The 576716-nt window shown below is 39.9% G+C and overlaps 4 protein-coding genes and 1 long non-coding RNA gene across 28 annotated transcripts; 3 read left to right on the top strand and 2 right to left on the bottom strand.

The window, feature by feature from the left end:
- Positions 1 to 26806: 26806 nt before the first annotated feature.
- On the top strand, positions 26807 to 40801 carry LOC308067316. Its single transcript, XR_013929526.1, has 4 exons — positions 26807 to 26945; positions 35601 to 35930; positions 39442 to 39608; positions 40433 to 40801. It is a non-coding gene; the product is annotated as an uncharacterized lncRNA (long non-coding RNA).
- On the bottom strand, positions 26904 to 35606 carry NKX2-8 (NK2 homeobox 8; the record flags this gene model as incomplete). The annotated part of the gene is made up of 2 exons (XM_080395966.1): positions 28540 to 35606; positions 26904 to 27451 (listed from the first exon to the last, which is right to left on the bottom strand). Exons 1-2 carry the CDS (start codon positions 28703 to 28705, stop codon positions 26904 to 26906), a joined length of 714 nt encoding a protein of 237 aa, XP_080252092.1. The 5' UTR covers positions 28706 to 35606.
- A 28063-nt stretch (positions 40802 to 68864) lies between the features above and the next one.
- On the top strand, positions 68865 to 103269 carry PAX9 (paired box 9). 3 transcript variants are annotated; one of them, XM_080394338.1, is made up of 4 exons: positions 68865 to 80981; positions 81879 to 82505; positions 84771 to 84910; positions 99629 to 103269. In XM_080394338.1, exons 1-4 carry the CDS (start codon positions 80978 to 80980, stop codon positions 99881 to 99883), a joined length of 1026 nt encoding a protein of 341 aa, XP_080250464.1. In that variant the 5' UTR covers positions 68865 to 80977; the 3' UTR covers positions 99884 to 103269. The 3 variants fall into 3 exon arrangements, with proteins under 3 accessions (XP_080250464.1, XP_080250463.1, XP_080250462.1); XM_080394337.1 differs by having other exon boundaries at positions 84768 to 84910; XM_080394336.1 differs by lacking the exon at positions 99629 to 103269 and having other exon boundaries at positions 80858 to 80981; positions 81879 to 84873.
- A 1814-nt stretch (positions 103270 to 105083) lies between these two features.
- On the bottom strand, positions 105084 to 360585 carry SLC25A21 (solute carrier family 25 member 21). 11 transcript variants are annotated; one of them, XM_080394350.1, is made up of 11 exons: positions 360398 to 360535; positions 342459 to 342508; positions 218143 to 218191; positions 173466 to 173549; positions 133541 to 133607; positions 126764 to 126823; positions 124232 to 124339; positions 119162 to 119326; positions 108635 to 108816; positions 107772 to 107824; positions 105084 to 105229 (listed from the first exon to the last, which is right to left on the bottom strand). In XM_080394350.1, the coding sequence occupies exons 3-11, from the start codon at positions 218169 to 218171 to the stop codon at positions 105159 to 105161; spliced, it is 819 nt and encodes a 272-aa protein (XP_080250476.1). In that variant the 5' UTR covers positions 218172 to 218191; positions 342459 to 342508; positions 360398 to 360535; the 3' UTR covers positions 105084 to 105158. The 11 variants fall into 11 exon arrangements, with proteins under 11 accessions (XP_080250476.1, XP_080250475.1, XP_080250469.1 ...); XM_080394349.1 differs by lacking the exon at positions 342459 to 342508 and adding an exon at positions 322876 to 322940 and having other exon boundaries at positions 360398 to 360527; XM_080394343.1 differs by lacking the exon at positions 342459 to 342508 and having other exon boundaries at positions 360398 to 360585.
- MIPOL1 (mirror-image polydactyly 1) lies at positions 360311 to 563758 on the top strand. Of its 12 annotated transcripts, none has more exons than XM_080394327.1 (16): positions 360311 to 360422; positions 361026 to 365454; positions 385751 to 385774; positions 386715 to 386751; positions 392953 to 395013; positions 396952 to 397031; positions 412542 to 412722; positions 415474 to 415609; positions 416586 to 416691; positions 429001 to 429130; positions 434575 to 434608; positions 434868 to 435038; positions 456983 to 457090; positions 503356 to 503450; positions 531774 to 532004; positions 551870 to 563758. In XM_080394327.1, exons 5-16 carry the CDS (start codon positions 394931 to 394933, stop codon positions 551934 to 551936), a joined length of 1422 nt encoding a protein of 473 aa, XP_080250453.1. In that variant the 5' UTR covers positions 360311 to 360422; positions 361026 to 365454; positions 385751 to 385774; positions 386715 to 386751; positions 392953 to 394930; the 3' UTR covers positions 551937 to 563758. The 12 variants fall into 12 exon arrangements, with proteins under 12 accessions (XP_080250453.1, XP_080250456.1, XP_080250457.1 ...); XM_080394331.1 differs by lacking the exon at positions 360311 to 360422 and adding an exon at positions 395558 to 395692 and having other exon boundaries at positions 360678 to 365454; XM_080394329.1 differs by lacking the exons at positions 360311 to 360422; positions 385751 to 385774 and having other exon boundaries at positions 360678 to 365454; positions 392953 to 393017; positions 394877 to 395013.
- The last annotated feature ends 12958 nt before the right edge of the window (positions 563759 to 576716 follow it).

Here is a 576716-nt window from a genome sequence, read left to right as displayed (position 1 = left end):
TTTTCTCCTAATCCTTTTCCTTCACCTGTACTTCCAATAAATACATTTGTTGAGAGTTCAAAGGCCAGCCAGCCTGCGCAGCACCTGGAGGGTGCAGGGGAGACATGGTGGGGCAAATCCTGCGGGAGGGTGCCAGGGGTCGGAGCAGCCTGCACAGTAGAGCGGGCACACAGGGCTAAGGGGCAGAAGGTGAATGTCAGGAGAGGAGGGAAAAAGAAAGAAAGGAAATCAGAAAGGAAGGAATGGACAGCACGTGTCCTGATACCAACCTGCTCTCCAGCACCCCAAAAGCAAAACACTGGCTGCTCCTGCCCCAGGGGGCTCTGCCTTCTGCTCCTGCTTCCCGCCCAGATCAAAGGTCTCTGCTCTCATCTTCAAATCACGTTTCAGGGACAGGTCCAAACACCACCAAGATGGTTTCTGCTTCTGTGCTACTGATTGCCCGGCTAGATTTCAATCAGATCTTGACTGCTTAGTGGGAACTGTCACTGGGAGAAGGAGCCATCGGGTCTGCAAGGAGCGCCCTGAGGCTGCAGAGCTTGGTCTTGCAAGCAGCAAAGAGCTGACTACAGACCTTAATACACTGGGAGCTTGATGCCAAGTGTCGTTCATCAAGTTGGTGCGTTTATTTCAGCTTGCTGTAGGCAGCCGCACACTTGTCTCAAGTCCAGCTACAGTCTGCCACAGGAGAGGAAAAGATAATGAGTTTCCTTCCCCACTTCCCCAACCCCAACCCCCATATTGCTTTTTCCATTATCTGGAATAAAGAATTCAGACTCTCAGCATCATCCTAACATGAGCCCTCTGATACCTGGAGTTTTGCAGAGACCCCAAGGTCTCTTTAAATGTATAATTGTCTCAGTTCAGTCTTCTTTTATCTTCTTAAGGCAAGGTTCTTACTCTCACACCTGCAAAGGACAGAAAGCTTAACAGAACATGTAAGGGTGAAAGAGTAACAGGCAGAAAAGGAGCTGAGGATTTCCTATTTTTAACAAGTTCATCTTCTGAAGGCAGCTTAGAGATTTTGGAGAGACTGATCCTAAATTTTTGGACTTTTGGTGTTGGCAGTGGCACAAATGTCCAGGGTTCTTTTCTGAAAGGTAGATTACCCATACAAGGGAAGTTAGCTTGTTAACCAAAATATGACTTATTTTGCTAGTCTCTGACAGGATCGCACCTCAAACTTCTGTTGTTCAGGAAGATTTCTCATAATATAAAACCTTCAAGCAGCAGGCAAAAGAAGATAATCAGGGTAAAATAGAAGATAATCAGGGTAAAATAAAAAACAACGAGAATCAAATCTGTGTCCAGTCAGAATGGACAGTATGGAAAGAAATAATTTCAAAGCAATGAGCCTAATCAAATTATGCCCTTGTTCAGTTCGTGTTTTATAACCTGAAAAATTCTAGGGAAATCCAGTTCATTCTACTGAGCATTGCAAACCCCACCAAATATTAAAGCAAATCCATGGAAACCCTTGCATATAGTCCAGTGAGATCTTAACCACAGGCTGCCTGATTTTTTATTGAGGTATGTTAGTGAAACAGGTACACAGATGGTAGGCAATTTCAGGGAAAATTGTTTTGGTTTTTTGTTTTTGTTTTTTTTTTCTCTGAGCTTTGCAGCAGTAGCAGAGCAGGTTCCATAAATCCTTTTTGCGTTTAGCTCCAGCTTTATTCATTTTGCTCTGATCCCTGATTCCACCACAGCAAGACTTACGTCAGGTGGTTTCAGATCCCAATGTCAATGGTTTGTCCCCTAGGGCAAACAGAGGGTATGAGTCCTCAAGGTCCTCAAGTCTCTCTCTCTACTCTGTGCAGGGAAAATCATTCCATCTTCTTGCTTATTTTTCCAAGCACCCAGGAAAAACCCAGCATGGCTTCAAATCTTTTGCTGCCAGTTTTCCAGGAAAGAAATTAGAGAAGGAAAATAAACCTTGTGAACCTTGGAGCCTGGGAAACTGGACCTTTTCAGATCTGGATATCTGGCTGGAAGAAGTTCTGAGCAGATGTCAGGCGGCCTAATTTAGTTGTCAAGCCAGACAGAGATGAAAAGGAACTCAGGGGTGTCACACAGGAAGCAGAGATAACCCTGCTCCTGCTCAGCCCCATAGGAAGGAATGGAAATTCTATCCCAGATCCAAGCAGTCCTTTCAAGATTTTCAGACCACAAAGGTGTGACTATTTATACTGGTTTTGGCTGGGATAGAGTTAAATTTCTTCTTAGTAGCTTGTATGGGGCTATGCTTTGGATCTGTGATGAAAACAGTGTCGATCACATAGGGATGCTTCAGTCACTGCCAAGCAGTGCTGGTGCAGCGCATAAGCCTTTTCTGCTGCTCACCCCACCCCAGCAGTGAGCAGGCTGGGGCTGCACAAGAAACTGGGAGGGGACACAGCTGGGACATCTGGCCCCAGCTGACCAAAGAGGTATCCCACACCATATGATGTCATGCTCAACAATAAAACTGGGGAGGTGGGGGTAGAGGTTGGCCAGGGCTGCCACCGCTCAGGGTCTGGCTGGGCACCAGTCATTTGATGGTGAGCAACTGGGATTTTTGCATCACTTGTTTTTCTGGGTGTTGCCTCTTTTTCTCCTTACTGTAGGGTTTGGGTTTTTTTAATTTTAACCTGTCTTTAACTCAACCACAAGTTTTCTCACTTTTAGCCTTGCAATTCTCTCCCTCATCCCACTGGTTGGAGCAATCAGTGAGTGACTGGATGGTGCTCAGCTGCCTTCTGGGCTTTAAACCACAACATTAGTGAGGTCACTTCAATGACTTAGAAAAAATGGTCTAAACAAAGATACTGACTAAAGACATTAAATGTAAGCATCTTACACAGCACAATGCTCAATTTAGCATCAAAGACTCAGCACTGACTCAGGGAGGGTGTCTTGGGTTTGGTCAGTCAGTGGTCTCGTATGATATCCATTGATCTTCAGTGGTGCATTGCTTTTCCTATTCCTATAAACACTTACAAAGCACAGGAATGTGAAAAACCATCTCCAGAGTCTTCCAAACGGGAACCAGAGCCAGAGCCCATGTTTCATTTTCCTCTCATCGAGAATGAACACCTGCTCCAATAGATCTATTCTCTTATTTCAACAAGCTGCCAATAAAGGGCAGGTCTGGCAGTGGGAGCATTAACATCTATTAATGCAGCAACTGACAAAGGATACTTGCTGCCTTTGGTACAGTGATGTGTGTCCTTGGCATTTACCAGTCTCTGGCAAATCTTTCCCTTTTGCCATTGGCATGCAGCACTGTTGATGTGGCCACACTCTTGCTTCCATCCACCAGCTGCCTGCAGGGCTAGGATTCTTGCATGGGAAGCAAGGAAGGGAATTTGAAAGGATAGGAGAAAATAAAATGTTGCTTGCAGAAATTTATTATGGACTCCTGGTCCCTGGCTCACGCAGGAACAAATCCCAAATCATAATTCTAATGAGTTTTAGTAGGGGAACAGAGTGGGTTCAAGGTTACTATCTCTGAAAAACTGAATTGTATTTTCTAGTAGCATATCCCTACTGCAATTCTTGCTAAACTTACATATTCAAAGAAAGAAAGAAAGAAAGAAAGAAAGGATTACTGCCAGTGCTCTCAGACAGAGAATAGCTATTCAAGCATAGAAGTGTCCCCTCTTGGGGGTGTTTCTGTTCCCAGGGTGAAAATCCAGGGTCTTTTTGAGAGATCAATACGAACCACCCATGAGCTGCAGGTTCCTTTCCTTCTCCTTAGGAAACATTCAAGAAAAGCTAGTCAGAAGTTCAGAAATAATTTATTTCTTTTTGAAAATGTTCATTCCTTAAACCCAGAAGTTTTCACAAAGACATTTTGTCTTCAGTCAGCTTTTGGCAGAAGCATTCTCAGCCCATTCTTCTCCCAGGAGCAGATTTTTATCCAGAGCCATGGTGCCTGAAACCAATTGCTTTGCTGTCTCTTTTTTACACAAAAGGAGACTCTGATTTGGAAGATGTAATCTTCCTTTTGCAGAGATTCCCTGCAATACTATGCTCCAGAACCATCCTCTCCTGTGTGGAGCGTTGAGAGGCTGAGCAGTTCTGCCGTGTGAGGAAGAGGATGTCCATGCTCTGAGGTACCAGGTAGCTTCTCACATTTGACATGTACTTCTTCGCTTTGCTCTCCCCATGTGGTACCTTGGCATCCCTGGGAGGCAGCTGCTCAGAGATATCTTCCTGAGTGTCACCTCTGCCACCCAACACCAGCATCAGCTTGTGCTGAAGCTAACTGGCACTGGAGGACTGACAGCCTCTGTGTTCCCTGTCCTTACCACCCCCAGCAAACTGCTCAGCCCCTGCTATTCAGATCAGTCCAAGGCATAGCTAACCTTACATCTGCTCCTCAACCTGGCTTGACATTTTGAAACCCGCCTGTGTTATTCATCAAAATGACAACGCAAGAAATATCTTTTCCCCACTGAAAACTCTAAGTTAAAAGCCATCACAGCTGCTGCAGAGGCTTCACCAAAAGCCGTATCAGCAGTTTCTGTTTTAAAAACATTTTTTTTTTACCCAGTCACACTGATGCAGCTGCAGTTTTCGGCAGAGCCCTCTCGGTGGCTGATTTGCCGTTTTCTCTCACTTTCCATTAAAAAACATCTCTCACATCCATTAAAAACCAGGGCTTTCAACACCTCAAGACTTAGTTTTTGAAACTCTGAAAGTGAAGGTTAAATATATCACAGCATCTGGCAAAGCTCTGTTAGAGCCAAGGTCAAGTATTTTGCATTTTTAGATGGAGGAAAGTCTTTGTTCTACTGCATTCCAAATGCCAGCTGAAATTGCCAAAAGTTACCTGAAACTTGCCTTATTAGTAACACACTGTGCGTACCTCAGTGCTAATGGGTACCACCTGATGAATCTGAATTGGTCCGCCAAAGGCGATGGCAGTGGGTCCAAACATCTCGTGGTCATGAAGGCAACCAGGAGCCGGTTGGTTTCATAAATAGACAGGAGCCGGTAGGTTTCACAAATGGCACCGCCAGAAAACACATGGGAGGCAAAGACTTGCTGGAGTTTGTGCTGCTTTGCCAAAGTGCTTTCCTCTCTCTAGACACTCGCCTCCACTCCCCCCAGGATCCACCTTACTCAGCTCCTCCCATCTGAAGTCCAGGTTCCTTCAGAAACAGGGACAACTGTGCAATAGCTCAGTTGCTAAAATTGCTCAAAATGTAGAAAAAGAAAAGAGTTTGCTCTCATAAACATAGTGGTAAGAGGGTGTCCCTTGCTGATTTGAGACCTTCTTTAACGGTCTGGGCTGGGCAGGAGCAGGTGGCCAGGCTGGTCCCCGCAGGGCACTGCAAAGGGAGCTGGCAGCAGACCAGGGAAGGCTGGTTCCATGCCCTGGGAAGTGTTGTAGTCCCTCGGCAAGGCTTTGAGAAAACCTTGTGGAAGAGGGAAGAAAATGACCTCTTAGGACTCCTAGTGATGCAGTAGGAGAAAGGAAGAGAACATATCATCAGGTTAAAGATTTTGTTCTTTTTTTCATGCACCCCTGTGCTGTTTCCTTGGTTGTTGTCTTCTGTGAGTGCTGTTCCCCCACATCTCAGAAACAAATGGTGGGTGAAAAGGATATTCTTCTCCAGCTGCCCTTGATATCAAAGCAGAGATGAGTACTTTCTAAGGTAAAAGATACAAACACTGATTATCTAACACATCTGCTTGACATCTGGCTTCTGCATCCATATCTACGAAAAGATACAACCTTTTCCCTATTCATTTCAGTCAGTGTCTGCACTAGTGGATGTGGTAGGATGAAAGTAGTTTTGTGGGGGTTTCTGCAACCCAGTGCATGTAATTTAACAATAAAAAATTGAAACAAAAATCTAATTTAAAAAATCACCAATAATGAGAAGACATCAATGACACTGTCCTATCGCTTCATTATTATAGCCCGTATCCAAACCAGTAATACGAAGTGGTCTGAACAAAGAAAGATGAAGATCAGTGATTGGAAAATGTACTGCATCTTCTTCTCTCCGGTGGCTCTACTGGATTTCTGTTAATCTGGACAGATCTAGTCATTTGTCTGAAGATATCTCTGACAAAACTCAAGGGCTTTCCCAGAGCAGAATCTCAGCTGATACAAGATTGTGAGAATATAAGAACTTCAGTGCTAAGTCAGATCAAAGGTCCACCTAGCCAATACCTTATAACAGCCAACAGTGGGTATCTGGAGGAGAGCAAGAGGGTAGAGAAAAACATAGAGTGATGCTTCTCCAAAATTACCTTCCAATCTCCAGCAACTCTGGCTCAGAGATTTCATGAGCCAGACAAGGTATTGAATCTTTGATGAGTTTCTGTTACTTGAACTTTTCTAGTCTTTCCCTGAATTCATGCACAGTTTTAATGCCCACAGTGATGCCCACAATGTCTTTTGATAAAGAATTATTTTGCTTAACAATGGTTTTTGGAGAACCATGTCCTTTTTGTTGGTTTATAATCTGCCACCTGCCACCATCGTGGGATGTGTCCTTGCTCTTGTACTGTGGGAAGGATAATCATCACTTTCTATTTGTCCTCTCCTTGGCACTCACGACTTTATACACCTCCAGTATATCTTCCCTCTGTTATTTCTTTTCAGGCTGAAGATGCCCCCCCTTGTAGGGAAGCAATTTCATACTTGTGCCAACCTTCTCTGAACTTTTTCAAGTTCTGCTATGTCCTTTTTGAGAAGGGTAACCAGAACTGTACATAGTGTTCAGGATACATATATACAATGATTTTATACAATGGTATTATATTTCTTGTTTGGTTTCTTTTCCTTTCCTTGGCATTTTTAACATTGTTTCCTTTACTAAACATTGAAATGGCATTTTCATAGGACTACCTGTTACAGTCTTCCATTCCTGAGTAGTCATCTCTGAACCCATAATATTATATGTGAAATTATCGTAGGGTGATTTGTTTTTAATGTGCATCACTTAATGTTCATCTATGCTAAATTTCATCTGGGGTGTGAGCTGGAGCAGTCTCATGTAAATAATCCATGCTCTTTTTTTTCTTCACTATAAATAAGCTACTTCCATTAACTATTGCTGCAGTGGGAACAATCTGCACATATGGGACATTGCATGTGCAGCTCAGAGGTGTCTCAGCAGATGTAGCTGACATTTGAAGTCGGAAAAAAATCGGGAATAAAATGCTCATTCTTGGGATTGAAATATTTTCAAATATATTTTAAATTACAGTATTTTTTTTTTTCTTGAAAAATACTGTTTGGAATGAATAACTAGTGATTAGGGAAAGGATGGAGAACAATGATCCTACCCTGTGGACTTTGGCTCAGTTTTTCTTCTCTGCCAGGCTCTGAGCATTACATGGGGCACAAGTGCGCCATGGAGGGCATTCGCAAGGAATTCCCAAGATTTTCCCTTGAGCTCTATGTTACCAGAGTAGCATGAGTCCAAGGGAGAAAATGCACCCATCGTTTTCCTTGTTTTGAGCCCTGAGAGCTGTAAACTCCCTCTTTCTCTGTGGAAGTGGTCTTTAATCAGCAACATTTCAGAAACAGAGTACAAGAAGAAGAAAACATGGAAGTTGATTAAAAATTATGAGGTGGCGACCTAGACTCCACCAAAGACACCTTGTAGAAGCATAAACTTTTCCGCTCTGGCTTCATAGGGATGATTTAACTGCCAGGATGCAAAGAAAACAGAAGCTAATTATCAAATGAACATTGTCTTAATATGTTAATGAAGCGGTTTTGCTAATAGCAAGAGACCTGAATTTTAATACATTTTAAGAGCTCCTTGATTACGTGTTTGTTAGTTGTTATGATCATTTTAAATTATCTGTGCATGGCTTTATAATGGGTTAAAAACTGTATTAAGCACTGTATTCTAAACAGGCCTTGATGAGGCAGGTGAATAGTGCAAACATTGTCGCTAGGAAATTCACTTCAAAAGAAATGTAAACTAGTTAGCCTAAAACGTGTCATCAGATCCAACAACCACACTTAGCAATGTAAGTAATTTTTTATGTACCTGCCAGCTACTTCTTCAGAAATGTTTTTCCTCATGCAAAGAGTATTCCAGGAACCTCATAGCTATTATATGAGAGCGTTCCTGTATGCAGTATAACTGGTCTCAAAATGTATTTTGCTGTTGGATTTAGGGGAATGAGTGATGTAGTTCCAAATATACCCAGTTAATCCATCCTATCCTTGGTAATTAACACCAAACCCTGTTTTTTCAAGTTCTGTTACTCACAGATAACTGTAGATATTTTGTTCTTCGCCATTCAAAGAATGTGTGAAATTGTCTTGAAGCAGGTCTGGGACCAGTACAAGTCAAAAATACTTTCTGCAATGCCACCAGCATAAAAATGTGCACACATACATGGCACTTTTCTGTTAGAAGGTTTCTTAATCCCTTTTTCCATCAGTTTTATTTCTTATCAAGTTATCCTGGACCATTATCCTTCCTTCTCCACCTTATTTTCAGCCAGCTGGAAAAGCCTTCGATCGAAGGGTTCCTGATGACTGGCTCTTGCTCCTATGGAGCCTGTTAACTGAATGGCATCTGTTGCTCAAGAAATTAGTGACTCTTACTAGTCCTCTGGCTTCAGTTTCTGCAATTTCTTGAAGCAGGCAGCGGTATCACCTCCAGGAGATAGCCTTCAGCCCTTGAAAACCCATTTCCAACCAAAACACCGTCAAAAAGCCAGCATGGTGCCCATGTGTATGTACAGAGAAGTTGTAGCTCCTGGAATAATGTCTGTGTTCACTGGGGGCTGCTCACACCCTCATGCCCATTTGGAGTTTTCCCCCTCATTATGAAATGAAAGGATAGTTGAGCTGTGTGTGCCAAACATGCGCTGTCTGTGTGTGCGTGAGTGTGTGTATTCCCCCTGCTCAGGCAATTATGGAAGTCAGACCTCAGTTTCCCAAAACCAAAAATTCCAGGGGAAGGGAATGGGACCTGGGCACAAATGGGAGCTGCATTTATATTAGACAAACAGCCACTAGGTCGTTTAAAACTGCCCCTCATTACTTTCACTGGCATCAAACAGAAGGCTCATGCTTGCAAAATAGATGTGTTTCGTGATCCTCATATACTAGATAATAAAAGTTACACATCTGGGACAGAGACTTCCTTGTTTTGGTGGAGACACACATCCTGCCCTCGTTCAGGCTCCAGAAGGGCCTGGAGGACTGAGCCATCGAAGCAGTTTGGTGAGCACTTGGGCTGCTTTAGAGCACCAAACCCTGGCAGTGCCTGGCTGATGAGCCAGTGCTCCCTACCTCTCTGCACTCAAGTACCTGACAATTTAATCCCTCTGGATCAAGCCCATGCGGTGGCAGGGACAGCCAGCACCTTCAGGCTGGCGCAGGTACTGAGACATCCCAACGTGAAGCCACAACCCCCTCTTGGAAACCACCTGAGAGGATGCTTAAGTACAACATACGTGGCTTTGACAGTTTGCAAAATTAAATGTATGTATTATGCGAGCTAAATAAATGAATATAGGGTGACACTGCTCATTTTATCATGTTAATGTTTTTTCGTATTATTTGGAAACTGTAAGTATCTCCCTATTTCTTGCACCTTTGTGCCAGTTCGTCAGGGGAAGGAGAAAACGCAACCTTATTTCACATAACCAGCCTTTGAAAAACCCCAGTTGCCTGGCTCAGTTTAATTTATTTTTAGGTCATACTGCCCTCTAGGGGATCAGGCAGCTAGCGAGGGATTTTTGCATAATAGAAACATTTTTTAATTCACAGGAAAAGACATCTCCTCCTTTGTACTGCAGCAGAACATAATAATCCATGTATAGAGCTCATAATTTAGCGTTTGAAGTGTAATTTGCATTCATTTTCTTGGGAAGTATCTCTCACAATTAGCATTGGGGCTCTGCTTTCTGGATGCGGGGCTGACTTCCATGCACAGCATATTCATCTTTTTCCATTAGGGAGTTTGCACAGGGTCCAGTTGATACTAGTTGAACCAGGGGAACTTTTCCACTGATTTCAAGTGGTACTGCATGAGAATTATAAGAAAAGTAACATACTTAAATAACCTATGTTGAGAACATACATATTTGTACAGCAAACATAATCTCTCATGCAATGTTTTTGAAAAAAAATCCAAAAAAATCAACACCCGGCCACCCCCGCCCCATTTAAAATGGAACAAACAGCAGTAGACTCACCATATCAACAGCTGTGAGGGCTTTTTGATGGAATATAGAAGTGAAAAGAAGGAAAATAAGGAGGAAAATGAAAGTTTGGAAAAGAGAAAGAAAATTATTAAGAAAATTAACCTTTAAATGGGCAGAGAAACACAGGCTTTTTCAGAGGTGTCCACACTTGCTAAGGAAGGAGAGTAGCCTTCTGAAAAGAGATAAATGGCCAGTCATCTAGTTGCCTAATTATTTTTTTTTTAAAAAAAAATCTTCGCCCCTTCATTGTCCCTTGCTGAAGTGATGATCCTGCCACTGACTTCTCTTCATCCCGTTTTAATTCTAAAATAGCAGCATAATCTTGGTTGGCCAGATTGAATTAAGAAACAAGGCTCAGAACTGGGGATGCCTCACCAGGTCATCACTGCATTTTGTGCTTTGACAGCTGGCCCAAATCTGCTTTACTGCTTGGCTTTTTTTCTTGAAGAAGATTTGGGTCAGCAGCAGCAGAGTTTCCTTTTTTTGGAAAGACAGTCTTGGTCCAGCAGCTCACAAATCCCTGATCTGGGATTCTTTGAGTTTGAGCCCTTCCTCTAGGTTTTCACTGCCTGTGAGAGTCTTGGCCAATGCTGCCCTCACCCTGCTCGTCAGTATTTCAAGGCAGATATTGTGGGAAGTTCTCATTTGGCCCTGATTAATTTTAATATTGCTGTGGAGTGCATGCCTCCAGTTTCTGGTTTGATATCCTCCCTGCAGTGGACTAGCCATCTCCTCTGACCACCTGCAATTACAAACAAATCCATCCGTCCTGGCCTCTTCCCAGCATCATACAGGGCTTTTATGAGATTTTAAAGCTATCAGCTTTACATGACCAGGCTTCTCATTTCAATCCTGGTATACTTATACGGTTCCATGCTAATGGTTCATGAGATGTTCACCTATCCATCCTCTAGCTTCACTCAGCCATGAGTCTCCTCCTTCAAAGTCTGTATATCCACTTTATAAAGTTTGTCCTTATACCTGGAAGGATAAACTGCTGAGCTGCCTTAGGCAAAATTGCTCTTATATGCTTTCTTGCCTGGCCGTAGCAGTGGGGGGTCATCTCTGCGGCATTTTTTTATTTGATTGGGACAGCCCTATTGTATGATTTGCTTTATTCAGGCTTGTACAACCTGTATTGTAGTCCTTGGCATGCTGATAATTTCTGCTTCCTCTTCTAGCGGCCCAGCTGTGCCAGGCTATGCTCAGAGGCTCCACAAGAACTGGCTTTTCTGAGTCTCTGCTGATTCTCACCTCAGCATATCAAAACTGCAGAAGTGTGCGTAGCCTTGGATTCAATTTGCTGTTTAGGAGTAATCATACCGTTAAACCATAGCTCACACTTCCTTTGTAGGTCCTTCTTTTACAAATATTAGTAAACACAGATACTAACATTGAATGGTACTTGTCCTGAGGCGGTGCCATGGCTCCATGGCTTGTCTACCTGCTGATGTGCCAGAGCCTTGTCTCAGGGTCACAAACTGGAGCAACGTTTGGCCTGGGCAGTTTTGAGTAATACCTGCTGTACTGGGCTGGAAATTCCCAGCAATGCTCTGTTTAATCTCTGGCTTTTTCTGGGTTTGTGTAGGTGCTTTGTTTACCTGGGACTGTGTTCCAACAAGGGTAGGATAGCTCTTTCTGTGCTAACCTGCCTCCGCCAAGCCAGACAGAAGTCCTCACAGGTTGCTCATGCCCACAGGAAGAGATTTCTAGCATTGCTCTGTAACTATACCATTGCTTTCACCACCTGCACTTATCTCAATGTACAGTTTCCATGCTCATGCAATATGAACTGTCTGGAAATCTTGTGTTCCCCACATTCACCTCTCTGCAGATGAACAGCAGTTTGCTGTTCTTGCTGGGATTATGGGCTGCCCAGTTCCATGATTCAGCGGGAACCACATTCTCTGACTGCACAGTTCAACCCCTGCAAAAATGACTGTGAGCTCTTTTCCCCAGGCTGTGGACTGGGACCCTCCAGATCTGGAAGCGCTGGCACAAGTCCTCGCACAGAAAGTCTCTGTGCCCCCCATCCTTGGCTGTGCCAGTCCCTGCAGAGTGTAAAGGGCAAGGGCTTGCTTCTGCAGAGCTGTCTGTGGAAGTCTGACATTCCCAGAGATGGCCTCAGGTTGTCTGGTTTATCTGTCAATAAATCACGCTTTTTGATCCCTGGGGGTCCCACTAGAATAGCTGTCCCCACTACGGTTTTCAGCCTGTGTGTAAGGCAAGAATGTGGCTGCACTGGCTCCTTAGTGAGATACTTGCTTTTGGAGATGGTACATTCTCAGCTAGCATCCAAGGCATGGGCAACCAGACCTGGACTGCACCTCTCTTCCCTCCTACCAGCAAGTTTCTCCCTCGGTTTCCACACAGGCATCCTCTTTGCAAGGAGTGGTTGCACTTGGGAATCCATATTCTGCAAGGAAATCCAAAACCCCCGCAAAAAGCCTGCTCTGCTTCAGAGAAGGAGTTAAACAATTAGAAATACACTGCAAAACAAAAGGTGGGAATCCCACTGCCACAGTTTGAAAAACCAAAGCAATGCTTTTAAACAGAATTCAGTGAGGCTGAGCCCGTGTCAGAGGAGCTTTCCATACTCCGTGCAGCTGAGTGAGCATGGTGTACTCCCCCCAGGCAGGCAGAGCAGAAGGCACGGAGGATAAACACTAAACTTCAGCCTTCACATAACCAGTTAAGAACCTGTGTGGCTAAGAAGACTTTTTTCAATGTAATTTAAGACACATTTTACATAATATATTTCCCTAGATCTTGCATGCCTGCATGAAGAACTTCTTGACTCCGTAAGTGATTCTCTGATGAAAACAAACAAGGGCTGATGGTAACTAAAGTGCTCCTCAACACAAGAGCAGTGCTGCAGCCAGATTCTGCCACAGCCATTCTTGCATTAAGTAGTGACTTAGTCTACAAGTAGGATGTTTAGTCTCAGCCCAAGCACTGCTGCTGAAAGGTGCTACTCAGCCTGAGAAAGAACCTGATTTACAACAAGAAATACAAGCCAAAACAACAGCTTCTCCAATCACAATGTTGAGTGGGAAGGTTAAGATTTAAGATGCGATGCTTGAGTTAGAATTTGCCTTGGAAAGCAGGGTTAGATCCACTTTTCTGCAGTTCTCCTCAAAGCTTTCCTGCTTGCCTACTCCAAGGATCAAGCCTGCCGAACAGGACTCAGCGCCACACTGCGCCCCGCAGACCTGATCACTAGCGCTGCTGCTGCACTGGCTTACACAGACAAGAATCAAATCACAAATCAGTGAATCATCTTGTCCAGCCTCCTATGTATGAACAGCCATTTCATGTCACTGTTAAGACCTGTCTTGAGCCTTGAGTGATTTGAACGTGATTTAAACACGCCTTGCAGAGGGGCCTCCAGTCTCCATTAAGAGTCCTTCCCTTGGCTAATTACCCTCGTGCTTCCAGTGGTGTGCTCTGCTCCAGGTTTGGATTTGTCTGGCTTTCAGCCTCCATTTTTGTGATGCCTTTCTGCCCTAGATTGAAGAGTTTTTTGCCTCTAGGAAGACTAGAGCACAGCTGATCCCGTGGAGGGTTCAGCAATAAAATGCCATATGTCACAAAATAATCGGCATAATAATCCCGTGTGTCTCTGGGAATAGATCTTTACACTATAATGAAATGATCTTTCAATCTTGTTTCTGCTAAGCCCAATATAAACAACTTTTAAAAGTCTTTTATCCTTTTATTTTCATCTTTGCTGCATTAGTTTGTGGCTTTTGTTTGCATGCTGTCCTGCAATATGTTTTGAAAACACGGGTACAGCTGGTAGACATAGTGACCTAGCACTGATCTTACCAGAGCTAGAGGTGGAGAGAAATCATTTTCTTTCTCTGGCTTTCCAACTCATTCTTCAAAATCCAAGGATTACACTGGCCTTTGTTCCATAATTGTACAGGCAGCTTCCACTGAACTCCTGGTTCACTAGATCTCTTGCAGTCTCAGGGCTTCCCAGCTATCTTTCCCCTATTCCCTCCTAGGACCAGTATTTTTCAGTCCTTGAGGTACCACTTCCCTGTGGCAATATTCAAACACATTTTTTCAAGGCTCATCTTTCAAAGGGTCATGGGCTGCTTTCTGTGGTTGCCTTTTACACTCACATTCTGTCCTACATTTGGAGGGCAGGGGATGGGAAGAGAGAAGGGAATAGGATGGCCCCTCCAGCAGCAACAAGCTCAGCCATCTTGCCATCGTGCTATTGACAGGACATAGAACAGGTTTTCTGTCAGCTGTGCATGTTTTCACTTGGGAAAAATAATGTGAAGGGCAGGAAAAATGCAAAACATTGAGCAATCGCCTTTTAAAGGAGCTCCAGCCATGCTGTGGGCTGGATGAGGCAGAGATCTCATAGGAGAAATTAAACGTGATCAGTTGATTGAAGACTATGTCAGAGTAAACAAGCCCAAGGGGCTACCTCATTTCTGGAACATCCTGGCTCTTGAAGGTTTGACTTTGCAAATAAAAAGGCATTTAACTATATTTGCATATGTCACACTTACCATTTATCTCCCCTAGGAAAGAGCCTCTGGATAAGCATGAGGTAGACCATGAACTTTAAATTTTAAGTTAAGCAGGTGCTTAAGCATTTCCCGAATGAGACAGGCCTTAACTATCCCTCTCAAACTACAGGTCAGTGTAGGAGTTTTCAGTCTGTATACTTAGGTAGGCTTCCAAGTACACCCTGAAGAGCGTCAAGGGCTAGTTTTCCGAAGTGTGAAGTGTCCAGCAACATTTCATCCTTGGCTAATATACTTAATAATAGATGGCTCACCCCTACGCCGGTATCTTCATACTCTTCCACTGCTCTGTCCCTGAAAACTGATGTTTATTATTCAAATGAATCCCATAGATTTAGGAATTTTTAAGCAGTCAAGGGTGGCTCAATGCATTTAACTTGCTTACTGTGCTATATTTAACCCTTTTCTGGCCTGTAAGGGAGGCTCTGACAGCATATTGCCATATATTTAGACAGCTCCTACCGCAATGTGGAGCCCTCCTCCTGCTGAGGGGCTTAAGATGCTATTATGCTATAGATAAATACTGATGGTATATATACATATTAAACAAAAAAAGGAAAAGATTCCCATGTGAATAATGCTTAAGAGAACGTGGGGGAAGATGAACTGATTTATTTCCATTATTCTTTCAATAATTTAGTTTCTGATAGCAAAAGGTATTTTCCTTGAAGTTGAGATCTGCTATTCTTTAATCCCCAGGAAAATGATTACTATCATTTAAGAAAATTATATTCTTTCTAATTAAGCTGTTTTCAGACAATTAAATTGCTTCCTGATTTTCATAATTGTCTCATTGCTAAGATCTACCTCCTTCCTGATTAGCAAGGTGGAAAAACCCCAACGCTTTTACTCTGTACAGTATTTAGCAGTTAAGAAAGAAGTCCCAGCACACATTCTGAGTCAGATCCTTCCTCCACATGCCCTGCCCTATATATTCTGCTCTGGCTTCACACAGTCAGATCAAATAGCTAAAGGCACCCAGAAAGATGATCAGAAGAGTAAGAAGAAACTGCTTTGGACAGCCCTGTGAGCCAGCAAGCGCAGGAGGTACCATATCCTGGGAGGCCAGGGTGAATCGCTCCATCACCTTCAGCTTTCAGGAGAAGACTGGCTTCCCAACCAGCCCGGGTGGGTGGGCTGTGGATGTGCTGGCCAGCCTGTCCTCTGCAGCACAGCTGAGGGTCGGGTCGAGGGGACACATGTGAAGGATGCCAATGCCATGGCGCTGCCTCACAGTTACAGAGCACACAGAGTCACACAGTCAGGGGTTGCATTTCTTGTGCTAATTCAGCCAGTTCACTGCACATCACGTGTCCCTGCAGTGGTCACGTGTAAGACTCCAGATCTCCCAAGAGCTGTATATAGCCACCCCATGACAACACACTCTTCCTTTGTCCCTTTCCATGTGCAGGTTCTCTTCTTCTTTCTTTCGTTTACCTTGTCTCTCCCCTTGATTTCCTTCTTCTTTACAATAGGGCATTAGCTGTTAATGTCAGAAGTCTAACACTTGTTACAAGTGTCCTCGGGTGCCAGGTATACCGGGTCTGAGGAACACCGTGTGGCTTTTGGCCTGTGAAAGATGCACAGTGGAAGTCCTGTGGATCTTTCCACAATGTATGGCAGGGTTGCCTGCAACTTCATGGAGGCTGTGTCCACATGACCCAGAGGGTCAACACCCTTGAATTGGATTTTGGAGGAAAATATGTGGATGGGTAGTCATTGTTTCAAAAGCTCTTTTCCTAATTTGGTGTGTATATGTTGTCAGGGGGTTGGTATGAGAAATAAAGATAGCAGGTAAGTCAAAGACTATGGACTAGGGCTGTGTAAACGTGAAGGTGAGAGAACATACAATATAAACACATAAACGCCAGGTGATTCAATTAATCAGGTCAGACCCGCAGATGGAGATAGAGTTGTTCCCAGAGCTATGGTGACAAACACAACATGATTTAGCGGTGGACTTGGCAGCGTTGGGTTAATGGTCGGACTCGATCTTCAAGGTCTTTTCCAACCTAAACCATTCTGATTCTATGATTCTATGAAGAGCTGGCTCGTGGTGTTTTTGAAGGTAGGGCTAAGACTGAAGGGACCTTTCCACCACAGCTAATAATTTGAGGGACAAATTATTTTACAGCAGGGTGGGCCTGCCTTTGGGAATGCAGAATTCATCAGCTTTCAGGATTTTCACAGGACTGCCACTGTAATTGTTTCAGTGGCCCAGTTCCTGAAGTCAAATGATGAAGTGACAGCATGTCACGTGCCATTTTAGTTCTCATTGGGCTTAAGAACCTCTTTTGAAAAGGGAAAATGGATCAAAAAACATTTAAAATGTAAAAAAAATTGTACTTAAAAAAGAAATTGTGAGGCAAAAAAAAGAGTTATCCCTTTCTTTTTAAATCTCATGATTCTTTACATCGGCCTCATGATTTCTGAGATGTGACTTGCTGATTTTTAATACCTGTGTGGCATGGTCTTGAAAATGTGGCATAGACTCATAAGCAGAAACACATTAACATAGCCAGAAATATTCCCTCATTAGAGATATTCATCGGAGTGTCAGATATCTTCTACAGTCTCCTTCCTTTGACATTCCCAACCAAAAGAAAGAAGTCCTGAAAGCAAATGGTTTTGCCTTCCTGATGCGAGGAGCTGTTTTGTTGCAATATCAAAGGTCATGATTGTTAACTGCCTCTTTTGCCTTTCAAATCTATCTTTCAGATTGTTCCATGAGAACTGATTTGATATGAACTTCATTTCTATATTGATAATTTTGGGAGAGGAAAGGTAATGGCTGTCAGTGGTGAGGAGGGCAGTTGTGGCACAGCCAGCATTGAAAGAAGCACAGATGGCAGCGCAATGGTTGAGGAGCAGCAGTCCCTAGGCACGCAGGGGTATGAAAATGAGGGAAAGATGCAACCAGTTAGTCCATAGTTTTCCTCTGAGAGTCATGCCTCTGATTTCAGTCTCATTTTGGTTGTTCTCAGGAATACTGACACTCATACTCTTCAGCTTTTTGCCTTTTTCACCTTGCACTTTAACAGCCTGCCTCAGAGGGTACTAATGAAGTACAAAAAAAAAGTTTTGTGTGTGGAAAAGAATCCTGCAGAAAATGCCGTGTGTGGGAAGTGATCCTTCCTAGCACCTGCATGCCCCCTCCGAACCGAGGGCTGAGCTAGCTGGAGTATGTTATGAGAGTGATACACAGATGATCAGTAAGCTCTTTGCTTGGCATCCCTTTTTCATTATGCTGCCATTTTAGAGAAATGTTTTTATAGCCTCTGCTTGATTTTCCATCAGATCCCTCCCTCCCTGTGAATCCTCCCTTCCTGCTTCCTACAGAATGTGGCCAGCTGGTTACTGCTAAATTTAAATAAAGATGTGCTACTTGTAACTCTCTTTGCTTCATCCACACAATATTACTAGCCTAACTCAGCTAGCAAGGAGTACTTCTATTTTGATGGGGACAGGGACTGTAAGCCCGAATGAAGGTCAATGAAGGCTGTTGCATAGATAGATAATGCTGACGGAGTGCTCTAACCGGTTTTCTGCAAGAAAGTGCTGATTCAGTGGAATTGGGTCATTTGTGGGGTACATGTGAATTTTGCTCAGTATGCGGAAGCACAGTGGGACATTAAAACTGGGTGCCCAGTGGAGGTCTGCTGCCCAGGGCAGCTCCGTGAGCAGCAGTGAAGCACAGCCCAGGTCCCCATCAGCGCCATAATGCTGCCATGCTGATACACAACAAAACACCCGGCATCTCCTGTGAAATGGAAATCCTCCTTTCTAGTCAGCTCTAATTACAAACAGCATACCATGTTTAAATAACCAATAAAATAGGGCATCAACAAAGAAGCTGCTCTTTGCATCTCTGAGATTCATACAGCATCCAAGAGCTCAAACATCAAGGAGAAAACAGCAGGTAGCTTAACTCCCAAGATCTCTCCCCTGCTGTTGTTATCATTGACAATGAAGGCAGTGTTGTAAGTGCAGAGTGCAATGGACAATTCATGCACTTACTGTATCTTGCACTCTAGCTACAGGCGCGTGATTTTCTGAAGAAATGATGACAGGATCAAACATATTCTGGCAGATGCTCACAAAATCAGAGCCCCTTTCACTCAGTAAACGACCATAAAAATGCTTTGAAGATGACAATAAAAAGTTATTTAATCATGTTCAAAACAGAAGCACCTGCCAAGTCAATATATCATTTTTTACATGATTGGCTGGTACAGTGACAATAGCAAAAAATGCAAAGTGAGGCTGTTAGGAGCAGCTACTGGCCTGATTCTATAGTAGGCATAGCCTGATGGTGAACAGAGAGAGCAAGAGAAGAGGAAAGAAAAAGCAACAGACAGAATCATACATACATTTCCTCAGCCTCCTGATTTTTCAACTCTTTTTCCCAGCTGTTAGAAGGTGCCCTTGGGAACCTAGTCTGAAGACGTCTTTAGCAGCCCCCATTTTCTGTAAAGTTACTGCTAGAGAGGGAAAGGGCAGTGACCAAAAGGAGACCTGAGACAGCCTGGGTGATCTTCACGCTGCCAAGAAAGAGGGGAAATGGTGCTGGAGGGAGAGATGGAGATGTGGTACTGCAAACTACTAGGTGGGTGCTGTTAGAAATGGAGACACAGCGTCATGTGGCTGGGTGCAGGTTTATTGAGCAGCCCAGGAGAGCCAGTACCTGCCATCAGCAGTGTGGGTTGCGGGGCTGCATCGTGCAACACAGAAGAGCCCGTGCTGTTGTTCAGCCCCACCGCTACCCTCAAAGCTGCCTCTACTCCAAATTCAGCAACTCCTCTAGACCAGCCACTGACCTGTGAGCTGGCATATGCAATCGTAGCACTGAAGAGCTTTCCAGCTATACCTGGTGTGGTTCAAAACCACCTGTGTGATACTGATCGGTGGAGGTCTTTCAGTGCTCTTGATCAGCTGGAATTAATGTAGCCCAAGGGTGATGTTAATTTACATGGGTTGATGACAGAGGCTGTTCTGGCATCTGAAGTCCAGCAGGGTGGCAAATTTAGATGTCCAGGTTTTAAGGTCAAAAGGGCTTGTTCTGACCAAGCACTGTCACCTCTAATACAATATGAGCCCTGTGGATCTCTGGGTTTAATTCTCAACACAAGGCCAACACGTATGATTAAACTAGAACATTTTTGTTCAAATATCCCATTAAAATTTTTCAGAGTCAGGGAATTTGACACCAAGCTCTGGTAAAAATGGCTAATTATTCTCGCTGATTAGGAGTCATGCCAGACTTCAGACTAGGTTTTTGGACCTCATTAAGCTTTGCTAGCTAAATCGAAGAGCCTTTTATGACCAAATTTATGTTTACTGTGTGAGTGCTTTAACTTCGGTTGTTTCTCCAGCCTCTTTGGTAAGCTAGAATAGGCAGGTCACTTAACCCAGCCCTCACTCCACAGGATGATTGCCAAGCCTTTACCTTCCCTGCAGTGTTTGCACCATGGCTCTTGAGTACTTCAACATCTTTCTTAAAATATAGGCACCAGCACAGTATTCCTGCAGCAGCTTGGAATTTCTGCGTGCCAAAAATTCAACTCTCTCTGGCCAAAGGAACATTTAAAACTCAAGTACTCAAATCTGAAAGCAATATAAACTCTAGAATACTTTGAAGTATATGTTCTATAAAGTGTGGAGTTAGTTTTCAGTAGCCAAATTTGAATAGATAAACGTTAAAGTAATCACAAACATACACTGTTTGTGCTGTGAAAACTTGTGGCTTAACTGGGTCTGAAGGTTACTCAGTGGTAAAATTAGTTGCTCAAGATTGTTATATAAGACATGAGTGAAGTAAATGGAGTGCTATATTACTGGTTTAAAAAGAAAAAATGAGAAAGGGAAGAATATTAACACAAGCTCAACCTTCAGTAGAAGGCAAGTAAACCAGGCACAGGGGAAATACTTGTGGTGATGAAGGCAGAACTTCAGTGCTGAAGACACAGGCAACAGCATTGGTGCGGCATCCTGAGGCCAATGTAGCAGAGGTAAAAGGAAAGAGTCAAGGGAAGACCTAAGTAGGAGCGGTTATGTCCTGTATGTGCAAACAGCGCAGAAGGACATTTGGTAATACGGTGCTCTCAGAAAGCAACTGGGAAATAGAAGAGATCGGGAGGAGCCCCCAGCCAGTACCCAGCCAGCAGCAGCAGATGCATTTTCTGAAGTGTGATGGCAAAGCAATCATCACAGATGATACTTTATTTCGCAGAGAGCAGATGTGTCCAATTAGGAGCTCTACGTGAATGCACACAAACAACAGAAAGACGCAAATCAACAGCTTCCAGAAAAGCACTGCACTAGCTACTGGGCACCTTTCCATACTGGGCTGCAGCCTTTTCAGGGAAGTTTACTTTGCCTGGCAATTTTGGAAAGTCATGAGCATATGGGGTAGGTGTAGAGGATATCCAAGGTGGGGTACAAACCTTGACGAATGGCTACAGAAAGACAACAGTAGTAGAAAAAAGAAGTAAAAGGCTTTATACAGGTTTTATGAAGAAAACAGTTAACACAAACAGTCACATGTCTAAGCAAAAATACAACAGATGGCAGTGATCTTCAGTCATTTTCCATAGTATTCATATATGGAGAAGTAGCAGTAGCACATTTTCTTCTCAATTGCCCTTTTATCAAAGCTAAAGAAAGACATGATTTACTGAAATACATGTAATGCATATGGGGTAAGACATGGAAACACCCCAACATAGCAACAGTATCCTAAAATTTGACTATATAATTCATTTTTAATTACAGAAATCAATCAATTTTATAAAAATAACAATTTTTTTCTTTCTCTCCAGATCAGTATTTTCTATATATTTTAAGTGGCTATATTTATGATTTAGTAAAATCATGATTAGTGTTGAACATCATAATGTCATTAACTTAGCACCAAATCTCCCACCCACCCACAACAGGAAAATAAGGAGGCAAGAGGAAAACTGCATTCCCAGCATACAAAGTCTGATATTTCCTGCCAACAAATATTGCAAAGCAAAATACTGTGGCTGTTGGGAATGTCAAGAAATCATTGTTGTCCTTAGGGACACTATGAAGTAGTGAGCAGGACTGTCCTGCATGTCAGATGCCACGGGGGAATCTGGCTGACTGCTTGAAGGCAGAATGGACAGCCCCATGGAAAGGCACCCTCCATGCTCCAGACCTGACGAGGAGATTTATGCTTTTCATTGTTGCTGCTGGTCTGTCTGCATCTTCTTGTTGTTTCTCTCTGTTCCTTTTCTCTTTTAAAGTATTCCTCATCCATAGCCAAATTCTGCCAGATTCTGAAGAGGATATCTAACTCCCAAGTTTAAGCATTAGATGGAACAAAGGCTTGTGAAGAAGTAACTGACATGACATTGTCTCTAAATGACTTGATCTCCTTTTGTTCAGGAAGATAGTCTGAGGCCCGTGGGTGTCTGAAATGGACTCATTCTCCATATTGGTCCTGAATATAAAGAAAAGTATAGCTCTGTTCTGGAGAAAGGTGTCCCAGTTTTTGCTTGGGAGACCTATCTTTGGAGGGTACATTTCCAATACACTTAATGACCTCTTTTAAATACAAGAGGACTGGAGAAAACAGGATGAAAACTGGTACGACTGCCAGCATCCTCAGTCTGTGGAGCTGGTTGCCTTCACTGTTTAGAATGCAATTGTAAGCCTGAATATGATGAAAAGTAATCCTGATCTCATAGCTCAGTAATCTGTGCTTAGTGGCAGGCAGGGATCTCTTATCCCTGTTAAATCCTTTAGATGTGTAAGTGATTTTTTTTATCATATTAATGATGTTAGTTACTGCTGATCTGAGCTACTCTGCTCCTGTGTGATACTTGAGCAGAGCTTTATGCTTGAGGAGCACAAAGCAACTTCTCTGACATGGGCAACTCTGCATCCACTGCCGGCTTTCCCACAGGAAGTTCTCTTTTAACTTAGAGGAGTTAGAAGCCTCCTAGAAGTTACGTGAGGTACCTGGGGTCCTTCTGTCATTGCGTGGCACTTGACTGTCTGATTTTTTTTTTTAATGTCAAGTAGATGGAGTGGAGTCTTTGCTTTGCAATTCCTTGGTCATGGCAGGAATTATGGAAAGAGTGCACTACCTGATGGCAAATATGCATGGGACTGGACCAGTGCTCAAGGGCTGGAAGCACCAGCTGAGGAAAAGGAAAATGTGCTATCTAGGCTTTTGATGAAAGAGCTGAGTGCCATTCGTAAGGCTCAGAAACTCCCATTCCTTGTATCCCTGCTGTTCCCATCTTTTCAAGAAGCGGCAGTTATCAAGTGTTTGAGTCCAGGAAGACACCACCTTCATCAGTGACCTTGGGCTTGCAAAGGGCACTGAGTGCAGGGAGAGCCAAGCCTGTGCTCCTCCACAGGTAGTGCTGGGCACCCCTGGTTTCTGAAAGTGAGCTTACTGCCCCCCTCCAGCATCAGCTGACCTCCACCAGGGCTGGAAGGCTTACTCCTACACAGTGCTACGAAGTAGGAGGGGCTGAAAAGCCCAAAAAGTTTCCACAGACCTAACTCACACTTAGTTAACAGCAGAGTCCAGATGGGTTATTAACCCAGACACACATACCGCAAGGCTGCCAGGAGCCTTTTCTAAGTCAGTGATAAGAGAATTTATTTTGATTTGTGGCTGAGTTCTGCTTGGGAGGTGATGTTTTTCATCTGCTTCAATTTTTAAAATGCATGCTGTGTACCCAAAGACTAATGATGGGCATGCATTGGCAGGGGCACACTCAACTCATTCATAAATTATTGCTAAGAAGCTCGATGATATGCCTTTTCAGAACTGTTGCCCATTTTTTTGGAGGCAGCCTAGTGATTTGTTGTAATGCCTTAGTTCTGAGTTAACAAACATGTGCCCAGGGGCTCCCACTGAAGCAGGGCTGGGCCTTTGCAAAGTCAATAGTTTATTTACTGACTAAGAATAAAGCACCGGGGAAGATGTTTGAAGATGTTAGCAATGCTTTTCATTAGCTGAAGATGGCATTTAGGTCTTGATCATGGCATGTTTATTCATTAGCTTCAGTGAAATCACAGGCCTGTTTGCAGGGTGAAAGTAACAGCGAGACCTGGTGGGGCAAAAGAAAGGGAGAAAAGGCAGAGATTGTGTGTGCATTCACCCCTTTGAGTAGGAGGGAAAAAAACCCAAACCAATGGGGGTGATTTCGTGCCTTATTAAAAACCAAGCCAAAGTAACAGAAAATTCACTGAAAAGCAGTAAGTTTTTGCCTCAAAGCCATTATCAACGACATTTGTTAAGATGTATCTCCTAGATGCAGCTTAACCACTGGTAAGGTTAACAAATCAATTTTCCTCGCTAAATACACTTAAAGTTTAGATGGATTGATTCGTTTCTGCCGGGAAAAATAATATTTTCGGTCCCACCCTATCTTCTTCACAAGACTTTGCTGGAAATCTCCATAGCTTATTGAATTGACTCGTTAGTTAATACATTTTTCTTTCTACTTGGATGTATCAAATGAAGGGGACTGCTTTGCTCAGTACTTGAACCTGACTCTGTCACCCATCCTGCACCACTGTTGTGGTGGCTTCCCCTCAGCCTGCAAGGGCACTGCTTCAGCCTTTGCTGGTGCCCAAGAATGGCACCTTTCCTATTCCCTGCGTTTGGTAAAAGGCAACGCTCATAAACCGCACATTTTGCATCAAGAAACCTGCACCGGGGGACATTGCAGTCGGTGAGGAGAGGAAATCCCTGCAGCCTGGGACTGGGAAGGGAAGGGACACCCTAGCATCCTCTGTCATGGCCCGTACAAACAATAGCAGATAAAAGCAATAATGTAATGAAGACCTCCTATTTTACAGATCCTTCCTATGGCCATGTGTGGGCTCCAGGACAGGAGAACAGTCCAGATAACCAAGGAACCAGGGAGGGAGCCTTCCGGGTGGGATGCTTCCAAACCCTCGGCAAGCTGCCGGAGGGTAGATTTGGGCTGAGGAGGGGTCTTCTCCTCTTGTCTTTGTTTCCATTTCTAATGACTATGTCACACAATTTCCACTGCTGAGCCTGCTGCATAGCTGGGTCGCAAAGAGTTAAAATGGAGAGCAGCATGTGCACTTTTAAAACTATATGCGACAAAGTCCATTGCTCGAAGCCCGGGTCCCTTCTCCCTCAGCCCCTCCCCAGCTTCCACCAATCATTTATTATAAAGGGGTTTTATGATACAAATTTGATAATCTCCTATACACATTGGCACTGTTCTAATTGGAGTTGTAAGCCCATAAAATTCAAGCCCTTTGTTTTCATGAAGGCCACAAGGTTTTAAAAGGTACTATTGTACCGCCTAAAACCCATAAAATTGTCACTAGGGACTGATTAAACAGTCCTGAATTGAAACAGTGCGGATTTTGTCTAGGTCCTTTTCATGCACAACAATGCTCTTTTCAGCCCCCAAGACAAAAGGAGGTTTAAGGAGCGATTCTCTGGGAGATTCTTCTAAGATAACCCCATCCATATGGGAGACAAGGTGGCCAGCAGCTGAGACGGAAAAAAAAAAAAAAAAGAGAGAGAGAGAAGAAAAAAAAGAAAAAAAAAGATTTCGGATGGCAGGAGGAAAAATAAAGGAGGGGGGGGAGGGGGATACAACAACAGGGAAAAAAAAAACAGGTGACACAGAGGCTGTATTTTTCCCTGGGTCCTTCCCGCACATCCCAGAAGCCTGGTCCACCCTGCATGGCCCCCTTGGCACATGGCCCCCTACCCAAGCAGGGAAGAGGATGCAGGTGGGAGGACCGGCGTCGCTCCATCCGACCCGCCCTGCCCTGCCCGGGCTCATCCTGCTCACGGAGGCCGCCCCACCCCGGTGGAGGGGCCGCAGGGCTGGGGGGCAGCGGGGCCGTGCTGCCATCGCGGTCCCGCTCCCCGGGGGTTCCCCGGGATGTGTAGACAGCACCACACATCCCAGGGGCACAGCTGGTCCGAAGTAGCCTCCTTCCAGAGAATAAAAAAAAAAAAGACCCCAAACATCTTCTGCGGGTCCCTTTCGCCCGACAGCCGTTCCTCGGCGGGCAGGCTAAAATGCATCTGTCCCCGGGGTGTCTCCGCCCCCAGATATTCCCTCCGCGTTCCTGATCCGCGGCTCCCGTCGGAAGGGAGGCAACCGGTGTAGTCTACATTTCATAGAGCTAGGGTTGGTTCGGTTTTGTTATTGTTGGTTTTGGGGGTTATTTTTCGCGGGGGAAGGGGGTGGGAGTGTCCCCATTGGCGGTTACCAGGACAATGATATGATATTTTTACTCGCAAATTAATAAAATCGACAGTTCATCACAGCGGTTCAGAACATCATTCCCTAGGCGTTCAAAGGCATCACTACGTCCTCTTGGCTACCCTTCTCTAGCCCGCCTTCGGAGCAGGCACAGACCAAGGGGAAGGCTGGCTTAACTCGGGGCGCTGCCTCAGCGGCTCCAGAAAAGACGGGACGGCCCGGCGGCCCTGCCCGGCGCTGCGGGACCGGGGGGACCCGGGGAAGCCGCCGGGGTCCCGGCCGGCGCGGGCATCGCCGCAAAGCCGGGCAGCCTCCGGGGGCGGGGGGGCTCGGGCTCCCGCCTCCCGTCAGAGGTACCACCAGGCTCACCGGGAGATGCTCGCAGCAAACTTTATTCGCCGTTTACCGGCGCACGTGGGTAAAATAAACGAACTCGGAAGTGAAATGCCGCCGGCGCAATCGAAGCAAGTGTTTAAGCTTTATGGCACGGGAGGTAATCCCAGGAAAAAGCCCCAGTAGTCAAAAATACACTCCGCCGCCGGGAAAATTTTATTTGCCAAAAATCATTTTATTAGTCACCGGAAGAATTAGCTACTTCAAAATAAATGGGGTGGCTAGGATTAATGGTTTTTGTGTTTTTTTTAACAAGGGATCTCTCGAGAAGGAGCAGGAGGAGCGGAGGTTTTACGACGTTGGAGCCGCGCCCGGCCTCGGCGCCCTCGGCCGAGCCCGGCGGAGAGGAGGGCGGCTCGGGTCAGCCCCCTCCTGCCCGCCGCCCCCCGCGCCTGCCCGCTGCCCGGCCCGCCCCGCCCGGCCGCCGCGGTGCCCCGGCGCGCCCCGGCGCCCTCCCCGCGGTACGGGCCGCGGCTGGGGCGGGCGTCCCCGCGCCCGTGGGGTGAGTCCGGCCCCGCAGGGCGAAGCGCCGCTGTCACCACCCCCAGGAGACGACGGCGGGGTGCGCTAAGTGCTGGTAAGCGGGGAAGACGCCGAGGGCGGCGGAGGCGGGCGGGCAGGCGCGGTAGCCCTGCAGGGCGAGGGCGGCCTGGGCGCTGCAGCCCGCCAGGGCGCAGCCCAGCTTGGGGGGGGCGGCGGGCGGCGGGGGGCTGGCGGGGCAGCCGCGGCAGGGCTCCCCGTCCCGCACCAGCACCGGCACCACCACCCGGCGCAGCAGGGCGGGCGGGCGCGGCGGGGGGCTGCCGGGGCCCTCGCTCCTCGCCCGCTTCATCTTGTAGCGGTGGTTTTGGAACCAGATCTTCACCTGGGTGGGGGTGAGGCTGAGCAGCCGCGCCAGCTGCTCCCGCTCCGGCGCCGAGAGGTACCGCTGCTGCCGGAACCGCCGCTCCAGCTCCAGCGTCTGCGCCTTGGAGAAGAGCACCCGCCGCTTCTTCTTCTTCTCCTCGGCCTCCGAGCCGCGGGCGGGGAGCGACCTTTGGGTGGAGTCGGGCAAGCTCAGCTCCGGACCGCTCTCGTCGGAAGCTGGGGACAGCGAGGGGGTTAGAGAGAGGGGGCGGCAGGGGCCGGGGCGCGGGGCAGGCACCGAGGCGGCGGCGGGCCGTCGAGAGCCGAAACGCCGTCCGCAGGGAGAGCCCCGGCTGTTTGCCGGGCGGGATTAATCCCAACAGTCAACAAGAGCCGTGAGCTCACCCCCCGAATGCACTGAACAGCACCCACGGGCCGGAGCGTGCGGTCCCCCGCGGGGCAGCGGGGCCCGCTGCCCGTCCCCTTACGGGCACGGTGGCTTCGCCACGCGCAGCCCGGGGGCTTGCGGGCGGGTAGCGCTTGTGCTCGCCCGGTGACAAAACGTCATATCGGGCTGCCCGGTCCTTTCATTACTGCTTTCCTCCGGCCGTTCGATCGCCTTAATATTAACTCAACCCCATGGGGTTTCCGCATCCTTCCAAAGGACGCTCTGCCCCTGCGCACACACAGGGACGCTACACGCCGTGTATCTGCGGCACAGTTTAGGTGTGTGAGGCAGGACAAGGTGCTGCACAGCTGGGTTTGGAGCCGGAGCCGCTCTCCGCGGTGGCAGACGCGTGGGTCCAGGCGCCGCGGTAGCGCCGGCAGGCGAGGCACGGGCTGCGCCTTGGCTCGCCGCTGCGGTGCCTGGGCTGACCTGAAACCGCGCCGGCACAAAAGGGCAGGGTTGCTTGCAACAGTGAAACGGGAGGGGGGAGGGGGGGAAAGAAAACATAGCCAAACAAATAATAATAATAATTAAAAAAAAAAAAAAAAAAAAGATTCCGGGAAGCGAGCTTAAACGATAAGCGCAGAGAGACGGGCGGACACAGCCTGAGGTTTTGCTTCCTGCCATAGCTGGGAACATGCACAGACCCACGGAAAAAAAATAACCTTTTCTCTCTTAAGCTCGTGGCCAGGATGTTCCTGCTGTTTCATTGTTGCAATGCAGTAATATTCTATAAGATTCCCAGCCTGGATTCCCCCGATCCTGTAGGCTACACACGCTGGCGATTCGCTTCTTCGCATCTTCCCCAAAGGAAGAGGGGGAAACAAATAAAAGATAGCTGTGTGGAGATGGCGAATTCCTTCCGCTTCATACTCACAGGGATAGTGGTTTCTGTCTGTTTCTATCCACCCTCGGTACGGCGAGCCGCTGTAGTTCTCCGCTGAGTGGTGATGGTCAGAGGCTTGCTTTACGCTAATAGCATCCTGCTCTGGTAAATCCAAAATGCTCCTCACTGTAAAACTGATCCTGCCAGATGTGGCCATGGTAGGTTGTGCGCACACACCCCCAAAAAAATACCGTCCCAAAGCCCCGAACCCTCTCCCTTAAAAGCTGCGAGGAAAGAATTGCGCCCGGTTACTGGGGAATCTCCCGGCTCAAGAGGACCTTCCCTTCCATCGCCACCTAACCCCAAATATTAGTGTCGTTTACAGAGGTGTCCTGTTTATATAAACAGTCCTCCCCGCTGCAAACACTGCCTGCTTTCAAACCGTCCCTGTCTATAGGATGCTAAGTACCTGAATTAGTCAAGTGCTAAAGCCCTAATGGGAGTAGGTGTAGCCCCCCCTCCCGCCACCCCCATGAGAGAATAACCCGTTACCTCCCAAAGACAGCAGGAAACAGGCTTCATCATTACATATTCTGTCTGATTAGCCAAAAGTGGGGACAGATAATGGTAATTGTTAGCAGTGAATAACATCTTGGGTGGCATGTGGATGACCAACAACCACCCCCCTCCATCCGCCACCAAAGCCACCAGCGTCCCTTCTATCCGCAGACAAAGTGAATCCTCCCAGGACATCCGCAGAGCCTGCCGAGAGCCCCCTCCCCGCTTCTCCCTCTTTATTTCCCCCCTTCTCCCTTCTCTCTTTAAACCTGGGAGGAATTTAAGTCGTTATTTGTTTTATTTCCCAGGGCTGTTTGTCGTGCTACCTCCCATTCTCCCGCCTGTCATTGGCAGGCTGCCTACCCGCAACCGGGGACTTTTCACACCTCGGCTGAGCTCTCGGCTGGCGGGTGGGTGCGTTGAGGGCATGGCGTCTCGGGGTTTGGGGTGGGTTGTTTTTTTGTCTCTCCTGGGCACGGTGGATGGAAGGTGCACCTTTCTCTCGGGCAGGCTCAGGGCGTGAGCCTGACTGAGGCAAGGCGGGAAGCCCGACACACTCGGTCCATAAGCAGAAGCCGGCAGGAGGAATGCGGGAGATTATTTTTAGGACCGTTTTGCGTTGTACTAACCCAAGGAATATCCCCCTCGGGCGCTACGTGTGAGTGACTGAAACGATTCCAGCTGGGAGAGGGAGAAAAGATCAAACGCGGCGCGTTTGTTTACCCTCGCGTCTCCCGGCCCCGCCGAGCGCCGCTTCATCCGCCGACAGCGGCAGCGAAGGGGCCCGGAACCCCGGTCCCCCGGGGGAGGGGTGCAGGCAGCGGCCGGGCACGGCCCGGGCAGGTTCCCTCCGCGGGACAAGCGCCTCCGCGCAGCCCTGCCCCTCGTCCGTCCGCCCCCGCGAGGCTTTGCCCAGCCTCGATGGCCTCCGAGGACTTACTAAAAAAAAAAAAAAATGTGATGTAGAAGCAAGCATGAGCCGTTCAAACGCAAACCCTCAGCGGCAGGGGTGGCCGGTGGGCGCGCTTCCCGCGGGTCGCGCAGTCTGGGGGCGGCCGTGGGGGCCGCGGAGGCGGACGCGCTCCCCAGCCGCACGGCGCAGCGCCCGGCCCCGGCGCTTCCCGCCCGGTTCGCGGGAGGGACACGGGCCCCGTCTAGGAAACCAGTGGGAGGCGAGTCTGGCTGGCTGGAGGAAAGCCTGGAGGGACGGAGACACCCAGCCTCTCCCCAGCAGATCCGCTTCCCTTTGAACGCCGGCCGGAGCGCTCACGGCACAGCCCCGTCGGGCAAACGGCGTGCAACGCTGGGATGATGCGCTGGGCGCCGGGAAACAGAAACCCGGATACACACGGGGATACTCTTCTAGCCGGCCGCTTTGTTGGTTCAAATTTCCCTGTCCAAACAGACATCTATAAGCTATTGTGTATAGATTATATTTCTCCAGCCCCCCTCCCCTCCACCCCCCACCCCCCCCGCCCCGCTCCGAGTGCCGCTTCTGGAAGCAGTTACACTTAACGGGGAAAATGTCAATAGAGCAATAACGACAAGGGAGAGGCGAGATTTATATCGGCGAGATTTGTGGGCGAGATGAACGGGACACAAGGCACCGTTTGGCCAACTTCCCGCATATTTCTTCGGGACTGGACAGGCTCCATATAAACGATTCCCAGGCCGTGATTACTGCAGCCACCTATCAAGCGTGCCTGGTGACAGTAGTTATCTTCCCCGCTCCAAGCACAGCCTCCCAGCCGTCCTGGGTGGTCGGAGCGAGGGGAGCACAAATACATGCCAACTGCTAGGCCGTGAACAAAAGGGAAATGTAGCCCTATGTCCCGGACCTGTTGGAAGCATTTGTTCCAGTCAAGATTTTGCATTTGTTCAGATCTGGAATAATAGGTGATTGACGCCTTCCCACAATGTGCTTTAACTCTCCGGGATAAATCGGAGCTTGTTCCTTGTTGTCATGGTTTTCAATAGGGTTCAATGGGATTGAACCACTATCGACTCTGCTTTACGTCTCCGGCAGCCCCGTCCATACAAATTTATTAGTTATGTCTTTTTAAATGAGATTAAATTGAAACGACGTGGCCGTCCACGGCGGAGCGGCTCCTCCCGCGGTCGCCCTGGGGTGTGTGCCCCCCCCCGCCCCCGGCTGCCCGTGTCACCGCCGGGGCAGCCGGGGGGAGGTGGGCGCCGGCCCGGCCCCCCCGCCCCGCCAGGTACGGCCGCGCTCACCGGCCCCAGCCCGGCCGGCCCCGCGCTCCCGGAGGCCCCGCGGATGAACGAGACCGAAAAGTGCTTATTAATATCTTGACCCCGCGGGCAAATATTTGCTGAATGCCTGGGCCGGAGCGGAGTTTCGGGGGGGCGGCCAGGGGAGGGGCGGGGGCCGGGGTTCAGAGAGCCAAACTTCTACAGTACCCGAGGTGGCTCTTCAGAGGAGTTTGCCAAGGACACTCCGAAGAAAGTGCAAAAACTTTGCAAGGAAAAAAAGTCAGGGTGAGAGAAAGAGGGTCTACTTCAGTGACCTCTCTTAGCCTTTTAATCTATTTAACATCCTAAGCCCACACTGATGTGTAGAAATAAGTAAATGGTACTCTTCAAGCCTTAAGAGCTCTTCAGCATCAAATATTTGCACTTACTCTTAGAGTTTTTCTCAAATAGCGCAAGACGCATTCTCCTTGGACGAGCCGAGCTGTCTAAATATACCTACGCATTGTTATCTGCGGGAAATAGTTCGCTTCAAAGGGAGAACGTAATAACCTGAAATGTTTCATCTTTTGTTTTGCTTGGGACCGACTTGGATACTTTTCAGCTCTGGCTGCCCGGCCTTATTTCGGGGTTTGCCGGCCAGATTTCACCCACGGCACCCCGCACCGGCCGTCCGGGGGACGGCATCCTTTGACCGAGGGGTGGGTTTGCAGTTCACCCCCCCGCACAGGCCGCCCCGCCGTGCCCCCGCACCTCTGGTAACCCCGGGGTGCCACCGAGAGCCGCCTCTTCCCCCGACGGCACCCGCGGGGACGGGGCAGGCGTTTCTTCGGGGATGCTGCACGTACGCTGCAGCGCCCACGCGTGTGCTTCCCCAAGCAGAGGCGGTGGGGACCGCAGGGCCATCCTGTGGCAGGTGACACCCCACCCACGGCCAGCCCGTCTCCGTGGGCTCACGGGGTGAGGCCGTGGCCCTCTCCGTGGGCCCGAAGGGAACGGCTGCGTGTGGCCTGCCGCGCTGTCCCTCCAGCTAAATCCACAGAGCCGCTTCGGGTCCCCCGCGCGTTTAAATGAGGTTTCTCGCTTCCAAGGGGGTAAAGAAAAAAATACTTAAATTTAAAAATTTGGTTTAATTCCACGTTGTTCGCAGCACACTTTTCAGCCCGCTCGCCGACGGCCGTGCTTGGTGGCGGCTGATGTGAAACGGCAGGAAAACGAGGAGCCGAGGAAACGGGCCACGTCCCCGCAGAGGCCAGGGCCAAGCCCAGTGGGGGCGCGGTGGCCGTGGCCCTCCGTGGGGATGCGCGGCCGAGGCCACTCCCCCACCCGCGGAAGTAACGCTGCGGCGCGGACCGGGCTGCTCGCCCCCCGGCAAACCGGGGTCTTTGAGGAAGACGGCGGGGCTTCCAGCCCGAAATGTGGCCCGGCCCTTTTGGGATAGCCCCGTCCCGTCGGGGCTCCCGGCGAGCTCTTGCTCGGCTCTCCTCCTCACCGGCCCCCGCTGTTAAAAACACCTCCGACCACCTGAGAAAATAGCGGGTTTTCCACTCTCTCTCTTCTCCCCCCCACTTTTTTTTTTTTTTTTTTTTTTTTTTTTTTTTTGAATGGGTTCATTTATTCTGCTCAGTGGAGGATTGCAAAGCAGATTGACCAAATCGGTGTATGTGGGATGCAGAAATCGAGCATATGCCTGAAACAGTTGATTGTGTCTACACCTCGAGACAGAAGGAGAGGTGGGAAAAAAATACTCCACAACCAAAAACAACCGAAAAGATTTACATGGACAGAAGCGGCCGGCTGGCTCCGGCTGATGCAGCCCTGGCTTTGCGGAGGAGATGGAGCAGCCTGAGCCCCCACCGCCCTCTTGCCGGGGGCTTCCCGGCGGGGCTGCAGGGGAGCGCGTTTGCGGTGTGAGGTTAAATCCCTGGGATAAAAGCCACCCAGCCAACACACCTCGCCAGGCTCGCACCCAGGGGTCCCTTACCGACTGGGAACTGAGGCACAGAAAATGAGTGACTTGGCAAACATCACAAAAAAGCCCGTCCCAGAGCTGGCAAATGAACCCCTGCTGACTCAAAGCTTCCTTTCTCTAGATTTTAACATTCTCTGCGTTTAACTTTCTCTGGATTTTAACAATTTAACCTGTAGAAGAACATATCTGCAAGATAATTAAACTCAGTATATTGACTTTACTGAAAAGAAAACCTGACCTTACAAGATTCGATGTGAATTTTAGAATTGATCTTAAAACAGGCAAGATCCCACCTCTCTATAAAAACAAATAACCCCTTACTTCATTTTTCCAATAATGCACATTTCCATAATGTTACACCTTTTTCCTTCATCAACTCTTGATACTACTTGAAAGATACTACTTTCCCTCTGAGCAACTAACCAGCTTTGGACTTCGAATTTTACTATATGCTCCTCTTTGTCTCTTTGCTTTGCAACTGATGTTCATTACAGTACATTTTCTAATTAAGACAATATTGTGGAAGGTGTGGAATATTCTCTATAGGAAGAATTGGTTTCAAGATATTTCTGTATGTTGTATTTGTCTCTCTTTCTCTGTAGAATAATGTAATTTGCTTTTCCCACCTCCTAATACTCCTTAATAATCTACATCTTTTTCTGCAGTTCCTTTCTTTCTTCTTTTTGTGACTAGTCGCTAATGTAAGTACATACATACATTGACTTTAACCTATTAGGAACTTCAACAAACTTAAACTAAACTTCTTTCTTTCATGGACAGTTTTGAAGATTCTTATTCTCTGGTGTGCTAACTTCCATCCCACCCAAATCATGACCCCCTCTGCTATCACCCTTCTTTTGGTTTTACAGAGCTCATTAATTAAAAATAAATAATAATTATTAAATCTGATACGTGCAAAGCATGATATCTAAAGCTTAAACTTTCTCTGAAACCCTCAATTTTCTATTCTGCATTTAAACAAGAGACTTTACTTCTTGAAACAGGGATTACCCACAACAGTGGAGGATTCAGGATTGAGCTTTTCATTTGCTCTGTGTGATCATCCTGGAGGAATTATTTTGCAAATTGACTGCAAGAAAAGCAGCAAGGGACAAGCCCTCCCTGCTCTCTAAGTTGGTTTGAGATGAGCTTGTGCAGAGCCAAAATGGTGTGGACATGAGCAGGGCTGCCCAGCTGCCTGGGCTTTCTTTCCTTCCCTTGGGCTCCTTGGAGCTCAGCCCTCTGGAAAGGCTGAGGGGATGGGGCTTTTGCCTCTCTGTCAGCACACACTCTTGGGCAAGTGGGGAAGGGCCACTGGGCTTACCTGGGTCATGAAACTGCAGCAGTCCTTGTGGAGTACATCTCTGTACCTACCACTTTCCTTGCCCCGTTTTCATCCCACGCTCTCAGCCTGCATGGGGTGTACAGAGGGGCAGGAGCAAGTTCTAGCCAAGGAGCAAAGCATGCCCAGGCCAGGACATGCTCTTGGGCCCAGATTCAGCTGCTGTAGCTGGAGTGTGGGGCCCCTTCCCCTGCCTGTTATAACACATCTGTGCAAGATGCGCCTGCTCTGAGGTGTAGGTGGCACATCTGGAGCCCAGTAGCACTGACAACCTTGAAAGGGGCTGCCCCAGATACACCTAGTGTTTAGGCATCCAACCATCCTTTACTTCAGCGGGAATTAGGTACCTAAAGCCCGCTGAGAGTCTGGCCCTGCAACTGAAGTGGACAGTGCCAGAAAAACGGGGCGAAGGGTAAGAAAAAAGTCAAGTTCTTAAGCAGTTGTTGAGAAACGACAATAGAGGACAGGAGTGCCCCTGAGGGAAGCTGTCCTGTTCACCAGCGCCAGTGCCTGCGACAGACCTTCATAAAGACAAAAGTCATTTTGTGCTCTGGACAGCTCACAAGGGTATATATTTGATTTCAATATATAATTCTTCATCCCACACTATAAGACATCAATTACATTTTTAAGCAGTCATTAAATACTGATAAATACCCTCTATTGGTTAAATTCTATTGAATTCTGATGCATAATCTCTACTAGAGTAAAACTGACAGCCAAAGTTGCAAGACTTTTACAAGGTCCTTTTATTATTTTCATAAGGCATTATTTTCTTCCTCTGTCACATGTCAAGTCACCAAGAGGCAGCAGTGCTTTGGCTTAGGTACACACCGACTGACTGGTCATTACATATGCTGACTGGTGAGCAGGCTGCTGCGAAGATGCTCACTGTTAGTAAGACAGTAAGTTTGGCTTTTTCTCAAGCATTGGGTTTCCCAGACCTCCTGTGATAGTAACTGGTTTTGAAACTTCTGACCATTTATCAAATTTAGCTGAAGATTTTTTTTTTTTTTTTTTTTTTTTCAGATGGCAGGCAGGAAAAAAGACTGCATGACCCTTGAAGCACTTTGAGAAACTGGGCTAAAAAGGCAGTTGTAGCTCCCAACTACAAATGTTAAGGAAAAGGTGTCTCATGGCTGTTTCCAGAACTGAAAGATTTGCCCCAATACTGCAGGTAGAAAGACATGAGCACAAAAAGTGAATTTTAAAACTGCAGTCCATAGTTTCTTGTGGCTCTTGGGCTGAATTCTCTCATTTACACACTGTTGACTACAACCACCTTTAAAATGCTGTAACTCTGCTGACTTCACGAGTATTCAGCTGGGTAAAGAGCTGGTGGCTGGGACATGCCACACGGTAAGTGACAGACAGGCTCGGGCTGTGCGAGGGGTTACAGCAAGGAGTTCACAGGGGAGAGTCACTTCCAGTCCAGAGCAATAGAACTGGCTTTTATGTTTGACTGTACATGCACCAAAGCACAGATATAAATGTTCCCATTTCCAAATGTAACTGAAAATCTGCATCTGAACTTTTCAGCTTTGCCCTGACTCGATAATGAGCTGCTTTTTTGCTCCTGCAAATGCGTGTTGTAAAGCGGGCTGGCCCAAGTTTGTGCAGCAAGGAGCTATTGTTTATTTTCACATACAACAAACTTCCGAACTGAGAAGCAGCAAACTACATACATCTAACTTCATATATTTTATACATGGAAGTGCATGCATGCACTTTTAGTGCTAATTATTAATAATAATAATGGTCTTAAAACTCACAGTAGGTGATTCATGTTTTTTTCTTCCTCAGTGTCTGTCTCCACATCTCTCTTCTGGTTTTCTTCCCTTCTCTCAACCGATGATTTATCTCTTTTTTGCCTCCATTTTTCCCTCTTCACAGTTTCCATTTTAAAGCTTATTTGCAGTCATTTTCTGACAGTAATATCAAGTGCTGAACACACTCTACTATGAGAGGTTGCATTAAGAAGCCTGGAGAATGTGTGGTAATTCCTCCATCCTGCTGCAGTTTCTTAAATGCCATTAATAATCAAAACCAAGCAGCAAAGCTTTGAAAGATGCCCAAACAACCACAAGCTGGAATATTTTATTGTGAGACAATAGCTGAAAGTGTCTTTTCAGATATGACTTATTTTAAGCTTGTGATCAGAGTCTGGTGAAGTCAGCGGGCCTCATTCTGCTGTCATATTGTACTTTTGAATCCCCAAAGGGCAACAAGGATTCCAATGAGGCAGGTCTAGTTTGGGTCAGATGTAGAAATTTAGTCATTTATTTGAAACAGATGAAAATCAGTCTATGCAGCTACTTCTACATATAGTGAGAGTGCAAGTGTCTCCCCAAGTTATTTTTTAAAGGCTCTTTTGAGCAGTAGTTATCACAGTCTAACTTTAATAAGAGGGCAAGGTGATCTGAAGGAGCATGTGTCAGATGAGAATGGAGGAAGATGTGAAACCTAATTTTGGTTCTGCCACTTTCACCCCACATGGCTTTGCTTCTTTGATCCATTTCCTTGCCTATAAAATAGGGTCAGATTCTATTAAATCAGCTCATCCCATACAACTGCTGTGGTTGTACATGGTGTGACTGGTGAGTATCCATATAGTGCCTTAACCATATAAAATGCTGTCAAAAATTCTAAATAAATATTTGTATGAGATTGTGGGGACAGGTATTGCACAAAAGCTTCTGTGCTGCATTCTGGACTTGTGTGTGTGCCGTGCTTTTGTTCACTGAAGCTGTTTAAATGGCCGCAGTTCTTAAGGCAGAGAAGTTATGAATCATGCGTGGAAACAGCTGCTGCAAGAACGTTTCAAACGAAAAGTTGTTTGAGGGTTTTGCTCACCTGCAGACCCAGTGACATCATATTAAGTAACAGCTTCCAACATCTGACTGCTGAAGCTCTCATAAAAAATCCAGGAGCGATTTCTCATAAAGTTTTCAGCCAGGCAGTAACACTGTTAAAAAAGGAAAGAGTAATTTTTACTGACGGGCAGCAATTAACAACGTAGGGAAATCCAATTTGCTTTCACACCATTTCAGTCCCACTTGTCGGCACGCTCCTCTCCCAGTACAGCTTCGTGCCCGCGCCCAGCGGCTCAGCGCATGACCTGCTGCCTTGTGAGAAATTAATGTTTATGAATACTCACAGACGTACTTTTGGAGGTTTTTGACTTTGAGTGGACTTGTGTGATGATTCAGAGTCATGTACTCGCCTCGAGGTTACTGTGGGCAGGGGCAGTGTGTGCTGCAGAGCAGTTTGAATCCCTGCGGATGCAGAAGCATCAGTCTGTGTCTGCCTCTCATCCCACAAAACCAGCCAGCACATCCCTGAGCAGGCTTGTCAGAGAAGGAGCTCACTGAGGCATCAGACAAATCCTGAACACACAGGCTCCATGAAAAAGGGAGGACAGAAAGCCAAGGGGCTGGGAGAACACCCAGTAACTACCAGTGAATAAATGACCGCTGGCCCTTCCCATCCCTGCCCTCCTTTCCAAGCTGATCCCAGAGTAAGGTTGTCCACCAGCTGTTTTCTTTAGGACTGTGTAGTCAGCTCCATACGTACAGTTTTAAACTCAGCTGAATCATCTTAGAAGTTCTCTGTTGATTGATTGGGTGCTGACACCCTTCCTAAATTAAAATACTTGGAATTAATAACTCCAGCCATCTTGTCTGTGCTAATCTCTCAGCTTTTTTCAGGGCAAATACTAACCACTTTAAATACCCAGTGGTCAGTTGTGTTAGTCAGAGCAGTTCACTCTTTGGGTACTGCAGCTAAGCGAGTGCTCTCACTGAAATTCCAAAAGTTATGATATTCCCCAGATCAAGTTTGGGAATATCCCTTCCTGCCTCCAGTCTTGGGCATTAGATTAATATAAAAAACAGTTCCAAGATTTTCTCCCTCATATTGCAGTGCTTAAGCCTACTGACAGGAAGGAAGAACAGTGGATGATTAATTTTAAAACAAAACATTCCTGCCAGCCCTCTGCAGCTAAATGGAAGTTGTGGTGACTGAGGCATTTATGGAGAATATTTCAAAGTGAGATATATTTATCCCATGACAACACTCTATTACCATGACATTTTGTGGTATACCTTTAATAATGAGTAACCTTTGTATAATAGTTTTCATATGATGGAATTTGTTGCATCAGTGAAACAAAGCTACTTTACTATTTCTGGAGCAGACACATTCCAACCTTTTTTTTTAAATAATATGATTTTTTCCCCTCTTCTTCATCCAGACAGTGAAAACATCCATTGATTAACAATACAGTTAAAATTCCAGCTCGTATAAATTATCTGCATTATGCCTGACATCAAACAGATTTATAGAACCTAGAGTAATGATTAATAATAATGGCTTTAGAAGGATGACTTCTTCTGTGAATTCTGATCTGTTGCATTGATTTACTAGGCATTTAAAGTTAAACACTCAACATAAGATTGCATGATCCATACTTAATTTGATAAACATTTTATGTTTCTTTACAGCAGCAGCAGCTGGTTTATTTTATGTATTTAATCAAAGAAGTGCTTTGTAAAGCTGTGCTGTGCTCTGGTCCATTAATAAGTGTTTTCTGTAGAGTAGGAAAAAGTTCAGCTGTGCTCACATAGCTACACTGTGCATGCTATCCTGCTGCACCACAGGGGGAATTACATTTGCAAACAGAAAATAAAAACAGAATGGCAAAGAGGGGAAAGAAAACACTCTTTTTAGTTCCTTGTCTTGCAGACACATCTCAAAACACAGCAGGGAAATAGCTGAAAAAATGGTGTTAGCAACAGCCCTTCAGAAATTGCAATGATTTGCATCCAGCTAACAGCCGATGCACACAACTGTATTTGGACTTTAACTGCAGGGAAGGTAGCAGTGCCAGTACTGTCAGGAGGCAGTGGGGCCACGTGCACAATGGCTGAAAGAGCGACCACCCAAAGTGACACATTTCAGAATTGAAGATGCACAGAGACCTGTATCAGTTGACCTCCGCCTGTGACCAGCGGCGTAAAGAGTCACTAACTCTGGAAGGTAACTTGGGCTCTGCCTTTCAATAGCTTTGTAAATCAGCATAAGCACCTTATAACGAAAGCAAAACTTTGGTAACCAAGTGCAACTGAGATGGGATTGCTGGGGGATTCCTCGGGGCAAACTTCTAGCAGCATGCAGAGTCCCAGCTGCTCTTTTTGTACAGTACCATCCCAAATGCCACACGGCAAACAAGCCAGACTGCTTGGAAGTATTACAGTGCTCAGTTTAAAAGCGTATATGTGCACCTTCTGATTGCTTAGGCCACCAAAATCAGGAGTCTCAGAATCTGCCATCAGGAGTTTTGAAACAGAGATGGAAAAACAGGGCAGAAGTCTCATTGGTACAGTGGCAGCAAGACAGTAAGAAGATGCAGTTTAACATGCACTAAATCAGATCTTAGGCTTCCCTGGACCCAGAATGATATTTTGTGCTTTGAGTGCTCCTAGGCTACCTTTTCACAAATAAATATTCGGCTTGGGATGCAGGGAAAAGATCCTGCTTCACTTAAACAGTGTTACAGTTTATTGGGTTTTTTTGGTCCTCAAAGGGTTTTCATTTGTTTGGATGTGACAGCTGTATTGCAGCTGCAGGCAGAATATTCTCTGTTTTTCTTTAGTGTCAACAGCAACATTTTTAGAAATTTCCTGGACTGCCTTGTTTGGCTCTTTTATTTCTTCCAGCTTTTATTTTATATAATTAATCTTTCTATGCAGAGTGTTTAAGTTTTTGTTCTTCCTGCCTCATTTTTGATCCTCATATCCTTTGTTTGGTCTTTCACTTGTGCAGTAACCACTACAGCAACATTTTCCCTTTTTGTCTTCCAGATCCAGAAACTCAGGCTCTGGAATTCGCCCATGACTAGCATGTGAATGTGTTACATTTTGGGTACCACATTCAGTGAAGGGGGGCCTGGCTCCATGCATCTTCAGATTATTCTTCTGCATCTCGAATAACTAATAATCTGAGTGACGCTAACTATAAAACATAGTAGCCAATACAGAATCAGAGCCTGGGGTTTTAGTCCATTGTGAAGAAGTAACACTTGCTGGCCAGCATGATCTCTAATATATTTTATTAGCATGACATAATTGCATTTATGCAAGGCGCCTATGCCAACTCAAACTCACCAAAATCAATATTGACTCATAAACTCTCAGTACTCTTCTAAATAAACTGAATGTCTTAAAAAAAAACCACTCCCACACCCCCAGCAGAAACAATAAGAAAGAAATAAAATGCAGGTAGGTGAAAGCCAGTGAGTGCTGAGATTTTTTTTTACACGAAGCCAGATCTAGAGCGTGCGTCTGTCTCCATAGCCCCACTGACTTTGCGGAGCTGCCCTGATTTAAACCAGTTAAGTAGCTGGCTCTAGCTGTTTCAGTCCTTCCTTTATTGCCTTACCATGCCAGGCTTATGGGACAGACAGGAGAAATGAAGGCTTACAACACTTGAAAATGAGCTGAAATTTTGCAGTGCTGGTTAAGTGTTTAACTGCTCGTCAAGGTTAACAATGTGTTTAGTGTGCACACATGAGGGAAATCTTAAACAAGTGGATTTACAGAAACAAGCCTCTGCTAGATTGAGAGTATAAAGGTCTATAGCTACAAGTTGGAAGATAATTGCTTGAAAACATTGCTATAAAAATAAACCATAAACCTCCATGACCAGCTTCAGATAATGTCATGGGAACAGGCTGCATGCCAAGAAACAGCAGGGAAGGTAAGAGCTAACGCTGGCTCCTCTGCGTCCAGCAGCACTCCAGCACGGACTGTCCACTCCCAGCCCAGCTGGATGCCCAAGTCAGGCTTGTCTGGCCAGAAAATGGCATCCTAAAATGGGAATAACAGAGAAGAGAATCAGGCACCACAGCATCTAGATTCTACAGCATCTTAGAGGAAGGATTGCTCTAAACAGAGTTTCCATCCTCAGATTTCAGAAAAAAACCTTGCTCCCTTTTCAATTTTTCTCTTCCCCTTCTTCTTCTTCTTCTTCTTCTTCTTCTTCTTCTTCTTTTCTTCTTCTTCTTCTTCTTCTTCTTCTTCTTCTTCTTCTTCTTCTTCTTCTTCTTCTTCTTCTTCTTCTTCTTCTTCCCTTCATGTCACATCTAACTATCCCATGTGACAGCTGACACATGGTGCCAGGTTACAGCTCCTTCAGTCTTCAATAATTCAGTTCCATAAACTTTGATGGAAAAATCTGCCTCATTGGCCCATCCCTACAGAGGTGTTTAGAGGTACATTTGTCATTAAGAAGGTATAATGACACTTGAGCTGGCAAAGGCAGTTTGTATTGGCATTTTGGGCATCAAATGGGGAATAACAACATAAAAACAGTTTGGCAACAGCCTGTAGGAGTTTGCCTCCAGAGCGTATTGGCAGTAGGTTATGTCCCTTCAGCTAGCGGACGGGATGCTGCCAGGACTTCCACTTTTTTCCTACCATCTTTTTGGCCTTTCAAAATTACTCACAATCCCTTTTCTCCCGGAAAGCAGTAAACGGCAAGTAAGCAGCATGGTTTCTGTGTCTGTAGGTTTGAACTTGTCTTCCTCTCCAGCTTCTTGCCTGGGACATAATCTGAGATATTTTTTAGCCTATTAAAAAAGAATCATTATAATTACTGTTCATCATCAGTATCTTTGAGGAGTTATACTGTTCAAATTTATATATTTACATCAGAAACAATGTATTACCCTCACTGTAACCTTTGTTTAAGGTCACTATGTAAGGAAATATTTTCAAGTATTTTCAACGTGGGTGTTTTTTTCAGGTATAATACAAAAAACCATGCTATAATGTTGCCCCTAAACATGAGGTAACTATAATCGTATTGCGATAGACAATGTGGCTTCTAAGATCCTTTTGGGAAATGATGTTCTGCAAACAAAAAATCTAGAAATTAACTTTATTTGAAAGCTGATTTTCTTTTATGTTCATATGATGTCAGGACTTGGGGCTTTAAAGGAAAAAGTCAAATTACTATAAACCTGTGAGACTCACCAACCCTGCAATGGCCTCATCCTTTGCTCTGACAATATAAAACGCCTTTCCAGGGCATCTGCATCGTGTTTGCATCTACTTTAACATACTTTGATGTTTATTGGCAAAGTGAGGCCCGTAGTTTAAATAAACAATCTGCACTTCTATCTTTTACAGTAATACAGTATCACATTTCAGCCTTGAAGAATAAACATTGTTCAGTGGGCTCCAATGAAAAGGTAGTGGAGAATCAGAAATATTGGCTGAGCCCTAAATGCCACGAGAGAGTGATTTTAAATGGGAATCTGTGGTTTGGGGAAGGAAAAACTTGGCTGAGGTTTTTCTGCAACTTGGCCGTTTGATCCTGTTTGGAAAGACAGAAAGACAAACTGAGCTGACAGGTGATTTTAAGGCCTCTAAAGCCATGTCTTGAGGAAAAATATCAACCCTTGCTAAGTCTGCTGGCTTGTACCTGCAGCAGCAACATTAAACCCTTCAGGGAATGAAGCTTGCTGGCAATCCTCTGATACTCGGTCCCACAGCAGGTGGGACGGGGGACCTCAGTGCAGTCTGACAGCCATTCAAAACTAAACAGCACAGTGTTGAGTTCTTCTGTAAAATGAGTTGATGGAAACTGTTCTTTTCCCAGTGAGTGGAGGATTAATGGCCCGGTGAACACTGGAGCCAGTAGCAGGTATTACACTGACTAACCCCCTGTACCAGGGTCATAAGGAGCTCAGAGAATGAAGGGCTTGTGCACCCACATCGCGGTTTTCATTGTACCTGTTCTGTACTTAGGTATCATGTTGCCTTCCTTAGGGTAGGCCAACCAGCACAAACGGTTAAAAATCACATAGCTGTCAGAGGTTCATACATGGGACAAGGAAGCCACTGGGACCTGGACATACGCAGAAAACAGTCTGTTTTCAGCCTTCCTGCATTTTTTTCTTTGTAACAACCCGAAATATTTCATGGCAGCATAAAGACAACAACAGAGAAAGGGAATCCTAACAATGTTTATTTTAAAATGTCTTTCCTTCCCACACGAGGTCCTTTAAGACTGGCAAGCAAAAAGTTCTTGTCGACCTTCCACTCCATTTATTTCTCTGGCTCCACAATGTGCTCTCCCTCCTTGCATCCTTCTGCAGCCCACTGCTGGCTCTTTGTTGTCTGGAGAATCACTAGGATTCTAACATTTTACCTAAATTGCTCAGTGGAAAAATATCAGAATATTTCATTTCATCAGCTTGAAGTGCTTTGCTTCTATATAGTTGAAGCACTTCAGCTGTGGTATTTTTACTTCAGCAAAACAACAAAACACACTAAACTGTTTCAATGCAAAAAGACTGAAGGTTGCTGTGGTTGTCTGTTTGAGGTATTTCATGTCATGAACAATTTTGACTTTTTATTCTGATTCTGAGCGAAGGGAAAATTCTTTTTCTTTTAGGGAAAAGAATTTCCCCCTAAAAGTTTGAAACAGAAATTTCAAATTTTGTTCTGCTCTAATGAAAATAGTTATTCTCCAGTCACTGATTGCTCATATCAAAATTACAGTTGCTTCACCCTCTTCTTGGGTTTGAAACATTGCTTAAAACTGCAGCCATTCAACAAAATGAACAACTCTAAGGTAGCTTGCCTGACCTTTCAGTCTACTCAGACGGATCGCTTAAGGCTTGCCCAGCCTCCCATCAGCCTGAAATCACAGCAGCCCGCCCTGTGGTGTGGGCCCTGCACACATGAGGGTGCCACCTGCTCCTCTCCCCTCTCAGCTGGTCACGGGATCCCCAAACCACAGGAAACCTCCCAGGGCAAAGAGAATGGTCTTTCTCTTTTTTTTTAACCTGTCCCCATCATGCTGTCCAACTCCCCATCACCGTTCTCCACGCCATGATGCCAGCGTGTGAGCCTGGAGCCCCCGTCCCCTCTCAAGCCCTATGTGGGGCCACATAGAGGCAGGCTGGGTGACTCCGAGTAAGCTTCCAAGTCCATGCCTGGCACCTGAGAGGTCTCTGTCATTCGCAGGATAAACAGAGAGCTCAAGAGCATGTACAGGGGTCAAAACCAGCCTCATTCAGTGATGGATGAAACTTCTGTCCCAAAGGGTCTAGAGGTGGCAATCAAGTAGTGTGAAATTATCTTCTAGCTGAATGGCAAGGCAGCTCATGTCATCCCAGTGTTCCATAAACTGCTTCAGAACCAGAGCAGGGATCTGACTTGGTTTTTGTCCTCGTATGAGCAAAGCTACGTAGATGAGTCATCCAGGCCACCAGCCTTGTCTCACAGCCCAGAAAAGGCTGAATTTACACACCCCTCAACCTTTTCTAGACTTTTCTCTCTGGGAAAAAAAATGAAATTGCTCCAGTAAATGACTAGTAATTGAAAAGTACCTACTGTTTGCTGAGTGGCTGCGTGCAGCTCATTAGGCTTCAGAGGGGTGAAAAGCCCTTTTGCAGGTGAGTGAAAAAAAGTGCATTTTTTCCTCAGCTGATTCACCCTCGCCTAATTTCATCATGACAATCCAACAAAAGCTATTAAAATAAAATAAATAAAACTAAACTAAAACAAAAATTCTTTAAAAACTCAACTGCAGTTACAGCTTCTATGGAATCAGCACTACTTTAAAATAAATTGGACTGCATTTATCTTGTTTGATTTCTGTTTACCTCAAGTTACTTTTCATGCCAAAAAAAAGCATGTATATGATCAAAACACAAACAACTTTCTGAAGCAAATCTGGGAATACTTAGAAATGTTGTAGCTATTTTGCTTCCAAGGAAGAACTTTAGCAAGCCTAGCAATTCTTGCTGTTGTTGACCAAAGTGTGTCTTGGCCTTTCAAGGTCACAAAAGTAAAGGCCGAAGGGATGATGAATTTCTACAACTCAACGGCCATCCCATTCTCTGTAACCAAGATTTTCATCGCAGCAGGTTGGCACCAGGGGAGTCAGCGTAGCCAGTCTGTCCTCATTTCTGTAATGTAATTCATGACCTTTGAAAGAGAAATCAGCTGAAGCATCAGGTACAGAGATAAGGAGGGAAATATTTGTGTTGTGGATATGGATCATTGGTTTGAAACCTTACTATGTCCAAAACCAGCCAGAGGTACTGCACAAATAAGCAAACTATGAAATATGAAAGCCTCAGTAGAAAAATAATGGAGGGTTCCTTGGTTCTCCTCATGCCCTAATGAAATCAGTTTAAAGCCATAAAACTCCCTCATTGATTCCAGTGGGGAAAACACCTGGACGGTGAAGAAGGTCAATAAAGGCACAAAGATATGCTGAAGAAGGACTTTTGGCATACCAGCTCCAACTGACATGTGCTTTCTCACGTGGGCAGAAAGGCCCACTGCCAGTGAGAGGACCTTGCTCTGAACGTGTGAAGGAAATGCGGCTGGGAAGAAGCAGGAGATATTGGACTCTGGGCATCAGGGAGGGAAAGCGATGTGGAATGCAACCTGCACGTGTGTGAGCTGACTCATTGTGATTCATAGGGAAAAAGAAGAAAACATTACAGAGGAAACCTTCATAGTTTCTTATTTTTCTCCCCATGAGCTGTTCAATGAACATGGGCAATGAAAAAAAAAAAAAAGAAAACAGACATTTAGTGATTTTTTTTGACACAGGCATTGATTTTTTAAACTTTAAAGTTAAATTGATGCTACCCTTGCTGCATTTTAGTTCTCCAAAATGGTATTAGAAGACTTAATAATATTACATATATTTTGTAATACAGTATTTGTAAGCTCACAAGGGTTAGAGGCGGAAGCTTAATTTTCTGTTTTCCAACGCAAGATTTTTATTAATGTAAAGGTGCATCAATAGAAAAGTAGAAAAAGAATGTGTTGATGTGCTTTCATATGCAGTATAACTCTTTCCATGGTCCAGGATGTTTTACATTGTATAGTTTTTATTTTTTTGAAAACTTGATCCTGCAGGAATTTCAAAATTCTTAGTTATACATAATCTACTTTCTGTGCTTGAAAAGGCAAAATAAAATAATTCTGATCTTAATTTTAAAAAATATTTTTCTCTCCATATTTCTAGGGTTTTTTTGCCATGACAGGAAAAGGTGAAAAAAATTTTCAATATCTTCAGCTTTTTACAATCTCTAGTTTTGGGTATTGGCTGGTACCACCAATCACCTGTGGTTCAGCTTGGGATCTCAAGCAAATACAAGCTGGAAGTGCTCCCCGTGGCCAAGACAGCCCCCCAAAACATCTGCTGCTTTCACTGCCTGCAGATGGTGGATCTCTCCTGCCGGGGGAATCCAGGTCCAACACGTGGATGCATGTGCTGTGCATCAGGTGCTCCTGGGTCTGACACTGCCAGGGCTGAGCAGCTGGTGCATATGTGACACAGTACGCTCAGCACATTGTGAATGTGCCAGACTTACTACATGAGCATAAGCCAACGGTGCAGCAGAGGTGCACTTCATCTCCAGATACCCTATGCATGGTCTGTGTTGTTGATGTGAGTCGTGCAGGGCTTCCAAACATCTGGAAACTCCCAGCAAGTGGCTAAATTCCTTTTCCGTCTGGAGATCATTTATATACTACATCTGTGCTAGCTGTCATGCTGTTCCCTTATCTCCTCAATGACAGGCAGGAATGAGGAAGACCAGAGGAATTATCTATATTCATTATTTTTGCTTCTATTCCACACAAACAGAATGTTTTATGTTACTGACACCTAGGATTTCTGCAGAGCCACAGGACAGACATTCCCACAGGAGCAACATCTCTGCTCTGCTGATGATAACCCCAATGTTTACCTCAACACCTCACTCAGAGCACCCATGTAGGCAAGCGGGCATGCAGTAAACGTGCCGTCATCCTCATGTTTGTTTGCCTTGTCCTTCAGGGCACAACAGGAGAGCGTGAGATGCCTTCAGACCTTCACAGTGTCACAGCGCAGGTGGGCTCTGAGGACAGCACAGGAGCAATTATAAGCGAACAGGTTATGAAGACAAGTCATTGCCCAGCACTTAGCTCTGCCCCGTTTCAAAGCAGAGAATGAAGCGATGCCGAAAAGCCCCCAGAGGGTATTAGGGCAAGGATGGCTACAAGGCTTCCCCAAAGGCCACCGCCTCCGGCTCTGGCAAACCCGTTGTGTCTGTTTGCCAGGTGATCCAGTAACATTTACAGGGAAACGCTCAGGAAACACTGGCAACCAGGATCTGGCCGAGCTGTCCCCGCCACGAGCTGAGAGCAGTACACAGGTATCTACCCCCCTCTAGAGGTACAAGCCTGAAGCATCTGTTGCATCAGCAAAAGCGCTTGGCTGTGGGAAGCGCCCGACGCGGCGCTGCCGGCGCTGCCTGAGCTGCCGGCGCTGCCTGAGCTACCTGCGCTGCCTGCGCTGCCTGAGCTGCTGGCGCTGCCTGCGCTGCCTGCGCTGCCGGCGCTGCCTGAGCTACCTGCGCTGCCTGCGCTGCCTGAGCTGCTGGCGCTGCCGGCGCTTCCTGCGCTGCCTGCGCGCCTCCCGCGCGGCTGGCGGGGCTGGGCGCGCGCCCCGGCGGCGGTCCCGGCGGCAGGAACGCCGTGTGCCTCTGCGAGCGGGTACAAACCCACCGCCCGCCCCGCGGGGCTGCAAATTGCAGGCCCTTGCTCAGGTGTGAGAAAAGGTAAAAGGCAGGAAACAGTGGAGAAACTAGGTTTCTGACTCAGTGTTCACTGCGCGCACACGAAATCTTCCACAGTTAGTGGGGTTTAAAAAAAATATTTCTTAATACTTTGCATTCTTTGCTTCGGTCTAAATCATACAGCCATTGCCTGTGTCTGAAAGGAATAGTTGTATTGGGGTTTCTTGCACATTAATCTCAAGATTGCGAGTTTTGACAAGCCCTTAAAAAATGCAGCACATACATAGATACATACATCAGTGTGTAGCCCCTGTATCTGACCTGCTTTGAGCTCTACCTTCCCAAACAGAACCAGCATCTCCTAGGGACCCTGGAGTGACACAGGAAACCTGCAGTTATCACAATTACTGTGCACAGGTAAGTCAGATTTACCAGTACAGATGTGGAAATACATTGCATGACTGTTGTTGCAAATATAACAAAATATAGCAAAAAAATACACATTGCAAAACCACCAGAACCACTTGAAGATGGTGGGTTGGAAAATGTTAAAGGTATAAGAAACTGTAAGATGTTTTACCCAGTAATGTACCTTCCCTAAAACATGTGGAATAATGCAATGTGAAAAATCACATTATTGTGTTAAAACTGATTTGTCAAAAAGATACCACTGTGTTGAATTTAAGCTTCTGAGTTTTGATTTTCTCAGCAGGTTCTGCTGCTGCAGCCATGAAGTCCCCTGAAGTCAGGGTGAGTTTTGCTGTTGATTTTTGTTCAGAATAGGATAGGAGGACATAAATAAGCACAGTTACAATGTTAAAGCGTGAAATTAATTTGGATGGCACAGCCAGGAATGTCCTGATTGGAAGGACAGAAAGGGCTTGAAAGGTGTTTCATCTGTAAATTTGATTCTCAAAGTGCAAGTATGCAATCAAAAACGTACAAGTATACATTTAACTCAAACGGCTTCTGGTGCAAATTTTCGGTTACATATTGCCCTCACAATGCAGGAATTTGTTATGGACATGTAACCAGAATGTGTAGGTCTGTGAGCATGGGTCAGAGGGCCTTACCCACCCTGTTCTCATGGGGTCAGGAAGTTTGGAATGAGTGGGGAGAAGGTACCAAACTTCTAGTATGTGTCCGATTTTTTAATTCCCTTTATTGCAAGGCCACAGAACCACAGGCTAGTTGAGGTGAGAAGGCACCTCTGGAGATACCTAGTCCAAAACTAGGCCAACTCCACTCCTCAAAGCAGGTCAAAACAGTAAGTTTCTCAGAGCCATGTCTATTTGGGTTTTGGATATCTCTGTTGTGGAGAATCCACAGCCTCTCCAGGCAACCTGTTCCCTTTTTTGAATATACTCACAGTCATTTTTTTTCTTATAGAATCATAGATTCATAGAATCATTTAGGTTTGAAAAGACCTTTAGGATCATCAAGTCCAACCATTAATCCAGGACTGCCAGGTCTATCATTAAACCATGTCCCTAATAAGCTCTGCATCTACACATTTTTTAAACACTTCCAGGGACAGAGATTCCACCACCTCCCTGGGCAGCCTGTCCCAGTGTTTGACCACCCTTTCAGTGAAGAAATTTTTCCTAATATCCAAACTAAACCTCCACTGGTGTAAGTTGAAGCCATTTCTTCTTGTTGCTAGTTATCTGGGAGAAGAAACCTACCTCCACCTGCCTACAACATCCTTTCAGGTAGTTGTAGAGAGCAATGAGATCCCCCAAGACTCCTTTTTCCCAGATGAAACAATCCCAGTTCCCTCAGCTGCTCCTCATAAGACTTGTGCTCCAGAACCTTCACCACCTTCATTGCTATTTTCCCACAAGTCATCTGTAAATGCTCACACCTAACTCTGTAAATCCTTCTTACATGGTAAATTATGGTCATTATTGAATACAAGACGTCACTTCTGGCCAGAGAGCTTCTAACCCAAAGATTGCTCAAGATCTGGAGAGTATTCTGGATACATGTTGTCACATGAGTTCTCTCTGCCTGTGTTCCTCCACATGCAGTGATTTTGGGCCACTGCTGAAAACATGATACTTTGGGATGGTTGGACCTTTGTTCTAATGCAGAATTGTTCTTCTTTATGCTTTTAAAAGCTCCAGTAAATGTAGCACCACTGACTCAGGGTACTCTGAGACCAGGAAACCATGAAGCCCATTAAAACACAACTGGAACCAAGAGGGGAAGCAAGAGACAGACCATCATGTGTCCCAACAAAGCCAGCTCTGAAGGAAAAAAAGAGCACATACAGGCATGGTGCTCCAGCCTGGGCAGTCTAAAATAAGAATGCTTCTACAATGGCTTTAGGGAAGCTGTGTTTGCAGAGTGACTAGCTCACTGAGGTCATGGTTACAGGCTGTAAATGCTGTTAAATCACCATTAAATCTCAGCTTTCGTGAGGGAGGTTCATTTTGCTGTTTTGCTTCCAACTGGAATTTAATTCCTTGTTAATCTCTGGGTTTTAAGTACAGTGAGCCTTCTTTTATCAACGCTCTGCAGAAGAACCTTACTAGACAATCACCTTTGGGTTAATCCGTCTGAATTCCTGGTCTAAGATTTTCTAACAGTCCAGAAAGAGGTGCTCCTAGGCTTTGAATCACACTGCTTGTAGGAGAACATGAACACTGACATGAATCCCAGAGAAAAGAAAAATCTCTCAGCTGACTTCAGCAAACTTGGTGAGCTCTCTGAGATTACTCATTCTGGCAAATACTGTGTGCCGTCCTGTCAGATTTTTGTACTTGAATTTCAGAAAACCTTAGAAACTTGGGTAACAAGAGTGACCGCTTTATCATCTGTTAATAAGGAATTCTCAGTTCGCTGCTCAGGGCTGAGGCACATTTGTAACACTTATCTCCTATTCACCATTAAAGAAATTTCAGCTAGACTTGGAGCCAAATTATTCAGTGGCTTTGTCAACATCTATTACTCAAATGATGGAAGATGAAACAAATTTATTTTGATTAGGTCAATCCAAAGGAGTATTTCTATGCCCCATTTAGTAGTGTGTTTCTTCTGTAATGGAGAATAAATTGAGTCTTTTCCTAGATCATTTTTCCAGAGACGAGATTAAACTAGGTACGAGTTATGGTCTGATTAGAGTTATGGAATTCCAGATCAGTCGCAAAATTTGATTTTTTATGCAGATGCTGGGGGTGGGTGGGGTGGTGGTCTCCAGGAAGTAGAAGAAAAGAAAAAAATATTTTCTGCAAGTGACTTCAGAAAATGTGTTCCAAATACACCTGCAGGCCTTCATTAATATGAATGACACAGGAAAACATTCACACTTACACATATACCCACCATTAAGACTTTCACATGAAAAATTGAGTGCTCGGTTCCAAAAGGAAAAACAAGAACTTTAATTGATTATGACTTGTGGTGCTAGTTTAGCCAAAGGCAAAGTTGTACTTGGGCAGGAAGCAGGTTGCACAAACCCACACTTTTTCCAAACTGATCACATGTTCCAATCAGGAAATTCACTTCGTGTTTGGCAAAAAAACCCCTACAGTTTCTATGGATCTTCAGAGGAAGGCTGAGTCAAAAAGCAGTAATGTCCTACTTATGCAGAGTCCTCTGCATTGACACCTTCTTCCTCAATGCCTCTTTTACAAATCACGTGCTACAAAATGCTAAATAAATTTATACATGTTTGTGTGTCCATATTAAAAAAAAAACAACTAGACTTTGTACAAAAGGAACAAGAAAACAGTTAGAAAACAAGTTATTTTGTCTTATTAGTGTAAAACCAAAAGTTACTTTTAAAAGGTCAGATTGCATAAAGTAAGAAAAGAAATGCTTCTTACAAAATAAATCTGACCTGAATTTTCATCCAGATGAAATGTGATTTGTAAAAACAAAATCCTGTGCTAGGGGCCTGCCTTGTATTGCAGGCAATCCTGCCTTCACTTACAGCAGGGCAACACACTGGCTTCTTCTCTTACACCAGTTCTGCATCACTCTGACCCAGCGGACTTGCAGGTATAAATAACATTTTACAGCTGTGTGAGTACAGCTGACATTCATTGAAGCCAGTGGAAGCAGAGTAAACCTGAATTTGCAGCATAGATTAGAATTTCAAAGCAAAGATCTTCTTTGTGTCCTTTTATAGTGGGCTAGATCCTTGCTGTAATTCACCCTTTTGCTCTTTAGGACCAAGTCCATCACCGATGATCCCTCATGTCTGCAACTTCAAACCCTGTGAGATCCAGCACAGACCTGGCTCCAGCCATGTCTAAATCAAACACCTGCCTGGCTGAACAGTAATAAAGTGTGAGCAGGAGCATGCCATCTTTATTTTACGTGGTGCATTTCTAGAGTACACGGTGACTAAAGAGTTATCTGTGGAGAGATACAAGAGTTTAATGAGTTTCAGAAGGCAGGTGAATTTATTTTAGGTGCATTAACACTGTTTTGTGAATAAAGTAGTTAGAAAAGCCAATGCAAACAGTGTGCGATGCTTTTATAAATCTAGCCTGTAATTGTTAACATATGAAGCACACTTATTTTACTGCAACTTGAATTGCACAGTAAAAGCTTGATTCATGAAGGCATTATGCAATAATTAAGTGGGTTTTCTGTGAACTTAACCAATAAAAATGTGCAGAAAGGACACGTCTGGAAGTTTCACTGATCACTAAAAGTGCAGAAGCTGGCAACACACAGGTGTTCTTATGGTATCAACTGGTGCCTGCTTGCAGCAGGGAAGCAGGGAAGAAGTGTTTTAGACGTAACCTTACACACTGCTATGTGTAGTTACGGTGCCTCAGGCAAATCAGGGCAAATGTTGTAAGTATCAGGCTCTGCCCTAAAATGTTAATGTGACAAAGGGAACCTGTGGCATCAGCCCTCTTTGGTCACTTTCTGTATATACAAATATACTGTCTTCATCAAAAAGAATCTCTTGGTATGTTGGCCACAATACCTTACACAGGTGTTGTAAGTACGAAAATATAACAGAATTAGAAGTATCTGCATTGTGCTAGGCTTGGATATTTTTTTCGTAAGAAATAACTAACCCAATATTGCTAGCCTGTAGTTCTATTAAGCTACTCAATCAAACACCCAATTCTGGCTCTATAGCTGAAACTTAAAATAATGGTACTTGTGGGTGGAAGACAGGGGAGATACGTCAAACCACCTTACTCATCTCTGGATCTGCAAGGTGAAGTATATCCCATTGTAATTCAATTAACCAATTAGTCTTAAATGAACTCTCCTTGCACCTGCCAATTTCCTCTCTCTAAAGCTGGGAAGAAGGATGGAAGAATTTCCAGCTCTTTGTTCGCTGCTGAAGTTCTGCCTCTATCCCCGAGGGTGCCTTAACACCTAACACATAGCCCCGTGGAGCTGGAGTGTGCTGAGAGCACTCGTACACTTAGCTACAGCAGCTCAGCTGATGGGATGTCACTTGCTACTCAGTACTTCAGACTGTGCAACTACCTGTCCCAACCTGGCCATAAATCTGACTTACTGTCTCTCTTGCTTTTGAAAGACTGAAAAAAAAGGAAGCAAAAGCCCATTTGTCCTGACAGTCGCAGATGCACAAGGTAAGGCTCATGCTCTGGATGTGATTCATTGGGCTCAACTCATACCAGTTCACCACAGCTCTGCTGTCTCATGCACTGGGCTCATTGTGCCGTGATGTCTCCCTGCCTCTGGACTGTGCTGGACAGGCAAAGTCAGGGGGTGGAAGGGGTTGCAGGGCAGTGCCACCATGCTGGGCCCAGTGGCCAGTGGGCTAGGACCAGCTGTTTAGAAAACCAGGAGTGTAAGCCTTCTGAATGGCTCCAGAGAGAGACAACAGAAATCCAGGGCACTGGTTTTCTTGGTCCTTTTGTGAGACTTTTTTTTCAATGCATTATTGTTGCCATTAACTCTTCCGCTAATCACGTGTGATTTTATCAGGACACTGCATCGCACGTACTGGGTCTGCTGCTAGATTGGTTACTCTGGGCATAATCTCCACTATTGTCTGATTGTTAGTGAAGAAATGGGTATCAAAGGTATAATTGCTGACCATAACATGCTGCTGCACTCCACACCCATTCCTCCTACAGGAAGCGATGCAGCCAGTTAAAAAAGAGTGTACCCCAAGATGCTGGAGGCATTAGCACCTATATATATAACCTATAGGGACAGGAGGAGCTTATGAAAAATTGTCCCAGAACAGATTCATATGGAGTATTTGCTCCATACCCTCACAGCTGGTACCCGACCCTGAAGGCACTTGCTGCCTAAATTCCCTGCGTGCCCACACTTCTCTTGCTGGGCACATGAGGAGCAGCTGAAATCCCTTCTGTAAGGAAGCAGCTCCCACGTAAGCCCCACGGGACTTGCAGACCAAGCGTCCTTTTGCCTGTCTTGCTTGGCACTCCTGACTTTCAGGCATGGGGAGGGCTTGAGGCGGCATTACCACTCCTAGTGCTGCCAGCCTCAAGGATCCCTCATTAACGCCAGACCTATTTTAAATATTTTTCAAAACTGAACCAGTTTGATGATTTTGAAGCTCTTCTCTGTGTCGCTCATTAGCCATAGATTTGAAAGCAAATGTGAAACATGTTAGCTAAAATTTATCAAACTCTTCTACCGTGACCTGTGATGCTTTCCCACAGGGTGTAGTTCAAAGTAATTTTTTCTGTTGATTGCTGCTGTCAGAGCTAGAGAGGGGCCTCCACAGAGCAAAACACAGGGTCCCCGCTCCCCTTTCCACTGCTGGTTATGGGAAATAGGGGACCGCAAGGGCTCTGCCCCTCCCTGTCAGCACTCCCCCCACCCCCACCCCCAGCAGCAAACCAGGTCAGCCATGGCTGTCTCTAGCTCCACCTTGAAAACTTCCTTGGATGGGGAATCTGCAGCCCCTCTGAGTAATGACTTCCAGTACTGCGCTACCCTCCTAGGAAAGAAATTTCTCTTAAGATATGATCTGAACAAAAGATTTTTTTTTTCTTCTACTGAATAATAGAAAATACCTTCAGAAAATATGATCTCAGTACTGCATGTCTGGAACATCTTTCAAGTTTTACTGTTGTTTTGTTTTCCCTGGGGTAGTCTAAGATGTTTCTTCCACACAGTTTCTAGTGAGTATGTGATAATGGGGGTTTATGAAGGCACCAAAGAATAACGTGTGGTATGTCACATTTAAAATAATCACTTGAACTCTCTAGCCTTGCCTGTCTGTCCGTATCACACTCTCCCATCTTCTTTCTCTTCTTCCTGCCAACATAGCTGAGGCATCCCCTTTGGTCCTTCCTACACTCTCACCTCAGCAGGTACTGTGTAAAAAACCCTGGAGCTCCTGTACCTGAAACCGCCTTCCAGTATTCCCCCAGCTTCAACCTGGTTCAACCTTGACTATGAGTAAACATCATCTCAATTTTCATCACCTTTTATTTCTCTTTTCTTCTGCATTTATTTATTGCTAAACAATCAGTGCCTGCAAAACCATTTTGGGATGCGGTAGGTACAAAAGCTGTGATCCCAGACAGAACAACACCTTCGGGTTGATATGTTCTTGAAAGTTCTCTCCTTCGTTCAGAAATATTGGGGAAGTCAGGTATAACTATTCTATTTCTAGTTGGAGGGCCACCTGCCATGTGAACCAGTCATAGGAAATTTATCAGAGGTGTTTTTTCATGGCTTTTTTAGTCAGAGGGAGGTAATGTGAACCCATTTGGAGATTCTCGTGTGAAATGCCCGGTGTAGCACATATTTTCCTTTCATTACATACAAGTAGCTCCTAGTGATGCTAATGGAAATTACAGGTGTGTGCACTTAGAGGAGAATATAGATCTGTACTGTGCAAATTACTTCAGAAAACAAACTTAGTTTATGGACATGGACTGTGCAGAGCTGAGTGGCAGAATATTTCAAGCAATGTTCCCTTCATACCACATAGTAAAGGAAAGGGGGGGCTGGGGAGTGAGGGAGGGCAGAGATCTGGATTTTATAACTACTTTTAGTAACAACCATGGAGGATAAAACCTGCAGAGTTTTGACTAGCTTCAAAATCACTTCTCACCTCTGGTTTTGAAATCTGCAGCCCAATTATTTGTTTACTTGATAGTGCTAAAGTCTTATTCTCCATCGTTATTTGCTTGCTAGTAAAGAACCAAAAAGAGCAGCAGTCCAAAGGTAACCACACAACTAAATCACTTCCAGATGATAAGTCACACTCTGATGGTGAAAGCAGACTTTACAGTTTCAGCGTGCCAGGTAATATATGGCAGTCACACAGTTCCTATTAGGTTTTTGTAACAGTATATACACATACTCCTTTTTTTTTTTTTTTTTTTTTTAGCTGTATTAGGGTTGGCTAATAGCACATACGTACATTGTTTAGCCTGATTTCAATCAGAAAATCTCTCCCCCAGAAGAACAGACAGTTCTAAAGCATCTATTATCCCTAACCCTCGCCACGCAGAAATCATCTTAGCAATTTTTATTGTGACATTAAGTGCGCAGCAGTTTGGATAGCCAGCCTTAGAGGCATACAGTCTAAATATGCTTCCTCTATATGCATGCTTGTGATGCCATCTTTAAATACGTGACCACTTCATGCCTTTCCCACAGGATGCCTGCCTCATTCACTGCTCAGGATGGGTGGCATTCATTCATTGAAAAGCCATTCAATGTTTTGCTTTCTCCATGTGTTTAACATGTGGCTTAAACCCCTATTTACCACAGACCAGTCAATCTTGATCTGAAGAAAGAGTTTTTAATTTAATTTGGGAAGTTTCCCATGATCTTAATGACTGCAGTCTTTAAGCAGTTCACAAATGTGTCTTTATTTTCAGATTGCCCCTGTGATTATCATCCCCATTTTGCAGCTGGAAAACAGGAGACCAGAGGGGTGCAGTGATTTTGGGTGCCCAATTTAAGACTGCAGGACCTAATTTGTTAGGGTACTTACCATTATGTAATTCTTCAGATATTCAGAGCAGAGCTCCCATTGAGTCCTGCTGCAGCTGCGAGTGCTCCGCACTTCTCCAAATCAGACCCTGGAGTCTCAAGTCAGGTATCCGTATAACTGGGAACATGCAATTAGTGACCACGTGTGCTAAACTTGGTGTAAAAACTTACTGATGTCATAGAAGAGATATGTGGCACAAGCAAGGAGGGCTGCATCCAGCTCTTCAGGCTGGCATTCAATAGCTTTAAGCAAGATAGTCGTCACTGTTTTCCCCAACTCAACTATATTCAAAACACACCATTAAACCTTTAAACAACTTGATGGGGAGCTGAGCGTCTCTTTACACAATCCTGACTCATCCTGAGCAGGGCTGGGACCGAGCACAGGCTGACACATCTTCTGTGAGCAAAGCGTATGGCTTCCTCTATTCCCAATGCATACCTGTAAAAGGGGAAAAAACTGCACAGATAACTGCAGCTCTGCAGCTTTCCAACTTCTGCGTGTTTGCTTTGGCAGCTCACAGAGTTCTTTTAAGAGAGTGTTTGTAGGTAATTTCCTAGGTTCTTAATGAAGCAAAGTGGAAAAACAAAAATTCTATTATGTGGCATCATATTAACACCTCTATGGCTCACGCTGTTGGGGTTAGCTCTTAGCTTCTCCATATGGATTTGTGCCCTCTGAGTTAATAGGGTAATGTGTAGCCATACGAAGTTGCCAACTTCTCTGCGGACCAGAGGACACTTTTGCTAGGGGCTGAGAGCAGAGTAGTGCCCTGACCCAGGATCCTCCTGCTCTGTTCCCTGCCCTGGAATGACCAGTGAAGGGGCTGTAGCCTTTAGCACATCTTTTCCTCCTCTAGCTCTTACTCCCCTCTCACCACCTCTGTCCCAGTCCTGTTCCTTCCTCAACTCTGGCTCCTTGTTTCCAGTCACTCCTTTCTCTCTCAGCCAGTTGCTGTTCCCATTTCCCAGTCAGTCCCAGTTGCTCCTGCTTTCTTCTGCCAGCCTCTTACCTGGAGGTGCTGGTCTCTCCCATCTGGGCTTCGAGTCCCTATCCCACTGGATTCCCAACCCCAGCTCTCCACCTCCTGAACGCAGCCTCTTGGCTCCAGGTTTTTGCCCACGTGCTTAGTTTCTAAAAGCTGTATCCCCATTTCCTCGCCCAGCTGGTCTCTGGTCACGTTTGATACCTGGTCTGTATTTCTCTCTCATGACCCTCTTCTACTTTTTTCCTTCTGCAGCCACAGAGCTTCCCAAGAACTGCTGGAGTTTAAAAACTTCCACTAGGATAGAACTGCCTGTCATCATCCAGCGTGTCTCCCCTCCTTACTCCAGTTACTTTTAACTACATCCCTTCAGGAATGTTGACTTTATTTTTACCGTAAATAAATGTGACATGCTTTACCCTTATGGCTATGCTGCTCTTTCTGGAAGCAGTCTGTCCAATTATATATACTTTTATATAATAAATTATATATTAAATGTATCTAATCATATAAGATTAATACGACTCAATCCTACAGAAGCTAGCAATCAGTTTTTTAGGGAACATAATTTTCTCTGGCTGGATAAATGCTTATGTGTGTAGTGTTAATGCCAGTGCTGGGTTGTGTAGCTTTTTACCGGGCTTTCAGTGGGGGTTGGCAGGAGAGGGCTGAGAGGTGGGGTCACCACCTGGGTTTCTTTTAGAGCTATCTCTGAAGAATGCAGAACAGACACTTCTGCAAGGGTCTGCCAAGCCAGACATTGCTGAGAAAAGAAATAGGAAGAAGGGGGTGAGGGGAAGGCACATGCGGCTGTTTATGGGGTTCAACTTCTAAAAGTAATGCTTTTAAGTTTAGGTGTAATAAAAAGCTTTTATCTTCAACACAAAAGGTAAGTAAATAAATATATAGAGAGACACTGATACAGATGCAGACACAGCAAGCCACTGACACACGCACATCCTTGTAATTAATTTATGTCTTAGATTTTTGCTTGGTTGGTTGTTATTGACAGCAATGGGAGTGTTGTGTCCAAAAGGAGTACAATGTCAGGTCCCTCAGCATAAACAGAATTTGGTTGTTATGTTTGGACGGGTTTTAAAGAACAACTTCTTACAGATTTATTGACTACAAATGTGATAAAGACTGAGGAGAAGAGGCGGGCATACCCCACACTGCCTGATACCCCATAATCTCTGTGCTGTCAACTTTAGTCCATCAACTCTTGAAGTCAGGGGAAGACCTTGGTCACATCTTCATGTCAGTCCTTCAGTTTGGTCTGCACTGAGCAATGGACAGGGTGAAGTACTGAACATCAATAACATTTTCTCTTGCCTTAGTTTTCCTACCACAAGCACAGAGAAAGCCCGGGCACAGGGTGGGGTAACGATCCTCTCTTCTAAAACGGTAACCTATGTGTGTGGCTCTTATCCTTATGGGCATGTACCTTCATAAATAAAGTCAAATATATATATATATAAAAAATGCTGACTAGCAACAAGGTAATTAGTCAACCAAATGTTCCAGAACTGTCATAAGGAGGAAGAAATAGTGATCTCAAGTTACTTCATCCCACCATCAATATCAGCTTGGAGTGTGAGTATGAAGCTAAACTATTTCATATGCTCCACACATGAAAATGGAGATGGAAAGTGATGAGCTCTTTATATGCCCCTTTCCAAATAAATTTGGAGAAGAGCTTAGGAGGTTAAGCAGGTCCCAAATGGTTTCTGCTGCTGAAATAGCCTATTGATGCTTTATTTTTCCCTTTAGATTTTCCACTACATTAAACATTTTAAACTACCAAATATTTCTTTTTAAAGGGGAATGGAATGAAAAGATGTCTTACATGATTTATTACAAATTCAGAGGGAAATACTCCCCTTGTAAATAGTTCTAAAAAAATTAGCATCATCAATTTAAATGTTGACATGCTTAATATTAAAGGGTCATATTGTACTGAAGGTCTTTAAGGAGAACTTCCCGTCCAAATGAGTTGATTTCAGTGGGAGCTGATTGAAGTAGAGCTTGTGCTTTCTGGTAGCTGATCCGTCTCTGGGCTTAATTCTATGATTTTCAGTGCAGCTTGCACCTAAATCTTATTTTTTTGTGGGTCAGATGAGTTCACTCCCTGTTTCACCCCACAGGTTCCTATGCTGCAGCCACCCTCGCACTGCGGGCACCCTGCTGAAACCTCACCAAATGTGTACCGATGCCTTGGGGACACGTGAGTGACATGGCACTCAGGAGGTGAAGCTGGAAGTCTGAGCCCTGCCAGGACCTTTCCTGGTCTTTACCTTGTCACACTTCTCCTGCTCGGACTTGGTGCCTGGGGTTTCACATCAGCGAGTGCAAGCAAGCGCAAAGCCAGGTCAAAGCACACCATCAGCTGTGTCCAGCACAGTCTCCAAAAATATTCTCCACCTTCACAGCCCGGTCTTCCTTTTGCAGCTTGCACAGACAGCGAGCACCTTCCAGAGGTGACCATGGCTTCTGGCTGCCTCCACCGCTGAGCCAGCCTGGCAGAGCTGTGTGCCTTCCCCAGGCCGCAGGGTGCCCTGGTCTTCCATGGTTAACACATCAAAACCTGTAAAGCACCTCTTATCATAAGCACAGGCTAGATTTCCACTGGGGGAAAAAAACCCACCAAAAACACCCCACACTATTTTGATTGTTTTATGTTTTATTTATACATTTATGATTCTAAAGTTCGTGTTTATTTAGGGGATTTTTTTTACCATTAAACTCAGTGTTCTGGAAAAAAAATACTTCATTTAGAGAAAATATTCAGCCTCTTCTCTGTCTTTCTGTTATTATTCAATATGAAAAGGATATTGTAAGTGCATATTCAGCTGAATATGCGGTTTGGCAGCGAGCGGCTATTCAGCTGCCCTGCTTCTACCTCAGAGTTTATTCAGGTCATAAAAGAGACATATAAGCATTTGAGTTAAGATTTATAGTTACATTAACTGTATCAGAAGCTTTTTGTACTTAATATAAAACACACTCTAATAGCTCAGCTTTGCTGTATTCCACAATACAGTCGATATTAGACATGTTACCTCCTGTAATTACTGACATTAATAGCCTCAGGAATAACGGAAAGTGAGTTACATGCCAATGCGGTAGATGTAAATGGGACTTTACAGTACACGCCATTTTGAAATATCATATGAGTCATTAAATTTGTACTTAATATTTCTTTATTTAGTAATTAGGCAATAACCCAACAAAACAAAGGATGTCCTCAGTTTAACACAGCATGGGTCAGATTTTGTTATAAAATCAATAAAGAGCTTGCCGTAAGAATTTAATTTAAATTTCATGAAAGATTCAACCCAGTACTGGGCAGAAGAGAAGCTCTTGCAGATAAATTTTAGGAGAAAGAAGGGACCAGGATTGGTACAGCTCCCTCCAACACCTCACAGTGACCCTTGCGACGCTTTAACCAGCACTGCATGAAACAGGGTTCTGGAAAGGAGCCTGAAGTCACGAGCAGCTCATGCAGGAAATCTTACATGTGTGCCTTCAAGCTGCCTTCAATTTGCTAATTTGGAAATTATATTTTTACCCCAGCTTCCTCAAATTATAATTTTGTAAGGCATCTATTTTAGAAGTTCCTCTTTCCTTCATCATTCATGCTACTGCAAATAGACATTCATTCCAAGCTTTTGCACAGAAGTAGCCACTGTTGCTTTCCAAAGGTCTTGCAAGACTGGAAAAGGATAGACTGGGGTTTCTTAAGCAAATAGTATCTCCAGAATGGCACACTATCTGAAATGTTTAAGATGAGGAATATGCCTGTAATGCATATTTCTCTCTACAGTCTTTCTTTTTCATCCATGTATTGATTAAGGTAACGTTATCCAAACACATACAGTCAACATATTAGCATTCAGCTGATCCTATTTTGGCTTGATGTTAATTGCCTGTTATAGTGAACAAAGAAGAAAAGAACCCACTTTTACCTATAACCCTGATCTATTTTGAGATCTCAAGGCTTTTCTGTTAATAATAAAAACACCAATAAATCCTCATCTCTTTGCTTTTTAAGCCTGACAGATAGTCTTTGAAGCATTAATGTATTTATTTCCTCCAACCAGATGTGCAATTTATATTGTATTTGATAGCAAACCTTAGCATTATAGAAGACACTTGTGCTAAAATAATAACACAAACGTGTTTTCCATCACTGGGCTAAAACCTTCCCAGGAATGTCTCCAGTCCCTCCTGTATTCCAGTGCCTTGCTAATATTCTCGCAACGGTTCCTTTGATGCTGGTAAGTCAGGTCACCTTCATTTCACAGAGATACAAATGAGGTCAGTTTGCAAACAGAATTAATACAGTAGGTTTAAGCAGGGCAACATTTAAGACCCCAGCCCGCATTTGCAAGGAGCACACTGTAAGGAGAGTGTTTAAATCCTACCTTTGATGACAGTTGCATTTTTCCCCCTTAAAAATGGACTCAAAGAGCCAAATATGTGACTTTTTCTACTTGTGCAAGAAACTTCATGACTTTATGCACATTGGAATTGTGCAAATGGGATATTCATTTTTTTGTTCTCTTACATCTTTATTAGCCTAGCTGGAGCCTCTAATGCAGTACAGAATTGAAAAGTAACCACTTCAGTGATTTTGAACAGTTCAGCTGTGGTTTCTATGACAGAGAAATGCAGAACGATGCTGCTAGAGAATCCACTGGACTTTCCAAATCCCTTACAGTGAGTGGAGGTGACCCAGCAAAGGCTCCTGATGCTGGTATCTGTTGGTTCTCTGTAGGGTCAGCCACCCACACAGGTTCAACTCCTAGCTCACACAAGTAAATGACCCTTTAACACCACTGTGAATACTCCAATAGTAGACTTTTCCCTCCACTTTCTGAAGAGTGCAACATATGCCTTGAGGATGATGTTGGTGTGTGACTTGCAAGATTAGAGATACTGGTAGCTGTAGTTCCAGCATATGATATTGCCACTCATCTGCCATGAGACTTCAGGATTTTACTGTCTGGGAAAAGTGATTACTCTTGCTGACAAAAAAAATCTAAACCAAAATGGAAGGGAGTTACGGACTTTTACTCCTGCACCTAGAAGCAGGTATGCAGCATGACTCAGCTCAGGAGCACACAGCAGTCCAACAGGTAAAACAGGAGGCTGAGCTGTAGCTGTCTTCTCCACTGACGAGCCCACAGGGATTTCTGGGCTTCCTGAAGGAACATGGAAGTGACAATAACCGCAGAGAGCTCCCTCTCAAAGACAGTCTGCCTCATTACTCACCCTTATTTTCCTATGTTTTTCAACCTGGAGTAGGGTAACTGCACCATTTTCAGTACCTTAAAGAGAAATTAGTCGTGCTTTCCCTAGGGATGAACAACTTCAGAACTCAAGTAATAAGTCAAGCTCCTGTTCCCAACTCCCTATAGTGTTATTATCGCTTATTGTTTCTCCTGCAGGTGAAGCATCAGGTAGAATCATGTCCAGTTGTGCTCACTGTTGTACAAAATGCACAGGAAGATGCAGAAACAGTTTACAAAATACTACAGTCCTACATAAAGTGTGTACGTCATGTGGTAGTTATAGTTACTATCCTCTTGGTGGCAGAATGAAGTCTGTAAAAACAACATGCTGAGAAATCAAAGGATCACAGTAACTTGAGTCAGTTTTACCTTCTGATCTATTTGAAAAGTATTTATTAAAAAGATAAATGGCAACAGCAAAAATTGTGCCCTGGGAGCCGTTCTGATGTACGCTAATTGCAAACAGCTCTGCACATTCATTACATATGGTATGGCTCCTCCTAGTGAAACCCTGCACAAACATAGTTGAGGACTAATTTTCCTCCCTTCCAGTATTTCCACCACGTCTTGAACTGCAGTTACTTAAGGGAAGGGAAAAAAAGAAAAAAAGGTTTATTTGCAGTTTTACTTCATAAACAAACTTCTGCCTTCGGATGTCTGTGTTTGGCTGCTGTTGGCTTTTGTGGCTCCTTTGCATGTGTGTGTTTGCCAGTTACCATTTGGGCCACCATAAATCAAAGAACTGTCTCAAGGAACTCAGATTGAAAGCATAAGCTGCTAGAGTTTGAGCTAACAAGACAATTGTCATCTGCTACAGAATACAAAGCCTCTTTCATACCTTCTGGTAGCTCCTACCCTCTCTGGAAAGCAGAGCAGGTGAATCGTAAGGCAGAACTTGGCTCTATGGCTTATAAAATACTGCATTTTGCAGTCATATGGAGAAAATAAATCTTTTATCTGAGTTACTTCATCTGTTTATCACCAGAGCTGGATATTTCATTCAGTTAGTAAATATAATTTTTGCAGTTATTTTAACCACTAATGATAACTTAATGCTTTAGTTATAAATAAATGCCAGCAGCAAAAGTAGAAAAGAAGGTCACGGGGAAACAAGAATCTTCATTGTCAGTAAGGTTAAAAATGGGATTGAACAACCAAAAGATTTGATAGAGTTATGAAGAATTCATACCTTAGAAATTTCTGCAACTTTCTGGTCCAGAAAACTTTGAAAGTTTAGGTTCATTACAGGAAATGAGAAGAGTTTAATCCTTGAAAGGTGATTAAAATAAGCTTTAAAATATTCCCCCCAAAGTCTGTAGGAGGCATTGACAAATGGGATCTATTTGTAGCAAAAAAAACCCCAAAAACAAAAAAACACCCCCCAAAAAACACGCCCCAAGCAAAACAAAAATACAACTAAACTATTTGTCTGTCCAGTTAAAGGACCTGTCCTGTCTGGGCTAGGCAGTATCTGAGTTAAAGGCAGACTACTCCGGAGTCAGTGCTCTGCAGAGCAAAGTAAACTGCATATCCTTGATAAGCTCCCTCATGGTTTGCTCAGTCCTCTTCCACGTGCTGTGCTTGCTACTGGGGGTGGCATGGGAAACAAGACCTTTGGGATGAAGAGGTGCTGCAGTTTAGAAAAAATGGGCAGAACTCTTTACACATGGGATATTGTTTATAGCAAAAACTTAGGTTTGTCCTGAAGCTGGGATAAGCCTTGGCGACCAGCTCTCTCCTGTATATTAAATATGACAGTGTATGTCTCCACAACTACTAAGTTGGAAGCTGCAAAAAATGGGCTGCAGGCACAATGCTCACCCTGTAAGAATCTAAAGCTAATGGCAGTCCCACTGAGTGGGATTACTTACCACTGGCTCAGAGATCAGGGTTACACAATTGGCGCCTCTATTAATGTTTCAAGAACAGATCCTGAAATAATAATTTAAAACCTGAGTAAGAACTGAGTAACATTTAGACCCCAAAGACTCCCCTGCATCCTTGTTTGACTCTGCGTCTTGTCACTGCCATTTCATTGTGTTACCTGTGATGGATGCAAAGCTTCAATGATGAACAGTTGTTCTTCCTTTACAATTAGGTACGAACCTGTTATGGAAATCCAGCTGGTTATTTCTAGACTTCCCTGAAATGACTCTCTAAACACAGCTGCCTTACAGTCATGGTAAACATTCTTCACAAAGGCCAGTTTGCTCTGCAGGCCCCAAGGAATGTGGCAGCTTGATACCTGGATAAGCCTGGGCTCAGATTCTGTTTTTGCAGAAAAGCTGGAGTCTCTAGTTGATGTTGGTAAACAAACCCTGGAGCCATTGCTTAATAGGGTTCATAAGCTTTACTCAGCACCTTGTAATATGGAGCTGGATGCGACCAGAGCAGAAGGCAACAAAAAATCAGAAAAGTATTTCAGAAATACCTGGGATGAGTAGTCTTGCACAGAGGAAGCTATGTGCAACATAACATAAACAGGGTGCTATGCCCAGATATTCAGCTGTTACACATGGCCTGACATGGCTCACCTTGCACCGAGCTGGGGTGCTCAAGTAATTGTAGCTACTAACAGGCACAAGACCTGCTCCCCGGTGTCCACATCCAGCTCTCACAGACTTCAGCACAGGAACGGAGGGAAGGGCAGGAAGGAGGGAGAGGGCAATACTGAGATAGAGCTGTAATCCACTCCTGTTATCCAGACTTTTTGTTGAGAGGATGAAGTTGTTTTAATTTTTGGTCTCTGAAAGCTGAAGCTAGGTAGATTTGTGTTAGAAGCAGCATACAGAAAAGTCACTACTGTTAACCACTAGATAATTTTATTTTAAAAAAGAGTTTAGCTCTCCATTGCATTAAAGAGTTCATGTCTTCCCAGGAGTTCAGTCCTAGAAAAGCTATGCTATAGCTCCTCTTGGAGCAAGCACCACCCGCCAAAATTCAAACTGGTGAGAAGCCAGATCTCTCTGAACTTGCTGCTGATTTCTGGGAGCTTCCGTTTGCTTTTGTGATGGGGAGGCTGTGTAGGGAGTGTTGGAAAGGATGCAGGTAAAAATCTATTACTTGTTGTTGTAGGACCAATTCCATCCTCATGACTAAGACTGAGTGAAACTTACTGCCAAATAAGATATTACTTGCTCTGGTGCATGGTGGTGGAATTAAGCCCAGAAAGAAAATACCTGGAAACCTGGGCTTGACTGTGCAAGTGTAGGGCACACATGTGAAATTCCAGGCATGCCAGCATCAGGCAGCTTCCACACCCACTGGCAGCCCAGAGAAGGCTGATCTCTGCCCACAGCTGGTCACAGCAGACCACCTTGGTGGCTTTAACACACCAGTTTGTCTCGAGAGGACTTGTTCTTGCCATGCACTATGATCAGCTGGAAGGGGCTGTTGCTCGTGGAAACGTTTTCACATTTGCATCTTTGCAGGCAGACAAACATAATGACGTGAAGGAAGAGGAGAAGAAATCAGTGAAGATTTCTTAAATGCTTCAAGAGGGGCCAGATGGCTGACTGAATCTCAGGAAGAACTACAGGACTTCTGTAGTATTGAAGGGCTGGTAAGGTAAAAAAGGACTTCAAGGAGAGGCTATTAGCAGAGAAGCCCTTGTCTGGTTGTGAGTAATCTCATTCAATATTGGTACCAGAAAGAGGGGAAAAGCATAAAGTTAAAACTGTAATCCAGGGACCGACTGAGGGAAGGGTGAAAAAAAGAGAAACCAGCTGTCAGTGAGAGCTACTCTGTTACTTTAAAGTGTATTGATCTTGCTTCCTGTGGTCTTGCATTACAGCAAATAAGGCAAATGTCACCACCACTATCAGCATGGGATTCACCTTCTTTCAAGCAGATGCTACCATCAGCTGGATGAATGATAATGTTTGAATCTGCCTTTCATAGCTCACTAGTTATTCTCAGAATTCTGAGGCTGACTCAAACGTACAGGGGAATGTTAGATATAAACACTGCTTAGCCCAGCATTACCTTCATGCTCAGAGAGGAGAAGGGGAAGGAGCAAGAGGCAGAGACAACCCTTTGGTATATGAACACCCTTCAAATTACAGTGCCTACAGCCTTGCCATGACCCAGCAGAAAGTCCCAGTCTCACTCTGTCACTGCGATGTCCCATCCCAAATGCTGCAGATGAATTTAATCACACAGAGGCCTGGAGCATTTTCCACGTTGGAAACAACCAGTTTCTGTGACTGAAATGAAAATGGAAAATTCCCAGCACAGTTAAGCTCAAAGACTTTCCTCCACCCCAACTGCTCTGCAAGCAAGGGTTATGCTAACCACAGATTGCATCTACTTGAGGGAGGCTGCCCAGTTGCTTCTCTGTCTTAAATGAGAAGCCACACTTTGAGAGGATGGCTGCCAGGCAGAAGGGAAAGCCTGACCGGCTGCTGCTACAGGAGCAGTAGAAACCAGGCTGCCTTGCAGTCACCACTGAGACGATGGGGTCACCCACCCCACGTCCAGAGCCTGGCTGGTGGGGCAAAGGCTGCAGCATGGCGGTTTGATGGGCAGGCACACTGATGGGAATGCAACGCCGGGAGAGGGACCTTTCATTGGCGTTCTGTTTCCTTCTCTCCTGGAGGTACTTTCTCAAGACCTGAGGAAAACAAAAGAAATCAAAACAAATCAAAATGCGGCAGCTGGTGGGCTCATCTCCCCTCCAGGACAGCCAGGGTCCTCCTGGCACCAAAGTCCATCCCTGAGCCCCCTCCAGGCTTCCCAGTGTCAGACCCACACACGAGGCATTTCAAAGGGGGAGCAGTTGCTCCCAGAGCAATCTCTGGTAAGCAGGACGAGGTGAGTATTGCTCCAAATCGCTAATCACTCATAATATCAACCTGGCAAGTGAATAAAGCTAGGTTTCCAACAGACACAAAGATGGGGTGCACTCACAGCTCCTGCTTCCCTCCCGGCAGATTCAGGCAGCCCTGAAGACCGCGGGTGGGGTCAGAGAGAACGCCAGGTATTTCATGGTGTTGATGCTACGAGGGCTCCTTTTTCCTACGTGTAATGGGCAGAAATAGCACTGTGGCCTCTGGGGCAAGCACCACCTTGGCAAACGGGCGGAACGAAGCTGGCCCCGGGGGGGAGGGCTCCCCAACCCCCGCCTGGCGCCCACCCCCAACCCTGCACCGGGTCCGGGCCACTCTCCAGGCTCAAAAAACCACGTTTCTCACTCTCTGTCCACATCAGTGTGGTGTGTGTCATCCACCCCCTTTCCCACCCGGCTCAAAGATTCAAGGAGAATGACAAAGAGCGGCAGAAGCGCCTGCGTTTGCTGCGTTTGCTTCTGACGCCAGAAAGGATTTAGCGACGTTACCGACAGCTCGTGTGGGAAGTCCCAAAGCGACCGAGAGAGAAACAAACGAGCAGGACAATCCTCGCTGGGTTGGAGCGCAGTCGGGGAGCCCCAGCGCGGGAGCCGGGGGCAGAGGTTGTGCGGGTTATCCCGGCAGAGCTCCTGGGGACGAACCGCCTCCCACTCCTAGAAAACGTCCCGGTTCGTGTAAGACACAACCACGCTGAAAACATATGTATATATTTATATATACGTTATATATTATTTATAGATGTATATACGACTATATATGGAGCGTGCGATGGGAAAGGACTGGCTCTTGCCGCTGTCCTTCCCGTCGGGAGAGAAAGCGGGGGCATTTTCGGCCCCGGGGGTCCCCCTGCTCCCCCCCCGCCCCGCCGCCGGGAGAGGCGCTGCGCGCAGTATCCGCGGGGGTCCGCGCCCCCTGCGCGCAGGTGCGCGCTGCAGGGCACAGCCGTCCCGCTGCGCATCCCTCCTGCTCCTCTCCTTCCCGGGGGTGCCCCAGCTGAAGGGGAAGGATGGGGTGGGCAGCCTGAGGCTACCCGGCGTGCAGCTTCCCGGGCCGAAAGCTGGCGCCTCGAAAGGGATAAAAAACCGGGCGACGGCGAATTTTACCCCGTGCACAGCCCGTGTCGCCTCGCAGTGTCCCCTGCCGCTGGGTGAGTGCCACAAAAAGCACAGGGCCGCTGCGGGGGCCGCGTAGCCCCCCGGGCCTGGGGGACGGGAAGGAGGGCAGAAGGGGCTGCCGGGGGCTGCAGGAGTGTGCCGCCGCCGGGACCCGCTCTCCCCGTTGCTTTCTGCGGTTTTCATGCGGTCACCTTGAACTGGCACCGGGCGGCTGTCGTCTGGGGGCTCGGAACGCGATCGCTTGGGCGGGAGAGCCCGCAGGGTCCTTCGCTGTCGGGGGACGGGGACGGGCGTCGACCTGCCGTCGGCTCTTCCACACCGATTCCCTAATACAGAGCTCCGATCCTGTCAAGTCCTTTCTCCACTGCTACTGAATCTGGACCTCCTGACAGCCTAATACCTTTCCCTTAGTCCCACCAGCTGCACCCGTATGTATATAGCCATATACATCTATCTGAAAGAGACCGATTTTAAAGCGCACATGTACAAGCAAAGAAAACACTAACCGCGCAATAGGAGCACTAAAGTTTTAGCTGACTTTTAATAAAAACATTTCTGAAAGCCAGCCTAAAGGTCATCTTTATTGTCTAAATCCGCACCACATTCCCAGCGTGATCCTACCTCTGTTGCATTGTTTCTCGGAACAGTATGCTCAGATTTGTTCATAAATAAGAAACTGTATTCTATGTGTGTAAACGCAGAAATACCGAAGGTAACAGGTTCAAAGGTTTTAAACCGGTTTTACTCCTGAAGAAACCACCCACGATTTTTTTTGAAGAAAGTTGCACATCATTAATATAGGAAGCTGGTCCTGAGGGTGTTTTGTATCTTCTATGGTGCTGCAGCTCTTCCATATACAAATTATTATTAATTTACAATACCAATACATGAATAATTCATCTATGACTATTTGATTCTTTAAAATGCATTTTCCATTCAGAATATCACAATTATTTGGTCTTGCAACTATATTTAACAGGAGTGGGGTCTATAATAGTCTTTCCATAGTCACAATTGATGAGTGGAAAGTATAGGTTAAATTAGAAGGTAAAAAGGGCACCTTATTCAAATCCCGTGGAAGCCCCCGCCTTCATCCTAAATTGTGTGCGTACAAAGAATAAACAAACCCTTCAAATGTGCAGAACAACGGGATGTTGTTTGCTTTTTCCCCCCCCAAGTGACATTTCATCTCTTATTCCTATTATAAGTGGAGGGTGTTTGTACACGAGTGAAGAAAGATACCGTGTGGCTTATGCCCTGGTATCCAGAGACTAAGAGGCTGTTCACAGCATGCATGATACAAGCGAGACCTCGGACAAAGACCTGCAAGTGCTGACAATGAACCAAAGCAGCTGGGCTGAGTTTCCTACCTTGGCTGAGCAGTTGCTGAGTTTGTAGATATGGGCACCCATCTATGAACCTGTGGCCAAGCCTCACCTCGGCCACTTCGCTCTGCTTCTGCCCAGCCACCCGTAGCTGGAGGGTCACTCTCCTGGGTTAGGTCTTGGTTCCAGGTCTCCATCCTGGAAGTCGCAGAGATGCAGTAAACCTGGCACTGCACGGCAGGCAGCTTTGCACCCGTGCTTTCCCTGGCTTGGAATACGCACCGACCTCTGTCATGCAGCGAAGCCCTGGTACAGGGGTGCAGGGAAGCTGCCATGCAGCATCTCCAGCAGGGCTGCGTGGAGACCTCCGCCACAGCTATGCTTGGACGTCTTGGCAGCAGACTTTCCCTGGAGGCCTTGGCCTCGCCTTTCTTCCCATCGTATAGGTACTCGTCTCCTACAAGCAGCAGGCAAAGCCCACACCTCCCCCAGCCCTTCTATTCCCCTGCCCCATCGCTGAGCACCTGCCTATTGGTCTCAGACCTCTGAGATGACCTAAAACACTCCAAGGAAAAATGTCCCAAACGGAGATATCTCAGATCTCATCCTTGAGAGGAGGAAAAGTGTCAAGGGAAACACTGCACAGGCCGGGTGGATGCAGCAGGCATCAGTCCGGGGGCAGTGGCGGGGGCAGGCGGTGAGCAGCAGCCCGCTGTGACACCGGGCCCTGCCGACGGGGACCAGTTCGGTGGCACTGGGATGTCCCGAGGGAAGCTGGGCCGGGGCCAGGCAACGAGCAGCCCCCGCTGCCTGTCGGCGTGGAGCCGCCCGTGGTCGCTGGGGCGACGCCTCGGTGCTCAGCACAGGGCTAACACAGCAACATCCCCTCACCTTCCTGCCTCCAACTCCGCCGTTGGAAGCAATCCCAGGGCAGTGCGTGGAGTGCAAAGGCAGAGTCCGGCTCTCCAGCCTGGAAGCTGCCCTCGTCGGGGATGCTCCGGCGCTCCCTTGCCAAGAGCAGGGCGGTTCTGCAGCCCAGGCACTGGTCCTGCTGCGCCCCCTCCCTGGGCGGGGGGGCCAGGATTTGGGGCTGGAGGTGAGCAGCTGCAGGAAGGGGCAAGGGATCGCTCCGACGTGCCGGCTGCAGGCCGCCCCTCTCCCGCATCCCCCGGGCTGCACAGGTCCCTTAGGTCTGGACGGGGGTCCCGGCGGGGTGTGTGTGTGGGGGTGTCCCTTTGGCGGACAGCTACAGGCTCTGGGGCTCGGCCATCAGCGCTCGCAGCCCTTGGAAAAGGGAAGGAGGGGGGTGTGCAAAATCACAGCACGACGGGGGAAGCCAAAATGCCCCTCAGTGCCGCGGCTGGCCCCGCATCGTCCCTGCGTTACTCCTTGTTGCTGCGTTTGGCAGAAAACCCACGGAGAACCCGCTCTTAAATGTCTTTTCCTGAGCCGTCAGAAGCCCAAGGGAAACATCTCCGCGCCGGGCGGCTTCTGCCTCTCCCTGGGAGAGGAGTCACGGTAGGTGGGCAGGGGCGAGAAGCAGCGGTCTTCTTCCCTCGAAATAGCCCGTTTTGTCCAAAGGGAAAAAAATATTTACAGCACAATTCTGCGTTAAATGTTGCGGCGTCTTAACGTCGTAAATGTGCTGGGTAGGTTTTACCCTTTGTTGTTAGACCGCGGTTGCAGGAGAGAAATATTTTGCAAACGAAATTGGGGCGGCCCGGTGCGAAACGCACCCCCCGAGCTTTGCACAGCCGGGACCAGCGGCTCCCCGGCGGGAGCGGCCGACCTGCCCCGGTCCCACCGGCTGCAGCCCCCGCCGGCGGCCGCCGCCCTCCCGCTCCCCGCGCTGGCCCGGCGCGGGGCTTTTGCTGGAGAAGCAGCAGCGCAGGCTGCTGGGGATAGTGGCAAGCTGGCACTTGGCTGGCACGCAGCGTGGGTGGAATGACACTTTGATTTCCACGTGTGGTGTGAGCGGGCAGGGCTCGACCCCGCACCCCTCGTGTAAAAAACACTGCGTCACCGCAGAAACTTCCGAGTCAGGGAGGCAGAAATTTTCGTTTCCTTCATCAAAAAATACACCAAGCGATAGCGAACTCCGCGCCCGATTACGTCTTTGCTATTTCACGTCGCAAATGGTTTGTTCTCACGTGCCTCAATAGCGCCAGGGGCCCTTCGGGGAGGGGGGTGAGGGTCGCGGTGCGGGGTCCCCCCCGGGGACCGGCCGTCGAGCGCAGCTGCGGCCCCGCGCGGGGCAGGAGGGGATGGGGCAGGGAGAGGGGGCAGCTCGGCTCTCGCTCCGCGTCTCTTTCTTTCCCCCGTTTTATTCTCTTAACGAAAGGAAACCCTCAGAGCGGGAACGGTCGAGTTTTCTCCAGGCTGCAAAACATTAAAATGGCGACAAATCTTTCCGGGCAGGCCAAAAAGCTTGCTTTCTTTCGTAAGCAAGATCGCATTTACTACCCTATCAGGAAAAAAAAAAAAAAAAACAACAAAACAAAACACAAAAAAACCAAACCAAACAAACCCCAATCCTCCATGTTTCGTGGCTATACAATGCAAGGGCAGACGAGGTTTTGGAAGAAAACATGAACAGCCCTTTCCCTTTGGAAATGCCCCCAGCCCAAGCCCTGTGCTGGCCCGGGCCCTGCGTGTCCCACCTTCCCCCCGTGCCCCCCTGGGCTGGCTGCCGCAGCCCCTCAGCCGCTCACACTGATGTCCCCACCTGCCGGCAAACTTCTGGTCACCTCGGAGATGTCTCTTTTCCAGAGCAACGGGGCATCAACGAGTAGAACGCGTAGGATGAAGGATGAAAGTATCCGTATACACATGTTTGGAGAGGGGGTTTATGCACGCTCTAGGAGCGGAAAAGCCTTACCGAGAAAGAATCGAGAGAAAAAAAGGCGGACATGCAAATCTAATCAGGTAGGATCGCCACCGCCTTTACGTCCCGAAGACAAATATTTAGGAGGTCGGTTTAACCGTGGGAAAGGATTAGCGGACACAAAGCCAGGTGAGGAAACTTCCCGGCGGAGCCACCTGCGGGAGCGCAGGCCGGGCCGCCCCCGGCCGCCCCCTCCCCAGCGAACCCCTTCGGGCTCGCCCCGCGGGGCTGCACGGCCGCGGAGAAGGAGAAACCCCGCTGGAAGCCAAGGCCTCCCCCACCAAAGAGGCGAGGGAGGGGGATAATTATTCTTCCCCTGGCATTCCGGAGACATCCGTTTTAAGTCGCCAGGCGAAGGTAAAGCCCCGAGGTGCGCAGGGGAGCAAGGTAGAGCCGCGCTTGGCTTGTAGCTGCCTCTCGTCAAAACACAGCCAGGAGGTCCAGGCGTCGGTGTGAGTCGCTGTACAGGCGGACCCCTAAATCCCCGGTGCCTCAGGTGTGCTGTGCTGTGCTCCGACGGCGCAAGCGGGAGCTGCCCCCCTGCCCGGCACCGAGCCGGGCATCGCCAGGGACACCCCGAAACGCTGCCAGGTGTCAGCCAACGGTTCTACCCCTCGCCTTGACTTGCGGCGGCTGCCCCCCCCCCCCCCTCCGCCGCGGGGGCTCCGTGCCTCCCGCCCTCCCGTGTGCGCGCTGGCGTGCGTGGGGGTGCGGGGGTGCGCGCTCTCGGAAGAAAGCCACGGAGAAAAAGAACGGCTTTCAAGTCTGACTTCGTGCTGTGTGTCCAGGAAGACGACAGAGCTGCCAGGAGTCTCTCAAAGGCTTCTGTTTACTTGGAAGCAGCTCGAAAATGCAATTGTTCCTGTAGGTGGCACTGGTACTAGGTGCTGCAGAAGCGAAGGCAGAAATGGAGAAAATTGCCTAGGAATTCCCAATTGGTTCCTATAATTTAATGCAGAACAATAGAGGTATTTTTTCATTTACTCTAAATTCATGTAACATGTGACAAATGAAAACCCGATTGCTTTATTAGAACAAAATATGCTTTTAAAATCAGGCCCTCTGTAGCTTTATGGCCTGGTCCATGAGAATTGTCTATTTCCCTATATGTCATTAAACAAATCCTAGTGCAAAGAGAAATTAACTCAGCACCACTCATTCAAGTCAAATGTTTGCACCAGGAAAGCCCTAATGAGACACTGTCTGGTTTCCAGAGGGGTTGCTAAGAACAAGTGGCGGCAAAGTTATTAAACCTGTCCAAGCGACTAACACATCATTAAGAGCCCCCCAGCTCCCCCCCCGCCAACCCTCCCAACCTCCATCTGAATATCCAGGCGAGGGTGGAAGGAGCGGCCGGTGGCGCGGCACCGTGGGCCGGTGGGATGCTCCCCGCCGGGGCGGCCTCGGGGCTGGGCAGCCGGGGCAGGCACGGCGGGGCTCGGCGGGGCAGCGCGGCCCGCGGGGGCATCCGTAATCCCCGGCTCTGCGCCCGTTTTCAGGCTACTGTACATTTATTTCACCTGTTCATCTGACTTCAGTGTGTTCCAGTAAAGTGCCGACGCCTGCTCTCGCCTTCACTGGAGAGGATCTGCTACGGACCTGAGATGGGAGGGGGTCAACCCGGACAAGGCAGTCTGTCTCCTCCCGTCTCCTGGGAAGGGGCCAAATGCCCGGAGGCACTCGGCACGGGTCGCCTGAGCTTTTACAGACCTTGCCAGCTTCTTTTCCCACCAGGCCGGGAGGCGGCTCCCCGCGGCATGCCCGGGGGCTGGGAGCCCTGGCCGGGCGCGGGGAGCCGCCGGCGCCGAGCCGCGGGGAGCCGCTGCCCCATCACCGGAGAGATGCTCACGGTCCAGCCAAGTCGCCAGGACAACCCGACACTGCACGGGCAGTTTCTGACCGCTGAAACAGGGCTCCCCTGCTTCTGAACGCCAGCAAAGAGATTTGCAGGAGGTTGCATCCTTACCCCAAAAGCATGACACTCAAAAGCCTTATGCCTTGATTTCATGCTATGATGAATTGCTTGATTTTTTTTTTTTTTCCCTTCAGATTCTGGGGTCTGTCACCGCCAAGGTGACTCCAAGACCTGACTGTATTTTGCCCGTCATCGTTTCCGAAGTGTGCAGGAAATGTTCAGATGTGGCTTGTTTGTATTCGACAGAACTTTGTTAAGCAAAATTCACCCTATTACATTTCCAATCTCCGTCTTGTCCCTGACGTCAAATCAATTTCTTAAAATTGATTTCACACATGGCACTGCCCCCCCTTCACCCCCCGGCTTGTTTGAGAACGGGACAAAATAAAAATTAAAAAATAAAGCTATGAATTTCGGAATGGTTGTGAGTATTCCCATACATGTTTGAACATTGTATTAATTCAATTAATATAAAAATGGATTCACAAGTACTTTCGTGCATGAACGCAGGCAGTTTATATGAACACAAGCGTACACGCGTGTGTTTTAATAGCGAGCTACAACAAGGCAGCGGGCAGCGGTAAGAGACACGACATCTGCCAACGGGGGATCGGTAACGCGTCCCGGGATCGCTTACAAAAACTTTTTCCCTCGAGGAGGGGAGAACAAGTGGAAAACCAGGCCTGCTCCTGCAGAAGTTCGCCAAGGGGCTCGGGGCTGTGGGAAGGCGGCGGTCCCTGCCTGCAGGCACGCCAGCTGAGGGGCATCTCCCCTGGAATATCCCCCCTCTCCTTCGCAGCAGTCTATTAGCAAGCGCCTGCCGCGGGCTTGTTTGGAGTGCGGTTGTCCCCGGCTACGAGGGAAGGTCAGCACACCTGAGACCCGGGGGTCAGGCCAGGGATTTTCGAGCCCGCAGGCTCGGAGCGGTGGACCTCCGTCCACCGGGGAGCGCGGGGTCAGCCGGGGCCGGCCCCGCACCCCCCACGCCCCGCTAAGGCACGGTGCCCTCGCTGCCCTGCTGGGCTCAGCTATTCTGTCGCATCAGGAAAGGCACACGGCAGCCAGGGACACGCGAAGGCCCCTTCGTCCTGCATTTGATTCCTTACGTGCCTCACAGAAGATGGGAGCGATCCTGGGATGTCCCGTGGGACGCCACACGCCCGCGTGTAGGAATAGCTCCGTGCAAAACGAAAGCCCCGTTTAAAGCTCCGGGGGTCTCATCTCTCTACATCACACAGCGCCTTCCCCCCGGGATGGGTCACCTCCTGCCACAGCCCAAGGTTGTCGCTGCCCTTCCACCTGCCTCTGCCGGCTTTTCCCTGCCTTTCAGAGGTGGCCAAAAGCTTCTCCGATGTCCCCACCGCGCTGCCCCTTCACCCCTACTCCGGCTCCAAGGTGCTCTTTGCCCTCCAAACTGTTGCTTTTTTAATTGAATTAATATAATGTTCAAACGTCGATTCCCGGGGAGGGGGGGTGCGGGATTTCGCGGCTCTGCGCTGCATGGCAGGAGCCGGGGTGGAAGACGGGGCAGCTGCGACAGTCCCATCACGTCTGCGTGGCTCTGAGCTCGGCCACCCCAGACCCCCACTTTCCCCACACCACATCGAGAAACCCGACCACCCGGCTACACTTATGGGGGGCTTTACACTTCGGGAAGTTCAGCTTACAAAATATGTTGTTATCTGAGCATCCTTCTGCCCTAACAGCTCCGCAGTAGCCTCTTCCCCTCGAAGAAGGAGAGGGGTTTAGCTTCCTTCCAAAAAAAAAGAAAAATAAAAAATTCTGCGGCATCGAAGAGGGGCTGGGGGTGTGTGCCGCGTTGTATTTGGCTGATTTCTTCCAAGGAGCGGAGGAGGCCTGGAACCCGCGAGGCGCTGTACCCCGCGGCGCCCCCCGAAAGCCCTCGTGGAGTGGAAGACGGGCCCGCGGCTGGGGGCGGCGGGGGCCGGGCACCCCGAGGTGAGCACGGCCGAGCCCCCACGGGCGGGATGCCGCCGCGCCGGGACCCCGCTCCCCGCTGCGGGAAGTGGCCAGAGAGCCCCGGGGCTGGGCACTATCTGGGGGACCGGCGCCGGGAAGCGCCCGAGAGAGCCCTCACGGGCGGGGGCAGCCGGGGACTGCCAGCCGCCCCCTCGCCGGTACCGGCCGCGCCCGGGGCTGCGGCAACCCATGCCAGGTCCGTTTGGTGGAGGAGAGAAGGCGAGAGAGCGGGGTTTGAGGGAAGAGAGAGGCGGCGAAGCAGCCTCCAGCCGCGCTGTGCCATGCCCCGGCGTCGGGGGGAGGCAGGCAGAGGCGGCGACCCCCGAGAGACACCGGGTGCCGGCACCCGGGGCTCCAGCAGCACGGTGCGGGACGGAGCAGCCCGGTCCCTCTCCTCGGCGCGGAGGGGAAGGGGCGGGAGGGGAAGCCCGGCCCTTGGCTGGCCCTTGCCCGGGTCCCTTTCGGGGACCCCGAGGTGGGGGCGCGGGTGCGTGGCGGGGCGGCCTGCACCTCGGGACGAGCCCCCGGCCCGGCCACGCGTGCCCTGCCCCGGGTGGCGAAATCCCGACCCCGCGCCCCCCGCCCTCCTCTCCCTGCCGCCTTTCCCTTCCGACTCCTCAATGATTTCCTACCTGAAAAAAATTAATCTTTTTGCCAGACAGGTCAGAAGCGATCAACAGGCTGTTGTATATTATAATGTTTTCATATTCCTCTCGGCTCCCCCTGCCCTCTACCGACTCACTGTAGATGTGACCTTTGGTATTTCAGCCCACACTCAGCAGTTGAATGGAAACAAGTTGAGCACGTTCACTTCTGATAAACATTATCCTTAAACCACTGGAGACCCGAGCAGAGTAAACGAGCTTTTCCGACAGGACCACATCAGGAACACACATTGAGAAAGGAAAAGAAACCGAATATCCAGGAGATCAGAGGCGGGCTCGGGGGTGGAGGGGTGGGAGAGGGAAGGAGGGGGAACAGACAGGTTGGAGGACACGGCGGAGGGGGGAGAAAAGGACACAACCGTGAACACAATAGGCACAGATGGGGAGAGAAGCTGCCCCGGCAGCGTGGGAGAGCAGCGCAGGGTCACGCCCGAGCATCCCAGTAACCCTGGGGGAGATGCAGGGGCGTCGAGCGGGGCCGGGAGCCGCGGGGCCGGGCTGACACCGGCAGTGCGCCCGGAGATGGCCCGCGGCCACACGCCGCTGCACCGGGCTGAAGCGACGGGAGGTGGGGGGAGGCGTGTGCGGGGCGGCGGGCAGGGCCCGGCGGGCGGGGAAGCAGCCGGCCGGGAGGGCAGCCTTGCCGGGGGTCCCTCCAGGACTCTGCTTCGGGAAGCAGGACGCTGTGAAGGCGGATAGGATGTTTCGCGGACGCGCACCCCCTTCCATTGTTTAACTACATAATTAAGCTAATTTAAGGCTGGATCCGGGTCCCACTAGCTCAATGCCTCCTGCCGTAGAAATATCGAAAGCAGGTCAGCTCACAACATCGACAAGGATTCTGGCTTCAGCAAATGCCCGCGAGTGTTGTCTGCGCAGCATGCCACCGCTTTGGGACATCTGACGGGGCGGGGGACGGGACGGGACAGACCCCTTTACCGGAGGTGATTTTCTCTAGGCTGAGGAAGCACCACAATTTACAAGTGTGATATTCTGGAAGGCAAATCACATTTTTCTGAAATAACCGCAGAGCTGCTATAAAAAAATTGGTGGTGGTGGGTTGTTTGGGTTTTGTTTGTTTGTTTTAAATCCCTGCGGAGGAAACAGAAGCATCCACGGATATTCCGATCAAATAAAAAAGATACCTGTGAAAGAGCTACGATCGCCTTCTTCCCACCACAAAACATTTGCAACGTGCCATTAATTTCTGTGGGATCTCCTGCAATATCCTAGTCATTCATAACTATGCACATTCATTGCGATATGTGCAGGCTCTGAAATCTAGCGCAATTAATTTTATTTTTTTTTCTAAAACTATCTTACAAACATTTCAATTACAATAATATTTATGCAGTGTTCATACACACCACTGACATCAATTTCGCATTTCGTGCACTCGGGTCACCGCGTTATTTCTTTTTACGTTTTATTTAATTTACAGATCCTGTATCTTCCAGACTATATTTAAAACAAACAAACTAGCTAACCAAAACAAACAAAAAAGAGTCTCAGAAAAAAAAATAAAGGAAAATGTGATAAATTCTTGGCTGGAATTGGGAAGCCCATGATCTCTGTGTGCAACATGATGTATGTGGCATGGATGTCAGAGGCACACACAAGCTCACAGATCAGGATCCACACACCTAATGCCAAACCAAACACTTCTTCCACATACACAAACACGCCGCGACCTTACATTAAGGTACACACATACCTTAATTCCTACCAGCTTTGTCTGTTTTTCTTTTAACTGTTAATATGTAGCAGTGTCTTTGATAAAGCTGAAATCAGCTGCGAGGAGTTGACATTTTACAGTCAAGCGCGGTGCAATATTTAGTGTGGGGATTAAAAGAAAAACCGGAGCCGGTCTTTGATGGCCGAGGACCATCAGCATCTCGATGCCCGGTCGCCGCCAGCCCCGTCCCGTGTCCTCCCGGGGCAAGGGAAGCTGCAGCTGACTTCCCGACCGGTTTGTGTTTTCCACCAAAAATGACTCAATTCCCATCGTTCACAGCCTTCTGGTACACCACCCGCGAAATATTCGTTAGAGAAAAGTGCTTTATTACAACAAGGCGACCGTAAACAAGGACGAACTTCTCTCCCGCATCCGCAAAGTCAACGCGGGGAACCCGCGCCTGTGTCAAGACATCGCGCTGCGCCTGCCAGGGGAGGGGGGCACCGCTCTGCGGGCCCCGACGGCCCCTGCCCGGCCGCTCCCCCGGGGAGAAGGGCCGGGAAAGGCGGCGCGGCAGCCCGGCCGGTGCCCGGCGGGTGGCGGGTGCTGCGCCCTGCTCTGCCCGGCCCTGCCCGCCGACGGCGCCCCGGCCCCGCGGGGGCTGCGTGCCCGCCCGCCCCGGCCCCCCCGCCGAGCGATGCCCTGCCAGCGCCAGCCGCGCTCAGCGCCGCCCCGGCGTTAACTGCGCTTCCCGCGCAACTTACCGCCAGGCAGGTAGGAAATGGCCATTTCCATTGTGGCGGGGACCCAGGTGCCGAGCACGCCGGCGAGGGAGAGCGGAAGGGCCGCCAGCACCGCGCTGTCCGTCATCTCCCCCGGCCATTAGGCGGGCGGCTGGGCGCTGGGGCCGCCCCCGGGGGCGGGCTCGGGGGAGCGGTGGGCTGCGGCGCCCTGCCCAGCCCAGCCCTGCCCACGGTGCCCTGAGGTTGAAATGCAGAAGTCAAGGCTCTCTCGCCGGGAAGCAGATTTCCTTGTAGCCCTTTTCCCCTCACGCCCCTGCTGCCTCCGCGGTGGAGATCAGAGAGCCGCGGGGGCTAGTGCGGCCGGGAGCGCGGGAGGCCGGGAGCCTGGCTCTGGGCATAGGTGTCCGCCTGGGATTTAGGGCAGCCCCAGCGGTGTCCTGCTCAGAGGAATGGGTAAGTGCTGGGCGCTGCAGGAGGGTTCAAGTGCTGTCAAGAGAGGGGGAGCACCCGTGCGCCGTCATGTGCCGCCGCCGCAGCTCCCTTATTGACTTTGCTCGTGTTCCTACAAGTTGTAAGAACACGTTAAGGGTCAGGAGCAGGGAAAAGAGAAAGCTAATGACGGCTCGGTTTGTTATTAATGTTATTAGGCGAGTGCGAGGCAGGATCGCAGCCGAGCGAATGGCCGGAGCCTGTGGCACGTTGTATATTATTCCTGACACCGATCTTCGCAGTTAACGTTTTAGCACGTCTGGTTTACAGCCCGGTGTAATTGTGCTGTTAAGCGAGAGGCGCTAACAGCACCAGAAACAGTCTTTAAAAAGTTAGTCCCCACTCAGAAGCACCGCGTTGCCCCTGCCTCTCCCAAGATGTAAAAGAATTTCCTCCACTACTTTTTTTCCCCTTCCTCCCCCTCCCCCACGTCTTCGAAAATGTTTTTCTTTTCTTTTTGTTTTCTCCGTGTTCCTTTTTCCTGTGGCAATAAAGCTGACTTGTCTGCTGGGGCGATCTCGTTTTGCATCTCTGGTATGTGCTTTTTTGGAATATGCTTGATGCACAGTCCAGAGAGCTCCGACATTTGTTGCCAGGGTTTTTATTTCTTTTTTTTTCTCTTTTTCCTCTCTTCCTCCCGCCCTCTCCCCTTGCTCTTTTTCTTTCTTTCTTCCTTTCTTTCTTTCTCTTTTTTTTTTTTTCCCCAATTTTGGGGGCACCGCGCTATTATAAAGAAACATGTGTGGAGTGGCCGCGGGGTCCCCGAGCTGTGACATCTGCCTTGTGATGGGGAGCAGCTCAGACGCCCTCTTCTGAGCCGTTCGCCGTGTCCGACGGGTGTGTTTGTGCCTTTGCTTGCAGAACCTGCCTTCGGGGAAGTGAACCAGCTCGGGGGGGTGTTTGTCAACGGGAGACCCCTGCCCAATGCCATCAGGCTGCGGATTGTGGAACTGGCGCAACTGGGTATCAGACCGTGTGACATCAGCCGGCAGCTCCGCGTTTCCCACGGCTGTGTCAGCAAAATCCTGGCCCGCTACAACGAGACAGGCTCCATCCTACCGGGGGCTATCGGGGGCAGCAAGCCTCGGGTCACCACCCCCACAGTGGTAAAACATATCCGGACCTACAAACAAAGGGATCCGGGCATCTTCGCCTGGGAGATCCGGGATCGCCTGCTGGCCGATGGCGTGTGTGACAAGTACAACGTGCCGTCGGTCAGCTCCATCAGCCGCATCCTCCGGAACAAAATCGGGAACCTGTCTCAGCAAAGTCACTACGAGTCCTACAAGCAGCACCAGCCGCCCCCACAGCCTGCTCTGCCCTACAACCACATCTACTCCTACCCCAGCCCCATCGCTGCTGCGGGAGCAAAGGTGCCCACCCCTCCCGGGGTGCCAGCGATCCCCAGCACCATGGCCATGCCCAGGACGTGGCCGTCCTCCCACTCGGTGACGGACATCCTGGGGATCCGGTCCATCACAGACCAAGGTGAGGAGGGGGGACCCGGGGCCGCAGCGGCAGCCAGGCAGGACCGGAGCCTTTTGGTCCCCTGCTCCTGGGCTCCTTCCTGGCCGAAGGTCGGGAGGAGGTTCGGTGGTTTGCCTCGGCAAGCCTCTCGCGTTGTCCCCAGCCCCAGTTTACCGGAGGATGCGCGTCGGGACGCGGGCAGACCGGAGATCCCGGGGTGGTGGGCTGCGGGGGGACCGGCCAACGGTACATACCGGCCGTCCCCGCTGCCGCTGCGACCCGAGCAGTTGCGCCCTCGGCCGGCAAGAGCGGCCCGGGGTGCGGCGGCCCCGGCCCCGCGATCAGCCCCGGCCCCAGCCCCGGCCCCGGCCAAGGCTCGCTGCCGCCCTCCAGTCACAGGCGCCGCCTTGGCGTTACCGAGAAGTCCATTTTCTCTAGTTTTCGCAATCAGACCAAATTTGCTCCGGCAGGAAGTTCAAATGTCACCTAATTGCTTGCATTCTGATGCTGTGTTTTCCTCCGAAGCGGTGGTCCAGGAAAACCCAGCCCCCGAGACTTGCTTCTCTTGCCCCTTCCACCTTCTTTCTGTTCCTCTGCCTGGAAACTGCGTAGCGTCTCCCAGCCGCTCGCTACGCTTTGCCGCAAAGAAAGGGACGTTTTTTCCATTTCGGTCTCTGCCGGTGAACTAACAGTGAAAGTGGTTAAAACAGCAGTCTAAAATAACCTTTGCCTACAGCGATGTCTGTGTCCCGCTCTTCCCTCCCCAATTAGCGGAGGGGGGCCCCGTGATTTCTGTTTTCATTGCGTTTTTAGCGGCAACAATCCGGTTCCAGCAACACTTCAACTGCAAATTGATCCTTTAGGCAATGCAGAATAATTTCCTTTTTCTGCTCTCAAAAAAGTGGTATGTTTTTTTTTCAAGCAAAACACACGCACACAAATATCTTTTATTTATATTCATACATACAAAAATATAAAAGTTTGGTCCTTCTTCGCCCTCTGCTTCACGGTATAAACTTTATCCTCAGCCCACACTGGCACAAACAAATGTGTTTCTGAGTGGACTTCAACAAATACACGCCTGGCAACCTCTGCTCTGTGCCGGGGAGAGGTAGTGTTGGCAACGAACATTAAAAAGAATGAGAACATTACAAACATTACAATCACATGAGAAATGGAGCTTTTTTTTTTTTTTTTTTTAGTGAGTTCCTCCTTTATTAACACCACATTGGCAGGCAGGCAGGCAGGCCTCCGACGGTCCTGCCTGGTGCCTCGGTATCTGCCCCGTCCCCCTCGGCACGGCACACATCTTTCTGCATGTAAAACCTCCCTCCTCCCCTTCCCAGCAGAGCGCCGGGGCTGCCGAGCGGCCGATGCCGCAGATGGGGGCTGCTCGCCCTTGATTTATAGGATAAACTGACCTTGCTGACACGGAAAGGAAGCCCCTATTCATGGGAAAGTGTGAGATCAGCAGAAAAGGGCGCTCACCGAGAGAGCTCAATTTCTTAAGACAACTTCAGATTTGTGCCTTCCCCCAGCCTCGGCGAGGGGCCGAGCGGGGTGTGCGGGGGAGCCCGCTCTCACGGCGGGCCCGCAGGCTCCGCTGGGCCGGTGGCGGGGCTCGAGGGAGCCCTGTGCCCCCGGGGGTCCCCAGCGGGGCCCGGCGAACGTGCCCGTCTGCAAACAGCCCGGTATTCCCGTGCCGCGGTTGATGCGCGTGTAAATAACAGGACTTCTCTCTCCCCTTCCCCCTTTTATCCCCCCTTTTATTTTCCTTTTCCTTTTTTTTTTTTAAATGTCTTTTTGTGTTTTGTTTGTTTTGCTTTCCTGTGTTTTTTTTCTTCCCAAATTTGTTTGGATCCCGGTTCATCTGCAGCCGCGTCAGGGTTATTTCTAACAGGGGGTATCGTTTGTCCTCGGACTCGCACACACACGCACAGAGGAGGCGATTCCCGTAAATCCCCTTCGGACACCCCGGGGGACAAGTGCCGTCCCGCTAGTGTAGGGACGCGGGGAGGAAAGACTCGGCCAGCTCCGGGCTCGGCTGGCGATCGCCGCCATCAGCTGCACGGAGGGACCCGACTCCCTTCTCCCCCTGGGATCACCTTTTCCAGGGGCTGTCGGGAGGCTCAGCGAAGGTGGAGCGGGCTCGGGACAAGCTTCCCCATAGCTCTGCCCCACGCACCGCGGCCCGTGGGGTCAGGGAGCCGTCCCCAGCCTGGAGCAAAGCGCTCCGCATCCCGGCCCCTGTCTCTAACCCCCCCTTCCCTCCGTCTTTCCCAGCAGTGAGCGACACCTCGCCTTACCCCAGCCCCAAGGTGGAGGAATGGAGCAGCCTGGGCCGAAACAGCTTCCCCCCCCCGGCCCAACACGCCGTCAACGGGCTGGAGAAGAGCTCTCTGGAGCAGGAGGCCAAGTACAGCCAGGTAAAGCGCGGGGGGCGGGAGGGCGGTGATGCGCAGGGTCCCTGAGCTCGGCCCCGGGCTTGCGGCCCCCGCCCCGGGCCGCCGCTCCCGGGCTGCAGCCGGTGCCGGCCTCTCCTCGGTTTTGGTTTGCCATCGGGTCCGCCAAGACGGGCCACGTCGGGACAGAGCCCGGCTCCCTGCTCTGCTCCCCTCTCCGCTCCCCCCCTCGGCACAGCCGCCGCAGCACCCCCGGTAGCCCCCCCCCCGCCTTTCTGCTGGCCTAGAGGCTGCCGGCGGGGCGACCCCGGCCGCCCCGGGCTCTCGGCGCTGCCCCCGCCGCCGCGGCACAGCCCGCCCAGCAGACACCCGAGAATCGCCGCCGCCGGCCGCCCGCCCGCCGAGCCGCCCGGCGCCCGGCCCCCGCCGCGCCGCCCCCCGGGGCGCTGCCCCCGGCCCGGCCCCGACCCCCGTGCCGTTCCGTGCCGTGCCGTGCCGTGCCGTGTCAGCGGGCACGTCCCGCCGCCGCCCCGAGAGCCGCCTTCTGCCCGCTCCGCAGCGTGCTCTGTAGGCAGGGGAATAATTTGAAAATGAGGTGTAATTGCTTTCTACATTAAGCATTTTTAAACGCTTAAGTAGACGGCGAATTTCCTACGTTTTAATTACAACACAATATAACTGTTACTTAATAAATCTCTGTCTAAATCTTTGTACTTGCTAATCAAATCCCATGCCAGGAGAAAAGCTATAAAAGGCTCAACTGTTACTCGTTGGGAAAGCACAGGTTTTGAAAACTTTTTTTTTTTTTCCCCGTGCGATGGAAACATTTCAGAAGGTATCAGAGGTTTCCCAGCTGCACTGACTTCCCGGACACTCGCTTGTTACACTTATAATGAAGTCGAGGAAAAACCGCGGGCTCGTGTTTAGCGTGTTCCCATTCAGAGACAGAGGGTTTGGACACAGCTTTCGAGTTCTGTGTCTGGTCTTGGATTCCATGTCGAGGAGACTGTTGTAGCTCGTATTCGGTGCTGAGAGTAGCAGGACCAGACCCTTTCGAATTCAAGATGCGGAGCACAAACGGCGGGGATGCTTGCAAAGAGGCGGATGAGGCAGAGTGGGAAGTACTGTAGGCCCCAAAAGCGAACCACCACTTTATTACATATATTGCCTTGCAAACAGTATGCCACCCTTAAAGCTATCCTGTTTGTTTTGTGTTACATTTTTCTATTAACCCATTATTATTCTGTTCATTGCATAATGCAAATAACGTGCACTGTAGGATAGGATTACGTGTATGGTTAAAGATAGAGTTAGATTTAGAGTTAATATTCATCCATCCACAATTTTCTTTAAAAACAAAACAAAACAAAGTGTTAGCGGTCTTACTAAAAATGATGGAAATAGCTTGTCATTATTCTGTTAAGAACAGCTGTGCTGCGGCTGACTTGTCTTATTTTCCAGCCTGGGCCTTCTTCACACGGTTCTGCTGAAATATTTGCAGGATCAGGCTCCCAAGCTATAAACCACTTGCCTCTGTTGGAATCTCATTTGCCTCAACAGATGTGTTGAGGAACAATGTTACGTAAATTGGGTTATTTTCAATGCTGGTGTTGGAAACTATTTTTTATCTTTTTTCACTCTTTCAGTATTTATGCTTTCATCTTCATTATATATCGCTGTTCTACTGTCATTACCAGTCGTCAAGTTTTGTTCAACCTGACAGATCACCTGAGAAATGTAATTTAAACATACTCGCTATTTAAAAATGGAGCAAATTGCTATTAATAAAATGGAATTAATTTATCAAAATACATTGTCCAGAGAGTTTAAAAGGGCAGAAAAGCTAAAAAGTATTTATCCAAAAGGTCATTTTCAGGACCCTGCTCATTAAAAGAAGACAGAGAGGAGATTCTCCCCACCCCCTCCCCCTTTTCCCTGTAATAATATAGATAAATAGAATTTGGCTTTGGAAAGTTCTAATGTATAGACCAGTCTATTCATGTAGTATTCAGACTTGCTTACCAGAGAATTCATCCACATGTACATTAATTGTTTCATCTGTCACAAATTTACTACCTTGCTATTTTAGAATGTATTCAGAAAAAAATTGTGTCAAATAAGGATGTGAAAATGTGTTTTTTTGCAGTTTTTGCAACATTCTTTTTGCAAAAAGATTTGTTCCAACCAGGTGCTAAAAGAATTTATGAACCAAATTCTTGCTGCACGTAGCACTGACTAGCTGCCCATTCGCTGAAGCCCACTGAGTCTGGGGTGACAGTCTGTGACAGTAAAGTCTCACCAGAATTCTCTGAACTCCTTGGATCTTGTTATAGTCTTCTACAGTGTGCACCGCTTTGGGTGTAAACAGATGAGCAGGAGACAAGAGAGAACATTGGTTCATTTGTGTGAATCTAGCAAAGGGGTATCTGGAACGGTGGAAAAACGGGGAAGCCACTGTCACAATTTATATGCCAGAAGGACTACGGTGAAATAGGCTCTGTCCTTGGGCTCCGGGGTAAATGCTATTTTCCTCATCTCCTTTGGTCAAAGCTCATTACAAAAGCTGGGTCTTAAGGAGGCAGCCAGCAGATTTCCCCCAGAGAAGAGAAGCGACTGTGCTGTAATATTCCAGCTTTATGTCTGTATTACCGAAGTCAGAGGCGCCTACAAGAGGAGTAGAGCAGCAGGGAATCAAGCGTGCGTGTTTTACTTAGGCTTTCCAATTACACAACAGGAGCAGAGGGAATGTGCTCTGAAGCACATTAACAAAGGATTTTGTGTGAGTGATAGGGAATTCTGCCGTTTCCAACATATAGCAGCTCTACATTTTAAGCATCAGCAACATTCAAGGTTCACCTATCCACAGCTTGCAAATAGTGGCATAGCTACTAGGGAGCGAAGGACTTGTTCCCCAGCCTTAATTATGGAAGATAATATTTTACTTCTCAAGAAATCCCCTGGAAACTCGCTTTGCATGGGGAAGACTAGAAAAACTGAGCCCAATGAACAAGGTTTTCTGTGCTTTTAAAAGATGTTATTTTGATCCCTCCTTTTAAATGACATCCGTTTAACACAGGGGATCCTGTAGGCTTTTTTTAGGCAAAACTAGTGACCTCACAGCCTTGTCAGCCGGCAGGCAAGGCTGATCACTTTGATGGGTTCGAACGGCTGCATTTCACCCCTTGCCTCACACATCAGGGAATTCACCTAGGAAAGGGCTCCAGAAAAAAGGCAGGAAGATTTCACGTTTTTGCCTCAGCAATATGCAGTCATGCTCATTTAACATGAAACTGAACCTCTGGATGTAGAACATTTTTCACTTGGAGTATTATGGATTTCCTGGTGTCTCTGGGGCCTTTGTTTGCGACGTCGTTTGGCATTTGGGTTTGGGGAGTTGAAAGCTCTGACTGGCAGACCGGGATTCTGTACCAAATGTTCCCGAGGAAATCACAAAGATGCCTTGTCAAGTTCCTATTCATTTTTGAATTACCTGATGTCCCATGTTGTCATTTATACATAAGCAATTGCGTTATATATTCCTGGTGCATCATATTCACAAATTTGTCATAGAGCTTTGCAAACAGAGTGACTGTGAATCAGAGAAACTGAAAAGGAAAATAGATTTTTCTGAGAGCTTTTAGGTCATACACATTTCATACAGAGCTCATTATATTGCAGTATTTAATAGGGAGAGACAAATTCAGCGTGGCAGTGGGGGCATGGCTTCTACAGATAATTATATTATTAATACAAAGGATGAATATTCTGAGTATTTTATGCATTGCACAGCTTCTACTGGCAGCTGTATTAAGGAAAAAAAAGCTGAAATCACTGAAATACAAAACTATTTGTACCTTGCATTTGAAATGAAAGCATGTAATAAATATGTATCATATTTAAAATGCAGTTTTCAGACATCTGATGCTTGTGACTTTCTGGGCTAAAGTCACTGACATGCAAACTGAAAAAATTGTGGTTTGGATTTACACATGTATGAAAAAGCAGAAGATCTGACGTATGTCTGTATGATTTGTTGAGAGGCAAATAGCTTTGGAAATATTTTTTTTTTCAGAATTATTTGCTGCATACATTGCAGGAAGCAGATGTGTGCATCGCCAAAGGGAGCTGATATTCATTAACAGGAAAAAGCTTGTAACTGGGGGGTCTGAGAGCAAGTGGTTAGTGCAGGTTTGCTCTTGGAAAGGGTACGCTGTCCAGAGGCCTGATCCCAATCCTACCAGTGTTGCTGAAAACACTCCTAATTCAGAAGGGCTTGTGACCATGGTTTGAGTGAAGTCTTCCTCTGACATACCGAGCAGACCCCAAAGCAGCCACCCCTTCACCTCTGTCTTAGCTGAACTTCATCAGCTGTTGGTGGCTTGAGTTCTGGGCTCTGCTGCGATAGCACTCTGCGTCCTTTGGTTGCGTTCTGATGGGTCATGAGCACCGTGTGCTGTCAGCACATAAAGGGAAGGCTCCATTTTAGGGCAAATGATTGCAAATACTTGTGGGTGCAATTCTGGACAATTATTTGTGCAGAAAATGTAGGCAATGTAAACATTTAGTTCCTGATCTTTGATTGTAGATGAACAATGAACTGTATATGCAATAGTCAAAGCATCTGTAATTGTTTTTATCTGCAGTGCTTAGAACCCACAACATATGGTAATTTCTTTTGAGAGAAGATGAAAATATAACCTTAAATGTTATGGCCAATTACATGACAGATTATTTATTGAAAATTAATTCGCAGATTTCTTATTTGGCATCTTGTATTCTAACTCAGGATTCAGGTGGTTGGATTCCTGCTATGGGTCTGTGCAAAATCCATCAATGATAAAGGTCTGGACCACCTGCTCACCACTCATACCCAGGGCGGGGGTGGGAAATGCGTTGAGGAGAGGTGCTTTTTTGTTTCCTTGCCATGGTGCCTAGCAGAATTGTTAGCAGAGCTCCTGTCTGGTGCAGAGGTTCAGACCTTGGCTTGGAGACTGTCTGGTTCTGTGTCGCTCTCGTTAGGATCTCCAGACCAGTGCCTGCTACTCAAATACTGTCACTAAGATCGCTTGCTCGAGGTCTAGGCATCCATGTCATTGCATGTTGTGGGTGAGGGGCATGAGCTGATCCCACTACATGCACCCGATTCCTTCCCAGGTGATCTGGATGGCACCCCATTCGAACCCCATTTGTGAGACCTGCCTCTTACTGGCCACCTGCTTCCACGGCCAAAACACAGTGCCCTGCCCACCAACCCACATGGCTTCAGGGCACTCCACCCGGATGAAACTAATAAAGAAAGTCAGAGAGGTGAGTGAATGGTATCATGACACGCAAACTGCACTCTGAGCACCCTCTGCTCAAAGGGCCCCAACCCACCAGGAGCTCTGCCATGACAAAGAGGACCAGGGACTGAAAAGTGAGAGTGGTGGGAAATAGGTATCACAGCCAAGGAGCAGAGTGCCAGGGGCAGGGGGATTAGATAGGACTTGATCTGTTCAGTCTTCTGGATGGTGTGTTTGAATTTGTCTGCTGTGGCAATTTATCAGCTCTTTGGAATTGCCTGCGTACCTAGCCATAACGACCACGGGCGTTCAATATTTGATGGGCTGTGATTTCACTCTTTACCAGCTTCCAAGTAGCCGCCTCTGCAGCATCAGAGGTTTATTAGGCAAAGGAGGCCGCTGTTTTGGCTCTCCCTGAAGAGGCCAAAGTGGGGACGTTACCAGTTTGCCCCCATATTTGCCTAGCTTCTAGCCATCAAGAATCCCTTTGACGTCTCTGCATCCCTAAGTCTCCTTCTTCCAACATCAGTTTCATTTAAATAACACCACACTGAAATTACGATATATTGTTAAATAGATTGAGAAAGCATTTTTCATAAAACCTTTTGCTACTACATCACAGTTTTAACCATCAGCGTGGAAAGAACAAATGTTTATTCCTTCCACTGTATCGGCTTGTTTAACATCTATGTGTGCCCTACCTGACTGCAGGTTTTGCCAAAATACTAAGGGTGAATTATTGTGCAAATCTGTTGTGAAACTATGTGAGTCTGTTGTTAGTTCCTGCTCAAGGGAGTCTGCTGATATGGCATGATTTTTTTCTGAGCTGTCATCTCATGAGGCCAGTGTATCTGTCTAAGGGAGACTCAGGTTGGATCCTTGTCATTAAAGTCAAGGTTTGTGCTCACAGCAAACAGAATTTGTTTTCACTCCACTTTGAGGCAGTCTCGTTTTGAGGTTTGTTAAATAACAGAATATATCCCAAGATCCAGCACCTTCACTGGGAAGGCAGTGACTTCCATTAATGTCGTGCTCCCTAAACTGGAGTATGAATGGAAAGCAATCATTCAGTGAAGTACAGACTTTGCATGATAATCTACGTTTGGGAGACATTTTAGGTGGACTTAGTGGTGTGTGCTTGGTGTGCTGTATGCGGTAGATCTCACTTCACTGTGAAAACCCTGTAAACCCATCCCTCTTCTGAAGCAGCACTGGAAACCCTTGCTCCCCCCTTTCCCCTCAGAGGGCGCTTAGGTTTTACAACAACCTCCGTCAGCCTTGTCTCCATTGTGCCTTTTCCTCCTACCTCTCCTTTCTCTGTTGTTTTTGTAGTGGATTCCTCAGCCTCTGAGAAAGAGGTTTTTTTTTTTCCTTTCTTTTGTTTCTGCTGTGGTTTGTTTTGGAAAAGACATAAAATGCCCCTGGCTCCTTTAGGAAGGGATTGGTGATGGTGTGTACATACGTATTTCCAAAACCAGGTTTTTATTTCCCTGAAGAGGCCAAGATTTAAAATTTGATAAGAAAATATAATTAAGAGTGATCTTGATGCATGTCGCAACTATAGTTAAAACACTCAATTGATATTATCTGATTTCTGTGTTATTCAGTGCAGCTGGGGACGTCTATAAGTAAAGGAAACAACTTTAAGTTAATAAAAAAGCACATTAAATGTGGGCAATGGGATCTGCTCATTATTAAGGGAATGAACACTATTTCAGAAGGAAGTAGCATTATTTTCTCATGCAGTACATTGTAATGCATTGAATTTAGTAACGGGAGAAATAACTATAAAGAAAATGACATCTTTGTAAGAGACACTGTGTAGGATTGGGTAGCTAATTATTTTGGAATCTTAAAGCACTCAAGCATGCAAATAACTCTCTTTTAATTGTGACTTCAACCAGAATACCAGCATTGCTTCATACGACTTACAGTGAAAGAGAAATACTGTAATTCCCCATTCCTGAAAGGTCTTTTTCCATTTTTCAAAGCTCAGTCTTCTGGGATTCAACCCAGCTCAGCTGAGCAACAGGCCAACTGTAAAGCCCTTGCCCATGTGTTATTTTAAAAGCTCCTCAATCCCAATGTATTACCGCTGTTCAGTCTTTCTTGAAAATAAAGGCATATGTTTCAAAGTAATAACCTACCTACAAAATATTTCCCCTTCTGTTCAAGAATTTTTGGATGTCAAAATTATTTAATGACAGTCCTAATTTTTTCAGTCTGTTTTATTTTCTTTTGCTTGCGGTGAAATTAATAGCAAATCAAAGGGGGGAATATGTTCAGTAAAATAAGTTCATTCATCTAATAACATGGATATATACTCTAACATGAAAAGATTTTTGCAAGATTTTTCCCCAGCATTATAAAAAGACAGCAAATCCTGATTTGCAGGGTCAACTCTAACTAGGTTATTCACATACAGCTTAGCAATTTTGTTATATTTTTCTTAAAAAGATTTTTAATAAAAAGCGTTATCATAAATTTACTCAGTACTCACTTTTGCAATCCTTCTTCTTTAGGTAACTCTGACTTACTTGCGTAGGCACATTAATTTTAGCAGGACACCGATCTGAATGAGTGTTTGTAGGATCATGCCATTTTTCCCAATGATGCTCTATAGCACTGAATAGCAGCTTCAGAATTCACCCCTAATTTAGTTAACTACAATTTTTACCAAAATATTATTTAAGGTTATTAATTTTAAAACTTTAAAAGAAACATAGATGCATTACATCTTTAGGTAATGCCATTTTCCTAAATGAGATTTCCATTACAGGCCTGCTGCTGATGTTTTACTTGGAAAATTTGTTTACTCTTCCCTTGGGATCCTGTACGTTGGTTTGATTTATAAATCGTATTTAACCTCCAATTAAAAAGGGAGATTTAGCATGTTTGCTTCCTTTATGTTTGCAGTTTGTGTTTGATTGCTCCTAGTGTTGTTACCATAACCTTTTTGACTGATTATGTGCACGTCACTAAGAACACGAGCTATCCTCTGGGTTTTTAAGGTAATTTGCTCTTCTGATTGAAGGACTAGATATTCAGCTCTGCTCCCTGCTATGCTTTTCCTTTGCTGTGGAAAAATTATTTCTCCAGTAGCTACTTTGTGACTGTGTTTTCAGGACATCAGAAAAGACCCAGTGTTTCCAGAAATTATTTTAAGTTTTTCATTGTGAAAAATGAGGGGTGGGAGGATGCCTGTCCGTGGGGCTACAGCAGCACCCCTGTGGCTAACGCTGCTGCCAGTCCTCCACTTGGCTGGGCAGCGGCTGATCTGAGGCGGCTGTGATACCTCGGCAGATTTGTTTCGTTTGCTCTCGGGGAAAAGCTCTGTGCTGGAGGATCAAGGCAGTGCGCTGAGCTAGGTGATCCAAGGGCAGGAAGGATTTGTTCCATCAAGTCAGTGTTGGATCTGAGAAATGCAAATGAAACAGCAACCTCATTCACTAGAGGTGTGTTGCCCAGGTCTCGACGCAGGCTGAACTGCTGATTCCAGCAGGGGAGTTGGGGCTGGATCACTGTCCAAGCTCATCAGGGCTCATGAATTAGCTAACTTGAGCTTGAAGCCTATGTTGTTTCTCCAGAAACACTTTTTTTTCATGGACCTTTAGAATACTTCTACAAAACATACTTTCTTAGTCTATGCAATAAATTATCTATTTAACAAAAAGATTGTAACAATTACAGGCAAGTGATTCAAATAATTGGAAATAATTACTTTTAAAACAAGAATCATTCACGTTCTTTCAGACACTTACTTTAGCATCTACCTGCAGCATCAAATCTGCTCTTGTTTGTATACACGTAAACCTGAAATGAGATAATTTGCATTATTGCTATTGATGATAACGAACATAAATGCAGGCCTGTGATTTTGAATGCTATGATTCTGGGTTATTTTTTGAAACATTTAGAAGCCACGTGGGAAGGGATCACAGGACAAGGTCTCATTTTGAGGCTGAGAGAACACATATCTAGCAAGCAAAAGGCAGAGAAGGAATAGTAGAGAAGGGGGTGAAATAAAACAAAATAATATCAATTAATTACAATATAGAATTTGGATTTATACCATGATGTCTGAAAGTGAAATCTAGCTTGTGTATTTCTCTGATATTAACATGTCCAAGGCAGGGGAAGAAAAAAACCCCCAAAAAGCCAGGTAGTTTGTCTGACGTGGATTGATTGGGAAGTTTGTTCAGGAACTTGTGCCCTGTCTCTCCTTTCCATGCAGGAGAGGGGAAGCTGAAGCTGTGTGACATATTGTACCAGCATAACCTTCAAAACAGAAATCAAGGTGTGTGTGGTGGTGACCTCTGGTTTAGAGAGGAACTGTTCTGACTTTCAGGAGTCCCAATGGCTAATGGAAATTACTTGTTCCACAGAAAATCCCATATAAGCTTGGTTCTAGACTTGCTTTTCATCCACCACCCTTTCTGTGTCCCAAATCTCAAACTGACTGAAAATGATGACAATAAAAGCCATCTCCAGTTAGTATTGTACCTAAAGTGTCTAAAACTAAAAATCTCTGTTAAAGCTACTGAACCAACTCCTTCACTGATGAAAATAACATGCAGTCCGCTTGTTTCAGCAGCACCATTTTATGTGACCTAAAGCAAGACTTTATGTCCACCTTGGCTTTGAATTCTGGCCTGGATATTCCTTTCAGTGGCACTGGTTATATCAGCGGTAACTTGGCAGAAAGGTACCAGACCCAGCTTGTGATCCTGACCCAGCCACTGTCGTTTTGCAGGTATCTTTGCGATAACATGTTTAACTGAATTTACGAATCGGTGGGAGGTCATGTGTTCTAGGTTTTGAACACAGCTCTGAAATTTGGAAGTACTTATTCTGTCAGTTGTCTTAAAACATTGATAGAAACAGCAATTCAGAGCATTCGTTTCTCTCTGGTCTTTGTAGAAGCTGGACAGTAAGGGCTTTCAAACAGGAACCCTTATTACTTGCACAGCAGAGGTTCTTGTTCAGATAGAACTACATGTTTGTTTGTTTGCTTTTAAAAATTAGATTTCCCTTGAAAAGCAATGGTTTAAATTAAGAAAAAAAATATTTATAAAACTTAAAAACCAGGTTCAAGCAGCTCTGCACTTAAAACAAGTTCTAAGGGTTTTTAAAATCCATAAACACCATGGGGTTCTTGCACTCCTAATTATGAATGTTTATATTTTGGTGTTCATTTCCTCTGATTGAAATACTGCAGGATGAATTATTCATCCAGTATATACAGGGTCATGGAACTTAATCCCTTCCATTTATTTTAAGTGAATGTCATGTTTGTAAAAAGTGCCAGACTGACAGACAAGATTCAACCCTTCTGATAACCTACACTTTGTATCTAAAGCTGTTTAGAAGTAAAATCTCTTGCGGTTAAACTTATTGGGTCAGGTCCTTCACTGATGAAAGTCAGCGATGAAAATCAGGTTTTGGATTTTTTTTTTTTTTTTTTTTTTTTGAGTAGCATAGTTGTAAATCACGTAAGGTGAGGTTTTCTTTATCCCCTCAGCTTTAAATTCAGTCCAGAGGAGGCCTCTGGCTGCTTTGGGGTATGGCACAAGCCTCCCCTGGAGCAGATCCGCACTCGGTGCTGAGCCAGTCCTTACCCATCCCAGTGCTGCCTGCTTGGCTGAAGGCACCCACTGGTGTCCACCTCACCATGGTTGTGAGCGGTAAAGCTTTGTAGCACTGGAACAGAAGGAAGAACGGCTCATTAATTCAGCGAGGCAGCGACAACAGCTCTCCAGCATTGGTGTTCTCCGACAGGTGGCAACTGGTGGTCCCTGCACAGCTGCCTCCATGTCCTGCTCTCAGTACGAGGGCAAGATCTTTCTCACATTCAGAATAGACACTATAAAAACAACAGTGATCACAGTTGTTAGTATTTAAGTAATTTACGTAAAGGGGAAGTGGGTAAAAGGGTTTTTCTGTCTGTTACAAATCAGGATAGGTATTCTTTTAAATTAAGCTTTTACAAAAACTAGTGAATCCTTAGTCAAGTCCCGTCTGCTTTATCAATAACAACTTAAGTAGCACCTCCAATGTAATTCAGTAACAAAAGAGGGCTTCCTCAGTCATTATAGTTCAGAGACTTTCATTTTACTTTGTGCCATAGGACCATACTGAGAAAGGCCACACAATGATAAATAGAACTGGGGGAACATATATATGATTAGATTAAATATATATCAGCAATGTCTGCATTAATGTGAGCTGCTCAGGAGCTCAGACTTGCCCCAAATTGTGCAAAGTGATCAGCTTTTGGTTGCTGAGAAGCCCCTGGCAGCCTCATCTGTAGGAGCTGCAGGAGACCAGGACATGGGCTTGAGCACTGATGGACCAACAAAAAGGTGGCTTGTTGGCACGTTGCCTGGCGCAGATCTAGCCTCGTCCCTCTCGCAGGTGGCCAGACACTGCCCCAGCATGGGATCAGGCAGGGCATAGCCTGGGGACCCTGCCCGACAGGCTGCATGGGTGAGGGCCCCCTGTTCCTGGCAGAAGCCAGGACAGAGCGGGTGAGCTGCGTGGCTGGGTATGGCATGGCAATGCTCAACCTCAGGGCCAAAGAACTGGCCATGTCCTCTTTTATTTACAGGTACACACAGAGTCATCAGCTCCAGGGATTTTTCTACTTTTTGCCTGGACACAGCATTGGATTTCTTGAGTACCAAAAGTTGCCTTTCTCCGCCCATGTACCCTTGGCCTGTGATGGTGGGGTGGGGAGAGCTGCTGGGCACAGCCGTTGTGGTATTTCCCCTTGGCATAATGCAGCACTATGCACAGCTTTGAAGGATACATTTATAGTCTTACTCTTCCTCAGATGAGAGGCTGCTCGAGCATCTGCCTTTTCCAAAGAGGTCTAAGAGGAAGTGCCAGTGGTTGGAGAGCATCCTACAGCATGGCAGTCTGTACAGCATATGGGAAACATTTCCTCTTCCCTGTGCCAGAGGGTGGCTCTGGCTTTTCCCAGAGCCACACGTGGTAGAGGGGAGCGGTGACGACACAGGAGACTGGAGGGACATGTACCTCCTCTGCAGCCTAGGAGGAATCCTTTCAAAAACACAGTCAAGGGTTCATGGGACATGACCACTCAGTGAGGAATCCTACTTAAAATGGGGCTTTCCAGGCACAGCCTTGAGCCCACTGTTTGGTAACAGCCTGCTTGGGAGTGGGCAAGCCTGGAGGAGCAGGGTGGCCTTACAGAGCCCAAAACCCTCTTCCAAGGTTCAGGCCTTGGAGGTTTGTGCTTTCCCAAGGGCTGTGAGACTCTTCAGGGACTTGCCACAGGTATTTCCTGCTTCCAGCACCCCTTTTGGGTGCTGTGCAGGATATCTTTGGGTTGTGGCTTTTGATGTCTCAGTGCTACAGCCTGGCTCTAACGGCTCTACTGTCTCTGTGCAAAGCCTTTTGTTGCTGTTTGTTATAAAACCCAGAAAGGTTCTTGTTCTTGTTTCACGTTCTTCTGAAAAGCACTTTATACATTGGAAGAGGCAGGCAGCTTGGACAACAGCAGCTTTTTAGGGCCTGTCACACTTTTACTTTCCAGTAAAGTCAGTGAAATAATTTTCCATGTGATTTAAGAAGTGTACTAATTTACAGTGCAATTATTTGAAGGTTTGTATTAATTAGTATTGTTGCAAACGCTGATATTTAGAGCTGAGGCTAAAGTGTAATTCTGAGACACAGTAGGGGACGTGTAATTGGAGTTGAAGGTCAGGTCACATATTTGGATTTTCAAAAGAATAAGGCAAGTTCAGCTTCAACAAAGTGTTTATGGATTTGGAATGACAATTATGTTGCTGCTGCAGCTGTATGTTTTGTACTAATTAATACACCTATTGGAGGCTTGTGCCCGGTATCCTGTCACTGTCTCCTGCTGTTTTAGATCATTGTACACATTTATATTGACTCCAGCGGGATTACGGCTTGGTTTCCCAAGTGGCAATGAGAGGATAGTCCAGCCAGGGGAACTGTGAGTTACACTGGTAGGAAACTCATGAGCCTGAAACCAGGCCAGTGCCATTTATGGAGGTAAATACTGGAAATAAAAGCAGGTGCAATGCAGACAGGAACTGAACAAGCAAAATGTTAACATCGCGTGAAGCTTTAGCAGAAACAAGAGCCTGTTTCATTTCTTAACTCTGCACTATCTAGGTTGGGTTTGGTGCTACCAAATGATTAAAAATGGGAGATACTATACGATTTGTTGAATTGATACCTGTTCTTTCATATTCAGATAAGAAATGCTTCTGTGAAAAAATACCGTCCCAATTCTTAAAACATAAACACTATACAAATCAAAAATTAAGCAAGATGAATGATCTTGGTTTGTACCTGTTCTGCTGAAGAAGCATTTACAGGGTGTGAAATAAACCACCAAAGACTTTTTATTTAAATAAGGAGTCATTCATTGTGAAATCCTACTGTGGCAGCCTGAAGGACTCTCCCTTCTCTATTTAAATAGAAACCCTTCTCCCCAGCCTACGGAAGGACCTAGGAAAATAGCTTGCAGGAAAGGACCCAGCCCTGCAATTGTTTTGTGCACAGAAGCCCTATTGAAACCAGGAGAAGCTGTGAGCAAAGAACATTTGCAAGGTTATATCCAAAGTACCTAGAAAACAGATTTTTAAAAGACATCATCAATAGTAATAATACTACTATAGTTCTGACTTATGCTCTGAGCAAACAGTTACCCAAGAGTTTCAGATGTTCCCACCTCCTCCAGCTGCTTGTTACCTCTCTGCTCCAGGGAATGTTGCTTCAGGATCTGTGCCCGCGCCTGCCCACTGCAGCTCAGGGCTGAGCCCACCCTGCTCCGGGGCTGGGGTAGGTGAGGCGCTGGTATGGCTCCCTCTCTCTTGTCACTGGAATGGCTGTGGTCGCTGCACACCCAGCTTAAACTGTGACAGCACCACCTGCCAGGGCCTGGCCGCCACAACCGACACCTCATGTGAGATTTGGGAAAGATGGGTAAATGTTACAGCCCATCTGCTCCCACCCATGGGACCCATTGCCAAGAGGATGAAGGTGCTCAGCAAAAGAGATGGGACAAACTCACCACAAATACCTCCAGTAGCTCTCAAATGTAATGATTAGGTGCAACGTGGGCTTAAGGAGTCTGTGAACAGCAGCTGGTGGGAAGGCGGAGGGGCATGCAGGGGCTCGGCGGTTCTTGCCCTGCTCCCACTGTGTGATCCCTAAACGCCTGTTGCTGGTCCCTGGCTGGGACAGGCTGCTGGGAGAGGTGTGCAGGGCTGACACGGGTCTTAAAAGCAAAGCACAAGGGGGCCACTGTGCCCCTGAAACCCAGCGTGGCTATGGAGCCTCTCTGGGTGTCCCCACCAGCCCCGGCTCTTGTATAAAGCCCCAGCAGCATCTGAGGGCAGTTTCTTTATGGCAGCTCCGCTGTGTCTTACTCTCTTAGAAACATTTTTCCCTTTCCTTTCAGGCACCCAACGGCCTCCCGGCCGTCAGCAGTTTTGTGTCAGCGCCAGCCATGCCTCCCTATGCCACACCAGCCCAAGTGTCACCTTACATGACATACAGCGCCGCCCCATCCAGCTACATGGCGAGCCATGGCTGGCAGCACGCTGGAGGCACCCCGCTGTCCCCTCACAGCTGCGACATCCCCACCTCGCTGGCATTCAAGGGCATGCAGACGGCCAGGGAGGGCAGCCACTCGGTCACAGCCTCGGCACTCTGATGCAGGAGCCAGCCCAGGACCACCACGAGCCCGCTGGCTGGTCACCCCCCCGAGCCCGGCTCCCGGACTGCTCTCTTTGTGCCGGCCATAACTGGCATTTCTCCTCATGACTTGTCTCCCATAAGGCTGTTGGGATTGAAAGCGCTGAAGACAACATCAGAAACTGAGAGAAGTGTGGTGTTGCACTCTTTAAGTAAAGACCTTGTGTCCCTCAAAGGGCTCATGGAGCCTTGTTCCACTCTCTCCTGGTCAAACCACACGTATTTATTCTTAATCATCACAGACTTTCTAAATGTGCAATTGTTACTAAGTTTTGTGTAAAGATCAATAAAGAAAAATCACCACAGAAAATTCTGCTATGCCTTGAATCAGCAAAGGTGGCTAAATGGGAGGCGTTTGCCGATTGCCTAGAGAACAACCTTTTCATCGATGAGGTTATACAATCCACTGCTATTCAGAGATCACTTTTTGGTTGTTTTGTTGGGTTTTGGTAATCAAATATAGAATCAAGGCAGTAGGTGGCTCTCAGATGCTTCTGGCATGTCACCATCCTCAGGCAGTAGTAGTACCTTTGTGTTTTTATCCATTTGTAAATATAGGCTTTTGACAGCATTTGTTTTCACCTTCCAGTACATTTATTTCTTTATTTCTACTTTTTTTTTTTTTTGGTTAAAAATGTGACTTTCTAGCTATTTTCTCTGTCTTTGCATGGTGGGGTGATAGCCTCAGGTGGTAAGGTTTAGGTAAGTTTTTTTTTCATCATGTTTTTGTGCCTACAGTGGAGGATTCAACACCTCATGAAATGCAGTTATCTCTGTAGCAGAAGATTTGAAGCCAGGAATCCAGCCAAGTAACTCTCCCCCAGCTACAGCCAGCCTCCCAGATTCATGAAACACCACATTCGTGTTAAATGTACAAGCAGAGATGGGTGGAAAGTATCTGAACAAAACTGAAAACTGTGGAGGAAGATGCCGTTAGTGTGCAGCTGTGCAGAGATGCTTACAAAGCTGTGTCAGCCAACAAACCCACTGAGAAACAGAATTGTACCATCCTTGTCAGCTCACTTGTGTCCGGCATTTTTGTCCCCAAGGTTATGTTGTAACTTTTTCAAGAGGAAGTTGGCTTTAATTTCTGCTTTAATGGATGTAAAATATGGCTCTTGGTAAAGTTTACATTGTTGTTCTAAAGCCTTTTATTCCCTAATAGGTATACTGGTGGTGGTGCTACAAACACAGATATTATTTAATATTAACAGATACCCTTTCTACATTTCTGTATCCAGTGGCAAGTACTCTGTGCCAGTTATTTTGCTTTAAACTTTAATCCCAAGAGAACTAACGTTCTGATCTTTGAAAATTTACCTGTTTTCCTTGGGCAATAATAAAGTTCTGACTATTATTCCAGAATGCTTTCCCCATGCTGTAGGTATGTTCAGAATATGAATGTGGAAAAAAAAAATTAAGCCTGGTGTGACATTTCATATTCTTCATAGAATATTAATATATTGTTGTTTTTTTTATAAATGTTGTGCAATAACTTAAATTACACTAGAGATAGTTAAAGCAGAGGAGAAAACGTCATTCTTCAAATTTTGCTCTATCTGCATACCATATTAAACATTCATTCAGTGGGAAGGTAAAATACAGTCCCCTCTTAAAATATAGACGTCTCTATGTATTTCCAGCTTTCATCGCCGAGACAGCTGTGGGTGAATTTTCATAATCTAAGTAATCAGTACATATGTTATGTACAGTATATCCGCTGAAATATAGATGGAGTCGACTGGCTGCTGCCACCTTTGCTTTTTTGCATTAAAAAGTAGTTAATGGAACCGTATTTCTGTAAAGAACGCAGGTATTGTATTATGGACCTAAGGAAAGAAAGAGCTCATCTCGGATGTGATCCCGGATTCTTCAGCCTCAAAGGCATTCAACAGCTGTTTAGCTTTAACGAGATGCTGAAACCCTTGTTACTCAGTAGAACGCTTTTTAAAGAACGTTTCTTTGAAACCACTAAAGGTAACGCACACACAAGTGCCCTTCCACTCTGCTGCACTGTTCATGATGTGACAGACATTATCCTACCTTTATGCAGTTGTAGCTGAAATAAGATGAGCCTTAACACCATGGAAAAGAAATTGGTTTAATTCTAGACTTAGCTCTTCGCTAAAAATAAAATGGAGGAAAAAAAAAGATAAGAAGAAGATCACGAGTAAATAAATGACTAAGTTGGCAATGGGATTTTAGCTTTAAACCTAGTTGTTTTACTGGATTATAGAATTATTAAGTCCACCTATTGTAACCATATAGCACAAACAAGGTACATAAAAGGAAAAAAAAAAAAGACCCAACTTGGAAAAGGAAGAAGAGTCTCCGTAGCACAGCTTTTTGTGCTCCAAGAATTATGAAGCCTGTGACAAAGTGTGCCTATATTAAAAGTTTTCAAAATTTTCCTGAGCAACAAGAGGCCATTTCTGGAATAAAAGTTGTTTTTCCTGACATTCCCACGAGGCATTAGTGTGTTTTGGACAATCCTTAAAGAGACACATCCTTAGCTTGTATCAGTTTGCATTATCTTGGCTTCAGCTAAATGAGGACAATTTCTAAAGCAAGGGACAAGACATGATGTTCATTACTCTGCGTATGGGAATACACCATCACAAACCACTTTTGTTTTGTGTTTAGGTACAGCTCTCTGCGTATCTGCCTGCTGTATATAATACCTTATCCCCAAGCAGAAGGTCAGTCGGGCTGTGTGCAGAAAGTGGTACTCAGTGTGAGCAAAGGTTCCTGACCTTGGCTCTTGGTGAACTGCTTGTGATGGATTTTTTTGGTGTGAATTTTTATAACTTTTTTTTTTTTAATGTAAGCCTATGATGCAGAATATTCCTTTGCCCAAGGATATTTTTCCCTGCTTATACCTAAAGTTAAACTGCAAAACATAACAAGTTAGCTTATTTGCCACACAACTTAGGCCACTTTACAATAAACAAAGGAGAAAAAGGGCTTTTTATTTTTAATTTTTTAAATAATAAACAGGGATCAACTGCTGCTGTCAGGGAAAGGGGTATAAATCTGGAGTGAACCCACTGAGGTGAATGGATTAATTTGGGAAATATGCAGTATATGTGAGTGCAGAATGTAAGTTTTTAATCTGAAATCCTGCACTCCATTCCCAGTGTCACATGTTTTTAAAGAAACCAATGAAGTCTAATACTCCCTTCTATGACATTCCCGCTGTGTTTGCATGGTCCTGCTACAGCTGACCTCCAGTGTAAAAGTGAATCAGAGCCCTAATTACACCAGGAGCTATGGGGGACTGGGCTGGCGTGTTCGTGCGTTTGTTTTCTAAAAAAAACCCCAAAAAACAAAAACCAAAAAAACCCCCAACAAAACTGTGTTTTCTGCTTTCTAATAGTTCTCTTTTTATCAAAGATCAGGCTGAGCTATTAACTGAAAAAAAAATCATGTTGGAAAGGATGTAAAACTGAAGGCTATATATGTATATACAGTATGTTCAAAGCCTTTTATTTTTATATTTTGAATGCTCTAAATTAATAAAAGACTAATTATAAAGCATTTTGCTTTTAATTTCCAGAACTATCTTAGTAGTGTCTTCTCTTTGGCTAAGTACTGATAATGAAATGCAACAAGGAACATTTGCCTTAAAATTACAGACTGTAACAGAGCTAATGTTACTGATTTTCGCTGTGAAGTAGCAAAGGCATGAGAAGTTGCTCTTCTCAAATTTAGACAAAGGAGAGGTTCATTGAGCATGTCAGCACAAGCATCCTTGAAAGCGCTGAGAATGCACTTCTATTTTTAGTTTTTGTTGCTTTTTTAATGCATTAAAAACACTCATGAGACGAGACTTCACATGTGAACTGTCATTTTCAAGTAATAATCTGGAAAGAGATTTCTTTAGGGTTGCTGGGAAAAAGGTTTGTACCTCCTTAAGAGGAAGAACATTTAAAGTTAACAGTGTGAATGTAGTATGGGGTGATACAGAAACTTTCAGCAATTCCAAGATAAGGATTCATCTGACAACAAACCAAGTTTAGATAAGGGGAACAGAATAATGTGTAATTTTAAGTTGTTTAAAGAGTTCTTGAAAAGAAACTAGAATGGCACAACTGCATGAACTGAAACTGTGTCTTCAATCAGCATAGCAGAAATTATCAGCTGGAATGGCTAGTAAAGACGAGTACATCACTGAAATATTTATATTTACAGTGGCTGGGAAAAGCAACAATATTAGCTTTAGATCAAGCTTTTTATCTATAGAAAGGTGAATTTCTTTGAGGTCTATGGCTAGCTAATTATGACTGCATGTGTGCTATCAGTCTGGAACATTGTTTCTCCATCCCACGGTGGTAATGAAAGGCTAAAGGGGCAGTCAAGGTGTGCTGAGCATTGTTATCACAGGACAGCTCTTTAAGCAATAATATATGAGGGTGGATGAAAAACTCACAGTAAAATCTTATATGCCTAAGAGTATTTATTTCTGTTCATTTTTTTGTATTTATTGCTTCTATGATTCCCACAGTTGTTTTGTAGTTTTATGTAACCTGACTCAGACTAATTATTTTCAGTATCTTCTGTGACCTGAGTAATATTTATGATATGCACGGCTAAGAACAAGTAGGACACTTAACAGTATGTGTGTATTTAAGGTTGTGGCTAGTCGTGCTGTCCTTTTTCTCTCATAACTCCCCAAAACTTAAGAAGCTGTTCAATCAATGTTGAAATCGTACTGGACTGAATTTAAATTGGACTGAAGACTGACACAAGAGTTTGCAGAGTATGGATCATGTTCTTAACCTGGAATCAATGGAGCTGTCAGTTTACACTACCTTAGTATCTGTCCTCTCAGGATTATTCCATTTTTTTTTTCAAAGTCCCTGAAAAGTTATTATTTTCCCAATTTAGCTGAAATTTTTTAAAAAGTGTTTTGACTACGTAGTATAATTCAGTGTCCAGAATTTTCAGTCTGTCCTAGAAAAACTAACTTTGTCCTGTGTTTCCTTTATATTTTCTCTTGATCCAGTAAAACAATTACAAACACCAACTCTGCTATTTACTTACGCACTTACAGAAAAGCATGTGCTCAAATGTTTCCTTGGATCAGGACCTGAAGACCAAAGTTGTTTTGAACTGTATTAACATCAGTGTAGTCTGAGGGCATTCAGCACCACAAAGGATGAGAATCACTTTTACTTTATTAAATTGTATTTTAGAATGCATATAATTTTAAGAAGTACATTTTTTCAGAAGTGCTACTTGTGATCAGCTGTGTCCTGAAGCCATGCATAAACGTATTCGTAAACCAAAAGCATCACTGCACCACCTGGAAGAAAAGATATTATTTTATTACATAAAAAATTCAGTATTTTCAAGATTTTGTAGTGCATTTGTAGTGTATAATCCAAACCAGGATATGGCAAAGCCTAATTTGCAAAATGGATAATTCTACTAATTCCCTAATTCATTAAAAAATGACCAATTCTTAAACTATACCAATTTTATTTAATATTAGACCATAAAGTTGATGTGACAAGTTTGCATATTAAATCAAAATCACCCTCAGTGTCATTTTTCCTAACCTTTTTTTCAAGATTAATATTTTGCTTTGTTCTTTTACAAGGGAAGCTTTTAATCTAAATACGTATGCATTTGTGTGTTTGTTTAGAATTAGATTTGGCCATGAAAGAGCAACTTGAGTGGTGGAATGACAAAAATTCATCACCAGGGTGACGAAAATGCTTCCAAGTAAGATTCAAGAAAAGATTCAGCAGTTCGTTTACCATGTCTAAAGCAGAAGATCACAGTGCTGAAATGAGAACACTCTTCCCGCGCCTGTACCCGGCTATGAATCCACAGGCAAAGTTCTGATCGGATGAAACGGCATTATCTGCTAGAACTGATAACAGTATAAAATCCCAGCTTGCATGCCATGACGTGTCTTTACTGTTAGTGAAGCCAGACTAAATCTCTTCTGTAAGCGGGCTGTAACTGCTGGATGAGCTAAGGAAGGGAATATTTCAGAAGGGGTGTGTGTGTGTACATATATATATATATATATGTATAAATATAACTAAGCATATAGAGGAGCTTCTACTTGGAGAAGATGGGGAAAGAGAATCAGATTCCAGGCTGCAGGACTAGAATACAAGTGTGTTACAGTGTGCTACTTGTGGGTGCCAGCACTGGGGCACAAATATTTTCTTTCCTTTGCCTGTTGGCTCAGTTAGCGGGTTAGAGTGGCACCTCGGACAAACAAGTCCTCTGCTGAACTGGGCTGACCTTTCCAGGTAGATGGACTAGCTTGGACAGCCAGGCACACAGAACTACCACATGAGTTCTCCCATGTTATTTATCCTAACGAACTGTTGTCAGACTTGAAATTCTCTACAAACAGCGACTCAGAGACAGCTAGACAGAGCAAAAGTTTGCAAAAGCCTTCAACCAACAAACCAATCACAGACACAACCTCTAAGATGTGATCTGAGCTCAAATCAAGGCTGAATCTAGTTCTCACACTGTGTGATCTGTGTAGCTCTTTTCCTGAAAGCATTCACATGTTGAAAGAAGGAATTATCTTTCCAGTCACAATCCAGATTGCATTATTGTTTCATCAAAAAGCCAAATCTACATATTAGTCAATGGGACTACAAAAGTGTTTAAAATGAAGTGCACACTTAACTGACTTGCTGGATCTGAGCCAGAACACACAGTCATTTGTAAGATGGAAGATTTTATTCCAAAATCTGCTGTGCTAATGTGAAACTCTGCCTCCTTTTTGTCCTTTATGTATATGTAGTATCTTTGGAGTATGAGGGAAAAGGCTTTCCTGTTTCCCCTCCTCACCTTCCCTTACCCTGCACAACAGCCAGACATGGTCTAGCACTTAGCCAGATGGACTGGATGCACAAACATTTACAGACAAACCTAATTCCTCCTTTATACTCCAGAACACACTCTGTACCTACTGGCTTTTAACCATGTGTGTTCTTGCCTATTAAACCACCTTACAAAATTGGAAATACCATTTCATGAGAATGGGATACTCTTCAAATTGGGGATTCTGTTCTTTTTGACACAGTCTGCCTCTGTGGGCTGCCGAAGTCTAAGCGCCCAGTGCTTTGCTTTCAATGACTAATCAAAACCAGTCAGGGAAAAATAGTCTAGAAGTCAAAGAAGACCTAGCTCTCAACCACTGCGCTCCTGCATTTGGAGTAACAACTAGTGAGAAAGGGTCAATCAACAAACCCAGTTTTAAGCTATCCTTGTCCTCTTAGTCTTCTAAGACCATGCAAGTCTGTTCCCAGCTCACGCTGTTGGCCTTTTAGTGGCTGCTCTTTACAGCCCATGCAGAGCACAGGAGAAGAAAGCAACTATAATTTCATAAATTTGGTCTATGCTTCGACTAGTTGAGAGCGTTTATACTGGAGAGACTCTAACCTGCATTTTAAGGTGATTTTACATGGGTCCTAGTAAAACAAACAAACAAAAAATCACATTAGAAGGAATAGGAAGCTTTAAGAAACCCTTCCAAAGGTTTTACAGTTCCGGCGTTTGCATGAATGCACTTTGGTTTGTTCACAAATGAAGCAATTGCACAAACCAGCAGTTACATGGATCTGCGATCATCTGATTTGTATGTGTAAATGATATTTTTTTAGACAGACGTTTAGCCAAATCCATCTATGATACTATTAGGAGATTGCTATTATCAAAAGAAATCATTCAAAGATGAAAGAGATTTTGATGATTGCTGGTACACTGTTTCATTTATTTCATTGATGCTCACTACATTTAGTCAAGAAACTGAAAAATGGGAAGAGCGAGCAAGAACCAAAGCAATATAGAAATGACAGAGGGAAAATTACCTGGACCAAGCCTCATGATCTTGGGTACCAAGCCTTTATAGAGAGCCAGAAATCTGCAGCAGAAAAAAACCCAAACAAAACATTTCAAACAATATTTTTGCTCTAAAAGAAGAACGGAATTTTAGCATGTGTTTGTTAAAATGCTGGCAGAGCACTTAGAAGCAATTATTTGAAATTACACATGTTCAATAGCAGGTCGTATCTGGATTTTAACATTTTACAGAGGCAGATCAGATGAAGAGAAAAAGTTAATCAATGTTCAGTCACAAAAGCAATGCTGTGAGCCTAGCCAATCAGAAATATGACTTTAATCAGTGAGATGGTTTTACTTTCAAGACAAGTCTGTTAACAGCAGCTGCATACATGGACGAAATGACTGCTATAATTGAGTATCAAAGCTACAACTCAGTCCCCACTTGAGAAATACTTTAAAAAGTTGGAAAATGTTATTGCCACAAAGATCTGTCTAATTATTTCAGCAGTCATTGTAAAGGTACAGAGGTCTGTATAATTACAATTAGATTAGATTGGGAAATATTCTGTTTTCTGTTGATATTTTGCTTTTACAAAATGAAGGGTTGAAAAAATTACACGAGGTATATGAAGCATTTATTTGTGGAATGTCAATTTTGACAGCCCAATAATCATCTTGTAAGTCTTTTGTAAAAGTTCACATGGAGTAGGAGGCTATCTCCTTGTAATTCTAAAATACATTTCCAAAATGTTACGTTCTGCTCTTTTGATATGTGAGTTCAGGGTGGCTTAATGGTCCTCGTCAAATCTGAAATATAACAATGTGGTTTTATGGACCCATATGAACTAAAACAGAGGTCTGGACATTTATTAAAATAAGAATGTTTTACCCTTCCTCTTTATAGACTGTTGCCATAGTTTTAAAACAGGTTCTGTACTTGATCTCTCCAGGAACTGGCTGTGGTCCTTGAATCCTACTTTTTGCAACATCAAAAGGAATGTTAATAATTGAGGCTATTGTTCCTGAGACTAGCCCAATTCCAAACTTCCTCAAAAACTCCAAATTTGGATCCTACAAAAAAAGAAAGAAAGAAAGAATAAAAAGGGAAACGGAAGGACCTGTGCAGTTTAAGCACTATAAAGTAATATGCATTTAATCAGAAAACTCACACAACACAACACACTCGTGTTATTTTAGCGGAACACATTAGGATTTCCTATGCTGGAACTTGTTTTCTTGACAATCCTATTGGCTATGTTTTTACACATGGTCTAAATTGCTGAAGTACACATTTCCTCACACAGGATTTATAAACACAGTTCATAAAGAAAGACTGGTATGGCATATGGGGATGATTTGTATAATTGGGCTTCACAATGTACTTAGTATTACTGTATCAAAACAGGAGAAATCCAAGCACACTATTAGCTAATTGGCCAGAATATTTTACAAATGACAGCAACTTCCACCATGAAGCCTACTAAAACGCTCATTTGTGTGTTGGACCCCCAAATGCTAAATTAAATAAAGGCTAATCTCAGTCTGCTGCCATTCCCCTCCAGGTTTTTTACATTTATTTTCACATGTAGCTGATCCACTGTACTGAGAAGTGCTAGCTTCCTGTTATTAACAATCCAGCTCGGCGCAACTGCAAGAGAGCCTCCACGTTCTGTGCATTATAAACGGTGGTAACTCATTCAGCTAATTGGCTGAAGAATTTACAACAGATTGTTTCTGAACTCTATATTCACGGTAAAAGTTAGAAGCAGGTTAGAAATGCATCTAAAAACTTCTTTGCTCGCTCGCAGGTCACAGTGCAACTGGGTTTTATTTGATCTTTCGGAAAGACCTCCTACCTTGGCATTTTCTATGACATCAAAGAACCCAGAGTTTATCTGGGAGTCAAAGTGTCTTGAAGCAAGTTTAATCCTATTTCTCTAAGTAGTGGAAGTCACAGCAAAGTGTGTTCCAGGGTATTTCCAAGGCACATAATTTTTTTGCTATTGGTCTTTAACAGCGAGGATACTTCTGTGCTGTATCAGAGTCTATATATACAGTTCCATTTTTTTTTTCATGAAGGTACTTTAATTATAGAAAATCATCAGTAAAAAACCCAAATGATCTTTTCATGTTATAACATCAGCACAATATCAAAATGAAAGAGTTCTTTGTTTCCTAAACCAGTACATTTGTGACTGAAACAATGAAGTTTTCCTTTCCAGATTAGCAATGAGAAATGTAAATTAAAACTTCCATAACATGCACTGGATGAAGTCCATACAGGTGTTTAGAAAGAAATGTCAAAATCAACAGGGCTTTTTTATTACTTGCAGAAAAACTCAACAACTTGATTTCACAAAGCATGAAACATACTGGTAATACCTTTTAAAAATTACAATGGCTTGTGGTACATAAAGAATTGCAAGACTTTATTAGCAAAAAGCTTAGCAACAAATTTCTGTTTATTCTGTACATACTGACAGTGGTTTAAATGCAAATAAAATGAAGCCAATATTTCTGGTATCTAGAGAAGAAGAAAGGACCCCTTTTTGAAGTTCGAGGGGCAGCAGTATGGCAGGCCCAGTCCAGCATGGTGCCTACCTACCTCCAGGCAGCACGCGTATGATTATACCCACACCTGAGAGCTAAGTACTATTCCAGACTGAACTAACCTCCTCAATCCAGGCCACAGCAAGGAGGCTACCACTGCTCTGTTGACTTTTCACAGTCCAGAATGGTTTGAAGCATCAATTTGGCGCAAGCACACTTTCTTCCACGGTGCCAAGCACAGTAGTCTGCCCTCTGGGCTAGGCAATACGTGTCAGGCAAAAATATTTACTTGTTAAACATTGAATTTCAAGCCTTGCTGCTCCTGACAATTATGTTATATTTGAGTGATTGAACGTTTTCATATTTTGGTAAATTCCCAATGCCAGAGCTGCCTGCTTTATGACTGAGAGTGCCACAGAGTATAGGATAAAGTGGGTGTCTGACCAAGCCAGCATCAATTAAACCTGTCACTCCATTAGCACAACTAAAGATAAATGAAAACAAATTACTTTATTTCTGTCACAGTATTTGTGACATAAAGTTGAAAGGCAGTATTTTGCCCATTCATAAAACTGGATTCTTACCAAATGTGCTATGGTAGACACTAGTTTTGCTATGTAACTTGATTTTTTATTATATATCTCATGGGAAAGGTTTTTCTGTGGCATTCATCACTTTAAAACCTGGGTAATTTCATTCGAATAACAAATTAAAAATAAATTCAGCTATTAAAAATAATTAGAAAGCTTTTTTTTGTAAAAGCTTAGCTTAGTGGTGTTTTACTGTGCTAATGCTTCCAATTGAAAAAAAGAGATTTCCAAGCAGAATTTCTGCCTCTGTCAACAACGCTTACATGGACAAAGCAACATTGGCTGCCTGTCAGGTAGGTGCAAGTTGGTGCTATCAGGAAGCAGGGTCTTTCTTTCCACACCAAAATCTGTCCTATTCCTACCCCATGGACAATGCCAAAATATTCCTAACAGTCTAGCATCCTGTGAAAGGAGACCTAAGGATAAGGTATCTGTCTAGCGCTAATGCTGCAGCTGGCTAGCAGAGGCAGTTATCGTCATGTTACTGTCACCAGCTTCTGCACCGTGCTGTTCGCTGACCCAATATTGTATGTTTCATACGTGGTACGTTAGGAAAAAGTATTATGACGGCCCCTCTTTCTTTCATAAATGGCAGAACTGGAGGAAAAACGTACATGAATTCTGTTTTTAAGCAAAGTCGATTTTTATGTAGTATGAGCAGAACATATAAAACAGAAACTCGACTTGAGATGGGGCCACACCAGAGTACAGTGTACTGGAAGGAAGTGAAATACCAGTTTGCTTATTCACAATGGAAAAACTTCGTTGTAGTTGGATGACACAACCTGTGTTCATCTCACCTTTTTACCGTGCTCTTCACAGTCACATTTCCTGCACACCTGAGTCCCTGCCCTGTGAGAACCAGCAGCCATTAAAAATAGAGAAGCAGGCATCACTAATAAATGCCATAGCTATGCGTGTCCCGCTGGATTTCCCTGCTTTCTTTGGGAGAAAAAATTGTGAGATGTTATCTCTCTGTTTTTTATACTTCACTACTCCTATCACAGTATTTTTAAATAAGTGGAGACTCTAAAACTTCCTCCTCAATCATATGCTTCTTAATTCCTTCTCTTATATTCCGTAATTTCTAGCAACAGAAAATTCTAGCCCTAAACTAGCACATACACACCCATGTACAAGAGTGTCACCCACTGGAGACAGCTTTAATTTATCAGATTCAGTCTCCAAAGCCTGGACATTCCCTTCCCTGACACTTCCCTCACTTGTTTATTTTCTGGGCACTTTGTCAAAACCTCTGTTTAAATCTTTGATCTCAGTCAAAAGCTTTCAGACTATCTTCACCTGTACTGAAGGAAGGTCACTTAATTTAATAAGCAGCATAGATATTGATCCAGTAATGAAATAACCCTTTGGTAAAGGCATGTATGCTTGGAACACAGTTGATTTAATTTTTTTCAGAATAACTGAAAAATCATTTTAGAATCAATATGACTCACCATACTAGATATATTTGTACTATCCATCTTAGGTGCAATCCAAAGGTTCAAAGGTAGGACAACACCCTTTGGTGTCTCTCTAGGAGAGAGAAATAGGTACCTTCAGAGGAAGGGCTCAAAGTCTCGAAGGCAGGGTGCCTGAAGCAAGCAGGAACAGCCAGCGCAGACAGCCCACCGACAGGCGTAACGTGGTTGGAAACCTGACCACAGAGGCGCTGGGGAACACGGCCTGTTTTTCCTTTGTGAGGCCTTGTTCAGTCTGAGTAAAAGTGGTAGAGTGTGTCACAGAGAAACTTACGATTTAACCCTATTTTTAAGCAAAGAAAAAAACCCCAATAAAATCAAAATATCAATAAATATTCATTTGTCGAACTGAAGCTATTTTTAGATGTTTGGATGTTTGTCTTGATGTCTTTTCACATTTTTTTCCCATTGCTGGAGGTACATATCTTATGAGAAAGAATACTTTTATAAATACATTTTAGTACTTCTCAGCACCTCATAGATAAGTTCACTATAAAACACTAATGCTTACTGGGTAAGAAGAATGCCAATTCATGGCCATTTGCATGAAGAATAAATAGTAATAACAGAAAATGTTTGAAGTTGGAAATTGCAAAGCAGTTTACTGGTTAGCCCAAAACTAATACTTAGGGTGGGATATCTGCATTAAGTTTCTTAAACTCCTTTGAAAACATTAGCTGTAATATTAATTTTATAGATAAGTTACACTTGGCACAAAAGTGCCAAAAGTGATTTGTAATGACCACCGAATTTAAATACGTTTGCTCAAGGTCACGTAATGGGTCAGCAGAGAAGTGAGGAACAGAGCTGAGAGTCTTTGCACTGTATCCTGCACCTTCCACCACCCTGTGTGCGACAGGGGAGACTTAAAGACAAGACTTTGGTTTGGCCAACCCTGGTTCTGCCTGAAATTACAGGACTGAAGAGGGATATAGGCCAGGAACAAGGAGTCGAGCTGCCTCTTGGCCCTTTTGGCTAAGGTACAGTGTGACAGCATAGGAACTCCTGCAGCCAGCCAAGAGGTGCCACAAGACCTGACCTCGGCTACATGGACTATAACCAAGTGTTTGGCAGCAAAACAGGCTGTAAGGAACTGCTGTAGCCAGCCTGATAATTTGTTTTAACCACTAAAAGGCGCTGCCTTTGGCAACAGACTGGAAGAAAGGAACACATGGGTCTGAGGAAGGGGAGCTTCCAAGAAAAGGAGAAAAAGTGTACTCAGAGAGAGGGAAGGTGAGAGAGAGCTCACAGGAAAGCAACACGGAACAGTTGAGAAACTCAAATGAGATGCTCTAAACACAGACACTGAGCCAGAACCCAGAGGAGAGACCGTGTCTGGGTCTTCCTGCTGAGTCCTAGAGGGGAGCTGGGAAGACAGGCTGTCAGATTCCACTCTTGGAAGGAGAGGCTGGTACAGATGTGATCAGGTGATCTGGAGGCATGTGAACTCCCAGCAGAAATCAGATATAAGGAGGAGAAAATTATGCAGGCTCACTGCAACGCCAGAAAGGGTGAAAATGAAAAGATGAAAGCGAGTCTCATCACTGCTGTGGTAACATCATGCTTTGATTCTTTTAAAGAATACTCACTGTTTTTGTTTGTGACTTAATCAAGATTTGACCGCAGCTTAATGAACGGCTTCATAGTTTTATTGACCCTGAACTTCTGTCCATGTCATGCATTTACATAGTAAACTCCTTATTTTAAACTATAGCTTGCTGTCTGATTAGCACAATGTTTGATCTTTGTCAAGAGGCATAGGAAATGCTGGAATCATAATGACAATAAACATATTGATGACCAGGAAAGGCAGTCCACAATGCAGTCACATCTGCATTTTGTTTGCATTAAATGTGCTTTGTCACACTGATATTGTCTCAGATTCTTCCTCGACTGCAATCTCATTGCAGCAGACATTTAAAAAAGTTTTAAAAATCCACCTGTCAGCTGTCTGACAGCATAAGATGAATGACAGCCACTAGGATAAGTGTCCTGGCTAGTCTCCAGAGTGACATGGCTGCTGCACAGGGTACACATTTTCAAATGAAAAAGTCTGCAGTCCTCGCAGTGATTTGTTTTTCTCACAATACAATCCTTGATAAAATTATTAATCTTACTCAAGATTTATAACTAGCATTATTATCTAGTAGTTACTCCTCTGCTATAACCCTTTGGCCTCACAGAGACAATGAAATTGGTGGTTACTGAATACAAAATGTACAGAATTCTGGAGACCCAGTCAGTGGAGTCGGCAAGAGAAGCACCAGATAGATCTATACTTGTTCTTCTTATTCATCCTCATTTCTGTAGGTTATAGTTAGACTATTGAAAGCAGGACACCAAAGAGGCAAAAGAAACTCCTGCCCAATTTCCTTAGGTCCTCACAAATTTCTTGACTGTCTTCTCTGTTAGTCCCGCAGCTGTCTATATCAATGACTCCCAGGTTTACTCAGGAGGGGGTACCTAGTGTCCCTGTCATTCGCAATTCGCATGTTCTTGCAGCCTCTGGGGAATGGCCACGTGGAAAACCATTAATCACATTGGTAAAACCAGAATTGATCTTCCAACTTCACATGAGGCTTCTGCTGTAACTCCAAGTAGCTCTCCTGCATAAAGCCAGACTACGCAGATGATCAGATTGTTCATAAAGCATTGGGGTTACAAGCAGGTCAGCTTTTCATGGCATCATTCAGACATTAGCTATGCAGAAAAGGGCACCCAGAAGTGCATGACTTACTGGTCACCTCTGCATACAGTACTTTTGTCTGCACTACCCATCTTCAGTCTCAGTTATACAGTAATTTATGAAAAAAAAAAGAAAAAAAAAGAGTAGCTCCATGAATACCAGAACTAAAGAAGCTTGATGTCCTATCGCCCTTGTGACTGATTGATACTGATGTCGGGAAAGGCACGAGCCCAGACTAAGGCTTATATGGGTTTTGTCACTTGGGATTCAGTGTTTAATAAGGCACAAGTTCCTACTGAAAATTTTCCTCAGTTGGCTCACTCATAAGATGCACTGGTAGGATCTCTCCTCCTTTTAAATGATTATTTGTATGTTTTGCAAGAACTTAGCTATTTCAAGCCTCCCTCTCTGTCAGCTATGGTTGGACCTGGTTATCAGTTTCAGCATTATCCTCGTTTCTGCAGGAAACATGTGTTTCTTCTTCACACTTTTACTTTGACAAAAGATTCCTCTCCTTAAACTTTGTATCTGTCTTACCTACAGGAATATCACAGCACAGGAGCAGGTGTGGTAGCAACAGACTCTGCCCCTTTGATACATCACCTTTTGGTGATGATGGCCTGGGCTGAAGTCTTTAAACGGCATGGGCTGTCATTTCAACAGCCACAGGACACCTCACAGTGGAGAGGGTGGCTTGTAATGTACTGGATACAGCACTGATTTTTTTTTCTTTTCTCAGTTCCCAGGTCATCCTGAAACCTGAGCTTGGATGGTAGGTCTGAGGTTATACCATTTCCCACTCTGATCCAGTCTTCTCCGAAATCACCTTGGTTTATTATCTTTTCAACTCTGTTGTACCACATACCCTTTTCCCTGTCTTGTTCCTACATATAACTTCTATGTTGGCATTGATGTGAAAACAAGTAAAATAAAATTGTTATCTGCTGTCTTATTTATTCACCGAGCTGAACTGCCCATTTGGGTTTCCCATCTCTTCTCTGCCTGTGGAAGTTTAAAGCCCTTTCTCTGAAGCTCCCACTGCCCACAGCAGCAGTCCTTTTAACAGGTGGCACATCTGCAGCAGCTGGGGCAGGTGCCCGACTTGAAATGAGTTTTGCAGTTGGCCACGTTTCAAAGGGGGCTTTTAACAGGGAGGAAATCTCATATTGTTAAGAAATATGACAGCCACTCGGAGGTGGTAGTGAGCAAAGGTTTTAATGAAACTAACATTTACTGTCAAATCTATGATAAAAAATGGAAAAGCAAGAGCTGCTGGATGCCTATGAAATGTGCTATAAAAGCAGGTGCCATAAAACTGAGATGATATAAATTTGCAGACTAATTTGATTGCTAGTGCAGATGCATAGGTGTTAATGCTTCATGGTTGATACATTAGTGGCAATGGAAACATGTCTGGCTTATTCCATTTTCAGTAAACAGTATGAATTTGGCTGTAAATGATCTGTTTAGCAGAATAGACTGAACACAAGAAAAATTATTTGTTACAAACATTTACAACCTACACATGTCATTTCTATCATTTGACCGCTCAACATAAAACGTTTATTTTTTTTGGCAAAATAAGCTGCAAACATTCCTAATTGGGATGCAAATTTAATGCATAGTTTAACACTGATGACAGCTAGAAGGCTCATACAGACATTTCCATACATTTTTCCACTTACATTACAGATGGTGAACAGCAGATACATAGTCAAGAGCCAAAATTATTTCAGGACTGTAGTATTCTAATTTCACAAATTTTATGTTTGTCAATATCGCAAGACTGTCTTTAAGATTTTCTTTTCTGGCAAAATATACAAAGTGAACAAAAGAGGTGCTGTAATGAAATCAAGTATGTGAGAAATTTTGAAAAGTTACAACCGTCTAATATTTTCCAGACTAACTGCAAAATAGTCTCTACCAAACTCCTTGTACAGGTTTGATAACTCTTAGCCTCTAGGACCTGCCTACTGACAGCAGAGGTTTAAGTTACAGATCACAAAGTATTGCTGAGCACTTCCATGTTCCAGTCACTGAAGACAAGTTCAATGCATGTAAACACCTGAGCACGTTGGCTAGTGCAAGCCAGACGAGGCCTGATCTATACCCTGTTAAATGCAGGGTAAGATTTGCATTGATTTTAATGGGAGTTTGATCAGAGTTATTGGCTATACAACACACAGAGCTGCCTATGGCACTGATGCCCACTGGCCTAGAGAGTCCCATTAACTTTATTAGCGCTATTAAATTCTACTACCGTTCAAAACAGACTGGCTGCATGAAGCCTGCCTATTAGGAATGGTTCCTGGTCGGCACTAGCTCCTGAGCTGTACCCAGGCACGGCGCTGGCTGGCCTGCGCCAAAGCTGTGCCAGGGAACATTTCTCAGCACGGGTGACTGAATTTCAGTCATGCTGCTCAATTCACCAGCGCAGACGTAGCCACTGTGCAAGCCACCGTGCAAGCTGCTTTGTACTGGTCGAGCACAAGGCAAACCTCTCCACTTATTTGCAGTTCATGCAATCTAATCCTACATTCATTGAATTGTCATTTGCTTTTGATAGCGTGTACAGGACAGCTGGGCCACTGGCTGACACCACTGAAGTAATTTCTCTTTTGTTTTCTATGTATTTAAACTATGTTGTAGATGTTAACAATTCCCTGTATCATAAAAAATCTGTATGAAGTGCTAATTTCTTTTAGATTATAAAGCTCTGAATATTTCTAATGATGTAATAATTGTTTCCCATTTTTTTTTTTTTAAATCTGAAGGGCTAGGAAAGCGTGCTTGTGCCAAATACTATTACTATTCTTCAATTGCTATGCAAGAACACTTCAGGATTTCTATACAAGCTGCACACAAGTCTCCTTGTCTTTATGTGCATATGATTCTGAACATTCTGCATAGTGATTATAATTTTTTTTACCTTTTGATCAACATAAACGTGTTTACTCCTATCTTAGTATCAAGCTGTGCTTGTGCCTTGAATTTTTAGAATGTGCAATTAAAGTACATTGTAACGTATGCTTAAATACACTAACAGAAACTTGTAGAAACTTGTGGGTTAGCTGCTCTTGAACAATTCAATTTTACTCAATGATCTGCAAATAAGATGTGGAGCTTTTCTCCATTTACACAATGTTGCCAACAAAAATACCAGGGTACTCAGAAGTGCAGAAGAAAAAAGAGGTGTTACTTCATCTGGGAATAGAAACTGATCCCTTTTGATGTAAATTGCAGCTTCTTATACGAATATCACTACATATTACACCTGTGACTGTTTAACTGTCATCATCTAAAAATCACATTAGTGAAAACAGAGTTCAGTAAGTAATGTACTGGAGTCATTAATAAACCATTAGCTGTTGCTTACAGAGTCATTTAGAAAGTTGCCAGTATTACCACGTTTTCATTAGTAAAATTTCCCTTTGTTGTAAAGGGAAATATTTTCTTTGTTATGTAAAGGAATATAAAACCATCAAATAAAATTGCCTCAAGTGCAATTACAGCTATAAAGATTCTTTTTTTTTTAAACTTAAAACCTACATAAAGCCTCTGTGCATGACCCTGTAAGTCCCGTTTTGGGCTGGCTCCCTCTCATATGGATAAATCTGCCCTGTTGTCTTTCAACACTACGGTGAACTCTTTTTGGAGTAAATATGCTTGGTACATGGCCAGAAACCCCTAGTACTGCAGCTCTGCCATCCCCTCAAGCTTAGCCCCTTACTTTGTGGATGTTGAAAGAAGTTCTAGCAACTGATTTTTCTCTTCTAAGCCAGTTTACCCGAAAAAGTGCATAAATACCTAACATATGCATAACATATCTGTATCACAATTTCTGCCTTTCTAGATTGCTACCATGGTATAAGGGAAATTCATAAGAATGAAAATTTAAGCATGACTGTTTATACTCAGCTTTGCTTAAAACATAAGAAGTACAAATCCTTGGTTTGCTTCTATTAAAATGCTATAGATTTCTGCAAAACAGAGAGCTTGGTTAGTTACTGTTTATTACCAAATACCACAGCTTTGCACAGAAAAAGACAGTGTCACTAAATTGCCACACCTCTTATCTGTTTGCCTATTGCATTGTATGAAGAACTTACTGCATTGACTGGGAGAATTTTTTTCACATTGAAGTAGAATCCAAAGTAAACCATGTTAAAAACTCCATGACGGCCCAGTGTTGCAGTAAGACCTTTGTTGAGTCCTTGGAAGCCCAGGCCATTGGATTTAATGATCTGTCGAGCTTGAGCAAAGCTAGATGGTTGCTACGGAAGATAAGCAGAAGGAAGAGGTCATCTTTACAAAAAGAAAACAGCACCCATAGCATCACTTCCATCCTGCTGACAAACACAATGTTGCCATTTTATCTTGTCTCACCATAGTTACTATTTTGCCTTTCCTGTGATCATGTAAAAATCACAACTTTCATTAAAAAAAAAATTCCTCATTTTTCTGATTGCAGAACAAGATGAAAGCATGACTTGAGTATTGTAAAAGACTGAGGATTCCTAAAGCAAAGAAAAAGGTCCTCAAATAATAATAATAAAAAAAAGATTTTACTGAGCAACATGCGGCTTTGAATGTGTGAATTTGGCAATAGTTCTTTTATCGTTGATGCTGTGTTCTTAAGATTATGACTGATGAAACCCTTACACAACCAGAGTATATAACAATTATTCTGGACAGCAAGAGGCTAAAGCTGGCTTCTCTAGTAAAACCAAAGGCACAGAAATATGCGTGGTGAGGGAGTGATAAAAGAGACAGAATTGGAACAGGAAATTTTTTAGCCATTATGGCTACAGAAGCAAGTCCTTGGGAGCTACAAATTAATGCAGCAAGGGAGACTATAAATATTTGTGTTGAAGATCAGTTTGGCAGTTGTCCTGGTTTTGGGTTAAACCACAACACAGTTTCCAGGTTCAATGTTAGGAATAGGTTTGAAAGGGTGACAAAAGGTATATATATTGTCTGGGAACCCTTCTGCATCCTCTGAGGCTCTTCATGCTGTTAAGAATGCAAAACACTGCTTTAAGACACTGACTTTTGAAGGTCAGTGACTTACTGTGTACACAGCACTTTTTAAAACCAGATCAGATGTTCAACTTCTAGTGTTGAAAATCTTGAAAAAAAGGTGTTGGTTTTTATTGTTTTCTTAAGCATCCAACTGGAAAACCTGTTTTGCTCTCCTAATGAATTATTTGACTTAAAAAGTGTAGTTAGATTTTGAAAATCAGAATACCCATTTAAATTCCAAGGTACAGATTTAGGAAATTGACTTCAGAAATCCTGTTTTGAAAATGATACCCAAAAGGCATAGGAATCATTTTAGTCAGCCAACTTCCATCTAATGAAAGGCAGAAAGGAAGAAACTTCTTAGAATCCACTTACATAATGATCAGTTCCTCAGACTGGATCTGCCTGACTAAAGACACTTTTGATCTATTTCCAATATACTGTGATACTCAGAATCAGATGTTCCCCTTCTGGATATTTTCGATTTCTTCTTAGCAGAAGAAGAAACATTATAGAAAAGTTCCTTTCAAAAATTTGTTGACTTGAGTTTGGCTTTCTCCAAAGCATAATGTCAGCTCTGGGTAACCAAATACTTAATTAGAAAGTCAAAACATGACTTCCACTAGGAGGCTCAAACATGAAAATACAGAAGAATTTTGACTACAACGCTGTGAACACTGCTAATTTCAATACACTGATTTGTTTAATAGCTTTCCATTTCAAAATAACACTGTGGTAGATCACCAGCATCAGCCAAATGATGCCTGCTATATCTGACACAGCACATGACTGCTTATTTAGGTGACTGACAAGTTTAGTCTTTAATACCAAGTTTCATTCTGTTTTTTCATATTTGGTAACTAATATTATGCTGTTAATGTTCTGAATACATTTTACTATCGTTTACTTTTCTAACTACCCTCAGGGATTCAAATCAGAATCTGTTCTAAAATGTAGATATCCAGCATGAAATATGGTCCCAATATTACCAAGAGCATCCCTTCTCATGCACAAAAAAAAGAAGATAATTAGATCTTTAAAAACTAACTAGTGGTCCTGAATAAAGTGATTTAAGCTGAATACAACAGCTTTCAATACTAAGGTATCCCGTGTTCTCATCTTGAATATGGATTTACTAATAACTCAGAGAGGAAGCTTGTCACTTGCTGAACACCTGATACATGGACTCATCAGTCCAAATGTAGATACTCGCAATGTCTACATTTACATGTGAGCTACACAAAAAGACTCACTTTTTCATTCCTTTAGCAAAAAAGAGGGCTTTCATAGAGAGCACTTCATTTTGTACAAAGTAGGCATCTAAAACGTCAGCTGATCAAGCAATAGGAGGTCTGTGTTTCATCACTGATGATGGAAGGACCTTAGGATGACTAATTCAGATGGAGGAATTTATTGTATAAACAACTGTTGACTTATACTAAATAGAGACCCAGTCAGTGGAATATGGAGTCAGATTCTTCTCACTATAAAGCAGAAATTTTTGTTTAATTAATTACAACACAAGTCAGGTGAGAAGATTTTTGTTACCACACCACCTTCTACAGCTGGCGAGTTATCCACAGCTACAGGGAAAAGAAAAAAAAATTTAGAAAACCAAACAACAAGGTGTTGGGCCTTCTAGCAGTTTACCTTAACAGAAAGTCACCATTATTTTTACCTGTAGCAATCTAAATTATGAAAGTGCCGATACGTGATTTATAGTGGCTTTCCTCTTTAAACCTATCAACCCTTGAAAGATGATCTGGTACCACAGAAGAGTTCAGCTGTCACTGTAGTGTGTGAATGTTTGCTTTGGGGGCAGGCAGGGGTCTGGGTGTGGGCTATGTGTTCATGCTCTTCCTTGTTCCTTTTAAACAAGATATATTTATTATTTCAATACAATAGCCAAAGAAATGTGTGAACTGCATTAAGTTTCATCATATAGTATGAAAGCTACACAATGGGACAGGTACGTACTTTATTTAAACCTTTTAGAAAAACAGTGCATGGTAATGAAATGAGTGTACTATTGTCTTATGCTGTGTAACATAACATGCACATGCTTCTTCCAACAGGCTTGAGTTGACATGCTTTAGTGTGGAATGTTCTTTAACATATTCTTAATGAGAACTTGAGACCGTGGTAATGAAGTCACTGGAGTTTTCAAAAATTACAATAAAATGTGAAATTCTAACACTTTAAAAAAAAATTAAAAATTGATATGTCTGTCATTTAACTATCTGACATTTCACAACTTTGGTCCTTTGGACTTTTTCAATAGGGCAAATAGATGCTTTCAGTTATATTTTAGGTGTAAACTAGGTTCCTAGTGGAGTCCCAATAACATTCTTTTACAAACATTATTTATATGATAATATACTATTATTTGGATGTTGTGAAAATTCTCATTTAAATTAAATTTAAAAAATATTCCCCCATAACAAAACGACTCAGAATGTTTTTGAACAGCTACGCTGTGATTACTGGAGTATTTTGAAGGTCATGAAGGGAGGGATGCTGTGATTAAAGTAAGCAATTGCATAAAATTTGCTAACTAAAACACTCCAGACTTGAAATAAAGTTTACAATAGAGAAAAAAATTAAAATGTATGAAGCTAAAGGAAATATTGGTCTCTTGCAACTTTACAGGAACTAGTTTAGTCAAAATATAATACTGGTGTACTTACTCTCACAGCCAGAGGTTTTTACTAAGATAGGTTAATTGTATCTTCACAACTGTGAGGAAGAAAGATCTAGAATACCTGCTTAGTTTATAGTAGTCCATAATTTTTTCGTATTACTTCTGTGCAAGACAGATACTCTCACACATTGCTTTCTCCCACTTTCAGTCTCTCTCCTCCCAGGGTCCTGACCTTTTCACCCCTGTACAGTATTAGCTCTGTCTCAGTAACTTTGCTACCCGTGGTTAAAAGAGGTCTAGGCTGGAGGCTTGGAGCAACTAAACGCTTCTTTCACATGCACTGAGAATTGACCAGAAATTTACCAAAAGTTTTAAAGTTTATTCTGGAAGAGAATGCTTTTTTGGATGAGTTACAGAGTAGGTAAGAGCTATGATATTTGGAAATCAGTGGCAATATTTGCTCAGAGTGCACCTGAGGAGCTTGACCCAAACAGCTTACATAAATGGCTGGGTGATAAATCTCATTCCCATGCATCCTGTAAAAAAAAGAGTTCAATTTGTGCAGGTAGGTGCTACAAGGCACGCAAGTATTAACTCAGTCAAAATTTAATAGCAGAATATGCAAAAATCATATCTCACCAGGGATTCAGCCAACCTTTTCATGCCATGCTTATGTGATTTGGCACTTCTATCATGGTGCAGCTGATTTCTCAAAAGATTTTGAAAGAGCTAATTTGACAATTGTTAGTCTTATTCACTGAGAAAATAAAGAAGGAACTGTGTTATTGCCTTCCTTCACTTTAGCCTTGAATTTTCTACATTAAAATTAACTGAAGCTGATACATTCATGGGAACATTTGATTTGGATGAATCGCTGTTTTCCAGTTTAATCTTCTTCCCCTTTCAGCTGTACCCAGAACTATGGACAAAGTCAGTTTTGCACAAAACAATATTTGAATAATAAAACTGAAGTGAAACAGGAATTTAAATTATCAGTGTGCTTTATTATATAACTATTTTCTGGTTTGTGTTTATAAATATGGAGACTTACAATATAAATAATTTCACCCAAGACTCTAAAATCTACCAGCTACATTTTGAACATAAAATACACTAGCTGGACCCCGGCGAAGGCACGGGGACGTGGTGTTTTATGCTAACCTTTGGTGCTCATTTGGAGCCTGGAGCCTGCTGGGGTAAACACACTGTGTACAAGGTTCATACTTCTGGGTTACAACCCCTTGCAGCGCTGGGCTGCGGGCTACTCTGGAGGGATGAAGGTACACTTCAGGCACAGAATATTTACGAGGGAGATGCTGACACTGCTGACAATACTGTATGCATCTCTGCATATTGGAAGGCATCATCCATTGAGTCTCTTCTATCTTTTTCCATTTCTGCTAAGCTGGTGAGAAAATAATTTGTATTGACCCATTACAGACATTCTGCTCTAAATACGAACCTTGAAGAGCATTATGCCTAATAAAGCAGAAAAAGAATGGAGCAGTTCTCATACCTCTACGATGGCATTCCGATTTGCTTGTAAGGTAACCTTTACTACTTCAAAAGGGTTAACCACAACTGCCTCTGTCAACCCAGATCCCAAGCCAGCAACTGCAAATGCCTAGGGAAGTTAAAAATAAAGGATTAAAATTTCCCATACATCAGGTTATGAAACTGAATGATACAATGCAAATTGTGAGATTACAGTGGTTAGCAGTACTCTATTACTAAACAATTTTAGTCCTTGATTAGATGCTGACAGTTCATGAAGACAATATGATGATAGCCATAAACCACATTCCAAAAAATAAAAAATAAAATGTCATAGCGCTGTCAATTAATTCTCTTTTCAGCTGGAAGAAAAATTGTGATATCAATTTATTACAAAAACATGCAAAAACAATGCCCTCATGCTAACTTTGGGTGGAGTCTGAAAAAACCCACAAATATAAATGCAGTTATGTAGCACTGGAAAAATATAACAACTCTGCACTGAGCATTAAGCATGCAACACTACCATATTAACCTAAAATTAAAAGAAACATAAGAAATTAAAATAACGCAGTCCTTCAGCAAGTTACTTAAGTAGAAGAGAAGTTCTCCTAAGTAAATACCAATCCTGGAAAAGTTTATATGGGAATGAGTGGCGCACACAGAAATGTCAGCATTCACTGCAAGGATGAATTAATTTCATTTACGTAGAAGCTGATGGTACGTTACAGCCACAGATATGGAGAGAGTCACTGCTTTGCCTTCCATCATGACACAGCATTTAAAAATACCTTACTTTGTTTGTAACAGAAAAAATAATATTGATGTATTTAGATCAACTGAGAAGATGCAGAGGAGTTGATTTTAGTGACCACTTTATACATTTATTGCTTCCATGTAATATCTTCAGACTTTCTAGGGGCTGAAAAGATTCCCAGAACCAAAATAAAATGTCCTGACTATGTTTGCTGACATTCAAGGAGAACAATGGCAAGGAAAAAACAATAGCGAGAAGAAAAAATATTCAGTACAGAGGGATTTGAGCAGGGATTCTTGAGAGCTCAAGAACGAGAAGAACGGTAAGTTACAAGGGCAGTGGCAAGCTCCAGCCCTCCTGCCTTTGGAAAAGACTGTGTTATCAACAAATCTATTTTACCAATATAAGGTGGGAACATAATCTACCCCTTTCATCATCAATCATGAGACTGAAGCCAGCAGGAAGACTGTGCTGATGTATGCACCCCTTTTTTAACAAAAAATGTTGTCTTACGAGGTCTGTTGAGGCACCTAGAAGCATTCTGCCTAGCTTAGACCAGAATCCCTCTGAGTCTTCTTCTTCCCTACCTACCATAGCTATCTTAGGGGCAAAAATGCCTCTATGGCAACAGTACTGCACCACAAATATCAGGGGTGTCTGCTGGTTGCTGCATCTGCTATAGGAGTCAGAGCAGCTTTTGGTCAGCCAGTGCATGTTTATGCGTTCCCAGCATATTTTCCTCCAAAAAAATGTGCTGGTGTACTACAGAACCTTAAACTATGTTCTTTCCACTTCTTAGAAAACAAATACCAACCCCTCTATTTACATCTTAGGATGAGAAAAGCCTGCTGAAAAAGACAAGATAAAATAGGAGGTACTGTAAACAACTATAGGGTCGGTCAAATAATTAAGAGGAAGATTAGTTAATATTATTTCATGACTCACTGCAATGGAAGGCAGATGTAAATGGAAGCAATACTGGTTGAAAGAGACCTGAAATAACCAACACCTTTATAGCATAACCATAAAAATATCAATTGTTTCCTACACTTGTGATGTCATTATTGTGAAAAATAGATATTTAATATCACTCACATTCTTGCACCACAGAAAGCAGCAATTCTTATAGAAAGTATTTTATTCCAAATGGTACAATAGCAGAATTAAGCTTTATATACGAGAATGCAGAAGACACATGCAATCTACATCTTCGCATTAAGACATTTTTGTGCATATGTATGTACATATTTTAAAACAGTTACATTCTTGACGTGAAATCCTAACTCCACTGATGTACAAGGGAATTTTGCCATTGACCTCAAAGGAGGTAGCAGCTTCTTATCAATAGTTTATGTTTCTATTATAAAGTCTTTAAGATAAGACTGAGATCAGTATTTTTGTTACAGTTGCACTGTGCCTTGCAGAATAGCACTTTGAGGTCAAGGCATCAAACGAGTCACTATCACATGAATAAATATTGATAATGTTCAACTTTATTTCGTTATTTTGCAAGAATGAAGAATGACAAGCTACATACAGAATCTTCCATGGTTACTGTCACTACTCATGTCACTTACAAAGTAAGGAATTATTTTGAAGGAATTTGATACAAAAATTAACATAACTATAATTTTGTTAAATCCTGTTATCATTGTTTTCAAGGGACATGTCTGTTCTGAAAAACTGTTGGTTGAACTGTCTCCTTTAATTTTGGGCTCCTTATATGGAAGAAAACTGATGGGACTGTTCAGCATACACATATTAAATTAGAACATGAAGTTCTGCATCCATACATACCAGTCCTGGCGGTAACGATGCATATCCTAGTAGCTTCTTGTATTGTTCAAAGGTGAAAAACTGTAAATAAAAATCAGTGTGTTGAAAAAAATTGAGCTACTTATGCAAATTAGTAAATTCAAACTACAATGGAGCTTCACTACTTTGTACCCTGAGTAGCCACGTGCAGTTCTGCAAAATAAACATAAGCCACTTCTGTTTAGTGTTAGATGTGCAACAGCAGACAACTAGGCTTCAGAACTGATTTTATTAGTGTATCATGGATAATAACAGCATAAGCGCAATTAATGTTTTACATAAGAGTTTGCTTACAACACATAGTTCATTATTTTAATTTAGAAACTTTTCTTCTAGCATTTGAACTTTCATATACTGCTACAAATGTAGTAGCAGATACTATCATTTCTCCCAAGAAACTACCCTCACATCTTTAATGCAATATACTGCAATTACTTTCACAATTCTCAGATACTAGTCTACTTATCAGAGAGACATAATTGCACATTTTGAAGAGGGAAAGTCTGTGGATTTTTATAACCTACTGTCAACAGACACATTTATTTTAGGTTTTGCTCTTCACAAATTAATCTTTCACCCCATTCTCTGCTTTCAGTCAGCGGTGCTCAGAACCTTACAGTATCTGCAGTTCCTTAGAGGATGAGTTTTGAAAGCTGAGTGTTTGAACTTCAGGAAAAAAATGAGAAGCTTAGTTTCACCTGCACCAACATGAAGAAAGACAATTGTCACAGCACTCTCCAAACTAGCCAGCTGCAACAAGGTCTTTTACCATCACATACCAGTCCCTCTGCTGCCTTCTCCTAGTCTCTCCTCATCCAGGGCACAAGTTCTCATTCTTTTTCTCCTCTCTGTTTCTTCCTCCTCTTTCTTCCTTGGCGGCTCTCTCTGCATTGGTTGCCCAGCCACTTAACAGAACGAGCCACAGCTGCACCTTATCTACATCGGCCAACCCACTGCCCCTGAAACCAACCCACAGTTGTATATTATCAATGCTAATTAACCCAGCTTCATTACTCTACAGGCAACCATGCAAAGTAAATGGTTCACTTTGCAACCTAACATTTCTTGCTACCCAGATCCATTAATTTTCAGAATACCTTTTGTGAAATCTTCTAAAAATCAAAGCAGAATAAATTGATTAATTCCTCCAAGAAGAGTGTTGAGAATAACCCTGACTTCACTGAAGTCAGTAAGAATCTTCCCATTGACAGGCAGGCAGACTCCCACTGCCTATTTCTGTCTGTGGACACAAAATCTAAGATGCAACAGTCAAGGTATATTCTAAAGAAAGAGTATTTGTGATATTTTACAAATTATTGTTAAGATGCCCTCTGAAATACAGCACACAATCCTGGCCACCTTTGTTCAAAACAGATGAGTTCAGATTACAGCATGTTCAAAACAGGGTTGCCAGGACCATAAGGAGAATGTAAAGATTATTGTAAGAATGAAGACTGAAGGAGAATAAATGCTTGCCTTGTTTAGTCTATCAAAAGAGAGGCTGCAAGAAAATGAAAACCTAGGAAAGGAAAGACATGTAACATAAAGTAATTGGGTATAAAAGTAAAAACTACTCATAAACAGAATGTGGCTTGAAAACTGGTGAAGCTGAATCAAAGGAGTGGGGTCCTGAAACAGTCTTCCAATACGAATAATGAAGGAAAAATCTTAATCACTTGTAAGGGAGAGTTTGATAAGTTTATGAAGGAGATTATAGAACAGCAAGGGAATAGACTTGCTGACCTAAGAGATCCTTTCTAATCCAGTGCTTGTGTAGAGCAAATTTCCCCAAACCTCATAATTTAAAAAATTCATATTCTGCAAATATGTTGCTGAAGCCATCGAAAATGCACTTCAGCTTAATGCCACATAAGACAATTCTGAGGGCAGAAAAAGTATTTTCTAGCATGAAGAGTAAGGACAGTAGAAAATCTTGCAGATCATAAAGAGCAGACACCTGAATTCCACGTAAACCCAAAGATATTGGAGGTGTTATTCCACGTAATTTTCACACATGGAACAACGCAAGGCCTGTAAGTACAGCTCACTATTTGTGAGTCCTGTAGTCTGTCCAAGAATTAGTCACAACTTTGCACGCTGAAGCACGTCCAGTATTACGGGACTGAACAACAAAAACCGGTCACAGCTTCACCGAGGCTGCATCTGCGCAGGCGGGTACCCCCTAGAGTGAGGGCTGTCACATCCCTGTATAGCAAAAGTAAATAACTAGAACCTCTGACTTTCCTGGCCACTTTCCAAAGTTGACCTGTAACGCTTGATTAGTTTAGAGCAAGCGGATTTAAATGAAGGTGGGATCCTCTGAAAATCTGCGTGTTTTGCTCCCACACGTGAGGCTGTATTCCCTCCTTGTAGCACCCGCCCATGTGTGTGGCAATCACACTTTCACTGTGAGAGGAAAGCAATGGGAAGTGAGGTCAACAGAGATGTGGGAATCATAAGAAACATAAGGGAACAGAGTTTTTTAGACAAAACAGAAAGACTGGGTGACCTGTGCTGGGTCTCAGCCAAAGAAGACAAGGTCAGTCCCTCAGGGCTCAGTTGCCACAGACCTATCAGGGCAAAACAGCTTTTCCATAAACCATGTGTACAGGAACACGAGTAATAAGCACCACGTCATCTTGACTTGTTTAGAACCCTGTCAATAACATTTTTCAGATGAGACCTGCTTCAAATGAAGTCACTAGAATCACACCAAAACCATCAGAGGACTAGGTGTTAACGTGTTAATAATGCCACCACATTTAAACCAGGAGGGAATATGTATACATAATGCAAAATTAAGATGCTAAATTCTGAAAAGTGAAGGACTGATACTGCGGCAAGGGGATAGATACTTCTTTTTATCCTCAGTAGGGATTATTTTCTCATTTTGTAGAAAAGGTCCTAGATGCAGAGCCCAGATTTTAACTGCCCTCCAAATAGTGTACAGATTGAATACTAATCTTGCAAACATCCTGCAAATATGTTTAAAATTGTTGTACTGGCCTTGCCAATAATCAGAAAAGACAGAAGTGTTACTCAGACTGTAGGTCTATCTTTTTGGATTTCTGAAGGTATTTTATAGGTAAAAGGAACTCTCTGAGAAAATGTCGGTTGTCGGTGGGTGAGTTACTTCACTGAACTAAATTCATTTCTTATTGTGATAAAGTTTGCTTTATTCTCTCTCCAGCATCTTTCTACTCATTGTTACCCTCCTAACCTTTAATGGAATTTCTGGTATTCCTTAATGTCTTCCATAGTGTTACAGACCTGTAAAATGGTTGTAATAACGGCAGAAATACATTACCTAGCAATTTTTTGGTCTTAAAAATGTTACCTTAAAAATCAATAGCTTCCTAGAGCCATAAATAAAATAACTACTTAACAGGAACTATGTTTTATATAATTTTTTAAAGAAAACAAATCAATAGCAATAAAACTCAATATAAATGTTGCTGGGTGTACTAGAATGGATAGTATACACACAATTTTGCCAAAAACTTTCTAGTTATATCATATGGATTTATATCATGTACATCCACCCAAAATATTTTTAAAAACATGGCATAGTTTATCTTTTTCTCTACAGTTTTATGAAGTTAATAGCTTTGCACAAAAAGAATATCTCAGAATAAACGTATATAAAACATGCTTTTGTGTACATAATAACCAATATTGTCCATCTGGCAAAGATACACTTTAATTCAAGTTACACAGAAAATAGTCAAAGTACTTACCAGATGTCTCAATAACTCTAAGGTAAAAATATATGCTTGCAACAAGATGTCTGGGAACACATGAACAATATAAATTTGCCCCAAAAGTTCATCTGTTAACCATTGTATTGGCATCATCACTTCTTTCCTCCAAGTTCAATCTAACATAAAGTTATAAACTTTGACTTTTCGTCTTCCAGAAATACCAGCTTTCTTTTTAGAAGGAAAATAAAGAGAGAGAGAAAAAAAAGAAATAGCAAGACAGACATGAGAACATAGTTGACTAAAAGTGAAGCTGTATCTTCAACACTTAGCTGAATAACTGGGGCTAAATACCTTCATTTTAGTAGCTTTATTTTTATTTGCAAACATCTACACCAGAAAAATACAATATTCCGGTAGCACAAGTACATTTCTTCACAGTACAGAATCTCCCTTGTCCATTCTCTATACACTTTCATGAGATATAGGAGTCTACAACTAGAAGCTTTCAAAAAAGTTCATTACAAACACAAACCGAGGCTGCTGGAACCTAGAAATTGCCTCTGTACCTTCTGTGCTTTCTCAAGTCTCAAAACCATACGCATGGACACAGTCTTCCTCTAAATCTCACTAGCCAGTTTGGCAGTGGACAAAGAACATTCTGGGGCCTGGTAAAATGAGGGAAAGTGTTAGAAGAATAAAAGGTGGAGAGTGAGCCAAAGGAAGCAGTGACTTTTCCGTTGGGGTCATATCCAAACCAGTGGATAATGTGGAAATTTGACACAAGCTGGATTCTCTTCAGGTCAAAGCAGGGGTACAAACCGTATTTTGGATGTTAGAAATTGTACTGGCATATAACACCTCACATTGAATTGCTTCAGTATCCAGGTTCTTACAAGGACATTTCTGTCCTGCCCTATTCTGTCACTGAATTCTTCTAATGTAGAATATGTTTGATATCTCAAGGTAACTTAAAGTCCTCCTGGTCTTCTAGGAACAACTTAAACTCCTCCTGCTGTCCTAGGAACAGCATAAAATTTAAAGGAATAGTCTAAAGAATTTAAAATAGCATTTAAACCTGGTTCTCATGGTTGCAGAAACACTACTGAGCCCTCACTGAGCCCAAGAACGAGGTAGAAAGTGCCCCACGAGGGGTGCACCAGTAAGCCATTTAAGGAGCTTATGATATACAAGAAGCTGAGAACTGAATCTGTTTAGCCTGGAAACAAGAAGGCTGAGGGGATCTAATACCTATCTTCCACTGTCTAAAGGTTATACAGAAGACAAAGCCAGACTTTTTCAGAGTTCCTCAAAAGAAGCACAAAAGGCAATAGGCAGAAGTTGCAACAGGGGAATTTGGACTGGATAAGGCAAAATTCTTCACAGTGAAAACCATTAAGCACTGGAGCAGGAGCACAGAGAAGGCTGCGGTCTCCATCCTTGAAGATTTTCAGAACTTGACTAGACAAGGCATCCAAGCAACCTCATCAAACCATGAAGTCAGCCCTGCTTTGAGCAGGAGGCTAACCAGACGACCTCCAGAGATCCCTCCCAACCAAAATCTTTCTATGATTCTATAATTATATTGACTCACATGGGGTTTAAGCCAATTTAATACATCTGAGTAAGAGAAAGTGAGTCAAGATTGTTGCATGACTCAGGCTGGTAGGAGAGAAATCGAACCTGGGTTGGTGCTGTAATTAAATATATGCTGGAATCTAAAAGGTATGGTCAGATTGACTGTGACCTGTTTCAAATGAAATTAAATGGAGAGACAGAGGAAACACCACAGTCTGAGGAAAATGAGTTGTTAGGAATCTTCTAAATATCATCCATCTATTCTTTACTGCCACTTTGCTGTTAAATAGAACTTCAGTTTTCTTAGTTGTACTAAGCAATTTTGAGCTAGATGACATATGTCATTTGCATCTAAAATGCCAATGCAAACAAGAAGATGACATTACCAGAACTCCTTTAGGATTCCATTACAAGGTCACATCCTGTCACTTTATACAAATATTATTATTCCTCTGTAAAGGAATTGGAATGTGAATGATTAATTGCAGACTAAGGACCAGAATTATATGCAGCCTTTTTAGAGAGAAACCAAAAATGAAAGTAAGGAAAATCAAGACATTCTGTATAATAACTGCTTTTAGACACATTTGGTGCAACTATGGGAAACTTTGAAGTTCTGAAGTAAAAGATAAAGAAGCATTTGCTCGGAACACAATAGATGCTTTGATAGATTAGATTAATTATTAAGATGAGGTGTTTAATTACTATTTTTAAAATTTTAATTAAAAATTAATTAATTGAAAATGTTGCATGAATGAACTGAAAAAATGTATTTTGTTTTAGTATTGTATTTTGTATTAGTGTTACTAAAATAATGCTCTATAAATCAACATAAAGGATAATAAAATCTGATCAACATTTGACAGCGAATACACTTTGATAGGCTAGCATCTTTTTCAACTGTAAGAGCTGGAGTAAACATTTTTTGCATGATGAGGAGTTGTACCCATTACTATGTTCAATCTGTAAAAAAGTGAGAGTATGGAGTAGAGTGCTCTTTGGAATACCAGAAAACTCTGGGCAGCACTTCAAACCTACAGATAAACTGCTACAAGTTACTGAGTAAGTACTTAGTAGGAGTGGTTTCTTTAATTTATTAGCTGTTCTTAGTTTTGCAAGTTGCTAGGCATTTTCACTAAAACAAAAAGTCTAAACCAGAGGGAATTATGAGACTAAAATATCACTTAAAGTATTTTATAAATTTTAATTATATAAACTAATTGTATTTTTTTTTTCCATAGTAACATAATACATACAGGTCAAAACCAGCCCAGCTTTTAAAAGCCTTATCCTACACTTCTCACTCAAGCACAGTTTTTATTGTGCTATGAATAGGAAAGTTTCCTCCTAGTAAAAATCAGAGGATTAATATGCCAAATAAGTTTAAGATTCTAATGTCAATCAGTTGGGGGAGAAATAAAATGTTTTACAGCTGCCACTGTCCTTACTCACATTTTTAAAGGAGGAAGTATGGGGTTTTTACCTTCACTGCCCTTTTGGGTGTCTCAGCCAAGATGGGAGGAAATATTCCTTTGTAGAAGCCAAGCAATCTATTGAAGAAAAAAATAAATTATTTTAGGATCCATAAACAACATATTACCATACTGCCACTTCTATTTTTACTTTTGAGTAAAACAATTAATCTTTCAGTCTTTCCAAGCCTACAGACAAATAATGATACTCTGCTTACTTGCTAAGTAACTAGTGTGCTACCAATTCTATTATGTGCTGATGAGATGATATAAAAAGAATTAGTAATGAATAAGTAAAAAATATTTTTTTTCTGAGTAGACAAGAAATTGTATTTAAAGGAAGATTAACAATTTTGACAATGAAGAGGAAGTATTATGTCATTGTTTTAATTTCCTTGACATAGCAATGATAATATGAAAAAACTGAAGTCACAAAAAACAGATTTGGAAAAAACTGTGCAAGTTGCATATAAAAAACCCTGCATGCTCATCTTCGGACTCCAGGTTAAGGCATCTTTTGAAATTTAGTTTTAAATATGCCTCAAAATAGATGAAGTATTTTTTTTGGCAATTTAGTTTTAACACAAGTTAGCTATTCAGAGAGACATAACAGAATGTATGTATTTCATGTTGGAAAAAACATTTGGGCAGTATCTTGCCACTGTACTCATTCAGGTCTTTGCCCCTCTATTGCCTGGCTCCATAAACACCTAAGGAGTTTACAATAGCTGCAGAATTTTGGAGCTGGCCTGAAGCCAAAGATCACTTGTTGCAATGCTTTGCTTTGCATCATCTAAATTTTACGTAATCTATATCTATATCTATCTATCCCTACCTGATACAAGCACACATGGCATTTGCAGGTAGCCTGAGCTCTGCTTACAAGGCTGATGTAGATGCATAATGCTGGGTCTTGGGCATGCTTTAAATGACAGGTAATTCTCCAAATCCCCAGACAAGATAAAAGTAGACATAGTTCTTGTCTGCTAGGTCTCCACATTAATATCCACTTGGGTAATGCATGGGGAGAGTTCAGAAAGACATCTAATGCAATCAACAAGAAGCTACCTTGCCAGGCAACGTGGGTATAATTTACAATTTACTCATCTTCAGAGATTACACATTTCTTCCAGGACTGTAAGAGGATTCTGTCTACAGAAGAAATCACTTCTTAAAGCAAAGCATTTGTGTCTTCTTAAAATGTTGAAAGGTGGTGTTGTTGAAAGGTGATGATTCACCTTTCTAAAACAGCCTATTACTTGTAATATTTTTGCAGGGTGTGGAAGAATCTTTACATCAACAGATACTCCTATAGTTATCCTGTGCATGTCAGAGGAAAACAATTAAATTCAGATTCACCACGTGAATGTAAAATACCACAAATGCTACACCAATTTTTTCCACCCTTCTAATGCTTTTCTGGTGTTGTCTTCTTAAGTTGCTCCAATATAAATAAAATAATTTAGACTTTGTAAGATGTTCAAAGTGGGAGTTTCGCTTATCCTTCCTCTGAAGTAAGCAAGGTATGAATTCCAGTCCATGATTAAAGGAAACTTTGAGCATCTTATACAACGATGGTTTCATGACGAAACACTGAAACTCCTTGGGTAGGAGATTTCAGGAATTCAGTTGAGTTGTCAGATGTTTGCATTTCCCCAAAGTCTCACATTCCAAAGACAGATAAATAAACATACATACATACCTGTATCTACCTACATAGATATCGATATAACTATAGATAACTATAGATATGGATATAACGATATACTGGATACAGTCTTAGTCGTTAGCATTTCATACACATTCAGAGTATTTTCTTGCTGATTCAGCAAGCTATTGAAACGTTGAATAAATTTAGGCATGTGATTCATACAGTTTAATGTGAGTTCAAACTGAAACTGAGGTCCAAGTAGGATCAGCTAGAAGAACACAGATCCCTATAAACACTTTCTTCCTTTCAGCTCAATCTAAAACACTGTAAGCATATCTACAACAGGCATCCCATTTGGAATTTCTAGTACTTTGGCATGATTGGAATTGGAAAATGAAAATTGCTCCACTGCTCTACTCACAGGTATAGTTCTGACTACAAAAAAGTGAGACCCAAACTTGGTCCAGATTTTCTCATTAGTAAGAGATGTGTCAGCAGAGAAATATGCAGTGTAAAGCCACAGTTCTGTTCTAAAAACACACAGCAGCATTACCTAGCTTTGCACAGTAACACAGGTTGCTTTTCCAGGTTGTCTTCTTCTATACTCCAGTGTATACAGCTATTGAACATATAAACCCTGTAACATTCCCACAGTCTCTGAGGATCTCAGGGAAAACTTTTCAGAGAGAATGTGGGAGGGAGGGATATACCAGGAATTTAAGCAACAGATCTGCCACCTCAGCATATCTTGTGAGGCAGTTAATAATCACTTCTAAAGAGTAATCCACCATTCTTTCACAGGTAGGTGTTGAAATACCAGCAGTTCAGATGATCAGGTGGTGGATTGTTCGAAAATTCTAGAGAAATGGGAACTGAAAAAATGAAAAGCAATTATCCATTGCTCCTGAATCACAAAAGGGTTGAAGATAGAAGGGACCTCTGCAGATCACCTGGCCCAAAACCCTGCTCAGGCAGGGTCACCTAGGGCCAGTTGCCCAGGACCACGTCCAGACACCTTTCAGATATTGCCAAGGAGGGAGACTCCACAATCTCCCTGGGCAAACTGTGCCAGTGCTCGGTCACCCTCACAGTAAAAAAGTGTTTCTTGATGTTAAGATGGACCCTTTTCTGTTTCAGTCTGTGTCCATTGCCTCTGGTCCTGTCACTGGGCACCACTGAAATGGGCCTGGCTCCACCACCTTTGCACCCTCCCTTTAGCTATTTGTGCACATTGATGAGATCCTGCCTGAGTTTCCTCTGCTCCAGGCAGAACAGTCCCAGCTCTCTCAACCTTTCCATATGAAGGATGCTCAATTCCTTAATCATCTGACTGGCATTTTTCTGGACTCTTGGCAGTATGTCTATGCCTCTCTTGCACTGGGGAGCCCTGAACTAGACCCAGCACTCCAGGTGTGGCCTCACCAGGGCTGAGTAGAGAGGAAGGATCTCCTTCCTTGACCCACTGGCAACAGTCCTCCTGATGCAGCCCAGGACACCAGTAGCCCTTTTGGTTGCAGGACACATTGCTGGCTTGTGTTCAACTTGGTGTCCACGAGGACACCTTTTCTGCAAATCTGCTTCCTAGCTGGCTGGTCTCCAGTGTAATACTGGTGCATGGGGTTGTTCCTCCCCAGGTGCAGGACTTCACACTTCCCCTTGTTGAACTTCATGAGATTCCTGTCAGACGGTTTCTCCAGTTAGTCACCAGAGCCTTTGCCCCAGCAGCTTCAGCAGCTGTCCCACATGTTCCTGTGTTCCTTTCACCACTTAGACACTTACAGAAGCCCTTCTTGTTGCCCTTGACATCCCTCACCAAGTTCAACTCCAGGTGGGCTTTGTCTTTCGTAACGATGTCTCTGCATGGTCAGACTGCCTCTATATTCCTCCCATGTTACCAGCCCTTGCTTCCACCTTCTGTATATTCCCTTTATATGTTTGAGTTTTGCCAGGAGTTCCTTGCTCAACCACATAGGCCTCTTGGCATTTTTGCTTGTCTTCCCATGTGCTGGGAAGGACTTCTCTTGAGTGGAGGTGAACCTTGAATACTGTCCAGGTTTCCTGGACTCTTCTTCCCTCCAGAGCCTTATACCTGGGATTTTTCCAAGCAGCTCCCTGAAGAGGCACAGTTTGTCCTCCTGAAGTCTAGGGCTGTGATCCTGCTTTTTGCCCTGCTTCTTCTTCTCAGGGTACTGATGTCCACCATCACCTGGTCACAACAACCAAGGCTCCCTTCCACCTTCACATCCCCAGTGAAGCCTTCCTCATTTGTGTGTATGAGGTCTAGCAGATTATGTCTCCTCATCAGCTCCTCTTTCACTTGTGTCAAGAAGTCATCATTAATGCTCTCCAGTAGCCTCCTGGGTTGCTTATGCCCTGCTATGTTGTCATCAAGAAGTATCAAAGTGGTTGAAGTCCCCATGAGATTCCGTGCCTGTGGATGCAAGGCTGCCTCTGGCTGTCTGCAGGGGGCCTCATCTGCTTGTTCCTCCTGGTCAGGCAGTCCATAGGAGACACCCACTAAAAAGTCACCACTACTGCTCTGCTTTTTAATCCTTACCCATGAGCTCTCATCATTCACCCTCAGGCAGAGCTCCATGCACTCCAGCTGCTCTCTCCCTTAAAGGGCAACTCCCCTTCCTCATCTTCCTGGCCAGTCCTTCCTAAAGAGTCTGTCCACTGCAGCGCTCCAGTCGTGCAAGCCGTCCACTGCCTCTCTGGGGATCCTAACAAGATCCCAGCCCTGCAGCTGCACACAGGTCTCCATTTCCGTGTGTTCATGCCCCATGCTGCGTGCCTTAGTGTGCAGGCACTTCAGAGAGACTTCCTTGCTCATGCAAATGCTTGAGGTGATGCAATTTCAGCCCCATTTTTGTTTATTTTGTGTTCCTCGTTGTTCATGTCATCCCAGGTCCTTTGCTTGTCAGCCTGTCCATTGCTGCCTTGCGGTTCCTGGTTTAAAGCCCTCTTAACTAGGTCAGCCACCCTGCAGCAAAGATACCCGTGCAAAGATATCACCGTGCATGTCGTGAACTGATCTGCTTATTGCAACTGTAAGGTCAACACTGAAGATTTTCTGCTAGAGGAATCTCTACTGTGAACCAGGAGAATCCACAGAGCTCAGCAACCATATTCACTCCCTATGAACCCCTAAAATTTTAAGGGATCTCTAACTGGGTTTCACTACTTTAGCCCTCCTTTCCTCTGTGGAGGCAAATCTCATCATGAAAAAGACAGGAAGGAGTTAAGGTCTATTCCTATGGAACACATTAAGTTTAAAAACACATGAAAACTTTGAGGATATACATCCATATATGCAATATGTAATTCAGTAAACATGGTAAGAACTAGCTCAGTATTTAATTATGAACTGTGGTTTAGGGTTTTTTTTTCCTTCCTCATTTGAAAGAAACAGAAAAAAGGTTAGTAAGCACAGCCAGCGAGATGAAAGGAATAAAGGAAAGGAAAGGAGGAAGCAGAAGACAATCCCAGCTCATCACTGCCTACTGTCAACTGACTAATTTTTTGCATAAAGCATAGTTCCTTTTAGAACCTTCTGTGCCTGAGGTGGAGAACAAGCAGCTGTCCCCAACTTTTCCAAACAATGCTTTAAAAACTGTGCCCATAAAAGGTATAATTTTGGAAATCTTTGCAGAATGAGGTATTTACTTAATTTTAAAAAACTAGCATGATAGTAACAAAAACTTGAATGGCTTGGTAGAAAGTACAAACACACACAACGATCTTATACTTTTCCTTGGTCAGTAACACTCAGCCTACTTGCACATGGTGTATAAAATTTTTCAAAGACAAGTAATGAATGGTGATGATATGTCACATTTGAAAGATATTATCACCTGGGTTCAGGTCTTCCTTCAGAAAACTGGTGTTCAGAAAAATTATGGAACCGCAGCAGCAATCGCTGCAGCATTTGATAGAAGAGAGAGGACGTGACATCATATCCCTTGCTAGAGACACTGGAAAGAACGAGTAAATCTCTAACAGAAACACAGCTACATCTTATTTTGTTTCAGCATTAAAGGTCTAAATGAACATCACCATTCAATTGTATTCTGGGCAACAGCCCAAACTCATCTTTGCAGCAGTTGATTTTGAAACATTACAGTCAATCATATCTTCTCAATTTGTTCTTTCAGGCTTTCGCTATCCTTCTGGTTTCCATTTCTTGTTTGGAAGCCTTGAGTCATTCACCCTGGCAAGACGACCAACCTAAATCAGTTATTTTCTTCAAATTATACTGAAATTGGGATCTTGCTTAGTTTGTTGTTTTCTTCCTCTGTCTTTCACGTAATTCTCCCTTTAAGGATCTAATAAAGCTGATTGAAGGCATGAACACAATATTGCCTTTCTTCTGTTGCTGTCAAGTCCAAGTCTCTTACCCACATTGTTTTATAATTGAAACAAAAAACCTCTTAGGTCCAATTCTGCTTTCATTACCTCTGCGTTATCCCAAGTATAAATAAAAACCCTGGGTTTCATGACCACGTCAGTTACATTAAACAAATGCGCCACTTTCTGATTTTACAAAATGTTTTATTTCAACAAAGGGAAGGAATTTTGAAGACATGCTTGGTAAAAGGGTGGGTATTCTTCAAAAAGAGGAAGACAATATGTCTAAATGTAATACAATTTGCTAGAATGTAATTTATATGAGGGAAAATGTACCTTTTTATTTCACGGTATACAGCATGTTGTGAATTTATTACAAACAGAAAATAAAACCAATTGAAAACAGGGCAATATTACTTTAATATAGCTATTTGGGTGAAGTAATCTTTATGTTGACCTAGCTGGAGATTTAAAAGATTTTAAATTCCCAGAGGTTTCAGACAAACCAGCAAGAGCTTAGTGAAGGCAGGCACAAATTAGTACCTACTGCTAAGAAAAAGGGACTTACAATTCAGCCATTTATTTTGAGAGCAGCAAGCCATTGGCCACTTCACACGTAGTTCACTCTCAATCACGGTGCCTACAACCATTTGCCCAGCTGAAGAGGTATGTTCTAGGGGAGGCTGGATGTCATTCAGGGGCAACAGGCACAGAGCTGGGCATACTTGAAAAGACAGTAAATGTTGGACACATTCACAGAAAACCAGGCTTGGACACTCTGTTGCTCTCCAAAAAGCTCTTTTTCTTGTGAAGTGTGTTATGTATATTATCCTACTGCAAATGTTAAACACATGTCTTAACAGGAACCTCATATAAAGCTATCAATGACACACTTAGCCAAGCTGGCTTCTGAATTTCTATTATGCAAATATATTTCTTTATGTTCTGTGTCTACTATACAGATATCAGCCATTTTAGATGCCAGAACTAAATATTAGGTACTTCTTTTCATAGCATATTTCACTTTTTTTCACTGAGCTTTCATTGTAACACATGGGAATTAAGGAAAAACACAATTTTTTTTCGCAGCAAGTAAATGTAATACAGAATTATGTGTTACCATGTGTCTGTAGTAACACTGATGTTATAATATATGCTAAAAGAAGACCAAGTGTCCAGCTGCAAGAATACTAGAAGCAGACCAATTAATGACAGAAATCTCTCAAATAATTTAAAACAACACGGAGTATGAAAAGTGACTGGTTAAAAAGGAAGGGTCTGTCAGTGAAAGGTATTAAGATACTTCAGAAAAATTAGTAAACAGCGGAGGAGCTGGCTCAGAAACAATCAGACTGGCCAAGAAATGGATAAATAATCAGCATCAACCTACCTCACTTATTCAAAATGACAGTCATCACCATATTTACTGCATGTGGGACATATTATGAAGGTATTATGATCCATCATCCATGTGACATATTCTTATTGAGAAATGAGCCTTTCTGCCATGAGTATTAATCACCTCAATTTCTTGGTCAAAATCCTTGCTAATTTTTGGCTTTCTAGGCTGCACTCTGAATTTAAATGAGTCACGGAACACACCTAAATATAAATCCCTCAAGAAAGGGAAAGATGGAACCTTCCTCTTCCTTTCTGGTGTCTACAGCAGCAAAACCTGAGAGTAAAAAAAAAAGGAATCTTTCTTGAAATTTCTCTCTATTCAAATGAGTCCTTTCTTATACTAGATATTTCTCACACACTTTCTGTGCTTTGCTATATTCAAGTGCCCCCCCTAAAATTCTAGGAAGGTGAAGTTGGAGCCTTACATTGTAACATACAACATAGTCTCAATGGTTCTCCATGTGTAAAAAAAGAACATCTTGTTCTGGCATTTTTTTCCCCAAGGATGATCATAAATTAATTACTTAAATGGTACATTGTTCCCATGTACTGTTTGAGTAATAGATTAATGTGTATTGAATTAAACTGCATTTTAAAAAATACAATCTGCTCACACCTCTGCCACTTTGCAAGTGCCAGGGGCCTGGGAAGCCGGGCTGAGAGCTGCTGCCGAGGGAGGAACTGGGCTGCTTGGGAGGATGGTGATGGCTGGTGGGTGGAGAGGCAGCACCCTGGCAGCTGGCACGCACTGCTCGCTCCTGCTGCCACCAGCTCGGCAGCAGGAGCAGCAGCACCAGCTTCGCAGGGCTCCTGGCCACCTTTGCCCACTCCTTCCTAACACTTTAGTCTGGCCCCCATCACCAGTGAGCAAAGTACCAGTTCTGCCCCCTCTTCTGAGAAGCCTTAAGCTGGTCTGTTTGATGTAATTCCTGTTGAAATCAGTGCAAATGGCAGCGTTATTGTCACTGGCAGCTGGTCTAGGCTCTTACAAAATTGCCTGCATGTAATCACTAGCTGGGCTGTAGAATGGGTCTACATGTCTCATTTCTTACAACTGACAGCATTTTCTTCCCCCAAAGACTTTCCCTCTAGCTGCCCCTTTGTTTGCAATAGGAACAAGCTACAGACATGCCAAAACAGCTTTGCCTACAGCTTCTGAAACAGAAAAATTCTTCATTGCATTTTGAATTGTCAGAACTGGCAGAATGCTTCATTTGTTCAGTAGGAGTTTTAGTTGTTCAAACACTAGAAGAGAATTTAAAGTTTTTTTCCCCCCCCTTTTGCTAACAGTACTGCCGTAACTGGTACGACAGGAAGCAGTCACTGTTTTAAAGCAGCTCCACACCTATGTCTATTGAAGCTAAAGAATGCATGAAAATGATTCATTTTTAGTTTTGATACCAGAGAAAAAAATAGACTTTTGTAGCTATGTGCTTAGAGATCTGTTTCTGACACTAAAAAAACCCCACACAACCACCCACCAGAGAAAGGATAACTAGATGTGTTTTCTGGAAAAGACTGACAGCATTTCTCTGTGTAAAACTGATGCTGTGATTCATTAAACGAAAAATCATGAGATGAGCAAAATTTCTGTGCTTGCCTTGGGAGCGTGTCCCACTCAGATTGGTTGTGACTTCATAAAAATACAACATTAAGTTGTTTTAATTCCATCAGAAAAAAATGTGGCTCAGGAAGGAAAATTTTGATTGCAAGTTAATGTTAGCCTTCATCGGAATAAGTTATACTCTTCAATATCCACATGCGTAATCCCTAGGGAGTTATATGACTGCATGTATGCTTTCCCATCTGCTAGCTAAATATGAGATTCAAGAGGCTTTCAGTGTCATTATACAGATTAGTGACTCTCCCAAGAGGACTCTAGGCTCATGATACAGTGAATAACTTACAATGAGATTTAGAAGACCAACTTGCAGAAATCATTTTGTGTTTGTATGAGTTTTGCACCTGCAATTATTTGTGCTTGTAATTTAGGTTACTTAGATGTTTTTAATTTACAGATGCAATCAGTGATGTAGATACTGAAACTTAACTGAACTGCAGGCAACCATAACTGCAGGTGCAAAATTTTGACTGCAATGATCTGAATCCATAAACACATCCATCTTCTGAAATCTAAAGTAAAACTAGGCCAGCCGTGGTTTTATAGTGTTTCTAACAAACTAAAAAACTTACACATTTTTCCCGTTTCTCAAAAAAATCTCAAGGCAGCACTTTTTAGCATTAAAAAAATAAGGTACATTAAAAATACACAAACATGCACATAATAATTAATTTGATTCCATCTTTTAGCATCTTGACCTTTGGGGTATTTTTCTTACTCCCTTTACAGCACCTCTAGAAGGAAATCATAAAAGATTCATGATTTTGTAACAGCAATACTGTTGATAGTTGCACCAGTAGAGAGCAACAGTCTTATACGCAGAGAGATCAAAGTGTGCAGCATTTGTAGCACTACTTAGGCAGGGAACGGCACCACGAATACGTACGCAGATTGGCACTTGAATTTCCATCTGGCAGACAGTTGTGGTACCTAGACGTACCATGGGAGCAAAAGGTATTATTGCACAGATGTGTGAGGAAACTCGCACGAATGGCCACTACCTGCCTAAAGACAGACAAAATACCTCCGTGAGTCGCTGAAACTGGAGTCTGCTGTAAGAAAGTTATTAGAATTTTACGTACTTGGGAGCAAGGAAATAACTCCTCAAAAAGCAGAAATTTCTTACAGTTACAGGTACTGTCCCTAGGTACCAAGATGGTGTCACAGATCCCTTCCTCCCCCACCGGGCTGCCACCACACAGTGCCAGCGTGATACAGCGAGGGCATGGGTGTGACGGTGTGACACCAGACTCCAGCCCTTTGTTCCAGCCAGCTCAGCCCGGCCCAGGTTACACTGCTTAGGAAAACTTGCTCAGATGGAGATCTGTGCTATACACTGACTGTCATGGATGCTGGAGAGATGCCCAGAAGGATCCCTCCTATTCTTCACACACCACACACAAACACCCTAAAAACACCACATGGGTTAATACATCATCCTCAATGTTACTCCAGTCTAAGAACAAACAGAGTTGACAGCTAACGCAAACAAACTTATTTTCATTTTTTTCTACCACAATACATTATGAACATGAAAACTCCCTTTTCAGGCAATATGCAGTGGTGCTTTCAGATTCCACCTTCAGTACTACGAAACTCCCACACTATGACGACATTCCTCTCATCCTTCTCACGCAATTTATAAGATTAAGTGCTATGATGTCACGTGTCGTGGTTAAACCCAGCCTGCAACAAAGTACCATGCAGCCGCTTGCTCAGTCTCTCCCACCCCCCATCCCAGTGGGATGGGGAGGAGAATCAGAAAAACATGAAACTCATGGGCTGAGATAAGAATAATTTAATAATTGAAATAAGATAAAGTATAATAAAACAACAACAACAATAACAATTGTAATGAAATAGAGAGAGAAATGGAGAGAGGAATAAAACCCAAGGGTAAAAACACAAGTGATGCACAATGCAATTGCTCACCACCTGCTGACTGATGCCCAGCCAGTCCCTGAACAACAATCGGTGGCCCCTGGCCAAGTCCCCCAGTTTCTATACTGAGCATGACGTTCTATGGTATGGAATATCCCTTTGGCCAGGTCGAGTCAACTGTCCCGGCTGTGCTCCCTCCCAGCTTCTTGTGCATCTGCTTGCTGGCAGAGCATAGGAAGCTGCAACGTCCTTGACTTAGAGTAGCACCACTTAGCAACAACTAAAACATCAGTGTGTTATCAATATTATTCTCTTACTAAATCCAAACCACAGCACTGCACCACCTACTAAGAAGAAAAATTAACTCTACCCCAGCTGAAACCAGGACATCACATCTTTACTTTGTCTGGAGAGGTGACTAACTAACTTCACTCTGAGTTTCTCAAAGAGAAAAAGAACAGGCAAGGAAGGTTTAAATGACAGAAATGAAGATTTACCAAAGATTTACCAAAAGTTTCCAACCAAAGTTGACTGTTAAACAATTAGAAACAGATTTTGCAAGGCTTTACACCAGTGATATACTTCATTATAGTTACTGATGACAAGTTATAGTTGCTGCTACAAGGTTTAATGCAAAGAGGTGTAAATACCTTTTGAGACCAGATCAACAGGCAGACAAATGTGTGAAGGGAAGAACCATATAGAAGTTGCTGCCATAATTGTTATTGTTGCTGATTATTATTCAGTGATCTACTCTTATTATATATAGCCGTGCCCCATCTGCCAACAGTCTCCTTATATCCAAAGACATCTGTAAAGAACCCTGACTGATTTCTGAAAAAAAGTAATGAAGTCTGTGTCTTAGTGATGTGGCAGTTTCTACTGGATTATTTATTTTTTTTAAAAACCTTGCAATGTGTTCTTTGAGTAGCAAACCTGCCTCAGCAGGTTTGACCTGAACATCTCTTTTGAAATGTTTTCTTTTTCTCAATATACTTTTCTGATCCAGCACCCTTCTCAACTTGAATTGTTCTGCAGAAAAGAAATTTTGCCACTTTGGCATTGAATAAACAAAACAAACAAACCCTCTCTCCCAACTTACATTTAAAAGCATACGAGCATTTTACTTTACAAATGAACGGAGCGTTCCATGTATCAATTCAAGTAAATGCAACACAAGCTACTTAACAGCAGACAAACGGTCCCGCATTTTGCAACTTCAAATAATAATACCTTTATAACCATCAAAAAGAAATTTGATTTGGGTCACACTTGCTTTTATTCTAGCTCTCTAATTTTCTCTGAATTTGCAAGAAAGAAATCTTTTTTCTTGTGTTGCTCACACGCATGCCATGAGGCTTGCTCAGGAACCAGCTCTGAGCTGGATTTAGAACTCAGCCAGATTAGCTGGTGTTTATCACTGCACCTCGGCAGCAGTATGATTTGCCATGATCTCACACTCTGTAAGTGTCACTGCAATTTGCAACCACACTACTTCCTTGTTCTCCATCATCAGAGAGCATTACAAAGTCAATCTAAACAACATTTCACTAGGCATGACTAAATGATTACCCGGTATTCTAGAGCATTGATTTAGAGACACGTGAAAACCTGCTCTATGGACAGTACAACCAACAAGGACATGAGAACACATTTATATTGTTTTCATTAGGGTAACAAGCAGTAAGAACTGCAGCTTCCTAGCAAACTGCTATGAAAGGCCAGAAAGTCTGTGCTACAAGCAGATTTGCAAGGCAAGGCTGGGCAGAGAGCTCCAGGTGTGATGGGTGCTGCTGTAATTGTAGCTGGTCTTGAACGAACAGTTGGTAAAGTTGTTTGGAGGGCCAGGCATCTGCAGGCAATGCTCTGAGAAAAGGCATCCAACACTATCAGCATTGATACACAACACAAGAGGTTTTTCTATGCAAGTGAAAAATGCTGAAGAGCCCACAAGCGTCAGTGAGCATTTAATAAAATGTGTCTCTGCAGTTCAAGAAGGAACTACACAATTTATGATTTTGAACTGAAACTATGCAAAACTGGCAATACAGGAAAAAAAAAAAGAGAGAGAGACTGAGCAGCACTGTCAACAGCCTTGCGTTCTCCTTTTGGGTTACACAAATTCAGACAGGGATGTCACCTGAGGCCAGCTGAAAATTATCTAAACAGCTGCATAACTAAAAAATGAGAGAAATAATAGCTTCTTGAGCAGTAGTATTTCTGAAAGCAGTAGTTTAACTTAACTTTCTGCCATGATGCACTGGTTGGTTTTTCTTCTGGGGAAGAACATACTTTTTAGTAAACACATTTTTACACTTACGTAAAAGTGAGTAACAGTAACAGAGCTATGGACTCTCTCACTGATTCAGCTCCTGCTAAAGTCACAGTATTTTATTTTATTTATTTATCTTTATTTTAATAGAGTTTATACCACACCTTTTGCAAAGAAGTTTTAAGAGAGCTTGGAGAACATAACTACCCCTTTTCTTTCAGAGACTACATGTTTCTTAGTTTTTTTCTCTAAGCATTCAAGACCTTTTTGTACCTGTGGTTCCTATTTTTCTTCAGTTTTTATCTATGAAGCTTATAATCCCAGTTCCAAGCAAAAAAGCTTGGTACCATTAGCCTTCCAGACACAAAACAGTGCAGCTACTGTTACATTCAAGCTTTAAGCAAAACCAGTGAGTCTACCGTATGGATACTGATATATGTCTATTGCCCTATACTGTTCTATACCACTAGCAAACACCACCAGGCTTCCACGAATAACATATATTTTGATCCAGGATTTGTAACAGAAATGATCTTTTGGTTTAGAGACACAAAAAATGGCTAAATGTTCATTCTGGTAATGAATGTCTAAAACTCACACTTGAGGATATAAAAAAAAAGAATCATAAATAATCAATAGAGAGTGGAAAGAGAAATGTAATGCTTTCCATCATCTCTGGGGTCTGCCCTACACACGGACCCCTCAGAAACCACAAAGTATAAAGCAGTGCCTCATAATATAATGGATACTTGTACTTTGTAGGTGCAGTACATTTACCATGCGTACAGATGCAGAATGTAGCAGTGCAGGGAGCCCTGGTACCGCAGCTCGAGTCTGCTACCATTTGAGCTAAAGCAGAACTACATTAGCTGGCACTCACAGCAGTTCATTTATCCTGTCTGCGGGCAAACCATCACAAGGCAGCAGCACAGCACACACACACAGCCACATCACTTTTCGAGCAAAATGAGTAGAGAAAGGAGGTAAGGGGAAAAACACAACCTTGTATTAAGTTTAATGTTTATACCTGTCTAATTAATTCATTTTTCAAAATTATTTAAGCCTCTGGGAGCGCAGCCTTTCTATGAGACGTTATACTCGAATGGCACTACTTCACAACAAGTCAAGCACATAGAATCATCTTAGACATGACGAATAATGAAGTATTACTTGAGATTTTCAGCTTATTCACTCCATACTTGTTTGTGATGATGTGGTAAAAGAAATGCTTTGGATCTCAGCTTTAACCATTTTACTGGACATCTGGTGTTTGCTGCTTAAAGTTTCACTATTACCAGGGTCATTGTAATTCTATAGCACATCTGGGCCAAATTCCCTGGCAGTTTTTAGTGAATTCTGTGGCAGTGGAAACATCTGTAGCTGTGCACAGTTCCACACATACAGAATTGTGAGGAGTTGCAGAATGTTCTTGGATCTTTTGCATTGCAGTGTCCAGGAAATTACCCACTGGTAATGGATGATCTTTCAGATATATATATATATATATATATATATATATGTATATACAAAATCTTCTGTGGGATCTGCCCAAATCGAGTACAACCACACAGATTCTAATCACTGATGTTTTATTTTCATCAGTTGTTAAAGAAAACACTGATGCCTCTGTCTTCATGTTTTCAGAAGTACACACAGCCCTTGGAGATATTTTCTTGGAAGTGGGTGGACTGATGCAATGTGAAACTGGCCTGCTGTCACTGAAAATTTTGAGAACGGCAAACAAAGCCTAGGGTACAAGAGTTGAAGAGAGTGAGAAGAGAAATTTAGCAACAGAGCCTTGCAACAAAGGACCAGGCACAGTAATCATTAATGCCTATCTTCTAAGGTAAAAATAAGGATTAAAAAAGTGGAGCATTAACAGACATCTGCCATTTGTATGTAATCAACTTTTGTGTTAAAATTCTGTTAATGACATTATAGTGAAATTACGTTTTGGTTATTTGTTTTAAAATGATAGAATATAACTGTTACTTGTTACAAAGAAAGGCCTGTGAGAATGAATGGTCTTGAATAAATAGTCTCTGATGGCCCAGACCCTGAAGTATTTGTGCCAACTGCTTAGGATTAAATCAATATATTAAAATTACCTGGACTTGATCCACAACTTTGCTTTGCAAAACAAAAAAATAAAACCAGCGTCGCCCTCCCCTCAAAAAAAAAATAATTTTTAGCATCATGTTTCTTTCCAGTAGTGTAACACATCATTGACTAAGCCACCAGAGGAACAAACTAAATTTATTCTGTTATTTGCTGAGTCACTAAGCAGTTCTTGTTCTATGTGCTTGGACTGGCAAAGTGAATCACTGGATAGAGTAAAACCTTATCTATATCTCAGCCTAAATCCTAATCTGAATTAAATGCTAAATTCTTAGGAAGGAGGCTTGCTCTGGGGTTACAATGAGTCAGCCTACAGCGTTTTTTCAACCTCAGAAGAGGCTTTGAAAGTGATTTTACAGAAGATAATGCAGTATGCTGAGAGGATCATTTAGAGGATGCAAGGAAGAGCAATAATAAGCAAGAGGGGTGAAGAACTGGACAACATGTCTGTATGGATAGTGCAGCTTGAAGGGGAGAGCATAAAGATGCCTACCGTAGGAGGAAAGATCTGTGCTAGGAAATAGGTCAGACATATTAAAACCACATTTAATAAGTGCACAAATAGCTGCATTTAGTAACTGCTTGTTATAGGGCAAGCATTCTTCAGCGATGTACCTGGTTTAAGAAATGCCTACACTTTCCCAACAAAGCTTTCCCCAGATGTTCAGACCATCTCCATGTCACAGTCTTCGACACTCATTTGTGCTAATACAATTATCTGTAAAACTGCACTGTACACCAGATCAATAAAGAGTGGAGAAAGGAATTCAAACAAGGAAATGCTAGAAACAGTAAGTCTTTCTGGAACAGAAATCTGAAAGAAATGTATGTGGAAATGACAGGACGAGAGCAAAAGAAGCTAAAACATTAAACCCGTGATGAATGTGTAATCAGAGAATTTATGGTCTGAAAGTCTGTTCAGGTTGACTGAAGGGATGCTCGTTAGGGATGAAAACACCTTTCACTTTGCTGTATTTGTTCCCATACAGATTAAAGACAACATTGGTCTTGAAGGTAGAGAATCTGAGCAGCAGACTAGGTGGAATGCAGAGAACAGCCAGAAAGAGCCAGAGATGGTGCCTGGAACAGAGAATGTATGATATTCCCTACCAGACTGAGGCAGAAATTCCTTCCTTAACCCCAAACTGTAAATAGGTAAGACTTGAGCCTCCAAAAATACTTCCCCACCCCAACCCCAATGGATTTCCTATTTACCTTGAAGGACTAATCCATGCTATCACATCTTCATCTGTATCCAATCATGCTTAAAAGGAAAGAAAAACTCCCTCCCTATCATGCATCTAGTCAATTGTGCGTTAAGAAAAAACAATCCGTCTTGATCCCTGACAGTGACTTGCTGAAGCTCTGAAGCATGATGTAAGTACAATCATTATTACTATAATGCAAACCTCCAAGTGTTACGGTAGGTTTAGGGCAGCGCAAGATTTCCTGTTCTCAAAGCTTAATACAAGGCAGGATGAGTTATGAGACTAGGCTACAAACTCAGAAGGGACCTTTTAGGGTACATCTCTTTACTGATACAAGTTTTCATCTAGAAATTACACTAAATAATATTTGGAAAGACTTAAGTAATGGCCCTCCAGCAAAAGCCCTCCAGATGATTGTTCCAGCTTTTTTCTACATTCAGAGAAACCTGTGTTTGAAGGCTGCATTTGCTTAACCATCAGATTCCAGGTACTGGTTGTGGTGAGCAAGGCTGAAAACCCTTGAACTCATAGGTGCCAGAAAACTTTTTCCATAGGTGAAAAATATATCTATACAAGCAATCAAGTAACTTTTCAATACTCTTTTTCACAACCAGAAAAACATAGCCCCTTGAATTTTATGACACAAGGTTTATTTTCCTCCCAAGGTAGTTTTGTGGTGCTCTGAAATTCCTTCAGTATCTCTATATTTTCTTTGAAGTGTTGATTTAATTCAGTATTTTATCAGTTGTGTTACCAAAGATATATAGAGGCAAAATTCTGTACTTCCTTACAATTACTTAGTTGCACATAGCACGTTTCTTTTTCTATGCTTTAGGATTGCATGATACTTTTTGGTATGGTGTAGTCCCATGTTGATGTAATTATTTTTAACAGCTAATTCTTTCAGTGTTACTACTTCCTAAGACAATGTTCTCTGCATTGTTGATACAGCAAGTATAATCTGAGTTTTGATTCCCCCTTGAATTACTTTGTATTTGGCCCTATGAAAATGCCTTCAGTTGCAGGTGACCATGAAATCTGGTATAATTTTAAAACAATAATCTGTTCTCATTCTCTGCCTCACCAGTTTTTGTGTCTGTTGAAATATTTACCAAGTTCATTAAATCTTCACAGGGAATAAAACACAAAACTGATTTTAAATGCTTATTTTCATTTCTACTTTCTGCATGTGGTGGCTTTTTTTTAAATTTTTTTTATTTAACTAAAACTCTTCCCACTCTTAATTATTGTTCCTTACTTGATTCAAAAATAATAAGGGCTGGGCTTAATTATATGTTTGATTTTAGAGATAACAATGGCTTTGAAGCATTCCCAAGCCCAGCTCAAGGAAAAGACTTTAACTGATAATATTTCAGCATACATATTTAAAGTGTGTGAGAGTATTAGTTTCATATCAGGGAAATTCAGAATTCTGTCATCTGCCTGGCAGACCGAAAGTTCACCCTGCCAGGACAACTGGGCTCAGTGATACCACAGATCCACTTCAGCCCATTTGAAGTTCCATTCTGTATTTTGGTTTGCTGAGTGGGACAGACTTTTTCAAGAAATGATTTATATAACCAGTATTCAATGTTATGTCATTGAAAGTACGGAAAGGAAGCCCTTTTATCTGATTTATGTCATCTAGATAAATTATTTTCTAGGTGTTGTAAATGAATAATGCCAATGATGATGGAAAAATGTTTCTACTCATAAACAGTTGTTATCAGTTATTTGTTGCATATCTCAGCAGATTATATCATAACTATTTTCTTTCCATCCAACAGTAACACATACCGCTTTTCCTCCTTTGCACAAGCAAAGGACTTCCTAGTCACGATTACAGAAAATGCCTTATGAAAATATTAACTACCTAGAATGGGCAGGAGCTAAAGAGCTAATATTGTGGCCAGCTAGTTTTCAATTGAGTAGTCACAAAGGCAGTGAAAATAGCTTGTTAAATTAAAGCCAAACCTGTAACCTACAGTTTTACTGATAATAGCCTTACCAATTCTCTGTCATCTTGTCAATAAACCCCTCCACCTACTTCATGTTGTTTTTCTTCATTTTGCATGCCGGTGAGACGTTTTGGTCTCTAGGGGGTACCCCCAAACCCTGGACGCTGCACCCACCAGCCTTCCAGCTGCCCTGGCCTTTTGTGTTCTCTGCTCCGTCTTCCCAGGTGGCAGCTGCAGCAACTGGGATTTACTGCATTCGCCTCCAATGGCTCCAGCTATGGAATTCCGGTTTCACCCACTTTTGGCATAAACTAGCACTGCTGTCAAAGAGGAAATAATCCCACATCGCTCATCTTCCTTTCCCAGTCGTTCTGTCCTGCCCCCACACTGTCCCTTCCTTCCCGCTGACAAAAGGTCTGTGTGCCTACACGATGAGCCAGCCAGAGGCAACCCTCCTGGATTACCAACACTTTTCTTTTTTAATGGCCAGGTGAGTATTAACCCCATCATTTTTCCAACATCCATGACTCCTGGCCAGATGCAGAAGTGCCTGTGCTGGCACAAAAGAGAGTGTGGCACAAAAGCAGGAACATACAGCATGTACCACCACTAGTTTAAAATATCCATGAAACTATGGCTTTGGTTAGATAGAAATCAGGATGTAGCCTATTATGTTTTCCTCTTTAACTTGATTTTTGATGTATGGTTCACATCTTGCTGGATATTATACTCATCCAGCTGTGCTATAATAATGGCACTTTTACCCTCTCATCAGGCAGTAATTTTGAATTAAAAAAGTCTCTTCTAGGGATGGCTTCTAAAGTACAACACATACCACCTCATGAATGTGGTAACTGATACGTCGACATTCCAGAGTGCTAAATAGGTGAGGATGTTGGCTTTCAGGAACAATCTCTTGCCAGATAATACTTCATTATCTGACAGACCATCTGGTTTCCAGCCCGTCAATGCTATATTAATACCGTCAGCTCTCTACGCTTGATTATTGCCCAACATTTCTATTACTCTGTAAATAACAGAACCAAAAAAAAAAGAAAAAAAGGAAAAAAAGAAAAAAAAAAGTCTTCCAGAGACTGAGCAAGACAAATCACCACTTGCTCATGTACTTGTCATTGTCATTTTTGGATAATGGCCAAACAGTCGATTTTTTCTTCATGTGACTCGTGAATTCAGAGTACAGCATACCTCATTGTTATCAGGAGAAAGATCACCAACTTTTAATTGCACAATATATATAAACACAGCTGGCCTAGTGACTCATTTAGTAATGCAATATGTTACTCCCTAAAACTCTGATTCAGGTGTGACCTCAGGACTCTTTCTATTCCAGTTGTTGAAGTCTGTGAGATTTACAGTGATTTACTCCTAGACTACTGGGAATATTTAAAAGAATCTTTCTTTTCTGGGACTTCAGAAGGAATATTTGGACTGTAAATGAGAAGCTGTATCTATTAGATCCTTTTGGTGTCTGTTCAGAGCACCCTGTTTTAAGAATGGCTAATCAGAAGAACGTGCAGTTCATAGTTCCATAAGCAATAATAGTTGATCTCTTTACAGCAAAATATACATTCCTCCAGTGGGGGGAATGTCACTGTGGGAATGTAATGACATTACAGTACAAGATCATGAAGAACAATACTAGCTGCATTTATAAAAGAAAGAGATATATTAAAATACAAATAAAAATAGTGTTTTAGTGCAGTTAGTAATGGAACCAAATGTTTATGAATATTGTATTAGGTTCTAGATGAAATACTTCTACTGTGAGCCAGGAAGCTGGTGAGTGCTTAGCCTTCATTTGTCACCAGCTCTGAGTATTTGCCTTTTGTGTATAACTCCCCTTTCCGCAGGAATCGGCAACGTGTCTCTCTGTGTCTCTTTTTTTTCAATAGTCTTGACTTAAAATGTCAGTTATCTCTCAGTAACTGATGTAGTCAACCCTGGCAATACATGGTCTAAGTTAAATATCTGGTTCAAAATCTAGATGCCTAAGGAAATCTTGCAGCTAAATAAATAAAACTCAGAACAAAATATTTTTGAAAAAAGATTGTGGTTAGCTTCCAGTGCAAAATGCAGAAATAATCAATTAAAGAAATGTTCAACATTTCTTATACTCTTTTTTTTCTTCCCATTAATTGAATGCTTTTCCAGTCAGTACTCAAGACATGAACGATCACACTCTTATCAGGCATGTCTGAAGTCCTTTTTCAAATAATGAAACACAAATATAAATATAAGCAAGTTACGGTAAAAGAAAGACCAAACTGTTCCAAAAAGTAGTTACAACTAGATCAGATCCATCATAAATGTCTGTTTTAAATTTAATTGTTCTCCATAAGTCAGGTCAAACATGAAAAAACAGGAAACAGAAATTAACTAGAATAACTTTCTTTTATTCCAATTTACTACTCAGTGCCTACAAGACTCCAAAACAGATGCCTCTGAGCCCAACTTCAGTGAAGTCTGAGGTACAGTTTCTCTATTTCAGAACAGTAAAATATTAGGTTAATTGTTTTGTAGACACATACCATGGATTCAGCAAAGGTGCAGCAGCAGATGCAGCCCTGACGGAATCGGGTCAAGTTGTGCAGCAGTGCAACATGCCCCTTATGCTGCACAAGAGCCAGCACAGCCCCAAGGGATGTTAATGGGAGAACTAAAGCCCCATCCCAGGCTGCATTCATGTGCTAGCAGAATGAGCAGAGATACTGCTGCCCTGCCTCAGCAACATCTATAAAAACTTGGCAAGAGGCACCATTCTCTAATTCTGCAGTCAGTGCTATCCCCGCAGTGCAGAACTGCTTTTACAGCATGTTTTCTTTCCCAGCAACACCAGAAATTCCTCTTCAGGGGCTGTGACTGCTCCCCGCCATGCTGTGGTCCCCACCACCAGCTCCTGCAGCCCCACAATGTCAGTTTCCAGGACTCTTCTCCTCTCCAGTCCCACTGCATTGGGACACCCCCTTCAGCACTTACAGACCTGATGCACTGTGCTGTGCTACCAACTTCACATGCATCGTTATTCAGTTACAGGGAACCTGAGTCCAAACTTGAAAGCTTAAATAGAACATATCACACCACACCGCAGCCTTTCAAGGCAGAAGGCCTGTGGCAAGACATCCTGCCTGCTTTCTGATCACACCAGCTCTCTGTATAGCTTTGTATAGGCATGCTTAGTTACATGCATGAGCTTTTGTAGTGACCAGCCTGCCAGGGGAGGTTGGTGATGTTAGAGAGAGAAGTGAGGACTGAATGTCTTCTTGTTCAGGATGCTGTAACTGCTGAAGGTGGTGTGAGCCCAGGCACATTTTTCTATGCTGGGTGAGAAACAGGCTGATGAAACTCCACAGGCTCAAGCTAACAGATCTGCCCTCTTCCACATCTGCAAGGGATCTTTTTTTTTTTTTTAATAAACTCATTGTCATAAAGAGTTTAGGCAAAAGAATTAGAAGCCATGACTCCATCCAGATGCACTATCACTGAGTCACAGGTCACGCTCTCTGGACTGATACATATTGTAGTACACAGTTGCAACAGAAATGTAAAATGAGTATTGATATCTCTGTTCTGCCTCCTCTGTGACTACTGAAAGAGGATGTAAAATGGTCATTAGACCACGCTCCAGCAAGTGGGAGCTAAGGGTCTGGATTTCTGTGGGTACAGAAGAAGGAGAAATCTCCAATTCCTGGGCAAGCCCTTTAAGCCATTGTATAAAGGAAAATATCTTTCAGAGATTTTCAGAAAATATTTCTCAAAAACCAGGTGGCAGACACAATTGTATTTTATTATGGGCCCAATCATATGGGTGTGTGTTAGGCATGGTCTGGAAAATTCTAGAAGTGGATTGAGCCAACCAGGTGTCTCCACCTGGCAACTGTATGTGGTTTTTTTACAATAAGGGTTTTAGACTTAGGTGATAATATCTTCTGGACATGACTTTTCGTATTTGTCTCATCAGTATAAAATCCAAACAAATATTTTAACTTGGGTTAATTCTGGTTTTCTAAATTAAAAGAATAATCACAGTTTGGAAAAATAGTAGCTTATAGTTTGTTCATGGAACAATGCATCAGTCTTCATGACACTAACTATTGGTACAGATTTTCTGGTTTATGTAAAATGTATCTATCTAGGACTGGTTATAAGTAGCTTTATTCATAAACAGTTCATACTATAGCTTTAGAGTAGCTGTTCTTGCAGTTTCCAAATCCTGGGGCCTTGTCTGCACTCTGGGTTCTGACATGTTGCCCTTTGTCCTGGGGTCTATCCTGGTAGGACTTTCTAGGGGTAGGTGGGCATACGTAGTGGTGCTCTGACCACATCTTTCTCCCTGCACCCACTTGGCCACCTTTATTTTTTAAGTGTCCTCTGTGTAGGCTCACCTTTGGTAGGCTGCTAAGCAAGCTTTGTAGCTGGCTCTAAAGACAAAGCAGATTTTGTCCCACGTGTAAGGATTATTTAAAAGTTCTGTGTTTAGGTGCTTAATTTGGTTTCATTCCTGATGAAATGGCTGTCAGGCACACATATGAAGACAGTAGCAAACCCTGAGGGCTAACAGAATTCTTAGTTCAGCTGTTTTTCAGTGATGAGCAAGCAGCGTCATTTCGATATTTCTATTATAGTTACACATATTCTTCTATAAATGTTTTATAATTAACTTCTTCCTGTGAGAGAATTTCTATTCACAGGTGTTTGCAAAATGGTCTCAGATGAATCACAGAAGCAGAAGCTTTGGTCATGCATCAGTTAAGGTAGGAAATGTAGACATCTAAGCTAGCTGGAATGCTATTCTACACATTTCTCCATTGCTATCTGCAACATTTCCTATGACAATGAAAACTCTAAGATTAAGAACAAGACGCTTCACAAATGAAAAAAATTGCAATATTAAAACCCCCTAAATTAAGAAAAATAGTGTAATAGATGATGACTAGCTCATATATTCCAGGTACTGTCTACACAATTTTATCTGAATTCAAATTTTATACAATTCCCACGTAGAACTGTAGAAATGCTTGTTAGACACCTGTCGGCCCAATACACACATATTACTTACAGGACAGAATTATAGGTGTCTAACCTCTGCTTTCCATGCTGGATATCTTAAAACCTAGGGCAATTGTAAAACTAAGAAGTGTGTAATTTAATACGTTATCTTAAACACAGGTTTAGGTAGTATGCCAGAAAAGACGTGGAAAGGTAGTGCAGAAGAACTTGGTAAACAATCTGTAATTTTGCAGGTCACTAATGAATGTGGAAAAAGTGTACGGTTTATATAGAGCCTACGGCACTGTAGACTATAATGATCACACAGCAGGACAGAAGCAAATTTATGTGCTATGCTCTGGAAGGCAATATGAGCTTCGTTTTGAATGAAATAACCTACTTGGTACAGAAGGAATCAAGGAAGGTCCTAAGGAGTAGACAAGCAGCAGCAACTTATACTGGTCAAAGATATTGGATTTCTTTTTTTTTGTAAGAATAGAGTTTTAAAGCATTTATATAATCTAAACTATAAGAACCAGGATCTGCAAACACTTTGAGTAATTTTATTTAAATTTGCTCTTTTCCTCTACTAAAACCCCAAATACAATTGCTTACATAAACCAAAGAATATACATTCCAGTTTTTAGACTGCTGTATGTTGTACCCTTTCGTACCTGCTTTTAGAATTTTTTTTATTCTTCCCCTCCTGTCTTTCTGTCATGTTCTGGTATGGAACTCTTTCCTTCGCTTTTTGCTCCTCTAACTACCACAGTTCCCCAGACGCTTTCTATGTCAAATATCTCCTATGAATACATTTCATATCGGAAGTCTCTCAGCATTAATACTTAATACTTTCAACACTTAAAGGAGGCTTCTAAGAAAGATGAGGACAGACTTTTTAGTAGGGCCTGTGGCGATAGGACAAAGGGAAATCATTTTAAGCTGAAAGAGGGTAGATTTAAATTAAATATTAGGAAGAAATTCTTTACGGTGAGGGTGGTGAGACACTGGCACAGGTTGCCCAGAGAAGCTGTGGGTTCCCCATCCCTGGCAGTATCCAAGGCCAGGCTGGATGGGGCTGGGAGCAACCTGGTCTAGTGGAAGGTGTCCCTGCCCTTGACAGGCGGTTGGAACTAGATGGTCTTTAAGGTCCCTTCCAACCCAAACCATTCTATGATTCTGTCATTAACACACCAAACTATACAAGTTGCAGTGTATTTCTCCTCACTGACTCTTTTCTTATTTTTTCGCAACATGTATACTCATTTTCCTTTTTATATCTAGTCTAGGTTATCTCACCAGCAGCACAAAGGAGAGCACTAACATTTAAAAAACAATGGGAAGGAGTAAATCTTTCTATATTACTATCACTACCTTGAGTATGAAAACGAGGATTGTTTAGCAATTACAGATTGAACTTGAGTCAATTAATTATAATTTTAAAATAAACATATACATTTAAGCAGCACATATTACTGCATTATGGCAAGATCATAGTCTGGCTCCCAGAAGCAGGGCATCTATTATGTCATTTGAAATCAGAGTTGCTCTAGCAAACATAGTAGCTAGTAAGTAAACAGTTGCACAGAATTTTTCATGGACACGGCTAGAATTAACATTTTAGTAGGCCCTAGTCAACTTAAACTGTTGTGCCTACAAGGCTAGTAACATCAAAGGCTAACACTTAGAGGGTTTACACCTTCAAACAGTGCCTTATTTTTTATATATGCTAGGTTTACTTGTATCCTGGAGTATAAAAAGGAAAAGGAAATTCATTATCTTTATGTCACCAGAAAGGATTTTAATGAATTATAAATTATTTGGGCACTATCTGAACTTCCCCAAAAACTTGCAAACAGCCTAAAATACAATTCAGGCTTTGGCCATGGACAGTTTCTAATGTCCTCCATAATTTTTTAACTCTACGTTCATTCAAAGTAACTTGCAGAATAATGCCAACAAGTAAATAAAGCATAAAATCAGAATGCAGACTTCCAAATCTGGTATAGGAATTACTGTGATCGTGGAAAAAAAAATGCTGTAAGAAATTATGTATGAATTTTTGACCACACCAGTCCCGTTTCTGGTTATTTCACGAGTGACCTGCCAGGTACTGTTATCAACTCTCTGCATACCTCCATGTTTAATCAAAACATCTGCGTAGAACATAAGCATTAATGTTATGTTTAATGATCAAAGTAAGAGTTATAGTAAAATTACTATTTAGGTGTAAACTTACATACAGTGAGAAAAGGGGAACTGTATTTTAATGACAGCCCTGGGTTCTGTTCCTTAAAAGAGAAAGAGAATTAAAGGGCTGATATAAAGGCTTTAGGCAGCGGAATACTTTCCATTGACTTTAGAAGGATGTGAATCAGGCCCTTGAAGTAGCAACTCATTTAGTACCGACTGCTAAATTTATAGCACTTCTTTATTTTCTCTCAGCATAACAGCATCCATTCATCACACAGCAGTAACAAAGCTGTAACCTGATACATGACAAATATTACAAGCTTAATGGCTGATGTCCATTACTGATGGGACCTGCTCACCATTTAGAAAAGATTGGCACTGAAGGATTACTGAGCAAACATAGCACCTGAAAAAACTTGCATGCAGGAGTCTGTCATCAGGTGTGTGATTGAGGGCATTATCCAAGAACGCTGGCTCTTATCTTCGGTTGGAAACTGCTGCGATTGCCAACAATTCTCAACAAAGAGCTTCCGTCATGGAAGGCTGATACACCGAGCCAGTCTGGTGATGGTTTACCTTCCCAAGGCTTCATTCCTTTTTATGGATCACCTGAGACCAAGCAGCACACCAGTTTTTAATAGCTTAAATAGCAGGACAACCTAGCAAACTGATGACAATCAAGGGAAAACCAATCCTTTTTGGTAGAAAGACAAAATTCCAAGCATTCCCTCACAGTAACTTAGAAAGACCTAAACCTGCATTTTCCCAAACAGGATGCTGAGGACAACTTTCTTGCCACTGATACCAGCATTCTGCGCTGACAGCTAACTCTCCCTATATTAAACTGCTCACCAGTCAATTTTTCACCTTTACACTATTGTAACTGTTCCCAGGAATACATTAAATTGCCTTTTCCCCTTTTTCCTTATGTAATGCTAGATAAAATGACTATTAAAAAAATTTGGAAAAAGCCTATGAAAATTGTTATTTGTACGAAACCGCACTGTTATTTTTCTTGTTTTAATATTACAGCTTTGAAAAATTAGTAATGATTTGCAATTATTAATGTGAAGTCTTTAAATACTGATGGAGGCTTTTTTTTCTCAATATTGTGACAATATATTTCATTTCCATAGGATATTTTAAAATGTAACTGAAAGTTTTGGGTTGCCTTTTACATACTTCCTAAAGAAAACCTAAATTAGTTTTGATATTTTAATTAAATTACCCATTTATTAAGAAAATATGAAAGAAGGAGAAGAAATACTTTAATGTGTTGTGACCCAATAAATATATGAAAATCTGAAAATACCATGCGAGTAGACTATTTTGTGTTTTCAAAGGCAGAGGCATATTATATGAGAATATATTCAAGTAAAGGCACAAACACTAACTACTTTTATGCACAGGATGGATTCTTCTAAATCACAGTGGCAATCAAAAGAATAAATATTACCTATATACTAAATTGTAATTCATACTGGAGATAGACGATACTTCCAAATAAAAGTGGTGTAAAAAATGAGCTCTTAAAATATCTAAGACTTTTCTGATATTACAATGTATTTTATACAGGGAACTACTTGAATTTATATCCTCGCTTTAAGATGTAAATGGAATATTTGATTTGTTATAAAGTAGGGGTTTGGAAATGAAAGAAGGTACATTGATCAAAACTTGACTTTTGTTGAGTCAGGATATAAAATCATGTTAAGTGGGATTCAAATAATGAAAACATGAGTTTTATTAAGAAATGTTTTAACAGTCAGTAAGTTGAGCCCCTACCTAGATTAGGAGGCATCGGGAGTGTAGAAGTATTTGTCCCTGCCACAGATTTCAACTGCTACAAAGAACAACTAATAGATATATTGGGTTTGCCTACCAAATTCCTATGATGCAAAAGTGTTTACTTATTATGGAAAATTCCATTTATCAGATTAAAATAAACCCTGAGAAATAATTCTGTACTTGAGACAGCCAGTGCATGATAGTCAGCTACAAAACAGCATATATACAAGTTCAGGCAAAGCCAATACGCAAAAATACACAAACACTGAAGGCAAGCTGTAAAAAAAAAAAAAGCATGGGAATTGATCTTGCATTCGTAACTGAAGCCAATGCTTCTGTTAGAGTTGCTGCCCCACATGCTACACGAGAGCTTCAGAAATTTACTCTGAAGTGCCTGCCGGCTTACTGGGAAAGAAGCTTTCTACTATGCATAGACAGAATGCAACAGTACGGTTTATCTGTGCTTATATGCATGCAGGAAATGCAGCGTGTTATACATGCACTACACTTGATGTAGACATTTTTATAATTAAATAAAATTATTTTATTGCGTTAAAGTTTATCACTATTTATAAAGAACCACAGCAGGCTGTAAGTAAAGTTGCATAAGCAAAGAATGTGAAAACTAAAAAACCAGCTTCATATGTATTTAGATTTGTATTTTATCTCAAGAGGTGAAAAGCAAAACAGGCAAAATAAACTATTTATTTTTCACAGTTTGATTCTCAGAGTCATATGGAACGCAATGTGGCCTGAAATGTGAGTTAGCATTACATGGAAATACACTCCTCTAAAATATTTCCTTACGTGATGCTAAATCCTCTTTTTACCTTATTTTATTTAAGATGTATTCCATGGAAAATCTACATAACTGTTAAATATTCATAGCTATTTACACTGCCTTTTTATTTCAAGTGGGTGCATTGTTTTAGATGAACAGTTTTTCCTCCATGGTCAAGCATAGATATTCTCAGCATCTAGCTTACCAAATTTCTTTCAGAATGTGAAGCATGACATACAGGAAAACTTCAACTTGGTTAAAGAATATTACAAAGAGGGGTTGGTAACAGTGTTAGAGATGAATGATCAGCAGTTCCTGCTGCAACGGCAGCTCTACGACTCAACAAAAAGAAGCCTGTCAGGTAAAGATTTCCAAGAAAGATGTATTTTATAAGTTTCTTACTTAATGCTATTAATTTTTCAACATTAAGAAAGAAACAAAAGTAATTTATTAGGAAAAAAAATTGAGGATACCTATATTTTCAGAGTACGTCATAATACAAAGTTGTTCGCAAAAATATTACAAGTAACATACAAATAACCTACCCTGGAAACAAGAAAGAGATTTTTTCTATTCTAATAGATAGACGTCTTGCTACACCTTTGTAATTTACAGTTAAGATAATGAGCAAATATATATCATGTAAAGCTCAATTATTTCTGGAGTGAAAATATTTTATCACTGAATGCAGTAATTTAATTTGCATAGGATCTTCATCTGCATTTTTTAGAGATTTAAAAAATTTAGTCGTTCAAATTGACCAGAATTATATATAAACAACTGTGGACTATAGAAATAAAAAAGGATTGGCATAAAAGAGACAAAGCTGTGTTTTCAGATGTAACCAGTGAAGAAAATGAAAATTAGAAGAGGTAAAGAAATGCAGATTAGAGAGAGGTATAATAGTGTCATTTTTAAATAAGTGAGAATTATAGTCTAAGAAATACGCTAAAGGTATGTTGTCTGATTAGTTAGGTCAAAACACGAAAAAATCAAGGAGGATTTTTTTCTCTTAACTGCTTCAAACTACAACTTACAAAGTTCTATTTTAAAAAGAAAGCTTTTGACCTAAACCACTGTTGCTCATTTTCACGTGCATACTTCCTACAACTTAAATAAAAATACTTTACTTTGCATTTTATGTTGTCTGCCAGGTATTTCCTGTGAACATCCCATCTAAAATCTCTTGGTTCTGGTAACTAATGTCTGTAAAGAAAACCCTGGCAAAACTGTAGTTATGAGCTTCCCGAGCAGCCATTTTAAACAGAAAGCTGGTTTCGTTGTGTTGACAATCACATTTTAAACTGATTCCTTCCAGATGAAAAGATGCTTTTTCAAACAACGTAATAAAAGTGTAAAGTCAGCTGTTCTAAGGACATAAAAGTGATTTATCTGTTCTCTGGTCACTGTTTTTTCCCTTGATACAGTGGAATTTTTCTTTTAAAGAATAGGTTAAAAATTAGTGCCTACTAGAAGCCCAAATTACAGAGAAGTAAATAACAACTTGCCTTTTAATGAAACACAACACATAATTTCAATTAATTTTTCATCTCATGATGCATCCACTGTTGCATTTATGGAATGCTAAACATTAATGGCTAGATTTCCGTAACAGATAAATAGTTCATTCTGACAGCTGACTATTGACAATGTCATCATCAGATTTCAGAGCTATTACCTTTGATAAGAAAGAGGTTTCAGACAGATGTCAGATCCTTTTATCTGCCTGCAGCTGGGCATGACAGCTTTGCACTAGCTCAGATTTGAGCGATTCCCCACCCCTCCATCAGGGCTAGAATCAGTTTCTCACATTTTAAATACAGGTTTCAATTCCGGAGACTCTGATGGCACTATATATATGCCATTTCAGAACAAGCAAGTTGTGTAGGGGCATATCCCCAAAAAGCAGCATGACCCAAAAGTATGCCTTAAGCTTAATTTAGCCACTTAGCCTTAACAGCAATTCATGAAACCCTTGCTCAGAGGACACGCAGCCCTGGCTGTGACTAATTTTGGAGGGGGTCTTGGCTCCCGACCTGAAAGCTTCTCGCTAGCTGAAAATTTTCATATAGCCCTGGGTGAGCCGAGGAAGTCCTGGAGAAGGGCAACACGTACGGCACATGGTGTATGGGCTCTTCACAGCTTTCTGACTCTAGATGGCTCCTGGCTCAGCCGCTGGGCTGCCTGCAGCACACTCCTCCGCTCCACACAGCGGGGCTGCACCTGGGGTGCGGCAGGTTTCGGGGCTCAGATGTGGCACCACATCACAGCCTGAACTAGGGCCAATGGTGTCAGGCAGAAACATCCCCGTCAGGGCCCCAGGTGTAAACCTCTGCTTGGAGCACCGGGGAATGTTGCTAACACGGCTGTGAAATACTGCAGCCCCTCACTAAGCCAATTACCAAAGCGAGAGAAATCCTGGGCTACCAAATTGGGCAGATACGTTCTTCACGTTCAGAGAACATAAACACATGCGGAGAATCTGACGATTATGTTGATCTATTTAAACAAGATATTTGAAACCAACAGGAACCTAATGTGGTAAAATGATAAATATTCTTGAACGTTAAAATCATAAGGACTAAAAATTTAAGTTCTGCTGATCTTTCACTAACTAGAGTAGATAGATAAAAATGGATTGTGAACAATTCTTGTAGGTATCTCTTACTAAGGTATGAGCATCTTATAATGCAGTCATCTGATTCCAAACTGAGGTCTGTAGGAGCTAGCGCTGTAAATACTAATACTATAATGAGTTCTATTTATATTAGTATAATGCTCAATATACATATAGATACTCAAGAAATCTTAAATTTAAGATCAAAACAATCCAAGCATGAAAATATTTGAAACTTAAAAGAGATAAAACATGGACCTTTAAACAGATACTTACCCAATGTAAATGGGTGTACCTCCAGTAGGCCGTAGCTAACAGTTATGACTAATGTCAGTTAAGGTCTGGCCTGTTTACTTCTAAGGTGCTTATAAGATTTACATGATTCTGTTGTGTTTTGTTCCTATGGGAAATAATCAGCATGTGTTTCATCTTTAAAGCATACGATTCTGAGAAGTGATTATCTTTTTTAAAGAGTGTTCTTGTTTACTGTGTTGCCATATATACCAGATCAAATTTTGCAAGCAAAATGTGGATCCATCAGTAATAAAAATGTGGTTAGCCCAACGCTACCCTTAGTTACACCAGTACAACCTCATTGTATTTCAGAGCTACGCACATAAAACTGGGAATAGAAGTTTTTCACATTCCAGAGCCATTTCTTATGTTTTCAAGTGTTAACATATGAAGATGGGGGGAGGGAACCTCCAGTCAGGAACAGAGAATTTCTGTCTGAAGGGGATGATGAAAACCTCATGGCAGTAACATCAGTGTAAATATTGCTATCTAGAGACGGCACAGTCCACTGATTGGGGCACTAGCTTTGCAGTCAGGATGTCCAGCTTCAGGCTTAAAACTGCCACTACCTCCATGTCTGTGCTTGGACAAACTACTTCACAAAATGGATTGCTGAATAAGTCCTCAGGCCCCTTCTGAATTAGGAGCCTGTATCAAAGAATGCAACTTTATGTCCAACACACATGTTCCTCAGAGCTTTGATATTAACATGCTACCATGGGGCAAACAAATGACATGGTATCTGGCTTCTCAATGAGAACCACTTGTGTGCATGCTCCAGTCCAGATCTGCTTGACACCCTGGCACTTTACACCTCAGCATCCCCATCTGTACATTTAGATAATGGTACGTCCTGCTTCTATGAAGTGTTTTGAGACCTATAGGTTAAAAGAACTAGTATCATCTTTGTTTCATGACTGACTATTGTTGCAAAAGCATCTAGTCCCTCAAGACTGTTAGCAAAATTTCACTGGATTATGAACTGGTTAATTTTCATATACTTAGAGATGAAGAGAATGCATGAACTTTTTACAAACAGACATGCATACACATATGTACATGCATTTTAGAATGTAACGAGGCATCAGAATTTCCTGAGTTTTTTGCTGTCTTTATTGGAAGTGAGACAAAATTGAATTATCAAATGTGAATGTTTATTTACAAAAGAAAGCAGAATGCACATCACCTTCATACAGGTACACCAAATATGTCTCCTTTGTGGCCATATTTGATCTAAAAACTTGTGAGCATAATATAAATCACAATCTAAAAGTAAACTATCCAGAAATTCTGTCAGTCAAATTTTCAGCCTTCCTCTTCTCTAACCTTGAAAGCAGTCTTAATGATGATTTTACTCAAGGCTGTACCATCATTTAAATTTTATGTCTCAGCACCCATTTTGAGGAAGAACAGAAATGACGATTTTAAGACACAAGTCCAAACAAACTATAGACAAACAAATGGAACTGAAAACATGTAAGACCAGATATTGTGCGTAGGTCTATGCAGAGTAAGAAATTGGGTAAAGTGAGAGTAAGTGGCACAAGAACAGGGAAAGCAGATCTATTACTCTTCATATATATGTAGTGGATTATGGAGAGGGAACTCTTGTTAATTACCCAGAAGAAATTCAGAAGTTCTTTTATCATGGGGCACCTAAAGCCTATGCTAAGGCATTTTTTTCCTTCCACTGCAGGTCTGGGAGCTCCATTCCCCACAGGGCTATGTGAATCCTGTCTCCCAAACTGCAGAGGCAGGAGGGTGCTTGCTGAGGACTGTTGCAGTGACCCTACAGAGGGACTGACTGTCAGAGCCAGGTCTCAACCAACAGAAAAAATATCAAAGCAAACGGAATTGCTCACTTCCCAAAGTAAATGGAAGACTAAACAGTTGATAATTTTAATTGTGTACTATAAGAATGTGCCACATCCCTGCCTAAATTTTGCAAGCTCATGCTCCCTGAAAATATGTAAATATTACTTTTTCTAATGCTGAGCATTTTTTCCTTAAAGATATGCAAAGTAAGCACAAGGGTTCAAAAATTCAGCTCAAAGACTTCAATTTTTACCCACAAAAGCCAACAGATTTCACACAGGTTCACAGTTTAAGCCAATGCACTGTCCTTCACAATTTCAGTTAAAGTTCGCAATTCAGCAAGGTGTTATAAAGCTTAATTGATACTTGTCATTTGTGCTGGTTTTGGCTGGGATAGAGTTAATTTTCTTCATAGTAGCTAGTGTGGGCTGTGGTTTTGGTTTGTGTTGAAAACAGTGTTGATAACACAGGGATATTTTAGCTATTGTTGAGCAGTGCTTATACAGCATCAAGGCTTTTTCTGCTCCTCACCCCATCCCACCAGGCGAGGGAGTGCACAAGATACTGGGAGGGGACACAGCTGGGACAGTTGACCCCAGTGACCAAAGGGATATCCCACACCATGTATATAATGTCACGCTCAGCATATAAAGCTGGAGGAAGAAGCAGGGGACATTCGGAGTGATGGCGTTTGGCTTCCCAAGTAACTGTTATGGATGTTAAAGCCCTGCTTTCCTGGATATGGCCAAACACTTGCCTGCTGATGGGAAGTAGTGAATGAATTCCTTGTTTTGCTTTGCTTGTGTGCACGCCTTTTGCTTCACCTATTAAACTGTCTTTGTCTCAACACACGAGTTTTCTCACTTTTATTCTTCCAATTCTCTCCCGCATCCCACTGAGGGGGAGTGAGCGAGTGGCTGTGCTGGGCTTAGCTGCTGGCTGGAGTTAAACCACAGCAACATTTCAGATAATATTCTTTCCCCTTTTTTTTAAATTTTTAAAATTTATTTTATTTTATTTTATTTTATTTTATTTTATTTTATTTTTTAACAAAGTCTGCAATAGACACAATAGTATGAGCCTTGGCAGGAAGATGCCAATGGAGTATAATGTGACCAACAGAATAATTCTACAATGTGTGGGATAAAGAGAAGAAAAATTAGCAATATGCTATGGACAACGGGGATGCATCAGGATAGATACACACACACACTTTGATACCGTAGTGCCCTTTTTTGCATCTTTAGTCTCATTTTAGCAAGGTTTGTACAAGTATTATAAGTTTGTAAGTGTAAGGAAGGCTGGTAGGACTAGAAAAGAGATAGATCTGTGTATATATATTTCTGAAGTACAAGTGCTAGCAGACCTTCCTCAGCGTTCAGGTGGAAGTTAGTGTTCCTGTAGTGGGGGCAAAAGAGAAAAGGTGGCTATACTTCAGTTTGCAAGATCACAGTCTCTGAAACTGGTAGGGCAGGTGGGTCTCTAGTAAGAAACAAGATTCTTGAAAGTAGCAAGCAAGCATGGGTCCAGGTTCACTTCTGCTTCTCCTGGTACTTAGAATTCTGGCAAATTAGAAACCTGGCAATTTAGGTATTCTGGCAAACAAGAAACCAAAGGGTGGGGCAGATAGCTGTTTGGGGGGAAATAGCATCTTAATCTACCACTTCTGCTTGCCTCAGAGCACTTAAAGCAGAGCCTGGTCTTTTGATACCACGGGAATTTATGCCTCCAGTAAGTGGAAATGAATCTCCACTTCATAACTGCTTGTTGGGAAAATGGATTTTTGGCATGACGGACCATGTCACACTTCCCTGGTCAGCAATTTCATTGAAGGATTCAGGTGCAGGGTAGCCAAGTATTTGTATCTTGTATAACACTTATTTGGCAGCCTTTTGATAGGTCTCCTCAGCCCAGCTGGAAGAGTACACATCCAGCTGGGCCACAGGAACAGGCGGTGATGATTGCTGGTGAGTGCCAGAGGCCGGTGCTTGCCTGCAGGGCTGGCAATCCTGCAAGTCTCCTTCCCTGACCTGCTGGCAATTAGAAGCAGAAGAGCATCATCTGCAGCCAGCTGGGAGAGCCAGGCCCCAGGAGCACTGCTGTAGTCTCTCAAAGCACTTGTTACCGCAACAGGCAGTTGATGGATAGAGGGAAGACAAAGGAGAGTGCTAGGAAATTGATTAATTGATGAAAGATCACTGATATCAGGTAAACCAGGAACCCTCCAGCTTCTTCATGTTTGCTCACAACTCTGCACTCATCCAGCTCCTGCTCAGTCTTGGCTGTTCTCCCACCTACTCCACCCATAGCTGACAAGTTTTGAAGTTTTGTGCAGCTTTATAAGCTAATCCCACTAATGTATGAGTCAGGGTGTCGCTTATTTAAAAAAAGGTGTGTGGTCGTACAGACAAATATAGGTACAAGAGAGTGGTTTGGTGGTGCTGAGAGCAAGACAGGAATAGTTATAAAGCTATTGGGCTCTGTAAACACGGAGGTAATTACTCCTTCCCAAACCAAATTCCACAAAAATAACCCAATAACTTAGAAGTAATGAAGCTCAAATGATCACTGACAGTTGTGTTTTGCACTTTCCCAGGACCGTCTAGTTCTAAGAAAGGCTAGCAACACTTTAGACTGAAACTTACTGAAGGCTGAGTTATAAATCTGGAAACCAGGACACTACTACCCTTTCTATTTCAGGCGAGTTAACCAATGAATGTGAAAGTAACAGGTTTCTTGACTGTGTGCCTACCAAAAAAGTCAACTGCGACCCAGAACATTTACTGTTAAAATTATGAGCTCATGAAAATCCAAGTTTATAAGAACAAAGTTGTTTACAGACTCGAAATAACAGCATTCGTCATTTTAATGCTGTAACTCCAAATTAAGACAGTGCAGATGGGCATAATTTTCCATTCTCAATATGAGACACAACACCATGTGTCTTTAATATAAATGCAACATATACATTCAGCTAGACCGTTTATTCTTGCATTTCATATTCCAACCTAAGTCATTATCAAAGAAAAAGCGAGTGAAAACAAATGCAGTAAAGATGATGATGATACAAAAATCAGTCATTTAACATAATCTAACCTCTTACTTGTAGGATCTAAAAACAAAAAAAAGTTTTCTTTATTAATGGTTTCAGTTAATCCCGTATCCAAACATTTTCCCCAATAAACATCAGATTATTTTTATGTTGGCTATAAAGCTGTCACTCCTCAATAAACAGATATGCTCCTGGTGGGTTTACCTCTGCTGTCAAAGTTCTGTCAATTCATGCACCATCTCGTAAGCGAAACCAGAGAACCTCGGACGCACAGTTCCTAGTGAATCCAGCTGAGCAGCGGTTGCTCACCACCTGAGAGATTCGTGCTGCTGCAGCCCCCGTGCAATTGGCAGCAACTGGATGCTCCCAACACAAGTTCACAAAAGCCCTGAAGTTAATACTCCTGCATCCCTTTAATAGAAAGCTATGTGACCTTTAATGCTCTGCTCGACTGAGCCTTCCTTTAGTGAGTCTCAATTAAATTTTATGTTTTGTGGCTCCCATTTTCTTGTAAGACAAGAAAAGAGTTCAAGGGATGGATCCTTCTTTGAAGAACTTAATTCCCTGTGAAGAAAATTTATTTCCATCTAAAGAGCCGCTCAAAGGTTGGGGGAAGGGAGCTCTTGTAGGGCTTTTTTTTCCTGTGTTTTTTTTGGTTAAGAAATTTCTAGTATTTTGTGAAGATAAAGCAGTCTTCAGAATCTTTGAAAAGGACAGTGTTCTATTAGTGGTTAGACTGGAAATATTTCCTCTGTCCCTTTCATTATAACGAGAAGAAAATCAGAGGGATGGTTAAAGAAATCCTGGCCATTATTTGTGATGAAGCAGCTTTCCATGAAATCATCAGATTGCTACTGTGATACTGTAGTATAATGTAATATTGGTTAATTTTCTGTACAAAGCATTGCAGCAAATGAACTATTTGCATATGTATTCATAAAAATATGTACTTCCTAGGCTGATTATACATACTTAACCTCAACATAACAAGGAAAAAAATTAAGGCATTAGGAACTGTCTTGTCTGAACTGGGCTCTGATATTCTAGCCCACTGTAGTTGCTACTATTAAAAGTATAAGTGTGCATAAGGTGCATAAACACCATTCCCAAATGTAAACATTTTCAGGAGCAGGCCATTAGTAACGTTTCCTTTCCCACTATGTTCCTTTATTTAGTTAGGTTTTTTTGTAGTCAACTTAACATACATTCACATATGCCAGTAGGGAATTCTTGGTGTTGGAGAAAGATCGAGACTCTTTATAGTCAGTGTACACAGAATTAGATATTTCAGAAAATCAGTCTAAAAATGCCACACACCAATGGGAATATTTCATATTGGCCAATATGACATAAACATGGGGCATTAATGAATTTCTTATACCCTTCTCGCAGATTTACACCTCTGAATCCAAACACCTCATAAACTGGCTTTGTTTGCTCGATATCTAAATGTGAAGCTCTTTCTCACTGCTCACTTCTGCATTTTTTGTGGTCACCCAAGGAGGATGTTATCAGGATTCAAGGTTTTCACTAACTAAAATACTTCATAGTCATCTCTCTCACTTCCCTCACGTGTGATAATCACCATGCTCCAGAAACTGGACAACTTGTGCAGATGGGGATGCAACTCATGGAGTCAAACAGGTTTTTCAGGATTAGTTGATTACTTTTTGTTATTTTTAGCCCAAATGTAAGATTATATTGTATCTGAGATTTTTCATCTCCTTTTTTCCTAGTACTTACTACTGATGAATGTTTAAATGTGACCTTCTGCCTCTGTCTTAACTTTCTGGAGAAAAAAAGGTATCCATAGATTTTTCTTTTTGTTTAGATCAGTATTGACTGCTTTTGCAGCAGGCAAGTAAAATTTTGCATTAGCTCTAGCCTGACAGGAAATTAGTGCAATCCGCTGCTAAACTGTGATTTAAATCTATAATAATTTCATGTAATAGTCTTCTTTTCCTGCTTACAGAGTCATGCCTTGATACAAACATAAAAAAAAATATTCTGGTTTGGTTCTAGTATTAGGGCACAAGCATTCAACAGAAAAAAACCCAACCCACAACCCAACAGCCTTCATCTCTCCTTTCTGCAGTTCATTCACAGATGACTGCTGTGCTCAGACCCTCCTTCATCGTTTCTCCACAGTCGGTTTATGCGTGTTAGGCAGCACACTACCTGAACACTGGGAAGATACTAATGGAGTCAGATCCGTAGAACGAGTGATAGCTATGTCTCTGAGAAGCATTTGAAAAGCATAACATGTAAAACAATTGAAACACGGAGTATTTGTTTCCTTCTCCCCCTCCCTCAAATAGTAAGTGAACTACATTTTGCATGGTGCATTGAAGTTTGCAGTGTCCTGCTACTATTTTATACATGTGGGTTGTACAAATATCCAGTTGCACAATATAATCATACAGGTAATAAAACAAGACACTAAAATAAATTAACTTGGAAGTTGTCTCTTGATTTAGACTCATTCTTGAAATTTCTACCTATTCTTAATTTTACATTTTGTGACTCATTTAACCGAATAAAAACACTAGTGAATTGGGATGAGATAAATAGCATTTTCATACTCATTTACTTACATATTAAAACCAGCTCTGTATTCAAAAATAGATTGACATGACTGTAAATATTAATACTTTCCTATTTTGAAAACATAGTTTTCTTTTAAGAAGCAATAAAAATTAACACATACTCAGCTTAGAAAACCCCAGAAGCCACAAATTATCATTTTTGTGAAATCTTTTTAGCTTTTAAGCTTTTTAATGTCTTGTAATGACAATGCACATTAGTCTTTCATCAAAAATGAATTTACCATAGATAAGGGCAAATGTACCAACTTCCTCTCTCAACACCTTAATGAACTTCTCTACATTTCCCTTCTTTAGCATTTCAAACCATTCAGTTTTATATCTACATACTTATGTAGTGTTGCTTAGCTAAACCTCACTGCAAGAAATACAACTGGTCTAGTTTGAGCATTTTCACTGCTCGTCTCACCTCTGTTTTTCCAGTACAGCTTGTGGACACAAGACGTCTGCACCTCACTGCACATATGCTGCCTCCATACAAGATATCTATGCCATTATATTAAAGAACATTTATATAATGTTCCATTTTGATAAATATATGGTTTAAAAATGGGTTGCTATTGTATTTACAAAGTTCTTATGGAAAGCCTGCCAGTTACTCAAAACTGGGATTTACTAATTAGTTACCTTCATTAAAGGCTAGCTCCTGAAGAGCTCCTGTGGATAACAGGCTTAAGTATATGATCAGTCCCATTACCTTCACTGGCTTTAACTGGACTGCTCATAAAATTAAGAGTGTATTTAAATGCCTTTCTGGATCAGAACCCAAGTCTTTCAGAGGAGCTCAGGCTCAAACCAGTGGCACCTTCTGAAGCCAGTATGATTCAGGTGATTGAAGACCATAAATCCTTTTCCATATTCTGTCAAAATGAAAAGCTGTGGAATTTCGCTCATGCAGGTCCTGGAAACGTTGTCTCCCATAGCTAACTGGGAATCAATTCATCAGAGCTTGGAAACAAGTACTTCACTGAACTGGTGATGGCTCAGGCTGAGCTAGTTCAGAAAACCAGGACAAGAAGACACAAGTACCTAGGTACCGCGGTGCACTGATGCAGCCATCCTGCTCCAGTACTGAAGCAGTGTTTGCCCTGACATCTCTACAGAGCTGTGCATTCTGGTCTTGAAACACACTCTAATAGCAAAATTTGGTATTGTGAGTGTAAGCAATGCTAAGACTTTTCAAATTGTGCTTGTTATGCAAGACTACATGTTTGCCAAATTCTGGCGATCGCAAAAAAGGGTGGAATGTAAAGAGGATCTAATGTCTGGAAAATGGGTGATTAAAAAAGGTCACATAAAATTGACAATTATAAAAACATATACTCTTACCCTTCTCGTTGGAAAATAGTCCTAAAACAGTCCCCCAGGCTCTTGTAACTGGTTGGATCAGTTTTCCCTCTTTGAATTTGGAACCTAAAAAAAATACAATTTACATCACAGCATGAGAAGTCAGGGATTTTAAGTCACTTTTAACTTTCCAATTATTACATAAAAGGAGTTTTAAAGGTTTTTTAACATATCTGATTCATTATTATATACTGTTCCTGATATACTTATTAACGCTGTTTTCATAGAAGCTGTTAAACTAAGGAAAAATAGAGCTTTAGTAGTAACTTTTTTTGTAGTTTATGGAACTCACAGTATAGCTATCACCTTTGACATTTACACCTCTTTCTAGTTGTTTGAAAAATAAGCTGTTAACCCTATGCCTGATTCAAAGCCCATTGAAACTAATGGGATTCTTTGAGTCAAACCCTGTTTTTGAAAATCTGAAATGGAATATTATCATGTGTTTCACTATGAAATGAATCCACTGTACAGTTTATTTCTTTTTATATCTGACAAAATTACAATAAAAATCAAATAAAGACATGACCAGAAATTAGAGCACCATTTGATTTTCATAATTTAACAATAAGATGTACAATAAAAGCAAGCAATGAACTATTTTAATTAAAACTTTGTTTTCTCTATTCACATTTTGATAACAATAAAGATTTCAACAGGAAGCTTGTGGCTTTGAAAGGAAAATCAAGATTATGATTTAAGATTGTAAACACCTTATGATTCATGGATATCAACAGTGAGTTTAACAAACTATATTATTTTACTAAGTATCAGTTAGATTACCTGTTTCTTGCAGTTTTAAGACTGCAACCGACACATTCAGCTAAATAGTTTGGAGAAATTATGAATACAATTTTAGCAATAAAACTTCTTTTGCTAGTTTAATTACTAAAGAGCACTAAAAAAATATAATAGAATATTGTTGTTAGCAGTTAGCAATTCTACAACAGCTCTCTTTCAGGCAACTGCTAAGTTGGCTTTAACACTAAGTACAATAAGAATTCTACAAAACAAATAGCATTCAACAGTTTCAAGGAATAACTGACATTATAGTCAAGTGTCATGTGCCAAAGTTATGTTGCTGTTCTGAGAAACATCTATTCTTATTCTAATCATGATACTGAATCTCATTAATATGTAAAAATGAAGGTATTTTTAACTCAGTGTTAAACAGCAATGTTCTCCTCTCTCTGAACAGAATTCAGCAGGGTCAAATCAAGGTTTGAATTGCGGCAAAAGGCATTCATTGTTTTGAACATCACTATTTCCTAAGCTGTTCTGTGCTAACACAGCTAACATTTTATTCACTTTGAGGAAAAAATTTCCAGTGATGTAATACAATTCTTTGGGCAATTATGAAGGCAAGCCCACACCTTTTTTGAAAATAGTTAGAAGGAAACACTGAGCCCCTCCATAGTCCTAATAAAAGTAGTTCAGGCACATCTGGGATCTCTATCTGGGGTAACCTCTTTTATTAGGACGAGAACTTGCTGCCAAGTTGGCAGAGAGGAGAATGCTATTCAATAGGCTTAGACTCAAATAAGAGCTGATGCGTAACATTTTGTCTGAAAAGAACCCTTGGGAATGCTAATAGTTGAAAAAAATGCCTCAATGCCATGACACAAACTCCAACAGTAATATCAGCTACAGAAGCTTTCACATTGTGGCAATCAAGCAATCAAAATTATAACAGAAAGCAGATTTTATGCACATTTTAATGTATTTAAGACTTGATTATTTATACCTTTGAGCTCAAAATAAAAAATGGCTTTCTTTTGATTAAAGAAATCTTGTAAAAAATTCACCTGAAACTAACTTTTTTCAAGTATTAAAAAAAGAAAGAAAGCATTCTTAACTCAAATTCTCTTCCTCAAGTTTCAAGATTTGGCCAGTTTGTAAACTCAGAATAAAGCATCACTGTTTCTAAAACATCCTCTGAATAATGCACCTTCCCTCTTGTTCAAGCTGCAAAATGCTCAAGCACATCCTACTAGCATGTGTGTAAGATTCCCCGCTGTCATGCACGCACAACTGTTTGTAGAACTGGAGCTTTAATCCCAGACTCACTATAGATCTTAACAACATGGTGAACATACTTATATAATTTCGCTTTACAGTTAACACAGTGTTGACTTTTCAACTAAATTTAAACGATTCAATAAAAATACATCTTTGATAGCAATAATAATGAAAAACATAGCATAAGAAATACAATAACACCATATGTAATTTACATGTATCAGATGAAGGATAACTTCTTGCTAAAGCAGTTAAATAAGGTTTACATTAATTTCAGGTTTTTGTTTTAATGTAGATAAGACCTTAGTATTAAATGAGTCCGTTTGTAACACTGAGTTGCACAAATAACATATTCCTTCCTTTAGGGTTTTTGGATCCATTCCTTCCCTAGTAAATCTTTTTTATAGCTTTAACAGTGATCCTAAAATACATGCCAATTATGTGCTTCAGCCTAGATCTGCGAATTGAGTTCTTTGATTCAGAATTGCTTGCCTCAATAAAATAATGTGTAACTTTTTAATGAACTAGCTAATTGATCACAAGCACTTGTTATAAGAAGCTCAGGGAAGAGCTAAAAAAATGTATGTTTGTTTTTCTGGTGGCAGCAGCAGCGGCAGCGTGTATTAGTAATCTTAATAATACCGAAGATCGAAAGCATTCACTTTAAAAAAAAAACTGGCCTGTTTTTAATGATTGTTTAGAGGAATGAACACAACTGGGGGATACATAGTGACTTTCACTGCTTCGAATCCACTCCTTTCTAAAAAGCATTATAAACCCACTGAATTTCATGCATTTTTGGAAGCTGGATGCCTGCCTTGTTATGTTATCAGCTTTGTTAGAACAAAAAAGATAAATTCTCCTATAAATACGATCAAAGCATTAACTACTGATCTATTTTATTTTTTTGAAGTCTGAAAAGAAGAATATGCAGGCAGCGTCCAAAGACACACTGAACAGACATAGGGGCAGGACTGGGATGAATGACCTGCTACTCACTACCAGCACACAGCAAGCGTTAGGAGTCACTGGACAATCCAGCATGTTATGGGTTTACCAAGACCTTTATCACTCTAAAAATGACCATCAGGCTAACTTTCCTCCCCTCTCGTTTTCCTGCTTCTTGGTTTTCTGGCCAGAAAGCTGTGGTACCGAGCACCCCACACTGGGAATGCTCCCAGAGCTGTGGGAGGCACTTTGGTCCCCAGGTTACTTCTTCCTACCTGGGACTGCCCCGGCACCTACTGCCAGCCCTCTGGGCTCCTCCTCGCAGTTCACACCTCTGGCTCCCGTGCCATGGGGACCTCCCAATCTCCCTTTCGGGGCTGTAGAAGCAGCCCACAGAGCTTGGTCTTTTATGCCCCCTTTGACTGAACAGTACCTTTGCAGTAGCTTTCTTTCATACAAAAGTGTTCTGATATTGTTTAAGAAGAGAACGTCAGTGTCCTTCCCTGTTCACCCCCCAGAAGACACATGGCTGGGATCTCAAAAAGTGGAAATCATGTAAAATCATTTGAGGTTTTGGGGTCTGTTCAAAAGGCAGTATCTTCACTGAAAACCTTGCATGACTTAAACCCATGAAAATATTTTAACTTATCCACACTAATCTGCACTACAACTAGTACTCGTGAAATGAATAAACCTTGATAGCATGAGAGAGTGCATTTTTCATGGTTATAACAGTCCTTGATCAATAACTCTCAGTGGGCTCGGCCTGAAATCGCACAATGCAGAAGTTGCTTGAGTCCTTTCATCAGTTCTCCGAACCACTACCATTTAACATGTGGTACTTCATGTTGTGGAGCAATGACCCTACATAAACAGACATATCTGTTTCCAATGCCTAACTTACAGTTCTTGTTGGTTTTAAAATAGCCAGTATTTTATTCTGAGTTTCAGAAAATCCCTGGTCCACAGGATGCTTTCCTCCCCCCCTTCCTGTTGCAAAATTCCTCCAAGCAGTCTTTTCTAACACAATCAATATCTATATTGGAGAAGCAGAAGTGTGTGCTTTCTGGTAATTTTTTTTCTTTCTCTCTCCTATCAGTTGTTACGTTTTTTTTGTTCATGCTTACTGAACATCTCATCAAAGTTGTCTTGTGGATGTCTGCAACTACGGTATTCAGCTATTTAGTGTTTAAAGTCTGTTCACCACAATGTTACCTAGCAATCCTCCCCCTTTTATTTACTGATATGTGCTGGAGAAAGATTTCCAATTAATGCTGAAATTGGTTTGGTTATCTTAAAATCTAAAAGGAAGAAACTAGTATTTTCATACCTAGATGCGAGTAGATAGTGAGCAGTTAAATCCCAGCTATGTAGGACAACCGCAACGTGATGTGAAGACTAGACTTACCAAATTCTTGCTACTGGGTTTGCAAAGACTATACCCTCATATGTAAATTCTAGATTTTTTTCCTGCTTTTATGCAGTGCTGCTGACTAGTTCCTCAACCACAAAGTTCAGCGGGAAAGAAAACCATTGACTCAGAGGACCAAGCTTTATACCATGTTACAGTGCTTGCCAATGAGTGGCAGTCTTAGCTGTATTTTCACGTCTTACTAGGATCCTACCATATGTCCTACTCTATTTTTAATAAAGATCCTAGCATTTCCCTCCATGATTGGGACTTACACAGTCCCAAAGCAAATAATCTCAGGTACTGAGGTGTTTAGATACTGTAAAGAAAAGAAGAGAGTTAAGTAGCATAACAAAACAAATTATCTGTGCAATGTTAAATGTTAAACAACTTTTAAATAAATGTACAGACTTTGGAAAACAGAAAACAACATTTATAGTTTTTCTCCACTTTCAGTATTTCCCACGATTCCAGGCACTCCTAGCTGTGGTTACCCCTACCATTGTAAGTTGATAAAAATGTATGGTCTGAAGCTTTATATAAACATACATTATTTAACAGTTCACATGCTTGTAATAAAAATAACTTCATTATAATTTAAAAAGATTTTGATTTGCTAACTTAAACATTTATTCAGGTGTTACTACTAGTTAGTGCTATCTACCAATGCTTAGATTTCATGCAAACTTTTGCACTGCAAAAAGGACCTTGATAATATTTCACTTTTTGGCTCATGTTCTTTGAGTTGCTTATGTTACTTACAGGATAATAACTAAACTGAGAGTATAATTCTGTCACTTATTTTAACAGTAAATCATAAAAGCTGTTGAAGAACTGAATATTAGATTTCAAAACAAAACCCCTAATTATATTAAGCCAAAGATATAAATTTTGCTAGTGCAGCAGTCATATTTTAAGTATTATAGTATTGCTGTAGTGATTATTTAACTGCAAAACCCATATAAGTATACAGTAAAGTGGTAACAGAGAACAGGCAAAGAACAGCACCTATTCCAATCATTCTCCACAGTCGATACAGATTTGCCTCCAACTAATCACAGAATTTTTTGTACAGTTCATATTTACTTCACGGGTAATAAACCAGAATCATGGGTAGAGGCATTACCAAAAAATATTTGGTTTCAATATTTCAAAATTCATCTAAATGAATTCCACTTTGTTGGAATTAATGATATTTTTGGTTTATTTACCTCTATGATTCTTGGAGGAACATGGGTTTTTTTGAAGAAGAAACAAATGAATAGTAATAATGGAAATAATTGTAAGGATATCCTGCAAACTCAAAATTCTCTGTAGAGATTACTTTTGTGTGAGTTAGAACATCAGCTACCAGGTATGATGGTCAAATAAAAAATTACAAAACACAAACTGATGAATTCTCCCATTTACCAAAGCATTTATCAAACACCACAACTCCTAAACTCTTTAATTCCACACCTGACCTGACCTCTGCCTTATTGCAATCTTGATCTGTTGTTCTGTCCTCTCCCTATTTGTTTAGTTATCCAGCAATTTGTACTTTGTCTCAGAAAAAAATCTCAGAAACTGCCATGAAATATATAAGTAGGTCAAAAGGAGCAAACATTACCAGTGGATGAGAAAGCAGCAAACACGTACATCTGAATAAGGAGTGCATTCACAGTAAAGGTTAGAGCTATATCAACAGAGACTTAACAATTTATGGCAGAATTTAGATGGAACATATTGGCTATTCTGATCAAAATCTGAACCCACTAAGATCACCATCAGTTGCCACCTCCCTTTAGGTTACCTAAAGCAATTTATCTAAACCCTCATAAAACAATTGGTCTAAACTCTTTCAGCCTCCGTGATGAGAATTTCCCATGTGCGGCTTAATCTGAACTTACAATTGTTTGAAAATATTTTCCCTGAATTAACTGAATCACTGAATAGAGAAACAGGAAAGTCCTAAGCATGACAGAACTCTTGGTCAGTTCTCTGAATACGAGTCTTATTCTTAGACCAGATAAAATTACACTAATCAGAAAAAGAACTTCATCTTCCCTGTACTTTTATAGATTACTTTCTGCTATCTCTTTGCTTTTGTATTCAAGCTAAGCAGCACATCATTCCATCAAAAATATCAGAGGGAAAAAGCAAGCAGTACTATATATACCAAGAGTGTAATAAAGTGCTTTAGAAATGAAAGCTGTATTTTGCCAGCTACTAATGAAGAACTATTCTACTTTTTTCCCCTGCAGTAATTTTTCCATTATGTGCATGGGACAAACATACAGTAGCTACAATGTCAGAAAGTTTTCCTTTACATGTAGTTTTAGAAGAGAATATTTAGCAAAAAGAAACTCGACCAGAAGCAGGTCAAATTAACCCATGTAACTGTTTCATGTAAATCTATTCTGGTAATTTTGCTAATGAATAGCAAAAACAACTAGTCATAGCAGTTACATACAAATAATTTAATGCCTTCCCGAGAAAGATATACAGCAGAAACTAAGTTCAAACTATAAATATTTTGAATAATTTAATTCCATCAATGAACGTGTCTGTAGAGAGGGAGTTCAAAACAACAACAACAAAATTAGTGAAAACTACCATTTTTTTATTCCACTCTCTAAATGGTTCAGGGCAACATGCATACTCATAGCTATGATGTTGCGCATGTTCCCTTTATTTCAAGGATGAAAATAATGGAAACTCTTGGATGTTTGATAGCAAAGTGAAACAATGGGATGAGACTCGGAGCTGATGTCCTCCCCTGCTACTGCACAGGCACAGCAAGTGTTTGCTATGGTCAGCCCCCAGCCTCCAAGCCCTAGTACGCTCTTGTGTTCCTGGGCTCCCAGCTACAATGGGCAGCTGTGGGCTTCTACGAGCTCCTTGCAAAGTAGCAGCCTTTCCTCTCAGTTATGGACCTGCAAACAGCACACATTTTTATTGTTCTTTAGAAATTGCTCTAACGTTCTTCTGGGTGGAAAAACCTATCTACAAGCCCTGCCAGAGCAGGAACGGCTCTGCCAGCCTCTCTGCCAGTGTTGTGGATACCTCGAAGGCAAAATTCTGTCCTTGAAAATTTGCTTTGGCTGCCTGGATACGATTTCTGAGCACAACTTGAGATGACAACAATGATCATAAAGGAGCAGCTATATCTGGAAGATCACACAATATTTTGTGTGAAAGATCATGCAGTATGTGTGATCTTAACAATCGTATGGAGGTAAGATTGGTTAGGAAGTGCCGACTACAAAAACAATAGGCAAAATTAAACACTGCTTGATTTTTTTGTCTACACCTTCTTGTATGTAAAGCACTTAGTTATGCTGGTGAAAGAATCTGCAGAAACAAGTAATGGCAAAAACAACATTTATTTTTTTTACAGCGATAGTTTATTTCTAAAACCTCTTGTAACCTCCATTTCCTAAGTAAAAACAACCCCCCCAAACTCTATGGGTTTTTTTTGCCCCTTATCTAAACTGGACAAATCATTGACAATGGCACCATAAGGAATAATTTTGCATTGTCAGAGATGATGGAGTTATTTTTATGATTTTAAATATGAGTAAGTCACTCGTGGCCTAATACATCAACAGAAGAAGTCTGGTTTTCATTAGTTTTGGATAAAGTCTTGTATGTTTTCCTTCAAAATAGCTTATAGAGAAACAACAGACAGTGATGAGGAATATAAACTAATGACTAGAAGAGATTTCACAAGAAATCAGATATTGGATTATATTATACGAAGGCCCCAGTATCCAGTCTCAATTCAGGGAAAAATGTGAATGTGGTTTGGCTGATTTCAGTGTGCAACATGTGCTGCTTAAAAATGGTCCAGTTTCTTATCTCAGTTTAACTTCTATTACAAAAACGTATATCCTCTCTTGACCTCTCTGCTGGGCTGGATGGACCTTTAGTCTACCACTGTAGAGCCATTCTTGTGTCCTGTGATATTACTGTGATCTATGAATCCATCACCGAGTCTCTGCAAATTAAAACCTTTGAAAAGTTTAAATATAAGTATGGAAATTTTATCCATCATTTAAATGATACTGGATTAGAGGAATAATTTTGCTGCCTTTAAAAAGTAAGGGTATTCTCTATTACTTAAAAAAGATGTAAAGGCAAATCTTAATCCAGCTTTGTAAAATAAAACATTTATCTGATAAGTAACAGAAAGGCTTCAAATGAATAATTACTCTTGGTTATTACTGGACAATACCTGAAATACAAGCAGTACACATTGTTCTAAGCCCCTTCCACTTTTGGAAAATGTAATTAAGATCTATATCCCACAGGAAAAAATCACTTTTTTCTTCAACAATTCCTATAAAAAGGGCCAAGTACTCGTACATAGCTTTCCCAACAAAGCTTTGATTTCAGTGTCCCCTATGGTAATCACACACAGCACTTTTCTTTCTGAGAAGGCAGGAAAATCCTTGTGGCTTTCTGGCAAGATTTTGGGGGAGGATTTTTTGGAAGGTTGTTCAATACTTTTCAGTATTCGTTAGCATTTAAAGTTCTTTGATGAGATCAATCCCATCACAGCTTTGTGTATTCAGATTTTCTTTTTTTTTGTATTAAAATGATTTAGCACCAAAAATTTGCAAACCACAACGAAATATACATTACACTTACTCCCTACGGTCAAAGTAGGAAAGATAACCAAAAATATCTTTTCTCCCGAAGGAAAGAAATGGTCAAATAAAGAAATCCAAATTCAGTTTCAGTGGAAAATAGCCAAAATCCAATTGCAAGTTGCTGAAAGAAGTATTAGTTTTGAGTGCTCACCCAACCTCCTATGCTTGTGCTGGAAAATATTTAAAAGGGAAACAATTTCATTAATATATTGTGGCTGAGATTTTTAAAATACTGGAAGGGATACAACCAGACTTACTCTACCGACAAGTACAGCTAAATAAATACTCTGCATTTGAAAGCCTTAACTCACATGCCCTGTCTTATTAACAGACAAACCGTTTTAAATGACTAATAGCTAATATGCATAACACGGACATTACCTACTATGCATATGCTGCTTCCATGTAAAAATGACTTTTTTTCTATTAAACTGTATGGCTAAGTGACAGAAAATGTACACCCTTAAAGCAGCATTACCTTTTGAAATGAAACTAGTAAAACGAGGAAATTCTGAGTTAAGGACTGAAACTCAACTCTTACCCACCCAGCTGTGCCCCAATATTACAGCTTATATGGAATTCATTATCAGCCAGTGCTGAGCGACCTCAGCAATCCTTAACATACAGTAGGGCATAACAAGGCAAGTTAAGGATGAAATTTCTTCTGAAGCACTATGACTTTCTCTGCTGTGGTGACTTAAAGTAAAACTAGTAAAATACTGGAATGCTCTTGCTTTCTGTGACACAATTTATCCGAGATGGTGCACTTCTCTCTGTAAAAAGGAAAACAAAAAAGTAATCCCACGGCTTTAAGGAAAGTTTGCTGTGTGTTGAAATGGTAGCTCACCAGTGTCTCTCAGTCCACAGATATCAGCAAATGTTTCTGTAACATAAAATTTATCCTAGGAAGTGAAGTCAAAGTGTGCCTTTGACACTTGGGAATATACCCTATTAATTCACCATATGAAGATATTACAAGAATAAAGAAGATGAGTTCTCACAAATTCAATCTAATGGAAAAACAGCAGGTATTTTCAGACTTCAGTAGACTTATTTTTCTTTTTCTAATAACTCTTATACTACTAATAGTTAACAAAAAATAATGTCAACCAAAAGTCAGGAGAATCTTGAATGCTGGTTGTACGCTGGGGTCAGAAGACTAATTTTGAGTATTCAAAACTGTGAATCACAGTTGCTACAAAGTGGTCAGAATACTTTTTTTTCACAGAACTAAAAAGCCCCACCCAAGGAGATTTTTTTTCTTATTTGTAAATACATTTTGAAAACTACCGAAGTTCAACTTTAAGTACTTTATGGCCCAGTTTTAAACACCAGAAAGTAAGACAATGCTGTAATGGAAACACTAACAGGCTCTTGACAACAGCCATGCAAGGCTGCACCTTTATATCACAACACAGTCTCCCAGCTGAAAAAACTCACTGGTTACCCGGGATAGTGTGGAAAAAAAATCGCTGTTATTTTAGGAAAGACAGTTGCTTGAAAATTGGCATAAAGTGGTGAAAATTAAAAAGGAAGGTTTTTTTCCCCAAACTCAACCTAACTAGTCCATAAAGTAACGCACAAATCATTCATTATAATGAGTCATAACAATGATTTGTGATCTTCCAAGTTTTCATTTTATGCCCCTCTGTTTTTCCTTAAAGACAGGAGGATAGACAAAGACTGGAAACTTTGGGTCATATGGATCACGGCACCACTGCTATGTCTGGAATTTTCTTATAAATATCCTATTGCTCTGAGGTTCATAGGCCTGACTGAAACAGCAGGGACGATCTCATTTGTACTTTTATAGTTGTAGAGGGATTTGCAAGAGTTAACGCAATTTTCCATAATATTTCTTACCGACTTCAGGAATAAAGGGAGAGTTCCCTTTTTAATCAGTATCTGAAACATTGTTAAATTTAAAGAAAAACAGGACTTCTTTCAGATTTAACAAGGCTTTTCCAAGTGCTGATAATTTTAAAGGTACAAAGCAAGGCAACTTTTGAAAAAGAGAGAGCATTTGTGAATCGCAGGCAGTACAGTAGTCTGGAGGATATGCTTCTCAGCAGATTTTACTGCTTGTTTGCAGCCTCGTGCCTTTTAAAGATTGTTTTTCCAAAAAGAAATGGTAAAGGACTCCTTTTGATTTCATGAAAATCTTCGAATCAAGGAAGTATCTTCAGATTCTGTTACTGTGATGTCTATCTCGGAAAACAAACTGCTTCGCTAACCCCCAGTTGGAAGCTAGAAAAACTCCTTTCATTTTGTACAGTCACAGAAGTCTTTTAAAGGCATTTTGCTCACATTCTTCTCCAGGCAGGCAGGCAGACTATGCTAACATGGCCGATCTGACTCAGTTATTGAGACCAAGGACTAAAAAACAGGCAGAAGAAAAGGCAGTTCTGATGTTGCCATGCAGTATTTCTCAGGGATGACTGCTGTTTCCTTACCAATTTCAGTACCCCTTCCCTACACCCACTTAGTCAAGTCTTCATAGTGCTACATGGACTCAGAAATAAAACTACCCGAATTATCAAATTATTGAATGCCTACTGATAAATAAAGTGGGCTTGTTGAAAAATGACTTGGAAAAAGTGCTTCTGTATGCTTATATAGTTGATAGGCAATTGCTGTATATTATACATAAGGAGTAGGATTATGCCTTTGTTAGTCCATAAACTGCTATTTTTTGTCTAATGTCAAACTGAGCGAGAGTGCAATAAATAAAACCCTAAGCGTACAACATGTAGGCATGCCACTTCCCTCCCTCTCAGCACATGTGCTAGCTGACGGGAGAAGCAACTATACGGCTAGCTCTTCAGAAGAACAGCATAATTTATCTTCTTCCTATGTTATGCTGTTCTTCTTCCAAAGAGCTAGCCATATAGTGTGTGCTACTGGTTTGCTATGTGACATAACGCTGGCAGCAGGTTTAGCTGCTCCACTGTGGGTCTAACCTTTGTACAATCCAGTCTGTGCAAGTAAACAGGAATCCAGTGATCCCCAGGATCCAACTTTCCCTGCTATGGAGCCTGAAAGGTGCCCAGACTAAAGCATGAGAAGAACTTACTGTACTTAAATGTTGCAGAGTACATTGGTATTATCCTTGTTAAACATCTACAGCTTGTCCCACTTGCGGCCTGAACCCCTCCCAGGAATAAAGCTGACCTTAAAGGTCTGCAGAAAGGAATCTCCAGTTTCATTACATACAGGGGAGAGTTTTTAACCTTTTTCTGTTTCAAGACTCTCTTGAAAATACAAACAGCCATCCTGTCTACCAGCTAAGAGACTTATCACCTGCCAATTTATTAGAGGTCATTTATTAGAGGTCACAAGATGCCAACTTGTCATTGGAACTGGCAGCAGAAACCGCAACCTCACAATCGACAAACACTGCGGCTTTTGTTGCAAGAAGTTTTCACTATGAGCCTGTGGTCTTGGATAAGGGCAAATGGGGAAGTCAGTTACAGGGGAATGTGATATACGTATGGGGAGTGAGCGTAATTATGAAAATAGGAGGGAAAGAGGAGCGTGGTCCTGAGGAAACACTATATACTGAGCAGATGAAAAACCTTGAGGCAGTCATCTGTCAAAATATGAGCACTGCCTCTGCTCCTTCCTGGTCATCTCTAACACCTATATGCAAGCACTGCAATTCTACAGCTTTCCCTTCTCTCTACTACCGCATTGAAAGGATAGTGATAATGTAGACGTAAATGGTATGTGAATTACTAGATGGTATTCATTTACTGTACCGGCCTGTATCAAATTATAATGCTTAAATCCATCAGCTTCCATTAACAATAAAAGCAGTCTAAAAATACATTAGAAACCTATATTTTAACTTTATATGAGGTACTTCTGTAGGACTTTCTATCCCAAGCAATAAATATTACAAAAAAGTATGTTGTTTCCAGAGGTTTCCTAGACTTATACCACATCTCACTCTAATATCAAGTGGCATCTTTAACAAGTCTTAAAGTCTTTTTTAGGATCGAAGACACTCCTCTGCTCACTGGTCTGTCTCCCAAACTTCAGAAATTGCTGTTTTTCTTCTCACCACTAGAGTATATATGTGCACAAAAATAACCCTCCTAAAAACCACAGAGGAATTATGATATCACTTGAGAAACAAATTTTCTTTTAAGGAATGTGGGGAATGAGGATGGTTCGTTGTCTACACCAGTTATAAATTCTGTCTGAAGAATAAGAGGGGCGATCAGAAGAGTAATGGATTTCCAGATCTGCTCATATAATGGCCTCTAAGCAGCCTGCAAACTTCCTGCTCAGGGTCAGGACTGTGTCAGAAGAAGCACTTGACCGGCTTAATTTCTTGTCATTCAGTTTCTGTCCCAAGGGCTATGACTATGTGGAGTTTCAGTTAATATCTTGTAGAAGCTTGTCAATATAGATGATACGGCCAATTACAAAAAATTATTAAATATGACCTGCTGCCTTCAGAAATGGAAAAATTGTCTAGAAGATGAGCACCAGAATATGCAGTGCCTATTAAATGGATATATACTGGGTAAATACTGGCTAAAAGTAGGAAAAATCCTTACCCTGTATCTAGATAGATTTAATAGTATCTAGAACTGCTCATCTACTCCTATAGACTAGGTTGTGCTATGAGTGAGGATTCACATTCTAAAAAACACAGAGGAGCATCTGAATCAAGGAGCAATAAATCATTCACCTGTTTTCTCCTTAGTAGAGAGAACTTTGCATACGTAAGGAAAAAAAAATCTCTTTCTGAAAAATACCCAGGTGATTTACCCAATATTTACACAGCTGATTCAAGAAGTACTTTCCAAAACTCTACCAAAATCCATTTGCTTACGGCAACAAACCCTCATTAGACTTCTAAGAAGTTTTACAAAAGAAGTCAGGGTGTGAAAACCCCCATGAAGTTATTTCATATTTAAACCCAGAAGCTCTAGGGAATCCACATATGATCATTTGAATGATTTTATACATGCATGCATACATATACACATTCCTTGTCTTCCCTGTAATTACAAGGAATAGAATTTTTTGTATTATCAAAGAAAAAAGGTTTTCAGGAAGAAACAATGAACACACCACTTATTCATGTCTTCAGATTCCTTATTATGCTTGGTATACACTTACGTGTTAGGTAACTAAACATAAATCAATAGATTGACATATGGCAGGGAGTTTAGATACCAATTTAACACCTCTGCATAAAGTTAGAGAGGAGAATTATAAAATCACTTTGAATTTATTATTTCTAGAAAGAGTAGACAAAAGTCTTTGAGGATTAATTTCATGCTGTGGGTTAAATTTCACTCTCACGATAGGCCAAGTATTGCCTGGGGCTCTACAGATAATGAACCTGCCAAGGGATTAGCAAGGAAACACTTGTGTTATTATAAATTGTGTACACTTCCCTTTCTAACCAACTTCATCCTTCATGACATTAACAAATTACACTCTCTGTCCGTGTTTCAATATAATGTAAGGCTGTGAATGACCCTGAACCAATAGTACATTAGATAAGATCTTTTCAAGGCATAAGTAGCTATTAAATTTGGTTGAAAGATCCAGACCTCCTGAAGTGAGAACATAAGAAATTTTATGTCAGATCTCTCCAAGACCTAAAGAAACATTCGTATGTAAAATCTGTCTTAAGAATATCAGCTGATACAGTCTAAGATGGCTTATAGAGAAATGTACGCAAAGGAATTAAATGCAACACAGAAACAGATGAAATTTTAGGGAGAATTAATCTACCACAAATAGTCTAAATCAACCCAAGCAAAGATGTTAATCGTTTGGCTTGACTGTAAACAATAGATTTGCTAATGAGCTCAAACACATAGTTTATCATACGTATATTAGACTAGAAGTTCCAATAATGATTTTATGCCTCAGGTCAGTTAGAATATTTATGATGCAAATATAGATGTTTTCTGTATTTGATCCTTTAATCCCTCATTTTTTTTTAAAAGCTTCACACTTTTACCTGTAAAAACCTGCTCAGCCTCCAGACAATCCATGCTGAGCTGTACTAGCATGCACTGGTAGCAAAATTGCATAATATCACATGATTAAAGTAGAAATCTGACATCACAAACTAGATCCTTTATTTACACACTACCACATAAACAGAAAAGCAAGAAAGAAGTCCAGGCTCTGAACCTTCTTTTGCTGATCCAAATCAGCTTAAGACAGCATTCCCTGAGTTTTAGAGATGGTAGTATTACTGCTAATGTCTCCTGTAGGGAGAGAGACTCCTAGAAATGGTATGGTTCTGGTAACACAGCCCACCCTTCTGCGTATTTCAGAGCCACTGAGCACAACCGCGGAAAGCAATTTTGTTTACCCTATTGCTTTCCCACTTCTTTTGAAGCCAAAGCTTTCTTTGAGACAAACCATCTCCAGGGTGCGGCACCACATCACTTGTAATTGCTACATGCTAATCATCCATATTAAAATACTCAGAGATTTGTTCTTTGTGCTGGATTGTACAATGCATGGACAATTTCAGCTTTTACTTCTCTGGTCAAACAGCCTGGGCACGACCCCTTGCTAATGCTCCCTTAAACACTCTGAGGGAACCCAACCTGGCAGCTTGTCCCTGGACACCAAAGGTGTGAGCTTATGAAGTTGGAAAAGTGGCCAGTTTTGTGTCTTTGCTCCTATTTCTGCAAGCCAGTGAGCTCTGCTCTTCTTTGCTGAAGTTACAGACTGCTGGTTCCCAGCCACCATGAGTCACCCTGAGCTATACCAGATGACCCGGGCCTACTGCATGGCCGGTATTGTTCTCCTATGACCAAAACAGAGCAAGAGGAATTTTGCCATTGTGCTCTTGCAATACATCAATATCATTTTCTTTACTGCCTACAGCTGGCAAGAGTAGTATTTATTGCACTTCCCTCTTAACCTTCTAACCGGACAGGAAATTATACAATTGTATTAGGAGGCAGATAACATAGAGTATAAATATCTCATGTTTGGGAATTTGCCATTCTGACTCCTTGCCATCGTATAAGGCTGGGCAACCGCTCTCTGAACCCACCAATACAGCTGAGTCAGCTCTGCCTCCCAGAGTGGGACCAGACCTTTGGCTGTGTTTCAGCCTCGGTAAACAGATCTGTCAGGTAACTTCCATACCTAGTTTCCATTGAGTTGCTACTGAGGAATGTAATTATTTTTAATGAAGGACAAAACACATTAAAATGGCAGCTAAGCATTCTCTTTATAAAGGAATTCTTGGGCGGTGTAATGAGTCCTACGGCCAGAGCCCTCCATACTTTTCAGGACTGGAGGTGCTGAAGAGGATTCAGGTGGCCTTAGTGCTGGGAAGATAGTCAAGTGTCACTAACATCTTGCATTTTCCTCCTGGGATGTAATTGGGTGAATAGTTCCTCTGATGGCAAAGCCAAATTAAGGACATCACTGCTTGTTGCCAGACTCTGTTTTGCTCATGCAAATATTTATCAGGCTATGCAACAGAGGAAAACCGAACACCCCCTACACCTGAATTTCTGCTATTAACCCAGATTGCTTTATTTTTCATGTGAAAAGCTGCATTGAGTTTCTCATGAAAAAAACCACACACAATTCACACCAAAATTAACACAGTTTTGCTTTAAATAATTAATTTCATTTTTGCGATGCAGCCTGTTCTCTTTTACACCACAGGATCTCAGAGATACTATATTCAGCATAGTATCTAAGAGACATATCATCACTTTTTATGTGTCTCCCTGTCTCAGCAAGTACTAAGCTTGCAGCAAAAAGTGATGCCTTCATCTAAAGGGGTCGAAAGGAAACAGAGCAACTAAAGAACTGCTGTCAGGTGAAGTGGAAATGCATCAGAGAGGAAGAACTTAGGACAGGTTGTTAAAGAGGACAAACAAAAGGCACAGAGGGAACAGATTTGGTGAGAAAAGGCAGTGACTACTGTAAGGTGGAAAGAAAAAAATACGGATTTTTGGAGGCAGAAAGTGAAAAGAAGAGTAAGGAGAAATGGGAGGCTGGAAACAGATGTAAATGAAATTATCTGGGCCACAAGGATCTGCAATGGTTTGTGCACATGCTTTATGACACATTCTTTAAGAAAAACCTTTTCAACATTTTCAGTGAGTGTAATTGTTTCATGAAAATTATGTTCTCTGCCTCTCTGTGGTTTGTTTTTGGAAGTGGTAGGTTCATCTTGTGAAAGTTTTCTTAGAGAAAACTTTCAACTTTAAACATTCCCACAAGATAAAATTCTTAAGGCAGATTTATAGAAATAAGAATGTGCAACAAGAAGTTTATGTTTTGAGACCCCTTCCTCCTTAAGTCCACAGGATATGTGATGGTCTGCTAATGAACCAGGCTGCTTCAGGAGTAAGGATGTTTGAGGCTGGTGTATAATATGCAGAAGAGGTTAGATGTGGTCATGTGGCCCATGTCACTGAAGAGACACATTCTGTATCATGAGACTTAGAGGTTCCTGAAAGCTAATGGCTTTAAATTCAGACATATTAAGTTCACTTAGAATGCAAGAACAGTGTATGTTACTCAGTCGGTCATTACTGGAATAAAAAATCTTAAGTCAGCTTAAAACAATTTTATGCTACACTTCTAACCATAGAACAGTGTACATTCTACTTTGCATTAAACAATTTACGTTCACATCTGTCGCATATTACTCGTTGCCTCTTTTCCCCCTTCCCTGAGGGGAGCTTCTTGTTTTGACAGCATTTTAGTGTCTGTACTTCTGGCTAACTCTTGATTTATAAAGGAATAATTACAAAAATAATGTATATTTATTTCTATTTTTGATATTTCTACTTAATTGACTATAAATTGTTACTCTTAGCTTATAGAGGAAGAATTTAAAGAAAGTCCCATGAACAAAGGGAATAAGAGAAAGAAGAGACATACCTAATTGCTAAACATCACCTGCTTTTATTATCCCTGTTTTTCCCCCCCAAAAATCATAATTGGATGTGATGATAAGAAACATCTTCCTTATAGAGATCTGCCGAGTAGTTGTCAGCTGGCCAAACTGATAGCCTGATCCATTTTTTGCCTTTTTGAGGCTGAGAACTTTCTATTAATATAAGGCATATACAGATCAGATCAGTGGGAAAATGCTTGTTAGTGGACATCCAGGCGGCAAAGATTCACATTACGAGATGAGTATTCAGTGATACTCATATTGACTCTAACAGGCACTATAATGCAACAAACACATTCAACTCGAGACAATTTTTACCATTTTACATAAACAATAAAACCATAATAAAGACAAACTGGATAGACAACATGTTTTTTATAAGTAAACAAAACTAATTATTTAATCCTGAGTCAGGTGGTAACAATAATTTACCTAGTGAACTTCTTTGTGTCAGATTTTTTTCAAATTTACAGCAAACTAAACTTTGAAAAGAGAAGAGCTAGGCATTGCTTGACAAGCTGAATTAATGTGTCTATCAGCATTAAGCCCATGCTACGCAGTGACATCTCTCCAGTAGGTAAACCGCCTCTGAGACTAATGTGTCTTCACTTATTACTTCACTCCTCTTTGGCTAAGCTCTGAAATGCCAAGGGATACAAATGATCTTGTCTTCAAAATAATTTAAAGCCTGCTGTACTACAGAATGGAAAACACAGAAAGCAAGGTCTTGTCAAAATGCAAAATCAACAGAGTGTCAGGAGGCAGAGCCTGCTGTCTGTAATGCGATCCTTCCACACACCATAATCTCCATTTTATTTTGCCTAATGAGGCAGGAGTTAAAACAGTTGACCTGATCAAATTCAGATGGCAGCCCTAAAGGATGAGCCCCCTGCTGCACTCTTGTCCCGACACCCTTTGTTACCTCCAAGTGAGCTGAGACCAGGCTGTGAACCATGTAAATAGGAGGTTTCCAGGTTAATGAAAAGCTGCAACACCCTTCTAAATCAGGACAGAAGGTTATGCTTTTCTAATCCAAAGAAAGTTTCATGAACCTCAGTAATAAAGTTTAACGAATGTTGGTAATTTTGAACCTCGCAAATAGAGACTGGACAAAGGGTAACAGTTTCCTTAAAAAAATTGCTTATTCTATAACCACTGCTCAGCCCATATTATTAGAATAACATGAATCTGTTTTCTTATGACAAATTCAAATATATCAATTAATAAAGGATGTCTTGGGAAAAAGTAGTTAATGGTTCTTATGAATTGATGTTTTTATTAGGTGATGGCATGTTTGCTGTTTCATTTCATTACTTATCTGCCAAGGGGTTTCTTTCAACACCAAATCAGAATCTACATGCTACAATCATGTAACACATTCAATTTCAGTCTATGTGCTCTAGCTGCTGACACAGATAAATTGGACAAAACATAAAAATTGTCTACGTTATCTTTCAGCGCACAATTTGCAGTCTTCTACACAAAGGAAATAAAAATTGGATTCACCAGCTATACATCTACCTGTCAGTTGAAAGATGTGACTGTGTTGGATAGTGCATCTATAGTGTCTACACTGAGGTATGGAAGACACGGTGTGTTAATTTGGGCTTAGTGAGCGTGGAGCTTTTTGTTCAATTTGGGCATGAAGAGGGGGGCTCAAACGTGCTCACAACAGATTATGTAGATAAATGAAATGGATAAGATATACATAAAAATACCTCAGTGCGCCTTTGGAGTTTCATTAATAAGTTTGAATACTTTTCCTGGTTTGGGATGTCTGAACTTTTTCTAACATGAAGTGTTCCATATTATGAAAATATACATACAAACACACAGAGAACACATTAAACTGGACAGCAAGATATCAATGCCTGCACAGTCAAAAAAATGCATGTATGATTTGTGCTTGGCTTCTGCATTTACATTGTTTTAACTCAACTGAAAATTTATATTAATTTAATTTATCTGTCTTTAAAGTGGGACAGATTTCACTTTTGTCATGTTTTAGACTTACCTCCTGGGTGGCTATTCATTTGTTACTTAGGATATATTACAATTTTATGTTCAGATTTCACTAGACTGTATTTTTAGTCCCTTTTTCCTTTCCTCAATTAGGCATTTGTGACACCACTTTTCATACATTCCAGTAATCAATTCCAAAGCCATTCATCAGAATTTCAGAAGTCACTCTTGAAAAATTAGATACATGTGCTCAGTGTAAATGGGAATGCAATGATTTATGACACAGGTCATTCTGAAAACCCACGAGTTCTTCTCCAGTGACGTGCCAGAAATCACAACTATTACTATAGGGCTGTGATCTGTTTATTATACAGCTTATGGGTGGTGCGCCATGTCTAATTCATTTTTAATGTGTTACATTTTTTCTGGTTGATTTTTGAAAACAAGATTTACAGTTGTTTAGAGTTTGACAAGAACAGTAAACTGCTGGTTTAGTTAATAGGTTTTAAAATGGATTGATTAAACTATCAGCCTGTTTGCACTCAGTGTTCAAGCTATGAAGGCAGTATTGTTTTAATTGCAACTACAGCAGTCAGCAGTTCTGCAAATCATGTGTTACGCATCCCTTGGGTGAAAAAAACATGGATGCTCAACCTAACCAGCAGGGAAGAAATCAAATTCCTGGGTTCTCTTCAGTTTACAACGGGGAGAGGGTGGCAATCACAACAGAGAAAGGGTCTTTCCAGAAGTCCATGATCTCAGTTACCTACTCAAGGGAGGGATGAGTATGTTCCCAAACTGTCCAGCTCTCAAAGCCTTGTTGCTGTTATCTGCTAGAAAGGTACTTAGGCAGCTCCTTCCCACTGGCAATATGAGAGCACCAAAGCAGCTGTCACACACACAGTACAAACCAAATGAGGTTTTTGATGGTGCTCATCACAGCTAAAAAGCCTGTGAAGTTGTTTACTGCTTTGGTATTGGCACAGCTTCTAACCACTGGTGAAGGGTAAACTTATAGAAAGTATCAGCTAACTAGTTTATAGTATAGATGCAGATATGGTTTCATCAAGAATATGAGGGCTGTCGTCCTCCATTAATGCTACTTCACAGAGAGTACAACTCTGGTTGTGTGACACAGCAATGCCCATGCAGATATACGCCACAAACGTTTGGGCAGAGGGCATCTCTGCTGCTGGGAATGTGGGAACTCAGTCCTGCCTAGCAAGTCTAGCACAAACAGCCACCCCAGTGGTACCGAAGGGCTCTGGCTTTAGACTGAGTCAGAATTTCGCTCAAACTCTTGTAATTATGTACAGCCATTGGAATTAGATATGTGCTAAAGCAGACCCCTTGTATGCATTTTAAGTTCCTAAGTATTATCTTATTTACCTTTAGCCATCTTTGATTCAAGTATCAAGTTTAAGTCATCTGGGCTTCCTGCAGAATCAGTGCAGAAATGCACCTCCAAAGGCCAGTTGATCCCATCCAAATGTATCAAAGTATCAAGGGGATCAGGGACCGATGGAATTACTTGTCCTGCATAATTGTTCCTCTCTTTCCCTTGACTATAGATGGAGCTGTCTACCTTTGACACACTGCCAAGGGTCTAGCAAGTGCTCTTAAAGAAGGAGCACACATTTGTCGGTGGTCTGTTTTCTTAGGTGGCTGTTCAGGTTTTGATCTATAACAGAGATATTTCACATACAAATACAGCCAACTTTTCATAGTAGAGAGCAGGTCACTTAAACTTGCCAGCAAACTATTACCAAGTGTCCCAAGACTCCCACAATCATATCCTCAGGGCACAGCATCCCTGCAGGTGTCCCAGTATTTTTTGGAGGGCACCACAGGAGCAGTGATGGTGAAATATGGGCAGGCAGGCCACTTTGGTCTGTTCCCTTTCTCCACAAGACTGCAATGCCTGGGGTAGGGTGTGCTCTTTGGATATGTGATGTAATCCAGACTCTGCACGATGACAAGGAAAGGGGCAGAAAGTCTAGAATAGGGGCAAGGCATGGGAGGAAGTTCAAAGGTGGCAGACTCGGCACCTCAGTGGCTTGAGCACCCACAAACATGCACATAAACAGTTACAATAAAAACACAGGTTTTATATATAATCACTGGACTTGCCCACAATCTAAAAGATTGCAGAAAAGAGAGATAAAATAACAAAATGCTTGCTGAAAACTGCAACAGAATTAGATACCAATGTGTATTTTGCTTAATACCAGAAAAGCATGCATGGAACATAAAATTTCTGAAACTTAGTCCATTAAAACCTGAAAACAAGAATGCTCATTTGATTAAAAACTAATGCCAGAAGCACCCAGATGCTACCAGGAGTAAACATTTTTTTCTCAGTTTTGTGGGTCCACTCTGCAGATAGCTTGGCCCCTTTGTGTTTCAATTCTAACCATCCCACCCTCTCTTTCCCCACTGTTCCCCTGCTCAGAGCTGAGCTGGTATCACATATGTAATCTCACAGGTCTACACCTCCACACTCCTGGTGCCTCTCCTCCCTCCTGGAAAATATCAGAGTAGAGCAGTCCTGCCTTGTATAGGCTCAGGAAAGTCTACAGGTCCTGCAAAAGGAATCTGCAATGAGACTGTGCTAAAATAATGGGAGAATCCAAGCAGCAAAAGAAAAGGCAGGACTCTTGGGAGGGCAGGGAAGAAGAGGTTGGACTGTGGAAAAAAATCTGTGCCCAGGAAAAGAATAGGGACCCTGCATACTCAGCACCACACTGTGCTGTGGCCTCCAGCATGGACTGAAAACACTGTGGGCTAAATTCTAGTCTTCGCATATTCAGGAGCCTAGTGAAAGAAGAAGAAGAGTGAGTAAGAAGGGGAGAGAGAGAGGAGGAGAAAGGAGGATCTTACCTGTGACCCACAAAACCTGCTGAAGCCCACATCCAAAACATTCCATAGTAATATGTGGTACAACTCCTTCAGAAATACAGTGAAAGATTGAAAAGGGTTCACAAATCATATGCCCATCTCTGCAATGCCATTCCACTTGTCCCTTCTCTGACATTCCTTAAAAAAACTTCAAAGTGCAACAGAATACAATACACATCAATAACATTATATTTAAAGTCCGTGTTAAAATCATTGGGTGCTGTAGCACTGTACTGTGGCTTACATACAGAATGCCTGAAGACTTGTTTGAATGTAAGAAAAAAAATATTTCCAAGTAACTGCACGAGCAAGTGCAACCTACTACTTACTGTACAATAATTGCTTATTTTGTGCTTGATCCAGAGAAACTGTAATTTTGCAATAGCTTTGGCTTGAAGGTCAGAAAATCTAGTTCTAGATCTAAAAAAAAATAATCATATTTTTACTCTAATAGCTCTTTGCTTAACCTTAGATTAAGACAATAGGATTCATCAGCTGAAAAATGAAGGCCACTTGCAGGGGACAAAGATAAACATGGTATTAGATTTTACATGAATGGAAAGAATACTGACAGATCAGAGGATTATAAAACAAAAAAACCCTGTGAAACAGGAGTCAGGATTTAAATTGCTATGTGTTCCAAAGATATGTATCAATAATATCTTAAAAGTAATTTTGATTTCAAGCAATTCTTAGATTTAATATAGGAATTAAAAAGAGTTCCAAAGGATGAGTTTACATTAGTGGACATTAGGTTTCATCTAGATTATGTCTTCTCTCTGTTTCCAATTTTAGTTACTATTTTACCTGTGAGTGCCAGTATCTTTGAGCAGAAGAATGAGTTAGACTGGCTGTTAGAAGAGTATTTTGAAATCTTGTCTCCCCCAAGCTTGAATTATGTAAGCACGACTATCTTCAGACTTCTACCTACTGTTTTAAAAGACAAACTCTGCTGTCAGGGACCTTAGGAAGCCTGCATCTGCATTCAAATCAAAGGAACAGCAGAAGTCAGTAGGGCCCTGAAGAGAGAATCTTTTCTAAACTAGTCAGGGGAGGATTTCCTGCACATAAGCTCCTGCAACAATGACAAACGCAGCATGCAGTCTGCATTATATGGTGTTTCATGTACACTGCACAGCTCTACCTTCTCTGTTTCAGTTCTATCCCTCTAATCTGGGTGGAACGATTCCTTCTTGGCAATATTTCTGGCTACATTACCTACTAGATGATTCTGATAAAATACTAAGGATGGACTCATTTCAAAAGAAAAGCTCCTAGAATTAGCTCAAGGACCCCGTGGGAGTATTTCCCATAATTTGATTTGGTTTTAAGAAGCTTCCTCTTCTGGGTTTAGTTAAGTTTATCAAGCTGTATAAGAATGATTCAGAAAATAGGCATTTTTATCTTAATCACAAAAATAAAAAATCATACCAGAAAAATGTATGTACCCCAAACTGCCACATGACATGCCTTTTCAGCATAGCTGATCTTAGCTTTTTAAGTGGTCTTTAATCCTGGGAAGTTTAAACTCTTTCAGTGTTTCCTCCGTAAAGTTAACCAACAACATTTCACAGAAATTAGGGAAGGAAGAAAATAATGATCCTCTTGTAGTACATTTATCTAGTAATTTATCACAGAAGAAAAACTTATTAACAACAACTGAAAGCATACTAAAGATATGTCTAGCAACAATGTCAGGGATAAAGATCAGAAATAGCTGACCTTAGTTTAAAACATATCACAAGGAATATATTGAGCAGTTGGAATTTATGAGCATTGATAATTTATTAAAATATTAACCTGTCTAAACCTATTGTGAAAAGTGACCGACAGCACCTTTAGCGGCACTTGCAGAAAGACTACAGGAGAAAGCAGTAAAATGAATAGCCCATATTCAAATTTCCCTAAAACTCTATGATTAACATATTTCAAAAATGCCAGTTGTTACATCCATTTTGTTCTTGACATTCCTTTGATTTTATATTCCTTAACTAAAATACATTGCACACTTTCTATGAGTACAATATTTTCTGCACCTCTACCAAAAGCACATGCTTTGTAGTGGGAAGGAAAACACAAAACACCCAGCTCTGCACATGGATGGTAAGAAGATACAACATTTAGAAAACTTTCACTACCGATAAGATACTTGTCTGTTTTTATGGTTCCGGAAATATCCAGAATCTCTATTAGTGCAGGAGCTGAACACTATATGCAAGCCTAACGTACTCTGGTAAGGCAGATGGACTCCTTGCTGCTCTTAATCATGATGTTTTTCATCACAATCTAAGAAAAGGAAACCCGTTGTCATTAGGATAAACACTGATCATCACTAATGACCATGAGGTGTCCCAAGTTAAAACCCACACGGAGCTGCTGACCTGCGCACTATGAAAGCATGTCAGACATAGGCTTGAGAATCCACCACAAGAGGTGGTGATACCTGCAAAAGTTCTTGATCCTCAGGTGGGACAGCAAAGATTTGAACAGAATAAGTATTGAAGGAGATTCTTCTCTTGACATTTGGTCCTTGAACAGACATCTGAGATGATGTGAAGAACAGGACTCAGTATTTGAAGGGAGTAGAGGTGATGCTGATATAAACACACACTATAGGCAATGTCTGATATCAACAGGCCGGATTCAGCACCCCAAGCTGAGCAACAGTATCTTTTGAAAGAATAAGACTGATTCAGAATTTTTTTTTCTTACAGTTCAACTAAAATGAAATCCAGCAAAAAACCTCAATAATACTAATTTGGAATGACATTCTTGAGGGCAACAGCTCACTCTCTAGCACTTGGGTACATCACATGTGCCACACAGAGGGGAGATGCAGGAATACATCATGGACAGTGCTAAGACATAAAAATATTCTGTATCTTAAGTGTGCATGATTCGGCACCTGCAGCATAGATGTACATATGGCAATCATTTTAAGAATGGATCTATTTGACACAGAAATGGTTGGTTATTTTTTTTTCCTTTTAATTCATGTGAGGAGCAAAAATGTGACCTTCCATCTTGTTATTTAGATTAAGGGGAGTGTAGTTGGAGAAATGAGAGGCAGGATATTAGTGGCTACAGTACTCGCTATAGGATCTGGAAGTTCTCACTTTGTTACAACAGTCTATTATTGAACCCTGTGTGCAAGTGAACATGCTGGAGGAATGTCTTAATCAGAGTTTGTAATTTTTGTCTTGCCTAGAGCTGTTACAGAGTTTTGAATGAAGAATTACACCACAGAGACTCAGAGGTCGAGGCACCTGTGTAGGTTTTTGGAAGGTCAAGTCCAAGTCTGACTTCTGATTCAGGAAGGGATGAATTTGAACTGGTTCTCTCACTTGTTAGCTATGTGCTATGATGATGAGGTTATTGTCTATTCCAGATCAGAGTTTACTCTGTCAATTTGATCTGGAAATTAAAAATTTATTACATAGCTTCTTCATAGATATTAAAAATATCATTGATGTACACATTATATTAATTTCACACACACACACACACATATATAAATAAATATATATTTCCCCAATGACTTTGAAGTTTTTCATTGACTCTCTGGATTAGCACCTGAAATCTCAAGGAACACATGACTGCTGCTGAGCCCATCATACTTTACTTCAGCGAGCATGAAAATGAGGACAAATAGATCAAACTATGGTGAGCTTCTGTTTAACTACATGACGGAAACCAGCACAGCTGGAGGCAATTCTTAGCAAATTGATCAGAATTCCTTTACTTTAACTACAGCTTAACTAATAAATAGACTTCCATAATTTTCTGCAATCAATCTAAATGTATTTGCAAAATTAGCAAAACATTTGATCTTGAAATGTTCACTAAATCTTAAGTATATAACTTTGAGGAACTTAACATAGTTTATCTTTCTGCCAAATTGGAAAAGAATAACTGTTTATAATAAAATCTTGTTAACTAAGTAAACTTTGTAGAAGTTGCATGTTCATAATTAATTTGCTATGTAACAAAACTAGTTGTTTTTTTTCCTTTCAAAATTAAATATTATTTTTTGTTTGCAGGCTTATTCTTGTCTTTTGTTTAAAGATATTTTTGGCTCAACTTCTGGAAATAGTAGTAATCCCACTGAAAATCTGAAAAGACTTTATGAATGTTGATGCTCTTGTTTTACCATTTTTTAAAGTAAGGACTTTCATCCAACAATCTAGACATTTTTCTGGATGGATCTGTTTCTCTTAAGGGGCTTTTCAAATATTCTGTGAACAAGACAATCTTGAACTCCCTTTGAACATAACAGGCACTTGGAAAATTTAATGGAAATACAAAAATGTAATTGATCTGGCTTTCACCCTTTTCACGATTATTTTTGCAGTTACAGACTGGCAAAATCTGAAAGTAATAGAAATATCCTATATGCTAAAATAAATGAATACACAACTCTTTTTTTTCAAAAGCCCATGTTGCAATCCCTCCTAAGGGACAAAAGAATAACAAGAAAAAGATGGAGCTTGAACTCAAAGCAAACATAAAAGCTTTACTTACAAAAAATCAATTACACACCCCAATTTGTTTTTACCAGCAGCCAAAGTAAAACCTGGTTAGCATGTTGCAGGATCCAAACACCTTGGATCTACATGTTTCACCAAATTTTACATTAGGGCTATTTCTAAGAAACAAACTAACAATTAGAGACACCTGTTAAAAGTGCCTGTGCTCTGTTCACACTTCATGTAGTATCTTAAAGTGACAGCATATTAAAATGTCAATGCAATTCTTTTACATTACAGAAGTATTTATAACAACAGAAAATGCAATTAAATTCTCTGCTCCTAAGTACTTGGAGTTCATTTGCTTAGCATACAAGAAAATTACTAAAATACACTGGTGCAGAAGGAAAAACTATTAAAAGTAAGATTACAATACTTCAAAACTCAGAATTACAAAAGACACGGACAGAAAAAAATCAGTATCTAGATTTCCCAGCCCCCAATTCTATATACTTAGTAATCACGTAATTTCTTCTGTAGAGAGTCCAGCAATTTTAGATGTACAGGCCCACAGTGTAGAGTATTGCAGACAAAAGAAATATAACTACACTGAGATTATATATCCAAAACTTTGCCTTTGATTATGTGCCGAGACACTATACAACTTGCACATCAATGAAAGAATCTTTGAATTTTACCCCTCCAGCAGTCAGAGTTTTCTGAGGGGAAACTAAGTCACATTATGGACCATACCTGAGAAACAGAACAAGATAATACACCTTCAAACAGCTTCTACAGATCCTTTTAATAGAGATCACTAATACAGTGATGGTACATTTACAGCAAAGTTAAACAATAACTCCAGCTTGATGAAGTGGATTGCTATGGGAAAATTTCACTTTGAAAAACAGTTGGGAATTTAGAGGAAAATTTCAACAGATACAAAAGCCTACGTTTATCAAAAGTGAATTTCTAACAAAACCTGGCTCACAGATGCCATGTCATGAACTCAAGTCCATGCACATGGTCAGAGCAGAGCATCTGCAATCTCCGGCCCTATTTCAGTGCTTGGTGGTACATGAAGGGTGCTGTGCAGTCTTGTAACCATACCCTAGTGAAAGGTAAAATTAGAGTGTCCTTTAAAAATGCTTCACATTTTCGCATCTATTTAAAGTCATGGACATATATCACCCTGAATTTCCACAAAATCTCATGTTGTCATGCCAAATGATCCACCAACATTTGGGTGTATCTGATGTATTATTTTGGGCCACAGGACTTTGTGGGAAGGATTTAACAATATTTAATCAAGGGTATATTACTTTCACCCATCTGTCCTGACACATTGCCCCGGGTTACCACTTTGTAGCAGAAGGACAAAATGAACTCTTCCCTCAGGTATTTTGGCTCACAGCCTTAGCTTTAATGGAAGTAACGTCAAATAAGTTTGATGGTGTGTAAACTGTAGGACATGAAGAGCCACCACATTTTCACTTCTGGTACACCTCTGTTACTGGGGCAGTAACCTCTGCAGAAGGATGGAGGGGACTGCTTAGGGCTGTTCTTCAGGACACCCCTGGTAATCTTAGTGTGCTCCCAGAGGCCTTCTCTGGCAAAGGTGTGAGGCTGAGAGAATTTCAGTCCTTGCTTTGCTGCTGACTAAGGGAAATTGTTTCAGTTTTCTTCCTCTCTTTTTTTCTGTTCAATAGGGATTAAAACCTTTATGGTTTTCTTAGGACTGCTGCAGAGACTGCTGGCACAGTCTTCAGGATACATGAATTACAAGGAGCATTCAGCATCTGTATCACTTCTGCAGTTTCACACTAGCTCCCAAAGCAGTAGCTTTGTCATTTTGAAATCTGAAAAGTTTACTGAAAATTCTAATGACGGATCTCCAGAAGACATTTTCTTCTAAAATATTTGTCTCTGCTTTCTGAAATGTGACTCATCAAAACCTTAGCTGACCAAATTTCTGTTTATTCTCAGTTTTATTATGCTTCTGATAAAAATCCTGGTCTATTTTTCAAATATGGAAGCTTTCAAACACCAGTGTTTACAAGAAAGCTGTCTGTTTACAAGCTAACTTGTCTACAGATAGCAAAATAACCTCTTTCCCAAGGCTTCTGGCTACTTATTCACATCAATTGAAATTTGGTACAACTGCACAAATTATGTCTTCCAAGAGCACCTGTGAATTGGCCTTGTGCCGTACCAGTTTTATGATTTGTCACCCAAGACTAAAGTCTACATTATCCTTAAGCAATGTGATTAAGTGGGAGGAAGGACTGTGGGCCAAGCTTTTCAAAGCTGTTTTGTGAAGTTCCACTGCACTCAGGCTAGCCAAGAATAGTGGAGCTGTTGTAGCCCCAGCACACATGACACAACTCTGGGAGTTGTTCTAATTGATGCTGAATTCCTATTAGTCACAAGGGTCTGTCCTGGCAGCCACAAAAAGCTGAAGTATAAAAGACATTCTGACCATTGACTTCTTTCCAGAATTACCTCTCCCCATATAAGAGTTTGTGAGGAACAGGTGAAGCGGACTCATTAATCCACCTCTATACCACCTACCACCTAAGGATTTCTGTTCCATTAAGAAAATTTTCCAGTGCCAAATCTCCCTCAAGGTCCCTTGAGCTGTCAGAACAGCATAAAAAGACAAGAGTAAGATTTTGCCCTTGCTCTTCAACAGCTCTAAATACTTCTGCTGCATACATTTCTACAAAGGCTGCAGAGTGAGTAAGTAGAAATGGCATCATTAATGTATCTAATTGATCTCAAAATATTGTCTGGCTAATCAGGGAAAGGTTTCTGTGTATAGTAACTTCTGCAGCAGATCCAGCTGAAGATACTAATCAGGGAAAGGTTTCTGTGTATAGTAACTTCTGCAGCAGATCCAGCTGAAGATATCTAGTACTATTAACCTTGTTCTACAGGTGTGATTTTCTCTGGGATTGTTACTGCTAATGGATGAGATGTTTTTCATGTTACTAAGAATGCATGTTAGCACGATATGCTACTCAACCATTCTGTTATTACTTTTCTGATGATCTGTCGTGCAAATCATATAGTGGACTGAAAGAGGCTGGTTGAACCAGTGAATTAAACCCCTGTTATCACAGGCAACTATGTCACATATGCCTTTATAAGTCACTTAACCCAAGAAACTGACTGAGCTCTATTATAAAGATAATTAGGAGGCTTTTTGTCTGCACAGGACATACTAGAAGGGAGCTCCACAACTTCATTCAGGTACCTAAAACCTAATTCCTGGTCTTAAATATATTCAGGAGAATTTAGACTAAATCTTTGTCCTAATATTATGTATAAGAAGACAAAAGATCAGATGACCATCCATCTTAATATCTAGTCCTTGCCAAAGGTCAGTAGAGGATCATTAGGCCAGTGCATGGCAAGATGACAAGTATATACCCTCTGTATCTCCAGGTTCCATGATTCTGGAGTTCAAGCTTCTTGCTATGTCCTTGCTCTCTCATACGTGAGAGCATCTAACTATGGGAACAGGTTTTATATATTGCCCTATATTTATTTGTCTACCTACGTTTACTTCCTAGCTAGAGCAGAACATTTCATGTTCCATTTTTCTCATGCTGCTCAGCAGAACTGACTGAAATACTCTTACCACTGCCTGGACAGAGAGGTCTTCCATATTCCTCCTTCTCCAACTACACTTACTCTTTGCTGGAGAGTTGTGGTTTTGGGTTTTGGTTTGTTTTTTTTTTTTTTTTCCCTTTTCTTCTTGTTGTTTTTGAATTAGTTTTTGGCCAAGTTAGAGAGTTGAATCTGCTAAATGTGGGGCCAGCATGAGGGAGTGTGACCCTCCTTTGAATTATGAAATATTGTATTTGCTGAAGATGTAATACATAATTTCAACCCTAATTACATATTTTACAGAAAAGTCAGCAGCTTTTTGAAATGTGCAATCATTTGTCATGGTAATAACAGCAACCAGCTTTTACAATATTGTGCAATTCTATTAACAGGCAACTTCAGGAATCCGTTACTCATTCAAATTGGACAAAGTATTTAGAAACAAGAATTAAGTATTGCAGAGCTAATAAATGAGTAGTCTGAAGAACAGGAATTAATTTACCCATGACTGAAATGGTTTGATGCCTCGGACTTAAGGTGTTCCATGATTAGTTTAACTGATGTAAGATTTCACCTAAATGAAAACAGGGAGGTTTCACCCTCAATTCCTTCTCCCCTATCCCTAATACTTTTTCACTGTGTGGTCCTGCTCCTTCCTCTGTGATAGTTCTGATGCTCATTGAACCCTTAATGGGCTTATTCAATTCATAAATTCATTAGAACTGTACCAATTACTCTTCTAGGATGATATGTTGTATAGGCCCATGGGAAACTACAAGGTTGTACAGCTTGTGTAAGGAGGAACGTTGCCAACATGAAGCAGATAAGCATCTTGTCCTTTTAGCAACAACGAACTGCAGTTCGGAATTTCTTGTCTCATGAAACTGAAAACTAAATTTCAGTATATTCCTAAATTTCCTGAGACATATGCCATATACTGTTACAATGCATTACCTGTATAACAATAGAATTGTGAGCTGTTTCACTTTTTAGATATGTCAAATTGTTCAGATAATAAAACAATTTGGCAAGAAAAAGAAAGAGATATGAAAAGGAAAAGGGTGCATTGCTATTCATTTAAAAATTCACCTTTCAATAGCTACATTAGGCAAGTCTTTTACCAACCTAACATTCTTGCATTATTTTTATTCCCTTTGTGGTGGAATTCACCTTACATGTTCAGAGGAACGTTTTTGTCCACATTAACTGGACCTCATATTCTAAGAGAAGACATAACACTATGAAGCATGTGCTGTGAAAGGAGGTAGGAACAATGGTAATCATACAAATAAAAGTTCATACTTAGAGACACAGTAAATAAACACATATACGTCTTTGATTAGGATGCAGTTTTGCATTACAACAGAGCTGACCTACAGTACGCAGCCACTAGAAAACAAATACTTTTTAATACCTGAATTTTCTGATATATCATCAACCTGAATCAGTTTTCCCTGCAGTTTTGCAATTGCTAGATCTGACATAAGAGAAACGGTGGGACCATACTACACACACTAGAGAAGCAAGCTAGATGGCAAGGAACCAGGAGCTGGACTAACTCTTTTAGTGTCAGACCACCTTTTCATCAGATTAAATGTAACATCATACTCCACTTGAATGACAGTGTATACACACATGCCTTTTATGCATACTTTTAGCATACAGTCTGATGATTGCCACTGATGGCCTGCCTGGGTTGTCCCCTTCTTTGTCCTGGTATTGCCTGTTACACAATTGTGTGAGGAACCAATTCAGGAAACCAAGCTGGTCAAAAAGAAACCCAAGGAAAATGATTAATTGATTAGTTTTCCACTGTGCCAGCTCCCTGAACCGCCACCGTACGGCAGCATGTCATGGGAACAGATGCAATTCCAAAAGAATGGAGTTTAAAATGTTGCAGAACCACATTTTCAAATGAAATATGTCTTCATTCACTTGTTTCTAAGATACAAAAAAAAGTCAAAAAAGTTTTTTTTCATTTTTCCTTTCCTAATTTGTATTCCAATTTAGCAATCTCAGAACTATTTAATTTCATCCTTCCAGTTAGTAGCTGACTCATTCAGAGAAAAGTATCATGAGACAGCAGAATAATCTTAAGACCTGCTGCTGTCTACAGGCACTTTTCCCAACCCAATTCCCATCTGTCTTGTCCTCCTTCTGCCCTTGTACTGTCTCTGACACTTTGATTCTTGTGTTGGGTTGATTCAGCTCACTAACGTGCTAGAGAAAGAAGTACCCAATGTACCTCTTGGGAGAAACCATCTTGATCTAAGTCACTACATCTGGGCAGATGCTAGATGGATAATATCACGTACAGGATGCAAAAGTATACGTCCCTTCTCTCTGTTACAGACCCTGAACATATGTACATATGAGCGCTCGCAGCACTTTCTAACCAATCCACTGCAGACACATATATGGCAGCCAGTACTCAGGTATTGTTTTGCTCCTTCTCCAGATTTAGGGAAATGGATAAAACAGAATAAGGAATGGCAATACTTGTGTGGTTACGAGAATTTAGTACAGCTATGGGTCAATCATCCGTTGCCAGGATAAGGGAAAACTAGGAAGGTCACAGCACCTCTGAGGCACAATCCCTTCTGTGTGCTGCTCTTCAGCCGGTGCCGCCGAGCTCTGCCCTGGCTCAACTCGGGTTGTAAAAGCACAATCTAACCCGCTGCCTTCTCACCAGGGAGTCATCAGCTTACTACAACATTGCAGCAGCTAAAAACTTGCAAATATTTCCTTAGGTTTTTGGTGGTTTTTTTACTCTCTTGAGAAATAAATTCAAAAGACAGCTCTATTGTGCCAAGATTATTTTGGAGATGGTATTTTACTTGCATCCTACTCAACGTGAAGACTCTTGTTTCTCAAAACCCCCTTTAGACCTAGAATACACAGTGATGCATCTGCTTGTAAAAACATACAAAAAGCATAGTTCATAAAGATACTATCTCTCCTTTTGTTTATTTATAGATTTACTTGGCACTTACTGGCGTAATGGAGTTATTTTAGGGACATACTTAAATACAGTATTAATGGCCAACTTCTCTGAGAGAACTATTGGCATTGCTACAGTTACATTGTGCTTCCAACATATACAGCTTTATTCTCTTGTATCCATAGCTTCTAAAAGCCAGCTCAAATACGAGTAAGTAAAAAAGAAATGTAAATAGGTAGAAAATTTATTTTCTGTTTATTGTAAATGAAGATATTAAATAGTGATTTTCCATACTTTAAACTACGTCACACTCATTTTACTACATGACTAGATAATAATACTAAAAGTAATCAAAGGTCCTGCCCCCCCTCTTTTTTTTTTTTTTTTTAACAAAGTGGTTCCTTGCTTGTTTTATTTTAGACATGTTCTATCCATGGTTAGAAATCAGGCATGACAGTGGTCTAATGCAAAATTTTTGTCCATGGAGAAACCAGGCATGACCATGGTCTACCCCTGAATGTGATCTTAATGTTTTATACCACTGACAAATCATTAACATCTGTTAATAACTCACCCAGCTGCTTTGTTAGATTGTTTTAAGAAAATCTTATGTACACCATAGATGTCTCCAACTCGTAGCCTATGTAACCTTTCCCAGCTGCTTAATCCTTATTTAAAATACTACTTTAAAATGCATACATTTTTAAAACTATCCCATTTCTTTGTCTCCAGACTACTTTTGTAACTGTGCTAACATCTGTTCATTTCCACTCCCCAATTCCCATCTTAAATACTTATCTTCAGCATGTATTTTTTTTGTAAATAGAATCCCATGTACTTTCTCACCTCCTAGCCCTCTGCTTTCTGTTTTCTGTTCTTGCTCTCATTCCACTCTATCCCTCATGGTTTCACTTGACTCATTACATTTTAAATACAGGGTTGATACAGAAAAAAGAATATTTAAAGATCTTCTCTGATTATCTCACACTAATTTAGGTTTTGGAAAAGAAAAATGGGGGCATGCATGTACTGTGTTTAAAGGGAATTAAAAAAAGGTGGAACAATATACAGTAAAGGGAGTGTAGGTAGCTCTTAGGGATGAAACTGCATAATGGAAATATTGGAACATTAGAAAATACTTCCTGGCTGTGAGAAGCAGTAGGCTATGCAGCAGCTTCCCAAGGGAATTAGAGGCAGCTTGTCACCTGGCACACTTTAAAATAGGCTGGACAAAAGCTGTGGTTTGGGGCCAAGCAGCTAACAGAAGCAAGGAGGGGAGAAGCACGATGAGGTGAGGCGAGGCTGCTGAACTCAGCACCAGGCTGGGGATTTCTGAGTGCTGGTAGAGCAGTGGCAGGAGGCAGGACATGATGGACACAGGCTGTAACACCTCATTTGGGAACTGGCTGTGATTTTAAGTGCTGTTTCTACTGAAGTAGACTAAACTGCCTCCAGTAGAGCTCCAGATAAAATGCAAGCATTTCTGGTACCATTCCTCATTGCCATGAATGAGCAAATGAGTAGGTGAACAGATGTCTCATTCAAAATAAATAAATCAGATTGATAAATGATGTCCAGGATAGTCCACATTACATTGAGCACTAAGACTCAACATAGTTTCTTTCTTACTATTAGAGTATAAGGGGTACTGAGGCAATTTACATAACTCAAAAAAGATACATAAGTTACAGTAATTCTTTTTTTTTTTTTTTTGTGGACAGCAATACAATGGCGTATCCTGAGGCTATGGGAATCTAAATAAAATAATTAAACACAACTATTGTGTTTAACACAAACCATAACACACACTATAATACTACAAGGTACTTTCTGTACAAACACGGCTATACTTTTCCAAATCTGTCAGCTGACCCACTTATCCAAACTGTTTCAAACTGAATTTCATTTTTACCATGAAGATTTGGTCATGGTTTCTGACTCATGTAAACATTCTGATTATCTGTAGAAATCTTGAGATACTAAAAGAGAATCCAAGTGTTTCTACACTCTCTCTCATTTCTTTGGTAGGGTCTAACTAGTGAAGCTGCCAGCAGTGCATTTAGTCCTGGGTTCTCTCCTTTTTCTTCCTTTCCCTGTCAGACAGTGCCATGAAAAGGGAACTGTTCTGTCATATCTCTAACCCATTCAAGGTTCTCCTCCACAATTACAGTTTTGGAGCTTTTTGGTCCCATTTGCCTATTCTGTCTAGAAGAGGGTTATTTGTAGCCTCATTATGAAAGGAAATATTTTCATAAAATTAAGATAAAAATAAAACGAAGGAAAAAGAATCAGAGCTTGGTTGGATTTAAACTGCGAGTGCACAACGGGCAGCTCATGAAATCACAAAATGCAGTCCATGCCATCCTCTTGCAGCTGCATCATGCGGACACAGCTAATCAACTGCAGTTTTTTCCAGTGCTAGAGAATTTAAACATGAAGAAACTTCACTTTCTCTACCAAGGAAGATGCTGTACCAATACAACCAAATATGTGTGTGTGCATTTATTTTTAAAACATGTAAATATATAGATGCCAATTATAGAAGGGAAACCCCTCAGGGTCTTGTCAAATTGTAAGTTCTGCCCGTGTAGTTGCCAGGAAATGTTTACATGAACTTTGTAAGTACTGGAAACCTAAACATAAAAAGAATATTGTGATATGGCATTAGAACGAAAGCAAAATGTAATGTAAAGGGACCTAAAATGAACTATTTTAGCTCATTGTCCAAATTGGAGGAAAAGCAAAATAAGAAGCATAAAATTGTTAAGAAAACAAATGCATATTTACGTTTTGCAAAAGTCCATAGTTGGAAGGATTGTCACTGGTAGGACTGATAATATTCGATGTGTCTTGTAGCATGATTTCCATTTATTCCCCAGATCAGCTGCACAAGGAATCATCTGTAAGGGTTCTACTAGACAGAGCTGTGCTTTGGGGTATGTAAAAGGACATACGGAAAGATGTACCAAAACAAAAATCTCAGACAAAATTACATACTACATTTTGAGGAGGACTAAGGCTACTCCAAGTCAGCTTTGATCCAGCTTCCTTTCAGAAACCTAAACCGCACCTTCTGCAGTTACTGGACTGAGAAAAAAATATGCAAGAAAACCATCACACATTCATCAGCCTTGGTTCTTGCTCAGGCATTCTTTCCTTTTTTCTCTCTGTGGGAGACTGTCCTGCTTCCTCTTCTCCTGAAAAGCTCATCACCTCATCTACTACTGCCTCTCTCCTCAGTTCTCCCATGATGGTCTCAACACTTGCTTCCTTTACATAGAGCCATTTCTCTTCCTTCTAGCGTAAGGGACTGGACAGCTGCATCCCTGTAGTATGTACATAGCTAATTAGGCATCTGGAGTTTTCATTTATTTCATTTTATTCACCTAACAACCTCAGAAACAAGTAAAGGATCCTTTAAAATGGAAACAGAGATTATATTGTTCCATCCTGAGCACATTGAAGGCGGACATGGCTTATTTGGTGGGCGTTAGAAACTCCAGGTTGTTACAGCTCACAGGTGACTCAAGAAACTGAGGGTACTTTTGGTATGGCCAGCGAGACAGCACAGATAACATGTAACCCAAAGCGTGGTATCATCATACCATGCTGTCAGATGGAAATTATTATTTTATGGTTTTCCAGCTGTTTAGAAAAGCACCTAGTATTCATTAAAAAACCAAAGTAAATGATAGAATGCTTAATGAAAATTAAGGAAAAGCTTGAGAAAACAGACCTCTGGTAGTCTGATTTGATGGTGCACAAATTCAGTGTCTATCAAAGAAGGGATAAGATTATTCGAAATCAAGAAACAATGCATATTATAGTTTTTACAAAAATCTACATTGATTTGAAATGAGGATATCATCAAGCAATTCCGTCATTTGATCACAAATAACACAGTATCACATGAGGAGATGATGAAGCTGCATTTATACAGTTCCTTTTATCCCAAAGGATCTTGACACTCTTTATGAAATATACATATGGGATGCCCATGAATAAGAAAAAAGCACATAGGAACAGAAATTCCTTTGACCAGCACTGCAAATCAGAGCATCTGTTTAACAGTGCACATCAATATTGTTTTTTAATTCAGGGAAGGATTTAAATTGGAATAGTACATCTAGCAGGAATTATTAGCCTGTGTGCCCTTATTAATTCCTAACAGATTGTATGTAGAAGGAAAACACAGGGCAAATTACAGAGTCCTGGATCACATCCACATCCAAATTATTGTAAACTTGAGATAAGTTCATATTATACAAAATTTGGATCTGTAACGGAATATTCAAAGTATTTCAATGCTGAAATTCAAATGCCAAAACCAGAGTGTAAGCTACAATATGCACACAAACCCTAAGACCAATTGTGCCAAAGGCCACTGATAAATCAAGTAAAACTAATCCCAGAGAAAAGCCTTGACATTTGGTTGAAATAAGGACGTTAAGTTGAGTTGGTATGGGATTATTTTTACTAGGGTTTTTTTTTCCCTCAAAATGAAAAAAACATTTGTCAGGAAGTGATCAGTTTCAATACATTTTTATACACTTTTTCTAGATGACAATGGATGTTGTTCTTTACATTTTCAAACCAAAACTTCTGTTTCCCTAGTTCAAAATCATGTGTAAGTAGTTGAAAACAAAGATAAAAATAAATGGAAGTGAAAACTTCCAAAATTCAGAATTAATTAAATGAAGAGTTTCATGGCCAAAACTCACTGTTTTTCTAACAGTCTTCTGAGAGTTCAACTGTTCATTCCAGTACAGAATTGTTTGCTATCCTGATAATTTTCCCAGGACAGGAAGACTGTTTTCTGCTTAAAACTGTTCTGAATCTAACTAGAGCAATTTGCATCAAGTAATGTGAGCTTAACACAGCCTGATGCGAACTAAGTGAGCTATGGTCATTTGGAAATGGCACCATTGTATAAGGACAATGAACTCTTCCTTAAACCAACATTTTTCAGAAACAGATTCCACTACTGCTCACTCAAACAAAAAAGACCAGAAATCAAAGAGGAATTAATGATATAAAGGAAGTAGCTCTTGCAAAACAACAGATGGAATGAGATCGGAAACACATGTAGTAAGCTGAACTTTTTTAATAAGACCAAAATGACAGAATTGGAACAAAGGAACAAAATGGATAAACACGCATACAAATCAGCAGAACAACTGCTGACTAGAAATGGGTCTGTAACGCAGAGTCCAAATTTGGACTTAGATCCCAAATTATTTTCTAAATTCAGGGCTTTAAATCCATGATGTTGGTCTAGATTTTTGGAGAAAGAGTGGCAAACCATAAAATCTCTATGATGACTAGAAAACTTTCTCCAAAGTTTCTAGGGTGGATTATTTGCCTCATTTTTTTAATGCTGATATTATGGATCACACATAAGATGTAAAGTCAGTTTACATGAAGATTCTAATCCAATGCTGAACGGTGTAAAGTGTTAAAGTAGAAGGAACATGGACTGCACCTTCCCCAGATTCTGCCAAAGGTGAGAAACAGCTTTAAGAAACACCATGGAAGTCAAATAGGTTGATCAGGAAAACAAGCTATACTTGTTAACTTATCCCTCTCATAAATTGACGTAAATGCTTTTGAAAGAATGCCTCCTGGGTCCCTCTTAGGCATTGCTTTCCAAATCGCACACCCATCCCAATGTGAGGCTTATTATGAAGACACAATTATGTCTGAAAGTAGAAAAGATTGTTTAAATAAAGAGCAAAAAAATTTTAAATCAGATGGAACTATCATTATTTGAATTAACCAAAGAAGTACTAAAACACTGCCTGTTGGATATAAGTTTAACTTGTTAGGAAACTTTTAACTTAATTAAACATTGTTTAATTTATTAATAAACTGGACTTTCTCCAAGTCCTTTAAGTGGTAGTCGGTCTACAATAACATTTAGAACTCTTTGAATGCATTGAATACAAGTGAAAATCCTCAAGTAGTATGAACTAATCTATCTTCACTGAAGTCTGGAGCACAATTTTGTATTAGTCTGACATGAGAGAAACCATCTTTTTTTCAAATATTTGTCTCAAAATGTATAGTGATGTCAAACTACTGCCAAAATGAAAGAGGTAAGTAAATGATCCATTGTATCCGCATAATATTTTTCTTGTTCACAGGACTTTCAGGCACAAATATTTTCAGATGTGTTGTGTATTTGAAAGTTTCTGGTGATGTCTTGTTGTTTTTTCCTCTATTATTTGAAAGCACTTAATCGTACATTTCTTTGTATGTGTCTTCTATTAACTTCTGTCATGTAGATAACTGTTAAAGAAGTTTCAAAGTATGGTTTCCATTTTCTAACTACACAATACCAAGTCACATCCAAAATGACTATTTCTACTTTGATATGCTTCACAGTTCATATGAATACTTGCACAGGAAACTTTGAAATTTGTTAAGAACAGTGGAGTCATTAAAATTCAGCTGTATAAAAATTGATGGTAATCAATGAAAAAGAGAAAGCACATGTAAAGGTAATCAGCTTATAAACCTGAGGAAATATTAGCCAAAATTTTATTTTGAATCATAGTTCTAATTTTGCAATATCACTTTTGATTGCAGACATTTTTTTAGGTGTTAAAATGTAATAGCAAGGAAAAATATATGTTAGCACATGTAGTTTGGAAGTTAACAAGCTCCTGAAAATGTCAGTTTAATGTCAGCAATGCAGTAGTAGGGAAATAATAATAAAAAAAAAAGTTGTTTTTTTCTGAAAATTCAAGCTGTTCAAGGCTATAAGACTACATGAGAGCATAACCTGGAGCCATCAGACGGACCACAGTAACATCCTCTGGTTATCAGTCAGGCTTGCTTGACTGATGCCTCAAACAACATTAGCTTTCTCTTGATTTCAGAGAACTCCCTGTAATTCTCTTCCTTTCACTCTCCAACTACACCTCTAAGCCGTTGCACAAGTATTAATTTTCCAACAATAAAATGTTATTAAGTTCTGAATTTTTTAAGTTTGCTTAAGTCAAAACATATGACACTAGGACACAAAGGACAAACTCTAGCTGGAAAAGCACTTGACTACTTTTTAATTTTAAAGTAATATATACGACAATGTCTTGTCCTATGTATCATAATTTAGCATACCCTTTTGTCATCCTTTGGTAAATCTGATGTGTGAAAATTACATTGGAGCCTGCATTACATTTAAAATCCAAAAAAAGGGTCCAAAATAAGCAAAAATAATTCTTTATCCAGAGCAGGACAATTTTCTCCTCACTTTCCAGCGAAGAAAGATCATCTAGGTATTTTAATTAAAAAGTAGACCCATGCCTTAACTGTATCTGTACCAGAAAGCACCTAATTGCTACATCTCTCCCTGCTCATATATAGGCACACACATAAATCCTTACTGAATTCTGTGAAAACTGAATTCAGGACGACAAGAACAGAGATTCAGTGCTTTATTTAGTCTATAGATGGCTAAATCCATCATAAGGGTAACCGATAACTAAAACATCTATCAGAGTCTCTGTTATTCTGAGACATTAAAAGTTTCACACAGTTTTTTAATAGTGTCTCAGCAGAAACTGCACCAATATATCTTGTAATTGAGAAAAAAGCTTTATTTCAAAGAATAAGTGGGTTTCATAGAGCTAAAACAATGGATCATATTTGCCTCCATCTAGTTAGCTCGCTTATATAAATGCCTTAAAGCAATGAGCTTTGGTGTTCACATAGATAACAAAATAAAATGATTTTCAAATGCCCATTTAGCAAAACCCAGTCCATTAAGCATTTGGCTTGTCTATTGATTATAAACATGTATTTATATGCATATCTTATTCCTCCCTTGATGTGAGGAGATAAACAACTCTAGCATTGTTATTATAGAATAATAGAAAATTACTAAACACAGAAAAGTTATTGCAAAATATTGTCACAAAAGAGCCAAGCCATTTTCCAGGGTTTCAAAACAATCTCTGACAGGGACTTTATTTTCTCCAATTTTTTATTAAAAACATACACACACAAAAAAATATCAACGAAGCAATGATGCTAAGCCACCAGTTCACTAGATGTGAGCCTTTGGCATCTTCCCTAAACTCCTTCAGAATACTAACTTAGATCAGTAAGATTCCACTAATATGAAAAGGCCATGGATGGGAATCTGTCCACCAAAAAAAAAAACTTTATAAAAAAAAAACCAGGAAACTCAAAACACCATAAAAATTAAGCAACAAATGGTGCTTTTAGACATCCTTTCACCTAACCTTAAGGAAAAAAAACAAAACTGAAGAAATCATCAAAACTGTAATAGCTGGAAGTGATTAGGAAATGACAGCTTATCAATACCATGTTGAAAAAGAGTAAGTGCACTGCAAGAAAGGAATGAAGTAAAGGAAAATGTATTAGAAAACGTTCTAAAACTAAAGTTCAGAATTAAAAACAATGTTTCATTTGAACTTCTCCAAGGCTGTTAAAGAATTAATCTGCTATAGTAAATTTGGTCCATTACAAAACGAAAGGAAGTGGCATGATGTTAGGAAGAGGGAATGGAATGACAGATGAGATCAAAGGATATTCTATTCTTGGTTTTGTCACTGGCTTTCAAAATGTATATATTTTGAAGTGCTAACATCTGCTAAGACCAGCAGAAAAGTACTGCAAAATCTGTGTAATATCTCTGAATACATCTGCATCAACAAAACATACAAACCTATCACTCGGGTGCTGCCTACTTCTGCAAAGCTGCAGCTAACTCGGTGGAAGAGTTAAGTAAACTTCACTTGAAGTTTCTTCAAATGAAGAAATTTGCTTAATGGCTTTTTTACTTGATTCAGCCCCTTGGTTTCACCATGATCCATAATGTGATTTTTCTGCACACCTTCTGTTCTCTTTTTTTTTCCTGCTTTCTTTAATTCCACTGTTTATGGACGCAGATTTCACATTTAAAGAGTTCCTAATTTTTATTATACTTTTTAAAAAATTGATAAAGCTTCAGAAACATCCCTGTACACTCTAATGCTTTCTGTTTCTGGATCTTGGATCTGATTAACATTTTCAGTACTAAAAGTATACAAAACCAGTAAAATCTGGAATAGAAATGGTGAAATCTATCCTTGTAGTCCACTGTATGTGTGGTTTCTGTCAGAAAGCTGGAAGTACATCTGTTGATTGCCAGTTTATCAGAACAGATGTGCAATTAATGCTTTTTATGATATATGATATGTGGCATGTCCTAAATCATGAATGACTCTGAGGATATGTATTAAGTTCTTTCAACCAAGACTGGAAGCATAAGGATGTGCAGGATGACAACCTCAAAGGCACCAAAGACATGAGAAGTAAATCACTGATTTATACATTTATACTACAGAAGAACATGTCTCCTGGTTTAGTACAAAGAGGAAAACAGGAAGAGGTAAAACCAAAAGCTTGAGAGCTATAAGTGAATTATAGCACAACCTGCCAAAATTAAGTCACTAAAGCACATCTCATCAGGACCACGTGACAGCAGAGCAAGACATTTTTTTTTTCTTTTAAAATTGGTCTTGTATTTGTTTTGCTTGTACCCTGTTGTTTCTGAGTCTTTAATGTCAATCTTTTTACGCAAATCTTGTTTTAATAGCAAGGTCTCAGTGGTACTTGGAGGGGCAGAGAGGACCCTTGACACTACCAGGTGTATTGTCTCTATATGAATCAACATATTCCATACTATGAAGGCATACAGAAGAATCGCCTGAGCCAACTCCAAGCCCTGAGGGGTACCTACAGCACCTCAGCAGCAGTTAACGTGGATGGAGCCTGCATTAGCATCCTCTGGTGTTGGACATGGACCACAAAGAGATGGCCTCCTTCTGCAAAATGCAAGCTTGCAAGCTGCAGAAAAGTGTATCTCAAAGTCTTAGGCAAAACCTAGAATGTGATTTAAACAGAAGCTGCAAATAAATCCACAATGAGCTCACATATTGGCTAACTGGAACTAGAATCTCAAGTCATCATTGACTCCTTCAAGCGTATTTCTGAGATCCACAGCTGTCCTCATAATTTGTTTTGGGTTGATTCATCTCCTAGTGAAGCTTTTCTGTCTACGTGACTGAAACCTAGATAGAGCTCTAGGAGCAGTATATGGTAATTATTGGCATTGCCCATAACACATGGCGGGAAAAGTTTTCTCCTTATTTCACACTTCTGCATTCTGGTTTGCTTTTCATGTGTGGTAACACTCACTTATGAATTGATATGAAAACTAATAAGCATAGAACAGCAAAAAGACATCCAAGAAACTAGAAACACAATTCTTTTTCCATGGCAATAATCAACACTTAAAAAACTGTCATTTGACCAAATTTTCCAGGTCACTTAACCATTTATGCTCACATAAGCACAAACATTCAGAAAGAAAATAGGGACAGATAAAAAGATCAAAACAAACAAACAAAAAAGCATGAAGTTACTTAGCTTAGAGACAGAATATGGAACACTTTATTATTTTTATTAGGTCTCAAAAATCTGTGAAAATTATTTTGGAGGCAACATGGTATTTCCCAATTACACATAAAAGCATTGCTGCAGATGATACATATAGTAAGTGAATGTAACTATAGCCCTCTTCATGTTATAGGGTTTTGTTACAACATTAAAAAAACATGTCATAAAACAGATTTAACACCTTTAGATGACCTCTAATCAGAAACGTGTCATGCTATTCAAATTCCATCTGTCAAATGCTGTAGATACAGGTAAGTAAATATAAATGTCATTAAAGGCACAAGTTATCTTACTTAGAGAAGTTTTAGCATTTAATTTTCTGACAGCTCCTAATTTGGATATCTTCCAGTGTCAACAAAACCTGTTCAAGCAGAATCTTACCTTGTTTTCACTACATCAAGGGGATGCATCAGGCAAATTTCTACAAGACCTATAAAATAATAAAAAAAGGCCTAATAAACACTTGTACAAATAGTAGTTTAATTTTCATTGATTCCAACAGTTTCTGAAGTTTGAAAAGTAAAGTAAAAATCTAAACATATAATTGATGATAGAGTATATATATACCTCGTATGCTAAACACACTCTTCTATGGTATATTGGGATTTTAGACGGTAAATGGTGCTAGTTGTTCATTATAGAGGGGCAAGTGAAGACTTAAGCTACGTGATCAGCTTACCCATATTTTTTCCTCAGTTTTCTGACTTAATAACAGCAGGAACATTTGACTGGCATCATAAATGAACGCATTAAGTCTTGCTGAAACTAGTGAAGGAAGGGAGTTCAGGTTGGCACTGGCTTCTTTGTCTTGTAAGACTAATCCCCAAGGACACTGCATGACAGCTGGGGGCTCAGCCGGCCTTGATGCTAAGATGACAGCTGGTTCCTAAGCTGGCTCCTGAGCTGCAGCCTTACGAGGGGGTCATCCTGTCCTGCTCTGTGCTGATGCACAGCCAGGGGTTTTCCCCCTCCTGCTCCACCACCCATCACGAGCACTTCAATTCACATGCTGGGGACTTTCCATGTCCAAGAATGGAGGGTGTGAAGAGCAAGAGGGGAATGCCAAGAAAAAAAAAGAGACCTGGAAGATCCCGAATGCACCTGCCACCACCAGCTTCAAAGATGGTTCTGTTACTTTATTCCACCTGACACCTCATGAAAAGTCCAGAAGTTTACCACCCACATTTTGACCATGCTCCCCAGCATACATTGCCGAGGAGAACTTTCAGATCTTCTCTATATTTGCTTACATTTTCTAGGCTTGTCTAATCCTCTGTCCATTTCGTATATCACCCTCATTCCAAACAGCAAACATATAATAAAAAGATGTATTATGAGGACCATAGTAAAAGTGGATTTTTGAGATCTGTCAATGTGCAGAGATAAATAGACAGCTATACAAATCTTAAAAGAGTTTGAATGCCGAGAAAACACGTATCCATATGTCCACGATACTAGATTATCATGCTTTTGAAGTATCTGTGCCCTGCTTTATTAAAACTCTTAAGCATCCACAGTTCTTTTTTTTCAGAGTAATAAATTTAATGCTACAACAGTTTGTGAAGACTATACTTACTACAATGTTTGAATGCATCTTTTTAATTTATTATTATAGTAAAAATATTTAGAAACCTTTTGTAATACAGGATGCATCTTTTGGTCATTCACAGCTAAACTTCCATAAATTTTGATTCAGGAAAGCATTCTTATCAAGTTAACAACACTTGCAAATTCCTTCCTTTATGCATACAATACAGTCCCACTAAAATTAAGCACATGCTTATGTCCTGCTAGATACTCTCTTTGTTCAGATTATCACTGTCTTAAGGTCCAGATCCTGTCCTCTTATTTTAATGGCACAGAATACGGCTGGGCTCAGGTGTCACTAAAGCTAACAGTCTCTAATATATAAGACAATTTACTACATGCTAGGCTACTCAACTACTTTTTCTTTTTAAGCAAAACAAAGCAACAACCTGAACATAAATTGAAAATCTCATTTTGAACTGTTCAACACAAACTATTGAAGTAATGGAATTTGCATTTTGACCCTATTCTTTGGCAGATTGGATGGAGAAAGACTTTTGGTGGACTTTGTGAAAGAACCAAGCTCTGCTGGGTAGCTTGTACACTGCAGCTTCAGAAACAAGTTCTCTTTTTTGTTACTGAACATAAATCTAAGGAAGGCTTAAAGTTTCAAATTTCAATTATTTTAGAACTAATAAGTTTAGTGTTTCAAGTAGAATAGGAAAACTGTGGGGATTTTTAAGTTTATGTAAGAAAGGATTAAATTCTAAAACATTATCTACTTTCAACTGTATCCAAACTTTCTGAGTAATACAGGTACTTAGACAAGTAAGCCTTTTACACTGATGCAAAGCATTAGCAGAGGGAAGATTCTCATCACAGTCAAAGGACAGTTAGCCAATAAAAGCAATAGTTTTTAACTCAGCCTATAATAAATACCTATATTTATATATAACCATTTATTTTCTGCTTGATATGCTTTACACATCAAATATATATATTGTTAATATTTACTATGTATTTCTCTTAAGGAAGAATAATCTCTCTACATATAACAACAAAGGGCTGCAAAAGTTTTTGTACAGAAACACAAGTAATTTTTCGAGTTAGTAACAGAAGGAGGGCGTAAACTGTAATGCTAAAATTCTCAACTAAATGTATTTGAACAGGGGTTTACATGAAAGTTTGTGAGGCTATTAAAATGTTTAAACTGAATTCTTGATATAAACTACTTGCTGAGAGTTCTAATTTAACATGTGCAATTATCCCACTTTTCTATGATTCCACTGTAATGTATAAAGCTTGCAAAACATAAAACTGGCCAGACAACCCCTTACACCTAGCTTCCTGTCACTGTGTTTGAATGACAGCATCAGTTAATATTTATGATCATTTTTTGTTGTATTTTCTTTCCACTCCATGTAACATTGTTTGTTTTTTCAGTTCTGGGTAAAAGGAAGACCATATAGGTGATATTAGCCAAAGACTATTAATATCAATAGTAAGGAGTCATTAAAAATCATGCAATTTAATATTTGTTATATTTTTTCTAGAAAGCAAAAGCTGTCATTGTTATTTCTGAGCTGGTATATTTATTGCTGTAATGATTGCCCAGGAATTACTTTGATTTTACCAAAATAAGGCCAAATCACTTATCACACAAGGGAACATAGAATATAAGTTTCCTATCCCGATTCTGTCCCAAAACCTATAACCTACTACAACAGCTGCCAACAGGTGCTTTGCAAGTGGAGCGGCAGTTGAGTGTTTCGGTGCTAGCAGGGGGCATAGCCTGTGAGTTTTTCCTTTCCAATCACCCTCCTTTTCCAGCTTCCCCCCTTGGTTTTGATCTCCTATTCCATCTTGTTTTGGCAGATAGAACCTACAGTAGGGGGCCAAGCATGGGGCCAGGGGTTGTTCACTCTCTTCTGTTTTTGCAGCATTAATGTCCATTTTGGGAGGAAAAACGTACAGTGCCAGAATTTGGCTCTATTTTCTTGGTCTTCATAGGATAATTTTTAATTCAGGCATTTTTCCAGCAACTGAATCAGATGAATTCCAAGGTCCTTGGCAAGAGCTCTGTTTTGATAACTTCAGGATTCTATTGGTTATCTGCCTTTCTTAAGTCTTTCCTTTGTCTCATCATTTAATTATGCACTAGGTTTTAAATGGTGTACAGTTACTTGACTTCACCAGACAGAACTCTTCAAAAGATGCTGGGATTATGACACAGCTCTCTGAAGAGCACCAAAGGAGCGCACACTGTGCAAGACATGAATTGAACAGCTACAAACACAAACTACGTTTTCCCATCTACTATAGTAGTCATGCAGATCATTACAACATCCTACTTGATAGCCTGCCCAGAAAGTGTGGTGGCCCTCCTAAATTACAAGCACTCTGAGCTGTGCTCAATAAAATAAAATATATTGCTCTTTCTTTAGCCAATGTTCATCAGCTTTGTGACGAATTCAATTAGCACTATGAAAATCTAATTTGCTGAACAGCTCTATCAGGGTGCAATATATTCTAACTTGTCACACTAAAGACTACTGTTTACAAACTTTACTTTCATGATATAAAGTAGTTAACATAGCTACAGATTGTCCAAACCCATATTCTAATCGTCCCATTGGGTCTCCCTGGTGATGTCACATGTGAACTAACCCAGAGTGATTTATGATGGCCTAATTATGTTTAAAGCAACTCAGATCCAACTAGCTGAACAAGAGCCCAAAGGAAATATAGGAAAGAACAATTACTAGGTCAGTCCAACATTTGTTGTCTTCTGGGTGGAAGAACATTCCTTGTGAAAACTGGATACTAACCATAAAACAAGACATAATCAAAATCTCTGTGTTGAAGAAATAACCAGCTGTCATCATTTACATCCTTTGAGCGTTCACAAGTGGAATATCAACAACCGAGAAGGGACTCCAGAATTCTATTAAGTAAAATATCCAGCTCAGTAACTGAGCCCGTGGAGGGAATAAAATGACAGAAAATACTGAACCCCAAACTGACCCTCCTCAGTAGAGCATTCTCCCTTTTCCAACTAATCTCTTTTGTTTTTAAATTGTTTCCCACTACAGATTACATTACATTTCCCTATACAAGATTCACACTTAAAATTTCAAACTGGCAGTCTTCACATACATCTCTTCAATGAAAGCATTTTGGTGACTAGTGGGTATTTTGAGTTCCTTTGCTCTTTGTTCCTCTTTTCCATCACACACGCAAATCTTGTATCAATAATCATACAACACGGCCTGAGAATAATATGACTCTGTTGAAAATGTGCTCTGATTATTCATGTGGCAAAAAGTGAAATTCTGAGATTTCAGCAGCACAGGATTGTAGCTGTCCTCATCTCCCCAGGTGTTTCCATACTTCCTCTATTCACTGAATAGGGAGAAAAAGAATGAAATCTAGCTAACAGTACTTGCTAAATAGCACAGATAAAAAAAGAATCATTATACCTTTGGTCCTCCTTAGGAGACCAGTTCTTGTCTTCAGCTCTTCTTCGACTCTCAGAGCTATGAACTCAAAAGTGAAGCGTCTGTGATACACGCTGAGACCTGAGTAGCTCACCCTCTACATGTTTACCACATAGTACACCCTGAACACAGATTCCCACACAGACTGAAGAGATGTAGAGCGTGTAGAGCATGATCCATGTGTTAGTTCAGACAACCTCCTACAGCATAGAAGTCATTACGCAGCCTCCTCCCCTTGTGTTACTCATTTTCCTGGAATAACACAATCACTGGAGAAACACAACAGAAAGGAGACTGGTCATAGAAAATGTGGCAATAAACACATCAGGCATTGTATATTGTATAGCTGGAACAGTTGGTATTTATTTTGGCTTTTGCATAGATACAGTTACAATGTAAGAAATGATCATAAATATTTTATGTGTACTATGCATTTCCTTCTGAGAATATATGTCTGAAAGAAAGAATCTTGTGTTGATCTTTGTATCCTAATAAAAACAAATGACAAATTTCTCTTAGATTTGCTTGTCTGTTGGCTAAAACACTCTATTTGACAAGATGAAGCATGGAAACTCTTTCTGATTGCAACAGCATTATTGGAAAAATAATCAATGCCTGCAAAAAGTATCTCTGCAGTCAATTCTACACAGTCTAACTTCTGTCAGCCTGCTGTCCCCACTCCATCTTCATAGGCACTGAAAGCTATTATCTCTTCTGTAAGGGCACAGCTCCCCCAGAAAGTCCACAAAAAGCTGGGCTCACTGCGACATGTGGCAGTCGAGGACCACTCCTGTCCTGGGGAGTCAGTCATGTATCGTGCCTGTCCCAATTGTAAGATGTGTCAAGTAGGCTCCAAGGAAAACTATATAGCAGTATGCATGGACTGTGCTGGAAAAGAGCTACATATTAGCCTTCGCTTAAGAACGTGACACTTATTTTAACTCTTGCCCAGGATTCTATTTAGCAATGTGGTATGGGATTAACTAATGGTACCCTGGAGTTCCTCACAAACATTAATTAACCTGTTAGGTAATGAGCCAAATCAATGCTTTCCTTAGAAAATGTGGAGAAATGGAAAGTTACTCCAAAAAGTACTCTGTAATGGCAGTGCTGCATTCATGAGTCATTCATCCTCAGAGACCTTGTCTACACGGAGAAAATATACTAGAAAACGTGTTAATTAAACAAAATGGTGAATATGATTTTTCCCTTGGTGTGGACAAGGATGTCTGTGTTTAAAAATGTGTTAGCTGATCACAATTAATCCCAGGAGGAGCTTTTGGTTTACCATCGTTACCTAACGCATTTTAGAAGAAGGCTTTTGCATGCCTACAGGAGGAGTGGGTCATGCTCAACATCTTGTTAGGTAACTGTGTTCTAATAGATGCAACCTGGAAGTGTAACATTGCTGTTTGGAAACAGGAATAGCAGGGTTGGGACCAGTGATTTTCTGGATTTCAAAAAACCCTGGGACTTCAGCAGTAGATGGAAATTTCTGATGTTTGGCCTGTAGCATTTGTGCTGAAAGTGGTCAGTGTTCTTGGAGTTCTTTCCATGAAAGCAACTCAGCCTGTGTTGAATTCATAATGGCTCCTTGACTGTATAGCAAACTAGCATTTTAATCTTCAAGGTTTCAAGCAAAGGTTACCCAAGTGCTGGGGAATGACATTTTAAATGTGTAGAAGACACGAGCTGAGAAGGAGCATTTCAGGGAACATGTCATCTCGACTGGCTGTTGCTCAGCTGTAAATCCCCTTCAGTTCCCAAGTCCCAATCCACAGACCTAGCTAGGAATGTGCTCACGCTCAACACATCAGATAGTTCAGACTGCTCACCCTTGGTGCTGACAAAGCTTACCTAGTATCTGCATCATTTTACTGCTTGCTGCCCAGCTGAAGAAAGCATTACTATTACCAGATTGTAAACGTTCAGTCCTATTGCAAATATAAAAGTAATTATATTCCATTATTTTTGCTGAGCTTGAAAATTGGTAAGTGAACAAGGACAGAAAATGGTATGGATCCTCTTAAATACTCATGCCATGAATACCAGATACTCAAACCTAAGTTGTGATTATACATGGGCACACATACAGAAACCTTTATAGCCTTTGGGAGGGCCAATTTCACCTTATGATAATACATGCACATATAAGTACTGAGAAGTTATTGTGGTGATAAACCAACATTTGCAATGCAGCATTTTTCAAGAAGGAACATATTGTGAAGGTCTTAATAGTTGTCTCAGTGTCTCGGCTAGTTTTTTAAAAAATGGAAAAATAAAGGTTGTTAAATCCTCTAAGATTATTATTATATTTTAGTTGCCTTTTTGACTTATTTTTATTGGAGCTTTAAATTGAAGATAAATGGTCCTATCAAGCTATTGTATTTCCATTTCACAGTAGTTTTACCACAGCATGGGCTTTTTTTTTATTTCCCCAGTCTAACACACAGCCAAGCTGATACATGCGGATTCAATGTGAGTGGAACATGCTAGCCAAAATCACGGGTCCTCAATCCACAATATCTATCTATCTTTTCTTTAGCAGAACTCTGTAATAATTTGCCATTATATTTCTTGCCTCTGGGTAAAAAATATCTAGCTTCAAGGTTTAAAGTACATATGCAAACTACTCTAATTTTAGCACAAATTTATTCATTGTTTGCTTTTCACAATGCTTTTGGCACTGTCAGCCAAATCAGTACGTTATGCTCATGCTGCCAGCAATAACAACATCTTTATACTTATTGTTGCCTAGAACACAGCTCACTGAATCTTTGAACGTGCTTTAATTAAAGTGTTCAGTGCTCAGTTACATGCTCTGAGTACTGTTTGCTAAGCAAAAACAAGGGCCATCTTACAGTTTAATTTGAATATTTTTATTTGCTGCTTATTTTAAAATGAAAAAGTTAAGTCCTTGGTTCACAGACCTACCAACTTGATTAACCTCATGTCTATGACTTGACTTCAGAAATATCTGCCGTTGGACAAATCTATGACAATTTGAAGGATCAAGTTAGTTTTAAACTATGTATAGTTAAATACATCTATAGTAAGACCAAGAGGAAATGTCAAATCACCCAGTAAAAATCAGTGGCTAGTCCACAGAGGATCTTCTGCTACATCTACATCTCTTTGAAAGAAAGGTTCTTCCAGACTCCAATAGCATATGGCACTTTCATAGGCAAGCAATGCCAACTGCATTATTCACACAGAGCCTTCTTGTGGTAAAATGTTCTTTGTATGGTAAGAATTATGAAAATTGCATTTATGACACAGTAAAAAAGGCAGTCGACACGACCATTTTAAAATTCCAGATTTTTCACACCTTTACTTGATTTTAAAATATGAAAGCTAGTCTAGTGGGGCTGAATACCGTGGAGAGTTTGATTATGCAGTCAAACCATACAACATCTAGGTACTGACACAAGAGATAATGGAGCAAAACACAGCATGCAACTTAAAAAAAAGCAAATATTTTCTCTAAGTTCTTAAATATTATTGAGGCAATATGGCATGTATATTCAGAATTTACCATTTAGAATGTTACACAAATGTGCTTCACCTTAATTTCCATTTCAATTCCTATTACAAAATAGTAATAAAACCTTAAGATATCAAACAATTTTCAAAAAATATACTGAGTTGGACTTGAAAATATTACTGGACAAAGTCACTTTTTACAAAATGACTAGCAATAAAGAGTTGTTTATATAGCTAACTCATTTTTTCCCCCTTTTTTTGGTCTTTCTACATCCTTTACTGATGTTGTATTGACATTAAAGCTTTGACTTATAAAATAAACACTTGAAATTTACAAACTTAAGTATCTGAGTCTCTAGACACAAGTGAAAGGCCATATACTGTGTAAATTCTCCATAAATTTTTCAGCAAGTGTTACGTACTATTATGTCACTCACATATGACATATTCTTTCCATCATGTGTGTCTGAAAAGGAAGTTTTTTAAAACATGATTGAAGGGACCACTGAGGTCAGCACTGGGTTACATGTTGTTTGTGTCACTACACCTTTAGATATTTCAATGCATATTGAATCAATATCCCTGCAATGAAAATGTGTAACCTATATTTTCTTTGCCATTATAGTAAAATGCTTCTCAATAAACTTGTTTTCATAAGAAGTTTGCCCATTCATATGTCCCAGAGCTGTTGTAATCTTCATTGCTAATGCTGATCTAAGAGCATGGACATTATTCTATTTCTTGACACATTTAAAGTTCTCTAATGAATAAAGCAAACAGCTTATGGCTGTTTGGACTGTCACTCGATTGCCCCGGAGGGCTTTAATGTCTTTAAAATAGGCCTCCTAGTTTGTATTTAACTACCTTGTCCACAGAGGTCTGAGGGGTAGAGCAGATCAAAGATGTGCTGGAAACATAAAAAGCAGCTGTCCTTCATTTACCTTTAATTAGCTACATCTGACCAGATTCTTTATGGCCTCTTTGTCACACATTCAACAGCCTATAAGCCTTCTGACCTGTCGTTAAGGACTGTACCGTTAGAAAAGTTTCAACAAAATGCAAATTTTAAATATTAAATACAGGATTTTGAAAAAAGTCTTTGGTCTCACTACAGAAATACTACCTGAGGCAATATTATTTTGGTTTTATCTGCAAGACCTAGAAATTGCTCAGTATTTGAAGAGTCAAAATGGAATGGCTCCTGAGCTTAGATTTAGTTATTTATGTTTCTTTGTGTACTACTCAACATTGCAATGAGTAAATATCACACAACAAGGAGGAATCCTAAAGAAAACTGAAAGGCAAGCAAGCATCTCTTTGGCTAGCACAGAATGCTTCCCTTCCAGGAGCTGTGGCACTCTGTAAAAAAGGTCACATACCTGCCCTCCCCTGTACCCTGTTTTACACAGATCCCACTACTCAGAGACACAGAATGCACACCGATTTCCAGTAGGATTTTGACTAAGGAGAAAATTCTGTCATGGCTGCAGGATCAATAAGAGGTTCTTCCACGTTATGCCCCATAGTCAGGGCTGCACTAAGGCTTCTATTGTCAAACTAAGGCCCTTATGGAATAAAAAAAGCAGCTAGAATTGATGGAATTTAACAGCAGCTAGAGTGTATGCTAAATGACTTAAGTTATTGGTACTTGATCATGCAGGACATTATTAAAGCCACTGAGATGGATGGAGGGCACCTCTTCAAATTCTCTGGATTTTTGGGTTAGGTTCTTTTACAAAGAATTAGCTAACAACAGAAAAAAACTATATAAAAGACATATATACAATCTGGAAAGGTTTCAAAAACTGATTCTGCAGTACAAACTATGCCTTGATCTCTTTCTGTGTATGTAATAGCAACTTGTATCCTCCATGTTCTATTCCAAAATGCCAACATTTTAGTCTTCCCTGAGAAAGTTTTAATCAAGCACACCTCCAAATAAGTTAGCATGCCTTCACAGACAGGCATGGTGATGTACATAAACTGTCAAGTAGCCTGCCTCAATATATGTACAGTAGCTAGCAAGCAGGTGTGGCTAGAAGCCAAGCTTTATTCAAAAGTCTATACTGTGAGCAGTATGCAGACCAGACTATGAACCTTGAGGTATTATGGTTGCACCTTGACTTTACTCTTCACAAAGTTATCTTCTGGTATCATACAGAGTATTTGACCCTAACTGTATACTTGAAAACTAGAATTATTCATCATCTATTTCAATAGGCATGCATCTTTCATCCTTCATTTAAGAGATCTGACTTAACAACAGGAGTCAAATCTGTTTCCATACATAACTAAAGGATAAACACGCATAAACAAAATAAAATTAAGGGGATTTAAAAACCATCATGCTTACTTTTGTCACGTACTTCCTATAGTTAAGCATAATTGTATAGTTATTAACAAGATACGGATTTTTTCCATCTTTTGTACCATCAATATTGACACATATTTAAGTATCTAGATGTATGAGTAATGAAACGACAGTACCAGTTCCAGCTCTGGTGAAGAAAGCAAGTAGAAATGGCTGGAGTAATGCTGAATGTGTAGTATAGGTAATAGCAATTATTTATGCATTATTCCACGTGACACTGAAAATATGTCATCTTTGACTGGAATACTCCTGGGCCCCAAAAATGTCAAACTAGAACTCTGTACAGAAAGTATTAGAAAGGTCAAAGAAAAGCTTGCCCAAAGACAAACCTAACAGCAGCAATGGAAATGTTCCTAAAAGATTACAATTACTAAGCATTTATATTATGTAAAGTGAAACTTTGTTTTTCTTCTGAATCAATGAACATAAATCAGTCTTCTCGGTAAAATTATACTAAATAAATAAAAACACATAAAAATTTTATGAAAAATGTACATACAAGACACGGAACTACTAGTGTGTGGGACCCTTAGAGCAGCCTGCTTTGGAATAGCTGCTGAACTCAGTAACATTATGAAAAAACAGAGGTGGAAAAAACATACTGTGAAGTCTCTTACTCTGGGGTGAGCCATCCAGTCACGAAGTGAACAGCTATCCTAGGGTGAGCTCACACTCATTTTCCTCTCTAAATTTTAATGGCTTCAATTTCATGCTTGTATAAGCAGAAACATTTCAGAAATATCAAAGAAGAGTAATTCCTGTTTGTGTCTTTTGTTCACTATCTATGAGTTATATTTTATACAAAATATACCCCAAAATAAAGTGTATGTGCTGTAAAACACTATCTATGACTACAAACTTATGTTTCAAATCAGTGATGTTACCCCACATGTAGTACATAGAGACACATGAAACTTGGCAAAAATAATAGCTAATTTGCCATCAGGGAAAAGCTCAGTATTGGATGGCCATTACCTGGAGAGTGAGACCTGACCACAAATAAAAGCAAAATTTTCATAACTAGCTTATAATGAGATGTAGGTTTGAACAATTGCTGTACCTTAGCATATCAAAATGTGTCCGTTTTAGCTTTGTAAAGCGGCTTTCTAGTACTGTCTTTGGTAATCTGTATTTGAATGACTTTTCAGAAAAGTAGTGGTTCCCATCAAGACAGCGGGAACAGGTTTTTTTCCAACCTCTCCACTAGCTGCTGCAATGTAAACTAAAGAATACATGATTTTTCCGTTGGCTGTGAAACAATGGCATGACTGATAAGGTTTTATAATTTTTTTATGAAAACCTAAACTATCTTTAGTTCCCTCCTAGTGAAAATATATTCATAATACAATCCAAAAGTATAGGTAAACTACTGTTGTACAATTGTCATAAGTCCAGTCCAGATGGCTGCTGAAAAATTTTCTTACAACGGGCTCTTTTTAATGTTTAAAAATGAATGCTAATTAAAAGCATACTTAATTTAATTTTAAGCATATTTATTTCTCATTTCAATTGCTATAATTTAGATTCAAAACACATTTTCTCATTTCTCTTAACCTTTAATATTAAAGATTAAATTTAATGGATTTTTTCCACTTTACTGGGAAAAAATATCAACTATGACTGTAACAAAACCACTTTTACAACAGAAAACCTTCAACTTTTACAGAGCTAAAATTAGCTATTTCACAAATGCAGCTCCTTGCAGTAAATATTTCACTTAATTAACAAAAAAACCCCCAAATGTTAAGGCTGTAGAATTTTCAGTTTTCATCCAGTGCTTGAATATTCCTGAGATTTTTAAATATATTGTTTGTTGGGGTTTTTTTTTTTGCCTGGACCAGTACTTATAATATTACACAATGACAACAGAATACAGTACTGTTAAAATTAGGTCGATACAGTGACATTTTAAGATTTAGGTTTTCATTAAAAATTTTGTACTTATCACTTGCAGGCAGTGCTCATTAATTTCATAGCACTTTACACAGGTAACTAGAAATTGAATAGTTTTGCAGTACCGAAAAAAAAAGAAAAAAAAGAAAAAAAAAATCAGTCTCATCTTTGTGGCTGTCCAAAATTTCCACGGAAGCTTGTAAACATTTTTTTCTACAATGGACACAGAATCAGATTCCAAATGATGTCTTCAGAAGAATAAATGCAATCAAAGAAAAGAAGTATTGCAGTAGGCATAGTTCTTCAAAGAGATCTAAAACTATATGCATCTTGCTTTTCCTTCTCCAATGTCGCATCAATATTAACGACACTGTAAGATTACAATACCAATATTAATCCCAATTACAAGCTGAGGCCTAGGACAACCCTTTGTATAAAGATATTCAGGACCCAGTTCCCTGCTTATTAAAATGGAAGTAGCTTCCTAGTATTTCAGAGAAGTCTGCTGATGTATACCAACCAGTAAGGAACTAGACTCTTGGTGCCAAGGCTACTGAAACACAACAACTGATTATCAAGTATCTGTGGATAGAATAAAAAAAGATAAAATATTTTCTTGAACGTGACCTGTATGCACAATGCTGTCAAATATTCTAGGGTCTTCTACTGCATGCATTTTTTGTTGAATTCTATGTTGTGGCAACAGGTGATGACAGCACCACTATTTTGTGTTATTTTAGCAGTCACTGGTCTTCCCAGCATTTTTCACCACTCCCATTTGCTGGCAGTATATCATGGCAAAGTTTCAAGAGAAATCTACTATGAAGTTGTGTGCTAACTGGGAAATGTCAACATGCAAAGCCATGTCTAGAATTAACCTGTCTTTAACATTTTCAGGCACCCACACCCTCTCTTCTTTCCAAAACTTAATTATATCAGCAGCTTGCCAGCATTAAAAAACCAAAACAAAACAGAAAAAAAACCACCAAAGAAGAAAAAGAAGAAGAAGAAGGGGGAAAGGTGTAGCTCTATTTAACACAAAGATAGAGCAATAATCCTCCAACAGAGACACAGAGGCTGGTAATGCTGAACTTGCCAAGAGATAAATGTTCTTAAAAACATACCACCAGTTAAGAAGGAATAATTTTCCATTGGAAGTATGAGGATTTACCACCACTGACTATACTGATAGAGATTTTCAACTTCTTCCTTTGGGAAAGTATCTGATTTTTATTAGTCAGGTACCAAATGCCCTTGTTCTGGTATGCTGAAAGTAATTATGAATGCCTAAGGATCCTTTCTCACAGAAGATGCATTTCCTCTACTAAGTTTTATGAAATAAGATTTTTTTTTCCAAAACAAAATGAATCCACAAAATAAGTGAGGATTCTATAATCCCCTTGTTTATTTTTTTTAATACAAGCTCTAATCACTGTCAGATGGTCAGTTACATGCCAAGTTAAAAAGGATAAGTCTCAATGTAGCTATGCTATTTTTAGAGGGACTTCATTACCTGTAGAGAATGCCTCTGCCACAGCATAGTGGGTCACACTACTGGTGATGTTACTAAGGAAGCTCTATATCCCTTAGTCATGTTCATCCTTTCCCTGCAAAAATATGTGTGTCAGAGCCAGGTCCTGTAATGCAATCAGCATTTGAAAAGTATTTTACATACCCAAGTTTTTGGAATCTAAACAGTGGATATCCTGAAACTCACGCTACAAAGTCAACTTTGTCCAAATATCTCATCTCTCGGCATCATATTGACCTAGAGAGTACAATCCATCCTCTTCACATAATCATTAAAAAACCCCAGGAAAGTTAGAGTTCCTGTATACTGGCAAGTTCAAGTATTGTCCTTTTCTCAAGCTGTGAAAGTTAGGAACAGGCAGACCTGCAAAATCCACCCTGTGAGGATCAGAACCAGCCTGAGTGTTTGCAGAAGGCAAACGATGACATACATTTCTTCTACACTATGTCATCAAAGAAGCAAAAATTTTGTGCAAGGTTCTGAAAGGCAGCATTTAGGTTTTATGTTATTATTAGAAGACTGACTAAAAGACTCAATCCATTTAATTTCTCTTTGCTACCTTGCTATGTCTCTGTTTGCAATTAATTAAGCACACCAGAAATGAGTGACAAGATTAAACAATTAGTACTGAGGCCCCAAAACACTTACATTATATATACCCTTACTTAAAACCAGATCTTGTCTTATCCTCTGGTTTGGACCTCTTTTCCTTTATAGGGTTTGGAGAGTGCTTGGTGAACTGACAGCAGAACAGCCAGCTTTGGTTCACTAAAAATGTAGGGAAAAGGTTTTTTCTGTGAAAGAAAAATACATTCATTTATTTTCCCAAACTGCCAGTGAACATACCCTTCTCTGCTTTAGAGCTAGTTCTATGATCAGTTTTGATGTGATATCCAAGAAAAAGAAGAGGCAATTTAACTTTTAAGCTACTGTGCAGCTCATCCACCGGTGTCACACCACACCACTGGCAACAGAACAGTGCTGTGGATTCAGGATGTACTGCTGTGTGACACCAATGTCTGATTAGAGCCTGGTTCCATAATGTAGCTGAGTTTTGCTGCTTAAGGAAGCCGCTATTATCTTCAGTTTCTGAAATTTTACCAGAGTTCCTTCGTTCCACAGTTCTCTGCATCTTCTGGCACTCCACCGCATAAGGCATTGGCAGTATGTAGATTTGGAAGTTCAAAGGCTGACCATCCTTTACATGGAATGGGGGAAGGAAAAGCTAATTTATCTCAGTAAGAGGCTGTACTAGGAGGAAGGCATGGGAAAACTCTGGGACTGGAAGAAAGAAGATGGAATCCAGTAAAGTTGGGTAGTGTTTGTATATGAAATTACGCAGAAGGTCTTATGCAGAAACCAATGGTGCAGATTTGGTCAAATGCCGCATATAAAGCTGAATACAGTGAACTGGGGCAAACACCAATGCTCTAGGCTGAAGAGATTCCCAGTGTCCACTTCACATTCAGCTGTGTGGAAACTGGGATCTCTCTACTCACAAAGACAGTGTCAGGGCAGCAGCCTTAGAAATCACAACTCAAACAGACATTTGTTCATTGCCTGTCCTTCAGCACAGATGTGAACCTGTGACGCTAAAAATTTAGTCTGTAACACAGAGTATTCTTACTGCAGCTACTGATAACAACAATTACTGATCCAAATTTCAGGTTGTTATGCTCTTTTCTTGAACATGTGCTTTTGTATACCACTGCACCAGTTATTTTTGTTATGTGTGAAATCATGGCATAATTTCGTTTGGAAGGGACATCCAGAGGTCATTTAGTATGACCTTAGAAAATTCTGGTTCACTCCACCCAGTGTAGTGCTCTCCAAAAATTTGCTGAGAATGGCCCCCATCCCATCATGCAGTCTGAATGCTACTGTTCCCAGTATCAATGCCCCAGCAACACCACTGGTTACTGGCTGCCAGCTGGACTTTGCTGTGATCACTGACCACAACTCCTCCAGCCCAGTGCTCCAGCATTTAGCTTATTGACCATTTATCTGGCTCACATCTCACCAACATGGTGAAGAGTCTGCAGGAGACTGTGTCAAATGCCTTACTAAGGTCAAAGTATGAAACACCCACTGCCCTCCCCTTGTCTACAGAGCAAAGCATCTCATTATAGGATGATTAATTAATGTAAAATTGTGAGACCAAACACTTAGATAAGGGTTATGCAAATTACATTGAGAAGAGCCACAATCCCATTATTAGTGGGAATAGTCTTATTCTTACTTACTTAAATAAAATCAGGCCTTTAAAACGTTTGCTAATATTCTTATTTCATATGTGATTTTGGTTCTAAATGTTAGATATTATTTAAAGTACTCTTTAAAAGTAACCAAAGAGTCATTTACTGAAATGTAATTCATGTCATTTTGGGATACATAGGCTCTTCTACTTCTATCAATATTACCGTCATAACTCCCTTTAAAAAAATGTTTTTAACAGCCTCACTAGAACAGAGAAAATCTTACATTTTAATTAGGGCAAACACATAATTTAAAGCTATGAGTCACTTTTGGGTTTAGTTCCCAAATTCCTCTTTTCAGTGTATGCAATCTAGCTTCAGCATTCTTCACTTCCATTTTTGTCTGAGTCTGGCAAGATAGATCCAGGTAAAGAGAAACAACAAATTACAAAACACATGGAAAACCTGTGAGACTTGAAAAAACTGGGAATGCCAGCTGGAAACCTTGGCATTAGCAGCCAGAGAGAGCCCCCTGTTTCTAATATCTAATTGTTTTGATATTCCTTATATTCCACACTTGGAACTTAACGCTGTAGACACTGTAAATAACAACATATTTAATTTGTAAGTTACACGTTCCTATCTTGGAGAGCCTATCAGTGTAAAATTAGTCTGTTCATTCAGAGTTAATTCAGATAATTCATTCTTGCAGAAAAATAAAAGCCCTTTAGAAGAAGACCACCTCCAGGAGCCCTGCGCTCTGGAACCATTCCAGTAAGAAAGTCTGTGAGAAAGCAGTCCTGCACTGCTGAGTTGCAGGAGAGCATTGAAACTTGACACTTAAGACTGGAGAGGATATAATCTGTGTAGCTAATTACCACCATTTTTATGGTATATGCATAGGTACATGAATAAACACTGTGTATATGTTGCAGGGTCATTAATTTATAAGTGGTTAGATTGCAACTTTTATTTGGTTTCCTACCATGAGACCCAATGAAGAAAACTTCACTGTTTTCCTCAAAAATAATGGCTGGTGACTCTGCACCTGACTATTTACAATTATTGTAAAAGCCTGTACTGGAAAGCACCCCATTTCTAACTAAAAATGTAGAGAGAGTTTTTTTGTTGTTGTTGTTGGTTTTTTGGTTTTTTTTTTTTTTTTTTTGTAAAATGGAAAACTGTTCTGAGGAAAGTGACACAGCTTTCTGAACTATTCGTTTGTTTTGAACAATAGCATTCATCCACCACTTCATTTGGTATTAAAGTATTCCTTTTTAGAAAAACAAACACGCCTCTGCTGTCACTTTAAACATAATAGGAACCTTGGAGGAGTAAAGAAGTTTAAAGTATTAGGAACGGCAGCCTTTCTTCTAATTTAAGTACAGTGTGCTTTCAAATAGATTCCGCGCCCCCCCTTGCAAACTAAACCATCAGGACATTTTCTCATTAAATAGTTTTTGAATACTGATTTTCCATGGTTATCATCTTGCTTCAGAATCAAAGTCCAGCTGATAAGGTTTGCATCTCTGTAGATCAATGCCGAATCTGTGCTATATAACAGATGTGTGCAGAGAACATAAACTTTAATCAAAACAATACTCCTGAGTGAACATCAGATGAAGTCACACCAGCAGATATCCAAGGAATCTGGCAATGCATACATTATACTAAGAGGGTAAAACTTAAGTAATGATAGTTTAACCCATGATGACTGCAGAATGCAGATGGCTACAGCTATACTCAAACTTCGCACACACTGCACCATCACTGCGTTATAACTGCTTATTCTTTTTCTTTCTTTACATCTTATCACTGCCATCCACCTGTTTTATCTTGTCTTTTTTGTGAACAATAAACCAGACTGTATCTGTATATGCACAGCCTAGCAGTAGGAACCGTAATTACTCACAGAAGCCTTGATTTACTAACGCTGTTACTTCTGAATAAACAGTATTTTCCAATTTTTCATCTTATGCTTTACTGTTTTCTTTTAATGTAAATCATATTTGTTTTCAGTTGAAGGCACTCTTTTCCCTCAAATGCGTTAGAAAATACATTGCATATTGCCCAAAAGCACAAATAAATATTTAAAACATGCATATTCTTGTTGTTCCCTGAAGATCTCCTGTGACACTGTCATTCATTAGTTTGCTCTGGGCCATTACATTTCTACATATTTTACTTATACTGGCACTCAGCCAGCACAGACTGTTCAACTCTAGAAAGCCCACATGTTTTTGTATTTTTTGAAACTAGCATGACAAACATTCTGAAGAGTAGCTCTCTCACCTGGTACGTTAAAATGTAAAACCATGAACATTGATGCTGTTCTCTCTCTATTTAGTGCTGAAAATGAAACTATTTTTTCAGGTGCAACAAGAGCCATTTGAAATGTCCCTAATGTGTAGACATTCTGTAGCCATATTTTTAATGGAACAGATCCATTAAACTTATCTAGAAATATAAAAAATAAATGCATGAAGAACAAGCTTTTTAAATTGAGCCCTGTGTATACTGCTGGACAAAAATCGTAGCTCTGACAAATTCTGGGTAGCACTCCTCTCTCTTGCAAATTAAGAAGAACTTGAGAAGTAACACACCGAGAGAGGCCCTTTGTGCAGACAGAACCACAATAGTTTTCCTCCAACATACGAATGCATCAAAATTTACTCTGATGCAAGCTGGGGAAATACTGAACACGCAACACCATCATATATTTGTGAAACTAGCAAAACACACATTGTTTACTTATTTTTCACACTTTTATTTAAAAACTATTCACTACAGTATACATTGCCTAACTAAATTCTTAGGCTGTGTGCGAAAGCTGAGCATGAGAATTACTTTGATTCAAATAATTAGTTAAAGCATTTCACCATTACTATGTGAAAGTGTTTGTTTAGTTAAGGAACCATGATCACCTGTAATTCCAACATGAGGAAATCCCAACTGCTTTTGCTACTGAGTTTTTATCTGCATGAGCTTCACCAGCATCAGTGTTCTGCATCTTCTCAATTCACAACCCATGATTCATGATTGAAAAATCAGACAAATTAATGGGAATTAATAACAGTAGATCCTGAATGCCACAAGTTAATCTACACCTGCTTTACCAAACTGAAACACAGATATTCTTTATCTCCATGATACTTCATGAAATATTTTTTTATTTTTGCTACTGCTAATGAATGCCCTGAAAAGGGAGGGAAGAAAATTGAAGTTTTGGGTTAATGAATAGCTATTTCACTGGGATTTGTAAAGTAACTACATGGTATAAAATGTTTTTCTATTGAAAACTTTTCAATCAGTTCTCCACTGGCTACTCCCCTAAGTTTATCTTGCTCTGATGTTTCCTTTCTTATTGTTTCAGAGTCCTTTAATGGCAGGTACTCTCTTTAAAATATTAGTGCTACTCAATATTATCACTCAAAGTTTGTAAATACATTTGCTATGTGTTTGTTGCTTATATTGCTTGGGAAGCTAGGGACAAAAAGAGATTAGAAGAAAGCAACCCTCACTCAGTGATGTACCTCTATGCATAGTCTCAGGCACTGATCTGAAAATCGACCCAGCTCTGGGTGCTCAGTTTTCCTAAATACTTGGGCCTTTAGGTTTATGTGCATACCCAGAAAACAAATAAATAAAACGTTTTCAGGAAAATGCTGAAGTGAGGAAGTAATTTGATGCACTATAAAAATAATTGCAAAAAGGCATATGAATATGTACATACATATATATATAGATTATTTTAAAATAATTTCTTTTGTATTTCCACTTATAAATGAAAGCTTCAGTAATTAACTAGAGAATTAGCATTTGTCTTTTCTTCAATTAAATTAGCTAAATATTAATGAAAGTTTAGAATTACACTGCTTAATTTAGATCACTAATTACAGGTTCACTAAAAATGTTTCTGACTGATGAGAATTCTTCCATCACTATTTGCATCTCAACATGTATTTTGATAAGCAAGAATCCTAACACAAAAGTATCTTACAAAATACGACTTTTTTTTTTTTTTTTAATAATTTCTATTTCTCAGAGGAATTTATAATAAAATGCCATTCAGGGCACAGTTCATTATAATCACTGATGCTGGCAAAAATGCTATTCCATAAGCAAATTACACCATTTATTGAAATAAATAGCCAGACAGCAGTGTAGATTCAGAAGCTGTATTGCAACACCAGTTGCTGATCACTGTAAAATGTGAAAATTAAAATATTTATGGAATTAGATACAACTGGTGAAATCCTCACAGACAATTTTCTTGGTAGGTTAGAATTGTTCTCTTTCCTGCCTGTCTGCCTGACTTTGCTATGTCTGTTGTCTATGCTTCTCACTTCTGTATTTGAATATATCATGATTTTTTAACCAAGTGACAAGTAACTCAAAGGTTGAATACAAATTCTGATGTAAAAAAATGAAATTTGGTAAGGTGCAACTGCATGTAACTTCCTGGAATATCTTGTACAACATAAAAATCTAAACATGGGCATAATTCATAGCATTTAATTTCTCCTTCAAATCTAAACTACTCATGCCCATGTTACAGAACCATTTCTAGAATGGCACAGTGCACAGCTGCAGAATAAAAAGGCATCTTTGCAAACAAGTTATGTCTGAGAGCACGATGGAATCAAAAGGGCAGGATTAAACATTTTTACAGATCAGTTATGTGTTTATAAAATTATATATTATTTATAGCTTTTTATATATAATATATAGTCAAAATTATAACTAAATTTCATATAGTCATATGTATTACTTATATTGTTCAATTTTTGCACTCACAGTGAAGCCATACTTTTGGATAGTTTGAAATTCCACATGGTGGCACTTCTGTGTGAAAGGGAAGTCAATAGCCTGCATAAACCTCATTAGAAATTCAGGTGCAATCAGAAGACTGGATTCCAACATTATTTTCCTTCAACATAGTCACTTCCTTTATCCAAATTTATGTATCCTGAACAATGAAAAGTGCTGTTTAGCGACAGAAAAGATGCTGTTCCTTTGCATAACCAGCAAAGAATTTTGCTTACAATGTTGGCTAGTATTCTTTCCTCTAGCTTCTGTACATCTTAATATTTTAATGAACAGGTAAAAATCAGACTAAATATAATTTTAAGACATGTTGCCTGATCATTTTTGGGTTGATGTACAAAACCAGTAATTATCCATACTGCTTACGAAGTAAAGCTTACTGAACTGTAAAAACATTTACAGAAAACATGTACAGTCTTGTACATGAACAGTTCAGGAGAGAGATGGACACACCGGAGTGAGTACGACAAAGGACCCTGAAGGTTATTAAAGGACTGGCGCTTCTGTTGTATATACCAGAAGAGGCTGAGAGAGCTGGCACTGATTAGCCTGGCAAAGAGAAGACTCTGAGGATCTTACCAATGTGTACAAATAGCTCATGGGGCTGGAGGTTGCTCTTTTTCAGTGGTGCCCAGCTGACAGGACAAGAGGCATGGGGAAAAAGCTGAAATACATGAGCTTCTATTTCATGTAAGGGTGAGACTGAACAGGTTGCCCAGAGAGGTTGTGGAGTAACCATCCTCGGAGGTACTCACAACCTAACCGGGCATGGCTCTGAGCAATCTATTCTAGCTGACCCTGCTTCAAGCAGGAGGCTGGACTAGACAGTCTCCAGAGATACCTTCCAGCCTCAGCTGTTCTGAACACTTTGAACTTGTTGCCTAAATTCTATTACCTTTATCAGAGAGACAGATATCTTACAAATACAAGATTCTTCTATTTTACTTTTTTTTTTTAAATACCAGCTGCTGGGAAATCAAGCTAGGCACCTTTTTAGTCTAATAGTCTTACCGGCTTTTATTGAAACATGATTAGGAATTGTTTGGCAACAGCCACACAGCTAGTTGCAGGTGTTATTTACTAGCCACAGCTCAAGATGCCTTTGCCCAACTATAAGAGCACATGGGCAAAAGCTGGCAAGATTACAGGACAGTCTTTAGGAAGAAACCCAGGAAACACTGACAGAGCACCCAAGGCATCAAGAAGAAAGACTTGAAGAATCTGTTGTTCAGCTAACTCATGCACTTTTATAAATTACTTTGAATGAGACTAATACAAATAAAAAGCCACTTTTATGTTCATTTTTGCTACCTAAAAGGGGAGAAAAATCTTGCCTTCATGCCTGTGCTGCAAAAAAGATTGCAGTATCGGAACATTACCTGTTTAGTAGCAAGAAGCTATTTAGCTAAGGGATAACAGATGGTGCAGTGGCTTACATCTAGAGCACAGGTTCGTGCAACCTTGGAAGTCTCTGAAATAATGTAGATAACTGCATGTAGATTCTGTGCTCCAGCATTCTGTTGCAAAACCGGGCCAATGATATTTCTTGTCCTCCCGGTGATGCCAGCTAAACACATTTGAGAGGTTCTCAGCCATTCTAACAGCAGGAGAGGTAAATGGTGCAGCTGAAAAACTACAGTCGTCTGCTATCCTTCTGCCTACATTTTGTGTTAATATTTCATTTTTCATACCCTATGAACAATGATAATTTTTACCCCTTGGCCTCCATCTATCCATACCTTTCCTTACACTAAGAAAATTTTCTTTTGCACGTTTCCAAATTCATCCATATATTAGCAAAGAAGAAATAAACACTAAAGATTACAAAGAATGAAAAATAGCTTTTCAACTTTGATTCTGAATGATGCAACTACAACTTATAATAGAACCATGACTATAGTAAGTGAAAATACAAATAATGCTAAAACTCAGGGGCCTCAAATCAGCAATGACTTTGCTTATGTGAAAAGAATGGATATACAGCAGTACGCACATAAATCCTTGCAGGTCAGAACAAAGGGCTTGACTCGACACCTGCTGAAGTTGACAAAAAAGCCTTGCTTTTACAGATTTCAGCAAGCTCAGAATCAAGTCATCAATTTTTCCTGTGAAACATGGAATAGAGATGACCAGACTCTGGTAGTGCAGGTATTGTTTCACATCCTATTTTGTAGAAGGAGCTGCTAAAAGCATGACTGATCTGATGTTTCTCTTGCACTGCTATAAATCACAAGCAACTTAACTGAACTCATTAGTGTAATATGAGGAAGGTAAGAAACAGGCCAAGGGTGTTGGTACATGAAGCCATATTGTACCAGACTCCCTTAAAAAGAAATTTCTAGTTAACTTTTATTCTGTTTCGAAACTAATGACATGATATCACTCAGGGAAGTTTGCCTTGGGAAAAGCCTTCACAGAGGGCAGCTAACTATTTTCAAAAATTAAGAATCTATTTTGTTAACACTGATAATTTTAAGAACTACAGGCTTCTAAAATTCCATATTGTAAAATAAAACATTCTTTGGTTTACAAGTTCACAAAAATGTGTCTGAAAACCACTAACTTCTATTCATGTACATCCCAAGGAAACAGGGCTATTTTTTCAAATACGTATTTTTAAAAAGTGCTGCCAAAAAAAGACCTCACAGCTTCTCTAGTTTATTTTTAAATGGCTGAGTTCAGTCATAAACATCCCAAAATACAAGTTTACTGTGAAGTTACACATTATTAAGTAGAAAGTTATGAATGGAGTTGCCACTCTGGTGCCTAAATTAATTGTAGAAAAATGCAACATTTTTAAAGTACATTTTGTTTGCAATCTCTTATCTCTCTGTTAAGAACTCAATAACTTTTGTTTAATGTTAGTGTCCATTACTACAGAATTGCTTAAAATCACAAATGCAAGTTTTCTTATTTAACTGGTTTACAGTTAAACTGACAGGTACAGAAGTGCGTCTGATACAGTACAGCCAGAGGATGTCTTGTTTTGATGTATGCCTAAAAGAAATAGGTAAAATTATTATAATGAGCATGCAGTTGACTATGTAGTAAAATGTATTTGATCATTACTGCCTGAGAAGAAACAGGAAAGTGATGGAACTCAGGGAGGAACGCTTTCTTTCAAATGAAATAGTCATTCATACTCCATGTTGTAATAAGAAAATAAATAACAGTTATATACAGCATATATATAAAATGATGTCTCAAAGGTGAACCACAGCATTTTACTAGAAGCGCTGAAATAAACCAGCCTTTAATGTCGCTAGAAATCCTAAGTCAATGTACAAAGCAATCCTTTGTAATGCTCTATCATAAATTTTAAATGTGTAAGCCTTACATGGTCCTCAGCCATTAAACATAAATGGGCCAAATTCTATTCAGACTTGCACCATTTTGGGGAAGAACGTTAGTAACCAGAGCATAAATCTTTTCAAAATGTCACCTGGCAATCAGTACCATAAATCATACTGATTTTTTTTTTACAGGAATGACATTTTCTGAGTAAGTTATTACAACTCTATTTTTTCCTAAATATTCAAAATTGACCTTTCCATAAGGCTGAAGGTGCTTGGTAAGACAAGCCATCAAATCAGTAAAGTTATTTCATTTTAATTATTCACTAGCATGTTTTATTATTAATGTGCAATATTCCTTTTGTTTATTTAATTTGGCCACTGTATACATTTAGGTATTTGTTTTATAGACTTATTCTCAGAATGCAGCAGAAGAATGATAAAAGCAAACAGTTCTACTATGTAACAAAGTCCTTTTCTCTGTTAAGAATCAGGACAATTTAGTATGAATATGCAATTAAACAAGCTGTAAACAATATGCGAAGTGACAGTGTAACATAAAATAATCCATAAAACCCACATACTATTATCAAATGTATCAAAAAATGTCTATTATAAACACTAAATATTTTCCTATTGGGCTTTTAAATAGTTTCAATTGGCTTTCAGAAATATTGAAAGGCTCTATACCTGGAAAATGATGGTTTTAATTAATTATATAATTAACACATGTTATTAATATAATATATATGATATATATATGTATGTATTGAAGTTAATTTTTATCATAAATTTAATCTTGTACAGGGACATTGGCTGATGGAATTAGTCTACGTACACTCGGAGACATAACTTTACCGAAGTATAGAGCAGCAGTGAAATGAATGTTAGTCAGAATCAGTTTTCATGCAAATATGCATGGAAATAAAGTTCTATAAACTATCTTCTGTTTTCTTTGCAGTGCTTGGGCTTTCAACATTTACAGAAAGTAAGAAGTAACTAAGTGTTGAAGTTAAAGACAACTGCATTATAAAGTACAATACTGAAACTGAGTAATTTATCTCTAAATAAATCACTATAACAAGTTGCGTAAACAAGGGTTAACTACACTGCACAATCTGTTATTTATTTGAAAGAAAGCTTTATTAATTTAAGCTCTTTTCTTAAAGACCAATACTACAGTTAAAAGCATAATTGTTCTGCATATCTTACCTTGGGGTTGAAAACTGCTTTTTTTTTCCAGTTACTTCCAGGATTTGCTTTTCCATAGCTATTTATCAGACCGCAATTAAGCCACTCTGTATTATCTCTCACAGTTAAAACCAAACAACTTTGCTCAATAAGTAATTTTATTTGCTTTAACTAAATTATACTGAGAAAAATTTCCTTACCACATACAATTTTTTCTCATTAAAAAAATCATGCACAGCACATACTTTTCAGTTGGAAAGAACACATTCTTACAGGTTTGCACCGAACTACTTTTAAAAAAAACACCTATGGATAATAATAATAAAAAAGGTAAAAGAGCTGTACTGTCACCTAGTGGATAAAGGTAGTAGAAGAGTACACCTAAGATTAGTTCTTAAGCTCCTTATGGGTTTAACAACATTAAAATATACCTCAGGTTTTATATTGATTTCCTGGAAGAGACAAGTAAACATCAAGAATTGGACCTATTGCTGTCACAGGTCCTCTGAGTACTTTAAAGACAGACCTACAGAGCCTTTGGCTCTGAACATGTCTTTTAGTTGATTCATTTTAATGGTGGGTATTACATTCTAAGTCTGAATGTAAACATTGCATTTTTAAGAGCCTGGGATGTAGGAGAAAAGCCTCAGATTGAGAGGCTGACTGGTAGTGTAGACAACACAAAGAATAAAGCCAGAAAATGCTGTGCAACTGACCTTTTTTTTGCCTTCTGCTCTGAACACACTGTCTTGTTTGCATACTCCAGACGTACTCCTAAGACAAGTCTGACAAAGAGGAACTACATGTGTGATGTTTCTGAGACACTAGAAAGCATCTACACTGATACTTTAAAGCCACTGAGTTAATTCAATAATTCAACTTAAATATATGCATGGATTAGACCCCTCACTTGTACAGTTTCTAAATACAAATATTTTTTTCAGATTCTTAACATACGAGGGGGCAAATATTTAACTGAATTTTTGCCAAAACTTCTCCCTGTATTAGAGCCTGTGATTTAGGACCAAAGGAAAAGTTTTGTTTCAGGACACCGGCGCCAAAACTCAAACCAAGCCAATGCTGCCACCCTCCCCAACCCTACTCGTGCAGCAGGAACATGGCGAAGAGTTGTACCAATTGTAGACATACAATGGGACTACCCTCCACATAGTCTAATATGGCAGGAAAGGAAAAAGATTTTGGGAATAGTCATTTGTTTACTACTGACTACTAGAATGGATTTGTAAAGGAAGAAAAGTAATACCTCTTATTGAAACAATTAAACATATTATCTTCTAATTGCATTCATTCAATAGTCATACCCTCAAGAAAATTTTCTGTTCCATTCCAGCACCTGAAACACTGGCTGAAGTTGTTTATAGCCACCTCGTCCCTGTCCACTGATTGAAGAATTATAGAAAAATGTAACAAGTATAGATTTCCCTTGGATGGCCATTTTTGTGAAGTCCTTTTTTGCAGCAAAGAGTAACCCATATTAGTTTTGCAACAATTATAAAATTCTGTGGGAACATGCATTAGAGCATGTTACTACAAACGATTATTATGGTAAGAAACAAGGCATATGCACAGGAACTTCCACAAGATGCCTTCATGGTGTTGTATTACCTGACATTAAATCATTTCACCCTTGTTTGCCTTCAGTGAAGCAAACAGATTTACTTGTTCTTAATGCTCCAGTCTGAAGACTGATTCATTCAACTAAGGTTCACAGTAGGGGGAAAGAAAAGAAGAAAAAAAGGCAGATAATATCCTACTTTATATTACACTGTCCAGAAGACTGAAAAGATTAAGTCTATGGCTTTCTACCAGAAGAACTGAAAAATACCACTAACAGTCTCTTTCTAGGCAATACACATACAACCTATCTCTAAGTTATTTAAGTAAATAAATAGCCAACCAACAAACCCCTGCAAATTGAAATGCTGTGGAAACCAGAAATTATTTCACAACTGCAAAACTTTGATTTCAACTCAACCATATTTATAGCAATTCAGTCATTTTTTGGTCTTTTGTTGGGTGTTTTGACACTGAGTATTTTAAGAAAAAGGTTTATTTCCATATGATTTGTAACATGTTTACTAAAACAGTGTTTCTCATATCCACACAGTAAATTATTAAACATCTGTAGGTCTATAGGTGTCATAGTCACATGAGCTATATTATATTTTATATATACATATTATATATATGTATATTATATATATGATATACATACATACATATATAATGTGTTTTTTCCTAGTGAAAATATCCTTTTTTTTTTTTGCACATCCCTTAAAAGGTTGGCTTCCTAGTTACAAATTGCAAATATGCAGCTTAAAACAGAACTGAGTAAACTTTCTGCACTGAAAAAATTCTTACTTAGCACAGAACAGTGAGTTCAATGTGACTATCTACAATTTAAAAATGAGTGGCAAGTAATATGATGTACTACTTTGTCCTTGGTGTGTGAGACTTTTTCCTCAGTCTCTTCCCTTCTATACTAAACTCAGAGTTTCATAGGACTGCTTGCAACACACATTCATAATTCACATTCTGTAAGCGGTCAGCAGTATGTGCTTACAGGTTGTCCTTTCAGTCCACATTCTTACAAGTAAACATGTTTGCTAGAATGTTCAAAGCTGGAAATCAAACAGAGGACATGATCAAACAAAGTAATTTTTAAAAAAGGTTTGGAAAAACATCTACGAATTCCTTCCTAGGATGCAACACATTTTTACCTAGATTTTATTAAGTACACACTTTAAGCAATATTACAATACTTGCAATACTGAATGATACTTCAGAAGGACTTTACCAAGCATTAAATTAAACCATGAAGTGGTATCTCCTGTGATAGATAAATAATAAATTATTTACATTCAAGAGCTACTTGGGATCTAATAATTTGATTCATCTAAAGAAACAAGATAGCTAATAGTTTCACAGCTGCGGGGTGGGAAAACCATTTTCAACCTCTGCATCTTCTTTACAAGACATTTGATATTAAGCAAGAACAGGACATTCCAGAAGTTACTCTGTTTACTGAAGCTTGATAATGAATTGTTCAGCACAGACTTATTCTTTACCCTTACTGTATTTTGTGAAATACTTTAGAAAATAAAGATGATGTAGGAATTTTAAAAGACTGGAAAAAACACAATACGTGGAAATAAGCAGAAGAAAGAAAAAAATATTTCCACCTGCAGAATTAGATCTGTTTGGTATCAAAGCTATAGGGTAAATGTGAATAGAACAAACAAAAACTGTCCCTTTTGTGCTTTGTTTTCCTGGATTTTATACAATATTTAAAAGTGGAATTATCTGCAAACATTATTCCTTTGCATGAACCCTAAAATCTCTCTCAAATGCACACTGTGAGGACTTGTCGATTTGAGGAAACTTTTTTTTTTTTTGCCTGAACATGTGATGACAGTCCAACCAGGCTCCAAACATGTATGCCTTAATCATCCATGTTAAGGCTGAGGACAGTGAAAAAACTGTGGAACTACTTTATAAAGTGGCTGAAGCAATAGAAGGTTACATAAAAAATTGTCTGTGGAGTGCACAGAAATTTGCTTAGTGGACTTCTGCAATGCTGGTCATCTGCTTCCCTCACCTTGTCATTAAGATGGAGTCCTTGTGGCAGGGCTGGACACATTACTGACATCCAAACCCTACTAAATTTCTTTGAGCTAAAAATGGACATTCTAACCCTCCAAGCTTCATGGGATCATAATCTCACGTCTTGTGCATATCTTTTCTCTCATACCTGACTAAAAAGGTTCACGGCTGAAAATACTGCGAGGCAAGAATTTCCTGTGAGATTTCCTGCTAGTCCTGAATTCTGTAAGGTTGGTTGAAGATAATTAAGTTTCTTCTCCCACCTCCCATCTCAGCTAAAGCAGGAAGTTCACAGACAAAAAGGCAAAAAACTTTTGGAAAAAAAAATCTTAAAAGAATTTAGGAAAAGAAATTATAACAGAAAAATGCAGTGTTGGTCTAGGTTTCATTTTTTATGATTAGGGATTAGTCTAAAGCTTTATAGAAAGTCTTATTTACTTTAAAAAATCCCAGACTATCATAATCACTAAATGAGAATTGAAATAACAAATGGTTTCATGTATAGCCATAAATAAAAGATGCAACTGCAGTGATACTCAAGAGACCTTGTTTCAATCCTCAGCCCAACTACAGGCATCCTGTGTGACCTGTGCATGCCACTCAATCTATGATGTTATAGTTCTTTAGCTGTATAATTCAGCTATTATTTCTCTGTGTACAAGCAATTTTAAAATTCTCCTATCGTATCTTAAAAAAAAAAAAAACAAAAGGAAAGAAACCCCCGACAACTTGTTAACAGCTGATAATTATATAAACCACTAAGACAGAGACCAGGAAAGTTTTAAATGCAAAATTACTTTTTTTCAGCTAGGTTAATTCCAGAATTAACTTATACTAATTTTAACAATAAACTCTGACACATTCAAATGCAGTTGCCTTTTTAAAATTATTTTTCTAACATACAATACTATCAAAGACTAGTGTTAACAGCTTTAAATCAGTATCAGCAATATAGTAAATGGCAGATGTTTGCAAGGCTTTCTATTCTTTCCTAAAAGCAACTGCAACCTAGAAAATAGAAGCATCGCCACTTTAGGAGGTGACAGGCATGAATATCAAGCAAATACAATTAAGAACAAAGCCAACTTTTCTACGGTCTGTTTCAGCAGGGACATAACTTCCTACGAACTAAAAGACCATGAAAAAGTTATTTAATTGCATTTAAATATGAAGAAACAGTTGTGGTTTCTTTCAAGTTCCCACCATTTTTAATGCCTAAGTTTTCATATAGTCATCAGAAGAACAAAAAAGCACAATGTGTAAAATTTAAAGGCATACAATTAATACAAGCATTCATAAGAAATGACTAAAAATACTTTGGGAAAGCAAAGGTAGGAATCAATCAATAGCAGTTTGCTGTCTAGATATAGCAAACAGACAGCTTATCTGCAAATACATTTAACACTTCATATCATCGTAACAGGTCAGTGAAAAAGGGCTCCACTTCAGCAATCTGACTACATACCTAGCTTGCAGTCAGGGTATCACAGACTGGGCACAGCTTCTGCAATGATAGATGTTCTTAGCATTACCGTTGACACAGGCTGACTTGCCCAGTCAAGCTTTTAATATTTCATGTGTGTCTCTTCATGTTTCATTACATAACAGCTTCTTTTATGCATCTCACCTCTGATAGCACTGTCATTATGGAAACTTATTTCTTCAGTAATAGAAAACCATAAGGTCCTCCTGAGTTAAAGGTCAAATGCAGTCAATTTATTGCAAAAAACCTCCAACAACCCACCAAAAAAATCTCAGCTGCAAGTTACTACTTCACTCCAAGGAGTTTTATATTTTCCTTGTCTTTTGAAACAACCCACAAGTGATAATGAAATGCTTAAAGCAATAAGAGAGAGAATCAGGTTTCATCTACCTGGACTGTCTGGCAGCATACTGTGTAACAATAAACGAGTGTTCTTAAGTCACAGCATTTCACTGGAAATGAGGCAGAACTTGTGTATTTTAACAGCTTTTTACAACTAGTAACCACTAGCAAATTTATTTTACTTTCTCAGGGAAGACCAGTGAATGTCCCTAATTTAAACTAAAGGGCCATTCAGCCTTGAAGACAAAAAGCACTTCTGCTTAGCACCTGAGTAATACATGGAATATGTACAGGTGAATCAAGAGGACTGGAATCAAAGATAGTTTGTCTTTGGCTGGTCTGAAAGGTCTGACTCATTTCCAGTTCTGTGATCATTTATTATCCAGAAAAGAAAGGCTAGCTTTTTGCACTGCAAACACAGTGGTGGTCTGCAGCTCATGATGAATAGATTTACCAGGTCTGCTCTGAATTGCATGACATAGAGTTTTCCAACAGGCTCTGACACATATACACCTGATGTATGTTTTAACTTCCTAGCACAGAAGGGCCTGAATTTCTACCTGCATGTACTTTTTCTTAAAGTTATTATATACAAAATACACTCTTAGCTGGCATATTATATAAAACAACATTACAATACAGAAATATTTTTCATCAGTAATTTCATGTCAGATAAAGACTTATTTCCTGCTGGCATTCTCACTTCAGTAAAGCACAAGAGTTTGTTTTGGTCCTAAAATATCAGTTTCAATATTTTCCAGTTCCATGTTATACAAAGTTTATACAAGACTGAACTTACATTTATGGAACAACAGAAAAGGAAAAGATAGCAATGATGGTTTTTATACTGAAATCAGTGCAACTACTGAAGCATTTATCTGCACTGCCTTGTGATAAATAGCAGAGACAATTATTCCTGAACTTGGGAGTTATATGCCAAACTAAGCTTTTCAAAAGTCACAAAGTCCTAATTAAAATTAAAGTGTTCACTGGGGCAATATCACAAAAGCAAGATAATCCACTTGGCAACACTTAACAGTTGTCAGTTTGATAGCCACACTGTTCCTGGCAGTTTACTTGGTTTTGCAGATAAAAACTAATTTTACCACTGCACTGGAAGCCCACATCTCCTTTTAGTTTTAAAAAGCCTGCAGTTTCAGTAGTTTTAAGTGTTGGCACATGGTCAAAAAAACCAACCAAAACCAATATTAAAATATTGTAATTAATCAAATACTTAGAATTAGCAATTAGAAAAATCTAAGCCAACATTGATACATAGTCCTTGACCTGTAAGAAAAGGATCAAAACACTATGCAACTATGCTAAGATACATAAAACCACAATAATACAAAACAGAACATAATTTTAAGTGCTTCTTTCTTAACCGTGCTCCCTCTGAAATTCAGTTTAAATCTGTAGAATTACTTAATGTTTTAAATAACAGGTTTTAGTTGATTAGCCTGATGATTACTCTGAGTCCTGCACACACAACAAATCTGAATCCATTAAAAAGACAAAAGAAAGAGCAATAAAATACCTTTTCATTGTAATATGATTAGAATAAATTCTAATAAATTAATGTTGGTAAATTCTATGCAGAATTAAGTGAAATGTTTATTATTTTTAAGACATCTTAAAAACATTGTAAGCATTGTCTATAACATCCAATATGCAAAGGAAGCATACACTGAGCATTCATAAATGCTGAGATAAATTCATGTTAAAAATAAGTTAAATCACTAATCACTATCTGAGCTTTATGCTAAAAATTCTTTCAACGATTTGCACTCAAATATTCTTACAGTAGTACTGAAGTATATTTGCCCCAACACTCACAGAATTGTAATTTCAAAATTTTGTTGGGCACAGAATATGACCTCCACTCTGCTTTATAAAGCTTCGTTTCCTTTACTTAGTCCTCTCTTTTTACACCCTCAGTTCATGTATCTATGATCCTTCCAATTCTTTAACCTCCTTCCTACAAGGAAGAGAAGTATGTCTTTGGTGTTCGTGGAAAATAGTGTGTTGTCACTCTTTCAGTACCGCTGTCCAACTTCTACATTCATCAGCTACAGTGGTAAGAAAGACAACAAAAATTACAGCACCCTAAAGCGTACTCAGAGCCTATACAGTGCTCAGGACCGTACCTTTATGGATTTCGATGCAGAAGACAGAAGGGGGAGGGGAATATTACCTGGTTAAAAAGGCTTCACATTTATTATAGGAACATTAAAATCATTGGAACATGACTGGAAAAGATTCTGAATCAATTTCCTTCAGAATAAAAATCAGGTGTATAGAGTAGTAGTTTCCAATTGTAGTTCAAATGTAGTTCCTAATTAGCAAGAACAACTCTTGGACAGGTTGTCTGGGTGGCCTAAAACCTGAATGGGACACATACAGAACTGTCACTTTCATACTGTATCTGTGGAAAATCCAACTATAATATTAGACATTTTAAATATAGGAGTCTATACAAACAACATCAGACAGAAACTGCTACTTAGGCTAACAGACAAAAGAAATTATCTTCCCATAGAGATAAGACATAATGAAACGAGACAGTTGTAGTGCATTGGTATTTTCCAACGCTTTTCACAAGTCAAACTCAGTCTGAGGGTGAAAAGACCCAGATGAAGAACCACACTTCCCTTGTATCTCTGAAGGGGCCCATAAGCCAAGACTACCTGGTCCATGTGGGTGCTATTAACTTCCCTAACTGTTTTTCTTAAGGTCTGGTGAAAAACAAACCATGTATAAAATATTCTGTCTATATGAAGAATCAAAAGGGAACTTGACTCTATGTTTTTGCTTTCAGTGATACACTGTATCTGAAACCTAGACACAGGTCTTTTAGTTATTTATTTTTAACAATATTTGTTATATTATCTCCGGAATTAGCTGGATTACAACCAGATAATTTCCTTGACTATATCTCAGTCTATATACTTCAATGATTCAGGACAGGCAGAACAGTTTTGGATTCTAGTTTTTGCTGGCACAATTAATGAAGGGGAAGATGTTTTCAAGACTCATCTCCTTTTGTCCCATTCAATTCTGTGTCAGGGCAAGTACACTGAGATTACATGTATATAGATCCCCATATTTTGAGACAAAGATGATGAAAGCAGACCAACAATATATTTAATATCTACAACATACTGATGTAGATTATTTTTGCTTCTTGAATAAAAACTGCTTATGAGATTGTCTTGTTAGGACAATGAATTCCTGAGAAAAATACAAATGAGCATTCTCAAAGAAGACATGATCATAGCTTGACCTTTAAGGACAAAGTTGCTACTAGGGTCCTTTAGCTAGTTCTGACTTTTGAAAAAAAAACCCCTTTGGACTCAATGCCAGTTTTGACTGAAAGACATCTAGAGACTCCAACTTTAGCTAATAAAATTGACTGAAAACCTGAAAAGGTCCTCATTTCTTACAACTTATAAGTCCTCACTTACTACAACTAAGAACAACTTTTATATTGTCATTAAGATGGAAGCTTATGTTTTACATGGATTTCAAGAATGGTTTTGGGTGCACACATGTTCATAATTTTAAAACCAAGGCAGAATTTAGATAGCAAGCTGCTGCAGTTGAAAACTCAATATTCTGAACTGGAAGTGAGGTTAAAGACATTCCTTCTTCCACCGACCTGATGTCATTAAAGAGACAAATCAACTTTATTAAACAGTGGCAACATCGTTCCAGTTCTTCCACTTCCAATCATTAGGTACAGCCATATTCAAATCTTTTTTCTCAGATTTTTTTCTTTAAGTGAAATTCAACAGAAAAGGTCTTCTAAATAGATGACATATCTATTCAAATTACATGTCAACTGTTGTTTTCATTTTCAGTTAAAAACTGCAGGCAAACTAAGTTCTATAACATTTGCCCAGAAAGTCAATCCCAGGATCCTTTTCCTAAATATTGCTTACAATTTCTGGTATGTTCATCTAAAATTATCAAGTAAATGTTTTTAAAAGAAAAATTAGTTCAAGAAAATAATATTTATAAAATAATCAAAAAGCATCCATGTGCTGACGATCAGAAGAGAAGATAAATACAGACAATTTTTCCAGGGGGCGGGGGGGGAAGAAAAAAGAGACACTGTACAAAGTCCCAGATTGGTCATACATTTTGGTACTGGTCAATAAACTAGACCACCATATATAAACAAAACATTCCATTCAACATTATGTCAACCTTTAACAAAAAGATCATCAATCAACTGCAAATGCATGTTCTATGCACCTGTAAAATGTGATGGACATTCTTTCAAGTTTTTATTTCAACACTGCGTCTGTCAGAATTACCCCCCACTATAAACTTGTTATTAATGTTGGGAGAAGTTTTCCAAATGTCACCAAAATGAATTAGTATCACACTGAGCCCAAGGCTTAAGAGAGTGACCATGTGCATTTATGTATTTTCCCTCCTGTAATACTGACACATTTATATCTTTTCCATGTCTGCTCCAGGTCTGGCGGAACTGCACAGTATGTGTCTCATTTATTTTGTTATAACATGGTGACAAATATAGAAATTTATTTGCACAAAGTTTGTTGAAAAATTGTGAGCAACAACATCTACCCATAAGATGCTCCAAATTAAAACAAAGAGATTTTTTAGTAATAGTATGACAAGCGAGGTAAAATGCCTATTGCGCTACACATTGTTTCTAATGTGATGTTAGAAGTTTGTTGGGTTTCATATGTACGTATAGGACGGTGTGTCTGATAATAAAGGATCCTTCTTCATAGTGGATAAAGGTATAAGATCAAACAGCTGGGGGAAAAAAGTAGACATATTAAAACTAGAAATAAAATACCCCTTATCAGCAATATTAGTTAGCCTTTAGAACAATTTCCTAAGTGCTTGTGGATTCCCTGTCACTAGGATATATATTTTTTAAAAAAAAATATAGAGCTATATAAAGGAAGACATGCAATGCTTGTTACATCAGAGAACCCTACTGCAAAATAGTGCTTTCCTAATTTGCAATCATTTCATTCCTGTTCAGTTTAGTCCTTATGAACTTAATGTTCGAGAGACAGCTATAACATACTACAATAGGAACACGCTATCACTCGTTTAGTTACCATGCAGTAAGAAGCATACGGGGTGAGACAGGCAATGGTGTTTCAAAGCAAAGAGGCTATTTCCCATTTATAGTTCAACTTCAAACAGCATATATAAGCACATGGGTGATTTTAAGAGCTATCCTCTTGACTTTAGTCTGTCCACCACATAAACAAAGGGAGGCACAGGACTTAATCTCTAAATATTTTTACAATATTCTTGAGAAACTATACGTTTTTGCGTATCCATCTGACTTCCTGAAACAAAAACTGTACTTCTCAATTTCCTCTTCACATACATTATGTAAAAAAAGCACTCTCCAAATGCATCATTGAAGTGTGTCTGATTTCCTGTAATCTAGCTAGATTTTCTAGTTATGTTTTCCCTTACATCACTAATTCAATAATCTACTCTGGCACACTTCAACCATCTACAATTACTTCAGTCCTCACTTTGTAATCTAAAAGGCCCTCATTATGAAGAAAGCAGAATCCTGAACAAATGAATGGTGATGCAGGTCACAGTTCTACTAATTCTATTTAAATGTCTGTAAATGTTTTATTAAAAAGTCAGTAAAAGTCATTAAAGATCATAACACAAGACCCTCATTCAGATTTCACTTGAGCAAAATTCCAGCTTCTACAGACTTCAAGGACACTTTGCTTGAAGAAAACCTTACCGTAGGTTTTATGATTTGTCCTGAAGTAAAGAATACTTACCGGTACTGAGGACCCAGACAATAAATGGATACATTACATAAATATTAAAACCAGAAAACAAGACTTTCACAAAACAAGTTTTATGGCTCGTGTGGTTTAGGAATTCTTTGCTGGATCCTGGAATTGTTTCACTTGGACTAGGTGTTAGATTTCTCTCTACAGCTGTGTGAATCCTGCAGGGTTCAGTTCACAAAACAAACCCCTGCAGTTTGATTCAGAAGGTTTGGAAAGGAACCAATATTTCTTTGTTCACATATAGATTCAAGCATTTGGTCATCTCTTGAATTCTTAGCACCTTTACGTTACAAGATTAATCTCTGTAACTGCTAATGAATGCTAGGCAGCCCAAGGGCCTCTTGTGTATGCGTACAAGGGTGTATTTCACAGAGCTCCACAGCCTTTGAGTTCCCTGAGGATCTGACTATAAGCAGGAGGAATGGGAGAGTTTTCCTGCTTTCATTTTACTCTAGAGAAGTCAAAAAACTCAAAGAGCTTCCAGATCTGGAAATTAGTGGCCAATGCTAAACAGACCCTAAATCAAACCATGGAGAAAGACCAGTAACAGGGAAATGACCAACTGGTAACTTGGATAACTCCACTCAAGGAGTGCAACACTCAATTATGTACTGAAGAAGCTGGGAATTTACAACTAAACTGAAGTCCTGTAGAATCAGTAATTATTCTTTATAAAAAAAAATATCATTACAGCATTTCAGGATGAATGGACATTTGCCTATGGAAATATGACTGCAGGATAGTCACAATGCAAATTTTCACAATCTTCATAAGCACAGACTACGATTCTTTAAAACATCAGATCTGAATTAAGATAGATTTCATATATGATACAAATACTCTGTGCATCTCTTCCATGCTTCCCGCTTCACTTCTTTGCTCTGGCCTGCATCCTGATTTTTCTTTTTTTAGGCAGTAAACCCCTTGCAAAATGTCTCCAGTCCATAAAGTTATTATTTCTTTTAACTTGGCTTTGCCTACAAGCATAGCCATCTGTGGCTATCAAACACTGTATTAAACAGAAATTTACATCTTGCATTTGTGCCTCCTTTCAGCCTCTAGCCTCTCACAGCATCAAATTAGCCTGGAGGTATTAGGTTACAATAGCAAATCATTTGTTCACCAACTCTACAGCTAAGCTATCATTTATACTAGTAGAGTTCTATATCATATTACTCACATGCTGAGCTGGCTTCTAGCATTTCTAGCAAAAATGATTGAGAAATTAAAGTAAGTGATTGAAACTCATCACTTTGTATTGAAAGGGCTGGTGTTAATCCAAGGGTGAATCATCTTATGTCCTCTCCCTGGTGTGACTGAAATGCCTATAACTTTGTTGGTGATTATACATGACATTGCAGAAGCAGGATGAATGCAAAGATTTCTGAGACAATGCATGTGACAAATCTTGATGAGGCTGGGGAAGAAAGTTGTGAACAGAAAAGTTGAAGAAGGACATAACTATTAAACAAACAAGATATCTGTGGAAACATCCCCCTTCCTCTTTTTGGCTAGGGAAGAAGAAATAAGGGGTCCCCAAACTGAAGACTTTCTAACCCTACAAAAGGTTTTATTTCAAGGGATGGGGCTCATTTTAAATCTTTATAGTAATTTTCTTTTCTGCAGTGAAAGCTTTCCACTTCAGCAGCTCATTCAACCAGTTAATCTTCAGAACAAATTATTATAATGTGATCTACAGAAACCTGCTTTTGAAAACTACTTGTACAGTGGATATTTTGTAGAACACGGTAGTAAAAAAAAAATAATCAAGACCTTTGCCTGTGAAACTGTTACACCTAGCATTTGCTACAAGTCAGGGGAGAGCAAGGTCTAGGTTTTGCAGTCTTCTACAGTTGAAGATCGGCTTGCCTGGAAAGGAAAGTGTAAAGGGGAGGGATGGATTATCCTCAAATGCGAAGAGGATGAGGAACAAAACTTTGCTGCTGAAGGTCCAGAATCCTGTGATCACCACTGAAAAAATTCATCATCCGCACTGTCAAAGTGAAGTTCTCTGAATTAATCCCTTTGTCTTATGATTCTATTCTTCTTAGTTATTTCAAACTTTGTTTAATGTGTTGGAACTGTAATAGCCTTTATGTACTCCCAACATATAAAGTACTGATCATCACATATCCTTCGTATCTACGTGCCTGAGGGGTATTTCATATGGTTAATTTGTATCAAGGCATCTCAAAGCCTTTGAGGCACTGAGAACAGTGAAAACAGTACAAAGTAAGTGTTAATTTATGATCTGTTCTCTCTGATTAATATAAAAGGGAGGAATGCTTTTAGATCAGTGTTCTACAAGGTGAAAATTAATCTCCTTGTATGAGATATCTGAATGAGGTAACATACAGCCAAGAAAAGTGGCATTTAAAAGCAGAATCAGTAGTTTGAATGTCTGATAAAAATCTTTAACCAGATAGCTCATTGGAAGTAGTTTTCCTAATCAGAAAGGAATGTGGTATTAAATCATCATATTTTGACAGTTTCTGGAAGCATATGTGTTACAGATTCTCTACTAATTTGGAAGGCAGCAAGCCTCCATGGATAGGAAAGCACACAAAGCACATCTGGGAATGCAGAAGTAGTCCTGTGTATGCTTCCATGAAGCATGAATGCTGGCATGAAGCCAGAATTAGGATAACGTTTAGGTGTTAGATCTAAAAATGATTCAGCACATGTGGCCACTATAACCAGTATTCTTTAAAAAGATTACATTTTATCAATTACATATCCTGGTGCTGCAAATCTATAAATCTGTCCAGAATTCTGCTTCTGTTGCCTCTTGAGCATGAGAGATGAACACAAAAAACATGCAGGGTTGCTATTTCTGCTCTCATATGATAGCAGAAAAAGAAATAAAGATGGGTGGAAAAAAAAAGAGAACATTCCTCTTAAAATGTGAAATGCATCTAAGATTTTGCAGTACGACATGTGGAAGGTTATATTGTCATGTCACCAGAAAAAGGAACAGTGTTTGGGTCCCATAATCAAGCTTTCCATGTCAGAAACTATTTGGATTTCCTTCCAATTTAAGTATCGTTTGAACTTCTTGAGTTTTGATGCACGTTTTAAGAAGCAACTGCAAAAACTTCAAACCACTGATACGTTGTTCTTGAAATTCAGCTATAAACAGGCTTAGTCTGCAACTGCACACACTACAATAGAGGCAGTAAACTTGCTGAGGGTCAGTGCATGAAATAAGGCTGAGGACAGCATTTGTCATTTAGTCCTACATTTGCATAACCTGACCACATTGTGGGCTAATTCAGGTTGTTAAACAGTACAATCATAAGAATGGCTGTACTGGGTCAGATCAAAGCTCCATCTAGCCCAGTACCCAACAGCAGATGTCTGAGGGGGTGAAGAACAGAGTGAGCAGTGATACCCTTTACACTGCAATAGACTTCAATAATTTACAGCTGAGGGATTCCCCACACCAGAGGTGGTTCCTTCTGTATTTCATATTCCTCAGGATTTCTTTACAAACTGGAAGAGTCTTGACTTGTTTAAATGTTCCCTGTATGAATACTGCTTCATGGTGAGCCTTGCCACCATTCCCAGAATCTGGCCAGGCTCTAACTTAGCTTTATAGAGACAGAGTGGGACTGTAACTGCATATGGTCTTCAGAATACAGTAACACAATGGCTGTACAAAGAAACACAAATTTTGTTCTTGTATTTTGTTCCCTGTTCCATTCCAAATAATTACTAACATTGGATTTGTTTTCTTTTGATTGATACTAAGCTAATGTTTTTGCAGGACTATTATTTCTGTCTCTTTTGCTAAAGGAATACAATACAGATATTTCTACTTCTGTTTAGAAATATGTCTGTTATAATCCCAAGATCTAACTACTGAGTAATAAGAGACATCTCAAGGTTTGCCTTTTCATATGCAAAACTAGGATTTCCCCACCTCTCCCACCTATTGATTTACACTAACCTACAGTGATTTTAGCCAACATACTATCACAGAGCCATTCAATGGACTTGGCAAACTCCATTTGCTGTTCTCTGTAGTTAGCCTTATTTTAACTTTTTTCTGTAACAGTATCATTCACAGACTGGCACCTCACTGTTCCTCCCTTTTTCTGAGAAGACTCAACGGTGATCTCCATATGTTGTGAAAATCAACCATTTACTCTTCATTTCTGTTTCCTTTTGTTCAGTTATTTATCCAATGCCAATATTTTTTTTTTCCTTATTCTCTGGTAGTTGCTTGAACAACCTTTGGTGACGACCCTGATCGAGTCTCTTGAAAATCCAGCTAGACTACATTCTTTGTACACAGTTCTTTTGACTCCCTCTGAACTCCTTCATTTGACTTCCCTTTGCTATGCCCATTTTGACTCTGCCCATATGCTTCCTAATTCTACACTTGATTCTAGTTTCTGCTAATATGCACAGCACAGATGCCAAATTCCTTCCTCTGTAGTTCCCTGGATATTTCCTGAGATAATTTTTAAAAAGTGTCAGCAAAAAGTCGCCCTACAAACCAAGAGAATAGTGGTGTTCTGATTCTGCTCCCTGAACTGGCTCACCATGGAACCCTGCAGGTCCCCTCACTGTCGGTCAGGTGAGCTCTACAGCTAAAGAACAAATAAAATATCTAAGGAAGGAAAAGAACAAGACCATTCTTTCACATGATAGCTAGCTGTTGGTCAGCTGAGGTGCAATACTATATGAATTGTTTAAGTAACTTGATTGATTTCAGTAAAGAGCACTGGGGAACGTACAGGTGAGCTGCCTTGTAGCAAGCCGGTGCAAGGAGAACCTCAAGCAAACAGCAAAAGTATTGCAACGTGGCATAGCTGAGTGCAAAACAGATTTTAACCCAAACCTGGGTTCTACTTACAAAACTGCTTTTGTGGGTTGGGAAGGATGCTACTGAGATGGATTTTTGTAACAGTCAGTTCTTTTCAGTAACTAGACAGGTGAAATGAATGCAGTCTTCACCCTGGACACAAGCACACACAAACAAACGAGGGTAGAGATGTTTGGTTGTGTGCATTTGCCTACTAATAAAAAGAAACAGCAAAAAACCCAGGGAAACTCATGAAGAAAGTGACAAAGTAGTGCTGAACACAAAAAGGTGTTTTGTGATCATGGGGTCTCAGATTTAGCAGTTTCTGCTCTCACTGGTGCAGCTGTACAAAGAACTGTACTAACATAAGTAAGGAGAAAAGGGCAACACAAAAGGCAGTTTTTCTTCTTGCCAGTTACGTGTTGGGAAAATGCACAGAGAAGCTGAAGGAACGATACCGAGAAGCAGCAAAAAAGGTATCATATGTGGACCGTTGGGACGAGACGCAGAACTGGGGGAAAAACCTCCAAAACCTCCAACTTCTGAACCAGGCACAACCCTAGAACTGAATAATAAGGAATATCATGTTTGTCCTTGTGCTAGTAATTCTATCAAAGGAGGAGTAAACGTGGCTTTCATAGAGGGAAGTTATGTATCACAAGGCTACGTCAAATAATGCCTGTTGTCAGTCAGCAAGTGAAAGAGATTAAACTGATTGATGGAGATGGGGTGCTGGAAGCCCAGAATGTGGCAGCCAGGAGCTGGGAAAACATACTGGGAGAAGTATGAGTCTTCACATGCTCTGTTCTGGTATGATTTTCCTAACCATTTACTCATGGCCGTTGTCAGAGGGAGATCATCGGACATTTGCTCTGAGCCAGTGCATGCATTCCTATCTTACTCTGTTCTCACAGAATTTATTGAAGCTGAACAGTTCTGAGGCTTCCACCCCTCTGCTAGATCTGGTTAAGATTGTCAAAAGAGTGAAAAAGTTATGAAGGGGAGGGAGCAAAAGGCAGCAAGACACACACAGAGAGCAGGATTACATGAGTCTCTTTTCTTCGCATTCCTAAACAATTCCAGCAAAAGCTTCTGCTGAAGACTTGGCCACGGTTTTTGTCTTGAAACATCTAGAATTTAAAAGAACATTTTTTGTTGTCTTCAAATATATTTGGATTTAATGATAAAAATCCCATGGAAAGCATTTTTCTCTTTTAGCAATATGTTCTGTTTCCTGTGATATTTCCAAAATTGAAGGTACCAAACCCACAAAATTACAATATCTTCACTGATATATCAATATTTACATTTCCCTATTTTAAGTATGGAAGAGAAGATAAGTATCTTAATTAGGGTTACAAGTAATTTGATTCACAAAATGTATTATCTTAGCTGATCTCATGTAGATTTTTGCTTGTTTCACATATTTTTAGAAGTGTTTATCTTGCTAAAGAACATTGTGATAAAAAAGCAATGATTTTACCCTACCCTAAATTAAGCGTACTCTGATTTAATAGGCTAAAATTAGATATTATGACATATGCAAACACAGACTTTTACATATGAATACTATGAAAATCAAAATTGTTCTTAGCTCTGCTATTGACTGATATTATAATAAGTTCAGTTACAAAATCTAAGCACACTAAAACTTTGGGAAAATTAATTTCCAATTATGAGCTCTGCTGTTTTGAATTGTAAATGGAGATTTAGAATATAAATAGGACCATCTGTAAATAATAGCATTCAAGCACCTACCATAAATGAAAATAAATTCCTTTTAGCATCACGTGCAGAAAATCCTTTATTTAGAGATCCATAACAGTATTTAGATGGAAGTGTAGTCAGTATGTTGAAAGCAACTGTGTCTGGGTAAGAAGTCACCGGGAAAACCTCTGTGGCACAGGAAGTCCTTTCACTTTTCAGAACGTCATCCATCATGCTGGGGAAACGGCAGGAAAGTAACCTACTACTACTTAATAGGCTTCTGCATAGCGAGTTGCTTTGAAGCAGCAGCTGCCCACAGTAAATTTCGCTGACCCTTAGAGCCTTTCTCCAAGTTTTCCAACTGTTTTGTCTCCTGAGTTACAACTCAGTGTTAGGTCCAAGTCACCAGCACCTGACAAAACTTAGAAGCTCCAACAATGTGAGAATGTAAAGCTTTCAGGGATGTTGTCTTTTCCATGCAGCACCAGCAGAGAGACCTGATGCCATTACATTTACCAATGGAGAAACTTTTTTCCCTCTGAGACAGGGACTATTTTAGAGGATGGCATTACACTATGCACATGTGCACTATTACAGAATGTAAGATAAACAAAATATTAGATTCCTGGTGCAGGAATTAGTACTCTGTCATAATACCAAGTGCTGTATCTTATTCATTAAACCTTAAACGTGTAATAGTTTAAATCTGCTGTTTGCACTAAAGTGGTGAAATTAAATATTAACATGCAATTATAGAGAATGGCAGAGTATAGCACCCTAAGTGTCCTACAGACATCAATCAGTTAAGCCTTACAATACTTATTTATTCATGCTCTGCTAATCAAATGCACTCCTGCATTTTTTGTTCCGACATCTGTGTACTCAGTGCCAGCAAACTACTTGTTCTGCTTAACTTCCTCCTTCAACCATTCCTTCTCACCAGAGCTGGTGAGACAGAAGACATTATACCACTCTCCTTCAAACAAATCCTATCATTGTCTCCTCCAGTCCTTGCTGACACCAGGTGTCACCTTTCTTATTGGCAGTCCTTATCTGTTTCCTTTGGATTACCCTCCTTTCTTTTCCCAATGCTGCTCACACAATCTCTTCCTCTTTTGTCTTCCCCTCCCAACGGCAGCCTGCTATGGGCTCTGTGCATGCCATACGACTCCTGTAAAACCAGATACCTTTCACTGTGCCACAGTCCCCCCTTATAGAATGAATAAACCACAATTAAAGTAAAAGATTGAGGGGTTTTAAGAAGGTCCACTTCTTTTCTGTAAATTTTGCAAACCAGGATATTAGTAACTTTTCCCATTTTCCCGTACCTCTGATTTCTTATTCGTTTTTCAAATGGACTATCTAGAGAATAAAAGTTTCATTTAGCTTCGGCAGTGGTGAGTAATCTAGCTTGATGTAAATGCTTGGCATGCTTATGTTAGTGTTGGATCTCCAACTACCCTGTTAATGTTCAAGGTTAGGTCTTCTGTGCTGAACACTGCTAGATTTAATTACGTTAAACACCAAAAATAGAACATTAGCACACTATAATGCTATGGTAAGATCACCACTTGTCCTTTACACTTGCACATAATAAACTGATTGTAAATGTCCCTTTAGTTCCTCAAATGAATAGAACATGGCAGGGGGTCACATAACAGCAGAAAGAATATTCAAGATCATCTGTCCCCAAATAACAAGTGGGTGGGATAGCAGAAGAATATTTGCCTATCTTGGAAATTTGCCTGGGTGGTTAGAAAACTAATACAAGATGAGATCAAATTGCTACCAGTATAGAGCAGAAACAAACCTGACCAAAAAAGAAAAAAAATGTGACATGGAATCAAAATTCATTACTTCCTCAATTTTTGTGAGACCATGTAAGTCAATGTTCTCCCTTATATACCACTCTGAGGATTCCTGACTAACCGAATAAAGAATTGCTTAATGAGAAAATACCATCATCTGTTTTCTTATTTAGAAGAATTGTGAATGAGTAGGAGACAATGATTAAACAAGAAGAAACCTGGTGGAATGATTTTTAAGCATAGCCTATGCTTCATGAAATTCCAACACGTGAATACCACACATGTCAAGTAGTCTGAAAGCCAGATAACACTAGTCTACCAGATACGGTTTCAAAATAAGATTTCACAAGATTCCTAAGAGGGAAAAAAAACCACGCTAATTTTGTTGTTTATTAAGATTCTATGTAAAATACAACTGGAAAAACCTGTACATATGCAAAGTCCTAGGATTGCACTGGGTTGCCTCAAAACCCAGCAATAATATCTTCAGTAAGCATTGAGAAAAAGGGTGAAAAAATAGGTGTATCTGCAAAATTGTGAAAGACATGCCCAAACTAGCTAGCCTTGTTACTGGCTGTGGTTTTGTGCTTTGTCTTTTTTATTATATTTTTTTTTCATGGTGGTGGTATAGAACTCAGGACAAATTAAAACAGCTCATATAAGAAATGAGGTATAAACTTGGCTGTTGAACTCGTGGTAGGACTTACATTGCTGCAGTTAGTATGGTGAAGTATTTAACACATTTTTATTATGACTAGTTGAAGAATAGTTGTATTTCAGTGCAGTCAGCTATGAGTTCAGTGCAGACATATTCTCTACCACCAAACTACATAACAAGATGTTTGTGTATTGGCATAACACAGTCTCGATCATAAAGGCTGTGTGATAGCACGCAACTCTAAAACTATCAGATGGCAAGATATCCACTTGTGCTAGGTAGGGCAGCAGGAGTTAACCTGGAAAAGAAGCACTTTGCAATGCTTAATTTGTTGTCTGTATTATGAATATGCAGATTGTGCGGGATTTATGAAAAGAATTCTGAGCTGAAGGAATGTTTCCAAAGGCATATTATCTCCAAATTATTTTAAGTCTTGTTACTTGGATCAAATAATCCTTGGCTACTCAATTTGCTTTCAGTGGCCACTGACACCAAGCACTAAAAGCTCTATTTACAATAAAAGGGTGAGGAAGAAGATACAAAACTTCATAAAGCCATGGGGAGGAGAATGTGTCATCACAGTCAAAATTTGAGGAAAGCTATAGATCCTTAGATTTCTTTTCTAATGAAAGACCCAGAAAGAGAATTCTTAAGGAAAATAGTTGAAGAAGAAGAATGGCCTCCATCTGGGAGAGGAGAGAATATATGAACTCAGATTAGATGGTTTCCCAGAGAGAAGCAATCCTAATTTTTGGAAAGGCAAGATTAACTTTAGAAATAAATTCTGAAATTGCATTCAAGGGGTAAAGTGCTATTGAGTAGCTCATGCAGTTCTCAGCAAGTGTGGTTTGAGTAAAAAAGCAAGCTTAGTTTTGAATGACAATACATTGACTGAATACCTCTCAATCAAATCTTTGGCTCCTTCAGTTAAGACACACTTCAGAGAAATCATAAGCAGAAACTAGGAAGACACTGGCAAGTAAACCCACATTTCATATTATTCTTTGTTTTGTAACTTTGATTCCAATTTTAAAGTTGAAAATATAATCCCTTCTTTTGTTAATATACTGGTTTTTTCTTTGTCTTTTTAAACAAGTCTAGTGTCCAGAGTGAAATGGGGTGAATCTAACATATGGAGATTCTATGGAGAAAACAAATCCCAACCCCCCAGTATTACTGAAATTTAGTGCTGCATAAGAACCTCAGGAATTACAACTGGCTTCACATCAAGCTGCAAATGGCATTTGGAGGACTGGTACAATAATCAGATCTTGCTTGTAGCTGGCAGATCTAAGTCAAAAAGTCAAATCCCTTTTCGTGAGGATCAAAGAATAATGTAAGAGCTTCCAGTTTTTCATTAACATGATATTGTCACAGCAGCTCTGAAAACCACCACAATATAAATAATAAACTATGTTATTATAAATCTTCCAGCCAGTTTGCTATTCTTAGCTCCATGCACTACTTCAGTCCTCTTGTTTTTTTGGCCAGGATAGTCTTAACCTGGTTGCATGCTTTGGTGCAAGTCTGGAGTGAATCCACACAAATCCTCCTTCTTGCTCCAGGAATGAAGGTGGCAACAAGGGAGGAATGCACAGCTGTGAGCAAAACCATTCCTTTAGCAGCAAACATGAGATCATTGTTTAAAAGCAAACAAACAAAAAACCAGCTTAAGTGCACTGACAATTCTTCCTCTCGCATCGGTCTTTAGGCCATGCTCCTCAGTGGACACAGTAACCAAATCTTTCTTCCTGTGGTACCACTAGGAAAAAGCCACGGAACAGCTCTCTGCAAAGGCCATTTCACTACTGCTAGACAGTGTGACTAAATATTCCAGAACAGGTTGCAAGACCTCTATGTCCAACAAAAATGAAAGGTCCTGAGACATAAAAGTTACGTGTCAAGACTGCAAAGAGATTCGAAATTAGATTTTTAACTGATCAAGCCAATTAGTTTTGTTAGTATGGACTTATTTTTCATGACACCAAATAAAAATACTTTTCGCTAAACCAGCGTCTTTCTGGAGAGTTCTTTTGTAACTATTACATGGACAATGCAGGCGTCCTTTCTTGATACCTGCCAATATTCTAACAATTTTAGAATGTGGAGAAAATGGCATCTTTTTTTGATTCCCAGGTTTATTTCTTATTTGTGTTTATTATTCAATTAAATGAGGCATCATGTCCATCTGTAAATTTGTGTCAATAGGGAAATGAACCTATTATAAAAAAATAAAGTTGCCAGTTTCTGGAGAATAGAAAGTTACCAAAGCCATTTGCAACTGCATGTAGAAAACATGTTTTCCTTTTCTTATTTCTTGGTTTCAATTACAATATCAAGTTATATGAAATGTTTAATATAGAACATGAAGTTCCAGTAAAAAACACAGAACGTTCAAGGCCACTATTTTGTGCATTTTATCACTTACATAAATAGATTTTTCTTCTAAAGGAGGTTTAAAAATAATTTTTGAAAAAAAACCAAACAAACAAAACCCCCCTTGACAAATTAGTCTTGAAGTTCTGAGGAACACACAGCAATCAGCAACTAACTGAATATTTGGAACAGAAATGAACGTTACTGAAATATGATATTATATAAACCTAAATATTAAAGATGATAAACTGGACACAAAATATTTATAAGAAAATTATTTGTATGCACTGCTGAGGAAAATTCAGTTTAAGCTGAAATAAAATAATAAAAATGACAGCAGTATAGCATAAATAAGGGGAGGCTGAAGAAGCAGATTAAACGGTGAGTTTAGAAGAGCTGAAAACAGGATTTTGTGCAAATGCACCAGTGTTTTTGATACAGGAGGCCTGCTGGCCCCTACCTAAAATGATCAAATGCAACTCAGTATAATTTAGAAACAAGATAAAATCACCCATACTCTACTTTCCATTAACAGCCTTACAACTCTGAAGGGACAGAGGGCTCAAAGGCTCCACCTTAAGCTTCCAGGGTTGTTATGGGCAGCGACATTCCTAACGCCCACATCAGGCTGACAATAAACTCGACTGAATTGCCCCCAGAGACTGCTCCTATTTCTGTTACTGTGGTCCTACTCCTGTTAACTGTCTCAGCTGTATCACACAAATTTTACTGCAGACTCTCTCCTCTACAAACTGAGCTTATTTTTATGTCATATTTTCACCTCCTGAACGCAAATTTAATTTCTCACACTGTTACCCATTAACAAGAGCAACCTGGTCACTCTGTACAGTAAGATTTGATCAAAAAGTACCCAAGGAAGTCATATAAGTGTATCAGGGTGAAAAACCATGAATGTGTGTGTTGCAAAAGAGATTCTGTTAAAAACTCAATTAATGTTAAATAAAATGACAAAAAAGAGCCTACAAATTTACTTAAGCTTTTCAAATTTCATACACACTGTAGTGCATGAATTATCTGCATGTCAAAATATAAATAAAAATGAAGAACTAATTAGAAACCAAGAAACTGCCTTGAGAAAGTTTTCAAACAACAAAAAAAAAAAGGTAGCAAAGGAGATGTATATAAAGTTCCCAACTCACTATATACAGAGACTGAACCACAGAAAAATCAAAGCTGAAGAACAGCATAAGCCTTCTATTTCCCTAGAATTTGCATATGAGTAGAGAAAGAGAATTGGTAATGATGATATGGCACTAATTATAATGTCCAGGGGAGGGGGTGGGGGATGGGGAGGGAGGGAAAAAACACCAAAGATCGTGACACCCAGTAGGAGTTAGGGTCACAAAAAGAAAAAAGCTAAAATAGAAAGTTGCAGAGAAAACATCTGCAAATAGTGCTACTGTTGAGAGAAAAGGGAGAAGCAAATACTCATGCACTCCATTACCAAGCTGCCTGAAACTTAAACCAACACCATTGGCATGGGATTTTTCTTGCAAGATCAAAAGGAAGCAGCAATGCCATCTGCTGTTTGCTTTGAAAAATTGTTAGAGCAGATGTTCCCATCTGTGGACCTTCCATCCCTTCTACTAAGAAACCACTTGAAAAATAACCATGAAATAACATGGGGAAAACATCTGCATGGTATACAGCAGACCACCAGTAGTGAAGCACAGGAAAGCCAAGAGAGGAGGAGAGAAAGGGCTGGAGCAATTCAAGCACATCTAAGACTAGGTCAGAGACAGGCACCCTGTTGCGTGGCATAACCTCCATATGTATACATATGTATAACCACTCACTGGTTGTCTTTTCCTTTCGTTACTCAGCAGGAGGAAGCCAGATTTCTCACCCATCGGACCTATGTCAGGCAAGACGCTCTCTGTGTGTAGCTAAGCCAAACACCACAAAGAACATGCTAAAGAACCTGTATGGCAAGGCACAAAACAATAACTGACTCCTTCCTCTCCCTTTTTAGAGGCTTAAACCCCACCTAGAACAACAAACCACAGTACTGTATTTAACATTATGGATAGAGGAATTATGTGTTTTTCTAAAACTGCTCTTTTATTTCAAAAGTGTGAAATTTTCAACAATTTATGTGGAACGTTCTATGTATTCTGACAAATCTTCCAACAATACCAATACAGTACAATCACAGGCACCGAGATGTTAAGATACCATCAAAATACTATAGGAGACACAGAAAGAAGATACAAGATTCACCGAGTGTCTTACTTGTATCCTGGGAGTCTTAAAGGGGGCACATTTGCAAGTCCTACAGCACTTGCAAAGATGATTGTAAATTATATTACCAAGAGAGACTAATTTAAAAATATATATCATAACAAAAGACATTCTAGACAATTGTGAGATCAGAATTTCAATACAAGTTCATGGCAGAACACTTCAGAAGGCTGATGGATTTGCACAGCATGTAATTTTAGTGAAGAAATGGCACACTATGACAAACTTCTGAACAAAGCAAGAGAGTAGATGATGAGCATCATTACAAAAAGTCTGAAGGAACAAATTACATACAGTGAATATTTTTGTTTCATTGGAGATACCACAGTGGATTTTTCATTTCTCTTGACCTCATGATCTCACATTTTAGAACCCAAATAGCACTACACTACAAAGATATTCTATGTAACTCGGCATTTCAAGTTGCCCTTGAAATTGTGCCACCTAATTGCTTTGCAGAGAGCAGCCTGGAAAGGGAAGCAGGATTTTTTTAAAACTGCCACGCTCTTCAAACTGCCTTGGTCCCATCTCATACTGTGTTTGTCCTTGTATATACAAATAGACCTATTTCTTTCCTGGAGCTGTGGAGGACCAGGGTAGACATTAAAGTTTTTTGACCTACCACATTCTTGCTAGTATCTTAGGGAAGGGATAACTTGTTAAACTTTGTTCTTACCACGCTACTGAGTCCTGATCCACATACAATAATAATTTGTTCCTGACTCATCTAGAATGATCGAAGAACACATTCCATCTTTCTAAGACTGACTGATGAACTGCTAGATTTTAACTTTTGGGTGGAAACACAGCTAGCATGGAGACATTTCCAGAAAGGTGCAATAGAAGTGTACTGAAGATTTTCAGAGACTACAAATCTCTTTGCTAGCTCACTTCTTAAGGTGTACTGCTGATGGATGCCTTAAGTTATTACAGTGACAGCATGGATATATGCTTGTTAAAAACAAAGACTTTCATTTTTTAATTTGAAATGGCAGCCACTAGGATTGCTTGATTTCACCGTCTGCAGCTTGAACAGTGTTGGGCAGCTCTGGCCATCTGAGACTGGAGACCTACAAGCCTCCGTTTCAAGGCCTTTTAAGATTCCAAGAACATACTATTGCATCCCTGGGGCAAAGCCAAACACTGGATGTGAGGGAATGCCACAAAGAGTATTGGGTTTGTTCTTTTTTTTTCCAGATTGAACTTCTCTTTCTATCATGGCCTGGAAGCCTTCCAGTGCAAGTTCAGCAAAACTCTTCCCTTTCCCCACCACACTGAATATACCAAGTACAGAAGGTAACACACATTACCCCAAGAAAGAGAAGAATCCTAAAAAGACTGAAGGAACTGCATGCTGAATGTTTCATTCCAAACAAAGTAAACTGAAAAAAAAAAAAAGGAGAAAAAAAAAGTCATATATGAGATGCTAGTACATAATTAAAGCTAGTCTAAATTAAACTATCTACAAAACTCCAGAAACTTGCAAAGAAGGAGCCTGACAGAGCTAGATCAGACAAATGGAAGGAGGGGTGTAGCGGGCTGAAGGTTATGAGATGAAACCTGGGTGAATTAGCACCAATAAAAGCACTGCATTTTGGAAACTAAATTTTTGTCAGTACTCTGCAGGACAGACCTTTTCCAGGTGACCTTCAAAGTACTCTAGTATGCAAGACTTCAAGGGGAAAACAAGTCAGGCCTTACACAACAAGAAAGTATAGAAGGGATGGAGTGCTGCTACGTAATCTTTCAATATTTTATGATGACAGAAACATGAATGGCCTGAGGTTGAAAGGGAACTCGGGAGATCATCTGGTCTAAACCTCTGCTCAAGCACCGCCACCTTGAGCTGGTTGCCCAGGACCACGTCCAAACAGCTTTTAAATTTCTCCAAGGAGGGAAACTAGTGAAACTTCACAACCTCGCTGGGCAACCTGTGCATGCCACTGCTCAGTCACCCTCAGTGAAAAAGTGTTTCCTGATGCTCAGAGGGAACCTCCCGTGTTTCAGTCTGTGCCCTTTGCCTCTGGTCCTGTCACTGGGCACCACTGAAATGAGTCTGGCACCATTCTCTTTGTACCCTCCTTCCCCTCAGATATTTGTACATGTTGATGAGATCCTCCTGAGCCTTCTCTTCTCCAGGCTAAACAGTCCCAGCTCTCAATCTTTCCTCATACGCTCCAGTCCCTTCATCATCTAGGTGGTCCTTTGTCAGACTCTGCATTATGACCCTGTTTCTCTTGTACTGGGGAGGCCAGAACTGGACCCAGTGCTCCCAGTGTGGCCTCACCAGTGCTAAGCAGAGGGGAAGGATCCCTTTCCTCAACCTGCTGGCAGCATTCCTCCTGATGCAGCCCAGGATACCGTTCGCCTTCTGACGCAAATGCTCCAATTAGAAAATGCCTTAGATTTGTTCTCAATGTGTTCGTTTAACACACTACAGCTTGTACAGATATTCCTAACTTCTTGGGCACTTTAACCCATTTATTCAGCGTTTTTATGGGGTCATTCAAGTGGGCTGTAATCTTTACTCATACTGTTCTTTTTTTAATCTTGAAGTGCTTGAGTAATGACTAACCTGAAGTAAGGCTGAATAGCAAATATGAATACATCAAGATTACCTCTTCTTTGACCACTTTAATAAAAAACCCCAAGCTGTTGGCAAGGTTTATTATCTGTGAATTCTCCTCTTAAAGATGTCCCACAAGATTTCTACGGGGGTGAAGTATCTTTAATGCCTCAAAATCCCTTTGAGTAGTTAAGAAAAGCATAGGCTTTTTGCAGTTTTCAAAACATATTTTTTCCAATTTAGCAATTTGCAGTTTGTGCCCTAATGCTTGTATTTGTCCTGTAAAAAACTGCAAAGTGGTACTACAACTACATTAGCATTGTCAGCAATGTAGTTCAGTATGAAAATATCACTTGTAGTTCAAGTTTTAGAGACATTTGCATCTGGATTTGAACTTTGCAGAAGATAGTGTACTTATTTTAAGGTACAGAAACACAAAAGTGACTTTGGAAGGTCTGGAAATTAATTTGGCCCAGCTATGTTTCAGATGGCTACCATCTGTGTTTCTTAACGACGAAATACAGATATGTGATCCAGTCCTTCAAATTACAATAGAAGGGGGAGCAATGTGTGCACACATGTATCTAGCCAATATAATAAGTAAAAAATAATATATGCTGATTAATCAAACAACCATTTCTTCTTTCTGCCAATGCCTTTTGGTATCTTTTCCCCTTCTTTTGCTGCTTGTTCTTTTTTTTTTTATTTATTTCTCCCTCCTTCTAGTGATACAAATTAAAATGTATCAGTATTACAGTAGGCCATGATAAACATTTGAGAGAAAGTGAGATTTTCTTATTTATATGTCCAGAGTTTGGTCCTCTGACAACTCAAAAGACAAACTCCTTCCTAAATCTTAATTGAGGGCTGAATCATCACCCATAGATCAGAAATGAATGGATTAATTAGAGGCAGCAAGAAACAGTTTGCTTAGAAATATTTTAGGGCCAATTTTTCAAGTTCCACAACATGTTCAAGTAATCAGTATACAAAACCAGGTTAAAAAAAAATAAAAAACAACGACTTCTAGTAACAACCTCTGACACACCAACACACTAAAACTACTGTATCTGCCATGAAAATGAATTTTTTCAGTGACTAAAAACTATTCTGTCCAATTTTGCCAATCTGTTTTTTCTGAAATTAGAAGTCATTCATGGGCAAAACCAGATCTTCAAATTCAGTGTAAGTATAATGCTTAAATGGAGCATTATATTAAGAAACGATGGGTAAGACAGAAATTAACAAATGCACGCAGTAATTGTATTGTTTTCTGTAATTTTAGCTAGATTTTCAGATGATAAAGTACAGCATTATTTCTGTGAATGAACATAGCTGAACAGTATTTTGTATTGTATTACAAAATGCTTGCATATACCTGTGCATTATAGGATCTATTAACGAAACTATATTGACTACAATAGGTTGTTCTGATGCGTTCATATAACTGTACCTTTTACTGTAATTAAATATATCATGACTCTTCTAGATTTATGTACTACTACCATTTGCAAGCTTGGAGTTATTCCCATGGTATGTATTAGGCTTGCTTCAGGTGGGTATAATAAGAGATAAAAAATTGATGCTTTGTTCCAGAAGATATTCTTCTTGACATATGTCAAAATGACAAAACTTTGTTTCAAGGGATTACAGCTGCAGGTAATTATTGCCATTATCCTATCAGCAACTGTCTTTATCCCGTAGGGATGAAAAACACCACTCTGCGAGGGATTCCAGAAGTGGTCACTTATGTGTTATCAGGAGGAGCAGAACAACTAATTTCCAAATGTTTGTTCTCCATGTGACAGTCCCTAAGTACAAGCAAAACTGTTGCTGCTTCAAAGTGCAGAGAAAGTAAATAATAAAATAACGTTACAGTGCAAAATTCAGTATTACTGATTTCTAAAGTGAGACATTTATATTACAAAACGTCATTTGGAATACATCTAGCGCTTTTATTGCTTCAACTTTATACTCTCTGTGTTTGATTCAAAACTTCAAGCAGGTTGAGAAATTATTTTGTCTGTGGCTTTTAAAGTAGCTATTTCTATTCAAGTTACAAATGCAGCATTTCACAATGGAGCGTATTTGATAGGGATAGAAAAACATCCACTAAGATACTATTGCTGCTGAGAAGTTCTGAGGAATTTATTGTTGCTGGCTTCACTTTCAAAGTATATTCTGGCCTCCCATCCAATAGTTTTCCAATTTAATATGTCTAAATATGCAAACTGTAATCAGTTTACATGTATACATTTCAGAATGCTCTTTCTGTAAGTCTTGCTACATACATACTATTGGACCATCTTTTCCTTCCAGTGGCCTGGAGATCTACTGAGGCATAACGATAACAGGTGTTACAGACGCGGGAAGCATCACCGGAAATGGAACACAAGTTGATTCAGATAAGTTTTGTTGATATGTACAACACTTGTAAAATATTCTGTCTGCTCATCCCCATTGTCTATAAGAAATACTGTTATATAGGCTCAATTCTTCCCTGGAGTCATTAATCTTAGAGGCCTCAGCTGGGAATCTCAAACTGTGAAGCAGCTGTCAATGCTTCAGAAGGAAACGTGAGCAGCCAGAACGAAACACTAGTGCTGTTCCTTGCTTGTTCCTGCCATTGTGCAACAACACTCGTCAGCTCTATAACAACATTAGAAATGCACATTTTGACCTCCCTGAAATGATTTAAACAGCTATTAGATTTAGCCACAACTTTCTATTAAGAAATGTTCTATATTTTCTTTTTAAAGACTTTTTCAAATTAAAATCTCCCAAATTGTAAAATTAAACAAAATATCAGTGCTGATTTTTTCTAGTAATATTCTACTATCTCACAAACAGAAAATTATTTTTAATTTCTTTGAAAATATAGAAAAAAAATCAATTATAAATGAAAAATTCTTCTCAAATTGTTTTTAAGCAGAATCCTTATCCTGTGCTATTTTTATCTTAACTAACTTATAATTCAAACAAAAGAAAAGCAGTGGTTTTTAAAGCACTGGTTTCTAACTTTATAATACCCCAACTTGTATCTACAAAAAGAAGATATGCAAGGCTGTTGACTTTCCTTATGAACTCAAATCCAAGCTGTATGTTTCTATGCAATATTTTACCAGAAAATTCATCATACATTGGGCACTGAAATGCAATATCATAAATTCATTTAAAATTGCATTGGCCACATATTGTCTGGTTTGTTCCTTATCCTTGGAGACTGCCAAAGGAGGTAGAGAATACTGGATCATACCCAGAACCTTAAATTCATGAGAATTTATGTTTGTGAAACAGCATGCTCCTCAGGCCTATAAGCAAGTGAGAGACAACGAAGCAGAATAAGAAGCCAACGCACTGTGAGCAGATGATTAATGTGTCTAGCTTTGTAAAGAGTCACATCTGGTATTATAACTCCTTGCCTCTCCAAGTTTGGTAACCGGGTAGCATATATTCTTCTAAGAATTTTGATTGCAAAAAAAATAATGGTTTGATGTGCAAACCTCTTCAAATATGCTTCATACAAAAGTTACTGGCTTAGGAGCTGAGCCAGAGATTTAATGAAAAGTATGCTGAAGTTCGGTAAGTAAGATACTATCTTCTCTTGACCCTTTTTCAAACAAAGACTGTCCTGGAAATAACTAGATGTTATTAGCTCTTCCATTTTTAATTATTGCTGTCCTGCTTCTGAAGATCTTTTGCAGTTCCTGCTAGGACTGATACAAAGCTTAGCAAAACAAGCATAGAAATGAAGAATTGAAAGAAGGAATCAGATGCCACTAGGAAACACTGATACATAAGTTAAGAAACCAAAAAGAAAATAAAATTTCTAAATAAATGTGTATGGATGTAGCACAGCCAATTATCTCCAAATGATTGTCTATTTCCTAAGTTTAAAATAAAATGATGTAATGATTCATTTTGTTATTTCATGGACTGAGAGAACTAAGATGTAAGAGCGACTGCATTGTTTGTTTCCACAAAAAAGCTTTTGCTAAAAAATAGTGACTCACCCACAGATATACTTGTATTATACCATGATATATAGACTAGCATCAGAAGAAAACTGAAGGTGGCCTTGTTTGTAGAAGACAGTAAAAGATAATCTTTTAATAACCTCATAACAGAAAAGGTAATCTTGCCTTGGAACAATGGCTGAATTCTCTTATATATTCTTCCCTTTATTCTCTTCATACCTGTTTTATAAGATAGTGTCGTCTCAGGTTTGTCTTACCTTAAATTGTCAATCAGAGGAGATGGACAAAAATAAGAAGAGAGATTTTAAAATGGAATGCATTTTCATAAAATATGGCATTTGCTTTCTAGCTCTCAGGAAAGGTGACAATAATTTCCATCTAATGTGCAACATATACGCCAAAGTTTGGAGCTATAACATCTGCAAATAAAATTCCTGCTGAAACAAAGTAATAATTTTCTCAGAGCAGAAAAAATGTATTCACTTGTCCAAAAAGCTCAGTGTTAGCTTTATTTCTCTGCAACCAAAAATGCTATCAACAAAATATTTGGAATGCTATCAGAACATAGCTTTCAATTTTAGTCTTTTCTAATGGTCATAACTATAACTGGGGATGATTTTCCTTACATCCACAATGTTGAAAGTTTCACTTTGAAAAAAACATTACAGCAGTATACTGTCAAAGTAGATTTCATGTAGGGAATTTGTTTGGAGAGTCTTTCCACATGAGCAATCATGTGCCTGTTGAACACATCCAGAGTATGAGTCCACAGCCAGAACCATCAAATTCAAGATCACTGTGAACAAGCGTAGTTTGCATAATGATTTTGTCTTCCTTTCTGAGTCTTTGCAGAGATTTTCTCCACTGGCATTGTGCAGTTCTGCAACAGAACTTAAAAGCCAGTGTTGAGGAAGAACTCTGAAACAAGGTTTACAAACTATGATGAATCTTGGATAATTAGAGCAGTTAAGTTTTTAAATAAATAATGAAGTTGGTGAAGAGGAAATCTCTATGTAGACACTTCTAGGTAATTTTTGAGGTATATTGGATCAGTGAGTGCAGAGTAATCAGAAGCTACTGAGAATTCCCAGTTGTTCATCCCATGTATTCACAGGGAATACTGGATGGGTGTTACCTGTCATAATGAACCCTGCATGTTCTTGCAACATGTCTAGCTTGACCTTTCGGCATTTCCCTCCACCTCATTTGTCTGGTCCATGAACAGCCTCCTGAGTCACCTGTATATTAGGGGTCTTGCACTGATCTCGCTGCACTTTGCAAAACATCGAATCTTATGAAATGGACGTAGCCAAGAGAGAGGTGGGTTGAACCTACCAAATTCACAGCTACCATATCCCAGCTTTTGTCATCTGGCTAGACTCCCACCTCAATTTCAGCCTTCTTTGGAGTACTGAACGGCAACGTTACTGGTCTGTAGTATCCCCAGGACAGTCTTTTTCCAAAAAAACAATGGCTGTCTATTTCTGCTGTCTCTTGCATTTTGAAAATCAGCAGCTTGCTGTTCTGCAAAAGCAGGCTGATTGAAAATGTGGCTCCCTTGATGAACGCTAACTGTTCATAGGCAAACTCAAACACAAGAGTGTGCTTCTGTAGCTGTCCTGTTTGTAGATTTGCATGGTTTTGCAGAGAATTTTATACTACAGAGATATAGTGTAAGGCGCACACTGAGTCTCAGGTTCACTGTAGGCAGCTTATTGAGATGTAAATATTATCAATAATTATTCATGGTTTGTAAATCACCCATAAGTTATTTTTCTTTCCATCAATTTGATATTCAAAATTGTTTCACGAAGTAGCTTGGACTAACACTAAAACATATTAGTCAAACTAATTGCAACATATCTTTTTGTCAGTACATATATCACTTACCTCTTTGTTCTATATACCAGAGGCTTCTCCTTTTCACTAAGCACTATCTTTGCAAACAATGCCTAAACTAAAAGAATCCCCTCAAAATACCAGTATTCTGTTTACTGAAATATCTGCATATATTTTAATTTCTGTACCATTGTGCGCTTTTGCTTTCATTTTAATTCAATTCTTTTAATCACCATTTGCTAGATATGTTCTCCATTCTTTTGCTACATAAGCAGAAATTATTTATTCTAAAACTTTGATCCTTAACCCAACACTGGTGCACAAATCATACTGTTTATCCACTACCATCCTTTCTGTATGATCCCTCACTTTTTTTTCCTTGCTCTTGCCTAATGTAAAACTATGACAGTGGGGAAGAAAAAGTGCCTTAGATTCTACAGGGCACTGAACCATATGCAACCTTTCCTGTTCCCTGTACTATACAAGAGAATTTTATGCTGCACTGGACAGAGGCAAGAAAACAGAATTCATGAAATGATGCCATATGTAACCTTAGGCAAATATTTGACTCACAAAAATGATAGTCAAAGACATAGAGAAAGCTTTAGACAGCACAAGCAGCCATACTATAACCAACCAGTCCCAGCTTCCCCACACAGGCATGATCACAACAGGACAAAAAATTCTGCAGGCAGAGATGAGACAGGGAAAGACAGAAATTCCTAGGACTGACAGAATGCAGTGCACAGTACTCTACAGGGACAGATAAGGACAGACTGCCTGCTTGCTTAATGAAGTCTGCTAAGGCAAAGATTAAAAACAAGAGGCTGTGTCAATGAAGTTTATTGGGTCTCATACGATTTTTTTTTTTTATTGCAACTAATGTGACCATAATTTTCATTATTTGGATTTTTGTCTTATAGTAACCTGCTTAAGAAAAGAGCCTTTCAGGTTTTTTGATTTGCCTGCATTTTATTAAAAAAACAAAACAAAACAAAATGTTATCACTTTCCTAGCCATAAAAAAAAAAAAAGATTGTGAGCATTAATCTTTTTGAAGAAGCCATTTAACCAACAAAGGATGTATCCCCACACACGTACAGCATTTCAGCATGTGGGACAGCTTCATCAGAATGCCTCACAAACAACAAATGAATGGATTATGAGAAAAGATCTTGAGAATGAAAAATTATTCCTTTTGCTTATGGAAAATGGAGTTTTGCCCAAGGTTAGATAGGAGGGCTTTGAAAGTACTAGCAACCAAAGACAGATTTCCTGAATCTCTGTCTTAGGGCTTTGATGACAAATCTTATTGCATGTGTACTGGCTCTATGTGTCAGTATAACTGACTATAAACTTCAGTACTTGTTGATGTACCTAATTTTTTTTAACAAGTAAATAATACCTATCTGTATTGCAACAGCATGCAAAGAGACAATTTTTACATGCTACCATCAAGTTGTGAATATGTAGACTGCTTTACCTCTCGAGTTATAGATTGTCTTCAATTAATGTGTTAACAGCAGCTATTTCTAGCCAAATAGATCAAGAATTCTGACGTTTTCTTTTTGCACAGACTTACCAACACAAATGTAAGTATCCAAGCTCTCCTACCTCCCTTTCATTAGCAATATAGGAGCATTAGTCTAATACAGACCCGCTTGTTCAGCAGTAGGCTGGACTGGGGTTCAATTTGTGTAGCTGTGTATTGCACAGAGGGGAACCAACTAGCTTTCAGTGGACTTAACAGCACACAAAATAAAATGCAAACTCTTTAAATGCTGCTTTCCTACTAGTGGGAATTATGTAGCATGCAATGCTCTCCTACTATATTTAAGCTCATTGGTTATGCGCTGTCCATTCTTTAAGCCCTGCTTACTACACCATTTGTCAAATACACGTCTCTCAGGTGAAACAATTCCCATCTAAAGCTTCTGTGGTGGCCCTCAGCAGTCACCTTCCGTGGTATCATGGTTTCTAAATGCTCAGCAGTTACGTTAAACCAAATCAATCCAAATCAAAGCCTGCAATGATTTAATGATTCAACAGGAAGGAGTGCTGTATGACACACAAATTCTTTCACATTTCATTTTCTTCTTGGGTAGTATACATTAAGACTAATATTTTAATAATGTGAACTATTCTCCTGTACTATATGAGCCTGATCTACAGCATCTTGTTTGAAAAAAACTAAACTGAGATCCTATATTTCAGTAACAAGTATACCAAAGCAAAAATTGCCAGCTACTTTCTTCAACCAAATGAACCTCCACAGAAAGGAAGAATGGGAAAAGAAAAGAAAAATCTTATTTTTAGAAGAAAACTTGTTTTTAGAGCTCTGTTTTTCATGGAGGCACACGGATATGGATCATTAAGCAGTTAGGATGGAGCACAATGTTGAACTAAAAGAGAGAAAATAGTTTCATAGCCAGAGTCCTCACTTCTATGTAAAGATCTTTTCCCATAGTCTTCTAACTCTTTAGTTATGTGAGAAAATGCCATTGAAAAATACTTTATTAGGCTCTCCAGCATGCGGCATGAGCCCCATGTTTCAGACAGCTTTCCTGGTTAACAGTGGTAATTGGGAGGCAATTCTTCAGCACAGAGGCTGAATTTCCTGTACTCTGCCCTCAACTCCTCTATATTCCCTATACACAAGGTAAGTATGTACCTTACTACTAAAGAGAATCACAAGTCACACTGAGGACCCTTGCTCTTCCGTTTCATGCAACACTGATCATCCTTTTTGGCCTCTTTTCCTTAGGGTGACATAGTGGCACAAAAGAATCTGTTCCTTGCACTCAAAATGTCCTCCTGACTACATATGTTAAGCGACCAAACTTCTCTTTTAAACACTAAATGAGAAAAGGATATTTTCAATTATATTTGCACACAATGCACATTCCAAAACCTCTTATAACTTTCCTTAACAAGACAAACATAGTTTTGTATTTGTCTCATGACTGAAATCCTCTAACATCCTTATGCATCCCTTATGTCACAGGTATGTCAGCCTGCTGGGCTATCTGTAATTTAGAGGAAAAGCAACAGTAAATAAAAAAACCACACTTTTCTACCACTTACGTGAGAAGCATCAGGTGGCCCAACATACATTAAACACTTTTTTTTTCTTGCTGTGGGCTCAGATAAAAGCATCAGGGAGGAACAGAGAGAATAGCAAAGGAATACAAAGAAACCCCATTATCTGACAACTTCTGCTGGCCTCCAAGTGATCAGCAACTGCTGAACATCCCAACTGGACAAACCTGGCAGTAAACCGTGCAGGTGTGCTACCCAAAATAACTGGTCTGATACACCATATGAAAAATGGAAAACTAGTCTGTCAGAGCCACAGACTAAAGGAAATAGTATCACTGGAAACATGAGCAAGTTTTAAGACGGGGCAAATTTCATGCAGTGTTTGACAGTAGGGATAGTCTAACTAGAATTTTCATTATGTTGCAAACTTGATACTCCTGAGAGGGGAAAAGTCAAAATAAGAGGAACATTTTAACAATTTCTTGAATAAAAATTCAAGACAAAAAAATATCAGGACTACTCTACTAATTTTGCTTTCTGTAACGTCAAATTTTCCTCTGGCAGTGTTGAGATATTCAGTTTTCCAAGATAAAAACCATATAATTTCCTAACATGCCAATTTAATTATTTTTAAAAACTTAAAACATATTATGATATCAATGTAATGTGACAAGCTGAAATATATATTTAAATGTTACTTATGAGTATTGAAGACACGTTGTAATAAGCAAGACTGGACAAAATCAGCGAAAAAATATTTTATTATATCAAAACCATACTTCTTTGAAATGAATTCAGAAAATTGTTGGACTATCTCATTTCTATTCTTATTATTGAGAAGTTATCAAAATGAGCTGCTCCTACAAAACTTTTAATGCACTAAACCTGCATTTTTATCTTTTATAGAAAAATCTGTTCCATTAAATATAGTTTAACCAGTATTAGTCAGTCTGCAAACAGATGAGTTCATGTAATCCACTGGAATGTGTTACAGAGCCTGCAGAGGGTTTGAACCATTAGTTTCTGTGGTTGGGAAGACTTGACTCTTGATTTTGTGCTTAGGGTTTTGGTTCTACTCCTTGAATACCAACAGAATGATCCGGGTGTTGGTCCATCACATGTATCTAGGATCTCAGGAGCTAAGAATGATTGTGAGTTACATACTGAAAGCACACAGGTGACAAACCATAGAAAGCAAATGCATGTAAGGGCTGAGACCAATGGTCTCCTGAATAAAGATTAAGGTGGAACAGGGCCATTTTAAGCCTATATTGCTGCTTTCTCTAAATCTAATCAAGATGCAGCATAAGCATTAACGTTAGTAACCACATATTCCTTCTCCAGTCTGTAAATACTGAGGTACAGAAGACAGGTCATCTTAATTAAATGCTTCCATCAAAAAAAAGAGTAACATTTACCTCTCCTTCTACAGTTTGTCCGTAGAATAAATTATATATCTTTAAGTCCAAACTTTGCCTGCTCTTTAAATATACTTGCCCAAAGATACTGCTAAATACTAATGCTGGCCTTGGTCTCAACACCGTTACATCTGCACAGGAGCCAAAGCTCCCGTGCCAATCTGGCACGGCTCTGACATTCAATATACTGATGCTTACCTTAGTTGATTTGGGAGAAACTTATTTCACCAGAGGTGAATTCCGCTACTGGATGGTCCTAAAACACCGTGTGTGAGAGGATGTGAGGACTGACATCAGCAAAACAGACCACATGTGTACGTTTTTTTACTATGCATATTTATTATTACGCATACATATTTGGTTTTTTATTTAGCTCTATAGTTCAGTGTTTACTTGATCCTAGAAGAGCAAGTTGCAGAATATATACCTACACATGAACATTTGGCAAGGCATATTTTTCTAAATAAGACATTGTTCTATTCTCACGATTCACATAAAAGACCTCATACTATTGTGGACATTTAAAGAGTTATCCAGGAAAATACCTAACTACACAAAAATGTCTGCTTTAATTTATTGATTCATTTTGGACCATCACAGGAAACTTAGGGCCTAAAAATATCTTACCCATAGGCTTTATGTTCACATTTCATATGTACTGAGAATGACTGACTGTACTAGAGGCCCTTGGTACCTGTTGCTGAAGTTTCTGTACTCAATATTTTTCTTGGATTGGACTTGCAGCCAACTGGTTGTAATTGACCCTCTACTGGGACAAGTTAGGATAAGAACATATGCCTTTCCTTAAAGGGGAGAGAGAGAGAGAAAGAGAAGGAGAAAGGGAGAGAGAAAGAGAAATATCAGCAGTATTTATTTTAAGTTGCCTTCATTTCTAACTTTACTGGCAGAATGTCAAGCTTCTGTCATAATGCAGAACTCCATTTAAAAGCAGCTCCTGGAAAAAAAGACTACTCAAGGAACTGTACCTAACTAAAATATAAAATTTAAGAATGGAGCAGCAGAGTTTTTCTGCCCTGTAGGGTAGACAGTCTGCCCGATATTGCCACAAGATTTCTGCATATGAAATGCCAGGCTGGCATTTCTCTTTAGGGCAGTCATTAGTCAATTTGTCATACATCATGCAAACATAAATTACTAAATTATAACTGCAAATGTGAAAACCTCCAATGGTTCTTTACCTCAGGCCAACTATTTCTAGGCTAAACAAACTTGACACCAGGCTTCAGCAGCAATTGCAACAATTCTATGAGAATCTCAAGGGAATTACTGGCTGCACCATGTGAAAATACACAAATTCTATCTAATTTTTGGTGTATGAAAAAGGAACTTCATTTTTACTAAACTCTTGCATGCCCAAAATATACTAAAAACCAAAGCTAGTGTCTACACACATTAATCTTTCTGCAACATGCTATATCTATATGTACATATATAGCTTTGGTGCACATAAATGGAAACTACCACCATCTTATCTTCATTGATAAGCTCACACTCACACTATCTTCATTATCATTCTTGGCATATAAAGCAAACTTCCCTCTGAAATCAGTAGTCCATTCCTGATGGGACTCAGCATCATCCTGTTCTGTCCTAGTGCCCAAATACAAGATTGCAGGTATATACTTACTAGAAATCATCCTTTTTTTTTTTTTTTCTTAGACACATGCAAAAGTTTACTATTTTGAAAATTGCCATACATACATCTCTTTCTGCTAAAGGAGTACTTCTCAGTATCTTTACTAGTAACATACATCAACACTGCAGATTTTCAGACCCAACATTAAATACCAAGTTGCAAAACACTGATGAAATCTAGTCTTTCTGCAAACAGGTAAAATTCCTTCATTTCTCATTGAAATGCTCCACCCTCTGTCATAAAATACTACAATGGGAAACAGCCTGCACAACCATAGGCTCCTGTGGTATCTTTAATACAAATATTTGGTACCGCTATTAGGAATTGTTTCCAAAAGACAAATCATCAGGTAGCTCAGTACCTCCTGATACTACTTTAGGATGCTGATGCAATATTTAAGAGAGAATTTAACCTCTCCCAGTGGGATCCATAAGTCCTGCACCAAAAGCCACACATGTACTACTGACTGACTGTCCATCCTCAAATCAGCTTTGTTTGCAACACAGATATGCCCTTCTCAAAGGTCCTGTTTAGCTTAGAAAACTTCCATTACAGCTGAATATAAACTATTGAAACTAATGGTAATGTCACATACAGACTTTGTGGCTTACAATGGATTTATGAACAAAAAGTAGGCAAACTAACAGTTTCTAGCTGGATGAAGTAGTTATTCTTTCTTAGGTGGTAAATTGCTGTTGAGCAGCTGCTTGTCCAGACAGGCAAAACAAGGAAAAGCCTTTTCCACAAGAGAAAAGCAGTGCTCATGTGCCATAAACATGCTTCTCACCTTCCTGCATACTGCTCGACTTGTGCATCACAGTCCTCCCATTCCTCCTGTCCCTAGCTGCATTTCTGGGCCCATAGGAGCTGTAATGGACTTACAAGCTATGTAATTGCTGCGTGTGACTTCAGCAGCAGCAGCCGTGCAGCCTTAAGGGGGAGGTAATATTAGACGACAACAGAGCATCTGTTTGGTTTTATTTTAACATAGCAGCCAGTCATGGAAGAACCATCTTTCCTAATTGCAGTATGAAAGCATGTATGGCATTAACATGGACCAAATGCCCATAAGCTACACTGTCACACGCAGTAGCGAGTATGGCTGGAGTCTCTGGAAGTATCCATAAGAAAACTGTCCCAAGCTGTCTTGCAGTCCCAGCTTAGGTATTCACCATCCACCACTGAAAGGGAATCAGCTTGAGACACACAAGCAGTCCTGCAGAGAAATTCCTGTATTCTGGATAGTGCATAGGCACACATACTACTTACACCGTTGGCAGGTGAAGATAATCTAAAAAAATGATAAATTATGCAAATGAGGACTTTTCTCCCTCTGTCTCTTTTTTTAAAGCAGAAATTTAACCTTTTCCATGGATTTAATGTCATAATTTGTTGCAGCCAAGAGGGGTTTATAAGAGATATGTTATCAAAAGGAATCATCAAGAAACTATCAGAAGACACAAGTTTAATTACTCCAATCTTTTTTTTTTTTCTTTTTCTTTCCTTCACATAGATCCACTTAATCCCATCTCTTAGTGTGGGCAAAAGCTGACAGTTGCATGACAAGGAATGTTTCCCTTTGTAAAAGCCTACTTCCTCTCTGTGTAGTTTTAGCGTAATTGAAATGTTTCCTATTAAGCTCAATCAAGGCAGCAATTATCTAATTACTGACTTATGCTTTTCCAGTCAAAAATGGTACAACCAAGCATATTAGAGGGCTGCATACATATTTATTATTGGTTTTATATGTCCCTGTTTAGGCTTAAGCAGCAATCAAACATTTTTACAGTACTTTTGTAGTGCCCCTAAGTCAGCTTGCTACTATTTTGTACTACACAGAATTGCGCAGGTCACAAAACCGCTTCTATTCTGCAGTAGGTAGATGGTAATTTCAGACTCAAGTTACTCCTCTGTAACATGACAAATAGAAAAGGAAGTTACAAACAAACACATTTTATATGAATGAGCCTCCCATGAATAAATCTGCAAAGGTGAATTGATCTAAGGGAACTTCTAAGGCCTTTTAAATGCACCATACTTATTAATGAAACTTTTTTTTAAAAGAAGAGCTCAAGTGAAGAGGGATTTTACAATACCTCCGTAAAAACACACTTTCAGTATGTCTAGACATATTCTTTAGAAAGATCCCTGAAATCAAGAGTATCAATGCTGTAGGTGATTCTTTATTCTTTATGGCAATACATTAATTGCACGTCTCATTTAAAGAACCATGAGGTCATCAATGATTAGTTTTCTATCAAAGTACAGCAGAAATTACACTACATATATGTACGCCATGCCAGCATTTGTTGGCTACTATTTCTTGTTCTATAGTATAATAGACAGCTATCATCTTGTTATTTCTCTGAATAAAAATACTTGTTATTGAATTTTTTTTTAAAAAAATAAGAAACTTTTAAATGCATGATACTTAATTTCAGAATGCTTTTTGCTCTTAAAGGCAGGAACAGAACTGTAGTAAAATATCTTGACAAAATCTGTATACCATGCACTACTTTCTGGTTGGAATTAATTTTACTGACACAAGTTATCTTTTCAAAACTGACTTGTGACTTTGGACGCCACAGTTCCTAGGCTCATAACCTGATACACCAGATGATAACAGCTACATTTTCAGAACAGAGCTGAGCAACCATCCACTGAAACCTAAACCTCTTTCTCTATCCCAGTTTAAGAACTTGAAATATAAGAATATCTGTGGGAATGAGTCTATGTCCCTTTTTTTATGGGCACTTGAACCGTATAGTTTGGATCATGAACACTTAAAGCTCCATTTGAAGTCTAGGAGGTTCTTCCCAGGTCCAAGGTAATCTTGTTTTCTAACTGAGCCTTCTTAAAAGTGGCCCTTCCAACATGTATATGAATGTAAAAACACAGTACTCCTTCAGCAGCCTCATGCTGGTTGGTTTTTACACGGTAGCCTCTTTTCTGTGAGATAGATTATAGCAAAAATACAGCCACAGGAAACTTCTGTCCTGTGTTGCAGAGACAGCACGGCTTTGAGTCTTCACATAAGGCCTCCTGCAATGCATGACAAAGAAAATTGAAAGATTTCCTTTGACTTCATGTGGTTCGTAAACAGAAGGGGAAGGCTATAACACTTAACAGTGTAAGAATAAAAGGAATGGACATGCCAGCTAAACACTTGCTGTTTCCCCCAGATGGTATGTAAGAGGGCAGGAGAGTCACCTCACACCCTCACGCCAGTCTCTGCCTGGGGACACTGTGCTCACATGTAAGGCAAAAGCAGTGATCTCTGTAGCAGGTCATCCTCAGCCTTCCTGTGGCGATTTTGTCTTGGTCTGCAGAATATCAGTCAGTTCAAACATAGTCATCCTCTCCTCCTGCCCAGGCCACATCCAGATTGTGCCCAAAGACAAGAACTCAGTACTTCTTTCAAGTTTCAAGTTACTTTATCAGTAAAGACTGCTTAAAAGTTACGGGACTATTTAATAATTTTAAAAAGGAGGAACTAAAGATTATGAAAAATTAATGTTACATGGAAACAAAATGAGACAATATCCCCCTGTTAAAGCTTATCAGTCAGGCTGTAAGAATTAATGTTAGAAAGCATAATGCCAGAATTACAATTGTATTATCCCCTGTGCATGAGCCATGCTATGTGTACATGGCCTTAAAGCACACACACGCAGCAAGTCTGGAAACACTTAGCAGTGACAGCCTGCACCAGTGTGTAGGAAACCTATCTTTAATTTCTAGACCCAGGACATCTGGGACAAAAGTAGAACTAAATGACATTCATCACATGGCTGCTCTTTATTAACTTGCAGACTATAATACTTTTTTGTCATAATGTTATGAGCACATTCTGTTGTCTACTTTTTAAAGTGAAAATGTTCATTGTTAGTAGAAAGGATAATTTTACAGGAAAAAAAGAAGTAATTTCAGACTTAATGTTGTCATAGCTAAAATGTAAATGGATACTTATGCAGTATTTCATAAATTTATGAAATGCACTATTTTTCCCACCACCTGACTGTGATGTTGTTTCATATACATTATCAACAAAAATACAGCTGCCTGGAGTTTCTGGAAGATATATGTATATAGAGCACACACTCACAGCTCATATACATGAAGGTAATATCCATGTGAAAAATTGGAGAGGTATGTGATACCCATGACCGCATCACCTGCCCACTAATCCAGATCCCTGGGAGTTACTGTAACATTCCAAACTCCTGAGCAGCTTCAAACAGCTGCCACTGGGAAAAAAAAAATAGCCCCAAACCTCCACATATGATAAAATGCTTCTCCATTTCTTCTACATCTCTCCACAAAATACTCCCCTAAAACAAACTGTGAAGTACCCTCATCTGAAATACAAGATAAACAAATCCAATTTTTAACTTCTACCTGCAGAAATTATATAACTCCAAACTCTAGTCCTTTTCCTGGTGAAGTCTTACATCAAGGTGATGGTATTGACTGAAAAGATTTATTCTAATAGCTGCAGCTATAATTAAGTTCCAATTTTAAAAAGCATCGAAAGATTCAGGATTCCCAATATCCCAATGAAATGACTGCTATATCCTTAAGAACGAATACAAAGAAACAGTCTAGCTGCACAGAGGAGATTTTACTTCAGATTTAGGGGAAAAAACCCAACCCACCCAACTATGAGATTATGATATAACATTCAGGGGAAAACCGCTGTAAATTATCCCAAACATACAACACGTAGTCCCTTATATCACAAGAGAAAGACATTCTTAATCTCTAGCTTTATTAGGGTTTGTCAAAGATAGCAAACTTCTCGTTGCCACCAGTAATAATCCGGATAGCACAGAACAGGATCAGATTCATTCCCCCTAACAGATGCTTCAGAAAATTTCCTAGATGATATGGAACAGTGAGACATATAAACGTGTTGGCTCACAAAATGCTCCCTGGCATCATTGTCGTCCACTGTATAAATAAATAAGTCTGTCTGTGGAGCAGGTACATCACAGCTTTAAATAGATCTGGTCCATACATTACATGTTATCAATAAGAAATTTTATAGAGGTGTTTACTCTCTTACATCTACCGAGGAATACCAAGTCCTACAAACAGCTTATATGTGCAACATAATGACATAAGGAGTGCTGCTGAATTCAAGTATTTAACTGTTAAGAAGGTAGATGCTCCAGCAAAGAAGACATCAGCCTGGCATTTGGATATGGAAGATTTTCTTAGTTGTTCATTCTTCTGTCAATAGCTATTTGGACAGTTAAAAAGACCTACATTTTTGAAGTACAATATTAACACCAAATGGTCTTGATTCTCAATTTGAGCCCAATACAGCTGCCACAATGCTAAATATTTTTTTTTTTTCACAGCTAGGGTTGTCAAACACCAGAATAGGCTGCCCAGACAGGCTGTGGAATCTCCAGTCCCAGAGATGTGACAACTTAACTGGACATGGCCTGAGCAGTCTGATCTAACTTTGATCTGCATTAAGGTGGACCAGATGACCTCCAGAGGTCCCTTATTACTAGAATAATACAGTCATGTAAGTGCTAATTGTAGTAGCAATAACAGTAACAACAAACTGTCTCTTCAAGAAAAAAAGCTCCATATAAATACTTACACTAAACAAGGAAAAAAAATAATCTTGAAATTTCCTGTGAGTATGTACACTAAGTACAACAGTTTAAGATTTCATATACTCTTCTGCTTAGGTTTTGTCTTATGAAAAGGGATTTACCATGACTATGAAACAGACGCTATAACTGAAATTCATTCCATCTCATTAAACAATTTAAATTATACATTTGAATAAGGATAAATTATTAATGGAATTTAAAAAGTTTAATTCAAATGTAAAGATTATCTGAATATATGAAATAAATGTGACTCCTCTTCCAAAGATAAAGCCTTGAAAAAACATAAAAATCTGAAAATTGTAAGGATTAAGTATGCAAAAACATTTTGGTGGATATAATCAATACAAAGCCGGAAAGAAAATGTAACCAAAAAGACATTACAGCTCTGTATTCTATTATGATTACAGTAACATCATTGCTAAGTAATTAGTAAAACAGTTGATTAAGAATTCTATTTTCATGACACATTAATACTTACAGAATTTTGGGAGTTAATACCAAAGAGTATTAATACCAAGGAGGAGAGCAAAGTATAAAACACAGTATTTATCCTAAAAAAGTTCTTTATACTGCAGAGAATAGATGCAATGGAAATAAAACAAAGATTTATTAAAAATAGCTACTTCTTATTAATTTTTCCTGAGGCCAATAAAACCTAAAGGTAGAAATGTTAAGAGCGGAGAGGGAAAGGACTAGGAGAATTAAAATCCTTAAAATCTTTAAATCATTGCAAAGTCAATAAGGCCAGTGGGGACTGAGAACATTACGAAAGTCCCAACTGTACACGTAAAATAAAAGAATGGATAAAACATATGTAAAACGTGAACATTTTTATATTAAAAAGAACAGTGTTTCAACCATTATTGCTCTGTCTGATTAGCAGACTGCTTTCTATAAGAATAGGGAAGGCTGGAAAGCATGATCTGTACAATTTACCTCACCAATTCTCAAGAAAAAATGATGTCAGGATCCTGATGGTAGGTGGTCTTTGAAGGCAATATGTTGGTTTTGCATATAACAGATTCAATTTAAAGTGTATGTGGAAATAGACAATGCACATCCAAAGCACAAACCACAATATATTACCTTTGTACACAGATATGTAACAGCGCAAATTCCTCCAAATTAAAGGTTAAACTGCTCCCAGAGGAAGAGCAGTCTAGCCAGCCCCACAGCAATGTAATCACGTTACAGACCCAGAGGAAGTTAGAAGCCATCGGGACAATCGCCCTTGGACTCTACCGTAGAGCTAGACACTGCTGCCAGTAGCTGATTTTCCACAAGCAAGAATCTGTTTTTAAAAACAGCTCTAATCCATTTTGCAGCAAGCACTACAGCCCAAAGAGCGAGATGAAGCAGGAAATGGTCAAAATCTAGCTGCCTTATTCACACGGAACTGTTTCCCATGTTCTCACTAATAAATATTCAGCCAGTGTAGTTTTGTCATTTCGTAGAGGATATACCAGCCTGCTATTGTATCACTTTTGAGGCTGTAGGATCTAAATATTTTTTTTTTTCTGATGGTTATTTCTTTCTCACCTTTTTTTTACTTTAGCTCAGTTTGGAATTTTGCATTAAGTAATCATTACAGAGAGAAATGAGTTGGATCCCCCTCTTCCATTGGTTTAACAACATGTTTGTTAGCTGCCTTGCATTGCCAGCAACACCCTAACACCCTTCGAGCAGCCAGGGTGAAGGAGGACCCTCTACTGGTACAGTTATTCTGTGGGACACAGCTGTAGGGGACTCATCCAGCACATGGGAAGGCTGGGGATGAATCTCTTCAGGCTGGAGAGAATTTAAACCACATCTCCTATGTTCTGTGCTTGTCAATAGCAATTACACAACAAAGAGCACAGCTGCATCCTGCTCTCAGGAGAGACATTCTCAGTTTGGATCCCAGCTGGATGAAGTACTCACTGTGCAACTCTAAAACAGGCATCTCGGCTGAAAAGAGAATCAAGTACACCCTCCCCCTGAAACTCTGGTGATTTGAGCTGACTCTCCCTTCAGATAAACCCAATTCTCTCCATTGACTGCCCCAGTTACTTAACTCTCACAACTCTATGCTCTTATGATACTTGGACACCTACTTTTTGAGTATTGTCATTCTTAAATTGAAGGCATCAGGTAGGTGTTCTGGACAGCCTCCTGTCAGGCTAAGGCTGGGATGCTGTTTTTCTGTCATCCCCCAACCTGATGTTGCAGCCACACAAGTGTACTGCCTGAGAACACTGTAAGTCTAATGGCAGGATTTGCTAGAAGCTACGCTTCAAAGAAAAACAATATTTTGTGGTAACAGCGCCATACAAAACAACCATCAGCAGCGCATGGCTACTTTATTCGGAGTCTGTTCTTGAATCTGTTCCTGAGGTAAATGTGTCCTGTAGATCAACTTCTGGCAGTCAGATAACTAAAGAGAATTTTCAGTCTACCCCTGATGAGCTCCTTCCAAAGATGTAGAAACTCACTTCAAAAGAAACTGCCACAGAACATTTTCTCCAGTGGCTTTTCATTCAGCTTGGCATAGAAGTCATCTTTTCTGTCCAATTGTTTCTCAGCTAAAAGCACATCCTTTCCTCAACTGCCAATTTATTCATTTAGTTAAGAGACACACAGCCAACATGTCACACTTTCCAACTTGCTTACAACTCAGTCTTGTAACACCTTCTCCTCTCACATGGGGAATCGTTACTGGGGTTCAGTTTAAAGTCGTATTTTCTTTAGATTTAGTCTCAACATGAGTATTTATCCGCTAATACAATAATTGCCAAAGCATATTAAAAAGGGGTAACTGAAAAACTAAATATGCATATGAAGTTACTGATGATGTAAAAAAGCCTAATGATTAATTCCCTTTTCAGGCACGAAATACAACACATCCCCAATGTTATATACTTCCATATAACTTCATATACATCTACTAAAAAATGTTTATAATGGCCTTTCACAAAGGTGTTTAAGGATGGACCCAATGATGCCAGATGTTGAGAACTCTCAGTTCAAATTCATTTTAATGAGTGCTGAAGGTATTCTTAATGTCCACCCCAGTTGCTAGTTAAGTAGTGACCTTGCAGTCACACTGGAATTTCTGAATCCTAGTAAAATCATGCAAAAAGATATACAAAGCACCAAAATGAAGTAGGTAGGTTCACCCTATTTTCAATTTACTGTCAAAAAGGTCCACTTTCCCTCTCTCTCAACAGGTCTGATCCTTTTCCACCCAGTTACTCTCTCAGTTTTCTTCTACTACAGTGACCAAGGAAGAAAGCAGCTGCCCAGCTCCTACGTGCTCATGCTAAAAAACTCAAATATTTTCCCATGCCATTCAAGCTTCACATCATTTCAGATGCCTCACTCTCTCTGAATGATACTGTGGACTGTGATCTACCTTTTGAGAATATGCTGGTACTAAACAGTTGCCTGTTTTTAGAGGATAAGGGAAGAATATTTCCAATGGAGCCAATTTATCTGAGGTTCAGTTTCCCACCCTCCCAGCAAGATTATAGACACAGGCATATTTGGATTCAGAACACTACAAATTAGAAATCTAACATTAAAAGTAAAGTAACAGAACTTACAGCTTCTTATAGGCTGCAGTTAATACACAGCAAAAATAGGCTAAATAGATTCTTTCCCAGAGTTAAATGAGATTTTCACCTACATTTCTATGGAAAAGGGGAATATGAAGCCTTCAGACTGTTTCTTGCTTCTCCTACAGCTGAAAATAGCAAGAGGATCTGTAAACCGAGTTTTGAGAGGGATAGACTGAGGGCATCTGCCTCAAATTATGTTGGGAGCAACTGTTACATAGTATGCTTGTACTTAAATAGATGAATTTCTGTGCACTGCCAAGATTATAATTTCTAGTCTGCGTCAGTCTCTACCTCTATTTCTTTTGGCTTTAAGCAAGGCAGAACCAGAGATGCTGTATGACTTTCCTAGAGAAATAAAAAGGGCCCAGGCATACAGTCCAGTTATTGCAATTCAACTAATTAGCATGCATCAGCTGAACCATGGTTAACTGTCTTTGTACCTATTCTTAGTCCTAGGCATAAGTGCTTGGTTGATTTTACAGGCCAAACTATTGACAGAAGACTAAACTATAAAGCAGTAATAAAACATGCTTCATGTTGTGCTTTCAGTGTCTGAGCTAGAATTAAAATTGAGGCTCACTAGCTCCTCATTCTGCACGTTGGTTTTAAGATTCACATGGAGCAATGCGAAGGAATACACCACACTCATATTTGCTTCTCCCAGCACTCCAATATGATATTTCAAGAGCTCAATGAGTACACAGTAAAGCCCTCCAAAATTACTCTGTAGTAAACAGAAGTCAACTTACTGTTTTGATTTACTGTTTTGGCTCTGTCTTCCGTGGACTTACGCATGTGTTTAGCTTTAAAAGAATGAGTAGGTCTACCAGGGCTAGTGGGGCTACTTAAGTCCTTAAGACTCTCCAAAATCACTACCCTATTTTCTTTGCACTGAGGAAGCCTTAAAACTCTGTTATTTATCACATGGAGTGGAATTTATCTCATCTACCACCTTAGGGAAAAAGTCAGGCATCTAGTCTAAGGAAACAATTTCCCACTCAACTAGGATAGATAAAAGCTCCATAGGAGAATGTTTATTCCCACTTTAGATGCCAATCTTAGGACAGTTTTGGACAAGATGCCTCATACTGTGCACTTAATACAGGATGCTCAGATAACTAGCTTAGACTAGACACTGAATTTATACATGGCTAAAATTAAGGAGACCTCCAGAAACTCGAACCATGTGTGAAAAATCCAAAATGTGAAATTGGCCACTGAATATAAGGTTACATTAATCTCATCAAGAGAACCAGATAAAAAGCAGTGGAGCTAAAGCAAACATAACCACAAAAACATTCATTGTTGATGTTTTGGGTTTATTTTCTGTTTTTTAGAACAGAGTGCATGTGAAGTTAGTACTTCATTCACAAGAATCATTCATACATATATACAGAGGCATCAGATGCATTTTTCAACATATATTTTTACTTCTTATGATAACAACAAACGAATACAGGTCTGCTGCTCTAGCAGCATTCACCCCCAAAGAAGTATGACTAAAGCAAAACCACTTTAGAGACAAAATTTCTCAGGACTCTGCTCTCACTGTAAGAAACTTAGAAAGCATGGAGAAACAATGGCTATTTTTCCACTTATTTTTTTTCTTGTTTCATCAAAACTGAATTGTTACTTCTTTCAGAATGAGAAACATACTGTCTGCAATCTAGTTAGCATCTAAAAAGCAGGTATTATACTTATGAAATATACATATATTATTCTTGAACAAAAAAATATAGTTAGTATGAAGCCAAACCATATGTGTGTTAAGAGGCATCACAATCTTTTCAGTTTACAGTAATGGCTAAAAAAGGATAGATAGAGGGATATTGAAAAGGAAAAGCATCAATATTCTTAACAGGCAATTAAAGATTAGCCCAAGGGACTTCAGAGTAGCATGTAATTAGAAATTCAGTGCTATAATGCAGACAAATTAAAAATAAATACATGTTTCTCAAAAAATTGTTTGGAAAATGAATGAAATATCCACATTAGTATGTATAGATACAAACTGTAGTTATGCAGAATGCTTGCTAATGTAGGCATGCACAGATACACTTGCATTAATTTTAATGCCATTATCACAGCACTATACTAAGAATTAATTACAAACATGACCTCCAAAATAAAAATCTAATAAATACAAGAACTCTATTTTAATCTGATAGTTGTAAAGTAAACATTCATTTGAGAAATTTATTAGGAATAGAAGCATATTGAAGAACTGATATGCCACAGCAAGAAAATGGTGAACTTTACGCAGAACACTTTCTTTATCAGAATTTTTAATTTGAGAGTCAGCAGAAAAATTTTGAGAGTAGTAAGTTTTTAATTTTTCTCGCCTTCTCTCAATGCCCCATTTTTCTTTACCAGGTTTCAAGGAAAGCAGGAAAGAAATATGAACCCAAACACAAAATATTACACTGAAACAAAAAGGTGGTGGTGAGGGCAGGTTGCAAAAGGTCTGTTTGTCCCCGGCTTCTTTTTTCTCAGCTCTGTTAAAAGATCCTCTAGCAAATTCCACTGACAGCATAGCAGATGGGACCGTCTCCAGCAGACCCCTCTCCATCTATTACTATCTTATATGTATAGAAAGGCATGTAAGAAAATATTTATTTGCTCGTGATGCATTGAGAACATGAAATATACCAAAATATCTAGCATATTACCCATCTTTAAAATGCTAGTTTTAACCTATTGAGCTGTTGACCATAACTTACTGCATCAAGGTACAACGAAAATATCACTAAAGAGGTGCTACTAGGATTTTAATCGTTAATTCTTCCAGAAAGAGGTAGACCGTTAGACTATATTACAATGAAGATATCACAATAGTGACACTCATGCTTATGAGCATCAGTCAGCTCCTATCATGCTCCTGTTAATTTGAAGTTCGACTTCTCCACTGTCAAGTATTTAAATTTGAAAGAAATCTAAATAATTACTTCTTTCTCAGAATTACTGCCTCAGTCCTTTAATTCTCATCTGAGTAGGAACACACTTGCAGAAATAAAAGACTTCTGTGCTGCTTTAAAGACAAAAAAAAAAAAAAGGAAAAAAGAATATTGGAAATTGGAAAAGCTAGCATTAACTAACTTTTCAACTCCCAAGTTAAAGTGCATTCTCAAAAAACTATGGAAAAAACCAAATATATAATAGAGAAGCCAAAGCTAAACTCACTTATAGTGATCAAGACACTACTGTTCCAGCTGCCAGTCTTCCACTGTTTTCCAGCTGAGAAAATCAAAAAAATGAGATTGCAGCAGCTCTGTGCTTCCTTGCCTACACACCCACACCCGGGGGACCTCAGCACAGAACACAAAATGAGCTGTCTTTACCCAAAAAATTTGTATAATTCAGCTGTGTGAGGTTGAATATTTCTTACAAACTACCTTGCTGGCAAGGGAGCAGGTGAATGTAGATACACACCTTCCTGGCTGCAGGACCGGTCAGAATTTTTCTGCCTTCCCTTTGCTTGTTACTGTTCTATTTTTATTTTTTTTTTCTTTACTGTAGCCTTATTCATTTCTCTGGATACTATAATTATATTATTTGAAATTAACAGGAAAACAACACCTTAAGTATAGGTAAGCTACTGCTACACAGTTAAAAAAATTAAAACCATGTTGGACATGAGGATTTCAATGCCAGACTTCTGTCTGTTATGAGATGACATATGAAGGAGCTGTAAATCTCTGCCTATCTTTGGTTGGCATCCAGCTGGAAATTGAACTCCTGTCACTTTTCTTTAAAGCTTAGGTGTAAGTCCAGAATCCCAGCCAACATTTCCTTTCTCAATAAAATAGGATCTAAATACATTAAAAGATGCGTGAAAGATAGAACAGAACTCACAGATGACATATTTGCCTACTCCCTGCACCACCAGTAACCAAAATTGCTACTTTGTAAAAGACCTTTGTATTCCTCAGTATTGAAAAATAGTATATAAACCTATTTTTAATATGCATGTACATATAAAATAGATTTTGAAACTACGCAGTTTTGTTTTGGTGGGTCCCTGAACATATAAGCAGTAAAAGTTATAGGGATGTTTTATATTCCCAGTTCCTTATAGAAATGGATTGGGAAAGCTGTTTCCAATACTTTGCCAGTGTACATTTTAATAGGGAAAAATAACTGCTGATTATTATGAAACAATGAGCCACATTTCAAGTAATCCAGCCAATCAGTAGAAAGGATTTGAGGCCTTCTGGTTTATATTTGTGTGCAAACAGCTGTATTTCATTTTTTAGCCTCTTTGTTTTCCAAAGCTTTTTAACTTTTTGTCAGATAAAATCCCTGTTGTCATGGTGGCCAACACACTAGAAAAATAGGGTGGAGGAAGGGGGAGACTTATAGGGGAATGCAAAGCCCCCTGGTTGAAGTTTGTAAAAAAAACCCAAACCAACCAAAAATAAAATGAATGTGTAGAATAAGAACAGTTTGTCTGTAGGTAAAATATCAACTCCAGGATATACTAATTGAAATTGTAAATACTGGTTATTGTAGCAATCCCAAATCACATTGAATAACTTACTGCTAAAAGATAGTATAAAAAAAAATACTCTCACAAAAACTTGACACCATAGAATTCTTAACTTCCTAATGTTGATAATGTTTATAACTTCCTTGGGAAACTGTTTGGATTTGTTTTAATAAAGCAGTTGAGGAAGAATGAACACTGGAAGAAGTCCAGCTGCAGTACATGCAGTTCTTAAAAATTAAAAATAATAAAATAATTTAATGACTTTGTAGCAGTTTATTGCCTCTTTTGAGATTTACTTTAAAATTTAATAAGTTTGTTGCACTATAAAAATCTAAGTAGAATTTCAGTAGGGTCAAAAAGTTTAAATCTAGCTGGCACTGCAAATTAAAATGAGCTTGGTGTTCTCAGTTCAGACCTCCTGGGACAGAAGTTAATGTCACAAAGCTACTGTACACAGAGTATAATAGTGTAAGTGCTCCACATTCCATGCACACAATGCATGTGGCTTGCATGCTGGCTCGATCAAGCCTATATTTTCATATTATGGGAAGCTTTGATCAGGGAAGATCCAAGAAATAATTGTCAGACTTAGCTGACAGCCTAAAAGAAGAACACATCAGGTTAGGCAATGGACAGAAGTCTAAGCAGAGTGAGGCTTCAGGGTACAGAAGTCATTTAGTGCATCTGTGCTTTCAATCTCTTTTCAAAGAGCAGTCACTTCTGAGAACATGGAAAACATCCAAAAGAAAGCCCCAGCATTTAAACTGTGGGCCAAATCCAAAGGCTTGCTCAGAACTCTCTTAACTTGCAGACATAGCTTTCTCATGTCTAACATAGAAAGCAGTTAAAGTAACCTTTCACATCTTCTCTCTCTGATATGGCCCAAGTTGACCCTCAAATTCCATGGGATGCTTTGCCACAAGCTAATCAAATGCAAAATGTACTCATTCAAATTGTTTATGTATATGTAAAAGTGATTTTTTTTTCTTTAATACTAAAATTTGGTCCATCTGTTGAGCAAACAAAATATCCTAAATACATACAAAGAGTACAACTGCTTCATTCCACTTGCTATATGCTGTGGTAGATGCATTTTCATCAGTATGTTTGTCTTGCAGACAAAATGAGTATCAGATGGTGGTTTTGAAAAAGGGCAGACCTAACATGAGGTGATTAGTTTCAAAAACAGATTTTTATTCTTGATAAATTATTACCAAATACAATCATCTGTTGATTGAGTATATAAAACAGATTGGTCATACTATAACCCACAGGTTAAATGAAAAACGGAAATAATAAGTTTATTTAACATAGTCTTGCATTATGTTCCCAAGCAGTCCAAATCTAAGGCAAATAATTAGATTTCCAATTGAAAGATATACATTCATTAAATCAGATGTTTCTTGAGGTCACCTATTTCCTTGTTGGGTATTCTATCTACATATGTACCTGGACTTTTACGCATGTGTGTAAACATGTAATTTCAACTTTCAGCCAATGATTAATATGCTTTGTACAGGACTTGTCAACTGGTATTGCCACTGCCATTTTATTCAATTAAAATCCATAATCTATTGTTTTGCTGAATTGTGAAGAAATTTGAGAAAACTGTTGGTCTAGAAAAAGAAATTCTAGTGAGTACTACAGAGGAAGTGATTCTTAAAGTAGTAGGAGGAGTCCCAGAAGAAAAGAGCTTTTGAGTTACTAAAAGCAACTCATAGCAATACTTGCCCAGTAGATCTTACTGAAATGGTAGAACAATGAATTATGTGAGTGTGATTTCTTCCTGAAACACAAACTACCTTATTTTATCTCAAAGACAGTTGTGGCTGTACTGTGTTTAACATGAAAACAGAAAAAAGAATTTGACCCCAAGTTTCTCCAGCATTCACTGAATGACTAAATATTGTGACACTATCGTATTTTCATTGTATTCTAAAACATGTAGTCATCTAGGCAAAGTCTCCTGCATAAAAGTTATTATTAAAGTGATAAAATTACAGCCATGCATATAAGCATTCCAAGTTTAGTAGTGACAGACATACATAATGAAATCACAGAAATTTCCCATTCTTGGAGACAGTTCTGTGACAAGTTTCTTAAAGCTAACTACTGACTACAAGTCTTTACATTCTTCATTGAGCCCATACTCTATTAACTGGAAGTCTTCTACCAACCATAAAGCTTATCCAGTTCTTCTGTTAAAGCTTCTAAAAACAGTATGCTAAATCTATAAAAAACTATTGTTCTGCTTCTGGTTTTGCTAGTGTGCACAATGTTCACATACAAGAAAAGCTTTACCCTCACCTATCTTCCAACTGTCAGTAGCAGGTTTACTTTTACAGCATTCAACCTGAACACACTTTTACCATATTGAAGTGGGGAAAAAATAGAGGACTTTGCATTCTTGACTAGACACAACTATCTAAAGTGGAAGAAACAAACGCATCACTGATTTCACCTTAACATCATTCTGATATTTTTAAAGCCTTCGTAAGCAGTTATTTCTAGACATTGCTACCAAATAAGGGCAACTTCATTTTATATTTTCCATACAGTACTTGAAAGTACCAGAGTACATAAAGTTCCACTGACACGTAAATTACAAGGAATTTTGGGTGGGTTTTGGTTTTTTTCCCCCAGCAGCCTGTAATTCTGTAGTACGTATTAGAATTTTCTGAAATAAGCTACATATTTTGTTAATAAAACTCTACTGTTTAGAGAAGAGCTTTTCTTTTTTATTTTAAGTTTCTGCTATTCAAACTATCTACGATATTGTTAACTTGTCCCATTTTATTAAACTGCTTTTTTTTTGCAGACTTTTTCCAGATGGGAATTAATGGGGATCCCTAAGAACTTTATAATGATCTTTAGCCAGTGGAATCTAAATATTTCTTGTACTGCCTTTTGAGTATCTTTTGTTCATTCCAAGTGCTATTACTTAGGATTTGATATAATTGACTCTTAAGCCCAAGACCTCTCTGAGTGCCATCATTTGCTTCATAAGATATGAAGCACACTGAAATAAAGGGATCAGCAATCATCATTAGAGCATCATTCATATAAAGTTTAATTCTTCTCCCTCCCTATCAGCCATCTGTATTTATTCTCCTGTTGTGGCATTTCCCCCCATCTCACCAATTTTTTGCATGCAAGGCACTCCATGGTCATAAAACAAATTGAGTACGGGTGTTCCTGTCAAATGACTTGGGGATTGATTGATTCAGTGTCTCTTTGGTGAAGTGTATTTTTATGTATTCAGCTCTAAACAACATACAGGGGAGCACCTAGCTGATTGTTATTGTGTTTTCCGGCTTCATATTATGCAACAGTAACAGTAAAATTATACAATAAATTTATATCAGACAGGAAAGGTGAAATGGACAGCATCAGTGGGAAAACTAAAAAAAAAAAAAAGCAGGACTGGATCAACAGGAAAGTTTTAAGTACCTGAAGTGTATATATATGTAGACATGAAACAACAGCAGCTACAAGATCACAGGTCAGACTTGTCTAGTAGGTGCCTGAATTGTGCCAGAAGTACTCCCAATGCATTATTATGTAAAGCATGCAGAAACCTGTTCCTCAAAAGTGGCAAAACATGCACTTTGAAACTTATTTCATTTTGCAGAATTGAGATCCAAACAATATTCTGTACTGCAGTCTGCCATTTCCCATCAAATCCGTGATACGGGGAAGATTTCACCAGTTCCCTTATTTCTTGCTTCAGAGACTGCAGCACAACATCAGATGATCTTCACAGTACTTTTGCAGGTCTTTTCTCATTATAGTCACAGAAGGGGTTTTAACAACATCCTCTACACGCCTACAGCCTCACAAGAAATGTGCACATGTTCATAAATAACAAAAAGCCAAAGTTCTGCAATGTCAATGATCAACATTTCATACCAGTCAAGCAGAAGTTCACTGAGTATTTCTCAGCATTTACTGTTCAGAAGAAGAGTTCCTTCACTGAAACGGATCTGCTGAGTCATAGTTCTGATCCTTTTCGTAGAATCCAGAAACTAGCGCATGGACTAAATTTGTAACTTGCCTATATATTCACTAAGTATTTAACAACGTCCCCAGGAATTTCCATCTCTACATGGGCATCATTAAGCAGTTTAAACAAGGGTACACTGGTGTTTTCTATTCTTCTGTTCCACCCACCCTCAAATGCCTCCTAAGTTTAGAGTATGGCATTAACTTAGCCTGTAAATTTCACAAAACATAAGTATCATTGCTAGAGACAAGCTTAACCATACTTAGCAAATACATCACTTGAACACAACATATTACATAGCTCCTGAGGATCATAAACTAGCTCTGGCATGGAGCTGTCACTAAGAAACAAAGACAAATTACATCTCCACTGACAAAACTATTTGTTATCAGCAGGCTCAGCTGTGACAACAGAAATGTTTGTCTTTTTTACTCTAGGCCTGAGAGCCAAGAGAATGCTCAGTCACCACTGTGGATGCTCCTACAAAGGAGGTCACTTCTCTAACTTCTTCTTCATGGGTTTTGTTTTGGTTTTTTGTGGGTTTTTTTGTTTGTTTTTTTTTTTTTTTTTTTTTTGTATTTTTTTTAAATCTTATTTTTATGCTCCAGGCAGCATTTGTTTGATCCATCACCTTAAGTAAAGTGAGCAACCGGTGAAGTCTGCACCTGCCTCACTTGATAAATGTGCAGTATGTTGACTAAAATGTACATTTTTTTCTATTGGATATGAAAAGATGCAAGAAATAGAACTTCTCTTGTATAATGAGTAAAAAATTACAGAAATAATGCGTAACTTTCTTACTATCGGTAATGTCAGTGAAACTTTGAGCAATTCTTTATTCTCTAATTTTAGTGGAGTGTCTACATCTCTCTGAGAAGCAGATTTCTGTGAGTCTTCTAATATCGGATCAAATATTTTATGACCTTTCCTGGAAAAAAAAAAAAACAACAACAAACCACAACCAAAAACCCAACCAAAAGCAAAGTATTTGCTTTAAAATTTCCTCTTTAGCCCCCTGGGTTCTGAAGTGTACTGGCTTTTTTCCTTCCTGGCTCTAGGCAAAGATAGAAACTCTGAAACACAGGTACCTTGGCTAAGTGAAAACAGGACAAGATTTTCTTGTTTGTTTGTTTTGGGGGTTGTTTGCACTATGAAAGATCACATATGGGAAACTAAGAAAGCAAAGAAAGAACCCTTAGATCCTGGCCGAGGCAACTGCAGAGTGACAAACTGCAGGCAGAAAGAATGGAAAGGGACTTCACAGCACAAAAGAAAAAAAAACACAAAAAAACCACACACACACAAAAGTTTAAGCTTCCTCTTGGCATGCAGAAGTTTGCTAGGGGATGTGGAATAGCCTTAGGCTTTAGGGGAGTTTAAGAATAACCACTAGGGGAAGATCATACTGTCTTTCCACCTAATGTACTTTAAAAGGAGGTAAGGAATTATAGTTAGGGGCTTGGATCAAAACCATGGCTATTTACTGCAGTTCACCATGTAATTGGAAAAATAAAAGCACCGAAAAACCCCACCCAACTCCCCACCATGCCTGATACCAGCTAATTGCACAAAAGCAGTAGAAAGAGATAAGAGTCCCTGTATCATACCATCCTGTCTGTATGTGTGCACTAAAGCTTTGAGTCAGAAGTGCAGCTGCTCTCTTCACAACCAGCTCAAGGCTTTTCCTATTGAAAGCTATCTTACACTCAGTGGGACGATGGGTTTTCAGAGCTGAAGGATCAATAGCTCATTTCCTTTGATTCTAGTGAAAAGACCATTTTTATTAAGGTTGGATGCATAAATAAAGATAAGAGATACCCATTTTCAGTAACTTATCGTCTCTTTTGCTTAAACATCAACAGGTAAAATCTGCTTGAGTGGTCTGAAAGAACTGGTCTTCATAAACAACAGGAAAATGGCTTGGACAGCATTGTCAGGATGCTCATAAATATGTTGCAGAACTTCAGTCTGTATATGTTGTTTCTGTCATTTGATATTAAACATTGATTTATCACAGCAGTGATACTAGATGCTGCAAATACTTAACTACTCAGTTAATTTCTCTTTTGAGTATTCATGTGTAACCTGTAAGCAATAGCATCCTACTGAAAGGATGAGCACACTATAAAGATTCTTTCCTAGAAACTCAATCCATCAGCAAAATCATTTCCTGGCTTTGGAGGACATTAACCTTCCTCAAAAGGAAAAGAGATCTCCTGGCACACCCATTTACGATACTTTTCAGAGCAGGTCTTTCAACCTTTTGCTTTTAGCCTTCCATTAATTACAGAGGATAAGTGTGGCACAACGTGTGCAACAGCTTTGAGGAAACAAAACAGAACCACCCAGATGCTGATAACCAGTCGATGTGATTGAAGTGAACACTCTCCTAAGGAATCACTGGCTCCAGGACATCATAAATCTCTCTTCACTGAGATCAGCTACCTGCCTGCCTTTCCCCATTCCGGACATATTAGTTTTTCTCCAAAGTGTTTCTTCCCTCATTGGGACAACACAATGGTGCTTCATCTGTCAAGTAAAAACCCAGCTATGCTCAGTGCCACTAAGGATGGGGCAAATTGGGTTTTGTATAATCAGAACACATTCATATTTCCTATACAACTAAACTCCATTGATTAAAGCTATGATGCAGCTACCTTGACAACTTTGAGTTCCCAAACTAATGTTTGTATGTGATGGTTTTGAGCTGAGACTAAAATTCTACTTTCTAAGAGCAGCATAGCAGCTAATTAATTATTGCAAAGTGTTCTGAAGACAAAAAAGGCCATGCAAACCCCCATAATATTATTTTTCTGTGTCACAACAACACAGATAAGCAGCCACCACAAAACGTGCAACGTTTGCAGCCCCCATTTTTCAGAGGTGTTGACTTTTCCGAAGCAGGACAGTAAGGGACAGAGTACAGAATTGCTGAGTATGCTTGATGAGGAACACAAGCAATGAGGCATAGCACTATCTTTTCTAAATGGAAAAACATAACCAGAAAGAGCAGGAAATGTTATTAGTGAAACTGTAAAAAAAAAAAAATCAACAATTTTATACAAAAGCAAGTTTTAAACTAGTTCCAAAGATATGAGATACATTTAAGTTTCCTTTTCCCATGCCTGCTTTTTAGAACAGAACTGATGCTGCAAATAAACATAGAAACTTCTTAATTTTGTCAGCTGTTTCACTTTCAAACATGAATTCAGTAATTTTTCAAAATTTGCTAAAATATTTATATAGTGTAACAGACAGAAAAGCCAGAGAATCAACAGTGTTAGAGTAACAATAAGAAAACTCACACAAAACAGGAAAACCCCCAAAATTTTATGTCTAGATTCTTCTTTCAGTAACACATAATGCTATTAGGATGGTTTCTGTACCATCACCATATTATCAATACATCACGTTGGTGCTATGGAAGCCCTGTAAAACACAAAGACAGTGGCTGGATACCAACATGGATACATCCAACTGAGTTAACTGCTAGATAGGGGCTAGCATTAGGTTTCAAACTTCACAGCAACAAAACCTGGGAAGCATATGAAACTTCAGGGTGAGTTAACAGACATGTGCTGACCTTGTAAAATACCAGCAACAAACAGTGATGATTTGTGTGTCAAACTATTTCTGTGCCAAATATTCACAATGATGTGATCCACTACTTTAGCCAACAAACCAAAGTGCAAGACAGTAACCTTACACAAAGCATGTCCCCCTCCTTTGCCACAGAAGAGAAAGGTAATCTAGAAATATCTCTAGGGCTGAATTCTACCTGCACCCTTTAGTATTTGAAGTGACTTGTCATGAAAACTGGGATCAATGTAAAACACAACGGTAGCTCCCCCACATGTTGAGTGGCCATGACAGTTCAAGCATGCAATTTTACAGCAGGCAGAAAACAAGATTGGGAATTCAGGGTTAAAATCTCCAGTGAAATTTTGTCTTATAAAGTAATGAAAGTTGACCAAGGGAGTAAATCAAATGGATCTCCTAACAAACTGAAAACAGCTGTTTGGCTGACTTAGTCTCTGATTTAAGTTTGGTAATTATTGCCCTACTGTGGCTCAAGGTTACTCTGTATTAGTGAAATAGGATATCATATGAAAATCATCCAACTTCTTAATTTACTGTAGCATCAAAAATTCCACTGTAGAAAAATAAGCCAGAAACGTAACATTCTAAAAACTTACCTATAAACCTCTTATGTGCCCTTTTATTTATTCTTCTGACACACAATTACACAAAATTTAATTACAATAAACTAGAGCATTTAATGCCAAATAAATGATATGTCACCACTAGTCACTCCAACTGTGTTTTCACATAAATACAGTGAAAAACAACTTTAAACCTGGAGTCAGTGATACAGCATCTTGGCTTAACAGCCTACTCCCTGGACTATTATGGTCTATGTTAGCACGCAGAAAATTGCTCAGATTCTTACAAGAAACCACTCCTACACAGGAAACTTTCCTTTATGGTCCTCTCATACTAATAGCATCACAAAGCTACTACATTAAATTATTCAGTGTTGAAAAAATTCTTGAAGAAAGCATGGTAGGCATTAGATTGATTCAAACTGAAGGCAGTCTACTAATATTTGATCCCCCAAAGTATATTGTGGTTTTATTTGTTGCTTTTATTTAGGTTTTTAGGTGCCTTTATTGCCTAAGAAACATGGATCAATAATCACTGTTAATAATGTAATTACTATGGTATTGTTGGTCTGCTGTTGGACATCAAACAGCATACAAATTCATGAATGTATTTGACTGGAGCATCAGTTTTAATGTCTAAAAAGTGAAGAAACACCATGTGTGTTCTGTGAGCAGCATACTAGGATTTCTGTTCCGGGAATTCAATGAAAAAATTGGCTCTCCCTCACACACAGGCTACAATTTTTGAGTCAGTACCAATTACTGTACATTGCTAGAACAAATCTTCAATTCTAAAAACATGAGTGTAACAAATATTTTATTAAAAAATATTCCATTCCTAGTAAATAATTACAAATCAAAGTACTTATTATTTCTAATCTTTCAAGATCAACTAGAGGTCTCAATTCAAATGATTCAGGTGATTTAAGGTCAGCTCCAATGAAACACTGAATTCAGCTCAGTACATTATTATAGGAATAATTTCACTTCCAGAGTGATTTATTATAGATAACTCATAACAGAGTGAGCTAACTGCAAACAGGCATTTGAAGAGTATCCTTACTTTACCCAGCACAGCATCCTTTTTTTTTGTTTCCCATTTTCTCAGTTGAGATATATGCAAATTATACCTTTGCCAAAACAAAATGTGTGTATATACATTCTAAAATGTGATAATTACCAAGTATATGCCACAGAAATAGCATTATGAAAATACCACAATGCTAATAGATTTTCTGATGTCAACAAAGATTGAACTGACACAAGCAGGAATAGTAGTAAACTGAGTTTACTCTTTTTGAAACAGAGTGGGCTGCACACAAGCCTTTCTGAATATGTAACACAAAACATCAGTCTGAAGTCCCTTCTGCATATTCTTTGCCAAGGAGCAATTTCTATATTAACATTGTTTAAATGCTCATATAATAGAAGCCAATAGAGGCTCTTTGGCTCGGAAAAGCATCAAGACACACACCCAGCCAAAGCCCCTCCAGTAGCAATGCAGAAGAAACCAATGGGAAGCAAGTGAGGTCCCCACGGTTTTGAATGAAGGGCCCGTAAGAGAAGGAGCTAAATTGAAAGAGAAAGAAATAAAAGGGCACAGCAATTCTAGTTTATCTACCAATCTCAAGATGCTTTGTACTTAAGGCAACATCAGAGACAACTCCACCAGCCAACCACTAGCTGGAGTACAGTGAGATCCAGCCTTGCCCCTTTACAGAAAAATGGGAAGGAGATGACCTAAAAACAAGCTCTAGTGGCTTATGTGGCTTCAGAGATTTCCCCTGTACACTTTCAGGCAGTCCTTAGAAGCATTTTTCTAGCTGCTCCCCAGTCTAAATGCAGCCCAAGCCCATCCAAATTCAGCAGTTTGGCTTTACTAGAAAATACATGGTAGACCCAAAAAAATCTTTGGGTGCCTACAAGTCATTCTTCAGCTCCAGCATCTGATGTAAACTGTCATATCATCCACTGCTTAACATATCTTGTGCACAAACACATTCTGGATCCATGAATGACACCTAGTACTGTTGTAGCTAAAGATAATTATCAATTATTTGTTAATAGACTTTTCTTCTTGCACATCAGTTCACAGAAGCGTGTAACATTTCCTTTAAAAAAAGAGGATACACGTGGAAGAGGGCGAAAATAGGACTGTCATTAAGCAGTCAGGCATACTCTCAACAGAAGCAACAGAAGTCTTTCATTGGCATTTAAATTAAGTCAACTTCATTGAATTTAACATACTGACTGTTGATTTCCATGAAAAATAAAACCACCAGCAGAGGATATAAGATAAAATAATCTCAAGACAACTTTATACACACCTTTCCAAATAGCTCTGTTCAGGAGCTGCCTAACCCTGAAGGCAGCTCTCTAAGCTTAATGCTCCATAAGCTCCTGGTGATGCTTCTATGTCCATCAAGATCTGCCTTTCACAGCTAAATTAATTCCTGCTTAAGTTTTGAAACCTGAACAGGCTTAAGTAGAGCAACATACAGGCCACAGGGGGCCCAATCCCATATGCAAACCCACAACATACTTGACATGCATACACAGACCCAGACCTTAAGAAAACATGTCTGTGGGCACTAAAAAAACCCCACCACTAACAACGGAGATATTGGTAGTGCTCAGCCTCAGTCACTTTTTTATGGGAAACCTTAGAGAACGGGATCAAATCTTAGGATTCAAATCTTTCCTCAATCCATAAGTGGTTCGACATCTTCTGCCTGACAGAAGCAGGTACACACTAGCTTCACTTTGAGGTTGTCTTTCAGCAGTAGCAATGGAAAGTGTCACTGGGCAGAAAGAGCAAAACACACAGCATCAGAAAGACTATAAAAGATAAAATACACCTTGATTGCTTAAAATTTCAGACTCACCTGAAAGTACAGAGTGCTATGTTCTGGTATGGAGGACATCAGTCCAGGGTGTTTCACTTCCTGAGAAGTGTTCTAGCCATCTTTGGACTGGTTTGCACGCAGGAATATACAAAAGGTCTTTAGCATGACTATTCTATATTATTTAATACAAAATTCCATGTGTAATTACGTATCTTGCAGGGGAATGCATAGTCTTGAATATTCATTGAGAAAGCTCCACAAGGCAACTATAAGGACTCCTGTAACAGCAAAGCAACCATCTCCAGTGCAGACTGTTCATTTACAGACAACAGCTAGATCCTTCATCTTTTAACTCTGGCATACACTGTATGTAAATAGAGCCTTTTTGCAGTTGCATGTATCTCAACTCTGTTTTTGTAAAAAAAAACAAACAAACAACCCCCAACAAAACAGTAAAAAAAAAGCGCTTTGGTTTGGATACCCATTAAATGGATATTTTTTTCTCCTCAAAAATGTCTGACAGAAGTTTCAAATTCTATTAACTTCAATAAAGTAGACTGTTAGTCTTTAAAACACATACTACATTTTTTCCTCAAGGAAACTATGTCTTATTTCCCTATTTAATGCAGAAGGAGTCATGAATTAGTTCTCTAGAATGCTTGCATCTCTTCTGTCTTTAGAATATTCAAAATGCTGAACAGAGAAAATAAATCAGAGATGCATGAATAGTTATTTTGGCCCTGACAACATATAGTTGACATTTTATTTTGTGTTCTGTTTGCATGATGTTTTGATTTCAAGATCCATGATGTTTTCCTCTAAATTATGCTTTCACATACTGACACAGAAACTTAAAAGATGAGCTCGTCCACCACCAAAACGCCCTTGCAGTCAGAATGCAGTTAGTCTTACAATAGGTATTTTGAAATTTCAAATGACAAATTCTTAAACAATGATTACAAGACCCAGCAATATATGACCTCTATCCATTAGTGTTTTGTATGTACTGCAATCCAACTTCTTTCCTTGTACCTGTACCAGAGACAACCATAATAAAAATAAGACCGTCTATTACAATGAACAGAAAAATTTTATTTTTCTGCCATTTTGTACAGTACAGAGTTCTCCCCTTCATGACACATTTGGAACAGTGTCCAGCACTACAGTATTTCCAAAGCTTCTTTTTGTAATAGGATCCAGAGTAGAGGTTAGTTCTTCAAAACTCTTCACCAGTCAGAGTTAGAAAGACCTGTTCTGAATTTGTTTGACATCTACAGAAGGCTATTCAAAAGGGGGTGTAAATCTTGAGCTACTTTACCAAAAATGTTACACTGCTGTCAGTATCTCAGTATGTGGTTATCGGCAGGGACCGTAGGCCAGTGTCTGTACAGCAGCTGGCTCCAACTAAGCCCAGGAAAGGTCGAGGGTAATATGAATCCTTCAAAGTACTGCTGGCTTGTTGTGCTTATTTTTGATGGCCAAAGAGTGCAAATGCCAAAAAAAGAAAACAAACACTTTCCTTCACCTTAGATTTCTTAAATGATTTAATGTCTTTGTCTCCTATGAGAAGCAGTTCAAAATATGACACTTGTATCTGCAGACTGGTCACTGGATGCCACTGTGCATGATGTAGAGAGAGCAGAAGCTGTTAACCAGGCAGATTTCCGAAGCCTACCTTGACAAGGACATGGAATTATCCACAAAGATGTTTGCTGACCTAGCAGTCTCAGTGGCTTCTCAAATAACTTTCTGCTGATAAGTACAGGACTTTGTTTTGCAAAATCAAAGGGCTGGGATTTAGCCAATTTTCAGTCTTTCACACGCTAAAAGAATTGTTCTGTTCTGAAGTTGTACAGCAACAAAATACTGGAGTAGAAATGACCAAAGAAAGGAATTATCACATTGATTCATATGTGGAAAAAGCTAGTCAAGTGGATTAGACTGGACCACAATTCAGTGTTACATAAAACTGAATAATTTCTTTAAGAAAATTTCTATATTACTATTTTATGTTTAGTATGCTCCAAACAAAGAAAAATGAAAACATAAAACTCTACAAAAGCACACTATATACTTTTCTAACAAATCTAACAGTATAGACACTTAAGAGTCAGGTAGAATGACAAATTAAAGCCATACATGCCCACAAAACTTGTTACCATTATAAGATACTGTTAAAGTAGGTACTTCTCACTGTAGAATCATAGAATTATTTAGGTTGGAAAAGACCTTTAAGACCATCAAGTCCAACCATTAACCCAGGACTGCCAAGTCCACCACTAAACCAGGTCCCTAAGCACCACAACTAGGTGTTTTTTAAATACTTCCAGGGATGGTGATTCCACCACCTCCCTAGGCAGCATGTTATACTTTGCCTTGATTGTCTGCTAGCATAACAGACTTTATAAACTTCTGGTAGTTTTTCCATTTAAAATCTAACCCTCTTTTGCTACAGTATTTGGAATATAAACATGGTAAATGGATATAGAAGTAAACAACCTGATGCATAATGAAAATATATAGAGCTCAGAGAAGAAATTTGGTGTATTCATCAGCTATAAAAGCAGGAACTCGAGTAGATTCTGCTCAAAAGAACTCAGCACTCAGGTACTGCTCTTGATTACTCACATGGCTGCGCCACAAGATGAGGCCCGTCTCATCTGCTTGGGCCTTTCACTTCATTGCCCTCTGTCTACACCCTCTTCTCCCTCTACCCATGACCCTTCCAGCCGTCCACTTCCAGTTTCATTTTGTTTCTGAAGTGCTCATTCAGGTTATTTTGGTAAAGGTCAGCAAGACTATTTTCTGTTGAGAATCACTTTGGTAGTAAGACAGGAAAAAAACCCAAAACTACATTTCCAATTGCATATGATCGCCCCAACCACTCAACAGCAACGACCTTCTTGCTCTGACATCAGGAATTCTGCAGCCTTTGCTGTGCAGGAAGCTTTACCAGGGAAAGCTTCCTCATCCTGTCTAGCCCACAGTCTTGTGGTTAGAGAATAGGGCTGTAGTTAATTTGGGTCTGAACCCTCTCAAACTGATCTTCCAGAAGACAGTAGACACACAACTAGCCCTTGTGATTTCAACTGGACTACTCACCCCAGCTTCTCACCAGTAGGCAAAAAAAAGTTCCACTGTTTGGCTTTAAAAATAATGTAAGTCTGAATTGTCACAAGGCAGGAACTAAACAGGTTTCCACCAGCACTTCCTCAGACACATGGATACAGCTGTTCTCTGGTAATGATTTTGTGCTTTGCACCTTGAATAATGAATGCTGTTTCTGTGTTCTGTATTTACTAGTGGGTCTAGACACCTGCATTTATTATTGAGTCTAGGTTGTTTAATTTAATTGTAATGGAAAGCTTAAGACTAGCTTATATTTAAAACTGTTCACATTTCAGAAATACCCCCATGGGCATTTAAAATCCATGGATTTATACCTAAGAAAATCAAAGTGTTCTTAAGGCCAGGTAAGGATATTTAATACAGATGATGCAAAGTACCTTAGAGTTCTATGATGTTCTTGGACCTCAAAAAGAGTAAATTCAGATCAATATGTATTATATCAGTAGGCGATTATATAAAATGCATACACACATAAAACAAGGATATACACATATACATATTCCAAAGAGTTCAGGAATGTCCAGACTGCCTTGGTTTGTGCTCAGTTGTATTCAAACACACATGTATAATAAAGGATTTATAAAAAAAATAAAAATCAACATTTCTCACAATATACTTTTTACATGGCCACTGAATTTCTATTTCAATAGGGGCATTCACATCACTGTAGGCTATAACGACGCTAAACAGTGCTTCTTCAAAAATTATCACTTAAACCAGGTAGGGCCAGAATGACAATTACTTCTAGATGAGAGCTACTCATATAAATAGTCCCAGAAAACTCAGCAGGACTAAGCATGTCAACAGTTTTGACAATCTGAATCTATAGAAACACACACCAATACGATGACCTTAATTTAACAGCAGCTTTGTTCTTACCATGCCTTTGCTTAATGTAAGCTTGATATGTTAAGTGTTTTGTCTTAAATCAACTTCACAAGACTATCAAATAGCTAAAGACAACTATGAATCCTAACTCATACCAAAAACCCCTGAAGGTTTTATTTTAGCTTTCAGGCAGAGGGAGCTCATCACTGATGCTTTCTCTAGTAATTTTTTTTGCTCTTTCATTATTCCATTTCAGTACTTTAAGTTATTGCCTGCAAAAGAAATTAGAAAATGCTTTCCACATAATACTCGAATACCTGAATGTAATCCAGTGTACTCATAGTAGATATGAATCGTCAGGTTGCTGTCTTTTAAATAATGTTTTAAAAGATCTTGTTATTTACTTTTAACGTCTAGATTTTGAGTTCCAGTTGCAAGTGTTTATCATAGCAAACTCGGTCAAGCTGGTGTTTGACCTTTGACAGGAAGCTGCCCTCGCTCTGGCTAGTCCCAACAAACTGGGCCCAAGACAATAAGCTGCTTTATAGCTATTAGCTAGGTCAGTGTGTTTCTCCAGGAAGACCTCAAGCTGAAAAGCCAACACTCTTGACAACCACAGCCAAGGTACCAAGGGCCCAAGCACTAGACATTAGAAAACAAATGGAAAAGCACACATGGCTACATCTGGAATCCTAATGGGCCACCAATGGTTCCCAGCTAAAGGAAGAATTACCAGTGTTATTTTATCATCCCTTGTGCTAACTTAGCTGTTTATGTACAGCAATAAATGATTTTTTAAAAACATATTTGGGTCATTATGTCATATACCACCAGCAAGTACGATTGTTTTATTGTGCTTGGAGTCAAAATACACTGCTATACCCAGATGTGAGGGAAGTTCAAAACCTCCAGTCCTTCTGTATTCATTCCTGTTGGACAAATGGATTAAGTTTTTAAAAGGGAAACTGAGAATTTTTATGGCCTGTACTCCCATCTCACTAGTAAAATTCGCACCGATATTTTCCTACAGAAGTTTGCCTTGCCAATGATAACATTAAATATTAACTTAGTAAGCAAACCAAAATTTCAACCAACAGGAAATGCCACACATTATTGTCAAAACATCTCCATTCTCTTCTTCCAAACCCACAATACATTATACTACAGAAATAATTCTGATGTGCCTTTTTTACTTGAACACCTATTGAAATCCAAGGCAAAGTAAAATACTGTGAAATAAAATTAAAATATATATATATTTATTAACAGGCTAAATAAAGGGCGACTCTGCAGTTATGGCCCTGAATTTATATATGCAAACCCAACATTTTCCAAGATCTACTATCACAAAGTTGTGTTTCTGTGTAATGAAATGTGGAATTTGTGTAAGACTCTTGCACAGTATTTCTGACCTTAGTACTACAGCATTAAACATTGAGACCAAAGCAGAAAAAACCAAGTTAGATTCTTCAGCATTTGCTGCCTGAGAAAGATATGAACAACTCAATAAGCAAACAGTGAAAAGAATATTATTTTTAAAAGATACTGTAACCATTTAAACAAAATGTTCAACATTTGTTGACACTATTCTAAAATTGACTGTATCCCAACAGTTTAAAATCAACATTTATCAAAAAAATATTTCACAACTTTCCATTCCAAAACACATAGAAGGTATTTTCAAATAAGTGCAATTTAGCAACCAAGAACTGAATCCAGTTTCAGTAAATGGAATTCTAATGGACTTACATTTATTTTAATGGAGTCTGGATCAAGTTGTAATAAAAATAGATAAGCAATTGAAAGAAACCAGGTTTTATCTTCTTCCTCTTCCATTGTCATTCCCTTTTTTCCTATTTGTTGCTAGCCCTGTTGCACTTTTGCTCTCTTTTTTCACTTTTTTTTTTTTTTTTGGGGGGGGGGAGGGGGAGGGGCATGGCTGAGGAGTTGGGGGGGGACAGTAGCTTTCAGCTAAGAAAGCCATTTTTCACAGAAGAAATACAAACCTGGATAGAACTATACCAAGAATCCACAATTAACTGCGATATAAAGTTTTCCATGATCTAGATTTTTTAGTATCATTAAACATCAAGCTGCAACTAAACAGAGCTGTAGTATTTTTAGGTCTAGCTAGCTTCTGAAGAAGATTGCTGAGAGCGTGCACACACTCATCACACAGATTACGCTACCACTGTGCCAACCCATTCACAGTGAGTCAAGGGCAAACCCAGCTGGGAAGCCCGCTGAGAAGCAAATCATCCAAAATAGAAAGACACTGACAAACATGCACATCCCAGACATGCAACGCTTATGATGGTAATGCACTGAGTAACATTCTAAACTACACCACAGTGAATCAGGATGGATGAACTGGTCAATAACCTATAGATGACTTCCATTAAATCAGCTGGGAGATAGCTCAGAAGATTTTAGGGATTCTTCTATCAAATAACTGAAATTACTTCAACACACAATGACTAACAAAGAAGCAATTAAGAAAGCTATTTGCAGAGAAGTCAATACTAGAAGTAGCTTCTTTTCAACAGGTTTGATCGCCCTGTTTTTCTTTTAGTATTACACTGTGGGCAACCCTTACTTGCCATGGAAACGCAGACGTGTGAATTTGATACCCTACACTTGACATGTTTTTAAAGCTGACAGCAGAGTGCAGAATGTGAAATTTCCTTGCTTCTGCTGCCACATGGCAGGTTAAAGGCACAATTAAGAAACAGCTAAGTGTTTCCCCTGATTTCCAGGAACAGCAGAAATATATTAAACCTGAAAGAAAAAAATACAACCCAGCAACTGATCTCTAGACGTTATGAAGTTGCTTCAGAAGTGTCTGTTCCATATCCAAAAGTTACGTTAAACAGAGAAACAAAACACTTAAAAGTTCAATTCTGGCACTTCTATAAAGCACTACATCTCTATATAATGTAGTGTGCTACTTTATAATGCTTAACTTTAGGATGTTAGTATATATGTCTATATTTACATATATATGCATACGTATATTTTTATATATATGCTAACATCCATATATGGCAAATAATTCGGAATACCTTTTCCTTGCTGCCTTTCCAGATGTTTTTTTACTAAGTGAAAGAAACAGCAAAGATTAGAGAACAGTTTCAGAGAAACACAAAGCACTGACAAATACTCAAAAGATAAATAAATATTTTCATACCCACTGATACCTTATATGTGCAAATTACTCTCTCATGTTATCATTAGAAAGATTTGATCCATGACAAAAATAGATTTAAAAGATATTGAAATCCCAAGGGACCTTATATCAACAGAAGGGAAAGAAAAAAGTAATTATGTACTCATTTTGTGTTTCATTTGCATATTAGTTATTATTATTTTCTTCTCCCTTTTCTCCACTCCCTGCCTCCATATTCCCCTCCCCTTCTTTTTACAGGAAAAGAAAAGAAATGACTGATTAATCTTAGCGTTTGCCACACTCACCTGTACAAGATCCTATCCATCTTAAGCACAACTCATTACATTAAAACAAGTTTTAAGCAACACAGAAGGGCTTGTGCAGGTATGTCACAAACAGGAATTTCATCAGAGGCAGATACTTTAAAAAAAATCGTATTTACAGAATTGTTACTGATGAGTCCTGTCCTTACCACAACAGCATTTATATTTATACACTAAAATGAATTCTAAAAGCATAATTTAAATATCACTTTCAAAAACAATGCTGGTATTTATTGGAAATCTCCATTATAATTTTAGATGTATTTAGCAGCAATAATGTATAATTTCTACAGTTTCTCACTGTATTCTCAGAAAACAATTAGAAAACATCAGTTTCTAATTTTATTGGTCTGGCATTTTTCACAATAACTACATTTTATTGTGGAAAAAATGTGTTTTCCCTCTAGTGACTATTTGGCAAATATGTGTTGAGTATTTCTACCATTAATTAAAGCAGCTCATTTTTGTTTACTTCTCTATGTCCCAGTATCTCCAACAATTTTAAAAAGAATGCACTTAGCTGGCAAGGGGCCTGTTTAATAGCTTGATACAGCACAACAGTATATTTCACACATTTTGGGTGAGTCATAATAATGGTGATCCCTTCAAAGTATCTGTTTGAAGAGGTGGGGTGAACAGTTTTGAGAAAAATAATTATTTAGAAGTACATTCCCTATCAGACAATAAGAAATATTTTAAGCCATTGTATAAATGCATTTTTAAAAGCAAAGAGAAATTTGCAAATGGTTATGAAATACTTACACATGTGATCATATTTTCACAATAATGGTGAATATCAAACATTAATTTTTATTGTTGAATGAGATACTGGAGCCAAAAATACTGTAGACTGTAAAGCACAGTCCGTTGTAGCATATTTCCTGGCCAACTCTTCATACCACAGATGTCGGGCTACTATCCCAAACTATTCTACATACTGGTGCTCTCATTTTTTCATATTAGAAGTCCTGTATTTAGCTGTTCTCCTCAGCAGCATTAACCAAGCAGTTCATAAAGTCTGTTTTTAAATGCATCTGCAAATAGCTAACTGCTTTGTGAAGCCACTTCTTTCACGTTCCCCTTAAGATCAGCCATCTGCCATTAACAGAGACTAAATGGCCTGTGACTTAGGTTGAGAAATTTGTTCAAAAGCCAACCAACATCTTGTTTCAGAGAATACTTTTGAAGCAAATGCCTAACATCAAGTTTAAATATAGGTCTATGATTAAGTACATGGAACCATCAGAGCTTAAGTACAAACTGCCAATAGCATCCTGCTAGAATTATAGTCTTCTGAAAACTAAATAGTCATGAAGCCTTTAGGCAATATTAATAACGGACATCAATATAATTTCAACACAAAGTATCACAGGCCAGAGCTTCTAGCAAAGGTAGGTAACTGCCCCACAACTGAAGACTTTTCTCAAGTTCTCAGCAGCCCAACACTACCTACTAACATCAGTGGGCACACAAGCTAACTTTGCATGTGAACTGAAATAAACTGCCTTTCAATAGATTTTTATAAAAATGTCCAGGTTTAAAGTTGAGAATCTCAGGATAGCCCCCGACAGTGTATCTTACTGAAGCCCAAAGTGTCCAAAAGATGAATGTTTATAAAGTATTAAACTTTGCCATGTATGTACAGCTGATTATCGTCCAGGTTTTTTTACCTAGGGGAGTGTATTTTTTGGAGGCAGAAAGTACTTCATTGGCTAGGAGAAAGGCAGGAAATTTTTCTTTGGCAGGTTGATTTTTTTTTTTTTTTTTAAATTAGCAGATGTTTGAAGCTGCTTCAAGGTTCGGAATGTTGAATAAATCCCAGTGGAGATAGATTAGTGGCAGAAAGCAGGTGAGGTGGTCAAAGGTGGATGTAAATACAATTCATCAGATGACCCTGCAATTTGTCACATTGGTATCACCATTGCACATGTGGCATATATAAAAGCTTTGGCAACTGAAAGTGAACATCATTCCTCTAGCCAGTATAGTCAGAGAGGAATTGTACAGCAATCCAGGGAGGTGCTACCAATAAATTAACTAAGAAAAATCCCAGAAAAAAAATTAATTACTTCTTAGTTTACCAAAAAGAGAAAAAAAAATCTACAGTGTGCATCCTTCCACTAAGAAAGGATACAGACAGGGTAAACTACTAAAAAAAAAAACAACCTCAAAACCACCAAAACCTAAACACACACATCTCCTCAACCTGTAAAAAATTTTTCTTCCATAACTGGAAAACTGAGCCAGGCAAATATCACCTCTCAGACTAAGCATGAGTCTTAACTTGACCAGCTTGTCAGATCAAATACTTCAGGTATGCTCCTAGACTTCTCCCAGGTACTCAGTTCTCAGATCACAGGATCTTTAGATGAAGCCTTCTACCACTTCCAATTGAAAAAACATCCTACTGCGCTGGGTGATTGACGATTACCTCAGTTATATTCTCCTTTGTCATCCCCAATACTACAGTAAAGCAGTATATCCATACGGAAGGTCATAGCTTGTATCTTTGGTAAAAAATATAGTATTTCTTCTCAGCAACCAACCAGGAATTTATCAGTGTGCTCAATGTTTCTGGCCTCACAAACTACCAGGACTTCAATGAAACAGATGTTATCTTTAATATGCTTCCAGACAAAAAGCCGAAAAGCTGAATAAAATCAGGGGACTGGATGCTTAGTCATTCTTGGTCATTAAACCAATCACCTGAGAACACTGCATTCATTTGTGCATCAATGTCATCTGTGCTGCAGTAACAAAAATGTGAAACAAAATCCAGCAGAGTATATGTGACACTAGTATCTTCCACGCTATACACCAGGTATAATGCTTTGATTCCCTTTTCTAAATCATAAATACTTGGCAAAACATGAAGAATTCATATGCAAAGATTACACACTATCAGCTCTCCCACACACCTGATAGCCAGAAATATGGACCTCCACATAAACAATTTTCTTCCTAGGATAAATTGATAAGAACCATCTAAGAAATATTGAAGTCTGTCCCTTCCACAAAAATCTTAATTAACCTAACTTGATGTTAACAATTGTAACACCGTTTGCTCCATCCATACAAATAAAACCATATGATGCTCTTAAGTTGTGATGAAATGCTATAGCATCAATATTCTAATACAGTTTGGACTGGAAGGTTCCCTTCCTGTGAATAAAGAGACAGTCAGCACCAAGCAGCGCACACCCGCATACCTGGGGTCCTGGTGAAGGGGGGGCCCGAAGACACTCCTTCCCCCTCTCTCTAGCCCAGTTCTGTTGAAGTCCAGCTGATCACCTTTTCTGGTAATTCCCAGCTGGGTGTTTCTCAAACAAGGGTTCTGGGGTTTCGAATCAGTTAACTCTGATTGTCTGAAGTGGCTTACATTTGATGACTGACTTATCTGCTTTGTAGAAGCTATTTTTTTCTACTAGAAATTTTAAGGGAGGAAAGACAGAATTTAGAAAACGGGTTTCTTAAGCAGCACTACAAATTGATTGTGTTAATTGCAGCATGTTCATAATACTTTTTCTAGACTGCATACATTGTCCAATAAGTTTAATAAGCAAGCAGATAGGCAAGATAAAGTAATGCACAAAAATATTAGAGGCAAGAGTTTTTTCACCCCACCAGCAGTGGTGGTAGCAGCTATGACCAGCAGGGCCAGGATCTAAGGCAGAATCATTGGTGTTCCTGGCTCAATTTTCGGATGCATCTGTACCTGTATTAATTTGGAAAACCTTATTTCAAGAACGTTGATAAATTTAACTACTGTGATGAAAATAAAGTGTGTAGCCGAGTATAAAAAACTACTAAGAGATAGGTGGAAAACAAGATGCATATGTACTTCGAGGTGTTGGAACTGTTACTGTATTTTAGGGATATTGTGGGTTGGTTGAGTTTTTGGTTTTTTTTGTTTGTTTGTTTGTTTGTTTTTTGGGTTGGGTTTTTTTGTAATTCAGAAGAGCTACCCAAAGTTAGTGTGCTTCTCCATGATTTTTTCATTCATGGCTTAAGATTATACTTTATAATATTCTTCTCACCAATGACAAGCAGAAAATTAACATGCAAAAGGAATGTTACATTATCTTGTTCTACTTCTGTGGGAAAAAATGGAACAGAAAAGTGTGAAAGCACTACTATTATGCATTGATGAGATACAGGTCAAAGTATTTCATAATTAGATCTCCTAGACAGGACTTCTTAGGACTTCAAACAGGAATGCATAACTAAGCATATCTCAATGAAGTAAAGGAGTAGCAGTGTTCACACTGTATGTTTGCTATGTAACCTGTTCTTACAGTGCTTCAAAAAGGACTTCAGAACTGAATCCTCCTCTTAAAAGTATACAACAGAGATACTAGATGATGTCTCAGCTCGTATAATTTACTAAATGGAAAACAAGATACAAAGTGGTATTGACTTGATTAGTTTTCACATATTCCTACCTAGCAACTGCAGATGTCTTCACAGTCCTCCTCTTCAATAAATAAAAAAAAATTCTTAACAGTCCATCTGACTCTGAATTATGTTTATCACCTTCATTGATCAGTGGGATGTTCCCAAATTGAATTATCTTTTTCCTTTTCAGGGGAAAAAAAAAAAGGAATCCTCAGCCTTCAAACGATTTATCTCACTTTTATTTCTGACACAACTTCCTCCTCATAGCATCCATCTGTTTACTCATCCTGTTGTCCATTAAAACCTGTATGCCTTAAAACTTTCCACTTTCCGTCTTCCTAAATTAACACTCTTCTAGCACCCTAAACACTGTGTACCAGAACAGCACATTATTATGACAACAAACAAACCCCATGTCTATAACACCAAAAAACAGTTTGTTAATTTATGGCAAGACGGGACCTATCAATATAACATCTAAAGTGGTAAAACAAAAAAACAAAACAAAAAAACAACACACAAACATCCTGAGTAAGGAAGGAAACCATTACATAAAAAAAACAAACCACAAAATCAAGTATTGAGTAGTGATGTTCTAAGTTAGGAGCACTAGTTCATCTTTTCACTGTTAAAAGTCAAAGAAGAGAGCATGGATAGGTATATTCTTGCTGAATTTACCCCATCATTTAGCGAGGCCCAGATTTTTGGTAATGAAAAACACATAACAGCATCTACATGCAGTTTGTGCTTTTCTACCAGACACACCTTTGTATTTCAAAAGTCATGGCAGAGTCTTCTGTATGGGAAATTTTTCAGAGATGTCCTTCAAGGCAAGAGCTGAAAGTGACATAATAAATGGAAGGGTAATGCCAGAATAGTCCAAAATGACAGGCATATGCTTTCAGAGAAAGTGGTGAGAAGTGAGAGAAGCAGGTCTTGTTGCTGGAAAAGTGAATGCACTACATTGTTTTATATCATGGCCCACTGAAGGATGTGGCATGAAGTGAAGAAACATATGTTGTGCCAAAAAAATTCCATACTTCTAGTGACTAGTAGTATGAATTATGTGTAACATCTTTGCTGTATTGGTTTTGCATGACAAGCTTTTGGTAGCAGGGGACTACAGGAGTGGCTCCTGTGAGAAGCTGCCCCTAAGTCCAGTGAAGCCAACGCCTGCTGGTTCCAAGACAGACCCACTGCTGGCCAAGGTCAAGCCCATCAGCATTGATGGTAGTACCTCTGTGATAATATATTGGGGGGGGGGGGGGGGGGGGGGGAACCCCGCACAACAAATTGCAGTGGAAGACCGAAGTGAGAATATGTGAAAGCCACAACTCTGCAGACAGCAAGGTCAGCAAAGAAAGAGGGGAGGAGGAAAGTGGGGAGGAGGTGCTCCAGATGCCAGAGCAGATTCCCCTGCAGCCTGTGGTGAAGACCATGGCGATGCAGGCTGTGCCCCTGCAGCCCATGGAGGTCTACAGTGGAGCAGATATCCAACTGCAGCCCATGGAGGACCCCACACCAGCACAAGTGGATGCCCAAAGGAGGCTGTGATCCCATGGGAAGCCTGTGCTGGAACAGGCTCCTGGCAGGACCTGGAGCCCTTGGGGATTAAGAGAGGGGTGGAGGGAAGATGTTTTTAAGATTTGATTTCTCATTACCCTACTATGATTTGATTGGTAATAAGTTAAATTAATTCCATGTCATCTGTTTGCCTGTGACGGTAGTTGCTGAGTGATGTCCCTGTCCCTATCTTGACCCACAAGCTTTTTGTTATATTTTCTTTCCCATGCCCAGTTGAGGACAGGAGCAATAGAGCAGCTTTGGTGGGCACCTGGCACCCAGCCAGGGTCAAGCCACCACATTTGCCTATTTCACCTCCTGTGTAAACATTAATGTATGTGACATACATGAAGCTGAGAAAATTTACTATAACATATCAGAAAAAAGGAAAAATGTTCTACTCTGCTTCTGTCACAGCACAGATTATAGAATTTAGTCTGATTACTGTTACCACTGCAATTTAATAAACCTACTTCCTGAATGCAGCAACAATGGTCTTAACCCCAAAATATTTTAGTAATTTCATTTAATTGAGCTATTGCACATGACTTATATTTATACCCAAAACATGCTGTAAAGCCTGTGCAACCACATTTCTTTATGAAGATTAAAGGTGAGAAAAGCACTATTAAGTGAAAAAAATGTAGTCTGCATGTAAGCAAATTCTGAGCGTCTTTTCTGAAGACAAAAGTAAATCATGCAATGCACTAATTCATGCAAGAAGAGACAAAGAATGCTAATAGAATTTATTCATTAAAAAATTACTACAAAATTGCTTACACAACTTTTCCAGTAACAAAAAATAATTTTAAATACAATGACGGAGATTTTCCTCGTAGTACGTGGTTTTCATAAATATTTTGAACAATCTTCCTCCCAACCTTTTTTAATCGTTATGGCTCTAAACCCAAAATTTAGTTTCTCAGAAGCCCAAATTAAATTACCTTTTGATGGCTGATGGCTGAAAGTTGACACATGTGATACAAGCTGTGCTTCATTCAAGTCCTCTGTCAGGTTGGATACTTGTGTTATTTTCATTATGTTAGCATCTACAGACTATAGTAAAAAAAACCCCAAACCCTGGGCTCCTAGTGCTAAATAGTCTACAGACATAAGGGAAAGAGGAACCAAAGCAGCTTACAATTCTAGTAAATGAAAGCCACTTGCCATAGTTTGACCTACCTGGAATGTCAGTAAGTCTGTGTTATCAGAGAGGTCAAGGAGTGAACGGAAATAGAAACTATGGAAAAATGACTAGGTCAGTAATGGAGTGCAGGTGATGCTTTGATTGAAAGGTCCTGCTGCTTGCAGGTTGGTGAATATCTCGCTTCAGAAAAGTACATTAACAAATTAAAAAATGAAGTAAAATGCAGTCTGCAAACACATCACAATTGTTCTGAGATGCAGGTTTCAGATATACTGTGAGTTATAAGAATAGTGCTAGGATAATTACATGAATGGAAAGAAAATACAATTTTCCATTTTTTAGTGTACCATGCACTACATCCTCACTGGTGCAAATACACACTGCTCTCAGTGTTACTTGATGTACAATGCTAACACAGTAAATAGCCACTCATCTGTGAGCTGTTTAACAGAACCAGGGCTGCACAGTCTCCACACTAATTTAGGTCTGAGCCAGTTTAGGTCCAGATACAGCCTTAATCCAGAAAAGCTGCACCAGTGCAGACCTCTGCCTCATCTTCAAACCAAGTATCTTTATGTCCACCATCGTAGTCACCAAAATTTTCTTTCAGTGTTCCACTCAATGTACATTCTTATGGCTTAATTTACCTGTTTCCTGTGGCTTTGCTTACTGGGGCTATTCCAATCCTTCCTCTTCCCTGTCCCAAGTTAACCTAGGTAATTACAAGCTGATTATAGATCAGAACATGATTGGTTCTGGCAGCAAAAAAGGGTTCACATAGTTGCATTTCTTCCTGAGAAGTGAGCCGTCTCAAATCCTGAGCTTAACATAACAGAACTGCATGTACTATTATGTTAGAAACTTCTGATATGACAATTTACATTCAAGCAACTCAGATTAAGTTCAAAAAAAGTAGTATTTCCCTACCTAAAAACTAGAACACTTCAGAAAAGTAGGCAATACATAGAGGAAACTAGTTATTCAAAGTGTGGGTTTGTGTAAGGCAGTTCCTCTGACCCAACACAGATGTCTGAGCTAATTGATCAGACTCACTTTGTAGCCAGAGAAACAAGCACTGTTTTGCATGGTTTGACTCACTGTAAAACCACTAAAGCAGGTCAGATGACAAGTACCCTAAAGACACTTACTCATACCTAAGGACTCCTAAGGAGTATTGCAAAAGCCTAGAAAAACGAACATAAATATATTCATCTAAAATAACCTGAGAGGAATTTGCTTGTGTATTACATATGCTCTTTGTACCTGTATACATGCTCTTGAAATACACCACCAGTCAACAGGGATGCTCACTCCTTTGCCTTTTAGGGATGCAAACAAATCCACAAGCATGAAAATTTTGCAGAAGCCAACCAAAACTGTTTCATTTCAACCAGCATATTCAAATCTCAGATCCAAAAAATCTTGTAAGGGAGTAAGATTACAAATTCTGACGCTGTAGTCTAATCAAGGAGGTAAGTGAAGAAAGTGACATCCATGTATTTCTCACATAATGAGTCACTCAAAAATGGTGCCTGCTGCAGTTTGTGTACTTGTCTGCTCACCAGGAAGCTTGCACTGGAAGTGGCAAAATGAGAAAACATTTCTTCCTCTTGTCCTCTCAAGCTCAGGACCTTAGGGCTATGAAAGATAATTCACTGAGTGTGAAGGAGTATCAATACAGCGTGATTAAGTATTAATATAGTCTGAATTAAGCAGGACTGCTTAAGATTCCTTTGTCATTGTCAACAGCCACTCTCATCAGGACTTACTAATTGAGTAATAGCAATATTGTTATTTAGGACTGTTTTTCAAACTAAAGCTGGCTGCTAATTAGATATAAGTCGGTTAACTTGCAATCTCAGTCTCCCTTTAATACCCATGGTGTTTTGATACACATACCCCCCCAATATATGATTGCTACTTGGAAACACTTTGCTTTTATCTAACAGACACACCTTGCAATTCAGCAAGTCCATTGTTCAGTAGTCACATAAAAGACTTAATCCACATGATCTTTAATAGATGCCTTTGGAATATGAACTATAGATCACAATTTCTTAATTCCTCTGAAGGTTGATTAAAATGAAGCATATACCTAGAAACAGTGAGCCAGACACCTAAATGACTGTTTTACTGACATAGATAAGCCTTTTAGAACAATTTATTGATTTAAAACTATTTCACAGTAACAAAAGAAAATCTTATTCCTTTGAGGAACTTGCAAAAGATTAGAGTTCAATTTTTACATTCTGTAAACAGACAATATTTAATCTGTTTAAAATTAAACTCAGAAGATCAATCAGATAGGCTTTTGAAGGGCTCAGACACTGCAAGTAGTTTAGCATTGTATTTGTAAGAGATACAGCCAGTTGTTTAACCACACAGATATCATTTAGTCTATAACTTAAACAAGCATTGATAAAGGTTTTTTTATTAAAAAGATGCTATCAGCAAAACAAACACAGTATTTTGTACTACTTCAAAGCTTATTTATAATGTGTTTAGAAATATTCAGTGGAAACAGGAAAATAATGTCTTGATTTTCTAAACTTTACAACATCTGCTTTTACTTACTTGCAGCATTGTAAAGTTCTCTGGATTTCAAATGGGTAACTTTTTTCTTTTGTCTGGTCCCAAATTTGAAAGTGTTCACTTTTTTTTACCCCACACAATTTTCCATTTTCCCCTTAAGAATACAGCCATATAAAAATCTCTGCAGCCTACTAACAGTGCTAAATACTAGTTACCATAACTTACATTTTAAATAAGCACGTTGAAAACCTGCTAGAAATTACTCTTCCTCAGAAGACCAAGATTCCTACATCTTTTATCATTTCCTGATGTACATATGTAACTCTTTTTAACCAGATATCATGCTGTTTATTCGTACTACTGTCTCCCAGTCTAGTATAACCTGCAGAAAACATTCTTTGACAAATGCATTTCTTTTCACTGGCTTGGTTTGTGGAAGTGACTACAGCCTTCTAAAACCAAAGGGCTTCTCCTTTAACATTTTTTCAATCTATAAGAAAGGATTCAACCTGTAACCCTAGACATTAGATGTAACAAATGCATCTGTTTCACTTTTAACAGTTTACCATGACCTGTTTGAAGATGCACTATTATGTATAGCTTTATTGATTTCCCTCCACTATGTATAACTAGAGCTGTTGGTGATTTAATAAGAAGTCGTATCTGAAGTCTTCGAGTATGCAATCACATACCATTTAATAAATACACAATGTCATAACTAACTTCCTATACCTGCTTAGATTAGAGTTAGACAAGCTGCACATGAGTTCCTTTCTGGCTGCGCCTAGGCTAATAAGCTGGGTGCCTACTGCAGAACATCTTATGTTACTGTGTACCCTGGTCTCCTGATCATCCAGATCAGGCTGATCAGTTATTGCATGGTCTGGCTCCCATCTGGCCTCATACTCGGGTTTCCCTCCCATCAATCAATAGCACCTGGGGGGACAGCAGGAAGGAGAACGAAACTGGTGGAAAGCTGGGTCTCAGACCACTGTTGGGATACACGGCTACAGGGTGAGGCAGAAGGCTTTAGTTTGTGCTTGAGTTCTGCTGCAACGTGAGATGAGGTCAGAGTTGGACATACCCAGATCCCAGAGGTTGGAAATGCTTCCGTACCTACTAGCTTAAACATAGCTTCTGTGTGCCTGACAAGCAAAGGCAGTAAAGACAAAGATTTCCTGTGTCGTCCTTGAAAAAACAAAAACATGTTTGCTGCTGCACTGTAAATGGCTGCATAGCACTAGTGCAGATGGCACCTGTAACTGCCCCTAAAGATTCCTGGACCCCAGCCTCAATTAACCATTGCAAAATGTCCAGCCCCACCCTCCTCCACACGCTCATATGAATTTCTCTCTACATTGGTCCACAAAAAGACAAAATTGTGAGGAAGAAGGGAAATGAAAAATATTACCATCCACCAGAACACATGTGTAGACAGAAGCAGAGGGTAAAGGATAGCAGGTAAAGCACAGTTTATGCCAGTTTTGAAAAACTTCTAGTTCGTTAAAGGATGGAATGATCAACCACAAGAAGCTTCTCTACCAGGCAGCTTGTGGGACAAACTTAAAGCCATATGATCTTTGTGATGGACCTTGAGAAATGCTTTCAGGTAGAGATAGACCAGTTTTCCCACTGATTGGCCCTCCTAAAACTTTTCTCTCCCATTTGTATCCAATGTCCCATTCTAACTGACTGTACCAATGCTAAAACAGCCACAGAGCAGAACAGCAGCTGAACTAACAAGAGAAGATAGAAAGTTCAACTTGCAGTTCTCTGCATTTTTTATTAGGCAAACCTCAGTCAAATAAGCCACAAATGGATGTGAACAGTGTCCTCTTCATCATTTGTTCATTGCATGTAAGGAAGGGGATGCCTAATCACTGCTGTCACCAACTACTTGTGGCTGGTCAAGTTCAATAATGATCCATTTGATAGTCCTTGTGGGGAAAACAAACTCCCTGAATAGCAAGAACTTTTGAATTTGTGTTACTTAACTTATTGATTTAAAAAAAAACCTCAGATTTTTACTCAAAACAAGCATGGAATAAACAACTGATAATTTGTTTTCCATGCTTGAGTTTGATGACTATAAACCTTGCTTCTCTTATACAATACGTCACAACCATAACATTAGTAATTAAAACTTACATTTGTATTTGGAGGCTCTCTCAGGAGAGAATTCAAAAACTTAAATTATGGGTAAATATTCTTCTGCCAAATCTGTTGCTCCCCATTCCCTAACACCCCCAGGCAAGGGTAAAGACTGAGTTAATTTTTACAATTAAACAAACAAAATATTTGGTCACTTAGTTTCAGTTTCTTCTGGCATTGATGTCTTGTGGGTACTATATCAAGCCATGAAAAATAAATAAAAGGGAGCTGAACATTTCAAACACTGTCAGTGAACTTTTTTACAGTTCAATGAGGTTAATAGGCCTTTTAATTTACAAATTCATAAGACTAGGATTATATTTGGTTAATATGTTCTTAAGGTACTCATTGAAGTCTTACTACTAGAAATAGAAATTAGTTCCTCATGACAGAGTCAAGATTAGTTGTAATTAACAGAAAAGTCACATTCAAACAAACTTCAGACAGCAACAACTAATTACAGCAACTAGAACATACAAGCAAGAAAGCTGTGAGCTTGCAAACCCTTGAACAAATGATTAGACTCCAGCAAGTCAGTTGGTCCAGAGACTCACAAGCAAGTTAAAAACATGCACAAGTAATTTACAGGATTGGGAACAAATAAATCAATCCTTTCATTTTGGGATCAACCCAAATAAATTTCAGATCCTTCACAAACTTCTTGCATTGCAGAAAAGATGGAGCCCTGTCATGTTACTCTGTCAATTGCCTACATCAAATCTTCAGATCCAAGCAATATTGAATTACAAGGTTCAATGTTATTTTTATTCTACATTTACTATGCGTTGTAAGTAGTATGTTACACAATGTATCTATGCATCAATTGAAAACAGGAAAGCAATTCAGGAGTTTGCAAAAAAATGTTTGCTTTTTTGTCTTTTTTTATGGGTAGCAAGCACAAGATATGCAGTGCCTTATTAAAACATCAAGGCAGCAAACAATGGAAAATTTTAAAAAAATAGGAAGTTCTTGATCAAATTTTCTTCTTGCGATGTGAACCCAGAGGAAGAATTTAACCTGCTGAACATTCCAATTATTTCTTCACACTAAATGAAGCTTTGCTCAGTGTAGCAAGTTATAGTTCTCCCTTGCACATCTGTTTATAAAGAAAATGTTTAATTAAGAGATCGTTTAAGGTGACAGTATCAGCACGCACAACTGCCATTTCTTTCGTACACTTTTCTAAATGTCAAATCAAAACATGACAATGCAATTAAATACACTGGTAACTATAGTTTTATTATAACTACCTTATAAATCACATTATAGCTAATTAATCTAATTAACAGTCCAATGTCCCAGATACATTACAGGAAAAGACCAAATCAATCCAGCCTTGAAGAAACCACTAATATGTCTCAGACACCAACCCTGGATTTGTTGAATGTTCATTGAATATCGACCTGCTGTGAAAATATTACTATACCTGCTGCTTTTATGGGACTAGGTTTTGCTTGCCCTTTTTTCCCTTAAAAAAAATTTAAGAACACAGAAGTTAATACTATAAACTAAAGATACTTTGCTAGTGGCTTACAATTTCAAAGATAACTAATTAAACTGAACCTCTTATAAGTTTTAAGATTCACAGGTTGAAAGTTCAGTATTTTTCTGCTATGTACCTCTTTCATGTGTCCAAATTAAAATGCTAGTACACAAATAAAACCACAGTAAGTCCCTTGAAACTTGGGCTGAAAAGTATCACATTTTCTGAAGGTAAATAAAGAGCATGTTGAAGCAGAGCAGAGTTTCTAATGAGTTAATGTAAAAAGCCTCATGCAAAAGCAATCCGCATCAAAGCTAGCAGGCAATACCCTGACAGTCATCCATCAAACCAAAAGTCCCCTTAATAAATGCCAATTATAGGGCAAATATGCACAAACGCGGATAGCATAAGCCATGGGATCATTTCCTTCCAAGAAAATTAGTGACCAACAAAACACCCATGCAGCCTGCCCTACAGCAACACTCACTCCTGACTGGAATACTAACTACTATTATTATTTCACTCCTTTTTATTTTATTTTGTACTTATGCAAGAGTTCAGAACCACACAGAATTTTGTTTGGGGTTATACAAATTCCTTCACAATTTGTATAGAAGTCTAACATAACTTTTTAAAAGCCATGACATGCCTATAATGTATACAGAGTCTCTGACTTCCGCCGTAAGCGAGCCTTTTTCCTAACTTAATCATACTCAAATTTCACCCCTTTTAAAGATCCTGATTCAAAAATGTTCACTCATTCTCCACAGTCCACAAATTTATACCATCTCTTCCTGTGGTATTATATGTGCATAAATTAAAAAAGAATGGTCTTGTATAAGGGCTGAAAACAGAACATTTCAAGTACCCAGCCTCCAAATCTAACTTCAATTTATCAAGGAAAGTGTTCAATACAAAAATAAAATGATAATTTTATAAGAATGTATGTGTGTGGATAGGATGTTTTGAATTTGAACAGTTATGTTTCCCAAATCTAAAAACAAAGGGAATACAGCATGCTAAAGTCAAATAAGCAGCATTAAAAACTTCTCCACTGTTACGTTTGCCATACCTCTGATTCATTTCAGCACCTTTTGCATAACACACCTGACCAATGTCTTTGCTCTCCCAAGGGTAGATTTTTTTTAGATTTATTGTATCCAATATACAGTACACTGAAAAGTAGCACTTTTTGTCATATGGAGTGACAGAGGTCCATACCTTGAGGTAACAGTTGAGGTCTAAGATAAAAACATTATGCTAGTAAGACAAAGTAGCTTTGCAAGAAATACTTAATACTAATATCATGACAGAGCGGATTAATTTCTTAGATGTAGACACTCACATTTGCTATATGTATAGAAATGCTACGTTAGACCTAGTTTGATGTCTTATCTAATTGACTTCTAAAGTGACACCTTCCATTGCACAGGCTGGCCCGTGCTATATTCATTTATTTCCATCTTACCTAAAATTATGATGAATGGTCTGAGCTCCATTCAATTATTGAAAATGTGCAAAGAAGCAGAAACAATGAAACTGGCAAAGTGCTCTGCATTCTTAGGAACAATTTAGGCTAATTAGCATCAACTTCTCCCCCATTCATCATACCCCTTTAGAAATATAAACAAACTGTCAGCTCTAACCTAACAAACAGATCACTGAGCTACTTAACACAAATTATTCTTACATGAAAAGCTCCTTCTCAGGCAATATTCTCCTCTAGGGCATCTGGGAAGCCGAGCTATTAAAATTGAAGACATATGTTTCAGTCAAACTTAACTCCCAGATTGTAGTGATCGCTGTTGTGACAGTTTTCCATCAGCATGCTGCTGCTGGCAATGTACTACATATTTAAACAAAGCGATGCAACAATAGACTTCAATGATGCATGTTCATTTAGTACAATATCAATACCACCCAATTAGCATACCACACCTAGAAGTGGAGCTATTAAAATTGTTGCTTAGGTACAACTCAGATTTCATTTCGGGTTTCTTTCAGAATTACAAGTTCTGTGTGTTCCTGCGAGCATGCAGAAGGCAACAGCTATGCCAGTGTCAGCTTTGACAATAGATTTGGCATTCAAACCGAGCTGCAGAGGCAGTGCTCTGAAGGGGCCAGCGGGGAGCACTGCTGTTGCTCCTGGGTTTGAGCTCAAACTTCTCCATAGATGCCACAAATAAAAGGACGACTCTAAGCTAAAGAAAAATGGGGAGGTTCACATAGGTGAATTCTTCTTCCTTAACACTGCAATCCCTGTGCTACTTTAAAAGCCAAAATAATAACAAAATACTTTCTTCCTTTTCTCCAAACTGCAGAAGGAACTATACTGCCACCCCCCACACACACCTGACTAAGATTTTTGTGCTAAAGCTAAGAATTTTTCATCACTTCAGTAAAATAGTTCACTGCCTGGTGAAAGAAATAAACACTGACCTGAAGCTTACTGTCTCACAGTTATTTGAGATTTTGTGCATATGTAAGAATAAGCCACTTCCAGTAAGAACTGCAAAATTTAATATCTTCTGCTGGTTTTTAGAAGGGTGCACACTGACAGGTATAATTTGGAAACTCCAGATACCAGAAATAATCAGTGTTGAGGAACTACTTCCTGAGCTAGGTTTTTCTTTTCAATCTGTAAAAAAATTCCTACCGTATTGCCTTAGTTCCCTTGAAACAGTAAAATATTTAATTGGAACTTTGTGAATTCAAAGAAAAAGACTTTCCTATCCTTTCTCCTTTGATATTCTTTCTGGCTCTAATTTTGCCCTGCCAGAATCACTTGTAGTGCATGTCATAGCTTGCTTGCTTTGTTTTCTTTCTTCTGGGGAAGGTAACAAAACCAAGCAGTAGCAGCTTTGTGGCCTGTTTGCATAAAAAAAAGGTGTAGTCTTAATTTTGTTTCATCTTTGGGTGATAAGACCAAGGAGGATCTTCCTTTAACTTCCTGATTTGGCCTTCATTACTGGCTGTACATAATTGCTTTTTCCCCTTGGATACAGAACTTCCAAGGCCTGGAGGCATATAATATGGATGGGAACCAGAACAATTAGATATGAGGTCCACAAACACCTCTATAGTGATATGCTTCCTAGCAACTACAAAGAGAGATTCTGAATGAACAGAGCAAGATACTATTTCTTGCTTCCAAAAAAAGGATCTTGCATTAAGACACGGCAGCCACTTCAAAGTGTTTTACACGTTAGTGCTGACCAGAAAGCCTAATCCTAGAAGTACTGTGGAAACAGATCAGTGAGATTTGAAAGTGAGCACCTGCATAAAGACTCTCGCCTGTCTCATCTGAAATGATCTTACAGCTATGAGCTTTACTGACCCATATAATTGGAGATGTAGTTTACGTTTATCAAGAAAGAATTTAAAAAGGTTTTACAGCGAGAGGACTAAAAACCTGTTTCAGATATCATGAACATAAATTGATACTTCACAATAACAAATCAAGGTTAAGCTAGACAGATACACTTGAGGTCTGAAGTAAAGAGATACATGAAAACTGACCTCTAACTTCGAACACTGAAGTGTGAAACTGAAATCTTAGGATTGTACCCAGCTCCTATACATTTCTGGTCCCGTTTCCACCATCCACTTAAAGAAAACATGAATATCTGCTCTAGAAACAGGGACATGAAATTAGATTCTAAGGGACAAAGCAGCACTGAACACTTCTTGTGTATTAGAGCAGGAACTAGAGGTACACCACAGAGACAGCAAGGAAAATGTCACAGAGCCAGTAAATTTTGCTGTGTTATAAAAGAGATTTTTCTTAGGCAAGGGTTGTTTTATACAGGACAGTCTCACAGGTGGTCAATCAACCACCACTTTTGGCTACATTTCTGAGAAGAACACATAGTATATGGGTATGATACCTAAATACCAAGTTGCATATTCTAGTTTACGTATTTTTTCCTTGGTTCAGTTATTAAAAAGATATTTTCCATATTTTCATCTAAAGAGCATCTAATATAGATGACTACATGACTGCCTTGTAGACAAATAAATATTAACTCACTTCTCTGGAAATTACTTGCAAACTGGCATCAGACTGTCACTGAGCTATACTGAATCCCAGAGAAACTTGCACGCTGTATTTTTACCGTTATGTTACGTAGCTCAAGTGTGCAACTTTCGAAGGTTAGTTTATTATTTACACTTAGTTACTCTCACATAGCTGTTATTTCATTTACATTTTCAAATGTTCCTGTTGGTTTGGAGAAGTTTTCTTCCTGGTTGACAGTGCCTTTTTAAGACACAGCATCAAGTAACAGAAGCAGACAGGAAATAAGCATTGTTGCTCTCCAGAGGATGATTAAGCAAGTCTGCACAAGTTCCCTGAAGTTCCCACAAACAGGCTCTTATGTAACAACATATGTTTTCAAAGATATTTTCTCTGAGCATTGAACAGTCTTCATGGGAAAACCAAACTAGCTTTAAAATAAACACTATGAATATTATGAAATAGCTACAAACTAAAGAGTGCTATAAAGAAAGAAAATTATTAAATACTTAAAATACTATAGCAACCGATTCTCATTTACATTCCTCCGAATTAATTTAGGCCAATAATGTATCCAGGGTCCTGCAGTCTCTTCCCTATGCAAACAAAGCATGTTCCTTAGAACATCATCTGTAATTCTCCGAGACAAGTCCAGGTGATTGTTTTAATGCAAGTAGTCTAGATGCCTTCAGTACTCTGCTTCTTTGAAGTAATCAGAATCCATTCTTTTCCTCTCACCTATGCCCAAAGCAGGGTTTAACTTGAGAATTTTTTAAAGTCTTCTAACATTACTCTTGCATTAGGCCTTCCCACTATGTACCATCATTAGATTATGCAGTATAACTATGGATAGTTTTAAGTTATTCATTATTACATAGGTTTTATTCTTTGAAAAATGCAGACATATAAACCACTAAGATTTTCCATCCTTCTCTAAAATTAAAGAAAATTCTGAATCATTTTATTACAAGAATTTTAAAAGCCTATAGAAGTGCTTATTAGATTCACATAAAGAGAGTATTTGACTAGCTAGCACTAGATATGAGGATAGACTACAATATACTTTGATTTTTCTACTAAAAAATAAAAATTTTGGGACACGAACATTGAAAGTTATCAAACTACACAACATTAATATTTTAAGCTTTTGAGTTACTTTCACTTACAATTTCTCTGCCCATTTATAAAGATTTGCTATTGCAAATGTAGAAAAAACAGGTCAACCAAAAATGCCAAAGTTAACTATGCTCTCACAAACCAGAACCCCAAGCTGTGTTCCAGCAGAGCATCCTGTATGCTCTGAAAATCTGCTAGCAGCAAGTCTGATTTCTATGAACCATACTATACATTTTATTTTCATGTTACTTAGGCAAAAGCTTAGAATTCTGTGTACTAAAGACATTGCCCAGATATATAGAATCACACAGAGCTTATCCTGTTATTCCTAAAATATACAACTTAATATTTCACATGAAAAGAATATCTACTCATGAAAGGGCTGGATGCCCTTAACTTTTTCAACTAGCCTCTGACATTGCTACCATGTACTGATTTTTAAAGCTTTTAAACTGTTGTTCCCAAGATATAAGATACATTTAGCACAGGGCTTCTCCCAAACAAAGCAGTTGTTTTCAGCCTTGTAAAAACTATACGGTCCCCACTGAGAAGTTCACTTTATCGCTTCTCTTTCTCACAATAGCACCAAAATGAGGAATCATACTACAGTTAAAATCTAATGAGTTTGCCATCTTCTCAAGCCCATATGCTATGCCTTTCCGATATTCAAATATCCTGAAATAAATATACTTTTAATTATTTACTATTCCTGCTTAGGTAGTGCTTTGTTGTATTGGTGCTTGCCTATGGCTGCACGGTTAGGAGGAATTCACTTCTTGGGGTTGCTTAGTCATGGAAACTGAACTAGAAGTGACCTAACAGGCCATATTTCCTGGTCAAACAGGATCATTCTATTCTCATCTATTTTCTAATGAGCTGTTAAAGGACCTTGGTGATAAGACTTTCACCACTTCCCTCTTTCACAGCTTGTAGATCTCACTGCTTGAAAGCCATACCAATAGTCATTCTTTCAAGCATGGTGTATCATTTTCAACTCCTGCCTACATGTGTTATTTTTACTCCTCAACCAGTTATGATTCAGTACCAAACAATGGCCAAAACAGGCACAATGAGGATTATCACAGCAAAAGATATTGAAAGGTATTATAACTTACCTATTTCACTCTACTATAAAAATCTGAGCAAAATAAAAGACAGTAAACCTTTTGCTCATAAACAGCAAGAGCTGAAGCCAACTACTGCTATACTATACTGTTTTGGTTATGATTTTGATCTCAGTTCTTCCTCTTAAGTGACTTTAAGTTATAGCAAATAGCAAAACTCTTAAGTGAGAAAGAGTGAATAAGCTGCAATTATGTTGCTCTGAGCTACTCCTAATCATAAGCATCCATAAAGGCAAGAACTGCATCACCAAAACATGTATAAAAAAAAAAAGTAATTGCATTGTAACAGCATAAAAAAAATATGAAGAAAGTAAAGCACTTGTAGAACAGCCCTAGTGAGGACAACTGAGTGAGACAACTGCTACAGAGTTAAAAGCAAAGTTTCAAAAGATACATAAGTGCTGGAGGGCAAACAAATGCCTATCTATGGGACTGTAAGTCTGGTAGTCTGGTAAGAGAGGCTGCTTGCTGCATTCAATTGTGCACAGTTTGCTGTGCTCCCTTAATACACATCTTTTCCTAGTAGAGTAATCACAAAGCTATCATAAAATAGATAATCCAAGATACTTTCCCATCATTTCTTAGGTCTGGCTTAGTACAGCCTTAATACATTATTCAAATAAAAATTAAGGAAAAATCGTAAGTTTTTTCTGTCCTTCTTAAGCCTAATGAGGTGATCCAGAGCTGAAAATCTATGCTTTCCAAGTTGCATGAGCGTCTGAAGACAACAGATGGAAGCACTGTAGTTAACAGAAGCATCAGGAAAATCCAAAAAAGCTGCCAAAGCATTCCTGCTCTTCAGTCAGGAACTGCAGAGCTGCCAAAACCAGGGGTCAGGAACAGAGAACTGACAACTTGTGCAAATGCTTTCCAGGCTATGAGAGTCATGATTCTCAGGGCAGTTGATCTCCCTAGTTGGGCCTACATTATTTAAAAAATATGATTTTTCAAGTATTTATTTTATTATTTTTTTTAAGCTATGGGTGGGGAGGCAGGCCCTAGGCCAGCTTCTGGACTAAAAATCACTTATTTGCATTTTTAAAAACAAAACCTGTTGCTCAATGGGAGTAGGGAAGATGGGCTAAGGCCAAAGACTGTTTACAATTCTGCCCCAGCTGACAGATGGTCTTTGAACAAGGGAAATTCCTGCTCATGCATTAAAAGGCTACGTAACAAACATGGAAAAAAAGGGGAGTCTTCCTACCAAATTCACTTAAGTGCTGCACCAAACTAAGCTATCAGATGAATCTGTGACTGTTATCCCTAAAATTTCAGTTCCTATATTAGCACAAATGGACTCCTCCAACTTGGTGCATCCATAGGAAGAGTCAAGTTTGGGGCCTGAGTAAGTGTACAGTTTTTGCTTCTAAGCCAGTAAACTGGCTATTAATAGATCTTTGCATGCATGTAGGTATTCATTTAAGGGTAGCTGAAGTAGTTCAGATAGTAAATGCTGGTTAAAAAAACCATGTAGTTAATTAGGAACTTTAGGTGCTTTTGGCACTAAGCATCGGCTAAAGGAAGACATTTGTGTTTTCAGTTTAGGTTGACTGATCTATGAAGTAGTAGAGGGACTCTAGGCCAATGTATTTTCTTTTGTCTCTGATACCCCTTTCTCATTTAAATCCTGCCATACAAGCAGGGACTTTCAAGCTCCAATATGAGCCACTGAACAGCCACGATATCCCCTATTTCCAAAACATCCAATTAAGAAAACTTCCTGAAGTCACTGGAATGCAAAAATTACAGATCACTGGCAGAAAAAAAAATGGTGTCAAAAGAAGGGACAAGCACAGGCCCTCCAATAAGCTACCTTCACTACTTCATAGTATTAGAACCTTAATAGTAAAGCAGATTACACAGAACACTCTCAAAGCCTTAACCCTGAAATGGAAGTAATCACTATCAGCCTGCAAAAGTATCCCACAAACACTTAAAGAAGCATCCAAGAATTCAGTTCTGCTCTTCTGTGCAGGGTGTACACCCCACCAGGCATGACTTAACATATTTTCTTCTGGAATTGTCACCTTGGCTAATTTAATAAGCATAGATCCAATTTACAGTTCTAGTTTACATTTTTGTAAGAGTGTCATTTTGAAAACGTCTATCAGAAGAAAAGATGCAATACAGTTTACCTTGTGTTGCTTTACTGCCTGTTTTAGCAGCTCTACAGTAAGCAGCTTGCTTTGGGACACACAGTTGAAGAACAGAAAAAAGTGCCACTGAAATGGATGCTATACTTGACTGACTCATTTGGAGGCTGTTTTGTTTTAGCTTCTCTCACTGTTGTCAGAGGAATGGGTATTTATCCTGGTCTCAATATCCCCTCAGTTCATCACACACCTACAAGACTTTCAAGGTCTGAAACTGCTGCTTTGAGGCTAAACTCAAAGGACATGCTAAGAAATGCTGTATGCTATTACACCTTCATTAAATTTTCTGCCTCATTTGTGCAACCCACACCAGGTTCGGTAGAAATCCTAAATGCTTGATTCACAGACAAGGTAAATACCATTGAGGTTCCTCTAAAGAGCCCCAAACCAGAGAACTCCACTGAAGAGTAGTCAATGAAAGGGAAAGACTACTCCTGCTGTATCTCAGCAGGTGTAAGGCATCTCTCTTTGTACATGGTATTTTCAACCTGCAGTGTCATCTGGAGTTAGATGCATTAACATTTGTCCCTTTCTTGAAAAAGCAGTGACAGTGATTTTACCCACAAGCCAACAGGTAACCAAATTACAACAACCAAATAAAGGCAAGGGAAACTGATTCCTTGCCTGCCTCTACCAAAAAGGGATTTAAACCTGCCTTTATCATCTCCAGGAGACTACTCTAAGCATTAAGCTATAACAGAAGAACTGTAGGAGGCAGTTTATTCATTCCCTTCTGTCCATTTTGCATAATTAAAGATCCACTTAAAAGCTATATACCAAGGCCTAGTGGAAGAAGCACTCGTGGGAGGCAGGAAGTCTGGACTGTGGTCTCAGTTCTGAGGAAACCTTTAACTCTTGAATTGAAACCTCCTTCCTTGTTCCATGGTCATGCTTAGTCTAACCACTCTTCTAAACCCTTAAATACTTCATGTAAATTTACTTCAATACAGAAGGCTAAGAGCATGATCTACTCCTCACTACAGCTTAAAGTGGGCACCACACTACCCCAACACAGTGAATAATACAAGCTTGACTTTTCAAAAGCAGAGAAGCAGCTGAACCCAAGTCTCTTGCATCACAGTCGAGTGATCTAATGCTGGAGAGCTACAGAAAGTAGATGCAGGACAGAACTGGATAACTATCTTTCTTCCCACAATGCTTTATACAAAGCCTGATCTTATGAAGCTGCTCTAAATATGTCTAATGAATGGAGCCCTGCAGAGAAGATGGAGGATGCCTACCTACGGTCTTAATCCTAATACATCTTGGACATGGGTCTACAAACTGAGTATTTACACCTAGCAAATCTGATTGCAAACTGAGCTCTCATTCAAATGAAAATGGAAATAACTTTTCAGAATCCAGAAATCAAACACTTAGTCTATAAAAATTACTTAAATTTAAATCCTAAAGGTCTGTAGCCCTTAAAGTCTGTTTTCAAGATTGTTTACATCTAGTACTTCAGCCAAATAAGTGCTGGTTTGTTTTTAAATGTATTTACATCTGTCACATCCAGGCAGGTAAGTGTTAAAAGCAACGGGAAAACAATAGGAGGTTAAACTATGCAATGCAATAAGAATGTTTAGCATGCCCTGACACTTCAGCTTCCCCCCTCCCCCTTCAGGCATCTAATTGTTTGCTTTTCCTCCTACATACTAAAATGAAGTGAACTACAATCAAAGTGTGATGACAAATGGTCCCAGGGTTTGCATTCTTCAGAATATATTGGCATTTGTAAACCAAAAAAAGAAAGATAGATGTAATCAACCACCCTCATACAAGAGAAGGATCTGGAAGAATATGTTGGCAAAGTCTTCAAACCACATTAAGCACTAATTTGAAAGTATGTTTGAAAAGAAGAAAGCAATGCATCTAATACTAGTTTATTTGTATAACAACTAGAAACTGAACTTGTCAGACATATTTTTAAAGATGGAAACAATTAAAATACATTAGTGATCTAAACAGGCACTGTTTTAAAAAAAAACAAAAACGAACTTTAAACAATCGAGGTTACACATACCCACATTTTGTTGACTAATCCTCACCTTCCCTTGATCTGCTAATATTCAGTACTTTTATACATGGAAACATTGCATCTGTGCTTACAAAAATTCACAAGAACTAAGTCTGTAGAGTTACCTACAGAAAGAATGATATATTGTCATGAGAAAAAACACATCAGCTGCAGGATGGCAATTGTTCTGCCTCCAACATTAAAACCTTTGACACTTCTATTAAAAAAATGACATACTGCTCCAAACAGAGTGGCCAGGCCACACCGTATCATCAATGTAACAACAGTCAGTTCATTTTACCAGTAAATCAAAATGGACAAAAGCTGAGAGGACTGTTACTCACATCTTCCTCTTCATTAGTAATATCTTGACCGGAAGGGTAAAGGACTCAGTATGGGAGCAGGCTTACCAAATAAATGAATAAGGAAATATTATTTAAATTCAAGTAGTTTTAAATATGTAACAAATTCAAATAAGTCTTAAATTACAGATTAAAGTAACCTGCACTGTTTGCAGTCATTTGAAATGCAGTACTTTAGATTTCTGGACACTGACAACCCTTCTTCAAAACAAGAACAAATTATTCAAAAGCCCAAGCACAAACTTAAGAACAGAGAGATCTTTAGATACTCACTTTTGACCTGCTGCAGTCATACCAGGCCACAAACACAGACAAGCTTCAGAAAACACTGGCATGTCTTCATAAACACGATACTGAGTCGCCTTTTTTTTTTGCATGCTTTGATGAGCAGCAAAATTGTTAGCTTTTATAAGCATCATTAGCATAACATTAGCACACAGTGAAACGAACAGTTCATGCCCACAAGCTACTGTTTCTAATCTTCTGAAAACATAACCACTGTAATCGCTTTTAGTCTTGAGGATTATATGTGCAGCACAAACTTGGCTATAGAGAAGGATGATACAGAGTTGAAAATTTCCTGACTGACTTTTGAACTGCTTTACATGAGGCATGGGTACAGTCATTACCTTTGGAGGGAAATTACTTTTGATTACACAAGCTATATAATGTTTTAAGAGGCTCCGTTAATACTTAAAAAAAAGAAAACCAATTGTGTCATCAGTGCATATCAATTACTTTAGAGACCCAAGGAAAGAAAAGACCTCAGTATATCAGAACTTTCAAACAACATACAACATTTGCAGCTAATATACAAGAATTTAAGATACCAAACAAAAAATCAATTTAATGCTTTCCTATTACTAAAGTACTTGAATATTAGCACCAAAATGGTGGTAATTACACCATGATACAGCCTCATCGTTTGTTAGAATAGGTTAAATGGTAAAACACTGAAGACTAAGAATAATCTACTTGATAACTCTAAAGTCACTAATTGATACAATGAGTAGAGATCTTTCAGACACACACAAGCAGTGCCACCACACTATATTCTATATTTATGTTTTAGTAATATACCTTGCTCCACAGGGTCTGGAGCCAGTTTTCATGAAATTCCTGTTTCAGAAGAGAAAAAGTAGCAAAATAGGACTTCAACAGGCAACAGAAATTCAGGACTAGAAAAATATGAGTGACATCACCTTCAAAATATCAATTTAACGAGCAAAATTCAGCTAGATAAGCAGTTGTAAGTACAGTTAGTAAGTTAGAGAAACATGTAGACAATATACACAGACCACAAACATATCATACTTGGCCCCTTTTCCAACCAGTTTCATTTCTGTGATGGCTATTCAAACATCTTAAGTGTTGAAGTCTTCACTTGTAGGATAATAGTTAAGTTCTGGCAGTAATAGAAGCTCTACCACATTTATTAAAGGTTACGCTCTTAAAACTACCACTGTTGATGTGAGTTTCAAGAGGAATGAAGAACTAAGAACATATATACCACTAATATACAGTATATTATTCTTTTATGCTATATATGTCTTCATATTTCCCGAAATATTTATACGCACTCATGATTTAATAGGTGCTCAAAGTTATACAGTGGTCACTGAATTCTACTAATAGCTATATCAGTCACTAGGATGTAGTTTATTAACAGATGTACATTCTCGTTCAGAGTTAGAAGAATAAAAGTGTACAGTGAAACCATCCAACTGTAAAAGTGTTATTGGAGAAGAGAACTTCAGGAAAACTGCAGGGTTAAAAGTAAAAGCATCTTAGAATAACAAAGATATGTCATTTGTAAGGCTGTGTTAGTAAGATTCAAGAAATATTTGCTTATATGGAGTTAACATCACATACAAAAACAATGAAACCAAGACACAAGTAGTCAGTGGAGCTTAGATATTCAAACTTCAGTACACAAGTAGACTCTGTGCAAGGTGACGGTATCTGAGCAGGCACTGCGTCCACAGGTGCAGGACCACCAAGGTCAGCATCTGGCTGCTTTCCAAACACAAGGCCAAAGCTCCAGGTGTTCAGAGGCACTGCTCCAGCTCCACCAAGAACACATTTACACTACAGGTCTTCCAAACGGAATTGGGGTTTTACTGATCCAGGGGATTTGTGCCCAGACACCTATAGCATTAGTGACAATGTTTGAAAGTAATATTATAGTTCCTATGAGTGTTTATAAGATTTACGTAATTGCTACAAAAGCTTGTCACTTCCAGACCATGAATGGCTCAAAAGCCAATTTTCTTCCATTTTAATCTAGAACTAACACTGGCGATAGTCTAGGTAAAAAAGTTACTCTTAATTTAAATATTTTTAATTCAAGTGTTACATAACAGAACTTTTCAACTAATACCATACTTTCCTGCAACATCTACAGATTGATCTTTAACCACTTCCAGTAGCTTCTTTATTTCAGTATTTTTGTCCTAAGACATACTTATCTTCCTAAGACTGCAGACGGCAAACTCCCCTGCATGGTTAGGTTTCTCTTTGCACTCATGAACTCAGCAACAATACAGCAGCCTGAGTGTTCTAGTAAGCAATTTGCTTTTGTCTCCAAACAAGACAGCAGAGAAGCACAACACTGCCATCTCCATCTTAAATGCTGAAGTACAAGTATCGCACACAAAACGATTACAAAATACAGCAAACAAGAACATATGTAAAGGCTTCTAAAACTTTTACGAGGAAATTAAGAGAAATACTGTCAGGCAGAAAAATTAAGTTTAACCAACCAGCACAGCGTACCAGAAAAACATCAAATTCAATAGCCTTTAAGCCTAGAGGGGACAGAGCAATGGAGCTGAAAACTCAAATTCCCCTCACATTTCCAGCCTCAACCCCTGCCCTCAAGTGACCGGCACCACAAAGGCAGAAGACATACTTGAAAGTATTTCTATGCCTTGGCTTATCTGTCAGTGTTCCAGATCAATACAAACTGTGATGGCTTTTCTAGTGATGGGTTTATATGCTAGTGACTCAATTGCCGTAGCTGCCATTTGCCAGGGTTTTTCCACACACACATTCAAGTCTGTTACATACTGAGTAAAGTGCAATACACAGTCCAAAATACATTCCCTAGATCCTAAACTCAATTTAGTATTGGTGTCTGTTCATCAGCCTACCAGTAGTACAAAGAGGAGTTTATTAAGCTCTTTCTTAAAAAGCAAAGTGGAACATTCCTTCCCTCTTAATCCTCACACAAAGCGGAGCAGCCCTTTTTCCTGCTGTGAATTATTTGAATACGTACCTTCCTTTAATGGTATTTGTTAGAGCTTCAGGTTACCTGAGAAGCAGGTCCTACAAGGGAAAAATATGGAAGGTGACAAACAACTTCATACCCACGATAGAACAGGCAAGTTAAATTGCTGATGTCTGTTAAGCTTTGGGTGAAGTTCAGAAGCAAAAGTGTTCTTGGCACTCACTGCAAACCTGATAAAACAGGTAAGCAATCCAAAAAGCCAGCTGCTACCAGAACCATTATCTACTCTTCCTCCACTGACTAGGAATTCCTGCCAGCTTCTGCAGTTCAGGCAAATAAACCGACAGAATGCTAACCCTACTAAAAGCAATTAGGTTTCTGTCACTTAAGCTCCTTGGATCAGTTCCTAAAAGGAGAGCATAATTTCAAGGAGTTGGCTAACACAGTAAGAACAGGCATAAACACCACTCCTCTTCTTCATAGGCCAATGAGGAACACTGCAACAGAAAAATATATTGTCAACTTCAGTGCTCCCAGAATTTGTTCAGATTTTAGCTCACATCATGACACAAAAGCCACTGAGTTGAAAGCAACAAGTAAAACAAGAAAAGCATTCTCATAGGCAGTCTTTGACTAAAGAAACAAACAGAACTTACACAAGCAACTTTATCTCTACCAGCAACACAAGCTAATTGTAAAAGCAAATACCAAATGGAAAAATATGACTATCAGACTGACAAGCACCCTATTCTGGTCTTTTAGTTTTGCAAAGTGTTGGTCCACAATAAGATAGCACACAGAAGTAACCCAACCAAGGAACAGTTTGGACAGGAAACAGGGAAGTTCAACATACAGAAAGTTCATGCTTGGTAAATAAGGAACTTTCAAGAGTCAGCTTATAAAGCTTGAGAGTTTTTTTGCTTTAGGCATCAGAATGAATAGAAGGAACCGAGTGGATATATTTACCGGCTACAAATATGAAAAAAGCTCAGGGCCTTCATTTATTTACCCAATTTGTAGATAAAAAAAGAATATTTACATACAAGAGTAGACACTTTGGAGAAGATCACTGATGGCAAATATTTTCCCCATCAGCAGGTTTGAAACCATCAGGGTTCTGGCAAGGACACACAGGAAGACAAAGTACACAATTGTATAGTCAGTGCATCCTGCCATTTAGGTCCTGCTTGGCACAGAACACGTTTTAGACAAATCTCAGTCACCTGATGTTCTACATACAAAGCATGACCAGAGTTTTAGAAAACACTAGAGTTACTGAGCAAGAGCACAGGAAAAAAATATGAAACTTCCATTGAATGGAAACAGACCTGGAAGAGATGTTATCAGTGTGAGACCACTGCCAACCTACATCCTTCAACAAATGAGGGAGAAAAGTACGTGCTGGGCACCTAAACAATGGAAGAAAATTTGTGCTCAATCCAGCCCCAGAAGACAGAGCTCAGCCTCCAGCTGAAAGCCAACTGAAGATGACCAATACATATGAGATGCAAGTCTCAACAAGAAATTGAACAAGTCCCAGCTACGACTGAAAGAATAAGTGAGATGTCCATAGAAGTTCCTAAAGAAAATACTGACAGTCCTCTTATATTACAATTTCAAAGTCTAAACTAGGAAGTCAAGATGGAACAGCAACACTGTTACACAAATGTAAATAGCCTGACAGAAGACTGCTTAGGTTTTAGCTCACTTAGTACAATAAATTCAGGAGAGGGTTTTTTTTAATGGCTGTGGAGTCCATAAAAACCCTGTTCCTTACTCAGCAAGACTACCATTTGCAAACTGATTACAAATAAGAAACTTTCCAGATATGTACCCCAGATCCTTTGGTAAAACACCAATGAAGCCAGGTCCAAAATACAATGTCAATGTGACTTTACATACATAACAGAGTAAGGGAAGACAGATACTAAGAAGCATTTTCTTTAAGTCTGAGAAGGAAAGTTCTAGAACAGAACAGGAAATAACATGCCTTAAGAAGACTGCAGCCATGAAAGAATTAATGGGAAAGGACGACACTGGTACATCAGAATAGTTCTCCTCCTTCTGCAAAGGTTTAAATTTGTCAGATGGAAAGCTGTTTTATACAAGACTCCAGGGTTATTTTCCAAAACAGATTTATGGTGCTCTTCTGTGTACCATACGGCTATTGCCACTAAACACAATATATATGATCCAGTATCTGACAACAGGTTGCACATTTTAGAAATACAAACTCAACGCTAGCTAGATTCTTCAACTCTACAGTCTGTAACAGAAGGGGTTTTTATTCCACCACAGGTAGAAACTGAGAGTGTAAACTACAACAGAAATGTAATTCATTACAGAAAAGTAATTTCCTACAGAATATTTTTTTTTAATTATAGCAAGTTTTCCATCATTTCAATCAAATGTCCAAATGCAGGTAGGGCTATCAATTCAAGTCCTATGCAGGATTTCCTACAGACATAACTTAATAGCTTGTCTCAGATTTACAAGTAACTTAAAAAAAGAACCAAGCATTTCTAATAGAGTTAGAATCAGTAACTTAAATGAGATGGGATCTTTGGTGGTCATCTAGTCCAATGTCTTCTCACAGGCCAACTTTGAAATTCAGACTAGTCAAGGCTTTGTCCAGTTCATTAATTACTCTTTCTGTATTTTATAATGTGAAGACTGAAGCTTTCAACTTACATATGAATTATATACTGTTCATCCTTAATTGCTGTGATTAGCCTCCATTCTGCAATAGTTAACACAGAAGTAATTTTTTGTGATAAAGTTTAGATTTTGGAATTAAATATTTATCAAGGTTGTTTAAAAATACTCAATTAGCAAAGTAAGATTCTGAACTACATTGGTATAAAGTGAATGTTATTCCAGTTTAAAACTGTTTTCCTGTAAGCAGCATGTGACAACAGTCTTTTAAGGTGGTTTTTCTTTGCTTAAAATTAAGGCAAAATAATTTCCTCCAGTAACATTATAGCTTTTTTTCTTCAGTATGGTTTTTAATCAATTGATGTACTTTACTCAAGCAAAACTTCCAAAAATCACTGGGATAGGAATCCTTTACCAGATAGGTTATCAGATACCTCTATCCTACCAGACAGGAGCTTACTTTACTAGGCTCCATTCTATTCCTGCAGGCTTCAGTGACCTGTAGTTAAAAATCTAATAATTGATATATGCTTTTAGGCACCCAGTTTTAGACACTCAAAATAGAAAAAAAATAATTTTAAGGTTACTTGCCTACTTGTTCTTCAGGGACATCAGCCTAGGCACTGCAATACTCAGAAAGTTGCTGCCTGAACTTCAACTGGGCACTACAGAGTGCCCAAGCCTGTAGCCAGTAAAATAATTCAACAACAGGTCCGTTCCCATATACATACAGGGAGTAGCCACCTAGAGTTAGTAGCAAGTATGTTGACATGCCAGACACGACATGATACCTGATGCAGATCTAGTATGGTTCAGAAAAGATTCAGGGAGAGAGTAACATTGGTTTTAGTGGAACTGAGATAGTGATTAGTCTCATGGTTCAGGTACCTCTAATTACCCTAGAACTGAGGGATGACAGTTCCCCTGAAAGCGTACATGAAAAGTCAATTTGTTAGTGCCCTGAAAACAAAACAGTTATGCCTAAGGTTTCCCTCAGCTAAAAAAAAAAATAAAAAAAAAAAAAAAAAAAAATAAAATAAAAAAATCCATTATTTCACACTCAAAGACTTGTCTGACCATCAGGGCCACTGCACATACAGTTACTTTCCCATGTCTGATCTGTACCACTATGTAAAAAAATGCTGCAAAATTGAAAGACCTAGAAAGAGAGCAAGAAGGAATCCAGTTTTGCAGTCTGATGAAAAGACCCTCTTGGAAAAAAGGATTTTCTCTATTCCTTGGTTTCCTGGGCTACATGTTATGCCAAGGACAGTCCCAGTTCTTTTACTGGTCTCATGAATCTCCTGGGTCTGTTCTGAATTGTTCAATAAGCCAGAGGCACCCAGTTTTTGCTCATGCAGAATGCAAGCAGTCTAAATCTCACCCATAGTCAAAACTATTCATACTACAAGCCTGAATACTGAAAGGTTTACAAAACAATTAACAAACTTATAAAATATGCTCAAGTTTTACAAACAGTTCAACCATCATACAAAATGTAATGCAGTAATTTATTCCTCTGTCTGAGTTTAATTTCTTAATCATAGAGTTTGTAGTCAAAATAAAGACAAAGCTACCCCTAATTGCAGTTGCACTAGTTAAGGTTCCAGCCCTATTGCTTTCCCACTGAAAAGGGGACTTACAGAACACCAGCTCCCCAAGTTTTTTGATTCTTCACAGGTTTTGCAATTAAGGTTCTAGGTGCAATTATAAAGATTAAGACTGAACAGAAAAAGACCAGTTTAAGATTTAGTTGGTAATACTTATGATACCATCTTTACTTCAGTGGTTTTCCCTAAAGGATGCTACTCCCATTCAGCACAGAACACATACTCACACTGAGTAATAGAGTAGCATTTAGTCTTTAAGATCCTTTCTACTTCTTAAAAATAGTTGGAAGACACACAGATAAGGCAAGGAGAAAAACTTAAAATAATTACAAATAAAGCAGTTAAAACCATCTTCTCCTCCCTCCCAGGATTATGTCCCTGCCTCTCTCCAAGTTGCATAAAACACTCATGCGTCAGTAAACACGTCTACTTTACTTACAGGTGTCTATCTTGGGGCAACAGATAAGACTAATCATTCCTACAAATCTCAGCACACTAACTGAAGTCTTCAGTGAAAATACTCAAGTAGCATAAGGTGATTCATGCATAAACACAAAAAAGTAGTCAAATGTTGTATATGTAAGTGATAACATATCACATGAGAAGATACTAAATATTTAAATAGAAAACCATTATTCTTTCCATTCACTGAAGAACATATACATCGATATGTAGAAAAAGGTTGTCCTATAATGAAAGGTAAGATCACACTACACAAGCATAAGGGTTGTTGCCCAAGTTATATCAGCCTAATTCCAAGCATTCACTCCAGGGCTGCAAGACTAAGCAAATGACTAATCCAATTAAGAGAGATATGTGTCAATAATCAATATTCTTGCAAAACTTTAGAACATTTCTGAACATAGAAAATATTTGTGTGCAAACAGTATCTAACCACAACACTGTAAAATTGCTTTATCAGCAAAATTTGTAGAAGTCCTTCCTACACTGCCCCTTCATAGCAAGAACTTTGACAAGTGCCATTTGTAGTGGATGTTTAAGGGCTATCTGCCTCAAATTTGTGACCACATTTTGCTTCTCAGAAGTCTTCAGAAGATACTTGTGTTTGTATAAGCTTTATTTTTTTAAATCAACTTATTTTTTCCTATCAATTTTCAAGAACTACTTTTGTTTGGAGTCTGTACAATCCTTCCGTTTATTACTTAGCTGCCAGAAATATTTGCATTTCAGGCAAGTGCAGCGTTACAGAAAAAGTTATATCATATGTTAAAGTTCAGTACAGGGTAGATTATACCTTTTACAGATTTTCCAGATCTATAAACATGCACTGCATGCATAGGAACACAAATATAGAAAGTGTGTCCCATTTATATACCACTTGAACAAGGTGTTGCATTTTCTCTTTGTTCTTGTATGAATTGCCAGGCATCATCCTATTTTTATACAATACAGTGTTAATTTTTAGAAGCATCTTTTCCATTTATTTTCCAGTTATAAGCTAAATTTCAAATCTTCGTTCAAGAAGAAAAGCTTAGGCAGAAATTATTTTGTTTACAGTGACACCACATAGGTACCACACACTCATTCACTAGTTTTTTATTAGATCTGTGCTGTGCAAAATGGTTATTGCCCATGCCTAATATACATTTGTCTATCAACATTTACCTAATAGCAACAAGCCCTAGAAGAACAAGAGAATGAAAGCTTTTTCAGGAACAGGATGAGATCTACTCCTTTCACTCCCTTTCTGAATCAGAGATACAACTTTTATGCCACTGTTGACCCAATATCCACTCTTACATGAAAGAAAGAAACCTGCAGAACAATAAGTTTTTTCCAGGAGAGGACGACTCCAGTTCTAACCCAGAAGTAATCAATGAGATTAGGTAGCAGGTGCAGCATTTTTAAGTAAACTTAGCAAGGTCCACTCAGCACAAAACACATCTCCAGCTCTGCTGGCTACATAAACCTGCCTAATCACAAGTGACAGAAAACAATAAAAAACACTGTCCCAAAGAAAAGTGACCATGAGATCTGGGCAAAGAGTATTTTGCAGTTCAAGTGCCAAGCATCCGGTTAATGTTTTAGTGCAACCTTTGCATCAGCCTACAAAGAAAAAATTTCTGCCAGTAAAGTAGTAATTGGGGAAAAAAAGATATTTAGCAGTGACAAGAACAGCTATGTCTATTAGCACAATTCCAAATCAATTACAAATGGCAGAATTCTAGCATCTCAGTAACTTACCTAGCTAAAGACATTAAGAGCCAGCGTTGCCCAAATAAACTTCAAAAGACTGAAAGGACTTATTTTTTTATCTGTCAATCAAAAAATTTTCAAGAGGTCAATTTTTATAATTATGACAGTGAAATAATGAAGAATTTTTCCAAGATGTTGTAAACTGTCATAGATAAAGCCATAATAGTCATCCACACTTCAACATTAACTGCAGCTTAACAGAAACTATTACTTGTTGAAAAACAGAAAGTAGTAAAAATACTAGCGACTGGTAAGTCCTATTATCAGTCTTCAACTGATACTACATTTTAAGTTCTACCATAGGCTTTAACAAGTTTTGGGGAAGGTATAAATGACATGGTAAATTTGCTTCTGAATTCAAGGAACTTTTAAGGATGCCTGTTTCCTATTTAGCTCTCCAGCAAGAAACAATACTTTCATTTGTAAACATACTGTTTCATAATCAGACATTTTGTGCTTTTGAGGGTCCCCAGAAATAAAATCCACTGAACTCTAATGACTTATTTTAAAAATAAAGCAGTATCTTTTCAACATAAATCTTTCAATACTTTCTGCACCCCTCCACAATCTAACATATAAGGAAAGATTTTAAGGAAAATTTAATCTACTGTCCAAATATAACTTTACTTTAAACATGAGGTCATCTAAACATCTGTCTCCAATATATCCTAAGGGATTTAAATCAAAAGTCTGCTAAACATGTACAATCATTTTGAAAATAAATAACAGAGCAAATTTAGTCTTGATTATGATTATCATGCTTTTTAAAAGGAAACATTTATTCTAATAAGAAAAATCTGAACTAATTTAAACTTTATGGACATTACAGAGAATAGTTTCATACTCCAAGGCATTTCTTTCCATGTAGTCTATTCTCTACCAACACTCATTATTTTATATTTCCAGAAAACCCATATGCTTTCTTTCTCCCTTTCAGAAATGTCTGATCAATAAAGCTGTATTTCCTAAGAAGTACAGTTTTGCAGAAAGGAGAAAAGTTTGCTGACAAATCAGCAGAAGAGATTGATTTGTTTGCTTTTTGTCATCTAGGATAGCCATCATCATACTTCACACTAAAGAAGAATATGCCAGAGAATATTGCATCTTGATACTTATTTTCTTCACTGCTTCAAGGAAAAAAACTACACTTGTTACCCAGTCAGCATTACAGTTTGCTATTGTAACATTTTTACTTTTTTTTTTTTAAGTTTAGTAAAATTAGTAAAATTTTTACTATAGGTATAAGTGGCAGCCATGTCTCCCCAGCTTAATTCAACAGCCCAAAACCCATTCAGAAGCCTCACCCCATTTAAGAGAAGAGAATGAAGCTCTCATCCATACAACATAATACTTTTAAGTCCCATTCCTTTGGCTTTGTAACCACAGACTTGGAAGTGAGTGAGGAGCAGGGCTGTAAGGACTCTCAAAGCTCTCAGGTTCTTCCAGAAATCTTTCCTTCTTAGAATACTGCTGATCCCTTTTATATAGGCACTTTTTGACAAGGAACTGTTCCAAGGGTGAGCTAGTACAGCAATCTAGAGACAGAATGCCAAGGATATGATCACAGAAGCACCTAAAAAGGATGCTGGACACAATGTTTAGAATCTGCAGCATGAACAAGGCTAACACTCTTGTTCTCACTATTATGCAATTCTGACAAAACTAGGGTGTATATACTCCTACAAGATCATGCTGCCATTGGTCAGCATCTCTAGGGCAGTATTTTGGAAAACACATTCTACCAACCTATAAGCAGCTTGATGCTTTTGTTTTCTACTTGTTGCCATGAGGTTATCTTAAGCACATGTGTGTACACCATCACATTGCAAACCTGCCTGTAGAGAAACTTTACATAACCAACCTAAAAAAAGCTAGTGTGTTATCACCGGCCTCAGGCATTCACAATCTCATGACTCGGATCCCAAATTTGTCTAGAAGTCATGAGAACCACCTTTAAAGTTTGTTTGGGTTTTCTATTCTTAAAGCCTCTACAATTCAACATTTCAAGCTTTAATGCCAAAAACACTGAGGATAAGATCATTTTTTTAAACTCAAGTTTTAATCAAACTTTCAAGCTTTGAAACTAAATCACATAGCTCCACAAGTTGGAAGAGACATCAAATATCACAAAAGCCATAGTAAAGAGTTACATTTGGTTTCTGTGTCTATGATTATGGCAGTTAGAACCATCATTTGAGTTTTTCTGTTTGTTTGTTTTTTACCATGCTCTTCATACTTTTACCAATTTCAGTATGCTATCTGGAATCAGCTGAAAAAACAAAGTTGAGCAATATTTACTATACATCCAAAATATATACTAATTTTTAAAATCAAGCCTCTAAGTATGAAGAAATAAGTGTTGGTTAAAAAAAAAAAGTAAAACTTAACGCTGTTGCAAAAACAGAATTAGCTCTAAGAGAAACTGAAATAGTGTGAAGAATTTTCTCAAACTGTAAGTACTACTAAGACTCTCCTTTTGCTTCTGGGAGTGTTGCTGTTTGGGGACACCAGCCACACATCAGCACATTTCAGTATAATAAAAACAGCAAAAAGCCCAGGAAACTAGGATAACACCCTGAACTGGGAAATGATCCATTGACTAAAGGCTGAAAGATGACCCATAAACTATGTTTCCTGCCAAAAACTGGCAGATTGAATAGGATCCAGAGGAAAAACAAAAGCAGCTGTTAACAGTGTAGTTCAATGACTGAAAAGCAGATCTAAGGCCAATTACTCCTGTGTTTCCTTCCCCACTGTATGGGTGGGACGTGCCAACAACATTCAAACTTTCTCAGATATAACAATATTTTCTCATCAGAAAATCACCACTATAGACAATTGAAACCTTACATGTTTCATATATTGGTGAAATGATATCTAATTGTAATGAGCCCCAGAACAAGACATGCTGCAGGAAAAAGGGCAGGTACTTACCCTGCAGCTATTGAACTTTCAACACAACCAAAGCAGTTGACCTGTACTACAGACTTCCAGTACAGAAACTACTATTTTATAACAATTGATATTTAGTACTTTCTTGCACAAATGACAATCAGGCATCAGAGAGTGAGAGCTTCCAATTATAAAAATGGTATTGATTTTATCCATCACCAGGATCAGTGATTGTTTCCACAGGCAGCAAATGCCAATTCATCTCCTCAGAGGGGGAAAAGTTAATTACATATTTTCAACTCCAGTTGAAGCAGAACAGATTTAAGGCTTTTATGATCAAGATGCAGACACTTGAAAATACTTAGAGGCATCCCTGTAATGGAACTATTGTCAGTTCTCTCCATTCGTGGCAATATTGATTTTCAAGACTTCCAGTAGGATTTTTCCTACTTGCTTTAGCTTTTTTAGCACTTTTAATTCATAACAGCCCTAATCACAATACTTAGACCAGCCTGAGTAGTTTAGGTTAACATACCCATTTTTCAGAGAAAACGTCAGAGTTAGTCTCCTAACAAATTAGGTCTTCCAGTCCCAGTGGTATGATTTTGAGTGTCTCCCACCATGCTTGCTTGAAATAGGAAAGTAACAAGCATAAGATAGAATGTTTACAAGTATAAAAAGGACATCCAAGGTAGTGTCACAGGAACTGAGCTACAGTTAAGGGAAAAATTTGTAATATCATTACTTCACAGGCAAAGCTCCCAGAAATTCATCACAGAAATAACCAGAATCAGTTTTCATTTTCCTTTCTAGAACACTGCCACAGAAACACATTATTACTATCAAAAGGTACGCTTTGGTTTTTTACATTAGAATTTTATTCTTATTACATAATTACCCTTTGCATTATGAAAATTTAACAAGGATTTGAATATGAACACTGGTCACTAAGCACAACTGACGAAACACACTAATGAAAAACTGTTCTTTAACCAGATATAATCTTGGTTTACAGAAGTTATGTCAACTTCTCAGATCCGCCTCTGCAGACAAAGCATTTTTTGCCTATAAACATTAAGACTGGAGCATGCCTATTGTAACTACTTTGACTACATATTTGATTTTAAATGTATAATATATACTATTCTTTAACTTTGAAATCTGACAACAAAATATTTAGAATTTGTTCTGAAGTATATATCTAAGCTTTTATGCTTTGCTATAGTTCTCATTGCTGCCAATACTTGAAAGAAGTTAACGTAGGCTTACAGCAGTGTGAAACACAGTAGTCTTCACTTTGTTTACAGATGGGCACTGAGGTTTGAAGAGAGCTCTGTAATATCACAAAATCTACAGTAAAATTAAAATAATGAAGACTCAGATTCCTCACTCTGCAAAAATCAGTAGCTAGCTGCACATTGATTCCACTGGGCCAGGAGTTTATCCCAACTTTTGTGATTTAAGTGGTATCTTAGCCTTAGGAGCACCTTTTGACCTTTACCAGTGATACATCACTATGCAATTTTTGCAGTTGATTCCAGAAAAGTCCAGTTCAGTGCCATCGGTTTTGCAGTACACATATGAAACCAGTATTTATTGATCATTATTTGTTTTATATCTTTAAGTTTTGCTTTCACATATCATCGAAAATAACACATGCTAATCTTCTCACTTGCAACATCTTCAACATACATTTTTATTCATCTTCTACCCACAGGAAAAGCACATTTAGCATCTTATTGTAGTATCACGCTGCCATCTTGTGGGGAGTAGAGCAAATTAGTATGGATAACCATTACTCCTGAGTTTTTGAGGTTTGGGGCTGGTCATTTGGTCAGTTGGGGTTGGTTTTTAGGTTTTTGAGAAAAAACTTGTTATACTAAAACTAATAGAAAAACGTATAACCTCTCTCAAAATTCTCAGGCTTACCACATACACAGACTCTTAAGGATGAACGTCTTATTGCACACTCATAGAGGATTCCGTGCATAAGTTTTGTTACCGTTGGCTAACATTCCAGACTAAATAAAGCTCAGCCAACTACTTGCTTTCCCCAGTGTTTCTCTTGGAACAAAGACAGAATGGGACTGATGAGTTTGCTGCAGGATGTTCAAACCAACAGTGAGTATCAGAGCAAGGCAACACTAGCTTAGTTTGAAATTTAACCCCCAGATTCAACAAACAGTTTGTTATGAACAATTTCCAAGTCCAGATGAAAAAAATCATCTTTTGAAGGTCCCAGATTCTACAGAAAGTACTAATCATACAGCAGGTGACACATTAAGTTTTATGAAAAATCTTAGTTTGTTATTGTCACTATTATATAAACATGTAAGAATTTCTTTGTAATATCTTAACCCCCATATAAAAGATATTACATTTAAAAAAGACATAGCCTGAAACACATTTAAGTAAGTGTTCATAACTTGTTAGTACACTGCAGTGACCTGATCAAAAAACATCGGTTTAACCTGAACACTACATACAGAGGTTTTCAGTTGTTCCATTTAAAGTAAAACTATATTGCAAGGATATTGTTTCTTTGAATTACTTAACTGTCTGAAAATGTATAGGAATTTCTCTAGCTGCCAGTTTGCATATACAGCACAGTGTATGAAAGCCCAAAAAGATTTTGTTAGTTTCCACTAAAATTAAACAATATCTTCTGAGGCAACCTCACAACATTTAAGGAAAATGCATATGAAGCAAACAGTCTAATCAGTCTTTCAAATTCAGAGGTGAATCTATTGTCATCAACTGGTACAAAAGGGAAGGCTCAGAGCCTGAAAAATGTTACCTAATGTTTGAAATGCTGTAGTAGACAGGGCTATACTATAAAAACTTCCCCTGGGGAATGTTCACAAGGTGAATGTAACTCGTTCATTACATGGCATTCTGCATACTCTCACCTAGCTGGTCACTGCACTTTTCTGCAGCACAGAGGTATATTCTCATGGGATGAAAATTATCACTTCACCTGATTTTTTAGTGCCCAGTAGGCCAACATCAGCAATTCAACTATACTAACTCCAAAACTAGCATCAGTTTCTGTAAGCTTCCCTAGTGGCTGTTCCCTGTTCCCTACGCCCAAGGACCTACTGAAGTCAACCTATCCTGAACACTGTATTCCCCCTCTGAACTGTATAATGATGAAAGCGATAGGGGTTGCACAGACCTTGCAAAGGTATTTCATAATTTCTTTTTGATAAAACACAGTACAGAGGGATGGTTGTCTGAGCAGAAACAGACAGACAACTTTCAAAGTCTTAACTCCCTGACTGTGTCTATGTCCTCCAGATTCCTCAAAGCATGCTTGAGGAGGTTCAGGATATCTGACCTCAGCTCACACACAGTTAACCTTTTGGTCTTCTCTTCACCCAAAGCTCTCCTCACTATATCGCCACCCAAGCAACTCCCCTCCAAAGCTTTAAGTCCAACACAAGGTAGCACATTATCAATTGCTCAGCCTAGCAGAAAAAATTGGCTTCACTGGTAGGAGCAAGTCCATAACCCTGGAGTACTTTAGCTTGTAAAAAGTTTTCCTTGAAACTAATACTACTTGTCTGCTTCCTACTCTTAGCTTTTTAATATAAATGGTCCTTGTTAACAACTGAAATGCCAAATAAAGGTACTGCAAGACAATGAGCATGTACTGCGGTCTTTGATATTTCAGCCTTAAACCTTCCTCTGTCTGAAGTCTTTTAAGTACTCTAAAATATTATGGTTTCAAGTTAAGATAGTTACAAGGTTTAGCTAAGTACTTAGCTAGTTGAAATTACCTCTGAGCATTAAGTTATTATTTCAGTAACACGTCAATGCCAACTGCATGGCTTAAAAGCAAGAATAAAGCACCTCAAAAACCACAGAACACTCATCCTAACTTCAATCCTCAGAAAAATGTCAGCAAAACAATCAAATTAAACAGGGGGGAAAGGAAGAATTAGTCAATTTTTCTACTGTTTAAAGTGCTTCCTGTACATCTGTCACACTCCTATTCATAAGGACCAAATAAACCACGGTGTTTCACAGAGTATGCTGGCTAGCATACCCTGTAAGGATGTTTGCCTGCCTAATGCCTCCAGTGATAGGAAGACCAAACAGTGTTTAATACTGCATTTGCATCCAACAGTCTTACTCTGATGAATGGCTTTCCTGCTTAAAGATCTTGTTCAAATGAGTTGATGCTATCCAGGATAATCAACTTAATCAGCCTGAAATAAAACACCTCTTAAAAGGTTTGGACTTTCAGAAGAGCTTAAGAGAATTAGATTCCCAAATCTTATTAGATTTCAATGCAGCTGGAAACCTAACTCCTTCCAAAAATAAATAAATAAATATTGAAGCCAAGAGGTCCAGACACGCAGAAGCCCCACTGTCCCATGAAAATATGAAGAATGGGGAGGAAAAAAGCAAGTCCTAGTTATTCTTTATTTTTTTAAAAGGTCATTTTATTCTTACTTTCCCATAACAATTTTGCAATAAGAAAGCCAATAGCTCATGTTCATTTATTAAATGGAATTAGGAAAAGAAACGCGCTGAATTACAGCAGAAAAGTACTTAAGGATAAGTTCAACATTACTGATCTGAAACACATATAATCTTCTATTTATCACCCCACTATATATATTAAATAAATTCTTCAAAATTTTAGCTTCAAAATTAAAAATGTTTAGATTTGCAAGTGTATGAAGAAAGAGAGGTGATCATACACACTAAGCATTGTCTCCCCCTGCAGCCTTTTGTTATTAAAGCCCAAGAACACACCTATACCAAGTAGCAGCATTCTAAAACCTTCAGGGCAACTACATCCAGCCACTTCCCTCGGCCAAGGGTCACCTGTGCCAATGTTTATGGCGGCATTTGCACTTCATCATTCAAAGTGACTCAAGACTGATGTCTGGGCAAATGGATCTGGGTATCACATAACACAGCTTGCAGTATTCAATTCCTCTCCATGAGGAAAGAAATCTCCACTAACATTGTATGCAACGCTATTTTACTTTCTGCTTTTTCCATACAGGCAGAAAAAACAAGGAGTTTCTGATCCTTGTGAATCAGAAAAACAATTCTTCCCATTATTTGAACCCTGCATTGACTGGACTTCTCAAACAGCTTTTTTTGAAAACTGCTGTAAAATCTAAGAAAAACAATTAGCCATTCCCAAGTTGTTCTTTTCACAGTGATTTTTACAGTTTAGGGAGTTTATTTTCTGTTTCATTTTTTTTCTATAAATTCCACACATGCCTTAGTTTACTAATTAACCACTAAGAAAAAAGGAGTACGCCTGCAGTTTACTGTACTGAAAGGGACAAAACTCACTAATGAAGTGACCCAATTACATTTCAATCAAAGTCCTAGTCTTCACTAGTGTCATACACCAGGCAAGCGAAAAGAAAAACAAGTACTTTCAATTATGCTATGAACCTCCATTCAGGAACCTGAAAGATAGGAGCAAACTGAATGTCAACAGAAAGAACCCAACCAACACAGAATAAGACTTTGTTCATATTTAAGACTGAATTCACCCTCAGGAAGCAAAGCTTTCCGTTTAATATAAAGTCAAATTACAAGCCATGCAGAAGCAGATGCACCCCTTGCCACGAACATGAAGTACACACGAGATCATGTCATCCTGGAACTTTACAGTTCAGTTACAGCAGAGTGCCATGCAAGTTTATCTTTAACTTAAAAATGCCTCAGACAGCCAATGGTATGTTTAAACCTTTTCCTTTACAACACTGCATATTTTCTCTTTCCTTCAGCATGCCAGTATCTTCCATTTTATCAGTCTTGTAGACTAGGGTGTTGTGCTTGATTTCTTTCTTTCCTCTTCCCCTATCTTTAAGTCCATGAACAAGTCCTGTCATCTTCCATAAAGCTTCAAAAATCCCTTTCTTCCTGTTCTGACAGTTTAGGCTTATCTCTAATCATTTTCCACTCGACCTAGCGGAATTACTTCTTATCAGATCCTTTTGCATCAGACATGCAGATGCTAAATAACCTCTCATTTTACTTATGCAGACATTTCTGACCCTTCAAATACACCTATTCTGCTATAGAGTTCATTCCCCTGCTGCTTCACTAGTTTCCATCATTGTTTTGACAAAGACACCAACTTACAGCATCTTTCTTATAGCTTCATACATTCCTTGTGCTTAACTGAATAAGTTAAGATGAACAGAACTTCTTACAAATCTAAATGTTAGTTCACCATGATAGTTGTTTCGGGGTTGTTTGTTTTTTTTTTTTCATTTTCCTGAAACAGCTACCAGGCTGTGATACAGGCAGCAAAACCACCCTAGGGTATCTGTGACATTGACACGAGGCCAATAAATATGGCATAACACCTATAAGAGCCTTATGTCCTTCTGCACAGGCAACCATAACAATATAGGGTATCTAAAGTGATACTGGGAAGCTAAGTTCAGGCAACCAAACCCCTCACTAGGCTTATATTTAAGTACACTCTCAACAATTCATGTCCTCTGTCCTTTCCTTCCTGCTTCCACCTTTCCCATGTTAGATCCACACGCATCTGAGAAATTTAACCTTTAGACTGAAGGCCTCAAAGCTACAGCCTTCCTCTTCCATCTTCTCTATAAGTCACCAAGAAAAACAGCATTGACTTTTACTTTTAAGCATCTGTCAAGCAAGTTTTAAAGGTTCAGCCATTTCTCCCTAATACCCTAGAACTCCCAATTTGAGCCATACATTTACCAACCCCTCTGGTACAATTCTAATGTTATACAGACCTAGAGAACAGTCCTTCAGTGGTTTATTCCAAAACCAGTAAGTAGAATTTTCTTTACAGATTTAAGGCTACCGATGGAGCTAAGGAATCTGCCTGTCTGACAGGAGACAAAGCAAAAGGATGGAAGCATCTTTCAACAGTATGCCTCTGGGCTAGATTCAAGAGGCCTTATAAAAAGTGTTTGGTGCAGATCAGTTGCGTCCTTGACTTAAAAATTCTCTCACCTGAACCTTTATGCCTACCAGATCAACAAGTAGCTTTCATGCTGTCTTTTCCCCTACACCATCCTCAAACACACTCTTTTTGCAATTCTAATCCTTCTGTAAAACTTTGCCTTTATCTAAACAACAATTTTCTTTCCAGGGCATTAGCCGAGTTATCTGATCTTCTATGAACAAAGAGAGCCTGTAAAGAAAACAGGCTACTGCCAGAGGATGGGAAGATACAGAGTTAGAGCAATCACTAAGGCACAGGCCCACTGCTATGGGCAGATAAACCTGTCATTTACAAAACATCTGGTGGCAACACACCTCAGTATCCCTTCAGGTATGAAGGGCCTTCAACAGCCTTGTGCAAATTAAACTTTTCCTTTCTCTCACAAGGGAAGAAAGGGGTGGTATCAAGCAGAATCTTAGAAAACTTTAGGAATATCAAAGGGTGCAGAAGAGCTACATAAATCCAGTTATACAATACACTGGAAGAGCCAGGACAGCAGACCTCTCTGCTTCTGCTGTCCTGGCATCTCTCTGTGTCAAAGCAGAAGGCTGGAAACAAAGGACATGCAGAGTCATGAGCATGAAAAGGAAGCCCTCAAAAGCGTGTTGATGGCAGGAATGCGTAAAAGTGCATTTAGGGGCAGCAGTGGAACTAGAGGGAATGGAACAGAAGCGCACACATAACATTATGACCACATAGGACTTACCCACAGCAGAATCTTGCCCGTGCATGTTACACTGCAACATTACCACGTAGCTTTCCTCTTTCATATGAGACATAATGTGACAGACAGCATTTGGACCCCAAAAGAGATACTACAGATCACTTAAAGACACACTACACAGTTGAAATGGTAACAGGATTTATATATATATATATATACACACTGAAAAAGCAGGATATTGTGTACATATTCCCTATACTTCAAGCAGACAAACAGATTTATTCCAATTCAGAGAAAGCAAACTGATGAAATTAACTAGCAGTGCTGTTGTTGCTGAACTGAGGTGTAGTGTTTTGACACTTGTAGTATAAACAATGTAACGAATTTCTAACCTCGACTTCCTGAAAGTATTAAAACAAACAAACACACACAGAAACGCATTTCCATGTATCCCTGCACCTCTTTCTCTGCAAGGGAGCGAAGGAGAGCTCGAGGGGGAGTTTCGGGAAGGGGGACGAGGCTTTGTGCCCCGCACCGGCGCCGCGGGCAGGTTACACGGGCTCGCAGCGAGCTCACGGCCGAAGTCACCCCATCTACCTCAGGCAAGGCAAGACCGACGGCCGGCCGCCCGCCAGAGAAGCTCCCGAGGGGGCACCGACGACTGTTACCGTTGAAGGGGCCCGCCTGCCGCCCTTATCGCCCGAGGGGCTGCGGGGTGTGCTGAAGGGAGATACACGCAGCGCCGGGCAGCGCCCCTCACCGCAGGTACCGCCCGGACCCGCCGCGCCGCTCCCGCCCCCGGGACCCCTGGGCCGCCTCAGGGGCCCGCCCGGCGGGGGAGGAGCCGCCGCCCAGCTCGCACCGTGCCCGCGGCCGCTCCTGCGCCTGAGGAGAGCGGCGCGGCCGGCCGCACCTCGGCTTGGCGGAGCGCCGGTGGGGGACGGGCAGACCCTCCCCGCCCAGGAGGAACGCGCCCACTTACCCGCCGAGCCTCCGGCGACGACTTGGTGAGAGGCCTCCTGCAGAAAGCACCCGGGCTGCCGCGCCATCCTCGCCCGCGCCGCGGCGAGAGGCAGCCGGCGCCTGGAGAGCGGCGGCCGCGGCGAGGCCGGCTCCGCGCGGTCGGGTGGGAAGAGCCGGGGGGAGGCGGGAGCTGCTGTTATCGGCGGGGGGGGGGAGGGGGGCGCGGGCGCGCGGGGCGGGACCCGCGCGGGCGGGAGGCGCGCGGCCGCGCAGGGCCCTTTAGCAGCCGGCGGGCGGAGCGCGGCCCCGGGCTCGCAGCTGCGGGCGGTCACGGCGGGGGAAGGGCGCCCCGATCGCTTCCAGCCGGGAAACGGGCCGCGCTGGGGCGGCCGGCGCTGGGATCGCCCTCGCTGGGGCAGGGAGGCCGGGCTGCGGCGGCCTGTCGGTGCGCTGGCGGGGGCAGGCCTGTCACCTCCTGGGGTGGCACCTTTGCTGGCGCCGCACGGCAGGCGCTCCCGCCGCTGCTGGGCCCCAGCTAACAGCCGCGGATCCCTGGTGCTGCTCTGCTGGGCAGGGTTGGGGGTGCCACTCGGCGCCGTTTGGCTCACCTGCTCCCCTGAGGCACGCTGTTCTTTAAAAACCTTTAGACTTTGGCTTCAGCTCTTCGGTGTTCAAAGGACACAGGTATTTTGTCACTCGGAGAGCGGCTGCCACACGTGTGATGCAGACCTATTGGACCATCTTAATAAATGAAACAGTGCCAGGCCTCGAGTGCTGGGACAGTCACTGCCATTGCTGACAGTCCCCGATGTTGTTTTCACCCACGCCAAGCCATACCTTTCCAGAACATGCCAGGGTACAATGTGGGGGACAGCATGGGCTCATCCCCCGAGGTGGCACCATTGAAGTGTATGGGTGCAGAACACACAAGGACATTTATTCTCAGGGCCAGATGGGCACAGACCCTTTCTGCTTACTGGTACAGACACAGTCTTTTTGACTTAGAGCCTGATCCAAAATGGCACTGAGGTTAATAAACCCAGCTTAAGCACTTTATGAACAACTGGATATTTATATGTTCCTATGGATTTGGAGCCTGCAAAAGTTGGGAGCAGATGCAGTATTGCAGGTGGTCTGTTATTTTCCCTGCTGTATCACTGACCCTGTTCTACTAGTCAAACCCCCAGGTTACCAACATCTAGCTTGTTGTGGTTTAGCCCCAGCTGGCAATTAAGTACCACACAGCCCCTTGCTCACTCTGCACCCCCAGAGGAGTGTGGAGGAGAACTGGGAGAAAAAGGTAAAACTTGAGAGTTGAGATGAGTAACTTAATAATTGAAATAAAACAATAATAATAGTAATAACAATGACAACAACAACAATTGTACTGAAAAGGAGAGAGAAGGGGAATCGAATAAAATCCAAAAGGAAGGGGAAAAAAAGTAATGTGCAATACCGTTTCTCACCACCCGCGGACCGATGCCCACCAGTCCCTGAGCAACGATCCCAAGGCCCTGGCCAACTCCCCCCAGTTTATATACTCAGCATGACATTCTGTGGTATGGAATATCCCTTTGGTCAGTTCGGGTCAGCTGTCCTGGTTGTCTCCCCTCCCAATTTCTTGTGCCACTCCAGCCTTCTCAGTGGCAGGGCCTGAGAAACTGAAAAGTCCCTTGACTTAGTGTAAACATTACTTAGCAACAACTGAAAACATCAGTATGTTATCAACATTATTCTCACACCAAATCCAAAACACAGCACTGCACCAATCAGTAAGAAAATTAACTCTATCCCAGCCAAAATCAGGACATAGCTGTAAAGATTTTTCCCTTGTCTCCCTTTCTTCCTAACCCTGAATAGCACTGTGGTTTCTAATACTCTTCTGTTTCATCCTTTTGCACATAGCCCACAGCCTCTAGTACTGCTGATTTTTCATAACCCAAGAGAAGGTTTGTCCACTCTGAGCTTGACCTCTGTTTATTTTCTAGCAACCAGGGGTACGTACAAGCTCAATTACATTGGTGTGGGGGAGAAAGCAGAGCTACTGTTGATCTCAAGGGCACATTTATTAGGGTTAAGATGGATTGAAGGAAATGACTCTTGGATAAGGTGCTAGACTGTTTGTTTAACCAGTCACGTGGATAATTTGGGATTATTTTTTTTCTTCTGTTTTTGTGGGGTTTTTTTTTGCTTTCTTGCTAATAGGTCTACAGTGTTAACAGACAAGGATATTAATTTTGAGTAAGAAATCCTTCATGTTATCTTCAAAGTGATTCTGAATTCCATGTGTGATCTTGAGCATCTTGAAATAGAACTAGGAGGCTATATTTGCTGGCACCTTTTCAAAAGAGAAGGAAGAGAAAGGTAGATTTTACATCCTTATTTTTTAATGTCTCTCCCCTGAAAGACAGACAGACTTGTTGCCTTACAAGATGATCAGTTTATGCTAAACTCAAAGCATAGGTAATTTGTAACTAGGTGTATTTATGTATTCCTGCAGCACAGCTACCAAAGCCAAATGTTGGTACTTATTTCTTTCTCTATTCCTTAAGAAGCATATATAGATCTGTTTCATATATCTGGATAGTATACTTATGCTCTGTTTACCATGTCTGAGATAGGTATTTGACTGCAGTCTACTGTCTATATACATTTTAGTTTAGTAAGAGAGGGGCTTCCACACATTCACTTAAAGCATTTGGAGTCGTGACTTTAAGGAAGAATCCTAGGCACACCAGAGGCATTATGCTAAAATCGGGATTTCATGAGTCTGTAGGAATATATGTAGCATAGCAAAGTTGAAGAGAATACATGCTGGTTTTCCTTTCCCTCCAGTCATGGAAAGGTACCTTTAAGGTACCAGAGAAATATGCATTTTTTATAATATTACCACATCTTTCCCTCAAGGAAAAAAGTTGAGGAAAAAGTCCACTGTGAAGAAAGACACACTTAACTACCATAAAAGTGAAGCTGGAAATACATAAAGTTGATGGACTGGAAAAAATAGCATTCCAGCATTCTGGTGGATGGAATTCCTATAGTCAAAGAGATTAATTAGTAAATGAGAAAAATAGATTTAAATGAAAGATAAAATATATTGTAGATTGGGATTAAAATGCCATTATTTATTTCATAGAGGTGGAAAGCAGTGCAGTCAGAGACAATTTGTTTCAGATAGTATTGTGAAGGAGAGTTCTCAGATCACAGCTCCAGACTGGGTGGATGGAGATATAAAGGTTACTGTTGGACAGAGGAAAGATTCTGGAAGTAAATGAAGCAAAATAACGAAAACTTGTTAGAAGCAAGATTCATTGCATTTAAATGTCCACCTCATTCACTGGGAAAGAACCTTTTTTCCCACCAACAAAACCCCAATGATTTTTATATGAGAAGCATTTTGACAAGAAAACGTCCTTCAACAGCCTACAAGTGGGGGTTGTGCACAAGGTTCTGAAACGACAGTGTTTTCATCCCCCTCGCAGGCTTTTCTGCCAATCGTTTCTCAAAACTTTTAAAACACATTCTCCTGTTTTGAGAACAGATTGCAGGAGCCATAGTATTTGGAAGCCAAAACTTTATAAAAGTATGTTTGGTAAAGTATTTTCATGAAGTCGTAATACTGCTTTGCAGGGTGCCTGTGAGTGTTTAGTCATAGTTTAGCAATGTTGTGAACTGAATAGATGTTCCAAGCTTGAAAAGAAATGTAGCCTTTGGTAATTTCAGACCAAATGTTAGAGAAAAACAACGGGTTTATTGCTACTGAGAAGTATGGGAACATGGAAAATATACAGAGAAGTGTTAATAAAGTGTTAAAAGACTGACTGAGACACTAACTGCAAAAAGGAATAATATTCGGGTATAACATTCAGTTATACAGTTTGCATGCATCAGCAAATAAACAGTAACTTGAATTCTTTGATCTATGTAAGAGCAGAGTGGGGATTGCTGTGGGAATACAGAATAACTCCCTTAAATTAATAAACTTCGAATGTGTTGACCTTTAAGTAATTAAAATCTCAACTTCAATGTTTCATTAACATTTGCCTTCGTTCCCTTGGTTTGGCTCTTTGAGACTGCGGCTCAATAAATATAGCAGGATCATCAAGTCTCCAGTGTTCTGTATCATCAAAAAGCAGATGCTGAAACACCGCTACTTTTTTGTTCCAGAGATGTAGGTGTCCCAGTGCAACAACCTTCCCTTTGACACAAAAAGCAAAGCTAGTATTAAGATGGACTTGCAGGAGTTCAACAGTGAAGAGGATGTGGAGCCGATCGGAGGGTGCAGAAACCTCTTGGTTAGGTTTGTTTTCTGCAGGAGGTGTCACTGCAACAAAAAGGTTTACAGGAAAAAACTGACAAATAACATTCAGCCTGCATGTAATTTACACAGAAATATGTTTACAGAACAGGGTGGCACCTGCTAGTGTTAGGAAACTTAAGTTTGTCTCACAGTATCCAAACCCCAAACCTATTCACCTGAACGCAAATTCTCCAGCTGAAAGTCTCTTCCATACGGCACATGGCCCTTGTTCCCCATCCGCCCCTCCCTACCCTCCCGCAAAGGGCAACTTGCCCATCACGCAGGTTTCCATAAGCATTTCTGGGCTTAATCCCATTCCCACGCGGCCTCTTCCCAAACCAGCACCCGCGCACCACTACGGCCTCCTCCCTCCCCAACAGCCCTGGCGGTGCCTTGCCCCTCCGTCTGTGGTTGCCGTACGCCTCGGCAGCGATGCCGCCCCCGGCCCGCCTCCCCCGCGCTGCCCCCCAGACGGGAGAGCCCCATTCCCGGCGCGGGGGAACGCGCCCGCTCCCCGCAGGAGCTCCGCACGGCCCCGCGGCCCTGCGCCGCCTCTCCCGCCCGCCAGGTGGCGCCACCCCTGCGCCCCAGCCCGGGGGCCCGCGCCGCCCAGCCCCGCCCTCGGGCCGCGGCCCCGCCGCTGCGCGCTCCCGCGGGCGGCGCGCGCCCGCTTCTCCTCCCGCCCCGGCCGCGGGGTCCGCCCGCCCCGCGGGCTTTGTTGTGGAGGCGGCGGCGCGGGGCAGCCCGCACGCAGGCAGCGGGGGAGGAGCGCGCAGGTAACGGGCTGGCGGGGCGCTTCCCTCGGCGGCCGCGGCCCGGTGAGGCCGTGGCTGCCCCGCGGCGCTCGGGTTTGAACTTGCTCCGTTTCCCGTGGCGGGGCGCGGCGGCGGCGGCGCGGTCCCGCCGAGGCGGCGTTCGTGGGGGCCGCCGTGCCCTCGGCGCCTCCCCGCGGGCGAGCGGCCCGGCCTCCCCTCCTCCCCCCGCCTCCGGGGCCGGGCCGTCGCCGCCCGGCCTGTTCCGTCGCCGCCGGGCCCTCGCTCCGCTTCCCGGCTGCGTGGGCAGCGACGGCCGGCCGGCGCAGCCCCTCGGCTGGGTTCCGTTACCTCCCGCCTCCCCGTGGCCGCCGGCCGCCCTCGGCTGGCCCGACCCACCGCCCGCCGGGCGCGGGGGGGCGCGGCTGGGGGTCCGCGGCTGCCGGCCCCGCCGAGGGAAGGGGCGGCCGGGCCGGGGCGGTGGCTCGGCGGGTGTGTGGGGAACCGGCCGCGAACAAGTTCACAGGGTCGGTGCGGGGTCTTTAGTGTCAGGTGAGAGCAAACTGTGGAGGGTGCTGAGAATAGCAGTAATGCATTTAAAAAAAAAAAAAACCCAAAAGGATGAAAAAAGAAAAAACAAACAAACAAAGAAAAAAAAAAAAACGAACAAAAAACCCACGCCAAAAATCTTGCCAGAATAAAGTTTGCAATCTGGGCTGGTTTCTAACATTTATGACTTTGAAAAAAGCTCCTTAGGAAGTCTCAATGAGTCATACACCTCGGCTCCTAATATAAGTAGGTTCCACACTAATCTGCTTTCTTGATAGTGTTGTGAAGGTCTATTTCGTTTGAGGAAACAGACTTTTTTCAGTGTGAGTGGTTTGGAGGAAAAACATTTGGGATGTGTACCCAGAAGCCCCCTTTATCCGTGACAGCGCACCCTCCGATGTTTGCCCATGGAACGATTGCAGCTGGGTCTAGGTACGGTGTTGAGGTTGTTGGAGCTGGGTGCTGTAGGAGTTTGCTCGCCCTGGGTCCAGGAATTCAGTGAGCCCTGCCGTGACATAGTGTCTTTTTAAATGTCTCATCAAGTTCTAACTACGGTTAGAACAATCTTAAATTGCAGTGCTTTAATCATGAAGGAAAAATTAGTTAACCGCAGCAGTACATTTCTGGATCTGCAGATCTCAGAGCTGCAGATTCGGGAGGCTGGGGCACCTGTGGGTCTTGGGGAAATGCAGCAATGTCCTTATCTCGTTCTTGTACCTGTCCTTGAGCATCTGCTCATGGCCAGTTTTGCTCTGGGTATATACAGCTTTGGTTCAACCTGAAACCACCTATTTTGGATTATTTGCCTATTTAAATACATTATGGCACCAACTTAAATATCTTGTGAGGTTTAACGAGTTAAAACTAAGTCATAACAGTTAAACACGCTATGTTGTGTGGTAGCTCTGGTTTTGTTTCATTGTGCTTTTAAGTATAAAAAATGTAGTTATTCATTACAACGTACTTCAGCTGTATAAGGTGTGTGAGACTGGGCCATATACACCAGTGAGGTGCCATCGGCGTGACAGCCAAGAAGTCTTTTGCCTGTCGCCAGTACAGGGATTAGCACTGATTTCAGGCTGTTGAAAGTGATAAATGTGCCTTGCCCATCCAGCTAAGAAGTTACTGCAGTTTTGGTTGCTGTATGGAAAGTGGAGGGACTTGGACTTAAAATTATGTACAGGATTTTAGAAATTAGGGACAAGTTTTGGGGGAAGGAGGTGGAGTTTTGAAGCTGTGCAGTTACTGCTGCATCTCATCACTGGGAGTGACAGCATCATCGGGGAGCTCTCCTAGGACCTGGTAAATGTGCCTGTGGAGAGGACATACAGTAGCAGAATATCTATTTTCCTTTATGGCCGTTTTTTCACGAGTATTAGATGTTTTGTCTAGTTTTCTTTTAAATACTGAGACTGATAAGGCTCAAACCGAACTAGTTGATCTCATAGTCAGTTAGATTAAATACTGTCTTAGATCTAGTAAATGATTCCTTATTGTTGGCATTTGTATATACCCTTTCTGTAGCTATTAAAGGTTTTCATATAGCGATGCTGCAAGTTCTGTAGAGTCTGATTCCCATTACAAATTGTGATGGGAACTGCGCTGCCCAATAGTAGTGGAATGAAGCAAATGAAACTTTAAAAATCGGTTCCCCGGTTTTCATGTGATAACTAATTAGACTTGCTTTTCTTTAGTTTCCGGATTCACTTAATTTCCCTTTTAATTATTAGTTTGCCCCTTTGGAGAAGGAGATGTTACTTTTCTTCTTTGTGTTCTGTTATTCCATCTCTCTGCTTGTTAGAAGTCATTCTAGGTGATGCTAATTTAGAAATGCAATACTATGGTGTTACCCTCCTTTCTTGACCGGTAAGAAATAAAACAATTGTCAAGCTTCTTCTTTTTCAGCAAGACAAACCCAATGCGTTGTATTACTGGCAGAAACAGGAATACAGTGCTGATGCCCCATGGCCCAGATCTAGCTTTTTGCAGTTGTGGGGTTTTTAGTTTTTGAGGTTGCCTAGGTTAGCAAAAATGCAAGGAAGTTTTCAGAGCTTGGTGTAAGAGGCTAGGGGAGGGGAGAAAATGCAAGTTTGGTAATTCTCTGTGGAAAGAATCATTAAATTATTCACTTGAATTGAAAGCAAGAAGATGCACATGAGCTGAGTATGAAGGGGGAGAGGGTCCTGCCTATTGATCACAGTTTTGTGTAAAATCAGCCACATGAACTTGAGAGATCCTAAATAATCTTTTTGCTACCTACCACCTCTTGAAATTTGTAGGCTGCAAAATGTATGGCAGAGTAAATGCTGTGTTAATTGTAGCATGCAGATAGTGAAATGTCTTTAAGCTATGAATTGCTGATCTGACTTGATGTTCACTTTAGTGCAGACCTTCCAAATCTATGCAGAGGCTTCTTTTCACTTTTACATCTGTTATCCTAGATGGGCAACAGATGTTTTGAAACTTACTTTTAAAGCAAACAAACAAAAAAACTCTTCTGGGCTGCAGTCTATTAACAAATTTAACTACAGGGTAATGTTGCAACTGGCAGATATTCCTGACCATACAATTGCTGGCTTTTTGTCTTTTCCTTTTAAAGGAAGATGGTTTTGAAGGGGTAATAGAAACAGTACTGAACCCTTATTTGCAGAACAGATACAGCTATGGAAAGAACTAGTGTGTATACTCATTTTTTTAAGATGAATCTCTGCTTCCCTGCTGCTTTGATCCTCCTGTTTAAGTGATATGATGGTTGGAATGCTCCCTGGTAGCCTCGTGAGCCATGGTACAGAAACTGTAACAGCAGGCTTCTACTTTCTGTGATGATTCTTAGTGTGGACTTTTGTCTGTTAAGGACAGGTTAAATGCAAACTGGCGGTTTCTGCAGAGTGGCAGCCTTTGGCATGTTGAAGAATATTACGTATTAGAATTTTGAAAATATTTTATGTGTCTGTTGGGTTTGCATGGCAAGGTTTTGGTAGTGGGGGGCTACAGGGGTGTCTTCTGTGAGAAGGTGCTGGAAGCTTCCCCTCTGTCTGATGGAGCCAATGCTAGCCAGCTTCCGAGATGGACTCACCACTGGCCAAGGCTGAGCCCATCAGCGATGGTGGTAGCATCTCTGTGACAAAAATATTTAAGAAAAGAGGGGGGGTGGGGTGGAAATCTGCATAAGAGCAGCAGTAACCAGAGAGAGAAATGAGAATATGTGAGAGTGATAACTCTGCAGACAGCAAGGTCAATGAAGAAGGGGAGCAGGAGGAGGTGCTCCAGGGCGCTGGAGCAGAGACTCCCCCCACAGCCTGTGGTGAAGACCATGGTGAGGCAGGCTGTACCTCTGCAGTTCATGGAGATTAATGGTGGAGCAGATACCCACCTGCAGCCTGTGGATGACCCCACACCAGCACAGGTGGATGCCTGAAGGAGACTGTGATCCCATGGGAAGCCTGTGCTGGAGCAGGCTCCTGGCAGGACCTGTGGCCCCACAGAGAGAGGAGCTCATACTGGAGCAGGTTTGCTGGCAGGGCTTGGGACCATTTGGGGGACCCAGGCTGGAGCAGTCTGTTCCTGGACTGTACCCTGTGGGAGGGACCCACACTGGAACAGCTTATGAAGAGCTGCAGCCTGTGGGAAGGACTCACATTGGAGAAGTTTATGAAGGACTGACTCCCATGGGAGGGACCCCATGCTGGAGCAGGGGAAGAGTGTGAGGAGTCCTCCCACTGAGGAGGAAGGAGCAGCAGAAATAATGTCTTGTGAACTGACTGCAACCCCTATTCCCCATCCCCCTGTGCTGCGGGTGGAATAGAGAATCCAGGAGTGAAGTTAAGCCTGGGAAGAAGGGGGGAGTGGGGGTAAGTGTTTAAGATTTAGTTTCATTTCTCGTTATTCTTCCCTGATTTGATTGGTAATAAATTAATTTCCCGAAGTTGAGTCTGGTTTGCCTCTGGCAGTAATTAGTGAATGATATCTTTCTGTCCTTATCTTGACCCACAGACCTTTCATTATATTTTTTTTTTCTCTGCTGTGTCCAGCTGAGGAGGGAAGTGATAGAGTGGCTTTAGTGGGCACCTGGTGTCTAGCCAGGGTCAACCACAATATGAAATATTGCCGGGATTGATTTTTATTGTTTTCATAGTATCAGTGAATAAAATATTTTTTGTTTAAAAGTTCACCTGTCTTGGTTACAGTTCTCTCAAATGAAAGGAATTTCTTTTTGTATGAAATATGAAACAAACACTTTATCTGTCCCTAGTACAAGTAACAGAGACATGATCATTTAAATTGAATGCCAGTGGATAGCTATCATATAGTAGTATGTGTTGTTTGTTTCCTTTGTATGTACTGGCCATCTACATTTGAGAACAGCTTGTTGTATTTACTGTGCAGCATTACACCTGGCTAAGCCTTGTCAAACATGTCAGGTCTATTTCATGCTTTTCAGAGGAATTAAAACTCAGTAGTTCAGTTTATTATTTTGAAAGGGGGTTTTATTTTGAAAGCTAGAGTTGTGGCACCTGTGACCTGACCTATGGTCAACTTTCTTTGCCACCAGAACACATGTAGAACTTGTTTTCTTTTTTTGTTTACTAGGGCTTTTCTGTTACAGGCATGTAAAAGGAGTTTAATGGTTCAGGTGCCAGTGGGAGGCTATTTGGGCATGGGCTGTGAGTTCGGTGTGATACATGTGCCAGATAACTTGCAGGGATGCTTCTGTGGGTTCTGGAGTAGGGAACGGGATGAAGGGCTCAGTAGGGTCTGTGCGCAACTCTACAGGCTGTTTGCCATCCTTGTTGCTAAAATGTATTCTGGAAATTCATGTTGAAAAGGACATACAATTCTGCTGGCAATTTTATGTGTAGTTAAAATTGTCATCAATACGTTACTCTCAGTTTTAGCAGGGAATAGGGTAATAAGACTGGCTCATAGTGTCTTCTCTGTATTAGAAAGAAGTCAAGAAAGTGTCTATGGTATCATTTTGCTAAGTATCACTTGCTGGAGTAGCAAACCAAGGAACAGATCCAACTTCCCTTTAAGTGAATGGCAAAACTTCCATTGGTCACAGCAGCATGGGGTTACGCTGTGGGTTTAGAAGAAATAATTGGTAATGAGTTCAGCTCCTGGAGGGCATTAATTTTTGCACCATGAAATCCATAGTAAATTGAGTTAAGGAGATCCACATAACATGCTGGTAGACAAATGTTATCCTTTCTGTCCTTTTAAGTAAATCTGTTGAAGACAGAATTTGATCTTTAAGTTCTGCGTTCATTTAAATAGCAATATTCCAGCTAGCTATGCACTAATTTAAATGTTACATGTGAAATAAATTAAAAAATCTAATCTGTTTCAGTAACAGAGTATTAGGACTAAGAGAATTAAAATACTTGGTTATTGATTAGCTCTTTGGAGGGAGGGGATGGTAGTTCCTGTCAGGATTTGTGGAATGAGAGCAGGGTTGTGTCTGAACCAAAACTGTTCTGAAAATGCTGTGGGATGCTCTCCTGTGAGAGAATTTAACATGGGGTCAAAGACTGCTGTACTTGACACAAACAAACTGTGTTTTTAAAATATATAAATCTACTAATTTATGTTGATTTAGACATTAGCTTAGAAATAAAAATGACCGCTTGTAAAGACAGTATTTAGTGCTGAAGAATTGCTTTATGGTTGTGTGGGTGTATGAATTACACTTGTGGGACCAGGCTAGAAATTGTCATTAGTTGCCCATTTAAAAAATTAATAGTACTAAGCTTAGATTGGCTTGAGGAAAGGGAGGAGGGCTTTCTGAGGCACAGCAGTTGATATGTATGGAAATGAGAAGTATTAAAATATTTCTTTTTTGCGGAGCGTTTACACAAAATATTATTGTGTGTTGTTTCGGTTCTTAATACAGAAAGTTAAATATGTATACATTTTTGTGTTATGAACACTGATGTTTTTTTTTAGACATCCTTGGCTTGTTTCTTTTGGGAGTTAACAGCTCTGCTTTAACTTTGTCATTACGCTCTTTCCAAATGTATATATTTGACCTCCTGTTTTTTTTAACTCTAATGTCTCAACAGGTGAGGAAGTGGAACCATTCTTAGTGCTTACATATTACATCTGATAGGAAATAAAATATCAGTTTGTACTATGTTTTATGGATTTTTTTTCCTGTGTATTACAGAATTAACTTCATTTTAGAAGCTTAATTGGCTGCCCAGAAGGTAAGCCTAGTTACCAAGAAAAATGGTAACTCTGCTTGTAGCGGAGTGGAGTTAGAGAACTGAGAATACTAACTGAGCATAATTTAAAAATTATTCTGAGACATTCCAGTGGCCACTTCAATGCTATTGAAAGAAGTTATGCAAAAAATGAGTGTGTTCTTTTTTAAGCATTCATTTCTCTTAATAATGGTATGATACATAGTTCTATATTTCCTTCAAAACAGCTCGTCCTGTTTGAGAGAGCTTAGATGGTGAAAAGTAAAGACACATACCTAATGCAGTGTCCTGTCTGGATATTGTTCTTTATGCTTGTTGTAGTTGCCTAAATTATACCCACTCTATAATAAAATTATTATTACTGATATAATAAATCTATTAGTATTGGTATTTATAGTTTATTATAAAATTATTAGTATTACTTTTAGAAAGGCATAGTTCTTTTTTCTCAGGTACAGTTCTTGATTTCAAATTTCTTTGATTTACAATTTGACTTGCTTTAAGATGCTGTTTCTCAATGTGTTGTCTTTGTGGTTCAAATTCAAGTAAATTTCAGGTTCTATAGGATTTTGCAGCATTAGGTGCTCAGTAGGTGAGAATGTGTTAACTTGGTTATGTACATTTTTAGATACAAGTATGAGAACCAAAGCAGTATTTCTCATCATGTTTTTCTATAGCGTCCTTGTTTATGTGCACACATACTAGGCAGTTTTTCCATTTTCTGTTATAGCAGAATATTAGGATGTGGTTTTCCTTGTGTGAAGTTTGACATAAGGACTGTATGACCAATTTGCTCCTTGGTACCTTCCTTGTAATGAAGAAAATGGCACTGTGAAATATCCACCACAATTTTAAGATTTGTCGAATGTTTTATAGCTCTTTTTGTAGAGCTACAAAAATGTGTTCTGATTTTGAATTTCTTTATTGCAAATTACTAAAGGAGTGATACAGATAGTACCATAGACATTCAGTTGCTCAGTGTAATCAAAGGAAGACAATCAAATACTCGGATACCAATTTAAATCTGTTTTCACAGATGCTAGTTGACTTTTTTCCACTTTTGGGTGGGTTTTTTTTTCCCCTTTCTGCTAGTTGTCAGGATATCAAGAGCTTGCTGACAGTGTAAACAGTCCAAGATAGAATAAAAATTAGTCTTTAGGTAGTTAAATATCTCTGTTCCCATGATCTATATCTGAAGAAAAACAAACAGTATTTATTAAGTTTGTATTCTTGGATCTGTTTGTAATGATATTTATTTTCGTTAGACCACAGGAATCTTGAAGTTAAACTTTTCTCTTTGCACCTGATTATGTATGATGAAAAAGGATGTAGTCCCACACCTATATCCTTCTCAAGTGTAGCCTGCATTGATGTCATTGTTCCTTAAAGAGACATCAACCACCCCATACTTCTGCTCAGTTGTATTTTAAGATGCGTTTTGATTAAAATTTGAATTTAGCAAGTGAAAAGCCATCTTCAAGGTTTAAGTGTTGCTTTTCCTTCAAGTTAAAATGAAAAAAAAGAAAAAAAGGCATCATTCTGTTCTCATTCTGTGGTGTTATGCAAGTTCATTGGAGGAGATTGTGTCAATTACTCTCTTCAACTATCATTTTAGGAGGACAAACTAAATTGGGAAGACTGAGCCGCAGCAGGAACTGTGTGAATTCCCTGGTGTCTCTGTTCACCAGTTCTCCCTGCCTCATAGGATGTTCTGTAGCACCTGGCTCTTACTACTCCTCGCTCCATTCCTGTCTCCCTGCAGTGACCATCTGTTGGTTGTTTCCAGGTGTTCCTGGCTAAATTATTCTCATCTTTTCCCTATGTATAGGTACAGCGTGAGGGATGGGAGGTATTTCTGTGATTCCCTTACCCTGACCCCGTTGCTTATGAGCCCCCAAGAGTATGGAGCCCCACTTAGCTGCCTTCGACATGGTGTTGAGTGTGGGGCAAGGTGTTTAAAGAAAAGAGGTGGGGAGCGGCCGTGGAGCTCTGTCTCTTCTCTTGCACCATGTCTCGCTAGACGAGCCTTGGAGGACAGAACTGGGGTGACTAGTCAGCCATTTGTTGGCTCTTGCCACCTAGTCACAGTTGCTGCTTGGGCAGGCAATCTAATTTCTCAGCTGTTGCTCCACTGTCACCACGGTAAGCCTTTTCTAAACAAGCTCAAGTAACTACCTGAACGGCTGCACAGAAGTGGTAGCGCTGCTGCCTTCTGTTCTGACTTCTCTTCTGCAGCCTGAGCTCAACAGGCTTGGCAGCTGGGCACAGAGGGTCCTGGGGAGGAAAAGATACTATTTTCACTGCCAAACGTGAATGGAAGGCAGAGTGGAGTTAGTAAGGCAGGGGCTGAATGGCTCAATTTGAGAAATGCTGCATGTGACAGCAGTAGCCAAATTAATCTTCAAAGTTAGACATATTATAGCTGCATGAGCTTCAGTGGCTACAGTACAGAAATACCCTTGATGAAAACTGATGGCAGTCTCCTACTGAAACATTTTTGCTTCTGTATGTTTGAGGAATCTCCTTTTTTTTAAGAAAAAAGACAACCATCTTTAATGCCTTAAATTGTGCAGATATGCAACTAATTTTTGGTAATTTTTCAGAGTAATGTGTTTGCTTATTTGCTTAGTTTAAGAAGGATCAATAAAGCTTTACATCTGGATTGGGAGTGTATAGTCATATGTTGCTTCTTGTAGGGAAAAGGTAGTTCTTTGGAACAGTTTTTTAGATACATTTCACAAATACTAAATGATAATAGAAGATTTCATATATGTACAACTTTTTCTACCCCTTCATGGTTTCACCATGGTTTCAACCATGTGTGAGTGCATGTATTTGGTTGACTGTTTTCTTCTGAATTAGTAGAGTTTTCTGAATATCCTGATTTCATTAGCAAATGAAGATGTGAAGCAGCTGTTGAGGTTTTAATTTTTTTTCCCTCCAGCTCTTCCCGTGGGTGTGCAGGACCACAAACCGGTAGGTAGATGGAGCTCCGTGCCAACAGCCAGCCTTAAGCAGGCTGGTGAGAGGACCTGCAGCCTCTCTTATCTGCAGAGCCAGGCAGGAGCAGCTTCTTGAGCATGTATCTGTAATATGTTTTTTTCATATGTAATGAATGAGCACGGGTTTAAAATTAATGTCCAGTATTAGCTGTGCAAGTCAAGGCAATGAGCGTGTGCTGAGATGCTGAGGGACAGTTTTGCGTTGTTCACAGTGGGCAGGCAATCAGATGAGATACCCTGATCTGTTCTAGAGCACTGCGAGTATGAGAGTTTATCTGGTACACCACACGTTTTCCCTTTTTACTTAATTTGAGTCAACTGCTTGTTGTTAGGCAAGTCTTGGTTGAGAGCATCGAAAATGGGGCCTGTGGGAAGCTCTTAAACTCACAAAGCAGAAGAATTTGCTTTTAAATTTTAAGTTTTGGGTTTGTGTTTTTCTCACTGATTCTAACTGCTGATACATTTGCAACTATATTTCTGAGTACTGAAATTTGTTGAATAGTGCAGTTCACAAATTCAGAATTAGCAGCAGCTAACCTTGCATGTTCCCAGTCTTGCACAGTGTGTCCACACCCTCAGCCTAGTGCTGTGTTACGCAGTTCAACTGATACAGTGGACTTGGTTTGTTGACATCTGGGGGGACCACTTGTAAAACTGTGAAGAATGTGCAAGATACAACTTCCTTTAGAAATAAGTTTACTTGATAGAGTTTTGTATGTAGACAAGTTACTGAAGTGTGAAAACAGTTCCTAAATAGCAAGCTGCTAATTTTATTTGAAAATATGAGATAAAGTTCTTAAGATTATCCTACTTCCTCCCTTTAAAATTTTAGAGATAAGAGGTAGATTTTTATTCTTGTTGTGTGTGGGGATTGTTGTGTTTGTGCCAATAAGTATGTACTTGAAAAATCTGACAGATTAAGATTATTCTGTGATTGTAACAGGTATGCAATTTGTATAACATATATCCTGCATTTCTTATTTGAAATTCTAGATGACTTAATGTTTACATTTCAAAACAATGGGAAGGGTGTGAGTCTCTGGTGTTCTTGCTCTGACTAATATTTCTGTGCAATAACACTCCTGTATAGTACTTTATATCCCAAAAGAAAAATGAAGTAATTCTCAAAGCCTGCAGATTTGTCTGGTGAATAAGTGAATACTGAGCTAAGTTGCAATCTGAAATAATCTTTGGGAATGTGTTTCTGCCTGCTGTTCATCATGCACATGGAACTGGCATTCAGATGTCAGGGAATGTGGTTAAAAGTGTGATTGTGAAAGCGTTTGTCAGAAATAAATGATTGATTTAGAATTCTGCTCTAATCTTATAATTTGGTTTGCTTTATTTGTTTTAATGGTAAGTAGACTCTTTTGCTTATGGTTTGCAAAAATGAAATTACAGATTTTCTTTAAATGGCACATAGCAAACTGCAGTACCGCATTCCAATCATTCAAACTCAAGTATTTGTTGCACTTTGGAGAGGGAGCTCTAGACAGTATTCCACCTTGTTACTGTTTCAGTGCATTTAGAAAAACAAACACAAACCACAACTATGAACATGCTTGTGCTTTGGATGGAGAAAAGAAAAACAGTCGTGTGGTGGGTTGACCCAGGCCAGCAGCTCAGCACCCGCTCAGCTGCTGGCTCACCACCACCCACAGCAGGATAGAGAGAGGCTAGGGAGAGGGGAAATGAGAAAACTCACAGTTCAAGACAAAGACAATTTAATAATCAAAAGAAAAAGAAGAAAGAAAAAACAAATCAAAAAACAAATTATGCACATAGTCACCACCTCCCACCCACAAGCATTCCAATGCCCAGCTAGTCTCTGAGCAACAGCTGCTTCGGAAGACAAACCACATACCCTTTTCTTGTTTTACTCATGTTTCTATTGCTAAGCATGATGTTAGATGGTATGGAATATCCCTTTGGCCTTTTGGGTCACCTTTGTCCCCTCCCAACTTCTTGCCCACTGCCAGGCTACTTGGTGGAGTGACAGAGCTGGTGGGAAGCTAAAGCCTTGATGCTGTGCAAGCGCTATTAGCTGTATTCAGAATACTGGTGTATTATCGGCACTTTTTTAGCCAAAATCCAAAACACAGTACCATGTAGGATGTTATAAAGAAAGTTAACTCCATCCAAACCAGACCCAGAACAAGCAGAAGCATGTTTTTCAATAGTAAAAATACCTTATTTTCTTCTGGAATACGTTACAAAAAGCATTTTGTAAATTCATAGAAACATGCATTGATGTTAGAAGCTTAGCTGGATATACATCTTAAATTTTTGAGGGAGGAACATAAAAACTTATATAAATATCACCTACTTCAGTAAGTGTCACATTTTTAACTTTTTTAACAACTTTGAAGAAATCTGACTTACATGCAGCATTTGGTCACTACTATGACTTTTCACATATGAATGGAGTTTCATTCAGCGTGTAGGTTTGGGATTAACAATGTATCTTAAGGCATCTTTGGTTTGCTTGAGAATGATTGTGCCCTTTTATTTTGAGGCATTGTTAGAGTGGTCATGTTTTTGTGTTCTTTGACTTTTTATTTAGTTCCTACCAGAGACAGTGATATTAGCACAAAAAGGATTCTGTAGAAGAATATAAATATTTGACTTGAATGTTTATTAAAACAAGATTTTTCCCTGCTCAAGGGAATGGTTACAAAGTTTTAGCTCATGTTCTTGTTAAAGGAACGTTTTCTTCTGAGAGGAAGGGGCTTTTGCAGGAAAAGTTTGACAGTAAAGCTTTCAATGAAGTACAGGGAGAGCTGTAAAGACAAAATGTCCAGGAAATTACGTTCCAATGAATGTTTGCCCTTAGATGCAAAAGAGGAGCTTAATAATCTTGTACAAAACGTAAAATGAGTGGTAGAATTAACAGAGTGGGTTTACTGGTCATTAAAAGATAGGGAAAAAAGGCGAGCCTTCATGAAACTTGGCCTTAAAAAGTTTTTAAAAAACAAAACACAGAAGCACTAAGTCTTGCACCTGCCAGTGCATGGAGATCATAAAAAGATGACTGATAACAAATGTTTTTCTGTGCTGGATATATCAGTTGAATTTGGAAGTTGCCCTGAAGAAACTGGAGGCCACCTCTTCAGCACCTGATTCTTTTGAGAGATTTTATGTAGTGCCTGAAACATTTAGCAGGGAAGTACAACACTTGGTGAATAGCAGAGTTTGTAGTGAGGTCTGATGTTTTTCACCCAGGGAAGATGATAGAAATGTAGAGCTAGCAATTGTGAAAAGCTTTGAGAAGAGTCACAGCTTCTAGGCTCTGGTTCCATTTTTCTTGATCCAAAAGATCTCAGGTGGCAAGTGAAGCAGATTAATTCCTAATTCTGATATAAGCAGAAGTAATAGATTTTTCTCCTGGCTATATAGCGTACCTCAAAGGCCTATTGATAGTTGCCTATAGCATGAGATTTGGTCACTACTATAGTGGTTTTTGTTAACAGGTTACATTGCTTGTGGAAGGAGATTATGGGAACTGAGTCATTTAAAGAACTCCTGCCAAACACAGAACAAATCATCAGGTTGTGCAGATGCTTGTGATCTTCTGTATCGATTGTGATCTTCTGTATGGATTGGCTGTAACACAGTAACTGATTGAGAAAGGTCCATTGGTCTTCTGAGGTCTGAGTGGTTTCTGAGTGTGAATGGGGGGGAGATCAGAGAGTAGACAGCTGTAGTCTTACAAGCAAAACTACTTTGACTAAGATTTTTGAACTCTTTATGGCTTAAATTTGCATCTTAGCAGCAGGACTGGGCAAAGGTTTAAAATTCTGAGTTTATCATTCATTCGGACACATAATCTCCCTAGCTCCAATGCAAAGAATCATTCAAAATGCTAATTCTGTGTTCTGGCGGTAAAATATACAAGTATATACTTGCAATCTGACCCATGCCTAGAAACAGGTTTCCAGCTGGGCCAATTACTGCTGATTGTGGTACTCTTTTATAGCAGTAAGGGAAACTAGCAAGGCAAATTGTTCAGCTCATAAATGTCAGTATTAGACCAATGTGGGTTGTTCTATTCTTAGAAATGTGGTATGAAATTTTAGTTGAACATAAATCAACCAAGAGGGAAATTTACATGATAGCTAAAACATTTACGTGATGTGTGTCTGTGACATGTTGCCTTTTCTGAAAGTTGAATGACTTTGGTGATGGTTTGATTCTTATTCTCCTTTGGAAGTGGGTTGTACAAGCTGGCGAGTCATGCTGGCTTCTCTGTTCAGCTTTGTAAATGCAGTGTGGTTCAAATTGACATTACTGCTCTTCAATCCACCAACGAGCAGTTTTGCCTGTTCTCTGTATCTGAGACACAGATTCCATCCAGGTGGATGTCACAAAATCCTTCTTTCCCTATTTTCTGTTTTGTAGGACAGATTTGAGTCATTATCGCTAGGTTAAGGAGATGATAAAGCACCTCAGTAATCCCCACAGGAGCTATTTACAGTCAGATGGAGCAAGGATATTCCCAACTGGGCCTAGATATTGCCAAAGTTTTTGGTGCTTGCATGTGTTTTAAAATAGCCTGAATTCCCCTTCAAAGATTTTTATCTTATTTTACATCGTTTATGTGTCTGTGTATATATTTAAAATAATGTGTTAAGATTTCTAAGAATTTTGCCAGATTAAAAATAGAGCTTGTGGGTTTTAATCAATCCCTAGCTATCTCTTGCAGCACTGTTTCACTGTAGGACTTTTGATCAGGTTTTCTTGATTTTTAAAAAGCTATTGAAGAATGCTTGTACCTATTTTTGTATAGAATATGCTGATAATATGAAAAAAGATACTACTAGAATGTTTTCCTGACTCAACAATGTATTTAATTGCTTTGATAACAGGTAAACAATTTTATATTTTTATATATGAATAGGGCTTAGATAAGCTGCTTTAATGACTTATTGTTTGTATCTTATAATTTTATAATTAATTTGGGAAGTAATAGTAATTGTTTTTATTATAATGTTTTTTGTACTGGATGTAAATTAATCACCCAAGTACAGTGTCAGCATGAATTAATCATGCAAGCAAGCCAAATGGCTATTTCATTGTTTTATTGAAATGGCGAGAGTTTGAGAATATCTTTTGTCTTAATCGATCAGCCAGAATCCATTGGAAAAAGTCTTAGAATGTTTAAGGTAATGGGAAAAAAATTGCTTTCAGTACATCCTACAGAGATCCTGTTTAAAACAGATGACAGTCTGTCACATTCAGTAGCACATCAGTCATCAGATTTATTCTAATTCCTTAAGCTGAACATTTCATTCAAGCTTGTAGATTGTCTTGTCAAGCTACCAAAAGCCTCATAGCTTTTCTGTCAAGCATAGAGTTGCACCAGCAGTTCACAAATAAATGCTAAGCTGCAAAAATATTGTTTATTTTCTTTAACCTTTTCTTCAGTTAACTACAGTGTTCTTTCCTCTTATTTTCACCACATGCATTTCTCACAAGGTATTCAAGGGACTACATCCTAAACATGCCCCATCCTGACCACAGCCACTTCAGACCAAGGGCCACTCATTTTGGGATGTGTTGTTTTTACTGTAGCAGTCTAGACCACCGTGGTTATGACATTCCTCCTCTAATCACAAAGGCCCAGTGAGCAGCTTCGTTTGCTGCACGCATGAAGGAATCCCACTGCCGGTGCTCACGCGGCACTGGTGTGGCCAGTCTGGCTTTGTGCAGAGTGGCCGTGGTTGTGGATTTCCACTTGCCTTGTATAGAAAGTGGCAATTTTGCTGTCAGCCCATATAGCTGTGCTGTTCTTCATATTTATCAAAATATCTTTATGATATTTTTTCATGCTTTACCTTGTACGTTTGTGTACAAGTAGCATGGCTGAATTGGGCTCCTTGCTTTTGTTGCACATCTGCCATATTGGAGAAAGGAAATTTTTCTTGTGATTTTTTTTTTTCCCTTCATTTTTTCTTGCATGACCTTCTGTAATTCTGAGCCTTTTGCTTTTCTTAAAAGAAAGCTTCCATGTAAAGTGTAGCACTTGTATACCAAGTATACCTGAGCCTGTGCAGTACTGAAAACTTGAGACACAGCTAACTTTCATTGAAGTCAACATATATATGTCTAAGGTGGTAAAACATTGGGAATGGTTAGTTGAAATGATATTAATTAATTGTGCCAAGAAAGGAAACAATTAGGGTGGTGCATTTGTATAATTTATATTTAAGCCCCAAAAAATTGCTCAGTAAAGTGATTTTTCGTGAACCACTGAAAGGCTCATGGCCAGGTTAGATCAGTCTCTGTATTAAACTAGTAATGCTGTGGTATTCAATATAAAGTTGTGCCTGCCCTTTGAAAAGACTTACTTGGTTATCTTTTTCAGTGATTAAAAAAAAATATTAACAAAGAAAATCTAAACTGTATTGTGAATTTTTCATAGCCACCAACTTCAGAACTCTAATTCTTCACTGTAACTTGTGATTTCTTCTAATATGTGGTTGTCTGTCATTTACATGCAGTGCTACGTTTTCTGTCCTAGTCTGCTGGGTTTCTTCATTATAAAATCATGTTATTTCTTTATACTTTTTTTTTATCTGCTAAATGGCCAATATGCTCTTCTAGCAGCCTTATTGCTTGAATGGATATTCTGAAAGAAACATTGTGCATGTCTAAAAAGGAACTGTGGGGTTGAAGCCCTAGATAAAATTAAAGCCTGAGTATATATATATAAAAAAATTGTTAAAATGTCAAGATAATGAAAACCCAGGAAATAAATTATGCCTATTATTAATTTTGAATTGTATTCAAACATAGAAATATGTAGCATAGACAAAAGCTGGTTACAGAAAGATAAAATTCAATTTTACACTAGGATAATTGTTTTATGTATTTTACATTTATTTATAAGATCAGATAAAGATAAAAAATTAAAGATCAGATTGCAATTCTCAATATAAATCACAGTATGGTCCTGATGAATGCCAAGGTCAGTAAATGGAAACCCCTTCACCTGCAAAATACATTACTGTGGAAAATACTAAGTGAATAAAATGAAACCGATAAGCACCATCTTTCTTACTATACATTCTTTACTTGCATGATAATGTTAGAGCTTTCAGTATTTTTCATTTTCAAAGGAGGGAAGAGGTATTACTGCTCTCAGCAGCCTCCCGTATATTACCTGTAGCCAAATTAACATGTCTTTGTTAAGGAGAGATTGAGAATGGGACTGTTGTTGCAATAAAGTTTAAGAAATTAGATTGGTCGTGTTCAAAAGGCTTCGCATGTGCTGCAGATGTAGGTGGTGGGATCCAAGTGCTACGTAGATGATGGAGCCCATGATTTAAGAATAGTTTTCTGTAATAAATTGCTTCATGTCAGGGAGGCTGATTTTATCTACAGTTGGATCTCTGTTGTGTCTTGGAGAGAAGGAAATTTAACAATTTTTTCACTTTTGGCAGGACAAAAATACGAGTTCTAGGTCCTCACAGAGAACACATGCCATTGATTATTTTGACCTGTAAGGTGGTGGCTCAGTCTCAGGTACCTCAGCTGACTGCCTATGCCAGTCTGAACTAAAGAAGACAACATCTAAGTAACCAAATTGCAGGCTGAAAATTGAAACCTGTAGGTAGCTAAGTGAAATGACTAGCACTCATCTCACCACAAATATTTAAGCTGTAACAAGCAGTGACAGGTTTTTCCATATGTAGTGTATTTGGAGCCTTTGAGTCCTAGGGTGATAAGAAATAGGCTTCTTTACATGGCATCTGCTTCATAAAAAGTGTTAATAGACCTGACAGGTATTTTGTCAAGCTGGACATCTTTCAGAAGTGTTGGCTTCCAAAACATGCCCTTATCAGCTGCCTTTATTATACAGAAACAGTGAGTTCTACAGCTGTTGCTTGTTACAGACTCCAGGTTTTCTGGGCTTTGGTCAAAGTACCAGTGTTACTGAGGTCAGTAATTAGCCACTGTTACCTGAGTTAGATCATGTCAGAGAGCGGCAGCAATGAGTAGTGGACTCAACAGCCCTAGGGTGTTGCTCTGGTGTCACTGAACAGCTCTTCTAGGTAAGCACTGGGATTACAAGTGGGGTTTTGTTTTAGCTTGTAACTTGTTCTGCTTCAGCAAAGCAAAGGCCACTGCAGCAGGGCCAGGATTTGATCTTTGGTTTGTCAGGTAGGCCTTAAGGTACAGGGGTTTGTGTACCAAATGGTTTGACAAGTATGAAGTTCTACTATAGCGCCTGGTAAGCTTCTGCACAGGCAGTAGCTCAGCAGCTTTCCTTTGCTGGGCTGGTGAAGAGAGGGCCAAGGTCTGCCTCTCATGTGACCAGGCTTTCTTTCTGAACGGTAAAGATCAGACTGCAGGAAAATGGATATGGAAATACCGCTCCCTGTGAGAGCAGACTAATCTTCTGGGTTTTGATATGATGTGATTTCTTTCAGGGTCATAATGAGGCCATTTCTGATGCAATACAGCTGTGAAAGGGCACTAGTGGACCCAGTCCACTAGTTCGTTCGTGGCACCCCAACAGTATAAAAGAAAGGAGCGCCTATGAAGGATTCCTTTGTCATGAGTGCTATGGATTAGGATGCAATAGATGTATCAAGAGACTGTTATCCTAGGATGTGTAGTCAACAATTTAAGGGCATTTAAGTTAGTTTTTCTGCACTACAGTAGCATAAATGTAGTGTGATACAGCTTGGGAGCGAGCTTCAGTTTCTTGCTTTATGGAGTCAGAATTTGATGGTAGCAGGAATGAAGACAGTTGTGGGGTGTAACACTTTCTCACACTACTGAAGGTGACTGCTCTGCAGGTGTACAAGGTAACTAATTAAAACAGTTTCCCCTTGAAATATAATTCTGTTCCTCCTCTTCACTATCCAGTGGTAGACTAATATTTGTCTCCAGAATGTTTTTCTAGGATCTGAAGTGGAATTACAGGATCTGAAGGTTACTAAATATTAGGCAAAAATTATAATTCTCTTCATAGTTTAAAAGTATCTTGTATCTTTCATATTTCAAAAACTCTCCTGGATGTAAAATTCTTTTGGCAAACATTCACTGTCTTGCACTTGTGAGAGAAAACTTACTAAAAACAGCTTATGCTGCTATCATACTGAGGTTCCCCTCCAGTTGTATCTGCCCAGTAGCTTTTCTATTTGGTGTAACATATACTTCCAAATTTATCTTAAAAGTTACCAAAAAAAAAAAAACCAAACCAGATACTTTATTGAGAACCAATTTAGTATTACATATTATACTTTCCAGTAATACAGCCATTCAGGTCATTACAGAGATAAGGGAAATTGAGTTGTTTGTACATCTGCAGCTCTTAAACATGTAACACAAACAAACCAGTGATGGACCTTTTTAAAAAAAAAACTGTAATCCTGTGTAATACAATTCTATGTAAAAGTGTCACTGTTTACGAAGATAGGAATGTAATGCTGTAAATAAAAGAAAAATTTTATTCCAGCTACTATAGAAATTCGTTCAAACTAATGTTAAAATCCAGTTGTAAAGAAGTTCATAAAGAACATCTAATATTATCCAAAATGTTTTGAAACAAACCTGTATCTCATCTGATTTAAAGAAAAAAAAATACTGGAGAATGAGTTTGCTAGTTATAGGGTCTCCGGACTTCTCAAATGTCTTGAGAAACAGGTTTTTAGGGAGGTGTCTATTGAGGATGTCTGAGAGTAGGTCTCTTTTTTTTCAACCTGTCCTGAAAGCACTGTGGAAAACCTTTTAAGTACTAAACTACCTTTTTCAGCTTTTTTCTTTTAGTGAGTTTTTTTATCTGTGATAAAACCAAAAATAATCTTACACCTTAGTGAAGTTCAGTGTGATGAGTAAATTGAACTTACTTAACTCTTTTTTCAGGCAGGAACAGCATATTGTGAAAAGTTAAGTTATGGTGAAAACTGAAACCTTTCCATAGTACCTCTTTTCCCAAGCTGTTGTGCTCAGCAGATGCACAATCCAGCTAAAGACCTAAGTACAGTGAAGTACATCCTTTAGATAAGAACACAAGAGGCCTGTGACTTCACTGGCATAAGTTTTTACAGACTAAAATAATTGATTAGATGTTGTAGCTTTAAAGTCTTGAAGAAATTAAAAGAAGAATATTGAAGATCACTGTAAAAACAGTGTCGAAGTGGCATAACTTTGTTGAAAAATTATGCCTTTTTTTACGTTAAAGTCTGAACACGTTAAGATTTGCTGTTGACAGGAGAGAGTCATGAAAGCACAACATTGAAGCAGAGTTGTGTTCATTCAGAAGACCTTCTCCCTCCTTTCCTCCCGGTTTGACTGTGAATTAGGAAGCTATTTAGGAGTTATTTCTAGTGCTGTGATTAGGCACGGAAGCCATCCTAGTGCACATACCTGACTTTGTCAGGTTGCTCCCTCAACACGAAAGGAGAGGTAAAGCTCCGAGTCTACAAGTCTTACAGCTTCACAATGTCTGAGAAAGTCTTCAGAGTTGTTCTATTTGAACTGTTGGCCAGATTTTCCCTTGTGTTTTATCTATACTTCTGTAGCTATAAAGTCTTGTTTTCTTGATTATTTTTTTTTTAGTGATGCCAAGCAATGCAACATCTGGTAAGCAAGCTCAAACTGTTCAGCATGATTATGTGCAGGAGAAATCAGTCATCAAAATAAGCCTAGGTTTCAGAAGTGCTAAGGAAGTATTTTTCCTACTTCATCTAGTAAGTGGATTTAGAGCTCCTTTGCTCTGTCCAGGAATAACTGGTATGGGCCAAGATTCAGCTGCTGTCCCAGCTCTCTGCAACCTCACATAATTTCTTCTTTTCACCTCTGGTGTCAAGTGTTTTGGCAATGAAAAAATGAATGTAGCTTGATGAATCAAGGAACAATGAAAGCAAGATAATATGAATTTATGATGAGGTTGCAAGAAAGAGGAGAACATCCATCTGTTTCTTTTTACAAAAACCTGAAGAAAATAATTTTGCTGAAACTGGCTAGATAATCCTAGGTCTTGAATTTTTCCAGAATTTCCACACACCCCAATTTGTCTGTGTGGAAAGACTGTTTTTAAGGCTCAGAACCCCCCAATAAGAACTATTTCTGTCAGTTGTGTAACCCTCAACTTATATGAACCTCTTTATAGTTTATGTTCTCAGAGGAATTCTTTAAGGCTTCTGTGGTTTTGGCTGAGTAATGTGCTTACTAAGGGTTTAAAATGACCTTTCATCAAAACTTACTTTTTAAAAAACATTTCTTTACTAAGCCTGTCCAGCTGCTTTATTCCCTGTGTTGTATATCATTATAAATGATGATGAAATTGAGGAATAAGGATGTTCTGTGTATTCAAGCGCATATTTAAAAAAAAAAAAAAAAAAGCTGCACTATTTTGTTGGTTGCACAAGAATAGAAATGAGAGAGCTTTCATTATGGATGATCTGACGGTTCTGCCTGGGCTTAGAGTTGTCCTGCACCTCTCTTTGGAAGACTTCTTGTCTTTTGAGTTTTCCATTGTAACTTCCAACATTTCAGATAATTATTTTTTTTTCTGCAATAGGCATTTCCTTCCTACTGGGTGAAGGTGACTTTTTTTGGTAAGTTTCAGCTGCAAGAAGGTTTTGAATATTTTCCAAAGGTGGGTTAAAGGATAAATATTTCTGTTTTCCCTGATGTAAACAAAAATACTGCAACGGTTTCTTTGGGAAGCTGGTATGTTGTCGAGTTTTGCAGTGCTTTCTTAAAATTTGGCAGAGAGATCAATCCACTGTCAGAAATGTTTGTGATAATGTGACTGATGATCTAAACTTCTGTAACTTTAGCTAATGCCTCATTTTTGCCTTTTTTGTTTTTGTTTGTTTGTAGTGTTCCTTTCCAGCTGCCTGGCACTAATTTGGAGTCAGTGGTGACTCCCCTTTAATCTTGTACAGTCCTTTGTTGGTGCAAGACCAGGAAGCTGTGCAACTCCATGGTGCTGAATGTTTGCAGGTTTAGCTTCTTAAATTTTTAGCTTCCATTTAAATTCTGGATATTCTCAACAGACTTCATTCCATTGTCTTGTTTCTGGTTCTCATTGAGTTCTGGCCTGCCTCAGAATATCTGATTCTTGTCTGATGGTCCAAGACCATTTCTGGATGTGTAGCTTGCTATTTTAAATTTTGCCTAGCTTTCAGTTTTCTTTGATATTGCAATGAATTTCAGGGAAGCATCTGGATTATGTTCCTAAAAGCACTAGCCTGCTAATCATACCTAAATAAGCAACAGCACATGATAGGGCATGTTATATATTATACATGTTAAACATCCTGTAAGATGCACAGCTAGTGCATAGGTGCTGAAAATGCTCTGAAATGTTATTAAAATGTAACAGACAGACTCATAGAATCATTTAGGTTGGAAAAGACCTTTAAGGTCATTGATTGCAACTGTTAACCCAGGACTGCCAAGTCCACCACTAAACCATCCCTGTCCCTCAGTGCCACAACTACACGTCTTTTAAATATGTCCAGGGATGGTGACTCAACCACTATGCTGGGCAGCCTGGTCCAATGCCTGACCACCCTTTTGGTGAAGAAATTTTTTGTCATGTCCAATTTAAACCTCCCCTGGCATAACTTGAAGCCATTTCCTCTTGTCCTGTCACTTGTTACTTGGGAGAAGAGACTAACAGCCACCTCGCTACAACCTCCTTTCAGGTAGTTGTAGAGAGTGATAAGGTCTCCCCTCAGCCTCCTTTTTCTCCAGGCTACACAACCCCAGTTCCATCAGCTGCTCCTCAACAGGACTTGTTCTCTAGACCCTTCACCAGCTTGGACACTCTTTGGACACATGTCCTGAAGTGTGCCATTCCTCTGTAATTCCCCCCACTTCTCGCTTACAGGGATGAAGTTACTACTCACAGTCAACAAACACACTCTGTACTGCATTTAGTTGCTAGACTTACAAAAAAAAAATAATCAGAAGTTGAGGAGAGACTATATGTTTAATGCCTCAGAACATATGTCTGAGCAATACTGTATGTTCCAATGTTCTTACTGCGTACAGGCATAGTTTAGGGAGCAATTATGCTTTTAGTTGAAGGATACCTTTCTTTTCAGATAGTCATTTAAGCAAATGACAGCCTAGTTAATTCTTTTATAAAGAACAAATCTGGCTGATCTGGAGTCAGTGTTTTATCTCTCTGCTCTTTTTTAGCTTGTGAAATTCCAGGTGATATGATTCTCTTCAGCTGCTGAATTTGAGTGAATAAGTAATTTGGAGTAGAACCAGTGCATTGGATATGTTGGTTTATGACAGCAGCGGAGGTGCATTTGTGTTTTCATGCTGTTCAAAACAGCCTGACAGATACAAACCAGGTGCAGCTGTATTTCCCTGTGAGAGACCGACAGGCCCCTCAGTCCCCACACACAGGACTGGATCTTGAAAGATGGGCACATTTCTGACAGGCCTCTGCATGTTCAGTGCTCATGGTAGTTCTTCATCAGGCTCCAATATCCACACTGTTTGTAGCCTTTATGCTTTTCTTTTTCAGTGCATTTGCTGTCAGGGAAAATGGCACTATTTGAAGGTACTTTCAGGAATGTGAGTTGGCTGGATAAACTGAGTTTTTCCGCTTCCTTGCGGTTCATTGCCTCCTTTTCCTCACTAAGTCCCTGTTTTGATCTTCTTTCTTTCTGTGAAGGCAGCCAAACAGTTAAATTGGAATGCTTTTGGCAGAAGAAATATAATTTCTGCTTAATGCTGTTACTTATACTAATGGTTTATGAATCTGGCACCAAGTTACTGCTTCTCATTTTTATGGGCATATAATGTTCTGTGACTTTATTTGTGCTTTTATGGTAAAATCTAGGCTAGCAATTTTTGTGATAAAAAAAATTATGATTTGGGAATTTCAAGATACTGAATACACTATACAATGAATTTTACAAACGTAAGCACTGTAGACTCAAACGTTTCTTGAATAGTTTCCATCGTTAGCTTTGGAGCTCTTCCATCACAGCAACTTTTTCTTAAGTTTTGGAAGGGGATGGATTTTGTGGGGCCTGAGACAAATGCTTTCAGAAAGGCTGGTGAGACATCTGTATCAGTGGTCTGGTTTTGGTTTACTGAAGGATGGTGTGCAAACTAGCATTTGACATTTGGCCCGATGTCACATCATCCAGTCATGTTGCAAACTGGAAAAAATGGGGTGCTCAGGGCAAGTGGTGCTCAAAAAGGTGTGCTGATGCTGCTGTTGCACCGTTTCCACCCTGTTGGCGTTCCGCCTGTCTTACCACATAAGTCATCCTTGGCTATGCCTCACTGATGTTTTTTTGTTGATCCCCCCGTCCCTGGCCGCCTGCTCTACTGCCCTACCTTGTAAAGCAGAAAACAACCCAGAGTTTAGTGTATTGTAGGAATGCTAGTTCTGGTGATGTTGTTTTGCAATCCTTAGAATAGTAAGTATGCAGGAAGTGACCTGTGAATCTCATCCAATTTACACCTCTGCTCAGAATGGGGCCATCTCCACAGTTAGATCAGGTTGCTATATCCAGATGAGTTTTGCCCATCTCCAGCAATGGAGATTCTGTAACCTCTGAGCAACTTGTTCCAGTGACCTTCCTCACTGTGAAAAATCTCTTACCCCGAACTCTTAAATTTTTCTGTGTTACAACTTGTTTCCAAGAGAAGAATCTGTCTCTTGTCTTCTCTATATTTGCTCACAAGGCAGCTAAGACCCAATAAAATCCCCCTTTATTCTTCTTTCCTTAAAACCAACTCAACTCTCCTCTCGATTCTTCATAATTAATGTGCTGCAGACCCCTAATCGTCTTGATGACATTCTGGTGGACTTGCTTCAGGATATCCATGAGAGGGTCAGATTGGATACAGCACTTCAGATGTGGTCTCACAAGTGCCAGATAGAGGGGATTAATCACTTCCCTTTGTCTGATGGCTATGATCCTGTCAATTGAGTGTAATTTGCAGGTATCCCTCACTGCCATGTAGTGCTGATTCTACTAAAATATTCTATGAAACGTTCTTTTGGCTCTGGATAAGACAACAGCTAGTTTAAAATATACATATTTATCCTTATCCTTAAAGGCTATGAAAATCATGATCTGGTTGTAAACTGGTTAGAAACAGAGATCTGGCTGCCTACGTGAAATGTAATACTTGAGTTTATAAGACCAGAAGTGTTTAGAACAAAGCTGTAAACAAAAATGGCTAAATGAATTGGCCATTCCACACTTGACCAAAGCATATCATAGTTTCATTATTAGAGTGAAAATGATGTTAATAGCGGTGTGACAGGAAAGCTGCTTCACAGAATGCACACCAAGATGAGAAAAGCTGGAAAAAAAGGAAAGAGCCTTTGACAAGATCCTCTGTGGTTTTCTTTACATTTCAAAGAGGTGCCAGGCAGGGAGAGAAGGAAAAGGCATGTATTGTCAAAGAAAAGACAAACTAAGGCAAAAGAAAAGAATGGAGGACAAAAGACAGCTAAAAACTGGAGAAGAAGAGAACAGAGCAGGCTGAAGATTGTTTACTAAATAAAATACAAAGGAAGATCATTATCTTGGTTTTTAGTGAGGGAGAGAGAATAAATGAGGGGAGAAGAGGTAGGGGCAGTCGGTGATCTAATATGCACATAAAACACTTCTTGATAAATGTAAAGAGAAAATTGAGCCTTGGGGACGCTAAACTAATAGCAGAAATTAGGGAGAAAAAATAGAGAAGTGCATGTCCTTTATCCAATTCAATTTAATTCAGATATAGGTAAAACATATTGTGAACAAGTTGAAACTGCGTTTTTATGCCTCCTTTCTTGCCTTTGTCAAAAACATGACATAGAGAATGAACACTTTTTGCCGTAGTATATGCTATCATTAAAAGAATCAGATGCAAGTTCTTTGATGAGAATAAGAAAGTTTGAACATGACTGAGCTCTGGGAACATGTTTTTATCAAGCTTCCAGATAATGCAGTATTTTCTATAAAGCAAAATCTTGAAGTCTTTATAGCAGTGCTGGAGTTTTAAATTTGAAGTACTAATGCTGCATTCATCCACTTATGGGGTAAATCCATTTGCCTATGTTTTACATTCTTTTAACAAGAAACAGAATATTTTGCATGATATACTTGTATTTAAAAGCATATAAAAGTAATAGACTACAATAAGTACCTCTGTAATCAGATATCAAAATATATTTCATTTCACAGCTTTCAATATTCAACGGATGTGTGTTATTCCACATTTGACAAATACAAGAAGCGGCTATTTCAGTTATTCTTTGACTAGCATTTTAATGACCGCTCAAAGATAATTTTAAGTTATTTTGGGTTACCTTAGCTTTCTGATTTGCTATAAAGTTTCTTTAGGTAGAGAGGAATGTGACACTTGTGGAATGTATCATTGCATCAAAACTTGACATCCGCCTAGCCTAAGACAACTGTCTGTTCCCTAGGGAAATGCTTCTAGAAGGTAGGGTTTTTTTTACTTTAGCTTGCCCTAAGCAAAACGTTTCAGGATATTTTAGGAGATCCTGTAATCTAATTAATCTTATGAAAATAATACTAAAATTATTCTTTATTTGCCTATGCATAAAGTTACGGTGTTCCCTGCCTTACATAGCTCCATCCCTGCACTGTGAATGGCAGCTGCCAACTGCATCATTTAGGGGGACAAAGACTGGCTTGGTGCTGTGCTGAGGGGTGGTGGGAACTGGTCTCTTGTTCCAGCAGAGCAGGGCAGGGAGGGTAGCCCTCCTTGTGGGGAAAAACTGTCCCAAGACAGTTTTGTGAAGAAGAGGTGAATTTGGTCGACACCAGCAAGCATTTGCCTCCTGTCACAGCGGCTGAGGCCACGACTCAGTAGTTGTCTTCAAAACCTATCAAAGCGAGACCCATGGGCAGGGGTTTGCAGTCATCGGGCTCCATGTGGAAGGGTCTCAATAGCCTTTTCCATTCCCGAGGAGGGGGAGTCAGTAACTGAACTGCAGCTTAGAAGGTGGACTTCCCAGTCTCCTGCCCAGGGAAGGAAAGCACTGGCAGCTACAGCAGGCTGTCACTAATCCAAACACCCTGGGTCAACATCACTGTTCAGATGGTTGGAAGTTCGTGGTGTTGTGGGGTGCTCCCTTCTATAACACATTCTGCAGAGACTCCAGATGTTTTTTTCTTCTGAATGTGGAAATACAACCAAAGCTGTAATAAAAGCTATTCAGAACTGCACAAGTAAAGCACTGAATACTTCCTACCTTGCAGATATGTTTTTTTTATATACCTCTTGATTTTGTTTAATTCCTATTAAGTGTTTGTGTTGAGTAATTCTGGAATGCCATCCTTATGAATAAGCCATTATTTTGTTTAGGATTTTTTTTTTCCCCTCCTAAAATCCATTCATATTTCAAAGTACTGGAAGGCAGAATATTTTGATGGCCACCTTTGCAAAACATATCCCCGAATGAATGAGGAAATAGTAATTTTAGTTAGCACTATATATAAACACAACTGAAGGCAGTGCAGTGAGCTTAGTTTTCCATTTTTATCTGTCATAGATGTAAATAGTTCAAGCATATAAGCATGCAAAGAAGTTGATAGTTTGAAACTGTGACTGCATGTGTCTTATAGGATAATGTTAAAATCTCCTGTGTGCTTTGATATGACATTCTCTAGAAAAAGATTGGTTTAGCTGAGGTATAAACCGATTAAAAGTTAATGCTGTTTTTCACTGGGCACCCATGCTAAACTAGAAGGTTCGTGTATTTCATATGTATGCTTATGTAATTAAGCATCCACTAATTTCTTTCTTTTTAGGAAATACTTCTGCAAATCAGCACTTCATATATGAAGAGTTAAGATCATATCATTTGTTCTTTAAGGTAAGGATAAGGACAAACATTATTATTATTATTTTGTAATAGGTTCTTAATCCTTTGTTCTGTGAAGTGTTGACGCTTTCATTAGAGTTAAAATATGTTGCATGTTTACAAAAAGCCTGAAATCTCAATATGTGGTCCTATAAATTTTAATTATTTGAATCATTAGAACATCTAATTTTTTGCCTAAGAGTACACGAATGTACCATTGAATCTGTTTTTTAAGGTTTTTTTCCAGTTTAATGTCTGAATCCAAATTCATAAAGAGTTGGAAAAATGAGATGTCTGAGCTATAGGATTCACAGGGATTTTATATGAAGCCTATTTAATCAGGATAACACTGTTATTAATATTCATAAAGTCAGCTGGAACACAAATGACAGACTATGGAGCCTAAAATTTTTTACTTGTGAATTTATTACAAGCAGCTTAAAAAATTAATGGAATTTAAGTAAAGTTGACCAAAATGAAAATCTTATGTTAGCAGAAAAAATCTTTATTAGAACTTTCTCTAAGACCATCTTGCATTGATATCTTTGACAGATTTCATTGGTACTTAAAGAAGAAAGATGCATGAATGGTCATTTAAAAGGATTTAAACGCATTGGCACATTAATTTTTACATGAATAATAAGTAGTTTCCAAAAGCAATTAACTTACAGTGTACAAGATTTGAATAGAAAAATAGGACTGTGACATGAAAGGGCAAAGCAAATGTGCTGTACATTTTAAACTTTTAATAATATGTCTTCTTAAAATAACTTATTTCATTTCCACAGTAGGTAAAGTAACAGTGAAGGTATTTGTGTACAGCTTGGGTTTGTTTTGCAATATACCAAGATCTGGAACAAAGAAATATTTTGATGGCAAAGTGCTATTGGTAAAGAACATCTTCAGGCTTTTACAGTGATCAGGTGCTTTTGAATTGAGCTTTCTTACAGTCATAAGCTTTCTGCATGGAAAATAGTCATATACTGACCACAGCATGTGATTTTTCTCCCATGCTGCTGTATGCAGCACTGGGAAGCATTTGTTACTTCTGTGAAGGGCCAATTAAGTAGATCTGGAATTTCTTTTGCTAGTAGGAAGATACTGGTTGATTTATATTCATATTTGTAGGTGGTTTGGCATTTAAATATTTAGTGTGAATTACTATTGCATATTATATTCAACAGATAAGGACACTTTTTTTTTTTTAGCTTTCTTTGCATGATGTTCAAGTAGTAGTCTTAACACTAACACAGGTTGAATAAGTAGATAGTGAATAAGGAAATTAACTGTAGATTTAAAATTAATTCTAGGTTCTGGGTTACAGTTCCATTTTGAATATTCATATTTTGTCTTGGTCTATCAGTATACTTTATTTTAGTCTCTAGCTTTAATTTCTTCTTATCATTAGACAGATTGATTATTAACAGATTGTCTTCAAATGAAAGTAAAGAAAAGCTTTAAAACGATTGTATTTGATTTTTCCAATGATTCCTCCTGGGAAAACATTCCTGGCTAGCTTCTACTTGTTGTTGATGTGGCAAAGTTTAACACTATCTGAATAATCATGGTTCGGTCGGTTTTGGTTCTAAAAATACCTTGCGTTTGAAACACTTACTGTAAGGGTACATCTTGAGTGATATGTAAGTGTTGTGCATAAGTTAGATACCTGTTGCACCTGTTGTGTTCGGAACGACAGATGTACATACTTAATATATGGATATTTTGTTGTTCTGTTTACTGACATTTTTAATTCTAATAACAGGGAAGGTATACTGCAAATCCTAGGCAGGCCCAAAAGGTCCTCCTGTTTGACTTTGATCAATAGGTTGCCTTAATCTGATATCAACAATGTTTCTGTATGTGTAAACCAGAAAATGCCTATTAATTAGCCGAACATATTTCACCTATGAAGACAAAGTCGTTAAATGAGCCTCTTGACTTCTGTCTCCAATTATTCCGGTGCCATCATCTATCATTTCCAGCAGAGGGCAGCATTTTCCTACATCAGGTACATGAAGGCACATGCCCTGCTTAGACTGTCAATGTTTCTTGTAATTACTCCCAGTATATTTGTTGCTTGCTTATGAATTAACTTGCATTTATGGAACTAAATCATTCCAATCATTTAATTACACCTGAGGAGCTGAACTATAATTGCTTGCTTCCAACTAGGATCTGATATGGCTTGAGCAGTATTAATTTGGTGTTTACTTTTCTGAGTGCTAAAAGCATTAAAATGATTGTGCAATGGGATTACATTTTACTAATTGCTGGCATTCATTAGCTGGGTAAATGGCGAGGAAGAATGACTGTATATTGTGGAGGGATAAAATTATGGTTTTAAATAGTATATTACTAGGCACATTAAGGCCCTAAGACATGTTTTAAAATACTCCAGAGGTTATTAAATACCATATTTTCTTCATGTCTTGCTATATGAATATCTTATTAAAATACTGCAATTATTATGAACCTTTTTGTGCAATATGTAGGGAAATGGCTTCATTGACAGAAACCTATTTCTTGATATTAATAACCTTCTATATTTTCAGCTAATCCAAAAGTAAATGAGGAACTTAGGAAAAGATTGCCAACTCCAAATCAACACAGTTACACAGAATTGAAAAAGAAGCGTGCAGCTTCATTTGAGAGATTCTTGTAAGGAACTCTGTGTTCTGTGATATGAGGTGAAGTTGTTATTTTTTGTTAAGACCTAAGCACATCAAATCACACACTTTTTTTTTATCATGCACCTTTATAATTAACAACAAATATAAATAATTCCTGAATGCTTAATGTGAATGTTAGTGTCAAATCTTAAGTGTTTGCACAATTATTATACTTGTTTTCATTTTTATCTTTGAGATTATTAAAAAAATCTGCTTTTATGGTGTTTATAGGAAAAGCATTTATTCTGTTGCTTTGTGAGTTAGAACATAGGTCTTCAGTATAATTTTTATTAATTGAATTTTAAAATGTGTTTGAGTGTTTTGGTGATGGTGGGTTTTTTAACTCTTACAGTTATCAACACAATGTAAAGTCTGCATATTTTCATGATCCAGCCATTGCCTCTTCAAGGCACATGTTGTATCTTTTAATAAAATATAATTGTGCTTATTTTGTATGTTTTTCCTGCTATGTAGTTAAAGATGAAAAAATGTCCTTTTAAAGCACATTTGAAAGAGATGCTTGAGTAACTAATAACGTCTTACTTTATCAGCAAGATTGCAAATTTATTTAAATTTCCTTGAGATATAGTGTATAGCTGATTTTTTTTAAGGAGAGAGCGTATGTTTTAACACTCAAAACATTACCAGATAAACATATTACTGTAGGTCTTATTTTTGGGTATTGAGGGTTTTTTCTTGAAGGTCTTTGATTATATTAAATACTGTGTAATTAACCGTATAGTCTGAAGCAATATGTATGCAAATAATAGGATGGATTATTTAGCTGTTTAGAAAAACGTGCAGATTGGAGTGGTGTGGTCATGGGCCGCTTTACCTGTATTTTATCCAGGAAAATAAAGCAAGAGAAAGAATGTTGTGATGTAAAGTGCATACCACCTTCTGTAATAATTGCCAAAGGGAGCAGTCTCATTGCCTGCAGTGGGACCACTCAGTATGATTTGGGCTGTTCTCAGTAGCATGTACTTCCAAGAGCAGACTCTAGAACAAGACAACAAACTAATAAATTTTTCCATTAAGGCATTACATGCGAGAGAAAGCTGAACCAAACCATTATACAAATTAGATGTGTGAAGAAAAAATATTTTACTGAGAAATATAATTTAGCACTGACTGTTAAAATACACAGACTTTATTGTGCCATTATAAATATTTTAAAATCATTTGTACTGTAAATTTTGTGTCGACTGAAGGCAGAGTATAGGTGTGTTATAATACATTGTTTCAAGTTTATTTATCCAGAATTTGTTTTATTTTAGCTCTGAAATCTTCAAGCAAAAACTGGACTCGGTGCCAGATCAAACGAGTTCAGAAGAACAAATGGAGAACTGGTCAAAAGGTAAGGACTTTTAAGATATTAATAAGGAACCTCAGGTGTTGTACCAGTGCTAGGCAGTGACTGGAATGTATTTGTTCTTGCCGATATATGACTGACTTTGGAAGAAAAGAAAAAAAAAAAAAGAAAAACACAAACCCACAACCACACACTGTCTTTTAAAAGTATTTGGGGTAACGGGAGAGCAGCTACAGGAATGTAAATTATCAGCTTTACTTTTCTTGTCAGTGTTATTTAGATTTTTTTTGTATATAACTTTGAGAAGTCTTATTTAAATTCGTAGTCTGAACATTGCACTTTACTTTCCAACCTTATTTTCTTAATGGGTTAACAACAAATCTGAAGCTGTCTTAAAGAACTTTCTTGGCTATTCACACCTGGCTAGTAGGATTAAGCCATTTACTAGTATTAATGGATTTCTCATTATTACCTCAACTGAATACAGATCGTAGAGTAAGATGGGAGGTAGAGGGGGACTTGGTTAACTTGAAACTTCCAGGGTACATGGAGTTTTCATCTCCATCAGGATGGAGAGATCCTTTTGTATTTAGATGACCAAAATTTTGCTCTCAGATACATTCATTTATGTCTCATGGCAGAAACTTTAAAAAAAAAAAAGGGGGGGGGGGGGGGGGGCACAAAAAGCACTAAGTTTAAGAGCATATTATGTGACTGACTGACTTTACAGAAGAGATTTGTTAGAAAGTGGCTTGTGGCTGGATAATAATGTGCACACTGAAGAAAGGGAAAGACACAGGAAGGAGACCTTCAGTACATCACTAAAGGGTGGATGTTTTTCCAGTGTCTCTGCATAGGTTAAAAAAATAGTGAATAGGTGTCAACATCAAAGATGTCTCCTGTATCAGAGACTGATAGCATCTTGTGTATTGCTTTTTTTAGAATTTTGTACTATGTATTCTTTCTCAAAAGTTAATAAATGTCAAGTTTCTCATGAAGAGTCTATTGTTTATAAGAAAGTAGTAGTACTCAATCTTGCAGATAATACATTTCTTACATATGTAAAAGAATTTGTTTATTATTGTACAAGATAAACTACTTGTAGACCCCTTTTGATTCATGGAATTTTGAGGTGTAACTGAGTGAAGTTAATGTTTTTGAATCATATACTCTGAAAACATAATTACTCATGATAGAGTAACTTAATGGGGAATTGTATTCTGACAATTTATGTTTTAAATGTGTAATGGCTTAATCAGATCTAGTATTTATAGACCTTTAGGGGTCAGCATACCCTAAGAATGGTTCAAAAGGTTAACTTGTCCCAAGTAGGCAAGTGAATACCATAAACTGATTCTCTGAGAAATATTTTCTGTCTAATTGCTAGAAATGGCGTTCTGCTGCTGCTCACAGATACTTTAAAAACTGGGTAGTTACTGTTTCATGTGTATTTTTTTCTGATGCATTGGGTTAATATTTTCTGCTGTTCAGAACACTATTTCTTCCAAGCTAACACTTATGTATTTTTATGTCCAATATAAGTTGTTATATAGACAAAAGTAAAATTGTTACACTTTTTTTTTTAGATCAGTCATTAGTAAGTCTCACAATCCTTGGGAAGTTAAAAAGAGGGATTACAAATAAATCTCATCTCATCATACTGGTTTGTGTGAGGAATTTTTGGGGGCATTAACAATTCATTTACATTTTCTTATCATAGAGATAATAGATAAATTACAGAAAGATAATGTTTGATATGTTTCCTTGGTAGACATTCTGATGCATTTTCTCTACTGAACTACTAAATCAAAGCAACTTAATTTTCTGTTTAAATGTCTGTGTTGAAATGTGTACCATGTTGGGTTCTGCTTGCTTTGTCATCTGTGCTATCTTTCCTTTTTGCGACTGGTACTGTTCTGCGTCTAGTTGTTCCTTGCTTGTAACCTGGAAGTTTAAAAGCTGGTTTTAGAATAACCCTATAATGATTTATTAATGTTTTTATAACATACTGAAATATTGGACATTAAATTATTTGCCAAAAAATAAGGATGATAAAACACATCTAAGATTAAATTCAGCTGACTAGATGAAAATTCAGTCAAGCAATGAGAATTTTTTTAAAAAAACAGCAAAAATATTAGGTACAGAGAAGTGATAGGTTTATGGCAGTTATGTGGGATAATATGTAACCTGTTAATGTTATAAAGTAAAATACTTGAAAGAAAGGTAGTGTTTAAGAAGAGTGTATCTGAAGTGTTTGATAGTTAAGATTTACTTTTTAACTTTCCGTTTGTTTGGAACATAATTTCACTGTGTGGAGTGAAGACATTTGTCCCTGTTCTGGTATATTAGGAAGAGTTAAAGAACAGTCAGTGCACAAGGCTTAGTATTTCAGGTTTGTGTCTAATTTAAATATACTATGTATCTCCACAATACCTAGTTTTTAGTAGGAAGACAGTGACTTTTTTTTTCATTTCTCTCTAAGAATACTTGAGAGAATGTGTCAGGAGCATTGGCATCAGGCCAGCGAAGACTCTCTGACTTCCAAATGAAAAATATTCAGGATCCAAGCTAGAAAGCCTAGGATGGCAGTCCATTATAAAAATAAAGTTGTATTGGCAAATAGGCACATATCTTTGTATTGCGGTGGTGGTGGTGGTGGAGGAAGCACGTTGCATCTGGGTGGAGTTGTTACTCTAACAGGGTTTACATGCATGACAAAAACTGCACAAACATTTATACTGTGAAAACACAAGAGGGAACCTGAAACTGGGTGCTTTTCATACTTACATGTACATTCAGAACTTAATGTCAATTTTTCAAAAGAGTTTGCAAGATAGCAAAGTGGTGGGTGTGCAAATACTGGAGTTAAATTTGTGTCTCATTTGACTTATACTATGTACTGTGTTTAAATGGGTGCAGCTATTGGTTCTGTATTGTATAGTCTTTCACTACTGTGATGTTTTTGCTTGTGTCATATTTCATAGCATCTATGATTTTTAAAGACAGCACAGAAATTAGATGAAGTCTTAGAATATCAAATACTGTTTGGTCTGTTTTGACAACAAAATTATCATTTTACTGACTCCAAAATGAAAAGCCATTGTATAATTATTTTCTGGAATTTCCTAAAACAAGGTAGTAGATTGATTATTTTTAATGGCAAAGTGGTTTGCTTCCTTAAAAGGTGGTTATTATACTTTTCAAGCATAGAAATAAATATACATATATTTGTAAACCACTAATTGAAGCACATATTGGAATATAAGTCAATGAACCACTTTCACCTGTAAGAATTTGATGTCAGCTCTTAGTTATGATTCATATAGATGCTTTCACTGTAATTCATTATTCTTGAAAAGAATGTTCGTGTGGCTTATAAAAAACACTTTTAAAATTGTTTATCTGGAAGCTGTAGTTCAGAGGAGACTCTAGCTTTAAAGAGATGTGATAATGTAGATTGGAACAGAACTGCAGAATCAGCTTGTGCAGGGAAATTTTAAAAGTTAGCGTTTTATCTGGGGGTGAGCTGTTGTTTTCCAGTCTTGCTCCCTTCAGGAAAAATAGAAAACAGATATACAAACCTAATGAACAAGTTAAGTATATATAGCTGGTCAGACGCATGTTCATGTGATAAGCTTATGCATTGACAATTGTCTTAATTGCATTGTGTGTTTGTGCATGCATTGGTCTTGCATGAATGCATGGTGTTTACAGTTAAGAATCTGGCCATAGCTTTCCTTATATTGTCATGGTCATGATGTGTATATGCCAATGTATTGCTTACAAAAATATTTTTTAGTTCCTCTGCTGTGTAGTGAATAATATTCAGGAAATAAAGCCTCTCTAGAAATATTTTTTAATATTTACTTCCATTTATAAAGTTACGACATTTATTTTCACCATCCTTTTTGCATTCATTGTAATTGAGGCAATGTACAGTCATTTGCATAGGTTAAGTAAAATGAATCATCTTTTTTTGCTAACTTCCTAGAAATGAAACTCCTATTCCTCACCATGTATTTGTAGACTATTTTGAGCAGTAAGTTTTTTCTAGTTATGTAATGATTTTAATATACTTTTTTGTGGGTTTGGTTTTGTAATAGTAATCACGAGGACTGTTTTGTCTGGAATTACTATTGTGTGATTTTAACACACATACACAAAGATGAAGGGATAAAGAAAGCGTTGAGAGTGATGTGGTGTTGTAAAGATTTCTCATCTCATGCTCTATCTGGGTCAAAAACCAACTAACTGTAAAGGTGCTGCTCCCCTTCCTCCAGAATACACCCATTGTAGCTATAAACACTCTATAGAAAATCTGAAGCCCTTCTTCCAAGGCTGTAGTAGAGGCAGAATAAACCATATTTGTCATATGGAAGTCTGTTTCTGCTTTTACATGCCTCAACTAGAGATACTGTGAGCCTGTTCTTCCTCTCCTTCCCTCTTTTAGCAATAAGAAGTGCTGTTTACCTAGGAAAGAAAGAAGACCTGGATATTGCACTGGTGTGTATGCAGAAGAATCTACGTGATATGCAGAGAGACATTCTTCATGCGTGTGGCTCAATTGATTAGTGTCTTCCATGTGTGTTGTGCTTTCAGCATTGAAATTGCAGTGTGCTAGCTGTCAGAGATTCTGCAAAGTGGCAAGGACAGTTGCAGGTTTCTCTGCACAGTATAGGAGGCAGAAGAGAGGCTGAGAGGATGAATTTGCATGAGTCAAACACAGAAAGAGTGGCTGGTAACTGTTGAGCAATATTAAGTACAGAAGATGAAAAAAACCTCTTGTATGGAAAAAGAAGGAATAGTGTGCCGTGACTTAGAAGATAAAAAGGAGCTAATGATAACTGAACAGTCATCAAATATTGTCTGGTCTTTCCCGTAAATATAATCCTTTCATGTGTATAAATTATCATCTGTCTGTTTTCCATCCCGTTTCTTTTCTTTTACGTTTTGCATGGTAAAATACAGTGCGTTTCTGGCCAGGCTGCATGCAGAAAGACTCCTCGTCGGAAGCACAATTAAGTACCCAGTATCTGCCCGACTCATTGGAGTGTTGTGAATATGATTTTGTTAGACCCATTACAGTACACTGAAATGTGTAGTGCCTTATCTGCACTGAGTACTGCAAGTGACAAAGATAGGGAGAATGCACACCTTGAAGTATTGCACTTTGAATCACACAAGTGCAGCTAACTTCAGAATGTCTTGAAATATGCTTCAGGCAGAGCAGCACTTATTACCGCAGTAATTTTTATGTAGTGCTTTAGAAGACCTAGCACAAATGCCAGAAGAAATTCGTTATTTTCCTCTTTAGAAACCTTCATTGCTTCTGTTTTAATAACAACTAGAATGAAGCTTAAGTTCAGAGCAAAGATATAACAAAAAAAACCCAACTTATTAAAAAAGGGTTCTCCAGGGAGTGCATTGGAGACTCTTATCTTAGAGTTCACCTGCATCTTTAGTAGACCATTTACTCAGAGTAAAGTGTGCGTGGGCAAGATGTCTTACTGGCACTTTATGCAGAGTGACCTTTCTTCTATGTTGGACACTTAAAATGACAATATTTTTCTTTGGTTCTAAAGCAGTAGTTTTCTGGGATTTTTTTCAGAACTCTAATTCAGCAAAGCCTTAGTTGTTTGTTGGCAATAGGGGAGGTTTAGTACATTTGGATAAGAGAATTTTCACTATAATTAATGGGCATCAGGAAACATGACCCTGCCTAGATAAAAGGGAGTTCTGGATCATTAAGATTTAGATAATGGAAAGGGTTATATGTGAAAAGCAATTGTCTGGTATGACAATAGCAAAAGAGAAATGAGGTGGGAAGGTTTACTTTGTTTTTAGCTGGTTTAGAAAATATAAACACAGCATGCTTAGTAAAACTCTAGCAGACACTATGTTTGGAAATTATGTAATAACTCCATATAGGCTGTAATGATATCCTGAAACCCTGTATTTAAACTAACCTGAATTACAATGAGAGATAAACAGAATATTTACCCATCCCTTATGAGCTGCTGCTGATATGTAAATTTATTCTTCTACTTTGCACAAATATACTTTTGAGCTACTGCTTAAACACTTCAAGGTCCTTAGCCAAACAGTTTTAATGATGCCTCCAGTATTATGAAAGTGTGACATTTGATGAATGCCTTGTATAGTTGTGATATCGGGGAAAGTGTAAACAAAAAACGCACATCAAGTCATCGTGCAACACCTAGATAATTTATAATTTTACTGTTTATATCCATCTTGACATTTTTTATCTGCCAAAGGCAGGTTTCATTTGGAATCTTAATCTGAGATTTATTTGGTGGATCTGGAAATCATAGCTAGAGTTCCCACAGGAAATGGTCCATCTACCAACAGATTAAATGGCAGTCCTGCAGTTGTTAAGGGAGCTCTGCATTTAACACACATGCATACTCATTCAGTCAGCACTGTGGAGAAAAATTAAAGTAGTAACCCAGGTTTAGGAACAATGTAGCTAAAAAGTCCCATATTTGCTGAATGACAAAGGGTTATATAGCAGCATTTCATTTTATTATTCGTGCTTGAATTTCTTGTTTGCTTTGTTGAGTCTGCTGACGAATACTAATAAATGCCTGCAACAATCCAGACGAGAGATGCCTGGCAACAAAGCTATGCGGTGGACCTCCCTGATCTTCTCCAGTTCACAACCTGACCTTTTGAAAAATTGGCTGGGCTAAGCTGCAGAATTTGGGTGTAATGGTTATTGTTAACTCCAGCTTTAGGATTTATTAATTTGTGTGATCAAGACTTACCTATACTTCAAAGTTTCAAAAGACCAAACACAATCATCCATCCATTAGAACTAACATTGTGTTTCAGTGAATCCCACTTAGTATCTGCCTAGAGATTCTGCTGTTTTGATGCATTCGGAATATAAAAATGCTTTTTCAAGTGTGAGACCGATCCAATGAAAATCTGGTGTCTTCTCAGAGACTAATGTTTTAAAATAACAATATGTTAATGAATTGCAAACGGAGGGTGGAATGCCAAAGGAAATGTCTGATATTTACACATTAATAAATGCATCACGATTAACTGCAGTGAATACCAAAATAATGATTTGCCATGTATTTTAAAGACTTGGATGATTTTTCTGTTTTAAATATTCACCAGTTTGTACGCAATTGCTGTTTAGATGCAAAATAGGAGGGCAAAAGACTTGGTGAGAGAGGCAGGCGAGGGAAACATCATTACTAAAATAATCAGGATCCTTGGAGAATTGTAAAAAAATTGCCTTTGCCAGAATAACTCCAACTGTTCATAATGTCCTTCTCAATTTATTTCTTTATGAAGGGTGTTGCTAGGGTTCCACACAAGTACAGGTGAATAAAGAAGCATTCAAAGTAACACAGATGTCCCCCTACTTAAACTGCTAACACAGAATGAAGTCACTGTTCTCTTTAGATTCCTTTAAGGAATAAAAAAAAATGAACGAATAAACTTCTGAGTTTTGTCTGTGTTTTAGCAGACAAAATATTTTCAAGCCTGGCTTTTTTCTGGTATGTGTGTTGTGGGATATAGAGCAAACTTAAGACATTGATGCAAAATAGAACTTTAGGTTTTGTTCAGTTGCAGAGAACTCTCTCAACAAAGTTGCAATAAGAATATGTTGTGCTCTTTGATCGTGAATTTGGGCAACTCAAATGCTTAGCTGTAGCCAGAGATGGAGTATTTGAATTGTATTGCTCTGTTAACCTGACTGACTTCTAAAACAGCTTTAACTGGTTGGAAGTTCTCTGTATTAGAACAACAGTCAATGTAAAAAAAAAAAAAAAAAAAATTTCTTCTGCCTACTACTGAAATTACAGGAAGTTTGTATATACTGTACACTGCATGTCTGTCTTCTAATGTAGAAATACTGTAGTCTTTCCTGTGAATGAAAATTATTATCATAAAGTAGTGTGGAAGGATGCCAACTTAGTTTTGAAATTTCTCTTAATTTTGTGATTGTGTAAATGTTACTTTATCATTCATAAGTAAAAATGGTATTTTTTTCCTTGAAGTCCAATTGAAATGAGTTGCTAAAGCTTGTCTGAAGAAGAGAGAAGAACTTGAGGGTCCCTGCTGAGGAGACAGGAGCTTTTGAAGTTCTGCAGTTTTACTTCTGCCGTGGCTTGGTCAATGACCTCGATCCAGTTACTTCATTACTGTGCGCCTGGGTGTTGATGTCTGTAAAGTTATTGTTACAGTACTTAAGCATCCTTTATAAAATATCTGTGCGAGCTTCCACAAGATGTTGTTTTCAAGGCTTATTTCAGTGAACCTCATTTGTTTCTTAAAGTAAGAGCAGATATCTCGGTGAAAAATCCAGGGTCTTTCTGAGTAAGAGTTACTTAAAAGTAAGTGGATAGTCCTCACTCTTCTGAGTTGACCCACGGTCCTCTCAGCGGGGTCCACAGTTATGTATCACTGGGGCACTAACCGTGCAATGCATCTGCGTGGTGATTTCCTCTTCGTTACTGCCAAGGGCTGGGCTGGTGGCATTTTTCCTGGGCAGAGCACTGAGAAATAAAAGGAATTAGCTTTGTGTTACAAAACTGCTCTGAGCTCAGCCTTCACTTGTTATCAGCTTCCTGTGACTGCTGTTCTGCTGTGCTACAGAAGTGAGTTAGTGAGATGTTAAGAGTCCTACTGAATTATCGTCTTAAAGTTTGCCCAGTTTTCTTGAAACATTAGGAAAAGTGTCGTGAAGGGATAACCAGTTCCTGTTGTAGGTTATTGGTACTCAGTGTACTGGGCTGCATTGAAGGGGCCTAAATAACTGCTAACTTAAGTAAATCTGTAGCAAGTCCAAAGATGAGTAAAGTTGCACTCTTTCTTGTTTGTTCGGGGGTTTTTTTGAGAAAATGTATATTGATCTTGTACTTTTTGTACTGAGTTTTTGTAATTGTTTTCCAGAAACAGGAATTACTTTCTTCTTGAAAATGAAGTGTAGTATCTTTTTTTGGAATTAACTCTGAAAATTTGTTTGCAGATTGTGAGAAAGATAAAATAGTGAGGAAAACGTAAAAAATCACGAGCACCCATTGAGATGTGCGTGTAAACCATGTATGTTGCATCTGTGTCAACTCAAATATGAATGAAAAAGGAAATAACAGGCACTCTGAAAATGCTTAAAACCTAAACCAACTCTTTTCTTTCCATTTATGCCAGGCAATAGGATCAGATTTCTTCCACCAGCTTTTCTTTCTTTGCATATTTATGCCTATAAAATCCTTAAATTTTGGTTTCCCACTCATTTTCAGGATTTATGCCTTTGAATCATTCAGTCATGGATGAGCTGTTGAGCAATCTGAGCCTTTCACAGTCATTTTGTTTGATAGAAGTTCCAGTAGTTATACAACAGAGTGAATGAATGTTTGTCTTTGTCAAAAAGGCTGACTCATCATTTTCATCTCATGAAGGAATATTCAGTCATAGTACTAATTTCATTTGCATAACTAGAAAAGTTAGTGGCTATGAGGTTCAAATTTTCAGTTAGACTTAAATATTTAATTTTTTATATATGTAGGAATTTGGGTCCAGTGGCATTAGATCTTGGGAACTTAAGACAATTCCATAATCCGTTGTTCACACGAAGGTATTAAAATTAGTTTTTATTAATGCAGCAACTGTCTTGTCCTAACAGCTTGTTACAACACTTGCAGGTGTGTGCGCGTTGTAATATACATATGCCCAAAAATTATCTTTTCAGAAATTTTTGTAAAATTCTTAACCCAAAAAAATCTAGATAATTTGAAAGTCAATAATAAAGAATAGCAATTAGTCTAGTGAAAATAAAAAGGTGATGTTCTTAAGTAATGCTCTTACACACTTGACAGTTGCTGTAGCAAGTTGAGGTAGGTGTGTGGTTTGCAGGTAGGGGCAAGAGCAAGTATTTTTAAGTTGTAGCGTGTCCTTTTATTCCAGTGGGAACAGGCTAGGTTAGTATAGAAGTGTGGTGGCTCTTTGATAGTTTTTTTGGATAGTGAATATTCCTTCTTGTTTTTTGAAATTCAGTTTTTGGTATTATACAAGCAAAACAGAAAAAACCCATCGAAATTGAAGCTATGTTGTCATTTAGGCTGAGAAGAAAAGATGCATGATTAACAGTAAATGAAAGTTTGTCAGTCACTGAATTTTGGGGCTTTTAGTAACTGAGGTTGCAGTTAGTTCCTCAAACGTACCACAGTGTTTTGTTCTGCATTTCTTCAAATGCTTTTAATCTGAGAGTGTCATGTAGGAAGAGTGAGCTACTGAGTTTGCAGTCAGCTTTGCTCATGCTCCCACCATGTGTATGGCTCATTCTCTTCCTTCCTGCTTTTGCTTTTTCTCCTGTCCTGCCTCTTACTGCCACCCCTCTGAGGGTTCATTCATGCAGTCCTTTGCAGACAGATGAGAAGATCCTTTGTCTGTGCTGTAGATCAGCTTAAAACAAATACTAAGAAGCTATAGGTAGCAAGCAGTAAGTACTATGACACTTGAAGCTGGTTTGAAACACCAAGGGCTTCCAGTGTCCCCATACTCATCTGCAGGCAGATCTGTAGCCGGCAGTGTATTTTGCAGCACTGTGTGCATGTTCTGTTGGGTTTTGTTTGTTCTCCTTTATTGTTATTCCGCGGAGATTCCCTGCAAACCTCTGAGCTGATCAGTGCAGTTTTGCTAGTGGGGTGCTGAAAGACTACAAACAGGCGGAAGGAGGTGCCCACCCAGCTTCTGCTGGGTGGTGGCACTGCTGAATATGCTGAGTGGTGTAACAAGGGATGCCACTGCCTCCTTAGCCTCTGGGGTGAATCTGCACCTTCTGTGCACTTACATTTCCAGCACTTCTTTCCATATGACAAGTGTCAGTACAGGATTCTCTCATGCTGTGCTTTCCCTGATCTCAGTGCCAATCCTCTGCTTCTAAAAAGGAGCTGTGAGAAATAGTGGCTGCCTGCAAAATGCATTAGATTCAATGTTTTTACTTGACTTTTTAACCACTCCTAGCTTAACAACATTGAATTCTTTTCTGCCTTTCCTATTTCAAGCCATGACAGCATTATCTTCCTCTTACGTCACTCACAATCAATTCCCAGCTTTAATTCCAGTGTCTTTATATTCCTTCTTCCTAACATTTGCTTTTCTTTCCTTCAATGTGAACAAGCTATTCATTCAAGATAAATACATACAGAAGATCAGCTTCTCCCTATAGTGAAATATTAATCTGGGCTACTGAACTTTATTTTATATGGAAAATAAGTTGTTTAGTATACTCAGGAACCAGAATCAGTGCTAGTGATACCACTTAATGAAAACTACAGCATTTTTCCCAACGCTTGCAAGGCTTTTTACCCTTTCTCTGATGTTCCTCATGCAGCCTGATTATTGCAAATGCTACGTACTCCCCAGTGTGCCTCTGCAGCATTGGTAATTAGTGCACAATACAATTTGCAGGAGGCATGAGGAAAAGCACTGAAGTGCATTGATTAATATTGCCGCTTAGTTTAACAGCAAGACAGACCTTGGTACATGGGAGCTTAAATTACATGGGGTGGGGGTCATGGGCTATATGGAGAATAAAGTGGTTTTAAAAATAAAAAAATCCTTATGCCCATTGATTTGACAGTGGTTAAAATGTCTTCCCCAAAGCATTCTACTGACAGATTTAGCATGTTGACCAAAAACATGCATTACAGCTGTGTGAAACAAGTAAAAATTTCTAACCTTCGTGCCCTCGGGCAGAGTGCTTCCATGTCTGAGTGGAGGAGGCTACCATCATCTTTTCTCTTACAAAACTAGTAGGGGAAAAAAATAGATCCTCTGTGTTTCGCCTAACATTTCCAGGAATGCCACTTACAGGCTTGCTGTGATGCCGCTTAGTCTTACCCATGTGCTTGAGGGAATTGGATCTGGATGAAAAGGTGTGCTGCAAACATAAGTTGCTTAAAGAAGCAGCATTAGCATTAATAAATGCCAACACAGATCTATCCCATTCTAAATTCTTTTTTTTTCCAGCTCCTGTAACTTACAGTTGAATGCATAAAAATCTGTATCTTGACATGGCCTAAGGATTTAGCCTGAAGTTCGGCTGCTAATGCAGATGTTTACTTCATCATGCAGACATGTTTATCTCAAAATGTTTAAAAAAAAAACAACTGTCTGGTGACTTGACGTGTCATCTAGAAAGTTTTTTTGCTTGTTGAGAGCTCCTTCAGGATGTTATAGAGAGGCTGCTGAGGCTCATCTGACCCTCTGTTAGCCCCTGCTGCTGTTCTAGTTAGGCACCAGTGATACTGTCGGGTTGACCTGAGAAGTATGACTATATGTGACTATAAGTGTGACTGTATGGCTCTGGGGGGGTGGTCAAGGGTGTGGGAACCCATGGTGTTACCCTTGATCCTGCCAATAAGAGGGAAGGGCATGGAGGAAGATTGGGTGAAGGAGATGAGGCCTTCTTCAGACAACTGGAAGAATCCACAGGTCCTGGTCCTCATGGAGGACTACAATGACACTGACAATCTGCTGGCAGGACAACAGCAGGGCACAAGTGATCTGGGAGATTTCTGGTGTCCACTGACAAATTCCTGAAACAAATGATTGAGGTGCCAACAAGGAGGGGTGCTCTGCTGTACCTGATACTTACAAACAATGAAGAACTGCTTGTGGATCTCAAAGTCAGGGGGCAGCCTCGGCTGGAGTTACCATGAGGTGCTGGTGTTCAGGATCTTCAGAAGAAAGAGTAGGACAAAAAGCAGGACCTCAGCTGTGGACTTCAGGAGAATAGACTTTGGCCTCCTCAGAGATCTACTTGGAAGAATTGTGTAGAATTACGGTACTAGAAAGAAGAGGAATCCAAGAGATCTTGTTGATATTCAAGGATCATCTCATCCAAGCTCAAAGGTGGTCTATCCTGACAAGCAGGACATAAAGCATGGATCAAGCAGCATGTTGTTTTCCTTGACTTTGATAAGGCTTTGGACTCTGTGTCCTATAACATCCTAATAGAGAAGCAAAGTGTGGATTAAATAAATGTAAACAGCAATGTCAGTTGAAAACTGGCTGAATGTCTGCGCCCATATGGTGGTGATCTGCTGTACAAAGTCCAGTAGGAGGCAAGTTACTAGCAGTTTACTCCCAGAATCAAAAATTGATCTAATCTTTTTCAATGACTTCATTAATGATCTGGATGATGGAGCAGAGTATACCCTCAGCAAGTTTGCTGATGATACAAAACTGCAAGGAGTAGTTGATACACCAGATAGTTACGCTGCTATTCAGAGAGGAAAACTTACTCAGTTGATTACTCTTATGCTAAAAGGGATAGAATCCTTTTTTCTATTCATCCCAGTGTGACTGTGGTAACTAATGTCATCTAATCTTCTTAACATTCTGGACTGAGGTTTTTCTTCTCCAGCTTTCATACAGCGTGGGCCAAAGGAGAGTGCAGGAATGCTAAACAAGGAACAAAGGTTCATGGCAATATAGTTACTGGTTATTGCAACAGATACGTTGTGCTTGAATTCTTTCACAGAATGCAACACGCTTCACCTGAGGCACTTCAAATATATACGGCTTAAAGGAAATGTTGATGCCCTAGAAAAGAAGAAGAAAATTGGTTATGGCAAGTGAAGCGTTGCACTTCCTCTTCAATGTGTGGGAGCATAACTTGCAACTACATATATATCTATATACAGATTGCTACATCTGCATTGGGAGAAGTGGATAGGATGATGTTTGATAGGTCTTTATAATATAAATCAAATGGAAAACACATCCAAGTGTATGCCTCCCTATAAAATGTTTTGCAAGGATTGAAACTCAGACTAGGTTAGTTTTCAGGTAGTACTAACTGGAGAGGATTCTGAATTTCACCCTTATATGTTGCCTCTCCCAAGATGGGGCAGATTCTTAGAGTATACATAGTGATTTTTTTAATGCCTGTTTCTAATGTGAGCCTTGCTTCTTATTGTAAGGTGGAGCAAGATGTTGCGTCCAGTTTTGAAACATAGCAGCATTTAAAAGGAAACATCTGCTCAAAAACGTGCAGGATTTCAAGCCAGTGAACACCAGCATACATTTGCTCAAAGAATCCTAGTGGCTGTGAAATGATATGAGGAACACATTTCAATCACAGTACTGAAACTAGTGTTAGGTTATACTTTTAATGAACTACTTAGCAAGTTATGGTCACCACGTGTTTATTACTGCTTAGAAACAAAGATTTTGATACACTGTTGACTGTTGTTCCTCTAGTACAAAAATCAGTGGCTCTGGTTTAGAGGAACAGAGAGAGTGGATTCAAGTGGCTTTGTGCCGAAGTAGATAAGGAGAACACAGATGAGCAGCGGGTACAAAATTTTTTTCCTCAAGGTAACATATAGCTTTGTATGGAAACTTGTTAAATTGACTCCAGACAATCCATGAGTCATCCCTCTGTGCCCTTGGGATGCTTCCTGTGCCATCGGCTCCGCCTTTCCTTCTTCAAGGAAAGAGTAATCTATTGCAGTAGATTTTAGAGAGTGTTTTCGGTATTTTTGACTCGGAGTCTGTGCTTTTATATCTTACATGCAGCGTGATACCTTGATACTGATCGATGTGTATTTTTGGACTATTTATAGATGATTGCAACTGTATAGACAGTTTCTTAGTAATTTTGAGAAGGAAGTAATAAGTTGGATCATAAAATATATACCAAAATGTTTGGAAACACTAACTTTATTAAATAAGCAAAAGCTCTGATGTTTATTCTCTGCTAATCTAAATGAAAAAATGAAGAATTTGTGCACTTTTTTCCATTCCAGCTTTTTTAGGCTTCTTCCTCTTTATTTAAATATAGTTCTATAATTAAAACTTACTTGTTCTTACTTTATGAAAGAACATTCATGGTATGTAGATCTTTCTTTCATTTAAATACCCTGATATCAGAAATATGTCCTAAGTGTATCTAGTAGCCAAGCTTCAGAGAACTATCACATTCAACAGTTTAATTAGATACTTTTCCCCTTTGGCACAATTTGTGCTTTGCATTCTTCAAGTTCTTTAGTTGTATGAGCCTGAACCTTGCACTCTCCAGGAGTGAATAATGGGGCCTTAAATTTGTTGTTGCTAATTACAGCTTGGTGAAACTTTTTTTGTCGCCAAAATGGATTTGAAAAAGACCTCAATATAAGTAAGAGTCTAGTTCACAACCTGCAAATTTCCCGGTCTACAGCAGAAATTCATCATGTCTCACTGGGCTAAAGCAGATTTTTGCAGAAGATAAGTAGATAATTTCATAGGGTCAGCATTATTTTAAACAGTCATTTCAGGGGAAGAGGGATTAGGAAATGGTGATGAATTGTTGAGGTTTCCATGAGAAAAATACAGTAAATAGCTCGTAACTCCTACATCTGTGCTCTAGGTTCCTTAGTGGGATGAGGAAGCTGTGAATCTGAAACTAGAGTACTTTCTCCTTTCTGCTACAAATAAGAATATAGCAAGCCATTTTTGAATGAGAAATCTCAAGTTTGTGCTTCTTTCTCCAAATGAAAAAATATGTTTGTTTCCATTTCCAATTAGGAGCACACGTCCTGGAACAGAAGAAAGAAGACTTTTGTGCTGAATTCCAGTTTCATGAGAATTCTCAGAAAAACCCATTCATCCAGGCAGAAGCTGGACCACTGAAACTTCCAGATTTGCCGGTAACCAGTCAAAGAGGAAGAGCCCCAAATGTTTTTAATTCCAGTCCTGAAGAATCAAGGTAAAACCAAATATCCCAATATATATAATTTTTTTAGATTCAAATTATAGACAATATACATACAGATTTTTGGATAAAGGTAGGGAAGTTTACTTCCCAACTGAGAATCAGTAAGTCAGCTTTTTACTCAGACTTACCATATCTGCCCTTCTTTCAGTGTGGAATGCAGCATTTCACCACTGCATTCTCTAGCACTGACAGAAAATACAATCATGGCAATGGCTTATGTGACACGCTGTGGGTATTTCGATGATTGTGATCTCTTTTTAATTTTTAAAATGCTTACTGAACAGAATTAGAAAAGATGATCTAAAAGTCTGGTAGTATTTGTGACTTTACACAACAAGCACAGTGTACCCTAAGTATCATGAGTGAGTAGGAAGCAGGAACAAAGCAGGGTGAAAGTGAGTAGGAAACGGGAATAAAGCAGCTAGGAAGCAGGAATAAAGCAGGGTGAAGTGCAGATGAAGTTGAAAGAGTAAAGATGAGGAGTTGTAATACTTTGTAGGCAGTCTGTGAATGGCATCTGGAGAAGGGAAATTATGGTTGCAAAGTGTAATACAAACTAAAGATTTCATTCTGTCATTACTTTTGATCATTTATTGTCATTAATTTCCATACTGAGCTATGACCTTCTACTGCAATCTTAGGAAACATATAAGCTCAAGCACTATGTGACATAATATATAAAGGTAAACCCAACTGACTTGGGAACATGCTACCGGTTTTGAGCAACTTAGGCATTCTGAAGCCCAAGTCTTAACTGAGAGTGACAGATTTGCTTTTGAGAATGGGACCAAGGCTGCAGAGCCCTGTGATGTACTTTTGAAAAATATACGCTAATTCTTCACCTGTCTGGCAGATTCTGCACCTGGTTTTGTTATCTTTAGTACGATCTATTGGGCCCAAACCAGTCCATAGTACTTTTCCGTCTGTCTTGTTGCCTTTTTTTTACATTAGGGCCTGAGATACGCTGTTAGGGCAATGCATCCTGCACTAAAAGCCAAATATAATCCTGAGTGATTAGGTACAGCCCAGCACACTGTCAACCAAAGGCTGTTGCTCCTGCCCTTCACCAGTGCCACTTGCACTGGGAATCAGGCTGATCTTGAACACTGAAGTTAACCTCCCACAGTAGTCAGCAAGTTGAACTATCTCACCTGCAAATACATGGCATCTAGGCCAAAAACTCATTGTGGTAGAGACTATATAAACTGCGTAAAATCTGTCCTTCCCCAAATAGATTGCAATCAGAATATAAAATGAGAAAATGTCTTTGTATAGAATGACCCAGGAAACATTGAGTCAGTGTTGATTTGCACTGTAAATGATGGTCTTGGTGTGCCATCAATGTGACTTGGAATGTTGAATGAAAACATCAAGTTTTCTTTTAGACATCAGGAAGAAAATGTTTGCAGGATTGAAAGATGATGAGGAGGTATATTCAAACTTGTTAATGCGAAGCATCTCCTGAACCTGGAAAATGCACAAAAAAAGCTTGAGGTTTGTAATATCTGGGCAGTAGTATCCAGATGCATCTATCACTTTCAGTCCAAAACAATAGTAAATGAAATTTGTTAGACAGAGCAAAGATGGAATAGTCTTTGAAGAATCTCAAAAGTGCAGACAGGCAGTTTAAGCACGCTTCCAATCCATATATAGTGTAATACACCAAGTAAGTACTTTTTCAACGTGAATCTTCCTACTGTCTATGTTTGATGTGCTTTAGGTTGCACCATAGTTTGCCTGCAGAGTACAGACCTTAACTTCCTTCTGAAAGAACCATAGAGAAAATAAATCCAATGGAAGCAGGTGAAGAAAGGAGAGACTGAGTACAAACAACAGTATAGGAGAATGACTCTTAGGAGCAACAGATAGCTTTCCTTTTCTTTCTAGGGTGTTAATTACACATAATGAAAGTAATGTGTACAGTAGAAACAGTAGTTAAGAAGGTATAGCTTTTATCTGGTTACTTCTTATGACTCATTGGCTATGAAGCCTGTAAACAGAAAATGCTTAGAGGAAGTGAATGGTAAAAATATTTGTTAATCCCCCTTCTAATGCATTCATCTACTGATTTTGCTACCATCTTACAAGTGAGATCTGTTTGTGATTTCTGAGTTATCTGTGAGTATCAATGGATAGCCAAGGAGTTTTATAAAAGTCTTACCCTGAGACAGAATTTTTCTGGTCATTGAATCTTGTCTTGGCTAAATAAGTTATCTTAAAACTATGTGAGTGATATACAGTATGGAATTGCTGGTGCCAGTTATAATATTTAGAATAACATTGTCATTTTACACATTTCTTCAAGATGAACTCCTAGATCTTGTTTTCTGGATATTCTCATTTCAGTTCATGTGGAATTGACCATCCTACTGAAGAATTAGGTTTCTTTTAGCCTAAGCATCAATTTGATACCTGAATGTTTCATTATTTTGTCGCTCTGTGTTAGGCACAGATTTTTAATTTGTTTCCCTTAAGCATTTTCTGTTTATAGGCTTCATAGCTACTTTATATTTATCTGATTTCTGCCTTAGTACTGTAGTATATATATTTACCATTCCAGATTTACAGATTTTTTTCAGAACTACAGATTTAAGAAGTGATAGAAGGCCATCCCTTTTACTGTCTATTTAATACATTTGCAATGATTAACAAGTTTTGATAATTCATGTATTTTGTTTTGGAGGGAAAGGGGGAGGAACTGGTTGTACATTATTTTTCTTTCTTTTCCCCTCTGAAATGCAGCACCGTAGAACAAAAGGCTAACAGGATGCTCCCTGAATTTGTATCCTCATGGAGGGATGCCTCAGATTTAGACGGAAAAACAGAAACAGCATTCCTTTTAAAAGAATTGGACACTCTGAGAGCCAAAAATAAAAAGGTACAATTGAGATATTCAGCTCACAGCATTTGCTCTTTTATAGTTGTCTTACAAAACATACATTTTAAACAGTGCCTAATTTAGTTTTGTTATTTATTTTAGTGCACCAATCAATAGCTTTCTTGTCATTTTGGATTCTTAGTATCTGCTTAACAACTGCTTCTCTGAAATAAAATAAAAAAACCACCACTTTTATCCTACCCTTTGACCTTTTTAATCAGTGATGTAAGTTCTTGCACCATGGATGAAAACCAAGGAGGACCAAAACCAAGGCCAGGATTTCATTAATAGAATCTGAGTTCGTGCCTCTGTGTATGTGGTCCAGATAACGAATGTGCCCTGATACTTCCTCTTTGATGAGGGAAAGAAAATTCCGTCCTGCTTGCACACTGATTTGCTACTGGTGTTAGTAGCAGTTGTGTGCACCTAAACAACAGAAAAGTCTATAGTCTTTCCATGAAGTGTCATTGAATATTCAATGGCAAGCTCAGGTATCTGTCCAAGAGCAGATTTAGTGGATTCCCAGTTAACACGAAGGCCTCAACCTGTGAAAGAATACAATTTTCTATCTGGTGATACACATGAAAAATTATGCATTTACACCACAGACTCTTCAGGCTGTGATGCCAGTACTCTCAGTAGTAAATAGGCTGTTCATGCAGACGCCACCTGCATCATATTCCATGTAATTCTGAACTTCCTTAGCAAGAAGGACCACAGCTGGTAATATCTGAAGAGAATCCCAAGTGAAAATAGTGACATACACATTGCCGCCTGTCTTGCAGAACAAGATAGGGCATATGATAAAAAAGATGTTTTTAACATTTGTCCTTTAAATAAATTGAACTTCTGATGTATTGCATAGTGTTTGTATTTTGGGGGTATGAAATTATTATTTAAAATTTTGTTGTGGTTAGAAGAGCTGGTTCACTGTTTTGGCCAGGTAAGAATCTTACTGTCCATTTGTTCAATTCAGCTTCAGAATAAGCTGTCTGAAAAGGACAAGGAGCTGAAGACAATAAAACTGGACTTAGAGCTGCAAGAGAGAGCTACAGAAGCTAAGATTGCAGAAAAGATTGCAGGTACAGTAGGCAAGCGTTTAACAGATGGCTGTATGGCTCAAACAGTACCTGCGGTTGCTATATGACGTGGCCTAGTGAATGTTAGCTTTATTTGCTAAAGGAGGGAAGATTTGACTTTTTTTTTTTTTTTTTTTTTTTTTTATGTGTGGCTGTTTAGAGTTGCTTAGAAAATAGGTGGCTTTAACATCCTGGTACTGGTATTAGCAGAAGCTTTACCTGTATTCATACTGATTTGGGCATTAAATGCATTGTTAACACCATGTCAATCCAATCACAAAAAGGTTGTTTGTTTTGTTGGAAGGTCCTGAACAAACAAGGGGAAATAATGATTACCAGTGCCTCTACCTTTCAACCAGCAGTTCAAATACCACTTATTGTTTTAGCTCGTTCAGAGCAATGCTACCCCCTCCCCGTGTATGGAGATAGTCGCACATTCACCTCAACTAGACACCTGCACTTTTCTTGAAAAATCTGGTTTTTTAGTAGTTATAATGAATTTTTATCTGATGATGGTATGTCTCCAGTGAATGATGTTTATAAAAGTTCCCAAAATGAAAGGTTTTAAAGTTTATAGTTGAAAGTGAATGCATGCTTGTATTTGTTGTTAATTGTTCTTTGGGTAGATGTACAAGAATGGAGACCATTTCTATTCAACGATTTTGGAAATTTCTGAAGTAATGAAGCTGAGTGTTTTTATGATTGGAAAGTGACTGTGTGTACAGTGTACCCAGTGGGTGAAAAATACTCTGAGGTTTTCCTCAAAGAAATTAGGGGGAGTGCTTTTATAAATGCATTGTATCATTTGTTCATAAATAAAGTGTAAGCTAGATAAAATTGTGTGCTTATAGACCACCCACACTTCATATAGTATTAATAGTACTAGTACCTGTCTCCAGAATATTGGTACTGAAGGAAGGAGTAGCTGTCTTCAGGAAAATGGAGCAGAAAATAAACTCTGCAGCTGAAAAAACAGATGGCTGACTTTCCACTTAATGTCAAACTCCTGAGAGTACGGTATTCTGTGTATATTATAGATGGAAGAGAGAGTTCCTAGATTTTCTGTGGTGGAGGAAAGGAAAGGCAAATCTAATCTGCATATTAGGAAACATTGAAATACAGGCATAATTTTATTCTTATTTCATTTTACATAAACTGCTTGCTTTATTTTCAGAAGAAAAAAATCCACACTGCATATCTTAGTTATATCCAGCAGCAGAAAGCTAGTGCAAATTGTCTGGGTTGAATCCCAAGTTTTGTATTTGTTCCTGGATATTTGCAGTGTTTTACCTCTGTATCTATAATAGAGAAATACTCTCTTTGATATAGGTGTTCATTGCTTGTTAAAATCTGGAAAGGAACGTGTGTCAAAGGTTGTCAAAAACATGTATAGTTTCATTTTTATGGATACAGTTGAAATATTTGTTAGTAAATTGTTTTTTTCCTACACTACTGTTTAAACTTTTGAATATGTCCTAAGCATAACAGTCTCATCAAAATAGTGTGGCATAAATATGGATATAATAATTAGCATAGTTATTCTATTTTAAAAGGAAGAATAAGCCGAATTTTAATGAGAGCTACAATGTGTAATAAGGATGACCTTTAAAAAAATACCTTTGTTTTCTCCTTTTACAAGTTCAGGAAGTATAAAATCCTTTAAACGCTGAGAGAGAGGGCAGGAGGCTCCTCACTACTTAAGCTGTTTGCCAAAAGGAAGCATCGTTAATATTTCATGGGGTTTTTTGCTTCCTGTCTTTCAATTCTAAGAAAGTTACGAAGTTTGGATAAATGTTTTGAAATCTGGAATGATGTGAACCAAACTGAATTTGTGGAGGCCTTTCTCATAAAACCCTTGGGGAGAGTTCTAATGGACAAGCAGAACCTGATAAAAAAGACAGCCCATTTAAGGAAAAAACTTTTTCCCCTTGTGTTAAGTCCTTTGGGGAAAGGAGAACACATGCTGCTGTGATTTCATGTTGCTAGTTAATGTTTAATTACTGCAGTGTATAACACATGGTAGAGCGAAGCTTGTAAATATGGGTGTTTGCATTTTTATTATTAGTTAGTACTGACTTTATGATAAGAAAATGACTCCACAAAATCATATTGTAAAAAACATCAGAAAGGTACACCATAAAAATGTTGTCTACTTTGAGGAATATTACAAATCTGTTTTAAAATATAACCCTCTAATTGATGTGTTTTACTGAAACAAGTCCCATGGAAAGAACAGAAAAGCTGAAGACAAAGGGCATTTTAAAATGAAGCTACAACAGTCTTCAGAAATAAATTACTCAAAGCTTGTCACTTTAAGATTTTTCCTTTTTGCAGAAGAAATGAAGAGTATAGGTGTAAATTTGTGAAATACTTTATGCAAAAATAGGAAAAAGTAGAGTTAAACAGAAGGTATATACATGATGAAAGAAGTTCAATATTGTGTGCAGTAAATAACTTATTTTCAGAAGGTATTAATTTTTCAATTTTACTACCCAGGAAAAATGGATTTTAAAACTTCCTTGGGTTCCTATCCCTGTGTCAGCTAGCTACGGCTAAGGAAAATGAGGGAATTCACAGGTTTGGTTGCAGGCTTTGAAGCATTAGAGACTATTGTTTCTGGTGGTCATAGCTGCCACAGGTTCCTGCTATTTCTTCATTACTCATGTGCTGGATTTCCTCTCATTATAAGCCAATGTCAGAAGGTACCATTAGTTTCACTCCCCGTCATGAAAGAAGAACAGAGATGGAGCAACATCAGGAAAATCAAGGGAAGAGTGCATCATAAAAGAACTTGAGACTAGGATAATGTCAGGAAAAGAGGGAACACCACATGTGAACTGGGTATGAAGAACAGACAAATCTTGAAATGTGAAAATGCAGAACTTTCATATGTTGAACAGAAAAGGATGGGTGCGTCTTTGTGGGAGGGGAAAGGAGCACACATCTTCTGGGGACAGACTGGAAGATAAAGATGGAGACATTGCGAAGGACTAAGTCTCTCAAAGAACTATCAGAGAGAACAGATCTCACTTTGGATGAACATAAGGGACTTCATTTTTTCCTAACAGAAGAATTATACAAAGAGTATGTAGGAACTTTCAGAGGAAAGAATTGGTTGAGTGTAAGTGAGAATTGTAGAGCACAGTGGTAACCTCTCTAGACTGGAAAAAATACCAAAGCCCTGGTCTTCTCACAGAACTCCCACCGTTACTGCAACAAGATATACCATAGTTGGCCCCAGAGCCTCAGCTTGGAATATTTTATTATCACAGTGCTACATCTTGGGACCAAGAATAATTCTGAAGTATAATAAAATAGTTCTCTAAATCTTTCTGTAGCAGGGGCTATTCTGTGGTAGGTTTTTTGCCAATATCTAACAGTAATTTTATGAAAATTTAGCACCTTTTTTAAATCATGGTCAACTCAGCAGGAAGAAGTGGATTGAGTCCAGCCCTGCTAGGTCTGTTAGGTGTTGCACACAACCTTTAATGCCTGAAAACTGTGTTAGCATTCTGCACATACTTTCTGAAAGACCAGGGTAATGATAGGAAATATAGTGTGGAAAAATGGGAAAGCAGTACTTCTAATACTGTTATATATGTTACACAGCTTTTAATCTCTTGGAAACTATGGCAATATACCTACAATGAAGCCCCTTTTTTTTCACGTCTGTTTTTACAAAAATGTTGAGCATTTACATTTGTGGTATTTTGAATTTCTTGAATATAGCATGAAAACGTTCATGAACATTATTTGAAGTTTCATCAATTAACTTGAAAAATAGTTACTGAATGCATATGCAATGGTTTTAATAGCAAAAGTGAAAACAAATATGCAGGTGGCTATTAGCTTAGAGTTAGTTTGATTTAATATCCCATAAAGTAAAAGGAAATAAGTAATCTTTTCAGTAATAAACTTTGGGTGGCAATAACTTCCAGCACAGAAGAAAAGTATTTTCCATTTCTTCAAAGCTCACTTTAGAGCCCCGTTTTAGATGTTATTTTTCTTTCTTGCATGTCATCCATTAAAGATTAGCTGTGGAAGGTTGGAGCATGGAGAGATTATGAATGACAGAACAACTCCTGCAGAATAATAATCAGTTTTTGGTATTTAATGCTGTTTGACTTTTGCAGACACATTTCTTATTAACCTTTGGTACAAACAGAAATCCAGGTTCCTGATATCTCATGGAGAAGATGAATTCAAGATCCTCTTCCAATTAAACTGAAATAAGGCCAATATTGGGCTTTAGCCAAAAGAACTCAATAGTTCCCAACCCTTGTGTTTATAAACCTAAATATGAATGATATTTTACAGTTTAAGTGGGAAATGCATATACTTCACTAACACAGTTTTCTGTGATTTGTATATAGAGTCTATATAGTTTTTAAGGGTTTTGTCCTATTAATGCTTCATTATGCAAAACTATTTCCTGAATATTTTTTCAAAATATTTTCTGGTAAATAACAGAATTGTGAAAATAACTGAAGGATTTAAATCCTATGTAGGGGAAGGTAGATAATCCATCTAAAGGACAGGAAAAAAAACCAACCGACCAACAAGATGGGGGTGGTGTTGGCTTAATTTTAACAGTCTAATTTGAAACAATGTAGTTTTACCTTCAGATTGTCAGAATTTTTGATTGTCAAAAAGTTGCATGCAGCTCTTTGAAGTACAATAGTGGGGTGGCATAGGTTAAAATATAAATTATTAAGCTATTTATGGGTGGAGCTGGTATGCAAAAAGCAAACCAGTATCTTTGCATATTTTTATGATTAGCTTGGTCCTTCTCTCTTCCCCACTGGGGTGTTAGATGAATGTGAAGAATTGAGTTTTATTCAGGAATAGAAAGGTCTTCAAATAATCTACTTCTTGGGGTATTAAAAAAACTTTTTCTTTAACCTGTCAGATTACAACTTAGAAACTTCAATGCAACATTTATATTTTTCCCTCTAAAGTAAATATTCAGGCATCAGTAATTATTCACTGAAAAAAAGTTGTAACAGCATTATGGTTTGAATTTTGAAGTCAGCTGTGTTTAGTGTATTAGAAGCAGAGGCTTAAGTATTGTACAGGGATTGGCTTTCACAAGAACTGCCTTGGGGTCTGTGTATAATACTCTCTCCTATTCTTTCCCACTTTATTTTTTTTTTAATTGAATTGGGATCTGAGTACACAAAGAAAACCCTATGTAGAGCTGCCACTAAGCAACTTTAGCCTTTTATTAAGAACAGTCTGTTTATAGCATTGGAAATGTAGGAGCAGATGAATGCTATGCACTAAATACATACGACAAACACAAAGCAATAAAGAAGTCACTGTGTTCTATCAATGTTTGTTCAGATTGCTTTATCTATAAAGTCACATTTAGGTGTAAATGACTTCTAGTCTATAACTCCTGGTACAGACGAGTGAAAACTCTTGAAGTAGTTTTCCTATGACCACTTATCACTGTTTTGTTTTTATTTTTCAGTTGTAGGTCATAATTGAATGTAAATGAATGATAGCTTCCAAAAAAAAAAAAAAGAGCTAGGAACTGAAGTTGCCTGTTTCGTAATACATTAATATTTCAGCACAATTTTTAAGTCAACAGTCAGCCCTGGAGCTCGTGGTAGTTTGCTGTTAACCTGAATGAGAACTGTGCAAGGGCCGTAGGCTTTGAACATTTCTAGGGATTATCTGCATTTTGTAACATGTATGCACAGAGACCAATTAATGACGCATTTTAAAGGCTTTCATAGCAATGCAGTAAATGTGGTTTGTTGGTTGTTTTTTTTTTATTATTTGGCTATGGTAAGATTGACTTCATATGTAAGAATTTTGAGCACAGTCATTAAATCTAGTAGAAAGAAGTGTCAGAGGATTTTGATTTCTAATATGACTGGATAACAAATACATACATGTTTATATTTCTGTAAGAGAACAAGCATATATCCATATGATTAAATAAAATTTAATTATAGTGGCTCATCTGGAAATGGCAAGGATAGTTTCCAAGTCCTCCTGTTTACATAGACCCAGCAATGGTGGACAGGAATGGGAAGACAAATGAAAATGAAAATGTAGGTAGTCATTGCACCTCTTTTCCCAGTATACTTACCTAATTCCTCACATTTGTGCAGCTGGTACTCAGAAATCCAAAGTGAAATCACAACAAAAATTCCTAAAAAGCTTTTGTTAAACCTCTCTGTAGGATAAATTTCAGCTGACAGTTTTTTCATGGAAGCGACTGAGCAGGATAAACAAGAAGCTCATTACAAGAATCTTGATTTCTAAGTACGACTTGGCCAAGCAAGTTCTTTCATGTTCACACTTCTCTTTCAGAATAATATACATCTCCAAAAAGCAGAAAACAGAAAATATTCTTTGCTACATTTTTCTCATTTCAACATTCAATCCTATGTTAGAGCTGTGTATCTGTATGAAACAGAAGTCAAATCATGCATCAATTTTTTTCAGTCAATTCTTGAATATTTAAGATGCTCAGAGCCTTTTTTGTAAAAACATATAATCTCATTTTTATTTCTTGTTGCTATAATGGTGCAAGTAGCTAGTAAAATTACTTTGAATGTACCAGAATCAGTGCCAAAGAAAATCCCAAGTCACTTATTGTTCAGCAACCACTGATCTTGAATACTAAATCTTAAACCACAAAACCCTGACTTTCTGCAATAATACATTGTTATTATTGGAAATACTTTTTCACCAAGTCTTTTTCTTAGAAGTAACTGATCACTGTAACTAGGGCTTGTTACAAAAAAAATAGCAAAATTTTGATTGTACTATTTCTTGGATCATCTTTTTTTTCATGTAGTCCAAAGCCAAAAGCAGTATTCATTGCATCTGTTAATGTCAAACACCCTGCAAAGTCCAAAACATTGTTACCATTTCTGTAAAACTGACTTGTCTTGAAAACCAATTGTTATAGTGTTATAATATTTACTGTATCTTCTGAGATAGCAGCGTGGGTAGTGGTCTCATTTTTTTCTTATAAGATCTGGCCAATATTCTATATTTTACCTTTTTTAATGGGTAATGAGAAGTGATTTTCTGCTGCCATAGATGTTTTAAGTCCAAACAATTTCTTCTTTCTTGCCTCTCCTATTCAGTTTTTTTATTTACACAGATGACCTCTAGGAAATCAGCAAACAGACTTTTTTCCTGGGAACTGTGCTTCCCTCCCTTCCCCCAAAGTTCTTTTGTTTGGAAAATCATGAACCACTATTTAAACTAGAATGATTTCCAACACACCTTCTCACTAGTGCTGTATTTTAAAGGTAGTTTAAAAAGTGTAGAAGGTAGGTTTGCCAAAAGAATCAGGTTCAACTAAGAAAATATGTACACTGCTTTGACTCGGTAAACTCATACTCGGTATGGTTCATCTTCTTCATATTTACTTTTGCCCATATTAGAAAACAATTAGCTTACTAAACAAATTTGAGTATTTGGGAAGAAAAAATCTACTTTGAGTCTCTCTCATTTGACTAAGAATTACATGATATTTGATAAGCTTGTTTAAAAATGGACATATCCAAATATTATTGTAAACACCCATTGATTTGTTTTACCTGCAATATAAGTATTTTACTTAGTTGGCTTACATAGTAGCTAATAATATTTGTTAATGTAATTTAACTGCTGTGAACCTTTACTGAACAAATATTGAAATTTATACAAGTCAAAGAAAGAGAATCTCTAATGACTTTTGTAAAAGCTTCCATTTAATAGTTAAGGAGAAAAGTTTATATGACATACCAGATGCAATTAACAGTAGATTTTACATTTAATAAAAAGAAAGAAGCATATGTATTTGCTTTATTCATTCCATCATAATTTGCATTAGAGCTGTGGGTGTTTAATGAGCAAATTCCAGCTAAAATGCTATATTGATTTTCTAAGTGAACTTTGTAATAGCTATCTACCTTACAAAAGCTCTCTGTTTACAATTGTTTTCTTTACTAAAAACTAAAAATGTTTTAGAATTGATGAGTTTAGTATAATGAGTCTTTTAAAATAAAGAGCTCTTTTAGAGTATGCAGAGGTTTTAGTTGCAAGGAGAAAGATGTTATTAAATTATTTCCAAAGCAAATAAAGTTTATACAACTAAATAGTAATGTCATATTTGTATATATTATGATGTTTGCAAGCATTGGAAAAGAATCCTTTTTTCTTAACTTAGCACTATGGGATTTAAATATTTTAAGTCTTGAATGTCATTGTATGTATATGAATTAGTAAATGACACAATTCATTTTAGCTTAATACTTGACTATTCATACTACATTTTTGTGTGTCATTTTCTTGCTCGAAACATGAGTTCTATAAGAATTTGTGTTTCTGGTTGGTCAGGCCTCAAGATAAACAGGATAGGGTTGGTTGGTACGCCATTGGAATGTCTCCAAGAAAAACCTCATGGTGTCGACCAGAGCAGTTGGTGACTAAGTAGCTGGATCACTTTTTTTCATTGGATCAGACACCAAGTCAGTGTGCCAGTACGGGATAGTATTTTGCTGTGTATGCCATATCTTGAATGGGACTTAGGAGCTGACTTGGTACTCTCAATTAATTTTCACCTGGCATTTTTAAAAAGCATGAGGATGATAATCTGGATATTTTTTACTCTTTTTAATATGGAGGATTTTTATCTCACTCTGTCTCTCATAGACTTTTCATTGGACAGCTTATGCTGCGCATACTTTCCTAAACATGACACAAAATGTTTCGGTTTTCTGCTGCATTGCAGCCCAAAGGTGCGTGTATTTCAGTGGCTTATTTGAAGACTCCTGTGATCCTTACGGTCCTGAAATTTATGTTAATATTACTTGTGACTCACGTGTAGCTCAATCTGAATGGTGAACTTTATTGTTAACAATAGCTATGGACTATGTGCAATTTTGTAACTGTTATAATATTCCATATAGTATTAAAAAAGGAGTTTTTTGTAAAATATTAAATAGAGTCACAAATGTCTAGGCATTGGATAACAGAAATGTCTAACCTAAATTCAACAGAAGCTTTGGCTGGTAAAGGAATCAGGTGAGTTAGCTTTCTGTAGACCATTAAAATGCATTAAATGAAGACTTTTACGTATTTTTTAAGGTAGTAATTTCTTGTGGTTAGTGTCAGTATCTGGGTTTTTTCTCTTTTTTTTTCTTTTTTAAACTTACCTGATTTTCTACTCTCTCCCTAATCTTTTTTAATATGATAAAATTAACTTGCAGTATTACTTCTAAGAAATAGAAGCAAAAGCCAAACACTTGTAATTGATATGGAACTACTTTTTTTAAAAAAAAAAATGTAGTTGATGGATGTAGTCGTTGGGATATTTACTCCAATGCTTTAATTTAGTGGAAGGATAAGAAAATAACAGGAAAGTTGCTCAATTTAAGTCACTCTGCCATAGCCAATAGGTAAAAGACAGTATTTTGTAATGGACCTTTGGTGGGGGAAGGGTTCACTGTTCAAGGCAATCAGCCTCTGAGCTGCCATCAGGCATGGTAACGTTTGAGATAAGCAGGATGGTGAAGTAACTTTAAAAAAATCTTCTTCTGAATGTTTTCATACTGTTATATATACATTATTTTGGTTTAAGGACAAAGAAGCAATAATCTGGTTTTAAAAAGCCTGGATAGTCATTATTACCACTGGTTGTAGTTAAGCAGAGAGGGAATTTAATACGCCAAAGCACAGTCCCTCTTAAGTGTACTATGCTCAAGATCCGTTGCAGCAGTCGGCAAACTGTGGGTTTTTGTGCTGAGGTGGGGATGTTATAAGGTCTGACAGAAGGGAGGATGCACTCAAACAGACCAGAACGACGTTAACTAATGTGGAAATTAATTAACCCCAGAAAAGTAGTAAGTGCCAAATCTTCAGTTATTTTAGACAGCTTTCTATTCATTCCAGCAATTGTTTTCATTATGAAAATTGCATAATGTTTCCACTTGCAGCTTTATGGAAAGGGTTGTCAGTGCAGTGTCTCTGGCATGACGCTAGATAAACTGACATAATTTACTGGAAATACTATAGTAAACAAATATATTAAGTTACGGATAAGTAATAATTACCATACAGAATTAAATGGCTTGTGTATTCCAGATCCAACTGGGACATAGGCGTTGCATTATAGTTTGCCTAAGCAGTCAATGCTGAAGCACTAGTTTCCATGCTTTCAAAGATCCCAAGCAAACCTAAGTGGAAGTCTGGTGAGCTGAAATGCACAGCCCACCACATACAATTTGTTCTTGTTCTTGCTGAGCCCCCTACCTTTGCAGATATCGGACTCACCCTCTGTGAGTGCTGCAAACTTATTCCTGACCACTAATCTGTGCACATGTGGTCTTGCAGCTGCTTTACTCATGCCTTAGTTTTTCTATTCCACAGCAAGCAAAGCTTTCTTATTGCAAACAGGGAAAAGATCTTGAAGATAAAAGACACTATTAAGACACTGTTCTTGTGTAACAAGTAAATACTGAAATAGAAGAGAATTAAACCAATGTTTGTTAAATTTAGTGTATGTCTTGAGATTTGTGCTTCTGATGCAGAATTGTTGTTGTGAATGCAGCTCCTTACAGCTTCATGACTAGGCTTGCAGCTCCTCTGCAGATTTTTGTGAGAGGAGGGACGGCACTTCCAGAAGTAACATTTAGCCTTTCCCTGTCATCTTTTGTCCAATCTGCTGTTATCGTGCAACCTTTTGCTAGAGCTGCAGAAAATGCTCCCTTACTCCTCAGTAACACTCTTTTCCTCAGCCAGAGGACAAGAGGATTGCTTTCCTACCTTGAACATCTTCCTAACTCATCTCTCCATACTCTTTTTCTGTTCGTCTTCTCATTTGTCTTACATCCCTAGTTATCCGAGCTGCTTGTGAACTGTACAGAAACTTACCACTTTTTGTATTTCAGTTGGTTGGGGAGTTTGGGGGTTTTTTGGGTACTGATAAAGCATATTTTGTGCCAGCAATATAGCTGCTACTAAAATGTACTGCTGTGTTCCTCTAGTTCTATTCTGTGAAGAACCATAAAGTAGTTTGTTATATAACACTATCAAGTTTTTGTACAATAATGTACAAAGTTGTGAAGTAGGAATAAGCTAACGTATAAACACAACAAAGTTGATGTCAGTTGAGGTAAGAATGGAGGGGTAAAAGCTCTAGGCTAAAGTGAAGAGGGAGGAAGCCTTTTTTTGAGATCTTAATTACTTAAGCAGTGGTTCAGAGAGGAGCAGTTTTCTGAAGGACATAAGGAAGCCCAGTAGCAATGGCTTAATACAGAAGGTTCTTGAGAAATAAGTGCCAAAATTTGAAAGACTGTAGTATGGTGTCAGGAGACTGTGGCTGAACACCAGCTTGGCAGACTAGAAGGGCAGCATGGAGCATTCTGGAACACACAGACCTCAGCTGAGTTTTTTGGAAGTGCCTGTGACAATTCGAGAGGATATAGTCCTCTGTCTGGGAGTGACAGCGGTCTTACTATGGCATCCTGAAAGTCCCTAGACGTTTCAACTGCAGGGTTTTATGATGACTGTAAGGAGAGATTTGCAGTATTGCAGAGGGAAATGATGAAAGTATGAATAAAGATTTTAGTGGAGGCAGGGTCGAGGTAAGGATTCTGGCAATGTGCCAGAGATGGTGTTAGATGTATTGACAGGGGAGAGGCAGGGAGAAAATGTAAGCTCGGGATGAGGAATGACTCGAAGGTGTTAGTTTGCTCCCAAGGATAGACAGTAAATCTTAGTTTATTGGCACCTAATGCTCCAAGGTCCACGTATGCCGTAACAGATAATATAACAGTATATTACAAAATAAAGTAAAGGCTTGGCAGAGAAGAGGGTGCCAGCTGTGCCACTCTTGTGATACCAGAGACAGACTATGAAAATATTATAAATTGTAATATTTAATATAAGTGTGCCACTCTGATAGGAAGCAGTGTGATGGTAATTTTAATGGATCATTGCTTTTAACTCTGTGTCCTGGAAGAAATCTAATAGCATCTCATATGATTCTGAGCTTTAAGAATTACTTTTCCATTAAGCAAGCATTCCGAATGCAAAGCAAAACACCTCTGTGCCCTGTTTGATTATACAGGGCTGAATCTGAAAACACAGAGCTTTATTTCATTCCTTAAAGCATTCATTTCAGCAATCAACCGGAATTTAGTGTTGTGTCTGAAGAGTAATGTAGACCTTATCCAGAGTAATCCGAGGTCAGTGGAGAAAAGTTGATTTTAGGAGATGCTGGCAAAGGCCCATATAATGCACCTAATAGTGTCTTTCCTTGTCAAGCTTGTTTGTTAAACACACTGGTTACTTTCACAGCTCTGGTGGAAGAAGTTTATTCTGCTCAACGGGAACGTGATGAGGCTGTCATGGCAAGGCTTAGGTTAGCCAACGAAGAGAGAGATGAAGCATTTCTACGAGTCCGGCGTTTAGAAGAGTCTCTCAAAGAGTAAGTTTACTTTTCCTACCCTGTGCAAAAAGGTTGTTGTGTCAGTCTGTGACTGTCATAAACTGCTCAACTTGGCACAAACTTCTCTATGGTGAAATACCAGGCTAGTGCCAGTCTGACTGTGCTGTTGGTTAACTTGTTAGACATCCTGTAAGACTGTATTTTTCTCTGGAGACTGAGAACAAGTGAATAATTTTGATCACAAAAATTAAAAATAAATTTAAAAGCTTTGTTATTGATTTATTCAGGGTTGAATAAGATGAATACCACATTTTGTAGGGATCTTTTGACATGCAGTACCAGAACGTCAGTCAGAAGTTGCCATGTATAGGAAATCAATCAAGCCTTTAAGCCCACTAGACATTTCCTTCAGCAAAATTTCTACTAATTATGTGGGTGACGTAATGAAAATATATGGGTTTTTTCTTATATTTAGTGTAGAAGCAGTTTGTAAGGCAATAAGGATACTTTATAGAGTTTTATGTATGATATGTTAACACAACAGAAGTAGGCAAACAGAAGTTTTTCATGGTAGGAAACTGAATAGGTGCAGTTGTTAGTTAACTAAGTAGCAGGCAATTATGTTTTAAATAATTGGTTTTACTAAGAACACTCTTCCCTCTTTGTGGCAGAAAATCAGTCATCTTCTTTTGGGTATTTTTGTAGGTAAGGCTAGAGAATGTTATCAAAATAAATTTCAATAATTGGATGTAGTTTGTGCACCATTACTCTGTGGAATTTACAAGTTGCTAGAGTTTGTCACAGCCTGTAAGTATGACTCAACAGCAAGATTAGGACATTCCATTCCCACAAGAATTAGTGCACAGTCTGTTAATGTCTCTACAGAGCCCATTATAGGTGTACATGCATATGAAATCTTGCTTTGAGCAGCAGTCTCTGAGGAAATTACAAATGTGCTTTAAATTCCTATAAGAGGCATCATAACTGTGAGCCTTACTCCAGTCTTTCCAATTTCTTCTGTCACTCTTGTAATTTTATATGTTCCAAGAGTAAAGAAAGCAAGGAAGTTTTGTATGGCCCTAAACGTCAAACTCTGTATAAGCTGTTAGCATAAATGCAAGACCTTTGGGGTTAAAGAGCTCCAGTTCTGCAGCAAATTAACTGTTTTGGTCGACAGACCTAGACAATGACTTTTGGGTTTCTGGAAGAAAACACAGATTATTAAGTCTGTGAGAGGCGTGTTGCTGCTTCATTTGCAGTGGAATCTGTAGACACACAGATGTGTGTCTTGACACACACGAATCCCTCAGAACACCATCATTTGTTTTCTCTTCAACCTCTTCTGTCTGCTTCACTTGTACTGGAAGCCCAGCTCAGTTCTAAGCAGAAGGATGAGAAAAGAGAAGAAACTGCATTTCTTGGCGAACATGCATACTACCTTCCCCAAAAGAATTCATTGCAGAAGGCACCGAATGCACTACTAATGACCAATAAAAGGTACTTGCTCCAAGGAGAGGGTCAGTAACTCCCTTAGCTTGGGCCCAAGCCATCAGCCATTATACCTTTTTGCTATCATTTAGAGGATAACAACTGTTGTTGCTGTCATCCACTTGGGTGCTCTTACTGATGCTCTATAGAGAGGCCTGATACCCTGATGCCATTCACAGTCTCAGAACTGGCATAGAAGATTTCCCTGGGGAGAACACCAACCTAACACAGGGAAAAATTGCAATGGGCTGACCAGCTACTGTGGGTTCAATACCTGATATAAATTCCTCTCTGCCTGAACAGTGAGCCATTGTCTGTAGCTAGTATCTCTTCCTGTGTATTCTGCAAGGGTGCAGATCAGGCTTCTGTGGCTGTCAAGAGAGCCAACATGACAACGCAAGACTGAGGACAAAAGCAGTTTAATTTCAAAAGAATTGTCCTTGCCAGACTGCATGTATACTGTAAGATCAGGGACTCCCATTCTGCATTACACAGACTGTGCCATGGCAGCTCACTGGGCAGTCACACCCAAGTTTTCCTCTCCTGGGTGCTGTGTGACCTGTCATTGAGGGCACCCTGGACATGAACAAAATCAGGCAGATCCCAAGCAAGCTTATGCCTCACATAGGGCACCAATATGTTCCTGAAGGGTTCTGACAAATGTCATAGGCTTTTATTTTTATGGATAGTTTTAGTGTCAGCCATCATGGCAGTAGAAGAAAAATCCTAAATGATAAAAGCCACAAAGGCAGAGAGCCCAAAAGCTTCATTTGTTCCCACTATAAAGTTTGCTAAAGTTTTTTAATTATCCATGCAGCAAGTACTTCATGACAATGAATTATTGGGCATTGATTGCCGTATGTAATCCCCTGAAAGGGAGAAAACCTTATTTTTTATGTTGTCACGTTCACTGCATCATACGTCTTAATATCTGCCTTTTTGCTTATCTTGCTACCCATTCAGCCAAAGTGCAAGTTTGATACGTAATGTCTTAAGCCATATCAGACAATGTAAGAAACTTCAAAAATGTCTCGCTGCATTCCAGCAATTTATAGTCAGTATTACCTCTGCCCACAGTGACTGTGTCCTTTTGTGCAACCTGACCAAGGTCAAGCTGACCACAAATCTTCCCTGACCCGTATCAGTCCTCTATGAGTCAGCACCTTCCGAATAATGTGATATTTCTTCCAAAAAGAGCAATGGTATGGTGCAGGGAAACATTTACTATTTTTTTTTTTTTTTTTTTTTTTAGAAAGTTCTTTGCTGGTTTTGAAATCTTTGGGCATTACAGAACCAAGAAGGCAGGATTGCCTTCATCAGGCTCATCTGCTTTTCTTCTGGTCCGCTTATTCTAAACTTACATGATGCTTAATTCATGCAGCTGTACACCTTGCAAACAAGAAATGGTTGAGTGGAGCCAAGATTCCTGCTGGAACACCAGCCTGACTGCAGCATTCAGGCTTTTCAGAACATGGGGCATCTTTACTGAGTGTGGTAACATCTCAGCTGAGGTGACTAGATGCGCATTTCTCTATCTGCTCGGATGTCTGGCATTTTGCAATAGGAGAAGCAAGCCAGGACTGTGAGAAGAGTCAAAGTGAGGTCCTGCGTTCTCAGCAGCAGAGTCAACCCCATGAGGAAATTACTTTTCTCAACCTCTATATTCTAACTAGTTTATTACTGTGGCTGAATGGACTTTTTTTTTTTTTTTTTTGAGTTCACCTCACCGCTCCACTAACCCTCTGTATGCAGTAAAGATGATGGGATGAGCCATGAGGGACTTGGTTTATTTAGCTGTGGAGTTTCTTCTGGAATCTTGGAACTTTTCCAACTACCACCTTTAATATTTTCTTCTGATGCTGGTTGTTTGGAAGGTTGCATTCTCTGTCTCAGACATGGAGCACATTGAGGTTTGTGGGTGTTTTTTTAAAGAACATTGGCTGCTTGTGCCACACATCAAGTTTTAGAGCACGGATCACTCCTTCCATCTGCTTCTGACTTCCTCCAATGAGAGATCTTTAGAAGAGGGCAATATTGAACAGGCTGCCAACCTTTGTCAAACGCCTTAATGCTTTCTTTTAATTAGCAGTTGGAGCAATTCTGTTGTCATTATTTAACTGTATCAATCAAAATTCTTCCAGTCCTCTTGGCCCTAGGGGTTAGTTAACAGAATGTGTATAGAAATGGGAGCAGAGGAATCCTTGGTTGCTGCTGTTTAAACTCATGAGAAATCTAAGGGTCATTTATTGCCTGTGCACAGCACAGGGAGAGGCAGCAGGGCAAATACATGGCTCGGGATGCTGCTTCTTAAAAAATGCTGTCACCTAAGGAGGTGTATGTGTACCTACGGACAGATCCCTTGTGGCAGTAGCATGCTGAAGGGCCACACTTAACGGTGGTTCCTGTTCTTTTTCCCACCCCCATTTCTCCCCAAGGTGTCTTGCTTACCCAGCCTGTTGGTCGGCTAGGTGATTTTGTTGACCCACACTTTTAGTAGGGTAGAAGTCCTCTGGAGAACCCAGGTCAGTCCTGCCAATTTGCTTTGACAAATACCGTTCCTTTCATTGTGCATACAAACGAGCTGGAGAACCATCTTTAAGTCCCACATGAAGTGGCACTTAGAGCAATGTAAAAACCTAAAGCAGGAACTCTACAAGGAGCCAAGTCAAGGAGCCAGTTCTGAGAATTTGGACTTATAATATGTTTGTTATTTTATGATTTGTGTTACTTATGAATACAAGTCAAACCCAGCAAAGGTTAGCTTTTACTTTGTTTTGTTTAGTTCTGGTGCTGACTGTGTATGTTGGAGTAGTTACTGCGTGTGAGTCCCATATAAATATACCAGCTGTTGTACACTGGTAGTACATTATGAATTATTTCTTTTTTATTTAAAGAATTAATGTCTGTACTGGTTGATTTACTATGCCTTATGTACTGTTATCTGGTAAAACTTTACGCTTTAATGTAAAAGGTGCTAGTGTACTGTCAAGTGCTCTGTGCTGTTTGCTAGCTGAAATCTTGGCTTCAGAGCAGCACCTGTCACAGCACTGTTGAAAAAGTGTGTGTTGCTGTTTAGTAGATGTTTAATGTTACTATATCTGTCTTTTAAAATATCATACACTAGTGACAGACCTACTTGTAGTAGAAGTCACCATCAAGTAAGTAGCAATGGAATGGTAGCTCCAGAAAAGCGGTCTCTTCCATTTTAAAATACACATAAGCGTTTTAAATAATATGCTGTCCCTATAACTAACTTTCGGTAAAATAAAATGCATACTATCCCATTTATTAAGTTTTTGTGCTATCACTCACTGCTTTTACACAGCCAGTGTTCAGTGCTGTATGACTAAATTCCTCGTATCATCTTTGTATTTGACAGGTCAATATATGTTCTGTTGAAATAGAAAGGGAGGAAAGTGCAGGGGGGATTGTTCCAGAATTAAATAAGGGCCTTGCAGAGAATTGGCTTAGCTTGCTATTTTATGCAAGATATAAAATCAAAATATTTTTAGGAAACTTCAGCTAGGTTTTTTTCCTCGTTTTGGAAGAGAGAAGTGGAAAAAGAATTGCTTTACAATCTAAAAAAAAAAATCTCCACAAAAGTCCTGTCCCGTTTCATTTAGGGTGCAGTAAAAACAACAAAAATACACCGTCAGGTAAAAGTTGTAAGCCCAGAAATAAATAAAATAAGAGCATCAGTCATTTCTACCGCTGGGGAACTTTCTTCATCTAAGCACATATGAACAATTGATCCTTGTAGTCATATATAGCAGTAAACATTAATAACTTAACAGTCTGAAGTCAGTGCTGAAGATATGGAGCATTATTGAAAGATGGAGTCGAGCAGGTGGCACTTTAATATGTTCAGTGTCATGGTTGACTCTAAAGACTAGTAGAATGAAATTACTTGAGGTTCTAAAGATTTAAAAAGCGAACTCATTTTGCTGCACTAAGGAAATGCTACTGATCAGGCTTTCTGTGTCCCTTTTTTCTAGGCTAGAAAATATTAACCCTGAAGAAAATGACATGGTAAGCCATTCTCTGAGGAGATTTCTTGATGTCAGTCTTATATCTTAGAGGCTTAAGTTCAATTGAGTGGGTTTCAAGAACTAAGATGTGGGAAAAAGAAGAATTGACACACTAATAATGTACATCTTTGCTGCAATATGAAAATTCAATAACTTCACTCAGTCAATTTACAATTCACATGTGCCTATTAATTAAAACCCTATATTAAATAAAATATATTAAAACTTCATGTCTGACTAACATATAATGCTGTTGGTAGACATTACAGGAATTACTGAACAGAATAAACAATGCAGACACAGGGATAGATATACTGAAGAATGGAGCTATAATTCTGAATCGAATACACAGGACCAAAGAACGTAAAAAGAAAATAATAGCTGAGGAAATGAATGCAGTAATAGAACAACGGGATGCTGCTTTGTCTCAAGTAAGTCTCTACAAGTGTATAATCACTCAATACCAAATTTCTTTTTTTTCTTTTTTTTCTTGTTTTGTTTTTTCTTTTTCTTTTTTTTTTTTTTGTTGGTTTTTTTTTCTTTACTTTTGGGGAAGAAAGTATTTTGCTTACTTTTCTCTGTTGAAAATCTCAAAGAGAGCCTTTGTAGTAAATGACTGATTAATGATCAGCTGCTTCATGGTAATAGTGCCCATTGAAATGGCATTAGTGCATTTTGTCAGGGAATTTTTTTTTTTGTGGTTTTTGCACCTGATCACTAGCTTTCTTAAAACAAAATAGTTTTCAGTGTATTGTCCAATCTAAAAACTGTTAAAGGCTTAGTTTTACAGTGTGCTATATTGGTATAATGCATTGGATGACAGCTAACTGGGACTTAAGAATTTGTAAAGGGTTCGAAGTGGCAGAAATATCTATTAGAGGAAAATACAGTAGCACATACAACAATGCAAGCAATTCCTCCCTTTGTTGCTTTATTCAGGCGATAAAAATCAGCATGTGGTCCTTGACTCTCAGAGTCTTACACTTCTGTTACATGACTTGAAAGAACCTGAGGTTCTTTTTCTGCTCAGATCATTCATTCCCTGCAATTTCCTACTTTCACAGAACAATATTGTCTTCATTCTTTTCACCGTGACAAGAGTCTCCTTACTTTTCCCATCTCATGGAAGAGTTTTTCTGCTGGTTTCTGCCCCCCCCCCCCCCCCCCCCCTGGTTTTCCTTCCTGGATTTTAACCTAGATTCAACTCAGTAGGAACAGCCTGTAGGGAGGAGCAGTCCACGAAGGGGATATACCTCCTGGGAAAACACAAGATTTTGGACTGTATGAAACACTGTTATGTATTCATCCCCAATGAGAAATTTCATCTGACTCTTCCAGTATTGAAAATTTAGGCTTTTTTAATGTGAGTTACCAAAGTTAGCCCACATCTAACTAATTTCTATTAGATTTAAAGTCAGGTTTGTGATCTTGAGTGTTAATGATATTGGTTGAATTTATATTTTATTGTAGAAGTGTCCTGGTAAAAGAGTCCCTTCTGCACAGCCTGTAATTTTCCCTTTTTTACAATTACTGTTTGTGCATTCTCTCCTATTTTAACCTTGAATGCCCCATCTGCCTGGTGCTTAAAATATTTTGTGTGTTTGTCCAGTATGCACGGCAAAGGATGTTAATGTTGGAAGATGTTAATGGCAGAACTATTTTTTCAGTCTACTTTCTTTTGCTTTTATAATAATGATGAGCACCATTGCTACTGGGAAACATCCAATAGTCCTGCCAAAAGTTTATGTTCCGTCTTCTTTGTACAAGGCATTTGAAAAATGAGCAGCTTATAAGAGTAAAGCTCTCAGCAAAAGAGAAAGATCTTTTGATATTTTTATTTTTGTTTTGTCAGTTTTTGCTGCTTTGTTGAAGTGGACTTTCAAGCATACTTGGACCATAAAACTATGAATATCAGAAGAATGTCATTGTAGGGCATTTTAATATACATTTTAATTGAACTGATTTTTAAGCTGCCTGTATAAGGGGTAATCTTTTCCAAGTAATCAGCTTGGAAATTAATAAAGATAATTATTTTATATAGCATGCCAAGTGTGGCTCAAGTGCACAACTAGCAAATCTTTAGGCCTGTCAGCAAAAAGCACAGGTAATGTTAAGCAGATAGTGCAGCTGAAAAAATAAATTAATAAAATAATAAATCCTTGCCAAATGGAAGTTTAAATGTCTTGTATTAAGTTGTACTACTGTGATACCATTTACAATTTATACCATTGTTTTAAATTAATTATTCTTAATAGAACTCTATTGATCATGTGCTATGTTTTCATATATGTGATGCTTTTGCAGCTGTAACTCTTGAATCTAGAAAACAGGTCCTTGGAATTGAAGCTACCATTTCAACCTGCGTTTCTTACTTGATGATTCCTTGGGAATTCGTACCGTGCTTGAATTATTAGTAGTCTTTTGTTAACATTGCAATCGCGGTAGTTATTACAGTGCTAACAGCAAGAACAATAGGAGAGGGATTCCTACATTAGACCACAAAGGGACTAGATATAATTCAGGGGATGTATATGCTTAGCATAGCAAATGCAAATTATTGGAAGTTAGATCTGAGGTCGCCTCAGGCATTCATAACATCTGCAAGTTAAAATCTTTTTCTTTTTGATGGAGGTGACATCAGATATGAAGGGGGGATTGATGGGGACAGACTTAGACAAAGCAGAGAGAGAGTAAACCATGAGCATGCTGTGGCTGTCCTCTAGAAAAGGCATTTCTGAAGTTCAGAGGTGGCTGGGCAATGGAAGCTGAATGCTTCGTGACTCATTGTGTGAACACTGCGTAGCTCGGTTCCTGCAAGCTGTTGTGTGGTGCTGGAGACAGCAATGTCATTTAAGTGACCACTATAACCAGTTCCGTGTGACAGAGAACCGCCTACATTACAGTAAGGTTTTGGACTGACTGCTTAATGAAACTTTATCTGTTATCCTTCTTTATTGTTTTCTTCACAATAGCCTGGCATTTGTCAATTAAACACAGTGAATATAAGTAGTATCTAGCTTTTGGGGGTTTACTTGTAGGATTTCTGATTTTTTTCGTTAGCTTTTACAGCTTGAACACATCACTTTGATTTCAAGTAAGGTTATATTCCTAGAGAACGGACACTTTATAAACTGTGTTTCCTATAACCAGGTGAATACAGATCACTTTCAAATAGTTTTTGAAATGCAATTTTCAATACTTTTTCTTGTAGTTATACTGTCAAATTGCATTTAAATGGACTGCTGTTGCAGCATACTTGACAATGGTTAGCTAGTTGCAATTATTCTATTTGAATTTTACTTGAATAATTTTTTGATTCTTCAGAAAAATGAAGAGCACTGTCCATGTCTTGGAAAGGTCATGAAATTTTTTTTTGAGCCATAACACACAAGAACCTCTACATATTTTTTGAGATTTACAACATGAATGTTACTTCTTACTAGGAAGCAGATAGAGGCACTTCTATCGCTGTATTGAGCTGTGCATGTGTATGTAATCTTAGATCATTCACTAGATTGCTGAGCAAATATGCAAACTACTTTTTGTATGTGTGAAAACAAATAAAATGGTATAAACTCAAATATTTGATACTACTTTTAGTATGTATTTTCAAGTGAATAAAAACCAAACAACTAAAGCGTGGCTAAACATTGACATCCATCTTCTCCTGTACCAACCCCCTTAAAAAAACAAACTCAACTGTTTGGTTGTATTTGCTAAGATATGTTTGTTAGTGAACAGATATTGTGTTATTCTGGGGATCTTGTGTCTGTTTTATGACTGATCTTCTGAAAGGAAAATGGAGAAAGATGCTGACTGTCATGAGAAATATAACACCGGTTTCTTGTCTGTAATGTTTGATTTTGTCTTAACCCATTCAAGGAAAAAAATTATTTGTCCAGTTGGTTGTGTTACAGTTCTGCCTTTCTTCAAAAATCTTTCTTGCTTGAGTCATCCAATTAGAGACAGACACTTAATGAAGATCGCATATGGCATAGTCACATTGTGTGATCTTCATAAAGTACTTTAAAGAAGTGGATTCCAGCAGGAGGCAATATAGTGCAATGTCTCAAAAACCACCTATTAACCGCATCACACCTTATGGACAGGAATGTTAATGTGATTACAGTGTTGGCAGCTAAAGCTGAGGACTTGAGTAAGTCACGACAATTACTTTTCTTCTGGTTTAGAGAAGAAAGGGGGCCTTTTAAATGGTGCAGCATGAAGGAAGTGATTTTTTTAAAGCTAAATAAGAGGTGGCTTATAGTTCAGGAGCTACTGCGTTCGAGATTTTTGTAGTCCTAACTTTCATTCTGTGATTTTTGTATTTTTTCCTAATTGGGAACCATCAATTCTATACCAAGTTTTAAATACTAGAGGTGTTGAATTCGTTGTTAAGGAAAAACAGTGGTTTCACGGCTGGCAAAGTATCATCTGTAATACACTGATCTTGAAGCAATAACATAACTGGCAAGCAAACCTGGTTTTACAGCTTTGAATAGTTTGATCACATCCTGCTGTGCAGGAACATGCTTATGACTGTTCATGTAAAAAATTGGCATGCACCCAGTGGCTCATCTGAAGCAAGTTTAAGTACCTTTCTCCATTTTGAGGCACTGTTTGGCAGCAGGCAGCACTTTATCATCATTTAAAACAAAGATGAGAAGCAGTATGCTTGACTGCCCATCATTATCAGTTTCGACTAATGACTAATAACTGATAAATGTCTGTGCTTACAACAAGCCAGCTTCTTGCCAACTTTTTTTTTAACGTTCTGCTCAAGCTATTTCCCTCCTTTTACACCAAATAAGGTGTAGAGCTCTGTGATTCACAGAGCATTAAGGCACTCTCAGCACACATGAGTGAACAGGTCTTATTGAAGTAATAAACCCAAGAGCTGTATGAAGAGTAAAAACAAGAAAAGCATATATAAATGAAAAAAAAAATTTACAGATATTGGGTCCTTAATTGGGGAATACTCAGGTGGCGGGTTACAATGCTTCATGATTCTTTTATCTTAGGGTAGAGGTGATCCCTTTGCAACCCAAACCACAGTTTGGGATTTTATTTTTAGTGCTTTGAATTAGTAGTTCAGTTTTAAACTCTGTGCTCTGGTACTCTTACTGGTTAAGGATACCAGCCAAGTTCTTGGTTGGCAGGAGCACATTTGACAGTGCCCCCCTAGCTGCTCTGCCAGGATGCTTCCCCTACTACCTTTTCCCTTTCACAACTGGTATTTGGGAACAGGGAGAGAAAAGGTAGGACACTATTTACGGTTGTTTGTGAACCAGCCAGCTGCTGTGGGGTACTGATGATTTTGGTCATGGGCTTATATGAGGAGGGAAGTGAAGGTCAAGGGGAGGTTTATGGTAACTTGAGGATCCAGGGACCATGCTGGTTCACTCTTGTGGCTGGTTTCCTTTGGGCAGGCAACAGCAGGTTCCTGTTGCCCTCATTTGCAGTGCTTTTCTGTCAGAGGTAGCAGATGAATGGGCATGAGGAAATTACTTGCCAGCAGGATGGTTAAACAGAGAGAGATAAGCTGTCTGCAACATGCCCCTTTTGCCCTGAAAGTTAGTCCAAGTCCTAGGAGAAAGCAATAGGGATTTGGAATAAAATATAGAATAGATTTTATAAAAATTATTTGAGATTTAACATTAAAAGTTTCATTGCAAATGTAGGGAGAAAAGAAACAGGAGTTGAGGAAATGGCTGTCGGTTCTGTTGGTATTCACATCAGTGGCCTCAGGTAAACCTCACAGGCATCTCCTCTTTGGAGTTATTGCTGAGTAAAAGGGATCCTTCAGAAAGATCACAAAAAGCCAAGTTACACGAGCAAGTCTGATTAGCAGTCTTAGTTTTTCACTTGATTGTGTTGCACTGGAAAGATGCTTTATAATGTCAAATTTCATTTCTTGTCTACCTAAATAAAAATAATCCTTTGAAAGTTTGACTAAATCCATGTTTTAGGAAGTCCATGGTATACTAAGCATGGTTAAATCCATGTTTTTTTCACTGCTGCTCAGAATAAGCCAAGTGAATCTCAGCAGTCACAGAATTTTCAAAGAACCAAACAGAGCCAGTGACTGCTGTATTTGGGAGACATGGAGTAAAACTACTGGGAATGATGCTGGAGAGCATCAAGAATCTTTTGCATCTCATAAAAGGGCAGGTTCTTCCCTACTTGGTTGCTTACTTCTTAAAACAAACCCAGCTTGAAAAATTATAATAGTTTATTTTCTGAGACAATTAGGTATGCTCTGACTCTCTACCTCGGTTATATTTGTGCTAGCTGGAGCATGAATATTTTCCAGGGGAATACTCAGTTAAATATTTGGCTACGTTCAAAATATGTGTGAAAGTGGTTTTTTTTTTTTCCTCTGAAGTAGGAATTGAAGAGTAAAATAGAGAGGAAACTGGCCAAACAGAATCCTCTTGATGCCTTATGTTGGGTTTCCTGGTTTGTGTAGAATGTTCCCCCAAAGAATAACATTTGTGTAATCTTTCATTGTGGTGCTCTGTTCTCTTTGATCACTGTATGTAACTCTCAGTTCTCCAGGTGTTAAGAAAGCTAAGGAGAGGTGAGATGTTCAGACAGGATGATAGAAGAAGATTTGGGGACATCACACACCTGTGCCCGTAGTGTTGGTCTCTTGTGTTCATGTTGCAGAGGTTGTGATTTCTCAGTAGGCAGCTATCTGTTAGTAAGGCATGAAACTCCCTTTTATTTCACTGGAGTCAGAGTTTCACTAGTGAAAGTGAGTATTTTGCAGCTTATTCCTTAGCAAGGCTTTGGTTGCAGGAGGTCTTGTAGGTTTTGGGTTAATGCTTCTCACAGCTGGGAGTGCAGGTCAGCGAGTAGGTCAGTGGGAGGGAGAGGAGAATCCAAAGGAAATTAGCCTACGGAGCTCTTATACTGAACTTTTGTATTTAATCCATGAATGCTAATTATGAGTAAATATGTAAATGTTAATGCAATGTTTCCTTGAAGAGATTACGGTTTGTCTTTTTGAACTTCTCAAGCAAATTTTTAATTGATACTACATTTCTTCTTTTTACTGCCATAAGGTTTTGGCTGAATGATGCCCTGAGACACATCATTGTTTGCATTGTTAAATCACCTGTTGTTCCTCTGCAAACAGTGTGTTGTGCAGAATTCAGAAAATACATGTCTGCATAGTATTTGAGGGCATGATCGAGCTTTGTGTCTTTAATTGTAAACTTTAATGAATTTCCAGTCGAACATTCATCTTCTCAGTACCTAGAAACTCCTCACCCCTTTGAAAATGACAGTAAATCTGCATGCAAGCTTGTTTGATTAATTGCTATTTGACTCATCTATCATGGTGCTAAGCTCTAGGTTCACACAGCTTAGACTTCCAAACCAATTTCTAGAATTAATTTAAATATTTAATGTCAAAACCCTAGGATGAAAGAGAGGAATAATGTTTTGTATGCTTATTGATTGCCTGTTTCAGTAGCAACAATCCATAGAGGAAATTTCCAATGTGATACAAGCAGAATCCAAATAGTATTCCCTCTGAAAAGGAGACTGGATCACTGTGCATGCACAAGTTCTGTAGGTGCCAGAACTCTTTCAGAGGTACCTAAAGTAAGATTTCCATGGTACTTAACACTTCACAGTTTCAAATTAGGTACAGAGTGTTGAATCAGATTCCAGTTTGCTTACCTGTTGGATAAAATGTCTCTGATTTTCTTAGAAATTAAAAAAAATTATCCATCTGTGTTTCCTATTAAAAGCTAGTTTTCTTAGGCAACTTTCTAAGTCTTTCTGCAAAAATACTTTGTTGTTTTGGATACACAGATAACATTGCATAAAAATTCTTTTGACAGGTGACAAACAAGATTTTTTTGTTTTATACTTGTATTTGATGTGGAGTCTGAAAAGGTTAATGTCTGACCTGTGTCTTCATTTCCCTTACTCATTTGTTACTTCTTGAATGTTCACAGTTGCAACTCCACAATTGATTATATCTGTATTAGTAAGTAGTGTGAACAAATAGAAATGGATCTGCAGTATGAAATAGTTCCCAGCATCTGTGGACGTTAACGTTTCAGTGGGGTAGGGTGTTGAATTTTTTTTATTTGTTTTTGTTTGGTTGTCTTTTACTTTAGACTAGCTGTAGTCAAGTCCTACAAACTGAATACTCATTTGTGTCAGAATGCGCTAGGTGCATTCCTGGAGTGCATCTTTGAGTTTGCTTTAATCAAAAAAGGAATCGGGTTCCAGTTCTCGGATAGCACTCCATGGGGCAAAAGAAAGCATAAGTAGAGACAGGTGAGAGAAATTACAAAGTGCACTCCCAGTGCAAAGTAGCATATAAATTGTGTTTCTTGAGTGAAAATTTCTGCGAGTCACTGAGAACTTTAGAGAAGGGTTCAAAGCTTCACTATTTGTAAGTATAGAAATGGGAAAAAAACATTTAATCCAAGAAAATATTTTAAAAATTCATCACATTAAAGTTCTGCTAGTGTATTACATGAAATTTAGGATAAAAATGAGATGACTTCAAGAAGGAGAATCAGATTTATTAAAAAAAATAAAGGAAATGGCTAAAGGGAGTTAAAAGCTATCACTGGTCTTGGAGAAATTATTCCAGTACATTTGTATTTAGCCTTTTTACTTTGAAAATTATTAGACTGTTTTATGTGCAGACTCCACTGGTTGAAGATTTTGGATCTGTCCACAAGACATAAATGAATTTTGTTCTTTCTAGGAGAAATAGGTTTTGAACCAGTAGCATAGATCACAAATAAAATGACACACAGAATGTAAAGTATGGATTTAATTGAGCAGTGGAGATGTCTTCAGAGAACAGCAGCCAAGCTGTATTGCTGATCATGCCACTACCATGGCATCAGTAGTTGACTAAGAATATGGTGGGACATGGGGCTAGGAAGAATGGAGCTGCTTTTTGTTGTTTGCTTTTTTCTCCCCCATGTCCCTAAAGTGAAATATTGACCTGTCTTCTAGCATTGCAATACCCTCCACAGTCATCCCTGTGATTCAAGATGCATGTTAGGCGGTAAAGAGGTGGTGGGTAAGGAAGTTTAGGTCCAGCAGAGGCTGTAACAAAAAATTATTGTAATGATGATAAGCAGATTACTCATTTTCAACAGAATGGTAGGGTGATTGTGACTGAAATGTAGGACTTAATAAACATCTTTGTTACTTCAATTTCATTCTAGATTTTTATTTGGTTTTAAATGAACAGGTAACAGTTACCACAACAGCAATTTTCCCTCTTGCTTTGGTCTGGACATTGCGACTCTTTTTTTCAGTTGTGAAGCCATTAATCAAGTCCTGGAAGTCCTCAGGTTTGATTAAGTTATTTTACATATTCTGGTCTAAAGGATGTAGTGGCCCTAGCAAAAAAAAAAAAAAAAAAAAAAAAAAGTAGAACAAGAAAATCTATCAATATTCTTTTTATGAAAGAAAGATTTCACAGTAGCATTAACTTATCTATGTCTCGTTCACCAAGTATGCCTACATTTGTTTATTGTATGGCTTTACTGTTTCATGCTTCCGATGGTATCTAGGATTTACCCTCTTTTCCATGTTCTGTTTATTCACTGTTAATTATTTTTCAAGCTGAGTTGCTTGAGAGCAAGAAAAATTTAGCTTCTATTACCCTCTATTGCAAACGAAGGACAGGCTTTCCTATTGCATGTGGTCACATGTGACCATAAGATGCTTTTGTCAGGGAATTTGTTAATACTTTCTGATGTTAATGTTTTGTTTTCATTCTTTTCAGTAGTGTTTTTAATTTATTGTTGTCTATGCTGTGGGTATACACCAAGTCAGCACAAACTGTCATATTCTGATTGATAGTTTTGTGTTGAAAATACTTTTCTAAATGACACAGTTCAAATATGTAGAAATACTTGAAGGCCTTTAAGAAGCTGTGATTATGTAAAAAGTATCATACTTTGAGCTATAACAAAATAAAATTTAACTGTGGATGAAGAACAGTATTGAATCATAAAATTTTGACAACTTTTCTCAATTCTGGAGTTATCGGAAATACAGACTACAACAAGTGGCTATCTACAGGATATTTCATTGGTGCAGTGTACTGATGGAGGAAAATCAGAAGTAATGCTTCTGAATGTATATTTTATATTGTTCATAACATAGACTTGATGATAACTATCTTTTGAGAGATGGTGGAGTTTTAACATTACCTCTAGTTAGATTTACATGTTTATAGCTGCTAATTCACTATGTGTCTTAACCAAATTTCTGCTGCAGTTCCTGGTCATCTTTCAGTTGTGCTGAGTTGCTTATTTCTTAATTAGCTGTAACACCTTTCTCTGCTATTTGCAGAAGTATTACCAAAGTTTAGATAAAACAAAAAAAACCAGAGTAAAGCTCGGTATCGGAAGAATGCCCATGAACACTTTACTCCTAGGTGTTTCATGAGATGACTTGTCACCAACAGGTAAGATGTCCTTCCAAGTCATGTTGCAATTATGATGAGGAATTTCATACCTCAGACAGAGACTGTATTACAGATCCCAGCAATATTAGGAAACAATAGATTTCACTCTTTTTTGCTTGAAAGAGCTCTGCTGGGTTGTGTTCAGGACAGGAGTGAACACCAGCCCTCTCTGTGAGTTTACCTTCTTCATCTTCTGTAGCTTTGAGACAAGTAGTATTTCTCAATCTGCAAGTATTTTTTCAGCTTCATTGCTTGTGGTCCCATTCATAATCACGATGTTAGGACTTTAACCGAAGCTCTGCAAAACTAGAGATTGAAAATCTCACTGTGAAAATGAAAGCATCCAGTGCCAGCCACAGAAGAAGCAGCAAAATCCTTGTTAATCCTCTGTGCTAAACAGTCCTATCAGCCTGCTTTCTGCTGTAGGGCTAGCCAGCAGCTGTGTCTCATGACACGTTCTCTTTGTGTCATGCTTGTTGTCTTCTATGGTATCCAGACACTTCTCAGCAGTAGTCATGCATTTTACCCGTTTTGTTTGTTTTGGCAGGCAGGCCCATCACTTTGCTTTCAGAAGTTGTCATAACATTCTTCTATCTTTGTGGGGGTTTAATTTTTTTCTGCTTAGGGTGTCCTACCCTCTACACGAGTGGTGGAATTGCCAGGAAGCTTTGAGTTGGATGAGGGCAGTGCTGGTAATTGCACATGTCTAAGGCAGCTGATTTTAGGTTTAAGCATTTCTGCTTTTCAGTAACACGGCCGAAAGCTTTTTGGTGGTTGTTAATTCAAAGCTGCATGGTCCATCCTCTTGAGAAGTGGGCATCTATTTTGGTAGCTAGTCACATCGATCCCTGCAGCAGTGAAGCTAAAACTAAATTTTATTTCAGAGGTAAAATCTTCAGATTCTACCACTACTTAATATTTGAAAAGTCTTATTCATGTGCCAAAATCCTACAGATGTTTCTCAGTATTACTGAAGCTGAGCAATACCTAATTTCTAACTCTTTTCGGCTTAGTTTTGCAGAGCTTTTGTTTACTTTCTTAAACATTTCTTTCTGGAGTGTCTTTGTCTTCTACATATGATTCACTTTAATGTTTTTCAAAGCTGATTTATTTCTTGATTTTCTAAAAAATACTTTAATTCCTCTTCTCTTTACACATGAGCAAATTTGGAAATGTGTCTGAAATATATTTTTAATTTATTTGCCATTACCTAGATCTCTGTATTGGTGAGGAAGAAACTTGATTTCACAATAACATTTGAATATTTATAATTAGTTACTCCATTTTCACACTTATTCCCAGACTGTTAAAAAGCAATTAATATTGCTTTCAGATAGTTATGATCTTCAGTAAAGAAGTTTCCTAAAAATGCATGTTGCTTCCATGGAGAAAGAGCAAATACTATTCAAAAAGCGTTTCTCGTCCCTGACGTATCCGCAGAGTTTTGTGCTTTCACCTACCTAGTTGGCTATTTTAGTTTGTTATAATCTCTAGTTTAAAGCGGCTTTTATTACACATAAGACATTTTGAGAGAACACATTACACAACAAAAGATAGAACTGCCACTTAAGCAACTGATGGCTCAGTTGAGAGTACAGTATTTATCAGGACAAACAGAGAGTGTGTACTACAAGGAACAGCTGCAATCCCGTGATTACAATAAAGAGATCTGAAATCTGTACAGTGATCCATTATACAGTTTTCTTAAGTAAGTGATGATATTTCAAAATGGACCAGAAGTAGTCCGGTCCTTTTGTGCAGTAAATGCCAATTTAACGTTTAGGTGATAGTCTTGTTTGCATATGGATTTTAAGAAAATCCGTTGAAGATTATTTGAAAACCAGCTCATTAGAATGACAGATTGTTTACCAAATTTTGTTTTCTTGTCAACTAATATTGGTTACGTTCAATTAAACAAGGTTAGGCTTTCTAAAAAAATACCTCTGTCAGCATGTGTGCCTTGCATATATCTGAGGATCAAATTTCTAATTTCCAGATCTAGTTGGAAGATCAGGTCATGAATGTTTCTTTCTAAAATTTCTCCTTTCCATACACCTTTCACATCTTCACTACCTCCATTTTACTATATATATTTTTTTTGAGTACCAACACTGTGGTTTATTAATGGGGAGTGAGGCTTTAAATAAAAGCAATTGTCAACTATCTGTCATGGTGTGTTGAGTCAGATGTTTGACACACTGTCTCTTGGCCACAGGCCATCTGGTTTTAATGGAACCAACTACTCTTCTAAGGAGCCAGCAAAATATGTGGCCACGGGAAGCAATAGCTCCGTATCATTTGGTCAAGTCAGTAAAGCAAAGGTTTTAGGTGTAGTAATCCCAGTTCTGACTTGATCTTGCCAGTTAATTAAGCTTCTTAAACTTTCTGTGCTAATTTCTCATCCCGTGAATCAAGAAAGTCCTATTTACTAACTTCATTTAAGTGTTGGAAAAAGTGATTAGTCAATGTTTATCAAGAATTATAACATCACAGAACTCTTGTGTAATTAAAAAAGAGTTATTGAGGAGAATTGCATAATAAAGAGAACATTTATGGAAACCCGATGAAGGAAAAATACAGACAAAAATGAGACAGTGGAGTGGAATGGACCTCACACAGGACAAGGTGAGAATTGAGAATTAGGGTATGTGTACCTTCTGCTGTTCAAAAGAGAAGAGGAAAGATGCTGTGTTTGAAGGCGGGAGAGACTAAAGAAACTGGGGAGGGACGACTTGTGTTTCCTCCATTCAATAGCAAAAGAGGAGAAATAAAAAAGTAAATTAGCTAGTAAAAATAACATTCGTGGCTTTCTGAAATTTGAGTTCCTCCTTTTTATTAGGAATACATAGTCTTTTATAGTCCTTTTATTGTCTCCCTCACTAGAGGTATTCTAAAACCATCTAGATAACGGTCCTGGGCAACTGGCTTTGGGTGCATAGTGTGTAAATGAGTATGCTGGAGCTGCATTGATTTGGAAAATGGATACTAAGACTCTTCAGTAGAAGGAGATCAGAATAGTATTTTAATATCCAGCTGCTCTGAATGGCTTCTTTGGGACCTTCTTTGCAGTACTACTTACTACTCAACCAGGGCAGAAATTATATTTCAGGTAGTCTGTATGGTATTCCAGTCCTGGTTCTCCCTTAAGTTGTACACTAATAATGCTATTTTAATGGCAAATTTATTACAAGACCTCTGTGATTGGTATAATTTCATTCTTTAGATGTTTTTAAATATATTGAGGTTAATTACTCTGAATTATTGTCTATGCAGAAGTTTCTACTCTGAAATTGTCTTTTGAATCTGTATGCTCGAATTGCTGCCATGCATTGAAAGTAAAACTGATTCTAGTCTAAGTATTTTATGTACTGTATTTTATGCATATGTATTTTTATATATGCAATACTTACAGACTTCTAGTCAGTGATTTAGAATTTAGCTAATAAAGATTTACCTTTTAATATTTTCAGTCGTTGCTTTTAAAAGCGAATTTTAACTCTTGAATGATCTTTCCCTCTTATGATAAAATTTTAATTAATATTTTCCATTTGCTGAATTATTTGGGAGTATTGGTAATTTTCTTTTGAGTATAACATACTGACATGTGAACTATATGAGGCTGATTGTACTGTGCCAGTTTCTAGTGTTTCTACAACTCTGCAGTGCGGAGTGTGTGTGAGCAAGCATACTAACCTTGCGTACTGCTCATCAGCCTACATGCTTAGTTTATACATTATTTATTAGACTTATAGGCATGAAATTAAAAAAGTGAATTAATAATGTGACTCCCATGTAAAACAGAAGTCACTTCTTTATATATGACAGGCAATTAGGAAAAAATCACTCTTGGGTTAGCTAAATGCGTTTTTGCTAAATTTCAGACCCAGTACATCCTCTTGAATAAACGTTTGCCCCCAGGTTACTATGTTTATGTTCTGATCTGAAATGACTGTAGAGAGTGGATGGGAGGTGAGGTAAGGTGGGTAACTCACATGCAGTGGATGCAGGGAACTGTGAAGGTGACCCGGTTCCGTGGCTTCAGCAGCTCTGGCGAAGTTTCCTCCTGCTGATCAGGAGTCTGTCAGCAACCCCCTGTTGGCAGAGCCATGGTCCGGTGGCCCAGCCAGCACAGGAACGTGCTTGAATGACCCGTGAATCACGTAGAGCTCAAGAACAAAACGTTTTCCTTTCTCTTCTTCTCCTTGCACGTTTTTTATAATGAGTGTCATTGATTAGGAAAGTCTGTGTGTGCTGAGCTCTTTGAGAAGTAGATCAAGCTTGTCTTGAGCTTTGAAATGTCATCACTGAAGGGAAGTGTAAAAATACATATGTAGAGAATGGAGTCAGGTGGGTGAGTATCGTAGGGCTGCTCAGCGCTGTTGAATAGCTGCACATGTGCTTAAGGGTTGTTAATGTTAAGAGTGGAAACAGTTAAACTTGATGGTCTGATTTTTCTGAATGTCTTTCTGTGAGTTTACAGCTCCTTTAACTGTTCAAATGAAAATAAAGCTTGTTTTGCTGCATTTTGAAGTGTTCAGAAGCAGAAAGGGAAAGGAATGGCCGGAGGAAACCCAAGCCATGTATATAGCATACTACCTGCCTTAATGCTGCAGGTTCTAACTGACTCATAGTCACAAGGAAGACAAAAAGGTTTCATTTGTATTTTGATGCTTTTCTTTTTGTGGCATCTGATGGAGCGAGACACCATTGCAGTGCTGCAAAAAAAGGGGTTTACATTTAAGTGTTTCTCTTACTAATAGAATATAAATTTTTAATGATGCATATGTTTCTGAGGTCTAAGCTCTACAAAAGCACTTCTCTTTCTTGAAATCCCAGTAGTTCTAAGCTGCTGGGCATTGTATAAATAATCATTTAAACACATTTGTTGATGGTTTGCCAAAACTTTGAAGAAGTCTTTTCTTTCAGAGGTTAGAAAGCCTTAATTCAAAATCATAATTTAATGGAAAAATCCTTCTGGTGATTATTATGTAGAAAGTAATTTATTTCTTTTAAAATTATTATTTTAGAAGAAAAAGGTTAAAAATCTATTTATATAAATATAAGTGCTTCCAAACATCTGCAGTTCAAAGTACATAATTCACAGTGACACCAAAGGTTGGTTTGTGTTTTGACTGGATGACTTTGGTATTATTTTTGTCTGCAAAGGAAAGAGTTGTGCAGCATCCAAGTGGTGCAAGATGTTTGCCTCTCCAGAAATCATGATGAATTTAGGACAAGGGGCAGACTGTTAAAAAAAAAAAAAAAAAAACACTGAGGGGAGAGGGGAGAGAAGGGCTGTTGAACTGAGAACACTTGTATTCCCTTCAGTGTCTTTGAGCTGGGAGCTATTCTGAAGTGCAGGTCATTATAAACGAAATAAGAAAAGGTGAACAAAATAAAAACCAAGAGAAGAATCAGTTGGATGGGTTTTGTTTGCTTCACATGGTTCTTTATTGTATTTATGTTTCCACAGGTGATGACTTAAAAAATAGAACAGGTGAAAAAGTAAAAAGTAGCCATGTTTCTTCATAGGTTTAATGTTTGGTGTCTAGGATAATTATATGTACTTCAGTTGTTTGTTGCAGTGAGTACATGTTAATTAATTTCAACATGTGTCTGCAATTTATCCCTGTGAAAGTATTATGCTGTGGAGCAGTTGGATCTTGGTATCCCATAAGCTCATATTTTAATGGTATTTGTGAGTTTTCCATCAAGATACCATTTGTCATTTACTTTGCTGATGAGCATTTTGTTTAAAATGCATAATGGAAGAAATGCATGTCATAAAATAGTTCATCTGCCATTCAGACGGACTCCTAGTTTCCCATAATTTGGAGGACATAAATGATTTTCCAAAGTTACCTGGTAGAAACTAGGTTGTTTTTATTTCTCACTATTTCAGTAATTGAGATCCCAGTTCAGCAAGGTCTTCATGTATAAAAGTCCACAGAATGTGATAAAGTACTCGCCATTTAAAGTGAAGGCCCTGATACGCAATCAAGTTGTTATGCACTGGGTGACCCCTGATAAGCGACTAAGCGCTCGCTTTTAATTTTTGTCTGACTTGAAGAAAAATATGTTACCTTAAATTTAACGAGAGAACGAAGCTGCTTGTGGAAGGCTGTGGTTATGTACAAGATCTGTTATTAAACCATGGAGACCACCTGAGACTGACTGGTTGGGATCGGGTCAGAGCACAGACCCACCTTGGTCACCAGCCTGGCCGCACTCAGGCAGTAGCGTAGGTGCAGGAAGAGCCAGAGCGGGGCAAGCACGTTGCAGTGCCTCTCTGCCTACACACTGTCCCTTTTTTCAACGGTTGTATCAGTGGAGTTGTGTATTTATACGCCAGTGGGGATTCTTAAGATTATAAGCATTGCAGGTTTCGACAAGGACTCTAGCTGAACATGTATGTTCTCATAAAATACTATCTTTTGTACGTACTAATTGGATGAGACAATCACATGTAATTCAGAATTCAGGAAAGAACTTTGTGCAGAATTTGGCCTAATCTTAGTCCTAGTATATTTGTTTCATCAGACTTTGACCCTCATACGTGTATTAACAGAGACAAATTCTTTTTTTTTTTTTACCTAGCATATAAAATGTGTTGACTTCCCCCCCCCCCCCCCCCCTCAGCCCCAGCATATTGCCATAAGTTCAGGAGGGGTTAGTTTGGATTCTTTTTAATGAAAGATGACGGAAAACGTCGTATGCTGTATAGTAATATTGAAAGCAGATATAGATGTAACAGGATTAACTAGCTACCAAAACTGCATTTGTATTAAGAAAGTGTTTCGGTTTTCTGTTATATTCAGCTTTAGCTGTTGCTTCCTCAGCCAAGGAGTGTCACAGTACCCTTTGGGTCAGATCTGTGCTGAAATACAGAATGAGTAGCGCACCTGACATTACTATCTAGTTCAGTGAGATGAGAGCAAGGGGCCTAGGTGTAGCAAAATATTTGGGTCTCTTTGAAAGCACGTGAACAGTCCGATCACCCTGAGTAGCACAGAGCTAAGTACACTTCTCTATGAGGCCCCCGGGGATAGGTGTTGTCTTCAGTGAAACAAATGGCACAGCGACCAAGGGGTTGGGGGCAAGGGGTTGCTCTGCTCATGTTAATGCTTTGCTGTATTTCATCTTTGTCCCTACTAACGTTAATTCTCCAGTGGCATCAGATTTTTCTTTACTCTTGTGTAATCTCTGTATCTTTTACTTTCAGAATGCCTTGGTGAAGAATTATGTTAAGTAACGGTCAAAAAATAACCCATCAATCTGTGTAGACGTGGCAGGCACCATAAGGCTGTATTAACATGTTATAGGTACAAGTTGAAGAAAATGCTGAAAAGCTGACAGCATGTTAAAGATGATTTGTTTATACAAGTGCTAAAGTTATGTTTGATATGTTAATGCAACCTCATTTTCTAGTAAAGGCCAAACACTATTAAGTGGTTATCTGCATTGATTTTTCTATCTTCTGAAATACTCAATTCATTGTAAACCATCTTTACTCCTTCTGTGTACCTGGAACTAGGACCATCTTTTAACCGTCTCTTTCTGTGCAAGCCTCAAGGACTTTACTGTGTGATATTCTCCTGGCCCACTGGTTGACCTCTCCATCAGTGTCCCTTCAGCAGCTGCTCCTTTTTACAGTTGGTCTGGATTTCCCCTGGAGCCTTCTCAACAGTCCTACCTGGGTAGTCACTGCAAGGGGTCAGCACCTGGTACGAGTTGAACCAGCGCCTCTCACAAACATCCTTGTGCTGCTGAATCCTGTTAGCTGATGGTTGTTAAAAAAGGCTTACCAACAGCCTAATGGTTTAAATTAGAAGATGGGAGAAGAAGACTCGCTGTCTATCTTTTTCTTTCCTCTCTGAATCTCTTCTGATTGCTGTGGTACGTTACCTGCTTTGCTTTTCGTTTTGTGTCTTAGCTGCTTGTGATATACCCTCTGCTGGGTGTTTGTTTCAAAAGATTGCGTTTAGAAGAGTGCAGCCGGGCTGCGCTGTGGAGATAACGGTTAAAGAGAAGGTGGAGTGTCTGTTGGTGGGAATGGCTGATGTAGTGAAAACTGTGCAGCCGGCCACAAATGGTTGCTCAAGGAGCACTGGCCATGGGCTCGAAGAGGTTTGCTGTCGGACGGGTACGTTATCGCTGCAATGAGGCTGGCTGAGGTGGGAGACTTTTTGTGGGAAATGTTTTCAGAGAGGAGAACAAGCATGAGGGTTGTTCTCCTTTGAAAGAAGGAAGGAAACCTTTTTTCTGGTTGGGTTTTGGGGGGCTTTTTTATATCTTCAGTATTGCCTCCCTGGCTACAGGACTCTGAACGCATATGGTAGACCACAGGATGTAGCTAATTCTTGGTGGATTGTTTGTGTTAAACCTGTATAAAATGATGTGTTACCATTTGTGAGGCTTTATTATCCTTTACTTAGCAAAGTCTTCAGCATTCTGATCAAGGTATATTCCCTTTGACATTCGCTACACTGCTCTCATATTCTTTGAGTCCTCGAAGTATCTTTTTAGTGCTCAAAGTATGTGAGGTAAAGAAGCAGTTTTCTCAATTAACAGCCTGTCATTCATAAAGTGCTAAAATCACAGGAACTTCCAATTAAGTACACAGTTACCTCAGATCAGATATTTAGGCAACCTGTGTCGCAGAAAGTATGTTGTCTCTGACTTTAAGAGGATTCTGTTTGAAAGTTTTCCAAGTATGAATTTTCACAAGTTTGGGATGACAGAATTTAGACATTCTTATTTATAATATTTAAAATTGAACACTTCCTTTAGCTTTCAGCTTTCTTAAAAGGTTACATCTAACATTTCCTTTTGCCAGTACTGAATTGGATGATGTCGTCTTTTTGCTGTGCTCCAAAAAGTATTTTTATATATGTTTTTAGAAGGAAATCCAGTTTCTTATTTGCAGCTGTTGGCATTTTAGAGCCCTGGAGTGAACCAATAAAAACACATGTTCTTTTAAAGAACATCTATTTTTACTGAACCTTGCTAACAACCAATGACACAGAATCCAAAAAATGTTGGCTCAAATGGAGAGAAGTGCTGCATTGTTTTAAATTCTATTTTTAAAACTTTTCTTTGCAGCAAGATTACAGAGAAATTTCATATGCTTTTGTTCTTGTGAAAAAGAGTGCTTGCTTTTAGAATGCAATTTTACTGTATTAAAAGTAGTTCAGGTATCAAAGTGTCATATAAAACTTTAGTAAGGCATACACAATGTTGCCATTTAAGAGTATTATTGTCGTACTTTCACAAACAGGATAATTAAAGATTTTACTTCCTAGACAGCTAGGAATAAATAAATTCTGATTGATAATTCAGAACATCTTCTGTTAATACATTGTGTTCAGCATATTAAGACACTTGTGCACAAAGGTCAAATTAGATCACCAGTTTTTCAGTGCTACCCTCAAAATGGATTCAAGCACTGTGGTAATTGAATATGCCCAGTTTTTTTCAGCTATCAACATTCTTAGTGGAAGTGAAATTAAAGATTAATTACAAGATGCTCCCAAGACTGATGTAAATGTAATAATGTCAAGACAGACTTGATACGGAGTCCATCCGCTTTATATTACTTGTCTTGCATCTTTATTGTGTGTACTCCATGTGATGCAGGATACTAGATCTCACTGCTGCGGTTTGTTTCGCTGGCCTGTCTCCCACAGAGTGGGGAGGGGAAGAAGATTGCACCCATGCCCTTAGTTGTGCAACCTGCCCTCTATAACAAGATGGGTTTGCTCTTAGCATATTTTCTCTTCTCTTTTGGAATCAGGACAATAGCTTGGATATAAATTCATGGTTTAAAGGTAGATTGAGATTTTGGCCTTTCTAATAATATTCACTGTAAAGAAGCCCGGTGCTGTTGTCAAACTGGGAATTCCAAAGCACCGTTTTGAAGAAGAGTGTTGGCAAAGCAGAAAAGTGAGAGGCCTGCTGACCTTACATGATGAAATGTGTAAAGTGTCATAATGATACCTGAAGTAGTAGATCGATTTTATTTTTTTTTAATGGTGTTCAGACCATGTATGCTAGAGAAAATAACCTGCATAATCTGGGTTTCATTCTTCAGTAGTTTTATTAGCCCCTTCATGTCTTATTTTTCATGCTGGACATGAAAAAATAATTATAGCTGTGATTCTGTGATATTTTTTTTATGTGTATGAGAGATAAACATAGACATTAAATGTCTTAAGTCTGTAAAAATATTTTCAATCAAATGTATCTATGGGGTTGGGGTTTTTTTATTTCTCTATTTTATGGGAAATTGTCTTCTCTTTTTCTTGAAATAAAAATGAAACTGTGTATTAAACTTTACAACAGACACTGAGAGAATGCACTAGGCCAGAGAGATTTGCTGCCTTTAAAATAAGTAATCCTATTAGAAATGAGCCTAGATTTCCAACAGAAGTATTGAAGTACAGCAACAGACATGTGAATTGAATTTTTTTAATAGTACTGTTGGGTGCCTACAATTATCTAAAACTTAGTCAAATATAGGATTGAATCATTGTTTTATAGACTATGCCAGATACCACATTGTTAATGACTTATTTTCTGTTTAAGCCTGTGTATTGGTATGTCTAAAATTTGTCTCAGTATCCTTCAGTACTCCTTACTTTACTTAGACCTCAGTTATAATTTTTGCAGTCCCACAGATCTCCATTTTGCAGTTTTTCTTTCTTTAGAGTTGATGTGAGCCATGCTTAGTTGTCCCACTTACTGCGTTGCTCAGGAGTAGGTTGCACGCTCTTGATGGGAAGCTCAGTTCTGTGCCTTCCACACAGATAGCACAAGAGACTGATATTTGCAGGTCTTTCATTTGGGACAGCAGTGCTTACATGGGCATCATATCACCATTGTCATTCCTTTCTTATTGGTGTTTTCAGAAAGTGTTTATGAAAATACTTTATATCAATTAATTTTCTTATGTTCCAACAGCGTGTATCAGCTTTGGGTTTGGTGGTGATACCCAAACTACTTGCTTGTAATATACCGTTTTAAAATGTCTCTGTTAATATTGTGTTTTTCCCTACTTCTAACAGTTGTTCCCATATGTTGTCTTGGTACTTCATCTGTTTTCCTCTCCTCTTGTTTTTGTAAAACAGGTATTTTTATTTATTTTTTTTTTCATAAGACAATGAACTGTCTACTGACAATTAATTACTCTTTCAAACCAGGGTAACTGGGCAAGACCTCTTATGATTACCATAAAAAATACTGAAATATAATGTAGCTCACAATTTGCAGGTCTTTAATCTTTAAAATAGATGGTTGGCTGACAGCGGTAAGTATATGTGTGTATGCACACAGTAGCAAATGTTAAATTTTTCATTCTTTGTCATTAAGTTAAATATTAAAACAATCTTAAAACTTACTTTTTTTCAGGATGTGATGTGTGTTTGGGAATTAGAGTAATCACTTAGCGTGAAAAATACAAGTATAAAAATTACATGTATATTTTCTAATAAAAGGCTGGGTTCTGGGTTTGGGAACAGGGTCTTTCATTTGCTTGCTTTTCTAAAAGCATGTTTTGCTTTCTTTATATCCACTTACCTAATACATAAAAGCCAAAATCTAGCCTGATATTGGCATAACTAGGAAGAGAATTTCAATCCAGCAATTTTAAGACTTTTTAAAACATTCTAAAAAATGTCTTTATCTGATACTAAACTTAGCTTTTTTTTGGCGTACAATTCAACCAGGAAGAAACCGAATAATGATGCGTGTTTAAAAAACATAGCTCTGGTACTGGTCTGGGATTGTAACTTGCTTTTGTCTGATGCTTTCACTCCTGCAGAAATGGTGATGGGGTTATTTACGTTAATTCATTTGGCCTGTTGAAAAAAATATGCCCACACTCCTCTACTTAATGGGATTCTTTCCTCGTTGCAGTGCAAACGGCTGGAGCAGGAGCTTCATCATCTGAAAGAGCAGAACCAGACTTCAGCAAACAACACGAGACATCTGACTGCTGAAAACAATCAAGAACGTGCTCTGAAGGTAAATCTCCATTTCTTCTTGCAGGCAAATTAAGGTTGTAAGCCCCTGGTGCCAGCTTTCTGGGCTGCATATATCAGTTGTGTACATTTCGGCAGAAGTGAGCTATGGTGTTTGCCAACAACCCCTTCTTTAAACACAGATACAGCACCCTTCTGTTATGGTTTTATTTTATTTTGTGTATGAAAACAACAGGAAAAAAATAACATATCCTCCAAATTATTGGGCTGGTAATTAATGCTAAATTCTTGGGGTCTGTCCTTGCAATATTACATGTTATAACGTGACGAAAACTGCAACTATTTGCTTCATGGTGCCTTTGCAAAACTAATATTTTAAGGCATTGCTGTTTGATCTGCTCCCAGCAGTGTGTGCTATATTAATAACATTGTTGACCTATACTACTAGTGACCACATAGTTGATACTACTATTTGCAAAAGGGTAGCTAGTTGGAATTGGGAGGAGGAATAATAAGTCTTGTCAATAAGAATAAAAATGAGCAGCAAGGCGGGAGAGGGTCAGAGAAAGGACAGTGTAAAGTGACAGGTTATTGCTGCTTTGAGAAAGGGAAATTGTAATGTCAGTGGAATTGATAGCTACATAACCAGCAATCTCACCACTAGCCAGAATAAGATACTATGCGGGATAAGATGTGCAAGCATTCAACCTATTCAACCACTGTATTCTTAAAAATCTCTTTTATGGGTAGAGGAGAGACAATATAAATACAGAAGTTACTCTGTTGATACTGTATTGTCTTTTTTTGAACTGTGATTTAGGCAGCAAGATCCAGACATTCTCATTTGTAGGCAGATTTTCCTCTGCCGCCTCTTTCATTTTTTTTTTTTTTTTTAATATTCAGGAAACATCATTATTCATACAACAACTTAACCAATGCAAAGTATAGGAATAGAGGTAAATCCTTTTATAGTTTGACATTTCTCAGTTAAAAAAAAAAAAAAGTATAATGAATAAATGGAGAGAGGCTGTGTGCCACACCATGGGTTTATAATTGCCATCAGAATCTATGGTGTGAATATTACAAAAGCAGGTGTGCAATACTGAAAGCAATCCATGCTCAGATGACTAGAAATAGAGATCGTAAACATTCAGGGCTGTTTCTGACCACGATAATAGTATTGCTTTGAATCTGGTATCACTAGAAGTTAGTGGTTGCTGAGCATGCTACTTATTGAACATAGTATTGTTTTTCATTAATTGCATGCTGGCTTGTTTTTTCTGTGTCATTGAAAATATTATGCACAGAGTCTTTCTGTTGGAAAACTGAAATGTTTTATTGAAACTACACTTTTTACATTTAATATTGCCTGACATAATGCTTACAGAATAATTATATTTTCAGAGGAAGAAGTGACTTAATAGTTCAGAGTGTTACTAGGATTTCATTCTAAGCCTGATATTGCTCTCCCAGCACCTAATCTTTAAAGAATTTAATTTCTGGCTGTCACAGGCATTTTTTGATTTTTCAGAGTTAGAGGTTAATTGTTAGTAGTCTTTTAGAGATGGGAGTCTGAGAGGAAAAGAATATTTTTCTAGTTTTGGTAAAGGTGAACTTTTTTTAATACTGTACTTCTGTAGGTACAAATATCTCAGTTCATATTACTGTCGACTAGAGCGAGGACAGGTCCATCGGAGTAGTTTTCAAAGGCTGATGGGCGAGGTTGAATTCTTCACCCTGAAAACTTTAAAATGCCCTTATGAAATACTGGCAATAGTAGTTAGCTTTGACATACAGCATATGAACACTCATTCTGACCGAAGCACTCATGTAAATGAAAAGCTTATCACCACCCCTTTTTAGTGTAACTACAGCCTGGAAAATATGGACTGGCTGGTCGTGACTTCTTTAGAGATGGGTATGAGCAGTGCTGTGGGTCAGAGGCAGAGCTCCCTGCTGGAGAAATATCCAGTCAGAGCCCCCTGACAGGTAACACCCAGGGGGGTCTTGGTGCACATACCTCTCCTGTGAAATCCTCTGGTTCTTAACTGCTGCCTCCTGCCTCTTGTTACGTGTTCAGCAGTAATTTTAAGTGCTACGTGCAGAGTGTACGTACAGACCCAAGCATCCCCTCCTGTCTCCTCTCTGCTGCAGATCACCTCTGGCCGTCCAACCATTTTCAGAGAAATAGGACTGGCCATTTGTCTCTGTGGTGCAGAGTTAAACATCAACACAACTATTTTTATTTTCACCATGATCCAGAGAACTACATTTACTTTAACCACCTCCACGTGCAAACTGGGAACTGTGCTATGTACTGTTAATTCAGGTGTAAACACCTGTCCTGCAGGAGTCCAGGTATTCCTTCTGCCTCCATCCAGGACAGTTCCTGTTAAGTTGTTCTGGCTTTGGGGTTTTTTTCTAATCTTTAATTTGCCCTACTCTCTTAAACCTAATTAAAGTTGTCTGATTCAGTTTGTCAAAAGATGCATTCTGGTGATACATGGCAGGTGAGGAATTTGATCTGCTTTAGATGTTCTTCAGGGAAGACGTGTAAATATCAGGTGTGATGCAAGGATACTTGCAGTCTTAACTGGCTAAAAGCAGTAATCGGGATCAGCTAGATTAAGGATGGCATACAAGTTTGTGATAAAAGATGAGAACCTTACCTCTATGGGGTCTAAAATACACTAACCCAACAGGTATTGTGTCTTTCTTACTTTTTAAAACCATCTCACAATAGTGAGTTGCTCAGAGGGAAAAAATTATAAGGCCGGTCCACAAGAAACGTATTTCATTCCACTGATGTTATGGTCTAATAGGTAAGATATTCAGGTTTATTTTTAGCTGTATTAACTCACAGGGCTACTGTCACCCTTCTATGAGGCAGCCGCAGCAGCCCGTAGACTCCTGAGCGAGGCAAAACAGTGGCGAGACAGATGGTAACCCTGGGAGAGGTGTGGTGGCACTAAATTGTCTGGATCCAGGATCTGGAAATCCTAAAGATGATGTAAGCACTCATGCATACTTTTTATTTTAGATGCCATATCACACCAGAGGATCATGTGACAAATAAAGCATATGACCAATAGGCGTGCTGTATAGACCCGTTCTGTGCTGTTTCATCTTATTGTGCAATAGAATATCTGTACGTCTTCGGTAAGAAGAGATCGCTTCTTAGCTAATCTCTGCCATACATATTGGTAGTACGTGATTTAAAATTTCCATATTTGATGTATTTATTGCATAGAACATTCCTTATAGTGATGTGGGCCATTCAGTCCCACAGTGCCAAACCGATACTCCTAATTTTTGTAATATTTTTATGGCTTGTAGAGGATTGTATTGATTGAACAAAAATGCCAGTTTCAAATGTTCCCTCCAGGCAATGCCCACAACTGCACAGAGGTCATTCAGAGAGACATGTGGGCCTCTCCATAGTTAAAGTAAAATAATCCTCCTCTTTGTGAAACCATTTTAAAAAATCTCTTAGAATATTTCAGATTGAATTATAGCTAAATCTTTTAGGGATAATTGCTTCCTAAGGGCCTATACATTTGTGCTCTTAGCACATTTTCATAAAATAAGATCTGCAGAGCGCTTTGCAGTTCTAATGTGTCAGGGTCTATACATAAGATTATTCATTTGTGCTTGGCCTTCATAATTAACGTTTGGTCTCTACTGATTCTGATAAATGTATTCCCACAATACGCTGAAATAGCTGATTCAATTAAACATAGAAAAGTTGAAGAATTGCTGTTTTTTCATTAGTATTCAAATATTGTTGTGGACCATTTTTTTGTTGTTAGCTTTATACTGTGTAGTTTTGACATGCAGAATTTTAAGTAATGTATTTTCCCAAGGAAGAATAAAGATTTTGCCAGTGTGAATGTCCTCTTCACTCGGTTGAAGAACAATAGGAAATAAGTCTTGTGAAGCAAATAACTTAATGTGGAAATTCGTGGAAAATGTTTAACTGGATTTGAATGAACTGTAAGGAGAGGTGACTTCTTTTTCACAGGCCTGATTTATTTTGTAATTTTTAATTAGGTGGTACATTCTTCTTAAAGCAGCTATTAATCTGCTTTAAAGACCAGCGAGATGTACTAATTTTACTTCTAAGCCAATCTCTCAAGATGGAGAGGGGGGCTGTTTCACGATGATACACAAATCAGGTGCCCTTTAGTGACTAAATGAGTTTACTCCATCCAAGTATGATGTCATTAGAACTTGTAAAGGTCATTAATCTCCTGCAGAGCTGTTAAAATGAATTGTTGCTTATGATTGGCTTGTTATGTTTTTCTGACTAATCAATGTTTTTAGTTTATTTAGTAATTTCTGTAGAATTCATCCTACATGCTTCCTTGACTTTATTAAGGATATTATAAATTCAGAGTCAGAGGCAAGAAAGTGGCCTGAAGGAGTTGTTAGAAACTCATCTACAGTAGTGTCATAAAGCAATTGTAGCTGATGTCATCTGCTTTCTGCTGACACAAAAGAATTGTATCAAGGGCAGGAAATCTACCATGCATAGCACTCTGGTAGTTGTGCCAGTGGTGATGCCCGTGAGAAGGCCACTAGAAGACTTAATGTAAGTATTCCTGATGGCTGTCATAAATTATATTAAGCTCTGTTTTGATTCTCAGAATTTCCCAGATTCCTACAGTAGAAGCTACTTTTCCATACCTGCCTGACAATGCCAAGCCCAAAACCAAATCCAGCTGAATAGTCAACATGTCATCCATGACGAACATGATCCCAGGAGAATCTGACGTCATGAGAGCTTAGAAAAAATTAAGAAAAGCTTTAACAGGAAGTTTAGAATTTTGCTACTGTGGAAAGACATGGAATATTCATGCTATTTAGGCATATAATATTGATTGTGGAATAAAGTGCTGCTTTCACAAAATAGTTACTGTGGCTCTAATCTGCAAAAATAAGTAATTCTAACAATTTTCACGTTAAAAGCTTCAGAGCTGAAGTTTCAGAGCTTCATTTTAATGAGTTTAGAGCTGCTTTATGGCTATAAAGCCTTTGGTTTGTTTCTAATAGAGACATATGCTTTTGAAATGCTTGATAATCCGGGGAAACTTGCCTGAACCAGTGCTGGGAAACGGAGATTCCAATCTCATCTCTTCTATTCAAACTCCAGTTCAGCATACAGTTTTTACATTTTATTACAGTTAATTAATTACATCCTAGAAAACTTAGAGAACAGCCTTTCCATACTTTCATAATCATTTTACATGAGGCAACAGACCAGGTTGACTTATTAGAAACCTAGAAGGTGAGGGCTGAACGTGGCACGGCCCAGCCGCGTGCAGAAGGTCACTCTGCCCGCTTCAGCCACTTCGACTCTTGCACTGATACTACCTGCAGTGCTGTGTGAGTGAGGGAAGCCAGCTGCTGACAACCAATATTTTCTAGCTAACAGATGAATAGCTATGTTACCCACTGGTGTCGCAGGTGTTACACCTTTCTCCTTTTGTAGTTTCTAGGCATGACTCTGAAAAGAGTTTAAAAGTTGCTGTTGATCTACTTGTTGGTATGGTGTTACTGTTTGGTAAAAGGTGCTTTAAAATTTTGTGCTTCCTTCAGAGTGGTTGGCGTTTTTCCTGTGAAGCAACTCAGCAATATCCATATGTTGGACAATCCACCCATTTCTCCCATGTGTTGCTACGAATTCCTCTGGCCAGTAAGCACTGTTCCCTCTGTGCCAGCAGAACATCAACCTGTGAATGGTCAGCTTGCGAGCTTGCTCTGCGGAGTTAACCCTAAAGCAATCATGCTTTTCACTTTAGATGTCATGTGCTCCTACATATTAAAGGGACTGCTATCATATTTGCAAATTAATTCATAGCTATGTTTGAAGACCTGGCTGCCAGCTTCATATGGGAAATAGAAGGGGAGGAGAAGTAGATTGCAGGTCTGCTGCTCAGTGTGAGGAGACACACTATGCCCTTGCATTTTCTTATGATCTATATTTCTTTTTCTGAAACTACAGGAACGTTTCAGGAGCAACGGGAATAGTTAACAGGCTTCTTGGAGGTTATCTCCAGTTGTTGTTACAACTAATCCTGAAAGGTTCCTCATGCTATTCTTCCAATTACTTACATGAGGATAAAATGCTAGAGGATTTATCAAAGAAAGCTGCAATCCCTAACTTTGTACAAGAGCCGTTTCATTAGTTTGGTTTCTTCTCCTAGGAAGGTTGCCACTTCGTCTGCTTTCAGAAGAGTTGCCCGGTTCAAGTTCTAGAAAGACACAAATTCATTTCCCACTCCAGCAGCTACCCTAAAGCAGTATGTGCCCTCATTTAAATGCCTGGGCAATGTGAGAGGCAAACTTGCTACTCGGTCAATAAAACTTGCTATAAAGCTCATGAGATTGCTATTAATTTTTTAGAGTGGAAGTCTGCTGAAGTTTGAGTACTTGAATTGCTTTAAAGTACGTAGTGGAGGTGGAAATAAAAGACCTAGTAAAACTTGGAACATGCTGCTGACAATGTGGATGTGGCTAAGAATCCACATTGTTCTTCAGTTGCTGCTTCCTAGACACTTTATCAGACAAAGTGGATATGTTGCATTCTTAACCACATTGAACAGAGCCTTTGCTTGTGCTGCGCCCAAAAACGCTTAATCAACAGGCCTTAAAGTGTGTCACTAAGGTTAGACCCAAATCTGTTGAGCTCTTATCCATGCTAGAAACAAGGTTAGTCACTTTATGGCTGGTGTTATTAAATAGTACTGTACACCTCAGAGGATATCAGTGTAGGCTGGTGCATCATGCCGTAAATGAACACTAAAATGAGGCAGAGTACAACTCCTGCAGAAGTAATTCTTCTCATGTTCCACTTCAGTATTAATTTTCTGCGTTCCGTCCTGCTTAAGTTGCAGTGTCGCCGAAAGCTATTGCTACAGACTTCTGACAACCCGCCGTTAGCTGTATGCATGGAGAGGGAGAAAATAACTCACAATCCTACAATGACCAACGTTCCCCCTCAATCGCAGGGCAAAAAATGTGAGCGCTTTTAAAGATCAAGCGGTCTTTAAAGCACTCATCTGAAGTTTCCTTGGACCCAACTGTTCCTTTGAGCCAGATGTCGTAACCTGGTCCTCTGGTGGGTTCAGGTCCAGAGATCCTGGGCCAGGGATTTCTCCTTCATCTGCTGTCATATATTTCAGAGCATAACACTCCGCTTAGGTGTATCCCTTATAGGCAGGAAGTGACTAGTTTAACACATATATCTGACCATGAGTCAAAAAGCAAAGTTCAGAAATCTGTTATACTAGTATCACTTTCAGTGGCCAGTTTTGTTAATTGTTTTTTGTAGCCATCAGGCTGGTAGGCTTTCTTTAATTATGCAGGTGTTGGCAGACTAGTTGTGCACAAGTGGCAACTACATTCTTAATGACTATCTCCTCCCATCTGGTAATTAATGTTTTAGCACAGGTAGACATTTGTATTCATTGCCCAAAAACATCTTAATTTGTATAGGGAGTTGAAAGTTAAAATAATTTTGCTTAAATGTGCCTTAAGCAAATAAGAGAAAATTACAAGAGGAGGGACTTGTCTGTCACTGACAGTGAAGTTGTGCAGAAACACAGGCTTCTGGAGTCTGATAAATCTGATTTATATGAAACATCTACCTTGGACTTGAAGAGAAATGATCTTTGATAACATTAGTACTTGCATGATTGTTTTTCAGTGGTCGGCTTGTGATGCCATTAAGTGCCTGTGTGGATAAGCGGTACTGTTCTTGGTTCACTGAGGCATCACTGCGGGCCAGAATTTTGGAGTTGTTCAAGTCTTGGGTTGTTTTCAAATTGAAGGAAACAAATAGACATACCTAAATTCTCATCTTTGCTTCCTGGGTTGCACTGGCCGTGCCACCTTCCTGTACTTGTAAGGCTGCCCCTTCGCCGCCGGCTGGCACGGCAGCCCTGTGTGTAGTGTTCCCTGCACAGCGGCTGCTCGGGATTTCTTGGACTCTGTTCAAACAAAAGGCCAAGCCGTGGTGTTTCTCTCTGTGATCTCAGGTCTTTCAGAATTGTTTCAAAGCAAAATAATATATGGATGAGAGTGGATGTTTATTGGCAGAACATTTGTCCTGAAAATGATCCTGAGAAGAGTTGCATCTAATTAATTATGCTTGTCTAGAGACTGTGTGTCTTCAGGAATTTTAGCGGGCATCATAGTGCCTGTAAACTGCTGCACAAGAATGGCACTGGATGTGCCTTGGTCTGAGCAAACATTGTCTTGGCTAAAAGAGTTTGTTCACCTTGCCTGAGGAGCATACCTCTTCCTTCTGTCCTGTTAACAGATGCTGAATGTCTCGTAACCAAAGCAGAAATATTTATTGAACTTTGATTCAGTTCTAAGCATTAAGGAATTCATTACTCATTCACACTTTGTGTTTGATGTCAGCTTTCATCTGCTCCACTACAAATTCCTTAGAGGTCTGTTACTTTTTATTTGATAGCCTTCAGTCTCTCTTGGCACTAGATTACTCTTGACAATCTTAAACATCAACAAACTATTTGTATATACTATAAACGTCGCTTTGTCATAGGGGATGATGTGGTCATTCAGACCTTCTGGCTGAGTCTTTTATTTTTTGGTTTCCATTTCATAGGTGGAAATTACCTTCCCATGAGGTCAGAGCCAGTGTTACTACTTCCGATTAGCCGAAGTATTATTTCTGATGAGTGCAGCAGGTTCTTGGAATGCAATATTTTGGTTTCAGGTTATTCTAAATCTGGATTATCTTTCTCACAGTTGTACAGGCTGCTTCAACGTTCTCACTTTTGGTATGCAAAGAGTCATCTCTTGCATCATAATAGACTTCTGTGACCATGAAGTGCCTGTTGACAAGGTCCTCTCATCTATGTTTTTCTTTTAACCATTCTGTAATTCTGCATCTACACATATTATATTAACTTAGCATTTCACGGATACTTACTTAGCATTTCACAGATACTTTGCACTTTCATGCACCTGTTGTTCCTTCTAACAGGGTAGATTCCGTTTGGTATGATTGAATCATTTGAAACTGTCTGGGTGACTTCCTGGAAGTTCCTTCCTTGCTCAGTGATGCTGACACTTGGCCTTCCAGTTTCAAGGATGCTTTCTTTCAATTGTAAATGTTCTGCAGCATTTTTAGGTTTTTGTCTAAACTCTGTTAAAGGACCTCAAAATTAGAATAGGCAGATCTCAGATATACGTATTCTAGAAATACATGTGCTAAAATGAACAAACATTGTGAAGTTGTAGAAGATGAAGCAAACTATGCAGACATCCTGTGGCCAGATAGAAAGCTGTCTGCTGTCTGCTCTCTCACTCCTTATCTTCATAGAGGTGACACCCATGCCTTAAAGCAATGATAAAAAATTGGTGTGTTCTAAAATACACTGAAATTCAGCAGTGTCTTGTAAATTAGAAATACAGAACCTGATACGTAAGTAAAATATACTGTAGAAATCAGGTTAGGAAAGCTGCTTATATGGAAAGGTGAGTTCTTATAAAAACAACCCCCCTATTTGACTGTAATGATAAGCTTCATTGCCATCTCCAATGGTATAGTTTATCACCCCAGTCGTGGGTTCATTTTTCCTTCCTCCTGCCCAGTAACATGTCGAAAGTAGTACTATTATTCATACCTTTGTAACGTCTGAGAAGGTGCCATATTGCTGCACTTCAAACAGCTGTAAAAAAAAAAAAATATATTTTACTTTTCCACTACTATGGATCTTTGTTTTGGGATTACATGGATCAGGAATGAAGGGCATATGTTAATCTAATTGTAAAATAATCATGAAGCCTAATGTATCAGTCTTCCTATAAGAAAACTAGGTCTCCTTCCTTCACTTGCCACTTTCTGATACTATAAAACCTATTTCCAAACTTAGTTAAGAGATTCTAAATCTGAAACCATTTTGTACGTAAAATAGTAACTGTTTTCTGCAATATTTAAAGAAGCTCTTGGCATTAGCTTCTATTATTAATACCGTCCCTAATCTTCACTGCCATAGTTTTCAGTCTATCGGCATTGTACCATAATAAAACAAAAGGTATAGTTTTCAAAGTAACTCTGGCATTGTACAAAAAATATTTAGCCAAGTTTTTCCTTTATCAGAGGTACCAAGTATTTAACGAAGCTGGAGACAACATATCAGATATAAGAATGTCACTTTTCCTCTTCATTCATTAAATATTATTTTTTATTTCATAAAACTTAGCTTTTTCTCCATATGAATTCTGTTATTCATACATGCAGAAACAAAGTGTGGTAAATCTTAATTTTCAATCATTTTTTTCAGTGTCTTACTGTACACCCTTCATTTTCTATGCTGCACAGGAAAATGATCCTCTTTTGTTTGAGTAGCAACTGTAAACAAAATCTTGAGCCTGAGTGCAGGATGACATGTCAGTTATTTGTCCTACAATAAAATGTATAAAAGGTAGTAACCTAAGCTCTTGTGCAAAAGGCAAGCTACAGGGTCATTAAATAGCAAAGGTCTTGCTCTGACCCATCCATGACCTCCTTATCTGAAACGCCTCTCAGAATTGATAGAATCTACTTTAGATCTTGGGTAGAGGAAACCAGGGATAGGGTAAAGGATCAATATAAATATTTCAGAATTTTAAGTATTTAATAAAAAGGAATGTTTTAAGTTTATACAAATTTCTGTTTGGAGTTCAAGAACACTTTCCTAGCATTTTTCATGCAAGTGATCATATGAAGTATGGTTCGGAGTAGAAGGGGAACAGATTATAAAGGAAGACACTGGAAAATTAGATCAATATGGTTGTAGGGCTGCAGACCAGGCTTGATTCAGAAGCCTTCAAGGTGCTACATGTTGGCTCTTTTTTATCTTTCTACTGCAATCTGAAAGTCTCTCCTATTCTGTTCCCAGTTGGGAAAAAAGTTCAGGGTTTAGAATGAGATGAAGTCAAAAGAGCCCATGTCCAGAAAGTGCAGCTTGGTGCTGAGCCATCATTTACTGAGAGGAGTCAGGACTCATTTCGCCTGTCCTTTTTATAATTCCCACCTATATATTAGGTCTGGTGCAGAGGCACATTTTTGATGTTAGGGCAGTTGTGCTCCTAGATCACTGAGAGCCTCTGAAAAATCCCTTTCTTTTCCCCATCTATTTATGCAAAATCCTGATTTGACTTCCATGTGTGTGGCCACACAGAGGTGTAAAGGAAAAATGGACTGTGCTGTTCACGTATTCACGTTGCTAAGAGGAAGAGATGTACTCCTTGTGTGCAGTAGGTGTGTATGTCTGCCCTGGGAGTACACAGGTCATTAGGAGGATGCTTGAAGAGCAGAAGGAATGAATGGACTTGGATTTATTTTGATCTTTCTGTTTTTCTTCTATGAAAGTGTGCTTTATGAAGAAAAATATTCCTTACCTGTCTTCCAGTAGATCTCCTGCTTTTCTGTTGAGATTATGGACTGGCAGCTGGACTTTGGCTTTTCTCTAGGAGTAAGCTTTAGAGTAGCAAGCTATACGTTGGGACTCAAGTAGTAAATTTGGTAATTCTGTAATTCACAGTTTCTAAACCTTAACCATAAAACACCTATGCAGGCACAGTGGTGTACCACCTGTTCAGAAAGTATATTATTACCTTTACTTATTAACAAAAGCACAGACAGAATTTGGCATGTGAAACATGTAGCCTTGTTTTTTATTATTTGAAGACTTGAAAGGTATAAAGTAAGCTTCACATCAGCAGAAGTCTATCAATGCATCAGGATTTCAACTCAACATATATTAGGTTTATCTTCATATTTAGAAACACTGCATGCATAGCTCTGTCATGTAGCTGAATCAAAATTGCTCATTACACTTGCAAAAAAATGGATTATTCACTGAAAGCACTCAAAGAAGGTCTGATTTCTCCTATAAAATACTTTTGCAATTAAAGCTTGAATTTTTTTATGCCTCCAAAATTTAGTCAGCTTCTGTGTTACTTCCAAAATTCAGCCTTCCTCACTGGTAAGGTAAATATATCTTACAAAGAAAAAGCAACAAAAAGGTGTAACTAGAAAAAAGCTGTCTTTAAACACTGGATAGAAAGCTGAAGTAACAAATGCTATTGTGTAATAGTAAATAAGTATATGTCCCATTGCCTGAACATGGTATTGTGCATTGGTGCTTGTTGTTAAGTAGCCAAATCTGCAATTTAAAATTAAACTCAAAGACCCAAATGTCATTTTGTAGTTACTTCCAATACATAAAGAAAGCTTCTGGAACTTCATTTTCTGAACTGTGTTGGTTGATACTGGATTTTCCATCTCCAGAATCAATTCTCCACTGAAGAATAGATGTCATCTTTCACAGTTTTACTGGACATGCTTAGATTCTGTACAGTTTCATATATTTGCCATTTCCTTGTGGATCACAGTCAAGACGGTATTTCAATGCTGCTTTGTTTATTAAAGGAATACCTGCTACGCTGGAGGAGTTATTAAGATGGTGGTGGTGTAACTTCACTTCTTTCTTTACAAGTATCTTGGCTGCACATTTTGAAAAACTGAGAGAACTTACTATAAAAAACCAATCCCATTTGAACTATTTTTTACATTGGAAGCATCCTTCAGCCCAGGCTTTCCACCACAAAGCTAATCTTGTAGATTAGGCCTGATTCTGTGCACGTATGTAGCAGTAACTGCTAGAGAGCAATCCTGCTGACATTAACAGTCACTGTTACAGGATCTAAATTTTGAGAAGAAATGTACCCTTTCTTGCTTTAATATTGAAGCTTGTGAGTTCCACATGCACTTAAATTTTAACAGAACTAGGTCCCAAAGTGATGAAGCCTTAGGCGGTTATACACACATTTAGGCTGTTATGACAATATTCAGAAATTAGAGGAAATTCTATTCAATTTGTTTTCATAAACTAGGTATCCTACGTCATACAACGAGATCTGGTAAGAATACATCAATGCTTTGCTAGTTCTTTCAGAAGAGCTCAGGCCATTTTAACAGGAAAAAATCTTTGATGTCCACGTTAAAAGAATCTATTAGCCTTTCTCAGTGGAAAATATATCCCTTCAAAACTTTTCCACCTCAAATGTCATTAAGGGCATCTCTACTTTAACCATGCTTCTTACTGAGTTCTTGGAGGGGAAAAATGAATGAATCATAAAATACCTCATTGCCCTGGTACTTTAATCCCTCTTCTGAAAGGATGAAACTGTTTAGTATGTTTTTCTAGTTTAAAATGGACCTGTGTTTGCTCCACAGTTAAACAAACGGGTAAATGGTTTGAATACGCTACTTGATGTCAAGTAGCTGCACTTTGGAGACACAGATTTCAAACTTTTTCCTTGCATATAGTCCAGAGGAGAGACTTAGTATACCAAACATTATAATTTTTTATATTGTGTTAGACTTTCAAGCACTTGAGAATATCACATAAAGTGAATTGGTTTAAATTGGTTATCTGCTCCTATTTCTTACAGTTGAGCTGTAATTGTCTTAGACGTTGGAGGAGAGAGCAGTTGAGTGACTGTGAACTTGGAAATGCTGCTGATAGCTCCTTCCGTTTGGAATTGCTATACAACAGTAACAACAAAAACACCCGTTTTCCAAACTAGATAAAATAAAATCTGTTTATCTAGCCTATTAAATCTGGGTGCCAACTTTCAAGCAGATGCAGTTTTAAGCTCCGTAGATGCTAAATCCTGAAACATTTGGTCTATAAACAAAAAGCTGACATCAAATACAGCATTGCTGCTAGACATAGTAATGGTGTATATGTGCTGTATTCACACAAAATAGGGAGATGATTGCTTTTTTGTGTGTTGCTTAGGGTTTTTTTCCTATGTTAGAGTATTAAAACAGATATTAAATTTTATCATTAATGCGGTGCGTGGTCTCTCTCCAAATCCCCTTAATTACAGATTGACTCCAAGGATTATACAGCATGGATTTTAATTTTAACTGAAACAAAAAGAAAAGCTGCTTAAAAATTATTCTTGCTGAGTGACTTGTTGGACCACAAAACAATTTTTAACATCTTTTGACAAGTGTTGTCAAATTTAAAGTGTTAGAACAGAGCAAAGTGCACCTTCACTCTCCAATTGTATCATGTCTACTTCCCAAATAAAATGTTTTATTAACTTTGTCCTCACAAAGGAATGTCTGCTTCTCGCATTTTTGTTTTTTCAGTTATTCTTTAGGAGAAAAAGACTCGCAGTCTTGCTGAGATGTGTTTATGTTTGAAGAAAGTGACATCAGACTTCATATTTCCTTTCTTTGGTAATTTGAGAAAAATTACCAAGCAGAGTTGATGTTGCGGCAGCAACCGCGTATTTCACACCCTTGTGTTGTTTCCCTTCTGACCCCTGTCTTTAGGACTTAAGAGCTCCACTCTTGGAAACTTCTTTCCAGCCTGAAATTTAGAATAGCAGGTCTCAGTCCAGAAACAACATTTTCCCAAATTGGGGCCTAATCCAGCAAGCCTCACGCAGGAAGCTACTCCTGTGAGTACCTTTATTCATATGAGTAAAACTTCAGGGATCGGTTTTTAGTCTGTTTCTTAAGGGTTTTTTTTTCCCCTTTTCTTAAAAGATCAAATCAGCTTCCCTATTTGGTTCATTAAGTAAATCTCGTTTTTCACAGTTAAAGCTTAATAGTATATTTTATGGGTTTACAGTATATCTCCTGCTGGTTCTTTAAGACATGTAGAAAAAAAAGAAGTTGCTTTCCAAAGCTGTGTCAAATAATAAATCCCCAAAGCTGAGCGTCTGCAACTTCTCTTGAAGTTAGGTGCATTTGAAAGCGCCCCTTAACTCTCAAAATGCGGGTGCAAGCTTCTTGCTTCAAAAATCAGCTCCTTGTGTCACCAAGTAATAACTCTGAATACAAAAGGCTGGAGGAATGAGAAATTAGCTTCTGGCAGGAGGTCACTGTAGTGCTGAGGGATAAAACTATCACTGCTGTTTAATGGCAGTTAGTGGTTTGATAAAGTTCCCCTAACTCAGTTTGTTAGCTTAAAACACACTTTCTGAGACTCCACAGATCTGCAAGTCAATAACACCATTATTGCTGCATCTTTGTACGGGGTAAAATTTTTGCACTTAATAAGGGTTATTTCAACAAGCTTTTTTCTCTCTCTCTTTTTTTTTTTTTTTTTTTTAGCACTCTCTGAATTGTTGCTATCAGAATGTTTAATGGTTTTCTCCATTAGTCAGAGTCCACTTTTAAATTAATCAGATTAAACTCTATTGCTTTGTATTATAGCTGAGCATAAACCCCTCATATTTTAACAGCAAATATGTTATAATGCACACCAATAAACAGGCTAATTTATACACAATATTGTTCCACCTAATTTCTCCATTATGTGCAATAGTCTCAACGATATATGATTTTCAAGTCACGTGCGCTTAATGCAAAGGCCAGAAATAGCAACAAATGAGGCAAAACAGTGAATACACTTGCTCTTTGTGGCTTTTGTTGCAATCTTAACGTGTGTAGGTTAATAAGTGTGCTTGTGTGTGTGATTTCTTTTAAGTGTTTATTAGGTAATGCACAGCACCGTGAGTGATGCTCGCTGCTGACAGCAGTTGATACTTTACATTTGTTACAGCTGTATTCTTTTGGCTATGTTAAAAAGCTTTAAATGTACTATTGGTCAGACTTTTGATATAACAGTATACAAAATAGCTCATCATTTTGTCAAAAACAAGGTAATATGGCCTGAAGGAAATAATAACGGCTGATTTTTAATGTAAAGTTCAGTTTTGCAAGCCATCTCGAGGCCTGTTTTGTGAGATTGTGAGCTATTTTGAATGCCTGCCGAAGTTAATAGGGGATGAGGAGGCTCAGGGCTATTCAGACAGATCCTTTGATAAATAATAGTGTCTTTTTACCACACTGGACAAAATGTGGAAAAAAGAAAAATCCTGCTTGTGTCCTAACATAAATAAATGTATGCACGAGCGCTGTCTATCTTATGAAGTCGTGTGTTTGTTTAAGTTGGAGCACAGGACACACGGTAAGTCTGGTGTCTGGTTTTTGAAACTGGGGTGTATAAGCATCTACGTCAAAAAGAAAATTGTTCTGGAATCTGAAGGCTGAGACTGACAGGAAAAATCATCCTTTAAGTAAGACCTGGTTTTGACATATGTTATCTTTTCAGCAATGTTGTATGTTTGCAATACCTTCACTGTTGGTATAGATGCGAGGGTCACTCCGCTTTGGATGTTAAATTTCAGGATTTTTTGCTGGATCTATATTTTGACGTTGAGATTATGAACAAGTTCTGCATTTTGGGGTGAGGAGTGTTGCTGGGGCTGTTAGTTGCAGTCCGAGTGTAACTATCTCTCTTTGGTTTACCAGTTTTTCAGAACAAAATTTTAAATGTCAGTAGCTGTTTCATTTTTGTTAATGCATTACTTCCACCACCACCTCTGCACATCAGCTGCATAAATGAAGAGCGACTACATAATTTCTGGGGATTTGTTCTGGTTTTGCTTTCCATACTTTCTCTCTAGCTGGTCAATACTTCATGGCTGTTAAACAGGATACACTGTTTCCTGGAACAGCGAATTTACAAGAGAGTACTTTTTCAGTTTTGTACGTATTCTTGCACAATAACCAAAAAACCCCAAAGTTTGTTCTTTTGGTTTGGGGGATTTGTGGCTTCTTTTTTTTTTTTAATGTTATGTTTTTTTATTTATCCTCTTATCCACTGGATTAAATCTCTTGTTTAGTTATTGCAAAATCCCTCGCTGTCTCTTTAGTTGAACCTGAATCGTGAAAACAAGGAGTCTGAATTACATTTGAGGAAGGAAATGTTCAATTTGAGACATGGTGCTTGCAGGTAAAGCAGTGGACACTGAAAATAAAATAGTTAGAAATAGAATGGCTCTTTATTTTATGTGACTGATTTGGAATTGGCTGCATCTGAAAAGGAATGAAAAAATGATCTCTCTACTTGAGATCTGCCAAACAATGCTATAAGCTCCAAGTTATTTTGAGGTGGTGAAAGGTGAAACATTTGACATGTTCTTTTGGGGCAATGCTTTAAAAAAAGAGAGGGCGGGAAAGAGGCGTTGCCACATCAGAGTTAAGGGTGTTTGTGGTTGTCCGTGACAGCGGCTCCAGTTTTAAAACACCTGTGTTTACTTTCCAGCTTTTCTCAATCGGCCTGAAAGTGGCCTAAGAATGGCACGGACAGACCTGCAGTATGGCTGCGTTGCCTTTGCAACACACACACACAAAAGGAAAAAAAGACAGAGATAAATCTCTTGTTATACAGCTAATAATTAACAGCATTTTTGTGCCTAGCTGAAAACATTGTGAACTTTTCTAAATTTTTATAGCCTAGCAGATAGTGCCTTTTTTTTTTTTCCTAATCCATTAAGCTAATTTTTTTTCTTTGCTAATTTATTTTCTAGCAAAAATGAAACCGACAGTGTTGGTTTGCAGGGGTTTTTTTGGCGGTAAATAAAAATAACAAAAATTGGTATTTTGTCTTACAAAGTGATATCTCATTCCAATATTTGGAAAGACATGTACCAATACTTCAGTTAATAAAAAAAAATAAAAAACCAGTCACAGCCCTCCGTTTGCCACCCTCCCTGGACAAAAAGAAACTCACCTTACAGCTTTTTTTCTGAGTTGAGTTTTACTTCATAAAATCCTAGTATTTGGTGTGTATTAACTTTCTGTAATGTGTTAGCTTGCATTTTATCATGTAAATACCTTGTGCAGTGGGTTATAGAGTTAAGTTAGAGTATAAAACAGACACCTCTTGAAAAATGGGTAATGGAGATTGAATATTGAAAAAAAAAAGAAAAAAGACAAGCTGAGCTATCATGTTTTCCATGCTTGCTTAGAAATTTTTAAATAATTTGTGAGTCCATATTCAAGATATTCACCTGATGAAAGACATTTTTTACTACTGCTTCAAATTTGTTTATTATTACCTTTAAAATCTGTTCACATCTTACAAACTTTTTTGGCTTTTTAAGAAAACTTCAGCTGCTTTCTTTAGTATTTTTTAATTGATGTAACATCTCTTCCACCTTCTATTCTAGATGACATGCCTGGCATTCCTGTTTACAAAAATATGTCTGCTTCATAATTATCTTTGGTTTTCTTTATGGAATACTCTGTGTAGGTCAGGGTTTATTTTCTGGAAGTAGTGGGGAAAAAAAAGCAAAAGAAAATATAGCACTGATACAGGAGCACAGGTGATTTCTCCCTTAGCCTGATTTCTTTTCAGAATTGTGAGCTTACTAGGCAGGTTCAAGGTCCGTCTATGGGGGTGAACAACATGAAACCCTTTAACCAAGATATGTAGCCTAACTGGAGCACAATTACTTTAAGACTTTTGATCTAATACGATGACTCGACAGAGCAAACTGTGAATGTGCCAATCCCCTCTGGATTGGGCATCTCTAATAAACTGAGAAACTGTACCAGACCGATCTTGCTTTGTGATACACAGCAGAGCAGAGCAGCCACCTTTCCATGGCTTTCCCGAGGGGTAGGAAAAGCGGAACGGGTGGGTGCTCTGGCAAAGCACCACACAACACACCGTGCTCTCCAACTGACTGCAGGGAAAGGTGCTCAGAAAATGGGGGGGGGGGCGGCTAACGTCCCCCTTTTTCAGTGATTCAAATAGAAAATCTGGAGGATATTCCTTTGAGTCAGTTTTGAACACAGAGAAGAGCTTGTGAGCTGGACCCTCAGCTGAGTGTCTGCACAGTATTAGATCCATATGGTAGCTGAACACTGAAATCCACGTAGTAGCACTCTCGTGTCAGCAAAGGACACAAGCCTAATTTCTTTCAGCTAAGAAAGTAGGGCACGAGATCTGAAGAATTCACAGAATGTATTTCAGGGGGCTGTAATGGTAAGTAAGCGGTATGTCTAAAAGAGAGGGAAGTTTATGAAGTTTATAAATAAATAAATAATAGGGACATTTATTAAATTACCAGATGTGTTTTAAAAGCAAGCTGAATAATGTCAATATATGTAAGGGGAAGAAAAAGCTTTGTGAATATAACTTTTTCTGAAGGCAACACTGAGATCTTGATAAGAAATAGGTAAATAGGGAGCTAACATTCAAAATATGTGTAAGTGGTTTGGATGCCTACCTCTCAAAACTTACAATGGTTTTTAGGTATCTAACAGTTTTTTTAATCCCTCCAAGTACCTAAAAATCTGATTGTCTGTTTACTTTTTGACTTCTGGTAAAATTACTCCTTGCTCCCCATAAATGCTGATGGTTAAATAAGAGCAACATTGAAGACAGCAGTTTCCTAGCAGTTAAAACTTGAGTGACCTTAAAAATGGAACTGCCTCTATGAAATAGATTTATTCAGTTTGTGCTTGTGACCATCTAGAAGTCACTCTAGTTGTTCACTTGGGAATTTTTAGCATTGAAATATCTATGAAATTCCACTGAGTCTTTACACATTCATTACAGATGTAAGGCAAAATTATCTTAAGGAAAGGCATGATTATGTGACCTGTGGACCAGTTGTCCTGTTAGGGACATGTACACAAATGGGTACAGGTTGTTCACGCGGTTGCATGGTCTGAGCTGTCTCTGGTCCAGGCTGTGTAGCAGTGTTAGGCTGGTACTGAATCCGACACATGATAGCATCGCACCTGGGAATACTGTCACACAGACTTTCAAGAAGAACTTGTGTGGCCATTTGTAGTGCGTCTGCAAAGCAGATTTTGGGGATTCCTCCTAAATTTACCAGACTTCCCAGTGTTCCTGGACTGGAACCACATCAATGTTGAAGGAACTCATCCATCTTAAGAAACTACTGCCAGAAAGGGACTAGTACAGAAGTTACAGTCTCTGCAGGTTTTTGTTTTCTTTGGTCTGCTCAACAGTGCATTTGGTACCACAGATCTTGCATATCTTGAAATACCATGGATTCCCCGCCTTGGGTCAAGGCCTGTGTGCTGGCAAGGTTACTTGTACCATCGTGCCTTTAGGCACTTTACACCTTTCTGATCCAGGGGTATGGAAACATCTTAAAGGTAGGATGCATTTTCATCAGCCTTTGCACCACCTCTGAGTGTGTTTCCAGGGCATATCATGTTCCCAGAAGAGTGTACAAGTGTCAAGCAGTAGCACATCTGGTTCTGCCTGGACCGCATTGTGTTGTCTCACCTGGTCTTATTCAAGGTGCAATCAAAGGGAAGCCAGTTTCTTTGGATTGTTTCTAAAATATGTCAGTCTCTGAAATTTGCAAATCACTTCTTATTTGTAAACATCATGCAGTGGATTTGGTTTCTTGATAAAGTACTTGATTCACAAAAGTTGCATTTTTAACCACAGGACACATCAGCTACTACCTCCGATTCTCTCAGGGAGATTGTCACCTGCAAAGTCTTTATTGGTATATATACTTAATTTATAGAAGCTATGTGTTTTCTACTCACTGCAAAAACTCCAAAATCCAACTGCCTTTTTCACTTTTCAATCAGAGACTCAACAAAAACAAAGAGTTGGAGAGGTTCATGCATGGTCCACGTTTATGCCTGTGTTTGCAGCAATTGTACATACAGTCCATGGGAAACAACTGTTTAGAAGTGTCCTGGTTTGTAAATATGAGGCTCATCTTCATCTTCTTGATGACCTTTCATTGTTCTGTTCTGTTCTCCTGTGTACCGATGTGACTGGAAGCTCCCTGTGGTCTTTAGATGACAGTCTCTTCTGGATGGAAATGATTTCTCAAGAGAACACTGCATGAGAATGTTCTTTGATTTTAATACGGGGGTTAAAAAGGGAAAGGATTTTGTATGAAGTATCAAGCAAGCAGATTTTTTAGCCTCATTTCCCCAAGAAAGTAAGGGTTATATGATTATGCAGTCTTTGTTTTCATTATTGGATTTTTAACTGCTTTCAGTGAAATCAGACAGAAGAATAATGGTTGGATTCCTAACAGAGTTTCTCTCTTCTACTCAGCTGCCAATTTTCATGAAACTCCTAATGTCCCACTCAAGGAAAAGTTCAGGATAACTTTTTCAGTATCCGTTACTGTTTAGCAGGAGAGCTCTGTGCAACAGGATGTTACTGCTGTCCAAACGATGGACCAAAAAAGCTGAGTAGTGTGAGCTGGAGGTATAGTAGAAAGCTATGAAGGATACAGGTAGAATCTATTAATTTTATGAAGACCTTGGAAGGAATTTGAGGTTGTTATTACAAGGAAAGGTGGTAGGAGGAAAATCTGAGAGAGTGGGTGAAGATCAGTATCAGACAGAGCTTTATTAGTATTGCTGGTACAGAAGAACTTACTTGGTTTTTATACTGTTTTTTAGAGATAGTCTTGCCCAAGGAATTACAAATATTTTAATGTCAATATAAACTTTTCTATTTTTTGCTTTACATATCAAAACACTGCATCTAGTAGCAGAACTATAAATTTTAAAGTTATCAAGAGTAGTACAGCCATGGTGAAGAGCTTCAGTCATTTCTCTCTGTTGCCTTTTTTATGCTACATTTAAAGTGATGACATTAAGCCTTGAAGGGGTTTTAACTTATCAAATTAAAGTCTGTGCTTTTCATTAGTTTTTAATAGCATGAATACCAACTGATCTCTGGAAGTTTTGGAGGAGTGATGAAGATTAAAAGAGATGGTACTTGAATTAAGTTGATGTTGAAAAGCTACTGGCACCAAAACACCTCTCAGTTTTAAACTCCTTCATCTTTGTGGTCAAAGATTCATTCAGTGGCATCTCAGACTTTGAATTTTTAACACAGTCAAAGAGAAGTGACTTTTTCTCAGATACTTCGAATAATTTCACTTTTTCTCTTCAGAAGAATGATCTGTTCAATATTTCAATATTGAAGCCCTTTTAGATACATGTTGTTTACAGAAGTACTTCAAAACAGGTTAAACAAACTAAATATTAAAAAAATCACAGAAATTTTGTCACATGAAAGAAAATTGGATGTGAAAAAATAGTTATTTTTATTCTCATGTTATGTTCTGCCCCTTCCATCTTTGGGGAACATTAAACTTTGCATTCTTCTCTTGCATGTTTTCTTACAAGTTACTGCTTCTCTTTTCTCACGTCTTACACCGTACCTTCAACGTCACACAACTGTCTTCTGCTCTGCATTCTCAAAAATATTTTCTTTTATCTTCCCTCGTCGTTTTCCTAACTTATCCTTCCTTTTGGCAGCCTAGATTTTTGTTTCTTCTTCATCTGTCTCAGCCACTTCAGTGGGCCAACAAGAGCCTGAACATCTCCAAAGACCTTTGTCCCGTGCTAAGAGCTGTACCTAAGATACTGACATTTCTCTGTGTGTTGGCTTTAGTTGTTCTGTGAAGCAGAAAGATTACTTCCGGTCCCCACTAATCAAACGGAAAATGGATGAAATGAGTAAGATGTGAAAAGCTCATTGGTAGCCCCTGGAGAAGTATTTCATTCAAAGTTGACAAATTGTAGGGGATTTAAGGAGTCCGTGACAGGGCAGGCAAACGGTCTTGCTTACAGGAAAGTTATTCATCAACACATCTGTCCTTTCAGGTAGGCTAGTTATTTAGACTGTCATTATGAGTATTGTGTATGTGCACAATTGTAGTGTTATTTGCTATACATGCAAAAAAAAAGCTACACTGAAGGAGCTAGTTAATCAAGAGTTAACCTCAGTTCTGGCATTTCTGAAGCAAGCATCTTCATTTACTCCCCTTTCCCCTGAAACAGTATGTTAACATTTTTCATTACAGGATCATGTGTGCTTTATTTCACAGCATTCCTGCTCCACACAGTATCCAGAGAACAGCCAATCAATATATTTTTTTTATCTTCTTTGTTCATTATGTGTGCCAATCCCTTGTTTACTGGATACTGTTCAAACCTTTCCCTGAAAACAGAGTTTTCAGTAACCATCATGGGGATTTTCTGTAGCATTCAATGTTATAAGAACCAAAGGTTTAATAAGCAATGATTTAATGTATTCTTGCAGGAGTGTTTGCTTCACACTTCATGGGGAAACCAAGGCATGAAGAAATAAGTGCCTACAAATTTTGCATGCCAATTTGAGATGTACAGGACTTTACCTTTTAGAATGTTTATAATTCGTAAATTCCTAGCATTTAAGGCCAAGCCCAGAAGATATCTTTATGTAATTTAATTGGTCATCTGAATATCACAGATCATTGATTTCACCAGTTGTCCCCACATTAAGCCCAGAAATTTGTTTGTTTAAACCTGCTTTCCAGAAAGGTGCCTAGATCTGATGTAAAAATTCCAAGAGGTGGGGAAACCACCATTTGCCTTTGATAGTTCCAGTGATTCAGGTTACCCTTACCTAGATTAAAAATTCTTTCATATCCTGTATTTTCTGTCCATTTATCGAGGGACAACGAGAATCAGTAGCAACACAAAACTATTCCATTCCTGGTACTTGATTTACCTTGTTCAGGATTAGCACATGTATCTCTGTAGATCTTTAGTGAGTAGACATATCCTCTGGGTTTTTTATAATCTGAACAGAATAAGCTCTTTCACTGCATGCCTTTTTCTCTAGTGCATGCATTGCCGGTATGGCTCTCTTCCACATCTTCTCTGGGTTTTTAACATCCTTTTGGTTTAGAATGTGTACACAGATGTGTATGTATTTTTGTATCTTTGTTTCTCCGTGTCATACATAAAGTACAATCGCCTTATTTGCTTCGTGGAGATACTGGCTGTTTACTATGTATATACCAGAAGATTGCATTTTCCCAGTTTTTCCACAGCATTATACTGTCACCTTGTATTGAAGTCCCAGATGTTTTTTAGAGTCGGTGCTTGTCAGAATACGGTTACTCTGTCTGTAAGTGTACCCTGTGTTCACTGTTCTTAGACTAAGAGTTTTGCATTTGGTTTTATTAAAATACACGTGTTTTGAATACGTCTAGTTACCAAGTGGCCCAGAGCATTGTTTCATTATCATTAGCTACATACTTTGTTATTCATGAACATTACTAGCCGTGTCTACTGGTTCTGAGTAATTGAAGGATATGTTGAGTAAGAGTATGCTTAGTACTGATACCTGTGCAAACTCACTAGTATTCTAGTATTACTCAGTGACAATTGTCTCTTGGAACATGGGGGTTTGGTGGTTTTTTAACTGTCAGCCCATTCTGAACCCACTTAAGAAGTTTTTTCTTGATGATGCGTAGTAGTTTTGGTTTTTTGAATCAGTCCGTTATGTCTGAAAAGTCAAAGCCTAGCAAATCTCTGTACAGCATCGCTTCTAATCTCACCAAAGAAGGAAATCCGATTTGTTTGGCAAGACCTATTTTACATGAAAACATGTTGACTGAGAGTAATTACATTCTTTCATTAAAATTAGTATTAATTGAACCCAGTGTTTTCACTTATTTGGCCCAGTTGTAATCCTACCAGTGTTGTTTTTTTAATATTGACACAGTATTAGTGCTCTTTGGGAATGTATTAGTATTTTAAGATTGATTAACAGGGATCTTGTCTAACAGCCCTGCAACACCTAAAGTGAAAATTATCTGAATCTTTAAATGTAAAACTTATCTTTTTGATTTCTAATAAACTGAAAAGTGCTTGTTATTTCTCTATAAGCTGTAACTATATCATTCAGTTTTTCTAAAGACAGATGCATTTTTATATTGAACACTCCTGGGGGGTTTTTTTGCATTACAATTTATGGTGTAGGTATTCCAGGCTTGGAATGGGCTTACACGTGCACTGTTCCCCTCCTAATGAGAAATCTTTATTATCTGTAGTCCTGGCAATGATGTGTTTTTCCTTGATAACTTTAGCTACTCTTACCAATTGGCATCGCTTCAGAACTTCTGCCTTTTAGGATGTATTTGTACCTTTTTCCTCTGTAGTTCTGTGACTTTTTATTATACATTTGCTTGGTTTAGTTTCTATATGAAAAAGGAGTTCTACTTTCACTTGGTTGTGAGATCAGATTTTTTTGTACAGCCACCCTTAAAGGACTCCCCTGTTTTCTATTATATCCTTTTTTCACCCAGTTTTGAAGTACTTTGTATAACTATTCAAGTGTTTCTGTGCATGTATATATGCTGGGGTGTTTTTCCTGCATGGAACACGGTCGGTTTATTATCACTTATCTGTAAGTAGTTACTAATCTCCAGTACAGTGATTAACATCTGTTGTGTTATGATGAGATTTTTTACCTCGTGCTCATAAATAATATACGGGTTTTGAAAGTGTATGGTACTAGTGTATAATTGTCCACACATGTCCCAGAATATGTGTCCTAAACTGAAGTCCCCTATAGCATCATTATTTTCCTTTCCAAAGATTATAGATACGTGCTGAAGCAAAACTTGTCCTGTGCCCTAGTTAATTTGCTGGCCAGCAAGTCTTTCTTAAGTTAGTTAACGTGTTGACCTCTACATATTCAGGAGCTGTGGTCCTGTGTTACTGATCACTCTAAAAGGAATAATGGCATGGTTTGTTTTTGTTAAGGTGTCCTGTTCCCTTACTGCCTCTCTTATCCTTCCTGCTAATCAGAGATTTTAACATGCCAGTTGTCCAGCCGGTTTTAGTAATGATGGTTATATAAAATTTATTCCCATCAATTAGAGTTTCCTCTTGTTGCTCACCCAGATTCCTAGGATCAATACAGAAACAATTTAAGAGATTCTTTTCATTATATTCTTTGCCACATTGGTTCAACTTGCTCATTAGGTGCTGAATTTGAGCATGTACCTCATTTGCCTTCCAAATAACCTCCCCTTGTGTTGCTGATTTAATATCCTGGCTGCTCCAGCTAGTTTCCAACTGAGAAGATTAGCCTCCTACTTGTGTGGTGTCGGCCGTCCTGTTCATACAGTCCCTTCTTTCACTGATGTGCTGTTTCACGGATCAAAATCTGCTGCTTTTCAGTCATGGATGACAGGCGGAAAATGCTGGAAATAAACTTTCTCACTCATGATAACTGTGTGGATAACCACTTACATTTTAAATTTCCTCTTAGTTGTTTTCAGTGCAGCTGAAGTCTTGGGTAATTTCATCTGAGGTCTGATGTGGAGGCATTATGTAGCATTTATGTTCCGCCTCCCATTGACTTCGGTTGCAGCTGTGAGCGCACGGTACTTCTGCAGCTTAGACACAAGGGATTTGTCTTGCACAGTCAGAAAATGGATAGCATCCTATGAATGCCTCTGAAAACTTTCAGTTAATTCATACTAAGGTGCCTTGTCCAAAGGACGGATAGATCCCGCAACTTCTGAGCAGCATTCGGCTCCGTTCAATATGAAGCAATTTTGCTCTCTTGCTGCAGTCCGGTTCCAACGGCTGCAACAAAAGAAACAGGAATAAACAGGTAACAGGCTCTTTCGCTGGGCAGGGATAGTTCATACCCAGGTATAGGTCCACCCCGTGCAACAGGTAGGAAGTAGCCTGGGGGGGGAAAAAAAGTGATCGTGCAGTTAAAAGTTGCATCACGATGCATGTGTACTGGTAACCTTACCTCTGGTGTTTCCTAATAGCCCTGTACTCGACTTCGTGACCTTATTAATGTCCTGCCAAGGAAGGGGTTCGCTCACCCCGCTTTAGCTGCCACTTGGCAGGGCTCCGTTTATAGTCAATACAAAGCAGGGGACCTCTCACCACGGGGCAGCTCTTTTTCCCTAAAGGGAAATCGGGAAGATAGGTGAAATGTTCCTCCAAAGTGCCTGGTTCACTTAAACTTTAGGTGGCTGAAGGTGGAGGAGATAAATGGCATCGTCTCTCTGTGTGTAGTATTTGTGTATAATTATACACATAGATCTGTGTGGAAAGGTACACTCATGGATTTAGGTGTGTGTGGCCCTATACACCCATATATATACAGCGTTATCATGTAGCTGTACATAATCCTGTGTTTCTCCTGTACTTACAGTACTTCAAAATAAATAAAACAAGTCTCAGGTGTTTTAAAGTTGCCTTTCTGAACAGAGCCGCTGAATCTGGACCAGGTCTTCATTTGCTTTGTTAGTCACTGATGAGAGGTAGTAGTCCTGTCCCTGGAATCATTTCAGTCAAAACGTGGTTTACGTATAGCAATGATACCGAGGCGACTCCAGCTGGTAAAAAGCAGCTCCTTCCACTTCAAATGAGCCGAGAACTTCCCAAGCCGTGTTTAATGGGCTTCTGTCAAAAGCTTGATAACACATTGAACGGTGAGAGGTTGTCTGACTTTTGTCCTTCATTGTTTATAGTGAAACAGGGTAAAGATGTGTTCCCTGGAAATCCAGGGGTATGTTTGGTTTTTTGCTTAATCAGTTGCTAATGATATCTACTTTTATAAAATACGTGTTTAGGAGATTAGGCTAACCTTGAGACAGGTTCCCTAGCATTGTCCTTCCCTTTCTTGTATGTAAAAGTATTAAGCGTAAAGCCATTACTTACCTTCTTAACAAAATGTTCTTCATAAAATTAAATTCCTAAAATACGTATTGGCATAGGAGATCTTTCTAGTCAATATTCTTGATTTAATCTTTGTTCCTTAGTAAAATTACTTGTTTTCTTCCTGTGGAATAATAACTAAAATGTGTATGTTACAGTTACACTTTAGGAAAGCTTTTGAATGGTTAATGTATTTTTTTGCAAACTTTTGGAAACTTGTATTTTTTAAAAATAATAATTTTGATCAGTGCAGTAATAATGAAATGGCAAGATACTTTTATTATTGAGTATACTTTGAATTTGTCAATCAATACTTACTTACTTAGTTACTGTGGGGTTTTTTACTGAGCTGTGAAGTTTATTGTAGATGCCAGCAGTTACTTTCAGTGCTTGTAGCAGCAAAAATTTCAACCTAAATGCTAAATTACAATGATAATGATAATGATAGCTACTAGGAAGCATTACTCCTGCTTGTATTTATAATATAAGGAGGGTTACCAAAAATTCCATTAAAATAATGTATCTGTAAACTAAAGATTTTTGAAGGGAGTAGGACAAGCAAAAGGGTTAGCTGGTAACTCGGGGAGTGAAAGGACTGGTTACCTAGAGTTGAAAAACCGTTGCTGATTATGGGCTCTGAGCTAGCGGCTTATCTGGGAGAGAGAGAAATTTTGTTTTTTATAAAAAGGGCTTATTTTCAGAGAAACTGGCAATTCCACTGCAGTGTGGTTGATGTCAAAAGTAAGACTTTTTGTGGAAGGTTATATATCACCTAGATGCTGGATAAAGTTCTCAGAAATTTTCTGAATACCACAGTGCAGTAAATTAAAAAGAAATCTAAGTTTTATAGTAGGTTATATTATAAATTTGTGTCACACTGTGAAGCCTCAGCAGACAGGCTGAGTATTAAATAATGCTTCTTTGACTGTAGAAGTATCATTTTCTTGAAGCCTGAAAAATTAATTAATCTTTCTAGGAAATAAGAAGTTCGTTAATTCTTGCCAACAGTGACAACTTGTTAGTGACTAGACCAGAAAGAAACCCCTTGCCCCTACTGAACTGGCTGGGACAACTTTTATCGACTTCAGTGGGAGCAGTGTTGAGCCCTGTGTAATGAAGTCCAGTGAACTGTAAATATTCTTATGACATAATTTTGACAGTTACAGTTCATCTTTAATTATTTACATTTCCTAAGCTACCACTAACTCTTCGCTGAAAGGTTTTGATATTTTTAAAAACCGTGGCCTATTGATGGCATCTCCATTCAGCTGCTGTTAATATATCCCTAAGAGCCGGTAGGAATTAGTACTTTTTTTCCCCTCAAGACATGCAGGATAGCTGGATTTCCATCTTGGAGAAATGGGGGGACTTCAGTGTATCTTCACAAATCATGAGCTGAGACTGGCTACTTTTCACTGAAAAACAGTAGCTTTTGGGGCTGAACTTGCAAATTCCTTGATTTTCTGAGTACGCTCTTTTGGAGTATTTGATTTTCATATAAGAGTTACTCGTTTTATTAACTCTGGTACTTGAACGAATTAATTTAGGGACTGACTTTTGTAGAAAACAGTTAATTTTACCAGCTGCCAGGATTCTGGGCAAAGGGCAAAGCAATACTGGTATAAATTAAACAGTGACGATTTATAGTTTTTAGTATAAAAACCAAGTCAGCCATATTATGGAATACAGAAAAAAATGTGATTTGAGGAAACAAATCTTGATTTCTTAATATTTAACTTGTATTCTTGAAAGTTTTTCCTGCTGCTTTGACCTCTAGCAGTAGTAGCGGTGGATGTTAAGATAGCAGTCCATTTCACCTGAGGCTGTTGATACTTCAATAATCCGAAACAGCTTCTTCTAAACAGTGTCTCTAGGATGTAGTTCCTCCCTCCAAGGGGAGTGGTCTTTTGTTAGATTATGTAAATTGAGAAACTCATTCATTACCACAGCGCGGCTAATTCCTGCCTTAACCTGCAGAACCAGGAATCGCGTGGCACTTTTCCTGCATGCAGCAAACACGAGAAGCCACCACCGCTCCTGCGTTTGCTGTAGTTTCTTGGGGGAATTGAATGAAAGTAGATTCAAATCAGCGAGGGATTTGTTTGTCAAATTTTGCAAATCAGGCGCAGAAAATGGAGTGTCACAAGAGCAGTCCAAGATATCAAACTCACTTCGGTTTTCAATATAACGTTCATGCTGACTCTTTCAGTCTCCATTTTGATTGATTAGTTACCAGCAGAAGTTTATACTGAAATCTTTCTTTTGTCCTCTTTATCCCTTGCTCACCTTTTCATTCTTTCCATGTCAATTATTAACACCGTGACGTTACTTGTTGCTGCAGCAACTTTGTTTCAATGCAGCTGTTGCCAGGTGAATTTTTTTGAGTGCTTGATTGTCACATTTACAACGATTTTATAAGATACCAGAGAAGTTTTGTTTCGGGCAGCAGTCTTCAACTTTATGTTCTCAGGGAACTGGCCTGTGCTGTCTCCAGACATTTTATTTGAAAACAAAATACAAAGGGAAACGTACAGTGTGTTGGTCGCAGGGTATGTGCGGTAGGCTTTGTTAGCAAGGTGGATGCCAAGACGTTGGAATACACTGGATTAAATTCACTGGGACAGGTTTGCTGTGGCCCTGGTGTGCAGCAGAGGGTCACGAGGGTCTCAGCAGACAGAATGTGTCTGATTCATGTGTTAATTCAGATCTTCTGAAGTCCGTCTTTCAGCTGGGAAGTGTGGCTGTGATGAGCCGGCGAGTCGGGTGAAGCTGTGTGTTGTTACCGGACTGTGACTGTTGCAAGACACGAGACCAAAGTCCAGGTGCGTTCAGCTCCCTGACAGCATGCCAGTGGCCACACGGCACACTCCCTCGGCTGCTTTTCTGCACTTCGAGCAGGGGCTGGTGGTTAATTCTGCAGAGATACACTTCCAGTTGCGACCAATTCCCAGACCTGAATTGGTCATCTCCCACCTGCAGGATTTAGGCAGCACAGGCCCTTGGTGCAAACGTGGAGCTTGAAAGTTCCCTCGAGTATGTCTTGGCTGAGGTGAAGCAACGTTCGTTGTCCTTTTCCTCTTCAAGGCTTCAAGTTCCTGGTTGCTTTGTGGTAGTTTCTGCCATGGAAACCCATGCAGAACACCAGCTCTGAAGAATTTCCTGATTTCTTTCCTGAATTTAGTTAGTATTTTTCCACATTGGATACAAAGCTTCCTTCAGATCTCTTTCTGAGGCAGATGAGCCCTGTTAACTGTCCATTGCTCAAATTAGTTCCTTGTTGGCACAGTCTAAATGGTAACTTTCCGTTGGTAGACCAAAGCAGAGTGAGACCAAAACTAAACCATTTTCCCCCTCTCCCTAACTCCCCCTCCCCCCAACACACACTTGCCCCCAACTCATTCATGGATGACAAACAAAAGGCAAAAAGCCAAGTTTTGCCTTCCAGGGGAAAACCCTGTGTAACAGCCTGAAAACACCGAAAGGGTAGAGAGAAGCAGTCAGAGGAATAAGGAAAGAATGAAAAGTAAGTGAAAAGCCGTTGTTTAAAACCATTCCTTCTCCCTCCCTTTTTCCATCTTTTTTAGCATTCTGGCAAAAGCAGAAAACTGACAGCTAGGCTCAAGTTCTCTGTTTCTTTCGTAGCGTGCTGTGGATTCCTCTTAATAGATGTGAGGATGTATGTACAAAGATCCGTTTCAATTTTCTTCCTATAATGGTGTGGTTTTTTTCTTTTGAATCTGAAGTAGGAACAGAGACGTGCATTGTTTTGCTTTATTTCAAAATAAGCATTAAGGTATGCTGCAGCGTGTCTTTCTTAAAACGTAGCTGCCATGAGGGTGTGAGACGTTTTTACCCATCCCTGTTGTTAAAAATTTTTGGCTAGTTTATTTCTTTACATGTCCCTTAAAATGTTGGTAGGTCCTGTTAATTGCCCCAGCGCCTACTGATGAGCCCAGAACTGATTGTCGAGCTTCCCTACTTAAAGCTCAGAGAACAAGCTGCTTATGATGACCCAACAGAGACATAAGGGAGGTCTATGAAAGGGAGAGTATTCAACCAGCCTTAATCCTTGTTTTCAGTAAGGCAGTGTCTTTAAGTGCAGACTAATTAGTGAATAGACATGGTTGTAGATTCTTGTAGACATGTCTTTTGTTGGCTTGAGATGAACTGAGCAGCTAATAGAAATGGTTTAAAATCTCTCCTTTGCTTTTCTTTTAATGCACTTTAATAGGATATGGAGATGAGAAAATATAAATCAAAGCAGGAGCAGAAGTAAATACCAACCATCCGATTGCCTATGTTGATACATTCCATTTAGATATTAGCAGTTACTGGTGTGGCTTCCATTCATGGAATTCTGGCCCAGTGCTTCTAAAAGAACTATTCATTTTATAACCTTTGACGTATATCAATACTAGAAAAGCATGCAGGTTTTTTCCTGTTACAGTAATGTATTATGCAAGCATTACTTTGCACTTAAATAGTATGTTAAAGTCATCAATCACAAAGTGATCGATCAAGATAAACATAACTCTTTCATTTTAGCACTAGGGAAACTGAATTCCAAGAATTGAAGTGAATTTCCTTAAGAATTGATGGCGTGCCTGAGACTAGAACCTAACTCTCTAGAGGGATGGCCCTGCTCTCTAGTAGTCTGTTTATCATATCTTATTGCATATTGTATAATAAAATTTCCCAACAGGTAGGAATAACCATCTGCACATTCCAAAAAGTCATTTATGGCAAAATTGAATGCAAAGAAAGTCATATGGGGAAACTGAGTTAATGATAAATGACATCTAGTCATAGTCACCTTAAAGAAAAATCATTCCTTAAAGATCAGCAAGACATTTGAAATATAATAAGAGTATAAAAAAAAAAAAATGTGTTGTGGGTTTGGGTTTTTTTCTGGTTGTATTTCCCCTGTTATTTGCCTATTGCTTGACCTTGGCACAATGCAGAGAGGAAGCAGACGTAGCAACTTACTGTCCTACTAATTTTCTAAAATTAACCATGAATACCAGTGATATTCAGTAACAGTACCTTGGTTATTGAAGCTCATAACCTTTTTGCTGCCTTTATCACCTGTATTATCGATAGGAGATAATTACTGCAAAGCAGCTGGCTGTTGGTTTTAGAGAGCATCAATTGTTCTCCTGTCCCAGCTGTTGGCTAATAAGGACAGTCAACACATCTGTTTCAACAGCTGGTAATTAACAAAAGCCTAATTGCTGCAACTCTTTTAACAACAAATCTATGAAAGGGTAGGGATGTGGAGGAATATTATTTACTCTGTGCTCTGCACTTTCTGTGACCAGTTTCTTTTTTCTTTTTCTTTTGCTACTTTGAACACCACTGCCTTTGTCTGACACATTGAATGGCAGGAGAACACAATATGGTAATCCAGAGCTTAAGTTTTTCAGATCTTTGTTGGTGTTTCTTATTGCAACATTTCTTTGCTAAGTTGCAAGATAAAATGGATCAAAAGCATTTTGTGGAGTTTCATACAACAGCTACAATCCACAGCAGTGTGCCTACGCGATAGGGCTGCCAATCCAGCAGCCTCCGAAAGAAGGTAATGGGTTTCCCCATTTGCGTATGGGTTTAATAGCACTGCACCCCTTCCCAAAAAAAGTGTCATCATTCTGAAAGCGGTGGTTATTTGAAGAATTTTATTACTGCTCTTCAGATCCTTCACAAAATTTGTTTCACAGACGGTGTTTTTTCCTTCCTCTGATAAAACCTGCTTGCATTGGTCAGTTTAAAAGTAAATGCCAGGTGGCACCTTGCACTGCACAAATATCTCACCGTTTTATCATTACAGTATTGCAGAGGGTTCTGCACAGTGCTTATCTAATTATCTGCATTTATAGTATCAGTCAGCAAACACAAAGACATTTCTTTTAATTAGACTTATTCTGTGTGTTATCCTTGTGTACAGCACACATATAATTGGAATACTCATCAATAAATAGAGACAATGCATGTATACAAATAGAGGGAAATTGCATGTATACAAATAGAGGGAAATGCTAATCCCATTGAAGTCAACAGTGAACTTCTGTTGGCTTCAATGGGTCAGGATTTTCCCTGCAAAACCAAATTTTCTTAAAAGCTGGAGACAAATTTGGCATTCATTACACTACCCATGAAAAGAAAGTGTTCAAGTATTAATGGAACTATTGCCTGAAGTATTATGCAAGTCAGGCATGTACTGCAGATTGTGTGAATGACTGGGTCAATAAAAATTTCTAAGAAACAGCATTTAAAGTGGTATTTTGAAGTGGTAAACTGATGATGAAAAAATTGTGATTCTTTGCTAAAAGTTAGTCAAGATCACTTGATTAAACTTGTCCCACCAACGTTTCAGTTGGCAAATATTTCTATACACTGAGTTCTTAATTGTCTGCTGGGTATGTTGAAAGGTATATAAGAAATTCTACCCAAGTGCTTGCCATTGACAGAGTACGGATTGCATAATTAAAAATATTCTGGCAAGACAAGTTTAAAAAACAGGCATTCAAGTGAAGAAATGTGTAATAGATGCAGTAAAAAAGTATAAATTCTGCTTTGAACAAATGAAAACAAAAGCACTGGCTAAAATTCTAACTGTAAAATAGTAACAGAGAAGTGTTTGCTCTCTGGGTTTATGAGGATATGATTTTTGTACGCAACAATCTTGGGTGATTTAAATGGTTTCTTTTGTCTTGCCCAAATAAGAGCAAAGAAATATACCTCCTGCATTAGATTGTATCATGGAAAATCACAGGAGCATTTAATAGTTGACAAAAACATTTATCTTTTCAGTGGGTTATTTTGTTTCATTTTGCAAGTTACGATTTCAAAGAAAACAATGGTGGGTAATGTATCAGTACTCTTTCCCTTCTCTTTCCTCTGAAGATTACAAAAATTATCAGATATGCACCAACTGCCTTTTTCTGCAGTTGGGCCGTAGTTGAGTCTGAGTGAGTTGCAACAGAGATTTGGTGCAGTGTTCTGCATCTGTGCACCAGAACTTAGATAGGAAGTGAACAGAATGCTTTTGCCCAAGGCAAAGATCTAATAGAACCTAATCCGATAGATACGCAGTAGGAGAAAATAAGATTACCTTGTATAAAATTTAGTAAATAGATTTTTAACAGAAAGGACCGAAAATCTTTAGTATCAGAACATGCTTTTGTGTTCTGAGTGTGAAGGTAACTTGCCTGTATCAACAGATCTCATCCAACAGTTTAGCATCCATAACAAGCCATGGAGGCGTCCATCCCCTGCTTATTCAATAGGAAGGTACCATCTATTGAATCCTTTCCTGTACTTTTCCCACGGGATAGATGATTCCTATAAAGACTTAAATGTATGTTCTCACAGACACCTCTATTCACTTTTCTTACTTTAATTTTAAATCCTTAGTCTGAGTTCTGCTTGGGTGGGAAACATTACAGTAAGATTGTGGAGAGAGCAAGGTTCAGGGGGTTGTTCTGGTCAAAATCAGCAGCAGCTGTTGAGCCTCTGCAATCGATCCCTTTTACACATCTGGAATTGCACAGATTGAGAGATCCTCTCATCACAGGAGACATGATTGTAGCTTGTTCACAGTGTGTCAGAAATTCACAGCCACCCCAGTCGCACCAGTAGTTCAAGGTAGTGGAACCTGCAGCCAGCCTCAGGAGCAGGCGTTCAGCTTTGTCTTTTTCCCAAAAGTGCTAGACACATCAATCTGATGTTTTCCCAACTTTTTTCCCAAAAGTGCTAGGCACAAACAAAAAGCTGGAGAGAGAGCCCAGACTTTCTTGCTACATTGTCTGATGAGAATTTCAGCTATCAAAGGAGAAGTAGTACTAACAGGCTTGCCAGATTCAAAGATGGTTAGAGAATGTCTTGATAGTTAAGATCTGGACATGTCAGTGTGGGGCATATACTCATGGATTCTTTCTTACTCCTGCTAACAGATACATTTATTCAATAATGATTTATTCTTTTCTTAAGTATAACAGTTGCTGTTGAACTCAGCACTTTGATTCTGAGTTTCTGTGTGTACAAAAAGGTCAGATAAACTGGACTGTGTATACCTGCTAGTAATTCATCTTCCATAAGGTGAAGAGCACAAGGTGAAGTGCTAAATATTAACTCAAGCTCTTCCCTGCCTTTCCTTCCAAATCCTGGAAGAGTTATGGACTGAAGCAGTCCCGCTGAAGTCATTGGGACAATTCATTTTTATAATCTTGTACAGACTCATGGCTTTTATGAAAAATTTTTAAGTTTAATTCTGATAGTAGGATTAGACACTACTGCCTTCTGCAGAAGTACTGACTGCCAAGAGGTAGCAGTCATTCTGTCTCTTTGCACAAAAGGTTATAGTTTGGAGTATATCATCACTTAGCATCAGTTATAAGCTTTGGAGCTTAAACTGTTAACTCTGTTTTTGCTCAAGTTCCTGCCTTGCATGCTTTTTTCTGCCCCTTTTATGAAGCATGAATGATTTCAGTGTACATATTCTCTCATGGAAAAGAGACTTGTGAAATGTTGCAGAATGTCTCAGTTGGACTGTCTCAGACTGATGTCTCAGGTGGACTGATTCGACTTCATGCTGAAATCAGGGGTAAGGAACTGTAATAAGTGAATGTCTCGTAACAGAATCCAGTCTGAAGGGCATGGTCAGTGGCTGGTCAGAGGTCAAAGCCAAGGACTTTACTGTAGCAGGGAGTCTGCAGTAGAGGTTGATTAGTGAGGTAAGGTTAGAAAAATTTGCCCAAGCCAGAATTACTCCTGAATCCTTGGTGTGAAGCTGTGGGTGACACCTGTTGAACAGTCAGGACTGTGTCACCAGCCTACTGGGAGTGAGAGAAGCAACTTGTCGGTCGAACTCATACATAAGTCTGGTTTATCAATCTTGGTCGAGATTATTAAGGCCTTATTAGTTGACAAGACCCAATATCTGTACCTACTCTAGTAACTAAGATAGGGTCAGGGCATGGGCTTGCAGAGTGACATGCAATTATCTATGCTTTTTGTTAGAAACCTCCCTGGCATGGTTTTAACCTGCTCTCCAAGATGTTACCACATACCAGGACCCATTCCCTTTAGCAATCTGGTGTTAGCAGCCCTTCCTTTTAGGGATGGACAGAAGAGAGCCTTTGACATGCAAGGACAAGGCAGGTCATGCCTGTAGGTCTCAAGGCTGGAGCGTGGTTTCTGGCTGGTTCTTTGTAGCAACAGAGAGGTGACTGCTGTGGTCAGTTTGGGGTCTGTTAGCAGAGCCTGAAAATGTACCAGATGGAGAGCCCTGAAAGCACACACAGTTTCTGGCTGCAGCACAGATAAAACATGTCTGGCTGTAACACGAACTTTCTTCTGTTCTTGTGCCAGTTTAGTTCCGCCCCAAACTGGATAGGACACTTTTGGGGCTGAGGGGAACGTTGTTTTTATTGAATAGGGTCTTTGTTACCGCAAAGCTTCTGAGACAACATTACAACACTACCTTTTGGATCCTGTGCTGACGACTTGCTGTTTGTGACAGATACTGACTTGATATCGTAAGTGGCCAAAGCCATTTGTGTGGACAACAGATTTACCGTGGGTGCTGACATTTGAAGCTTTCCCAGAGTAATCCACCAGTAGGTCTCAGACACCACCTGGAAGGCTCCTTCAGCTCACTTCAGCCTACATGGTAGTTTTCTTCTTGCTTTCCCCTAAGGAAATTGCCAGTAAAATTTGTTATATAGTGTAATAGTCTTCATGGCGCATGTGAAGCGAGTCAGGTCTCTCACGGTTGAGGGAAACATGCCTGTTACTAAAGGAGATCAGGGAGGGGGTTTTTTACTTCTTTGTTTTAAGCTTATATTTGACAACATGGTCTGCCTTAGAAGGGATGTGTCTCTTTTCTAGTCTAGTTACCTGCGTAGCCATGCAGGGGGACGTAAGAAGGCTTCCTCAGTTAGGCAGTGTACACCGTGCCCAAAGGAACATGCTTTGTTTTACCTTCCAATGAGTTTCTCCGTGTTGCTGATGTCTTTCCAATATTTATTTAAAATTGCATTTTTCCAGCTGGTTTTTAGATCAGAAACAAAGTGTGTGATGTCACCAAGGCCACCCCTGAATTACAGAACACTGAGAAATGTGCCCTTTCCACATGCCCCCAGCTGTAAGCAGTCTTTAATCTGAGAAGTAGAGGAATGAACTTACTTCTTTTCATATAGATTCTAAAGGCACAGCCACTATGCAAAAATAACTGTTTTGAATGGCTTTTTGCTTCCCTATTAAAACAGTCTTAATTGTTTCTTTTGAGTTTCTTTTCACAGTGTGCATCATGGTTTAGTAGTGAGGCAAGTTATCTCCCTACCTGTATACAGAGACCTAACTACTTGCTATGTTAAAGCACCTCCAGCTTGTGTTCTTAATAAAATCCCTTCTACTAAAAGGTCAGCATCTCTGCACATGGCATTATTTATCTGAAAAGCCAAATCCAGCTATGAATGTATTTTAGAGCTGTCATCCTTGAAATTTTTCAGGACTCTCTGTTGTCTCTAAGTTTATATCTTACCAAAATAAACTTTGAGGTATCCTCAGGTAGTTACCCATATGCACATAGTAGGTATGTATGACAGTGTCTCTGGGTTTTTTAACTGTGTACACAAACAAATGGAAACCATAAATGAAAACTTGACCCTGGGAAGTCAATTACAATTTTGGGTCAGCCTTACAGGGGCAGAATTCCAAATTAATCTTCCTCACTCTGTGATCATTCTTTACGATAAAATGGTTCCATGTATTAGTCTCACACGCTCATCACGTGCCTTGGATTGTCCTTTGAATAGCTGATTTTTCTTGCAATTTCAATATACCATATATTGCTTGGAAGGGGTATAAGATATTGCAAAATAATACTGCAGATGATGAATAAACTTTGTATCAAGATCATATCTAAGGTTAGATGAGCAAATTGTTAATTCTCACCGAAAAGTATCGTAAGTGTTTCATATAGGCATAATGCGATAAGGGACTGAATCTGCCTGTAATATGTGCTCGTCTGGGCACATCATTAGGTGAAAGAGTAACTTTAGACAAGAAACTGCTTGTCAAATACTGCTGGTGCAAGTGTGCTTCCCCGTGTGATGTGACCATGCCGTACAAGGATGAGGCGTTTACACCTCAGGCATAATGGTTCAACTGGTATTGCATTAAGATAATTGGTAGATACTAAGTTTGCTCTTATTGTAATAAAATGAAGCAGTTATGTACCTCATCTGGGCAAAAATTCTGTTGTGTCCTTTCATTTTCCTTAACAGAGCAGTAAAAAGCTATTTTGTGAATTATTTTTTTCCTTCTGATTGCACAATCTGCCTAATATTTGTTGTGGCCTGTTGCTGTCATCCCAGTCACAACAGGACCTCTCAGAAATGAATGTCCACACAAGCAATATTCATACGGTATGGTCAGGTATTCTTGCTGGCGAATTTGTTGTTGAGATGAAGACAAGAGTCTGGACCTCAGATAGAAACATCTTTTACAAGTCTTCTGAAAAGCTTCCATTCAATTAGGGATAGCATAAAGATCGAGTTGGGGAAGGTGGCATTAGTCAGACTTGCAGCACAACAGTTCCTGAAAATGACAGTTCCATTTTGGAATAAAAGGAGGATTATGGGGTTACCCTTTTGAATTCAAATAAGAGAAGACATGAAGACATTATTTGTAAAGTAGCTGGAAAAGATGCACCTGTACATGCTAAAAAGCCAGTATTGGTGCACTTGCATCATCTTTGATAAGCTCCCTGATCCAAGTTGGACACCCTCAAACATTTTGATGGCTGGGCTGTGGAAGTAGTCTGCTTTCCCACAATACATCTTCTGTCTGGTTCTGTTTTTCACATAGCAATTTAATAAAAAATCATTTGTGCCAGTTGCAGAGAGGACATAGACCAACGAAAGTCACTGGAAACATGGGGAATTCACATAACTTTAGAGCAGTGAAATATTTTTGGTGGTGGGAATCTGCCATGTCCAGAGTGAGTTAGCACAAGAGACGGGGACTCAACATTAGGTTTCTGCACCCAAACAAATAACCTAATCACACGTCTGGGGAGGCATTCTCTCTTCTGTCAGAAATTCTGCCTGACATTCCTCAGAAATATTTCCATCTAAACCAATGCATCTTCACAGGGCATTATTGTTCCAGTGAAACAATGCTTTTTTATTAAAAAAAAAAAAAGTTTCATTAACTGATATTTATTCTGACCAACAATAGTATTAGATTGTAGAGTAAAATCTTATTATGGTTAATTGTTTGATCCTGATGCAAACTCATAAAGGTCATGTTTGCTGTTGAGATCCCATTCCTTTGTGCCCAGAGGGAATGTCAACCCGGGTGTGGTTGTGGCGGTGCGTTGCGGGAAGCTGTAGCTTAAAGGCTGTTAGAGTTCCCACCACCACCAGTCACCCCGAAATTCACACAGACAAACAACCCTCAGCTGGTTCTTCAGTGTAGCTTTTGTAGCTGTAGTGATCCTCCACAGCAGCACAGATCCAGCAGTGATCTGCAATAAAGCTGCTTGATTTACTCTAAGTTAAGACAGGTTCAGTAAAAAACATTCCCATTAGAAAATAATGTGTTTAAGAAACAACTTTGCATTGATTTCTGATGATTTCAGTTAGTATTCCAAACTTTTCCAACTCAAGTTTATCTCCTAGAAGTGTTATTTGGGGAATATTTGAAACTACATTTCAAACTTCAAAAATTCAACATGAAGTTTTAACTTTATATTTTAAATCTGGATTTATTATTGTTAATTATGCATTTCATTATGTGTCAATAATTTACAGCATCTACCATAGTATAGTTTTAATTTTCACTTTTCATTTTCAAAATTGTCGAGGGCAGCTGAAACTTAAATGCAAGCTGAAACATTTCATCTCATTTTCTAGGTCAATGTGTCCCCTGTTTGTATTGTAATGAAACAGTTTGACATGTTAGCACTGTGATTTAAAAAACAAGGCGATCACTTAGTGTGTTATTAGCGTGCTAGGCATTTTCCATCCCCTCCTGTTAGCTGGAGTCTTTTTCCTGACCCTGAAAACCTCTGATCCCCTAATTAATAAGACAAGTGCTTATATTCTTTTCTAGATCAAAGTGTCACCTGCTTCTGTTGTTGGTAGAACAGTTTGATATGTTGACACTTTGATATAGAAAATAAGATGAGCTGTTGTAATCTGCACTAAGTAGCAGCGGCTAATGTAAAAATAACAGAATGGTTAGAAGTTGGATGTCATAACGTGTCACAACGTGACCTGCTCTATCATGCAGTACGTACCTCTCTTATTGATGTGATGTGTAAAATGTAAAAGAATTAAAAATAGCGCAAGGTAAAAATATTTCTTCCATGGTTTTAAAACGCTTTTCTAGATTTTTTTTCCCCCTTGCTTATTCATTCTAATTCAGAGTGAAAGAAACCTTTGTTCCCTCTCCCAGTCTCCCGCTGCCCTGGGAAGACACCTGACCCCTTGCTGTCCAGCTAGCCTGCTAATATCGGCAGGAGCATACTTCTGCCCCACGAGAAATGGGCAATTCTCAGCTGTGCTTGCTCGATTCCATTTCAGGCTTCCAATAACACAGGACCTAAGGAGCAGAAAGACATCTTATTGCCACGTTTCCCCATTACGCAGCTCTACCAAGTGTAAATGACTGAGTCCCTAAATTGCAGTAACGACCTTTGAGACTCTCCAGACTTCTCATCCAGCCTTCTTCTAATCCATAGGAATATCCTGGATCAGTAGAAAGCTGTTGGTAGCAACTGTTACTGAATTAAAGCATGTTAACAGGTATCTTGGTCAAGCCAGGGGAAAACACTTTGGGTGGAAGGCTGTCAGTTCTAATTGGGTTAATTATAATTTCAACAAGAATAAAGTAATAATAACTGTTCTGTAAGAGTACTTATTAAACAAGACGGTTATGTCTTAGAATGAAAATTGTCAGAGGTTAAGCTAAATCAGCCCTTGAAAAGGAAATTAAAATAAATAATAGCGTAACAACTGAAATGAGAACAAGGAAAGAGGAAATGTGCCACCTCTCTGGGAATGGCATGGGGATCAAGGATAATCCAGATTAGGTCTGAAAGTGTGTGATTTTTTTTTTTTTTTTTTTCTCTCAACATTGGGCAGTGATGATGTCAGCTATGAGGACCAGGGGTTAAGAAAAGTGAATGTGTGGAAACGGAGTACATTATCAATTTTCAGATTATTGTGCTCAGATCGGGATAATGGATGGTTTCTGTCTGCAGATCTGAAACAGGTGGTACCTGAAACTGCAAGAATGACAGTGAAGTTCTTTAACAAATCGTATGAGGCTGTGTACAGCGTCATATGACAGGGAATTAGCAGAGGCAGCATCTAGATTTAGAAGGGCAAAAAACATAATTCTCACAATTGTAGACCAGTTAGTCTTTATTGTGAGCCTTCACAGCAAATTTGGAAGGAAAATGTTTTTAAAACGTGGCTCCCTCAATAGTGGATTGAAGTACAGCTTTCACCCAGGTAAGATCATGCAAGAATTCTTCTTTGGTATGATAACTGGTTATTTAGACAAGGAAACTTGTTAAATATAAGCTGACACACAAGCTTATATGTGGTGCCCTGTGGAAAATTATTAATTATAGTGGGCAATGTGTATATTGTTATTTTACAAGCAGGCACAAGCTTAATGTGGGAAATGCTGCTTGCTGTTAACTGGTTTCACCTAGCATCTCTTGTTTGGAAGGATGGGCACGTTGAGCTCATGTCTGTCTGCAAAATGTCATGTACCCATGAAGGAGATGAGGGATTAGTCAAAGGCAATAAGGAACTAGTTAGCAGGAAGGCAACAGCAAACAGCTTTGAAAAGAGAAACGTTAAGGTCCAAGGATTTCACTAGCAGAATTTCTCTCCAATTTCTCACCAATTGGTGCTGAACCAGTTTTCTTTAATGCTGTCATTGAGAAACTTTGGCACGAAAAGCAACAGCATACCAACAAAATTGCTTGATGACACAGAGCTGGGAGATGTTATTAATACAAAGTGGAGATATTATTAATACAAAGTCAGTTCAAGCTATCTTGCAGAAAGATTGGAATGGCCTCAAGTACTGGAAAAATAAAAGCAGTGGGGTGGAATTCTATGGTACCAAGTGTAAAGTATCATCATTCACAGGATGAGTAAGAATTTCCACTGTTAGCTAGGCAATAACAGTGGGCAGGGGAACAGGCAGATACCAGAGGGTGACTGTGAGCAAAACGTATGCAAGTATGTATGGGGTGAGATGTTGCCACCGCAGGTAGGATGTACTGCTAGCAGAGTACTCATGAGAGATGGGTTTGAACCGGTCGGGAGAACGGAGAGCCTGCTTACTGGGAGGAAACAGAAAATGTTGTTTGTTTAGCCGATGTAATGAAGGAAAAATATATGTTCTTTATTAATATATATGTGGAAATATATATCCCCTGTATAAACGCATGAGAAAAATAATCACTAAAAAGATAAAACTATGAAGCTTTATTACTCAAGTTCACTGAATATTTTTTTCCTTCTGTTGGATGTTGGAAAGCATTATAAAAGCCATCTCTCACCCACAGGGAACCTGACAGCATAGGATTCTGCATGTTCTTACCTCTTTCAATTTAGATTAGAGTTGAGGGTGCTCATGTTTGCCCTAGAGGAATTAAGAAAAGATAAAAACTAGTTTTACCCTGTGATTTCCTTTGCTTAAATCTTGTATTTTTCAAGCCTTTGGGTTAAGAAAACACATAGCATTGTTAATTTGAATATTTTGAAACAAAAGCAACAGTAAAAGGACCAGTAATGAGATTTTCTTAGTCAAGAGCTGGCTATTTTAAGTTTGATAGGTAGTAATTAGCTTTTTAGATTTAATTGGAAAATTTAATTTTTCAAGAAGTAACTGTTTGCTAAAATGCAAAATGAGGGAAGTGTAGAAACAAGAATTCCCTTTTTCAGGAAAGCAGGGTGGGGGCCAGAGAAGGGGGAAGATTCTGTCCACATTAAACGAGATATGAAAGCATAAGAACTTGTGGGCACAACAAAATGGTGAAAAAAGACCTTGTCCCAGTGATCAGAATACCCTTTCCTGGTTAAATAGGAACTTCACTGCGGGTGACTGTTGTACCAAAGTGGTGACCAACCTCACCTATAAATTGGCCTTTTTGGGGAAAGCCTCCACCAGAGGAACCTGGGTGTAATTCTTTCTCTTCTTGTGGCTCCTTCTTTACCCTACCTTCCAAAACAATTTAATCAAAACTGATCCATTTCTGTGAAGAGTTCTGATTTCCACAGCTTGACATTATCCAAAGGAATAATATTTTGTTAAAAAGTTTCCAAGGAGCTATTGTTATTACTAGAGGTGAGCTCATGTAGGATTTTTGCCATGTGCACTATGGATGGATTTCAATATACATTAAAGGAGTCTTCCAAATGTTTTATAGGTAGTGCAGGCACCATTGTTTTAGTTAGCAAAGTGAGTTTGTAATGGGCACTGTTTTGCTTTCCTTCTTGTAGTGAAGGAAGACATCTCTTTTTTGGGTTGATATTTGAGTCGTTTATTTGTGTTTACCACTCTTCAGGCCTGTGAATGATGGGTTGGTTTTGTCGCATGGCTGCATGCTGTGCACAAAAACTCTTGTGCTTGAATTTTTGTTGGGCTTATGCGGCTCCCTAGTATCAATCCTTACATGCTACTGAAGAGGTTAGCAAATGTCTACTTTTCTTCCCTTCAGTTTCTCTAGCTGGTTGGGTTTTTTTTAAAATCCAAAGCACCTGATTCTGCTGTTATTTTTACTGGTGCAAATCCAGTCTAATCAGTGCAGTTTTTTCTGCTGAAAAACTGACATAAATAAGAGTCTTCAAACTCCAGTGCCTTCTGACTTTTGTCCTGAAAAGCAAGTGGAACATTAGGTGTATTTTTTATGATAGTTCTCCAAAGAGACCAGCCGTTAATCTCTCCGTGAGTAGGTGTGTCAGCTGCAAACATTTCCTTCCAGTCTACCATTTCAATCACACTTCACAGTACACTGAAAATTGGCAAGGATGTTAATTATTGGCCTCTAGAACAAACCACCTACTTTGATTCTAGCGTGTTTTCCAGTTTTTAAGAATGTTGTTTCACCTACAGAACAGTATAATTACAGAAAATAGCTTGGTTTGGCTAACATCCTTGTGTTCTGTGAGTTCTGCTTGCAAGGCAGCAACCAGCACCGGGCAAGAGGCTCACCTGCAGAGGATTTTAACCTCTTGCTGACAGCAGGTAGGGCTTGCCAGCATCCAGTACATTGTTTTCAGTATCAGAAGCTTTAAACCACTGTCACTCAGAGGTTAAACATTAACACTTTTGGCTTTTAACGCTGAAGGAAGCCTCCATATAGTAAGAAAGTTTGTTTTTATTCTCCAGAGAATTTCCTGTTAAAGTTTTATGCCTGTCTGTTACAGAAGCAATTACAGCAGTGGGTCCTGTACCCAGGCAATGCAAAACCCTGGGTGCAACGTGACACACTGAACAGCCCGGTGGTTGTGTAGCTGCATCTGTGCAACACGGTGTTTAATAAAATTTGCCAGAAGTCAGCCACATATCCAGGACATGATTAATCAACCAGCAGAATAAATTGCCCATAGATGACTGGGAGTTGACAGTAAACAGTAAAACACCTGCCTTGAAGACTTACAATCTTAACAGACAAACAGGAAACAGAAGCAAGTGGGAGCCCTGTTTTAGGAGAGAAACTGAGGCATACAGACAGTGGTTCATGAGTATACAGTGAGTCTGGCAGAGCTAGGGGCTGAGCTTCATGCATTTCGCTTCATGTGTTTGTAGCTCATATAACAGGTCTTTAATTTACCAAGAAACTTTTCCGCAACACTGTCCTAAAGAGTTGGCAGAATCTGCAGTCAGCATTTTGCACACATGTGCCTCTTGGTTTGGGGCTTTACAATTTGTACAATTAATAACTTACACCATGAATTAAAAACATTGGAAAGCAGCCCAATGCTTAGGCTCATGTGTCAAAGAATTGCTGCACAAGCCCAGCCTTATTTGTTGTTACAACAATTAATCATCGGCTGATTTTAAGATAATTTATATGGTACCTGGGCCCTCAAGGGAGTCCTGCAGTGCAATTGAAACTGGACATTTTAAAATTAATGATGATTAAGCTATACAGCTGTATTAAATGTACATGATACTTATTTCTCCTACCATTTTAACCTTAAGGCTTTGGGGAGAGGAGGGGGCTGGCCACCTTCCTGACTTACAAGCCACATGCTGCAATTTCCATAATGGCTGTGAGTCAGGAGCCCTTTGCAGCTCGGTGTGAATAAACAGTGGGAGGAGGAACATCCGGGAGGGTTCGCAGGTGGGAGATGACAGCAATTGCTCAGGGATTCCCTCACTCCGCTATAAACCAGATCCTGGGTGAAAACGCACCCAGATCCCAGAGGGAGCCGGTACCATCGGCCAGCGGCTCCCACCGCAGGAGCAGCCGGAGCGCCATGTGCAGCCCGAGAGTCACGCGTCGGCAGTTTGTGGCTGCATGCCTTGCGTCACTCGCTGCGTGTTGATCAACGGGTTTGCACTGCAGAAACATTATATCAATATGAAATATGTGGGCTGATAAACACTTGGCTGAACTGACAAGGTCTAACCTTAGCCATGCAAAGGGGTTTACCTTATATGTGAGGGGAGCTGTTCAAAACATCTAGGAAAAAAACCTAGAAACAATTGCAATGCTAGAACAAGAAAAAAAATTTTATAAGAATTGAATAGGCAGCATTACAAAACAGTGTATCTTTATATATGTAATTATAATAAAGCATGCCTGAAATGAATGCACAAAGAACTGTTATGTTTTCAAACCAATATGGATATTCTGAATAAATTGTTTGTTTATCATTTCACAGGCAGAATTGATAGCCTCACAGCAAGAAAAAGAGGCTGCTCTTCAACAGTGCAAAAAATTAGAAGAAGAAATCCAGACACTGCGTGTTTATTACAGGTAAAATAGTTAATATTAATATAAATCAGTGACTCGTAGGGGAAATTTTCTGTGCTGTGTCTGTGAGTGAGGAAATGGCCTTATCAAATAGGTATTTGTTGGAAATGTGAATACATCAATGAATCAAGGTGTGCATTTCTGCTTTACTGCTCACCAACCATCTCTTTGAAATAGAAGTCCTTTTCTTGTAGCCTAAATTTTCTATTAGTTTCTTCTAAGGGAAGGGGAAGGTTGCTGGCAATTGATTCTTGTAGGAATGAAAAAGCTGTGTTATTAGCAATGCATTCACTTACAAATACGGAGACAAAAGAACCAGTTGACATAAGTGCTTGTTTCTTCCCTGGTTGTTTGCACATACCTAAATTAATCAACATAAATTTTAAAGTAATAAAATCTGTAATTCTAAAAGACTGTTTTCTTTTTCAACCCCAATATAGTATGTATGTCTTAATTCCTTACATTCTGTAGCAGTACATAGAATGAGAGAAATAGCCATCCTCTCATTAATTTAGGTGGGCTGCACTGCACATTTGCATGGATCAGTGGGTTTTAGTCCCTAAGGAAAAGTTCTGTGTGGTCCAGTGAAGGAGTTAGGTTGTTTTATGGAGTGATGTTGGGTTACAGCTCTCATTTCATCCTGACCTCCTGTGTGAGAGGGGATACAGAACTGCCAGCAGGTTAAAGGCAGGAGAATTGGCATCAACACAGCAGAAAATTGTGAATCTGAAGGCTGAATGTCTGTGATGAGGGATGTGGGCTGCAGAGGTAAATAATAAATGTAGTGTGAATATTATGTTCATTGGAAATAAAGAGGACTAGTTAGTTATGACTAAGAAGCATTTGCAGTAGCAGAACTGTGTATGTTTTCAGTGTTTCAGCATTTACAAGTGAAAAATACTCAGGTTTCTAGAGGTTTTTTGAGTTTCCCCTTCTCATTAAGTTTATTAAAACCTTGGAGGAAAGTTTCAAAAACAACTTTTGTTCCTAAATCTCACAGGCATTTATTTAAAGCCTGTTAATAGTGAATAGAAACCCCAAGCAATTTGTGATTATTGCTTTTAATGAATTTGGTCAGCATTTAGTGTGTGCACAAATTATGGTGTGATTTACCAAGCTTGAAAGAATTTATTATAGTGCCCTTATTACTCACTTAAATGGGTTTTGTATAATAACTTTAAAACTTTATATTTATATATATAAAGCGCCTATCACCATATTGATAAAGGTTCTTTGGAACCACTCTTGACAGCAGATGTAAGAACAGGAGTCAGTGTTTTTGCAAAAAAAAACAACATTGCAAAATGCAATGTTTTTATTGATATTTCAGAAATTAAGAGTTTGCTTATGTTTGTCTCTGCATGTTACAGGAGATTTTTTCATTGATTTTTGGGTTGTATTTTTGACATAGCATATGAAGTTTGCACTAACATATAGCATTTAACAAGTGTAGTGGGCAGCAGCTGCAGTTTACTCATGTAAATGCTTTAAATCTCCAAATTGTTAACAATAATGACTTGCAGGAATCACCATTGGAACGTACCGTGTTATTAACTTACAGCCCTTAATTTGAGCAAGCAAAATTTCACTGTAAGCTTGATAATAGCATTTGCAAGATTTAGCCATAAAGTGTGGAAATGCTCACCTGAATATCCCCTGGGGCAAGAACTATTGTATCACTACTAAGCTATACAAGTTACATATTAATTCAGAAGTATCAAAATGAAAGATTTTATTTCCTACCTCACTGTCCTTAGAGGATGGGCTTTTTTTCTAATGTGTTCTGAAGTGGACCCACAGAGTAACAGATTGATTGGCTGGAGGTGATCTTGTCCAACCCCCCTGCTCAAGCAGGGCCACATACAGCAGTTGCCCAGGATCATGTCCAGATGGGTTTTGAGTATCTCCATGGATGAAGACTCCACAACTTCTCTGTATAGTAACACTCTGTGAACATACAGACATGGCTAGGAAAGCAAAAGGCCAGCTGGAGTTGAACCTGGTGAGGAATGTGAAAGGCAACAAGAAGGACTCCTGTAAGTGCATTTGAGGTCTCGGGCCTATCTTTTGCCTTGGCTAGAATTTAATTGCACCATTATGAGAATTCTTGTGAACTTCTTAGCATTTCAGTTACAGTTTCCCTTATATTACATGAACATCTGCAGCCTCTGTCATCCAGTAGTGTGGCAGTACTTTGAGTGCCTGCCAGGTGACACAGATGAAGAAAAGAGTATCTATCGCATGTGCATAAAGCTTCTGGGACTGTATCAGGCCAAGGGTGGGATGGCCACAGTAATGATGAATGACAAAGCGGAGAGTACATTTCCCAGGCCATCCCAAATCAGGGAAAATTTACTCTCTGTTTTGTATGTGGAAGCTAGTTAAGGAATGCTTGTGTAGATGTCTACTGGGTCTTTTTGTTTTCTTTTACTGCTTGTCATGCGATGATAATCTGGAGTAAGCAGAGAGTGATTTTCAGACAGCTTGTTTTGGACTGAGGTGGGAGTTTAGTGCTTTAATCCAAGTGAGTTAGCTAGATGATTTGCTGTTCAAGACTCTGCTTCCCTGGAGTTATTTCTCTTTCGAACTTCAGAGCTTCTCAGGGAGCAAAATATAGGCTTCTGCACATGTGCCGCCCCTCATCTGAACTGTAGAGCTACAATGAGACCCGTTATCGTGCAGGGTGCACATCTCTTTCACCTACTGTTCTCTCATCCCTTTGCCAGCTTTTCATACCTTCTGTCATCTCTGCAGTGCCAGCATGAAAGCAGCTTGGGAATTTTGACTCCATTTGCTGCCTTCTCCTCCTGCTCTTAGGTCTTCCTTGGCCTTAGAAAAAGCATTTTCTCATACTTTTCTTCTTTGTTTTTGTCTTTTAACTGAGATTTCTACATCATCCTTTAACTCAGGAGAAACAAATTTGAGAAAAAATCCAAACACTAGATTTACAATGTACAAGGGATACCTAAAGCCTTGCCTTTTTAGGGGTTTGGTCATAAAAGGTAATTACTGTGTGCATATATTAATAGTTTTTTAATGCATACATGTGTAAACATTAACATTACAATGTGTATTTTTATACTGAACTGTCTTTTACTAACATTAGTATAATCCAGAAAAACCCAAATATCATTATACAAAATCAGAGAATAAATATTTAGGTCCAGAATATCTGTATGTGTGAACATGCAACCGTACATATACACAGCCATGTTCAAAGGAGGGAAACAACCTTCAGAGAGGGAAAAGAAAAATCCCTTTTATTTTTTCTCCAGGAGAAAGATTCCTGGTATCTAGAATACTGCATCCACTTTTGGGTCAATTGAAGCAAGTCTGACAGAGGGCCACCAAGTATGGTCAGGAAGCTTTAGCGTTTGCACTGTAAAGAGAGACTTGAGGGTACTGCTCTTGTTCAGCCTGGGGAAAAAATACTTCTTTCTTTGGTGGCTTCAGGGAGACATAAGAGCAGCCTGACGGTGGCTATGAGGAGGTTATCAAGAAAGACAAGCTCTTCACAATGCCGTGTGACAAGAGGGTGAGAGACAATAGACTTGAGTTGAAACAAGAGAGTTTCAGGCTGGTTGTAAGGGAAGACTTCTTTCAGCATGACAATCTGTCCATCATTGGAACAGGTTGCCCAGAGAGCTTTTGCTATCTCCATCCTTGGAGATTTCCAGTGCTTGACTTTATCAAGTCATGACTAACCTGCTCTGATCTCATAGCTGATGTCTCTGTGAGAGGGAGGTTGGTTGGACCGGAGACCTCGAGCGGTCACTTCCAACCTGAGTTATTCTGCAGTTCCAGGATCAGGTAGCTGCTACTGTTAGAAGCCATTCAGTGTTTTTCTCTGGCTATGAAGGAAGCCTACGTTGTAAGCCATGCTTCGTTGCAGGTGAAGTGGAAAATGAATCCTCACTGAAGCTGGAGATTTCATGGAAGGCCTGAATTCCTGAATGAAGACCAAAATTAAAATGAACTTCTGGGAAATAAATGATGGAACATTGATTTCCATCTCAATTTTGTCTTTCTGAAAAGAAAGCACATCCTAGAACAATTGCAGCCTTCATTAAAAGGAAAGAGAAGTGAAAAGGAGGAAGAATCTATTTCAGATTCAGAAGGGAGAGGAAACTGGCTCTGAATGAAGTGGGGCAGGTTCTCTGCTTCTGTTTGTTCTTGTGTCATTTCTGTCATGTCTCAAAAGGAAGATTACATTTTCTGGGTAGTAACCCAAAAATACGTATCAGAGATGAAAAGTTGCATAACAGTTAGGAACAGTATAGAGTTTCTAGTTTACTAATGCAGTTGTTTCAACACAGTACTCTTTAAGCTAAGGATTAATGCAAATCATAGATCCTTGATGACCAGAGAAGGCTGTATCCAAATAATCAGTTTTGAAGTATGTGGGAGTGTTAGTCCCACTACCTCTTCCTCACATAGATGGCTCTGTTGTTTGAACTTCATCACAAGTTTTTTATTTGCATATTTTTCACTTATGTGATCTGTCCATTTTTATAATCAGTTTCCTTCTATTTCAGTAATACTTCAGAAGTGTACTTCCCCTACATGTTAAAATGCTAACATAGGCATATGCTATTGCATACTGCTTATTTTTCACATATTAGCTGAAACGGCACAGCTGCGTATGAGAAATATTTCTCTACATAGGAAAGTACGTATATTTTTTTCCCAATTATTTTTATTGTAAAAGCTACGGTATTTCACTGCAAAGCTCTGGCACCAGGAATTTTCACAGGCAAATAATTTGAACAAATTTTAACTAGTACAGCTAAAGATACACCTTTAACATATCAACCCCAGTGCAAAGAAAGATAAGGCAGCAAAATAAAAATACAGGACTATCCTTACTTAAAAGCATGTTTTTGATAGACTGCATATTGGGGTCAGATGCAGTGATGCTTAGTTCAATAAAATCATTGTTTACTCTCCAGCTGTGTAAGATATGTACATCTGCGTTAGTCCACACACTTTTGAATGAAGCTGCTGAGGATAAGAATTGGTATGGTCAGGCTGTAAGGTAAAATTTAGGCATGTTTTTAATAAGTTTGAGTAGTTATTTCAATGACAAGAGGTTAATCAAGTGCTCTAAAAGCCATATATTTGCCAAGTCTGATGTTCGCAGGTGAGGAGGGATAGTGAAACCTTTTTGCAAAAAATCTTTATCCAAAGGTTCTTCCAATTTGTTGTTGAAATGTGTGAGATGCAGAAATAGCTGCAGGCTGGAAGTCGCCGTGGGAAGAAGCTTACATTTATTTCAGCAAACTTCCTGATGAACAGACATTTGAAAAAACTTGCAATGTTAAGATGAAGTTTAATTTAGAATTATTTTTCAGTCTCTGAAGTTGACATGAAGATCTGAAAGAAAGATCATAGTAGCGTGGAGAGATGGAGTTGTAATGACAGTTGCATGTCACAGTCCCAGGAGTTACACGTTGCAGAGTAATTGGAATCTATACATTACAGCCAGCATGGGAGAAAAAGATGGCTTATTTTGAAGTTACGTGACGGTTTTCAATAATGAAATAGAAAGGTAACTTCAGTGAGACCTCTAGTACTAGGAATTACTATGACCTGAAATAAATATTTTTAGAATCAAACTGTCATTTGATATAGGTAGCTTCTCTGACAGCACTGCAAACCGTTTTCTTGCTCCCTAACCAGTTGTATCACTTTTATAAGTTATAAACTGTTGAAGAGGTTTTAACAAAATTTTAATCTAGACATTTCAGTTGTCCTGATACTTCTTTTAAATTAGCATTCGTGTCTCAATAGCAGTTGTTTTTAAGGAGGCCCCTATGATTTTCACCAAGTCTCTTGTAAAACGATGTGGACATTCATCTTTTTAAAGACTGCAGTTGATAGAAGCAAAAAGGAAGAGAATCAAGGATTTTTTAATTATTTCCTCCAATGAAAGACTTGTAAGTGCAGGGACAAACTCAATTTGCACTTTAATTACAGAACTAAGTTACCCTGTAATAAGAGAAATAGGTGAAGCAAGTTGCTTTGCGAGGCACTATTTGCAGTCCTGGAGAAAAGGCTTTTTCTACTGAAGCTCTGAATACAGTGGTGTGTGTTTAATCTACTTCCATTCAATAGTTTCAGGGCAAGTGTTGTAGAATATAATACTCAGATGGCACCATTTCAACCGTGGTCCATGAACTTCGTGCATGGATATATAATGGTGTATTTTTTGTTGTTAGACTGTTCTTCTCATTCCGGTTTTAAGGGCTATTAAAACTATTAATTATTTCTATCTAACATGTCAATATTCATCATCTTCTTGTATTCTGTGTGCTGCACAGCCACTGCAGTAGCAAGTCAGAATACAACTGCCTAAATATGCAGTCTCCTGTTCTCTGACTGACCCCTGCTCAGACACTCCAGCCTGTTGGTTCTGCCATCTCCCAGTCTTTTTCAGCAATTTCTCCGGTTCAGATTTCTCTCATGGGGATATGATGTGTAGCAAAAGATTGGGCTGCTCTAGCATCCAGCTACCCAGTCCAAATCAGCTGGAACCCGTGTACAGGGGGGATTAGTGAGGCTGCCGTCACTAGTGCAGATCTCAGTCCTTCCTCTAAAGCAGTAGCAGGATACCGTATCCCTCCAGTACACCTCGAAGAACTGGTCCTTTCATGGCTGTTTTTTTATTTTGTTTTTTCAGTTATGGACGTTGACTATTTCCCTGCTCTTTTCATCCTGTCTGTTCACGGCTATTCTGGCAGTTGCTGTCAGTGTTTCAATATTAGTTGCTTTAGACATAACATGGTATAATTGCAGTCATTAAGGACGACTGGATAACATCACAATAAATCTACTGTTCTTTTTGCAGAACAATTTTGGGGAGATCAGGGGAAGATGGCAGTTGTGTTTTAAATGTTCTCTGTCCTTGCAGCAATGACTTCTATTTTATCCAAGAGTTTTCAGGCACCTGACATCAAACATAAATCTTGAGCTAATTAAATTTCCTACTTCCAAGCAGAGGAGAGATTCTCTTTTATACCAAAGAAGTGAGGCACTTGCATCTATTATATGGTGGAAGACAGTGTGCTATGTCATGTGAAGGAACCTAACCTACTCCAGCACAGCCCAACACAGGGAAAACAGTGGCTCTTTAAGGCAACATTAAGGTTTTTGCTTGTTTTTCATTGTTATGAAAAAACCTCAGGTAATATCCAAACTATATTTCTTAATTTATTCTCTACATATAAAGTCCTGTGGATTTCTGTGGGAGATTTGGATGTGCAAGGAATGGAGATTTAGCCCTTGTTTGGGGTTTGGGTGTTGTTTTTTTTAATGTGCATGCTTTCTTGCTGTTTGTCTATTGGACTGAGTACTGAAATTAGTCAAAACTGGAGGGGGGGCATATTGCCTTTCCAATCAGATTGGTTAAAACCATGCCTTCTCTGAGCAACCCACGGAGGTTTCAGTGAATTTTAGTCAGTTTGTGGGGGTGAGGGGAGCCAGCACCCCGATATTTGAACCTGGGATTTAGAACCTGCCGGTTCACGTTTCTCCACTGTTACTGTGCCACTTTCCAGTGGGGTGCTGTAGCCCCAAAAAAATTGGCATTTTAGGTTTGGTGGGTCTTTCTTACTCTGTAGTCCCGTAATCATTTTCCCACTGGTAAGCCCTCCCGTCTTCTTTCCCTTTGTCTCCTTAATGCTCATACAGTCACAGCTCGCGTTAGTGTTATAGGAGATAAAAGTCCAGCATTTGGGGGCTGTTTCATGAACCAGATCAGACAGCTGCAGGGGGGGAAACAGATCAGTAAGCTGCTCTGCTTTGGCAAAGCAGCTGCATGAAGTTTTACTGGCACTACTGAGACAGCTGTATTTCACCGTGTCGTGGTGCAGGTGAGCAGTGGAGGCAGAGCCCTACCTTGTTGCCCTTGTTATCTTTATGTACTTCACACTTTATTGGATTTATTATCCTCTTTCCCCTGCCCCATTCCCAGACTTCTTGTTCTCTAGCCTGGAATTTACTATTGTCACTCCTGCATTTGCTGTACTTTCTAGCAAAAATAAAGTCGGAAAGACTGACTTATAAAATAGCGGATAGGGAACTTTTTTGGGAGTGTGGCAGACCGGACTCGCATCTGTACTCCAATTAATACTTGACCATTTGCACAGAAGAGAAATGGTAGAGAGAGACTCTAGTATATACCGTAGGCTTGGTGTTTACGGTGCCTGTTTGGCAGGCAATGAAAAGGCAAAGCAGTATCTGAACCTGTTGGCACTGTTGGCAGAGGTGGAGGGTATTTATTATTTTTTTTGCCTCCCAATGGAATAGCTTAGCCATCAGAGTGTTCTCCGAGCTTCCTATCTCTCTCATTTGTTTAGAGACACACACAAAAAATACTTTTGAATGTTTCTCTTCTTGCCCTGACGTGGTTTTGAAAATTTTCCTGTCTCACTGGGAAAAAAAGATTGTAGCATGGAAAACCAATTTGCTACTCAGCTTTAGTGATTTACAAAAACTTTAAGGGAGAGGAAGCACTCAACCACCAGAGATCCCAGCCACCTGATGGAATTACAAGCCAGCCCACGCCAGCCCACGCCAGCCCTGCACCCAGCAGGGAGGTGAGTGTAGTACACCCACGTTGCCTTGTGCTGCTCCTGTCTCAGGCATGGACTGGTCTGACCTACCTTCTATGAAAACTTTGTGCCTAATACTTCTAGGGGCCTCTTGGCCTTCAGAGGTGCCTCATCGATACGAAACACTAAACGGCAGATCTGCGGAGGAACATGGGCAGCGTGAATGTGGACCAAAGGCCTAACACGCTCTGTGATGCGATTTTAATTTATAGCATGTACTATGTTAATTCTTCTACTGCTTCTGTTATTGAGTGTGTTATATTGGCAGACTTTCTCAGATTTTTAAGATTAGTTGAGGACCAACTTGTGCCAAGCACATTAGAGCTAGAAGGACTCTGCAACTCCTTGCACTGTATTTCATCAGATGCCTTCCCTAGCTATTCAGTGTCATGGGGTAACATGAACTAAAACAACACCCTACCTTGTTGGTTTTGCTGTGATGAACTTTTTAGGTGAGTTTCTTCTCTTCTCTTAAGAGCAGGGATTTGTTGATGGAAAGGAATTCCTTGCCCTTGGGTGCTGATGTGGTCTCATGACTCTGTACACATGGCCCCGCTGGTTTTCTGTTAGCAGCTGTCCCTCGCCTGGCTGATTCCTTCACGTTCTCCTTTACCTCCGCTCCCTGCGGTTTTCTGTTATGACTTCCTTGGTTTCTCGGTGAGCTGAAAAGACTAGGAAGTGTAATTCTGTTCTGTGCTTTTTTGGAATAAGTGCGTACCTGTTCTATGAACTGTTTTTCAAGTTTGATAAAACCTTATAAATTGGACTTTTCGGAAGGAAGGTGTAAAATCTCTGCCTGTGAACAACAACTGACTGCTATGGATAGGTTGGAGTAAGTTAGTAATGTGAAATATTCTACTCCTGTATAAATACTTGTAAAAATTAGGACATTTTGATCACTAGAGTCAATATCTATTCTGTATAATGTAAGGATAGCCAAAAGAAGCATTGGAAAAATCTGTTAAGAGCACATGCAGGGTTATGAAATCTGTTATTTGGTAGAAAGGGTATGGGACCAGAGCCTACATATTACGATTCTTTCATTGAAATGCTGGATGAATATAGATGAATCACATCACTAAAGTCTACTTCAGCTGCTTTATTTGTATAAACTGAATAAGAAGTCTTATCATTTTCCATAATACCTTTAGAGATTTATGAAAATGCAGCTACTCCTACTTTAAAATGAGGAAAGGAAAACAGATAAGGGATAAGGAGCAGACCTCTCTAAAGCAAGTTAAAGAAATACAGGAAAACTGTGTGTGTAATAAGAGCTGTTTCAAAGACAAATTTTCCCATGAGAAGGGTCAAAGAAAATCTAAAACTGAAAAAAATTATTTCAGCTTGCCCTATAAATATTTTATGAAAGGAAATTTCTTTTGTTATGAATATGATATTTAGAAATAAGGTAATAACATTGTCAGGAGGACTTTAAATGCCTTTTTTTGTTGATTTTTCACAGGACATGTTTTTGTGTTAAAATGTCAATTCAGTAATTAAAAAAAGTTCATTTTTATGTGTTTCAGTTCAGTTCTCTTCAGCTAAAGAACAGAAACAGAAAAAAAAATAGTGTTTCAAGTTGAAATGTCAAGGTGAAAGGAGAATTTTCACTTAGAAATTTGCCAGAGGAAGCCAACACATTTTTTGTGTTGGAATTTTCATCTGCCATTGACGAAAAAAAGATACTTGTTTGGTAAGAAGACTTTCCACACCAGCAATTTTCAGCCAATGCTAGACATAACATGGCTTTTCTTTCTTTGAGCTTAACCCTGCTTGCAGTGGAGTCAATGGAAAGACTCTGTTAGGAAGCATCTAGGAATTCAGGTGGCATGAAAAGTCTTCTGATTGTTGCAGAACATGAGCCAGAAGACTGCTCACCTGTTGTGTTTGCAAAGAGAAAAGCCAAGAATAAGGTATTTTCTTTATTCAGTTGTTTTTTTTAAGTTAGAGCTTTTATTAAATTGTTACATGTCATGCTGGTGCCTTTTACTGGAAAAATTTCCATTTTTACATTCCATCCATGAGCTGCTTTTCTAATGAATGTGATAGAAGTCTTGTGTTTTGGAAGCTGAAGGTTTTTAACATTGTGTCCAGCGTTGATAATGATGTGTTACTCATCTGGTATGGGTAATTCTTCCAGCATAGCTGTGAAAGCTGTCATTTTTAGAGAGTAGGGACCAACTTGGAAGCTTCAGCCACAGTTTTCCAAAATAAATGGGCCTGCTGGGATTTGCACAATTCTGAGCCTCTCAAATCTTTAAGTAAAATGTAACATATCGATATGAGTTTGCTTTTATAAGCTGCAGCTCATATGGTCACGACAGAAAGGAGAACTAGCACAGAGCAACCTGGGTGGTTTTCCTTAACATCACCAAGAAAGCATGTGAGCAGTGGCACGGAGCTGCTGTCTCACCAGGAGGGAAGCTTTTCTGGCTGTCAGTTTGGAAGGAAAAGCCACAGAAGGAGAAGGAGGGAGTAACATTGAGTGAACCATCAGTGGTGTCTTTTTGACAGCAACATGAGTTTAGAGAAGCTCTTCCTCCACCTGAGCCTGTGTTTTGGTTTTATCTTCTTTTCTCTTAATCTGTGCTGTGTCAGTGATACAGATTAAAGCGTGGCCACCCACAAGTGTTTCCATAAGCACCACCAAAGTGCTGTGTTTCTTTCTTCCACTCTCTTCACACTGCTGGCTAGCCACACTTAGCATGAAGGCTAGTGAATGGAAAAGTACATTACTGCAGTGGGTGACTGTAAAAGTTCCTTCTGGTGACTGGTGACGTGTCCTGAGTCAGTAAAAGGGCCAAGAGTCAGATCTCAGAAGGAAGAGAAACCTGCAAGTCCTGTAATCTCAGGGTTGAACCCATTGAGGTTCCTGACAATTGGAGCAAATAAAGTCATGGTTGGCCACACAGGATCCACCATTGTGTCTCTCTTGTCATCAAGAGGCCTGGGTTTATGCAGGTTTTGCCACTTTCTTAAGGCTGCTGCTTTCATTTTTGCAAGCAATTTCTCAGCTCTGATGATTTAAATGTTTTTACTTCATGCTTGATATCACTGTTGATTGCAAGCTTTCAGGGTTAATAGCGTGTGTCTGTACCCTTCAGTAGACACCAGGGCAAAAACTGATCACCACAAGATAAGCTTTGAGATGCTCAAATTGTTTCAAGAGTTAGAATGAGAAATTATAATGGCAGTTATGTAAAATGTGTTCATAAATATTAACATTATAAAAGCTGTAACTGTAAGGGATCTCTCTCTTTTCAATGTGAATTTGTATTCAGTGCTGGCCAAACTAGACTCATACATGCAAACAGTATCTGCCCAACAGCCAACAGACTAAACTGTAAATACAGTAGATTATTTGGGATTTGTTTGCTTGTCTTTTTATCTTTTTTTTAAAAAACAAAGTAGCAAAGCAGTAAAAAAAAGGGGGAAAAAAAGTCCTCATTTGTCATTTGTATTATTTATTTGTTATGTGTTTATTTTGTTAGCATTTCTGGTGCTTGCAGCAGGAAAAAAAAATCCTTTTATTTCATTTATCTATTCTTTTAAAATGACATAGTAAGTGAGAAGTGTTGGGTAGAAACAAAGTGAAGTCACAGTTGGATATTACTGTTACGAGATAGGACTTGACAATGGTATCTTTTTAGTGTATCTGTTATCTGTGGTGTCGTTAAGTCTAATGATGTGCTAAATAATAAAAGCTGCCTTATCACATCACAGGGCCTTGAATTGTCTCAAAGTTGCCATGCCTATGGGTTCCCTTTGGCTCTCAGAAAGGGTTTGGATTCAGAAGAAGCTGTATTTCAGAGTGCGTTTATGTGATCAAAGCTCTTTAGACAGATGGCTGCTAGCACTCCAAAATGATTAAAATATGTTCCAAGCATCATCAGTCTGTGGGCTTGGGGACCCAACCTTTCATTAGTCAATAAAGGGTCTTGAGTTCCTGAAAATGAAATCTTTAAAAGCTAATAAGGCTGCTGGTTTGCTCTGAGCTGTTTCTTTGGATTTGCAGTTGTGGATTGGACTTGGGCCAGTATCTGTCCAATAATGTGAGGCTTTAAAAAAAAAAAAAAAACCTGGTTACAAGAGGCCTCCCAGCAGATCTGCCTGTTAGACAGTGTGGCCAAAATTTTCAGTCGTGGATACGTTAAGTTTAGGCACCTGAGTTTGCACTTAGGGAGCTGGGGAGGGATCTGCAAGTGCCCCTTTGGAAAGCCAGTCGCTCACCGGAGCGTAGTTTAACTATAGGCACCAAAGCTTGATCATTTTGACCTGTGCTATTTCAATTTTAAATCCTTGTGGGTTGACCCAGGAGCATCTCTAGAATACTTTCAGGGTACCATAACCAAGATCATTAAGCAAGTTTTCAAGAGCTTCTAGAAATCAGTGGTATGACTTACAGCATTCCCAAGCGTTGTCATTGCTTGCCAGATATGAGCATACCATAGCACACTTCGGTGCTACAGCACAGTTAGATTTATTCTCTTGTCTACACCTGGCTTGTAAGAGGTAGCAGCTGGGGGCTTGTGCAAATGCGGTGTCTGTAACCTCTGCATATCTATGTGAGGGCAGCAGCAATAAAGGTCTTTTAATAAGATATTAACAAGTTGAAGCTTTCTGTTTCCTTTTATTTTTTCTTTTTCTGACAGAGGAAAACCTATTTTCACCATTTGTAAACTTATGAACTTGAAGTGTTATTGCCCCATAGGCTCTTTCCCCACAAGTCTCAAAACCTGAAGATATGTAAATTCTCTCAAAAACGCCTAAAGATTTAGCCTGCTGCTGTAGAATGTGTTTTAAAGCACGTCAGAGTTTTGACATACACTAACAGAAGCAGAGCAAGTCATGGTGATCCCATTAGCTCAATGTGATCCCATTAGCCAAATTGTTCAGCCTGTCTTCTTTCACCTTGGGAACAGCTCTCGCATTCCTTTTGTCAGGACTTGGTGGGGCCGGCAACTGAAGTTCTTCCCCCACACACACCATAGTTACACAGGGAATGTCATACTCCATTTCTTTCCCATAGTCTCCCTCAGAAGGCTTGCCTGTGCTTCAGCTTTTGAACAGCGAGTGATTTTTGTTCATCATAAACACAGGCAAGATGTTACTGTCTTTCGATAAATGTACATCGGATTCTGGGTTGTGATGATTTTGACAAGATGATTTTTGTTTTCATTTGTTGTAAAATATCTGGTTTGTGTGTCCCAGAGCTTTTTGCCCACCATCTAAACAATCCTGTCATCTACTCTGCTCTTACAAATTACTTCTGAACTGGGTCACATTCTCCCTAGCTCCAGGCATAGGTTGTTAACCTCTGTTCTTCAGCTACCTGTGAACTAATTTATTTCCTCAGACAAAACTAAGAACTCTTTTTCCCCAGAGTAGGCAAAACAAGACAAAGGTCTACATTAAAAACTCAGGACATAGTGAACGTGCCTGTTTCTCTTAGTGCCTCCATTCCTGGAGTTCCTTATGAACAGATATATTTACCTTGGACTTGAAAGTTCTGCCATTGATTTAAGTGTGCTCTGAAGTGGTCCTGTTACTTTATCTCTGTTACTGCTTTGCCTTCTAAAAATTAGGGGGCTGACCTAATCACCTAAATGAGTCAGAAATTCAGGCTGAGGAGATGCACAAAGTCTTTATCAAAGTCTCAATGATTTTCAGGCTCAATAGATCATGAAGAACTAGGACTATAAAAAGAAACTATAGAGAACAGATTCACAGTGTCTTGGGAGCAGGCAGAATCTCTCTCAGGAATTATGTCTCTCTTTATAACTCCTAAGGTACCAGACTTCATATTAATCATTTTTCCCTCTAATTCAGGCAATCACGTAAACCCTTTTATTAAGCAAACCAGCATCCTACATAGCCTGTGTCACTTCTTGCCTGGGTCACTGTTCTGAGCCCTGCAGAAGCTCTGTTTACAACAGTGCCAAGTAATGAGAAAGTGCTGCCAATGCTCCATCCATAAGATCAGGTCTGAGGTTTCCAGAGAACTGAGCAGGACTTCAAGAGCAACATGAGTCTGAAGAAATGGATGGTTTTATACATGCTGCTAAAGTGCTTGGGGGGCTCCTGCTTTGAATATGCTGATTTGTCATTGTTTTCATCTGGAGTTGCAAGTCCCTGAAACCTGTAAACACCAAGGCCTAAAGGTCCCTATTTGGGAAGTGGAAATGAAGGGCCTCTTTTGGAATGTTTTTTCTTTGCCTCTCAATTCCCCTAGCTGTAGGATGTGAATAGTGCTACTCATGCATTTTTTGGAAAATACATTGATTTAAGTTTTCGTTATTAGATTCTGCTAAATGTTAAGTGAGGTAAACCTGAATTTATCACAGTGGCTATTGTATTGCAGCAGTCCTTCTGAAATGCAAGCACAGAACTGCCTTTTCCAGACGAACACTGTGAGTGCCCCATTAATACATTTAATGTTTAATGACCAACTGTTTCTCCTGCTTCCTCTAAATTACTGTAAAGTTACTATTCCAAGGAGAGAAAGTAGCTTTTTGTTCTGGAGAAGACTGTGGCATTCATTGCTTTGAGGGAGAATGTAATCTCAAACAGTTCTTAATATTTCCCCTGCTAAAAGGCAGCAAGAATTTGGAAGCCTTTGAAAAAAGGATGAGGCTGCAAGAGAGAAAAAAAGTATCTACTTTCCAGATAGGTGATTCCGGTGGTTGTCCTAGTTCAGATTTGGGGTCTGGGTTTTGGGGTTTTTTTTTGGTCAAATCAATGAATATATATAACTTTGTGGTAGAAATGTTGCAGAGTTCCTTGTTTCTGTTGGTAACAGTGCAGCTCTTTATGATTGGAGGGGAAAAAAAACTGGTTTAGCGAAGGAGGTATTGAGCCTGCCAAAGTTGATGTGGGTGAGTTTGGATAGCCATTTAGTGTGGGACAGCTAGACAGGAGCAGAGAAGAATGTAAAATGAGTAGATTGCTGCAGATTTATGATTGCCAGAACAAAACAGGTGAATTGTTTGTAAGTGTAAAGACCCTGAGTTTGCAGACTTAAGTAAAGACATGCCTTTAAAAAAATCCAAGAAGATGTTGGTATGATGATACCTCTTTTGAACATTGTGCTGGAGGAAAGTTACAAGAATGTTGGACTGTTAAAAATTATTTTTACTCAACTAATGCTTCCATAATGGACGTTAATACTGTTGACATTGCTCATGGATTGAATGCAAGCAATTTAGACAATAGATAGTATCAGGTGCTAATAGATCAAACGTAATTACTCTTGATGAAGTATTTTTACACAGTTTAGCAAAATCATTTTAGTTATTCACTGTAAAAGAAAACATTGAGTAGAAGTGAAAATACTGAGCTTTCTCCTCTAGGGGCATGATATGCATTTCTGAGTCATATTTTTTCTTCATAGCAACCTTTCCTCTATAACAGCTCCCAGTGCAAGTTATTACAATTCTTTTTGCATAAGATAGGTCATGTGAAGTTCAGCTGTAGGTGGGGCCACTGTGGTAGATTGGGGGACAGTCTTAATAGATCCGTTTCATTAATTAAGTCATGCATTTTTTTATTAACAAAACCTGTATGTCAGGTTTAGCCAGCTGGGAGCCATTCTTATGGTTGTTATCTTTGTCAGAAGGAATATTGTGAAAATAAGGAATTACTGTACACGCTTTAACTCCTGATTAAACAGGGGAATGACATCTGTTCACCCGCTGTCCATGAAAAAATAACTTAGGGGCATATCATAGACTTGATTCATAGGTATCTCACTAAGGTAAAAACTCTGTATGTCGCATTCAGAATTTACCCTGAAAGGATTTGTGTCATACCTGTCTCGTGGTCATTGAGGTAAGCGAGGTTAAGGCCAAAATTTCAAATATCTAGATTATTTATTGGTTCTTTTTAGTCTTGAAGGAACTTTTTTCTTCTTGCCCCTCTTTTTGGTTATATAAAGCAATATTTTCTTGCATTCTTTCTCTTCTGGTGTTTCATTCCCAGACATCGGGAGGAAGCAGTAAGATTTCCAGGAAGTATTTAGTTGTACTAGACACGCCAAACACTGTAAGCGTATAAGCGCCTACTGATGGCCACATCCTTAAATTCTTGATACAAATGAATTCAAGGCATTCTTTACTAGGCTGTCTCCTGGTCCTCAATGGGAAATGCACTAGTGACTTTCACCATCATAAAGACTGAACCTTGACCAAAGAGAAAGGAGAAGTGCTGTGAATTTGTCCCTCACCCAAAGGAGTGGGAAGAGGGGTGGGTAACAAGGTTCATATTAATTATTTATGTTTCTTTTTCTTGTGGGCTAGACAGGATCTTAATGTTATCCAGGTTCGTGTACCATCACGTTCTGTTTGTTTTAACCATCTTCTGTAAAAGGGACTTCCATCCTAAGGTCTTTGGTGGAGATACAGAAATGCTTGTTCTTCCATTTAGCTCTTCTTCCGTACTGTCTTTACCAAAAGAGTACTATATTATTATACTTCTACAGTCGTGACAGTAGAACGAGGACAATCACAATGTAGGAGTTTAGTTCTCCCTCTTGAGCAATGTTTCTGCTTCTATCAGAGGAGGGTATAATATCTGTTGAATGTGTATAAGCACAGTAGGCTGTATTCATACCAATAATTATCTTGTCCTGTTCAAAAAATAAATAAGGAATTGAACAGTGTTGGCTAGATTTCACAAGAGCTTTCATACTCATTCAGTTTCCTTGTCAGGTCCTGAGAAAATAATTAATTCTTTGGTTCAGTGCAACCAATACATTTCCTGTTACAGTATTTCACTTTTACCTGGTGGTTATGGAGAAATTATATGCTGGCAAAAAGAAGAAGTTGCAGTTTTTCTTGTGAACTCCTGTTTCATGAAGTTAAAAATGTTGTTTTCCTCTCACTCAGCCTAAATTAAAGTGCACAACTATATTATTCTTTTACAGATTTTATTTCAGTAGCCTAGTGGTCAAAACTCATGAGGGTAAATGAAGAGAGAGGTGAGGGAAGCTGATTTAAAAGTTTTAGGGGACAGAAATCAATTCAGCATCCATTTGCAGCTTCTTTCCAACGCCAACACTTTGGAGCAATCTTTTCGCTAATTTTTCTCCAGCAGCCACAGTCTAATCTCTTGCTTTTCAAGAGGTGAGTCGTGCAATTTCGCTTCCAGTCAGTGGGCCATATCCAGCTGGTGGCCCTTTTTGCCTGGGAGGATGCCAAGAACATCTCAGGTAACAAGGATCTTGGTGCTCACGGCAGCCGGACAAAGTGCAGGAGGCTGCTGTCACTGCCTACACCCCGTGGTGTCAGTGGTGGCCAGACCTGCAATGGGGAGGCAGAAAATGCCTCCTTGTGAGAAACTGTTGTGTTCTTTCCACAAAGGTCCCAAACCTGGATCTGTCTGCTGGGGTTAACCAGGCTGATGTGTATTGCCAACACAGGCACACTGTTAATTAGCTCTTTTGTGTCTTTTCATGAATAATAATTTGTGCTGAGACATGAACCAAGATCATGGCCTCAGGTTTCCAGATGCAGCACATGTAAGGTAATAAGAAGCAATCCTGGGGCCCCAAAGCTTACAATTTAAAGAGGAAAAAGTGAGGGAAAAGCACTTTACTCCTGGTTTCAGCATGGCGGGCTGAGGTTTGCATGTTGTGACTTGCTCCGTACCGCACAGAAGACGTGAAACAGAAGAGGGAATTCAAGATAGAGTTCTGATCCCCGATCCACTAAATCATTCCCCCAACGTGCGTCCTTGTTTTGTGTTAAAGAGAATGGCCCAGACACGTCTGCCCAGTTGCTTCAGTAAGCATTGGTACAATAGGGAAGCAGATTTCCCCTATATTAAATTTCCTTTATCATTTAAGCCATCATTTTCGCTGCCTTGTTTCATAGTGCTTAACTGTCCAAGGAGCTGTATGATTTATATGGATAAGGGTTTGGCAGCAGCAGCTAGGTAAGGCATGGCTTACTGAGTAGCGATACATTGCCATTGTGTCGCTTACATGGCTTTCAGGAGGTGACTTGCAAGTGGGTATCTGCACAGCAATCCCCAAAACGCTGCATTTTTGTATGGGAGAAGCCATGATAGCTTAAAGTAGATATTTCGGATGTCTCTGCCAATCTGGAGGAAGGTTTTCAGACTGCAGCTCCTGCAGCCATCCTAGTGACTCACCAGCCGTTGCAGAGCAGCACTTATTACCAAAAAAAACTGGGAAACCACGTGCTAGTCACACCAGTGTAGAGTTCATGGGTGCACCTTGCTTCTTGGCACACCAGTGACCACAGCTGGACATGTGCTGGAGCACAGGACGCCGTGTTTGCCTTTGGTCGGAGTTGCTTCACATTTTGCAGTAACACCTTTGAGAAAGATCAGGGAAAACTGTTCCAATACTCTCGCTCTGAGTGATTTTGCTGGGGCAGGGGGGAAGAATCCTCACATTAAAAAACAGGTATCTTCTAATTAAAAAAAAAAAAAGTCATTCAAAGTTTTTTAATCAGCTGAATCGTTCACCAAGAAAGTAACAACAAGGGGGCAGACCCCCATGTGATTCCCTTTCCCAGGTCAGTCACACTGAGGGTTTCTAGCTTTAGGGCTACTCAGCTCATCCATGAGATCATCCCTCTCTCAAATTCCATATGTATTTGGTTATTCCATCTCTGAAACACGTTTCCGTGCTTTGTATTTCTTTTAATTACCTTCTCCTGGAGAGACTTTTCTCTTCCATCTACTCAGCTGGATGTTCCTGGCCATGCTGGAAGGCAGGGCTGGCTTGCAGCCCTGGGTCCAAGACAGCTTCGACTCTTGCTTTTCTGGTTCAGTGGGGGAGTTAAGCCAAGCGATCACAATAGCAAATCAGGACAGCCATAAAATTCACGATCATGTCTGATTTATAAAGATAACATTGTATTAAATGCAAGATATGTTCTGAGGTTATTAGTTACAGGCTTTCTTCAGCCGGTCATTCCTGAATGGTGCCATGTGCTTTGCTGCTTGATTGATTTATATGCCTTTATGATTTTAATTAATACTGTTTTCATCAGAGCCAATTACTAGTGATTGGAAAATGCCAGGCTGTTCAGTTATCTATGCCAGCATTTGGGAATTATTCCCATGGTTTTTATTTCTGAAATCTATTGAATGGCATCAAGAACACTGAAAAGGCCATTTAAACACTGGGGAAAAAAATAATGCTTATACTTCTGGGAAAACATTTATGGTGATTCACATTTTGGAAACTGAAACACTATCAATGTTTTATTCCCAGATTATTTTCCAAGAAAAAGCTTGGATCCATTGCTGAATCATTTTCTTCAACATACTTAGGCTCATACTGAAGTTGGATCATGCAGAGAAGGCTGGAAGACTGTGCTGAGGGAGGGGGTCAGGGGACTCCTCCATCCTCCATCCTGTGACATTAGCCCAGAGGCATGGAATAAGCCTATCTAAGTCTCTAAGAGACATTCAGATCCTACCTGGCTGTAGCAGAGGTATACACGCAGTAGATGTTAAAGGATCAGGCTAAAAGTGTTTCTCTGTTCAGCGGTCTAGGCAAACTGCTTTGCACAGAAAAATAGAAAACAGAAAAACACTTAATAAAACTTATTAGCTGAGAATATACCCACTTGAAGATGGGATTATTCATTGTATGGGAATAAAAAGTCTCCAGATCTTTATTATAACTATTTTAGAGTTGTTTTTTTCCCTGGTGGAAAGAGGGTAAAAATCTTGCTCCATCTTGATGTGAGTGAGAGCTAAGAATTTTGCAGAAACTGAAGCCTTGTAAGAAAATCTCCAATGTGCACTTGTATAACAGGTTTTGAGCGAGTCTGGCGCAGTATTTACTACCACAGTATAAAGGGCTGGGTTCCTTGATGTATATTTCTAGTTGGCATTTTATCAAGGAAATAAACCTTGATTTTTCTTTATTTTGTGACATGTGGATTGAACCTACATTTTCTCTGTCCAAAGCCTTGATTTAAAAGCATTAGATCATTAAATTAAGTGCTTTTGCATAAGCCTAAAACTGTAACTGAACAAATTATTTATGCAGAGAGAAGCAAGATAAAGTTTCTTTCAAGAGTTCTTTAACATATCAGATTGATAAGAGTCAAAACACCTTTACTGCCATTAAATATTTACCAAGACTTGGCTTTTGGAAGAGGGGCAGTTCAGTGCAGTGTGTTTGGCTCCATGCAATGCTATTGATTAGCTATCAGAAGGACATAGTTAATGGGTAACTGGAGGTATTACAGAGCGCTCCACATTCTTGTCAAGTCTTTTCTCTGAAGATGACCTAAAATAAAGTCAGTTACAACTGGTGTTCACCTCGCGACAGATTGCACAAGCTCACCTACGGTATGAACAAAAGGTTCACAAGAATCAGTTGACCAGGGCTTAAGCAATCCTTTCTAGTAGTTGTTGTCATCACTGCTGGACTTTAGAACTGCACATGTTTACATTTAATTAGAAGAACACACAGTTTACATCGCACAGTAGCTATCAGTATTGAATCAGAATTGATTTCCGCTCTCTTTCTCATATGACGGTTTCCTTCAGACTAATTAAAAAAGGGCACATAACAAAATGACTCATACAAATTTTAAAGCAAAGTAAACACTATTCCCTGGAGACAAAAATAAAAGTCAACAGCGTATAGTCGTTACATTGAGCTTGTTTTCAGGTGATTCTGATGCCTGCATTATGGTACATGTCAGTACTATCAGATTTATTTTATGTGGATGTATACGTTGATGTATGTATGGAGTACCCTTTGCGCTGAGTGGATGCTTCTCTGGCTGTTTCAGTTTTCAGGGTCAGGATTCTTACTCGTTTCACCTGAGTTGTTGCAATTTGTTTAATACAAGAGGTGATTCACTAGTATTACTACTTTTGCAGAAGAATTTTGTCCTTCCAGGTAAAATTGTCTGTGTGTAGGTCACTTATGTAAAATGGAAGTCAGGAGCCATTATCCTTACCAGTGAGAAGCTGCAAAGGAAACTAAAGGCACAGACAAAACTAGCCTTAACTTCATGCATAATTTGTAACAAAGAAATCTCTACTAGATTTTGTTAGTTATGCAGGCAAATCTGAATTCAAACTATGGTGACAGGAGATGTCATTTGAGGCTCCTAGCACAAATGCCTGACTCCTGAATGTGCGCATTCTTTGTCACCAGGAAAGATTTCCATGCTTGGCATTTTGGTGAGAAAAGGTTGATGCCAGCAATTTCCCCTGTACTCTCAAGTCTGTGGGAGCTGGAGGGGTTGCAGTCCAGACCAGATCGGGGTGTGGAGCTGTAGGAGCTGATGCTGAAAGGCCTGCTCAGGCGGCCTGATGTCCGTTTATCCCATAATACCCTGGTTTTCATATAGGAGATGGTGTTCAGAGTGAACCTCTTGGCAAGGATCAGCATAAAAAGGGGAAAAGTAATACACACTGCATCTATTTGCTACCTGGTTTAGTTGGCGTACCGGTGGCTCTGTTGTTTTAGTGCACAACCAGAGTTACTGCTTCCTTAAGTTCAGCTTTGAGTAAAAAGATGCGCTTTAAGATGTTCTTAAAACTGATATTGTCAAAAACATACTCAAAGTATAAAAAATAAACCGCTATGACCTTTAAGGACAAGATCCTCTGTCTCTTTTCCACCAAGTTTGTGTTTCTGCAAATCCCTGACACAGGCGATTTCCCTGCTGGCCCTCAGCCAGGGCAGCTGGCTCCTCACCACCCACATACACACCCCTTCAGTGATCCATGTCAACCCAGTGGCTCCGGCAGCCAGCGCAGGGGCTGCCAGTTCAGCCCAGAAACCGGGAAGGTGAAAATACCTCTTGTCTTTGAGCTGGCTGTGCCCCTCCTCCCTCCCTCCCTCCCTCCCTCCCCGCCACACGCAGCAGAGCGGGGTCTGCTCTGCCCCCCGCGATGCTCACGCGTGCTGGGGAAGGTGGCCAGGGTTTTGCGATACGCGGTACAACCATGGAGTCGCTGGCACCATCTTAAACAGCCTTTATATTCAAATACTGAGGTCGCTCTTGATGAGTTGATGCCAGTTCTGTCTTCGATTAATAGATAAGGTTCCTTCTGTATTTGCAGTGTTACCTAAACAATCTATTACTGTAGGGAATAACTGCAGTATTACAAATACTAAGTTAAAGTTATTTTGTTAACTAAAGCCATTGGCAAATATTTAAGAATGGCCAAAGCATATGAATTGACAATAAAGAACAGATACAAGGTAGCAGAATTCTTTCCTGTAACTTCTGGTATGGTAAAGTAAACATAGAACAAAATAAAATTATTGTTGCAATTTCAGATTAATTTTACTCAGTTAGAAGCAAGCTTTTAGGGCTGGATAGTTTCATTCTGTGAATGCTTAGGCTAGGATATGCTAATACAGCTAATTCCCTGTCAAAACATGACAGGAACATTTTATGGCAAGCGTGGTTCTAGAAATAACATGTAGCCTAGTAAAAAACTCTGAAGAGTATCCACAGTAGTTGCTCTTGTATTGAAAACACAGTCCCCTGATTCGTGGAAGAAATTTGAGGAATTTTGTGAATCTGTGTCTTGCAATTAACACAGGTACATTGTGGAACTGTGAAGATGTTTTTTATTTTATATATATATAATTAATATAAGTAATGTTAACATGTATCAAGTAATATTCAGTATTAAAGCATAAAAGCTACAGCAGCCTCTTCTGTAAACTCAGAATATCTGAGAGTTGAGTATGTGTGAAAAGAGCTAATGCTGAGTTATCATCTTCCAGACTCTAATTAATCAATTAGCGATAACAGAGACCCCAGCTCTAGATGCATCATGTGCTCAGGAAATTCAGGTGCATTTCTTAACTACAAACCATTGACTGCTAATCTAGCCAAAGACGATAGTACCACAGCTGCAAAAAATCTCGGAAATGCTTCTTTCCACTCATCAGTTTCCTGTATGTTTTGCACTGTTTCAACCAAGCATTATTAATCATCCAGAAACTATTTTTGTGGGGGTCCTGGCCCATTTGATGGTGCGGCGAATGCGAGGAATGATAGGTAGTGCTGGATGTCATGCGCATATCGCTGTCACGTGAGGCTGTGCTATCTGAGCAATTTGCCCAGTGGCTGCATGAAGTGAACTGGAGACATCTGATTACTGTGCAACTTCATAAATGAAGGGTTTGTAATGGAGGTATGGTTCCCGATTATTTCTTGTTGAGAGCATGTCTCAGCAGTCCTTCAGCTTCAAGAAAGGCTCAGATGATTAAATCACATGCCTCATGTCCTTACTACCTCTCCTAAGCTGGTCGCAGGGGAATGGTGTTGGTACTGGGGAGCGAAAATGAGGCCCAAAGGAAAATAGGTGCTGCTTGGCATCATCAGCAGAACAGCTGGGTTCAGTTTTGTCCTAAATTCAAACTTTGCTGCATCTAACTTAGCTCTTTCAAAATGATGGGTCTCTTTTCAGTAGTGAAGCTCAGGGCGCCTTGCAAAGGTAGTGTTGCGATTGCTCTTTCTTAAAGATGAGGAGACTGAGACCCAAGGAGGAAAACTGTGTTTGCTAATGGCCTTTCATTTGAATTTGTTGAAAAATTGAAGTTCTAAGATGGATGATGATCAGTTCCAGCTTTCACTGTAGGTAATGAACCTGTGCTTGAATCATCCAGTGTCCAGACTGTTTGGACCCTTGTACAGGTTGCAGGTTTCTCTAGATCGTTTCTGGAGAGAAGGCTGAAACAACCCACTGCTCACTGTGGATCCATACTCACCCATCATTGCGTTTGGACAGTGTGGACATGCACCATCAGTGCTGATCTGTCAACATGTTACCCTCTAAAATCCTGAGGTTATACCACCAGCCACCACAGAGAAGAAAACCAGTGGTGGGCTCTGTTCAGCAAGTGCTTGTCATTGGGTTTGGTGAGAGAATATGAAATAAAGAGGAGCCTGAGCTCATCCTAGAGGAAGAACGTGTGGGTGCCCCACACAGGAGAGCGATGCTGCGCTGGACTGTGACCCAGCAAAGAACACGCTCTGTGCTACACACCTGCCCTGCAGTTATAACGTGGCCTGTGGCCTGTGCACCACAGAGGCCAACACATCTGCTGTCTTCGGTTAAATTAGCGAGAGATGTTTGGGTGGTTGTACTGAAGAGAAAACAGAGTCCTCTTAACTCGTATAATTGCAGGTGAAGGAAGGCTGGTAAAATATTTGTCTATGGTAGGGCAATGCCATCTAGTTACCAGTCTGCCAGCTGTCAGGCTCCTGACTCACATGTAATGCAAACTTGACCATTTCATATCCTCTGCTTTATAGCAAAATGTCAAAGTTCTTCCAGGTCTTATGGGCTTCATTTTAATATCGTCTTATTGCAGTGTTGCCTAAGGGCACCTCTGAGGTAGTATTTTCAAGGTATCGATGCTGCCTGGCCCTTGAGTGCACTCAGCGGTGTGAAGGGACCCTCGTCAAAGCCATCTTGAGTGCAGGCTGAGGTCTCCAGAACTTGAGTGTCAGAAACATTTGTGGTGAAAACCAAGGTCAGACCTACATGCCTTTAGGAACGTTGGATATGTTTATCACAGGGGTGGGGGAGGAGGGAGGGGACGAACAGGGAATGTTTGTTTTTTGCTGGGGTTTTTTTTCTTCCTTTAGGTGGAAGGTTTCTCTGTGTTCTTCAGTAATTGCTTCAGGTAGAAAATCATTTCCCACCTTGCAGCAAAAGTATGCCTGGCAAGGAGAGAAGTGTTATAAGAGCAGCACTTCATACAGTTGATTTTCAGCCAAAGTCAAGTCCCTCTGGGAGCAGTTACAACTGGTGAAATTTTTTAGCAGGCTTGAAGCTACTCTGACTTTGGGGCTGGGGAAGCCTCTTGCTATCTGCAGGAGCGACATAAGTGACACATCATCACATGTCACTTTTTCTTCTGCCTAGACACAGTTAAGGTGGGCCCTTGAAGCTCTCAGACCCAAGCTGGAGCAAGAAAGCGGCCACGCTGCCACAGTAAAGCAAAAGGCTTACTATAAAGAACATGTGAATTACTTAAATCAAGAAATTGTTTGAATGCTTCTGTCACCAATTCTTCAGGCCTAGGACTCCCCTTTATATTTCATTTATAGCAGCAATATTCTTTGAAGAAATAATCTTCAGGACATTAATGAAGGAATTTCAAATTAGTAAGTATCAAAAGAGACTAAATAAAAGTATTGTAGCAAAGCACACATTGATGGAAATCTGCCAACTGCATGCTTTTGGAAAAAAAAAAGTTTAAAACATGTATCAACCACAGTACCTTTATCTGGAGGAATCACACTGGCTACAAAATATATACACGTCAGAATCTATTGATCACTCAGGTGCAGTCGTTGTGAGTTAAAACACGTAACTGTATTGCTTACTGTATTGTTCGTGGCCAGTCTTTGAGAAGGAGCCTGGTTCTAGCCACACTGGGCCAGTATTTTAGAATCTAAATAAATTACTATATTTTTCATATGTTCTGGAAAAAAAACTCAGCTGGTGTGAACAAGTTAGACTATTTAGGCTATCTTCCCTTTTTTGTAATCAGGGACACATATATTCACTGAAGAGTTTAGCTTCTCATCTGTCTTTTCTTTCTTTTAATCTTGTGCCAGGTGTTTAAGAAGTGGGCAGCTGTGGTATTTTGGTAACCTGCTTTCAGCATTATTTGCATACTTTTGTATTTTTCAATGGTAATCAATGCTCAACCATAGTGGAACTTCAGTAAATTTTGTGTGCAACAGTTAAGTTTATTTTTAATGAGTCTGTTCTAGGGATTTTAATGTCCCTTTATAAATATTTATATTTTCAATATGTCTTCATTTAATTGAAAAGGTTCTTCAGATTCTTTCCAGACAACCGCAGCTAGTAGGCGTAATGACATATCAACACTCTGACCTTTTAGCTTCTGGATTTCTGTTAGTTCATCAACATTTTGGTTGTCCATGTATATTATATTTTAGTTTGTATATGATTTTCCTCTATGGGCTGTTGGAATGAAGGGTGGTTTCCGTACAAACACCTTAACAAACTGGAAAGGAGGAAAGTATGCTATTACATACTAGCAGCTGTCATGTAGATTGTGTCTCGAGTATTGTAATCGGTGCACACTGCTACTAGAAATCCACACTGAAATAATGTTTGATATTTGCATGGTCATCAGTCAGAGGAATGGTCTTGAGCCATATTCATCAATACAGCAACAGTTTCTGATATTCATGAAGTTGTTTTGAAATTACCTCAATTATTTATCTAAAAGCATAAATTGCTCATTGCAATATCTTGTTGCCATCACTTCTGTTACAAATGACTTCCATTAATTTCTTCCTCTACCATGTCATCAATGTCATCTTCCACTGGTGTAAAATTCACCAGTGAATTGTGGCTATGAAAAGATGAGAAGCAATTGTTGCTAATCCCACAGAGAGCTTGCTGGTGCAGGCTCCTCCCCACATAATCAGCTATTAATATGATTTCTACCACTGCACCTGAATAACTCAAGCAGCTGGCTACCTACTGATTCCTTAGGAAATAATTTCACAGTTAACAGTGTCTTCATTGAGAAATTTTTACCTGATGCACCATCTTCTTTATTCTCCTTTCTTCTCATTATTTATAGGTAACCTCTCGTTCTAATATCCTTTTTGCTGGTTTACATAGCTATTGTTAGCTGATCCAGGCATATTTGTGTCTTTTAGCTTCATGAATCTGTTGCCTTAAGACTCTTTTCAATGTCATTTTTAATTTATGATCTCCCTTTGATTTGTCCAGAACTTTTTGGCACACAAATACAAAGCATGTAGTACTGCATTTTGGGTTGTACAATGGAATAGCATTATTTTTGTGATCTTTGATTTGATATCTCTATGAATATACCTCAAAATCATGTATAAAACTGAATGGGTTGAGTGTACATCCATGGTGCTTCACTGTGAGATACATGGTAAATGTGTCTACTTTTTGCCTGAGTGAAGTCAAAGCAGTGGGTCAGAAAGGACCTTGCAAGAAATGATAGTGGAGGACACTGCAGGTATTGAAATGTCCCATGATTAAACCATGATGCTGGTAGGTTACCTATCCCTGTCTACTATAGAGAGGCTATTTAAGACACAGTATGTTCTAGTACAGGTTATTACTAACTTATTTAAACCAACATCAAGAAATATTTTAAGTTTCTTCTCGCAAAAATATTGACCAAAGACCTTTAGAATTGCTTAGTGCATGCAAATCATTGCTATTTCTAAGTAATCCTGCTGATTTAGAGATTCTCAGTTGTGTATTGGAGCATTTTGATTCTTTTCATTATACTGAAAAATATGCAATTATGCAAATAAACCCCCTGTAGTTGGTGAGTCCACTTGCTAAGAGTCCTGTGTAATACATCAGTAACTTACACTGATTAATTCAACTTCATGTAAATCACAGTAACAGCTTTTTGCTGCAGCTCAAAGGTGATCAGGAAGATGCCACAGCTGAAAAATACTGCCTTGTGAGGTTTTGTTGAATAGGTTTTGGCTTTTTTAAATTTTGGTAATTGTTACATACTTGTGGAAGAGCCTGGTGGAAACAGGATGTTCTTTTTGTTCTCTGTCACTTTTGAAATAAAATTTGTTTTGGTATTAGTGTATGTGGGTCCATATATGATCATATTTGAAAAGTTAAATTGAGTGTAATACTCTTGCAGCTTGTCCTTAGACTGAAACTGAATAACACGCATGATTATTTTTTTTCCCAGCTTATACAAATCTTCATCTGAAGGAACGTGTCTGAAGGACCAGCTGAACTGTGTACTCAGTACTGCTGAAGGTGGACCACAGGGCAGGGTGGATGTTGTGACCCTTACCTATCGCCAGATTGAAGGTCTGGCAGCTCAGCTGCAGCAGGCTCAGTCAGAGCAAAAGGACACCGAGCTGAAGCTCCAGAAAGCCCTGGAGGCTTCACGGGAGGCCAACGAAAAAGTTCAGAAGTAAGTTCCACTTCCCTTCTTTCAAGTGAAATGGCAGTTGGAAACCAAACGGAATGTTGTTTCTTCTGATACTTTGTCCATCACTGCAGGTGTGGTGGTGCTCAGAAAAGGTCCTTTCAAATGATTCCTCCCTTGTCATCCGTTCAGCTCATTGCCTAGTCAGTGGGAAGCCCATCACTGTAACGGTTTTACAGTAGTACACAAATCAATGTGCCTCTCGTTACTGTTGCAGAAACTGCTTTCTACATGTGCAAGGCACAGAGAAAGTGTTTTCATCTCCTATGAACGATTTTCGCTGTGTTTTTACCCCATGGCAATCCTATGGCAGCAGAGTATTTGCCTTTATAATTGCATGGTAGGATATTGAGGTTCTGATTTCTGGGCTGTTACACGCCTGGCAGTTTTCATGCCCTGGTAAGTGCTGGTGGGGTTGTTTAGGGGGAGGCTTCAAAATCTCACTGAAACCAACAAGAAGTCTTCTCTCCCGTCATAAGATTTCCTGTTAAAAGGTTACTGAACTCCAGACCTGAGGTTCGTCTCTACTGAAGTCCTTATTGCTGTGTTTGTTATTACTACCACACAAGCCTTTAAAAGTCTGGTTGTGGGACATAGGCAAACATGTAGGCAGAGCCTCTTCACGGTGTGGCACTTCTCATCTCTGCGTTACATTCATCAGCTGCAAAATACCGCTCTCTCACCCTTCCAAGGGGATCAATGCTGAACTGATGCTAATTTTCCTGTCCGTCCATATTTGTCTTCAACTTCAAGGTCTGCAACATATTTCCAGAGTAGCCAGAAATTGGCTTATAATATGTTGCAAGTGCCTAACAAGAGTCCTCTCTTGTTTAAAAAAATACATGCTGAGTTCTCCTATTTAAAAAAATATATTATTTTTTTTATATTTTCGATTTATTTGGAACTACATAAAATATAGTTAAGATAGATATAGGTATGAAGATACGTATTTTCAGGTATCTGTTTAAAACCTCCAGTGATTGATTGAGAATCATTCAGATCTTTTTTCTGAACACTTAGATATATTTAAAACTTCAGCAGGTGCACACTTGATAAAAATAAACCTACGAAAATAATTACAGCATGTTAAAAAGAATATTGGCTGAACCTATCTGTACATTGTTTAAAGTTGTTGTTTCATTTTATTTTATTTATAAACATTTACTAACCGTAGGTATTTAAGTGAAGGTTGGTTTTTGATTGGTTTGTGGCCTTTTTTTAGTGAAACAGTCTCGTTTAATCTGTGTAACCAGGGTGGCTAGAGTAGAAGTGCAGCCACAACTTAAATTAAAGTGGTGGTAATGCACTGCTGTAGTGAAAAGAATTTACACAATTTAACATGCTCAACTACTTGGGAAAATTTTGGTCAGGTTAGTTTTCATTATTGCTGAGATCAGACCACTGAGCCTATAGCAAAATTAAACAATTGGGTGAAGTCTTTTGATGACAATAGCATGCCCTTTTTACCAAGAAAGTGTGGAAATGCTCTGTGCGTCTTCCCAGCACCCGGAGTCATCCACCCCCATCTTATAATTCAACCTGCAAACAGATTAAGCAGCTGAGTTTGTGGAAAGTGTGTTTACTTTGAGCTAAGAACCCTTGTGTGACACTATAGAGATTCCTCTGACACCTCTGGGAGAGCTACACAGACAGTTCGTACTCATCAGCAGGGAAACCGGGCTGAGAATTCCCAATTTCTTTGTAACCTCAACCGCTTCATACAAATCAGTGTTTGGCAATTAGGCAGGAACTCATTTGTTAGCTTTAGCTTTTTATTTCAAAGATGTAGGATGTTCTACATTTCAGAAAGGAACTGACAATTTATAAACCTGTCAACAGAAAGGCTTCTTGGTATTAATTACATTGGTATTAATTATTAGCACTGTTTCAAGAGGATGCTTATTGTAATTTAAAATGTGGCACTACAATTCATAGCCTAAATAGGGTTCTAAAACATCTGTTTTCTTGGTTTCTTTCAAATGTTCAATTAAAATTCAGTTCTGACATACAAGGGAAGTATTTTTAGCCACTGTATGGTCTCTCAGTATTATTTGGTAAAATAGCTGAATAATGTAGCAACAGTTAAAAATCAGAAGAGGAAAATAATTATAAGCTTTATTAAGAAAAAACATAATTAGAATAATTAAAATAATGTTGAAAAATGGTGGACTTTGTATCTTCATACCATGTAATTTTACTGATGCTCCCTATGCCTTTGCTAACCTGTTCTCTGGCAACACTAAAGAATTTTTTAGTATTCTTAAAAACTTTTGCCTCCAGCATCATATGCAGAGTTTGAAATAGAGATGTAATTTCTCCACGGCATCGCCATCATGTCAGCCATTTGTGTACCCACCTGCAATTGTTGCTCTCTAAACGTGAGATCCAAGTCAGAATAGTGGTCCTGTGTTTTCCGTCAGGACACAAAGCATCTAAAAAATTTCTGGATCTTATCCCACATGAAACGGCAGCTGGGAACCAGAAGGGGGATATATTGGAATCTGCTTATAGTGAACTTGGATATAGTAAAATTCTGTTTATACTGAAGTAGGGTGAGCATCTCGCATCAGCTCACCGAAGTGTGAGATATAAATTGCGACTGTGTGCCCTTGCCTCCAAAGATAATTCACCATCCTAGTGGGGGGTGGGCGGGGTGTGAAACAGAAAACGTTGATGCTCAGAGAGCGACCACACAGATTTAGCAGCATTTGTTTGAACCTGTTTTGACTTTGAAACACTAACAAGATACACATTAGACTTTTAAGAGAGCACCGTTCTAGCTTATAAAGGAAATACATGTTTTAACCCTGTGGCGTATGTAAATAAATACACATATGCGCACACATAACACGGTACATATTTATTCAACAGGAAATTATGGGCATCTGCGCGATAATATTTTTAACCTATACTCTGTAGAACGGCTGTGACTATAATTTTCTGTATTTAATTAATGTTTTTAATTCATGGTTACAAACAAAGAATTAGGACAGCGGTGCAGAATTCACCAGGAGCGTTGGCACAGTGCCACAGGCCCCCTGCAAGTTTGTCCTGCTGGAGAAGCCAGGAGCCAGCTGGTGCAGCCCCAGCAGGGAAATGGGGCTGACCTGGAGAAGGTGACTGGAAAAGCCTCTGAATTAATTAATGCCTCTGCCAGCAGAGGAAGCAAGACATTTTAAAACTGTCCTTCCTGCTGGAACCTCTGGGATTGAGGAGTGGCTACAGATGTCAGTGAGATCAGAGGAGGTTATAATGTAATACCAAATCAATATTAGCCAATTATCAGTAAAGGTTGAGACCACTTTTGATGTGTTTCTTTCCAGGAAATTTTTCTGCAGCAGCTTTGCAGCTGGAGTGAATTTTAATGCAATTTGTCTGTTGGAGGGCTTCTGGTTTTTTCTCACAATTTAATGACTCTAGCTTAGCAAAGCAGAGCTCTCTGCAAGTGAGCGCAGTCAACGCTTGCACACTCACATAGCTGTGCAAGGTGGCAGCGGAGGATGTGCTTGTAGAATTTCTATGTAATCCTCTAAAAGTAAATACAAATCCACAAAGTAATGGTGCAACGCTAAAATATACAGGTATGAAAATAAGCATAAATGGTGAGAAACATGCTGCTTGTGTACTCCAGTCGAGGTAGTTCTGACTATGAGCAAAGCAAATACAAAAGTGATGTAAAACAGGAATTATTACTTCGTTTGTTCTTAACTGTTTATTAAAGAGACCTTTTCTTTTGATTTTGGGTTTTTTTTCTTTTAAGGAGGAAGTCAGGAGAGTTACAGATTTAGATAAAGTATTCCAGTGGACTGAATACATAAGAAACCTAAGTGATCTTCTAAATAAGCAGATAGTTTTATCAAAGGAGATTACTCTCTCTCATAAAATAAATACTACCCTTAATAACATTTGCTTTACCTCCTAGGGTGTGATTTTTTTGGCCACCTAACTCATTGTTCCTGGAGCACACCCTTTCTTTGAGTAGCCCTGGCTTTCCCTCCTGCATTTCTGAACATGCTCTCTCTGCTTTTGTAGTTGCTCACTGAGTTTCTCAGCTGATGCAGATCAATAAGTCAATCGATGACACAATAAAAACAAACAGTTCTTCCCAGCCTTCAACACAATTGGAATGAATACAAAAAATGGGAAGGAATAAGAAGCAAGTGTTTATGAAGTGGTTAGGGTCCCCCTCTTTTGCAACTAAAACTAATCTGCCTTCCAAGTACAGGAGCTGTGTGCGTTTCACACCAACATCCAAGATGTTCTCCAGTGCTGGCTGGAGGGTCTAATCTTCCTCAGAATGATCTGAGCAGTGCAGTTCAAGAACAAGAATGAATATTTGAATAATCACACCACAATGTGAGGTGACCCTCTGACAGGGGACTGACCAGATACACATATGGATTTTGGGAAGACGCTCTGATGCTCTTTTTTAACACAGCTGTGAGAAGAATGTGGCTAAGACCCAGTAGTCTTTCTGGAGTATAGCTGGCAAAGGAAACCATGAGGAGAAGAGAATTTAACACATGGGTGTAAGAGAGTCCGCTTCATTGATGCGATCTGAGGGGAATGTCTAATGACTGGAAGAATCAAACTTGGCAATGAAAACACAAAGCTCTTTTCATCAATTCGAACGCAGACTCTAAAGCTGCAGATGGTTACCTCCGGCCTTGCCTATTCAGTGTGGGGTTGTATAAAATGGCACTTTGGTGAATACTAATAGATCAAAACAAAGATTTAATAACATAAAGATGTGGTGTTCGTTTTTGAATGAGGATACAGGTCAGTGTCTCAGAAAAGAGTGAAATAAGTATCTTTATGTATGGGTCTAAAGTCTCTGGAGATTTTTAACTGCAAACATGATATCTTTAGTGTGCAGATTGTATTCAGTACAGCACAGCTATGCAGGGAACAGGCTAAAAGCAAGGTTTCTGAATTATTATACTAATCGAGCCTCTTTGCAACATGCAAGTGTTGTTAACTGGTTATCTCCCTTTTACAATCACACCTGCGTATATTTAGTTGAAGTATACGTTGTAGCTTGTATGCGTTCAGTCACTCGTTGTGGATAAGAATGGAGCTAGTTAATTAGAAATTGCAGGCAGAAGCACTGCACAAAAGAAACAAGTTGTACATTCACCAGGACTTAAAGCTATTTGTTTTGGAGGAACCGCCAAATGTTAGAGAACTCGGTTGGCTTTATTTTAAATTTCAGATATATATTTTTTCAATTTTCATCTTTCAAAACAATAAACATCATTTGATTTCTTGCTTTATTAAGAGGTTACATTTAGATGTTCAGACTTCCCTATTAAAACTAGACTGCTTTTTTTTTTTTTTTTTACTTACAAAACTGTGTTCTGGTGAATGTCAAATCAACACATTAACCACTGGAAGCTTCATAGATATTAATAGTTCACTGATTTGTGTCAGTAAATAATTTAGCAACTGTCAAAAGTGATTTTGCTTTTAATGAAAACCACTGTGCTGCCTGCTGCTGTGAAGTTCTGCTGGGATTGAATAGTTGGTAATCTTTTAATATCATATAGGGAATAATCTGATTGGTGCTGGCATTTTGAATTGTAAAGTAAGTTCTGGTGACTTGTTGAAGAATGTAGATGTAGGGCTAGTTTCTTAGCTGGAGCAAACTCGCTGTAGCTCTGTCGCACTGTGTTGCATTCAGTTGTCCGTGTTGAGGATACGACCTGTATTTTACTGAGAAAAAGATGCTGCTGGGTACATTCAAAAGATGAGCAAGTGAGGGCAAAGTGCTGACAATCCTTCATTTGCTATAGCGAGCCCCAGGAGACAGTGGTTATGAGACCTATGGAAGGGGACGGGGAGCTGAGGAAGACAACTCTTGTGGCAGTCTAAGGTACCAATGGAAACTAGCAATAGCTCTGGACTTTCAGAACTGGATCAAAAGTTCTTAAAGGAGATGCAACATGGAAAAAACTGCTTGATGAGGACTGATGTGTTGGCTGCCTTGTGCAATGATTAAAAACAGATTATAAGCTCCACGGGGCCCATAAGAGATACACAATCTCCACAGGCGGGGTTTTATGGTGTTTAGGAAACCCACACCAGCCAGATGGAAGATTCCCAGGCACGCAAAACTACCACATACCCCAAAGAATTCTGCAGAGTGCAACAGAGATGATGCAAAATTTCTTTGGCGTGCAAGACATGAATAGAAACATGAGAAAGTCTGAAACACAAGATCTAGTAACAATCACATCAAATCATATACAAAAATATTACCATTAACTAGAGTAGCAATAACAGGCAGTGTGAATTTATTGGATTTAGGGGTGATAGGCTTGGAAGTAGTCTGCTTTAGGAATTCAGTGAGGAATTAGGACTAATTGAAATGTGTAAAGAAAGTCACGTGTGATCTAACTGAAAACACTACATAGTATGGTCAGAATTAATTTAAATACTCGGAATTCTGCACTTACACCAGTGACTCCTCTCAGAAATTAGACTGCACTAACATGTACGGTGAAATGATGAACTAAAAAGTCTTATAGAGATACCTGTTTGTTGTAATAAAAGAATTGAGTAAGCCAGTGAGGTTATGTGCAGCCTCAGAGAAATTCAACATATAGAGTGAGACCAATTTTCTGGGTCTGGAGGCAATAAAATACTGAACTAGTATTCAAATCTAAGGCGAGCTGAACAAATTCAGTCACTGGTGGCGTATTCTCTGGACTGTTGTAGGTATGCCGTGTTTCTGCACCACTAGCAGATCTTGTCTCCCTTGGTAAGGCTAAGGTATTATTCATGCTGTACAGAAGGAGATGTATCGCTTTTGCAAAGCTGTAATGAAATGTGTTTTCTGCACTGGATTATATTCTCTTTATTGGATGACACTTCACTTAGAATTTTTGAATTGCGTACTTCGTGTTACAGTCCAGGTAAAATTTGCAGGATGTGACGGAGGGAGTGCCTGATAACTTAGTGCCACTAACACTGATAACTTCCCAGGCCAGAGAAGGGAGGACTTGGGTTAGCATAAGCAGAAAACTCCTGACTGGAAAAGTACAAAACTTTTTGTCTTCTCTGCTTGGATTCCTTAGAGACCCAAATGAAGAAGCACGTGCTGAACTGGAGCAGTGCACACTGGTTGCACAGAGACCCACACAGAGCAGTGTGACCTCAGATGTCTTCGTTCAAAAGCTTCTTTGGTATCTGTGTCCCCCATCTGGTTTTCTAAGTGGTTGTCTGGGAGTACTCCTCCACGGTAGGAAGGAATGGAGCTAAGGTTCCTCCTCCGTCTGAGGATATCCTGGTTCAGATCTCCTGTACCTCAGAGGGATGTTTTAGCCACACATGTTTGATCTGGGTGCTCTCTATTCCTTGCCTTGGAGGAGTATCACATAGCAAAATAATGCAGGCTTCCCAGATCAGAGAGCAATGAGCAGGCTACTCACCTCTGAGAAGCAAGACCTGGTTCTGACACTTTCCTTTAGGGCTTTTTCTCAGTTTTGTCCAATGCCTATTGAACATAAATACAGAGCCAGTAGCAGAACACCCATCTCCCATTTCCCAGGTCAGCACCCTCGATCACCACCCACAGAATCACACCTCCAGGTCTAATAACATTTCAGATGTTTCTTCTGTAGAATTTCATGGCTTCAGAAAAAGTAGAGAAGACATTTTAACCCTGGAGTGTACTGCTCTCCTGAGAAGTTGCAGATGTGGGTTAAACCCAAGTTTTCCTTAGCTTGGCTGATTGCTCTAGCTGATGGTCAGTATAATTTTTTCACACTTGTTTTAAAAAGGAGGAGTGAGCACTGCTGTTATCTTTGTCACCTTAAAAGAAACAGGTGGCCTCAGGCTATCTGTAGCAAAGGGCAGCTTGAGGACCTCTGGACAGCTTGGATCAACCCACTTAAAGCAAGGGGCTGAGATTTAAAAAAAAAAAAAAGAATAAACCCCTCCTATTTGGCAAATTTAGGAGCATCTTTCTCCTTAAACTAGTTGTTGCAAATCCCATCCCAAGATGCTGTCATGCTCTCTGTGCAGTCTGTAGGAGGAATGCACTGGTCCAGAGCTCACATGGAGCTGCAGATCCTGTTCTCAACACCAGCATCCTGAAGGACAGGTTTGGTGATTCTCAGGATTACTACAGCTGAGACCCTTTGCAGTACTAATGAGTCAGAATATCTTTTAACATCTCCTTTTCATTTGAAAGTGACCCTTAATAGAGCAGTTTGTGGTATCAGTACCAAAACTCTCATACAGTTATAATGTGGGATATTGCCAGAGCAGATGATGGAATGCCCTTCTCATGGTACTTTGGGTGTCATAAATTAAAATGAAGCCTTTAGCATCTGATGGTTTCTGATCAATGCCAGGGTTGTGTTCAGTGGGGCACTTAACAGAATGAAGACAAAAGGTCCCAACCAAAAGGAATGACAGGGAAGCCTTTCCTGCATTTCTTGCACAGCCAAGATATCCATTGACTGCAGGGAGTTTCACATGGATGAAGAATGCAAAACTGAGCATACAGTCTAAATCAAGTACTTATTTTCTTTGTGTAGCTATGGTTTGTATTTACTTAACCTCTGTAAATTGTGGATTGCAGTGCAGATATTGTTTTCTTAAAGTATGGGTAGTTACAATATAAACACAAATATTTATCATCATTTGAATATTTATCATCTCAGCCTTTCACGAAAATATAAGCAGTGCTCAAACTTCGTTCTCTCAAACACTAAAATGTATTCTATGAAAGTCAAATGTTTTCAGAGTCAACATAATCACAGCATCCCAGTTTTTGACCTGTGTGTTCATTTACAGTTTGCTTATAGCTGCTTCACAGAGATGGAAGTTTGTAGATTACAACATGGTTTTATTGATTTATCAGTAGCAAAATACACTAAGTATACTCAGTAAACTGGATCGGCTAGCTCTTGGGCTTGTATTGTATAATATCAGCTTGTTGTGGAATACTTCAGAACAAAATCAGAATGTTGGCATAGTTAACATCAATGGTGTAAACCAGACTTGCAAAGACTAATATTTAGTAAGACCAATAACACAAACAAATTAGATTTTGAAGTTGTTTGCCCAATAGGAAGAAGCATGCTGACACAGTATTTGTAAGCTTATAGTTAACCATTCTATGACAAATTATTAAATAACTTTGAACAGCAGATTGAGTGCTCCTTGAAGAACAGCAAGAAAACTTTTTCTCAGACTTGCTTTTTTTTCCAAGATGATAAAACGAGTGTCACAGCAAATAATCATTTACTTTAATATTTTATATCCAAATAAAATAACTCCATGGCATTTACATTGCCGTTACTAAATAGTATTTGGTTTGTTTGCAAGAGTCATTTATTTGTGGCTTGGCTGAAGGAATAAAAATAAATTTGCGGTTCTTTCTGTTAATACTCATACTGTTTCTTAACATATGCAAAAGACTGAATGCTGTAAATGTATGTGCAGAAGCTCGAAAAGAAAGCCTAGACTTTCTGAAGCTTCTGAATTACATATAATCTTTTAGAGAATTGCTGGAACAGTTCTTTACAGCAACAAATAGAAATAACTGACTAGGCCAGCAAGGTATTTTATTTTAAACAAACTTGAAATCATTTCAGTTTTTCCACTGCTTAAAATTAAGTGTACCTTTACTGAAGGAGGGGCTTGTTCTCCAAGAAAAAAAATTGCAGTTCATGTTTCTAGTCTAATACTGAGTCATTAATTAATAGCCAGATTTTTCCATGAGGCTTTTAATTTTTTAACAAGCTTTTGTAGAAAGACAGCATCAACTGTATTTATGAGAACTAACAACAGCTTTAACCCCATCATTGCTGCTGCTGTTTTATTGGCAAGTTGTTTGGCTTTCTTGTTCTACATTTTTGCTGTATGTGGTACGGGTATAAGGATGAAAAGCTAAACACCGAGTTGCTGGAAGGCATAATTCTTTCAGACCAAATTTTATCATTTCAGCTTCTGATTATGAAATTTTTCCCCATAGAAAGTATCAGAATTCAGCCTTTGAAGGGAAGACACTGTAGGTATTGGAGATGTGTATAATAAAATTAATGTATTTAACACTTTATTCTGTTCCTCATAATATATCCATTTCTTTCACCTCAGTCTTTGGTAAGATAATAAAAAATTATTTGAGGGATGTAACAGATGCACATCTGCATCTGATAAAAGGGATTTCTAAGTGGTGAACTCAACACAAAAGATGTTTCACAGATCTCCAATTTTAAGTACTGAGAAAATAGTTTGCTCTATGCTTTTGAAGAATTTTGTGACTTTGATGTAAATGATGTAAAGCCAAATTTTTGTGCTTGCTAGCAGCACAAATTAAAAAGTTTTTCTCCTACAATCAGTCCCATTCATGTGACCAGCAGGCAGAATTGCCACCAAGGCCTGAGTCTGCAGGCTCCCCAGTCTGGAGGCATTAAATCTGCCCTCAAAATGACCTGAAGGTCTCTCTCCTTGCTCGGGAATTCAGTCACCTCCCAGGAGCAGGAGGAGAAGCTTATTCTCAGTCAGATGGCAGGAACATGGACCAAAATAGGCCCAGAAGGCCAGTGAAAACAAAAAAAAATTCTCATGTGAATTGACTTGCTAGAATGGTGCTGAAGACATTGGAGACAGTCTGTCTGCCGGCTCCTGGAGAGAGGTTACTGAAGCTGAGAAGTGGGGAGGCTTGTTTTTACCTTAATGGCCTTCAATGGCTGATAACTTAGTAAAAAGCCTATGAAGTATTTTGAGGAGCACTACGCATGTGGAGGAGACACTTTGGTCTGTGATGCCAAGTCTCAACTGGTATTTTTAAAACCCCTTTTGTGTGTGTAAATGAGCAGTTAGGCATCTCTTCTGGTTTGATCCCTGCACAGGGGACCCCGTCACATCACCATAACAGACAAACTTCATGCTGATTGCATCTGTCTATAATCTATTTCAAACATTCAGAGAAGGAGAGGATGTTTCATCCCGCTGCTGAGGGAAGACTGCCCTTATTTGTTTTCTAGAAATACTTTTCAGAAGTATGACTAAGCGTGAATTGCCCTGAAACCAGGAGAAGTCTGTGGGCACCACTGGATTACACAGGAAGGGTGGGGGGTTCACCTACCAGTCTGAGCCTGTTACAAAGGACTTACCATAACTGGGAGCTTAATTGAATGCTTTCCTCTTACATCCAAACCCGTTTCCATTGTTACTTGATCTCTCAGGGATGTAGAATCCACATTCCAGCTTGGGCAATGTCACATCAGTTATGCCAGGAAAGAAAATCTATTGAAATACATCAAATCTACATAAAACCAATTATTTTTATTGTAAAGTGGAGGGGTTTGATGGTGGTTTATTAGGAAGGAATTTTCTCTCCACAAGCTCCAGTTTACTTTTCGTCACAAGGGTGGAACTACCTCAGGGAGGTGGAACATAACTGAGAGGTGCCTAAAGCCAGCAAGTCTGCATCAGGTTTTGTAAAATATTTGTGGAATTAAGAAAAAAGCTCATGTTGTCTTTATTGTTTATGGTATCAAGAGGAGTCTGCCAAAGTTGTGCTTTGATGTTATGTACTTGGGAAACAGCCTGAGTAGTACATCAGTGTTCGCGATTTTACAAACTCATTGTAAACAGGACTTGACCAGAAGATGCCCAGAAGAGGTGAGACTGGCTTGGAATAGGCAGCTGAGAGGTTTGGATCTGGCTTGTTTGAAGGCAGGCTTGTTTGAAACACGCAGAAAGGAGCAATGCGCTGATTTCAGACTGATACTTCTGAAGTTCAGAGTCTCTTAGTAAACCTATTCCCTACAGATACGTAAATGTGTATCATTCTGCTGGTCCTGTGTTCTGAATTTTTTTCTCACGAGGAATCCTGTCTAACTTCGTTTTGAGCAGTTTTGAAATACTATTTGGTTTAGATAATCAATTTTTGACATTGCTTTTAAATATTCCTGAAGAGAGATTTAGAACAATCCCCTAAAAAGTAGGTCCTTTTTCCATCTCCCGAAATACTTCTCAGCTGGATATACAATAAGAGAACTGGCTAGCTGTTAGCAGTTGACATGGTTCAGAGCACAGATAGAGAAGCTCAGAGAGAAGGGCTCTGTATCCATCAATTTTAGGCTCTAATTCTCCAGGATATTTTTTTTTGTTCCTGCACATGAGGAACCTAGTTCAGCTCAAGACTACTTATACATAAAATTAAACATGAGGGCTTTTCAGTCGTCTTGGTTGGTTGAGCTTCAAGCAAGTCATTTCATTCCCTGCGTACTGTTTTGCCACATAGTACACCTGATGCAAAATAGGCCTGATGTCTGCCTTTTAAATGCTTTATTTAAAAGTTCTGACCATCCCTCTGTGTTGTGAGCGTTCAAAGCAAAGAGTATTTGCTTTGCAGAGATTGTATTGCTCTCAAGAAGAAGGTGGGTACCTGTTCAGAGACAGAATAAGCTTCTGTCTTAAGCCTGTGATTCATGGCACTCAGTTAATACCAAACATCGTTACCAAAGGGCAGGGCTAGCATTCGTCAGGAGTTGACAGGAAATAGTATTTTTCCTTCTTCAAATGAATAAATACTATGGCAGGATACTTCCTGTGAGGAAGATATATTAGCGTAAAGTAAAACTGCTAGCTTTTCCTAAGCAGATTTCCAGGAAGTATTTGGCAAGAAAATCCAGGAAACCCTTGCCTATTCATATCAGCACAAACTTTTTGGAAATGCTCTCACTGCATGGAGTAGGCTTCGATGTCAAGATTCTCCTAAAAAAAGAGACCAGCTGTGACACCAAATGCATGGAAACAGTGACTGTCAGTGCTAAAAGTAATTCCAGCTTTGGTAGGGGGTATCAAAAAGGTTTTTCTTGCACAAATAGTCTAAGCTTTGCATAAAATTGGCTTATAAACTGTTGGACTGAAGCTGGAGTAATTCGGTGAAATTCTGTGATCTGATTAAATAAACTGATGAGTATCATTTGGCCTTAAATATGCCAATATGTCCTCTATTTCGGTTATTATTAATTTTTTAACTCTTCAGTGTCAGCCACACAGTCAGATCTGAATGCTCCATCCAATAGTAAGAGCCTGGTCTATATGATAAACGTGTTGTAGATCTCAATGTACTGAAATACAGATGAGGTTATAGCGTAGCTGTTTCAGGGTTTATTTTTCTTTCTTGTAAGCTCATTTATTTTGGGCAATCAGTGTACACCATCCTGAGAAAGCCTCTGAAAGCAAAGGAGCCATACCTTTCACAAGGTGGCATTAAATCCAGCATAGATGCAAAGTCCTGGTGTTGTATTATCCTGTACTGTGTAGCAATATACATCAATGCAAAGTAGAGTGAAACGCTGTCAAAATAGACCAACTGTGTTTACCACTCACTTTTCCTGCTGCTAGTGATGGCACAAGGTGAATAGTAATGGTGAGCTAGCTCATAATCTTCCAAACAGAAGGTAGAGAGCAAACAATTTGACAAGATTAGTTATTGTGGACCACAGATAAAGGCTTAATATTTTAGCCAAGGCCTGTGTAAGCCAGGTTTATTTTGAAATATGTCTGCTGTCAGGAGCCCAACTGGCTGTATTTACTTCTAAGTTTAATCATATACAGAATTACTCTTTTGGGTTGAGAAGATGCTGAAAGGGATTTAATAGGAATGCTTGTTTTGTGACAGTGCTTTTCAGAGGCAGAATGGTTTGCCCTGCCAAATTTAAGGCCTGTAGGTTTAATGGAACATACTTTTTGGAGTGACATTACAAACAGTGTTGGGCAGGCAGGAATTGGCGGCAGTGCCTGGAGTGATTAGATTCGACGCTGTGGTCTACCACAGTTTAGAGCTCGCTGATGCTGCTAAATCAGTCTCTAAGGCTTGTATTTTAAGACCAGAAAGGACCATTAATACAGTCAGTCCAGCCACCTGTCTAACCCAGGGCCACAAATTTTGCACAGCAGTTCCTGCATCAGGTTCAAAACCACTGCTGATCTCCAGCACATCATTTAGCAAGATGCTCAGTCTCTGATCCAAAAGGTGTGGATGGAACTTTGTTAAGCAGAAGGGAGGCAGCCTGCTGCATCTGAACCACATGTGGTCTTTACTGCTGTGCTGACGTATGAAGTATGACAGACCGGTGTATGGTCATTAAATGCAACTGGCAATGTCTTTTAGTGAGTCGATCAGAAATTATTATTGTTCAAAAGGAAAGCTTTTGAGGTGGCAAAAATAATACCCGAATTGAGGAATAATAATTAAAGAATCACTGAACCACCCAGAGGTAAGAGGGCGATGCCTCTGTAAGCATGGTAGATAGGCCACTCACTGCGAGGTCATACCCTTACATTCCAGGCTTCAATCCAGTGAATGTTTAAGCATTTTCTTCAGTAGGAGCAGCCTCAACATTTGAAACTGAGAACAAGCCACCCCAGCACCCGGCGTTAGCACAGCACCACTCCCCGAGAGGGGAGCAGCTGGAAGCAGCTGTTCCCTTGTACAGATAATGGAGCTGAACCAGTTTCCTTCAGCCTCTTGAGTAAATGATCCCATCCAAGCAACTGGTTTCTGGATGAGACTGGTATCACAGCAGCCTCTCTTCTCCATGTCATTTGGTCCCTTGACTTTTACAGAAAATGCCTGAAAAGGAGTACTCCATTTAGGATTTGATTAAATATATCCAAGAGGAAGACTGAAGGAGAGGGAAAGGAAAGGAGGTTTTTAATTCTGGGATGAAATCAAGTGAATTTGTTTGTATGACCACTCACCAAATAGTCATTCAGTGGGCTTTACTGCTAAATGGCTTGTAATGCTTTTGTCCAATGCATTTTGTTTACCTAATATATTTTAAAATGCTTGGTTTCTAAAGGGAATTAGTGTTAGCAAAACACATTCCAGAAGAAGCCAGAAATCATGCTAGTAAGGCCATCTTCATAGCTTGAGCCTAATCTTATCTACTGGAAAGATAACCAAGGGTTATAGTTTAGGTTTATAAGCCTTTATATAGCATTTCAAAATCCAGGGGGGTTGTTTTTATCACTTAACTCTTCCATCTGCAGGTAGAAGCTATTGTTTTCAGCTAGTCTATATATTGCTTTGCAGATTAGGACATAGACTACTTGAAGGATGCCCTTTTCTTTCAGTTGGGTCTCCATTTTGGCTGCTTCTGGGGCACGATGCCCTGGAAGATCACTCCGTGACTGACTAAGTCTGTCATGTTCAGAACTTGTGGCTAAAGGCCACAGCGCTCCTTTGGGATGAGTTGCTTTGGCCAGGGGTGGAGCAGTGTGGGAGGATGTACTGAATTATGTGGATTTATGCAGTTGCAAATTTGTTACTGATCCCAAGCTACAGTTTAGAGCTAGACATCTTCAGCAGAATACGTGAAAGAGGAAAGCAAGCCAAAAACAGGTGTAAGAGCCAACAGTAGAGACCAGTAGGTAACATTTTTGCAACTTTACATCCAGTTTCTGGGCTCATGGGACAAACTTCTCTGTCAGTAAGGTTTTTAAGTCTGCTTTATGGAGGCTGACCCTAAAATCAAAATGATTTATACTCAAAGGATTAAAGTTCTGGAAGGCTTTGCTAAAAATCAAAGCAAGTTGTCAAGCAGTTCAGGAGCTACCTAAGAACACTCCATATAACAACATACACTGCAGGCATTTTTTCAGATGCATGCATAGGTGGTAAAAGAACACAATTTGAAATAACTGGAAGAGGAGTTGAGAATGGTTGAGAATTTGTCTTGGGAAAGAAGCACCTAGCAACGTCTTGGTTTAGGCAGCCTACCTCTGATGATGAGGACCTTTTTAAGCTTAGCAAAACTTTTAAAAGTAGATACTCAAACTGGTAACATAGCAGCAAGCCCCTCAAGATCTTTTTATTTCTGTATGAAAACACAGATTCACCTGCTTAAGTCCAAATTTGTATTGAGGAAGCATTAAGCCACGGCAGTTCAAGATTCTTCACACTGATGTCTTTTGCTGACTGAAAAATAATGATGGACCAGATGTGCCTTTCCTAATTTGTGGGATGGGGTTATTTTTCCATTTCATGAAAGCACTGACATGAGCATTACAGGAGTATGTAGTGGAGGTAAAGAATATTTCTAGCTCTCAATTTTGTGATTTTCATGGATGTAAATTCCATCTATCCCAAAAAACACAGGACTTTTTTACTTTGGATATGTGCAAATCAGTATAAATAAAACCAAAGTTGTACTTCTCCATCTGAATACATAGTTTATTCCTGTATTTTATAAGTCATTTTGTACTCATAGAGAATGCTGAAGTGGCATTTGCTAAGATAATTTATTTGTTAAGGGACAGATTTTCTAGACTTATGTAAGTACCAAGAAATAGCAAAAGTCACCTACTGGGATTTTCCAAAATCTCTTTAAGCAAGAAATTGAAATCTGTGAAAATGAGGAGACCTTAAGAGGCTTTGTTGAACATTCCTGAAGGTGTCCGTCTGTCCTTGCACATTTGGACCCTCAGCACTGCAGCAGAGTTGCCCACCATATCATTCTTCTGATATGTCTGACCTAAAATACGAACACAAATACTTTCTTCTTGACTTACTTGTTTGGTTGCTTCATGAGATGCAAATTCAGCGAGTGTCAGTGCTTAGATCTCAGGAGAAGATAGTGTCACATTGAGCATTTAATTTATACTATGAGGACTGTTTCCTTCACAAGCAAAAAGGCAAATGTCATTTGTTAAATCTGTGTCTTAGGTTACAGTCAAGCATAGCCAGTACTGCTTTCAGTTAAGTAAAATATGGTGAGATTATACTGGCAGATATATCGTGATTGCACAATGTAATAAAAGTTGCCTTCTTCAGGTTAGTGTCTGCTGTGTTTTGAATAACACTCTGCAAACGCAGAGACTTTTAGAGCAGCTCCCAGCACCTCCCATTCATCAGTTTAGATATCTAAGTTACCTTTGATCTTGAGCTATAAGACTATTCCTTCAGTTTACCACGGATTAAAATGCTCGGCCTCGAAAAGGAGCTGCCTGCAGCATCCCGCCGGGCTGGGTACCGACCCTTAGGGACGCAGGGCGACTCTGCCACCCTCGCCCTCACAAGTAGCACCTCAGTGACACAACCCTCAATGCCAGCCACCCATTATTACAAAGAAAAATGTTGCTTAGTGCGAGTCAGGTTGGCAGAGTTGGGCCCTTGGTGAACAAAGAGGCCAGGATTATCGTTCCGAAAAGCCCCCTGAGGCCTGTATCAAGAGTTATTAACCACTGATTCAACCCGTAGAATTATTTTGTAGGCTTAAGTGGGATTTCAGTGGTTTATTGGGTCTTGCATCTGTGTAGGGGTGAGTTTTGCCCTCTGTTATTTTATCTTATAAATAGCTGTTACAGTTCCTCTTTTACATTATTGTTTAAATCTCTTTCAAAGGTATGGTTTCTTAATCCCCTGCTGGTTTTTTTTTTCTTTCTTCTAATAAAGAATAAATAAATTTGCAAATCCACACATGACTGAAACAAAAGGCAAATAAGCCCTGCACGATTTGTATTTGGTGCAGAACACCTCATTTTGATGATTTCAGTCATCATTCATTTGAAAAGCAGAAGCTATGATTGTTAAGCCTCATTATTTTCAATGAAGCCTGACAGTTTCAAGGTTAAACAGAAGACAGCTACTTTCATCCCAGTGGTATTTCTCTTCAAACATGGGCAGCTCCTCGCTAACCTGCTCTGCTCTGGTGTGCAGTGTCATTGCTTGGTCACAGAGTGGTGCACATCTAAGCCCAGTTGCAGGGCTGTGTGTCAGCACTGACCTCCATCCAGCCTGTGCCTCCCCAAAAGAAACCTCAGTTATTGAAATATTTTTTCTCCCACTTGTAGAAGCCATACAGTATTTCTTTTTAACCGTACAGTGATTTAAATAAGGCCATGAGCTCAGATTTTACTATTTTTCTGTTGTCTCCCAGAAAACAATTTGTAGCCCAAACCTTCTGTTTGTCCAGAAGGTTTGAAATATTTCTCCTGCGCTTTATGTCTCTGAAGCACATTAAAGAGGGTGATAGTATGAGAGGGAAAGAGACCTCCAGTGATAAAGTGGCTAAGAAGCCTGCAGTGCTTCTGAACATAATGCTGTTAAAAGTGAGGGCTGCTCTGCCATTGCTTTCTGAAATTGCACATGGACTAACTGATTTAGCAGGGAAACTTCCCAGTTAGAGAGGCTGAGGAAACTATGACCTATCAGTAACTGAACTAAAAGCCTTAGAACCCAGAAAACTTTGATTTTTTCCACTGTGAGAAAACTTTCAGGAGCAAATGACTTGTGGAAGCTCTGACTTTATACTTGCATGGGCTGACTGCACTGAGTTAGGGCTGCCTGGGTGAGGGCTCTGTAATGATGAAGAAGTGCAGTAGATATGTGTTACAAACACAAGGGAAATGCCCTAGCTGGTTAAAAATGAAAAGCGATATTTAAGAAAAAGGAGGGAGCGGAGTAGCTAAGCAGTAGTTTTTCACCTGTGCTTTGACTGCTTTTGAGTCCCTGTGGAACAGCTAGGACCAGCTGAACTTTCCACGTACATTTCCTGGTGTCTGATAATTATGTTAGGGTGGCGAATTCTTAATCTCATTTCAGGAATTAAGTCACCTGGTGAGTACAATGAAAGGTGTAGCTTCGTGGTGCTTGGTGGTTCCTGGAAAACAAGAGTTTCAATACATACCATGTCTGTTAGTCATGACTTGTGGCAATAAATCCAGGACGTGTTACCTAATTTTCCTGCACTGAAGTTACTAATGCATCCCTGAGATAAAATGAATTTTGCAGTTTTGATAAAGCTGTGTTATTTTTATTTCCTAGCTACATTCCTTATGTTGTATAATATATTTTTTTAAAAACTGTCTTTTCAGAGAAGAAAAAATGGTCAACCTTGCAGCAGTGAATACAGCTATTTGAACCTGTGACTCTTTGTTATGGAAGTTGTGTGTGTAATATGCTGGACATGGCTCTAACAGTGTTCTGCTAGACAAAGTGTCTGCTTTTAAATAGGGGGTTTTGTGGGAGAGTTTTCGTTGAAGGATTCTATAAAATACAGATAAATCAAAGAAATAGTTTGAATGCGTGATTACTGGGGTGCTGGAGATAAATGTGTGCAAATGGAAAACACTGAACAAATTTAGCCCTTTGCATTTGCCTACTTACTTTAACAAAAGGAAAGAACAAATTAAGTCAGTGAGATGCTGGACGTGCTTATAGCCTGTGCCTTAAAAATAAGAGAGAATTAGGCAACTCTCTGTCCTACTTATTTAGATTGTTAATTTGTCTGTAGTTGTGTCAACATAATAATCATACAGGCCACCTTCAAGACATCATCATCCACATCCTCAGAAACTTGGTTTGTTGAGTATTTAGAAAAAAAATTTGGACATAAAATACATGGAGTTGTAGGCATAAATTTATAAACTGCACAATAAAGGTAGCTGTTGGATAACAAGTGGGGTATTTTTAAAGGGGAAACAACAGCTAAGTGTTACATTTAACAAGAGCCATGGACCACTCATATTTTTAAAAGTCCTGCTTACACTGAAGTGTATATGTGCCACAGGATTGCTGCACGGGGTTCTGTGTTAACGCCTTACGGGGACCTCAGATACTACGTATACCACAAAAGAAAAGCAAGTTGATATGTATCGCTGACTGCAGATGGGTTGGGTTGTAGGTTAAAAAGTTTTCCGTAAGTTGTCTGCCTTTTCCCTTAATGTCTGTCTTTTACAGTAGTGCTTTGTTCCCGAGCGTGACCACCACCAGGACAGCTTGGTTCAGTGCAAACACTGTCTCTTTCAGCCAGAACATTCCTAACGCTAGCTTCCTTTTTTTTTCTCTCCTCTCCCTCTCCCCTGCCCCCTCTCAGGTTGGAAAGGCTGGTGGACGTCCTGAGGAAGAAGGTTGGAGCAGGGACCATTAGGACCGTGATCTGATTGAAAGCTCTAGTCTAAGGAAGCATTCACATCTGGTGACCAGGCTGCTTCATTCAGCACTGTGTAAACACTAAAGCCTTAACTTAGCAAACAGTTGTTAGAAGTGGGACACTCCAGCGACATTCCAAGCTGAGATAAAATCAAATCATAAATGTTTAACTACTTTGCTGCTGAGTTCTGTGATTTGTTGAAATGTTTCACTGCAAACATGTATTTGTTTTGAAGCAGATGCATTGTGGCACTGTGCACTGTGAAAAATGATGTATATGCTTATTTTAACAGTCTGTCCTCTCGGTGTTGCTAGACTATAGTCTGCTGCAAGGCACCACTTGAGCATGTTTTCAAATACTGCAGGCTTCAGGTGCAAAATCCTGCAAAGCAGTTTCAAAATTTAAATCCCTTATGTTATTTGTGAGACTGAAAACAGTCCACTATTTGTACGTTAAATATATTAATTGATGAAGTAGGTTCACGATCAAGAAATATCTCTGGCTAGTGTGTTGGAGATTTTTTTCCTCCTTGCTCATAGCCCATCAAATCGCAGCTAGTGACTGTGGCTGCATTTAAGGGAAGGACACATGTACAGCTTTATGCAGTGCTTGAGTAGCTACTGGTAGTACGTGGTAGTACTTTTCAGCATATGTTAAAGAGAAACGTACAGTTAGGTTTCACTGGAGGTACAGCTTCATAAATTGCAAAATGAAAGCCGTATGACATCGAACAGTATGTCAGAGAGTGGGGAAAGTTTCCTGTGTTGTTTTTAGTCACTCCTCTGCCTTTCCTGTGAGGGAAAATCTCTCAAATATTCAGAAACCACCTTACAGAGTCAAAATTCACCTTTTCAGTGTAAGGTGGGTCCCTCACCCCTTTCCTAGGAGACTTTTTGCCTGCTTCTTCTAGACCCTGATAGCTCTGCGGTGCAGGAGTACCACCCAGGTTGGGTTTGAGGCCAGAGTGCCAGCCTCTGCCTTGTGTACTCCTGAAGCGCCCTTAGAACTGAGCGCAGATGCTGAAGGATAGACTGCTACAGGGAGGGGAGAAATTGACGGGTGAGGAGGAAAATCTAGCGTACGCAGATATTATAGACCTTACAGATATAGCAGAGTCGGACCTAGACTTATAGTCGTGACCCAAACATCTCCCCGTATTCAGTGTGTCTTTGTCACATGACCAAAGGTGAGCTGAAAGGTCACATCACGCTTGTATAAACCTGCTCAAGAAGGCAGCTGTAATCTCTAAGCAGCCCAAATTCAGTAACGAATCTCAGGAGCACAGCAGGCTCTAAGTTCCTCCCCGGACCAGCCAGCTCCGGCAGGGTGGATGTAGCTCCTAATGCTTCCGCTTGCCTACTCTAATTTGTGCTTAATGTTGTTATGCTGTCTTCCCTCTTAATGTCTGCTTGTACAGATGTCATGATAGGGCAGTCTAGTTGAATAAAACAAAATTTTAATTTTGGATAGGGGGAGGCATTTCACTGCCAGTTTTTCCTTTCAAGCAACTTCCATGTTAAATCTTCATCATCTGCCAACCTAAGCTCCTCCTAGTTTCAGTCAACCAAACCTAACCCCTTGCAGGGAGATAAGTAGCATTCCTTCAAGGCAAATTTAACCAAATCACTTCTAGAAACTTCTGAAGTTCTCCTTTTTGACCTTTGGTCAATTCTAAGATAGCCAGTGAGTCTAGAGCTTCTCCCACACACATATTCACTGGGAAGAAACTGAATTCTTTCATGCTTCCAGACCCGAGGACTGCCACCCCACAGCTACCAGCCCCTTCACCATCTCCCATGTGCTGCTGTCCAGCACCTGGGTGACTCAGCCTCTCCTTTCCCTCCTGTCCTCATTGAGCTTTAGTGCACCAAGTGAAAGACAAGATCTCCTGAGTTGTCAGTGCTGGTGAACCATTCCTGCTCTAAGGAGGTTGCGAGGAAAGAATAAAGATAAAAATGTAAGGACTACTGTACTGTGCTAGACCAAAGGTCCGATTAGCCCAAAAACTGCCTTTGGCAATAACCAGTAGAAGATAGCTAGGAAAGGGTGTAAAGTCAGGCCAGCACTAGGGACCTTTCTCCCAAATGGTATCCCAGAAATTCGTTATTTAGGGCCTTTCTGAACCAGAGGTAGTGTCTTTGTATTTAGCAGCATTTTTTCATTACCTGGTTTTGAATCCTTTAAACTTTTAGTATCTACTTGTTCCTGTCACGAGAACTTACGCAGTTAATGATGCATTGAGTAAAGAAGTATTTCCTTTTCTTTGTTATGAACCAGCGCTATTCATTTGCTACCACCTAGTTTTTGTATTAGAGAAACAGTGAACAACCGTTCCCTGTTCATATTGCTTCCTTGTCCCTTGCGATTTTACATATTTGGCATCCTTCCTCCACCATCTCTTTTCCAGAGAGAACCCCTAGTCTCTTGTGAAGAAGCTATCTCTTATTTGTAATTGGTCTTGTCATGCTAATCTATTTCGTTTCCAGTTCTGCAGTCTTTTTACTGCGGTACAACCAGAGTTGTGCCTGGTATCCAAGATACAGACAAATTGTGACTTTAAGAGTTGTCATAATGATGTTGTCTGTTTTATTCTCTATGCAATTTGTAATCATTTTTAGCATTGGACTTGCTTTATGACAGATGATTTCTTGGAATTCTTATTCCTGTAATAATAACAACTCTAGATCTCATTCCTCAGTTATAATATTTAGCTCAGAATTCATCATAGGGTGTATGAAGACAGAACTGTTTTCTGAATGCATAACTGCATTTGTGGGTACTGAATGTCACCTGTTCTTTTGACGTGCATTCCCTAGTGACCATGAGCTCCTATTCCATCTCTTCTCACAGCTCATCTTTGGTATTCACAGTAACACAGTATCATCAGCATCAGTGATCGAAAATACCACCGTCTCCATGTTAACCCCCTTTCCAAGGTGATTTCTTAGTTAAGTTGAACAACATGGGCTCTAGGACAAAGATCCCTGTAGGACAATAAGGTAACTTTCCTTCCCTGTGAAAATGAAGCATTTATTCTTACCCATTGTTTTAATCTACCTTTGAGCTGCTTATTTTTCGAAGTGAAGATCTTCCCTCTTACTCCTTGGCAGCATTGATGAGGAAGCTTGTTTGCTACTTTGGAAACGCAAGTTTGCTAAATGAGGGCTTGTTTTCCATGCCTGAATGTGCTAAGTTCCTCCTTCCTCTCAGAGCATGGAGAGCTCCTCACCTTCACCCAGGTCTTTCTGCCTCCAAGCGAATGATTGTGTGAGTGTAGGCTTCGTACTGCAGGACTGTTTGACCTCCAGCCCCTCGTGTCCCCTGGCTTTGTTTGGGAAAGTAGGACTGGCCAGGCAGAAGCCATCTGGCAGGCTTGTGTCAGATACATCTGGTTATGGGTGATACTTGATTCAGTAAAATTAGGTGATAATTTTGCTTCATAGTTTTCCTTCGGACACATTGTACCTAAAGTGAAAAAATATTTCCTGGCTCTGTCTTATGTCTTGTACCATGTAGCCTGAAATTCAGTGAGCTTTTGAGTCAGGGGGGTTTATCATCTTGTAGATAAATGACTTGGAATCGTAATTCTATTAGGTGTTGATTTTTAAAATTCAGCTAGAAAGGTTTGTCTTCTTTGAAAAGGGCCCTGGGAAATTTGCTGTGCTGAGAGGTGGAGGTTCAGGAACAGTTGGGTTCTCGCTGTTCCTTGCTAACAGCCTGGTGTGTGGTCTTTGGCAAATCCCTTAGTGACAGTCATAAAAGGTATGCAGCCCCTGAAGAGGTGCCTAGGCTCCTCGGGGGAGTTTGCAAAAGGGTGTGTGGCTAAGGTCAAGACACTTTCGCTTCTTCACCAGCTGAAGTGAACAGCAAAAGTCACACAGCTCTGGCAATACAGGCCCAGCCGTCACAGCCCTCGGGTGAATTTCTGGCCCCATTGAACCCAGCCTGAGCTTTGCCTTTCAGCGTAAGGAGGACAGGAATTCTGGTCCGGCGAGTAGAAATGGCCCATAATGATAACACTGCTTAATTGGCTTTTATCATACAGTTTATTCATTGAGAACTGATTGATGTCTGCGCAGAGCTCTGAAAGTGAAAAGAAACCTGCCCCTACGCAGCAGACAAATACAATTGTCACTCCTGGCCTAATTTATGAGAGAAGGATGAGATTGCATCAGATTACTTACCAGGAGTAGCAATTCATTTGCCTCCCGACGGCACAGCAGTTCATGATGGAAGGTGGCTCACCATAGGCAGTCCTTATGGTGGCAGTTGTAATTACTGGTCAAATTAGTGTCCCTGCTGACTTGAAGAGCACCGAGATACTCTGAAACATCCTTCCCCTGTGAGACTTTGTGTGTTTCTCTTGATGATCCTGCAGCATGTTATGCATTGGGAGCCATTTCTGGTATATGCCAGGGTAAAATATGTAAATAGCATCATGTTGGCTCGGGATAAGAGCATTATTAATGCTTTTCGGCACTGTAATTATATTCATAGTAAGCCTTCCCTAAGCCCTCACTAATTAACAATATTGTGACAAATCAACTTTAACAGAAAAGAACTGGGAACCTTTAGTCTTTTAGTACTGTTTTTAATTCAGCCCACAGCCCAAAATTGGTGGCAAGGTTTTCTGTACTAGTGTGGGAAACCTGCTGGTATTTGAAAAGTTCAGAGCCAGCTCTCGGTCTTGTTAGTGGAATCCGGTAGATGAAGTCAGTTTGATTCCTCTTTAAATATATTCACAAGAAAGTAAGATTCATTAGTTAATCATTAATGTAGGGGAATATTAAAACTGCTTTTATAAATAAGCCATCATATTGAAATAGTTTACTAATGTCAATATGTTGTCATATACTCATTTATTTATTTATTTGTTTGTTCCAAATCACAGGCCATTTTACAACACACCTTAATTCTCAAATTGAATGGCTTTATAAATATTCATATCAGGTGATCAAGAGTGGTAACATCGTTAATCCACATACACAAATGAACTTGCTATCTAAATGTCAGGATTTCTCTGTGCCTTTCCTTTCTTCACTTAGAGTAATTCCAGATGAAGGTTGTTTGGTGTGTTGGTTTTTTTCTTTTTAATTTGTACCCCAGAAGATTTTCCTCCCGTGCAAGAATAAACTGTGAGACACATGAAATCAGTGACCGGCAGTTTCTCTGATCCAGTGCTTGCTACAATTGCGACGTTACATGTACTGACTCTTATCGCTGTACCATTTCACATCAGGTCTGCAGAACTGGACTTTCTCTGTTTGTTCTTCTCATGCATTGGTAAATAAAATGTATTCACAAGTCCAAAAAACCGAAGTGGTGCTCTCATATTAGGTTGATTACAAGTCAGCTGTTGAGCTTCAGTGGTCTAAACATTTCATTCTTCAGTTTTGTTGGGAGCACACGTGTTCTGGGAGGCTTTTAAACAAATACTTGAAATGGTTGAAAGATTTACATTGCCAGTGCCTAGCTAAATATGTAGTCTTTAGAAAAGACATGGTTTATTTTGGCACCATTTGAAAAACTCAAATATTTTAAACATTTGTTAAGTTTGAGCTTGCACATTTGAACTGAAAGTTTGCATTCCAAAATTGCATCTCGGGTTACCTGTCTCTGTCTCTTTTGTATTTTATAATCCCTTTATTAAAATAGGCTGCAAAAGGAGTTGGGGTTGGAGTGTGGTTTTTTTATTGTTAATTGTAAAATAATGTCATTAACTTCATCAGTTTTAAGGTAATATTTACCTGCTAACTCTATTTAATTAAACATCAGAAATGCAAAGCCAGAAGTGTTTTCAGAATTTAGGGCTTCATGTTGATAGCCAAGACTTGGTTGAAAAATTAATCAAATACAGGAATAGTGGTCAAATCCTGCAGTGCTTTACTCTTAGTTATACTGTGTACTGTGATGAGTAAGTGCTAACCCTGATGGTGAGTGCCGGGCCAGGCAATAAAGAAAATAGGTTGGAAAAGTGTGCTGAACTGGTAAAATGGGGTAGCTGAAGGAAAAGGAAAAGCTGTCTTTGACCTGGAGGTGGTTTTCTTTTCCTTCCCTTGGCGGAAAGGACAGGAAGGGACAACATTTTGTCTAACTTTTTTTTATTATTATTTTTATCACCTTTTATTTTCTCATAAGTTTTAACCTAAAACTTGTACTGAAACTTCAAAAGTTGAGAATGTATAGATTGGACCCACCATATTTTGTTTAAGACCACAAGAACCCCTGTTCAGCAAATGCTGGAGCGCACCATTGCAATCGTGCACGTGCTTTGGTGCGTTGCCCAGCCCATTGGCAGCTGCAGAGGGTCACACTCCTTTCTGGGAAGCTGTCACCAGGAGGGGTTTGGCATGTTCCCTCCATGGTTACCTTGGGACAAAGGTTCGTGCGGTGTCACGTTCACAGACGTTTGTCGTTATTTGAATGGCTTCTGAACATGATAGAAGCAGATCCTTTGTCATATGGTAAAATGGCAATATACCTGACAGAATTGGTCATGACTGCTTCCTGATGGCTGTGCTAAAGCAAGGCTATGATAACCCTTGGAAAGACATTACATGAATTTGCGATGATTGATACTCACACAAGAATACGCACTCTGTATTTCACATGAAATTAAAAAAATGTAATGGTTCCCTTTAGAATTCAAAAGGTGGAAACTATGGCATATTTGTTCATGAGCTATTAGCAGAACTACTTTCAGAACCAAACTTTAAAAAAAAAAAAAAATGTGTTTTGGAGCCCCATAGCTCCATATCCATGGATGTGGAGCTATGGGGCTCCAAAACATCGTATCAAACATTTTGGGCCTAGGGTTAAGGGCTCAAATCAGCAAACGGAGAAAGATGTGGATAAATCATAGCTTTGAATGAGACTCTCTTCCCATTAGACGCAGAAGGCACAAATCAGGGTACCTGGACTGCCCTGTTGCTACTAAAGCAGCGTAACAGAGAAAGTGCAAGATAGAAATTAAATTTTGAACAGAACAGCAGAAAAAAACCGGGTGAAATCCAAAAACACATGAGTGTGGAAGCTTTACCTGCTTCAGACATAGAAAAGTAGGAAAAGTTACAATGAGTGACAGAAATACTTTGCTTTGCTTACACACGGAAGTCTTGAAAACTTCGTAGAAGTCAAAGCAAGGTATAGCTGTTGTAATGTTTGAAACAGGTGTCTCGCTAGCGTTAAAATTGGTGTGTAAGGCTGGGAAATTTGTTCAAATTTGGTTGTGTTCGTTTTTTTCACTAAATTCTTTTTTGATAGGGCAAGCTACCTTGGTTCTAAATTTCAAATAAAACATTTCAAATTAATATTTAGCTGTTTTGGTCACTGTATGATCAATATGAAAATGGGCAGTGTCCCCTCTACTTCTCACAGGCTGAGCGATAGAAATGGCAGTTGTCCTATCGCTAAGGCTTTTGTGGTATAAATATGACATAAAAGGTTATGATATCAAAATAGTAAATATTGAATTATATTTAATAGGATCTGATCCCTTCTGCAATTTTCATCAATAAATCTCAGCACACCTTTAAAAGGAAAGTTAATAATAATAGTACTTTATCCCTAAACTGGTGAAAGAAGTGCCTAAATAAGCATTTAATTGTATTTCTTCACTCTGGGCCTAATTAGAACTGACTAAAGTGGACTGAGGATTTTCCAGGCAGATCTTACCACCTCTGTCGGTGCAGTCAGTACTCCCAGGTGTAAAAGCACTGTTCTGCTCAGGTGTACGTGAAACACCACCTCTAGCCACCCGCAGCTCTTTGTCACATTTGTAACGGTTCCCAGCTCTCTGGCTCGGAAAGGCATGGCTGCTCCTGTCCGAGTGAGTAGGGAATGAGCAGGGCTTGGTTAAGCCAGCTAGCTAGCTTGGTGCTGGGCTCAGCGCAGCCAGTGTGGCAGCTCTGTGCGGGAAGGCTGTGGCAAACAGCTTGAGGAGCTGCAGCCTTTCCAGTGGGTCAGACTGGTGACCACTGGGAACGTCTGGAAGATCTGGTCCTTGCGAATTTACAGCTTTCAGGGATTCATTCTAGGCTGTCTCCGTATGTGAGTCCCACATAATGAGTTGCCACTGTATGAATAAAAGTAAGAGCCATTTCTATAGCAAAGATGTAATTTGGTGGCTTAAATTTTAATGTGCTTTTCTTTGCTCAGTAGTTTTTTTAAGTCAAGCTACAAAATCGTATCAGCAACAGATTTTGTATGTACAAAAGGGATTTTGTAGTCTTTAAGAAAAATAATACCCCTGTTGGACTGCTTTATGGACTAATGTTTGGCTACTGGGCTATGCAAAAATCTCTGGAACTGGTTTCAGCTTCCCAGGAGAGTCAACAAAACGGAATTGTACCATCCTAATGTATTTTAAATTTTTATCTCTTGGCTGTTGCAGCAATGTTCAGCTTTACAGAAGGGAAAGGAGCTCCCTTAGAGGCAACGGAGAACCTGTGGAGTTTCAGGGCATCCAAAGATACAGGGACAACACTGTGAAAGTGAGCAGATTTCCAAGGGATCTGTCATAGGGAATGGGGCTCAGAAAGGTTAGTGTGGCCTTGGGGACCAACTGTTACCCCAAGGGATATTATCCTGTGGGGGCAGCTGTGTCGTGTGCAGTAGCTGAGGTTCAGCAGCAGCACAGTGTAGGCAGTCATGCCTTCTGCTGACTAGATGACCCGTGTTCCCCCTTCCCTAGATTTGCAGGATTCCTTGCCTGGTGCACACACGTGCACTGCCAAGGTAGAGCTGCTCATTTGGCCCTTCAGACCATATGACCACTTGGGCCCAGACATCTATACTGAGGTAAGTTCTTCCTTAATTCAACAGGTCCCCATAAATGCCAGCCAAATAAATATTGATCAGACCAGCTGTGGCCAAGAGAGGTGGTGCTGCATGTGCTGGTGAGCCAAGTGGGGAAGGAGGGTTGACAGGAAGGGAGGAAAGGTGGAGGGTGACCATGATTTGCAGATCCTTGCAGGTAGGGTCTTGAGATACCATCTGGTGTATGGTCCCAGCAAACGGAACCACTGGCCACTGTGTCCACAGAGGACCGAAAGTAAGTTTTTAATACCATTCCCACCCTTGACAACTGACATCTATCTGTGCCTGATTCACCTCTGTTTTATTCAGACAACCAAATCTCAGCCTAAGCCATTTACAGAATCTGCTTGTTAGACTGCATTCTGTGTTTCTGCACATCCTTGCTGGAGAGAGAAACACATCACAGGTACATGAACCAGGGCTGTGCTTAGCTGATGGAAGAGCTGACACCAGGTCTAGATTACCACGTCAGGTAGTGCAGGAGAAGAGAAGCCCTAGAGCACGAAGTTGGCATGGAGCCCCCCACAACCAACTGCTGTGCATTTGGGGCTACGTCCGTGGTAACCCCTGAGCTGGGCTGCCTGATAGTGGGCAGTAGAAGCACAGCTCTCAGTTTCATGTCATCTCTGTGGGATGCTGAGTGCACCAAAACTGCTCTGGGACATGAAGCAAAGCACAGAAAGTGGAGCCAGCTGGGAGAGCAGCTTTGAAAATGCACCCTTAACACAAAATAAACCTCACAAATATAGGTGCACCCTGAGTGAAATCTGCCTCAGGAATTCACTCTTCGGAGACATGTCTCTGCCTGGCCTTTTGCACAGAGCAGGGCTCACTGCTGGGTGGCATGACCCCCGCTGCGACCCAAAGACATTGCACAGGGGACTAACTAACTGCACCCATTTGTAGTACTTCAACTAGAGTGCACTCACCTCCTGAGAGCCTGAAGTGCGGGAGAGGCAAGGACAAAGATGTGCAAACTCGCTGCACGCTGTGTTAAGCAAAGGCTTGGCTAAGGGTTGTGCTGCCGGCGTGCAGGGATAACGGTGGAGAGCGAGAGGGGCTGCTCGTGTCTGCACAACTGCGGCATCAACCATTAGAATACGGCAACAACTGCTGTAGCATGTGCTGAAGTGAAGGGCCAGAAAGCTTCACAGTTTTGCTCTTCTTTGATCACATAATGGAGAAACTCAGCTCAATTGCTTTTCAAGCAGCTAAATGCCCTGCTTCATCCACATTTTGCTTGTCTGCTCATGATAACTTTATTTCCCCAGAGCTCTAACAGCCACTAGAGTAAGACTCTTATAAATCTGAACTGCCTGTGCCTAAAGAAAATATGCTTTCCTCAGTGTGTATATTTGTGAAACCCCACAGGGCTGTTCTCAATAGTCCTATATAGCGATTCCACAACTGCCTGTTGTAACTATCCACCCTGATTTTCAGTAATGGCGTTATCCTTGTAATTTTCCAGTCATTGAAATCTGGTCTGCAAATGACCAACGTTACATGTTACGAGGTGTTTCATCCAGAACTTCACCCTTGCACAGCCTCATTTCCTGCAGGGCCAACCATTGTTATGGAGTGACCTGCTACCTACTATCTCATTAAAAGTCCTTTTTCTTTCAGTACTATTGACATTTTATCTTCTTAGGGCTCTTCTGAAACCACCTGCTGCATGTGTCTAAGTAGGTGCTGTGACTATTGCTTTCCACTAGTAGTAAAGCAAGCTAAGGTCTGGCAGGCTGAACCACATATTACCCTCTTGACCCAGGATGTGTAGGAGATATACTACCACCTGTCACAGGCATGTCCTGTTACCTCCTTCCACCCCACTCCACCCCCCCGCTTGCAAAACCTGTAAATTATGTCTTTAGTTCCCATTTGGTTACTCTTTTACCTAAGGGATTCATATACAACGCATGTATCTAGCTAGCGACCATGTCAATTTATGGTGCTTATAATATGTGCATATAGTAGAGTTCAACCCAAGAAAAACAATTTCCTTGGCTTGAAAAGCTATTGTGCATTGTAAAGGTGAGAAACCCTATAGAATGGTTCAACATATAAAAACCACATGGCAGGCTCCTCCTTGATTTACCGTTGCTTTTCTAGCTCGCTCACCCCAGGAAAGCTGGATACCAACCAGAACTGCATTAATTCCAGCCCCCCTTGGTCTGTTACACGTAAAGCCGGTCCCAGGCCCTCAGGTGAAAGTACAGATGTGTGGGGAATTACAGATCCCTAACTAAGGACTCCACAGAGAATCTATTGCTGTTATTAAACCTGTTTTCTTGTCTGTCTTTGTCTTCTTTCAACTTCAGACCAGTACGTCTCATTACACTTCTGTTTTCCTGAGAACTTAAAGAGCAATTTACTACTGCAAATCCATCTCCATTTTGGTAATTGGGGACCGTGAACAGAGCACCATTAATCTTCTCTTGGATGAACTGAACAGCGTGATTTGCTGGTATCACACTATCAGGTATTGCTCAGACAGTAAGGCATTCCTAATTCTTGGGCATGCAGATGCTTGACTTGGACACAACACTCCTTTCCTGCCCTCAGATGTGGTCTATATGGAGCTGATTTCTCCCTGCCCTCACTTGTGTACTTTCCTGATTTCAAGGACCGTGCTCATTTTCTAAGGCACAGCATCACCCCAGGACCTCATGGCCAGTGTCAGTCCTAGACAGCCCTTCAGAGCACGTGGTCCGTTCCTCCTTAAAATTTTCTGGGTATGGTAGAGACCAGACTGAAAATTATCTGAGGCAGAAATTGATAATGAAAGAGCAGGATGAAAGGAAGATGGTAAAGCAGAGTTAGGAAGTTCATTTCAGTGAACCCTGCTTTGTTAATGCTGATGCCCGTGTCCTCTGCTTTTGTTGCTGGATCATGAATCTTGCCCAGTATGGAAAGAAATACATCCCTATCATAACCACCTGAAAGTCAAAGTTGCTGAAGCCAGGTAGATGTCTTATAAGGCTACTACCAAAAAAAAAAAAAAAAAAAAAACACAAACCCTGAAGTGATTGTGTAGCTAATCTTGTTAGTTTAGTTGTGTTCCGTGGTGATTTTAATTACACTGTAATTTGAGCTAAATCAAAGGATGGTAAGAATAGTGGCTGGGTAGATGTTAGTGGAATGTGAATGGAAAGAAGTGATTCGGGGGGCAGATCTGATGGGCAGGAATATTGCTCCGCTCCCGGGGAGGGGGCGAGGCTGTTCTTGGCAGGAGCATGCCAGGGAGCGGTGCCAAGAGGCAGGCAGGGCTGGCGGCGAGGGATCACAGCCGCTGAGTAGCAAGAGTGATACTGCACTGATCATGAAAATCACTGATCATGGGGTGAGAAACACTGCACTGACACTGGTTAAGAGGGAGAAGGTCAAAAGCAGGACTCAAAAACGTAAGGAAGGATGTCAGGAGAACAGAACTGCAGGGCTGAATGCCAGCACCAAATATCTGCCCTCCCTGGCAGGCACTTCACAACATCTATGAGGCTGAACCTTGAATTCCCTTGTGTTTTGCCCTACCTGACAGCAGTGTCTGCCCCTCACAGCTGGAGGGGTATCCAGCTGGGAACAGCTTTCAGGTCCACCAGCAATGGCTGCATTCCATCATCAGCTATGGCACTGATGGATCCTGTACTGTTACTGGTTTATTAAGCAATTCTATCAGAGTTGTGTGCTCTGCAAGACTTAAAATAAATGTTATTTAGGTGGACTGGCATGGAGTAGCAGTAGTTTTTGACCAAAGCATTCCAAGGAATGTTAGCACTTCAGTCGAAATACACCTAGCACAGCTACCTGGGACCGTAAAGCCATGTAAGATGCATCAAGCAATCATTCTTAAGTCCATGCAGCAGCCTTCTTATGGTAATGAACTACTGGGGAACAATATTAAGAACACTCATTTTACTGATGGGGCAAAATATTTTATTTTGATGGGGCAAAAGAGGCAATGCTCAGAAAAGAAAGGCTGAAGGTTTTGTGTTTCTGTAGTATGTACTGTGCTTGTGGTAAAAAAGTCTTATTACTGAGGGGGAAATAGTAGTTCATGCTGGCATATAACATATTTTGATGTCTCTTCTAGCTTAAAAGACAAACACAGTCACAGGGATGACAAATGGCCCTGAGCATGACGGAGCTGACTGCACCCCTCCAGTCAGAGAGTGCTGTGTGGGTGGAGGTCCTGCGGACTCCTTTGAAAGCCCAGAACTCCTCTGTAGCAAACTCATACTATCTCATGGGATCAAGACCACAGATTTCGCCTTTGATTTTCAAGAGCTCTTGTCATACCAAAGAAAAGCCAGCATTAAATGTGTGCCGCCTTTGCCCCTGCACTTTGGGGAGTTCTTATCACAGGAGAGACTGCATTTCTGCTTTCAGGTTTTCGGAGGACATAGAATCTACTGCACTTTCCTACAGGGCCCTGGAACATTGACTCTAAAGCAGAAAACCAATGATGGACAGGTTGCAAAACAAATTCCATGAAGTTTGCTTTGTGAAGAAGCTGATCCAACATTTTTTTTTTTTTTACTTTTTTTTCCCCCCCACCAAAAGCAAGTCTTGAAGCAGCTAGCTGGAAGCCTTGTTGCCTTTTTGCTTTAGGCACATCATCAAATCTGCAATTTAATAGCAAAAGTCATACTCTATTTCCTTCTGTTATATACTCACATAGATGAGATTTTAATTTACCTTTTTTCCACAGGTAAAGGTATGGATTTCCAAGCCATACAAAGTAAGAACTGTGCCATTTTAGTAAAAAATACTTGAATTCTATGTGTTATTTTCATAATCCCATTTTACATTCCCGTATATCAGCATTTTTTCTGTACAGGCTCTGTGGCTTGCATGCAGTCTTGCTTTTGCTACAGCCTTTCTTGACAGCAGGATCAATCCTGCTCCTGCCAGGTGCTGAAACTGCTGAACTGGCTTTGGCTGAATAAAAGCTGTGGGTGCGACACCAGCAGCTCTTAGCTCCCCTCTGTGGAATGCTACATTTGTATTAACATGTATCTTTCTTTGTGATTTTTTTTTTTTTTTAACTGAAAATGATGCCCTGTAAAATCTCTTCCTGGAGAGAGAGAAGTTGAGAGAAAGGTGTGGGGGGAATACACTCCCCTTGGAATTTAACCTTAATTTGAACCAAGATCAGTGAAAGAAAAGCACTTTCGTGCATTGTTCACCAGCTCCACCCAGCCAGCCCCTTATCTAACCTGAGTCTCTATTGCCTATAGCTTTGTAACTCTTGCAGTAGTGCGCTCCGCATGCTCTTACATGCTTTAAAACCAACCTGGAGACACTGTGACATTATAATACCAAGAAACACCTCATGATCCTATCTTGCAAGTCCTTAGACTGCACAGGATAGCAACAGGGACTGTCCTTCGATGGGTTTATAAAGGGCCTAGCGCACACTGCAAATAAACAGCTGTGGTTATTCCTGGCAAAGGCAACAGCAGCTTCTGAAACCCCTGGGTCAGCCTCCCCCTACACCCCAAACCAGGGTGTATTTAAACGTTAGGAACTCTGCATTTAAACCCGATTCCTTGGATTTCTTTTGCCTTTAGAGGGAAGCAGCCAACCCTTGATTTGCATGACATCAGCTTGGGGTCAAAATTCAACCTTAAACACACACGTAAAAAAGCAAGCTTCCTTGTTTGCTGTTCAGAGGCGGACCTCCACTGTATGTCTTCTGTCGTCTGTGCTGGGGGAACCGCCAGTAGATTGCTTTCCTATTACTTTTAATTTCCTAGAAAAGGCAGACAGCTGCTCCAGGTGTGGTCCACCTTCATCCTGTCCCCTATTCCCTACCAGCCATCTGCTTCCTGCAGTCATCCCCCTTTTCCAGCACCCCTCAATTTCTCCTGACTTGTGACTGCTTGGCCCACCTTCCCCCACTTACTGTCTGCTTTATAGACCTTCCTTCCATGTCCTCAACCTTTCCTCCAAGCCCTCATTGCTCATGATTCCCATCCACAGTGGCAGGCCCTCTCCCTGCTTCTCCAGGGTCTTGCATGAGCCTGGCTGCCCCAAGCGTGGCCCTTTTTGCTGGGTGCTGCCTCCCTTCACCTGCGGGCAGATGTGGCAGGCACCTGGCAGGGGACGACGGGTGGTGTCACCCCTGCTAGCAAAAACAGTGTCCATCCTCTGGGGAGCAAAATTCTTGACGCTGAAGGCAGGAATCAGGCATTCAGGACGATGGCTCAAAATAAAGACCAAATATCGTGCAGCTTAGAAGGAAAGACAGGATACTATTAAATGCACCAGTGGCTTGCCATGTAACCTCCCCTTTTTTAACAACCGCCAGCTGCTTTTCTTTTAAAGAGGTGTTTTGCGAAATGCCGTTTGTTTTTGTTCTAGATAGCCTGGTAATAAAACCCTTCAAGGAAATACTGCATATAGCATTGTTCTTACACTCCTCGAGTGTTTGAAGGACCCCTTGGAATGAGCATGCACCAGGAGACAGGAGGGAGGAAGCAGGAAAAATCTAGATGAGAAATATCAAGGGGACACAGTCAAGCATGAATCATTTTGGTCTTTCGGTTGAACCCAAAGCAAGATCAGTTTTCACATGCGCCCTCGACAGGGCTGGCATTTCCACACACGCTGCAACCCCCTTGGCACGCAGGTGGCTTGATTTCATGGCTGTTACAGGGGCTGTTGGCATCTATATTCAAGCCCAACTTAGATTAGGGGGTTTGGGGGCGGTTGGGGGGACGTTCCAGGGTTTTTATAAAGAAACCCGCAGATCGGAAGAGCAGTGCTTAAAACTAACTGCATGACCTTCCAGGCAGGCAGGCAGCGTTAGCAGAGGCCCCCGGGCGGGGAGCGGCGCCCAGGCACCCCGCAGCGGCTGGACGCGCAGGTGACCCCGCAGCAGCGAGGGCGGCTGCAGCCCTGCGGGGGGGCGCGGGACCCCGGGGGCCGCCGGTGGGTGGCTCGGGCCCGGCTCGCTCCGGGGCTCGGCCGGCAGCAGGAAGAGGAGGAGGAGGAGGAGGAGGGGGGGGCGGTGGGGGAGGAAATCCCCCGGCGTGGGGAGGCTCCGGCCGCTGCCCGCCCTGCGGGGATTCCCCGTCCGGCCGCTGCCTGCAGCCATGAGCCGGAGCCGGCGCAGCGGCCGGCGGGGCGGGGGGCACTAAACCCTTGCTTTTATGAGCTGGGGGGTGGCGTTCAGTACAGTCACAGGCTGACGAACGTGCCAGCTCCCCAGTGCTCCGCAGCGGAGGGGCTGGCAGGGACAGGCACCGCCGGCCCCCCCGGCCGGCCCCCGCGGTGCAAGGGGAGGGTCCCCGCCCGGCGGCTGGCCGCCCCCCCGCTCCGCCGCCGGTAATCCCGCTGCCGTCGGCGGCAGCCCACACACCCGGGACCGGTGTGTGCCGGAGGGACGGGGGAGGGACGGGGGAGGGACGGGGGAAATCCCCGCGCCTTGCCGAGGGCATGGGCTGCCTGTCGGGTCCCCCCCGCCCGGCGCTCCGCAGCCGCGTTAGTGACGGCCCGGGGCGCGGAGCCGACAGCAGCCGGGCGGGTGGGACCCTCCGCCCCCCGACGGAGCCGCAGCCCCGGTAACTGTCCTGGGACCGGCGGGACGGGGAGGGCGCCGGGCGAGCCAGCCGCTTCTCCGCTGCAACGGCAAACGCCTTTCGGCGGCCCGAGCTGTAATTCCTCCGGTGATCATTTTGAGACGCCCCTGTGTTTAGAAAGCAGAGCAATAATTTTTAATGAAACGGCGTTATTTTGGGAAAAAACTCTTTTTCTTTTCTTTTCTTTTCTTTTCTTTTCTTTTCTTTTCTTTTCTTTTCTTTTCTTTTCTTTTCTTTTCTTTTCTTTTCTTTTCTTTTCTTTTCTTTTCTTTTCTTTTCTTTTCTTTCCTTTCCTTTTCTTTCCTTTCCTTTCCTTTCCTTTTCTTTCCTTTCCTTTTCTTTCCTTTTCTTTCTTTTTCTTTCTTTTTCTTTCCTTTCCTTTTCTTTCCTTTTCTTTCCTTTTCTTTCCTTTTCTTTTCTTTTCTTTTCTTTTCTTTTCTTTCCTTTTCCTTTCCTTTCCTTTCTTTTTCTTTTTCTTTTTCTTTTTCTTTTTCTTTTTCACGTAGATCTTTAGTTTTCCAAGTATGCTGCTGCATACTCGTACTGGCTCGGGTGTGTTGCATGCGCCAAACCGCAAAGCCTGTAGAGCACAGGTCCTTGCAGATGAGGAGAGCTCCAGCCTGTGCCCTCTGTAAATTAAAGAGCTCTGTGTCTTCGTGTGTCTGTGTATTGACTATTTTCATAGGGGTTTAGCTGTGGTTTGCAGCTCAGTATTGAAAGATGTTATTGATACTTCCAGAGAAAAATTGAGAAAAAAAAAAAAGTATAATGACAACTGATGTTTTTCTCTGTGGTTTCCCCTCTTTTTTTTGTTTTGTTTTGGTTTTGTTTTGCCTTACTAAGGTTACTGGCATGGGAACAGGAACTGTTGTACTTCACGACCTCATCGACACGTGCTGTGTATTTGCTGCAGTCCAGAGGATCTGACTGTTAAGAAGTATTCGATCCAAAATACATGTATTGATTGTTTGTTCTTAGATTGCCCTGTCACAAACAATCCACCTGGTTAAGTACAGTGACCTTCCTTCTTCTGAAATTACATACTTGAAAATGAACAATTCCTTTCCGTGAATGTCTTTTCTGATTAATCTATACTGTAGCTGTTATTCTGTTCCACCATTTCTAGAATGGGGACAATATATACAATGGGAACACATTTACGCCTTAGAAAGGTCTTGCATGTTACCAGAAACTTAAAGGTATTGGCAAATCTGCCACTACAGTAGACTGAAATGTTCTGGTTTATCAGTTGAATACATTTGCCATAAAGTTCAAAACTACCATGCAAAGAACCCCTGTTATCAGACAATATGTGAAAAATACAAAACATATTTTCATAGCATCAGGATGGGTCTGGAAACACATACTGTTTTCCCAAGCTTTAAAAATCTGAACTACTGGTAAAAAATACTGAGTGGCTCTTGCAGTTTCATCCTGCAAAGTGCTGTGCATCTCTGAGAGACACTTAGAATTACTGTTATTTAATTAGGTCTTATTTGCTTATGACATTGCAGTAACCCATGAATGGGAACATACTCTGTAACAGAACGAAACAACAGTCCCTGTTTTGAAGAGTTGATAACTAAAGGCTGGAAGTTTCTCCGAAGGCCCCCTGCTTCTGCCACTAAGGTATTTCCAGCTTTCATTTGGCTAGAGCATGGCAGAGGCCCATGCCGCTGTCTGCCGGTAGGCCTGTGTTCGGCAGCTGACCTCTCTGTGCAGCTCTTGTCCTGGGGTACTTTGAGCCCACTCGTGTGTGCATTTGTGCTTGTATCTGTGTGTGTGCTTGGGTCTCCCCCAGATTCCCAGAAGGGGCAGAAGGAAACCCACCAGCTGATCTCCGCTGCTGGTAACAGAAGAGTAGAAGCTATCTGCAGCCCAGAGTCCTCCCAGCCATCCTTCAGCATCCTTAAAGACCTCTTTCCCTTGCTTAGGGATGTTAGGAGGGTGATCTCGGATGGCTTCACTCTTAGCGTGGGGGTATACAAGGCGGTGTCAAGGGAAGAGGAAGCATTTGAGGATTGCTATGTATTTCTTGGCTATCTCTCCTATCCATCCTGGTTCTCAAGCAGGTTTGACCTTGTGACTTGCACTCATACAAGCATGCAAAAGGTTTTTAACTGCATCAACTTATACAGCCCTCATTTGTAATTATTTAAATTTTTAAGGAGATCATGGTCTGAGCAAGCCATTCCTACCTTCACTGTTATGGAAAGGCACCAATAGCCAAAAAAGGTGAGGGGGAAAGCAGGGGCATCTGGGGGTGAAAGCCAGGCTAAGGCTGCCCACAGGTCCCTCCACCACTTCCCCCCTACCCCAAGGGTGGCAGCGGGAACCCATGGGACACCCCCCTCCCCCAAAACCCCCAGGATCAAGGGTGCCTGTCACAGACGATGGCCAGCCTGGTATGGGGTCAGGCTGAAGCCCATGAATCAGCACTTGGGATCTGTTTGTCACTGAGTTTGTTTCTGAAGCTGAAAATGTTCTGGATGGCTTCACCCACCATATGTGCACAGGTTGTCCCCTCCACTGAAACACCCATGGAAACTCAGAAACAAGCCGTGCTCCCTGCTCCCCCCCCAGACACCCACCACCCCAAGTAAGTGAGGGGGGAGGGTCAGGCCACTGTGATGCTCTGCCAGTGCCCAGCCACTGGAAGGGAAGGAGGGTCTCTGTCGTAAACCTGGTTGGTTTTTTAAATTTCTACCCAAATTTGGGATATGCCAGTGATTACAAGGAAAAAAAAAATCAGCCATCAGTCCAAATAAAAGCAATACTTTTAATTCCAGTCACCTTTGTACTGGTTTCACTGGAAATACAGAATGCTAAAAATTAAATTCACAAAGCTGCCTTCAACCTCTGCATGTGAAATCACTGTATTTAAAAAAAAAAAAAAAAAAAAAAAGAGAGAGATTCCATTTAATTTGGCGAACCTCTTGTGTTTATATTTACTTAGAACTGCATAGCATTACATGCAACTTTTGGCCCTGGAAGGGATGAAGGGTGGGAAACCCTGACAGATTTAAACCAGAAAGAAATGCAGGCTAAGTAATGTCTGACTGGTCCAGTGAGCTGGAGATGGTGCCCTGTCCTGCTTTTTACTAGAAAGAAATCTGGCGTGAAAGCAGGATCTTTGTTACCTAGGAATTAAGTTGTTGCTGCTGCTTATTCCTTACCTGAACTCCTAATCCTCTGTTTGTGCTACAGCACAAAACAAATTTTTTCTTATAGACCAAAGGGCTCCCTTGTAACAATTAAAGTCTATTGTGTAAAAGTACAAATGGCACATTGATCGTTAAGGTAAGCTGACTTGTAAAAAGTAATTCTTGGACATGAAGTATGTGGTCATTTAATGTATACTTTTGAGAAGTCATTATGCACAGGGAGGTAAGCTACAAACAGTAAAACACTTAGTTAGCCAGCTAGCTTGGTGTAAATAGACAGCAGAAACAATGTGAGGTTTCCTCCTGCTTCTGCAGGAGACAAGGATATGGCTTTCCCTGGGAATAACCTTATTCTAGATTATTTTTTTTTTAATTTTCTTAAACAAATAAGCAGCCCCCTCCCCTCAAATAAGAATGAACCCCTAAGGCACTCTACAAAGTGGGAAGTGTCCAGGAATCCTTGAACCTCGGACTCTGCTGAGGTCAGTGCAATTTCGGTCTGAACTTTTCCTGAGGAAAGGAAAAAAGAAAAAAAATAAAACCTACCCCCTACCCAGGGAACGTTTAAAAGGAGGAGTGTGGATCCACAGAAACCAGTCCTGTCAAGGTCAGCTCTGCCTTGCGAGAGGAAGGGCGACAGGGTCAGCGTTATTGCACATGCGGAAAGCCCCGCGGGGGCTGGAAGAGGTGGTCTCTCCTCCTGTCCCCCCACTTTGGCCAATGTGTCCTTGTTGGGGCAAACCTCCCCTCGAAGGCGATGGCATTTCTTATTCCCGGGGGGAATTCCTCAACTGGCCAGTTCAGGGTTGCCGGCTCCCAGTTTACGGTGAGGTGGGAGGACTCCTACTCCCTGGAGCACAACCTGGCTCTCGGGAAGCGGGGTGTCCCCCTGCCCCCCCCCCCCCAAGCAGCCAGGAGCCCCCTGGGTGACCGATGCGCTTTGCTGGGCCCCTCCCGCGTAACCGCCGACGCCTGAAGGGCATCGCCTGGGAAAAGCAGTTTGGAGGCAGCGTTTGCCCGGTGTGGCGGCGGGTACCCCGGGCGTCAGGCGGGGACCCCGCGCCCCGCGGGCGCGCCCCTTCCCCGCCGGCGGCTCCCCCGGGGCCCCTGCAGCGGGAGCTGGGAAGTTTGGAAGCACAAGCGGGTTCTGCGCTGGGATGGATGCGTGAATGCCAGTCCGCAGAGACGCGGGGCACACGGGGGTTTGCCCACCTCGCCGTCGCTCCGTGCGCCTGCGGACACGCGTGTGCCACCACTGCCCAGGGCCCCGCCACTGCCCGCCGTACGTGCAATGCCTTTAAGAGCTCATCGCTATTATTTTGCTTGGCTTTCAAAATTAGCCTGTTTGGATAACACCCGATAGAAAACATTTACGCTGGAAGCCAAACAGGCAAATATTTTAATCTCTCATATTAACACAGCGGTTTTCCAATCGGTTGATTTTTGTGCTCGATTATTTATTTATTTGTGTGTGTGTGTTACTCATTCATTCGCTCCGTTCATTCATTCATTCATTCATTCGTTCCGTCATTCATTCATTCCTCCCTCCATCCCTTGCCCTCCACCGAGGAGACCGAGCCCGCGGTAAGGCGGGCTATGCCGGCTGCCGCTGGAGGCAGTAACCCTCGGGGGGGTGAGGGGTGGGGGGCTGGTGTTTGCACGCCCCTTGCCCTGGACGGTGTCGGGGTGTGATGGTGCTGAGAGACCCCACCCCGATCCCTGCTAGGGCAGGCTTCTGGGGGTCCCCGGAGGCGGCAGGGGGGGCAGAGGGCTGTGTGCCTGCTTGGCTGCTCCCCATCGCTGCGAACTCTCCGCAAAGTCAGCGTGAGCAGGCGGGGGCCGCAGGTGCTGCGGCTGCACCCGGGCAAGGGCCGGCGTCCCGGGGCAGGCCGGTACCCCCGCCCGCAGCCCGGCCGGCATGGGGACGGGCGGCAGGGCAGGTAGCGGAGCGGCAGGGGGGCCCGGGGAGGGAAATGTCGGGAACATCCAGCCCAGCCGGTGCCGACCCGGCCGCGGAGGGGGGAACGCGCAGTCAGACCACCAACGCGCCTTGAGCCGTATAATGCGCCACTTAATACACTTCTGTAATTTAAACTTCTGGGGACCCCCTCCTTCCAAGCCGATTTTCGATATAGGTGTTTTCTCATTCCCCCCCCTCCCCGCTTTTCCTTTGAAATGCCCCCACCCCCCTCACCCTCCCGCTCCCTTTCTTCTGAGCCCTGCTCTCTAATTCTAGATGAGTATTACTTTGCTCTTTTCGTTGGCCAAGCACAATTGTGTTATTGGAGATAATGAATTCAATCCCCATCAAAGAGTATTAGGAGCGCCTTGGCCCTGTAGTGCCTTTTTTCAAACCGGGAATGAAAGGCAGGGAGAAAATTCTCTGGGTAGCCTCCGCGATGGCAGCTTTTGAAGTGAAGGGAGGCGGGCATTGTTGTTCACATTTTTGTCCATACGGCTGAAGAAAGACCGGCGGCTTTTGATGAGAAGATGAGAACCGCCTCGTAAGTTGAGCAACAAGTTAGATGGCGAAGGCTTACCGCTGCCTACTGCCTGTGGATAACATATGTCCCGCATTAATAGGGGCTCAAGGGAACAATTGCCCGGGGGGGTGGGGTGGGGGAGAGCTCTGCTCTGCACCGGCCAGCGGCTCTTTTTCCCCCCCGTCCTCAGGACGCCGCTGCCCCGATGGGGGTGTTTTTAAGGGAGACCCGAGGAGATGCGCCGTGGCTCTTGGCTTGCTGGGGTGCCGGCGGGGCCCGGCGGCGGCGTGCACCGGCCCCCGGCAGCCGCGGCGGAGGGACAGGGGCACCCCGGTGGGCGGGTGGCGGTGTGCGGGGTCTCCTCCGCTCACAGGCTCTGATGGTTCTGCCAGACGTCCTGGTGGCCGGGGTGTGATGTTAGGTCTGCTGCCATGTATTTGGAGGCGAGGGCTTTCCCCCTTTCAAAACCGGAGGTTTTCTCTAGTATTGGTTTTTTTCCACTGAATGTGGGGTCGGATCTTGGTTTTGCTGCCTTTGGGTCTGTTCGGGTTGTTCGGGTTTTTTGTTGTTGTTCCCTTTCCATGTCGTATAACATGCTGACATACCTGAAGTTTGTAAAGCGCTTCCTTAGATAAAGCAACGGGGCAAGGCAAAGAACAGAAGAGGAGAAAACGTCTGTTGGCCGCATCAGGTAACCTTAGAACTAGAACACTTGTTGCATACATTTGAATAAATTTAGACGTGCTCTTATTCCAATCTCCTGCCCTGCAGTTCAAAGATTCCCCGCCCCCTGGGCTTTATTATGCTAAAGAGGTCATTACTGAGAGTCACTATGGAGAGATGCCGGTTTGCAGAATGAGGCCCACCTCCTAGTTACCAACATGTTTACATTTTCCGCTGGTCATAACCGGAGGAAATGTGTGTTAGCAACCCGCCGGGCAGGCTCGGAGAGAGGAGAAATAAAGGGGGAAATATATTTCAGCTGCGGCGCAGTAGGTCGCAAGTGTCGATGATTCGTTAGGGAGCATTTCGAGGTGTCGGGCACAAAGGCGGTGTTTGCCGTAGAAATGGTTGCTGCGAGAGGGCCAGATCCTGCTCCCGGGGCAGGCGGCTCCGCGCCTCGATGCCCGGGCTGGCTCGGAGCGAGGTGAGAGTCCACTGCGGGCCGGGGCCCGACGGCGCGTCCCCCCCGAGCCCCGCTGGCGTGGCACCAAGGCGGGCCCCGCTCCCCGCGGCGCGGTGCAGCGCCTGGAGCCCTCCCGAAGGGTGCCGGCCCCGGGGGACACCGGCACCTCCGTCTGACCGCTCACGGCCAGCGGGGTGGCCCCGTCCGTGCAGGGGATGCCCCAGCCGGTGGGGGTGGTTTTTCCCCCGAACGACGGCGGACTCGGCACCCTTTCAGTGCCAAGAGGTGTGTGAACGGGCTCGATCCCGGAAGCAGAATGGGGCCGCCCGAAACATGACCACCCGGGGACCCCCTCGTCCCCTGCTACTCCCTCCGGGTACCCAGTGGAGGCGAAGGGTGGGGGTCGCAAACCCAAGGCTGGGCTGGACCACAGGTGGGCAACGCCGCCCGCTGGGGAAGGCTCGGGCTACCGGGGCCGGGCAGGAAACCGGCGCGGGCGGGGAGGGCAGCGGCAGCCGCACCCCGCACCCCGCGCCCGCCGGGGCCCGCTCCCGGTCCCGGCCTGCTCCCGTGTCGCCCCCGCCCCGCTCCAGAGCTTCCCGTGCCACCGGGGGACCTCCGAGCCGCGCCCGGGGCAGCGGGGGCACGGCGATGCTCATGCCTGTTCCGCCTGCTGCCTGCGAGAATAACCATAATGATAGTCATAGCGATAGTAGTAGCAATAATAGTAGTAGTAATAATAGTAAAAATAATTCCTATTCTGCCGGTAGCTCTCCCTTGGAATAACGAGCAGGTGTATGAACATTTCACGGGAAAATTTAGATTACCAACGGCAAAACGGTAGTAGCAAAATAACGACGGGCTTCCCCTAAAATAACGCGCTTGGGCAAAACCCATCGGAGCCATGCTCCCGCAGCAGGGGCGCCACGCCGGGAAATGATCGTCTCCGTGGATTCAACTAAATGTAGGAGTTTTGGGGTGGGGGGTGGGGGGGAAGAGAGGAGGTTGTAAGTTTTTTCCTCTCATAGAGACAAATGGATTCGGCCATGAAGGTTACATATGTTTTAAATCCTAATGACTGGAGACAAAGGTGAGCGCTGGCAGTTTGATCTGTCCAAAGTTCAAAGATCTGAAATCTCAATGAGTTTCTGTTTGAGGTGAAGGGGAGAAACACAAACACCATGGCACGGCTTGGGCCAGAAAGTTGCACGGTTTGGGAGTGAAATGCGAGGTTATTTACACTAATCTATCCTTAACTGCTACTTTGTCACAATGGGCAGAATAATTAGTAGAAAATAACCAGAGAGAACAAAGGCAGGTTTTCTTCTTATCGCCTCCCGTTTTCCACTCTTCTCTTCCCTCATTTTTTTTCTCCCGCTGAAAAAGACCTTTCGACATTGCAAATCGCAGAAAACGTACAATTATTTTTTTTTTTTTTTTTAGTTATTACTCTCTGCCTTTGCTAGTAACTGAAAAGCCTGGGTTTGCATTGGGGGGTGGGGTGGGGGGAGGAAATGACCCATTTTGCAGCACCGCCCTTGACATTTAAATAATCAAAGTAATTGCATTTTTGTTTTAGCTATTAACCATTCTCCTATATTTCCTAACACGATATTGCAG

This window comes from Falco punctatus (genome assembly GCF_963210335.1).
Source record: "Falco punctatus genome assembly, chromosome: 7".
In the NCBI taxonomy this organism is placed as follows: domain Eukaryota; kingdom Metazoa; phylum Chordata; class Aves; order Falconiformes; family Falconidae; genus Falco; species Falco punctatus.
Note: the sequence above shows the minus strand (reverse complement) of the source record. Positions and strands in the feature narration are given on the sequence as shown.

What these genes read in the sequence shown, in the direction of transcription:
- MIPOL1 (XM_080394330.1), top strand. Translation starts at nt 394,931, where the DNA reads ATGAGCCTCTTGACTTCTGTCTCCAATTATTCCGGTGCCATCATCTAT. An exon ending in GCAGCATTTTCCTACATCAG is followed by an intron (nt 395,014 to 396,951) that starts GTACATGAAGGC and finishes GTTTTATTTTAG; the next exon opens with CTCTGAAATCTTCAAGCAAA. An exon ending in ACCCTGAAGAAAATGACATG is followed by an intron (nt 434,609 to 434,867) that starts GTAAGCCATTCT and finishes TGCTGTTGGTAG; the next exon opens with ACATTACAGGAATTACTGAA.
- SLC25A21 (XM_080394340.1), bottom strand. Translation starts at nt 359,530, where the DNA reads ATGTCTCATATGAAAGAGGAAAGCTACGTGGTAATGTTGCAGTGTAAC. An exon ending in CTTGATGTAGTGAAAACAAG is followed by an intron (nt 173,550 to 218,142) that starts GTAAGATTCTGC and finishes TATTTTTTTTAG; the next exon opens with GTTCCAAATTCAAAGAGGGA. An exon ending in AAATTCTCCCAGTCAATGCA is followed by an intron (nt 108,817 to 119,161) that starts GTAAGTTCTTCA and finishes CTTTTTTTGTAG; the next exon opens with GATCCAAATTTGGAGTTTTT.